Below are 576,716 nucleotides of genomic sequence, written 5' to 3'. Positions count from 1 at the left end.
ATACAGATCACTTTCCTGTAATTTAGCTGCTTCCTAAAACGAAAGTCAATATTCTTGTAAGGAAGATACCAACAGTATTCAGGATAAAATAGATATTTATTAGAAGTGAGAAGAAATAAGAAAGTGAGACCCATAGACAAAAAAGATCCAGCCAATGGAAACAAACCCACAGTTGGTCCTGATAGCAGTTTTACCAGACAAGGACCTTAAAATAATTGTAAGAATATATTAAATAACTTACAAAACATATGAATATAGTGAAGGAGGAGGAGAATTTTGGAAAAGGTATGAAAATGTGTAACAGAACCAAATGGAAGTTTTAATGGCAAAAGATACAGTATTGTAGCTAAAATAAAAATTTTATTGGGTAGGATTAATAACAGATTAGACAGACGGAATAGAAAAAACAATAAATGAAGTCAGAAAGAGAATGGGGGAGAGAAAGAATAATAGTAAAGGTCATAACAATTATTGAGAGGAATATTAAGGATTTCAGTATCTGTATCTATATACCTATACCTATACCTATACCTATACCTATATCAGGAGACCCAAGAAATAAAGAAACAAGAACGTGATACAGGGAAAATATTTGAACAAATATTGGCCAAAACTTTTCAAAATTTGTCAAAAACAGCAATTTGTAGATCTAAAAAGCAGTACAAATCCCAAAGAACATAAGCATAGAGAAAATGACATATGTCCAATGAATAGAAGCAATAGACAAACAGAAGAATATTAAAGATCTCTGGATTAGAAAGTGAAAAGAAGCATCTAGGGGAATGATGGCAGGGGTAATGGGTGACATCTCTTTAAAAAGTTTCAGAAGAGAACGGGTTGACATTTAAGGTATGAGAGGGAAAAATCTATTAATTTAAAACCTCATCAGGGTAAATTTTTTTCAATAATGAAAGGGAAATAAGTGAAAAAATGGAAGAAAAATAAAAATATCAGATAGATGAAGGCCAAGAGGCCTACATGATATGAAATGCAAAAAGAAATTCTTGAGGTTAAAGAGAAATGAGGCCAGATGGAAATCTGAACTTTAGGGACAATGAATAGTATTAAAGATGGTTAAAATACGGGAAAATATAAAATTACTTCCTTAAATTCTGTAGAAGACAATCCTAAAACCACTAAAATTATGCAGAGAGGTATGCTTAAATGCTAATGGCACAGGTCAAATGGGGTATTATTTTATTTTTAATCAATTCAAAACTCAACAGGAAAAGGAAGAACAGAGAAGCAAAAAACAAAGTGGACAGGCCCAGAGGTGTAGCAGAAGAGTACTTGCCTGGGCTGAGTCTTGGTTCCATCACCAGCATCGCAAATTGCCACCACCTCAACCCCAGCAAGGACAAATAACAAAAAACAGAAAGATGATAACATTAAAACCACCATATCATGGGCCAGGAGGAGAACCAGAGCTCCCGAGTTCCGGCCATGGTGGGAATCAGGCAGCTTATTCACCCGCCCTCTAGGTAAGCACCCTCAGCATGGGCCAGGAGGAGAACCAGAGCTCCTGAGATCAGGCCACGGTGGAACTCAGGCAGCTTATTTACCGGTCCTCTAGGTAAGCGCCTGAGGCATGGGCCAGGAAGAGAACATTACCTGTGAGCCTACTGCCACATGGGCTGAAAATCAAGCAGCGCCCCCCCCCCCCCATAGCTACGGGGAATAGATGGCTCAGCATCTCTTGGGAGGATGACCATATGCAGTATAGCAAATATGGGGGATTTCCTTCTATCTTCTGTTTGAAGGCAAAGGTTGTTTTCACTGTTTTGTTGTTTCTTTTGCTCTATTCAGCACTCTAAATTGGTTTTATAATGTTCTATTTTTGGTTTGATTTTGCTATACCTAATTGACTGGACAACTACTGTGAAGTTAAGGAGATATACCATAGTACCTATTACTACCACCCCAGTATCCTGCTGTGAAATCCTGTACCAATTTCTCTACATTGTCTCGATTGGCTTTGTTTTGTCTTGTGCTGTTGCATTTTTACCACTTTCAAAATAAAATTTTAAAAAAACCTACCATATCATGAATTTCTTAAATATAATAGACTAATACTAAGTATTCAAATGAAACAAATGAAAAGATAGAGATCTCCAGGAGGAATAAAATAATAACAGCCAACTACATGCCACCTAAAAGAAACCCATTTTAAATCTGAAGGCATAGACAATTTGAAGGCAAAATGATGGAAAACCATGTGTGTTGTGAACACTTCAGATCAGAAGACTGATATGGGTAAACCTGCATCAAACAGAGATAAAATCAGTCATTCCACAGTGGTGAAAGGGTTAATTCATCAAAAAGATATAACAATCTTAAATGTTCATAGAACAAAATTGATGGACACAAATGGAGAAAGAGAAAAAGCTACTATTGTTGAAGATTTTAATGTCATCTTATAGCAATTCATAGAACCAGTAAATAAAATATCAGTAAGTGTGCAGAAAATCTGAAACACTATGAACCAAGAATTATACAGCAGCAATCCAATATCTGTAAAATATATATTTACATTATTTTCCAATGCATATGAATGTTCACTTTGCTAGAAAACACAATGACCATAAAATTATTCTTGATGTATTTGAAAGAACCGAAATAATGCAGACTATGTTCTCTGAGCACAATGAAAGTACATTAGAATTCAATAGCAATTAGATATTTGGAAGATCTAAATATTTGGACATTAAACAGTATACTTCTAAGTAACCCATAGGTTATGGAAGACATCATAAGGGTAATAAGAAAGTGATTTGAACTAAATGATAGTGAAAACATAGCATGTAAAAATGTATTAAGTATTAAGGCAAAGTATTTTTCTTTTGTTTTTGTTTTTATACTTTTGAGACAGGCTCTTGCTATGCAGTACTGGCTGGCCTTGGACTTGCTTATGTCACCCAGACTGGGTTTGAATTCACAGCAGTCTTCCTGCCTTACTACCCAAGTGCTGGGAATACGGGTGCGCCACCGTGCCCAGCAAGGTAGAGTATTATAGCCTGAAAATGCTCACATTCAAAATATTTTTAAAAAGATTATCAGTGTGCATTAATTTTATGAAATATTGAGTTTCAACATGTCTCCATCTAATATATTTTTGATCATATTTATTTACCCTTTACTTTCCCTGACCTTTGTTCCTCCTGCCTTACTTCTTCTCTCTTGTTTAGCTATACTTTGACTTTGATGCCTTTTTTTTTTAGAATTCACACAATAGGAAAAGCATTCAATACGTGTGTACTTGTCCTTGCCTTTATGAGTGTGGCTGATTTTTCTCAACACAAAAATCTCTAGTCCTACTCATTCTCCTGCATGTGACCTAATTTTGTTTTTGATACTGGAATTATACTCCACTGTGTATTTGGCTTGCACGTTGAGAAGCAGGAAAAAGGATAAACCAAACCTAAATGTAGTAGGAGAAAAGGAAATAATAAATGATAAGTGTAGAAATCAATGCAATGGAAAACAGTCAACAAAAATGGATATGACAGAGAAAGTGTCAGTGAATTTGAAGACAGCTGAATAGAACTTGCATAGTCTGAAGAAGGGAGAAAAAGAATTGAATAAAAAAGAAGGTAGCGTCAATGATCTTTAGGACAACATTTGTGGAATTTCAGTCCCAAAAGGAGAGGAGGAGAGAGCAGAAAATTATGCTTAAAATTATATTGGCTGAAAATTCTTATTTTGTTAAGTCATAGATGTACAAATTCAAGAGGACTGGTAAAGTCCAAAAGTAAATACTAAAAAATCATATCCAGGCAAGTCATAGTTAAATATTTCAGAGTCAAAAGAGAATATCTTAATAGCAGCCAAAGAGAACAGTTACATTATATGCATGCTGACAATGATTCAAATTCTCCTCATCAGTAACCACAGAGGCCAGAGGACAGTGGGAAACATCCGTCATGTGCTGACTGAGAAAAAAGGTTCATCCAGAATTCTATCTCCAGTGAGCATATTCTTCAAAAATGAAGGTGAAATGGCACGTTCAGATAAAAGAAAACTCAGAGGATTCATTACCAGCAAACTTGCACTGCTTAGGAAGCACCAATTGCAGATATCTGTGTAAATATAAAAACTTTCCTACAAAGCAAACTGCATGCCAGATGGCCTCACTGTTGAACAGTAACAAGTAGTTAAGGAATAAATACAACGATTTACAAAAATTTTTAGACAATAGAGAAAGAAGAAGGTTTTGCCAACTTGTTCATACCCACAAGGATATAAAAAGAAAAGAAATTACCAATGGACCTAAAAAATATAGAGCAAAATACTAAACTGAACAAAGTACAGCGGTCTTTTTGTTCAAAAACAATTAATTTTATGATTTTTTGGAAAAATGACCATGTCTGTATTTGTGTGAGGAACATGGCTGTGTTTGTGTTTGTCACCTAATGTGCAAATTTGTGAACAGAAGCAGAATTTTGTTGAATGCTTTGTGTGAGGACCGAATTGTTTGTGGACACAAGTGTTTATGAACTGAGGCATTACTGTACTAGCACAAGTCCTGCTAGCATTAGGTACTAAGAATAATATATCATGGCCATGAAAAGGCTTATTTCAAGGATTCAAGATTGTCTTGAAGATCTAAAAATTAAATTCACCACCTCAACAAAATAAAGGAGAATAAAACATAAACAACCCAGATGATGTAGAAGAAAACCAGATGTCACATGGAAGATTGGAAAACCATGGTCTCTTACCTACTTGCGAGATTTCTGTCAGTTCATAGTTCCAGAGCTCTTTGCTTGAAGGGAACAAAATACATTTCTCACTTAACTGGAAATTGCAGCTGTCATTTGGTAATTTTGGAGTCTTTATACTAGTGAAACTAGCAAGAAAAGTGAGGAATTGCTGGGTGATCCTGATTGCCATTAGGAGCTGCATTATCTGCTACATAATGGAGACAATGAATATTATGTTAGGAACCAAAAGGATCCTCTGGGAGCATATTTGGATGCTAATGTGCCAGGTAACAACTCTAACAATGATGACTTAACAGGGTTGAGCAAGCCAGGGGTTCAGACCCTTAGGATGAAGGTATGCTGAGTTCCAGATTTACAAATGAGTTCCGTTCCTGGAGCACATTCCTAAGTCAGATTCATTAATAACTGACGAAATGAGCCCTAACACAGTACTCCTGGGAAAATTTGTAACTCAACTGTTGGTAAGTCAGGCTTACTGTATAGGATAGGTCATCCTACAAGAGAAAAACAAAAAACCCAGAGCAGTGAAAATGGATACTGGGTGAAGGTAAAGATAAGTATCAATTAAAACACCCAGGACCAGTTGCAATGGTACAGATGTAGCAAGTTTGGCTTGCTAATCCTCTTTAAGTCTCTGCAGGAGAAGGAAACTTGCTGTTGCCTTGAATAATTGGATTTGCATCTCTTTCCTTGGAGAGAAATTGCAAGTGTCTTGTTCTGATATGAGATCAGTCTTGTTTTGAAATGAGATGTGTTCTCATATGAGCATGTAAGGATGAGAAAGGCACCAGGTAGCCCAGACTGGACTCTTGAGTGTTACTCCTGTCCATGTGGCCACAACTTCCTCTTCTGGGCCTTGGCCACTTGCCTAGCACTAAGTTGAGCAGCCTTAGCAAAAACTTACAGTGTTGTTCCAGGGCAGTAAAACCGAATTGCTGTCACTGTTGTTGCAGCACTGCGGGTGGAGGATCCTAGCAGGTAGTTCTGCACCAGCCAGACAGACTGGCTGGTATGCCAGCCAGGGCCTGGACCCTCAGAAGCTCTGGTTTCTTGGAGAGGCCAGGTTACACATTTCAGAGGAGCCATGGAGTAGTCATTATACAGAGTTGGCTTTGACTAGTGGGAGATGGGGGCCAGGAAAGTCAGCAAGTAAATCCTTTTCCATTCCTTACCACAAATGAATTATTAAGAGACATATCAGATGAACTATTAAGATCTGAAAGGCAGAGCACTCAATTGCATTTGTTAGGAAACATCCCTTTTTGGTTAAACATCTCTTTCTATTTTCTTTCTTTTTTTCCTTGCCTTATTCTCCTTTCCCTTGATATTGATAAAATGTTAGTGAGTGAGCTTCTCTTCCAGGTGGGCTTTCTTCTCCAGGGACCTGGGTGAAGGTGGCTGGTAATAGGATGCTGTGTTGTTGCAGAGGATGTGGCTGGGCTGTGATGGAGAATGGTGCTGTCGTGGGTGAAGTATTATTATTGGGCGTGGTGTAAGTTAAGGACATACAACTGTGTGCTCCGTAAAGACACTTTGGTCTATGACACTTTGGTCCATGGCATATATGACTGTCATCCCATGAGATTAGTATTTTACTCACATTACTCACAAGCTCCTGGTGATGCTAGTGTAAACAGACCCAGTGTGCTGCCTGTCAGGTCAGAGTATAGCACAGACAATTATGCACAGCTCATAGTGCTTGATAACAAATGACAATGTGCCTGGCTTAGGATTTCTATACAACATTTGTTATCATTCTTTTACATTCTACTTATTAAAGAAACAGTATGCTGTGTTAGGCCAGGAGCAGCCTCTGACGTCATGTGTTTACTGTATCTCCTAATTGCATCAAGGGCTACACTGAATGACTGACCTGCACCATCTAGGTAAGTATACACTGTAAAATCACCTAAAGACACATTTCTCAGAACCATGATACTTGACTGGACTCTAAGGATGACAAAGCTTGGGAGGTCCAGGATTATGGTAGATTGTGTTCAATAACATTGATGTCTTTGTCTTTGGTTCTCTTCCATGGAGAATTATACCTCACCATCCATTTGGTCCTCAGTGTGTACATATGAGTTGCTTTAGCCAATAAAGAACATGTACAAGACAGTGTGTGCTTTGGCCCTATTCACTATTCTTCTGCGGGTCCACTGGCCTCTCTAGTGGAGCAGCCTGGTTCCTGGAGCAGAGAGCACCTCTCACCACTGATAGACATACAACATCCTGCTAAGTGATCCTGTTACTGAAAGTCTGAGTGTGTTGCCATGGCACAATTCAGTATATCCTGACTACACACAGGAAAGGAATCCTAGTGATGAACAGGAGGAGTTGCTGCCTTAAAAATCATGTCCTCCCATAAAAGAAACTTTTGGAAGGAAGTTTGAGGAGAATCATGGTTCATTTTAATCTGGCCAAAAGAGAAGTGGAAAAATACTGTCTTCATAGGCTGTGCCAGCCTCAAGGTGATCTCACACTTGCACATCTTGGTTGGGCAGTACTCAGTAGCTTAGGGGGCTTGGCAGGATTCTCGAAGTGAGTCTATGGGCTCAAGGATGCTGTAGGGGTAGGAGAAAGGAAGACGGGCTGTCAGGCTGCCGAGTGTGGTAGGGAGGCTTCCAACACCTTTGAATTCTGCTAATTTAAGGCTACCAGTTGTAGAAGGTGACACCTTTTCTCCCCTGCTTCTCTCACTAACCCATGGGGTTCCTGCTAGTGATTAGCTTAGACTGATCCTTACTACTGCTCTTTTTTTTTATGAGCAGATAAATCAATAATGGAAGGCCTGTTTTCTCTTCTTTAAACAATTTAGTGCTTCATTTTCTGTTGGTGTTCTGGGTAGAGAATACCCAACATTGTCTTCATGCTGGTTAGCCTGGTAGAAGAGAGTAAGGGTGTATATTGGTGGGGCATAGGCGAGAAGTTGGCCTCCTTAGGACAGTCAAGGGGTAGAGACTTGGAGAAGAATGATCTAATTGAGTTTGCACCCTCCTTCTTGTCCCTGTCTCATCCAGAATATGTAAATTATGATTAAAATCAGGTGCTGGAGGAGACTTCATTCTCTCCTCTGATGAGGGCTGCTGCAGTCCCTTGCTAGCAGGAACAAGCATAACTCAGGCTGCTTTCAGAATGTGGGGCTCCCTCAAGGCATGTATTCATGCTCCTTGACCTACATACGTGCATGTGTATGAGCTTAGGGAGTTCTGCGGGTTCTCAGGAAGTGTGTTCATGGGCTCAGGGATGCTCTCAGGGCAGGGAGAGCACAAATGAAAAGCTCCAGGTGTATGCATATCCCTGCCATCAGTACACTGTCAATGTATAGAGTACTTACAGAGTTCTACCATACTAGGAAGTGGGAGCCTATGGGAAAAGGCAGTCATGACACTATTCCATCACAGTGTGGCGAGCAATACCAAATGTGAACAATTAAGGACCCAATGGTACAGCAAGGTAAGAGAGCTCAACTGGGAATCTCATCTTAACTGACTGGTCAAGGAAGAAATGATGTTTAAGATGAGACCTGAGCATAGGCAGCAATTAGTAGCAGTGAGTGCATTTGTTTCTTTGTTTATTGTTTGCTTAATGTGAACCCAGGGCCTCAAGCATGCTAAGCACTCTTGCAGCCCCATCTCTTAGTAAATGCATGCATACAAAATGTGTACTTGTGTTTAGGTTCTGGGCCACCCATCTACACAGGTGCCCACGTAGATTAAAACCCTAGGTAGCTGAGGAATTGAATTAGTTCACGGAGAATACTTTTCCATATTGCTAATTTCATCACTCATTAAGTACCCAGATGATTTTTATGGTCAAAAAATTACATGTCGATTTTTAGGAAAGTTTTTGTGTCCACCTGCCCTCCTAAACAGTGTAAGTATTGCTTTGTTCTTATTCCAGGGTCTTCTGTGGGAATGACACGACTGTCCAAGGTTTGGAGACAGTGCTTCCTCAGGATTTATTTGCGGGTATAAAATAATTTTGCTCTACAGAGATGGCTTCAGCCTGCTTTGCTTTTTGAGTTCTTATGTCTGCTTTTTATAGTTTGCTGTCTCTTTCTGCGCTCTCAGGCTGTCAACTGTCACTTCCTACAGCTGTCAGCCTGGCTCTCGCAGGACTCACCACACTCAGCATCTGCCCCATCCCCAGCACACACACACACAACCCCACACTCATTCACACACACACTCAGTGATTCCGTTCTAATTAGGCGTTGCATGTGGTCAGTTGACTTGGCTTTTCTGAGGTGTAAAGCAGTGATTCTTTTTTTTTGTACCAGGGATTGAACTCATGAACTCACGCTTGCCAGGCAGGCACTTATGCCTCTGACTAAATCCCCGGCACCCAAAGCAGTGATTCTTAAAGTGCATCCCCTAGCCCACTGGCATTAGCTTCACCTGGGAACTTGTTAGAGATGCCAGTTTTTGGGCCCCATCCCAGACCTGCTGAATCAGAATCTCTGGGGATGGGATCAGTGGTCTGTATTTAACAAGCTGTCCTGGTGATTCAGATGTCTCCACGTTTGAGAAGCAGTTGTAAGGAGGGGTAAATAGGGCCCAAGGGAGGGGTGTGTTGTTCCTCTATGTGCAAGCTACATGTGTTTTAGAGCATCAGCCACAATCTATGTTTTGTCCAATCAGGGGGCTTATGTTCCTTTCTGGGCTCTGGGCTGTGTTCAGTGTGACTGGACTGTTTCAGGATAGCTGAATCGTAGGAAGCTGTGATGCTGCATGTGTGGGAGCCTGGTACGCACAGAGAAAGAGTAAAGGAGGGAGGCACGGAGGGAGGGAGGGAGAGAAGGAGGGAGGGAGAGAGAGAGTGAGCAAGCCAGGGCCTGGAGAGGGACATGTCTTGTGCTGGTCTCCCCCACACTTAGTTTCTAGCATCTCCCAGGTATCTTGGCTTTAGAGCCCCAGGCCGAGCCCTCCAGCTAAGAGTCCTGGTGGTCTGCAGGTGACAGATGGATCTCCTGATTCTCTCTTCCTGGGGTCCAGGCTGAGTGTCAGAAGCACTCCGAGAGGCACCAGCTGGTGAGGACACTGCCAGAGACTCCCCAAACGGAGTTCTTGGGAAGGACAGCTGGGCTATGTGTGGGAGCCTCAGAAATGCATGGATTTGGGTTTGTAAACATGGACCTGTTAAATTTAGGGTGGGCCACAAGCCTGGGAGAGCTCTGTCGCATCATTTGGCAACTGCTGCACATTTTGAGTGGTTTTAAAACACTCTTACTCCTTATATAGTAGGAGGCCTGTTTTAGCACAGCTTGTCGTCAGAGGGGAGGAGAGAGGAGGGCGTTGGCACTGAGTGAACACCCACTGTGTGCCAGGAACTTTGCATAAACCATCTCTTTCTGTGTATACACCCTCCCCCAGGCCCCCAGCGCTGGGCTTCTGAGCTGTGCTTTACATACAGACGCAGACACTGACTGAGAGCAAAGGTCTGGGCCCCAGAGGAGTCAGTCACAGTGAGTTGGCGCTCAGGCAGCTTTGGTGCAGAGCTGTTTTGTGAGTATATGGTGCTGAGTAATTGGGAGATGACACCATACTGGAGAGGAACCTCGTCCCACAGTGGGAACTGCAAGGGTACACATCTGATGCCAGCCCCAAGAGCTGGGCTGAAGAACCTTTATGACTGACTTGCTCAATTTGCTCACAACAGTAGTGGCCAGAGAATGGATCCCATGGAACACTCTTAAAATTCAGGGCTCCACTGGCCGAATCAGTTTAGGAATTGTTGTAAAGCTATCTTCTACTTTTGGAGTTTATGATTCAAATTGCATTGGGAGGATTCAGTCAGAAATGCAGAACTCAGAAGAAATTTATTGTAAAGAATTGTTTCACATGATTGTGGGGACCTGTGAAGCCACTCTGAACTCCAACGGGAATGCTGGAATTCTCAGGAGTGTGAAGTTGATGCTTGCAGGTAGAATTTCTTCTCCAGGAAAACCTCAACTCTGCTTTTAAACCCTAAATCAGGCCAACCCTGATTATCCAGCATAATTCCCCTTACTGAAATTCAACCAATTACGGGTTTTAATTGCATCTACAGAATACTTTCATGGTGACACCTACAGAGAAGCTTGAACTTGACATCTAGAATTGGCCATCACACCTGTTATGGGTTGCTTTTTTCTCCATGCTGAGAACAGAACCCAGAGCCTTACTCAGCAACACTAAATTACACTCCAGCCCTGGCTTGGGTCTTACATACTACTCAGAGGCCTGGTGCTGAAATTTGGTCACCAGTTTGTGATGCTATCGGGAGGTAGTAGGAGATGCTCAGAGGAAGAAAGTCAGGTCATTAGAGATAGGACTTGAAGGGGATATTAGATCTCTCTCCCTTTCTCTTTCTCTTTCCCTCCTTTCTGGCTACCATGGAGTCAACAGTTGCACCCCACACTTCTGCCATGGTATATTGTGCTGCCACAGGCCACAGGCAACATAGCCAGCAACCATTGGCTGAAATCTCTGAAACCATTATCTTTTATTATCAGTGCATGTTTGCAGCATATAATTTTTATATTCATCGTGTGCAGTTGGTACACATACGTAACAAATTTTAGTTCTTTTTGCACCTCCTTCTCTCCCCTCCCTCCCTCTTGATTCCCTTCCCTTTCTTCTTTTAAATTGATTTGTCTCAAATATTTTGTTGTGACAGAGATACATCACCAGTAAACATACTGAGCAATCCTGTGTGCAACATCTTGATTTTGTTGAATCCATTGTTTCCTAAAGTTGTTTCTGTCGAGTCTTCCCCTCATTTCACATCTCCCACAGCAGTCAGGAGTACCCAGTGCTCCATAGGACACTCTAGAAATTCTGCCCTGCTGCAGAGGTTCTGTACAGAGCCTGAATCTCTGGCAGCAAGCCAGGACGTGATTCTGTTCTATGTTTGGGGGCCCAAGTTTATCCATCTCAGCCCTATTGACATTTAGGACCAGATAATTTCCTTCTGTGGTTCCTGTCCTGTGTTAGTGCTGGATATATAGTAAGATTCCTGAATTCTATCCTGTAGCAACTTATCCTCCATATCTGTGACAGTCAAAAGTGTCAGTGTCCCCTGGGGGACAAAATTACCCTGCTGAAAACCACTAGTGCGGAGGTATAAGTTGGGGGATACCACAGGGGCTTTGCAAGCCCCTGAGGTTAAATCAAACCTCTGTGTTATTTTCATTTACTTTCCTCCTCCTATGTCCCAAAGGGATCTGAGCAGTTAACTCTGCCATTTAATAACTCTGTGAGGAAAGTAACTTTTGTAAACCTCAGTTTAACTTCTATAAAGTGGAACCATGATAGGACTTACCTTGTTGAGTTATTGAAGGGCTCACTGACTGACGTGTTCAGGGTGAGTGTGTTTTGGGTGTCATTCTATACCTGTTAGCTCCTTAGCCTTCCAAAAAGGAAACTCAGTTTCACAATTAGGATATTTTCTGGACCGGGGATTGAACTCAAACCTTGCCCTTGCCAGAAAGGCACTTATGCCACTGAGCTGTACCCCCAGCCCCTCACAATTAGGTTTTGGTGATCATTCTAGTAGAGCAAAGTTAGAAAGTCAGAAGGCTCTTAATCATCACTTGGTCCATATTCTGGAGAGAACCAGCCTGGCTCCTACCTAAGCTCCAGAGTTCTAGGCCAGCAAGCTATGAAGGTGCCAAGTGTCCTCCCACTGCTGCTGAGTCTTGACAGAAGCACTGAGACTTGGGAAGGCTGGAGGCCCCATGGGCTCAACACCTCCAGGATTCCCTGCAGGCTTCTTCTGTAGGCTGCTCAGATTCTTCCTTCCCCACTTCTGGATATTTATGAATGCTTCACCCTGTGCAGCTTGAGGCTGGGCCTTGCCAGCAGGTTTTATTAATGGACTTTCATCTAGCACTTTAGGCTTGTGAGCTCTCTCTGGTCCTCTGGTCCTGGCTGGATGCGGAGGCATACCACATCAGCAAAATCCTGCTCAGGATTTGGCAGGGTGATCATGATGCCACCCTTCTGGGCTGCATAGGATAGAGTCCTCAGCCCTCTTTCCTCCTGCTTCTCCTGTCTCTCAGGGTGGACTGAGAGTCTCAGCAGGCTGGACTGTCCCATGGTAAAGACTGCTCATCAGTAGTCATCCTCTGCAGTCAGGATGGTGACTCTTCCTCAGGCCATGAGGAAGATGACAAGGCTGATCTTGGGGCTCCCAGCATTATAGTCTACAAGTTCTGCAAGATCTGGGGGAGCGACTGGGCCTCTCAGAGCCATAGTTTCTTCACCTCTTGTTGTAATCAGGGTTTGCAAAGGAAATAATTTAATATAGGGTGCATAGTTTATTTTATAATAGTCACCCAATGAGTCAAATACAAAAGAGTGCAGAAAATCTGTGCACACATTAAAGATCCAGAGAATATAGCTGATGGCCTGGATTCCATGCAATGTCCTGTATGAGTCTTAACTGAAGACCTAGAGACCAAGACAGTGCTCCTCGTGAGTCCAGCTGGAGGCCTAGAGCCCATGACAGTGTCTCATACAAGTCTCATCAAGGATCTGTACTGGAAGGGCCCAAAAGTCAGTGGTGGAAGCTAGAGTCTACACCAGTGGCATACTGTGCCAGTAGGCGGAGGGAGCTAAACTGGAGCTAGGAAGTGATGCTAAAAGTGAGAACTAGAGCTCCCATGAAAAGTCCACAGCCATCCTCAGCAACAGTGAGATCCCGAACTCCTCCGATGATGAGAATAGCTGAATTCATATCAGAAAAGCCAGTGTGGCAGGCTTCTCCAGGAGAACCAACAGCAACACCTCTTCCTCTCCCGTTCTCCTTTAATGTTGGTAGCAATCCTCAGGTGGGCCCTCCACATGCAGCACCATACTGTTCAATGTAGCCGGATGTTACAAGTTGACCACCAGTTGTCAGTCTACCAGATCTGTAAAACAGGATAGTCATAGCCATGCTGCAGCATGGTTGTGAATCTTCACTGAGACTCAAGTTTTGAGAGGCTCGGCTGGTGCATCTACTTCCACTTTTCCCTTGCCCAGCACAAAGCCCCCTTGCAGTAGGGCAGGCATTAACTACAGTGGGGGAACAGGCCCAGGGTGGGCCACTCATTCCCCTCAAAGGGAGGAGACTCAGAGGGACTTCTGAACCATCCTTCTAAAGGACTTTGTCATCCCACCCAGGGAGCCTGGGCAGGGGTCTCTGCGCTAGCCCCTTACACCTCGGGAGCCAACTGTGCTGACCTGTGAATGGCCTGAGGGAGGCAGGTGCTTCATGTTGCATCTTTGGGAACTTTCAGACTATTTATCAGTAAAGGAATGGCTTCAGAGCTGTTCTTCCCAAAGAGTGGTCTGAAGTGGCTGCCTCAGTATGTCCTGAGAATCTTGTAAAAATTCAGATTCTGGGGATTACCCCAGATCCCTGGGTTCAGAACTCTTACGGGTAAGGACCAGAAATGTGCTTATAACAAGAGTCACAGTTGCTTCTGATGCAGAGACAGTCCTGGGAAAGACTGTGTGGACACTTGGACACAGAGACCTGATCTGTGAGGACGCTCGCTGCAGGGCTGCAGAGCCCATCCGGCTGGGAGTCTCGCTAGTTCTGTGGGGGAGGCAAGCCTTGCTCCCTTTTAAGGATGAAGGACAAGCTGTGGAGGATGGAGAGCATCTTCTCGCAGGATCACAGTGCCTACGAGGTCTTCTGATTCTACCTGGAGTAATCCTGCAGGGATGCCAGGAGGCTGCATGCCAGGGCCCCAGGTACCTGTTTCCTGCACACTTGATTTAGGAGGTTGGCTCAGCAGAGCCTTGCCATCCCTTCCAGCTCTGACCTGCTATACTCTCAGGAGAGGAGCTCCAGAGACCTAAGGATCTGCTGCTCATCTCTGCTTGGTGAGCTCTTGTCCGCTTCTAAGGACAGGGCAGAGCTGCAGAACCTGTGTTCCCGTGATCATATCCAGCTTTGTGGTTCTAGGATGTGCCTGGTGGGCTTGGGCTAATATGGGCGTCCAGCTATCTTCCTGGAAAATTCCTTATATCTCCTCTTGGAAACTATGGTGAACTGCAGAGCACTTAGCCTACATAAGGCATGCCAGGTCGTATGTGAGGCAGACTTGTTGAGAACCCATTTTTCCATGTGACCCCATCTATCTCTCCTGAGCCATTTCTTCATTTACTAAGCAAAAAGTCACTGTCTTTCAACCCCAAGAAGTTAGAGGCTGTGTGTGTGTGTGTGTGTGTGTGTGTGTGTGTGTATGTGTGTGTGTGTGTAGAAGACAGACATATAAGCAAGTAACTCTGCATTATAACAGGTGTATAATGGACATACATGTGTCCAGGGCCCCAGATGGCCCCAGATGGTCATGCAGCTAGAGAGAGAGAGAGAGAGAGAGAGAGAGAGAGAGAGAGAGAGAAACAGAGCAATTTCAGTTTCTCTGATAAGGAGATGGACCTAACTTTGAATTCAGTGCTCTCCAGCCCACATCCAGCAATCCCTGGGCTGGCAGAGACCTCAATCTCCACCAACCTATAATGAGTGTAGAAACCTGGACCCATTATCATGGGAGCCTAGGCTAACCCTTCTAGCTGGCCCTGGCAGCAGCTGCTGTGTTAGATGGAACCTCATTCCTCTGATGAAGATAAGCTCTAACCTGTTCCCTCCTTGGCGGACACAATCTGGCCTTTGAGGAGACCTGGGGGAAATGAACACAGGAATCTGGCAGTTTAAAAATCCTACGATCGCACTTCTGGTTTCTAGTACCACTCTGGGCTTCCCAAGTTAAAGAAAGTTTACAAGGCCCTGGAAATAGTTCAGGTGCCAACAAATTCTGGAGTTGCTGGCTGGGGCAGCTGAGGGAGGTGGAGGAGTGGTAAGGAGGAGGGGAAAGAAGAGGAGGAGCAAAGCTGTTTTTGCAGGATCCCTAGGAATTTTCAATCCCTATCAGCTCTTGGGGCCTCTGAGACACAGGGAAAGGAAGTTTTAGGCACAGGAAATTTAGAAAAAGTGAATTTGGGGGCTGGTGGTTTAGCACAGCAGCATAAGCGCCTGCCTTGCAAGCAGGCAGTCGTGAGTTCGATCCCTGGTACCGATAAAAAAGGAAAAGAAAAAAAAAAAAGTGAATTTGGCCAGTGTCTTCCTAGGATTCTATTTCCTTAGTACATTCGAGAATGTTTATTGAGCATCTGCTGGTCACATCTTGTTCTGAAGGACGAGGTTCCATCACTGAGCAAAACTTGCCCAGCTTAAGCTCTCGTGGGGGGCATTAAAAAAACACATATGAAATATGTGTGTGGACTATGTCAAGGAATGAGACTAGGAGCAGGAACAAAGGAAGGGGACAGAAAGACAGGTGAGGGCTATGTTCCACAGGATGAGCCTGGGAGAGGTCTTCGTAAATGACCTTTCCCCAAAGCTGCAGGGTAATGAGTCGGGGAGGCAGGTACCTGAGGAGGGAGGGAAGGGCCAAGGCCCTAAGATGGGCATGTGCTCTGTCTGCCCAAGAAACAGCATGAGGCTCAGTGAGGCTGGAGTGGGAAGATAAGTGTGGGAGAAGGTCACAAAAACGGGGTGGGGGAGCCACGTCTGGGTCCTGAGGACTTTGTGGAAGAGTCTGGGTAGGAGGTGGAAGGTTGTTCGTGGATTGGGGATGGCAGTTAAGGGAGGTCCTGAACAAGGTTCTGTCTTCATGAAACATGGGGGAGATCAGGGGTTGAGAGTGAGGGGGACTTGGGGAGCAGGGCAGGCAGGAGGTACATGGAAAGAAGAGGAGGCATTCAGCAGTCATCTAGGATAGACAGACATTCGTACAAAAATATGCCAGGACTCCTGGGCAGCATGGAGGCCCTTTGTGGCTTGAGGTGTTGAATTTAAAGGAAAGCTTTATTCTGTTGAGAGACTAAGAGGGGCTGGCCAGGGGGTAGGCAGGAGGACCAGAGCACATGGACACACTCCTTCCCACAGGAAAAGAGGCAGCTTACATCTTTGAAGGAGAGCTAAGTCAAGATTACAAATAACTACAAATTAGAACAGTAGGAAGCAGTTCAGGGAGGAGAGTTAGACTGGTGTGAGAAGTTTGCTAAGGTCTGGGATAAGCAGAGGGAATGTTACAATACACAGACCTGGAACCCGCCTCCCACAGATGGGCTGGATATTCCAGGAAGAGTCACTGAATGCTCTCAGAAACTCAAATGTTCTAATTACAAAATAAAGATGATCCTGATAACCTAATAAGCCTAGAGTGATGATTAAATTAAGAGGCAGAAGTAGGAGATACTGTGTGGAGAAGGAATGTGAACACCAGCCATTACTTTAATTATTTAGGGCCGAGTTTGACGAATTAGGACCCAGGGGGCCGACTCTCCTGCCCTCTCTGCTTTTGTACACCCTGTGAGTTAAGAATGCTTTTTACATTGTTAAGTGGTAAGAATAAACAAAAAGAGGAATATTTCATAATACAAGAAAATTGTGTGAAATTAAAGTTTCAGTGCCCTTAAATAAAGTTTTATTGGCACACGGTCATGTTCATTTGCTTATGTGTTTGTTGTCCCTGCTGCTTTTGCTCCACAACTGCAGAATTAAGTTTAGTTATGACAAAGACTATATGGCCCAGAAAGCCAAAATATTTATTCTGTGGACCTTTCCAGAAAATTTAGCCAGCCTCTGATTTAGAGAAGGAAGGAGCAACTGATTCAGGAATTGAGAACAATTTTCCTTGGGTCTGGCCTTGCTTGCCAGTTGGGATTTCTATGAATCATTTCCTATTGGAAGGGTTGGGGAGGTCATGAGGACACAGGTCTTAGATGTGCTGGATTGTTAGGACTGTTGTTGGTAAAGTGAATCCCATAAGCAGAATTTAAGGGAAAGAATGGTGTGATGGTTAATCTGGATTGTCAACTTGATTGGTTTGAGAGACCTCTAAGAGGTTGGCAAAATACATTTCTGGGTTTTTCTGGGGGGGTTGTGGGGACATGAACTTGCTGATTGCTTTCTCTCTGGTGCTCTTCCCCTGCCTCTCTGCTTCCTGAATGCTGTGAGTTGAGCATGTTTCTTCCACCATGCCTCTTTGTGATGATGTTTCTACCTTGGAGTTGGCTGACCATGGACTGAGTCCCCTGAAACCATGAATAAAAATAAGCCTTTCCTTTATTAATTTGCATGTGTTAGATATTTTGTCCCAGTGATAAGCAAGCCGACCAATAGAAGCATTAGAAGTTAGCTTTTATTGTGAGCTGGTTTCTCTTTCTCTAGGAGTTGGACATACGGGAGAATGTGCTCTACAGGGATCCTCCCCAGACAAGGACTGTGTGTTTCAGGGCTGGGGGCTTCTGACTTTGAGTCTCTGAGCTGGTTTCTTGAGAAACAAGATGCAATGCCTTCCTTTCAAATGCCAAAAGTTGATAGAATTAGGGGGAAACAACAGCAACAACAAAACCCCCCCAAAATTGTAGGGAAAAAAAGACATGAATCTGTGTGGATTAGATCTCAAGCAGCTGCGGGCAGCAGGCCCTTTGCTTTGTAGCTGCTACCCATGTCTCTGCTGTTAGCAGTTATGGTTCTGATCAAGCCTGATGGTTGTCCTTAAGCCCCTGAGGCTTCCAGTGTTCCCACTCTATAGAAGCTGCCACTCTAACCTCATGGAAAAGAAGCTACTGACATGAAGTCCTTCAGACTCCCTCCTGCTTTGGCTTTTATCTCCCAGGGCTTCTTTTCACTGCTTCCGAGGAAGAGCTGTCCCTTCTGCAGCTCAGACCAAGCCTTTTGCCCATGCTTTGATCTCTTCCCTTCTCCACTCCTCAGGGCTTTTACTCTGTTGGTGTTGCATCTTTCTCGTATTCTCAATCTTGTGTCCACTGGCATTTTTCCCTGCCTCGTCTTGTTGTGAAGGTGACTAATATTTAATGAGTTCCTATTACGTACCAGCTGTCTGCTAGGTGATTGTACATGCTGTTTCATTTGATTCTGACTCGAGCCTTGAGGTAATGCATTAGTCAGGACTTTTAGTTGCCACTGAAAGAAATCCAACTCAGACTGGCTTAAACTAAAGAGGAAATTTATTGGCTCATATCATTGGCTAGTTCAAGGAGGAACTTCAGACATGGCCAGATTCAGGTTCTTAAACAATGTCCCAAGAAATTTCTAACTCAAATTTTTAGGTCTCTTTTCTTTTAGGTGAGATTTGAGGTGGGGTTTCTTCTCAGATAGGCATACCTTATAATGTGGCAAAAGAGCACAATTGGGTAGCAATTCCCAAAGAAGAGAGAGGTTCATTAAAGATCTTAGGGCTGTCATTGGGTTGGCCTGGTTCATATGATCTTTTTTTTTTTTTAACCAGTTACTGTGACCAGAAAGTTACAGTCCTCCTCTTAGCCAATTCTGGGTACATTCCCACTTACAGAGATGAGAGGGATCAGCTCCACCAAGACTATGTGAACTAGGAGTGGGTATAATGTGATCCCTGAAAGGGAACTCATGGTGTTGACAACAGAGAATTGTTGATGAGTTGGCAAAACTTATGAGTGTTTGTTAGGGGCATATGTTACAATCCCCACATTACAGATGAAGAGATGGTACCTAAAAGAGACTTGATGTTTACCAGGTTACACAGCTACCACTCAGTAGACATGCAATTTCAACTCCTGCTGGGCACCTTCCGTATCCCACTTTGATCCCTAGGCTTGTCAATACACCGCAGAGACTGCAGCTTGGTCAGGAGTGTGGGAAGACAGAGGGGGAATTTTAAAAGAGAAAACATATTTTGTGGGATAAACAACCAGAGAAAAACCACTGATAGGAGGAATATAATGGTTGAACAGAGGTGTTGGGGATTGCTAAGATAGTTTCCTATAGTGAAGAAACCTGTCCCCTGTATTTGCATCCACTGTCTGTATTGTTGGCTTGTCCAAAGCTTGTTCTAGTCAGTCTCATGCTTAGAAATGCTATTTACTGCACCCAAGACAGTGGGGGTCAGAGTACTGTACTGAGAAAACAAATGCTTTGCTGTTTCCTAGAATGACTTCAGAGAGATGGGGAGTCCTCTGATCCAGGCACAAGCCTCCCACATTGAGATAAGCTGGCAAAGTATCATCTATTTCAGTTCTACTTGGAACTTGGTAAAGAGAGAGACTTTCTGAATAAGCCACGAGAGAGTAGTTTTCTTTGAGTCCAAAAGATCCTGGATTAAAGTCGTTTTCTGGAAAATTTAACAGTTCTGTTCATTTGTGTACTACTGTATACATGAGAAAAAGAAAGATACCCAGGCAGGTGCTTGTTGTGAGGCACTTCAAAGGGAGCTGAGGGAGACCCAGGCTACCAGGAGAGATGGCAGAGTGAGAGGAGAGTGTGGACACAGAAAAGCAAGAATTGGGGTGTGTCTGTGGGCACCTCATGGTTCTGCTACTGGTTCTCTCAAGAGGCAGATGGCAATAGATCTTAGCATGAGACCTCAAGAAGCCATGGTTGGATCTGCAGACATCTTCAGAAATGTGTCTGAACCTGCTTTTTTTCTGTAGAGACCTCTATCCCCACCAGCTCTTCTTCCCTTCTAGGCTCTTAAGGCTGAAATGGAAACAGACTGAACATTTACAAACACGGAATATCTTAGACTTGAAACCTATGGGAATCTCAGAAGTTACTTTGTCCTCACCTAGTGAAAAAATACTCTTGATAGGCCATCAGTGGATGCTTCCTCATTGGGGGGGGGGGAAGCCTTCTTACATAACACCAACATCTGCCCCCCTGTACCTCCCTAAGCGGTGGTCCCAGCTCTGGCCCATTGGAATGATCGGTACCTCTTTCCAAAGTCAGGCTGCTCTGGGCACTATCTGTGATGCCACATGGTCCACACAGCATCATTCTCCATTGCACGTGTGCACGGGCTTGGCATGTGTGGGGAGGCAACTGTATTGTTGTGCATTCAGGCAACCCAACTGGTGAGTAAATGAGTGGCTATATTTATCTCTGCCTCCCAGGCCCAGGAGCTCCCACGAGGTGCAAGCAAAGGGAAAGCAAGCACTCGGAGAGATGCCTCACATTATTGTGACAAGTAATTAGGGGATGTGAGATGTTCAGAAATTACTTTATTAGACAAATGCTGCTTATAAACCCCACGCAACCAACATTCCCAGGGAGTTGATTGTGGTCCCAGAACACTGCTACTGAAGGAATTCCAGCTCCCCAGAGTCAAGGGGCTCTTTTTTACCATGTATAGATAAGATGAGGGGATACTGTTAAGTTTGTGGGGAAGAAATCCTGGACTTGAATCTGTTCCATTCCTTTCTAATTGCATGATCTTGGGCAAGTTGGTTTATGCTGTAAGGCTGCAGCTTCTATCTGTGGGAATAATATTTGTTCTCTGCTTCAGGAAATGTCTGCAGCAGACCTTGCAGAATGGAGAGAAATGGGATACGGATCCAGGCATTGTCTGCCTGGGGAGGCCAGGAACATTGCAGAGAACACAGAACATTAACTGCATGTGCACTATTGCCAGGGATGGGCCAGTTGCAAGGAAAAGAGTTGAATGACACTTCTCTGGAGTTGCTCATCATCTAGAAAAGACAGATGGTCTAGTCCAAGAGCCATTTGAAACAAAAACTGTAGCACCCTACAGGAGGAATTGGCCAATTTTTCTGTATTGCCAAGGGCCAGGGTGTAAATATTTAGACCTTGGAAATCATTCAGTCTCGGTTGCAACTATTGATCTCTACCATCTTCGCTACTTTCTGCTGAGCCAAAATATCTGACACGCACAAACTGAAGGAGGAAAGGTTTATTTCAGCTCACAGTTTGTAGAGGTTTCATCCTATAGTTGGGTGACTCCAAGCAGGGCAGCATGGCCGAAGGACACTGAAGAGGAAAATCAGGCGGGGGCAGCAGCATCAGCAGCTGCCTTCCTCCTGTAAGCCCCTCAGGATACGAGCATTTTGGGTGGTGCCAACTACACCCAGGGAGGGGCATTCATTATCTACACCCAGATTCATGTTAAACCAATCTACTTACCCTAGTATCATGCACCCTAGATCCAGCAAACTCTGAAAAGCCCCACCTATGTGTGCATGAGGCTTTGGAGGCACATTTTAGATACATGCCACAACACTGCCATTGTCGTGCAAAGGCAGCCTAAGAAGGTACCTAGGGGAATGTGTAACTGTGTTCTGATAAAATCGTGGAAAGCGTATTTTGAATCTTGCATTATTTTCATGTGTCATGAAGTATTGTTCTTTTGAATTTTTTTCAAAGGATTAAAAATGTTCAAACTATTCTTAGGTCATGGGCCATGGAAAATCAGGTGGGCTGGATTTAGCCTGTGACTCTTTGGCATAGAGGAAGAAACCAGGGCCTCCCCTCAGGGCACCAGGGAAGGCTTTGTTGAGGTAACATAGATCTGGGTCTCTGAGTACATGTGTGAAGGTTGCAGTGGACCAGGTGCTGGGGAGGAGAGGGGTAAATTTCCTAAGCAAAGGGATAGTTGCTCCTGTGTGGAAGCATGAATGAGTATCTGGGGGAAATGGGAAGTTTGGAGTGATTGGATTATAGTGCAAAGGAGGAAAGTGACACAGTGAGCTGGAGAGAAGGTTGGGTGGATTAGGAAGCCTTAATAAACCAGGGAAAGGGGTTGGGTTTAGCCTGAGGGCTCTTGAGACAGTATGTTGACTTTTCTGAAAGCTTTTGCTGGTCATGCAGGGGGATTGTAGTGGGATTCTCACAGAGAGAAGTAGGGAATGGAGGTTTTTTTTTTTTTTTTTTTTCCGGAAGTAGCATTTATTTGTGCTGGGACAAGGTTCAATGAGGCTGAGTTCAAAACATAGTGGGGTTTTGTATTTTATATAATTTTTGTGTCTTCATATCCCATAAATGGTAACACACTAACATGCTACAGCTTAACTGGGTGTAATCTATGTTACAGAGCAGTGCTAACACTACACATATATATTTGGGAATTACTGAGCCTTGTTATTTTTCTTTTATTCCAAGAAGGCTCTTCCTTCCACTTCATACCTTTGGGAAGTGCCTGGCCACACTTTTTCTGGGGAAGTATCCTACCAAATTTCCTCCTTAGATACTTAAACCTCCTTACTTTTGGGTCAAAGAGCATCATCTTGATCTAAATATTTATACTCCTATAGCATTATCGTGTGTATGGCCATTTTCTTTTGATCAGTGCCTCACTGAGGGTAGAGACAGATGGTATAACCAGGAGAAATAGACAGGGTAAGGTTAGACAAGCTTCCAAAATTAGGAGCACAGCACTTTTGAAGGTTTTGAATCCCCCAAAGGTTGAAAACCATCCTCCACACAATATTCCAGGGTCCCGGGCTTTCCCGGGCTTTCCCAGGTCTGGACCAGGACTTGACCAATTTTTTTCATCTGATCTGTGATCTCCTGCATGACTTTTCCCACCTATCTGTAGGTAACAGTTTCTCAAGTTAAAGTTTCCACAAATTCCTCCCTCTGAGGCAAGCAAGTAGTCTAAGGCTAAGTGGTTTTGATAGGTAGCGTTGCGCGTTTTGGTTTGCTGTTTTGTCAACAAGGTAAGGGTTTTGGTAGTTTCATTAGTTATAATTGCTATGACTGCTTGAGTCTGATTATGCAGCTCAATATATAAATGGGTGTATGGTAGCCCCAAGACCTGTCTTCTGCCCAGGTGATACGGCCATAATATTGGTTTATGTGATTCAGAGGCTATTTACCATCTTTCTAATTAGAAGAGCACATTGTTTTCTTTGTGTTTCTGTCACCATACACCTTGGTCCCAGGTAGTCTGTGGTGAATAGGTGTAGAAAGAAAGATGGAAGGTTTGTTCCTAACACATGTGACCCTGACCAGTTGGGGGAGGACAGGATAGGCTGTTGTTTCATATGTCCAGCATAGTCCACTTGGGACCTACCATTTGATGGCTGTGTCAGAATTGTCCCCAGCTTCTTGAAGATGGGAGAAATTAGATGGGGTAGAGATCTGGTTCAAGATAATCTAGGGATCCCAAGTATTAGGTTTCCCAGTGGTGAAGTTATAAAATCTTTGGTCTGTACATATTAGCTTTCCAACAGGCACAGTGACCTTTTTCCCCACTGAGCAATAAAGTTCTCTCTAATGATTTAGGTCTCTAGAAGCCAAATCCCAGAAGTAGTGCTGGGTTACCTGTACACTATGTGATTGTGGGTATCTAATTCTCTAGTTTCCAATGCCCATTGACACCTCAAGTTGGTTTCCCCACATACATAGCAAGAGTAGATATTTAGAGTCTGACTATAGTCTCTGCTAAGGCTAAGAACAAGTTTCTGGTTGTGACTGAAATGGCTGTGGGGCTACTTTTTATTTCCTCATAAAGGGAATGATGGGATGTGATCAAGTAGGCAGTAGAGACTCTGTTGAAATATACCACAGTCACTAAGTCCTTTCCCCACACATGGAACCAGATAACACTTTGATGTCCCAATGCCACCTGCAATCTTCTGAGTTAATGTCGGTAAAATATGTAAGGATATAGACCTTTGATCGACAACCTGATGTAGCAGTTCCCTTCTGAAGGAGTGCTGTGGTGCCCCTCTTTCTCAAGCAGCCTATGCAATGTAGCTCCAGTTGGGGCATACAAATTCAGGAGTTTGGGCACCTAAACTGCTTTTCTCACACATGTGCTTGTCATAGAGTTGGTGTTCGCGCTTGCCATCTAGGTCTCCACACAGTATATCAGAATCCCTGGACCCCCTAAGGCAAGTGCCCATTTCTCTTGTATGACAGATGCCTTGGGGCCAATACCTATGACTACACACGTATCAAATCGGACTGACACTGGCTGTTTTGGGTTAGTACTTTGTGACTAGCTGACCAAGGTCAAAACAAACGTATTGACTCCCCAGTTGACAGATACTGTAGGCTGTCTTGTTATGTGTGCAAGGACTTTTAGATCTTCCCTTGGCATGAGAAGTGAGTGTGGTAGAGTAAAGTCTGAGTAACTCTCTGGGTTGACCTGGTTATGTGAATACATGGGTTGCATGATGGGGAGCTGAGGTCTACCAACAAGGCGCTTGCTAAAAACAGCCAATACCAGCAAAACACCTTACCCACCAGATAAAGCTGAGGGCTAGCAGGCACCTTTTTTTACATTTTCAGTCAGCCAGCATGGTTTCAGAAAAAACTATAGCAAAAATCAGTGCTACAAACCCAAGTACAGTTAGGAACAAAGGATGGCAGTGCCTAACAGTTAGGCCAGCGACACAAAGGGTTGCAGTCATTCACGTTGCCAGTTGGTGGCACCCTCAAGCTTCTGCCATGCATAGACTGGTCACCCTCTGAGGAGTGATGAGAGCAGGGCTGCCTCTTCTGATGGTGTCTCTGGGGTTGAGGCCAGCTTCTTCATCAGCTCACACGGTGCTGATGGGTTGGGGATGCACTCCCAGCTCTGAGATGCTGGCTTTACTCTGCTGTCGTGAATCCAGGTGACTGTCTTGGCCACCTTTACTTTAGTGGGTTGGATAGAGTAATAATGAATGGACCACTCTAAAAGGGTTTCAGAGGTTGGACATCCTATTTTTTTTAACCATACAGCATCCCCTGGTTTATAGGGGTAAGCATCTGCGGTCAAACTTACTGGCAATTGTTCCTTAACCTGTTAGTGTAGAGTGGCTAAGGTTGAGTCTAATGCCTGCACCTGTTGCCTCAGGGTGTAATTACCAAATTCTTTTAAGTCCCCCCCTTAGGCCCTTAGTAAGAGAAGGGGGCCTCCCATAGAGAATTTCATGCAGGAAAATCCCCATCTATTCAGTGGCACTAGACCTAATCCTCAGTAGGCTCTGGCAAGAGCTGGTCCCAGTGCAGGTGAGTTTCTGACATAGTTTGCTCAGCTATAGATTTAGAGTCCAGTTCATTTGCTTCACTTTCCCTGAGCTTTGGGTATTGTATGCCCTATGCAGTCTCCAAGTAATCTTTAGCCCTTTGGCCACCAGCTAAACCACATCTATGATGAATGAATGCAGGCCCGTTGTCTGATCCTATGGTGATGGGGACTCCAAGATAGGGAATGATCTCTCAACAGAAATTGGGCCACTTCAGATGCCTTCACCATATGAGTGGGGAAGGCCTTTACCCAGCCTGAGAGGTACACACAGACTAATAAACACTCACATCCAAAGACACAGGAAAGCTCAGTGAAGTCCACAGCCACATTTTCAAATGGGGCTCCCTTGACATTCTACACCCCAGGAGTGGCCTTGGTTCTTTGATGTGGGTTATGGCAGGCACATGTTGTATATTGTACACACACTACTCGGCCCATGCTGGAGAGCCATGGGATGTAGAAATGCTGACTTACAGTGATCTCAAGAGCCATCCAGCCCTTATGTCCTGATGAAACTTTTTAAGGAGAAGTGTAGCTAGTGCTCCAAATATTGAAACCTTGTCATCTCCACATTTTCACCAGCCACCTGGGAGGTAGCTTGCATTCTCTGCCTTAGACCAAGTACTCTCATGCTGTGATTAGGATGACATGCCATTAATGGACTAGGGAACAGCATGACAGCCACACTTGCTGGTTTTGTTGTTCCCTGGAGACTGAGAATTTTGCTTCCTGGTCTGCTTTATAGTTTCTCCAAGTGGCTGCAGTGTCTCCCTTCTGGTGTCCCCCCTTTCTTCTAGGGGCTTATACTGTGTCTAGGAGTTCAAGGATTCCTCTACCATATTTTATGTCTTTTTGTCTTGAGTTTATTAGGTCCTTTTCTTTATATAGAGCCTCATGTACACGGAGGATGGAGAAGGCCTACTTTGAGTCTGTGTATATATTTACATGTATGTCGGCCACCAATTGGAATGCACAGGTTAACGCAGTAAAGTGCCTTTTGTATCAAGATCCGTTTTGACAGAGACTTTGCCTCAACAGTGGAATTCAGGGTTACATGAAGTATCTTGCCAGATGTTCTCCCTCTTTTTCAAAACTGCTACCATCAGTGAAATACTCAGCTTTGGGGTCCTTGAAGGGCTGGGCCCTCAAGCCCAGTTGGTTGGAGAACACCTTACCCATGACCTCAATGCAGTCATGATCTGGCTGGCACAATCTGACAGGCAGTAGGTTTGCTGGGCTCAGGATCTGCACTATTTTTGGGTGAATGAATAAATTTTCACAAAGCATCCCCTGATATCTAGTGGTCCAGGCACTGATTAGCCAGTATTGTCCCTTATACTCCATTAATGTCAATACTGAGTGTGGGACTTGTGCAGTTGGTTTTTGTCCCATAGTCAGTTTGTCAGGCTCTGTCACCAAGAGGGCCATAGCTGCAAGTACTTGCAAATTGGGTGGGCAGGCCTGAGCAACAGAGTCAAGCTGTTTGGAGAGGTAATCCACCGGCTCATGCATGACCCCAACGTCTGGGTTAAAGCACTCACTGTAGTATGTTGTGGACGTACAAGAAGGTCTTGGTCGTGTCTGGAAGTTCCAGGTCTGGTGTTTTGGTGAGGGCCTGTCTGATTTCTTCAAAGGCCTTTGTTGCACTTGTTCTCATAGTAGAGGTTCTTGTTCTGTCTACTTTGTGGCTTCATAAGGGGGTTTTAAATTGAAAGCCCAAAGAAAATTTATCAATTAGCTAAGATTTTTACCTGATTTTTCCTCACCCAAGGGAGCTTCCCTCAAGGGAAGAAAAGAGTGTATCCTTTCCTTAGTCCTTGGGGAAACAGATGATTCTGGACAGCTTTTTGGCACCTTCTTAATTTTTGTTCGAACTGAGAATAAAGTCAGTCTTTTCTCCCTTGTGCAGCTCGTGCCAGGGACCAGGTCCACCTCAGCTGGCCTTGGGTCCTGCTGAGGTGGAGCCACCGGTCTGAGGTGTTGGTGATTACAGGCTGGGGCAGGGCCTCCAGAAGATCCCATGCAGAGAAGGGCACTGGAGGTGAATCCTTTTGTTTCTTATTAAGCCTCGGAATTTTTAGGGACAAGAGGAAATTGGTCCTTGTTACCAACACAGAGTGTAATTTATCCCCAGTCTTTATCATGAACAAGGTCAATCAACAATTGATATAGTGAGTCCTCTTCTGATCCAAACTTTGGCCAGAGGATGGATGGGGCAAGGGTGGGTTTTTGTGGCAAATGAAACAACAATGTTTTATCCTCTCTGCTTTCTTTGAGCTTTTCATCTGTGGATGGTTGTCCTAAATACTCAACATCAATCTGAGGGGACTATCAGGCTGTTCTGCGCTGCCTGCCTTGACTGGGAGGCACATTTATTTCCCATTCTGTTTGTCCCACGTTCTGAGGCTCAGTGTCTGGACACACTGAGGTATCTTGCCTTCACTTACTTTCAATTTCACCTGAAATTGTTTCAACTTCACCTGAGGTCGCTGGTCTCACATGAGTCATCCTGGGACAGGGACAGAACAACGTGATCATCAAAGCGATACTCAGTCTCCCACACAAGGGAAATCTTATTTTGATTTATGCATGAAATTGCCTGGTCATAGCAGTCCTCCTTACCTCTCTTTGGGCCTTTTGTCAAGTCTGAACCTTTCCATTTTCTGTCTCATTCACACATGGTCATATAGTGACTCCTACCTGGTGCCTAGAGTCCACCACTCAGTGCCCAACACCTTAGAGTTACAGTTTCTTTCCTTATGGAACTACTTGGGCAACTCTATTCAACCCTCTGGGAGGTGATCATGGCCTCTTAGGAGCTGGACACCAAATGAATCCAGGTTCTTACCAGTCTAGTGGATAGTGCTCCCCAAGCTAGCTCCTGAGCCTCTCTGAGTTTTGTTGTGCATCTGAGTTTTTGCCCTGGCACAACTGCCTGACCTGGGAGAGGCCAGTCTCCCTATGGATCAAACAAAAGGTCCACTGGCACCAGGCAAGTTCACCCACCTGGCACTCTGAAGTTTGCACCCTGCCTACAAAGGAGATGAAACGCAGTCTCCTACTCTCCAAATCCTGAGTGAGCCCCCAAGAATTGTAGCAGGATTCTTGCAGAGAGAAGTGGGACAACAAAGTTTCCTCTAGGAAGTAGCATTTATTTGTGCTGGGATGGGGCTTAACAGATTGATATTCAAAAGCCTGAGCCCTGAACGTGGCATGATTTTGCCCTTTATACAATTTTTGTGTCTTTGTTTCTCATAAATGGTAAAAGAAAAGCATACTACAGCCTGATTGGGTACAATCTATGTTATAGAGAAGTGCTAGAACTAATGTATTTAGGAACAAATATATATTTAGGAACTAACTGAGCCTTGTTATCTTTTTTGATTCTGAGAAGTCTCCCCACCTCCACCGCATTCCTTTGGGAGGTGTCTGGTCACACTCCTCTGGGGAAGGGTACTACCACAGGACCAAGGAGAAGATTGTCTGAACAGAATGATGGGTAGTGAGTGTGAATCTGAACAGAGGGAGTCACAGTCAGGAGCAAAAGGCACTGGGGGCAGAGCGGAGCGGGGATCATTCCTGAGCTCCCATCTGCAGTGCAGTGCTATGTCTGGGTGAGACAGCGCAGTGTGGATCCTTTCTCTGACAGCCAGTGGCAGTCTAATGATGTGCAGAGTAAGGATGGGAAGGGCCTCTCATTTTTGAGGACCCACTATGTTCCAGTCACTGAGCCAGTTTATAGACATTATCTCAGTTAGTCTTACCTTTCTCTCACAAAGGCAATTTATGACTGTCATGTCATTGAAGAAAAAAACCTAGGCTTGGAAAGGTTAATGATTTGCCCCAGGTTGCACTACTGGTAGATGACAAAGAGGAACTCTGATTGTGAGTTAATCTTTTATTTATTTATTTTTACCAGACTTTCTGTAGGGGGCAGCTTGTCAGTGAAAACAGCCCAACATCGGAGAGAGCATTTTTATGAGCACTTGGTCACATTGGAGGCTGTCCTGGACAACAGAGATGGAGAGACAGGAGGAAGGCAGGGTACAGATTTGACTCCAGAGCAAGGAACCAAGAGCATGGTCTACAACTTGAGCAAAGGCAGACTGCCTTTTGTGAAGTCTTCCTGTCTGAAACCTGGGGCCTGTCAGGTGGGAGAGGACATCACTTGCAGTCACAATTATAATCCCAGAAAAGGTACTTTCCCAACATCTGTCACAACCTTGCCCAAACCACTACTGCTCAAAAGTGACCAGCATGCACTGCCCTCCAGTGGACTCCAGTTTTCTTCTTCAAGTCCATTTCATTCCATCCCCATCCTAGTTCCCAGGGAAGCACAAGATGTCTTCTGCCAAGAAGTATAGGGAGATACATTCCTCAAGGCATTGGGGTCTCACTTCCTACTGGATCTACTGGCAGTTGACCCATTGGACCCACTGGAAGCTGTGTGACCTACTAGAAGCTCATGACCCACTGGAAGCCAAGTGCTTATTTTAAGCAAAAAGGGATAAGGTGGTGCTTTCAAGGGTAGTCAATGGCATAGAGTCAAAGCAGAAGACTAGTGGGGGGATGAAAAGCCAACAGAGAAGCCAGTGGTAATGGGAGTCATCAATTCAAATAGGATGCTGAGGGGGTAAAGTGAGCATATTGGGGTGATGCCAAATTATGGGCAAGGTACCCACAGAGATCCCTAGTAGAGAAGTGCCATGGCTCTGCTGTGAGAACACCTATTATGGAATGTAGTGAGGATCAAGGTCATGCATGGTACAGCAAAGACTATATCTCAGGGAAAGAGGCTCCTGTGCAATAAAGATAAGACAAAACTTAATTTTGTATCTTAATTTCTACATTGTTTCAGTGAGCCCCAGAAGCTCCCTAACCTAGAGGGGGTGGGTTCTTCTCCTAACCTTTGTCATAGTAATCACAGACCATGATTGAATAGCTACTGACCAGTCACAATATGCTTTCTTTTGCATTATATCCCTGATCTCCACAACAACACTGTTTGATGGGGACCTCATTTTGCAGATGAAGATGCTTAGGCTCAGAATAAATGAGACTTCCTAGCTCCTGCTAATGGCTGCCATGTTGGGCTCCATGATTACCAGGGAAGCCCCTTTTTAAGTTCCTTCTCCTGGAGGGAAGGCATTCTATTCACTAAAATGTTAACCAGAAGTGTAAAAATTTCAATTAGCTTCTTATAAAACGTCTCATGCAATAAACAAGCTTGGGGTTTGAGCCTAGTTTTATGGAGATCTAACAGGATGTCACATTGTTCCTTACCTGAATGTGTGGCTTTACTCTCTCCTGTGGAAATTATTCTCCCCTGTGGAATTTATTTTATCTGTGGAAATTACTCTCTCCTTGAGGACAGGGATCCTATTTCCTAGTCTGTGTAAGCTCCTTTCTTGACAAGGGTTGGCCCATTGTAAGACTCAGTGAACATTTACCTATTTATCTCTTCCCTTCTGCTCCAAATTCAAAATGTGCCGTGCCTACATCATTCCACATAGGAAGACAGAGAAAAGTACTGCCAAGGTTTCTCCGATCTCCTTCCCAGTGGATTTTTTTTTTTTTTTTGAGAGAGTTCCCACAACTGACCTTGGGAACAGAGATCCAATTCATTTAATTTAGACCGTTTATATCCTGATTACTTTCATTCCCATGGTGCGTCTTCTCATGGTCTTGGACGATTTACACTTTGCCTAGTGGGAGGGAAGCGGGAAAGATGTTAGACTCTCACAGTCCCTTGGGGCTGCAGATTCTTGGATGTCAATTTCTCATCTGTGACCTGGTCTTGCTGTCCCCTGTGGACATTTGCACTTAAGGATGATGCTCATTTCTGCTGTAGGGCCCAGGAGGAGCTGGTAACTGTAAGTGACATACAGCCCCTGCATCTTTCTTCCTCCCCACCCATCCGCCTCTGCTTATCTTTCTTCTAGCTAATGGTTGCCACCCTGGCACGAAGGGTGCTGTTGGGAGCGGGGGAGACCCTATCTTCCAAGTCCTTTCTTCTAGCAAGACGGCACTGTGTTTGCTAATAGGTGTTAAATGGAAGCATCAAATTTTAATCAGCATCTTAATGGAGTCTGGGGACCTGGAGGAGTTCTTGAGACTTGCATTATGTTGCTTGCTCGAGCCAAGCTGGATGCCATGAGTGGGAAGGAGCAATGAACAGTTGCTGTTCCAGCCACAGCTACTGGAAGATGAAGTGATGCAGGGCCAGATGATCACCTCTTTCATCCAGCACCAAAGGCAGCCCATCTCAAACGGCTAGTGTTGTCACTGTGACTGCTCATGGCAGCCTATCCACTATGGGCTTCCTCCAGATGGGAAACAGGGCTGGCAACAAATGTGAACATGGAAGAACATTGGGAATAGAAGACCCTGGTGCATGTCATGTGAGTTTCTAGCGGAGTAGATAATGATGGACCAGCTTCTTGGTGTGGTAGCTCACTCTCACAATGGCGTCCAGTGGGAATCAGGTCTCCCTGTGTCCTCACCCTGTTGCACCAAGATGTTGCCATTCTTTTCACTAAGAAGCACAGACCATTTGCCTGTCTTCTTTTACTGGACTGGTTGGTGGCTTATTTGACCAATAGAATATGGTAGAATTATCATTAAGTGAATCCTAGGGCTTAGAATTTAAGAGGCCTTGCAGTGTTTGCTTTCCATCTCTTGAAAGACTGCTCCTGGGTGCCTTTGTAGCTTCCTAGAAGGTACAAAGCCATGTGGAGGTGTCCTGTTCAGAGACAACACCAGATAGCAGACCTGTGAACAATGCCATCTCTGCTATCCAGCCTCAGATGAGTGACCTCAGTTAAGACCATCACAGGAATCACCCAGAGGATAAACCAACAGATTGGTTACAATAAAATATAATATTGTTTCAGAGTATAAACTTTGGAGGGGCTTTGTTACTGTACAGATAGCAGAAATGCTAAGCTTCTCTGAGCCTTAGATTCTCAGATGTTGCATAAGATGGTGATGAGTATCTTGCTGTTGAGAGATGTGCCAATGAAAAGTACCTGCGACAGTGCCCAGGACATAATTAGGCTGCACTGGAAAGCCTTATTCAAATGATGCTCACTTTCCCAACCTCCATCTATGAGGCTGGGAAAGGAGAGGGAAGTCCTTAGGAAGACGTGATATTATTCCAAGGTGATGACAGGGATGAGAGGAGAGGAGTGATGTGCAAGACAGTTCAGAGACGAAACAGTGGGACCTGATGAATGACTGGTATGTACAAGAAGGATGAGTCAGAGATGACTTGGAGGTTGCCAACTTGGGTGAGTAAACAATGCTGCCAAGGAATGGGAAGGAGGAGCCGTCGGAGGGTGAAGAGGAGCAAGTTCAGTTTTAAGGGGCTGGGCATGAGAAGGCTCTGGAACACAGCTGGGTTTGTCCGGCAGACTCAGGACAGTGGCCAAGCCCACAGCTGGAGCTTTAAGGCTCACTGTAACAGGGGACCACTGAGGCCTCAGCTCTAGGGACCCAGGACTATGGGCATGATGGATTGCTCTGGGGACTAGCCTGCAGACAGAAGTAATAGTGCAAGGAGCCATTCTGTGGGCTCACTCTGCAGAGACTTAGACCCTCAGGAAGTTCTTTGGGGAGGGCCACAGAGCTCTGAGCTGCAGCCCATTTCAGATGCAAGCCCAACATCTAATTAATTTAAGAAACCCATTTCCAGTGTTCAACATGGAGATGCTAACTGCAGCATCCTCCTGGCTGACGATAAATGAGTGGATTTTTCTTCTATTTTTCTACTTTCATATTCCAAGTTTTTTTTTTATAATGAATATTCAATACTCCCCCTTCTCCACTCTTTTGGCATACAATACTTTTTACAGGAGAAAAACAAACAAGTGATTAAAATAAATCCAAACAGAAAATTTGAAGCTAGAGATTAAGAGCTTAACTTCCAGGGAGAGGAGTGCCTCTAATAGGGTTGTACTCTCAGACATCAGGACCAGTCAAAAGAGCAAAGACCAGGGAAGACAAAGAGGGGCTATGTGGTTGCTCTCCTTGGGATATACAGAGAGTGATTTGCTGTCACAGGTCTTCTGGAAGCCTAATAGCAGCAGAAGAAAGATGGCAGTGGCAGCTGGGGAGACAGGGTGAAGTAACCTGGTTTCACCTCCACCTGTGGGAAGGCTGGTGTCAGAAGAGCCTCATCTTATGTTGATCATAGTTGGGCTGACCATGTGGGGAGCTCCTCAGAGCAACCAGAGCATGTCCAGGTGGGCCAAGAAGAATGATGCTGTCCATCTGAATCACTGGTCCTGGGGCCAGGCTTGTGGGCATGGAATCTGATCTGGGAGAGGGACTTCTGGGAGCCTGGACAGTGAGATGAAAGTTCAAAGCTTTGCAGAGGGAGTTCTGAGATGCAAAGGAACTGGCCTAGCTCATGAGCAAGATTGGAGGGGGAAAAAAGACTAGGAGAGAGGCTCAGCAATAAACCAGCAGCCCTGGAGTGGCCTGGGAACGATGCCCAGTGAGTGGAGAGCGAGAGCTCCCCTAGCCCTGCGGCTCCAGCCCCCTGATGCTCACCAGCTTGTGTAGGCTATTTTCTTCCTCGATTTGCTGTTGCAGAAAGCAAATCCTGATGTGGCCCAGCCCAGGCTCTTCATGAGGTGCTTGCCAGCATTAGGGGAGACTTGAGCACATAGGCTGAGAGAGGTGAATTCATCCAGAGGAGGGAGATTTTTCATAGAAACCCTCTTCGGTCCAAAGCGACTGTTATTCCCGCTTCCCGTTGTCAAGGAGGGAGGTCATCTTAAAAGAGGGAAATCCACTCACATCAGTGGGCATGAAGATCCCTAATTTTGAGAGGAGAAGCACAACCATAGAAGTTTTGTTAGTACATATTTACAGTATACTGATTACACACACTGTGAGGAACTGTTACTTGTGTATGACACACCTTTATTCTCCTTTTCTTCCTTCATTTTTTCCAGGTACTTTGTCACAATGTTTTTGGGTTTGTTTTGTTTGTGGGTACTGGGAGTTGAACTCAGGACCTAACACTTCCAGACAGGTACTGAGCCACTGAGCTATATCCCCGGCCCTCATAGAAGTTTTGGAAAAATAGAATAAAGGACATAGGCAGGAGATGAAAGAGCTGGCTATAAAGCAAATGGGTGTGTGAACATAGGCATTAGTGTGATTACCTGTGGGAGAGGAGGACTCCTTACTTTCTGAATACCTGTCTCCCTGGCTGGAATGTTGTATGTTGTGATCATGACTATGGGAAGGGTTTTTTTTCTGACTGTTTAACTGATATTAAGATCCTTCTAAGCCCTTGACAGACATTATCTTTTTTTTATTCTTATAATGACCCTGCTATCTCAATTTCACAGACTAGGAAAGAGGCATGCAAATTGAGCTTGGTGCGCAGTGCTCATGCCTCGTAAACTTCAGAGGTCAGTGCGGGAGGTCCGCTCCAGAGGCTACACCATGAAAAAGGGTCCTTTACATAAGTCCCAGCATGCTGCACACAGTAGGCACTCACAGAATATCTATTGGATTGAATTAGATCTCTTGACATTCCAAGAAATATCTTAGGAACTTAATCTCTTTAAAAATCACTTTGGAATCTCCGTTGCTAGGAGGAGAATGAAGGAGGAGGGTGGGTAGGTTTTCAGGAGCAATCCAGCGTTTTCAGTTTTGAAGCTGGTGCAGCTGAACCCACCCTTGCTCCTGTTTGCTGTCTTGGGGAAGGGATGCGGACGAGAGCCCGCTGTGGCAGACAGGGGCAGGGGCAAAGCATAGATCAGTGCCCTTGTTGCTGCTGGAGCTGGTGAGGTGGAGGCCAGACAAGCTAAAGCTGAATACAATTTTTGTCAGAGTTCCCTTCCCATCTATGAATGCAAATCCTGAATTACAAGCCATCCGGATGACAAGCTGACATTTTAGCTCCAAACATTCTCCTATAATTAGCAGAATCTAATGCAATACAGGGAATGGCTCCATTTTACACACACATTATCGTAATGCCTTTAAATAAGATAATTGATTATGCCTCTGCATAAGAAAGTGAAATATTCGGTGTAATTAAAACCAGCATTCTGATCTTGGCTCCCTGACAGGTGATCTATGTGTCAATTTATAAGCCCTTAAAGTAATGCTCACACCCACATTCCAGTTTTAAAGTTTAGGTAAAAAAATACTTTAGAGATTTTGGGTTTTAGCTTTGGCTTTGAAAATCTGAGTGGGTCTCCTGAATTTTGGGGTTTTCTGTATTCCTTGCCAGCTCCCTGATACTATTACAAACTCTGTCTCATGTTTTCCTACTAGATATTTCTTTCAGCAATTGGGGAAATAGAGGCACAGAGAAGTGATAGCAGTTCTATGACTGGGTTCACCTAAGAACTTAGTAGTAGTTTGTCACAGAGTCTTTGTGATTAGATTTTTGAGTTCTTTTGCTAATTGTGGGAAAAAGTTGTTTTGTGAGCAGAATGTAGGACTTGAATCAGGAAATCAGGATGAGAGCAAAACAGAGCACCCGAGGTAGAAACCACAGTCCTCGTGTAACTCAATATTGGCAGCGATATTCTAACCCTTTTACCACGCTCTGCTTGTTAGCAGAGAGTCACTAAATCCAATCTTTGTTCAAGGAGAGGGTGTTACACATGGAGGGAACACCAGGAAATTGGGGTGAAATAAGTGGCTACTGCTATGGTTTGAATAGGTCCTTTACACGTTTATGTGTTGGAAACTTAATTCCTTTGGTATTTGGAGGTGGGCCTTTGGGAGGTCAATAGAACTGGATAAAGTCGTGAGGGTGGAGGCCCCACGATGACATTAGTGACTTTATAAGAAGAGAGAGCGATCTGAGGTAGCGTACTTGTTCTGTCTCATATGATGCCTTCTATCATGTCAGGATGCAGCAAAGAGGCCCTCACTAGATTCGGGTATCACACTCTTTGACTTCCTGGCCTCTACAACCATAAGCTAAATAAGCTTCTATTCTTTATAAATTACTTGGGTATTTTGTAATGGCAACAAAAACCAGACTAAGATAGCAATCAGAGTCTTCTCAGTCTAGGAATCACACATACTACTTCTCCTAGGGAGGGCTGGTCCCTAGTGGTCAGAGATTAGTTTTCTAGGATTTAAGACAAAAGAAATCAGACCTTGGGACTCTGCATAGGAGAGTGAGATATTGAGGGTGTGGATGGGTGACTATACAGTTTTATTCCACCTAGGTTACTGCTTCTCAGACTAAGGTGTATTAGAATTTTCTAGAAAGCATGACAAAATGCCAAGCCTGTATATTCTTATTTAGTTGGAACTTATTTAGTTAGAACCCATGCATCTGCATTAAAATAAATTCCTGGAGTGATTCTAACTTGTATCAAAATTCAAGAAACTTTAAAGAGTTTGCTGATACAAGTCTATAGAAGGGTTTTAGACAGTATGGAATGATGATGGTGGTGGCAGTGATGATGAGGATGATGCCAATGATAAGAATTATTGTTTATGTAAGTACTTAATACTTGGCAGGCACCATGCTAAGTTACTTATCTCCAGAGTCACAGCTTCCTCATCTGCAAAATGAAGAAAACATTGACAAAGGGAGATTGGATAATGGGTACCAAAACATAGATAGGAGGAATAAATTCTGTTGTGTGCGAAGAGATGACTAAAGTTCACATTAACCTGTTATATATTTTATGAAGATCTAGAAGAGAAGAACTTGAAGCCTCCAAATATAAATGATATGGAGAAGGAGATGCTGATCACCCTATTTGATCAATGTGTGCTGTATGCATATGTTGAGACATCACACTGAACTCTGTTAATATGCACAATTGATGCATATTAATAAAAAGTAAAGTAGGACATGGAGAAGGAGAAAAAAGGAGCAGAAGAAAAAGAAGCTAAAACGAGAAGAGGAAGCAACAGCAGCAGAAGGCAACAGGACTACAGCATCACTCTAACAGGGTGACGTGAGGTCTCAATTATTTAAGTGTGTAAAATGTCCAGGGAAGTTGTGGCCCTTTCTTTTCCTGACTGCCTCTGAATTTCTTCAGGGAAATCCCATGAGGCAGGAGGCCACCCCTACCCGCACTGGCCCTGCATGCTGGAGTCGCTGGGCAAGGCTGAGTGAACATAGAGGTGCCTGTGAAGGATGCTGTGTAGTAACCACAGGCCTGCTGGGTGCACAGGCGCCGTTATGCAGGCCTGGACTGGGGTGAGTGTGGCCGTGTGGTACACCCCAGTCTCCTGGTAAAAGGCTGAGCGCAGCAGCTAAAGCCAATAGCAGTGACTCTGAGCTGTTTTTACCTCCCTGTGACAGAGCTGGATCTAGTTCTCTTCTTAGAGAGCAGTCTATGCTGGACATGCCTGTCCTTCTAGGGCCTCATCCACTTGTTGTCACCAGTGACTGCACTCTGTGGACCACTATTCCCAGAGTTCTCACATGACTCCCAGGCTCTCCAGCCTACCTGGAAGACTGGACTGGGCTAAGACGCATGTGACACTTTGGGCACAGTACTTTGGCCTCCCCTGCTCAGGACATTTCGTTGTTGTTGTTGTTGTTCTGGTCTATCTGCCCTTGTCCTCCTCTCATGGTAGATGGAACTGAGCCATCTTCTGTGTTCTGCTACCTATAGGGAAACTGCAGCAGAGAATAGGGATTTATCTGATTGGAGAATAGGGACTTATGTATTGGACTTTGCCTATAATTGAGAAGCTCCAAGCATTCTAAAAGTTTGAAGTCACTCATGAGTCGACGTGTGTGTGTGTGTGTGTGTGTGTGTGTGTGTGTCTGTGTATGTGGTGCTATTTTTTCCAGAAGCTGTGACTAGAAATTGATGACATAGGTAAAAAAACCTCTGTAGTTCTGGTTTCAAATAAGCTGAGTTCAAGATCCACTAGAATTTTGTAATAACCAACTTTGAGTCAGAAAGGACACCCTTTATATTTTGGTTTTTCACCATCTTGCTGTGTTAGTTAAGGCAAGTTAGTTAATTTAACTCATCTCACCCATCATCTTTTTTATTGGTGGCATGGATGTATCAGTCAGCATAGGCTTATGTTTCAGTAACAAATAATTCCCGAGTCTCGCTTGCTTATAACATCAAAGATTTATTTCTAATTCATTTATCAGTCTATTCTGAATCCTTTCAGGAATCTGCTTCATTTTATCTTCATTCAAGAATCAGAATGATAAAATAGTTATCATTAGAAAAGTTGGTCAATTTCTATCATAATATATAAAAGACTAGGAGAAAATAAAGACATGTTGGCTCTTACAACTTCTGTAAGTAACAGACATCATTCCATTATAATTTATTGGTTAGAGTAGGTCACACAGCCACCTCTAAACCCAGAGATGCATAGAAGAGCAATTCTACAGTATGTTCAGAAACAGGGAGAACTGGAAATACTTAGAAAATTATACTTTAGGCTACTATAGTGAGTAATCTTACATCAGCTCTTCTTGAGGTTATTGTAAGGGTTAAAGGAGATAGTGGATAAAAACTTACTTTATAACTAATAGGTATCAGATATTATTCAAATAACATTTTGAGGACAGTTACCAAGTCCCAAGCACTATGCTAGCAATAGATCCTTAGACAGAAATCTTCTGGGGTGTGCCTCTCCTATTCCATTCCCTCTTGAGCCCTGGAGCCTTGGCTGGCTGGTCAGCTAGGCTCCACCGCCCAGGAACGTACGTGTAATGTGAAGTTTTCTTCAATCTGAGACTTTGAATGCTGTCCAGAATATTTGGTGGGGGGGCGCTCACCCTGGTGACAGTTGACCAGGGATCCTATGAGCAGAAACAGTGTGGATGGTCCCACTGTGGGGTGACCTGTGCACCCTAAGCACCAGGGAGAGAGTGAAGCCTCTTAGTGTAGAGGAATAGAGGTGGCTGTGTCTGGTTTGGATTTTGTTATGTGTGCCGCTCTGCATCCTCCTTTTCTGTAATCCAGAGATGCTGCTTCTTGCTGTGAGGCCACCAGAGCAGGAAGTCTTTGGGATCTAAGCAGGGTCTTGTGATGTTGCAGGAAGTCTTTGGGATCTAAGCAGGGTCTTGTGATGTTGCAGTTCCTTGCTCTTGTCAGGGCATTTCCAGAAGGGAAAACAATCCTTTGGAATCAGCAATGGTTTGTTGGTGGCTGTGTTTCCATACTCTCTGACTTTTGGCATTTAAGGTTTTAAGCATTCCCCTGCCTTTGATAGGAAGAAATCTGAGTTTGAAATTCAAACTAAAAAGAGATCCTTATGTCTTTAACATTCTGTGTGGGCCATGATGTACGCCCCTGGCAACAGTAGCTCAGAACTTAGTCACTGTCTGCTCAATATTCACTTGCAAATGCATGACCTTATATCATTCTACTAATAATCTGGTGACAGGTGACATCACCATCTCCATTATACAGATAAGGAGACTGAGGCTTAAGCAGTGTTCTGCCCTGCCCAAGACCTCAGATTCTAAGTCACTGCTCCTCTCACCACTCAGCTCCCTGTCTTAGCATTGTGTCTCTCTTTCCTGTGATGGAAGATGATCCTGACCATCAGAGCTATAGAGTTAGGAGGGCTGTTAGAGGGGACCCAGCCCCTCTCTCTTCTTACAAAGGAGGGGGCCTGAATTTTCATTGAGGAGCATGATTGGCCCTGTGGCTCACAAATTCAAGTCTCACTTCTGTGTTTCTTCCTACTGAATTTGAACCTGGATTATTTTTTTCCTAATCACTTCCTGCTCCCTCTTTTTAACATATCATCATCATTTTGTAACATCACCCCTGTAAGTTTCCCTGATCATCTTTTCAAATCAAGGATAGTTTGGTTCCTACTCTATGTAGCATAATAGCCCCTATATCCTACTAGATTACAGGACATACCTGTTGTTACAGCCAGTTTACTCACTGATAAAGACAGACCCTCATCTTGAGGTCAGAAATTGTGATTGTTTTGTTTGCTACTCTGTGCTTGGCGCCAGCACTTACAGGCACTCAGAAAATGTTCATGGATGGAAGGAGGGGAAGGTGGAAAGGAGGAGGAGAGGAGAGCCAGGGGAAATGAAAGAAAGCAGAAAGAAGAGCTTCCTTGTGGCTTATTGTGTGAGTTTTCTCTTGGAACCCAGAGAAAGCTCTTTCTGGGAGATTCTCCCTGTTGAGGCCCCCCAAAGGCCAGGTAGCAGGAGCCTGGTTGCTTTGCGGGGCCTGCCCCCTGCCTCCTGTTTTTATTCTTGCCAGCAGACCCCGGAAGAGGAAAAGGAGCGAGGGGAAGGGAGCAAGAGAGATTGACGGGGAGAGAGGAGAGGAGGCTGCGCTGCTCTAAGGCAGGGGAAGAGCACTTAAAAAATGTCACTTAGATCCCTGAAAGAATAAGCTGTAAAAACAACCACACACTCTCTGCTGGGTGACGCAAGTCAGAGAGCAACGCGATGCAATTAGTCATGGGTTCCAAGGAGGAGGCGGTGGTGGGGAGGGAGGCAGAACCGCACAGTGGCGAGGGGCTGGGGGAGTCCGGAGGCCTCCCTCACAAATTCTGCTCTGTCTGCTCCAAGACAGCCCCCGTGCCCTGGGGGAAGCTATTTCTTTTCTTTCGCCTGTCTGTGCTGGCCAGAGCCCCTCCTCTCTTCTCCTCTCTCCCTCTCAGGAGGTGGCATCTTCCACCTTTGCCAGCATAAACAGGTTCTCAGATGAAGAGCGGTGTGTGGTGTGTGGAGGCTCTGACTAAAGGATGGAGGAGGCAGGAACACCAAGGGAACATGAAGTTTAAAGAAAAATCGTTGACCCTGGGGCCACCCTGGTTCCTCTATCTTTCCTGCCCACTTTGGACTCAAAGGAATATCTGCTGTGTTCAGGACTTGGAGCGGGTAATTCACTCACTCCTCTCCCTACCAGCTGCTTATTGGGCACCTGCTATATGCCAGACCCTGCTGCCACTGAGCTCCCTGCTTAGATGAACAAGTCCATAGGCAAATAGGGTGCTGCGGGGGTCCGTATTTCTTCCCTCCAAGAGAACCACCAGCTGTGCTGTATGGGTCCAAGGGATGCCCACTCCTGCCCCTCACCAGGCTCCTTGCTTTCCTGGGTACAATGAGAAAGTATGGGTATTTCATGAACTTCCATACTGCAAAGGCACTGGGCTTCCTGACAAGAGGGGTAGAGGTGGGCATCCTGTGCCTTAGAGCAGCAGCAGCAGCATCCTGGAAACTTGTTAGACAAACAGATTCATAGATTTCACCCAGACCCAGTGCATCAGACTCTCAGAAAGTGGGACCCGGGAATCGTTTTTTGCAAGAATCTCAGATGATCTCCTAGTGCAGGGAAGTTTAAGATTCATTGTCTTAAGAACTCGGTAAAATGGGCTCAAGCAAGTTCAGCTGTGGTCTTGTGGTGAGGTCTGAGGCCAGTGCAGTCCCTTCTCTTGATTTTTGTAAAATTTTTCAATGACTTTCTTATCACCAAGGGCTCTGATTGGAGGAAGGTAGTTTGATAATTCTTGTTATTCATTTAAAGCTCTTGGCCTTTATTTTTAACTGAGATAAAACCCAGATAGCAGGTAGGGAACCTTCTTGATCCCCAATTCTGCACTCTCACACCTCCCAAATATACCTCCCCTTGGGTGAAATAGATTTTCCCTTGTGATCCAAGGGCACAGTGAGGGAGCTGCTCACAGAACAGCAACCAGATCACTGAGAATGGAATATTCCTTTCTCTCCTCTCAGCCAGCTCTGAGAACTCAAGCACTCAGTGATATTTCTAGGCCTTCTCTCTCTTTCCTCCCCTTTCTCTTTTCTTTATGTTGTTTCCATGCATTTAATTTTCCAAGCTGCTTAACCCTCTCTTTGTGGTCTCCTTCTAATCCAGGGCTCTTGGATCCCACATTGCATCCCCACCATCCCCCCAAAACTGGTGATATTTTCCCAAGATTCCTCCTTTCCTATGAGGTTCTCTGGTATCATCTGGCAAAATAATAATTTTCCTTATCTCAATCTTTTTTTTTTAACCTGTATATGTCTTTTTAAAAAAATTTTATTTAAAAGGAAAAAGAGAAAAAACAAAACAAAACAAAGTGGTATAAGGGTACAAGTAATACAGAACTATCTGTATTGTTATGTTGTTATGTCCTCTTTTATCTCAATCTCTCCCTTATTCATTAAAAAATTATTTAGTTATTTTTTTTAATTAAGGGGAAAAATTTAAACAATTAGCAGGATATATTATAGTAACATTTTTTGATTTCCTATTAAGTTGTTTTGAAGTCCTGTAGTACTCCCACTATCTTGTTTTGACTGATTAGACTCTGTTCCGTTCTGTATGATAGTATCAAGTTTGAGGGTATAGGCAACTACTTTGAAGGCAACAAGATTCACTAAGATGCCCATTCTGGTTTGACTCTTACCTCCTTTGGAAGTCCTGTAATGTTTACAGTGTTTAAGTTTTATTGGTCTTGTTCTCTACTGTTTTGTTCAACGTATCCCAATCTTTAATAGCTGGGTTTTTACCTAATCCTCAAGGGGCTCGTGTAGCCGTGGCCTTGGTGTGTCTGTCCTCCTCAGGCTGATGTACTGGGTTTTGCTCTCCCAAAGCTGCATTCCCTTGTCCCGTCCACTTCTCTTCCCACTTAAGCAGTCTCACTTCTTCAGGCTAAGTCCCTAACAGTCTTCCTTTCTTTTGCTTTTCTTCTCTTATTGTTATTTTTCTCCCAAAGACCTTTTTTCATCCTACACATTCTTTTCTTCCTTCTTGTGGGTCCTTGGTCCTTAGATGTTGCCTTCTCTTTCTGCCAGCTCTGCCCATTCCCTCCTTGCCCCTTACCTCTGGAAGCTTGGCCCCAAGGCCCTGATGAGGGAAGAGTGTTCACTGACCCCAGCCAGCCCATGAGAACTTCCTCAGTGAGTGGCTGACCATTCGTGCCCATCTACCTGTTTTCCAAACTGTGGAAACAAAGGTGGAGCACGGCACCTCAAAATAAGCTTGAAGTTCAGCTCTTCTCTCCAAATGAGAGAGAGCAAGTATTTCAACTGAGAGAAGGGACATGCAGGGCTGAGTCCTGGCCACCACAGCACATTATCTGGAAAAGATGAGGGTTGATTTTTGTGTACACGGAGCGGTAGGACAGAGCAAGGTGAGCTGGCTTCTTTGCAAGAACAAAGGAGGCTGCTGTCTGTCACCTTTGCTGGGTCTGCAGACTCCAAGACCTTGAACAGAAATCAACAGGCCTTTTTGCAGCTTAGATTTTTCAGTTGTGAGGACCAAGGGGGCCTGATCATTTATAATCACCTCTTTCCAGTTGGTAAAAGATATTGGGGCCTTGAAGGTCCATAAACACATGGTAGAGAGGAGGAGCCTTTGCCTGGGAACCCTCTGCTAGGTGGACTTCTCCTCCAGGACACATGTCATTCAGTGGATATTATGGTTTAGATCTGGGGTGTCCCGCAAAAACCTCATGTGTTTGGAAGGAGATTGGGTTATGGGTTCTATACATACCAGTGGATTAGTCCATGATGAGTCCATAGCTGACTTTAGGAAGCCGGTCTTGGTTAGAGGTAAGTGACTGGGGGATGTGACTGTCTCCCTCTCCAGCTCCTCCCTTCTCTCTCTGCTTCCTGATGGTCATGATTTGAACAGATTTTCATCTTCCATGCCCCTCTGCCTGCTGTTTCTGCCTTGGAGCTGGCCAACTATGAACTATAACCTGTAAAAACCTGCCCTTTAGATTGTGTATAAACCTGCCCTTTAAATTGTGTATAAATCTGTCCTTTAAATTGTGGGTATCTGATATTTTGTCTCAGTGTTAAGAAAAGTTACAGAGACAGGGGCATGCATATAATCACTCTTCCCGGACACAAAACTCAGCAGATTGGACAGGACAACAACCAGGAATGCCAGAACCATTCAGTCTCCCCTTACATCTGTTGGAGTGATCGCAAGTCCTGCTCTCTGTCCCTACCCATCTCTCTGCCCACATCTCTCTTCCCTGGGCAGACTGAAGGTTAGACTTTCTACCCATGCAGGAGCATAGTAAACACAGACCTCCTGAGAGGCCTAACGGAGTTGCTTGTGAGGATGGGAAGAAGGATTCTAGAAACTCACAGATGAGTGAAACCAGATACTGCTGTCCAGAGACCAGGAGTCTAGTGGCAGCTGCTGAGCTGCTTTCTCTGTCACAGGAACCCTGGGCTAATGTGACTGGGGATAGAAGAGCAAGACCCTGTGTGGGTCTGACCTGTGTGGACCTGCTCCATGACCTCTGCGACTGAAGAAGTAGAGCAAAGATACAGAGGACGAGGCTGGGAGAAGCAGCAGATGTTCCTTTCCCACTCTAGGAAAGGCTAGACCCTGGGGTCATACTGCATCTTGCTCTATAGTCCCAGATCTCTCATGACACTGTTTAATACACACTGAATGGGTGAAGGGAGCTTGGCTTGAGGGAAATGGGAGGCAGTTTCAATATAGGTACCCATGACCCAATAGGCAGGAGCTTCCCTTTTCCTGTCTTCTGGCTGTGAAACATGATTGAATCCTGTCACCTTTTGGAGTCCTTTGCTTCCGCATTTGATATGGTTGATATCACTATCATGGCCTTGAGCTGAGGACTGATGAGTATGTGGGGTAAGGGATGCAGCAGTCCGCATCAGAGGGCAATGTGGTATAGTGTAAAAATCCTTGAATGCAGACCCAGACAATCCCAGGTCCAAAGTCTCATTCTGCTGCTGTGAAACTATAGGCAAGTCACTTAACTCTCTGAGCCTCAGTTTTCTCATCCAGAGGTGATAAAATTGTGCCCATTTATATCAGTTTCTGATTGCTTTGGTAACAAATTGCCACACACTTAGTGGCTTACATCAACACAAAGTTATTTTCTTACATTTCTTCAGAAGTCTGATATGGACTAAAGTCAAATGGTAACTGAGCTGCATTCCTTCCTGGATGCTCTCGGGAACTCCATTTCCTGCCTTCTTTCCAGTCTGTGCAGTCCTTGGCTCATGGCCCCTCAGTCTTCAGAACCAGCACTGGCTAATGTTGCTTTTCTCACTCTGCACTCTGATACTCTTCTTCCTCTCTCTTTCCTTTTTAAAGGGTCTTTGTGATTGCATGGGACTCACCCACATAACCCAGGACCATTTTGCTAATGTCAGCTAATGAGCAACCTTGATTCCATCTGCAGCCCAATCCCCCTTGCCATGTAATGTTATGTATTTGCAGGTTTCAGGGATGAGGCTGTGAACATCTTTGGGGTCATTATTCTGCCTGTCACATTGCCTCAGAGTGTGGTTGGAAGGATTAAATGAACCAATACATGTAGCTGCTGTTGACTCAGGAGTACAGATGCTCCTCATTTGCCACAGGGTTATGTCCCTCCAGGGGAGGACAAGCTTTGGCTCAAATGAGAGACTCAAGATTTTCTATCACATGCTTCCAGAGTTTTACTAATTGTGAAACTATTAATAATCTGCAAATAAACAGAGAATATACATACATTTTGCTCAATATGTCATGGGCAGAGAAAAAAATATCAGTATTGAGAATGAAATCAAAAGCGAAGGTGTTTGTGTTGATAAACAGGGTAAGTTTCCTTACCCAGTAACCATCAAACATGCCATAGCCTAGTTGATGGTGTGTCCTTGCATCATTGAACTCCCAATTGTTTTACTGTTTCACATTTGATATAAGTGAGGCTGAGGCTTATTATGCAAAGTGCCAAGGTCACCTGGCTGATGATGAGTGGTTATTTGATCTTTGGCGGGCTGGCACTGAATCCCAGCACGAACCACAGTGGAGGAAGCTGAGGAAGTCATGTGGCGACCGACTTCCCCTTTCTGACCTCAGTGGTGTCCTTTTTTTGCTGACATTTCCTAATGTTTGGGGGATGAAGAGGGCTTCGGGGAAACGGGCCAAGTTTGTTAGAAGAAAGAGACAGGAATAGGTCTTTTCTGACCTCTGCTGTGCTTGGGTCTGTCAGGAAGCTGTGTGAGCCACACATTTCGCAGGAGGTACCCTGAGACACAGGGGAGTGGTTCTGGGGACCCGTTGTGGCAAAGTCAGTCTACAGAAGGGAAGTCAAGTCACTTCTCTGGACACCTGGACCAGCCCCTCCTCACATCCATCCCACAGCTCACACACACAGTCACACACACACACACACACACACACACACACACACACACACACGCTTCCTCATGGGGACTCCTCCAAGGCTGCTCCTTGGACCTATGCACATGGAGGAGAGATGAATCACTGCCTCTTGAACAGCCAAGAAGGTCAGTATCTTGGAGCTATGGCAGGGTGATGGAAAGGCCCATCATCAGGGTCCCAATCAGCTTTTTCCTCTGTGTGAACCTGGGGGAGGCGTCCACTGACTTCTGCCAACTTCTCTAGGGTTCCCGTTAGTTCCTTTGATTACCTTCCAAAAAATCCTTTCCCGTAGAAGATGTACTGACCAGAGTTGGCTTCTATTGTTGCATCAAAGAGCCTGTCCAGTACAGCTCCCATCCACAGAACACTGGGAACATTTACTCTCTGACAATTTCACTGCTGATACTCACAAAGAGCTTCCAGAGTGCTCTTGGGTTGTAGTACAAAACATTGCCTCTCCTGTCTCTCCTTTTGCCTCCATGGAAAACTTTGCACACCTGGAAATCTCTGCAGTCTGTCTGGGCATAGAATATAATGCTTGACCTGGCCTCTTGACACCTTCCTTTGGGCATCACACAGTGGCAGAGGTCTTCAGCAGAGGATAACATTTGGTTCCAGCAGGTCTGATCTTGTTAGCATGGATGAGCCTTGTAAACTTTCTGTACCTCAATTTCCTCATCTGTATAATAAATGTAATAACAGCACCTGCCCTAGAAGGCTGTGGAGAGGATAAAGTGAAAGCCTCTCTCCAATGTCTCAAGAAGTAGATGGATGCTGTTATTTCTTACTTTTTCATCCTGCTCACAGTAGGATACTGACTTCCTTTCCCTGCTTTGCTGCAAATTTAGAATTCCCTATAAACCCAGTCTTTCCCCATCTCTGAGGCACAGAAGACCTGAACCTAAGTTCTGCCCTTCATCTATTTTGTGTTAATGTCACAGAGTATCTGAGGCTGGGTAATGTGCAAGGAAAAATGATTTATATGACTCATGACTCTGGTGGCTGGAAAGTGCAGACAGCATGGTGGCTGAATCACAACAGCAGAGATGTGGGAAGGGGGCAGCCATCTGTGCTCCTGTGCGAGCAGGAAAGTAAGGGGGCAGGAGGATCCAGGCTCACTCTGTAACAGCTGCTGTTAACTGACCAGGTTCTGTGTGAATTGCATCAATTTTTTCCCAACAGCGCTGCTGGACTCCACGATCTAAGTGTCCCTTCAAAGCCTCACTACCTTAGCACTGCTTTATTGGGCATCAAACTTCCAGCTGAAACTGGGTGGGTTGGGGGTCATACTCAAACCATAGCAAGTTTTGCTGAATACTTTGGTATTTCAGTAAGAATAGGGCCCTGGAGCAAGGAGTCGAGGCATTCAGGAGATTTGGTAGAAGGAACACAAGTTCTTGAGAGTCTCTGGCAGCCTTGGGCCTGCTGCAGTGGTCAGTCATGCTCACTGATCTGGTGCTCTGTGTTATGTGCACACTGGCTTCCTCAGCCCTCCCGTTTTCCTAGGTCAGACCCGCACAGCACCAAGGTCATAGGCTCGCACTATCCTCTAACGTGTCCTTGAGTCCTGCACTCATGGGTATGCAGCATATGCTCCCCCACCACACCTTTTCTTCCTCTCCTGCACTGTACTAGCACACTAGATGCAGAGATCCATAACCTCCTCCTCCCTCAGGAGCCGAGTGTTCTGTAGCTGCAATGCTCCTCTCTACCCCAAACCCCATGAGCCTCACCCCTGTTCTATCCCCCTGATATATCTCACTGCAAAACTCTTTGGGTGAGCAGAAGTACTAAAGGCAGATATATTTCCTGGAACATCTTCAACTGATTGCTAGCTTGGGGCATAATAACTTATTTATCACACGTCTCCTTCATAAATAGATTTTGTTCCTGAGTTTGCTATTCAGGGTCAGATGCTTCCAAGAGGTGGTGGACAGTCAAACCTGCAACAATAATAACAACAAAAGGAAGAGGCTAGTCTTATGGGAGAGAATGGAGAGGGAAAAATACCTTGTTGAGTGTTTCTTAAGTGCAAAAGGCAATGTGTACCCCCTATCACAAATGGAATTCTCGGAGCTCCTTTGCATGTAATTTGGCTGTTTCATAGAGGAAGAAACAGTTCAGAAAGGCTTGTGGAGCTCACAGAACTAGTAAATACCAAAGTGGGACTCCAAACCACATCTATCTGCTTTCAAAGTTCATGACAAACTTTTGGTTGCAGTGTAACCAAGTTTCTGGAGATTAATTTGAAAGATCCATAAGAAGAAGGGTAATTTCTCCTTTTGTTCACATCTCTTCCTCCTTGAGATTTATCCTTTTTAAGCTAATGTCCATTTTTCATCTCTTCTCTCCATTTCTCCTCCCCCAACTCTTTCTCTACCATGTTTTTCTTTATGACTGTTTAAAGTTAATTATCCTAAGCTGAGTCTCCCATTGAATCCAGGGGCCCAAGCAGTACCCTCTTTAGGTGGGTGGGGAGACTGGTGCCAGCAGTGGACTGTGGACAGGAGCTGGAGTGTACTTCAGCTATCCCTGGCTGCAGAACTGGCTGATGCCAGTCATTCACTGCCCTAGGAACTGCTGGCTATGTCGAGGCACCTGGTGGCTTTTAAATAGAGGAACATCCACCAGGCAGAATGCCAGACACCATGATGCCCTGCACTGCTCCCAAGCTGGTCACCATGATTCAGCTGGTGGGTAACCAGGATAGGAACATGCAACAGACATGAAGCCTTAAGATGAAGTAATTGCCTTCACTTTGTTTGCTGCTGTAATACTCTAGTTTATAAATGCATTAACAACAAATACTACCATACCCTAGAGGATTTTTATGGTCTAAATGAACCTTAACATGATTGAATGAACATGGCAGATAAGTCCAAGATTTCTGAAAACTTAACTTGTGATAGCAAAGAGAGACGATCAAGTCCCAGGTTCTGATAAGAAAGGGGAGGGAAGAAAGAGACCAGATCTAAGTCTTCACTCATCTTACTTCTCTCTTTAACCTGTTTCCTACCTGGTGTTAATTTTCAGCAATTACAGATTGCTGCCAGCATCAAAGTCGCCTGATATGGTTGATCAAAGATTCAGGCTTTAAACAAAACAAACTGCCTCAGTCTGTGTTTTAGAAGACGATGATACCACTGTTCCCTTTGGGCAAACACTCCTGCAGGTTTCTGTCTTCAGGAACATCCACAGGGGACTGGGATGATCTGTGGATGTTTTTTAAGGAGTAACATATAGGTCAAGGCATCTAATGATGGAGATTTTACTTTTTCTTTGTAAAAATGAAAACCAGCTGCCATTCACAGAACACCATCTATAGGATGCACAAGCAGTGTTAGGCTCCACCCCCTGGAGTGCTCCTATTCTAACATATGAGACCCTGGTGATAGTCCTGTTCATCACTGTTAGCATTTGTACCGGACAGAGCAGGGACTTTCACTCTAGAGCATCTTTTAAAGTCTAGCTCTGTTATTTCCTGTGTGCTCTTGGGTAAATTAATCTTTCTGAGCTCTAAGTGTTCTGTTTGAAACAGGGTAGTTAAGTAGAAAGAGCACTTTCCTTTTGAATCTTGGCTCCATCACTTACCTGTTTTGTCACCTTAGGCAAGAGGTTTACTCTGAGGACTTTGGTACCTATGTCTGAGCACACCCGCTTCACAGAGTTATAAATGAAATGTTCACAGAGTTGTAAAATGAAATGAAAAGAAAAATGTTTAAAGCATGACCACATTTAGATGGTAAAAAACATCATTTTAACCTTTTGTTTTGATGAAATAAAAACTTGTAGAATAATGCCTTCCCAAACCCATACATGGCACTATCAGACATCCAAAAGCCTGGGAGTCATTCAGGATTTTTTTTTAACATTGTGCCCTTTACCCAGCACCTAAATCAACAGCAAGTTCTACGGCTTGGATCTTGGATGCTCTTGAATCTGTTTCTCCCTCTGTCTTTACCACTGCTATCACTCTATTTGCAGCCACAATCGTTCTTCTTTTGCAGTTTAAAAACATGGTCCCCAAATTCTTGGACATTCTTTGCATCAGGAGTGGGGTTGATTTTCATTTTCTTTGTGCCCAGACGGGGCTGGGATGTTTTTGATCAGTTGCTTGTGGTAGAAGTGAAGCTGAGTAATCCTTTAGGTCCTAAAATGCTTCAGTTTGGTCCTCCTGGAGCATCCTCCTCAATGCTACCTATAATAACTGATCTGCTGGTTTATGAGGAAGCCCAAGAGGGGCACATGCAGGTATTTGGGTGACAGTTCTAGTGAGTTGAACTTCTGCCACCATTCTAATAATCTTCAACCATTTGAGATATCCCAGCTGAGGCTCCAGACAGCGTGAGCTCAGATGAGCCATCTCCACTGTGCTCTTCCTGAATCCCTAACATACAGATTTTGTGAGCATAAAAACAGTGGTTGCTTAAAGCTCCTAGATTGAGGTGATGTATTATGCAGGGCTCAATAATCAAAACACTTTTCTTGACTACTGAAGTATTCTCCTCACATCTGTAGGGTTCAAAGATATCTGTCCTCTGTGCAATAGCCGTAGAAATTTTGTAAACACATAGCTCAGGTAACATCACTGTGCCATCAAAAATCCTTCCAGTGATCTTAGCTTCTAGGTCTACATAATCTGATTCCTTCCTTAGGTGCATGCCAGAACTGGAGCACTTTGATTGTCTACTGGAAATCAGGGGATGTCCCGGGACTGTGACATAGGATGCAAAAAAGCACCTGTTTAAGATAAGTAGCAGCTTTCCCGCTTCAAGGTCAGACATTATCTCCTGTGCCTGTTTGGGTGTTACAATCTGGTCCAAAGATCTCAAATCTTTTGTAGGTGGCCATGACTTTCCTGTACCTTTCTAGCTCTAACTTCTCTCGATTTGTGGCATTATGACATTTTCCTTTCTTTCTTTCAACTACAGCCGTATTTTGAAAACAATGTCAAATATTTCTATGTGTTTGAGAGCTACATCAGCTTAATAGACCACATTGTAAGAAGTCTTAAAACTCTATTTACATAGAATGTTATCATCTTAACTCAAGAGAACTGGCTAAAAGTTAGTTGGAAATTAGAACATTTGTCAAGGTGGTCAGATAGCAGATCAGTATACACACCTGAATTTTAAAAAATAAAAATAGTAGATTAGCACACTTTTCGAAATGCACATTGTCCTAAAATTACACCGAAACTACTCTAACAGGTTCCTTTTGCTGCCATATGTCTGCAAGGATGAGGAAAATGAGAGCAGAGACAACAGTTTGAAAGCTAGAAACTTAATGGACAAATGGTAACTTATGTAGCTGACCTGAGACAGAAAACTCCTGGGCCAGCAGTGGGAAAAGCCAAGTACCAGTCAAATTTACACTGCAAAATCCTTAACTGCCTTGGAGTTGGTGGCACAGAACCTTTTGGAACTGAGAGTACAGAGGCGCGATAAAGGACTGGTGGAAAGCTGTTTAAGAAACAGGGATATGAGTTATTGCACAGTGGATATAGTTTCTGTTTGGGGCAGCACGAAATATTGGAAATAGACAGTTATGACTGTTGTACAACATAGTAAATGTGATTTATGTCACCAAATTTTGCATTTAAAATGGTTGAAAAGGAAGTTTTTATATTCATTTTTTGCTGCAAAAACATCACAACATAGATCTTTACATGTGATCCTTGATTCCTTGCTAATGAGCTAAGAAGATTTTATCCTTGATCAAGATATTAGTGGCTGATTTTCTGGAGACATAAAAGAAGAAGAAGGTCCATGGTCAGAGGACACCAGGCACAGCTGAAGTCAGGGGTACTGAACTAAAAAGAGAGGGACAGGAAAATTGGGTGCAAATGGAATGTGTTGAATTGTGGGCATTCTTGCTCTTGTTTGTCTGTGCTGGATGCCAGAACACACACCTTACACTTTGATATCTTTGAGAAATCTGAATAACTCAAGAAGAAAGACTTGAAAAGACCTAAATTAAAGCTCCCTAGCAAATGGTCCAGTCATATCATTGCACAGAGTTGTTCACAATAAACAAGTCCTACAAGTGGGTACAAGATTTCAATGAAGGTTTGAGAACAGAGCTCTTAAGTATAATCCCCAGGGGTCTCAGAAAAGACACTAATGAGAGAGACTGTGCAATCAAGTTTGTGCTCCCAAACGAGCTTGTAGGCAGATAGAAAGGGGAAATGGGGATCAACAAATTTTGAGGAGGGAAGAAAATGTTGATAAAAGAGGCAATCAAATATTCTTAAGAGACATAAAAGGTATACTATTGCACATATGAACCAATAAATACAAATGTAATAATACAATATAAAACAAATATCCAGAGAACAAAATATACTTTTAGAAGTTAAAATTGTGGTAGGAGAATGAAAAGCTCAATAGAAGGGTTAGAAAATAAAGTTAAGTATATTTCTCAGATAATATTCCAAAAAAACAAGAAAAATAAAAAGTACAGGGAAAAATTTATGAAGAATTTCAGCAACTGAATACCAAGATTTTTAGAAAGTAAAGAGAATGAACAAGGGGGAAAACATCAATGAAATAATTCAGGAAAATAAAATAACATTAATACTCTTTATTTTGAAAGTGTGATAAATTGACATAGATCTAAATATTCTAAATCAACATACATTTAATACAGTTCAATCTCTAGGAGTCAGGCGGCTGGATGCAATTCAGCTGGGTCCTCTGCTTAAGGTCTCAGAGCTACAATCCAGTCTGTTTGCAGATTCCTATGGCCTTTGATAAAACTCAGTGTTTTTTGTGGCTGTAGGACTGAGGTCCCTACTATTTTTCTGGGTGCCACTTTTAACTCCCCAGTTTTCATCATGCAGCTCTTTAGCAGACCCTCTTCCCACATGGTGATTTACCTCTTCAGAAGCTGCAGGAAAATCTCTCAGTCTAGTCTAAGACAGGACCTTAATAATGTAATCACAAAAATTACTGATCACATGCATTATTAATGTCTAGAAACAGTCCTTAGTTTTTGTATTCAGGTTACTCAATGGTGTTCATAATTAGAGATCATCTTAGAATGTTGCCTATACAAATATAAACAAAAAGCAGCTCTTAAAGTCTTTGAGTGTATAAGTAGGTTCCTACAAATAGTCGGGGGAAGAATGGTTCAAACTTCTCAAGAGCAGAATTCTGAAGGGAGAGGATTTTGTACACAATTTTGTATTTAGCCAAACAATGCAGTAAGTATGAATATAGACATCTTTGGAAATAAAAGATTTCAAATATTTACCTTCTACAGATTTTTCAGAGGGAAACTGGGGGCTATGCTATGTAAATCAAAGGAGTAACTAACTGAAAAAGAACATACAAGACCCAAGAAACAGGAAATAACAAGAGCCTCTGGTAGCCAAAGATAATTGTCGAAAGAACGTCCTGGACAACCTGGAGCAGGGCTGAAAGCTTGGGGAGCAGAAAATCCATCAAGATAAAATTGATGGACAAGTGACATGAGTGAATGTGATGAGAAAGATTTAGACAACTGGCAGGAAGCTTTCAAATAAACACAACAATTAGTTGAATGGTATAAAATACAATTACTAACTCCAAGGGTAGCAAACCATTATTCAGGAAAGGAAATGGAGCTGTTATTTATTACATGGCTCTGTTTTGAATGACTGTAGGTTCACTACGATATAAATACTAATCAAATTAACCAGAATGGTAGAAAAATTGTGTCATTTTGAGAGGATGGTGTTATAGTTTGACTTGTGTTCCCCAAAAGATGTTGGAGTCCTGTCCTTCAGTGTTTGTGAATGAGACTTTTCTGGAAGTGAGATCTTTGCAGATGATCAAGCTTTGGTCTGAGTTCTAATACAAAAGGACCAGTGTCTTTACAAAGAGGAGATATCTAGATATTTATAGAGAGACACTGTGACAACTCCATTGTAGAGATTGGAATTGTGTGGCCATAAATCAAGGGACACCAAAGATTGCTGGTGAATCATCATAATCTAGAAAAAAGGCCCTGAACCCATACTTCCTCAGAGCCCTCTGGAGGAATCAGTCCGGCTGACACCTTGATCTCAGACCTCCAGCCCCTCCAGCCTGAACTACGTATGAGACACACATTTCTGTTGTTTAAGCCACTCAGTTTGTTATAGTATCCCTAAAAATGAACCCAGATGGGCAGTATATGTGTGTTAATGGGGAGCAGAGAAAGTTCTTCATCTTTTTCAGCAGGAAGTTAAAAGACAATCCCTAAAAGTCCAGAATCAAGAAACAGCAGTGTAAACATAGTGTTTCGAGCTATCATGGTAAACGCCAAAGGTGTCATCTGAAAGAGTTAATAGTAGCTGCTTTCGAGTGGGGGATAAGGGATAGGGAGGAGAACTAGAGCCTGATGTTTACCCTAGGAAAAGTCTTTGAACAGAATGACTCTGTATCATGTGCATAGGTTGATAAAAATAAAAACTTAAAAAATTCCAACGTATCAGCAATAATTAACTGGAAAGTATAGTACAGAAAAAGCTCATCTACAAGGACAAGAAAACCTGAATAATCTGAACAGGATGCATGCCAGGTCTTTATGGTCAAGAAGATGCTAACATTTTATTGAAGGACAAAGATAAATAGAAACCAGCCTCTGTTTTAGGTAGTACGTGTGGGGAGGCAATGACGCGGGCACAATTATAGCACAAGGAGACAGGAGCTGCTTGACTGGGGGAAAGAGTGCCCCCGGGGGAGTCAGAGAACTTGTGCGGATGGCATGGGTTTGAGGGAATTTTGAAGGACTGGGCATGCTGGGGAGGAGAAGAGACAGTTCAGGTAGTGAGTACAGCCAGAACCAGCACATGTCTGTTTGATCAGTGACAAAATGTTGGCCAGGCAGAAGCATGGATATAAGAGACCATCGCAGTGGACGGTGGTGAAGCTGGACAGTGAGACTGAAATTAGGTCATTAAAAAGCCACACACACACACACACACACACACACACACACACGCACGCACTCATGCACATGCATGCACACATGCACACACACAATGAAACTGTTTGCTTTATTTAATTGGAATGGGAGATTTTGAAGGGTCTTGAGTGGCAAGATGGCATTTGAGAAGGTGATATTCCCATGGAATGACCATATGGATGACTTACTGATATCAGATGTTAGCATAAGAGAGAGTCTGTGCTGCTGGCCTAAGTTTTTCAGGTGGGCTCTCGAAAGACACCATCGTAGTTAGCATAACTGGATGGCTTCTATAACAGAAATTTGTTTCTCACAAGTCTGGGAGGCTTGGAAGTCCAACACCAAGGTGCTGGCAGGTCTCTTGCTTGGTGAAGGTTCTTTCCCTGGTTTCAGGTGATCATCTTCTCAAGTATCCTTATAAAGCAGATTCTTCTTACAAGAGCACTGGTCCTATTTTAGAGGTTCCACTCTCATGACCTGAATCCAAATCCCATCACACTGGTGTTAACATCTGTATTTATGGGGTGGGCACAAACTGTTAGTTCATAACAGATACCCTTTGGCAATCCACCCAAACCTTTGAGCCACCGATTCAGGGACAGTCACAAAGTTACTAACCCACCTGTGGAGGTGTGCTTCAGGGAGGACTGCCACCACTGATGTCTCTAAGGGAGGTTGCTCAATCCAGGTTGGAATCTATAGAGGCAAACGACCCTCACTTGGAGCTCCTGACTTTCTAAACTTTTTATTAGGATTGTGCGTAAAAACCCCACCGTGAGTCTCCTTTCTAGTTAGAAGTGGACATATGATTTGTCCTGGCCAAGGGGATATAAGTGGAATTGAGGACCAGTGTAGTGCAGCTTCCAAGAGAGTTCCTCAAAACAATTTTTTTCTTTTGTTTTTACCACTCTCTTTGACTGTGGATGGAGCTCAGGCAACCACATTGACTCATGAGATAAGCAGAGGTCATGTTTGGTGGAGCTACCAGGCAGAAAATACTAGCTTCTTGAAAATTTGTGGAGTGAAGTTGCCATATTTTCCTGGGTTACTCATTTCTCCAAAGTTATTTTAGAGAGAAATAAACTTTTGAATTTTTTACAGCCATTGTTAATTTTGGATTTTTCTATTACTCATATCCAAACCTAATCTTAGAAAGCACAGTATTGTAATGGATAAGTACAAAACTAAATTCTGACCTATTAAATAAAGACAGGGTTTTCTTCAAAGAAGAGTGTGACACGGAAGTGTAGACAGTGTGGGCCAAGATCAATGAAGGAAGAACAGAAGCAGTTCAGGTGACACTTTGGGGTACATGAAAAAAGAAATCAAGATTGAGCCTGGACAGACAGTCCTCTTACATAAATAGAGCTGAACATCTTCTCAGTTCTTTGGTGATGAGAAATTAAAAATTAACACCAGAACCTCTCTAGGTAGCTCAGAAGTTCTTCTGCTTAAGAACAGATTATGTTCTTGTCAGTGTATTTGTGAGTCCAGAGGGATCAAGGAGTATTCACACTTAATGTGGGAGTCCTTTGAAACTTTAAAACCAGCAGATGCCACTTATTTGTGCTAATAAATATTTTACAGGTTAGCTTTTTTTCCAGAAGAAATCACTTCAATGTATTACAAAAGGCAGTGGAAAAGATAACTGCCTCCTGCCCGCACCTTAACTGGTGGAGAGCCCCGGCATCCACCACAGCTGCTTGCCTCCTGCCCTTGTTCACCCCAACACGATACACATCTAAGGGCCTTGAGCCTGGTTTCTCCTCTAGTTGCCAACCAAGAACCCTCCCTACAACATCATCTGCCTTAACTCTGCTTCCCTGGTTTCTATCTTTGTCCCCATCTCTTTTCTATTTGGCACTTACCAACATTTACACCTGTGTATTTTGGTTTGTTTCCTGGCTGTTCTCTCATTCTCCTATAGACTTTAAGTTCCTCAAGGGCAGGGGATAATGTCTTATCTGCTAATGTGCTCCTAATAGCTGGTGTAATGATTACCTCACGCAGGTATTTAGTAAAATAAATGATGAATGAATGAACTTTTCAGCAGCAGCACTTTCACCACACTCTGCTGTTAAGTCCTTTGGCAAAGTTGTAGCTTTCTCTTAAATTAATATCTGGCTCCTGAGTAGCCCAGGGGGGTGTCAATCTTATAAATCCCTTAATCTAAGGCTTTGGTGTTTGCCCTTCCCCCTGCTGTCTTGCTGATTACCATGGATGATGCATGCAAAACAGGTTGTGTGCTAAGTATTTGGTCCTTTTGAAGCACATCTCCTTTATAGCACATAGTATAACAGTTATTTTTTCCATCACTTTAAAGCTTTTATTATCTTTACTATAAATTCCATCACAGCTGCACACCTTTATTTTACCACATTAAAAGATTCACTGCTTTTGTACTGATTGGGCACAATGGGATTAGGGGGTTAGAAACACTTTTGAAATGACTCCTAACAGGTAGTGCTCCAGCAAGATTGACACTTATTAACAAAGGACTCCGCAGTCCATGCTAACAGGACCTTGCACTCCATCTACTGCCATCTGTTGATGGGAGGCCATACTGATGTGATCTTGTTTTGTTTTGTAGCTTTGTTTTGTTTGTGTCTTTGAAAATCTGTGATTTGGGAATTCATGAGTAGAGTTTTGTTTTTTTAATCTATAGCATTTTGTATTTTCCAGAAAATTATCTTTTTCAGTCTCTTCCCAAGATGTGGATTCAAGCATTCATATTTATTCTTTTGTGTTGAATTCCCAAATTCTGGGGAAAAAATTCATCAGACTATTGCTGTAGTTCAGTGTATGCTGTCTTGCACTCTGGACTGTCAAGAGGTGTCCCAGCTAAAAATACTTGCAGGATGAAACAAATGCAGGAACCATGTCATACCTCCCTCTGGTATATTCAATATGCATTATAATTTGGAAGGTCCTGCTTAATCAAAGTACATTATCACTTAAATTTTTTTCTTTATATAGTGTTTTTAAAATCTGCTTGACCGGGGCTGGGGATTTAGCTCAGCGGCATAAACGCCTGCCTTGCAAGCAGGCAGTCATGAGTTCGATCCCTGGTACCGATAAAAACAAAAAAGACAAAAAAAAAAAATAATGAAATCTGCTTGACCATATAACTATTTTCTCATGTAATATCTAATATTGCAATATTTTCAAGGAAAGGCTGAGACACATATTTATCTGGTACACTTATGGAGGCTTCTTGGCGTCAAGATTTGGTGCAAAAGGGGCCCAAACCAGGACTTCTGACAGAGTGTTGCCTTTGCGAAGCCCATGTCAGTTCTTTTGTAGAACACTTTAAACCAGCACGGTCACAGAAGCCATTATCTGCTTGACATTCTGGAAAGAGCCTTCTTGATTTCTGGTTCAGGGATACCAAATGCCTTTTCCCAGCAGGTAATGCAGTATCTCAGTAATGGCTGCATTTTTTGTGGAAGAGAAGTATGAGAGAATTCTAACAGCTACTGAAGACTGGAAACTCTTGTTATATTTTTTGAGTAGGCTCAACTTGGCTGTGCACATCTTAATATGAGTAAGATGATTATTCACAGTGTGGGTGTGGCAGCTCAGGAGGACAATGATGGAAGTCCCAGCCTCGCATTTTTCTTTTTCTTTATTTGGTGTACAGCTTATGCATCAAAGTGATAAAAGATGTTCCATTGTCTTTTTTGAGAGTTCAAGTTGGAAAGACCTCTCTGGATGGGGGAATCCCTTGAATACTAGTCACCACAAGAGAATTCCATAATGTGTTTGGAGGAGGAGAATGAAGGGGTGGTTGGGTGAGATAAAGCACTAGAAAATTTCCCTCATGTTTAAAATTTAAAGATAAAGGATGCAAAGTCAGAAAATCTTTGTGTGAATAATACAGGTGCGCATTTATATGCTCACCTTGGATAACCAGCTGTCAATAACCAAATCATCAATATCTATTCATTAAGAATGGCAGAAAGTCAAGTGACTGTGGATTCTGAACATGGGTTGCTTTTATTTTTATTACTCTTAATGTTTTTAAGAGTGTCTTCCAAATTTACATAAGTGATAAGTGTTGCTAGTACTGACAGTATTGCCAGGTGGTCACAGATGGTCAACTAAATCATGTATTTGACTTGATAATCAGCATTTCCAACTTTCTAAACACTTTCTTTAAAAGTTAAATTTCAAGTGGCTTTCAAGTGAACTAACACAATGAACAAATCCAGAGGAGTGACCCTCAAATGCACCTAATTCTGTGGAGACTATTTTTGGAAATCTATTGATAACTTTCTGTCCTTGGATTGTTTCATTGGTGTAAATGTTTTAGATTGATATTGCTCTTTCTCAAGAGGTTTTTTTTTTTTGTGTGTGTGTGTGTCGTGATCATAATAGTTAACAGTTTCATTACCAATCCTTACATTTGTAGAAGTGTGTTCATCTCTAGCCCTGGTTGCAACTGATAGCAACCCTACTTACGAAGGCTTACCTCGTGAAATTTCCAAGTCCAGAGGCAGAACTGATTCAGCCACTCTATCTAAATACCACAATGACTTCATTGTGTTCTTACCTTTCATTAATTTTTCTTCGGAGAACATAACACTTCCTGGATTTATATTATGTGTCTATTTAGAGTTATTGTGTAGGCCCACCACTGGAATGCCTCTACGAGGACAGAGTCTTCTGATTATCATCGAAGGTCAAGAACTAAGAAATACATATGTACTATAAGAGGAAATTAAATGCTAGTTGTTGAGGAAAAAGATGAATATATTAATGCAGAAATTTTTCTTTATATATCTCTCACTTCACACATCTCTGTATAACTTTCTTTCTCTGGATTTCCTCTTCCCTTGTAGAGCCAAGATGGCTTCCAGCAGAAAGCGAATTTATTTTGCTCAGTAGAACCAGCCTTTTGGTAATATGACCAAGCTTCAGCTAAAGAGCCTGGCCAGTTTAAGTCACATGACCATCATTCAGCCAATGAGCATGGCCTGAGGGATTGGGTTTGTTTCAGTGAGCCAGAGTCTGAGCATACAAGTAAGCGGTTGAGACCAACAAAAAACTTTAGCTAAAATAATAGCTAAAGTTTCATTAGTTTCAATAATAGCTAAGTTTCATTAATTACTTTCAGTTGAACTATATTATCTGATCCTTCTAAAAGCTTATGAGGAAAGTGGAACAGATAATAAAGTTCTTACTTGATAAAAGAGAAAATTGACTAGGTAGGAGGTTTTTTAAGCAATTAGGCAGTGGTGGAACACCTCTTGACCTCCGCTCCTCTTGGGGATTTCCCCGTACTCTTTCTTGCATCAGATCAAATGATGGTATGTGCTTAACTTAGTGTAGAGGAAAATAGTAGTGGTTTGTCTTTGCAGAAGGAGCTGAAAAAGTGAGATAGGATAAGAGATGAAATTTAAAAAAAAATCCTCCAAGTGTTTTTAAGTCTCAGGTTGGTGACTTGACTTATTGTGCTGTTTGGACCTAATTGGAAATGACCTTCCTAGTACATGGAAAGTGAGGACCACTATGGTGTGAGGAGAACAGCTACAGAAACTTCTCTGAGCCCAATGACTTGAATCTGGAGAAAAATAAATGACATTATATTTAGGAATTTTACAGTTCCCTCTGGGTAGTTACAGGTAGGCACAGAAGTTTACCTGCATGCCTCGTATATATAGAAAAGCAGCTTTTTGAGATGGAGAAACTTCAGGGAGCATCTGGTCCTATACATTTCACTCATGTTTTATGGCCCAGGGAGCCAAATTCTTAGGGTCTCACCCCCCCCTTTTCATACTCCCCAGGCCTCCTTGAGGCCAAGAACTGTGTCTTTTCTCTTATGTTGGAGTTAATAATAGAACATTTACGGAGTTTACCAGTTTTTGTGATAATTTTCACTAGGAAACAATGATCTGGTAGTTTCACATTTGAAGAACTAGGCTGGGCAAACAATTATAGTAATTTGTTCAAGATTAAACAGAAGAATTGAGCCTTAAGGCAAGGTTTTTAATTTTTTTAAACTTATTGTTGTTTCTAGTAAAGCTAGTATTCCTCAGCCTGTCTGGGACCTATTTTAGAGCATCATGACAATCTGGGGAAAGAGATCCCAAAGGGTTATAAATTCCAGGGAAGCTTAATTGGTCAGAGTTGAAGCTGAACAAGCTGGACTTTTAAGTGGTTCAGGTACAGAGTCGAGAACTGGAAACCCTGTTTCCACGCCTTGGGTGAAGTGCAAGTCTTCTGGCTGCTTCAGAAGAGGGCAGAGGAACTTGGGGCTGAAGCAAGCTGGGTTATAGAAGAAGGTTACAGGATTGAAGGAGAAGGTTACAGATTTATAGGAGAATGGGGAAAGATCTGATATCTTTATAGAAACCACTGGGCCTGTGGAGGAAATTGATATTGGCTTATTAATGCAGCCTGTGAGAGGGACAGGACCATTGCCAGCTCATAGAACTTTAGTGCAAATAAAAAAAAAAAAATTCCCTGTAGGAAGACTTGGATTGGCAAAAGGGTGATCAGTACTCCTGTTGTGAATTTTAAAAGGAATATCTTTTGCCTTAAAGGACAGAGCCCTGAAACAGGTACACAGTTTGGTGAGCAGAACAAGGACTGAATTTTGACCTCTGTTTGGCATTTCAGCTAGTTCCTTGTGCAGTGAACAACCCACATGAGAATAGTGTTGGTCTGGGGTACGGCAATCCAAATGATGAGAAATTCCATGCAACTGGAAGCTGAATGTCTAACATTTTCTCGATTTACCTTCCTGCTAAATTCATATCCTGCTGGGGGAGGGGAATGAACAAATATTGTCCTGTTACTCCAGCCGTTGCACTGAGATGGAGGAAAGTAGAATGACTAGTCTTTGGGAAGCTCCTATGCCATCCATGCTGGGGTGGATAAGGACGGCCACACGCAGACATTTTCCATACACAGTAAGAAGCTGGACCTTAGTAGAACTGAAGAAAAGATGCCCAGTGTGTACCATGAAAGTTAGAAAACAAGGTGGCGCCATCGAGTTGGAAGATTGTCAGAAATGTAACTCAAAATACTTTTTCTTGTTACAAAAGCAACTTGAACTAATTAAAAAAAAAATGTAGAAAATAGAAATGAGCTAAAAGAAGAAAAAAGTCACTTGAAATTTTACTACTCAGAAATAACCACCAACAGTTTTATGTTTATCCTATCAGTCTTTTTTATGCCTATAGATACATGTAGGATATGTTTATATATCCTCCAAAAGAGACCATATGTGTAAGACTGCTTTGTGTTCTAATTTTTAACATAACAGTATTCCATTAGCATTTTCCAGGTAATTAGCTGTTAATCCACCTTATTTTAGCAGTTGTATGTAATCTACTCTATAATGCCATTATCATGTAACTAATTCATATTTTAGAGTTTGTATTGTTTTTATTTTAAAACATGATACATAGTATTTGGTAAACATTCTTTGAGTTTTATCTTGTATTATATATTAGGATTCTCCAGAGAAATGTCAACATTAGATATGCATAAATATATGAGAAAATATTTATTATGGGAATTGGCTCACATGATTATGAAGGCTGAGAAGTTCCACGATATGTCATTTGGAAGCTGGAGAACCAGGAACACTATTGATGTAGTTCAACCTGAGTCCCAAGGCCTGAGAACAAGAAATCAGGGCTTCTAGTATTCATTCCAGAGTCTGAAGGGCTGAGAACAGGAATCCAGTGCTCCGAAGTTCAAAAGTCAAAGAAGTTCCAGCTCACAAAGAGAAAGAGATTCATCGCTCCTCTTCCTGTTTGTTTTGTCAGGGCCTTCGATGGCCTGCATGATACCATGCACACTGGTGAGGGTAGATCTACCTTACTCAGTACTAATGTGAATTTCTCATGGAGACACAGACCCACTCAAAAGGCACATTTCATCAGCTATCTGGATGTTGGTCAAGTTGACACAAAATTTATCATCACACACCTTCCTTAATAAATTCTAAATCATGGACATCTAGGTCAAACACATCTTACAATGGAACAAGTGTACCATTTTGGCTCCCGCCAGCAATGGATGAGAATGTGGCTTTTCTCGAAGCCCCTTCAATGCAGGCCAGTACAGTATTGCTAATTTAGAAATTCTTCAACTCTTTGAGGCCTCAGATACAAGGGCAGAAGTTGCAGCTTTGAGGACGGGCACTCCCAGAATTCCATGATAATTTCTCCCCTGTGCTCAGGCAGTGTCTGAGTCAGTCCTGTGTTTCCTCCCCAGTTCCCAAGACCAGGCCCAGAATTTGACCTGAGGGTGATGTTCACGGACAGCCTGCTCCAGGCACCTGGCTGCCTCCTGTGAGCACAGTGGGAGGGATGGAATGGGGGGGGGGCTTCTTTTCCTAAAGGAATGAAACAAGCTGGGAGGGACGCGATGAGCTTCTCCCTGAGAGTGCTGGGAGGCTTTCAACACACTGCCAAGTGAGGAGGACGCAGGCTTCTTTTCTTAGAAACCTCTTTCTTCTTCTTTTCTTTTTTTTTGTAATAAAGTTTAGTTTTTCATCATAAAAGTAATGCATATTTTCTAACGAACATGTGGCAGATACAGGAATATAAAATGAAGAAGTCATCCACAGTCTTCCAACTCAAGGACAAATGTTGGTACATGTCTTTCCAGTCTTGTGTATGTGTTTGTGTGCAGTTGTCTCTTTACATAGTTGTAATCACACTGTTATTCTGCCCTGCTATTGTCATCTTATTGTCATGTCTTAACCTTATTATTGCATAGTTTTGATAAGTGCTTTTTGATTATGAAATTTTCTGTTTAATGATTTAAGCACCACTCATTGTTTAGTATTATTTGATATTTAGATTCTTTTTCTGTTTTGTGGATGAGGACACTGATACCCACAGGAGCTACAAGATTTACTCAATACCCAATATCACAAGACAGGTAAGAAATACAACCAACATTTCATGCATTCATTCATTATTCAGGTATCAATTTCTTCTGCAAACATTGATAGAGCACCTGCTGTTGTGTCATGTTACAAGGCCTTTGGGAGGAAGAGACATTATTCTTGCTCATGTGATATTTATACTTCTGTGGTAGCTCAGCCTTATCAGGGCTGTGACAGTGCCTTGGTACTTCAAGTACAGAGAAGGGGCATCTATCCAGTCCAGAGTCTGTGAATTTTTCTTGAAGAACATAATGCTGAATCTCAGTCTTTCAGGAAGAAAGAAAGTCAGACAAGGAAATGAAAGATTAAGAGGAAAAGCAAGGGAGCTTCTCATGGCGATGAGAAGAGAGGAGAGGGCATGATACATACACTTTGGAAACTGCTTACTGGAAGAGATGGAGTTAGATTTGTAGCCAAGAACTAGCTTATAACTAGCTTCTGTGTCCTGCTAAGAAATTTGAACTCTGCTCCAGAAGCAATAGGGGGCCTTCAGTGCGTTTTAGACAAAAGATGACATATCCTATTTGGATTTTAGAAGAAATGCCTGCCTGTCATAGTGGAGAGTAGACCAAGCAGACTGGAGCCAAAAACAGATGGGGCAGCATTCAGATAAGAAATGCCGAGGCCCACACTGACGTAGAGTAGTTGGGTTGGAAGGAAAGGCACGGATTTGAGAAATAATTGAGAGACAAGATAGTAGACATGGCTGTATAAAATTTGTGAGTGATAGCAGAGTTAGAGAGGAGAAGCCAGGTGTGGGAAAAGCACAGTGACTTACAAACCGGAAGTCTTTTTTTTTTTTTTTTTTTTTATTGTTCTTGATGCTCCACTAATGGGGCTCTACCCTTGACACAGTTGACCATATTCTCCTTCCTGGAATCATTTTGCCTTGTATTAGAACATTGTTGTTTTACTGTTTTCACCTTGCACACTCCCAAGAAGCTTCTCCATTTCCTTTGAAGATTTTTTCTACTATCTGCTCCTTCAGAATTTTGCTTTAAATTTTACTTTATACACTATACCACAGATGACCATCAAGACACCTATAAACTCCAAGACAATGATTTAAACTCTTGGAGATTTTTGAATTGCAGTCCATGAGTTTCATTACATCTATGGAAAAGGCAAATGATGACAACTACTCTGCATATTTTCTGGTTAATTCTTATCTTCTTTCATGTTTCGGGCATCACCTCTACCCTGCTAGCTCCTAATCTTTATCTCTACTGAAACCAACGACAACTTGGTCTGGCAGGCATGCAAAATGAGCACATGACAGTTCAACACAGCGCTTATTGTGTCCTGTGCTCATGGATTCTCAAATTCACTTGTCATCTGTTGCCCCACCCCTTACTCAGACATCATATAATCTTGTCTGCTTTGTATATTGTCTCTTGATTATTACTTAAGTCCATTCCTTCCCTTTCCACACAACTACGCTGCCTCCGGGGACCCCAGCACTTCTTGCCTGAATGATGTCTCAACTGTTTCCACGGCTCCACTCTCCTCAGTCTACTCTCTAGTATCACTGAGGGTTCTTTTAAAATCCAAGTGGGTTTATGTCAATCTTTCCATCTAGAATTTCAGGATACAGAACAGCCATCTACTTCAAAGAGGAACTCTGTTTCCAGCAGGGTCCATTGTAAGTAAATTTGGTATCTGAGGGTAGGAAATCACATGTAGTTGATGGGCAAGATGGCATGGTCACTGGTTGCCCGCAGTTCTCTACTCCTTCATATGTCTAGACTCTTCACTAGGTAGCTGTGTAGTTCTTTCTGCAAAAAGGAAAGTAGATTTCCCTGTTCTCTGTCTTTGGATCAAGCCCCAGGACCTGCTTTGGGTACTGGCAGATGTGATGCAAACAAAAGCTTGGAATCCCTGTGCTGTTGGTCTTGACCTTTCCAGATGATGCCAGTTTTCTAGAAAACCTTCCTGGCTGGCTCACTGCACCTGGGTGGATGAGGGACATGTGAATCAGGACTACTACTCATGAATGAAAAAGACGTGTGTATTATCATATGCCATAGAGACACTGGTTTTTTTTTTTTTTTTTTTTTTTGCTTCAGAGTCATTGTTAAGTTTTTATACTTTTTAAAAAAAATAATTTTAGCTTATATTTTTTTTTCAATTTTTTTGGTCTTTTTCGTTTTTATTGGTACCAGGTATCGAACTCACAACCACACACAGCAAGGCTGGCACTTATGCCACTGAGCTAAATCCCCAGCCTGGTTTTTATACTTTTGTTTCAATAAAGCTGTGGTAACTTCACAAAGGCTTTTATCTCTCCTATCTTTTCGGGTCCCAGCTTGGCATCTTCTTCCTGACTCCCAGGTCAGGCATTCTTCTCCTGCAGTAGACTCATTTCCCCTAGTTCCCACAACCTAATCGGAGCAAGAGGAATTAAAGCATTTCCAGCCCCACCGTTGCCTAATCTCCTGGCTCAGGAGCCCAGACTGGCGCAATGTGACCCTCAAGTTGAATCTAGTGTTTCATCCTTATATTTGTGCTTAGTGTCAGTCAGGCATCCTTCCATCCCAGGTACCCTTCATACAAATTAGATTACGTGTTTAACACACTTGTTGGAATGTGTCATGTTTGGATATGGTTTAAGTGTGTCCTCCCAAAGTTTCTATGGTGGAAGTGTGGCCCCCAGGGTGGTTATAGTAAGAAGTGATGGGGGCCTTTGAACTGTGAGGGCTTGTGAGAGATATCACTGGAAGCAACCTCAAAGGAATTAAAAGAGCCCTTGGGACTCTATTCTCTGAGTTCCTGTCTCACCATGTGAACTCTCCTTTACCACACACTCAGAGCCATACTACTATATTGCTGTCTGCTCTGAATCATGCTGATGCCAATCCCATGCCTTTGAATTTCCAGAATTACGAGCCAAGTAAACCTCTTCTCTTTACAAAGGATCCAACCTCATGTATTTCATTATAGTTATGGAAAACAGACTAATATTATATCCCAGTCTTGAAAAGCAAACTTTCTGTCTTTTTTTTTTTTTTTTATAAAACAGTTCTTTATTTCCATGGCAAACACCCAGCGCAGTACTTTAGCTGGGCTCGACATTAGCTGGGAGATCCACTAACAGCAAGTACATTTTTATTCTAAAAAATACCATAATGAAATCTTTAGGTATAAATGTTGGTTTTCATTTTTAAAAAAAAATCTTATATTTTTAATTACAAAAATGAATTCATGCTTCTTTAACAAATTAAAATATAAAATTACATTTAAATTTTAAATTAATTTATAAGTGTTTGGTTTTGTGTATCCAGGGAACTGTCTTCTGGGTAAAATGAGGTGCAGTTACTTAGCCTATACTAAGTACTGTGTGTAGCACAGAGCAAATTCCCAATGCAGTGAGTGAGGCGAGGCTATTTCTTTCTAGTTCAGGCTGGCTGAAACTCCTACAAGGGACACTGAGACAGTCTCCCAACTGGACTTTCCTCTCCAGCCTCCAAATACTGCTATCTGACTAATTAAAACCCAATTAATTAAAAAGTACATCTCTCATCTTCTTTCCTGGTTCTCTGACCCTTTATGTGGCTCCCCAATGCCTTTACCAAATCTAACCTAAAACTACACTTTTCAGACCTTTTACTCTTTTCCATTTGGATCTGTCAGCTTTTTGTTGTGGTAACAAAATACCAGAGAAAGTCAGTTTAAAGGGAGGAATATTTAGTTTGGCTCACGGTGTTAGAGGTGTTAGTCCATGGTCAACTGCATTGCTTTTAGGCTGAGGCAAGGCAGAAACATGGTGGAGGGCATGAAGAAGGAAAGCCGCTCACCGCGTGGGCCAAGGAGCAGTGAGAGAGCAGGAAAAGCCTGAGCGGAAGGGGCTGGGAACAAGATACAGGCCGTAAGGGCACACCCCCACAGCCTACCCCCTCGGCTAGGTCCCCCCTCTTAAGTTTCCATTATCTTTCCAAAGTGCCATCAGACTAAGAATCCAAGAGAGGGTTAATCCACTGATGAAATTAGAGCCCTCAAGAAGCAGTCATCTCTCAGAAGTGCCATTTCTGAACACATGAGCCTTTGGGGGAATATTTTGGATCCAAACTCTAATATCCTCCTCACAAGCCCTGTACCCAACCAACCTGCACAGTCTGCTGACAGTCAGCCTCTCACTCCTCCTTCTCTTTGCCTTGCTGGGAGTCTTCCATCCATCTGCACACAGCTGCACCCTGCCCACTGTGGTGAGTTCCTCCAAGCCCCTTCTCCACAGTCCCCTTCCTGAGTTCCTCAGCTGGGCACTGTCGCTCTACCCTGAATGCTATGGTACTGCCCCTGTCCTCTGGACATCTCTTCTCTGAACAAGGATTTCTTTCTCTCTCAACGCTGCCAATATTTGGGGATTGAGGAATTCCTTATCGTGGGACTGTCTGTTTGTCAGTATCCTTGGATCCTACCTGATAGATGTCAATAGCACTCCACCCACTTACGCTGACAGCCAAACTGTCTGTGACTACTGTCCAAGGCCAACTGTCCCATGTTAAAGCCACTGGTATAAAGTAATATTTATGCCACAAAACTTCTGCCACACGTAGGGTTTGGGTCTTTCCCGGGAAGATATTCCCTAGCACACCATGTTCTTCAAGTCTCCGAGCCTTTGTCTACGCTGTTCCCTCTCCCAGGAGGACGCCCTCCTTTCTCTTTATTCCTCCTTAGTCTTCCAGGCTCGGGGGCAATGCAGCCTCTCTTGCAGTGGGTTTCCACTGGCAGCCTCAGCAGAATGCATGGTTCTGTTCCCTCAGCACTTTGCATAGACCTCTGTCACAGCCCTCTTGAGTCATGTGCCATGCCCTCAGTGAGGGAGATGACAGGGACTTTGAGTTGCTGAAGTTCCCCAGGAGTGTCAGAGACCTGTATCAGGAGGAGATGGCTCAACATGGGATAGGGCGCCAGACTGGGCACACATATCTAGAAGCCTCCACTGAAGCATGTACTAGCTCTGTGATTTTGGGTGATAGATTAAGCTTTGCTGGAGCCTTAATTTCTCTGTCTGTAAAAGTGACATAGTAATAGCAATAATAGCATCTATCTTGCTGGATTGTGTCAAATATTTCTTATATTAATACATGCAAAATGCTTGCCAGCTGCAGTGTCTAGCACTGAGTGGGCTCCCAAGCCTTACTAGTGAACAAATCCCAAGCTGGTGTCCAAAGGTAACCAGGGTGCTGCCCTTGAGAATGGAGCCCTGGCCCCTCCCTGCCTTTTCCTTCTGCCCTCACCTGTCCCCCAAGCCTAGGCAGCATGGGCCACATGTAGGATGCTTGGGGATCAGGGCCATGGGCCTGCTGCACGATGAGCCTGCCAGGCTGGGAGGCATAAGGACAGACATTAAAAACTCATTTTCTTACTGGGCACAAGTAATTGGCAAATACCTCTAAATCCATAGCTGTCAGGTACAGTCATTTTGAAGAGAAAACGATGGAGGGAGAGTGCAGGAGCAGGCAGCCGGGCGGGAGTCAGAGGGAGGGAGCCCAGTGCGAAACAAGGAGCTGGAGAGGCCAGGCTGAAATCTCCTTCCCTATCCCAGGCCAGAGTGTTCTCTAATGCTCTCATGTGTGTGGTGTGTGTGGTGTGGTGTCGTGTGTGTGTGTGTGTGTGTGTGTGTGTGTGTGTGATTTCCTTTTCTGAGGTTTCTAAGGTGATGAAGGCAAAGAAAGCTGTCCATGGAATTATTTAATGAGCCAGAATGAATTGCATTTAAAATCATTTAAATGGGATCTGGGAGCATTTAACTGCAGCTCTGGATCTTAACTAGAGTGGGGAAGGATCTTTGTGCTAATTGCTGGCAATGATATTCCTACAGAGAGGGAGAGATAGCACAAGCAATTAGCAGCTGGAGGAGTAATTTTGAGGTCTGCACTGCTTGGCCAGGAAAGTAAGCAATTGGTGTAGCTGCCTAGGGTGCCCAAGTTCCCCAGTAGGGGGCAGACGAAGGCTGGGACCCAGAGGGAGGGGAGGAAGACCGTAGAGGTGGGGTGAGAAGAGATCAAGGTTGGTCTCCAGAAGTAAGGACGAGGTAGTAGGTAGGTCCAGGAGGGTTCTGAGGCATGGGGCAGGGGGGTGGGGGCAGATGCAGGTTTTCAATAAGGGAGAGTAAATGAAGCATCTAGCCCTGGTCTCAGAGTTGGAACTAGCTCCACTGTCCAGTGTGCAGAGTGACAGCTTTGGGAAGTCAGTGAATTCACCCAGATTCCGAACAAGGGGGCAGGGACAACTTCACATCAGTTCTTTCTATCCCATTTCATGCCTTCCATTACCACTTTTGTTGTGAGGAGTAGGACATTGTTCATGACATTTCTGGGAAGATATTATTAGCCCCATTTTATAGAAGAGAACACTGAAACTCTCACTCAGGACTCAACTAAGGGCACATAGTCAATAAATAACAGAGGGTGACCTAAGATTCAAGGGTGTCCTAAACACTCCCAATAGCTGTCTGTCTGTTACACTGTTCAGAAAAATGTGAGGGACAATGTCTATCTTTCAGGATGAGTCTACAAGACTTGTTCTTTACAATCATAAATAACTGTAAAAAACTTAAAATGCCAACTTCTCTATGAAAAGTATAACAGTAGCCAAGGGAGAGAGTGGTTGCTTCTGAAGATGGGTAGAGTTTGGGCATTCAGCTGTCTTAAGAAGAGAATGTAAGAGCAAAAACAGGAAGGTATAAAGCAAGAGTCGTGCATTGGGAGACATCAGTTGTTCTTTGTCTGGAGAGAAGGTGGAGCTGGGGAGAGTTGGGATCAGATAATGGAGGGGTTTGTAGGCTGGGTGGATGGATTTGAATCTCATTATGCAGGTGGTGGAAGCTATAGATGAATTAAGAGCTATGGAGCAGTGCTGCAGATCATTAATCTGGCAGTGGTGGGGAACGGGGAGAGGAAAGCAGGTGACTGAGGAGACAGAGGTGGTCACAGTAGCGCACAGAAGAGCCACAGAGTGGAGAGGAGAGCACCCCTCCCAACTCCAGCACTGTGCCCCAGCACCAGCCCAGCTCTCTGGGCTGTGCCCTGAGGCCACAGCAGGAGCTGTATCTCAGCCTGGCTTGGAAACCTCAGACCATGCACACCACTTGCCTAAACTGTGGGGCTCAGAGGTGGAGTAAGCAAGGTCATCTGGATCGTCCCTTCTCTTCGCAGAGAATAACCAAAGCCTCCCAAGACCATGACCACATTCCTTGCTGTTGTCCCGTAATCCTTTTCCCAGAGGTCTGCATGTCACAGCCCAGAAGTCCTGCCTTCATCCCACCTTACTTCTCCAGGATGCTGTTGGCAGGAGGTCTCCCCCTCTGTGTGGCTCTGCTCATCTCAGAGCCAAACAAACAGACAGGCCTGCATACAATGAGCGCGTTTTAAGTGTGGAGACAGGCAATTGGACCTCATGACCTTCAGGTCTCTTTCCACCCTAATTCCTAATTTCCCCCATTGGGCAGCTGGAGTCTTTCACTGTACCCCCCAGGGCCACCTCTTCCAGGAAGACCTCTCTTACTCATCTTCTCAGCTAAGGGGTGCACTCCAATGCTCCGCTTCTTAGGGTAGTTGTCTATAGACAGATTTGTGTCTATTTTGGGTACACTGTGTAGATCCGCAAAAGGTAGGAAAGACAAACCTTTGTTTTTAATAATTTGTTAGTAATTTGCTCATGCTAATAATGCTGATGTGATGATTAGTAAAGCCACCACTGTACTTACTCTGTGATGTGTACCTCACTACATTATTTCTAATTCTCCAACAAACTTGCAAGGGAGATATTTCTTCCCTTTTCAAATAAGGGTAGTGAGATTCAGAGAGGGAATTCTCTTGCCCCCATCCTATAGTTGGGATGAGGAGGCATTAGGATTTGTGGCTGGACAGCCTCCCTACCCCCATTTCTCTCTGGTGGAATAGAATTACCATGATTATGCTTTCAAATATCACCTCGTGGTTAGAAGAATGGTAATGGTGAACCACATAGAGGGCGTTAAGCTTGGGTTCCTGGCCATCTGAAGGTCCCTTAAGGATTTGGCTCTTGGAAAGAAATTTGTTCACTGCAGCTTTCCACAGATCTAGGCACTAGCTGAGTGTCTGGAGCCAGAAGTGCTGAACACTGTTTCTTTAGTAGCCCAAAAGGCAGTTGAGAAAATGCTACAGTTTTGGGGTCTTCCTGCCCATAGGTGGCACTGTTGGACCCCAGCAAGCCTCATGGCTGAGTTTCAGCTGATGAGGTAGACTTGCAGGCCAATCCTGGCTCAGTTCTTTAATGGGAATACATAGCACTGCTTGTAAGAATGGACCGTGGAAAAAACCTAAATGACCACCAAGATGGACCTGGTTAAATAAATTATGATATACCCATAAAATGGAATGCCATGTAGCCATTAAAAATTATGACATAGATTTATGTTGATTGATATAGAAAGATAGCTCATCATATATTTTCTTGAGGGAGAAGCATGCCTGAGGATATTTGATATGTATAGCATTATCCCAAAGATATAAAATTGTGAAAGAGAGACAGAGATGGATAGCAAGCAGGATGTTCACCAAAACTATTAACAGTGGCTCTTCAGAGGGTGTGAATTTTATTTAACCTTATCAGTAATGTGTGAGTTTTTAAAATAACAAGCATACATTATCCTTGCAATTGGGCGACATCTGGTGAGTTTCTATTTGAAAATGCATACAACAAAGCAAAGCAAAGGTCTCACTAACACTCCCTGGATGGGGTCCCTTTCACAGCATCCTTTAGGTCTCTCCCAGTCACTGACCACACCCTCTAAAAGTGAGACACTGTCACCTGTGTTAGATCAAGAGAAGGCTGAGGAACTTTTGCTGGGGTAGTTCCAGGTCACATGTCGCAGCCCTGGGCCCGGGTGGGTGCAAGGATGTCCATCCCTATGTGTGTCCCTGGTACACTGATGCTGAACTCCCCTCCCCATCCTCAGCCCTCCTTCCCTCCCACATCTTCAGCCTCCTCCTGATGCCTCCAGAAGCTTTCATCTCTACAAATTCTATTCAGCAGCAAGTCCCTGAACTTTCTAATTGAGATCAGAGATAAATATAGTGGGGAAGGCAGGAGAGGGAGGGAGAAGCCTAGTTTTAATTTGCAGCATTTCCCATTAACAACAACTTCTAATTAAAAAGTCTCCATCTTCCAGCCCAAGTCCAGGGGAAAAGTCTCCCCAGCTCTGTCTGGCTAGCGCCTCTGTGCCAGTCAGTTCAGAGTGCAGATTTCTGAACCAGCTGAGCCCTTGCTGTCAAAAGCCATAATTAAGCTGGAGGCATGGGGGAGGATGTCATCTACAACTATCGGGATCTTCCCTTCCCAGTCCAGGAAGGAGGCTGCACACCTCCCTAGGGTGAGGTGCTGCCGGGACTTCCTTTTAGAGAGGGTGTCTAGTCAGGAGGAGCCATGAGACAGGTGTTTAGAGGGTGTAGAGGGTTTCAGGACTGCAGAAGCTGGGTGTCCAGTGGGTGCAGGAGGGCAGAACTGTGAGCTTTAAGAGGGAGCACTCTCGGTGTGATTCCAGGGAATTGTCCTGCCTCTTTTTGCAGTCTCCTCTATGGAGAATCCTTGCTTTTGGAGCATGTGCTTGTTATGTATGTGAGTATGCACGTGTGTGTGTGTGTGTGTGTGTGTGTGTGTGTGTGTGTGTGTGTGTGTGTAAGCGGCATAGTAAGCTGGTAACGGAGTAAAGGTTGTTAATAGTCCATGACTATAAGATGTGCCACTTCATATTGATCTAAATACAAACACAAGTGTATTTTTTTTCTCTAGAAACATTTCATGCCTCTGTTACTTGCTGAGCTAATGTGAGCTGTCAATAAACAGCTGTGAATAAATGATTGAGTGACCAGAAAAACCTTCCTTGACCTTTTGTCTTGGTTAGTTCCTTGGCATTTTCTCTTGGATGTTTCACAGGCACCCCAAATTCAGTTCATGACTTGTGCCTCACATTGACTACTCACATTGTGTTTAAACCAACTCCACCCTGCTTGCTCAGGCTAGAAAGTGTGTGTGTGTGTGTGTGTGTGTGTGTGTGTGTGTGTGGTACTGGGGATGGAATCCAAGGCCTTTCTTGCGTGAGCTAAGCAAACACTGTATCACTAAGCCACATCACCAGCCCTTGTTTTGTTTCGATTTTGAGATGGGGTCTCTTTAAGTTGTCAGCTGGGCTCAGGCTTGTGATCCTCCTGCCTCAGCTTCTTGTGTAACCTGGACACAGGTGTGTGCCATGGTGTCCAGCTCAGGCCAGGACTCTTAAGGGTGTCATTAACTTTCCTCTTTCGTCACATGCTGCATCCTTTACCCACAAGACCTTCTTGTTGGTTCCACTCCCTGTGTGTATCTGAAACCTGATTGGATCCTTCCTCCCTCTACTTCAGGGACTCTGGTTGGGATCACCACCATTTCTCCGGTGTTGGAAAGCACACATTCTGAGATTTGTGTCACTAGTTGATTTTGCCCTTACACGTTCTTGCATCACTTAACACACTTACCTGAACTCCGAAGGTGTAGACCAGTCACTCATTATTGCCTCTTGGTGCAGTCAGGAGAAGTGGCCAATACGAGATATCCAAGACTGCTGTGGGTATCATATGCAGTATTCACAGCCAGCTTTATAAGTAGAAGAGCTCACTAAAATATAAGATGTTGTATAGCAAATGCATGACAGTCAGTCATTTATTGTCCAGCACCATGTATTACATGCAATTGTACGTGCAATCCATATGAAGGAGGAAGCAGAACTGGAGAATGAATCCTTGTTACTGAGCTACACCCCTAGGCTTTTAAAATATTTTTAATTTTATTTTGAGACAAGTTTTCTCTAAGTCACCAAGTTGCTCAGACTTGGCTGGAACTTTTGATCTTCCCACCTCAATCCCAGAGGGTTAAGATGCGCTATACTTTTAATATGAGTCCAGTGCAACAGGTGTGTCTATACCAGCATCATTTCTGACCTCGAGTGGTTTACCACACCACAGCACGATGATGGTGACAACATCGGGAGGTAGCAGCTCCACTAAAATCCTACAGGACTGCCACGGTATACAGGGTCCAGTGCTGACTGAAACGCACTGGATGGTGCCTGACTGTGTCTCAGCAGGGTACTAACAGCTCTGTGCGGTTCACACTTGTTCCTGCACAGTGTGGTAAATCCAGCAGAACTTTCAGGTGCTCTGCCTCTGCTCAGTCTTGTCAGTGGTCTGCTGAGGCCTGCAGCCCTGCCAACCTGGCTCTTGTTTTTGCCTCACTTCCTCCTGTCCTCCCCCAGGCCTTCTTCCACAGCCACCTGACATCTCTGCCACCCCGGGCCATTCCAGCCACACTCCTGCTTCAGGGTCTTGGCCTGGGCTCTTCCTGTGCATGGACACATTTTCCTTCAGGTGCCCATATGGCTCAGTCCTCCACCTGTCATGAGCTTCCTCAGATCACCCTGTTTGAAACTGCAGCTCTGCCCAACTCCAGCAAGCAATGCCTTCCCTGCTTTATTACGTTTTTATTTTCTTTGGCACTTACTACTTTGTGATTTTTAAAAATTTTATTACTATCTGTCCCCATGCTGCTGGAAAGTATGCACCACGAGAGCAGAGATTTTAAAGTCTATTTTGTTGTGCCCTGAGAACAAGGCCTGGCTCCCATAGTTGCTCAGTGAGCATTTGTTAAGTGAATGAATGCAGTGAATTAAGCTGTCTAATCAAAGTCAAGATTTCCTTCTTTGAGAAGCGTAACCACGTGTAACCAACAGGGTCCAGCACCTGCAAAGGGGATGGCTGTTGATAAAATCAGGGTTTGGGAATCAATGGGACTTGAGTTTAAAATTTCACCTTGTCATTTGTCAAACATAGGGCCCTCTATGTTTACTTGACTCTTCAAAGCCTCCAATTGTTTCATTTATAAGTTGAGGACATTGATAGTGTCTACTTTCTAGCATAGTGTGATGGAAACAATCACAGAGATGACATACAGTACTTGTCACCAGCCCAGTTTATAGCAGGTGCTTGGTGAGTGTGAGCCTGAAGTGCTGGTGTGACTTTGTCGTCAACACGGAATACCTTGTAAATCGGCAGTGACTGTCGGACATGAGGAAATGAATGTGGTCTTTCTCTGCAGAAACAAGGGCTCGGTTAATACCGAAAGCAAGAGGAAGAGTTTTGTCCAGGCCCTGTAGGAACCGTTCTAGGATTGCTCTTCAAAAAATGAACATGAAAGCATGGAGCTGTCAGGAGAGGAGCAATTGGGGTAGTTCGGGGTCTCACGGTGATCACTGGTAGAGCTGATAACATAGTCCTGAGGAAGTCATGGACCACTGCAGAGTTAGCAAATCTTTTGGCACGGGGTCGGGTAGTAAATATTTCAGGCTTTGAAGGCCATATGGCCTCTCTACAACTGTTCAGCTCTGCTGTTGAAGTGTGAAGGATTCCATAGGCAAATGGCTGTGTGTCAATAAAACGTGTAATATTGTTAGTAGGCCACATTTGGACCTAGGGCTGTGGGCTCCTGATCTCTGGCCCAACAACTTTTTCTTCTCCTTTTTTCTTTTTTTCCATAATGGGGATTGAACCCAGGGTCGCACACATGCTAGGCAAGTGCACTACCATGGAGCTATATCTCCAGCTCTTAAGGCTCCTTTCTTGAGATAGTTTAAGTACATGTTGAAGAGGACTAGACTACTCTAAAGGCCCTTAGGTGAAGAAATGGGGCTGAAGGATGGACAGCGGAGTTGTGTAGATTTTGTTCCCTTTAAAAAATTGTGTAGGTAACCTGAGCTTCTTGAGTTGAGCCCAGTCAAAATGGGCTGCCTGGGCAATGGCTGTGAGCTTTCACTGGTGGATTTGTTTACATAAAAGCTAGGGTAACTTGGAAGGAGCATCAGAGTATATTTAAACAGAGGGTGAGTGGTTGATTTAGTCCCCAGGGATTTTCAGAACACGTGTTTTTCAGGTCAGTCTAAGGTACAAGCATATTGACATTCCGGAAAATAAAGTCACAGTCTTAGCCCCTGTCCAATGAATGGATCATTGTTTGCAGACTGAAGATGGTTTTACTTTCTAGTCATACCACCAAGCAGTTTCTGTGCACATAGTCACAGGTGAAAACCAACAAGAATATGGTAACTTCCATTTTGTGCTTAATCCATCTGTGGACTCACCTAGGTCTCTCATGAAGATCTGGATGCTGACTATCTGTTAGAGTCCCCCTCCCACCACTCACATAGCATAGGAATGTATGAAAACTAATTTTTCATTTAGATCAAGAATGACAAACATCCAGTTCTGTGCTGTCCACTGTTCTCATCTTTATGTATTTGAAAATATTACTAACTGAACCTGTCATTCTTCTTGAACTTTGGCCTCCAAAAAGCCAAAGTTGTAGACTTTTTATTATGGTGGAGCCTAGGGTCAGCTGCCTAACTGGAGAGAGATGAGAATGTGAGATCACAGTGAACGGAGGGGAAATGACTGAGAACCCCATTGTCTCGCTCTTCTAGGACTCTTCTTGGCTTTGAAATATTCTACCATCCTAGCATCCTTTCCAATATATTGCTCTGGGTAGTCACCACCACTTTATTGGGGTTGACCATTTGTCATTTTTGGCTTAGCAAGTTCAAGGGCAACAACAAACGTTTTCCATAACTTCCTATAATTTGACCAGAGGACAGTAAACTGATGGTTGAAAAACCCAGGGTTCTCTACTGAATGCCCTGTTCAGAAAGACTCATCTTGGAGTCATCTTGGATATCATGATACCATAATGAGAGATACTGGAAGGGAGTCAAAGTTTTGGGTACAGGCATAAACTAAGCCAGGTGCTTGAAAACACGAAGTAACATGCTGCTAGTGACAATGAATTGAGGTGAATTTGGTGTGGTAGGACCACCTGTGGTCATCCTAAGCTAGAGGCAGGGCTGAAGAATGAGACAGAGGATGGAATTCAAGTGGGAGAGTGGTCCTAGTCTTGTGCCCACATCCACCAAACTGAACATGGGTTGGAGGCAGGAGAAGAGGGGTGGAATCAATAGCAAGTGTGGGTTTGCAGGAATGGGGTGAGTCAATTTGGAACGTCTTCCAAGGATGGCAGTACCAAGATTTGAGGGTTTGTGGCATAATGTGAAATGGCCAGGGTGCATTGTAGAAAATGATACCCAACATCAAATGCCAAAGGCCATTGTGGTTGTGTAATGGCAGATGAGGCAACAAGACTATCCTTTAACACATTGGTCACTTGACTGAAGGTAGTTATGATGGATAGATGGATGGAAGACAGGACATGGTAATGGTGCTTGTGTTTGAATCTCATTCAGAATAAATTATGAAGATCTCATTATAACCTGGGGTTCCTCAACCTGGGGTTGGCTTTGTTGATATTGTTGATATTGTTTTGTTGCAAGGCTCTCCTATGCAATGTAGGATGTTTAACAGCACCCTAGAGTTTGTCAGTAGTACTTCCCCCCACTCCTGAATTTTGATAACTAATAAAGTCTGCAGACATTACAGATATCTTTGGGGGACAAATCAGCCTAGCTGAGACTCAGTCATGGTGTGGTGCATGGGACATGTTATGGGGTACAGAGGAGACACTGTGATGGAGGGTCTGGAAGGAACAGAAGAGACCTGGCTTTGGAAATTCACTACAGAAGCTTGGAACAGATGGCTTCGATCCAGTGCCTGCTGCCTGCATTCTGTCTTCCTGAGTCAGGGGCTCACTTGCCACGTTCCCAGCGCACATCACACACACTCCTCACAGAGCTACTGTTTTCTTCTCTCTCTCTTTTTTTTAAACTTTGTTTTAAAAACAAAACAAAAGGATAAAAATAGTACAGAATTTCAAAACAAAATAATAGGAAATTAATACTAGTTAATATATTGCATGTCGTTATCTTCAAAGTAGTTGTTCAGATTATAAGATTTAGGCATGAAAAAAATGATCAATAGAGCTATTATTTTCTTGCAGTGTCCACGTTTGCCTGGCTAATTGCTGAGGGCAAGGTTACACTCTTTCTCCTCAAAGCTCCCAGGATCTAGCAGGAGGTGAAGCACTCTGAATGCATGTCTGAGTGCTGTTGTGACTTTGGGATGTTCCCTGGACCTCGTGTACCACAAATGGTTGAGAGGCGGGGACCCTGAATCAGCCATACAGGGGATGTCGGTACTGGAAAATGATGAGTCCTTCCTCCTTCTGGAAAAAGCAAAGTCAGCTGAGGAATGAGGTTCCTGAGTCACTGAGGCAAAATAAACCCAGGGTGGGGACAGGCTGTGCTCCAGGCTGCACAGGGATGAGCTGCAGCATGAGAACTCTGCCCTCACAGCCTCAGCTCCCCCATGACCTCTGTTCTCAGACCAGCAGCTGGAAGCACACCCCAGCTAATGGCCCTCCTCAAGAAGGGACCCGGCCAGGAGCTCTCAGCACGGCTCCCTCACAGACAGTCCCCCTGAACTGGTGATTTCAATTAGTGGACCATTACTGTGAAACCCTAGCCAGCCCCAGCTCCCATCTGCCGGCAGGACGCCTCCTTCTCCTGGCCGGCCTGCTCTGTGGTTACCAACCAGTGGCCCTCTTGCCGCCCGGCCCATTGCCTGCGCTAAAATGCGGCAGCTGCTGCTAATAAACAAACATATTGATCATCCAGATATGGTATGTCAGGGACTTAATTCATGAATGAAGTGAGCTTTAAGAGTGCCCGGTGGGAGTTGACTCCTTTTAAAGGGCCAGGGCCAGCAGCTGCAGGAGTTCTCTTGACATAGGATCCTAAAAAGGCCAGGTGAATGAAGCTTTCTCTGACCTATCCCTATGGATAGAAATAGAGTCTTCTATCCAAGGGTACCACCTTACCTGGCTTCCTGCCTTTCTCCTCTGTGATCTTCATTGCAATTTTGAATTTGTTAGATGAAGCTGGGGTGGACTTGGAGCCAAGAGAACAAGGCTGGGCTAGTGTGGTGGAGGGGAAGCCAAAGGGCTTGTCAAGGCTCCTTTGATGATGGTCCCATTCCTAGAACTGAGCCTCTGCCAGGATCTTCCAGCTCACTGGAGCCAATGTCAGAAGAGCCCAGGGAATCCTGACAAAGGGCCTCCTTTGGATGCCAAAAGGCCTAGACGTTCCTTCATACAATCCTTTTCATGCTGGACCAATAGGCAATTTTGGTACAGAATTAACAGTAAAGGCTCTGGAGCCAGAATTCCAGGCTTTGAATCAGAGCTTTGGCACTTGCCTGTGTGACCTCAGGCAAGCTTTTTAACCTCTCCGTACAAAGGGTAAACCTTCTAATATGGAGATTAAAATGAACCTATATGTTCTGTGCTTGCAACAGTGCCTGGCATATAAGTGCTCAGTAATGCCCTTATCCCCAGGCTCAGTCTGCTGTGGTGACTGCTGGCCTCTAGAGCATCCTTGTCCTCTCTGCCTCTCACCTGTTCTCCATGTGCTCCTCCAGGGAGTAGGGTGGCTTTGTGGATAAACATTATATTGTAACACACTTCTTAGGGCCCAAACGGGCAACTTCAGCCACAGCTGCTGGCTGGAAGTTGAGTAAATACTGCACCCGGCTTGATCTCCAGACAAGCCGAGTCTGCCTGGGCCTGAGCTTTTGATAAGCTCCACCTTGGAAAGAGGCTAGTCCTGCAGCTTTGCAGCTCCTTGCTGTAACTACTTTCTCCTCCCACTGTGGTAGCTAGTAATTGTCATGTGTGGCTATGGAAATTCCAGTGAATGAAAATGAAAGGGGATAACAACCCAGTTCCTCTATCATGCTAGCTACATGTGGCTATTATTTGGACAGTGTAGACTTGTAGGACAGGTTAGTTTCTGCACAAAGCTCTGCTGGTGCTTCCTTGAGGACTGGAAGGCAAGAAGGAAGGTGAAGGGGCCCCTTACATTGCACCAGCAGCATCACTCAGCAAAGCAGCCAAAGGATCTTGTTTACACAAGATCCTGGTGATCTGTGTGGGCACTAAATTCTGAGAAGCACCACTCCAAGCCTCAGCTTCCAGAGAATAATGCGTTGAGGGTAGATAGCTCTTACCAAATGCAAAGGGCCTGATAAAGACTGGATCTCAGCCAGCTTCCTGTGCTTCAATGAGACGTGAAAAGGACTGCTTTCTATTCTAGGCTTGATGTTTTCTGGAGACTTGATGTTGCCACCTCCTGTCGTCACCACTATGCAGGTGGCACCTACGGTCAAGAAAGGGACCCTATTTGCTCCTGGCTCTGAAAAAAACCAGAGCCTAAGCTAGAAAACCCTTCAGGCCACCAGCTCAGAAGTGCTAATCAGTCAAGATCAGATTCAGCACTGAGAGGGACTGGGGGCCCAGGTTACAAGAAATGTTGTGTTTGCTCCACATTAGAGGGATGATGAGACAGATAGACAAGAAGTCAGCTTATGTGAATGCAGAGTGGTGAGGCCAAAGGAAGAGCGATGTCCAGGTGACTGTGAAAGTTTAGGGGCGCTTCCCAAAGCATGGGAACAGTGCCAGGGAGGCAGCAGACGTCGGTGGCTCCTAAGTTGGATGAGGTGATCATGGAGACTGTACGGGCATGGCAGGAGGATGCAGGGTTAACACCATGCTTGGATCTGTAGGGTTAAGAGGGATGAGAGCAGGTAGAGCTGGGGAGTAAGTGTGGTTGAGGCTGGAGGTGGGCAGAGTCTAGACACAGCCTTGGATCTGCTGTGCTGTAAACGTCCTGTTCTGAGAAAGCTACTGAAGGGTTTCAGGGGAGGAACAGCGATGAGATCATATTGGTAATTAGAAGGTTGTAGAGGTTACTGGAAGAATGAGCTTGAGAAGTTGTTAGTGTCAGCTTCCAGGGAGAAGTGGTACAGGCCTGGACACTGGGTAGGTGAGGGAGAAGATAAACAGGTAGTCATGTATTAATACATCAACTGTGCATCATTAATTTTGAACTTGTGATCACGTTCTTAAAGCACCCAAATTTATGTTCATTTGTGTTTAGAAGTCTTTCTTTAGATAGTATATAAGTCTTCAGGTCTATGAGACACAGTGAACACTTTTTTAGGAAAATTTATAGCTTTAAGTGCTTTTATTATTAATCGTCGATAGATCTTCCTGTTCCCCAAAGGGCTGCCATTAGGAACTTAAGAAATTAGAATAAACTCAAGGAAAAGTGCAATATAACATTAAAATAAAGAAGTGATTAAAAATAAAAAGTAGAGTATATTAGAGAAGATAAATAAAACCAAAAGCTTGGTCTTTGAAAAGACTAGTGAAATAGATGGAACTGTTTTGAATGCCTGATTAAGGGAGGGAGAGATATTAATGAAAGAGAATACAGAGATGATATAAATTAATCACCTCAGCAAGATCACTGAGAGTAAATTATAAACATAGTACTTGAGATTCAAGAGCCTTCAGTGTTTTTCCCACGCCAGTAATGGATCCTGCAACTCCAATCCATGCTTAATCTTCCATTCCTTTAAGGCTAAGGACAGCAATAATATTTCGTCTCCTTCTATTTTAAAAGTTAATTTTTATTTATTTTTTGTTATTATTAGTGACTTATATTTATTGAGGTTTTTTTCTACATGCCAGAAACTGTACTAACTCTTTTGCATGGGTTTTATTTTAATTTTTCTCAAATCAAGCCAGGTGAATCCAGGCCTCCTATGACATTGTTATAAAGATAAGAATATCAAATTTAGAATGACAGATTAATTTGCTCCCACATCTTCCCAGAGGTGGAGGCAGCCTGCTTCTGGGCTGGTGTGTCCTATCCAGTCTGCCTGACAATTCTCCCTGTGTGATGCCTTCCCCTGCTTCAGTGTATCTGGAAATATCAGAGGTGTGGGTGGAACATGAAGGCTTCCACACAGCAGTGATCTGGGCCCCAGCATTGTCATGGTCAACTTTGGGGAGTTACAGAAGTTCCTCTTATCTGCCATTTCAGTTTCTCTGGTTTTGGTTACTTGCTGTTAACCGTAGTCCAAAAGTATTAAATAAATAACCCCAGAAATAAAGAATTCATGAGTTTTAAACTGCATACATTCTAAGTAGCATAATGAAATCTTGTGCTTTCTTCCTCCATTAGACCCAGGACATAAATCATCCCTTTGTGCAGTGTATCCATACTGTATTTGCTACACTCCTGTCAGTCACGTAGCTATCATGGTCATCAGCTTGACTGCTGTGGTATCTCAGTGCTTGTGTTCAGGTGACTCTATTGTAATCACCTATTTCACAATGCTTGTGTCATTCATTTCTCTCCTTTTCATCATGTAGGTACTGCATCATCTCATGTTACCACAAGAAGAGGGGTGAATGCAGTACAATATTTTGAGAGAGACATCATATTCATATAATTTTATTACAGTATATTTTTTATTTTATTATAGTCATTAACCCATTAATTTATATATTAAATTTTATCTTAGGCATGCATGTATAAGGAAAGATGTAGTCTATACATGGGTTCAATATAGTCTACAGTTTCAGATACCCACTGAGGGTCTTGGAATGTATCCTTTGCAGATGACGGAGGACCACCGTATGGAGGCCAAAGCCTTTGGGGAGCTCAGTTTACTTTTTTTAAAGAGAGTTTTAAAATTGAAGTGGTATTTTAAAAGTCTTTTATGTCTTTCTTTTCAAAAGCTCTACATTCCCAACCTCATCACTAGTCCAGAAGAGCCTTGGCATTCAGTATTGATTCAGCATGTGTGTTCCAGCACCATGCATCTTATTCACCTTCTGCAGTGGTTCTCTGGTTTGCCCATAAGTAAAATATATCCCATAAACTGTCACAGTTGGAGGTGCATGGTGGAGGTGCGGTTAAGTACTACTTTTTCACCTGGCACCCTAGAAACTGCCCCAGTCCACACCCTATACTGGCCCTCTCCTGCCCTTCCCCACTCGGCCAAGGAGTCACATCTACTAGACTTCTTGACCATGTTGTCTGCAAACCAGCCCACTTTTAGCATCTGTTTAATATTCTTCCCTTGCTTTATTTTCCCCAGATTAGACCCACCATTGTGTGCTTGCTCAGCCCCAAGGGGCCTCACAGCAGCAAGAGGTGATAAATAGAAGAATGCCAGACCAAATGATATATATATATATATATATATATATATATATATATATAACTATGAGATACTGTCAAACTGCTTTCTGAAGTGGCTGTGCCAGTGCGCATTTCTTCTAGCAGTGTTCAAGAATTGCAACTGCCCCACATTTCTGCCAGCACTGAATGTTGTCAATATTTTTAATGTTAACCTTTTAAATGTATGTGAAGCAGTATTTTATTATAATTTTGCATTGTATTTCCCTAGTGACTAGACGATGTTGAATGTTTTGTCACATGTTTATTTGTCATCTGTATGTCTTAGAAAAAGCATCTATTCAAATATTTTGCCCATTTGGTAAGTGTGTTATTATTGAATTTTCACAGTTTAAAATATGTATTCTAGATATACTCTAGCTCGTGACAGATATGTGCTTCACAGATACATTTGAATCCTCAGGTTCTACTTCTGTATATTCAACTAACTTCAGGTAGAAAATATTAGGGAACAAATTGTGTGTGTACTGAACAAGTGCAGATATTTTTCTTGTCATTATTTCCTAAACAATAAAGTATAATAACCATTTGCATAACATTTGCTTGTAATGTAGTGATGATTTGACAGCTCTTGGGAGGATGTGTGTATGTTGAATGCAAACTTTACACTATTTAAGAGAGTTTTTGGTGTCTTTAGGAGATCTTGGAACTAATACCATTAGATACTGAAGGATATAATATTTTCTCCTGAAGTATTTCTGTGATACTTAAATGGATAACCTAATGCTTGGAGGAAAGTTCTAGGCTAGTGATATAAAATATTGCTTAATTGGTGTGTAAGTTAAAATTGAACACATAGACATGGGTACATTTTTTGAAGGAGAAATAATAACACTGGAAGAGAAGATCACTGAAGAAAGAACAGTTGGGAATTACAAAATTAATAACCAGGCAGAATGGAATGTTCTAGAAAGATATATTGAAAAAGAACTGCAAAGATTGTAGAAGGAAATCCAGGAAAGTGTAAGGCCATGGAAGAGAAGAGAAACGGGTGTTTCAAGAAGGGAATTGTCAAGAGAGTCAGATGTAGTTGTGAGATCAAATAAGGTAAGGATTGAGAAACATTCTTATCAGACTTAGCAATGCAGAACTAATAGGTGGCCAGAATCATGGATGGCCAAGAGCTGCTTATTTATGTGGAGTCATGGAGTAATGCTGGTATTCAAACCACACCTAATGATACAGTCTTGTAAGTATTAAAATATTGAAATATTTACATTCAGGTTGATAAACAGCTAACGTGCTGGTATGGTTTATATCTAGATGTCCTCCAAAGGCCTCATGGATTATTTATTTATTTACTTAGGTATGGGGGGGGGGTTGAATTCATGACCTCACCTTTATCAAGCAAGTGCTTGGGCTGCTGAGCTAAATCCCCAGGCCAAGTCTCATGAATTTATAGGAAGGGCTTTTGGAAGATGATTGTGCCATGGAGGTGCTATAGCTGACTTTTTATTAGGAGGTGGAACATGGTCAGGAGAGACAGGTTGCTGGGGCATGACCTGGAATCCTGTATCTCCTTTCATAGCTCTCTCTGCTTCCTGCTCACCATGACATAGGCAGTTATCCTCCGCCAGATCCTTCTACCATGCTTTCCTAACTCGGAGCTGCCCAACTATGAGCTGAAAATAAGAGCCAAAATAAACCTTTCTTTTAAATTTTGAATGTCAGGCATTATGTCTTAGTTACAAGGAAAGGGACTGAGACATAACCCAAATCCCATAAATAATCTCCCACCATCCTACCCCCCAGTGTTCTGTCCTTGGCCATCTATGAACTTCTTAATGGTCTAGGAACAAAAAGGAGACTCCCAGACATCAGGAGGCTCTAGAGCCGTTCCAGCCTGTATTTCCAGACCATATTATCTCAAATAGTATAGTATTTCATATGTATCTCAAATGTCACTGCTAGACAGAAGCCATGTTGAAGTGGACTGAGGAGTGGTCAGCAGGAAAATTTGAGACAATAAACAATTCTTACTAGAACCTTCCAAAGGGGGGAGGAGATAGCTAATGCAGAAACTCCAGTGGGGTTGTTATGCATTCTTTTTTTTAGGTGAAAGAGATGCTTGAGTGTGTTAAATGCGGATGAAAGGGTCTCAATCAAGAGAGCTTTCTCTAGTCAGATACTCCAAGGCACTTTTGTCTATACCATACTTATATTTAGAATAGTTTTCAATATAAATTAATCAACAAAGTCCATTTAAATATCTCTAAAGTCAGTTGACATAAATTGTCCCAAGTAACAGACCAACTTTTAGTGTGTTGATACATCAAGTTTCTGAGCCTCTCAGATTGAGAACCAGGTTTTGGACTGATGAATTCACTGATATATACACCATTTTGAGATATCCATTGGCCCTCAGATAACCCTCTCTGGCAACATCCCAACTACCTTGTTAGAGATCTGTTGAATCTTCTAAATATCCCAATTTGGGTCAATCAAGACCACCATCCAATTTATAAGGCAACCCACAGGTGCAAAGTGTGAAATCATTCAGGACTGTATCTGGCCCTCGAGGAAGTCATGTTATAGAAAGAAGGACAAGGCAGGCCAAAGTAGCTTGTACTAATACAAGGCAGACTGCAGTGTGTTCCATCATCCAGAAGCAGGCATCCAGAGCAGAAGAGACTGGTTCTTCTCTCTGCATTGTAATTTGGTGTCCTGTGCAGACTTCTGTCACCTCCCTGTCACTCTGCATATCCTAAGTCACAGTCTATGTTTAACGGGACAGTGCCTCTTAACGTGTCTTTCTACCTGCTAAACTGTCCTGGGTTGGAGTTGGTTTAGGTGTATGCTGCTCTGGAACTTAAAACCTAATCATATCCCTTTTCCTTAGACTCTTTTTCACATCCTCAAAACAAAAACAGATCCACCAGCACCTGCCTTCTCAAAGGAGCTTTCTCTGGGCCCATGTTGCTGAACACAGGGTCACTCGTTGCTATAGTTGGGTTTGGAATATCCCTCCAGGCTCATGTGTCACAGGCTTGATCCTCAGCTTTGTGTTACTGGAAGGTCTCTAAGAAATGGGGTCCACTGGAAGATCCACAGCCATGGGGTGTGACCTCAGAGGAGATGGTGGGGCACTGGCCTCTTTCTTTCTTTCATGCCCCAGCCACAAAGTCATCTCTTTTCTCCATGAAATGCTCCCGCCACGTGTGTTGCCTAACCAAGGCTCCAAAGCAGTGGGGCCCATTGATCATACACTGAAGCCAAATGAACTTTTCCTCTTTTTAAATTGATTGGTTATGGTAGTGGCAAGTCAATTAACCCATTTACCCTTTCAGGGTTAAATTTCTAAATCTGTCCGGGAAGCCTTTCCACTACGTCATTCCCTAGGTAGAGGAAAATACAAGCTTAATTTCCAGAGGAGCATTTTTGACATAGTAAACAGTGTTTTGTCTCCAGGTGGGGCCGGCATGTTTCCTTTTTTGCCTGAATTTCCTCTGGATTTCCATGAGCTTTCTGCTCACCCTGACTCACAAATTGTCAAGGTCCCCTACTCTCTCTAGATGGAACTTCCCTCATGTTCCCCTGCTAACAGAGGAAGCAGTTGTACTTGATTGTTATCAAACACCCTTTTCAGCTCTGCAGACTCACAAGCCTTTGTCCTTTGTGGTCTGTATCCACTCAGAGCAAGGACACCCAGGAACTGCCACACACACTGCCACCTGAACCAGCTGTTCCCACGTGATGCCACACGTCAGGGCAACCGTGGTCTTGTGGTGCTTCAAGTAGGATAACAAAGTAAGGGTAGTGGGAAATAATGCTCATCGTAATTTTTTAACCGTTCTGAATAATTCCCTTGTACATAAGCCAGAGATTTTTATTTTACAATCAATTGTGCTAGCTCCTCAGAAAAATAAGAAGCTAGGGAGAAAGAGGGATTGAGGGCTTATCAGTGAAAGAATTTGCAGCCAGGGATGGCAATGCAGTCTTGCCTGGCCTAGACAGCCACAGTCCTGGAGGTTGGGGTTAGCAGCTGAAACCTCAACTAGTTGCCATGGGAGAAGAGAGCTTCTCATGCTGCAAAAATGTTCCAGTCATATTGGGCACAGAAGCTGTCTTCTGTTACCCTCTGGTGCTCTGAGATCTCCATCCCATCCCGGGGAAAATGGAGACCTTATACATGGAAGAATTTTAAGTTGGAAAGGTTAGACACCAAATCCATATTCAGTCACTGAGCAGCTGTATGACCTTAGGAAGGTTACCTGCTGGCTCTTTTGTAGAATAGAGGCAACAGCACCTGCTGCTTGGAGGTCAGAGACCTCGGGGAGCAGTGTTTTCACTGAGTCGATGTAGCTGACAGCTTGTGTAGGGGCCTGTGCATGTGGGCTTCCTGCCAGCATGTCCTGTGCCAGGGTGCATTGCTGGGGCTGAGAGGCTGGTGACCTGGGAGAACCAAGTCAAACTCAGCTCATAAACCAGTTGTTTCTGCAGTTGTCCTGGGCAACAGTGGCATTCTGGTGACAGCACTCAGAGCAATGAAAAACCTAATCACTGACTCAAGGTGTCCATGTTTGGTTCTGTTGACCACAACACACACACACACACACACACACACACACACACACACACACACACCATACCCTAAACCACTTGCCTTTAGCACCCAGAACCTCATACAGCTTTTTCAAAGCCCACGGGAAAACAGAGAAACTTAAATCACCCAGGGGAACCATATAGAGCATGGTCTGTATTGGGGTGTGTTCATTTCTGCTAGTCACAACACTGCCCACAGGACACCCAGTTCATGCACATGACAGAGCAGGCCCCCTACGATGTTTCCCCTGTGGAGCCCATGGCTTCTTTTTGGCTCCTACAGAGCTTGGTCAGAGTAAAGAAATTATTTGCCAATCTGGGCCTTCATGATGGCAAGAGATCTCACTGGAGTAGGCAAGTGACCCATATTTATCTGTCATCTACTTCTCTCTGACCTATGTCCTAATGGGTTTCTGTTAGTCAATTCTAAATACTCTGTAATGCTGTCATTCTCTTAAATGGTTTTACATTGTTTTGATATACTTAATGCTACAGTATACGAAGTTGTACTCAAGGATTTCAAGGAAAGAGACAATATGGTAACTACTTTTAGGTTAGGATTATCTGGTGGTAAAACACTATTCTGCTTAAATGGTTATGTTTTGATCTGTGCTGTTTCGTTGTTATGCCCTCTTTTATCTCAATCTCCACTCCATTATTTACTTTTTTAATACTTTTTAAAAATTTTTATCCTTTTAATTAAAGGAAAAAAATAGCAGGATATATTATAGTAACCCACTTTGACTTTCCATTACCTCGATTTAAAGCCCTGTATTACTCTCACCATCTGGTTTTTAACTGATGTTCCCTACTTTTAACTGATGTTCCCCTATTCTGTTTTGCTGGATAGTATCAGGTTCGAAAATTTAGGCATCAGCTGTGAAGATAATGAGATTCATTATAACGCCCATTCTCGTTGACTTTTATCTACTTTTGAAGACCTACAATGTCTCCAATGGTTTGGTTTTGTCGGTTTTGTTCTTTACTGTTTTGTTCAATTGTATTATAACTAATGGTATCGGCAATTCTATTAGAGATAGCGGGAGGCATTATGGTAACCATTGTTGATCACCTTGTATTATGTTTTCACATTATCTATTATGTCCACCCTTTTGACTTGACCGATTCTGTTCTGTTATGTCACATTTGGTTTTACTCTCTTCCAAAAAAGTAATAAGAACCGTGAGAGCAATGAAACCCAAAATATGTAATAGTCATTGTACAAAAGAGAGGAAAAGAAAGTGCTCTAAACTATATAACTGCATGTATATTTAAGTGTATAATATAGAATATGATATCACAGAGTTTTATTGGATCATTGAACAGAACTGTTTGCAGTATCATTGATGGAATGTCCACTTTACAAGCTTTAATTTTGTGACTTGAACAATTATTTCTAAGATGACAATATGTAATCCATTAACTAGTGATTTCCTACTGTTCATTTTTTTTCTGCAAATCTGTATAACTTGTACCCTTTCTCTGCTTTTTTTTTCTTTTCTCCTTAAATAAAATTAAAAAAAAAAAGTAGAAGGATGGAATGAGGGAAGAAGGATGCAAGAAATAGTTGTTTCTTCTGGCCCATCAGAAATTATTCATGAAGTTTGGGCCCCTGGGTTCAGAGGTTTTCATTGCATACCCGGCATAAGGGAAGAGACAGCAAGGGCATACATGGGGCAAGGATGTAACAGGAATGTTTGGGAATGCCCAGAGGTGTGGGCAGTGGCCAGACTCCTGCAGAGTCCTCTGCTTGCTCTAGGGAACATGTCCTTCTTTGTACACTTGTCACCCATAAACACTGAAGTAGATATTCTCAAGGAACCATCATGTTGTCCTGCACCAGCGCAGCACACACACACACACACACACACACACACACACACACACACACTGCACAGCAACATGTGGAGCATGGAGCACTGACACTTGTCACCACTCCAGCTCTGGCTGCAGTAGGCTTTTCTTTGTGGGTCTGCCATTCTTGCCTGCCATATGTCCAAACTCTGTGCCTGACATGGCCTTTCATCTCTCACATCAAAATTGTTCTGTAAAATTTATGCCATGCTAATTTATGTCAAACAATGATGGCACAGACTATTCTGTTTAATGAACTATCAAAAACTTAGTAATATGGTTATTTGTGTTGCACACTTAAGCATACATACAGTTATATGTGTATATCTACAAGCTAGTCTTTCCTTTTGAGCACTTCTTTTCCCTTTCATTATTACAGTATCTATTATATATTTTGGATCTTATTTCTCTTTCAGTTTTTTGTTATTATTTTTTATTTTTTACACTAGAGATTGTTGTAACTTGAACAACTACTTCTAAGATAACAATATGTAAATACCAACTAAAGATGATTTTGTAATGTTATTTTTTGAAATCCTGTATCATTTCTATCCTTTTATTCTGTTTTGCTTTTTTAAATAAAAAATTATACCATACTAAGCTCTAAATTCATTAAAGAAGGAATTTTACATGTCTAAGAGACATTTGTGCTCCCTCTTATCCAGATAAATGCCCATCTGACCAGATGGGACAAATGCCATTGATTGTCTACTTAAGATCTCTGTGTATATTAAGTCCTTTCTTGTTGTTAGAGTTGTCCTTCTACTCTGTTAAAAGTGTCACTTTCCCAGGCCTTTTGGTCCCAAGGTACAGGCAGTGGAATCTAATCTTCACCAGTGAGGAAATACGAAGGGAAGTTCTTAAGAAAGGTTTTTCCTTCTACTAAAAAGAGACATGTGAAGAGAAAAAGTCCCATTTTCCCCTTATTATGAATATGACATAAAGACATAATTTTTGGAAGCATAGCAGTCACCTTGGAGCCATGAGGAGACAAGCCTGAGGTAAACTGATAACAAGTGAGGACACTGGTTCCTTGTTAGAGCCTGTGTAAGAGCCTGGTTCCTTGATGACTTTGATGAGCTACCAGATGGACTTCAACTTTCCTGCTTCTGTTCTTGCTATGTTAAGTAAATGTCCTGTCCATTTTCTGTTTCTATAACTGAATACCATAAACTGGGCAGCTTTTTAAAAAAAGGAAATTTATTTTTGAAAGTTATGGAGGCTGGAAAGTCCAAAGAAGGGGGACCTCATCTACTACTATAAGACTCGGGAGACTCAGGGCACCACATGGTGAGAGGTGAGACATAATGTCCTTGACTGGCTTCTTCACTTCCTTGTCTTTCTATGAAGCCACAGTCCCACTGAATTAGGGCCTAGCCTGATGGCCTTCTTTAATCTTAATTACTTTCACCATGTGCCTATCCAAATACAATAGTCAGATTAAATCACTCTCCTAACACCTCACAATAGGGATTACATTGCATTGTGAGTTTTGATGGGGGCTTTCAAACCACAGGAGTAACTAAATACCCTTCGTGATTAATTTTATCATATATGTTCTGTTACCTGCATCCGAAAGTATTTTCACTTATCTGTTCATTGGTTCATCTACCACCTTAAGCATGTGACACTGGGTGGTGGCTGGAGAGAAATCCTAAGGAGTCTCTTCCACTTTCTTCCATGAGTCAGAGATTAGTGGAAGTTCAGGCTCCAGCTCAGCTCTTGGTGAGAACTGAAGTGGATTCAAGGATCCAGGATCCAGGACTCAACATCATTCCCAGGGTGCTGGGTATGGACAGATTCTTAAAAGTCTCCGGGGGGTCACATTGGCCCCATGTCCACCTAGAAGAGCATGTCCAAGTTCCAGGTCACCTCTTAAGTTCCAGGTCACTGAATTCTGTCTCATTCAGTGGAGGATGATTGGAATAAGTGGTCTTATTAGCTCTTCTTGGCTCAGGGATCAGCCAAGATGAAATTGCAGTTGGCAGAACTCACACAGGACATGCCGGAAGTCTTCAAAGGCTTAGGTGGAGTGTGGCCTGATACCACAGGCTAAATTATGATCTTTGCTTTTTTAATTTTTCATGCCGGCCCAGTCTTCTCTCCACCTGGCTATGAAAAGTTGCCTATGGCATATTTTGTCTGCTTTGGCTCAAATTACCTTTGAGGCGACATCCACGTCTAGGACAGGTACCTTCTCTGTAAAAGAATCCTGTCTGTCAAATAGAGAATGTCTTTTGCAATCACACATTAGAACTGAGGGTACATAGCGTGAGATCAGGGGAAGAGCCTGCTTGGAATCAATCCTGTGGATATCCAGTATAGTGCAACAGGAATAAGAATACACTGGTTCATATCACAGGTGTCCAAAACAGTTGAAATAAAGATGTGGGAAACTGTATTCATGAAAGTTGGGGCTGAGGAGAGACATATTTAGGTGAGTATCTTACCCTCTCAGATTTTTAGTACCTCCGAAGATTTTGGCTCAAGTCATTATAAGAAAAATGCTGTCCGAGTTGGAACTTCTCAGATATAGATTGATGAATTCTTCTTTTTTAGGACTCTCTCTCTCTCTCTCTCTCTCTCTCTCTCTCTCTCTCTGCAAGACTGGAGGCTGAACTCAGAACCATTACACTCAACTTCATCTTCAATGCTTTTTATTTACTTACTTTTATTTTGAGGCAGGATCTCATTAAGTCACTAAGTACCCCTGGCTGGACTCAAACTTGTGACACTCCTGCCTCAGTCTTCCAGAATGGTAGGATTACAGGCATGTACCACCACATTCATTTAGGACTAATTGTTGTAAGATGATGGTGGGTCCAGTTTGGTGTGGCATGAATAAACACGTTACCACTGACAGTTTCTGAAAATCAAACACCACTTGTTAATTCCAGGGATGACTTTTGTTTTCAAGAGCTGCGTAATAAGTAGCTTATGGAATCTTTTCCCTTGTTGCAGTGGTTTGCAGGCTAAAATAATTCAAGACCCAGTGCCCTTCTTTGTGCTTCACAAGTCATTCACAGGAAAATTGTAGGTCTAGTGAAGCAATCTGTATTTGTCAGGAAAAGAGCAGACTCCAATATGGACCCTGGTGTTAAAGTGCCCTGAGGGATAGGCAGGACTCTGAGTGACTGGAATAACTTACTCCAGTGTGCTCTGAATGCAGAGGCTGCATCATGCCAGTGCAGCATGGATATGCACCTCCATCTGGTTGTGTCTGATGGCAGTGCAGTGCCACTCACAAACACACATCCATACCTGCATAGAACTGCACACACCATACCTGCATAGAAGCCCAGAGCTGGGACATGACTTGGCATGGTAGAACTGGAGACTTAAAGACAATAAATCTGGACTCCCATTCCTTCCCACCAGATGACTGTCTGGGGTTAATCTTTTTGGGCCCAGTTTCCAAATCTGAGAACGGGAATAATTATATTGATCGTGGATGCTCCAGCAAAGATTAAATGAGATCACTTATGAAAGTTGCATAGCATAGCATAAGCCTGCAGTGAATGCCAATTCCCTTTCCTCTCTCCTTTTCCTTTATGATTCGCCCGATATGGAGAATTTGGTTCAAGCCCTTAGTGTCCTGGATGTCCTCAGCTCCACAATCAGGCTGAGGGGAAAACCCAGCCCAGCAACCCAGAGGAGATGGTGCTTTCCCCTGCTCTTCCCAGTCCTTAAGCAGATTTGTCTACATCCCATCAAACAGAGATTCCTCAGAGGGAAGCTGACGTCTGAGACCTTTTCAGGTATCAGTATAATAATAGTAGTAGCTTCTATTTATTGTGTTTTTACTGTGTACCAAGCTCCATGTTAAGTGTGCATTCTTATCACAAACCTATCTGTGATGCAGAAATGGGATTCCTTAGAACTGGAAACTTAACAGAGAAGCAGAGTCCCCAGCTAAGAACTGGAGTCAGGATAGAGCCCCCAAACCAAACTTTACTGTGTCCCTTCCCTTCCCTTCCCTTCCCTTCCCTTCCCTTCCCTTCCCTTCCCTTCCCTTCCCTTCCCTTCCCTTTTCTCTCCCTACTGCCTCTCTTTCTATATTGGGAACTGGTCACTAGGTTTTTGCACTGAGCTACATTCAAAACTCTTGTTTAAAGAAAAAATTTACTTGGAGACAAGGTCTTACTAAGTCATTAACTTGCCCAGGCTGGACTCAGACTTGCTGATTTCCTGCTTCTGCCTGGAAGAGCACTAGGATTAGAGGAATATACCATCACACCTGGCTCAAACCTCATTCTTAATCAAAGATCTCAGTAAAATGTGTAAACACCCACCTCTTCTTTGATGTAGCATGTGTGTACAATAGATTTGTTGTCAGGACTGCTGTGGCAATGACAATGTCTGTTTTAAAATTTCAGACTGTAGCACACCCCAAGTAGGTTATCAGATAATGTCTGTCCCCCTACTTGCTAAAGCATATGTTTGTAAATTGTAGGAAAATGTAATGAAAGCGTGATTCCAGCTTCATTCCGAAGCCTGCTAGGAATGCAGTCTCGGCTGCAGCACAGATTTGCTCTACCAGATTAGGGAGCAGGCCTAGGAAGCTGTGTTTTCATGGGGCTCCCAGTGTAGATATTTCTTGGAGGTGCCTGACATGTCACCTTGCAGGATGTTCCCTGCCACCTGCAGTGGAAGGTTGAGCCCTGTGCTGAAGATCCTGTACCGCTCCTGTTTTCTGAGAACCCAGGCTCACCGGGGGTTATTTTGTGGAGAGCTACCCCATGAATAAAAACCATCACCTTCCTCTTAGACTGAGACCCTCTCCTACCCCTTTTCTTCAGCGACAATGGCAGCAAGCAGAGCCACGTTCTGAAAGATTTAAATACTCAATTAATCAATGGAATATTCCATTAGCGGGGTAATCAGTTGCCATTGCACTGATCTATAGTTACATCTCAGCTGGGCCTCACAAATTGATTCCTGATGAAGTTCTAATTGACTAAGACCATCTGATAAAGGGCCGGTTGGAGTTTATTGAAATAGCTGGTGAGCAGTCCCAGGGGTCAGGGCCTTCCTTAAGGGAAGATAGGATGGGGAGGGCAGAGGAGCATGATTCATGCCCAGTTCTCACTACAGCTTCTCTCTAACACAGTGTTTATGGGTCCCAGGTGAGGGATGAGCGCTCACAGCTGGAGTGTGGGGATGAGATGGCTGCTCCAGCCTATCCCCCAGCTCTGGGCGCAGGCCACCAGAATGGGATTTGCCAGAAACCCTCGGAGCATAGGTTCTCCAACCAGGACATGCTTAAGAATGTCCCAGAGCACTTCTGAGAATTCTAGACTCCCACATCCAGGTCTGCAAGGATCAGACTTTCTGGTTCTGGGGTTAGCCTAGCAACCTGCACTTTAGTGGGTTTCCTAGCCGTCTATGCTAGGGGCTCAGTGCCTCCCTTCCAGAAACGCTGCCTTAGGAGCTGGCAGCTTAGAAGCAGACATCCCTGGGGCCAGGCTCCCTGGGGAGTTTCGGGTTTCTTAGATCTTGTGTGTGGGGACAAAAGTGTCTGTCTTGTCAAAGGCTCCAGCCTCTTTGTTGCCTAGCACCCTTTTCATTATTCTTTTACTTGTTTTGAGTGATTTTTTTTCTAAATAATCTCCACTTACTACTAATGAATTCGCCTTCACATTTTGATAACTCAAAAGACACATAAGGAAGTGTGTGATGAGAATAGTCACCGCAGTTGTGCTTCGTTTGCTTCATCTACTCACTTATGGGTCTGGGGCGAGCACTGAGGATATTAAAAATAAACAGAATCAGGCAAATGCTTGGTTTCTGAATGTAAGGACCTCATATTCCTTTGGGGGTAGATGAAATAAAAATAGACTTTAATGTTAGAAGTAAGCACAGGACCCTGATACAGAGCTTCAGAGAAGTTAGTAGGTTCTGTTGCATTGAAATATATGATATCTATTAGGTTTGTAAGAATTTTTAAAACAGCACCTACAGCCCTGCATTTACCTTGGAGAATTCGCCCAGCCCAGGAGGTCCCAGGTGACACGGAGGCTTTATCAGCTGGAGGGTCCCCCAAGTGGTTCCTGGTTATGCATGAGAGTGACTTTTCTTAGCTTTTCCTGTGGGCATGTGCAAGCGCTGGGTGTTTTTAGGGGTCTCTGTTAAGATATAAATGATCCAGAATTTTGAACATCTAAAAAGGAAGTTGAATCACAATAGGTTGCCCCTGTTGTGAGAGGGAAACTCACTGATGAGTTTCACTCAGCGGAGAGCCAGGGTCAAATTTTAGGCAGTCCATTTCCCTTTCCCATTTCTTCTTTGTTTTTCCTCATTTTCCATTTCTTTGCCTTTTCTACCTCCTCCTCCTCTTCCCCTCCCTTTTTCTTTTCTTCTAATACACTACATTTGTGTAAATATGTGGCTTTATTTCTGTGTAGATATGAATGCCCAGTGAGTGTTCTTTCTCTGAAAATACATTCTGGTGTTTGGATGACGTGAACCATAGTTTGAGCCTCAAAATGCCTTAATCTGGCCCTGGAGATATTGACTGTTTTAATTCCTTTAGACAGAGCACTGCCCCTAAGTGCCACAAGAGCTTTTCGGTAGACAGAACCATTAGTGTGGTTTAACATTTTAGTCCCGTTTCCTTTGTTAGGATGTTCTGCCTCTGACAGAAACCACCAAGTAGGTCAGTGAATGGTCTGGCCCACGCTTCACTCATTTGCCATTTATTGAGTGGCTCCTGTGTGAAAGAAAGGTACTAGGAGAGCACAAATGTCATTAAGCAGTGGCCTCAGCCTCCAGAGACCCATAGTCTAGAATCTGGCCCCTGAACGTGCTGGATCCTTCTCATGGACCCTGGAGATAACTAAGGTAGGACAGACAGGGATGCTTTGGACACATGAGTCACACAATGGGAGGTGTGCACACTTTGGGTACTTTTAAACTGAAAGTCCCCATATGGTATCAGTTTGCCTTTAGCACCTTCCTGATAATAACTGCCCATCTCTTTCCTAAAGAGAACAAATATCAAACCTCAGACTCTGCTTAACACAGACTGCAGATCTCAGCTGGATTTAATCATAGTGTTAGGCTTTCATCATATTTATCTTTAATTTGTTGCAAGTGTTATGGTTAATTTTGTGTGTCCGTTAAACTCGCCATGAGATACAGGGACATGTGGTCAAATATTAGCCTGGGTGTGTCTGTGGAGGGTTCTGAGTACGATTAACATTTAGATCAAAGGACTGCATCAAGCAGACTAGGTGAGTGGAATGCATCCATTTGGTTGAAGGCATGAACAGAACACAAAGAAGCTGAGCCTCCCAGACGAGAGGAAAGAGACCTTTCCTCCTGCCTGAGTCCTGAGCTAGGACTTGTTTTTTGTCTTTGTTTGTCAGTTGTCAGGGTGAGACCCAGGGCCTTGCTCATATCAGATAAGCACTGCACTGCAAAGCTTTAAATTTTTAAATTTTGTGAGTAGGTCTTTCTAAGTTGAGAATTTACCTAGGCTAGGTTTGAACTTGCAATCCTCCTGCCAGGGGACTGAGATTACAGGCATGTGCCACCATGCCCAGTTTAGGACAGTGGTTTTACTCGGCTTCCAGACTGAACCATTAACTCTTCCTGGGTCTCTAGCATACTAGCCTTTGCTCTGGAGTTATACTGTCAGCTCCCCTCGGCCTCAGGCCTCTGAAAGTATGCCACTGGCTCTTCTGGATCTCCAGCTTGGTCACTAAAGATTTTGGGACTTCTCAATTTTTCAGACAGATCTGAGCCAACTCTTTATAGTATGTTTCTTTATATAACCTATTGGTTTTGTGTCTCCGAAGGACCATGACTAATACAGGAAATAATACTGGTTTTGCATTTATTCAATATATTTATTCAAATTCAAAAGGAGTTCACTTCAGGAAAGACAGTAAATAAATATAGAATTAGTATCTTGATTTGGCAAGAAATGCAGAGGTTGGCAGAAGGATCTCAAAGAGCTGTAGACTCGTGTAGGAGGGAGGAAGGTCAAGATAGGAGCCTGGAATCCTGGCCTTCGTCCTACCTGCTGGGGCCCAGGGGAGGGGGCACAGATGACCAGTCCGGGAGGGTGAATCCTGGGTTTCTAGTTTGTGGCAGTCAAGTGGCTGGTGTTGGGACTAACTGCAGCCACAAACAGTCCACAGTCCCAGCAGATTAACCCAATCAAAGGTCATTTACTGGCCACTTGCAAAGGTCAGCAGAGGGGGAAACACCAGACTGCTCCATGGTGACATTATTCAGGGCCATCTTCCCTCCTCAGGGGCCCTGGGAGCAGTGCCATCTTGCAGTGCTTTCTATGGGTGTGATTGCAGTCTATATCTCCACTGTGGCCATCAGGTACTTGAAATGTGGTTAGTGCCACTGAAGAACTGAATTTTTAATTTTCTTTCATTTCAAGTAATTTAAATTTAAATAAGTGCTTGTGGCTAGTGGCTGCCACATTAGACAGTGCTGTGGAGAATCTCATTTGCAATCAGAGAGAGGAGGGAGCGCAGGGAGAGGACGTGCTAGGTAGGGGATGAGGGAGGGGGAGCTTGGACAAGCAGTGTCGTGCTAGGACTGGAGGTGAAGCATTGAGATTGTTCACCATCTCTGCAGCCCTCCATTCCTGCCTCAGGACTGTGTGGTTGAACTTTCATCCCCAGAGTGAAGTCTAGACGTGCGCCAAGAGGATGAGGGCAAGAACCGAGTGATACGTGAGCTCATCACTGTCATTAGAAATCTGGCAGGGGAGTGTCAGTAGCTGGTCAGGGAGCAGCCAAGGGAGACATTGGCCAGAGGCATTGGCAGGTAGCATTAGAGGGGCCACTGGTGACAGTGTCCTGGCCCTATGGCTGATGCATATGGAGGGGACCCTAGGGTCTAGGGAGAAGGAAACCAGACTAGGGAGGAAGTAGAGAACTGGGTGTGTAGTTACTTTTGCTTTGTTTTGTTTTTTATTACTGGGGAATGAACACAGTGTCTTCAAACTGAGCTTACATTGTTGGCCTTTAAAAAAATTTTTTTGAATATCGAGACAGAGCCTTCATAAGTTGTTAAGTTGCCCAGACTAGGCTCTATCTTGTGATTCTCTTGCCTCAGCCTCCCAGAGTGCTAAGGTTACAGGTATGCACCATGCACCTTAAACAAATATACAGATATTCCTCATTTAATGTCTTACCCGTTTAACAGCTATTTGGATTTATGACCTGCCACTTGGACTTTTGACCACATTAGGATTTATGACACAGGAATGTGAGCTGCAGTGTGGCCCTATGGTGGCTTTTGCTACAGCATAGCACAGTATAGGACAGTAATTTTTGCACTGTACATTTTATGTTCTGCTATATATGACAGTACTATATGTAAGAGTTATGCAAATAAAGGCAAATTCACCAAGTTGAGGTTTCCTTTGACTGTTTCTCTTGGTTCTGTATATCATAATGTGCATACTATATACAATTCCTCATTTAACGACTGATTCACTAAACAACAGTCTGTGCATTGTTAAAGTCCTTAAACGAGGGGTGTTTGTAGTTACTTCTGAAGCCAAGACAAGGATATGCCTTGGCCTCAGGATCAAGGCATAAGCCAACCAGATGAAGGCAGGGGGAGTAGGTCCTTCAGCCAGGTGACCCCTGACCCCCTCACTGTGCATAGATTCCTTAGACTTCCCTTCCTTTTGCCTTGGCTACAAGGTGAAGGGGCTGTGAGGGCATATCAGGGCTGGAGGCACACGCGTCACAGCGAGTCAAGCTCCTTATCTCAGAGAGAGCCCAGGAGCTAAGGAACTGTAAGGAGCTATGAGGGAGTCACTCATTCGTTCGTTCCTTTACTGATTCATCAGACTTGAGGAGGACCTGGCACGGGGCAGGTAGAGAATGGATTTTGGTGCAGTTCTTTTAACAGTGAGGAATTTAGTGCACTGAAAAAAACCAAACAACTGTTTTTTCTTTTGGTATTGGAGATCAAACTCACGACCTCATGCTTGCCAGGCAGGCACTATGCTGCAGAGCTGTTTCCCCGGCAAAACCCATATTGTACTCCCAGCTGTCTTTGATCTAAGAAACATCTCAACCTGATGTCTTCATCTCATCAGTGGAGATTGGATCAGGGATGGGATGGGAGCTGGGACGAGGCAGGACTTGGGGGCTTTTCAGGGTGACATGGTTGTTCCAGATCAGTTGCATTGAAATCCTGTCTCAAGATGGCCCATGTGAAGATGTCCCCACCTTAGAGGCACTGTGCTCAGTGTGGCTAGGTTTGTGAGGGAGATAACACCTAACTTGGGTTTTCAAGACAAGATGGGATTTGACAAGTAGAGATGGAGAGTAGACAATCAAGGCCTAGATATAGGATGGGCATATTGACAGGGAGCGGGAGGATGGATGCGCTCGGGGGATGAGTAGGCTGGAGGGTGGTGGGCACAGGTGCAGGGCAGTTGCAAAAGTTTGCAGAGTAGGCCATGAAGTGTGGAATGCCAGATGAGAGGGATTACCTGCATTCTTGGGCCATGTCTAGGCTCTGAGGGGTATGAGCAAGGCACTGGTATAGCCAAGGTCTGCCAAGCATGCAGGGCTTCGGGAGAGCGATGATCTGGAGAGAGACTGGATGGTAGGACCTGTGTGCTGCAGAGACCATTGCAGGGTACCACATGTGTGCTCTGTGTGTGTGTGTGTGCATGTATATATGCGTGTGTATTCATATATATCCAGGATTTGTCGAATAACTCAACAATATGTCTTTGTTTCTAGTCTGTGCCTGCTCAGACATGCCTGGCTTTTCTTGGTCATGTGGACTGGTTGAAGGATGGGCTTCTCACACATCACCATCTTTCCTCAAGAACACTTGAGTCATGTGCTGTTTGTTTCCTTAGGTGAGGAGGCAGAGGCTGATGATTTCTTCCAAAGCAGCAACCTCAACCCGAGAGAGGCTGTACCTGGGTCGAAAGTCCCACGATTCTGTGACTTGGGGATCAAAAAAAGGCAAGGATGAAAGAGATTCGGTTCTCCTGGGAATCACCCCTAGGCCTGAGGTGAGGAGAAGCAGGTGAACAGAGAGGCTGGAGGGAAATGGCACTGAGCCGGCTGAAAGCCGGGTGAGGAGGTAGCAGGTCGGAGCCTACTGGGCCACCACGCTGCCTGAAATGGAAGCATCAGCCATGTAGAGACGTATTTTACCAACACTGCCATCCTGCCTCAGTGGGGGCTACGCTTTTCAAATGGGAGTCGTGGTTAAATTTGAGTCTGTGGTAGCGACCTGATTCTTTTTATTAAGACCAGCTAAGGGGTTTGGGAGGGAGATTTTCTTTGCCGTCAAAGATTTACCTTGTAGAAACCCAGTATAACTTTAGCACAGAGTATCAGATGTTCCATATAGGACTAAGAAGGTGACATTTCCTCATTGTGTGTGTCTCTGTAATGGCTACAGGGATCTCTAGTTCCCACCCTAACTAAGTGCCCAATTAGAGATTGGGGGAGAAAGTCTTTAAGGACTTGGGTTTTCAGGGCTTTTTTGTCCCATCATAGTTTTAATACCAAATGGAACCAGGTAAAAACCTAGTGTGTTATCTCCGCGGAGTTTGTCTGTTGCATGTCACATGCAGGGGGAGGCTGGCAGAGCCTCCAGTGGCCCCTGCCTTCTCCCATGTGAGTTGGTTACCGATGTGGGGGTTGGACTGGGGACATCTGGGCACCTACCCCTAGGTTTGCAGAGAAATCCTGGCACAATGATTAGGAAACCAAGCTTCTTACCATCTCACTCTGCATCAGCAATACCCTTCCTGCCTCTGAGCTCAGGGCCAGTTCTCACCAAGGTCCCCTGAGTGCCTCTTGGCCCCTTCAGTTCTCTGCCTCTGTTCTCATAATGCTGACCAGTCAGAAACATGTAAATCATCATCATTCTCTAGCAGTTTACTTTAGCCCCAGCTCTGCTGTGTGGCTTTGAGAATGTGCTTAGCTCTCAGTTTCTTCATCTGTAAAATGGAAATTTAACAAATGTTCTTGGTTCTGGGGCTTCTTCAAGGCCAAGTGTCTCTGCTCGGGCACATGACCTTACAGGCTGACGTGTGGAGAGCCAAGAACTGTAAGGAAACTGGGCAGACACAGTGAGGACTTCACCCTTGACTTTAGCACCTAGCAGCAATGGGAGCAGGACTGAGCTATAGAAGCTTTATTTTCTTTCTGCAGATATTGTGGGTAACTGGTACCCAGGGCATCAGGTGGTTGGAGGGTGGAATGGGTCACTTAATGGGCAAGGGCGAGAGCTGATGCTCGCTGGACATGCAGCACATGTGAGGCAGGTTCAGCCTCTTTCCTCTGGGGCCAGGTAGCCAGGCAGACTGTTGCCATTTATTCTACACCTGTGACCCAGCACCAGTTGGACAGATGTGTTCTCTGCCTGTCCAACTTACTGTGTGCAGGACAAGGGTAGGCGACCATACCACTGTGAGGAGGGCTCATACTTCAGTAGGGGATGCATGGAGGGGGCTTGCTGTCTCTTGAAGAGCAGCTAAGGAGGGTAGCATTTTCTGGGGCTGGGAGCAGCCACCATTCCCCTGCGGGACCTAGGGCCCTATGCAGGGCAAGCTGCTCAAGCAGGGGTGACACTGGGCTGTTCTTTTGAGCAGAATCTGAGTGAAGGGGCAAAGTAGAAAAGTCTGTCTCCCACAGCACATGTGTGAGGCCTCAGTTCCCTTGGTCACAGCTCCTTGGCTGCCTATGTCCTGCAGGTCCTAGGGAAGAGGGGTATCAGGGAGCACTGCCCACTGACGTCTGCCAGACAGGTTTCTCATAGTGGGCATTCATACCCACTTTCCCTCCCAGTCTGCATTCCCCAGAAGCTCAGCATATGGGCAGACTCTGCAGGAGGTGGGAGTGTGGGGAGGGGCGTCCAGCCAAGAGCAAGTCACAGATGCCCACGGAGAGCTGGAGAGGATTAAAACGAATCATTAATTGTCATTAATATGCTGGGGCTTGACAGCCATGGGTTTATTTTTACACTGAAGCCCAGACGTGCCTTGCACATGTCCCTGGGTTCCGGCTCTGGGAGAAAAGGGAAAACTTACTTGCTGCACTTATCATTTGCCAGGTTCTCCAAGATTGGCTGGCAGGCCTTTGGCTTGGTTCCCTAGCCTGGCAGATAGCATGGCTTCTAAGGACCACTCAGCACCCTTAGAAGGCTTTCTCCCTCCCCAGAGCGCCTGCCAGTGCAGGGGACTTGGGAATAAATGGATGAGTCCAGAGAGAAGGGTGTTACCCCAGAAAGAGCATACTCTATAGGAAGACTTATATAGATGCTAATTTATAAAGGTGAGATGGATCTCTGAGTCACCTTTCATTTCAAGTGGTTTTTGAAGGCCCAAGCTCAACTCCAAAATTAATCTTATCATCCTGACCAAGAGCTCATTGCTTGGGTGGGGGAGTTGACTAGGTAGAGGCTGAGAATCCCTGGTATCCAGTGTTGTCCCATGAGGCTGGAGGCCCCACACAAGTCCCTGAGGCCATGAGGAAGAGCAGGAGCTGAGTTTGTGAATTAAACCATGCTCAGCACAGCAGCAGGAATGTATCAGAAATGCTCTAGCAACAGAGGACAGTGGAGACCCCCACATCTCTCACTTCTCCAAACCTCAGCCAGCTTTCCTCTGGGGACTTTGTAAAGGAGGAGTTTTGCAGTTTGGAAGTGTCACTGTCTAGGTAGTTGTATTAGTTTGCTGTGACTATTGTAACAAACTCCTTAAGACAAAATAAATTTATTATCTTTGCAGGCTAGAAGTCGGCCATGGATCTCCTTGGCCAGAAATCCATGTCAGTAGCCTGAATTCCTGCATGGAGGCTCCATTGAGGACAGTCTGTCTATTTCCTTTTTTTTTTTTTTTTTAGATTTTAGAAACTACTCAGAGTCTTTGGCTTGTGGCCCCATCTTCCGTCTTCATAGCCCACAGTGCTGCATCTCATCATGTCTGTCTTCCTGGCATACATCCATGTTCTGCCTTCTGCTGTGGGGATGGAGGTCCATTTGGTAACATTGTTATCCTCTCCTGTAGACACCTGGGTTGTGTGAATGTGGAACTCCTGTTACTGTTGGATGGAGCTGGAAGAACACCCATATGTCCTAGAGAGGGAGTCCTGCACCCACGTGTCCTAGGTGGGAGCTGGTGCCCTATGAGACCCTTTCAGACTAAAAAAAAATTTATTTTAAAGAGAATAAAACCAAATGAAACAAAATAGAATAATGCTAATCATTACAAAATAATGAAAGTGATACAGGACTTTAAAATAAGATAATAGGAAATCAACAATGGCTACTCTAATATCTCTAGTTTTCTTCAAAATGGCTGTCCATACCATCAGACATAATAAAATCAAACAAAACAAAACCAATCAAAACAAGAGAATGAAAGCATTGCAGTACTTAAAAACCAGATAATAGGAAATCAACAATGGCTGCCATAATATATCCTGCTGTCTTCAAAATAGCTGCTAATAGCATCAGACACAGTAAAATCAAACAGAACAAGACAGAATAAAACCAAACCTAACAAAACCATGAAAACAATACAGGGATTCAAAGCAAGATAATAGAAAATTAAAAATGGTTACCACCTTCTCTTTTTAGACATTGTGTCCCCTATCACTTTTATAATATCTATTATACATTTTGGATTCCACTAACTCATTCAATTTTTTTATGCTAGGAGATAACACAATGTTCATCCTTATGAGTGTGAACCATTTTATTCATGGGCATGATCTCAAATTGCATCCATTTACCTACAAGTGCCTTGAGATTATCCTTTATAGCTGAGTAGCTTTCCATTTCATGAAAATACCATATTTTGTTCATTCTGCTGTTGATGGGCAAGCTACACTGCTTTTTTATGGTTTCCTGTTGCATTGAACAATTGTTATCTCTCCTTTGGTTTTTGGTCTATGAGTTTCCTTTTAAGTTAAATGTGCTTCTTGTATATAGCATATTGGTGGATCTTGTTTCTTCTTCTCCTCCCTCTTCTCCTTCTCCTCCTCATCCTCCTTCTTCTTTTGTACCAGGGATTGAACTCACAACCTCATGCTTGCCAAACAGGCACTTGTGCCACTGAACTAAATCCCCAGCCCTGGATCTTGTTTCTTGATCCACTTCCCCTGTGTTTCTACATTAATGGTTACAACTGGCATGCCATATTGTCTTTCTTCAGTTGGTCTCCACTTTTCTGCTTTATTTTGCCTGCCTTGTTTGGTGATCCCCCTCTGCTGCTGTTTCTGGACCTGTGGTCATCTTTACTTCCCTCTAGAATATCCTTCAGTGCTCTTTGCAGGCTTGGTTTGGTGGTCATGAATTTCTTCAATAGTTTTTATCATGGAAGTATCTTATTTTTCCATCAGTTTTGAAAGATAGTTTTTCAGGGTACAGCAATCTGGGTTAGAAGTTGTTTTATTTCAGGATTTGAAACACTTCACTCCAAGCTCTTTTTTTTTTTTCTGGTACAGGGGATTGAATTCACGATCGCACGCTTGCAAGGCAGGTGCTTAGGCCGCTGAGCTAAATCCCCAGCCCCTCCAATCTTCTTGACTTGATGGTTTGTGTTGAGAAGTCTGCCATGGTTCTGATGAGTTTTCTTTTATAGAGGATCTGTTTATTTTCTCTAACAACCTTTAATATTCTGTTCTTGTGCTGAATTTGTGGAATCTTGATTATTATATGTCTGGGGTAGATTTATTTTGTTTATGGCTCATTGAAGTTGTATATGCCTTGCTTATCTGTATGCCAGGTCCTTTCTCCATGTTTGGGAAGTTTTCTGATATTATTTCTGTAAATAATCATTTGAGTTGGGCCCCCTACTCGCTTTTTCACTGACACTTATCATTATTAAATTATTTTTCTTTGCATCATCTTGCAGCTGTTGAATTGTTATTCCTGGTTCTTTGTTATTTTTAAGAGATCTTTCCTTTCACTATTGCTAGCTGTGATTCTGTCTGCAAGGTCTGGAAGTCTGTCTTCAGTCTCTTTCAAGCAGTTTTGCCAGCTTTTGATGGAATTTTTAATTTCCTGACTATTTCTTTGAATATATTTCATGCATTGTAATTCCTTTCTATATTATTGTTCATTCAAAGTTTCCATCATTTTCCTAAGCCCCTCTTTTTAAAATCTATGTCTCTATGTCTTCTTTAGATGTGCTCAGCAATTCTTTCATTATGTTTGTGATTTCTTCTTTTACCTGAGACATTTCTGATCTGATTACTTTTACAACCTTGTGAAGTTGCTTCTTTACTTCAGTTGCTATCCTTTCAGAGATTTCAGGTGTTGACTTCTATTTTATTCCATGTCTATATCTCCCAGACTTGTTCTATGTAGGCTGGAGGTCTAAGATTGCCTTCTGTTTCTTAACATTCTCCTGGGTTCCTCCCAACAAGACAGTTGTAGGGTCCCAGGCACTTCCCATGTTGGCGGTCCCTCTTCAGTGTAGAGGAATGGGTTTTTCTGGACCCAGGTGCCCAGGGAGACATTGGGATGTGGGGTGGGCTTTTCCAGACCTGTGTGGACACTGAGGCTTCCCTGATGGCCATGAGTGTGTATTGTTGGTAAGGCTACTTTGTCTCTCAGTCTGTGTGACTATACTTGGACTCTCCCAATTGTGGCAGGCACACTGGGGCATATTTGTCTGATTCTCTCAGCCCATGCTGGCTGCCCATTGGAAGGGTGGCCTGTGGACACATGGGGCATATCTGGTTGTTTCTCTCTGCCCATGCTGGTTACCTGAGGGAATCATGTATCTCAATGGTGCCAGGTGCATAGGGGTGGGTCTGGCTGTTTCTCCTTGCCCACATTGGCTGTCCACAGGAGGAAAGCCTTACAACAGCAGCAGGTGTGCAGGACTGAGTTTGGCTGTTTCTCCCTGCCCGCACTGGTTACGTAAGGGAAGCAAGCATCCTGATGATGGTCAGCCTTTCAGTTTTAAGAGCTGTCATATAATGACATTGTATTATGGACTAAATTGTGCCCTCCTATATGTTGAAGCCTTAATCTTCAATGTGACTGTGTTTAGAGACAGAGTCTTAAGAGGTAATTGAATGTTAATAGGGGTCCTTAGAGTCTGTCCTAATTCTATATGACTGGTGTCTTTATAAGAAGAGATTAGGACTTGGTACAGATAGACGAATGGCACATGGGGACACAGTGAGAAGATGGCCATTCCCAAGCCAAGGAGGAACCCTTAAGGGAGACACTCTGGTTTTGGACATCTGTTATTTAAGCCAGCCTATCTGGGGTACTTTGTTGTAGTAATTCTAGAGATATCCTGACTAGAACACGTTCTTCTTAGCTGATATTGTTGTCTTGCCTAGCTCAGGACCCATGGGAAGGTCTTTTGTTGATGTGCATCCTCATGTTTCCAGTGATCATCTGCCCCTCTTCAATCTACATTCTTGGGTCTTCCTTCATCCAAGGTGACACTTTGCATGCATTCCCATGGATTATTTTTCTGGGTTCTAGAAGATTGATTATGACTTATTTATGGATAATCCTTGGTGAAACCAAGAGCTGCAGATATCTGGATGTCCCCTGGACACAGTTTGTTACAGAGAGTCAGAAAACCATTGTGAGGGTCATTAAATCTGGATCTCACTTTTTAAAAAATCTGGATCTCACTTTTTTAAAATCTTGAAACAAAGAAATACGATTAGATCAGATTATGTCAAGGAGATTTGCCAATTCCAATTAATTCATAGTGGTTGCCTGGGATTCATAGGAAGGAATGTACCCACCAATTAGCCATGTCTACAAAGGGAGGGAAAAGGGGCACTGAGGTCAAGTATTTGCCATCACAGAATCAGACAAGGTTTAAGGTCTGTGTTATGCCTCTAAGTTTCCTAGACCTTTGCTCATCAGAGGTTCCAGCAGGCCTAGGGTCCAAATGTCCCCAATACTATATCAGGAATCAGGCTTCCCTCCTGCTGTTGTGGGCCACCCACACTGCTGTTTCTTTCATGTGCTCTCCTTCCTTGCTGGCATCATACCCAAGTCCTGGGGATGCCCATTCCAAGCTTCCTCTCACTGCTAATTAAGGTATTTCTTTAGCCCTATTGTTGAGCAACTCCCGTGGCCCTCCATCTCGCACTCCCAGACTGTCGTTGTGTTGCTCTGCTGCCAATGGCTGCTGGAGATCAGCTTTTGAACTGAAAAATCACTCCAAGTTCATCCTCAACACAATCCAGGCAGGGGAAATGTTGGAGAAGGGTGCTGACTTTGTTTTTTTCTTTTGTAAAAGAAAAGAATGGTTGTATGCATGTGTGCATCCTCTTCCACCCGAAAGCATTTCAGATACTTGTGAAGCAAAAATATCTATTTTACATGCACTGTAATTGTTCTACCTAAGATGAAATATGTTATTTTTCTTAAGTAAAGCTACAGGCAGTTTATTAGCAGAGCTAATTAACCCACAATCAGGAACTGGCTCACCTCTAATCACAACCTGCCTGCGTTCTTCACAGGCAATGTGGTGGTGCTACAGCACTTATATTTATAAATATGTGCAATGCAATATGAACTGTATTTATGGGAACAGCATCCATTTTTTTTAGCCACAAAGTCTGACCTACCTAAAACAGATGATAAGAGAACTGGACTACTGCTCTGGGGCTGGAGGTGGGGCTCTCATTTCTTTAGCAATGGTCCTTTCTCTTCCTTTTTCTTTTCTACTCTCTTTAAGCTTTTTAAGCCTGGTAGTCAGCATCTTCTCCTAAGCCCCTGTCTTGAGTGAAACGCTGTCTTGAGCACTATGTGTTGTGCATGAGTGATGTCTTCTTTTATATTTCTCTCAGTTCTCCCTGCAGGGACTGAGTGGAAATGTCATTGATGGAGCAAGGATTATCTTGGATAGGGGAGCTTCTTGGAGGAAAGTAGACAGGTCTGCCTGCGGCTTGGCAAGGGTCAAGCTGAAGGAATTTCTCCAAGTATCCGGGGACTCTACCAGTTTGGTCCAAGTTGTCCGTTGGTGGCAAAGGGCACAGATAAGGGTACAATTGATGGCCCACTTTCCAGGGACTCAGGAGTGCTCATGTTTTACCTGTCAACTGTGCTTCTTTAGGACTTCAAGATGTCGAATAGGACTAAGGAACCAAATGGAATAAAGACCACTCTATGAGTAGTTATGTGGTGGCTGGACTTTATGGTAAGAAAGTCTTAAAGGTCAAGTGCAATCTTAGTTTCTAATTCCTGTGGCCACCTGGACAGAGGAAAACACATAAAGGGACAGCCAGGTCCTGGCAAGGACCTCTCTGTTGAGACTAGAGGGATGAGAGCCAAGGGTAGGCATAGGTCTTTAAACACACAGTGGCAGCTGTTTGTGGCTCAATTAATGTTCCATGTTTGAACCTCTCAGAGGTGCATCTCTTCCTGGGATGAGATAGGCTGGGCATCTGTGAGGGAAGCAGGAGGGAAAATGCTGACGGAGTCTAATTCCCCAATAAATTACTGCTTATTTGAGGAAAAGGAAAAAAGGAAAGAGGAATATTCAGTCTCTTTACGAGTCAGTCTGACATCCTCTTTTACTTAATTCTTCAATCTTTTGATGCAGAGCGTATTCCCTTCATTTTATGGAAGTGGAATTAAGATAAAAGGATCTTTTAAAAAATCAGCCCTTGGACCCAGCCTCCAGGCCTTTCTCTCTGCCATTTTCATATGTCCCCTTGGGCAGCGGGTCACATATGCTTGTTGAATAACAATATTTCCAGGTTTTCAATGCAGTTATAACCCAGATTTTTATTCTTCACATCAGTGGGACAGAACAGAACTGTTCATTAAATCATCAAATCAGGAGGGTGTCACAGAATCTTGAGCTATTCAAGCCTCGCTCTTTACATGAGGCCTGGGTGATGTGACCTATGTTAGAAGGAAATGTCAAGTATTGGGCATATTACCCGGTAGGTAAGTACAAGCGCACTCTGTAAATGGCCCTAACTTTTTGACTAAGGCAAGGGGTGCTCCTGAGGGGCAGGAGATAGAGTGGAGAGTCCCTGGCCCATGCAAGGGGAGAGATCCCACTAGAACGAGGTGGGCAATCTTGTTCCATTTGAATCCAGATGTTTCTGCCAGGATTCTCTTCTGTCTCTCACCTGGGCTGAGCTTGGGCACTGCAGGAGAGCTCACTCTCTAAGCTTGTGTGCACTCTCTTTCCCTGGCCCATTTGTTTTCAAAGCTGAGGCCAGAAGTATCTGGTAGCAAAGCTGCATGCTGGCCGTGTCTGGGGCCAAAAGGCTGAGTCTCAGATTTGAGTTAGGGATGGAGAGACATCTGCAAAAAGAGCCGAGAGAAAGGATGGGCAGTGAGAACTCACATGAACCTGGGAGAGTGGAGAAAAAGGAATGATCAACACAGGTGATCTGGAAAAGTTTCCTAAACAGGATGCAGCATCCTCTGGTGGAGCTTATGTGTGACCACGCCCCTGGGTACACCTGCTTCATTTTTATTGGTGGGAGTCTCAGGAAGAGAAGCTCAATTCTTTTTAAGGCTCATGAATTCACTCATATAATGTTTTATTTTCTGAGCCTGAAGCAAAGCATCACAAACACTCTGATGATACTTCTAAAACCACCAACTTCCAGACCTATCAGGTTGATTGGAAATGTGAAGCCAGTGAAGCAAATCAATAGAAAGTCAAATTATTCTTCAGATCCTGGGACCATCTTCCTTTATCTTTTTCCCCCTGGGTGGAACTATCTTATGATTACTTGTGGCTTGTCAGAAAATGACTTCAAGACAGTTGACCAGCTGTGTGAAGAACAAATCGCTCAGCTCCAATTCAAGTCTGTTGAAAGGTTGCTGGGCCTATACTTATAAATACAGACTCCCTCCTCTGAACTCCGCCTTCTCTGGGTGTAGCAAGTTGGCCCTCTGGGGAAAGAACAGAAGTGCCACCGTCAGCAGACATCCCTACAAAATGTTGCAAAAGCTTTGTGGCACAGATGAACTTTGAGGACATTTATATAATTAAATAAACCAGAAAAGCATGATACTTATGATTCCACTCATAGCACAGACTAATTCATAGAGACAGAAATTAGAATGGTGGTCGCCAGGGTTCAGAGAAAGGAAGGAATGGATTCATTTCTTGTGGATGGAGTTTCAGTTTTGCAGGATGAAAGTATTCTGGACACAGATGGTGGAGATGGGTTGCTCCACACTGTGAATGTACTTATTGCCACTGACCTCTACACATAACTATGGTTAAAATGGTAACTTTTATGTTATGCATATTTTACCATAACTTTAAAAGAAACCTTTGTTGCCAACAGGGGGCTGTAACGTCAAGAAGCTGTATTTGTTGGATTGAGACATGCAGTAAACAGATGCACAGGTTGGCTCTTGTCCTAGATGAGGTTGACCATGACTTTAAAACGACTTTTAGGCCACTGGTTCTTAATTTGAAAGACATTGGTGGACTCTTCAGTGAGCTTTGTGTCTCTACCTCTGTGTGCAGTATGGGCTTCTATCAGGAGGCAAGGCCATGGCCCAGTGAAACCCCTTGGCCTAGCCTGCTGGCCTCTCTGATTCCCTGTAGGAGTTCTGTGGCATCTGGTGGGCAACATTCTGGGAAATTTTCTACCTGGCCTTTGCCTCCTCTGCTTTCCAAATAAGGAATCCAGTTGTCATCAGCCTGAGATAACATCCTGTTTGACCTCTTGATGGACCTGGTTCATCTGGATCAATTAAGATCTTTTTGGTTGTAAGCAACAGAAACTAAACTCAAAGGGCTTACCTGCAAATAAAACTTACCAACCTGTATAACTGAAATGTCAGACAGTGCCAACTCCAAGGGCTAAAATCATGCTTTCTCATTCCAGAGTTTCTTCTGCAGTCATCTTCTCTCTGATAGACCCTCCTTCCCCAATATGGTTCCGAGAGACCTACAACACAATTCTGTCTAGCAGTCCATCCCATTTCTGATGCTCTGCTCACCATAAGGAATTATCATGGTTGGGGTTGGAATACCCAGGCAGTGAGGCCAAGGTGTGGGGCATCACCACTCTCCTCCAGCTGTGAGCTGAGCTTGGGGAGGAGTTGAGCCTGAGGAGGGGGAGTGGGCACTCTCCTCAGAATACGAGGTATGGGTGAGTCAAGCAGTCAGGAGAGACAGACTTCTCAAGGCTTGTGAAGGTTACAAGAAGCTCTCTGAGCCCTGTCTAGCTTTGTCTCCTTCCTCGACCTTCCATAAGCAGTGCCTCTGTACCCTGGGTCTCTGCCCAGTTTTTACCCCTGGCTCCTGCTCTCTCTCTGACCCTGAAGTTAACGACCCCATTTCCTATCATTTAGTGTGGCCTGTAACTAGTGTTTCCTGCAGAGGAGACCTCCAGTGTCTACCCTTTAGCCTCTCCCGAGCCCTTCCCCACCCGCCCCTGACACAGGGAAGAGCAGCAATCACAAGACCACAGGGACACTGCCCTAATTTGGGGACTTGTCCTTCGGCGACTTCAGTCTCACCTCCCTCGCCTTGCCAAGATTCAGAGGCTTAAATCCTTTTCCCACCCCTCCAAGACATTTTCTTCATTTGTCAGGTCCCTACCTGATGTGCAGCATTTGTTGTTGGGTGGTGTTGGTTTGTTATTTTCACTCTGTTCTGTGTCCTGACACTTCCCAGAGGTGCGGGCACATTCTAAAATAATGATCTCTCCATGGCCAAGGGAGCTGGACCTCTCCATAGGTGTTTGAGCAGCTCTGGCCGGGGGGTGTATGGCAGAGAGGATTTTGTCTGGGGCTGAGCTGAGCCAGACTTGGGTGGCAGCACCAGGTCTCACTCAGATGAGCTCAAGGTTATTTTGAGGGGCATTGAAATATTCTCATGATGTCCAGTTCTCCAGGTAGCCCAGACGGCAGTGGCTGATTTACTGTGGAGAATCTGGGCAGGGGAGGAGTCCCCAATCATGAAAGCACACAAGGAGTCCCTGCCTTGCCAGGTGCCTCTGAATGGTGGTACTAACTCTGCCAGACCCAGCTCTTGTTGAAAGCAGAGTTCTGCCTCTGTGGGGTATGCATACTGAGTCTGTGTGAAGCATTTCCTCTGGTCCAGGGCTTTTCTTCATGGTGGACTACGTGCCTGTTGTCCCTAAGAGAAGGCCCTCTGAATCCCCTCTCCGTTCTTTCTTTCCTCAGTTCCCCACGAGGCTCTCTCCTTTGATTGGCTCTGGCCATAGTAATTCAGTGTTTGTAATTCAGCTATCTCTCATGTAACATGTCATGATTTCCAGGTTTAAGGTGATGCTCCTTGGATTACCGCGCAAAAGGCTGTTGTGTTGGGACAAGGATAGAGCCAGCTCAGGGTGAGATGGACCCCTAGCTCTGCCTTTCACAAGTGAAGTGACCCACTGGGAGATACTTAGCTTCCATATGCCTTAGCTTCTTCGTTGGCAAATTCTGGTGGCAAAGCTGCCTGCCTTCCTTTAGAGCTGGTGTGGGGGTTAAATAAAGCAAAGTGTATTCTTTTGACAAGTATGTGCTGCATGCTTAGTGCATGCCAGGCACTGTTCCGAGGACTCTGTGACACTGCACAAAAATGTTCTTAGTGGATGGACTGCACAGAAATGTCCTTCTCAGGGGAAAGATGGGGCTCCCCATTCACTCACATAGTGACCCACGGTTCTTGGAAGATTACTGCTGCTGTGGATGTGGTTGAGACCCTGACTGGTGCACAATGGAGGGTGAACTGACTAGGCAAATTTGGGTGTCTCTGATGGGGCAAGCCCACAGTCCTGCCCACATTGCTTTAGGTAGGGGGCTGGTTCTTTGGACTTCCTGAGCTCTTGTCCTGAGGCCTATTCCCACAGTGTTTGTGGTCTTGTTTTCTAGTTTCAGGCCAGGTGAAGGCAACTGTGTGTAACTCATCAGTATAGAGTCAGAGAGACTGGCTGGGTAGCAGAAAAAGGCCCAGTCCCGCTGCTTCATGCTCTGGGTGCCTGAATGCAGTCACATACCCACACACATGTGTGTACACAATCTTGTGCACATGTGCACACATATCACACACCCACAGGCATGCACACACACACACCCTTTTCTCCTTCACCTTGCATTCACTCCCCAGCATGCTCCAAACTCTGTGGGCATTGAATTGACCCTGGCCTCACAGTCCAAATAAGTGTGACTCACTCAGGTGCTTTCCAAATGAGGACTGCAGGGCAGAGCCCTCCACATCCAGCTGCTGAGGGTGGTGACGAACTCCTGGGGCCTTCACAGGTGAGCGTCCTTTCCAGACTCTCCTCTTCTCCTTGCGTGGTCTGTCCCACAGAGGCAGAGTCTCCGAGCATCTTCCTTCCTGCCAAGAGGGCACCATGCATGGGACACTGCATTCCTAGGACAAATTTTCCTGAGCTTTCCTAGAGGGGAGCTCTGTGATCTAGAAGCACAGGGCTCCTCCACGGAGGTCAGGCCTCTCCCACAGCAGCCCTGGCTTGTCTCCACCAGGGCCAGAAATTCAATTTGCAAAGATTTACCCTGGCCTGAGCTATGGCTCCTTTGCCTTCTCTCTCTGGCTACTGCAGAAGCAGGCCCCTTCTCTTCCTGTCTCTTTTCAGATTTCTTGGATGAAATTGATTGTCTTTGAGCCTCTCATCCTGGTGTGGCTCAGAGCAGTAGACCTAGCAAGCATTTTCTTGAGCAAACTGTCTCCCTTGTCTGATGAACATCCTATCTGGTGTGTGTATGTGTGTGTGTGTGTGTGTGTGTGTGTGTGTGTGTGTATATGAGCTGGTGGGGGTGGGAGAAGGATCTCTTTAGGAGAGGAAAATGTGATGCCCCTAAAGACAGTAGCTCTGTCTTCCCTCCGGCCTGGCTAGGGCAGCCCAGGTGGCAGGCTTTCCTTGGCTTCTGCATGGGCTGCCCTTTTCCCTGGAAACCCCGGGGGCAAGGGAGAGGCAGCTTCTGCTGCCAGCAGGCCAGAAACCGAGGGCAAACTGAGGTCCAAAACATGAACTTCCTCTCGGCCCCTCTTCCTCTCCATTCTTCAGAGGCTGCTGACAGAGTATTCTGGTGCTTGTGCTGTGGTTCCTTTTTGTTCTGTGCCTACAGGTATCTTACCTGGACCTGAGGGCCTAGTGCCATTTGCTGCCATGGCTCCCAGTGGGACCTCTTCCTCCCCATCCCTTAGTCCCCTGAGCACCCACGGTTCCCAGAACTGTCACATTCTTGCTCACCTATGCCTTTCCTAATTCCATCCTTCCTGAATCTCTGATTTATCTTCTTTGCTCAAGGCCAAATTATGCTCTTCCCGAGAACTCTGTGGACCATTATTACTATCAGAGTTTCTACTATTAATCTGTCTTGTGTCAACCACCTTGAATTGTTGGGCTGAGTAGAATGGATTTGGTGTATTACTGTTTACTTACTGGGTGATGTAGAGCTATTTTTTCTTTTAACCCACGTTTCAATAATACTTTATAAAAAACTAAATGGTCAAATGAATTTGGCCCAATAGACTTTAAAACCATTAAAAAATAAAATAAAAATTCTTCCCTGCCTCAGCTTTCTTAACTAGAAAATAGAACCTGTTCAATGGAATTGATACAAGGAATCCATACTATCACACATATAAAGATCCTGATAGAGTAATTGGCATGTGGAGTACTGCTCCTAAGGGGCTCATCTTCCCTCGTGGAGTTGTGCCACTTCTCCAGAGGGATTGCAATGCTCGTGAGGGCAGCAGCTGGGCCAGTTTTGTCTCTGGTCCCCTATGTCAGTCTAAATCTTATTGCAAGGAATTGTTCGGTAAAGGTGGTTTGCAGCCTGTGGCCAAGCTCCCACTACCTCTGTGGGGGTGTCTGCCTCAGTTTCTTCTCTTCTCCACTCCAGCCATTCTAGAGCATTGCTGTCCTTGTAGAACAGGCTTCTCGGCTCTTCAACCTTGGCACTGTTGGCAGTTGGGGATGGGTAAGTCTTTGGGAGTGGAGAGGCTTCCCTATACATTTTAAATGGTCAGTAGCATCTCTGGTCTCCACCCACAAGATACCAGTGGTATCTGTCTCCCCCATTTTCAGGTGTGACAATCAAAGCTGTCTCTAAGCATTGCCAAATATCTCCTGAAAGGCAGGAGAAATGTAGAGAAATGAATAAGACTATGGTTTGACAAGATAGATAAATAGATGAGTGACTATAGAAATGATGGAATGGATAAGTAAATAGGTGAATGGGTAGATGGATAGATGAGTGGGTGGGTAATGAGTGGATGGATGTGTAGGTAAACGAATGTATAGATGGGTGAATTGGTGGAATGATGGATGAAATTTATGACTGAGCTGGTGCATGGCTGAATGGATAATTGTGCTTTGATCAATGAGTGGGAGGATGGATAGTAAATGGGTGAATAGTAAATGAATAGGTAAATAGATAAGTGGGTAGATGTGTGGGTGAATGGGGATCTGGGTGAGTGAATGGGTAGATATTCAAATAAATTTTCCTCAAAGAATGGGGGGAGATTATGCTGGGTGGATTAATGGATGTTAGTAAGAAGACTGTATGAAGAAGTAAGGGAAGAGGGGACCTCCTCCTGTGCTTGTCTCCTGACTTGGACAATATGGAGGGCAAAATTAAGTAAGCGGGAAGGGGATCCCCTCCCACTGGAATTATGAGGGAACCCACAATTCCAACCTTGAAATTTTAGACAATCTTTTCATAGGGATCTTTTTTAAAAATTAAGTTTATTGGTGTGATTTAGATACACATCATGATCACATTCATAGTAGGGAATTTGTATCTCTACATGATGTATAGTGGTTACTTTTCCCCCATCCTCCCCCTCTCTTTAACTCCTCTTTCCCTCCTTACTTATAAGGCTTTGTTTCTATTTTATCCTTCTTTTCTCAATTTTTTTTCTACTCTTCCTTCCTCCCTTCCTAATTTCCCTTTCCTTTACAATTTTTTCCTATTTCACAATCACTTATTTTGATACCTTTCTTTGAAAATCTCTTGCACTGGACTATGACAAACTCTTAAAAGGTATTGTGTGGGTGTGTGTGGCTGGGTGGGGGCCCAAAGCACTGAAGCCAGGGACTCTTCACTGAGCTACATTCCCAAAGCCTTTTCACTTTTTACTCCAAGACAAGGTTTCACTAAGTTGCTAAGTTCCCAGGGTGGGCTCAGATGCATGATCCTAATGCATCAGCTTCCCTGAGTTCTGGAATTACAGGTGTCCCTCATTGCCCCTGGCTAAAATTTTTGTTTTATGTTGCTTTTGTGGTTCCATTTTAGAGGTGGTGCTTGAGTCATGCAGCAGATCAAATCCACTGGATACAGATTAAACTTTCTAACTCCCAGTCTGCTTCTCCTGAACAAAGCATGCCCTGCCCCTTGAAACGGGGTTCAGGACATCTGAGGCAGGGTCAGGCAGTCTTCTATGTGGCATCATAGACAAAAGTCCTTGCATAGTGGCCAAGATCACCATTTCTGGTGTCACACAGGTTGGTTGTGATTCTTAGATCCACCAATATCTGGCTGTGTGATTCTGGGAAAGAACAGACACCCTGAATCTCAGTTTCTTTATCTGCAAAATAGCATAAAACTGATTCTTATAGGATTGACACACAGTGAAATAAGATAATACATATAAAATGCATAACATAATGTGTACACAAGATCTCAGTAAATGCGAGGCTTTTTAAAAATCTTACTATTATTAATATCATTAGCATGTCGACCATCACCCTCTTCAGGTATAAAGAATCTGTGCAATATGAAATAATTGAATTTGGGGGTATATGAAGGGTCACCTAGTCCTTCCCTTCCCATAATGCAGTTAGAGGGAAAAATGACCGCCCAACACTATGTAGCTGATGAGTGACAAGCTGAGATCTTGAGAACTCTCACATTTCTGCCCACCGCTCTGTCCTGGCTCTTGGGATCCTGAGCTATGGTGCCCTGCCTGAGAAGAAGTTCTTGTTAGATGAGTGCTTCATCCCAGAGTTAAGGGCTGGAACTCCCTTCCTCCCCGTGGTTTCCTTGAGGATACCAGGAGAGGTCCCATCTTGCCTGTTTCCAGAATGTGCATCTGGCTTCCCAAATCATTTAAGTCTCACTTATTCTTTATTCCTGAGCTAAATGACACAGCAAAATGGGCAGGGACACAGATAGCTCACTAAACCCGTCAGAGCCTTGATTTCCCCTCTGCAGAATGGTGACAACAATGTTCTCTAGAGTCACTTTGAGGACTGGAGTCACTTGCACAATGCCTGGTATACAATGCTGGAAATGATTCAGCAAATGTCAATTCCCTTTGCATTTCTGAGTCTGAGGCCTGGGAGCCACAGGCACTGGGCCAAGGACAGTCTAGTTCTGTATTCAGAGGTCACAAAAGCTTCCTGGTTCAAGGTTGATCACTAAGAGGTAGAAGAGCGATAGTATGGATTTTAGAAAGGTCAGCAACAGAGAGCACTGCCCAGAGCTGTAACAAGGGAGCCAGAGCTGGGTCCTGGGTGCTGCTGGTGACAATCTGTAGCCCAGCAATGCAGGGCTCAGATCCTTACACCAAGCTCCATGCTCCCAGAGCTAGGCAAGAAGGAGGAGGAGAAGCATGCCTAAATTAGAATCAGAGTGTGAAGCCTGGGTCACACCCAGTGCCAGGGTCAGCTGGGAGCTACTTCCGTTGTGCACAGGGCTCTCTCAGCTGCTGGCGAGCTGCCACCTTTGCCTCTGTTTACAGAAAGCAGCCTGGAGACCTGTTACCTCTAGGGCTGTCTCATAACCAGGCATCTTATATCCTTGGATCTCTGAGGCTTGAATCAGAGGCCCACTGAGCTTCTAGCAGAGAGGAGGAGTGTGGGTGAAGCTAAACAGGGGAGCTGGTGAGGAAGGACTGGGCTAGAGGACAGGTAATTAGGCTACCTACAGCTGAGCCACAGCCATGGCACATCCTGTCCTTGCTGCTAGAGTCTCGTTCATCTCCAGCCCCTCAGAGCAGCCTGGAGAGGCAGGAGGTGGCAGTAGCCTGGGAGCTGGCTAATAAAAACCCAGGCTGAGGCTGTGCCTGCTCCCACTCATTGGCCTTTTCAGACAGCTGCATTCTGTCAGCGTCTTCTCCTCCATGCTCTGGCCTGCTCAGGGGAGAACAGGCTGTGGGTGGACTTTAGTCACCTGCCAAAGTCCTTCCCCTTCCCAGCCCTTTGACCAGTGCTTGAGGTCCTGGGGCACAGCTCACAAAGGGAGGAGAGCCTTCAAGTTTCCTATTTTAGTTCTGTGGTCGAGAATGTCTCATGGAGTTTGCTTTACAATTTGAAGATAATTTTGACACACAGTCTATATTTTGGGGTGACATTCAGATTCATCTCCCTTGTACACCCATGCATATATTATTTTTTGAGGCAATTGAATTGAAAGGATATTAATGGAGCCCCCTGCTTGGTGGGCTGCTGTCATGACTGGCTGACCCCAGGAGGCAGACAGAGCTACACAGGGCTCCCTCACCTTGAGCCTGAAACATGGGGACTATGGTTGACTTTGTGCCCAGCACTGCCCTTGAGAAGCAGGCAAGCCTGATACGATCCAAGTGAACATGAACCGTTCTTGAGCAGGGGTTGCTTTGGCTCTGGGAGGCACCGTGGCTCTCATCCAAACCTGCATGGGGAAACTCTATGGCTAGAACCTGAACGTGGCTATGTCCTTTCAGCCATGTGCAGTAGGGGGGTGAGGTGAGGGGTTAAGGGGCCCATACTCCCTTGGGAGCACCTGTCCATCACCCAAAGGTCCTGGCTCCTCCTGGCTGGGCTGAGGCCTGAAAACTGGGCCTTGGAGGCTCTACTGGAGATTCAGGGAGTCTCCGACGGGGAGAAGAGCTTGGGCACATCTGGCTTATCCTCTTCACTGTATAAGCTGGGGACATAAGTGTCTAGTATCAAAATAAGTGTGATAATCCAGCCAAGACAAGTGCTGTCAAGAGTCTTGTTTGAGTCAAGGCCATTAGAAGGACTGGGAGCCCACAAATGGGTACAAGCCAGGCATGGTGGAACAAACCCATAATCCTGGCACTCTGGGAGGCTGAAATAAGAAAATTGCAAATTCCAGCCCATCACAGGCAATTTAGTGACTTCAGAAGACCCTGTCAAATAAAAAAATAGACCCCCATCCCCACCTAACCAAAAAGGGCTGGGGATGTAGCTCAGTGCAAAGACCCTGGATTTAATCCCCAGTACTAGAAAAAGAAATTCACAAGGTAAGGAACAGTGAGAGCAAGACTGCCTGCTGTTAGCGGCACAGGCAGCTCAAAGACAGCCTGATGAGATCCCATACAATATAAGCCATCTACAGCCCCCCAGTCTTTGCTGCTCGCCACCCCCACCTGCTCCCCCGAAGACATGCCTGGCCCCAGATGAGAAGATGTGTTTGTGGCCAGACCAGAGCCCTTTTGTTAAGCAAATACAGCAGCCCTCCATTTAGCAGAAATAGCTCAGAGCAGAGAGAGGGAGTGTGTCCACAAACCCATTTGCCGTTTAGGTGTCAGAAATAAATTTTACCACTGGAGTCTGTAGCATCTGATTAGTGAATTATTCAGTTGGGATATTGCGTTCCCTCTGACCTCATTAGTAACCCTGAGGTGAGAGGCATGCATTAGAGTAACCACCAGCCTGTCACCGAGGAGCAGAGAGGGGGCATTAAAGTAGATTAAAGTGCTTTACCAAGAACAACAGCACAACTCATAAAAACAGCGCATTGTTAAACCAGGGCTCAGCAAATAAACAGGCAGAGGGGGAGGGGGAGGGAGATCAGCAAGGCAGAGTGGAAGAGAAGAACGGGGGTGGCCAGGGCTTTGTGGCATCATGAGTACGGTCAGAAGTTCCCTGTGCCAGGCTGATGGCATCAGGACTTGAATCTGGAGTGGGGGGACGGTGCTTTAGGTTAAGACCTTCTTTATGTTAAGGCACCTGAATTCTTGCCTTAGTGTCCTTTTTGCTCTCTTAAAATACTGAAGAGCTAAAAAGTTCTGATAAAGGTCTTATTGAACGTCTACTAGGGTTTGGTTTCCACCTAGGAGCTTTCCATTTCAGCTCTCTGCCGCGGATATGAGGAAGGGGCAGCTGGGAGAGGGGAAGGCTTCCCTGATGCATGGAACCCCAGAATCCCCCGAGTTGAGGCTCTCCTATCTATCCCACATAAGGAGACTCCCCTACCTTGCCCAGCCTCTGTGTCTGCAAGGCAAGCTAGAGGGTCAGGCAGGGCCTTGGATCAGAGGGATAGGGGTGAATGTGGGACTGATCTTTATTTCTTCTGAAGAATTCGTATCTCTTCCTGAAACTTATGGGGCTGTGCGTGCTCCAAACCCCACTCTTGATCAAACTGAGCCTGGTTGAGCACACCTATGGGTCCAGCACCTTGACATATGAATGGGGGCATGGGAGGATGTTGGAGGGACAGCTCCACTCCTGCTCATACACATCCACGACTCATCAAGCCTCCTGCCCTTTGTTTCATGGGAAAGAAACCTGTTGCATATTTCTTAATGCAGAAGAGTAGTCTCTCCCGCAACAGGGGTGGATGGATTAGAAAAACAAGCTCTGCTTCCGAAAACTGATATCCAGACCACTGTTGAGCACAGCAGAACCTGGCCACTCTTCTCCATTCATCACCCAACTGCCTGATCTGGACGATGGCTGGAGAGCTAAAACTACTGGGGTCTCCTCCTTGCTGAGGACCAGGATGAAAAGGAGAAAGGCAGGGGAGATGGAGGGCTGCCAGGTTTCAGGTCTGGATTTAACTGCAGAGGCTGAGGTGGAGTTGCTAGGGCACCTCCTTCCTCCTTTGTGTGGGGTTGGGGCTCTGGGCTAGAGTTCAAGGGTGTCCCAGGAGGCATATCCCCAGTTAGTGACTGGTGTGTTTGCAATTGTTTGTTCAGCAGCAGTCACAAATGGATGCTAAAAGGCTTTGTGGTTCATTGATGGTCATGCTCCTCTCCAGTCCATTCTTCATCTACTTCTTAGGCGAGCCACAAACTCTCAACTGGCAGCCCCCACTGCTGCTCTCACTTGGAGCTGGGTCCTAAACCCTGTCTGCTCACAGCCCTTCATCTCCAACAATCATGAGAATTGGAGTCCTTGTCCTAGACTTTAGCAAGGGCACCAGTCTTTCTGGCTTTCCCTTCTGCTCCTTGCATTCTGTGCAAATTTGTGGTAACAGATAGGGCAAGTAATCGGAGGGCCTTGTATAATTCAAAGGGATAAATAGTTTATCAAAGACACTTGCCAGGAGCTTAATCACGCAGAGAAGTGGGCTAGAAAGAAGGGTGTTTTGGGGGCTCTGTTATCATTTCACTTTGAACTTGTGGCTCCTACATTTTGGGTCTTGTTGTTGATCCCATTGCAAAGCTAAATGTGGAGTGCCTAGGTCAAGGACATAACTTCCCTTTGATGCACAAAGAACATTTCCCCCACAAGTTGGAATGGAGGTAGAGGAGGTAGAAAAGAATATCTTCATTTTGATTATTTTCATCTATGAATCTACTATAACATAATGAAACTTAAACATTATGCTCAGAGAAAGATGCTAGTAACAAGGGAACGTGCACTGTATGATTCTATTTATATGAGATGTCCAAAATAGGCAATCCATGGAGATTGAAGTGTGTTGAGCACAGAGGCAGGCAGATAGGGTCCTGAAAGATGAGGACCAAAGGATAGGAGCATTTTTAGAGGGGGATGGTGAAATGTTCTAAATTGACTAGCAGTAGTAGTCCAACTCTGTGATTACACTAAAATTCACTGAGTTATACACTTTAAAAGGGAGACTTGTGTGGTCCAAAAATTACATCTCAGCAAAGCTGTCAAAAATAATCAGCACATCTTGTTTTCTCCTCCTGGTGGATTTTTTTCTTTTACTTTTTCCCACTGAAATCAGTACCTGCCTCTGGCTCCTTGCCCTGGAAGGGAGAGAATGGGAGATGTGAAAAGCCTGTACAACTCACAGCTTTTGTGTTACAAAAACCTAACCTATCAGGAAAAATTAGATGAATTATAGCAGAGGTGAAAGAAGGAAGGCGAAGATGCTTGGTATAAACAGTGTCAAAGAAAAATAAAATAATTGGAAAGTCAAACTCTTCACACTGCTCTAAAGAGATCCCTAGGCAGGAGAGAGAGAGAGAAAGGTGCTCATCTCCAGTTCAGCATGGTTGCATGTCCTGTCCACTGGCAGCACCGTTAGCGAGAAGGAGGACTCCTGACAGGTGTGTCTAAACATCAGTAAACATGGGCTGACAAAATGCTGCACCTGCTATTGACATATCACAGAGAGCTCCACACTGTGTGAAAGCATCATGTCATTATGCTCACAGATTCAGAAGCACATTAGGAATGGCTTGTCTCTGTTCTATGAACTTGTGGATGACCCACTGGCCAGCTGGGGTCCAGAATCACCCAAAAGCTACTTATCCATTTATCTAGAAGTCATGAAGGGCTGCCAGATGGATTCTCAACTGTGGCTGCTGGGCTTCTTCATAACAGTAGTGACTTAGCCTTTAAGAACAAGCATCCCAACATAATCAAGAAGAGCTTTGTCTCCTTTTAGATCCACATAATATCACTTCTTCCATGGCCACAAGATTCACCTCTTTATTTTTTTTTTTTGTCTTTTTTTCCTTTTTATCGGTACCAGGGATCGAACTCACGACTGCCTGCTTGCAAGGTGGTCGTTTATGCTGCTGAGCTAAATCCCCAACCCCCAAGATTCACTTCTTGATGGGAGGGGTTTATTATAAGAAGAGTAAGTGGGACAGAAGATAATGTTGTTACCCTGTTTTGAAATACAAGGAGTGTGGTTACCCTTGCATGAGGATCCTTTGTCTTAAGCACCATGTAGAAATTGGGAGTCGTCAGATCCAAATGGTCCACACTGGGAGTACTAGTTTTTAGCATAATCTGAGTGGACAGGTGACCAGTAGCGTCCCTTATAGTGTTCTACTTTCATGTTTTGACCCAGATTAAGGCCTATGGACTCAGGGAATGTTAGGACCATGAAAGCCCAAGAAGGACTAAAATTAGATTTCTGCCATCCAGGCAGAAAGAAGCTCAATGTTTAAACATATGTAGAGTTTCGGAATTAATATTTGCCGTGTCCTGACTACTGAGAGTTACAGCATAAACTTTGTATTTGCTCTGCATATTCATGTCTACAAAGGGGTAACCAAGGGCATAAGTGATGACACCTCAATGTGGAGGTACCATGAGGGGTTCAGGCAGCCTTTCAGCTTCCCCATGCCAGTTTTTCCCTTTGCGTGGTGACGTTATACAAAGCATGGATGTACATGACAGTTCCTTGCCTGGAACATAGTGGAACCCAACGCTTGCGTGGCATGATGACTCTTCTTGAGGCCAACTGGCCAAAGCTTGGGTCCCAAGCAGGGAAGTAGCCCCACCTTTATCTACTGTGTTTTCCCCTCAGAGCCCACAGGTTTCTGTAGACTCACTGGACTCTTTGTGTCTTGGAAACAACTTGTACTCAAGTCAGTGGTTCTCAAAGAGAGATAATTTGCCCTCCAGGGGACATATGACAAAATCTGATGACGTTTTGCATTGTCACACTGTGTGTGTGTGTGTGTGTGTGTGTGTGTGATACTGGCGTTTAGAAGGTAGGGGCCTGGGAAAACCACTGAGCCACCTGCAGTGCACAGCACAGCCCTACCACAAAGGACCATCTGGCCTAAAATGTCAATGGTGGCAAGACAGAAATCCTGTTTAGTGGGGAAATAGATCTTCAAAAGCAACTTTGGAACTCCTTGGGTCCCCTTTACACTCTCTGTCAGAATACCATCTCTGCCCATACCCCAAGGTGGTGACAGTTTTTTCATTGTCTTCTGGAAGGAAATCCAGCCAAGCAAAGTTCCCTGGAAACACTGCATTTGAGTAGGTGGGTGAAATCTTTTGCCTTTTGCAATCCTGCATACACTAAATCTAATTTTTTTTTAAATTTTTAAGGCATTATAAAATCTGTGCTTTATAGATCAAAAAATTCCCAATATAAAGTGAGCTTTAAAAATGGAAAGATATGGTGTCCTGGCAGGCAGAAGGATGGTCAGCTGAGGGTCTGGGTTGCTTACCTTGGAATCAGGGATAGTGACTTTGGAGGAGACTGAAAAGAATCATCTGGAACTGTTGATTCTGGCTGCAGGGATGGGTCAAAAGGAAATGCCAGAAGAGTTTGAAGATGTAGAATCCAATAGACAGAGAATTCAGGTGAAGAGTGGGTCAGCTGGGAGCCAAGGGAAGGCTCTTCCTGGGCAGCGTCTGAAGGAGAGACTCCAAAACTCCTAGAAGCCAAGGAGCCAGACAAGGAAGAGGAGGGACTCTTTTAGATCTAGAACTTGGGAACGGGCTTGGTTTTTCAAGGGGCCAGAAGATCTTAGGAGAAGAAAGAAAAGTAGAGAATGACAAAGCAGGTAAGGGCTGGATGTAAGAGAACAAAGGGAGAAACAGGAACGAGTGTCTGGAAATGGGGCAGAAGAAGGGTGCAGAATGGCTGAGCAGCCGATGATCAGTGTCTCATGTCACCTTGTGTCTGGATTCCACATGTCTAGCCCGGCAGTTTTATAACCGAGACTCGCTGGCATGGGTGGGGGCTGGCAGGGACCTTAGGAGAACAGCCATGAAAGGGAGCAAGAGGAAAGAGCAGAGGTACAAGTTCAGATTGGAACATTCAGAGGGCAGCTCTGAGCCCTGAAAATCGAGGCATCCGGGTTGCAGGCTGGGCTTCCAGGTCTTCCACGCAAATCCCTTTGTATTCAAGGATAGAGTCATTTTCCTGTGTGACAGAAAGACACACACAGAGCCCACAGTCACTACCCTCACCTCCCTTGGAAAGCTATTGGCAGAGGTCCCTGTCTGTACTTGGGAGAGGACTGGCAGGAAGGGTTGTGTGGGGCTGGAGGGGGCAGGGAAAGCAGCTTTTGCTCCTGCCTGGCACTTGCTATTTCGGACCCACTGAAAGTCTGTTCCTCCTGGATTTCCACTCGCTTAATGCGAGTGACAAGACTCCTCACAGCAATCTCTTTACTTAACCCCTTTTGCTGGGCCATCTGTTTGCCACTATGATGTATGCTTTTCCTTGGAGGGAGGAGACATCACATTATTCAGGCTCCTTCCCTGGCACATACTCAATCCTTCCCCCTGCCCCTTCGCTGCCCCTGCCCCACACAACAAAACTCAGCTACTTGCCTACATCCTGAGTAACACAGATCCTTGCAGGCCTGTGGGCGAGTGGATCATGGCTGAGCAAAAAATACTGGAGATCTGGCTCTACACCCAACCGCCAGAGGGTTCCCGTTTATGCCTTGACTCCCGTGACTCCCCCAGGCTGGCTTTTAAAAATACTCTCCTCTGTGTTTCATGAGCTTCATGGTCCGCCCCTGCCACTGCCTCTTGGTATTTCACACCACTCCTTGGCCCTTCTGGGGTCTGCAGGGCCCAATCTTTCCCTCACTCAGTCTTCAAGCTCCTGTGCAGCCTCAGCCTCATGGGATGTTAGCTCTCTACCCCTTTTAAAGCCCTTGTCTCCCTCCAGATGCCTGACACCCTAAACAGACTTTCAGGGGCAGTGCTGTTGGAGACAGTTTCCCAGCGAAGGAAATGTTCACCATCCGCACAGCCCAGTATGGCAGCCACGGGGCTACTGAGTCCCTGTAAAGTGCAATCAAGGAACTGTATTTTAAATTGAAGTTGAACTTCATTTCAACGGACTTAAACAACTTGCAGAACCTCAGAGCAGCAACAGCTCCTGTGGTACCTGGAGACTCTGGGGCTACTCTCCAGACTGGGACAGTCAGGGCCCAGCAATCCAGGCCTGAACAAGCCCTCAGGACAGTAGTTTCCATGCACGGCAAAATCTGAGAAGCACTGAACTGGAGTCAGTGCCTCAGGAAGCCCTAGCTCCTCTTTGGATGCCGGCCACCTGCCCACCTGGCCCTATGGGAAACAAGCGTCTGGGAGATGTGCACAGGCTTTTCCATCCACATCTCAGGCCAGGACTAAAATCTGGGTGCTTTGCTAGGCTCTCCACGCCCCAGCACAAACACCGGGCTGTGGGAAGTGCTGAATAATGAATGCTGCAGAGCGGGGTGCTGGCTTTTTCCGCTCACTCGCTTAGTGCCTTCCCCAGTGGGTGAGGTGCGCAGTCATCACCCACGCGAGAGCAGTCTTCCCAGTGAGAACAGACCACACCCCCGCCTTTCCTCCCTTGTCCACAGGAGGCTGCTTGCTGGTGCAGTAGCTGCAGAGCCCTGTCTTCGAATTCCAAGCAAGGAGAGTCAAGAGCTTAGCAACAAAGTGGCTAAGGTCTCATGTATTTATTTATTTTTTTGTTTTCTGGACCAATATTTAGTGAAATTATCTTCCAGGTACCATGCTAAGTGGCTTGTGCACTTACTCTTATCACTCTTAGGAGTCGGGTTTGTTACGGTTATTCCATCTTTTAGTGGAGAAGTCTGGTGCTCAGGGATGTTAAGTGACTTACTTAAAATCACAAGCAGGTCTGAGGCCAAAACCTGAACTTTTATGTAGAGACTCACATGCTCCTCCATGAGAGTAGGTCAGACATGACGCCTCTTTGGTGGCCCAGGAAGAGGGAGACACATGCACTGTCACAGGTGTGAGCTGCTAGTTCCCAGAAGCTATCTCCTAGGCAGGAATTTTGACTCTGCAATGAAAGATGCTCACATGCAATTTAATGTTCCACAGGCATCTTTACGTGGGATTCACTTAGCACCAGCTCAGGTTGAAAACCTCATGCCTGTTGCATCTCTTTGTCTCTTTCTCATCTTTGTCAACAGCTCCCAGCTAGGAGGAGCCAGCATCCAGGTGAGCACCAAGAAGTGTGCTTCCTGACTTCAGCTGCAGGCTGGAAACAGCCGAGGGCCACTGCAGGTGCTGAGGCCTGAGGGCTGGGAGGAGCTGCTCAGAAACACCAGATGCAAGAGGAGAGGCATCATCTAGAATGAAGGGCATCATGTAGATCAGTGGCCAACTTCAGTGCCAAATATGACCCCTGCCAGGGACCCTGCGTCCTTCCCTAGCAAGATTCCATATAACACTCCTGCATCTCCTGTGCATGGGTCTGACCCTCACTTGCTTTGTCTGGTCTCCCTGTTTGTTCCCTCCTTGCTCTCTCCTCTGTCCCTCAAATTCCTGTCCACATACTTGGTCCCTGAGTCTGACAGCTGCCATGGGCTCTGTGGACTTTTGTTTCCTTCTGAGTGTCTATGTCACTTTCAAAGTTTGCCTTATGTCCTTGGGTGAGGACAAGGGTCTAGGGGTGTGATCTGGGTATGATGGCCAGGCTGCAGGATTAGAATGTCAGGAGCTGCCGGGAAGAGGTGGCTGCTCCACCTCTGCTTTTCCCTCCATGGTCAGTAGGTGGTGCTAGATGCCAGCCAAGGCACAGCTGGGGACTTGGTTGAGCGTACCACAGCCCTGACTTACAGGATGGGTCTATCTGCCAAGGGCTCTATTGGATGAGGGCTGACTCAGGACACTGGAGAGGCTAGAGCAGCTCAGTTATTTCTGGTCACTAAAACTTGTGGCCCTTGTAGACTGCTGCCTCTCTAGGAATTGGGAAGGTTGAAAGGAGATGCTGCCTCACCTTCTCTCCCATGAGATAGGTTATAGGCACTCGTCTCCGCATTTGCTAAAATGCCACCTTCTCCAGAGAGAGGTAGAGTCTCCCTTCCCTGGACATACCCACAAGCTTTATTCCTATTGGCACATATTACACATGGCAGAGGAATTGTTTCGGTGGTTCCCTCTTCAGTAGATGGAGTCCACTCCTGGATGTCAGTTTGTAACCACCGAACACTCTCTGTCTGTGCAAGGCTTGGCTTATGGCATATTCTTGACAAATGAGTGAGAGGGGGAGGGAAGGTGTCAAGGAGATGACAAGCTTGTCTTTCCTCCTCACTGCAAAGAGAATGTGCAGGCTTTTCCCCTCTGGAGATGTTTTAGGACTCCTGTAATCTCTCTGCTTGGGTATTTCAGGAGTGGCCACTGGGAAAGATGGCCCATAAGCCAACTCCTAGTGCTGACCTTTTCACCTCTCTGTTGAATGTGCTACTTTTCCTTGATTTTATGACCCCCTATTGTGTGCCCTTTGTAACCAGTACATCTTTCTACATCAAGTAATCTCAGGTCTATAAGCAAATCTCCCATATCCACAGAGAAGAGGAATGACATGAGCCTGGACCTGAAACTCTGGGACTTGGGGCTTAGCTCTCCAAATGTACAGGACTTGGGGAAATGGTTGGAGTTTGGGGGATGGTCAACCAGAATATAGAAAGGGAGCTGTGTTGGGCAAGTCCTGGGCTGGTGAATTCAGTGTTCCTAGATGGTGCTCAAAGGCGGATATTATCTAGACAGGGAAGTGAACAAGCCTTGAAGGGATTTGGGTGGGCATTTATCTCTGACTAGTCTCAAACTTTGTAGAGTGGCCAATTTTATTGAGGAATTGAATAGGGCAGGGCAGTCAGACTTGTAGCTGACATAAAGTGGAAAAGGGGTGTGGCTAAACTGTAAGATCCCCAAAGATCTGGACCAACAGAATGGAAGGATGAATCAGTGAGTCATGGTGTAACAGAAACAAAAGTTAAATTCTTCCCAAAGCCAACTGGATCAGGGAGGCGTGGCTTTAGTACTACCCATGTGAAGTGCTACCCTTGGTGATTCAAGTCAGCCATAGGATAAGAAAGTCACAAAAATAAGCTAATGAGAGAGAGAGAGAGAGAGAGAGAGAGAGAGAGAGAGAGAGAGAGAGAGTATTCAGAGTGAAGATCTGAGCTCTGGCCTGCTTTGGTCAATCACTCTCAGAATGTTCTGTTCTAGCAAACATTTGTGGGATCTTTTTAATAACAACTCATGGTGAAATCCTCACTCCTGCTCCTTCTCCCTTTGTCTCTTTCCCATTTTTATTGCCATCTCCCAAACCCAGAGCTGTCCTTTAAGTGACACAGTATGCTGAACTAAACACTGAGGGAGCATGCAGGACAGGAGGGGAGTCAACACCAGCTCACTTGAGAAGCTGCTGAAGGAACCTAGCTTGTTATCCTGGAGAAAATGAGGCCTGGAGCGATTCTCCTTGGGTTAAGATGACTGTTGAGCAGACAGTGTGTCTAGAGGAGTGAGTTCCCCCGGGGTCTGCAAGCCTAGGACAAAGGTTGAGTTTGAAGCCCCTGTTTCCTTCTGGGCCTTAGAGACTAGGAGCGAGTGTGTCTTCATCCCACTGGACCCCAGAGCTTCCTTGGGGCCACTTAGGCATAAATTCAAGCAGCTGCAAGGGTCAGTGGCCTCACAGCCCCGCCTTTCCTGCTGGCCTCTGATGCTGTGCTCAACCTCTTTGCTGAGCACAGGTCTGCTAATTGAACTGAATTCCTTTGGGTCTCTGGGTGAGGACAAGGGCCAGAAGCAATCTCCTGTGTTCATGGCTTCTGGGGTAGAGGATAAGTTAGACATACAGGCTTCTGTTGCTTCCTTTCTGTCCATCTCCAGCGAGGAATCAGCTTCAAAGTCTAGCTGTGTGATCTTGGGAAGGTCAGAACCTCAGCATTTGGTTGGTAGGTGTCTTTTGCATGGGCTATCTTGAGGTGCTATCCCCGTCACCTCTCATCCATGGAGCTCCTATAGCCAGAGGCTGTTGGGTTATCTGCTGATTGAAGTTAGGGTAACCACATTCTCTCTTTGCTGGGCATGGAGGAGATTCCTGGGATGTGAGATTTGCAGTGCTGAAATCTGCAAAGTCCCAAGCAGACTAGGACAAGTTAGTTATATTGCCTGGTGTTCCTAACTCTCTCTTTCTTTCTCTGTCACCTGACCTGACTTGTAGTCAGCCCTAAGCTCAAGGTTTGCTGAAGGCCAGTGTGGGGCTGAGAACATATGCTATACTCTTCATCTCAGCAAGCACTGTTTGCTGTCCCTCCCTCTCCCAGGTATCAGTAGCTTTGGTGTTTCTTATCTCCCTTGGCCTGGGCTTGCTCTTTCCTCTCTTATTTGATGATTCTTCATTTTCCCCTGGAATGTCTAATGAATCTTGAAATTAACCTGGTATTTTTCCTCTGTTCATCCACTTTGGGAATGGGGTGCAGGGCTATCTTTTGCTCCATGGAGGGGAGCCACATGCTCAGGCTGAGGCCACAGGGAGACAGAAACCTTTGCCTCCTGCAGCTTCTATAAACACAGGTTCTTGTGTAATCTCTAGGCACTTGGGCCTTGTTTTGGTAAATATCCTGTTCTTCCAGGATGGACAAAGTTGACACTGGTTTAAGCACATTTCTATCCTCAAAGTCAAGTGGATTTCCTTGGGGGGAAGAAGTCACTGTGGTTACTGGTTCAGTTCTTAGAAAGTCTGACTCCCTTTCAAGTCACCCAAAAGCCGCACAGAAACTTGAAACCAGATTTCCAGGGACCACAGATGAGGCCCCACAGCACGGTGGCCACTTCTGGCCCACTTGAAGGATGACTTCTTGCAGATTCCACCTTCTAACTGAGATAGCTGGTGGCCTCAGCCACACCCACTGTGGCCAAAGACTCTGGCTACAGACGCCCCTGCTTAGTTTGCGTGCTGTGCTCCCTGAAACCCAAATAAGGATTCTGCTGGGCTGGAAAAGCCAGAAACTCAGCCATCTTTTGACAAAAGGTCGGTCCCTTATGACTTCCATCTCTGGATGCCTTTTCCTTTGTTTCATTTAACAAGGAGGGGACCAGCCTTTCCCCTACCCGAGTGGCCTTGGTAGAGAAGGGAGGGGAGCCTGGCCTACCTCTCCAGAGTCTCTGGCCCTTGCCCTCCCACCCCTTTTCCCCACTCTCAGGCCCAGAGCAACTGAGCACAAGGTGAAGGCCAGGACTGGAGTTGCCCTGTTCTTTCCTGCAGTCAAAATCCACTTCTCCAGAGCCACCAAACAGAAACCTGCCTGGCATTTTGCAGCCCAGCAGGGGCGTCTCCTATGTCTTACATCATGGTCCTTGTTTCTCTCTTGCTTCTCACAATTTGTTTCCTGCCTTCTTTCCTGCCCCCCACCTCCACCTGCCTTTTACCCTGACAGCAGAGCCTGTGCTCATTCCTGCCTTTCACTGGATCCCACTGCTTCCTGGCTGAATCAGAGGTAGGCTGCGGGATCACACAGACCTGGGTTTGCTACTGGTTTCCCACTGTGTAACCCCACCCAAGTACTATGACCGTCTTTTGCCTACAAAAAAGGTGATAGTGTCTCTTGGACTTTGAATCAACAGGTGGCTTTGACTGGGGAGACTGTGGGCAGCTCCAGGGGGTGTGGGGTTCTTTGCTGGATTTTCCTAGGATGCTGCTGGCCTTCAAAGCTGCCTCCTTGTCTCCCTTTCAGGATAACAAGGGCACAAATCAGGAGCTGTCAGGATTCATTTCCATCTTCTGCAGATAACTGTTCTGCCCCCGCCAAGTTCCAGATCTCTCTATAGAAGACCAGCTACCCAAAGCCAGGGAAAATGCTGGCTGGGGTTGAGGGGCTCACTTCAAGCCCCAGAGGGCCACAGGACAGTGTGAGAAAGAGCTAACCAGTGCTGTGGCTCATACATGTGTCTTTGTCCTTCCAGGCTCACACAGCCCTGCTCAGAATCCACAGGGCCACAGGGATCAGAATCTTCCACTTGGAATGCCAGGTGCCAGGACTGCTTCCATTAGCAATGGAAATGGGGAGGTCTTCCATCATGAGCCTAGGGAGAAGAGACCCCAGGGAAGGTGGTGGCCCCTTGTCCTCCTTTCAGGGAATGGGAACATTCTAGCAGAGCCAGCTTCAGAGAGCCAACAGTGACAATAAGTGGTACCACCAAGCTTCAGGACTTTGTCTGGAGAAACCTTGACTGAAGTCAGCATTCAGCTGGCTTGGGTGCCCCAGCAGGGAGGAAGTTTTGAAATCCTTCAGTTTAAACTTGGCCATTTTTCAAATGAAGAAATGAGGCCCAGTTGGGATCAGACTTAGTTAACAGGGGCCAAATCCTGAGGCAGCTGGCACAGGATCTCATTCACAAAACAGGTACCCAGTAACTGAATGAATAACTCTAACTGGCTGATTGATTGAATGGATGAATGAACAGGGGACAGCCCCCTCAGCTTCCTCCAAGCTCCTGCACTTGTCACAGGTCTGCTGCTGAGTTGACCTCAGACATGAGCTACTTGACACCAGAGGCCAAGAACACCCGACATTTTGACATCTCTGGCCAAGCCCATGGCTTGCCCTGAGTTGACACTCTGTGGGCTTCAGTTGGCTTCCTTTTCATCCTCCTTGGTCCATCTGAGGTGAGGGATGCTGAGGTAAAGAGGATATTTCTATTCTGCCTCAGCGCAGCCCAAGAGTCAGCTGGAGAGAAGCAGGGGACTTTCCTGCCCATTGGTCCCCAGCATGATGTCAGCAAATCGGCCATCCTCAGGAAAGGTCAGCTGAATCAGCCCCCCTGCAAGAAATGTGCTTAGTATTTTTAGCTTGTGCTCCTGAGCTCAGCAGGAGGCACTCAGTCTTTCCTTTGGAGCCCTAGCCCCAACTTAATCCCGCTCCAGCACAGCCTAGACCCTGCTCTGTTTGGCCCAGACACTCACAGAGGCAGTGCTGGCTATATAGGAGCAGAAGCTGGGGAATCATTCAGTGAGACCAGAGGAGGGCCTGCCTTCCTGTAGACAGTATGCCGTGACCTGGGGTTATATCCATTTCACTGCCCAAAGTTCATGATGTGACCTTGAGAAAGTCCCTCTTCCCACATTATTCCCATCTGTGTGAGGAGAGATCAGCATAAACACACTTGTAAATCCACTGCTAAAAAGAGGCGGGATATATAGGAGTTCAGTGAACCCTGAAACTTGCTGTGCATTGCTGAATTTGGGGGATTCTTGTGAGGCCTGAGTGAGATTGTGTTGGAGAATTTTGCATTCCTTGGAAAGAGATGATATCATATAAAAATTTGTCTTGCTGTGCTGCCAGGCTAAAGAAGAAGCTTTGCATGCAGGAGGAGAGGTGTGCGGCTCAGGACAGACCAGCAGTATTTGGGACACTGGTTTCTGTGAGTTCTAGGCAGTGTGTTCCTTGGTTTTTTCCTTTTTTCTTTAGTTTTCAATGGGCAGAATGGACACCTTGGAGGAGTCTTTGATTCTGATCCTAACTAGCCACGTGACTTTAAGGACATAACTTAATCTTCTTGAGTATAGTTTTTCTACCTATACTATGGCAGGGATGTAAAGAAAGGATTTAGATGAGATGTGTGTTAAATTGGTGAATTTCCACAGAAAGTTTTGACAATTCCTTGAGGTTCTTCAAGAACAGAGATCATCAATGTGGCATGCATCTCCAAGAGCCACTACTTACTACACAGGGGAGATTTTAAAACATGAATTTATGTGAAAACATAGTTGAACATTTATGCAGTAGAACAAAACACTTGCAAAAGTTTAGAAAATAAATTCTGAGGCTTCAAAGAAGTGGGTGTCTCCTTCATGCATTCTATTCTGCCCTGGGGGAGTTCTGCTCTGAAAAGCGTGAAAAACACTGGGTCAGTTCCTCTCTGAGGTCTTTTCAAATGTTGTTATTGGATAATTATGGAATCTGTAATAGTATTATTGCTATTCTTTTTGGCATTTGCTCGGGGAGGTGGAATTCATAATAAATTGACCTCTTAGGACAGTTTAATGCTCTCTTTCTTCTTTCTTGAGTCCTGGAACTGGAAACTTGTGGTGGACTTGGGATTTGGAAGGAAAGGAATCGACTTCCTTGGCCAGCCCATGATGGGAAGGAGGACGGGAGGCAGGGAAAGGTGGAAATCAGGAAGTGAGCTGGTATTTAAAGTGTTCTATTCTGCATGCTTGTATCAGAGAGTTAATGATTAAAAATATAACTTTTGATTGAATCTGGCACCAAGAAATGAAGATCCTTACCCTGAGGACAGCCTTTGCTAAGGAGCTCCTTTTGTCCCCAGCCCAGGTTGTCACCTTCACTGAGCATCCCTCAGCTTTTACCTCCTTTCTGGACCTGCACCCACAATGCACACCAAGCCTGGTGGGTGGCCCTGATCTGGGCTCAGCCACTGCTCCCTGCTCCCCCTGCTCCCCTGGCGGCCTGGCACCTGCAGACTCCCCCTGCTGGAGGTTCCTGACATCCCAGCGTGTGGCGCTAGGCTCTGCCCTTTCCTCTCCACCTCCAGTCCCTGCCCGTAGCCTCCCTCAGGCTTCAAGCACACACACTTGTTCACCTCGAGTAAGATCAAAAATAAATTTTCTGGAACCTGTTCAAAGGCTAATGTGCATCCTCTCTTCATTATTGATTTGTTTATTACAAATGCTCGGGTAGGACATTTGATGTGGCCACTGTGCCAGGGCGGCCTCTGCAATCCCTGTCCTTTGCTGGGAGAAAGCTGAGAGGAGACCTAGTGGGCCATAAGGTGAAACACACTCCCCGGCAGGCTTGGAAGCCCATGCTCCTTGCCACCCTGTGGGCTAGGCTTGACCAGGCCCAGAGGGCACAGCTGAGTCTCCTCTTCTCCTTCTCCTCCCAGTTACAGCTAGAAACACCCTTGGTGTGGGACACAAAGAGGCAAGTCCCCTGCAGAAATGAGGAGGCCTCCCTTTTCCTCGTTACCTCACTAGGGGGCACCTTAATGTAAGAATTGGCTTCCTGCTGTATTTAAGAAGACAGGGGTTTAAAACCGGCTCACCTGGTGCACCAGCTGGGCGACCCTGCACAAATGATTTAACCTCTCTGGTTCAGTTTTTTTCACTTGTAAAACTGTATTGGGGAGAATGCAGTGACATGCTTGCATATAAAGAGTATAGAAAAGTGTCACACACAGGAAACACCCCTTTGTTGTTGCCTTTGTCCTCATGGCCATTGTTACCACCGTCCTACCCTTCTTCATCCCTGGGACCTGAAGGTCATAAGGACACAGCCCTGATCCAGCTGCCCCTACAACAGTGGACCCTGAGCCTGAGGGCAAGCATGACCTCATGGGAGAGGCGCTGTCCCTCAGACCTGTGCTCCTAGTCAGGGGCGCCTATTCTCACAGGCCGGGGCTAGGCAAGGGGAGTATGGCACAGGTCACTGTGAGACACGGGGGAAGTGTCTGTTACCAGGTACTGGCACACTGGGAACATACACAGCTGTCCATCCCTGAATTAGGCTCCTGGGCTCTCTTTTTCGGAGTTCTGGAGGTATCTTTGAACTTGATGTGGGAAGAGGGCATCCAAAGGTTGCCCTAATTGTCTCCGACTTTTGATGGTCCTCGACTTCTGTCAGTTGTATGAGTCCACAGTACCTTCCAAGTCTGCTCACAGCCAGGTCTCCGAGCCCACTCTGCACATGACATTTACCCTACAACTCTCTGGTCAGGGCTGGTTGGCACCTTCCCCCACTGCCACCTCCATTCCCTGTGCCACCCCCTCTCCCGGAACTCCCTGGGCTGGGCTTTTTGTTCCCTCAGTTCCCAGGCAGTGCAGCTGGTGCTGTGGGCTGGGGAGGGGGTGGGGGACTCAGCAGAAAGTCTGTGGGAGGGAGCTGTCTCTTAGTTCCAAAGGCGAGCATGGCTTTCCGTGCCCCCTCCCCCAACACGATGCTTCCCCCAATTCCCACACTGGTGTCTCAGCAAATAAGACATTTTCTTAGTTTTCCACTCGCTCATGATACCTACTTAAATGTGTATGCACCCTTCCTAGTAATTGTCAGAGCTGGAGGAAATCAGACCAGATTTGATAATTTCTTGCTTTGAGTCACAAGTGTGTTGGCAAGTATCTGGTCTCTTCCTGTCTGAACCTGAGGACCTGGGAGGAGGATCTCTTCAAGCCCTTCAACCTGCTAGAGTTCTGCTCTGTTCAAGAAAATACAAGCCAGGGTGATTTCTACCAAGGAGGGAGGGAGGAATTTGTGAGCTCCTGAACATTAAGGGGGAAGACTGGGCCCCCTAAGGAAGAAAAGTAGAAAGGAAAAGAAGGGAAAGGAGGCCTAGTGGGTGTCAAATCCCGGGTTAGAGGCGTGGTGTGTGTTTTTTGTGAAGGTAATATCCATGCGCAATAAGGTGGGCAGGAGGATCAGCAAGGTAACCTGTGCCCCGGTCACTGGTAGGAGCCGCTGGAGCTGGGCTTCCAGCCAGATTTGCCTGCATCCAAAGCTCATGTTTTAGCTGCCCCTTGCTGGAGACTGGGCACTACATGGTCTGGACGAAAGCCATTCCCTTTGCTTTCCCTGAGTGAGAACATCTGGTGGTTGATATGCAGGTGGGTCAGGGGTGAGATGCTAATGGAGTGTGCAAAGGTCCTGGTGTCTACTGCCTGCTTAGCAGGAACAGGTGGCTGTCATTTGCGCAGTGTTTTCTGACTACAGAGTGTTTTCGTGTATATTAGCTGATTGGAACCTTGTAATTACTGTTCCCCGTGTTACAGAGGAGGAAGGGGTGGGTCAGAGAAGTGAAGTGGCATGTGCAAGGACATAGCCCATGATGCTTTTGATGCTGAATGACTGAATTGGTGCAGAGCTGGGTTCGAAAGGCAACGACATTCTGTAGTGTGAGCCAGCAGCTCAGGGCCAGGGCAGGTAGAAGGCATGATGCAGGCTGCTGGGGTGAGGGGCACAGGGAGAGAAGGGCAGCAGTGAGAGGTGGGAAGGCAGAGGCGGGAGCCTGGGAGCTGGCAGGAGTGGCAGGATTGGCTGAGAAAGACCATAGAGCATATCAGGGCCCTGGAGATTGGGAGGCCTGGGGCCACGTGTGGCTGAGAAGCAGGCCATGGCTTTCTGCAAGGCAGCAGCCACGTAGTGAGGCTGCTGGGCTGGATTCTGTCCCAGGCTCATAGAGGAAGCCTGTGAAGGCCAGGTGATCAGGTGGTCTGCTGGACGCTGCTACCCCTACACTTTCCCTGACCCTCGCTGAAAACAGAGGCAGCAGTCTTTCTGCTTTTAGAAGCCCCCGACATCTAGGTGAGGACAAGTCTATAGCATCAAATATAATTCTGGGGGTACACAAGAAGCAGTGAGCTCAAAGCACTCAGCCCCTTTCAGTCCCAGAGTTCTCATGTGGCTGCATGTGAGGTTTCAGAAAGCAACACTGTTTATCATGTCACTCTCCTCCCCGAATGTGTGGGCTCCACTCTTGCACAGGCACGATGAATGTAATGACACACAACAGCGGGTCCTGGCCTTTTTGAAACCTTCAGTCCAGGTAACACAGGCACTGCATGTAGAGTGCAAGAGAAGCTCAGCTGTGCTGGGGGCTGTCAGTCACTTACTTATGTCCTGAGTCTGTCCCCCGGATGTTTCAGCACTGTTTATGGGCCTGGCAAGATCCTCATCCTCAGAAAACGTGCACTTTAGAGCCCAGTGCAGAAGGACCTGCCCTTTGGATTGAGGAAGGCACCCAGACCCCTCGGCTCCACCATGTCAGTCTCGGTTTCCTCATCTGCCAAGTGAGGGCCATGCTCTCTGGCTGCCTTCTCAGATGTTCACTGGATGCTTTCTCCTCTCTAAGTAGGTAGATGGCTGGGTGCTGCAGAAAGGGAGTTACCTAATTCCTTCACCTAGGAAGCAGGTGGGGATTGTGTCCACAGTGGAGGGTGGTGCAGTGCGTCCCGAGGGTGCAGGTACCTTCTTTCCTCTATGCCCAGCTCCTAACACTGGCCTTGTCCTGGCCTCTTCTTACAGCTGAGGTGCTGCTCATCCCTCTGGGCTGATGGAGTGGGAGTGGCCTGCTTCTGGCTCTCCCTGCCCACAAGGGGTGATGTGCCTTGAACTCTGTTCCCTGCAGAGGGGATCTGGGAATCTAGGCTCCAGTAAGGCTCCAGCAGGATCCTCTGGTGACAAGCAGCCTCCTGTCCTGCCTCCACTTACCAGGGTACCAGGACCTTGCTGCCCTGAATTCTCAGCCCAGCTGAAGTACTCACAGCCTATTGTGACTTAGTGGGGGCACCTGCTTTGGTGGGGGTCTTTGGATAAAAACTACTAACCCCTTCTCCAGTAGGCAAGTAAGAGAACCAGCAAGAGGCTGAGGGACCCCAGAGAACTTGCTTCTCAGGGGAGATACAGTGCCCTGCACCTTTGTCCCCAGGCACTGGGGACTTGGCAGATGCTCCCTCGGGTGGGTAGGATCCAGGAGTCTGAGAGCATTGGTAATTGTCTGACACATCTCACAGCACAGCAGCAGGAGACTAGCACTTGCCAGGGGACATTGCACTACCCATATGCAAGATGAGCTTTATAGTGGCTCTTAATGGCTTCCCAGATGGGGCAGTGAAGCCTTCTAGAAATCCCAGAAATGGTGTACAGAATTAGCAGAGTGGTGACTGTCCTGCAGGCCCTGTTCAAAGCACTTCTCTATATTATCTTGTCACTGCCTTGTGAGTTACCGTTGAACCTTTATTTTGCAGAAGGAGAAACTGAGGCAGAGAGTTGCCTTGTCTGAATTTAGGCATGCATAGCAAATGCAGCTCAGTGGGTCAGCTGCATGGGCCTGTATTAGTCCTATTATAACTGTCTACTCCCTGGACCACTGAGGTCAGAACATGCAAAGCCTGCAGGATACTGTCAACTGGCCCTTGACAAACCAGAATGCAGAGTGGGAAGGGCCACAAAGTTGTGCATTTGTGTGCAGGGAAGGAACTTTGCTCAGAGAAGAGGTGGGATGGCAGTCAGCCTCCTGGTTGTCTTGCAGAGAAGGGACCCAGCCTTTTCTGCGGGGTCTAGATCGCATCACTACTGGCACAGGTGAAAGCTGTGGAGAGGCCGGTTTTGTTACTTCACAAGGAAGTTCTCCAAATGTTAAGCCCATCTGAGAAAAGAATGAGAAAATGAGTTTCCTGCCCCTGAAGGTGTTCAAGCAGGGACAGAGAGGGCGCCTGGGGTGCTGCTGAGGAAATCTCTGCATTAAGAGGGGTTTGCATCGGATGACTTGGGGGAAACTGTTTCAGCCCAGAGAGTTTATCCAGAGAGTGCTTGACCCTGCCCACCCCTGCCCACAATACCCCAGGTATTCACAGGTGAATTTTCACCTTCTACATGTGGCCAAAATTCTCTCCTTAGCCCACAGCTTTCTGAATAGCATTGCACTTGGCCTCCAACAAGGTCTCCTTCCTGTCTTGAGCACTGGCCACCAGGAAACAGTCCTCTTTCTCTAGCTCAAGCCTAGGCTGCTAGTTCTCCGGTACAGCAAGTTTTCCTGAGCCCAGCCTACCCTAGTACTCCCCCACTGTCACCCAGTATCAAGTCCTTTCCCCACAAGCAGTGGCTCCTATTTCTGCTCAGCTAGACAGTGCTGCAGCTACTGTGAATGAAGAGGCAGACACCTCTAAGAGGCACAATGGGCCAATCTACAATGCTGGGGGTCCAGCGTTGTGGCCACTGGCCTGAAGCTATCCTTTGGAAAAGGGGATGTGGCCAAATTAGACTGAAAATAGGGGTGACTAGCAGAGCATCAGGCATCTGCAGTGGCCCGGGGAAGTGATAATCCATGGCCAGCTAGTTGTATCTCCTTTCCTCCTTTCCTGGGCATCGGGGAATTGTGACTGCTGGGAATCCCTCACTCCAGTGCTTACACAGACATGGGTCCTGTTTCTCTTGGTGTCAGGAAAGTTGTACTCAGCCAGGCAGCCCTCAGTCTGGCCTCTCTGGTGGAGACCACATTGGAGTCTTGGTTAACATTCTCATCTTTGAACCCTTGGTACCAGAAGGCATCTGCTTAGCTGGAAAAGATCCTAAGCTTTACTTTCCTTAAACACTAAAAAACAATTCTTGCCTTTTCTTGATCATCAGGAGTACCCTTGGGAGTTTCCTCTCTTATGGGCTGTAAATGGGGGGGCTGTCCTCTCATTGACTGGACACTGAACTGGGTTGCTACCTCTCTACCCAGTGATGGCTGTGCAGCAGGAATGGGGATGAGACAGACATTCTTCCCTGTCAACCAAGATGACATTCTTAGGAAGAAGATAAGACACCCAATGCTCTGGGCTCCTGTTACTGAAAGAGGGCATGTATGCTACAGACCATCTCCTCTTCTTCTTCCACATCTGGCCCACCACCAAGGCCCACAGCCCTGTAAAGCATGACTGCTTCCCCCAAGGCCATTCTCCCCACCTGCCTGGGGCTTTTGGTGAAATATTAAAGATCTGTATTCCACAAGGTCAAATCTGAAGTGCCTAGTTTGTGTCACCTTGACTGATACCCTGAGAACTCAATGTTCAACCCCTCTGCTTTCTCCACGGTCTCTTCTGCCCAGGTCCACATAGAGTCAGAGAGCCTGCAAGCTGCAGGGGACTTGGGGGAGCAGCGACTGCGTATCATGAGTCAGCTAGGAAGCTTGTTCAAGTGCACATGCTGTTTTTGTAGATCTTTGGTGGACCAAAGGGTCCCTCTATTAAGCAAGCTTACAGGACCGTGGATGTTGTGGTCATTTTACAGATGCAAAAGCTCAGGCCTGAAGGCTTCACGATCCACCTACAGTATACAGAATCTATAGAAGCAGAACTCTGTTTTGCCTATCTGCAGCCCATCATCTGCTTTAAAAAGGACCTGCTGGGTCAGAGATTTAGTTCAGTGGCATATGCACCTGCCTGGCAAGTGCGAGGTTAAGAGCTTGATCCCTGTACCAAAAAAAGGACCTGCTTCCTTTAAAGCAGCCTCTTCCTGCACAGGCCCTGAGCATGAGCACAACCCCAGCATCCCACCTTAATCCCATTTCACTGTCCAGGATGAAAGACTTCTTCTTTTAGGGACCCCCCCCCCTTTATAGCTTGCATTTTTATCACCTCCAAAGAGGGTTTCTTTTTCTAAGATATTTATCCTGGCTTATGGACCCTACCCTTCTCTGCCAGAGATGTTAAAAATCATCTCCTTTTTTTTTTTTTTTTTTTTTTTTTGAGATGAGTATCTTTTAAACAACCATTTTTGCTCCAGGTTGGAGCACTGGTGTTGTGTTAAACCTCCATTACCACTCTCTGTTATTGGAACCCCCACCCCTAGAGTGATCTGGGAAAGGTTCTGTGCTCCTCCGCTGTCGCCTGCCTCCCAAAAGAGGCCCCGCTGGAGAGCTGGACTGCACCTCAGTTTCCCTGCCTCTGGAACTGATGTTCCAAAGCCAATCAAAGAACAGCACTTGAAGTGGCAGGGAGATTCCCAGGGGACAAGGACACCAGGGACTGGCCTGAGGCCAGGAGGAACTGGTTGGAGAGTCCAAGACTGTCTCCACTCTGTCCCCTCCTGCTGGCAGGAGGGCAAAATGCCATTCTGGGGACACAGCCATAATGGCGACAGGGGGTAAAAGTCTCACTGAGGCCAAGAGAAGGCGGAATGTGACAGGAAGTCGGGAAAACTCCCTTTTATAGGCATGTTCTTTTCATTTTTTTTTCAAGTTTACTCCCAGCGACAGTGCCCCCTTGAAAACATCAGCCCTGTTTGTAGTCGCGCCTAGGATAGGATGGGTCACTGGTGGACCCCTTCCCCATTTTGCCTGCAAGTTGCATGACCTGCATCGGAATCCACAGGGGGCGGGGGAGAATCCTTTCAGATCCTGGATGCGGCTGAATTCAGTGTATTTTGCTTCCTCGCCTGCACTCATCCAAACCCGGGGAGGAGAACCCTGCTTTCTTCTGCGCGTGAATGCTGTAGTGTGTCTGCCTGCTCCGGCTCCCCTAACCCTTTCTCTTCCTCTCCCACAGCGAACGCCCAGTTCTTCTCCGCAAACAGCTCACACTTGGCATCTTTTATGTCTTATTCATGTTTTATTATTTTAGAAAATAATCTCTATTAAAGCAAAAAGCTGGGACGCCTCCTCTCCCCAGACTGGATCTGAGCTCGCGTGGAAGCCTGCACCTGCTTTGCGCTCCTACCAGGAAGGGGTGCTTGTGTGGGAGGGAAGAAGGGAGGTCTGCGCCCCCGAATCCCGAGCGAGCAACCCGCCTGCCCCCTCACCCGGCAGCTAGCTCAGTGCACCCTAGAGCTGAGCCCGAGAAGCCGGCCTCTGACGGTGCCCGCGTGGCGCTTGCCAGAAAATACCCCTTGCATTTTAATTTCCCGGCCGCTTTTCTGGCATGCACCGCTCGCCCAGAGCCACCTCGGCTCCCCAGCGCAGCCCTGTCGGAGCTCTCCACGCCTTCTCCGCTCCCTGCGTGCCCAAGGCCGAGCCCAGAACCCACTGTCCAGACGGCGCAGTGGGCGTGAGAGCACCGGCGCCCCATGCTCCTCAGTCCCTCCTGGTCGAACCCAGCTCCCCGACTCTTCTCCATCGCCAGAACGCGTGTCGTTCGGATCTAGGTCCGCACGTCTGCGGCCCCAGTCCGGGGCTCCGCAAACCTCTCTAGGGTTCCCGTGCGCCCCGCGGCCCCACCCCCACCCCGGCGCTGTCCGCGAGCCTGCGTCCCCCAACCCTGCACCGGGAGCGCTCCTTGGTCACCTCGGCCGCGTTCATTTCACTTCCTCCCGCGGTCGAGATTGCAGCAAAACCGGGCAGCGCGAGGGCCAAAAAAAGTGGAAAGGAGAGCGCCTTTCGGGTCGCACAGCCAGCTCGGCCAACTCTCCCTCCCCAGCGCCGACCCTCGCAATCCCAACTGCAACTTTTTCCCTTCTGCCTCGTTTTCCCCTGGGCTGCGGCGTGCGGGGAGCGGGGCCGCGAGGCGTGGAGCAGGCGGGCGGCTGCGGGTGGCGCGCCGGCGAGAAGCTGCGAGCCGGCGAGTGGGTGGGTGGGTGGGGAAGGAGGAGGGAGAGGCTAGAGGGGAGGAGAGGGGTGTGGGGAGGGAAGGGGGGGGGAGATTCCGTTCTCCTGCCGCTCCCAGCCTGAGCAGGGGGCAGGGGGAAGAGGCCGCGCCGAGGGAGGGGAGGAGGGACGAGGAGGAGGGAGGGAGGGAGGGAGCCGAGGAAGACGCTCCGATAAGCCGTGCGTTTTGTAAGGCTCGGAGCACTTGTACATTTCTGCAGGCTCTCGGCGAGCCATTCGCGGCGGCGGCTGCTGCTGCAGCTCGGACTGCATCTTCCTCCTCCTCCTCGTCCTCCTCCTCTTGGTCCTCCTCCTCCTCCTCCTCCTCCTCCTCCTCCTCCTCCTCCTCCTCCTCCTCCTCCTCCTCCTCCTCCTCCTTCTCCTCCTCCTCCTTTTCCTCTCCTTGTGTGTGCCTGTGTGAATGTGTGTGTGTTTTGCAAGGTGTGTCCGTTTTAATTCTGCCCAGTAGGTGGGACTTGGTGACTTTAGCACCATTTCTCCTTCCCTTCTCCCCCTACCTTTTTATTATTATTATTTTGCTTCCCCACCGTCTGTTGCAACGCTGCTGCAAAGTCTCGGAGTCGGAGAGCGTACCTCGCTTCCGGAGCCCCTGGACCCGGCCAGCCGGCAAGCGCCGAGCGGGCCACCATGCCCGGCAGACCGCGCCACTAGGCGCTCCCCGCGGCTACCACCCGGCGGCGGCCGCGATGGTTTCAGAGGCTGAAGGATTTTGCATCTGATCGCTCGGCGTTTCAAAGGCAGAGGCCCCCCTCCCCCTCCCCCTCCCTCGCCGTCTTTGTTTCCTCCCCCCTGCTCTCCCCACTCCCCCCCACCCCACCCCCCTCTCCTCTCCTCCTCCTCTTTTTTAGAAGCAGCGATCGGAGATGGATGTCTCTCTTTGCCCAGCCAAGTGTAGTTTTTGGCGGATTTTCTTGCTGGGAAGCGTCTGGCTGGACTATGTGGGCTCCGTACTGGCTTGCCCGGCAAATTGTGTCTGCAGCAAGACTGAGATCAATTGCCGGCGGCCGGACGATGGGAACCTCTTCCCGCTCTTGGAAGGACAGGATTCAGGGAACAGCAATGGGAACTCCAGCGTCAACATCACGGACATCTCAAGGAATATCACTTCCATGTAAGTCGGGCGGCCGCTCCCCAGCCCGCCCACCCCGCGCAGCTCCGCGTCCCTCTCTCGCCAGTTCGCGGCCCGGAGCCGGCCCTAGTTCGCCGTAGCTCGCCCCGGCTCGCCGCCGCTCACCGATGCCAGCCTGGCGCGCGCCAGGCTCGCTCGGGCTCGGGAGACGCTCTGGGCTGCGGAGCCCAGGTGACGCCGGCCCTGCGAGGCGCGATCTAGGATGCTGGCGGGTGCCTTTCCAGGGAGAGGACCCCGGCCCGCCCAGGGCACGCAGGGCCCAGCTCCCACCCCGCCCCCACCAGCTGCCGGCTCCGTTGGGGAGTGCGAATGGGATTCTTCGCCCCTCACGAAATAGCAACAGTTTGGCCACGCTCAAGTGGAATAAAGTAGACCAGGCTGGATTCCCTGGCAGAGCGGCAGAGAAGGCAGCGCTTAGCTGGAAAGGAAGGTGACAGATAGGGACTACGTGACCCAGCCGAGATGTTTTAACTGTTTCCTTTTGGAGACAGCAAAACACGCTGTCAAGTAAACAAGTTGGGAGCTGGCTTCTCGGGGAGACTTTGGACGTGTCCAGGCCGTCATGGACGCCTGCCTCTTCCCTTCCCTTCTCGCCTGCCCGCCCTCTCTAGCCCCATTTTGGGCATTTCCGAGACCCCCCCCCCCCCATCCTCGCGGCATCTGGGTGCCTACAGATCCCATTCCTGCTAAGGCTCTGATAACTGCTCCGGATAAATCCGAGCCCGAGCCGGATGGTGAAGGGAGAGGACAGGGTGTGCATTTGGGGAAGGGGCTTCTATGCTCCTGCAGATCCAGCCATGTATTTGGAAAATCAAACTCTGGCTGCCGTTTGCCTGGTTCTGCCCCATCTAAGTGCCACCTGCTCTTTTCTTCACGTTATTTTTCTTCTATAGGATTGGGAGTCCGGGAAGCCAGCAAGAGCTCAGGGGCACCTGCCCATCCCTTCTTTTACCTCTCATCAACCAGGGGGCCCCCTCCCATCCTGCCCCTATGGAGAAGGGGTGCATGGCACCAGCATGTTCAGAGGGTTCCACTCCCTGCTTCTCCACAAGGCCCCTGTCCCTTGGGAGCTCCCAGGAGTAGGTAGGATGCTGAGAAAGGTTTGCCTTGGCATGCTGGCCGGGTTCCCAGGAAGGCACCTCAGAGGCAGGAGGCCGAAGATGCCATTGCATTGCTCTCCCAGCCTCAGCCCTCCCTTTGCTTGAGTGGGTGCAAAGGGACTGTGAAGCCTGGAGGAATTGTCCTGCTCTCTGGAAAGCCCGCCAGCCCTCCTGGCCTAATGGAGACTGCTTGTGTTCTTGCAGCTAACTATCTGAAGGAAGTGGTCAGCCAGGAGATGTCCCTGACTCCTGGCCCAGGAGGCAAGCTTGACCCATATCTCAGCTCTACTGTCCACCCCTCACCACCTTCACCAGACAACCAGCTAGTGTGGAAGGAGAGGCAGGAGACAGGAAAAGCTGGATAAACCCTTCAGTGGCAGCCTTCCCTGCAGGCTACAGCATCCAGCGCCGTTAGGGATGGAGGGAGGGTATTGTCAAAGAAACTCCGGTCTTGGAAATGCATCTCTGGGGGGCTATGTGTGGAGGGCTGAGTAGAGGGAGCTTAGTGGCGGGTCTTGGTTCTCCTGAGGAGCTTGACCTAGGGATGTCCAGGCAACTGGGTAGGCTGGGGGCTGGAGTGAAGTGCCCCACGTGCCTAAGAATCCCTGGAAACCTGTGAACTGCCTCCAGTTCTCTGTCTGCTCCAGAATCTTGTGTGTCTGTTGGGAGCCAGCAGGAGGCAGGGAGGGTCACTTAGGCTCTTTATAGTCACCAGGAGGTGTTGCTCCTCTAAAAACCAGGCTTGGAGAAGCAGTTTGATGGGGCCAGTTGGGTCTGTTTTTCCAGGTTGCTGGAGGAAGAGGGGACTTGGGTGGCCTCTTGTCTTCTATGGCATTAGAGGATCCCAGAAAGGAATCTCAGGGGACAGAAAGGAGGGAGTGAGTTCTGTGTATTCTCATTCTTGTTTCAGGACTTGGGCCCTGGCAGGCCATCAAGACTCTGCCCTAAAGCCACCCCAACATGAAAGAGCAGGGGAACTGGATTCTCACAAGAGCTGTGGGAGTAGCAGGTGGGGAAAGGCCAGAGATCAGGGGTCGGATGACCCTTTCTGACCCATCTTCTCCCCAGTGCCCTGTTATATCTGTGGCTGATATTGGCTGAACTCAGGGAAGGTCCCAGCCTCCTACTGCAGATGTAGAGTCCAGAGAGGAAGGGAGTCATGTTCACTTTGTGGAGAGCATGTTCTGATCCCTGTGTTATCCCAAGGAAATAAAGTTACCAGGGTTGAGGCAATTCTCCCCAGACACATAGATAGCCCCAGGAGGGAGCCTAGTTTGTCCAGCACCCAGTCCAAGGTCCCCACCCTGAGGCTCCTTGCAGGAAGAGGGTCCTTGCCTTGGCTGGGCCTAAGAGGAGAGGCTCCCAGGTTCTTCAGGCTCATGGTTTCCAGAGATAGAGGGTATAGGACCTCCCCTCCAGCACCCATCAGTTTGAAGCTTTGTGTGCTGGTGTCTGTGCTGGGTATTGGGGGAGGAAGATACTGGGGCCTCCGCAGTTCAGCTCCTATTCCAGAGGAGGAACTAGGGTCCCTGCCTCAGGGGCTAAGCTGATTGTGCCTGAGTTTTCAGAAGGACAAGGCTGTGTTCTGTGGTTCAGCTTCTCTGGGTAGGATATGCACTGGGTCCTGTGCCCATTTGGAGCTTGGCTGAGGGCTACCCATTGAGATCAGAAGGACATCAGCCACAGACCATCATCATCCACAGCAGAATGTGGGACTCCAAAGTCTCCCAACCCCCTTGGCCTCTTTCTGCCTGGTAGGCCAATCCTGTGGCTTTGGAGCTCTTAATACAAGGTAGCCTTCCCTAGAAAAGTCCATGCGTGGTCACACCCATCTAGGCTCTGACGTCACAAAGGCAAGAGGGTGGTGGCCAGGATGGTGGACTGTCTGGGTGACCTCTCTAGTCTAATGTGGGAGTGGGTTGGAATGGTGCATCTTTTGGCTGTTAGAAAGAAGACAAAAAGGGAGAAGATGACATTTTGGGCCAGGTGTTCTTGGGCCTGGCTGTCTGGGCTTGCAGGGATTGTGGGTTCTTGGCTGGGATACCAAGCTGAAAGCTGGATGTCACTCTGAACTGCCACAGAGTCCCTGGTGTTGGTAGCTGTCTAGTATCTTGATTTCTCCTGCTCTTCCAGAAGACAATCTCTGACTGGTGGAAGGGTCATTTGGGGCTTTAGTGCTATTTATCCTCTGGATTCTGTGCTTTTACAAGGATCAAGGAGAGACCCAGCCTTGATGGTTACCAATGAGAACTGGGGTCCAGAAAAATGTGAACCAGTCCCAAGGGTCTTGGGTGCTCTATTAGGGGGCTCAGCAAGCTGCTCAGAGCCCCAGGATTGGGGATCTGCTATCTATGTGAAGTAGGCACAGACATGAGGGGGTCTTTGGGCTGAGATTTGGAAGAGAAAGTGTTTATAGCCCCAGGAAAAGGGATACTTCCCTGATGAAAGCTGAGGACCCTTTACTCCACTGGTCTTGGAATTTTACCCTCAGGCAGAGCTGTTGATCCATAATTTTCAGCCCCAGCAAATCCAAAATCTTTGCAGTACTCCTTGGGACCAAAGGCACCAGCCCTGCAACTCCTGGGACCTGAGTAGCTTGGGACAAGACCAGCCCATCCTGGCCATGGCTTTGAGAGTAGATAGATTTTGGCTCCAAGAGGTCTGTGTTGAAGCCTGGGATGCATCTTCATGTCCTGTAGGGCTCTGGCTGCCCTCTGGCTAGCTGAGGTGGAGTGTGATATGATAGGAAAGGGTGGCAGGGATGTGTGTTGGTCAGGAGCCTTCCTTTGGATGGCTCTTCCCAGAATAGTGCTATTGTCACTGTGGCTTGAGTTCCCAGATCCAGTGATGCACTGAACAGCTCTTATAGTGTTCATAGGCTCCATTTCTAGCCTCTCCTTGTGGCCTTCAGGTGGCCAGTGGCAGACTAGAAGTTAGGAAAGGGGTGGGACACCTTATATACATCCTAGTTGTGCCCCCATATCTCTTGAGCTGTATGAAAGGGCTGTAACCTTTCTGAGCTTGTAGACTCAACTGTAAACTGAGACCTCAAGGCAGAGTGTCCCTTTCAACTTGAATATTTGCCATTCCAGGGCCCAAGGAATATCCCCTGAGGCTTAGCCAGGCCTCAGGAGGCTCATCCAGGTCCCTTTAAGGGACCCTTCTTTAGAATTGTGGTGACCCTTATTACACTGCCAGAAGGAGGTCAGAGGTGCTCCCTCACTGGCCAGGGCCACTGGTCATTTCATTCTGCTTTTCCTTTCCTCCTCTAGAGAACTAAGATCACCCAGAATTTGTGACATATGACAAAATTTGAAGTCAACTACTCAGACCAGATGTCACACTTGGGAAAGTTACGGGACCTGCAGCTTCTCCTCATAGGCTGGACACTGACCTATATGACCCATGGCATTCTGTATTCTAGGATTGGGAGCAGGAGATGTCCCCTACATAGGTTTTAACCCTCGTTAGAACAAGGATTGTGCTGAAGTGTAAGAAGAAAATATGATAATTTCTGTTTCAAAAAATTCTTGCATATAAAAGGGAATATTTAATATTTAATGTACAGATTGAAGATATCTAAGCATATAATTTAATAAATATGAGTGTTTTGGGGTTGCAAGATAAATTTTTTTATTGCTGAATTGTGCATAGTCAAAGCAGCATGGTGCCCTCCATTTTTGTGACTGGAAAGCCCTGTGCTTGAGGGGGAGAGGGGAGGGGACAGGGAGGTGAACCTGAAGGCCCTGATTCTCCTTCTTCCTGCTTCCCCAAGGAGGATTTGGTGAACTGGGTGGCGGGTAGAAGAGATCAGGCTAGGCTGGATCAGATAGGAGAACTCAGATCCCCATCAGGATTCCCAAGGTCTGCAAGCCTCCTCCCTGCAAACCTTCCCTATCAGCTCTCAAAAGATGGCCTTCTATGACCTTCCAGGACCTGCCTTTTGTCCTTGTGTTGCAAATTCTTCATCTCCATGGATATTGCCATCATTCAATTCTATCAAATTCTAATTTTTCTGTTGTTGAATTTGTTTTTGCAAGAGCTACTTGAAGTATATAAGCAGAGCTTATTAGGCCCATTTTACAGATTCACTAAACAACATAAAGAACCAGATTGGAGTCCCAAGGGCTGAGTTGCCATGGTTCCCCAGAGGGAAGGTACAAAAGCTCTGAAGGAGTCTGCAGCTCCTCCCACATTGGTGCCATTCTCTCTTGGGCTCTGGCTGTTCAGCCAGATACCCAGTGGCTTATTGGGAAGGGAGGTGTAAGGATTTTTATCCAGAAAGTTCTTATTCTTCCAAAGGGCAGCCTTACAGGAATAACCTATCCCTGATGGGCTTGATGAAGAGTAGCCCAGAAGGAAGCTGGACTTAGTCACCTAGATCTGCTGCTGACCAGCAAGCTGAGCCATCAGCCCAAGTCATTTGCCATTCCTGAGCCCTACTTGAGAAATGGAAATGCGCCAGTATCCAGGCTCACTGCTGGCCCTTTCTGATGGGTTGGACCATTAGCAGTAAGGAATTCAGTGAAGTCTAAAGCTGAGCTCAGTGTCCAGAGGAGTCCATAGCACCCCGCCCCCAAGTACAACCTCCAAGTTTCTGCTGCCCCCGGGTGCAGGACTCACAGAGATTCAGAGCTGGAGGCCACCGCAGCAAGCATGGCCACATTGGTGCCATTCTCCCTTGGGCTCTGGCTGTTCAGCCAGATACCCAGTGTCTGATCCCCTTGAGGTCCCCAGACTGCTGGAGACTACTCATCCTAGGCCCACTCCAGTGCTGGGGCAACCTCCTGCTCTGCCCTGGCTCTGGTCTGGGGAACCTCATAGAAACCAGAGGCTCCCCCACAACTGTGCTCCCTCTACGGTGATGTTTCCAAATTCAGGGTCCTCAGAGGTAAGCAACTCTGTGAGGCTGGCAGCCCCAGGGTGCCTCACAGCCTACAGCCCACACCAATTAGAAAGGAACACAATGAGGGTTTCTGCTGAGATATTTAAGTACAGGCTGTCAAATCAGGGGGCTCAGCAGGCCTGGAAGCCGGGGGAGCCTGTCCTTCCTCCTCTGTGCCCGCTCCCCGCTCCCCGTACCTAACTTGTTCCATCTAAAAGCTTCTGGTTGGTGGAAAATTCTCAGTTTCTTCCTCAGACAGACTTGTCAGGCCTGGAGACGCTGGCAGCTTCTCGCTTTTTACACCCAGGGTTCCAGGTGCTCCTCAGGGCCTCAGTTGTCTTATCTTTAAGATAAGGGTAATGTAACAATGACTTTACACATCAATCTGTGGAAGTTCAGCATCCAGTGTCACTCCTGGCATAGAGAAGGCTGTCAATGCATGATAACTCATAACAGCTAGCATTTACTGAGTGCATGATACCTAATAACCGCCAGTATGTAATAAACATGTGATAACTAATATGGTTAGGACTTACTGAATACATGATAACTGATAAAAGCTAGCATTTGTTGAACACTTATGATATCCCAGACACCGTTCCAAGCACTTTAAGGATGATGCCTCATTGTGGCCTCACATTGGCCTGTAAGGTATGCACTATCATTAGCATCATTTCAACAATGGGGAAACTGAGTCCAGAGAAGAAACTTGGTTTGCTTACTTTCACACAGACAATATGTGCTAAAGCAGTTTGTCATTTAAATACTAAGCTGTATTGGCTTTCTCTCTTGCTATACTCTTATGCACACTAACAGACATAGATATATATATATTCACACAAATACACATACACATACATGAATATATTGCTATTATGATAAATTAAGACTAAAACAAAAGGATTGACATGGAGGTCTAGGAGGCTCTCATATTTTGTGTCTGGCTGAGAACTGCCCTGCCTAGGTTAGGGGGCACTGAAAATGGGATAATTATGGACCTGATGTTAATCAATTAGTGCTGGCCAGCATAGTCCAAGACTGACCACTGATAGTGAGGGAGATTTTGGTCTCTCCTCCTGACCTGCTTCCAATGCATGACCCTCCCTACCCCTGCATCTCAGGAAACGCTCTCTCAGACCTCCTTGTCCAGCCCATGCTGTCCTGGCCACTGAGGTCAGGTCAGCTCCATAATAACCCAGGTGCCAGCTGAGACTGGCAGGGATTCAGGAGGCTGCTGGCTGGGTCCCAGTCAGCTGCACTCTGGAATGAGGCACAGTCAGCAGGACAATGCCCCTTACTGCCCATGGCTTCTCCCAGCTAGGGCTTTGGATATCAGGGCTGTCTTTGGGTGCAAGCAGAAGGGGCCATCTATTGTGCTCTTCAAGAAGAACTGGAAGTTGACGTTCAGAGCATCTTCCCTGAAAGGTGATTTCCAGGTCTTCCGTGCCATTGCAGAATAAGCAGCCTCTGCTCCAGCCTTCTCTCTTGCTCCGGCTCGCTGCCCTTCTTGCTCATGGCGCCTCCATCTGTATCTCTGTAGGGAAGAGCTCTGAGCCTCAGGGGGCTACAGCTGTCCCCAGGGACAGCTGCAGTGTTCTGCAGAGCAGCTAAGACTGCAGGCCCTCTCTGTGCAGGCCCCATGGTTGCTGCTTCCGGGCCATGTGAGTTGACCGTGTCATACATCCTCTCTAAGGCTCAGTTCCCACTCCTGAGAGTAGCTATTATTAACTGTCCAGCGTGGCTCCCTCACAGGGTCACTGGTCATTGCTGAATCAGTGTGATGATACAGTTGATGGGCCGTGCGAACAAGTGGGCGCCATGTTGGTTATTTCTGTTTCTAGGTGACCAGGAGGATTTTTGAGTTAGGAAGACTTGGAACCATAAACCATTAGATTTGGGAAGGGGCTTGGACATCGTTTGAACCAGACCCAATTTTAGAGGAAGGAGTTGAGGCTTAAGAGAGGTGAACTGTTGTGGCCCAGTCACCCAAGGAGCTCCTAGGCTGAGACACAGCAGGACACAGTGCCCTCCCTCTGTGACTGGCAGGGTCCCAGATCTATTCCCTTCCTTCTGGTGTCTGCTCTGAGGCCAAGGGATGGGAGGCAGGAAAAGAGCTTTGAGCTTCAGCTGAGAGGGAGAGAAGAACAGTGCCAGGTTAGATCTGGAGATCTAGTCCTGGCTACCTGTCACCGTGCGCTAGGCTGTGCGTGCGCGTCTAGGGGCGTCTCTGTGCATGCACCGGGCCGCTGCTGTATTTCCTTGCACATCAAGTATGCGGTCTTAGGAAAGCAATCTGAAAGCTTCTGGTTTCCGGCTTGCTGAGATCCTCTAGCTCATGATGGCCACCAGAGGGCATTGCGGCGCGTGAGACTGTCTGCTGCTGGTGGCTGTGCTGGGAGGGAGCAGGGACGTGGTCCCCGGCTGGTGGGAAGTGCGCGGCCCGCCCTGCTTTTGGAGCGTTCCCTGAGCCGGGACTGAGCAGCGAGGCCAGCTGTCCCTGAGGCACGGCTCTGCCTCCATTGCACCCGCGAGACTCCGGACCTGGGCATCCTGGCTCCGGAACTCCTGGATCCCCAGGAGTGGGCTGGCATGGTGCCCCATGGAGGGGGTGCCCTTTCCCCTCTCATCTCAAGCTCAGACAGCGGGAGGGAGCAGCGCATTTACACAAGGGTGACAGAGATGAGCTAACGGACCCAGCTCCTGCCCAGGACAATCACAGGCTTCATAAGGACGCGGGAAAGCTGGCAGCCGGTTACACTGTGGGGTTAGTGTCATGGAAGAACTGCGCTTTATGTGTCCTCAGATCAGGGTATTTGATATGCTTATTCCTGTGACAGGCTCTCACCTCTCTCTGCCTCCCAACCCCAACTCGGGAATCGCTGACAGCCAAGCAGGTGCTTGGCTGTTCTGGGCTCCCGTGTGTTTCGAAGATGAGCGCTCAGATGCCCTGTCTCAGCCTCTGCAGACCTCAGTGAGCTTTCAGGGATGGCCTTTGCTGTGGCAGCCGGTGCCTGACTAAGCAAGATCTTAGGGCCCCCCTGGTAGGGCTGTTGTCAGCCCCTGCTCTCCATGACACATGTTGGCCGGCTCTGTTTCAGATACCGCTTCTATCAGAGCACGAGTGGTTTTGTTTTATGCCCCAGCTGATCCACGAAGGCCCCTTGCCACCTGCTTCCTAGACTGGGTCCCTTGTTTCTGTGGTGAGTCAGACTGGCAGGGTTAGGGCCTGTACTGTTCCCCAGGGCTGCAGGCAGGGTCCTTTTTCTCATGGTCAGCCATTGCCCACCAGCCTATTTCTGGTAATTTTATGAGGTTGGACCACTAAAGAGCGTTAAAGAAGTGGACATTTCTGGCACTCGATGCTGGAGCCTTCTGCATACCCAGCCAAGATTATTTATGGAAACTACTAAATGAAGCTCGGATCATGAGCTAGCCTCGTGTGCCCTGGGCTCCCTGCTTAAATTTTTGATTCTCGGTTTCCTCACCTGAAAAATGATGATAATAAAAATAGCACAGGGTTGCTGTAAAATTTCAGTGGGAATGTGTGGAGTGTGTAAAACTCTGACTGCTGGGTCTGCTCACCTTCCAATGTACATTCCAGAGCCTCGGCCCCATGAGCACAGATGCTTTTCATGGCCTTTCTGGGTTCTTCCTGTTCTCAAATTATCCTTCCAGCCCATTTCCCCACACTAACAGATTCATCTTCTGAACTTAGTGTTCAGTTAAGTCACTTCCATGTTTCAGTGTTCTTTGCCCGGGAGGCAGCTCAGCACCCCAGGAAGAGTAGAGACTTCTTTAGCAGATAGGTAACTTTCCTGGCCTTGGCCCCATGTGGCAATTGACTTAATGCCTCTGAGCTTTTTTTCCTCATCTGGAAAAATCAGGCTTCTGCATCCATCTTCACAAAGTGGTGGTGAGTGTTAAATGAGAGGAAAGTAAGTGCCTGGCCTGTGGTGGGTACACCGAGGCCGTGTGGCTCGTGGCACAGTGGGAGACCTTAAGAGTGGGGGTAGCGGCATGTTGGGGTCCTTGCAGAGTGGAGCTAGAGAAAGCTACAAGAAGATCTAGCACTTGGATAGCGCTGAGTGAGGAAATAGGAGGACTCCAGTGGTGCATGTCTGGAAAAACGGACGGTGGCTAAGGCACAAGGACAGAGACACTCTTAGGCTTCTGCCATGGAGGCCTCCTTCGGATACCAGGCACTGGAATATTTCAGTGACAGCCTTTCTGCTGACTTCCTTCCCTACTCCCAAGCTGTGGGGGTCTCTCTGTTCTGGATCACATGAAGCACCCTGTCTCCAGGTGATATTGTCCCATGCAGTGTCACCATGTTCTCTCATATCACCTTCCATTCCCTTGTCGATACCCCCCAACCTCCCTCTCCCTTTTTTTTGGAGCTGGGAATTTAACTTAGAGTCTTGCGATTGCCAGGTGGGCACTTACATTGCTGAGCTCTATCCCCAGCCCGAATCCCCTTTTGACTACTGCAGTTGAGTAAAACTGTCAGCCACAGATGAGGCTCTAGGAGCAGGCCTGACAGAGAGAATTTGGGAATCCGGTGAAATCCAAGGGACTGAGAATCCCTCCAGTTTACCTGTAAGAGCCTTAACTACACAGTCATTCCAGTTCCATGTTGAGCCACTAGAGGGCACTAGACCATGATGTCTGCTGAGAGGGTCGTGCCAGTTGCTTCTGTGTATACGTCTTGGATGAAAGTCTGCTGTGCGTGGTGCTTTCCTTCCAGATGCTGGCAACTCTGAAGTCAGGGCCAACCAGCTGGATTTAACTGCAGCTGATATCACTAAGACTGAGATCTCAAGGGTAGTGAAAATGTCATGAAATTTGGTGTGAAGCTTGAGTTCCAATCTTGCCCTCTTTCCTTGCTTGTTTTTTTCAAATAATGAATAAGCTACTTAGTTTCTCTGGATCTCATTTTCTTTATCTGCAAATAAGAAGTTATTGGTAGTTGCTGGGAGATGCTACAGGGGTTGAATTCTGTGCTGTGTAGAAAGTGTCTGGAGCATGGTGAGTTCTCAGTGATTGGCCATCAGCCTCTTGCTAGGAAGAAAAAAAGATGAACTTAGGTTGTCACTCAGGAGATGTGTATGGGATCCTGTTGGTTACAGGGGTCATTTAACACCCCCCTCCCTGCCCCCAGGAATGCTTTAGGGTTACAATGAACTGGGGGCAGCAGTGACACCCAGTGGCTGGAATGGAGAATAGCAAGTGTCTTCTGCCCTTAAAAGTTCTTGTTGAACTGTTGGGTATTGATGGGCGGAAGTGGGGTGAGACTGAATCTGAGGATCCATTAACAGTGTTCTTCCCCTTTAATTGCTAGGTGCTATCTGTCAGTGGTTCTCTGAGGTCATTACATTAGTGCGGTGACAGCTGCTGGGTTGTCTCTTGCTTGGACTCATAGGATGAGGTCACAAATGAAGAAAATACACACACAAATGACTGACATTATTGCTACCAACCAACCCTGGCATCTAAAATTCAGACCCTTCTGGTGTTTATTGGAGCACTTCTCTTTTTGAGATGCTTTAATAAAATAGATCTTGTTGGCCTTGGCCAGGAGACTTGAGATCTCTGGGTCTCAGCGTATTTATCTGGAAAACATGGGGGTTGGCCTGGTTGAACTTGAGTGTCTTCCAGCTTGAACTTGAGTGTCAGACATCACTGTATGCCCTTTGCTCGGTCTCTCTGTGTATGTGTGAAGTGAGAAGGGGGCTGTGATAAATGCTAAGTTTCAGTCTTTGAAGGTGAGGAATGTCCAACCTGGAGAAGGGAGGGGCCTTCTCCCAGGACAGCGGTAGCCCCAAGGCTGAAACCAGGGTGATTCTGTGTCCTCATCCTGTGGAACTTCCTCATTTATGTACCTGAGACCCACGAGGGAGCACTGGCAGGCGTGCCAGGCTCAGGAAGTCATTTAATGTCAGCTTTGCTCCCTCCGGATTGTGTTTCTGACTCTCTGCCACCTCCTAAGCGGCAGTCATTTTAACAAATGTGCAGATAAGACGCTGAACAGAAGGAACAGGAGGCAGGGGTGGGGCTAGGTGTGGAGGAGGGGTCGGGTGGTTCCCTTGGCAGAAACTTTTTTTGGAGGCACCTTGGAGGGACAGTCCTGGAAGAGGAGCTGGGAAGGAGTGCCTGATTTCAGGAGCCTGTGGCTCAGGGCTGCAGCCTCTCTCTGTGTCCTCTGGCGGGCTTTTGGCCTCTGTCCCAGGGGCAGATGATGGAGAAGAGGCCTTATGTGGCCTTGTTTCATGGCCTGTTTTCCAAGTGCATGATGGGATCTGGAGTTGGCGGCATGTTTGGCCTGCTGTGAGCGCTGCCCTGCAGCTGAACTGAGGCTGTGGGTACCCAGGCCACAGCCCTTATTGCCAGCCAAGGCCATCCTTACTTACAGGATGCTGGGAAAGATGAGCAGATGTGCTAGGATGCCAGTCTGGCTTCACCTTCTGCAGGACCCGCAGGGGAAGGCGTCCACCCTTTTCCATCTTAGTAGCTAGTACTGGCCATATACCCAGCCTGGTGCTAAGCCCTGGGATACAGTAAGTAAACGAGGAAATAAAAGACCAAGATCCTGCACACTTGGAGTTTAGAAATGAATGGATGTGGTTAGGTACTAGATAAATGATCTACAGCTCACAGGCAATCTCCAGAGAAGCAAGGGCAGAATTTTAGAAAGTGGATCTAACGTACAGTTGGAAGAAAAATGTGTAGGTATGAAATGTGGCTTCCTTAAGGTGGAAGGGTAAAGTTTTCCTACATGGAGGTTTAAGCATCCCAGATATACCTGCTATCAGCAACTTTTCATGGTGGTGGTTGTGGGATGAGAGGTCCAGACTGTGCCCCATGGGCACAGAGTTGGTGCACTGGTCTTGCCCTTTTTCATAGAGGCCTTTTATGGGAATCAACCTACCGGAAGACAAGAGAGACAAGTTCCATTTCTTTGCCTGTGTGAGACAAAGGTTTGGGGCCATGGGTTGCTAACGAGGGGACCCCAGGTGGCTGGAAGAAGGGGAAATAAAATGTGGAGGGAAGAGTGTGGCAGGAGCCCTGCTAGGCAGCTGTTGCTCATTGATCATTTATTCACTGTGGGCTCATTGGAGAGCCTCGGTGGTCAGGCACGCTTGAGGGGACAAGGAAAGCAGCCTTGCACAGGACAGGTGAGGTGCGCAGTGTCCTTGCTGTCCTAGGACATGTGAGGTTGAGCAGTGATCCTCCGGGTCCCTCACTCTCACACCCTGGGTACTTGTGGGGAGGGAGCTAGCTTTGTTCCCCATGTGCTGGCTGGAAGTTGAACAGAATGACTGTCCATGGTATTGAAGATTAGGCCTTCAGCTTCCTCTCCAGCAGTCTACGAGTTCCAGTCTACTCGTGACCCTCTACTGAGCCTGTCCTCTGCCCACTGCCCACTGCCCACTGCCCAGTCCCCACCCTCCCCTTTCAGCTCACAGCAGGGCCCCAGGCATTGAAGTGGAAGGTGTGATCCCTGGATTCCTTTTCCTGGCACAGCCGATTTCTGCAGAACGACTGGTCCCCCTTCCCTGTTCTCCTGCTCCAGCCCTGGTGACCAGTGGGGGACTCCTACCAGGCGGCTGCTGACCCTGCTGCTCTCCCCTGTGCTTTGTTTAGTCAAAGGATTCTTGCCTGCAGTCTGGTCAGGCCTCTACCCTGTCACTTTCTACCCATGCCTGTCCTTACCTGCCCAGGAGGGATCCCTGGAGAGAAGAGGGTGGCTTGGCCAATGTCTGAGTCCATCTGAGGCTCCCTGAGGCCTGGGTGGCCCTGGGCTTGCAGATGCTTCTGTTTATTTTCTGAGCTGCTATGAGCTCCTGAAGACAGGCACTGGGGCTGCTTCTACTCTGTCCCAGCCTTTACCAGGTGTGAGTATGGACCTGTAGACCAAAGAGACTCCTTGCCTCGTCCCACAGCTCCCTTCCACCTGGCGAGGGTACACACAGCCCTACCCAGGTGCTGGCGACACTGTTCCCATTGCTCTCCCTGTTTCCCTGGGCTTTGGGCTCTGCTTGCAGTGGAGAGATTTGCTAGGGAATCTCTGGGAGAGATTTGCTAGGGAAACCTGAACTCATCTCAGGGAGAGAGAAGGTGGCATGATGGCCACATTCCAGGGATTACAGGGCACTTCTGTTTTAACCCCAGTGCAGCCTGATGAGACAGGTGCTACCACAGGTTGTGACTCCCTTATCTGAAATTGTTTGGGACCAGAAGTGTTTTGGATTTTGCATTGATTTTGGATCTTGGAATATCTGCATGTACATAATGAGGTATCCTGGGGATGGGACCCGTGTATTTGTTTCATATACACCTGATATGCATAGCCTGAGGGTAAGTTTATACAATATTGTTAATAATTTTGGGCATGAGACAAAAGTTTCATGATGTGGAATTTTCCACCCATGGCTCAAAAATTTCCAGATTGTGTTTTGAGTTTTTAGATTAGGGCTGCTCAGTGTGTATCATCCTGATTGTGTAAAATGAAAAATTGAGGCCCAAAGTGGCTGTATCTCCCCGACAGGCCATTCAGCTAGCAAATGGCAGATCTGAGGTGTGAACTCAGTAGGTCATGCCCTGAATTGCAGGTGACCTCTCATTCTTGCCAGCCCCCATTTCCCTTCTGTTCTGAGCCCAGCCTTCCTGCCATGGCACACTGGCACCCTTAGCTGGCAGGACAGATGCCTGCTGCCCCGCTTTTCAGCTTGAGTACTAGCAAAGTGTGGGGGGAGAAGGAGCTCGTGGGTCTCAACAGAGTTTAGGATTCCTGGATTTCCTACGAGCTGGTACTTTCAACCCCATCCTCGTGGGATGTCCTCTGAGTGAGTGTGGAATGGGGCTAACTTCTTTGGTCCTGCCTCTGCCACCAACGCACTGGGTCAGCCTAGGCAATGCCTTTTTGGTCTCTCTAGGCCTCAGTTTCATTATATCTGAAATCAAGAGGCTGGACTTAGTGATCTTTGGGGTCACAGTTCCAAAGTGGTGGTTGGCAGTGGGCTGAGGGGGGTTCTCTGCAGACACATGTTCTGCAGGCGAGAGGTATTCCTCTGTGCTACGTACCCATCAGAGGGATCCTGTATGAGTGTTTTAGTCACTCATCTGGGACATGATACTAACACCTACAATTTAAAGGAGGAGAGGTTTAAATTGGCTTATGGTTCAGGGAATTCAGTCCCTGGTGGCCTGGCTCCAAGACATCATGGCAGAGTGCCTGGTAGGGGAAATCTTCTCACATCATGGCAGCCAGGAAGCACAGAGAGAAGGGAGGAATTAGGGATAAGGACAAACCCCTCCAGGTCATACCCCTAGTGACCTCCTCTAACTATCCCTGCTGCTTTTGAGAACATTCAGCCATGCGCTCATCAATGAGTTAATCCACGGAGGAGGAGAGCACTGCTACGAAGACCCCGTCTCTGAACACATGACCGAGGGACTTATTAAAGCGCAGAACATTGGGCTCCTTTACCCAAGGGTCTCTGACTCCCGCCATCAACTGTGGTCCTGGGAATCTGCATTTTGGTACTGCAGAAGCTGATTAACATACCAAGGAGAGTGACTGCTCAGGTGTGGACAGCTTCCAAACTGTAGGAACTGAAATAGGATCAGAGGCAGTGTGGTATTCTACTTAAGATCTTTATGAACAAAGTTCAGAAAATCAGAATGACCCCATTCTCGAAGAACACAGATGCACAGCCCAGAGTGGATTTGTCTTGTGGCTGGACTCTCTTTCTGGTCCCCTGCCCATCTCTGCTTCAGATGTCGTGCCTGGCTCCATCTTGACTTTGGCTACATACTCCACGCAGGGCTGGATTTGACCTGAACTTGGTTAGACCTACACAGTTTAATATGTAGCTGCGTGATGAAAATACAATTATGCTTTACAGAACGTCCTTCTACACTCAAGTTGAGATTTACAAATGGTACAGAAGGCAATGAAAATAATTCTGTGATTGCAGCTCAGGAGCCTTACTTGGCTCCTAAGTGCCCCACGGTAAAATCAGTCTTCTCAGTGCACTCAGAGCCTTTCACGATCAGGCTACATCTCTCTGGAGTCTGGTCTTCTGTCATCCTTCCATGGGAATCCTGTGTGCCAAACAACTTGTATCTCCTGTTCATTCCCTAAACATTCCCAGGCAAGTGCACATGGTGGTAGACAGCTGTTTATCCCAGCACTCTGGTAAGCTGAGGCAGGAAGATCTCAAGGTTGAGCCCAGCTTGAGTAACTTATCAACTTTGTGAGACCCTGCCTCAAAATAAAAAATTAAAATAAAGGGCTGGAGACATAGCTCATTGCAAAGGCCCTGGTTAAACCCCTAGTACCACAAAAATGAAACCCATTATGCCAGATCATTTATTTTGGCCACACCGCTTCTCCTGTCATTGCTCCAACGACAATGTCCTTTAATCTTTTCACCTGGACTCCACTTGTCTCTCCAGTCCCACCTTTGAGACTTGTTACTCAGACCCTGTTTGCAGATTATTTTCTCTCTCTCCAGCCCCTGGAGGACATAGTAAGAGCAACTTTTACTATGTAAAAGTGCTTCCTTGGGACCTAGCAGTTTATATAGGAGCTCACTTAATCCACCCAACAGCGCTCTGACTGGAGACCTGTCGTCACTTTACAGCTGAGGAAACAGAGACTGGATGGTGTGGGAGCCTATCTGAGGCCACAGCCGTATGCAGCAGTTAGGATTCAGACCTGGGCTGAGTGCCGGACTTGTGGTCCTGTGTTTATTGTGCAAAAGCAAAGCGGTTGGAAACAATCTTAAATGTCACCAGGAGACATTTGAAGCAAGAGAGAAGTCATGGCATATTAAAATGACAGAATCCGACACAGCAGTTATAATAAAAAAACTGTTGTATAGAAACATGCCTGTGTTTTGCAAATATAATGCTGACCAGAACTAAAACCATTTTCAGAATGACACACCATATAAAAGTTAGCAATCACAGTGACCAATGTAGTACAGCGTTCATGAACACAGTTATAAAGTAAGAAGATAAAATCCTGAACTGACTACAAACCAACTTCAGGATAGCCCTGGTCTCTAGGGAGAGAGAAGGAGGAGAAAAAGGGGCCAGGGAAGCTGGAGGGGTTTCTGGAGGAGCCACCAGGTCTGGAGGACTTGTTACTCTGCAGTCTTCTTCTTCTTCTTCTTCTTCTTCTTCTTCTTCTTCTTCTTCTTCTTCTTCTTCTTCTTCTTCTTCCTTCCTTCCTCTTCCTCTTCCTCTTCCTCTTCCTCTTCCTCTTCTTCCTTTCTCTTCCTCTTCCTCTTCTTCCTCTTCTTCCTCTTCTTCTTCTTCTTCTTCTTCTTCTTCTTCTTCTTCTTCTTCTTCTTCTTCTTCTTCTTCTTCTTCTTCTTCTTCTTCTTCTTCTTCTTCTTCATCTCAGCATAGAACAAAATAGTAACATGTTTAATCCCAGGTGATGGGCAGGTGTGGAACTCAACCTACTGTCCTTTGTTCTTTTTCTATTAAAACTTTAGTAGCCCAGGTAATAAAGCTATTATACCCACCAGATTTGTAGTTTAAAATAAAAGCAATATTAAAATCATTGTGTTGACTGGCTGCAGCTGCCATAACAAAGCTGCACAATGTGGAACGCTTAAACAAGAGAAATGCGTCTTTTTGCAGTGCAGACTGCAAGTCCAACCAAGGTGTGAGCAGGGTTGGCTTCTTCTGAGACCTCTTTCCAGCGATGTGACAGTGGTCACTTCCCCTCACGTCTTTCCACTGTCTTCTGTGTGTGTGTCTGTGTCTTAATTTCCTCTTGTTATGAAAATATCAGTCATGTTGGAGCAGGACCCACCTGGATGATCTCATTTTAACTTAATTACCTGTTCAAAGACCCTCATAGAGATATTCTTGGAGGTCAGGATTTCACTTCTGAATTTGGAAGGGGGTACTATTCATGTATTTTAAAAAATTTACATGTTTACTGAAATTATCAGGGTATTTCTTAGATTTCTGAGGGCAGAATGCTGCAGATATTCTTCAAAGCTGAGTTTTCTTCACATTGGGGGTGCTTCTTGTTGCTGGTGCCCCAAGTATCTGTTTGTGTGGCCCTGTAAGCAGGAGAGCCTGAGGAAGAGGCTCTGCATTTTAGGAGAAATGCTTGAGTGATAGAGGGAAGGACACACAGAAGGAAGGGCAGCAATCTGAGTAATGGGATAATGCTATTTATCTTTGCCTTTCTAGTGCTTAGCATATGCTTGGCTAAGTACCTACTGGGCTAACACAGAATGAATGAATGAATGAATGAATGAATGGATTCTCTGCTGGGACCAGTAGGCTGTGAGGACTTTTTGGAGGTCAAAGGACCTCAGGTGATCTGATTCCCAAACAGGGCAGGTGTGGCTAGGCTCAGGTGGTGCAAGCCGAGCCATGATTCTCCACCTGGTTTGTTGACACATCTGCGGCCAGCAAAGGAGGCATGGCCCCTCAGGAGGGCTCCTAGAGTCCTGTTGACAGAGCTCCAGCTCAGGAATGCAACTTGCTAAAATATATTTGTTTATTCAGAGTTTTAATTAGCATGTTTAAATATTAAAGAGTAAACAACGTGTGTCTAGTGGGACTCAACATTTATCATCAGGAGTTTGGGCTTATTTAATTATTTGTGCTTTCCCTGCCCTAGAGTCAGGTTTCTGGCTTTGTTCTGGGGAAGCTGGGGAGTATGGCTCTCCCAGGAGTAAGCGGGAGGAGGAGCAAGGGGTACAGGCAGGAAACCACTTCTGACAGGTGGAGCTGTCCAGGCAAGAGAAACCAAGCCTCTGCGTTTACTAAGTGCAGAGAGGGGAGATTTTTGCAGTTTCAAACAGTGGGACCATGGGTGAATTCATAGGGCTGGTGACAACTGAGAGGATGTTGGGTGCATCTCTACAGCTTGGGGACCAGAGAGCCCTGGAGTGTGCTCCCAGGAGCATATTCATTTTAGCGCCTGTGTGCTAACTTCTGTGGGAGCAGCTTCTGCCCCATATCTAGAGACATGTGGGCTGAATAGTGTTTGGATCGCAGCAGCCCAATGAAATGTGTCCAGTAGCAGCAGCGGCCAGGAAAGGGAAGGGTCTCCGGCAGAATGAAGGAGACCCCTAGGTGCCACTGCAGGTGGAACTGTGTGAATCGGGTGGTGGGGTGGGATGCGTGTCGAGGATGGTTTTGCAACTGGTCTGCATTACCATATCCCTGCAAATGAAGTCCTGGAGGCTGAGCGATTACACTGGGGGTTATTTATTGGCAATAGGCTCTCCAGTTTTAATTTTTTCTTTTTGCTTATTCAGGGTTTAGCTCCAGAGGAAAATAGCCTGGGGTGGCTCTGAAATAGATTCTCTCTGGCCCATTAACTTATTCAGTGAGTTTAATGGTCCTTTTTCCCCTCAGCCTTGAAGCCATCATTAAAAGACAGAGATTTATAAAAGGAAAGATACTGAGCTTTAGTCAAACTTTCATTCTGGGCTGGGGGCGTGCAGGGGCCAGGGCAGCGAGCACTCTCTTCTGCCCAGTTGCTCTGGGTATAGGCCCTGAGGAGGCCTGAGTTTAAGACAGAAGCTGCAGGTGGGTCTGACCGTTTCCTGATTTCTTGGAGGTTAGTGATACCTCCCTTAAAACAATTCTTTCTGGGTGAGGAACTCTGGCTCACCTCAGCTGTCACAGGGCAGGACAGCCGTGGTGTCCCTGAAGGGTTTAGGGCTGAGCTTCCTCTGGCCCTCAGTGGGTATCTGCATTGTCACTGCGCACCATCTGCTCTGGATTGATTTATAGAAAATCAACTCTTTTGAAGTCACTTCACAAAGGGACCAAATTGTCAGAAACCAGTTTTCTTCAAGCCAAATGGCTAGAGGGCCAGTTGCCTAAATGACCCCAAGCAACTGGCCAGAAAGCTAATAAACGACTGAACAAAACAACACAAAGAGACCACTAGCCTGTGTGCTGAATGCTGTGACTGCCAAATGCAACAAAAGTTTGATTTAAGAAATATGATTATTTCTTAATCAACAATAAACAAGCCAAACCAATTCAAGGCTGTCTAATTTGGTTCAATCTGGTGGAACTTGCTTCACTTTCTCCATTATTTGTGCATCTCCTGGTGCAAAGCCAGATATTTTGGAGGATGCAATGCAAGAATAAATGGGGTTGGAAGCAGACCAGGCAACCGTATCTGTTCTCCCAGAGAAGGTGAGTGTGCCAAGTGACAAGTGAGGTTGACACATGTTGGTACGCAGCAGGGTGGACGGTGCTGGGGAAAGGGGAGATGCTGCTGTGCATGGTGATGCACAGGTGAAGTCTAGACAGGGAGGGAGGCGGAGGGGGACTGTTCCAGGTGGGGAGGGGACAGCACACAGAGGACATGCTCTGGGCTTGAGGAAGGGCGAGGTGCCTGTTCTGAGCTGTTGAGAGAGGGACGAGGGCACTGAATGCTGTACTTTGCTGGGTGAGTGGTTGGAGTCTAGGAGGGCAATTTTTTAGAAAGAAAGTTCAAATGGCTTTCAGAAAATATGAGTATGTTTGTGAATAGAAAAATAGAATAACAAAAAAGTAGAGAATTGGAAAAGAAATCACTCATTGTTACAATACCCGCGGTAGAGGGAACCTATACTTTGATGAATTTCCTTTAAGTTGTACAGTAAAGTTGATTTTAGAGTCAGTGCATAAAGCAAAAGTGACCTCTGGAAATTCTTCAAATATCCCATGAGCTCCACAAAAGGTGCCGCGCTGAGAGAATGGGGGTCACAGCCCAGCAAAGGGAGGGCAGCGGTACCAGCATCTCAACAAAGTTATTGTTTTCCTTCTGCGCATGCTGGGTGCCTGGAGCTGGACTGAATGAACTCAATGTGCAGGTGAAATGGGACCATGCTGTGGATGTGTGTGTTTGTATGTGTGTGTGTTTACATGTGCCTGAAAAGGTGTTTTTAGTTTGCGTTTTAAGAAGATGTAGTGTAACATGGATTGAGGAAGAGGAGGTAGAGAAGACGAAGGCAAGAGACCATTTTGGTAACTCAGGGATGAGAATTATGGTTGGGAGAGGTTATTGTTTAGATCTAAGTTGGCCCCAAAGTGTTCGGAAGGCGACTGGATCATGGGATGCTGTGCTTATCTGTGGGTTCATCCACTGATGAGTTTAGGAACTGACGGTACTGTGGGAGGTGGTCATGGGGGCGGGCCACGGCTTGGGTGGATGCATTCTGGTCCTCAGCGCCTCTCTTTCTCTGCTTCCTGCCCACCATGGGTTGAGCACCTTCCTCTGCCAGACCCTTCCACAAAGCTGTTTCTGCCTTGGAACCAACAGACAATGGACTGAAACCAGGAGCCTAATAAACCTCCTTCCTTTAAGCGATATGTGCTGGATATTCTGACCCCGGGATGAGAAAGTGACTGAGACAGGAGGCAAGAGGGTGGAGAGGAAACATATGACACTTTCAAGTGACAGTGACATACGCTGAGTGCAAGAGACCAAGGCTGTAAGGGGACTGACATTTCCAGGAGGCACTCGAGGGGTGAGTGGTGTCACCTTGAGCAGACATAGGTTAGGAGGAGAGTTGGGTGACTTCTGCTGGGGACATGGTGGATTAGTGTTGCTCATGAGACCATCAGGCTAGACATGGTCTGGAGCAAGACATTTTGTGTCTGGTCAGGGTTCTTACTGGGCAGAGTCTGCCAAAAGGAGGAGCCAGTAAGCGTGGCTTGTTAAAGGGGGCTGGGAGTGGACTGCGTTCTGGGGGCTCATTCTGCCCTGCCCACCAGCCCATCCTTCTCCAGGGTGTCTAGATGGTGGGTTCTCAGGTGATGCACCCTGCTCGGTGACAGCCTTGTTAACCCTGGTCTTTGCCTGAGGTCCCCAGCTTCCCTGCTGCCTCTCCTGTGCCCTCCCTTGCCATCCCTGTAGGCAGGATGTGCTTCTCTCTGCTGGCTGGCGTGTGGGATCTAATATGATCAGCAAAATTAAGATGATAATTATTAGCCTATACTCAAATAGCTTTTCAGAATGCCTTTTTACTGCTCTGTGTGGAAGCCTGGTGGTATTTTGTTGTTCCATTTCACAGAGAAGGCAAGATCTGCCTCCCTGACTGTGAGGAAGTGATCCACACCTTTTCCACAAGCCTCAGTTTACTGTGGTCACCTTCTCTGAACTCCAAATGAGAACGTGTGCTCTGAAGAAGGTGTACTTATGGAGTGACCGGTTCCCATACACAAAATTGGAGTCATCTTGGAAAATCCAGGCATCCTGTCATCCTGCCCCAGCAGAGAAGTGTTCAGGGTGTGGTGGTGGTGGTGATGATGATGATGATGATGATGATGATGAGGAAAGGAGAAATAATCATTTCACGCTGGATGCTGTATGCCAGGCTCTGTGCTGTGTGCTCTCCATATGGCTTTGTTCATTGAATTTATTCACATTGAAATTGAAAGGGGTGTTATTATTCCCACTTTTTAGACTTACACGTCCAAGGCGTCCAGCCAACATTTCTAGGTGGACTGTTCAGCCCAGGCTCCCCCGCGTCACAGATGCCAGCCTCACTCTGTCTGTGTGCCTGCCCACTGCACTGGTGCGGGGTGGGGGGAGGTGGCAATCCTCACCACCCATCTCCGTGCGTCAGCTGCATGGAGGTCTGTTAGATTTTCCAAGCTAGAGCAGATGTTCCTGATGTCAGTTCAATGAGAAAATTCTGCTCCATGCTCTCTGGGCTACATTGATCCATTCACCTCAAAGAAAATAAGTGTGCAGCAAACGAGATAAAATATTTGTGACATTGATTACCTTAATTTGTGTGGATGGGAGATGTGAGTGAAACAGCGCTTTGAGCAGGTGTAGGAAGGAAGGGCTATTATGGGTCCTCAGGGCTGCTTCTGCCCCCAGAGGATCTGCCTGCTGCACCCGGGTCTGTCCCTGCTGAGCCACTGGTGGGATCTTGGGGAGGTGCCTTAGCTTCCAGTCAGGGCATTTTCCTTTGGATGCAGAGTGATCAGGTGACCACACCTGAAAAGCATACACCTCTAAAAGTATCATGCAGAAGAAGACTTAGTCATGCAACAAACATTGGAATGTAGAACGGGGAAGCTGATTGAGAAGAGGCTGGACTTGACAGGCAGATTCACTCTTGGTTCCCCCACTCATGGGATGTTGGAGAAGTCACTTAATTTCCTTGCATTTTAGTTCCTGGTGTACAAAATAGCCCACAAGTGGCTGTTTGTGATCACAGGTGTAATCAGACAGGCTTGCTCTTGGTTGCCTGTAAAGTGACTGTGGGACTTAACAGGGAGGAATTTTTCTGATGAAAATGAGACGGTGTGGGGTTCCCAGCTTTGGCTGAGCTGTGTCAGGGTGGTATCTTTGTGGTGTCACAGATTTTCTCTCCTGGGCAGAGGGTGACTGTAACCGTCATGACCCACAATCAGCAGATAAGAAGTGGGGGAAGGTTGGAACTGAGTCTGTCAGGAAAGCAGGGAGCTCCCAGGGTCACCTGATACCCCTACACTTCTGCATGTGTCTCAGGTGCAGAGTTGGCCACCCGAGCTGCAGGGTGTGGCTTCCTGTCTATCATGAGGCAAAGGAAGGCGAGTGAGGGAAGCTGGAGGGGTTTCTGGAGGAGCCACTAGGTCTGGAGGGCACGTTGTTCTGCAGTTGTTCCTTGTTTGGTGTGTGAGGCTTGGCAAGAATCACTTTTAGGAGCACAGCTATGCCCCCAGCAGACAGCCATAACCAAGGGAGGAGAAGGAAGGAGCTGTGGGTCTCCAGGTAGGGCCTGGTCATGCCACGGGGAACCAGCAAGGCTCCAGTAAGACACAAGTGTGGGTCACAGCTGGAAGAGGCAGAGAAGGGAACAACTGCGGAGGCTCCCAGAGGAAGTGAGGAAATGGCTCATGTGATGAGACTCATGGTTCAGGACGGTGGGGTGGACAGCAACTGAGGATGGATTAGTGGTGCAGATGCTAGGAGGGGAGACCTTTGGGGTAATGCAGAATCATCTCCAGATGGGGGGATGGACACTGGAAATAAGAGGAAGGTGGAGAGAGAAATGGTGTGGGAGAGGTCAGATTTGGCCTGACACTGTGCAAACAAGCTAGGCGCTGGGTGTTTAGTGGGATATATGGGAGAGAAAGGGGTGACGTACACCCAGAGGGGGAGCTCAGGCCCTGAGTGGATGTGGGAAGCAAATCAGGAGTCCAGTTTCACACACTGGATTTAGAGTTAGTTCAGAAGTCCATACGTAGACATTTGGCCAGCAGTTGGAATTCCTGAGCTGACCTTGGGCATAACAACCCAAGCTTGAGTTGGGCATGGTGGCTCTTGTCTGTAATTCTACAACTCCGGAGGCTGAAGCAAAAGGATTGCAAGTTCAAGTCCAGCCTTAAACTTCAGCAACTTAGCAAGGCACTGTCTCAAAACAAGTAAATTAAAAGAGGGCTGGGGTTTTAGCCCAATGTGAAGGACTTAGATTCAGTCCTCAGTACAACCTCCCTCTCCCAGAAGACAGAGTCAGGATGGAAGGCTTGCAGATCTTGTGCCTGGAGATGAAGACTGAAGTCAAGACCTTGAGAGAAACTGAGGAAGGGAGGAAGGAAGGAAGGAAGAAAGGAAGGAAGGAAGGAAGGAAGGAAGGAACAGAACTGCCAGCTGAGCCCCACTTAGTTTGGAGGTGGAAGTGGGGAGAGAGGGCCAGGCATGGGGACCACCCTGGGGTGTGGCCAGAGGGACACATTTCTAGAAAAAAATGGTCCATCACTGAACAGTGAGGCTGGGCTGAACTGGAGGGAAAGGCAGGAGCGTGGTGTTCCTGAGCGTGGAGCCCTGAGTAATGGGCTGGTTACCATGTGCATCGGTACACTTGCCCTGCTGCGTAACAGAACACACCAAGGGGCTTCAAAGCAGCGATGCATTTCTCATCACTGGGAGGCTGAAGCCAGAGCTGTGGTGGTGGGCTGGTCTCCTCTGGGACAGCTGTGGACAACTGCCTTCATGCTGCCTCCTTGGGGGTCCTCTCTGTGTGCTCTGGGCTCCTTGCCATCAGCATTTCTTATTTTTATAAGGCCACCAATCCTGTGGGCTGAAGGCTCACTGTAATGAACTCATCTTACATCAATGACTTTTTAAATGACTTTTCAACAAGGGCATGTGACAAAGTACTGATTTAGGGTTCCCACACAGAAATGATTTTGGGGGGTCATGATTCAGCCTTTGATAGATTGGCAGGAAATGCAACTTTTTCCTTCCTTCCTTCTTTCTTTCTTTTTCTTTTCATCTGTACCGAGGACTGAATCCAGGGCCTTCACACTGAGCTACATCCTCAGTCCTTTTTTACTTTTGATTTTGAGACAGAGTCTCACTAAGTTGCGAAGTTGCCCAGTCTGGATTCAAACTTGCCATAACACTGCCTCAGCCTCCCAGAGTGCTGGATTTACAAACCTGTGCTACCCAGTTTAACGCTGGATCTTGCAGGAATTAGAGTGAAGCGTCTGCTGTCTCTCCAAGGTGTGGAAGGCGGCAAAGCTGAGCGCTCAGATGAGTTAGTGAAAGGGAAAGAAGTCAAGACGGTTTGAATCGCAGGTCTTAGGTCCTCTCAGTGAGAGACCTAATCGCTCCATGCCTGAATTTCTTCATCTTTAAAATGGGACACTGCACTTCCTTCATGAGGTGACTGGGGGAATTAGGTGAGGTAATTCACACGAAACACTCGGCCTGGTGAATTCTGCAGCCTGGGTGGGGACCTGGGGAGACCCTCTGCTGGCATGTGCCTGGTTGGAGGGTAGGACGTGCTGTGCTGTAGCCTGTACCAGCCATGGTGACTGTCCAGCCCAGCAGTGAATCAGGACTCAGGTGGCCTGAGATCCAGAGAGGGACTTAGACTGGACCTCCCTGAAGTGGTGTGTCTAAAACTGTAGGAACCACACAGCTCCCCAGGAAGCAGATGTCATAAATAGAGATAGACCCTATTTGTGGCCCCCCTTACACCCCAGTTCCCAGGCTTTTCTGGGTTTCTGAGTTCTGCCTGTGGCCTGCTATTTCTTCTCCATTCACACCACAAGCTGCACCTCTTGGGACCTGTGCTGGGACATCCTCTGGTGGCTGCAGCCTTCACAGTGGGAAGAGCTACATTCTTAGGGTGCAGATGAAGTTGGGGGACAGGTTGGGGCGAGACCATGGGCAGGGCTGGTGCTGCAGGAGGCCCCTGCAGGTGCTGCCTGGGTCTTAGGATCTCAGCTCAGAACTAGGATCTTAGAGATGAGCTGGTTCACTTCCATCATCTGTAGTGGAGGAAACTGAAACCTAGAGGCGAGAAGGACTTGTCCACACAGCATGGCTGTGACAGAGGAGAGACCCATAACAGCCCTTCAGCTCCACATCAAGTGATCTCTCAGATTTCAGGCTGCTTCTCTGGGTCACCTTGGGCTGGTGGTGTTGGACCTTTGGATGGACCATCTGTCTAGGATCTGCTATGTGAGGGCCCCAGGGCCAGAGGCAGCTGCAGGCCATCTCATGTCAGGCCAGTGAGTGATGTGGACTGTGGCTAATCAGACCCCAGGAAAGAATGTGGACCTTGCTGCCTGGGTGCTTCTTCTGTCCCTTTTCTCCCTCACCCTCTATAGACTGGTGGGTATGGAGTGACTGGATCTTTGTGTTTCTGGAGGGAGCTTTGGTTCTGATCTCTGAAGATATGCGTGGGTGGCCTCAGCACCATCACAGGAAAGTGGCTGCACCCAGCTGATCTTGGTGATTGTGAAGTGCCAGGAGAGCTCTGATCATCTCCTGCCCATCTTGTCCCCACTTCAGTCCTGGACTCTTCATCTTCCTCCCTCATTCCTCTGCAGCTTGCACTGTGGCCTCCTTGGCACTGAGGATCCAGCCTACAGCAGCCTTCCTGGGAGGTGCAGAGAGGGGGGGAGGTGGGGCTTCTACAGTTAGGCTGGCTGGTCTCCTAGGATCACGGTGGGGCAGAGGGTGCAATCCCTCTTCTCTCCAGTGTAGCAGAGAATCCAGATCTGCTGAAACCCAATGATTAATGTAAGTTTGTGCGCGCACATGTGTGTGTGTGTGTGTGTGTGTGTGTGTGTGTGTGTGTGCGTGCGTGCGCGCATACAGAAGTAGCTTCTCTCACGTAAAACTCTGACTCACGCTAGGAAGTGAAGCCTTGGGGTACAAAGACAGAGATCCCCTGGGCTGTCTGGCCAGCCCCCTTTGTTTCATCCCTGAGGGAACTTTCTCTTTGATTATTGCTGGTGTCACCCCCATGGATAGGCTCCCCTACCCGGACCTCTGAAACAAATACCAGCTTTCTTAAGTTTCTACGTATCTGGCTGGCATTTAAAAGAAAAGAATCTCACTAGCTACTAAGAGAGAATAAAGCAGAGATAATTATAGGCAAATAAGAAAGAAAATACGATCCATACAGTCTGCTTTGCAAAACAGTGTTGCACCACCACACCTTGCTTCCTGGGGGCTCATTTTTTCTGCAGCTCACCCCACAGAGCCCAGCCGCCTCCCTGGCTCCTGGTGCGGGGGGCGGGGACTGCTGCACACCTCTGCCGTCCTGCCCGCATCCGCGGTGCCGGGATAATTTATGAAGCTGCCTCCCTAACGAGACAGGGATACCTCAAGGTCAGCAGCAGGCCGGGCTTATCAGACTTGGCTCCTCAGCGTCACGGCCACCCAGTGGGCACCCTGGCAGTGCATTTGTGGGAAAGAAGCTGTGTCATTGGCCAAATGACAGGAGGAGGAGCATAAGGATGATGGCTGTGATAGCTCCTGATGATTGACGTCTTCTACATTCCCGGCCGTGCTGTGGACTTACAGGGCTAATGTCAGGAGTGGTTGCAGTGTTTAGAATGAATACTGGGCAGAGGAGGAGCTGAGGCTCGAGGCTGTGGATAATGTGTTGAAGTCGCTCAGCTGGGATGTGGAGGAGTTTGGACTCAGCTTATTGATGCCCCCGAGAGGATTTGGGCGACCTCATCTGTGTGTGTTGGGCTTACTATCCAGCGCCAGACTCTGATTACTTGCTGTTGGGGGCTCAGACTCAGCAGGCTGACTTCCCACCATGCCCTCGGGCCCCTTTGTCACTCCAGGATCCTGAGCTCTGATGCCTGGTGCAGAGAGAATCCTGATCTGAACTTGGACCTGGGCTGGTCCTCACCTGGGCCTTTCAGCTCAGGGTCCATTTGGAATGAGTGGCCTGGGCTGTGGTCTTCCAGTGTCCATTCCAGCTCTTCAAGGAGACCACATTGGGGACCTCCCGGTCTTATGGGCATTTCCTGAGGCCACCTGTGTGTTCTGTGAACTCTGCAGCTTCAAACAGTGCACGGAGGGAATGCGTCTGGCTGTTCTCACCTCTGCCTTAATTCCAGCTCGCTTGCCTCTTGTCTTCTGCCTTTGGGGCACTAACTTTGTCTCCACTCCCAAAGCTGTACCGTCGCACCCTGTTCATAGCCGTAATAGCCACCCCTTATCCAGGGTTCACTCAGTGCTAATATCTCATTTTAACATGTAACATCTCATCTAACCCTCCCATGGCTTAAGGAGGGAGATAATATTTTATGCCCATTTTACATACCAAGAAGCAAATGGAGAACTGAAGAGTATGTCCATCCCATCCAAGGCCACGGAGCATTGACATGGTGGCAGAGTTGCTTTTATCTTCCTTCACTGCTGCCTCCATATACCAGGCCAGTGTAGTTCTGCTTTTGGTCACCCCAGGAATGCCTAAGCCCTGCTCTGGGATATCTTCTCCCTGGGGAAAACAGCCTCCACCCACCCTGGTGACCCTGGTCTTTGCCATTTTATCCCTGGTATGGTCTTCTGCCTGCCAGCTGCTCCTGTCTTCCTAACATGTGGGCAGAGAGGCACTCAGGGTGATGGGGGCAATGAGGCAGCAGAGGCCACAGCTGTGACCTGAACTCACGCTTAGCAACTCAGGCCACTGAGTCCTCCCCAGTGGCCTCGGTGGGACGCTTTGCCCTGACAAGCTGTCCAAGGACGTTCTGCTCAGCTGATTCTGGAATAGGTCACTGTCTGCCCTGGGGCTTTATGCTGGGGGTCACCCAGCTGGAGCTGACATCTGCCTTCTGCTGAACCCCCACCCTCTTCCACCTGCAGCTGTAGCTGGAGGGCAAGGGAGATGAGCGGCTCCTCCCTACAGCCGCCATCCTCCAGCCAGCCCCCTTCTCCTCTCCTGCTGCTGTCCTGTCAACCTTCTACCATCCCTGGTCACCTTGCTGCTGGGTTTGGCTTGGTGAGTGTTCAGTGAGACAGTCCAGCATCCCCCAAGGATAATATCTGCCCTCCTGGGACCTTGAATCTCATGAGGCCACTGTCTGACTGTGGGGTGTTTACTGAATCATTAAGCCTCTCTGGCCATGGTTTCCTTATGTGCCATTACTTAGTGAGATTTGATTGTGTGCCCCAGAGTTCCTAGAAACTTAATTCTCAATGAATAAAGGTTCTTCTCTGCCTTCATGAGTTGTCACTGGGGCAGTGGGTTCATTTTTCCTGAGTAGGTTTGTTATCCCTGGGAGGATGCCTTATGAAAGCCTGCGTTTGTCTCCCTTTGTGCCCTCTTTTTCCATCTCTGTCTCTATCTTGCATGTGATTATCCACTCTTGCCTTTTTGTGTTCTATCATGGGAAGGCACAACGAGGTCTTATCTGATGCTAGCATCTTAATATTGGACTTCCTGACCTCCAGGACCATGAGAAATAAATTACAAACCACCCTGTCCATGCTATTCTGTTATAGCAACACGAAACAGACCAGGACAGCTATTAATAGTGGCACTTTCCTAGGGTGGTTGTGAGAACTCCAAGTCCTAAGCACAGTGGCTGGAACTCCACAGTGCAGGAGTGGGTGCACTGATGACAGGTTACAGCTGTCAATCATGCCAAAGAGACAGCATCCTGCTGCTTTTGGTCTGTGGTAATGGCAGATCGTGCAGTTCATTCTGAATCTGTTGGGCAGGCCTTGGAGCTCCCTGTGCCCTGGTTTCCCACCTACTGCAAGGAAAGTGTGGCATATTTCACCCAATGGCTTCTGGGAGTCCTGTGCCAAACAGCGTGGTCATGTGCTCTAGGAAGTGCAAATGCTGAGCAGATGGGGAGTTTACTTTTAAAACTTATTGTGGTCACAGTATTGAAAGGCAATTTTAACATTAAGAGCATAAAACTCCTAGGCTGCTTGTCAGCTGCACTTCTCTGTGCCTCAGTTTCCCAGTCTATAAAATGGAGACAAAGACCTCTTTGTAGGTTTGCTGGGAGCTTTGTGTGTGGGTTGTGAGCCAGGTTCAGCACAGTGCAAACACTGGAGGGCTGTGCAGGTGTTCCAGTTGGGTACTAGTGGGGGTTTGTGCAGGTGTTCCAGTTGGGTACTAGTGTCCTTACCTGTTCTTGCATCACAGACAACTTGAGTTTGGATCTGAGTTTCGGTTGCTTAGCAGACAGCCCCTCTGTAACTCTCCAGCCTGCATCACCTGGAAAGTTTGCTTTCTGGCTCCTGCTTGGGAGGTGGGACAGGCCTCTGTGGGCAGGAGATCCCAGATGCAAGAAAGGTGTGCAAGAAACCTTTATTCAGTTGGGTTGTTATCTCTCCAGTGCCACATAAGCTGTATTGATAAATTAATCTCATAGTGTCGGATCAAACAGCTCTGTAATTTTTCTATTGTGCAGCTTAATCGGTCTGCACAGCCATGTCATTAGTTCGTTGTAACCTAGCCAGGCCCTTGCGAGCCGTTGAGTGACTCTGTCATTGCTCGGCTGGGAGGAGGGCTCAAGGATGTGCTTCCCACCCTGGTTCTGACTCCCTACTAAGGTGCGAGTGTTTGGGGATGGTGGGCTCTGCTGGAGAAGGCAGCCCTGTGTGTACCCAGAACAGACTACCTTAGCATTCACTCAGTGTTTACCTTGGTAACCTGTTTAAACTCCCTCAGATTTCATCTTTATTGATTTTTCTTATGCATTTGGAATGACATCAGAAAAGCGTTAAGACAAAAAATTCAGCAAAGACAAGTTGAGATTCAAGTTGTCCACTGATCCCTACCTCACCCACCAGGATGAGCGTCCCCAGCATCGAGGCAGGTTTTAGCTCAGAAACAGGATTGCTGGTGACTTAATTTTCTATATGTATTTAACCCCCCCAGTTTTCCAATATGAGTTGGCTTGGTCGTCTTTGAGGTCTGTGACTGGGAGAAGCCAGGATTTTATGTGTGATTTTTATTTTTTCTTTGAAGTCTTGGGGGTTGAACCCAAGGCCTGGGTCATGCTGGGCAAGCACACCATCACTGAGCTACACCTCCAGCTCTTTTTATATTCAGGAAAAGAGTAATCAGAATGAGTCCACATGAAGTCCACCAGCAGTGGAGTCTCTTCATCTGTAAAATGAAAGCTGTGGACCAGATTCCAACTCTCCCTGTGTTCCAGAACCCCCAGGAGAGTTTCTAAAAGGTGTCCCATGCCAGAGTTGGGTCCTTCTCACTCTGACCACTGTTCATCCCCAGCAGCTCAGGCTCTGGATTTTGCTCTACCAATTATTCCAATCCAAAGCCCAGCCAAGCTAAGTGGCTTGCCCAGGGTCCCAAAGCTACTAAGTGGCAGAGCCTGGATTAGAACCTATAGCTCTACCTGCCCTCTAGTGGCATCTTTTTGCAGCAGACACCACTGAGTTGCTAGCTTGGTTGTCTTTGAGGTCTCTGCCTGGGAGAAGCCAGGATTTTATGTGTGATTTTTATTTTTCCTTTGAAGTCCTGGGGGTTAAACCCAAGGCCTGGGACGTGCTAGGCAAGCACACCATCACTGAGATGCACCTCCAGCTCTTTTGTATTTTATTTTGAGATAAGGTCTCATTAAGCTGCCCAGGATGGCCAGGAACTTTGGATCCTCCTATTCAGCCTTCTGAGGAGCAAGGATCACAGTCATGCATCACTGCTGTGATTTTTCTTGTGGACTGCCTTCCCTCTGCCTCCAGTAGGACCCCTGGCACAGGGATACCCCTGACATCCCCTGCTTAGTGCTTACACTGTTCATTTGTGTAGGGAGCTTTTGCAGTGTCTTGGATGTGGCCTGGGACCATGGCGCTGGTATCATTCCTGCAGCTGGTGCTCCTTTCCCTTTCTTTCCTTTCCTTTCATTTATTTTAACTTATTATATTTTGGTCCTTTGATTATATCTTCTTTTAAACCCAAGCTTATTAAACTGCAGTCTGATGTACTTGTGGATTCTCTGCAGGAACTTGGAACTCCTCTCTCCTGGTAGCCAGCAGCCAACATTTTCAGCTGGGCTGCACAGGGCGATGTTGGGGAGGTGAGGGAATGCTTCCAAGTGGCAGCCTTGTGACCTTGGGCAGCTCACCCAGGGGCTGTGGGTGCTAGGGGTACCCTGCCCCTTAACAGGATGTGGAGAACAGATCTGAAGTAACGCAAATTGCTCATTACAGGCCCTTTGCTCAGACAGGCTCTGTGTGTGGGAGGCACCATCTCTGGTGTTCTCCTCATCGTGATTTTGACCTTAACCATCCTGAACGCCTGGGGAAGTTACCCACTCTAGGAGCTGCAGTTTGCCACCAGGAAGCACTGCTTTGGAAGCTGGGCTGCTGGAGACCTTGGGGCTGGGCTGGTGGAGGCCTGGTTTTGTCGGAGAGAATGACATAGCTTCTGGTGTTCGGTAGAGTGGGAGCGAAGCTCGGATGGCCCTGTCTCTAGGCTCTTGCTTGGTTCCGCTGCTGATGGTCCACACAGTCAGGAGGCCACAGCCAGTCTTCTACTGTGAGGCCCCGCCCCAGTGGGTGGCAAGGGCTCTGGGACCTCTGCAGGAGCAGCAGTTCGGCTCCTGGCTGTGGCTTCTCCTCTTGGCTCTGTGGCTGGGGTTCGGGGCTCTCTGTACCTGGACTACCACACAGATGGCTGCAGGGCATTATATTTAATTGGCTGCAGGTCAAAGAGATTTCAAAGTGCTCCTGTCCTTTTCCATTGGTTGTTTTGCTTTGATGTTGAAGTGGAACATGGAACTTGGCTAATGAGCTCCCCCTGTGCACGGGCAGGTGTCACCCTATGCATGTGGGTGTCCTGTCCCCTCTTGCTCTTCCTACAAATGGGGTTGGTTGTTTTTGAAAAAGCTCCCATGGCTCTGTAGCCAAGAGGTTGTCTGCTTGTCATTGTTGCTAGGGTTGTTGCTATGGCATCTGTCCTCCCGGCTGCATTGTGAGGGAGACCAGGTGGGTGATCTCATGTCCTCTTGGTGCAGATGGTCTTTACGGCTGGGATGAAGGGAGGCCTCAGTGGGCACAGGCTGGCCTTGCAGACAGGTGTCTTGGATGTGGGTGAAGAGCTGTCCATTCAGGGAAGCCCTGGATACTCCACAGCCTTGGCTTCCACAGGGTTGACATGACACCAGGGATATAGCCTGGGTGCTGAGGCTGGTGGCATCACTAAACGTTGGGGGAGCTCTGGAGCAAGAGTAGGGGGCAAAGACAGCATAGTCACCTGTGCGCCTGGGCACAATGGTCTCAGGGCCCAGGCCCTGCAGCTGCTAGACTGTGAGCCCCAGTGGATGCGAGGTGCTAAAGCTCAGACTCCTCCTGCCTTCCCCTCATCCCACTTGCTGTGCCCATGTCTGTGCCTGCTCCTGGCCAGTGTGCCCTCCCTTTCCAGAATGACTCTGTTGGTGACATTGCCATCCCAGTGACAGTGGAGGGACCCTGAGCTTGGAGAGCTCTAGTAAGTTCACAGGGTCACAAAGCTAAGTGGCCAAGGCAGGGCTGCCATCTAGGTCTACCAGCTCGTGGCCTGGGTCTTCTCTGCCAGCGTCCTGGCCATTGAGCTGAGCTTTCTGCAGAGGCTACACAGAGATGTTCACAGTGCTCAGATTTCCTGTTTAACACGCACAGATGCCATGTGGCCTGCTTGGCTCCTTGCAGCACAGCTGGGCTCAGCTTAGGGGTCAGAGGTGTCCTGGGGCTCCTGGAGACCTTCAGGAAGGGCTGACGTCCCCATCTTCCAGGATGGTGGCCCTGGGGTACCCTGGAGCATGACCATGAATCTTTAAAAATGATGGTAAAATAGTACACAGAATTTATCATCTTACTTGATTTTAACTGTGTATTTCGAAAATGTTTATTTTTAGTTTGTCTCCAAAACTCTCTTCATCTTGCAAAAGTGAATTTTTGAGTTATAAAAAATGTACCCATTAATGAAAAAGTACACATTAAATAACAACCTCCTTCCATCCTGGCCACCGCCTTCCTCCTCTCTGTTTCAGTGAATGTTACTACTCCAGGTGCCTCATCTCTGTGGAGCCACACAGTGTTTGTCTTTTCGTGACTGACTTGTTTCATTAGCACAGTGTCCTCCAGGCATCCACGTTGTAGTCTGTGTCAGAAATGAGTTCCTTTGCATGACTGAATAATATTCCACCACAGGTATGGATTGGCTGTATTGTGCTCTGATGGACGTGTGGGTTGCTCCTGTCTTTTGACTATTGTGAATAGTGCTGCTGTGAATGTGGCTTTGCAAGTATCTTTTGAGATCCTGCATTCAAATCTTTTGGATATGTTCCCAGAAGAGGCGTTGCTGGATCATATACTAGATCTATTTTTGATTTTTGAAGAACTGCCATTCTGTTTTCCATAGCATTTGCACTATTCTGTCTTCCCAGAAACAATGCGCAAAGTTTCCGGTGGCTCCACATCCTCACCAACGCCTGTCACCTTCTCCTTCTTGAGAGTAGCTGTGCTGCATATGTATGGGGTGATAACTTACTGAGGCTCCGATTCGCGTTCCCCTGATGGTTAGTGTGACTGAGCAGGTTTTTATGAGCTTATAGGTCATAAGCGTTAGTTTTTGAAGGTTTGTTAACCTCAAACCCTACACTGCTGAGTCACTTCACTCTTGGTAACTTGGGGTTACCACTACATATAGTTCTTACCCTGAAGGGATTTGTAGACTGAGACAAACGGGGCCTGAGGCTATGCTAGTCAGCCCAGCAAGGAGCAAGTCCTCGGGACAGGAGGAGATGTTGGTTTTTCAGTGCCTGCAGGGGAAGAAGGGCTCCTGTAAGTGGGGTGACAGCGGGGTGACAGCAGTCTTCCAAGCATAATGCCACCCGTGTCCTGGCCCACAACATGGCATGTGCCTTAGGGAGAGGTCTTTTTCTGCAGGTGGGGGAGGATGGACAGATGGCAGAGGCAGGTCCAGGGCACCTGTGTCATTGACTGGATTTTCAGGGCTGCTTCTGCTGTGTACAGGGTGAGGTTAAAGTTGGTTCCAGCTGGTGCAAGAGCCCTGAGCGTCCCTTGTGGATGTTGCTCTCACCTTGTTTGTGAGTTCCTCCTTGGCCCACCCAGCTGTGGAAGTGGGCTGGCTCTGGGGTCCTGGGGATCTGCGGTGCAGCAAGCCCCACAGCTCCCATGGCACCAGGAGCCAGGAGAGCAAAGGACCAGAGGCAGCAGGGGAGGCCCTGGTGATGGTGTTGTCAGATATAAACAAGGGTCTCCAACATGGAGGTGACTTTTGACACCTCAGTGTAACAACACTTTCCTTTCATTTTTCTTTTTGGTACTAAAGGTTGAGCTCAAGGCCCCCGTTCTCAGCTCCTACCCTAGCCCTTCTTGTTTGTTATCTGGAGACAGGGTCTTCTTAAGTCACTAAGCTGCCCAGGCTGGGCTTGAACTTGCTACCCTCCTACCTCGGCTCCCAGGTGCTGGGAGCCAACCTTAGGTCTGGCACATTTCCTGTCTAAATGAGAGGCTCTCGCTTTCGTTGACACATGAAACGTCCACCCACGTCCAACAGCCTTGTGCTGGGGAATCCAGAGGCCGGCCAAAAATGGGAACTGCTGGAGACATTTAACGGTTACTCAAAGGCTGTTTCTTTGGGATTCTTCACATTTGACTCGTGTATTTAACTGAGTGGTTAGCAAGCATTTTATCTGTACTGTATTTTCTTAGTTTTATGCTACGAAATTGACTGTATTGAATTATAGTTTAAATGTGTTCATAATCCATATAGAGTTGATTAAAAAGGAAAAAAGACCCCACTCAGTTGAAGAACATTTCTGTCTATTGCAGAAATATAAAGAGTGTATTTCTCTACATAATACTTTATGCAAGGATTCATGTCAGAGATGCCTTTCTGGATTTACTGGCAGATAAAAAATTGTTAATCTCTACCCATAACTTGTAATAACTAAATCTGTTTCCCTTTTCACTTTAGTTGCCAGGAAACCCATGCGTGTGTTCAGTGTCTGATGTTGGGAATTAGTTCATCTTTACGTATACTCCTTTTAATGCTCTGTTTTACTTCTATGTCCAATTTTCTATTTTGCCTATATTTTATGTTTCCCCGGATCCTTAAAAATGAACAGAACTCCTGGATATATACCGTCAAATTAAAAATATGTATTCAAGCAAACATAAACATGAATGTTTTTAGCAGCACTATTTTAAATAAGAGTCTGAAGGTGGAACCAATTTCTACCTTCATTTTATGATGAGTGAATCAACATACACCATACAGTGTTTTCCCGGTGGAATTTTCTGATACATGGTACCTAAAAGGAATGAAATTCTGGTACATGGTGCAAGGTGAACCTCAAAAATACTTCCAGAGATGTAAGCTAGAAACAAGGTTATATATCACACGACTTCATTTCTATGAAATATCTACCCTAAGGCAGATACAGGGTCGGGGTAAGGGAGGACCGAGAGTGAGGCTTAGGGGGTACAAAGCTCTTCATTGGGGTGATGAACTAGATAGAATCTGTGTTCACATGACCTTGTGAATGTATCAAATATCGATAAAGTGGTTAATTATGTTACATGATCTCTCCTCAATAATTCCGTTTTGTGGTTCTGGGGATTGAACTCAGGGCCTTCACACTGAGCTACACCCCTGCCATTGTTCTGAGTGACTTGTTAAGTCACTAAGTTGTCATGCCTGGCTCAAACTTGCATGTTGGGATTATAGGTATGTGCCACCAAACCTGACTTAAAAAAAAAAAGACTTCTACTAAAATACTTTTAACAAAATGCACATAGCATAAAAAAAGCAATTTTTATCAAAAATAGAGTTGGAGGGGCTCTAGACAGAACTACACACTGCTCTGGAACGCAGGAATGGCGTCCTTCCTCCCCCTGCTGGTGTGCTGTCCTGCAGCTGTGGAGGCTGAGGATGGCAGGTGTCTCAGGTCTCCATTTTTGGTCACAGGTGTGGTAGGCACTGTATTTGGCTGTAACACAGGACAAGCCTTCTTGATCCGTTTACAGAGGACTGAATGAGAGAACTCTGGGGTGCTCGCTGGTTGGGGTGAGGTCGAGCTTCCTCCCCAGACTTACAGTTGGTAGAGATGAACTCTGAGGAATTTCTAACTAAAGCCAGGGCTGAATCCAGCTAGGACCTGGGTGGCTCTGCCTGGATGAGATTTCTCTTTGGCTGGTTTGCTCAGTTCCATTACCATTCTGGTGTCCAGGCAGGAGGGACATGTGGAGCTGCAGAGGGAACCCTGTTTAGAAACAGGACATCCAAGGTGGGCCTTTGTTTCCTTCAAAACCTGAGGCCAGCATGACTTTGGGTTTCATTTAAAGAATGTCTTCTGTGTTCAGGATATCATGAGGAAGACGTGACGTCACAGTTCGCTCTCAGATCCTCTGCTTCGTCTTCAAGTGGCTCCCCTCCTGTGCTCCTAGGAGGTCTGGAATTTCTGTTCTGGGGCTGCTGTGCCCTGAGAGCTCTTCTCTGGTCCAGGAGGCAAAACTTCTCTTCCACAGACAGGGCTCCCTTCAGTCCCTATTTCTTAGCTTTTTCTTACAGCAGTGCAGCCCACCCATTTGTGCCTCACTGCACACAGAGAAATTGACATTTGTGTAGCATCACGGGGAGGAAGGGAAGTTCTTGCAACTGAAAGGGACCTACGTGTGGCCTCCCAGATTCCTCGTGGACAGTATCTGCCATGCCTTGGATGGTAAGCTTGGCTCTAGGCCAAGATAGAATCCTACATGCAAGGAAAGGGATGAGGATAATGCTTAGATGGCTTTTGGAAAAGGCTTGAAATGAATCTGTGAATGGCCTGTGAGTGTTCCCTGCTTTCAAGGCCTGGTCCCTGGAACTACATATCCCAGGCTCCTTTGCCAAATAGCCTTTGGCTGGGTTTGGCCAATGGGAGGCACTGATTGTGGTTGATGGGCAGGAGGAAGAGAGAGGCCAGCTCCCTGTACAGCTCTGGGCATCATCTTTACATCTTTAGCAATAGCTGAATCTCTTAGTAGTTGCAGCGTCTGCTACGTGGCCCCTGCTGTTTGCAGCTCCTGCCAGACAGCTCTGATCCTGAACTTCATGACACTGCTTCTTCCTTTTGTCCCTCAGCCTGTGGGCTTCCTGCTGTTGCTAAACTCTTTGTTGTGCTGTGGTTCCCTTCAGCTTTTCAGCAACTCCAATATGTCACCAGTTTCTCGATCACTTTTCCTCCACCAACTATAGGGTGTGGGCTCAATTTCCCAACTAGGCTCTGACTGATAACAGCTGCTGGCTGCTTCCAGGCAGTGTTCCCACTGGCACCAGCCAGTCACAGAGCACAGGCACTGGAGATTGGAGTCAGCTTGTTCAGCAAGCACACACCTTGGTCACCAACCTGTGCTAGTGGGAGGTGACTGCTTGGAATGCAGGATCAATGGCCAACTATCTTATCCCCAGTGTCAGTCCGGGGGGACCCCCTCATCCATAGTGAATGCATCCCAACACCCTACCCTGTGAAGGCCTGAAGCCATCCATAGCACCAAACCCCGTATCTATTGCTTTTTCTTATATGTGCACACCCATGGTAAATCACATAGATTAATTTATAAAGTAGGTACAATAAGAGGTTAACATAACTCATAATAGAATAGAGCAAGCATAGCAATATAGTGTAAGTTATATAAGTTTTTCTCTTACATTTTACTGTACTATTATCCCCCTTTTGAGATGGGACAGTGCCTATGTGATGGGATGAAGTGAGTGGGTGTCATAGGAATTGTGACGTAGCATTAGGCTGCTGCATAGGGTGACTTCTACTGTGCTACTACAGTGAATCTGAGAAGCTAGATGGACAGGAAGTTACCCAAGGGTGTGTCACATCTACACTGTGATGCACTGGACAGAGGATGATTCCCATCTTGAGCGGATGGAACAGAATAGCACAGGATATTGTGATTTAAAACTTAAAAAAACTGTTTATTTATGGAATTTTCCACTTAATATTTTGGGACTGTATTTCACTATATATAACAGAAACTGCAAAAATCAACACTGTGGGTAGGAAGGGATCACAGTAATGGGGAAGAAGAGATGTTTGGGATAACTAATTTCCTTGTCTTCCTAGAAAACTCCTACTCATCTCTTAAGATCTACAGATGACAGTGTCTCAGAAGCTGACATTTTTTTCCTTCCATTTATCTGGGTTGCATCAGTTGTTCATCTTTCCTCCTGAAAAAGTGTGTTAGAGGTAAATGCCTTAGAGTGTTTTCACGTTATGGTCACGGGTGGGTTTATTTCTCATGTTGGCCTTCAAGTTCACCGAGAACAGGACCTTTTCTTGTTCTGAGCTCAATACCTGGGACACAGTAGCAGTGACACTAGGTTTTGCAAGCCAGGAGTCGCCAACCTGGCTGTGTTAGAGTCCCCTGAGAAGCTTTTACAAAATCGCAAATGTCTGGGCTCTGCCTCAGCCCTGGGAAACGGAATTGCAGTCTCTGAAGATGGACCTCCGGTACTGGCATTTTAAACAGTCTCCCTAGATGACTTTAATGTGCAGCCAGAATTGGGAGCCATTGGTTTAATTGACTGCTTCTTCTTGTCACTCTCTGATTATTAATGAGCTTTGTTGTCAAGCCCAGCTCCTCCTGCAATTTCCTTCAACTTAGCAAATGTTTGATGGTGCCTACTCTGAGGCAGCCATCATGTACATGGTTTTGCTACTCAGGATATGTTCTGTAGACCAGTAGCCTCAGCATTGCCTGGGCTTTTCAGAAATGCAGAATCTCAGGCCCTACCCTGAATCTACTGGGTCAGAAGCCCGGTGGTCTGCACACGTGTTGCAGCCTGAGACATAACAGTGCGGATGTCACCCAAATGTCAGTTTGTGTGCTCACTGTGAACTCCATTTCTATTCCCATCCACTATATTTTATTTTCCTTTAATGGGGTGTCATTTTATCTTACTTTTCTGGCTAAAATGGAACATACAAAGGTGGCAGAGACCAAGTAGTGTCAGATGTGGGAAGAGATGGTATTCTCTGGGAGTTGGAAGCCTTTCTGGGCTCACATGGAGTACCAGTGTTTGGCACGTCTGGAGCTGGGCTTTTGGAAGAGATGGGTTCCACTTCTGACACGGCTGTTTCCTTGGAATTAATATAGGCCTGCTGGAAGGCTGCTGTGGCCATGGCAGATGGAAGGCTGCAGCAGATCCTGCTGCCAGACACAGGTTGGCATTGATGCAAACAGAGAAGCCTTGCCCACTGTGGTGGATGAGTTTGATTGTGTCAAATAGATTGGTGTGGAAGCCATGCAGAGCATTGGTGTCACATACTTCTGAGTGTGTTTGAGGCATGACCTTGGGTCTGTATCTGTCTCTCATCATTTCCTCTCTGGTGCTGTTCCTTTTTTTCTCCTTCCTGGCTGCCATGAATTAAGCAGCTCTGATCTGCCATGATCTTCCACCATGATGTTTCTGCCTTGGAGCTGGTGACCATGGACTGAATGCTCTGAAACTGTGAGCCAAATTAATCATCTCCTCCTTTGAATTGTGGGCATTGAGTGTTGTGTACCAGCAACAGAAAAGCTAACATACTCACCTTATGCTTTTGGGATCCAAGTACAAGAGGAAATTTCTGGATGCTGGCTTATCATGAGTTAGCTGCTGTGCAGTTTAAATGAAATATATTGACCTATGTCTAAAGGAGTTGTTATTTCAAAAGCAATTCTATCTCTTCCACTTCTCAGGGCTGGGTACACTGGCCCTGTATGTTCAGTCTGTGTTTGAGGCCAATGCTGCTGACTGTGTCAGGAATCCAGGGGTCTGTGTCTTCCCTGGGAAAGGTCTTGCTGGTGGGAGTGGTCTTCTTTTGCCTCTGACAGTGGCCCTGTCATGTGCTTTTGCATAGACCCAGTGCTGGATCTCTGAGAGACAAATGATAGGCAGTATCCTTCTCTGGAGCAGAGAGCCCTCTCCCCATAACATGATACTTTACCCTTGAATTTTTGTAGCTAGAGTATGTCACAGTACTAACACAAGACAGCATCACAAGGACAGCTGTGTGCATTTCATCTTGAGCTCTTTGGAGATGCTGAAGCAGACATTTGAGGGGTCTTATATCTGAGAAATGATGTAGTAAGGGGTGTGGTTGGCTGTGGTCAGGAAGCTGAGGCAAGAGGCCTTGTCTGTGGTTGGCTTCATCATTCTGCTTGGATTGACTGTGAAGGTCAGCTGCATCAACCTGCTCTTGGGTCGGGCTGCCTGCTATGCAGTGAAGGTGTGTCGGGGTCCTTGGGGAAAGCTGACACTGTAGTCCCACAGTTACCTCCTATAAATGCATTCTGTGTGATCAAACAACTTGGCAGGCTACTGAGCTTCTGTCCTGAGTGCTGAGGAAGCAGCACTGGTTGACCCTGTGGAGACGGGCCATGACTTCAAATTCATTTACAGTGGATATGAAGGAGGAACTCAGAGTCCAGCAATAACATGGATTTGGGGATATAGCCCAGTCCTGGGTATCTGACAAAATGTGTCCGTGAAGCACATTTTCTGAGGCTTGATGGAGCTGGTCAGGGGGACAGGAGTGTAGGGAGAGTGTCTTGCACAGAGGCACCCACTGAGGTGAGCAGAGGACTTGGCCAGAGTCAGAAGGGTGGCTGATGTGGTGACAGGTTGTTGCTGCTGCTCTTATGTAGTGGGTGATGGTGAAGATGGGAGAGAAGACTGCAGGCCCAGCCCCAGTGGTCACCATTGAAGGGTTTCTGGAGAGTTTTCACAAGTGTCTTTCAAGGAGGATCTCTATCAGCTATGCAAAAAGTGTTACAAAAGGGACCGAGTAGACTCTGGTGGATGAGACAGGCAGTTGTGCACCTTGTCTTGCAGCTGTGTGCTCACAGAGCACTCTCCAGGTCTGCAGGTGGGTGCCTTGTGCACACCTGAGTGTGAGGATCTGGCAGGCTCAGCTATGGAGGTCAAGGCTTGGGAATCCTCTGTTCAGATGGTGTCCCTTCTTGTCTCCAACTCTGGACACATCACAGTTGGTCAGGCCTTCCACCTTATTTATTTAGGGTCTGGAGACATCAGTAGGGGTCAAAGTGTAGCAAGAGGGATGACCCTGTGGCTGCTGGCTCAGGGACTTATGCTAGCCGTTGCTCAGATGGCTGCAGGTGGCTCAATGAGCTTCCAATGCTCAGAAAGTAGAGGGCTTTGACTGGCCAGCTTTGGGTCTAGAATGGCCTAGAATGACTAAGATGAAGCTCATGTCTGCAACAAGCATCCTGGGAAGGAATTGGTGGCAGATCCAACAACTGGTGATTCCCTAGAAGCATCACTGCCATGCTTGGACTACGCATCTCTGCCCACCCTCATAGGAGTTGGACAGATGCTTACAGGAGGATTCTAGAGGCCCAGTGGCAAGAAGGAGGGTCTGAAAGTGGGCCTGTTTTGTCATTTGTCTTTGTAGCTCCTCTGTGCTAGTGAGGTCTGTCTCTATATCTCACCCCACCAGGAGTCGGAGGCACCAAGATGGGAGCTGAAATGCATCTTGGAATCTGATACCTGCGGTCTTCTCAGCTGCGCAGAACCACACACTAAGCTCAGCATGGCTTTCTTCAGACACTAAGCGTGGACACTGGGTGGTTTTCTTCTTTGCACTGCTAAGAACCCTTGTTTCCACAGTTAGGAGGATGGGATGACCAGGGATGTGATCCAGACTTCAAGCATAGTGTTGCAGAGTCTTCTCCATTATGTTCCCTTCCTTCATCCTCATGTCCTATCAAAGTGGTATGCAGCCTGCCCTGCCTGTTGAGAAGTGACCTGTGGTGAATGTGCTGTGGCAGGGTCTGTGCCCAGCAGGTAGCAGCTGGCTGTTTGCTCAGGGACTGCTGCCTGGCTTCTCTTCCCTGCAGCTTTAGATGTGTGGGGTGACAGTACCAGGCTGCACAGACCCTGTCTTCACACCTAACTTTGATTGATCAGTTCATTCAGAAAGAACTTTGGCACCTTCTATGCTACAAGCAGGGTGCAGAGCAAAGGACCTTCCTGAGGAGAGGTAAGATATACCTGTAGAGAACTCTGACTCCCATGCTCTGCCAAGGCCTAGACCATCAGGAGGTGGTTGTGGAGCTGAGACATATGGATATGATCAAACGCCAGGTCTCCTTTGCACTCTGTGTTGTGGTTTATGGTAGCGTCCAGTGGCTGATTTGATATCAAGAACTCTAAAACAGAAAAGGCATTTTTTAGTCAGAAGAAATTAGGGGAGAGGGGAGCCTTTTAGAGGGAAGGGACAGTGCAAGGAATGGTGAGAGGGCCAAGTTGCTTAATGGCAGTAGATTGTTGGGGTTTTCAGAGCCACCACAGCCTCAGAATCCAAGGTAGGGGAGTTTGCATTTGAGCTCCAGACTTCTTAGCTGTATGTGACATAAGAAGATTAACCTCTCTGCTTCATTTATAAAGAGTGATGAGACCTAGTTGTTAGGGTGATTATGAGATTGAAATGAGATTGTAGAGGTAAGCAGAGTATGATTGGAGCAGTGCACTTCTTCACTCTTTTAAATGGATTATTTGGGTCCCAGGTATGTGTCAAGAGACAGGTGGAAAGGCTTATATGGGCTCCTGTGTCAAGCAAGTGGTAGGCTAAAAGGTATCTTAATTTGGGACCCCCAGAAGAGACCTGAGAGTGATCTTCAAGGGCAAGTCCTTTATCTGTGGGGCAATCCCAGGGAACCTAAGTAGGGGAGAGGTCACCGAGATAGGAAGCTAAGGAAGGTGTGTGCCAGGCAGTCCTAGGAGGGAACTCTGGGAAGTGGCATAGACCAAGGGCCGGGAGTTGTCTGACCTCCTTAAAGACCAAAAAGCTTTTGGGCAAAGGAACTCAGGAACCTACTACTGGGAGCCAGCTGGTGGGAGAAGTAAGAGAGAACCAGGGATCATAGAGAGGCGCATGGCATTTCTGCACCAAAAGTTCTGTGTCTTGTTCAGCTCCTGCCTGACCACACATTCCTTGTTAGCTCTTTGCATGCTATTTCCTAGGCATCACTAGTGACCTGGACTTCATTTTTATGCCAAAGTCAGACTCCTGGAGACACAGACATGGATGCTATTCTCAGCAGCATCCTTGCTGAAGAAAAAGCACTGTCCACAGCAGCAAAGGTCACGGTGAGGAGGGGACTGGACTGGAGAGTGTGAAGTGGCTTCCAGGGGATTCTGAGCAACAACAGGTTTGGGGCTCACCTGGCCATTACTTAAAGCTGAGTCTCTTTGTCAAAATGGCATCCTCAGCCTCACAACACCCCAGACAAGCGTCAGAGGAGGTGACCAAGCAGGGGCTGCTTCTCGGCTGGCTCAGTCTTTGGGTTCTTTGGGGTTTCTGCTTTGATATCTCAAGACCTCTGAAACAGAAAAGGCAGTAGATTGGGGCAATCTTTCAGTGGCTTCCAACTGTGACTTCAGACCATGCAGTTCTCCTGGCTGAGGCAGGAGCTGCTTCTCCCCATACCTTGATGATGACTGCAGGGGGAGGCAGGAGAGAAAGTCTATGGAGTGGAGAGGTGTGGAATGGAAGTGGGGCTGGATTGAGGTGCAGGCTGGCAGAGGGAAAGGTGCTCTGATTACACCCAGAGTGATTCATCAGGTGGGGAACTGGCGCAGCAGGCAGACATGGTCTGAGCAGCAGGAATTAGCTGGGAAATCCTATGAAGGCATGTTTGGGGGTGCTGATCTCTGCAACCCTGGCTCTCTTCCAGTGCAGACAGACATGCATACTTAAGCCTTGGTTTTACCCCTTTTTGGGAGTCTACATCTCTTGGAAGGATGTGACCTTTCACAAAGAAAAGAGGAAAGGACTAAAGTGTCATGGAGATTCAGCAGCTAGGCAGTGCAGCTGACAATACACTTGAGTCCGGAAGGTACGGATCAGGAGCATGGGTTCCTCAAGCGTCACTGGCACTGTGACTTCTATGCTATAGCATCAGCATGCTAGGAAGTTCAGGTTTGGTGCCACACAGCTTGCCCATGATCTTAGGCTAATTATTCTCATGCAGTTTTTCACCTTCTGGGAATTCACAGGTGAGTCCTGTGTGGTGCTGGCTTGGGCTTTGTTTTCTTGAATTGCACATAGCAGGGGTGGTATGGTTTGAGCAAATTTAACGTGCCCTCACACACCCGTGGCCATGGTTCCATGGGTAACAGGGTCTTCACACTCTTAAGGGCAGGCATCAGACATTTTGAATTCCCAGTGCCTGTTGATGTGGGAAAGGAGAAAAGCTATGGACAGGAAGGCTCAGCTGTTGGGCTTGTTCCCAGAGTTCAGCCAGGTTTCCCTTCCAATGTATCCTGCTGGGGGCTAGGAATGGAGGCTTGAGTCTGATCAGGGTGGGCTTGGCTGGCCACAGGATCCAGATATAGGGGGCCTTGGTCAGTGATGCTATTGTTAACCATAAATTAATAATGCTGTGATTCCAAAGGGGAGTCAGACAAGGTCTATGTGGTTTGAAACTGGTCCACTAGACATTAGCAAGCTGGAAATGAGTAAGGCTGGTGTTCATTTGCCAGGAAGAGGAGGCTAATATTGTGTTGACTGTGTTGTGAAGGTGCCAGCTGAGCGGCTAGGATGAGGGCAGGACTCCTATTCCAGCAGCTTAGCCTCTCATGGAAGTAACAGTGAGGACCTGGGATAACACCCCATCATATTGATAAGGTGCTGCCTATGGACACAGGAGGGCTTATGACTTGGAGATGCAAGAGGAAAAAACTCTCCAGGAAGAGTAGACTCTGAGCTGAAACAGTTGAGTGCTCTATAAATGAATGACTAGAGGTCAAGGTTCCCCTTGTTCCTGTGCTGCTTCCTTCTCCCACTAATGGGAGATGAGAGCTGATTGGAGTGTGACCTGAGGTTCCCGAGTGGGTCTGCCTCGGACTTCCCTCTCCAGCCCATAGAATTTCCTTTCTCTTTATTTACAGTCACATCACACTTCCTGTCTGAGAAGTGGTGGCTGGGCTCTCCTGCCTGCTGTGCAGACTGGGTCCACACCACCATGTCCTGTGCTTCCCTATGTGAACCCCACTGTTGCTGTCCTGGAGGCGGGGAGTACTGCAGAGTGGGAGGCCAACACTGAGTTTCCCTGGGTGGAGCTGGAGGCAGAAGCACTGGTTTTCTCTTGTAGTTTCTGTTCTCCCCACGTGGTGGGCTAGTGTTCAGGGGTCAAGGGGGCTGGTTAGACTCTTTGCTGCATTCTCCTTTCCTGTCCCATGTAGACTTGCCTCCCTTTGCAGGTGTGGGCAGGTCCTCTTATGGTAGTAATTGTTCTTGACCAGGTAAAGCTGATGCTTCTGTGTTGCATTTATGGAGGGCTTTTTAGAAGTCCACCGCCCCTCTTGGCTCAGGATGCTCAGGTGAAAGATATAGTCCCTGCTTCAAGAACCTCAGTCTTACAGAGCAGACAGGTCTGCGAACAGGTACAGCATCACAACAGTTTTCCAGGAAGCACAGGCTCTGTTTGGAGCTGATGCTGGGAGCTTGGGTAGTTGTTTAGGTGTGAATTACCTTCTACAGCTGTGGCTTAAGCTCCTGAGTGACTGTACCCATTACCCCAGCTACCTGCTTAGTGCCTGGCCTAGGGGAACCTCCAGAATCTGATCTGGCTCTATGACCAGAGTCTTTTTTGTGTTGAGCTTGTGCTTTACTGGATATTGCCTGCTTTGAATATTGGCCTTGGTTCTGTGACCAGCTGCCCAGCAGAGGGTCCTGTGACCTACAAAGAGAGATCCAAAGAAGCTTTTGAAAGCAAGGACATCTGGGCTGATTTGTGAAGGGTGAGAACTTGAGGAGCATGTATCAGCCAGCATTTTGCCTCTCTATTTTGTGCTTTTTTGTCCTTTGACCTTGAACCTCAGCCTTGTCTTAGGCTTTAGACAGCTATTCTCCACTACAGAATGGAGCCCACCTAGTGTGTTGTAGAGACGCCTCAGGAATCCCTGTGGGTCTGAACACTCACTGCATGCAGAAGCCAGTGCGGGCAAGAGGAGGGCAAACAAAATAAATAGAACGCATCAGTCTTTGTTGTCAAGGAATTTATGCTCTCATGAGGGAAGCCAGGCAAATAATGCTGAGACTCACAGGTGACAGGATCACATACATACATCAGCAGCCACACAGAAATAATTCCCCAGTAATTGGAAGGTGAGGCTGGGATCACTGAGTGACTGCAGTTGGGTGGCAATGGGTGGTTTGATAAAAGCTTACTGCAGAGAGGAAGATGCAGCAGATCAGAGCTTCAGAAGGAAGCATTTGGCTCCACAAAAATTTGCTGGGTACTCACAGACTAGCAAGGACAGGAACATGGCTCCGAGGAATAAAGAGGAACCAGGGCTGGGCTGTATGGGCTTTGTTTGTTTGGCTGACTGGTAAAGTGCAGTCTGGCTTATGACAGGGCAGGAAACAGGGTGGTGGCAGGCAAAGGGTGACTGGGAGGGTCTCGTGGCATGAGAGTCTCAGTCTCAGCTACTGCAACTATAAACAGGATCACTCTCCCCTCTATGGTGGCCCCTGTTCCTGACTTCAATTCCTGCACAATCCAGTGACTGCTTTTCTTTTTGGAGGGGAAGATAGCATTCTTTGAGCACTGGTATATCCCAGGCAATGACGATAAATATTTTACCAACACTGCTTCTGTTTGTCTTTATGATACATCCATGAGGCTGGCATCACTGTCTTTATTGTATAGATGAGGAAACTGAGGCCACAGTGGATTTACCCAGCTCATCAGTGATAGGCTGACCCTGGAGCCTATGATCTTTTTCAGTACACCAGTTACTTATAAAAGTCCAGGGAAGAGTCCTGGCTAGTTGATGTCTGTTGATATAAGCACACCTCCCTAAGCAGTTTAATTTTTTAATTTTCCCTAATGGAAAGATCAGAGGATATAGGGATAAGTAAAGAGAGAGACAGAGAGAGTCACAAAAGCTATTTTCCCAGGCTTCATTAAGAATTTTTGTGCTTTCCTCTCAGGTCCAGTCTGAATTTCAGCCTCAGAAAAGAAGCTCAAGAGTTCAATGGATGTTCCACAGGGAACAGAAAGTATTGCTTTTCCCCTTAAAGGTTCTGGGGCTCGTTGTGCATCCCCTCTCCCCAGGTATAGATTTCCCTGCAAGCATGAGGCTTCCTGATGGAGGTTTTGGTTTGGTGTAAGATGCCTTTGTTAGGCACTGGGTGGTCTTAAGCCTGGGAGGGACATGTTCAGAGTCATCTTTGAGGAAGCAGAGGCTTGAGCAGGGTAGGACACAAAGGCTAGAGTCCTGGTGGTCTGCAAAGGAATCATTGTATCCTTCTGGGCATGGGGCTTTCTCAGGAGCTACAGACATAAAGAGACAAGAGAAGTTACCAGAAATGTCAGAAGGACCAATTGATAGGACTTGAAAATAGGGGACAAAAAGATGTCAGAAACTTCTTGGATGGATGTGGTTGGTAGATGATACTTTAGTTGTTCCTCCACATGCTGTGCTCATGGTAGGCATCACTAATTGATCCCAAGTTCTTTTCTTGCTCAAACACAGCAGGCTGTGTTAGCTCTTGCTAACCCACTGGTGTTGCACAACGTTGAGTCTACTTGCCATCTCTACTGTTTTAAGACAGTAAGACACAATGGAAGTAGTTTGGGAGCAGTCAGGAAATTAAGAGTCAGTTTTTCTGTCCACCTTTGCTCTTAGGAGTTGAAGGGAATTCATACGGTTAGAAGAAGAATGACAGCACAGGGGAGAGGCTGGACACCAAGGGCAGAGCTTTAGGACTGGAATTAATCTCTAGTGAGGCAGCAATGGAAGTCATGTGAAAAGAGAGATGCTTTCCAAGAGAGTAAATACATGGGGGAAAGAACAGATGGCTTATCGCTAGAGGAAATAAAAGTGGTCGTGGTGCTGAACCAAGGGAGAGGAAAGTTAACGAGAAAGAAACTTGCTTTGCCTTCGTTTGGGCAAAGGAAGACCATCTCGCTGGCCCCCTAAATAGAACCTGGAGCCATCAGGAATTCCAGGACTTATTTCCATATAGATTATGAGGGCTAAGGTTGTTATTTCCCGTCTTTTGAGTCCCAGATGGGCGTCAGTGTTTCGTTAAAAGTGTTGGCCCAGGGCCTTTCTCCTACCTGCAGCCTCCACATCACATACCTGTTGGATCCCGGGCCAGCCCACATTCTCATCTCCATTCTTCCCTTTTCTTCTCTGTGGCTGATTGCTCCTTGGCTTTCTGTGTAAAGAGGAGAGAGGCAGATCTCACAAATATGATTTTTGTCTTTCTGATAGTTACCTTGACTAATCACTCTGACACTCTGAGGTTATGGGATAATTATTCTTGCAAACTCAAGGGCTCCCTTTTCTCCTAGTGACCTGGAATTACCCTCTAACAGTGAAAATGCCCCAAGCTTTGGAGCGACTTTTCCACATTAACTCTGAGGCATGGTTGCAGTGAGAAAATCTACCCTTTTAATAGGGGAAAATATTGCCCTCGTAAGTCTTTATGCAGTGTACTTGAGCTTAATGCTCATTTACCAATTCGCCTTTATCACTTCCATATTGAGTGAATTAAGTCCTCCATGTGGGTAGTTATTAAAGAAGTGATAAGTGCTTTATAATTCAGTAAAGAGTAGTCTGGCCATTCCATATTTTCCTGAGGAAATTGGCCACCTGAAATGCAGCTCTCTCAGAACTCTTGGGGCCAGCTGATCTTAGGCACAGAGCTTATATTATTGGATTACTTTCAAGCCAGTTGCTCTGGCTGGAACCAAACTCTGCTTCTTGTTCAAACTGTCTCTTCCAAGGCCCACTGGGGAGAATCAAGATCAATGTCTTCCTTTGTGCCTCTGGTTCTCTCTTCTTGATCAAGCATCCCTTTGCAGTAGCTTCGAGAAAGAGAAATTCTACTATAGATATTCTTTGTATCACTCATCAGAAGCTCTATCCCACTTGAGTGCTGCATTTCTCTCCTGATGGAATCAAGTAGGTAACCTGCCTGTTTGCTATTGGGCCTGAATACTCATACAGTTGTGTACATAGACAAAATGTAAATGAATACAATTAATGAATGGGTACCCCTCCTTGGAGCTACTGACATTTCAGAGTGGTAATGAGCATGTCTGTGTTTGGAGTAGTTTGAGCATGTCTGTGTTCATATGATGACAAGTAACATCTACGGCTTCTAGTCACAGCATGCTAGTGGCGCCTCCCCAGTAATGACAACCAAAATGTTTCCAGGATAAGGTGAGAGGATTGCAAATTCAAGCCCCCTCTGAGCTACTTAGCAAGACCCTGTCTCAAAATAACAAGTAAAAACAGGGATGTAGCTCAGGAAGAATTGGGTATAATTCCCAGTTAAACATATACGCACAAAGTCTCAAGGCCTTACCAAGTGTCCTCTGAGGGCACAATCCACCTTCGTCTTGAGAGGAAGTTGTGTTTCTAGCTAGGTTGCTTAGTAAAGGCATCTTTCTATGGCAGAGATGCCAACCTTGGTGTCTCAGTTGAGGGAAATACTTAATGCAAAGGCCTGAGAGTAAGGAGGGAGCTTGGTATGTTAGAGAAAAGACACCACAGAAGTGGAAGCCAGTGAGAGGAGGGCTATGAGCTAAGGAGGGAAATGAATCACATATTGTAGGGCCTTGCTGGTCATGGCAGAGTCTGGATTTTATCCTGCGTGCAAGTGAAGAAGCTACTAATGGTTGGTTTGTTTGTTGGCTGATTTATTTATTTTGGTGGGGAGGCATTTAAAATTCACCACAAGTTGCAAAAATCTTGTGAGGTAGGGGTGTCCACTGTGGAGGTGCACTTCAGCATCTATGGATATTGAGAAGTGGAGGAAGAGAGAAACAGTAATGGGATTTGCCTTAGGCAGCTGGGTGGTGTTGTTGCCATTTACTAAGGTGGAGAACACTGAATGGGAGGAAAGCAAAGGCTGGTGTTGGATCTGCAGAGATATTAGTAAGAGGCTTGCCACTAGGAAAGAGCTCTGACCAGACACACACAGGGGTGCCGGCAGCATATTATGGTGTTCAGAGCCAAGCATCTGGGTGACATCACTTTGTCCAGGGCATAGAGGGGTGAAGAGAAGAGCCCTTGAGATGAGACTCCCACATTTCGAGATCAAAAATAGCTGGAGAAGAAGGAACACAGGAGAAAGGAGCCTAGTCAAGGATGCCAGAAAGAAGGGAATGACTCAAGACAGAGAGGGCGATTAACCAGAGAAAATGCTGCCAGGAGATTGGGTAGCTGGAAGACAGAGGAGTCTACTGGATTTGTCAACCTGAAATCACTGTGGCCTTGATGTTGTTGTTCCAACAGAATGGGCAGAAAATGAATTGGGGAAGAATCAAAGGGAGAGTAGGGCTGCAAGTGTAGACAATTCTCATGGAAACATCTGGCATGAAGAGCAGTAGGGATGCATGTTGATAGCTGAAGGAGGACGTGGAGCCAAGGAGATTTCGTTTTTAGATAGACTGTTGAGATAAGTCTGTATGTGTTTGGAACATCTAGTGAGAGTGCAAAGAAGGATGCAAAATGAATGAGTGTGCGAGAAGGCAAGAGGAGTCGAGGGAATAGGAGATAGCTAATTTCTGCCATTGTCCCCTTTGTGGTTTGTTTATTCATTCAATTACTCAGACAACTCGGAACACTGAAAGCACCAACTCAGGATTGTGCCCTTGGAAAACTGATGCTCTGGTGGAGGCTATACTCACAGAGGTGCGGGAAAGATGAGACTCATGCTGAGGTACCACAGGCATTCCTGTCTCCATGTTTGTTGCAAAGGGATCCTGTCTACTTCCCTGTTCCCAATACTGAGCCTGGAAAGGAGCTTTGCAGTTACACAGGGCTACCGAGGCCTGTGAGGTCACTGCCACCCTGTTGCTGGATCCCAGGTCAGTGGTGTGCTCCAGGGCTCATCCCTCTTCAGGGGTCACTGAGAGCATCAGGCTGGTTGGGGGCAGGGTGAGGGCCATGCAGACGCTAAGCATGAAGATCCTCTGGTGGGGAGGGCAGCTGGTGGCTGACCTGCTTTGTGCTTACCTGGACCTCTATTTGAGATTCTGGGAGTGAGGGATTGGTGAGTAAGACAGATTACACACATTACAGTTCTCACACATTACAGTTCTACTTAGAGACCTTGACAATAAGTGCATAATCAAGTAATCGAATAAGACTACTACTGATGCTTATTAGGGCTGTGAAGGGCATATACAGGGGCTTGTGCCAGAGGGCAACTGGAGAGGAAGGGGGTTGTTACTAAAACAGGGAGATTCAGCGTTCTCTGAGAAGGTCACTTTTGAGTGGAGACCCGAGGCATGAGAAAGAGCCGTGTTTCATGTAGAAGGGCCAGTTGGGAATGGGCCTGGTGTGTGAGAGGAACCAAATCCAGGCCCAGTGTGTTTGGAGCCCATTTACAAGGGAAGAAGTATGTCCAGGGAAAGGACCTGATAGCCAGCACATACAGGACCTTGTGAGCCATGGTTTGATGTTAGGAATTTATTGTAATCACAAAGAGAAGGCCTGGGAGGCTGTGATGGCTTCAACATAAACATTGTTGGCAGAGAGACTGACGGAAGGGTGGCCACTTAGAAGGGGCTGGGGGCTCTCCAGGCTGGAGTAGGGGCTACCTTGTGTGCTGATGTGCAGGGGAGTGGAGTGGAGTCACCATGTCTCACCATGCCAGGCAGCAGCAGGGAAAACAGAGAGAAGCAGAGAGAATGGGGGGGGGGGTAGGCTGGTGGCAGGCTAGGGTTCAGGCAGAACAGCCTGGAGTCCCCCTGCAGTACCAGTTGCTTGCAGGTGAAAATTGCTCCTGAGCCTCAGGTCTTTTCCTAGTGGGATAGCAGAGGGATATGCCCTTGATCTTTCTTGTTAGGACACAACATCACGGCGCCTGAAGAGTACAGGTGTGTGCAAACGTTCCTCATTCCTGGCACAAGCTTTGAAATTGATCAGGAAGTCGGCACAGATGCTGTCGCCTCCCATCTGTTCACCACATGATCTGAATGTTCCTTTCTACAGTCCCCTGGGTGGGGGCCCAGATGCGGGGCTGGTTCACTGGCTCCTTGGCGCACAGCTGCTTGTAGGCCGGTGTGCTAATATGCTGGCATGCTGGGGTTGCCAACCCAAGCCGCCCCCCAGCCCTCAGGTCCTGAGGTCTGATTTCCCAGGCAGAGTTCCTCCTTGTAACAGCTGTCAAGGAAGAGTGAGTCGGTGACTTGGCTGGTGTGATCCCGTGTGGCTTCTCCCTGGCTCCATGGTGCTCAAGCACCATGGTTGCTCCAGACGGCTTGTTTATAATGCTAAACATATCAGATAATTGAAAAGTAATGCTGCTGTCTGGATCACTAGACATAATATGGCTGGATAACAAATCAATTTCTCCATCGCCCTACAAGGCTTCGAAGGAAAATGCATGGCACAATGTGTGTGTGTGTGTGTGTGTGTGTGTGTGTGTGTGTAACACTCATGCTCATGTGTGTGTTCTGACGCCTGCACTTTAGGAAATGGAATTCCAGCTAGTTTCTTCAGCATCCTCTATATACTTCCCTCTGAGCAAGAGTCAAGGTGAGCAGGTGACAGGGCCACAGGACCTGGAGGGAACAGCCTGGAGAGAAGGGACACCTGTATGCAATGCTCTTCTTGAGTGCTGTGTTGGCTAAGATACACATATATAAAAACACTGTACAAACATCAATTTCAGTTGTCCCCTGCCAAGATATAGCTGCAGGAATGGATACCCTGAGCACGATGTTAGTGGTGTATGCTTAGGTATCATTAGCTAAGTGTGAATTCTGACTTCACCTCAGGGAAACTTCACGTATATGGCAAGGTCAATTATCCAGAAAGGAGGTGCCAAAAATGGTCAGAAAACAAGGGCAAATGCCTACCTATTTGTGTGTGTGCCCATGCATGTCTGTGTGAGTATGTGCAGATCTGTGAATTCTTTCAAAATCTTTTAGGTCCTTATTTCGTTTACTGTGGCTTAACACACAATTCCAACAATTGCAATGGAGTCAGCTCCTGATTGCATGAGTGCAGCCATGCAGAAGTGAGGACCAAGGCTTTGCCTCCTCTAAATCTCAAAACCACGGATTTCCTTTGAGGGAGCTGAGGAATGGTGACGCTGGGAGAACTGGTCCAAGGATATTCAGCTCCCAGTGCTAGAGCTGTCTCACTTCCGGGGCCTCTGGCCTCCAGGTGCCAGCTCTTAGCCATCGCGTTCCAAGAGGCTATGAAGGAGACTGGTGGCAGTAGCTCAAAGGGTGCCAGCCCACAGTGTGGTATAAAAGAAGGAGCCAGAAAATTTCTAAAAATGGATGCAATAACAATCAGAGTCAGAGTCTTAGGTGGGTAGGGCCCTCCTACCCCTTAGGAGGGATATAAGTACTATGCCTTCTAGGGTTATCAAAAAAATGTAAATCATGTTCTGTCTCTGTGCCTGAGAAGGCTTGGAAGTGGAGACTGCATTTTTGGAAGGTTGAGGGAAGAATCATCAACAAGGAAGTTGAAAATGCAAAGGTTAGTTGTCTGGAAAATTCGGTTGTGAAGAGCAGCTCATTGAAAGCTTTGAGAAGTCACGGTGAGAACAACAAGCAAGGGAGGAGAGGTAGCCAATGCTGGGCCTGTGTATCTAGAGAAGAAGGAAGGGAGGTGTGTTTCTAAGGCCCACCAACCGAACTGCCATATTGCCAGTTGCCCACATGACCGGGCAAGTTCTTCCTGGTGAAGAGTGTCTTGTTCCTTATTCCTAACATCTTAGTTTCCTGGGGTTTGGTGGCAGTAGACATTTCAGTGTTCTAGAATTTTCTGTATAGAGAAAATGTGAACATCAAATATTAAATATTGGAGGTATAAACAATTCTTAAACCTAGCCACATGACATGTTTTTAATTAAAATATAGACCACCCAGACTGTGCCATCTAATTTTTAGATGCTTAGAGATTGCCAGTTCATTTCCATATTGGCCCAAGCAAAGCAGAAAAGCTGTGGTACAAAAGTACAATCTGATTTATTCTAAGACAAAGGGTTTTTGTGTTCTGTGTGGATGTATCAATTAATACTAATGTATGCCAAGTCTCATTCCAGGAATGGGTGTGAAGCAGGAACCTGGGGTCCTGGGCCTCCTAGGCTCAGTGTTACTATTCTAAATCTTCAGTTGTTGGCTGCGTTTCTGACATCTCCGAAGGCACTCTGCATAGCCATTTGCTGGCGCTGTCCTTCCCAAGCCCATGTGGAAGCCTTGTGTTCCGTGATTATGTGAGCTGCAGCCCTAAGCCTGCTCTGGCTCTGGGGGTTGATGTTGCTTGGGGTGTTTCCCTCACTGCTTTCTCTCTCTAGGATAGGGGTGCATGTGTGCTCTTGGCAGAGCAGTGATTCTGTGGTGTCGTGTGGAAGGACAGAGTGAGAGGGTGGGGATGTGGCACTGAGCTGGCTTGCTGGATGCAGCATTCCACATCTCTGTGGAGCAAAGAGGCCTGAGAAATCCAGGAGAGGAACTTTCAGTGGAGGGAAAAGCTCTGGCCTAGTGGATCGCATCCAGAGCTCAGTGGGAGAGATCATTATTGCTTCTGGAATGTGTAGCCTGGCTGGGGGGCATGGACTAGAGGGCCAAAGAGTCCCCTGTCTTCCCCCAAATAATGCCTTTGACTTGAGAAGTTCCTGGGAAGCACGGTTTTCAAATTTTTCCTCCCACCTGGCCTCTCTGGCCTAGAGGAAAGCTCTTTTGTTTTGGCCTGAGGCCTTGTAAGTGTAGCTGCAAAGCAGTCACTTTCAGAATTGATGCTGTTTGAAGCCGTGGGACTCTTCAGTGGTGATCCTGGGCAAAAGCATTAGGCAGGGCTTCTCCACAGCAGTGCTGGGGACATCCGTGTCTGACACTTTGTCCTGAGCTGTCTGGTGGCTGATAGGGTATTTCCCAGCATCCTTGTGCTCTACGCACTAGATGTGAGTGTTACTCTCTTTTCCCAGTTGTAACGATCCACAATGTCTCCAGACAGCCAAATGTCTCCTGGGGACAGAATTGCTCCTTCTTGAGAAGCCTAAAGTGGATGCAGTTGATTTAGAGTGGGCTAGGGAGCTCGGGGTGCCATCTCTCTGCTCTCCGTTTTTTCTCTTCTCCTGTGATACTGAGCCAAGCTGGGGCATCCAGTTGGAGATCAGCGCTGCAGGTCCCCATGCCCCCAACCACACCATGCCCCCAACCACACCATGCCCCCAGCCACATTGCAGGCATCTTTCTGGGCTCCTCCTCACCCCACTGCAGGAGTGATTTGTGAGCTGCTTTTGCAACCATGAGGCTGTTCAGCCTGGGGTCCTGGCACAGAACTATGAGTTGCTGCCCTGGACAGGGTGCAGGTGGCTGACCTTCTTTTAAAAATATATGGCTATTGATTGTTTTTCAAATGACAAAAAGAATGCTCTATTGAAACAACTCTGACGACTTAGCAAAGCACAGAAAAGGAGGAGCCATGTGTGACCGTGTTAGGGAGAGTATCCACTGTTTACTCTAACAGAAGCAAACCAAGCCTACGCTCATCCTTCATCTTGTAGAGCTGGCCTTTTCTGCTTTAATGCATGGCCTCCCTAATAGCTCAAACCAGCCAGCAGAGTTACCATAACTGACCTCTCTGGTCTGGTACCAAGCGATGAGTCACTGGAAAACTTGGCAGGCACACACCGATGTCATCATCAAATGTCAAGTTCGTGCCTTTGGCGACCTGTTCCTCCTCAGAACCTGCACTGACATGACCCCAGTGACCCCCTTGGATTTGTTTATACATTTCTACTTGAACTGTATTCCAGGAGGTCATGAATGACAGGTTTCCTATCCCTGTACTTAGGGGGTTTTTGTTAGTGACTGCTGAGAAATGACAACTTCCAGGAGAAACCTACTGCCGTTGTTCAGCCTGAAAAGTGAGAAAGGATTGCTTAGACTCCTAAAAGAAGGGGCAAAAAAACAAACCCCAAGACTTATGCTTCCTGAGGACCTCTGTCCCAGGAATGTGTAGGCACCTACACATCCTCTTTCCTCTCTGTGTCACTTACTTTCAATGGCAGGTATTTCTTATCCCCACTTGACAGGTAGGAAGAGTGAGGCACAGGCAGGTGAAGTAACCTGAACAGGACAGGGGGAGAGGTAGTCATGGGATTGAGATGCACATGCTGGCAGCTGGCCCTAGGCAGGAGCCAGCTACTATTTTCTGTAAAGGGCTGTAGGAAATAGGGTTGGCCTTGCAGCAACTGTCCAGTTCTGTCATTGTAACTTGACAGTAGCATAGATGATAATAAGTGAGTGGTTAGGAATATGGAAATTTGAATTTCATATGCTTTTCAAAGGTCTTTTGATTTAAAAAAAAGATGTAAAAATTAGTCTTAGCTCTGGGATTGTGTAAAAGCTGGCAGTAGCTTGGATTTGGCCCCTAAGCTGTAGTTCTTCAACCACTGTCCAGAGACCCTAACCCTTTCTCCCTTCCTTTTCTTTCCTTCTCTCTCTCTCTCTCTCTCTCTCTCTCTCTCTCTCTCTCTCTTTCTTTCTTTCTTTTTTTATTTTGCAGTACTGAGGGTTTGACCTAGGGTCTTTACACTGAGCTACATCCTCAACCCTATTATTATTTTTTGTTCTGAGACATGGTCTCATTAAGTTGTCCAGGCTGGGCTTGAACTTGCAATTTTCCTTCCCCAGAGTGCAGAGAGGACTGGCATTCTCATAGCTGGCTGAGCCCTGACTTCTAGCCAAACTATTGCACTGTGGTTGTTAAAATGTTGACCCCTTATTTCGGAAATTTCAGAGGAACAGAGGAAGTAGGAGCCATTTTTTTGTCTGCCATCCGGTTGGTTTATCCACTCGTATCTCTTCCCTTGCTCAGTGTGCGTGCAGGTTGGGAAGGGCTAGTCTGTAGACCTGAAGGCATGAGGGCTGAAACGAGCAAAGTTTTAGAGTGCAGTGATGATTGACAGCCAGGCCATCATAAAGACGCCCCGATGGAATACTAATATGGGCTGAGAAGAATGATTTCATTTATTTAAACAATTTGATTGACAGCCCCTTGTTGGAAGCAGCTCCTCATAGGCAGCCAGGCTCTAGGAGGAAGCAGCACGCTGTACAAACACTGCAATCTGCTTGGTAATTGGCACAGCCCATGGCCTGAGAAGATGCTGGGGGCGCTTAGTGGCACAGGTGGTCCAGCCTCTCCTGAGTGTCCTTTTCATCTGAAATGTTGCCAGGCTTCCTGCCTCGGTGGGATCAGACCAGGCAGACCGCCTTGGAGCCATGAGAATTTCAGGCAGAAGACTTCGGAGTTGGAATGCAGCACCAACCTGACCACCTGGTCCACGTCCTCAGCACATACCAATGTCTCTGCCTGCTCAGCAGGGATGCCGGGCGAGTGTGGAACAAAATGGGCTCTCAGCATACCTCGTCACTGCGCGGCGCGAAGTGCTTCCCAAGGCCCTGGCAGCCATAGTCCTGCTGCCTTCTTGGCTCTGGCTGGACTTGGTGGCAGATGGCAGAGCCATGGGTGTGATGGAGTTGGGAGGAGATGTCTGGGGAAGGTACTTGTCACTATTCTGGCCACAGTGTGCTTGGGTAGCTGTGTCCCGGGGTGAGCTTTCACCTTTCTGCATCTTTGCTGAGGTGGGACTTAGAACGCATGGTCACCGATCAGAGTCTGATCCTGGGAGCACAGTGGTGGGGTGTGGAAGCCTTTTACTGAGGTCCTTTGGTGCTTGTGAGACAGCAGGGATGTGTGAGCAGTCAGCTTTTGCACGGCTTTTCCGCAGGAAAGGGCCATGGTAATCAATAAAGCTATAATGAGGGATGTAATGAGGGATGTTTGCTCCTGGCATTTTTTCAATATTAAGGAACTAACAGAAGGCAGACCCACACCCAGACAAGCCTCTTTGTGCTGACAGAGGTCTCTGGTTTCTTTGCTTTTGCCTGGAATTTATGTATGGGGCAATGTAGAACTGGTTTGTGTCTGTTGATGAAAAGCTCTGGTTAACAGTGATTTATGTCATTGGTTAATAAATCTGAGAAGATGAATTAATTATTACTTAATAAATATAGTATGCTTGCTAGACACAAACCTCTTTAAACATGAAATCTCTTAGGAAAAGGTCTGAAAAGAGATCTTCATGATGAAAAGGGAGAGAAAGTGCTGATCTGGGGCAATCGTGTCCTTTACAAATGTGGAAATGAGAGCCCCAAGAAACACAGAGCACTTGCGCAAAGCCACGTGTAACAGCCTTGCAGACAAAGCTACCACTGCTCCTGCACTACCCAGCTGGCTGTACTCTTGCCCCCACTCGGCGATGCCTCCCTGTCCTTGGGGAGCCTCCTCCTCTCTCAAGTCGCTCTCTAAATCAAGCCCTGGGTTTTCTGAATGAGCTGCAGGTGCACTGGCTGTGGTCACCCATCAGTGGCTGCCCAAGTCTGGTGTGTGTCCTTCTGGGCTTTGCTACCCAGGAGCCAGGCCTCTGGGCAAGCCCCAACTACCTTTCAAAGACCTTATCCTTTGTATTGTCTTTGTGGACAGGAACTAAGGAACAAAAAACGATTGCTCAAAAGAAAGGGAATGGGGGAAACTGAGTCAGAAAGACATGCAGGAAGGCTGAGTTTCCAATGTTTGTTTCTTGATCTGAGGGTGTGGTGCTGGGATTTGTGAATCGACTTCACCACCAGCGAGTTTCACCACCCAGAAATACTTGGTGACTTGGCAGGATGCTTGACTGGCATTGGACCAATACCAGAGTCACACTTGAATTGGTCCTTAAAGCTAGTGTCCTTTGGCTGCACCCTCAGTGTGGTCCCTCCTGACTTGACCTTGCCCTGACTCTGCCTCTGACCCTGTGTCCTCTCTTCCCACAGACACATAGAGAACTGGCGCAGCCTGCACACGCTGAACGCCGTTGATATGGAGCTGTACACTGGACTCCAGAAACTGTGAGTGTGGTCCTCTTTCAGGAGGGTTCTGCTGACCATTTTAGGGGATGTCAGGACGGGCCTCACGTCCCATCCCATCCGGGATGGGCTTGGTGTTGCATGGCTGCACCCTAAAGCTAAGGATTTCAGGGCTGACACCCCACATTCTTTCTCTGGCCCAGAACTTGATGGAAAGTCCCCAGCCAGCACTAGATTTCTGGTCACTTCCTTTGGTGGACTTCAGTATTCGTGATGATGGGAACCTGGTGTGGGTGGGGGAGAAGACACCATCGGAGCTGTGGCCTATGTTTGCTGGTCCACAGGACCTATGTCCTTACCTGCTGACCCAATAGGCAGAGGGCAACTATCTGTACCTCTGGTTGCAACCCAGCCCCTCATCTGGCCCTGAGTGTGAGCCTAGGTGCCGCCTGCTGATTCCCTGCTGGGCCACCCAGAGGTGACTGGGAATAGTAAGGTACAGGCCAGGCTGGGGCCTCAGCACCCAGAGTGCCACTGACTATTTTCCTCTCTGCCCAGGACCATCAAGAACTCGGGACTTCGGAGCATCCAGCCCAGAGCCTTTGCCAAGAACCCCCATCTGCGCTACATGTGAGTACAGCAGGCTTCAGGATGGTGGGAAACACAGGGAGACATCCTTGGCCATAGGACACTGGAGACCTGAGGCTGAGAGTTGGCTCCACCACTGCTGCCCATGGGTGGGTGCAGTGGGTTTCCTGGGCCTCCCACCTTGCCTCTTAAAATGAGGATTTTGGATTTGGTCACCACTGAGGTTCCCATCAGAAGGAAAAGTGTACCACCAGGGCTAAAAGGGGAATCGCAGTTCTATGGAACCGGAAATGACAGGGAATTCTATTCAGCTATAATGTAAATTGTGCACTTCTGAGACCACGTGTAGGGGTGTGTGTGTGTGTGTGTGTCTGACAAGCTGTAAATCACATGGTCATGGGTGGGCTTTCTGTCTGCCTGTACCTCCCTCATCCTAACTCCCCCCACTGCCATGTCTGATGGGTGAAATGGCTTCCTTAGGGACTGGTGTTGACTGGACCCAGTGGGAGAGAATCATCAAACTTGATGCTTTTCCTCAAATCTGGCTCTGAGCTAATGGATGCTAGCATTCAATGGGAAGATGCCATTCTCTAGGGAGAAAGTCTTCTGGGTGTGCAATGAGACCTGGTTTGAGTGATCATTGGAAATGTCAACCTCCCACACTCCTGGGTGGTGCTTATTGTCTGGGTTGGCTCTCTAGGAGCTCACGGATAGTGGCCATATTGGATGCCCAATGGGCATGGCCCCAAAAAGCAGAGATTCTCTATGAATTGTGTGGGGTTTATTGCATTTGGTGAGAAAATGGAAAAATGGTATGTATACTGGTCTATCCTTTGCTGGAAAGCTTGCATTAGATGGTGGGAGGGCTGTTGGCTGTCTAGAAATCCCTTAAGAAGGGATGGAGGTCAAGAATAGGGGTATGGTTCTGTAATCCTAGTACTTCGGGAGTCTACAGCAGGAGAATCAGAAGCTGAAGCCCAGCCTACATGATTTAGGGACTTAGTGAGACCTTGTGTCCAAATAAAAAAGGAAAAAGGGCTGGGGATGTGGCTTAGTGCAAAGGTTCTGGGTTCGATCTCCAGTGCTGAAAAAAAGTAGTAATGTTTCCGGGGGAATTCTCTCAGGAAATAGAGGACACTGCAAGTGGAGAAGGGGAAGATAGGAACTTGCAGCTGAGTACTTGGAGAATAGTTTCCACACTCGGGATCCTGGCCTTATCCTTCGCCCTCTGTGTTTTCCCAAGCGCGTAATGAGTGCTTGATAAATAAATACGTCCACCTCTGCTTTCTGCTGAACTATCTCTCCTTTCTCTGGAAACAGCGAGCTCCATGACCACTGTTCAGGGCCAGATGTATTAGCTACGGGGGACTCAGACCTTCCTCCTGATTTAGCTTTTGCCCCTTGCCCTGGTGTAGTCTCTGTGGTGAGATTTTCCTGATGTGTGTTCTATGCAGCTACAGGCAGATCTGGGCCCATAAGAGGGGCCTTGGACCAGATGTTCCAGGTGTTTATTTTATTTGAGATTTGAGTTTCATTGTAAAATGTCTCAAGGGAGAGAGCTTTGGACATCTGAGAAGGCTTCCTTTTCATAGTAACCCATACAGAGGTCACAAACCACATGCCCAGTGCAGACCAGGTGGGAACAGTGGAAGATGGGGACCACATGTCCCCTCTGAAGGTGCAGCTAGTAAACCGCTCCAGCTGCCTGCTGCCATGTGGCAGTAGGACAGTATTTCTAGACTTGCTGCTTTTTCTATAGTGAGCTGCAGAGTCTGTGAAATCATTCAAATTTTAAACACTGGTAGCTAAAAACAACAAAAACAAAAACAAAAGAAAAACCCTTTCAACTCCATGGACCAAACAGAACTGCTCCATGGTTAGGGTGCTCGTTAGTGGCGTAGGGTCAGTTTTGGGGAGAGGGAAACCATGAATATGGGACAAGTTCTGTCCCTTTTGTGGACAGGGCCAGATACCCATGCCTCAGGGTCTTCTAGAGCATCATGCCACCTGCAGCTCTCAGGCAGATGGAGAAAGCTTCAGGGCCTGCCATGCTCCTAGGGGTGAGCCAAGTGGGAGCAGGGGCATCTTGGCTACAGGGCTTCAGAAGTGACTTGCCAGGGCATATCTTTGACGTGCCCTTGATGTCCCTGGAAGAGGCTGTGACAAAGGCTGGCGGGACTTGCAGGATCTGCAAGGCACTGGGGCAGGGGGTCTGGTTGAAGTAGGGCTTGACGATATCGTGAACTTTGGGCCCTGTTTTTCCTGCTCTTGCTTGAGTACTTGCTCTTGGTTCCGGGGTCAGTGAGTGGTGCAGGTTGTCAGATTCCATCCCTAATTTGGGTCTGGCTGTGCCTGGAAGTGGACACCCTGTTGAAGGGCTCTGATAGACACCGGGGGATTCCAGAGCAGCTAGGATTGCAGAGAGGTGAGTTGCCAGGATGAGGCACATGCTCTGGCCTCCTCCATGGGTTTTATTTATTAACCTTCCCCGTTTATGAAGACACACCCCAAATCCCGACTGAGTGAATTTCCCGGCAGCTTTGGGACATTTTCTCCTGGCAAATGGGCCAGGTTTCACTGCTCTCTCACAACGTCTTCTATTTTTGTCTTCTAAATGCATTTACAAGTCTTCAGGCCCCAGCTGAGCAATCACAAGATGATCACTTACTCCAGCACTAATTGCCAAGCCCTGGCTTGGCGGCTTTTTCTTTTTTTTCCTTTTTTATTTTTTTAGGGTGATGGCTGAGAAGTCTTTTTGTCTCCCCTCTGTACAGAATAAGAAGCAGGAAGTGATGTCATTGCTTCTATCCCAATGTCAAGTTATCTTAAGTCATTCCAACTGGTCCAGCTGTCCCTCACTCACCCTTACTTCCCCTCTAACATTAGTCTGTGCACTTCTTCTCCAGGCTGGAAAGTGAGCCAAGTGAAGGCCAAGTTGTTTGCTCCTATGAAGATTGGAAATCAGAACTCTTGAGCCATAACCACTTGGAGGTTTATGAGTGACTTTCTCCTCTTGTTTGCTGCAGCTTTTTCTATCTTTTGTTGAATGTGAAAATTGAAATTTTCATTAATGTACATCTAGGAAGATCCTTTGTGAGAGATAGGAAAGATATATATATATATATATATATATATATATATATATATATATGTAGATAGAGAGGACCCACAGCAATAACAGCTTCCTCAGCTGATAATTGCTAATCTGTAAAGTAGGCATAATAACAGTGTTTGTTGTAGGCATGGGGTATGGTAATGACTTAGTGATAGATGCCCCATACAGTACTTAGCCCAATGCCTGGTGAGCAGAGCTCAGAAATGACAGTGGCTAATAATGGTAGGCATTATTGTACTTATTGGTGGTGGTGATAATAGAACAGAATAGGAAGGCTAAGGTGAACACAGTGGCTATTCTGATTTTTTTTTTTGAGTTTAAATTCTGGAGATTCTAGGTTTCCTTCTGCAGTGCAATCCCCCTCTCTAGGGATTGGTATGCGCACATCTTTAATGCTTGTGTCTTTCTGCCTTGAATATGGATTTGGTCCCTTTGCTGACATCTAGACTCCATGCAGACCCCTCTGGAGGAATTAATTTCAAACAGGATCTAAGCAATTGCTAGTCATATGCTTACAACGTTCTTTGTCTTTGTTTGATTAGAGACACATCCACCAACATGGTTGAACTTGGACTGTTTGCTGAATCCCCCGAGCCTCTCTGCTGCAGCTGGTTCCACTCTTCCTTTAGGGGGTTTGTTTTTACTGGCATGGCTCACACACACCTGGATCTCCACCATCTGGGGTCCCCATAATAGGGTAATGTAGGTACCAATCTATGAGCTGCACTCCAGTGATGGCCCTTCCCTTCATCTGAGAGCACTTCATGCTCTTCAAAGTGCTTTCCCCTTCATTATCGCATTGAATTCTTGTAAGCATCCTGGGCCAGGGGTGTGACAGGCAGCCTATGGTACAGCCCAGGAGACAGTGAGGATCCTCCCTGGTGTATATCAATGGGACTGCACCTAGGTCCTATGCTTCTCTTTCCAGGAATCTTTGCACTCTACCTATGGACCAGAGGGGAAATGTTTTTCATAGAAGTGCTTAACAGTATCTATGATATTTAGAAAATTGCATTAAGAATACTAGTCTCCAAAGAGAATAGGCATAGGCTGAGAACTTAGTAATGCCAAGGATTATGCTTAGTATTTTTGCAAATATGAGCTCACTTACTCCTCACGGTGATGTGAAGGGTGGACTCCTCTGCTTGTATTTTGTAGTTGAGAAGACTGAGATTCAGAAGACATAGCTGAGTTTTCTAAGGTCATGTACAGTAAGGTTGGAAAATAGCCTAGGTGTAGATTCCCATCTCTTTGACTCCGAAGTCCATGTATTTTTTATATCCCAGGAGTGTTTTGTCTCTCTGGTTTTCACAGCAAGAACTTATAGGAGGAGTGGGGGTCTTTAAAATTTTATTAGAGAGTTGCTATTTCCTCCTGGGGATTTAGCACCATCTATCCTCAAAGAGCTCTGTTGAGAAAGCTCTGTTTAGTTTCTTTTTCTATTCAGGTCAAATCCTATAACAACAGTTACATTGCAGACTGAATATCTTTATTATGAAAGATTTCTTAGCATTGGCCTGTGGCCTACTTATTTCCAAGAATATTTAATATAAGATTCCAGCAAGCCAAAAGAATTTATTTAATACCTTAGAGTTGGTTGTGGTGGGATCTCTCTCGTGTTCAGTCTCTTGCTCTTTTCCAAAAAGCTCTGGATGTCAGACTAAAGTATTTCTCACTCTGTTGTCAGCAAACATGCACTTGATCTTCAGCTGGGAAAGGGTGGGAAGGTGGGGGATGTCCTAATTTGGGCTTAATTGTGTCAACTGTGTTATGCTAGCAAGAAAGGAAAGACAGCAATGCTAGGTGGATAGGAAAAAAGAAAGTGGCCAGAGTCCCACCTTTTCAGGACACCAACTGTAGAACCAACGTTTCTTGAGATTACTGGGATAAAAACACAATGATATATTATGGCTTGCAAATCACTAGATATAACCCCTGCTTCTGAATTCCAAGATGATATACAGCTATTACATCAGCAAACTTTTTCCTCTATCTGCACCTTACATCTGTGATGAGTAATTTCTCCAAGTTCCAGAGAGATTGGTGGCTGGTGTACTTTTCCCACGACTGTTGCTACACAGATATTATTCCTGCTCAGTTCTACATGAAGAATGTGGCCATTGACTATCCTTAACAGATGATTGTGAGCATGGGCTTTGCAGATACAAAGACTGAGATACAATCCTGACTCCTTATCCTGTTATTGACACTGGGAAATCTACTGAATTTTCATGAGCTTTAAGATGAATGTATAAATTCCTTATATTCCCTAGGATTATACTTTTGATCCTTAAGTAAAACAGTGCTTGGAAAGAACTTGGCAGCTACAACAAAAGACTCAAGACTTCCTCCTTGCTCATTGGTCTTCAATTTCATAGTCTTAGATAGTTAAAGATGGAAGGGGTCCCAGACCCAGACTCCCAAGTTTACACACCTGCCCCTGTTCTCATCCCTGCCCTTTGGATGCCCAGTTGACATCTCCACTTGGATGGCTAAATCACAAGTCAAGCTTAACTTGACCACAATAGAACTTAGGATTGTAGATCACCTCTTCAGTTCAAATTTGTTCATCCTCAGTGTTTCTGCTCCTATAACTGTTACATACCCCACCAGATTGCTTAGATCACACCTTGGGAGTTGTTCTTGACTGTCTTCCCTTTCCTTTACCTCCCCTCCCCATCCTTCCACTATTCAACTCCATAAAATATTTTATGTCCATCTACTTCTCTTGTCCTCTATATCTGCCATCTTGGCCCAAGTCACCATCCCATCTTCTGGCACTATGACAGCAGCATCCGGACTGCTTTTCTTGGCTCTGCTTTTGTCTGCAACATTTCATTCTCAGCACAGTTGCCAGAGTGGTATTTTAAACACGTAAATCTGATTGTGCCACTCTGCTGCTTAAAGCTCTCCAATTACTTCCTGCTTTACTTACAATAAAAGCTAAGCCCCTGACCATGGCTGCAGGATCCAGGATGATAGGGTTCCAGCTCCCTCTTAATTTCCTAGTACTTTCTCCCTTGCTGTCTCTGCTACAGCCTTGAGCTTTCTTTCACTCCTGTGAATGTGCTAAGCTCCTTCTTCCTTTGGAATTTTTCTATCTGTTGATCCTATTACCTGGGACAAGTCCCCTGGCCTGGATCTTTACATGACTGGCCTTTGGTTACCACTCACTCTCACGTTGCTTTCTTCTTGAGGTGATCTCTGAGAATCCCAACTTAGTGGACTTTCTCTCGTCCCCACTCTCTATTCAATCATGTGGCTTGATTGTTTGATCATCCCTCCAACTGTTTCATCCAGTTATTTGTTTAGTAGTTTTATATATACTCTGTCTCCACTGTTAGAATGTGACTTCCTTTGGAGTCAGGATGTGTGCCATTGACTTCTGTGCACCCAGCACCTAGAACAATGGCTGCCAATGGTGGGTATCAGTATCTGTCAATGTACTAGTGACTTGATCATTCTGTGGATGAGAAGGAGCCTTAAGTGCAGGATTTTCATCAGTGTGGTCCTCATGAGTAAGAGCAGACAGACACAGGGCTGGGACATAGTTCTTGGTACTGGGATTCTGCAATTATAGCATCTAGTTTACTCTCCTTGGTTCTTATCTAGTCAGAGATCCTTGGACTTATATGTATTAGAGAAACCATTGCAGTCTTGTTTGAAAGAAAAGATACACAGGCAAAGCAAATAGTATAAGAATGTGAAAATATAATTATAAATCATAGCACAAAAAGTATAATGTAAAAGTGTACAACAAAGGTGAGTTATCTCTGGGCTGTCTTCTCAGACAGCTGTACGTGCTCACAGCTTCCTTTGGACCCAGTCCTTGGACCAAGCATGGTGGCACACACCTGTAATTCCAGCTCCCCAGGAGACTGAAGCAGGAGGATCAAGAGTAGGAGGCCAGCCTGCCCAATTTAGCAAGACCTTGTATCAAAACAAAATAAAACAAAACAGAAAGGGCAACCAAAGCTGGTTGCTTCAGCTATTGGCTCTAAGTGAACCTCACCACCGATTTTGATGAGTGATTTGTGTTATGTGCTCTTGAGTCCTTCTGCCTGAATTCTTGAGTCATTCTGGCTTTATCATATAAATCTGTGTATTGTGTGCAAGTTACTTAACCTCCCTGCCTATTGGTACCCTAATCCTCTCATTTGGAAAATGGGGATAATAGAAGATTACATGAATTAAGGCACATGAAGGACTGAAGAATGTCTGGTCCAGGATAAGAGCCCCATACAACACAATGGCTGGGGCTGTTATTACTCTTTTGGTGACAGAATGGTATTCATCTTCCTGGTATGCAGGTAAATAAGTACGTAGGAGCTCCCCATCCTCCCTCAAAGTGCTGCATGCTGCCGAGGCTTTAACAATGGGTGAGATAGAGTTTTCTTTTTTTGGTACTAGGGATCAAACTCACCACCTCACACTTGCCAGGCAAGCACCCTGCCACTGAGCCATATCCCTGGCCCCCTAAGGATCGAGTTTTTATCCTCAAAGTTTACTGTTCTTTGGTCCTTGACAAAATCAGGACAATGGCTCCTTATTTAAAAAAAAACTATTTTGAGAATGTTATTCGAGGTATAGATTTTGTCCATGTGAGAAACATTCCCCTCATATATGCATAATATCTTTCACAAATTGACAGGGGTTCACAGATTACCTTTAGACTCTAGATTAAAAACTCTTTCCTAGGGTGTCCTAGACAGAGGTGTGGTGGCTGGGACACATGGTTTAGCTCTTTATAAAATACTATTCCAGATGTGACAACATTTATATTGCACCTTATTCTCTTATGGTTTTTTGGGGGGACGATGAAAGGATTCCTAAATTGATCATGGCGCTGGTTGCACAACTCTACAAATATACCAAAAGCCTTTGAGCTGTACACTGAATGTTTGCTTTTCAATACTGAGGATTAAACCCTGGGCCTTTCCATGGAGCTATATCCCCAGTCCTTTATATTTTTTATTTTGAGACAGGGTCTCACAAAGTTGCCCAGGCTGATTTTGAACTTTCAGTCCTCTTGCCTTAGCCTCTCAGAGTGTTCAGGTTATAAGCCACACCACCATTTGCAGTTTGAACTATGTGCTTTAAATTTTGGATTGTGTACAGGAACCTTGTGTTCCTGTCTCGCTGAAGCTCCAGAGTCTGTACATGGCCTACTGCATCTCTTCCCTCTGCCATGAGCAGAGGATATTAATGCTCCAGGTGGAGGCTGCTCCATTAGCCTGAGTCTTGCTGGGAAGATGATGGGGTGAAGCCACAGCTGACCTCCTGTGGACATGGAGTATGAGAGAGGAATAAACTTTTGTTGCAGTTAGGAAAAAAAAAAATAGAAGATAAGCCTGAAATAACAGTGTCTGTCACCAGTGGCTGAGGTAGAGGGGCCGCAGGACTTGCCTTCCTGTCACTACCCAGAAAAGATCTCTGAATCTTGTGAGAGAAACAGAGGAACACTGTGCCTGCTGTAAGGGAAATGCTAAACTAATGCATAGTAAGAAATGGTAGCTTTTTACTAGTGGTCTTGGGGTATTTGGGACATAGCTCCCTCCTCTGTGTGCTTTACAGAGGGTGACAATCTCCAGGGTCTTCCAGCATGAGGCATGGAGGAGCCTCTGGCCTTTAGCTGGAGACCCTGAGAGCCGTGATTGGAGTTGGGCTGGCATGGCTGGTGGCTGTGAGCAGGAGGTGAGCATTGGCCTGGGCCCTGGAGGAGGTGAGGGCGTGGGTTTGTGTGCAGCCTGCCCAGGGCACAGTGGTTCATGCCACCATGGTCTGTACAGCTATTTTCCACTTGGATTCCTCCAGGAGCTGTTGAGACTCATGTTGATGGTTCCAGGCCATCGAACCTGGTGACTGGGTAAACTCTGCAAGAATTGCCTTGGGGACAGCATTTGGAAATGGAGCCATTTTTCAGTGGAATAGGGTTTTCACAGATCTAATGATTTGGGAAGCTTAAGTCCGAATGATCTGCTGTGGTGAGGCCAGGGAGAAGGGAATGCTAGCCTTCGGGCCACACAAATAGGGAGTGCTTATGTGGATAGCAGTCAGTTGTGAGCAGCATTACTTGACAGTGCTGGCGAATCACACCTTCCACATCCCTTTGGCTCTCTCAGTGTGTGGTGACCTTGGATAAGCTGCCTACCTCATTCAGGCTGTGTCCTTGTCTCTAAATGAGTTAGTGTTATACATGGCCCAGCCTTGACTTCTTAGCATTCTGGAGAATTTTTCCTGGAAGAAAGCTTGAAGCTGATACCTGGCTGGGACCATGGAGGAGCAGGGCCAGAGGAAAGCTGTTGTCAATTTATTTTGGCCCTTCTGCTTACCTCCAGCATTGTTGAAGGGGCAAGCATTCCCATACAATGAGCTCCAAGCACATCTTTATGCACGTGCACTTAATATGCCCCTCTGTGTTGTCCTTTTTACACATGAGGAATTAGAGGTAGAGAGAATTTAAGTGACTGGCCTAAGATTACACAGCCTCATGGCAGAACCAGATGCCAAATCCAGGTTAGGCTGCTTCTAGACCTCCAGAATGTGTCCTCTTAATAATTCTGTTCTCTGGTGGCCATGGCCAACTCAGGGCAGCCAGGCTGTTGTCAGATTGAAGAACCAGCTTCAGAGGAGAGGCTGAAATAAACCTCAGAGCAGTCCTCCTCAGGTTTGGGAGCTTTGAGGGAAAGGGCCATGAGAGGCTGCTCAAGGAATACCTGGAACCAAGTCTGACTTTAGCCTTGGTTTCTAGCAGAGAATGGGTGAATGAGTCATGGTCCTTGCCTCCTGGGTGACACTGAGGAAATCCATTAACACAGAGTGTGTGCTCTGCTTGGTGATCAAGTCTGGTGATCAAGGAGGTGAAGACAAGTCATGCTATGATATGAGAATGAATGCAGGAGCAGCAGCTGCCCATCCACTGTCTCCAGGGAGCACGCAGCTGCTTTCTCTGTAGCAGTCCTGCCTGTCTCTGGCCTCAGTCTTGGGCAGGACCAGGACCCGTTGCAAAATCTGGGGCTGGGAAGTGGAAAGAAGGGGATATGGGGCAGATTTGATGAACTGGAAAGCCGTGTTCTGCCATCCTGTGATGCGCCTCGGTATGCATCTTCCACAGCGGGCCCCTCCCTGCCAATACAGGCAAGCCAGACTGTGTTTGCAGATGTGCCTGGGTCCCCACATCCCCCTAAAGCCTAATCTTGTGACATCTGATGACATGGAATGAGCCTTTCTTGTTTGTCTTCTAAGCAGGCCCTTCTTGCTCCTGGTTGAACTCAAAATGAGTTTTGTACTGAAGAATGCCCCAAGTGCACATTTTCAGCTGGGATTTCTAAGCTTTTACAAATTTATCTGCTGTCTCCAAAGAAAGTCAGTTCCCAGCCCACTGACACCATTGGTCTCCTGGGCAGTTGCCTCTCCCGGGAACCCAAACAGGAATTGTTCCTTGTTCCCTAGTGAGACAGAAGGCGTCTTCCTAAGTTGATTTTCTCTTTTCTTGTCCATTTATGCCTCTCCTCCAGACCCCTGCTGTCCTGAGTTGCTCAAGTGCTTCCTAATAATTTCTTCTCTTCACGTGTTTCCTGTGCAACATTCTGATCCAATCAGAGCAGAACCAGTGTGACCTGGGTAATGTGGCCACACGCTTCCCTCGCTGGGCCACTGAACATCTGTGATATTTATTTCACGGTTCTCTTAGAGAAAATCTCTGGATTCATATCGAGGCTATGTCCTTTCTGGTTTCAGGTATCTCAGTGCTCCAAGCGCCCTTGGACTGAACTTAAAGAGTTTCCTCATGACCTTGACTGCTTTTTAACTTTTTAAACCTAGTCTAATACTGAGTAAACATTACAGCCTCCGGTCTGTGTGTCTCCTAGCCTTGAAGATTAGATGATGTTTTCATATTTTCCGGCCCTGATTATTCTCTGCAGATTTTATTTTCTTTCTTTTCCCTCTCCCCCAAGGCTTCATTACTTCTCATTTGTCCACATCTCTTTTGTCCATTTTTCTTGTTAAGGACAGATTTAGAAAATGAGCTTGGTCTCTTGGCTATTTTGGAGACATCATTAATTTCTGTTCCTCTTCATTCCGTGGCAAGCCAGCAGTTGTGTGTCTCCTTCCCCCTCATTTCTTCTTGATGGATTGGCTAAAGGGTTTTCTTTCTTTCTGGGTTAGCCCCTTTGTATTTGGGCCTTAGGAGCTCCCATTCTGTCTGAGTGGCCTTCTAGGTGATCTGGCCATTGTGACGTCCTGGGTTTGAAGTTTTCCAGAGGCTTAACCAGCCCTGCCCTGGCTGAGCTCACCTTGCCTCGCAGTGGCAGCCTAGAATCTCCCCAGGGCACCTGGAGACCCATCTGAGGAGCCCTGCTTATCTCTGACCTGAAACACATCTGCATAAAGTCCCATCTCTCCCCATAGTGTAAAGGATACCTGGGGACAAAGACTAGATTTTCTTAAGCCATGTTTCTTCAATGGTAAAAGTGTGTCTGAAGGATGAATGAGAGAGAAGGGAGGGAGTAAAAAAGTGAAAATGACATGCATTTTGGAAGCTGGCCATAAACCTTAATTTAGCTATGCTGTCCCTTTCATTTTGTATTCTTGGCTAAAGAATCGGGTGCCTGGATCCTTCCTTGAACACTGGGAGTGAGTTTCCATCTCATGAGGCTTTTTGTGAAGATTGACAGTGAGGTTGTAGGCTGGGAGTGATGCTGATGCCTACAATCCCAGTAGTATGGAAAACCGAAACAGGAAGATGACAGATTTGAGCCCAGTTTGAATAATTTAGCTACTTAGTGCAACCTTATCTCAAAAAATAAAATAAAATGGAATAAAAGGCTATGGATGTGGCTTGATGCACAGGTACTGGGTTCAATTCTCAGTACTAATTGCTCCCTCCAAAGGAGCAGGGTCAAAGGGACCTACTTTAGTGGCTACACACAGTAGGTGCTCAGTAAACAGCTTGTCCTGAACCCTGGAAGTTGTCTCAGAAGTTCAGTTTTTGTAAAAGGCACTCAGAAACCCACGCATTAAGCACCAGATCTGCAGCTTCTCTGTGCACAGGGAGAGTAGAAGCTTCAGGGTCCAGGGAGGCAGAGGGTCCTGTGCTGGGAGGATTCGCACAGCTCTCCCACAGGTCTCTCAGGGTGGTTTCAAGGCATGCACACCCTGCCAACTGCAGGCTGGGAGGAGTTTTGTCAGCATATCACTGTCATCTCCATGAGGGAATTGAGACAGAGAAAAAGAGGGAAGGCAGTGAGCTGGTGCACCAGGAGATGTCAGACTGGTTGTAGGGTGTGTCACTCTCAGGCCCCTTAAATATCTGCTGCTGCCCATCTCAGCCCTGAGACCTGCTCCTCCTCTCTCATACTATGTCTCCTTAGAACCCATGTTTGTCTATCTCTCCTAATGGCGCTAAGTCCTTGGCCTTTTCCATAATCTTGAAACTTCCTGTTTGCTGGTTTGAACAGTGAGACAGACTGAGTTCTCCAGAGGGTCCCATGAGAGAGCACCCCATAGGGCCGCCTGCCTCTCTCTGCAGTTAAAGGGGCTGTGTCTTTGTCGTCCTGGGCTCTTGGCTGATACCCACTGCTGTCTGGGTAGGGATGGAGGTTTTGACTCAGTTCACCTAACTTTTTCCGGGACTCTGTGATGAATCTTTTGAGAAGCTGACCTTAGAGCCATGCCCCAAGAGTGTGGCCCTCTGGTCCTTCTGCTGTCTTTCATGTCCTGAGTGTGGTCCACTTGTTATGGGGACACAGGTGCAGGGCAGACCTGTTTCTTTAGAAGGTGACAGGTGACCTTGTCCTTATACTGTACTTCTCCCATAAAGTGGGTTCAGTCTCATTGCTAGCACTTTGCTCCATAGGGTTATTGTGAGAGTTGCGTGAATGATGCTGGGAAAGGATTTTAACAAGCACTGGGCAGTACATTCCAGGCATGTTTTGTCCCATGGTCCAGGCAATATTGGGTCATGGATTCCCGATGCCCAGAGCTTGGTGCTGAAAGGCAGAGGCTACTGTGGGTTACTGGAGAGGATTTCATGCAAGCAATGCACTCTGGAAAACCTGAATGCCCAGAGCACCTTATTCTCTTGAGTTTGGCTAAGGATGGAGATGATGGAAAAAAAAAGACACTGTGTCTCAGTTTGAAGATCAAGTTATAAAGATTTTGTAAAGAATATTGCTGATGTAAATGATGTCAGCTCCCCCTTTGGGGCACCTTTCCCTATCTCCTAAGCCTGACATTTAAATATTGATGTTTTTATGCTTAAAAGTTCTACAAAGTCACTTACAGTGGCCCTTGGGATCATGGATGGTTTTCTGAGACATGAACACATTAATTCCCTCCAGGGACTTCTACTGAGGTCCTGCTTTGCCCCAGGCAAAGATGCTCAGTGACTTAAGTTTGGTGTTTGGTTTTGAACAGGAGAGTTGTGTGTGGGAGAACAGGATGAGGCAGACAGTTAGTTCACTGGGTGATGAAGACTTGGCTGCCTGGAACATTTAACAAAGGCAGGTGACGCATCTTTGGAAAGAGGAGGGTTACAGAAGTGATAGCTTTCTGGGGAAGACAGACACCCTAAAATCTGGCAGTATCAGAAGGTGCCAACAGCTGACGGAAGCTGTGGAGGGAATGCTGAGGACCATGTGAGGTAGAGGGACTGTGTGCATTGTGTCCAGAGGTCCCTTGTGGTTATGAGGCCACAGGCTGGTGGGACGCGCTAATCCTGGTATCAGACTGACAATATGACTTCCTACATTCTGGCTCCTGCCTTCAGTGTCTGTAGTGCAAAAGGATTACAGCCTTCTCTTCCAAGTCCCCTGCCTCCCAGGCAGGTCCTTGACCTGAGACCCCTCACTGCTGAGTTGAGACAGCAGGGCTCTTCAGATTGGAATAGAAGGGGTTTGGGACTGTAGGACACACCCATCCATTCCTCACTTCCTGCCAGATGCACCTGCCTGGTGCCTCTGTGCCTCCTCAAGGAGCCATGCTGGTGTTTCTGCACTTGGGACCAAGCCTGTCTCACCTATAAGTGTGCCAAGGGTCACATCTTCTTCAGTGGTCTCACTTGGGCTGCCTGGCTTCATTCCATTCTACATCAGCTTCCTATGGAACCTGCAAGGAGGCCGTTTAAACCTTTTGGACTCATCCTCTTGAATGTGGCTCTGATGGTTTTAAAGTATGAACCAACTCCACTGCCTCAGGCTGCCAGGGGAGTGTGTGGCCCACGCAGAGTCCTGACTGAGATGGCATGATATGGGTGCGAGACCACCTTGGGAGCAGCCCCACAGTCTCTCCTGCACCTTCTGGGCTACTCTCTGCTTTGACCACACTGTGTCCCCAAATCCCCATGTGTCCATCTCTCCCTCAGGGCCTTTGCCTGTGCTGCTCCCTCTGCTTAGAAAAGTTTCATCCATCCCTGGGATGCCTTAGGGAATGTCCACTCTTTCTTCAGGATCTGGTCCAAGGACAGTTGGATATATCCAAGGGCCAAAGGCATCCAGGGAGTTAACAAAGCTCTAGGGCCATGGGAAGTAGGCTTATGGTTTTCAGAGATGCAACAGCCTCCCCATCCTCACCTATTCCAGGGGGCACTAAAGGGGATGGCCTTACCCCCACCCACCCCAGGGTCTTCCTTCCAGAGTGAATGTGCCACGCCCTCCTCTGATTTCCTCCTGCATCTAGTGAGCCTAGTGGCACCAGGGCAGTGGCAGTGGACTGCCCCTCCACGTATCCAACATCCTTTCTCAGCCTCAGGAGCCTCTGTTGATACCAGGAAGGGTGGCGTTTGCTAAGAGCAACCATGTGCTTCTTGTTTATTGTGTGGAAAAGAAAACAAATTAAGCCCTTGTAATTATACAGTCAGGCATGTTCTTAAATAAAGCGTAAGCAGTCAGAACTCCATTTAGAATATTAATAATTGCATTCCGGTGGCCTGAGTTCCAGCAGCTTTCTGTTTTTCTACTCTTCCCTTCTTCTCTCATTATCTTTACTGCTCTTCGCTTCATCTCCCTCGTTGGTCCTGACCTTTGCTTGTACCTTAGCAATCTGGGGGAAACCTAGCTTTCTGTGACCAGGTAGCCTGAAAAGTCTTCACTGGACTTTTTGGAGAGCATGAACAGCAGTTATTAACTGATTATTTCCTCAGCAAATGACCCATGGGCAGGGGGCCATGCCAGGATATTCTTCCACTGCCCCCATCGCCTTTATTTTGGTAAAGCAGTGATAAATGGTATAATATGGTGCTTTAGAACACTTGTATTACAGTTGATCAGAACTAGACTCTATTCTCAGCCAGGCTGCTACTCAGAAGCTGTTAAACCTTGGTGAAGTCATTTCAGTCTCTGAGCTAATAAAGTCATCTTCCTCATAAGCTTGGTTAGTAATTTAGAAGTGATAATGCATTTGAAGTCCTGGCACATACAAGTGTTGTTCTTTTCTATAGATCTGGATCATACCCTGTACCACAATTTTGTGGAGTTTCTTATTTTCATTTCCTGGACTTATACTTTAATTGATGTGCCTCAGACATGTCTGGCATCTCTTAGGTCTCCCTAAGCAACTATGCAGTGAACACATACATCTGCTTCGGGCCCTGCGTGGGAGCAGAGAATGGGACTGGTGCTCAGCACTGCTGAGTTCCGATCTGAAGGTCTCCAGCACACTTCCTTGTGTGATTCATGGCCTGTTCTCTGAGCACTGTGCTGTCATAATCAGCAAGGCTGCAGTGCTTCACAAACCACATCTCCAAAGTGCCAATTCATACACAGTACAAAGAAGAAACAGTAGTGACTATCTTCCTTATTTTATTGGTGAGGAGCTGGAGAGAGTAAATTTCCCAAGGCCACATAGGTGGGAGGAGTCAGCGTGCCTACTGGGACTCAGGTCTCAGACTCCAAGTTGTAGGTGTTTTTTGCTACACTGGGCTGTCTCTTAAGTGATTGCCACCACCTTCCGGAACACTCACTTGGTTTCTGGGCTTCAGTTTTCAACTGCTTCAAGACTTAATCATGGGTTATTTGTCATCTTACTGTGTGTCCTTTCCTGTGACACAGAAAGCACATAACAATCTTGGTTTTACTAGCAATATTATGGTAATTGAATCATTACCATCACTAAGTGAAAAGCACTTTGAAAACATGAAATGATTGTTTGGTTCAAAACCTACATGAGGTGATCATGTAGATGCCACAGTGCTAACTTGGGGCAGCACTATAACCTGTGATGGGGAAAGAATGGAGGTACCAAGGTAGGTATTGGCCAGGTGTAGGTGGGATATTCAGTCTAGTAGGTACATAAAATTAGCTGTTTTAGGCTTGTGTTGCCAGTATGTTGTCATCTGCTGGATGGTGCTGATTGTACCAGGCAGAGAGATTCTTGTACACTAGGGATGCTGGGAAAGTGTTCAGGAAAAACACGGGTCTCAAATTTGTCTTTGAAGGAATATTTGCAGTGGTTTTCAGTGGTATATAGCAAGGGGGAGAAAAGTAATGAATTGTGTGTGTGTGTGTGTGTGTGTGTGTGTGTGTGTGTGTATGTATGTAAGCAGGGAGCAAAGCCAAGAAAAAAAAGAGAGAAATATTTATCACGTTAAGCTCTGTACCAGGCACTCCCCCAGCAGTAATCCTGTTTGAATAACTGGGATTCTTGTTTTACAAATGAGGACTCTGGTACTCAGAAAGTTACTAGCCCAAGGTCACACGGCTAGTAAAGATATAGATTTATACCCAACAATATCTGCTCCAGGGCTCATCTTATTTTTGATGTATTTATGCAAAGCCATTCATCTCACTGAGCATGATCAAAGGCTCAACATTCTCAAAGGAATATTGAAAAAAACTGTTTCCAATTGCCAGGGAAACTGATTTCTTACCACCACTAGCTTTGCTCACTCACTTCTCAAGCCTTCACGACCCCACCCCTACTCAACCAGGATTCAGCACCATGGTCAGAGCCCTGGGCCGCCCTTCCCTGCCGGGTTCAGTGAGTGTGAACAGCTTGCCTGAGAGAGGGCTCCAGGCGCTTGCTTGGCCTCCTCCTATGCTGTCCCTTCTCACCTCATCACAGCTGCTGGTAGCTAACCTGTGTCCTTAAGTAAATGCCACCACCATGGTTCATGCAAAGAGCTGAACATATGTGGTAAACCAGGTGGCCTGCTCTCTGCTTGCTGTGCACCTGATGGTGTGCAGACTTAAATGGAAGTAGTGGAGGGCATATTCTCCCCATCCCCAGGTATAATCCAGTGCACAGGCAGGTTGCAATTTATGATTCTGTCTGCTTGGAACTGGGAAATTGTCCAGGGCCATGGCATTCTGAAGAACTGAGAGCTGGAATGGGTTCTTTCTTCTGGAATAGCCCTTCTGTGGTTATGATTATTATATTTCTGTTGCATGGGACCTAGAACAAGTGGACTTATTCTGTGATTTCTCAAATGAGTACACAGAGGGGGCCAGACTGGGAGGAGCACAGTAGAGCTGGCTAAATTATGGCACTGGTGGACTTGTCCTTCATGACAATGTTCTTTTCTTATTCAGGGAAGGTTTTTACCTGCATGGTACAAAACAGAGCCCCCAAGTGGAGATCAAGACAAATTCCTACTAGTGTACATGAGCAAGCACACACACGTATACACACAGAAGCAGATGTACCTAATGCACACTCAAATGCACACTACAATGGAATGCTGAGGCTGTGGATTGTGCAATTAGACAAGATAGACTCATGCTCTACTTTAACATTACTAGCTTGACCTTGAGCTATCTACCTAACCTCTAAGGCACAGGTTCTCCATTTGTTAAATGAGAACAAATCATCATAATAACAAGGACGATAAAATGTTGAGAAGATTCAATGGAGTAATATCTTTAAAGCATATAGTAATTAGCTTCTAACAAGCACTCAATAAACGTGGCTCATTATTTTAATTTCTCAGAAAATTATTTCTGTATCACAGTTTTCTTCAGTTTACTCACATGATTATTGTTAATAACTATGGAAAAGTCTCCATAGCAAGGAAAATGATTAGCAAGTTAATTAATTGCTTGCACTTATGTTCAAAACTCAAGGTTTTCAATTAAGTTGAGGTCAGCCATAGTAGTGCTGGTGTAAGGAGGAATTAGTTGAGTTTAATGCCCTCATTGTAAGACTTGTGAAAATCAAATTTTCATTCTGGGAAGTCTATCCATGTACTTTAATTTAGTAGTAATTGTGGTTAAGGTGCAGACTTTCTCTATTTTGTGCAAAGAACTATAAATAAACAGAAGTATATAGTTCATAAATTCTGATGTTGCTGGTCATCCTCAGAAGGGCCAGCCTTTCTACTCATGTGCTTTTTAATTCTGGTTTTCTTTCTCTGATCTCTCTAAGTCGCAATTGAGAGGGCTTTGTCTCTTAGAAAAGTACTCTTCCAAACTCACTTTACATTCCTTTAACAGCCTGGGGGGAAGGTGACGAATAGCTCCTTGAGAACGGAACTAGGTGGAGCAGGGCTTGGCTGTGTGTTCCAAAATATTCCATGTGAGATGACATTTCTTATCTTGCACCTCCTTACCAAAGTGGCCATGTGCACTGTCCGGTCTGTGCGGACAGAGGCCATGGGAATAGGAATGAACTCTGCATTTCCCAAACATTTTTCAGAATTGGGCGACAGAGGCCAACTGCCTGTGCATGGTATAAATTATAGAAAACAGTGGTGTAATGACATTGTTTGGTGAATAAATTAAAGCCTGAGTCATGAGGGCACTAACAGAGAAATGTAATTAAAAGGAGAAAAGAGATATTTTCAGCTGACACTGAAAGTGAGGCAGAGATGGGGCAGGGCGGGTGGAGAGGGCAGCAGGCTCCTTCCAAGGCTGCAACTCTGAAGAGGGGCACGACTGGTCCTGACACTCAGGGAAGGTGAGAAAGGAGGCCAGCACTGCTGAAACCGAGGAGCGAAGGGACTGCTTACAGGGAGAGTGTTAGTGGACACGAAGTCACATGGGATTTGGAAGGATGATAGCTGTTAGATTTTATTTATTTGTTTGTTTGTTTATTTATTCATTTAGGTACTAGGGATAAAACTCAGGGCCTTGTGCATGCCAGGCAACCACCCTGCCCCTGAGCTGCACCCCTAGTCATGCTATCAGATCTCAAATTGTGCAGAAGTTGGGAATAAGCTGGGGTGAGAGGTTGTAGTGTAGACAGACGGGACCCTGGAAAGTAATGGGTTTCCTTGGAATTACTGAGTTCTAAGGATTATCTTTTGAGATCTCTTCTATATATGGCTGCCCTTTATTGCAAATATCCTGTGGCCTGTTCACTCTAGGGGTCAGAGTTAACCGCAGACATTTTAAGGCAAGGCCACCCGTCCTGAGCCAGCTGCCATGCTTGGATATGAGGATTACAAGTAGGCTCTGGTACCATGTGGGGCCGGCAAAGGACAAGACCATGGGAAAATTCAAGTTTTGAGCCAAGTAATTCCTTTTTTGACAACACAGTTTCCCTTCTTCCAATTCTTGTGGAAGAACAGATTTCCATGGAGAATCATGTTGTATTTGCTCCATGAACCGAGGGTCTGGCATTTCCCAGAACGGAGTAGAAACCACACTAGAGTATGCTGAGTACGCGAGTGAGTAGAGACTGTCTTTCTCTGTAGAGAAGACAATATGGTCTTAAACTTTATCGTGTTTTGAGAATTTACTCTTCACGTTTGTCCCCTGCTGTAATCCAGTATTTACCTAGAAAGACAAATGGGCACACAGTAACACTCAATAAACGGAGTGATCATATAATACACCTTTGAAAGGGAAAGGAAAACTAACTCTGTGGGATGCAGAGCAATAGATGTGAACTGGACAAAGCGGAGTATTTGGTTGCCTGTCACTAGAACTTAATTGAATGAATTAATCTTGTACCCTGGGAATTATCTGGAGAAGAATAAAGGCTTTGACTCTTTTTATGCAACATTACTTGCATTTATGCTGGGGCTCACTCAACCAACACTTACTGAGCACCTGGGTTTGCCATGTATGTTAGCAGTCAGGATCTGAAGAGGATTTTTACTCTCTGGGTGCCCTTTGGTAGGAAGCTGCCCCTTGAGAGATGAGTTATTTGGCAGTGTGATAAGTACTAACAAAGGGTCGATAGCATATGACGGGAAACCAGCTGTGTGGGGGAATTGATCAGTGAGGGAGAGATCAGGGAGCCACGGAAGAAGACTGAGGATTTCTGAGAGAAGTCAGCATGCCAGGCGAGGCTGCCCGAGGTACAGAGCTCATTTCAGGCCAGTTCAACACCATCATGATTCCAGAATTCTAGGGATGGAGTGATGATGAAGAAGGATGGGTCCCTGACATTCCAGATTCCATGGACTATGTGCTATCAGATACATTGTAATGCAGTCCATCAGGGCTGTGAGATGAGTGCCTGAGGTGAGGCACCTGTCCCAGCCGTGGGCAGTGTTTTCTTCAGGTATTGACCCTGGCAGGGGCACTAGGTAGGGAGAGGGGCTGCCGGATACTCAGCTGGATAGGGGCTTGGCATGGCCCTTACAGGCTGCCCATTGAGTGGGGTACCTCTGAGTCATGTTGGTATTTCTCTTCTTTTCATTTTTTCTTTTTGCAAGAAAACAAGGCCATTGATCACTGTTATGGGCCAGCTGGCATGTCTGGATATGGGGCTACAGAGTGACCATGTGCTGGCCAAAGTGGCAGCTGCTGTGTGCAGAGTGGGAGGTCCTCAGGTCTCCTTGGTCTCTCGGAAAGTCTCAGGAAGAGCAGAGAGCAGCTGGGAGTGAGGTGGTAGGTGCTGGGGAAAAGGGGACAGGAAGCCAGAGATGGAGGAGGAAGCTGGGGCTTTGCTTCGATAAGGCCCATCTGCCTCCCCATCCAGAGCTTTTGAATGTAATATTAAAATGTTCCTCATTATTTTCCTTGGATGAGTTTGCTATCCTGATGATATTAATTATTCTTAAAGGTCAACAGCGCTCTTTCGAATCCCCTTCTGTTCTATCATGTAATCAGTTAATTAATTGGAAACCATTTAGCAGCGTCTGCCGAGCGCGTTGTCTGGTGTGAGTTTTCTTGTTTTGTTGTTCCTGTGGTGATGATTCCCTCCACACGCCTTTCTTCCAAGGATTTGGGAACTTGAGCATGGACTCCCCCTGCAACTCTCCCCCTCTGCTGGCTGATCTCCCTTCCTTCACAGTTGGCTTTGGAGGTGTTATCTCATCAGCTTTTCTCTTTGTGAATCCTTACCAGTAATAATCCATTCCCATTGAGCGCTACCCTATGACTGGCACTGTGTGGGGCATCCTGTGTAATTTTTTACTTGGCTCTCACTACCTGCTGTGGTAGAGGTTTTGAACCGATTTTGGAGGAGGTAAATGAGTGGCAAAGTGAGCTGTCCATGAGCTATGTAGCTAGAGAGTGACTGAGGCATGCCAGAGCCCCCTGGCAGCCTTGTGTCCTTGTATGTTACAGTGCTGGTGCATTGGAGTATCTGGGAGAGGGGACTTGGGTTGTTGTAATCAGGTCTTTAGAATTCTCAGTCCCCAGCAGCACTGCAGCATCTGATATGGAGCTGCAGCCCTGTGTACCATCCCCCCCGCCATCTTTATTATGCTATTTTACTCCCTGTCTCTGAAACCTGGGGCAGACAGAGGGAATCCCTTCACATCCCAAGAGCAGAGCAGAAGCAGGAAGCATGTTTGGGGTAAGACTTCTCCAGCCCCTGCGTGAGACCCCTCACCTCTTGACAGGATGCATCAACTAAAGGATGAGCCCTGCTGGATGGCTGAGCAGCTTCTGTGTTTGTTCAGGCTGAGACCACCTGTCCAAGAGCTTCCAAGAGGACACTTCATCCCTGGAGAGTCATCATGTGGTGGCACTAGCAGACTTCTCCCCAGGTGGGGTCTGGGCTGCAGCTGGGGCTGCCTCTGGGTCTCTGTCTGATGACTTCATGTCTTTCCCCTGGATCTCACCCTGGATCCACGTGGATCCCATGTGGAGGGCAGGTCTCTGTCCTTTATACCCTCTCATTAAGTCCTGGCAGGGATGTGGTGAAAAATTCAACTTCCCCTTACAGACTCCAGGGCCACAATTGTTCCTACACCTAAGGATGGAGAAGGGTTTCCCAATCTTTTTTTAAGGAATGCTAAATCATGTCTGGGTAGTGGAGGCAGGTGGAGGTCAAGGGGAGCCATCTTCCAGCTGCTAGCAAGAGGCAGAGCCCAGACTCTGCAGTCGGGCTGCTGGGGTGCGTCTCCCCATCCCTCCATGGCAGCAGTTGTGGGCTCAGGGGTAGCTGTCTAACTTCCTTAACTTGTGATCTCCCCTCTGTCAAGTGGATATGATGATATTTGGTCATAATTGTAGTGTTTTCCCAGCAGTGTTGTTATCGTGTTGATGTAAGCCTTAAATGCAAAGCCATTAAAGACAACTGCCTGGCATAATAGCCATGTGTGTTACCTGCTGTTATTATGACCACGTCCAGTGGTCCTGCAACCATACAGCCTCGCACTAAGTACTTGCTCTGTGGCACTGACATGAGTTAATTTAACTGTATCTCCCCCACCCCATGTGTGTGTGTGTGTGTGTGTGTGTGTGTGTGTGTGTGTGTGGCTTTGGAGATTGAATCACGGTTGCTCTATCATTGAGCTTCACCTGCAGCCCTTTAAAAGTTTTACTTTGAGACTGGCTCTTGCTAAGTTGCCTCTGCTGGGCTCAAACTCATTTTTGTCATGCTCAGCCTCCTGAGTAGCTGGATTATAGGTGTGCACTGCCTCCCCAAAGCAAATGCCATTGTGACTTTGCTGATCAGGAGAAAGCAGGTCATGCCAGACAGGTTAGAAAACCGTCTCAGGCTGGGTCCCTCTATGGAAGTCAGAGCTTTAAAGTCCATTCCACGCCACTGCACAAGGATCTTACCTTTAGTGTGACCAGCCACACCTGCGAGCTTGAGACTGGACAGTATGTCCACACCTTGGACATACTGGCGGCCCTGGGGTGGGGCCCTGAGAATCCGTAGTAGCTCTGAGACTGAAGGTCTGGGGACCACAGTTGAAAACCCCTGCCTGCCTGGAAGCAGTAATATGCTGAGGGCATACTGAGCCTTCCTCACACTGTTTAATGGACCTTCTCCCTGTCATGAGAGTTGTCCATTTACCAGTGATAGGGACATGGCCTCTTGGCTTTCAGTGGAAGCAGATGGGCTCCAGCCATGGTCTTCAAATGCCGGGGCTTGTTCTGGGAATGAGAGGACAGGAGGCCAGCACTGCTGTGGGTCAAAGACACCAGATGCCCTCAGGCAACCGTCAGCAAAGCCAGCTCTGTCTGCCCAGTGTCAGTGAACCTTTTGCCCTCCTTCTGCTCCAGGCTCCTAGGCTGACACTGCAGCTGCTGAGCTAGGTTACTGCTTCTTGATTTTTCCTCTGGTCTCCAAAGGAACCTACCTGAGGCAGCCAGGAGGGAGGCCTCTCGGGCCCAGGCCCTGCCAGCCTGCTGCTGTGGCCTGCCACCTCTCCCTGTCTTGCCCACCCAGCAGCACCCTGTCTACCCTCTCGCCTGAGCAGAGCTTCCTTTGCCTAGTTCCTGTCTCCAATCTTCAGTTCCATTCATGGATTCAGGTGCTTGATCTTTGGTTCTTCCCTCTCCTTCTCTGGGACCTTCCTCACTCTCTGGGGTTTATGGCTCCCTAGTCTCACCAGGCTTGGTTATCCCAAAAGCCTGTCTGCTGGAGGATCCCCACTTGGCATGGGGGTGGGTGGCAGGGGAGCACACAGATTCATTCTGAAAATTGCAAAGTTACTTTGGGTTGCAAGATCTTTATCAGTTCCTTGGTGCTCACTTACCATTGTGGTGATAGTGACAGCTCTTTCCCAGGCTGCCTAGGGACCCCTCCCAATTGGAAGTCCTCTACCAAGTTTCAGAAGGAAGTTTCCAAGTCTCCTTTCTAGTTATGGATAGTAACATCTGTCCCCAGAAACCTGTGTAGGGACACTGCTCAGCTCCTTTTCTGTACAGACACATGACTATTTTCCTCTAGGCTGTATTATTCAAGTTTTTAGAACTGAGAGATTTGATGGAAGCCAAAGTCAACTCATCTGGAAAACAAAATTTCACTAGATCAGTGGCTATCTTAAGTGTGGTTTTAAACCAACAACATCCATGTCACTCTGGGAGACACTTAGAAATGCAAATTCTCCTCCAGACCTACTGACTCACAAACTCCAGGAGATGGATAGAGCCTGGTGATCCCAGAAGATGGTGGGGGAGGGAGTGTGGGGGAGGGTATGTGGCAGTGGTTGGAGGACCTCTCATCACATGCCTCGCCAAGCCTATGCTGACCCAGGCTTTCTGTAGCCTCTGTCCTGAAGAAGGGATTGGATGCATAGGGGCCCCCTCGAGTTTCCTTAGGAAGAGGCTCCAAACTGCTTTCCACTCCTGGTTTCACAGTTTTAAAGGCAGCCATAGCTTTTACTTAAGTGGAGAGAGTAGATGATAGAGAGTAGGCAGATGCATGACTGCAAAGAAAGGTAATTAACAGGAACAAGCTGTTTGCACGTGCTCAGTGTGATCCTAGGGTCCCTGGCGCTGACAGTCCCCGCCTGGGCGGCCTCACCAGCCAGGTGCCTCCTCCCCTCCACAGCCCAGGCTTTGCTTTCTATCAGTAACTGCAGGGGTTCGTGATCTCCCCCACAGATGCTCTGCTTGCTGCATATTTGTTTTTCTCTTGTCAAGACAGCTATTGAGTAAAAAATGAGCACTTTGCCTCGGTCACATCCATGCGTCATCACTTACACGTGGGCCTCTCTGGTGCGGTCGGCTGCCCGCCCACCTGGTTTACATGCCTTGTGGGTGGCAAAGCTGGGAGCACCTGCCCAGAAGCGCCTCTCTGGGCTCCAGAGGGCCCACGTGCTTTCAAGGCAGTTAACTGTTGGTTAATTTGTCTAAAAAGCAGCTCTAAAGAAACAGAATTCCTGAGAATAGACTCAATAATATTCAAGGTTTGGCATTAAGCAGACAGCACAAAGAAACCAGGGAGACTTGAAGATTTCTTTTGTACCCTGGAGTTGGGGTGGATGCTGGGCGAAGGTGAAGGGTTCAGTGTCTATGGGCTCCTGCTCAAGGCTTGAGGGGTGAGATGCGGCAGGTGGGGACCCCAACCCACGCCCCCGGGGAATGGGCCCTCTCTGTCTCGAGTCATGGATTTCCATAGGTTTTTTTTTTTTTAAGATAAAAAAGTACAGAAAAGAAATACAAAAAGCAAAAGATACAAACAAACAACAACAGTAACAAATCCAAAACAGTAACAGTATACATTCTTAAAACAAAATAATTGGAATTTAACAGGGGTTGTAACATTGCATATTGTTACCTTCGGTTGCTTAGATCACCAGATACAGACATGCAACACTGATCTAATCATATGCGTATTAACTGTTATTTTTCAAGAACTACTAGAATTAGTAGTATAGTCGTCTTAGCTACCTTATGTACATAGATATAAATTTGTTTTTTTCCTTTTTCCTTCCTTCTTTCCTCCTTTCCTCTACCCCAGTTACTTTTCCTCTTTGAGCAGTTTCTTACCCTCACACAATATTTATTGCAGATTTTGGATCATATTTGTTCTTTCAGTTTCTTATACTAGGGAGACAATATGGTATTTACACTTGAGTTTGATTTATTTCATTTATGAGCATGGTCTCAAGTTGCATCCATTTACTTATAAAAGCCTCAATGCAATCTTTCTTTATAGCTGAGTAGTACTCCATTGTACAAAAATACCACAGCTTTTTAATTCATTCCTTGACTGATGGGACTTGGGTTGTTTCCTAGATTTGGCTATTAAAAAGTGTGCTTCTACAAACATAGGTGCACATAAATCACTGTGGTTATGATGTTTTCAATTCTTCTGGGAAAATACTCACAAGTGGGCTAGCTGGGTCAAATGGTACCTCTAGTCCTAGGTTTTTGAGGAATGTCTGCACTGATTTCCTCAGTGGTTGCACCAGCCTACCAGCACCAATAGTTCCTGTTTCTCCACAGCCCCTCCAGCATTTGTTATTGATTGATTTATTGATCTTTGCCATTCTTTCTGGAGTGAGATGGAATCTCAGTGTTGTTTCAATTTGCATGTCTTGAATAAACAATCATGCTGAACATTTTTTCATATATTTATTTGTTATTTGTATTTCTTCATCTGAGAACTATGTATTCATCTCAGATGCCCATTTTTGGATTGGGTCTTTGAATTTTGGGGGCCTGATTTTTAAAAATTCTTTATATGTTCTAGCTAGAAATCTTTTGTCTGAGGGACAGTTGCCTAAGATATTTTCCCAATTCTTGAGTTTTCTTTTCACTTTGTTGGCGATTTCTTTTGACATGCAAAGTCTTTTTAATAAGATGAGATTCCAGTTGTTGATTATGGGAAGTATTTCCCATGCAGTTTGATTTTTGTTCATAAACTCTCTGCCTGCCTCTATGTCATCAAGGTTTCTACCTACTTTGTCTTCCAGAAGATTTAGTGTTTCTGCTTTAATATTTATCTCTTTGATCCATTTTGCCTTTAGTTTAGTGCACAGTGATAGACATGGGTCTAGTTTTAGTTTTTCCTGCATCACTTTTTTAAAAAATTTTATTTAAGAGGAAAAAGAGAAAAACACAAAACAAAACAAAGCAGTGTAAGGTTACACATAATACAGAACTACAAAAAAAACGTAACAGTAAGAAATCACCTGTTAATAGATTGCATCACTTTTTTTTAATCAGTAACCGGGGATCAAACTCACGACCACCTGCTTGCAAGGCAGGTGCTTATGCTGCTGAGCTAAACCCCCAGCCCCCAGCATCACTTATTAAAGAAGCTATCTTTCTTCCAGTGAACATGCTTGGATCCTTTGTCAAAGATGTAGTGGCTGAATGTATTTGTAGTTGTGACTATGTCTTTTAATCTACTCCACTGATCTTCAGGTCTGTTTTTATTCCAGTACCATGCTGATTTTATCACAGTAGCTTTGTAGTATAATTTCAAGTTGGAGATTGTGATGTCTCCTGCCTTGCCTTTATTGCCCAAATTGCCTTTGCTATTCTAGGACTCTTCTGGTTCCAGATGAATTTTAGATCTGTGAAGTATGCAATGGTATTTTGATTGGAATTGCATTAAATATAAAAATTTTGGGAGAATGTCACATGATCATCTCAATAGATGCAGAGAAAGCTTTTCACAAAATCCAACACTCATTCATGACAAAAACTACAGAAAATCAGAATAGGTTGTCTTTACCTCATCTGATAAAAGCCATGTATGATAAACCAACAGCCAACATCTTACTAAATGGACAAAAACTGAAAACTTTCAACCTAAAATTAGGAGTGAGACAAGGATGTCCACTATCACCGCTCCTATTCACTATAATTCTGGAAACATTAACCAAAGCAATTAGACAAGAGTGAGAAATAAAAGGAATAAAGATAGGAAAGGAAGAAGATAAATTATCTTGTTTGCAGATGACATGATATTCTACACAGAAGACCCCCAAAACTCCACTGAAAGACTTCTAGACGTAGTAACCAAGTTCAGTAATGCAGCTGGATACAAAGTCAGCACTCAAAAATCAATAGCCTTCTGTATACAAACAACAAAATCACTGAGAGAGAAATATGAGAAACCACACCCTTCACTGCAGCATTCAAAAATATGAAATATTTAGGAAATAATGCAACAAAGGAAGTAAAATATCTATTCAGTGAAAATCACATTGCTCTGAAAAAAGAAATTGAAGAGGACCTCAGAAAATGGAAAGACATTCCTTGTGCATGGGTAGGAAGATCACACATTGTGAAGATTTCCACAGGTTTTGTGAGCGGATGCTTGTTGCATTGAGGGAGGTGTGGACTCGGAGGGTCACTGCCTGGCATAGCATTTGTTCTCTGGGCTTGGACCTGTGTTAATTTAGTGGTCATTACAGGTGGGCTGATAAAAGCAGAGGACATGCAATGACAATGGTATGACATGTTCATACGTGCTCCTTCACATCGGGTGCTGGGCCCGCTGCTACTAACACCACAGTTACCATGTCCAGTTGAACCCTCGTGACTCAGAGGGACATGCCTTTTCTTATCTCCCACTTGTGAACACTGAAGTCTAGCATGGTGAAGCCAGTCATGCAAGTCACAGGGCATGGAAGGACTCCCGCTCAAGTTTTGTGATGCCAGAGACTGTGGCCTTATCTTCCTGCTCCGCACGAGACTAGAGTTACCTTTGTAGCCGGGCATGGCCTGGAGGGGAGATCCTCTCAACTTTCCTGATGTGGAGATTGGGACACTGCTTTCAGTTGGATTATCTTGGAAGTTTAGGTAACCTCTGGGATCCTCAGTTTCCTGTCTGTGCTTAGAATCCCAAACTCTTGTGTCCTGGCTCCATGGACAAGGAAATGCCCTCTCCTCAGGCTGAGCCTGTGGGGTCTAAGGAACTGCTCTTCCCAGAGCGTGGGGTGCTGCTGATGCTCCATCCTTTTGTGCTGCCCAAAGACACACGGGCCCTATGGAGGCAGCACCAGGCTGCAGGCTGTAGTGGGAGCGAACCTGGTGCACTAGGGACTGTCCTCCCCGCTGCTGACTGGAGGGACCAAGTGGGTGCTAGAGGAAGGGAAGGGCAAGGAAGTGGAGCGAGAGTTCTCCAGCCATTCTGGTGGAGCCAACTGTAAGAACTGGTGGGGGTGCGTGGGTCTGTGTGAAAGTACAAATCTGTGTGAGAAGGTGTGTTTGTGCGTAGCACAGTGTGTAGCATGTGTGCATATGGAGTTTGGATGTGTGTGGTGTGTATAGTGTGTGTGTGTGTGTATGTGTCTGTGATGGGGTGGGTGTGCACTCACCCGGAGAGCTATCTTCATTCTTATGCTGTGGTTGCTGACTAGGAAGAAGCCCTGCCTCCCATTGTCATCAGCAAAGCAGGCCAGTTCTTACAGAGTTTTCTGGGACCTCACTTGACCTTGTCAAAGATTTATTGAACGCCTTCTGAGTTCCAGGAGCTTGAACTGTTACACCTTGAAGAGAGGAGGTTCTTTGTCTTCAGGAAAATCAGTTTGCTTTGCGGGGGGTGGGGGTGGGTTGTTGGCTAGCACACATTGAGATGGTTTTCAGAGCCAGCAGTCTGCAAAGTGGGCTATGGCTGAGGCTCAGGAGAAAGGCAGAAAGAGAAGGAGGCAGGAGAGATTTCAGTGGGGGAGGCACAGTCATCCTGGGCGAGGGGCAGTGACATGTGCCTGCAGGTGGGGCAAGGGCGTGGACCATGGAGAGAGCCCCAGGTGCGCTGTGTGCAGACAGCCAAGGTGTGGCCAGCAGAGCGGGGGCCATCCTGGTCATAGCAGGTCCTTAGGGTTAAGTTTGGGGTGGGGTGAAGAAGAAGGGGAGCCTTCATCACTGCAGAGAAATAGGAGATGAGGTCATCTCATGCAAGAGCTCTGCCAAAGTCTGATCTCCCACTGTCCCGCTGTGATCTTTCCCACCCTGCTCAGTCCATGGCAAGCCCTGGCCCGTCTCTTCCTTCCTGTCCTGAGCTCACTAGTAATGGAGGCTGTTGGCAGCCACTCATGGATGGGATGCTGTATGCAGAGAGAGCTGATTTCCTTCCCATAAAGTAAGCTCCATGCCTGCTGGGTTCTGGGACAGACTGGCATCTGAAGAAAGGAAACCTGCCTTGACTCTGGAGTACCCGTGTTAATATTTCCCCTCTGTGCTGGAGACTACAGTCATTGTCTGCATTTTATAGAGGGCCTGGGATGTACCTTCCAATATGGTAGCCTTTAGCCACCCTGGGATACTGAGCACTGGAAATGTGGCCAGTCCACATTGAGATGTGTCATGAGTATAAAATATACATTGATTTCAAAGACTTCCTACAAAAACAAAAGATGTGAAATATCTTGATGGTATTTTTTATATTGATTATATGTTGAACTAGTAATTAGATGTGTTAAGTAAAAATACATTATTGTAATTAATTTCACACTTTTGCACTTTAAAAAATGAAAATAATAGAAAATTTCAAGTAGTATATATGGCTTATATTCAACTTCTCTTGAGAAGTGCTGGTCTACACCAGGCAATGCTATGTTGTTTTTTCTGAAAAGGGTCACACAGTAGAGGAGTACTGTGGGCTTTGTGGTCTTTTGACTTCTGTCATGATAATTCAGGTTTGTGTTATAATGTGTAAGGGATCTGTGTTAGTTTCCCATAGGTGTGTACAGATTACCACACAGTTTATTATGTTAAAACAATGAAAATTCATTTCACCTCTGAGGTTTAGAAGCCCAACATGGTCTCAAGGGCTAAAATCATGGTGCCAGCACGGCTGTGTTTTATTCTGGATGCTCTTGTGGGAGCTTCTTTCCCTGCTTCTGCTTCTTTTTTTCTTCTGGAGTCTGCATGTGTCCCTTGGTTTGTGGCCCGCCCCCATTTTCAAGGCCAGTAACTTGACGTGTCTCTGTTCTGGCTGCCCTAGTCACATCTTTGTCCAACTTCCTCTGCCATCTTCTTCCACTGGTAAGGGCTTGTGGCTATTTGGACCATCAGATAATTTAGGATAATTTTCCTTTATCCTCAGTGGCCCTTGTGCAATCCCTTTTGTTTGTAAATTAACATATCCACAGATTCTGGAGATTAGTATGTGGGTATCTTTAGGAGGTCGATTATTCAGCCTAGAACATGACCATAGACGTCACATACATGAGTGCGCCTGGCTGTATTCTAGTAAAACTGTGAAGATAAACTGCTGGTATTGACCTCTGGGGTGGGCCACCCTTTCCTAAGTATGTTAGGCAGGGTGATGTTTTTGCTATGTGCTTCATGGAGAAGGTTCTGTGGTCCATTAAGTTTGAGAAATTCAATAAGCCAGATCATTCTCTTGGTTAATGCTCTGAGAAGTTCTGCAATTGATAAGCCTGGTTAATTTTTCTTAGCACAACATTTTTCAAGCCCTGTAAGTTTTTCACCCATGAGCAAGCTACAGGCTCAGACTCCCAGGAGCACATCCTGGGAAAAGCCTGGCATGGCCCAGCACAGACCATGACAGCCGTTAACCTCCTTGAATAGGAAGGGAGGGTCAGGGGGAGGAACGGAGAGAGGGGCAGAAGGAGAGAGGGAGAAAGAAAGGACAGACGGATAGAAGGATAGAAAGATGGAACGATGGAAGGAAGGAAGGAAGGAAGCATTTTCAGAGAAGGCTGCCTCCCGTTTCCTGATCTAAGATCATGACACCAGTCACGTCACTTGAGATTTGATTAGAGAAAGCATTTTGGATTCATTAAAGTTCATTAAATGAGCCATCCAGTATAATTTAGCTGAATAAAAATGGTTCAAATGGCTTTAACCCCCAACCCCTTTTACAGCAATTTAATTGAGGGAAAAGCAAATATATAAATGATGTAGAAAAATATTTCTTGGCTTTCAAGAGGGAGAAGTTGGGAGACTGCACCTGCACCCTTGTCTTGGCAGTGGATCTTGGGGGTTAGGAGCAGGCTCTAGTGATGAGATGACACCATCTGGTCTGACTGACCTCCCGCCTGCCTTCTTCCCCTCTCTGTCTCTGTCTCCTTCCTTCCTTCCTTCCTTCCTTCCTTCCTTCCTTCCTTCCTTCCTTCCTTCCTTCCTATTCAAGGAGGTTAATGGTTGGTTGGCATGGTCTGGCAGGTAGGCTTCACCATCTCTGGTGTAGGGCTCTCTTTGGGAGGGGGTGTGAGCCCTGGCCCTTGCGGAGGTGGACAGCAAACTGCCAGCCTGCCTTTCCCCTGTGCTTAACTCCTTTGCAACAAACTGCAGGGTTAATGCTGCAAGAGGGATTATGCCTCCTACTTCAGGAATTTCATAGGCATCTCAGTGTAGCAAGGCAGGAGAGGGGGCTGGTTGCTTCCAAAAAGATTACTATGGTCTGAATAATTGTGTCCCCCAAAATTCAAATCTTGAAATCCTCATCCTCAAAATGATGATGAGGAGATGGAACTTTCAGGGAATGATTAGGTCATGAGGGTGGGGCCATTACAAATATGGAATTAGTGCCCTTACAAAATAAGCTCGAGAGACACCCATAATCCTTGTTACTACGTGAGGTTAGGCAAGAAGACGGCTGTCTCCAAGGAAACAGCCTTCAACAGGCACGATGGATCGACAGCCCCTAAATTTGGGACTCTTCAAGAACCCACAGAAGTGTGAGAAGTCAATTTCTTTTGATCACACGTCAGTTAGTTTATAATATTTTGTTATAGCAACCAGCCTGGATTACGACAGTAAGAACAAGGTCTTTTCTATCAAGAATACAAACAAATTGCGTCTCCATCTTGCACTCAAGTCTACCCCAGTTGGCCCCTCATGAACACACTAAGTTATGAGAAATTCTGGGAACACAGCTACAAACCAAAGATAGCTTATTGACAATGAAGGATTTTCTGACCACACCACCCCACATCCTCTTTTTTCCCCTCAGCAACCCTTCAAATTCTCCAGCTTTGCACCATTTAAGCTAGCCAATTGGAATGGATTGTGAACCTCCAACTTGACAAAGGGGGGAAAGGTCAGCTGCTGCTCCTGCAGTCATAACAAAAGGGGCACCCTCCATGTCCTATGCAGCTACTACCTCACTGCCGGAGAGTGCGTGTGCCCTCCTGGACACGCACTTGGCAAAACTTCTTGTCCTGCATCTGAGTCCATTTTTTCTGGCACTTACAATTTGAGTTTGGGGGCTTATTTCCAACAAGACAAAGACCAAGAAGGTATCTTTTCTATAGAGGGGAAAAAAGCGTGTAGACTGATAGCTGAGGTGTTAAATCACAAGGAAGGGAGGCGTACTTTACAAAATGCTGCCTCTGTGGAGTTTTGATTGCAATGGCTCTAGCCATCCTGCGAGCCCAGGGGGAGGGGTATAAGGTTTCCAGCTAGCAGTGCTGGATGTTCAGGGCACACAGTTGATGCTCACAGGAAGAGGAGGAGCAGGGACCTTTGGCAGCTGCAGAGACAATCCTTCAGGAGGAGCTGGCATGGGGGCTTCATCTTTGGGTGAGGCTGAGAACATTCCTGGTTGTCTGCTTTCTCCTTCAATAATAATTTGCAGGAGGGAACTGGAGAATGCCCAGGAGCAGACAGGTTCATGTTGAATCTTGGCAAGTGGAACTTGAGTGGAAGCCTTGTTTTCAGAGCCGCCATGCATGGACAGAGTGAGAGGGGCTACAGGAAGCGTGGCATACGGTCTTTCAGGGGTCATGGTGGAGAAGCCTACTTGGCTACTGGGGCTTGGAGGAAAGGAGGGGCCAGTAATGGTATATCCCTTGATGGGAGTACCATAATCGCCACAGATCCAGTGGCTCCAACAGTTTATATTCATTTCTTCACAGTTCGGGAGGTTAGAGGTTCAAGATTAAGGTTTCAGCAGGTTTGGTTCTTTTCAGGTTTCTTTCCTTGGCCTGTGCATGGCTTTCTTCCTGCATCTCCCTTGTCTTTCCTCTGTGCCTAAACCTCCACTTCTAAAAAGGACACTAGTCAGATTGGATTACAGGATTACGGCCTCACTCTAATGACATCATTTAATCTTAATCACCTCTTTAAAGGCCCTCTCTCCAAGCACAGTAAATTTCTAAGCTATCAGAGGTTAGGATTTCAATGTATCAGTTTTGGAGGAGGACACAAAAATGTAGCCTATGACCACACAAGACAAAACCCAGGCAAAGGGTCCCAGAAGAGGCGGAGGTGGTGGAGCATCCAGGAGCAGGGTGGAGACAGCTAGAAGGGTGAGTCGTGCTGATATAAACAGGGAGGCGCTGGCTGAATAGCAGATGGATGGGTAGATCAGCCTGGTCTACTAGACAGGCATGCTGGGCACCTGCCCACAACAGCCTCTTACACACTAGGACCCTCAGACCTTCCTGCCCACAGGGCCTGCTCCTGCCAGTAGAAGAGGTGCTTCCACATTTGGATCCACTCCTCACCAAGTAACTGCACAAAGCCTTCATACTTAAGGGTCACTGTGCAGATGGGGTTTAACATCCCCTTCTCAACTCTCACCCTCCCCAACAGTATAATATGTTTAGACAAGAGAAGAGCTCATCTGATTGGTTTCTCTTGGCAACAGCATGCATCTCACTGGCCTACTGCAGGGCAGTAGGGCTCCTGGGGTGAAAGGCGACCTCTTCCCAATCTTAGTGCTCTGTGCTCCTGCTGCAGTCCAGTGTCTCCTTCAGGAAGGCCATGGGGCTCTCTCTCTGCAGAGCTTTCTTTCTCCCAGTCCGAAGGAAGTTGCCGAAGGTCTTTTTCACAGCAAGGTAATACAGGCTGGGCTGTCTCAGCCTCATCACTCCTTGAGGCCTTGAGTTTGGCCATATGCGTGTCTGACTCCTTCTTCCCAGAAGACCCTGTAGCCACATCGTCATCGTTTATTACCTCTGGACCCCTGAGTCTGGCTATGAGAGAGCCATTTGTGCAGGACAAAATTAATGGCTTTGTTTGGGAGTCTCAGATGAGAGATAGAGGGGGCGACATCATGGAACTTGATTTGGGGAGAGAGTTTGATGTATCATCTCATAAAATCTTGCTCACCAAATTAATTCAATAGTCAGGTGGCCTGGACACTGGCCAGTGACCCCAGCAAAAGCAAGAGATGGGAGATAGTGGTCTGGAGACTGCCATGGGGCACAGAGGCAAGATGGCTCTTAATTAAATGCTTGTCTGATGAGCAGAACAACCAGCTCATCAATAACTGCTGACAGCTGAAGGCAGGTGAGGCACCAACTGGAAGGAAAATTGGGCCAGTGAATTCCAAATGGGTCTGCAAAGCCCTGTGACTCAGCTTCTGCATTTATCCTGCATCCTGAAAACACATAAATGTCCAAGAAGGCCGGATGGCCAGGGATGAGCCTGCTGATTCTGTGGGGTGCATATTTGCCTTAGTTCTTGTTTTTCCTGGGTGTGTTCCTAAGGCTGTGTGCTTCTGTTGTGTGTCTCTGACAGGGTATTGTATACAGCTGCACAGGTTGCACCCAGTGGGCTCCTCTCTGAACATGTGCAGCAATGTCCCTGTATGTGTGTGTGTGTGTGTGTGTGTGTGTACAGAGGGCCAAGTGTGTGTGTACTGACCACTCCACTTGGACTCCAAGAGCTCCTTCATGTGGGGTTTGGTGAGAGGAGGAAGGGGGAGACAGGCAGCAGATGAAGCCACCCCCTGGAAATACCTCCCTTTTACTGGGTATCCTGTCCCCACTCTCCTTTAACTTGTAATAAGGAGGAGATGATGCTATTTCTTATTCTTTATTTGCCCAGAATGCTTGTTATTTTTTTTTTCTTTCAGAATCAAATTTTCTCTTGACATTTCTGCCTAATGTAGCAAAGTATGACCTTTGGGAGAGGACACGGCTGGCAGCCTTGTCTCTGCTTGGGGCTTCCTGCTGCTCCTCCCTGCTCTGGGTTTTCTGGACAGCTCCTGTCAGAGCCCTCCCATTGCTTACCAGGGGCTGTGCCCCAGCACCCTTTACACCTGGGGCTTTGGGTGGTGGAAACTCTGCAGGTTGCTGCTATTCAGATTCAGACTAGGGATTTTGCTCAAGGAAGCCCAAGGCAGAGGTCACTTTCTTTCCCAAGTTCTGAGGATTCCTTTGTGGCTATGGAAATATGGGGCTTGTCTGAGGATGTGGGTATACATAAACAGCAAATCAGAAATAACAGAGAAAACACTTGCTATCTGGATGCTTTAAATCTCAGATTGATTAACATGTCATAAAGGCTGATGACAACAAAGATTTAGAGAGTGGTACTGAAATCTGTTGTCCTCAATCCAAATTCTAGGCTGGTAGTCCAGTAGCTAGGGAGGAGAGGTGACAGGCAGACATGTGCTGGCCCTCTGTGCCACCCCTCAAAGTAGGAGAAAGGTCACTGTAGAGTTTGGCTAGTGATATCTTTTATTTGTCATCAGTACAGTGCTGCTGCGACCCTTCCATCCGATCACTGGGGACAGTGAAGCTTGCAGGGATAGAACATGTGGTCACTACAGGTTCTGGGAGGCAGAGCATTATGGGTTACTTAGGTTTATAGTTTTAGTGAGCGCATGCTGTCACACCGGGGTGCTCGGCTCTGCAAAGAAGAGGTGAATGAGTGTATGGAACCATCACAGGCTAGCCAGAATTTAGCTAATCCACTCTGATTCACAGGTTGCTCTTTATCTATTCTTGTTATGCGCTAAGTATATACTCTTCCTAGGTGAACTTCAATTCTGTCTATTCAGCGGGCTTCCTTTATAGCCTCAGTGTGATCTTTCAGGAATCTTTCTTATCTCATTAGGTGGCTTGACCACTTACCTGGTCTCTTGGTTTTCTCAGCTTCTCCAAGATCTTGTCCAGTTCTGTGGGCCTCATTTCCAACACTTACCTTGAATCGATCCACTTAGTTGTTTACCCCCCCCCCCACCCTTCCTTTGGAACACTGTAGCAGTCACTTTATTGGGCTGCCAACTTCTGACACCATTCTCCCAGTTAAAAGCAGTCATTAGATTGTGTCACCCTCCCATCAAAAATCACCCAGTGCCTTCCCATCACTCTTCAAAATAAAATCCACTCTTCTTGCAGCAGTACAAATCCATGGATGCGACACAAATCCCTCTCCCACTTATCCCAAAGCACTGCCCTGACTCCCTTCCTACTTGATCTCCTTTTTGGTTCAGATTCCTCCCGGGCCTTTGCACTTGCTACTTTCACTGCCCATACTTCTTCCTGGCACTCAACTTCTCCAGTCTGTCCTGGGTCTCACGTTGCCTTTTAGAAGGCACTTTTCTCAGAACCTCTCTGAAGTCACCTCCTCTCGCTCCCCCATCAGTTACTATGTCTGTGTATGCTCTTCTTTCTGCTTATTCACTTGTAACCTGAATATAAGGCTCCATAGGGACCTTGTCCTCCCCCTCCATGGTCCACCCTCTCACTCCTTAGTGCAGCCTACATTTCAGTCTCAATTCATATCTTCTATAGAAGCCATCTAAATATAGGTGCATGTGTAAGCATATGCATGAGCATAAACAAGAGTCTGTGTTTGCATTTATTACCTCCCTGTTAAATAGACACAAGCACATGCATGCTCATGTGTGTGGACAGACGTTTACCTAAATGGTATCAGCCTGCTTGCCACCCATTCCATCAGCAGATGAGAACATTGCTCCTGGGGTGCCACTTCTGCCAGTGTCTGCTGCTTTTAAGGGCTGTTATTCCATCAAAAGTTGTTAGTTGAGGCTGGCAAAGTAATAACTATAGTGTGTTTCTTCTTTTATTTGGAAACTAATGGCTGTTCCTTTCCCCTGTACATCCCAATGAGAACAATTAAGTAGCTGTTAGGAGGAGAACAGATGTGTGAATTAAAGGTTGACGTCTCCATCTCACGGATGGGCATGTTTGCTGGGCAGGGATGGCTAGAAGAAGCTGGGTGGCCTCCAGTTCTTCCCAGTGCAATATTAAGCATGTGTGGATTTTAAGGTACGCTCAGAAGTCTCTGTCCTTCTAGAGAAGGATGGCTTCAGAAGGCTCCCTGGACTTTAGTCCTGAGGAGAGATCATGGGAGAATCACCAGGAGGACTTTATTGCTTCCTTGACTTTTAAGACTGCCCTGCAAAGCCTTTAGACTCCTCTCCAAGCCTGATCTGTAGCCTCAACTATCTGAAGTTGCACAGTTGGCAGAATAAAGTGAAGAAAAAGAAAAAGAAGAAAGACAAAGCCAGGCTCCAAGTAAAATGACCAAGCTCTTGAGGGAGAGCACTGCGGTTGGCTGACCTGTCTTTAACTCCTCTTTCTTTGTCAATCTTGCAGAAACTTATCGAGTAACCGACTCACCACGCTCTCATGGCAGCTCTTCCAGACGCTGAGTCTTCGGGAATTGTAAGTGTGGATTTGATGACTGTGCAGGTGGTGAAGTGGTGGTAAGGGCTGGGTGGGGAGAAATTTTGAACCCTGGTGCTACCTGAAGGCTGAGTGTGCACTGAGGGGCTGCTTGTTTTGGATGAGCTCAAGTGTACCATGTCCAGTGAGAGTCATCCACTGATGCTCTTTCTGTGAACACTGTATGTCAAAGACAGAATTTCATCTCTTATCGGGGCTTCATTTTGTGATTTGCAGGTAATTAGAAGCAATAGTATTAATATTTATAATAAAGAGTATGTATCAGTTTAAAATAAATGCTATTATGTTATATAACTGTAGATTAAGAGGTATGCTTTCATTAGATTTATCACCGTCAGAGTAATGGGAGATACTTTGCATTTCATGGATGAGAACGCTGAGGCCCAGAAAGGCATTCAAAACTCAACCACGATTGCATTGTTAAGGACTTGAGGAATCAGGACTTGAGTCCACGCCTTATGGCTTCAGATTGTGTCTTTTTCACCACTCACAACCTCCTGTGAGCCATTTCTGCTTGAGTGTGGGCATCCTGGGAGCTGGTGGGAGGGGAGATACATTGATTTAATCTGCATGGGAACTGCTTAGCCTTGCTGTATTCCAAGGCTGATGAATGCACCCTTACCCTGGCCAGCCGTTTTGTGCAAACAAACGTCTAGATGAATGAGAATTCGTGACCACTGCTGGAAAAAAATAACTCATGTTGATGTATGAGTCATCTGGTCATTTCTGTGCATGAAGGACAGCGTATTATGTTGAGGAAATAAATCAAGGAATAAATTGAAAAGGAATTGAGGCATGGATGAAGTGAGGGACTCAGGGTTTCAGAGATGCCGCACATGTGTTCTTTTTTACTTGGTGACTCAGATCCAGATTCACTGAATGCAGATTGCTTTATTGTTGTCTTTACCAAGAAGCAATGACCTTGGACCTCTTCCTAGGCTATCGGCCTTTCAAAGAGTTCTTCCTTCACCTAGAAAGACTGTAGCCATGATCTTTTTGTTTGGACCAGCTGGTAGGAAGGAGAGTATTTATATCCAGTGTCCCTATAGGTTTTTATCCCATGACAACTTTGTATACTGTCTTTATCCTCAAGGGTCTAAGTGCCCATAGTATGCATCAGAAGACCACCTTAGGGATAAGATGGACAGAGCATGTCTCTTTTAAAGTGTTGGGATTTTAGGACAATACTGCTGTGGGTTGATTTCCGTTCTTTGGCTTGATTATACCCCTCCTACCAGGCTACTATTCTGGTATGGGTACCACAGGCATTGCCATTAAAGTTTTTAGTCACTTATGGCTGAGATCCAGGTGGACACCAATAATAACTTCTACCTAAGCTGGAAAAAAGGTCAACATACATGTTTGTTTACAAAACTCCCCAAATAGATTACGTTATAGACATTAAGTGTCAGACTGTTATACTTTCTGTGTTGCATCCATCCACATCTTTGTAGATGGAAATGATCTTAGAGGTAAATTAGTGTGAGCACCGTGATTATTACTCACACTGATTTCTGAGCTCTTCCTCTGTGCCAGGCAGTGTTCCAGGTAATCTATTAAATTATGCATGTGATTTAATTTAAGTCTTATGACAATTCTGTAAGGTAGGAATTATTACTGTCAATTCACCTTCAAGGACACCAAAATGTTTAGCAAGGTTAAGTATCTTTAAGGACAGTCATAAAATGGCAGTTCATAGATTGAAAACTTTGAACACTATGTTCAACTGTCTCCCAAGTGTTTTTAATATTTCTCTAATGCAAGGATCTATTCTACAATAATGTTCCAAAAATGCATAGCTGGTTTTGTCCTAAATTATTGTGGAACCAGTTGGCAGCCCTGGAGACCTCTCTTTCTTGGCAATATTATATCTCTTTCTCCTGGGATTCTGCCCCTTCATCTAGGGAGTCCAGGGATGGTGTCCTTTCAGGGGCTATCTGGGGTCTGCTGTTAGCTGAATTATTGAGAAAATGTTCAGTGTTATTTCTAAGAAATCGTTGGATGTGAAATCAATGGTGTGCTGCCCTTGTGACCTGTTTTGTAGAGATTTAGAAACAGTTGTTCCATGGATGTATATTTAAAGAAAATGTCAGATTTCTCCCAGAGGATCATGGGGATTCTGTATTCAACTTTTCCTTGGATCAATACTCTGGTGAGCTAGAGGTAACTTATGGAAGAATGAGGACATTCCTGCCAGTGTGAGTCAGTGCCCGAGTGCCATCGAGTCTGCCGAGTATTTTATTTCTGTCATACTGTTAAATAAGAAATTATATTGGAGAGTAAGGAAGCCACTCCCCCCCACAAGGAGCAGTTGCCCTGTAGGAGTCTTTTTTATGAAGGAAGGATTGAGTGCTGAGAGTGGAAAATTTATCTTCTGGCTGGAGGGGCTGTGCATTGGCTTTTAGCTGTGGCTATGATTAAAACCCAAACAATCCCAGTTCCTGGCAAATGGAAGAGGGGATAGTATTTTCTCCTCTGACTCTTGATTAGTCCACATGGCACCATCTGCCCTGAACCATCTACATTGACAGGGTCTACCCGATGGAGCCTGTTGGCTGGGGTATGTGGGGATGGGTTGGGTATTTTCAAGGAAGAAAGAATTTGGACCTTGGAGGGGAAAGGGTTCAGCGTGCAGTGGCAGCCAGAAAATTCACAAGCCAGAGTATGAGATTTCTAGTGAACATCTCCAAGGACAGAAAGACAAAGAGAGCATTTATTACTTTCTTAGTATATTTCCTTCTGTCATTGAGGATCTCTGCCATACCTTCTAACCACCTCTGCCTACTAGGCAATACATCCTCGATATTAGAATTAATGCTGATGAGACTCCCCATTAGAAGGGCTCAGTGTCCACTACACTTCCAGTAGGATGGGAAAAGAAGAGGTACATTTTGAGTACCTAATGTGTACAAGGACCTATCTCATCCTTGGAACAGTATCACAGGGAAACATTCTAACCAGTTTTACAAATGAAGTATTTTAGTCATGGCTAAGTTAAACAATTAACCATAATCACATGACTGGTAAATGGTAAATCTGGGGATTAGCATTGTGATGTTTGGCATTATCATCACTCAAGTCTACTGTTTCCAATGACCATGCTCTTTCAACCTAGTAATGCATCCTACAATACTCTGCCTTTCCTTCAAGAAGCCACTTTCAAGGTGTCAGCTCTCCTTAATGAGATCACAGGATTAAAAATAATAAGTTAGCTATCTTAGTGCCTTGCCATATGTCAGGAGCCATTCTTTCCTTTCTGTCAACTACTTTTGTGAGAGAAGGGGTATCTTGGCAGATACTTGTTCACAGCCTCCCATCAGTCCAGGTAGTATTCCTCTCACTGAGTGGAATGTTGTTCAAGACTTGCTCTGGAGTAGCTAGCAATATTTCCATGGCACACATTTGAAGGAATTTGGCTTGAAATTGTGTAATAAGCTCATAAATTTCTGCTCATGGGAAGATTTTCAATTTACCTTGACAAGAAGACTGCAACTCTCTGTCTAAAAATCAGAGCTAGAGTTGGAGAGATAAAGAACAAATCAGGAAGAAAGGAAGCTTGGATTTCGCATCCGACGATGCCATTTTTCAATGTCAGAGGCACCAGAGGATCGTATCCCATAGTTTAGAAACCCTCTGGAAATACCCTAAGGACCATCAATGTGTCTCAAACAGTGTTCTGTTAATATCATGCATGCACAGAATAGACATGATTAAAATAGATTGGAATATTTCATTTTCTTAAAGCAAAGTGATAATTACCTCTGATATAATTCACAGATTTAATCAACTTGGGAAAATATTAACTCCATCTCAGATGGGTTCAGACTGACCCTGGCACTTTGCTTGTCTGAGTCTTGGCCGTGACCACTTTGAAAGCTCTTAGAGAAATCACTAAACAATCATATTAATAGCAATATTAGTATAATAATAATAATAATAATAATAACAATAATAATTTCTGGCCTTTTTAAGGCCTTCTTTTAACTCATAAAGCATGTTAACGTATATTATAGCTAATTCTCTCAGTCGCTTTGTGGAGATGGAATGTTAAACACAATCATCCCCATTTTATGGAACTTTGGAGAATTAAGTTACTTGTAGTTTCCTGGGGCTCCCTTAACAAAGTATCACAAAATTTGGTGTCTAAACACAACAGAAAATCTTTCCCTGTTCTGGAACCAAAAATCTAAAATAGGGTGTCAGCATGGATGTCTTCCTTTGAAGAATTGTTCCTCACCTTTCCCAGCTTCTGGTGTATGATATTCTTTGGTTTGGGAAAGTTTCCCTGTTGTCTCTGTCTCAGTCTTACATCCCTGTCTTTCATCCTTTTCTCTGTTCTCTTATGAGGACCCAAGTCATTGAGCTTAGGGGTCACTCAGAATCCAGAATGACCACATCCTTTGATCTTTACCTTGATTCTTTCCAAAGAAGGTCACATTCACATGAACTGGGGTGAGGACTCAGATATGTATCTTTTTGGAAGACACAATTTCACCTATTATATTTGCTCTTGATGACACAGTTGACTCAACTCAGATCTTTAGTATATCTACTTTTTCTACACCTGATTACTGTCCCCAGGAGGCCTGGGTTGTGTCCTTTACTCTGTGACAGCAGTACTGGCTTTGTTGATTTGGGTCCTCTTTCCACTTTCTACCCCTGGGCCTCAGGGTTGCCACTGGCAGTGCCGATGCTGTGAATGGGAGGAGAAAACCGTCCAAGCGCTGACTGCAGGGAAATCAATGTTTTCTAAACACCCAACCATGGCTTGGCTGTACTGCAAAGTGTTTGCATGCCCAGGCCCTGCAGGCTGGGGCTGAGTTAATCTGCGGGAAGCCCCAGGGTCCTGCGATTAGGCCCTGGGCCAGTTTGGGGCAAGGGCTTGGTGTTGGTTAGCTTTGTCCTGAATCAGTTGCTGCTGTATTATTTATGGGGCTTCCTGCATTATTAAAGGAGCACAGAGAGCCAGGATTTAGGTCTTGCAAGACAGTCCTGCAGCCCTTGACTGAAGGCTCCTCTGCCTGGGCCCTGATTTAATGGAGAAGGGCTCCAGAATAGATAGCATCATTTAGACCTGGGAGTTGTCTGTGTCTCCTTCTTGCCCACCTCATTGTGCAGACCCTCTCTTGTCTGGATATAAAGATGACTGTGGACTGACTGAGTGGAATGACCAGGATGCTACTGTTTTAAGGCTCACAAATGCATTCTGCAAGGCATGTGATTTATTCTGCAAGGAGACAGTGCAGAAGAGTTGAAAAGTCTTCAAGATACTTCTGCAATTTCCAGGACATTCTGGGTTGCAGCAAATGACCAGATCTCAAGGTGCATGCCTTTGCTGGACTGAGCTCTGGAGGAAAAGGACAGAAGGAAACGTGCCTGGCAGCATCTTTGGCACATGTTAAGCATCTCACCTAATTCTCCTGCTAGCCTCAGGACAAAGGTGATGTCTGCCTTTGAAGACCTGCTGACACGCTGGGATACACTCAGTGCTCAGCCCTGAGGCTCCAGCACGAGGCAGGATTGCCATGAATTGTGCAGCCCTGCTGCCAAACCCCTCACTTGTCTAGTCTTTTCAACCCAGGTGGATAATTTGTATTTTTACACCTGCTTAATAATGAATGGCCACATCTTGTCAAGTGAGCAGTTGGGAAAAAACAGGCTGACCTGGTTCAGTTTGCACATATTCAAGCATCTGGACCCTCAGTGCCGTCCAGCAAGGCTTCCAGCCCTGTTCTCACAGTTGCTACAGCAAGATCCAAGCACTCCACCCCCACAGGCCTTCCATTCCCACATGCTGAGCGGTGAACTTGACTTTCTGCTTTCTTAAGGAAGCCTTCAGAGGTCCCCTTCCCTCTTGTGTTTCCTCCTTGTGAGGCCTCAATGAAGCAACACATGTAAGACATTTGGCACAATGGCAAGGTAGTCCAGGTATAGTTATCCTGTTATTTCCCTGTGACTTTCTTCTTCCTGTCCCAGTTCTCAGCCATACAGATTTCTTGCTTAACCTGGAATCAAACACCTCCATGGCTTTGTGGCTCATCTTTCCCTGTCCTCCTCTCCCTCCCACACTGCTCCATTCACCTTCCCTGTAGGTTTCACCTCCTGCTCTTCTCTGACTCTTTCCTGCTCTTTCGCTCAAAGGCGATTCTCTCGGCCATTGCTTTCCTGTCCTGTGAGTTTAGGAACTCATCTTCCACGTTTCTTTGTCTTCTTTTCCATTGTCTAGTGTTTCTTTTTGTTTTGGCCCCAATAAAATGCCGAACATACCTCGTGCTCCCCTGTGATATTTCTCGGCTCTTCCTCTTCCCTTTCTCTAATTCTCACCGCCCTTCTCTAGGGCCTTGTTTAGTGGGCAGCAGTTCTCAGTGGTCCAGGGTCACTTGGGGGTGCTCAAAAACCCTTCCAGGGACAACGTACAGGACAATCTGTTTTTGTGACAACACTCAGACATTATTTGCCTCTTTTACACTCAGAGGGTACTGTGGAGTTTTCTAGAGACACATGGCTTGTGATGACCTTATGGTCCTGGTGACTTGCAGAATTTCTGCTAGTGTATGTTAGTATTTCACATTTTTCTCAGTTCTAATTTCTAATATGGTAAATACTGAAAAATATAAATCATAAAAAGAGCTTTTTGAGTTCTTCAGAAATTATAAAGACGAAGGATTTATATCTCAAAATTTTGAGAATAGTGGCCTAGACTCTACCAGTCTATATAAAACCTATGTGTGAGTTAGAGAAGATGCCCCTCTGGGTGGTGGATATCTAGTGCCAGGACACTGGATCTGGATTTCATTTGCTATTTATTGCTTTGGCTGAATTCTTTGGAAAAAACAATGTATGAACTGCACAATTATACACGGTGGCCTTGCGCTGATGAGGCAGCCTACCTGGTTTCCTTATCTCTAGTTCTCCTTCTAGGCGGTTTGTCCTGTACACTACTGTTGGTTTGCTTTTCTTTGCACAGCTACTATATTCATATCAGTCTCCAGCTTATTCAAAGGACGTCGACAGCTTCCCACTGCCTCCTCGATGAATTGCAGACGTCCTGAAGTGGCAGTGAAAGTCCTGGGCCTTGTGGCTAGCATCCACCCTCCAGCTTTGTTTCCTGGCTCCCCATGGCACAGACTCTCTGTTGAAGCTAAACCTTGCTTCTCTGTCTCACACTCAGCTTTTGCCACTTCTCTCCATCTCTTCCCTCCAGTCTCTGCCTATGTGAACCTCCAAAATCCAGGGTCCAGTCTCAGTCCTATTTGCATTTCTGTTGTACTTGCGACACTTTTGGTAGGACAGACAGATGGACAGTGTGTGGGTGCTGGAGTCCAAGAGACCGGGGTTTGAAACGATTTTGATACACAGCAGCCAAGGGGCCTTGAATGTGATTCTCTCATCCGCATGGGGAATACATGGCTCCTGGGACTGTCTTGGGAAGCAGATGCTCAGTAAAGACCAGTTCCCATCTCTCCTTTTTTCTTAAAGGGCTAACACATAGAGAAGTTTTGGGAACTTTTAGGCTAAGAGGATGATATTATATAATATCATTCTACCTAAGATGTCCTTGGGCCTAAAACACACTGATTCCTCTTCTCAGGCCCCTCACATTTTCCTGAAAGCTGATTAGTGCTAATGCATGCTTAACTATTTTTGGAATTTGCCAGTTGTCAAAAATATCCAGGGTCTTAGTGCAGTGACCCAAGTGTTCTCCCTTTTGGTACCAACCAATCGATACCCTTAACAGTCCAGGGAGAGAATCATGTTTCCCTTAATGATCCAGGCATTCAGATTTACTAGATACTTTTTACCTTAAGAGTTTTTGGATTGATTAATGCTGTTCACTGTTTTCCTAATAACCTCATCAAGAAGGGACGTGACTTTAAGTCATAAGGAAAATCCATGGAGAAGAAGGGCTTTGAACTTAATTCTCCCCTCTTCAGACATTGATCTTCACCAGGCTGAAGGCTCCTGGAGGACATGGGGTGTCTTATTTGTCTTTAGATTAACAGCCCTCAGAGCATTGGCAGATAGAGAACAGGTGCTTACTGAGGACCCACTGAAATCCCAAAGGAACAAGGGTGGTCCCCAAATGGATTTGAATATGTCTTGGAAATAGTCTGCCACCTGCTTCCCGATGGAGAGACTCCCTCTCTCACTTTCACTTGTTTTCTTTCTTTCATTCAATAAGAATTTAGGAGCCAGGCTCAGTTTCAGGACTGGGAATACAGCAATGAAGAAAGTAGGGTATGACTATGACTTTAGCACAGCTGACTTTTTATTTCGGGAGTCAAATGAACAAACTGAATATTTAAAGGAACGCTGAGGGATGACAAGTCTAGAAAGAAGAATATAGCAGAATGAGGGCTGGGCCTTGCCAGGACAAGAGTAGATAGTGGCTTTTGTATAGAGGGTGCTCAGAGGAGGCCCTGTGATTCCACAGTGAAAGGAGAGGAGTGGGCCTTGCAGGTACATTGGGTGAGAGCTTGGAAATCCAAAGGGACCCTTAGTACAAAGATCTTCAGGCAAGCATGAATTTACAATCGTGTTTGTAAGTTCAGAGGCAGGAAGACGGCTAAAGAGGGCCAACAGAGTGAAGGAGGTAAGGTCAGAGGGCTGTGAAGATGGTGCAGGTTATGTAGGACTTTAGCTTTGACTTGTGACAAAATGGGAAGCTGCCCAAAGGTTTGGTGAGCAGGAGCTTTCCAATCTGTCCTCTGTGCCATTAAGTGAGATGGGTTTATGTTTTAAAAATGAGTTTACTCATCATATTAAAAGTAACCAAGTTCACTGTTATCTAATTTTTGCCTTCTTCATGACCTTTCTCAACCTCTCTTTCCTTCATCCCTGTGGAGAAGTGGGGGTCCATGGATCTCACAGTGCTGGGAGGGAGCTGGGCCATCTTCGGTTCAGGGGTTCCTCCCCCTCTCTTCTTGCCCACAGGAGACTGGAGCAGAACTTCTTCAACTGCAGCTGTGATATCCGCTGGATGCAGCTGTGGCAGGAGCAGGGGGAGGCCAGGCTAAACAGCCAGAGCCTCTACTGCATCAATGCGGATGGCTCCCAGCTCCCCCTCTTTCGCATGAACATCAGTCAGTGTGGTGAGTGGCCTGCCCACCCTCTGGCTCAGGGAGGTAACCCTCACAGAGACGGAACTGCATCCCCCTCAACTGCCCAGCCTTGACCTCTGCGGTTGTGGGGTGCAGATCTGACACACCTTATGCTCCTTGAGCACTGCTGTCTCCGAGCCTGCCTCAGCAAGGCCAGTTTCAGGAGCACAGGGAGGAGTCCCATACCTCCTTCTTAGTGGGTCAGCTTCTCTTGCTGCTGTGAATCACCTGTTGCCCACACCTGGGGGAGTGTCTCAGGAAGTGGATTCTGTTCTACTGAATCACAGACTTCTAAGGCATTTTTAGAAAAGTAAAATTTTGGCTTCAGCCACAGACCTTTGCAATCAAAGATGTAGAATGGATTCTGGAAATCCAAATTCTTACCAAGAGACTTGTGGAAACCTCAAGCATGCTGACTTGCGAGAACCAAAATGGGATGGAGCCTCTAGGCTTTGATGCTAGGTGTGCATTCCTGGATAAGTGCCCTACTCACCTTTTGCCCTGAAGGAGCATCCAAGTGTGGGATCCCATTCTGAGGTCTCACATCTACTTGGAAGGATGTGTCTGGCACTTGCAGGACTTTGAAGAGCTCAAGCAACTTGTGTTGACATTGCTAGTGTGCAAGGCAAGAATTGCTATCATTAAGCTAGGTGTGGTGGGCCACATCCATAACACCAGCTACTTGGAAGGCTGAAGCAGGAGGATTGCAATTTTGAGCCCATCCTGGACAATTTAGTGGCACCCTAGGTTTTAAAATAAAAAGTGAAAAGGCTGGGATGTGCCTTAGTGTGAAGTTCAGTCCCCAGTATTACAATGAATGAATGAAAGAATAAATAAATAAATAAACAAAACAAATGGAGAGCCACCATCAGCCCACAACACAGCTTTTTTTGGGGAGCTACTGTCTGTCTTTTCATTCCTCTTGTCTCCCCCGCTTCTCCCAGACCTTCCGGAGATCAGTGTGAGCCATGTCAACCTGACCGTACGAGAAGGCGACAATGCGGTCATCACTTGCAATGGGTCTGGGTCACCCCTGCCTGATGTGGATTGGATAGTCACTGGGCTGCAGTCCATCAACACCCACCAGGTAGGCATCTTGGGATCAGGTCCCCTTCAGGAGGCTGAGGAGTGATCACCTCTGAGTCATAAAAGCAGGAGGGAACATTTGTGATCTTTTTCTAATGGGAAGAAGCACATAGAGTTGGATTCTACACAGCTCCAATATTTTCAAGTCATTGTAACTTTGTGTATGCTACTCAGCCTCACTACCCTTGTTTCCCCATCTGTAAAATGGGTATAATGTTGCTATTCCCCTCATAGTGTTGCTGTGAGGATTACCCAAACTGTTAACTCTCAAGAGCTCAACATTTGGTCTCTGTGCTTTATTTAGAGAGGTTTCCTCCTTTTTCTCTGTTTTCCTCTTGATTCCTAAAGGTGCTTGGTGGTCAGGTAGGGGAGCTACTCTTGCAGAAATGGCTTCATTATTGTTTTTCTTGGGGGGTTTTCAGACAAATCTGAACTGGACCAATGTTCATGCCATCAACTTGACTCTGGTGAATGTGACAAGTGAGGACAATGGCTTTACCCTGACATGCATCGCAGAGAATGTGGTGGGCATGAGCAATGCCAGTGTTGCTCTCACTGTCTACTGTAAGTGTGTGCCATCATGAGGGCTTCTGGGTAGCAGGCTGCTACATGGGCTGGGAGGGCTGGAGCTGGAGCACTGACCCTGTTCTACCAGCATGGGCACAGATGACCCCATAGGGCCAGACTGAGAAATCAGTTTTTGGAAAGCAGCCCCAAGAAAGGGTGTCCTTTCCCATACAGGGTGCTATATTGGTCTTGCAACTGCATCTTCTAAGATGATCTCTCCAGAGGGAGCCATAGAGTAAAGCTGGATGCAGGAAGTTTGGCTGAAGACGGGCACCTCTGGTGTTCTATTGGGATGTTGGGGGGACCTCTGCTTCCCTGGGGCTTTTCAGAGCGTGACAGGGAAGACTTAGACTTCCTACCACAGTGTCCCAGACTCCAGCTGGCCTGTCCCCACAGACCCTCCGCGTGTGGTTAGCCTGGAAGAGCCTGAGCTGCGTCTGGAGCACTGCATCGAGTTCGTGGTGCGGGGAAATCCGCCGCCCACGCTGCACTGGCTGCATAATGGGCAGCCGCTGCGGGAGTCCAAGATCATCCGCGTGGAGTACTACCAGGAGGGTGAGCTAGCTGAGGGCTGCCTGCTCTTCAACAAGCCCACACACTACAACAACGGCAACTACACGCTCATTGCCAAGAACCCTCTGGGCACAGCCAACCAGACCATCAGGGGCCACTTCCTGAAGGAACCTTTCCCAGGTGAGGGCATTTTTGGACTTGGGATGAGGTCTGGTGGCTGGAGAGGAGAAGTGGGGTTCACATTCAGCGTGATTGCAGTAGCTACACCTGTGTGGACATGTACAACTACTATCTGCATTTTATGTAAACTAGAATAAAGTCTCCATTTCCAATAGATGTCACTGAAAATTCCATGACTCCTGGAAATACAGTCATGCATATGAGTGCAGACCATATTCCAGCAGAGAGGGGGCAGAGACTTCAGAGATCAATGACATAGTGGAGTCTTGGCCCAGCCTTTTACTTGGTGGGAGATCACCAGCTTGATAGTTGTTTTTTCTTCACTTTTATGTCCTCATCTGTGAAATGGGATTCATTACATTGCTTCCCTAAAAGTATTGTGACTTTTAAATGAGTTAAGGCATATAAAGTCTGGAGCACAAGGTTGATACATGGTGATGGTTCCATGATTTTCCATGGTAAGGGACTTCAGAGTCCATCCAGTCCAACCCAACATGTAACAAATAAGTGACCTGGACTTCATTCTTCTGGCTGGTCATTGGGAAGCCTTGGCCTTCAAAGTGGTGGCTCTTGCTTCTCTTGTTCTGTGGTGGGCTAATGGTGTGGTCCCCGATACTGTCAGCCTCTGGTGACAGGGCAAATCACTGAAGTAATAGAAGAACTTAGAAAGTTGGGGAGGTGACTCCATCTTCCTCTGAGTTTGTGCTAGGACATTTCAAGTACCTTCCTGAAGCTGGAGGAGAAGTAAATAACACCCGAGCTTAGTGAAAGTGGTCACCTGTAGTCTCTTAAGGAGTTCTACAGCTTGTAAGGTTCTTTCTATGAAGCCATGTGTCTTTGTTGACCTTTGCAACTTGCACTAGGAAGAGACTGGGTGACTTTTTGGCCTCCAATTCCCAGAAATCAGGGCTTCTAATGGGATGAAGGGAAGTATGAAGGGTTATATCACACACATGCATGTGCACACACACTGTGCGGAGGTATCCAAGTGAGCACTGTGCAGCATCTGTCTATGTGGAGGTGGCTACACAGCCTGCATATAATCTGGCTGCTTGCAGAGGCATATTTTTGCCACTGAGGTCCAGGGAATGATGGAGCTGTATCTCAGGACTGTTGAGAACATACTCATGTTTGAGACCCTATGCTTTGTCATTTCTAACACTGTTCTCAGTGTGCCCAGTAAGAGGCCTCAAAACACTTGCACACTTGGATCTCTGTTGGCCAGGGGAAGAGTCCTAAGGCTTCCCGATGTGTAGAAAATTTGCTGTAACGGGCCACAAAGTTGGGTAAGGACTTGTTGGCAGAAAAGCCTGATGTGGCCACTTGCTCTCCTTGCCTACCTATTGATTAGAGAATGAATTCATTTTTTAAAAAATGTTTATGTTTTTTGCAGTGCTAGGGATTCAACCTAGGCCCTCACATATGTACCCCTGAATTTTGTTTGTAAAGAGGAGAGTCTAATCTCACCAGTGAGTGAAGAGTGAAGTCTTTTGCAACAGTACTTCTGTTTCCAAAAGAAAGCCCCTGGGGCTGGGAGAGAGCAGGGAGCCCTGGGATGCTCAAGAGAAATGGTGCTCTACTCTGGGCTCCTTCCGCAGAGGATATTCTGAGAACTCGGGCCAGTAAGAGCAGTTGGATGGGACGATGGACTCCACTTTTCTTTTCTCTCCCTCCTTTCTGGGAGAAAGCAGTTATAGCCTCCAGTCGTGCGGATGCATCCTAATGAAGTGCATCAGTCCTTTGCATAGTTCTGGATGCCTCATTGCCATGGTGACTCTCAGGCTGCTGAGGCCAGCGGTCCTCAGGAAGTGATCCTCATGCCACCAGTATGGCAATGGTTAAAACTCTCATTCTGAAGCTCTTGTGATTCTCAGGAGTCAGAGTCTAGGATGAGTTTTGCAGCTGTGCTTTATTAGACCCCCAGGTGACTCTGGTAGTCCCTTTTTGCAACCTTGTACCATGGCATTTGGCAGGAGTCTGGCCCCAGGAGGAGAGAGGGAGGCTAGAGTCACAGAGAAGCGTGAAAAGAAAGCAGTTTTCCTTTTCTCAGGCCTGTGCACACGCTGTGAGGGCCACCCTCGATGAAACTGTGCTGGTTTTATGCACTTTGGTGTTAAAGGAATCGATGGATGATGGAAAGGCAGTGACAGAAAGAGATGGGCTTATCATGTCAAGTGCCAAGGTGTTTAAGTGTTCAGAGGAGTAGATTATTTGGGGGAGCAGGCAGGGATGCAGGATAACCTTTCGTGCTAGAGCTCACATTGGCTGCAAAGCCAGGCTTAGGATAAGGACCCTGAAATCAGGCAGAGGTGCAAATCCCACATGTGGTCCTCCTGACAGACAGGTGACCTGGTCTCCTAGCATGAAGCTTAGTACACAGTCAGAGTTCAGGGAAGGGCTGTCATGTCACTATATCTTCATTTCCTCATCTGAGAAATGAAAATGATCCTAGCAGCTCCTGCCTAAATTGCAATGGGGATTAAATGAAATAATATATGCCAAGTGCTTAGCTGACAGAGGAAAGGCTTAATGGTTGTTTGTTGTGAGGACTTTGAGGATGCAGAGATGTACGAATTGGCAGTTCTAGAACTGGTAGCCATTTTCAGGTCAAGTTAGTGAGTTCTGACCAACAGTCTCATGGCAGGCTAGGGTAGGAGCTATGGAGCCTCTCTGCCAGAGTTCAAATTCTTATTGCATCCATTGTCAGTTGTGTGGCCTCATGCAGATTATTTAATCTCTCTGCTTCTACCTGGAAGACTGGGGTGAGGATGAACGATGAAGGGCTGTTCCTGCAGAGCTGTGGTCTGGGCCTGTAGAACACACATGCCTTCCGTTCAGGACACATCCCAATCTATACTTAGGAGGTGCTTGGTACGCTGCTTCTCCCTGCCTGCCACAGGTCCACGGGGAGGAGCTCATCTACTAGTGATACTGTCCTCTTCTGGTATGGACACCCAGGGACCTTCCCCAAGGTAGAGAGCAGCCAAAATGACCCTGCTTCCAAAGTTCACGTGCTTCCTGGATGTAAGCGTTTCCAATCTCTGGCAAAGGGTTTCAGCATCTACAGACTGATTTGGAGATTACAGGGCTTGCAGTCTCAGAATTGGCCAAAACATTTGGCTGATATGAGACTGTTCTTTAATAAATGGGAGCCTTATGGCAAATATGTAAATTAGTGGATTTTGCAAATGGAACTGGCTCCTGTCTGGGCTCTGACTCTGAGGCCAAGCCTGGAGCATCCCCTGCTCCTCCTTCCCCCCTATGTCAGGCATTGGGTACCTGCAACGAAAGAGGGAGTGATGCAATGAGGGTTTGGGGGAAAGCCCTTTTGCTTTTCCCACAACAACACAGAATAGGCAACATGCAAGCACCTAAATCGTAGTGCATTCACAGTGAACAGGACCTTCTCTGAAGGAATCCTTCCCAGAAAGCATCCTGGCCCCCACAGGTGGTTAGAGGTTTGCTGGTTCACACTTAATAGAGGTTCGGTCATAGTGGCTGTGAGCTCTGAACCAAGAACCTGGAAACGGAGATGGCAGAGAACTAGAGATGGATGAACACATGAGTGAGTGAATGAGGTGCTCTTATTTTTTAGGGGTGTGGTAAGCTTGTGTCAGGAGCAAGTGTGATGGCTCCAAAGAGACCAGTGGTAGCATTAGCATCATCAGAGGACCTATGAGCAATGTGAATTCTCAGGGCTTGTGTACAGCTCTGCGGTAGGGTGCTTGTGTGAGGGAGTGGATTTGATCTCTAGCACCACACTAAATAAATAAATAGAAAGAAAGAGAGACAGGAAGAAAGAGTGAAAGACAGAAAAAGGAAAGAAAGATTCCTGTGATCCACCTGGAATCAGGAACTCTAATGTGAAGCCAACTCATTTTTTCTTCCTTCAGGTGCGTTTGAGGCAAATGCTCTACTACTGAATACATCCCCAGCCCCTCTTTTTAATTTTGAAGAATTTTTAATCTTTCATTTTGAAATAGCTTGGGTTTACATAAACAAGGTTACAAAATAGTGCACAGAACTTCCTTCTATCCTTTCTTGGTTTCCCCAGATGTCAACATCCCACTGAGCCACAGCACAGTGGTGCAGAGGAGGACGTGAACGTTGGCTCACCACCACCGTCGCATGACAGTCTCGTTCACATATCCTCATCTGTCCCACTGACATCTTTTTGTTGTCTTGGATTGGAACCAGTACTGCACATTGTATTTAGCTGCCATGTCACCTTGGTCTCCTTAAATCTGGGACAGTTCCTCAGTCTTTGTCTTTCGCCATCTTGGCACTTTTGAGGAATTTTCACTGTCATAGATTTCCTCAGTGTAGATTTATCTGACTTACTTTTCATGGTTAAGTTCCAGTTATGGATTTTGGCACCATCACAGGAAGGACACTCTGCCCTTTGAGTCTGTTCTGTCGGGGAGTGCCTGATGTCTATGTGTCTTACCAGTAGTGATGGTGACTTTGTCACTTGGTCAAGACTGTGTCTGGCAGGTTTCTCCTTTACAAAGTGACTCTCCCCCCTAAGCAGTTAATAAGAATAATGATTTGAAACTATGTAAATAGCTTGTTTCTCATGATTCTTTCATACGCTAATTTTAACATTCATTGAGAATTTCTGTCTGAAACAGTTATAACGGCTGTACTTGCCAAATGGTGATTCTTCTATTACCATTGTTCCTTCTAAATTTATTAGTTTGAAATTTACCATAAGGAAGAACTTTCCTTTCTTCCCCCATTTATGTACTCATTTATATGTTTGCATCAGCAAGAATTCTTGGATTTCATTCAATAATTCATGTGATTCATTTGCTAGGACTGCCATATAAAGCACCATAGACCAGGTGGCTGAAATGACAGAAATCTATTTTGTAGCAATTGAGGAGATTGGAAATTTGGGACCAAGTGTTGGCAGGGCTAGTTTCAGTGGAGAAGGTGTCTTCTCCTTGTATCCTCCGTGGTCTTCCTATGTATTTGTCTGTACCCCAGTTTTCTTTTCAAGATACTACTCACAAGACACTAAGTACCTAACAGAAGACCCAGTCTCCAAATACAGTACATTCATAGGTACTGGAGGTTACAACTTCATTTTATGGATTTTGGAGGACATGATTCATCCTATAAGAATCCATTACTCTTATTTTTTTGATGCTCAAATTATGCTACATTTGATCAGAAGCTTTATAACAGCTCCTATTTCCTTTCTTTAGATCCCTAGTAACCTTTAATCATTTTCTTACTTTCTAGTACCATAAGATATTCTGAGAACATCTTGTATTTTCCCCAAGCCAGCACTGCAATTGTCCATTTCTTCAAGAAATCCTTTTCCTATTGTTGGAGAATGGTAGTGATTACCTTCAAGACAAGGCCATTGAATGCTCATATTGAGCAGCTTTTATAGAGTAGTTAAGAGCCTGGTTTTGGCTTTGAGTCTAGCTCTAATATCTCCTTAGATCAATGACATTCAGTTAGTTACTGAATTCTGTAAGCTGTTTCCTCATTGATGTTAAATGGGGATGATGCTACCAAGCTCTTAGAATGACTGTAAGGATCCAGTGATGTTACAAAGTGCCAAGTTCAGGTCATAAATCATTTTCAGCTAAGGGTTAGCTTTTATAAGTTGGTGATCCATTTCTCTGGCCACATTTCCATCTGGAGAATGGGAAGACTCTAGAGAATTTCCAAGAACTTCTCAGTGACTTTCTGGAGTCAACTGTATGCACCGATTTGTGGACTCTCATAGTTGAGATCATAACTTGTCCCAACCCACACTACCATCCCCAGCACTCTAGGTCCTGAAGGAGGGAGAGTTGTGGGTCAGACTGTGGATCAGGATTTAATTCCCCATCTCACCATGAAACTAGTTGGTTTCCAGTTCTTGGGTGGCCACTTCCTTTGAAACCACAGGCCTTGTCTCTCCTTCCTTCTCCCTTTGGAGGACCACTCTCGAAAGAGGCAGTGCGGCAGGATGATGTGCTAAGGACTTGAGTGTGTCTCTAGCTGTGGGGACAGGGGGTCCTGCTGAATGGGAGTGGCCGTGACTGTCAGCGTAATGTATTGTGTCTGTTTTGCTTTTTATTACATGCTAATTACATTTTTGTCCTTTTTGTTTTGTTTTTGCAGAGAGCACAGATATCTTTGTCTTTGGTAAGTCCGCTTTACCTTTTGGTTTGAAACTGTTTTATTCTGATACTTTTGGTCACTATTGACTTTGATCATCCCTCCATCCTATGCCATCTTATCCCAGCCCCGTGGCAGCTGGGGTCAGCTGAGTGAACTGTGACAAGGAGCTGGAGAATATAAATGTAGTTCTAGTTGGGCTTTTATGGGGTAATCATGGTGTACCTCAGTTTCCCCTAGGGGGATTCCTCAGGTGTGACTGTGTTTTGGGTCTCCCTACCTGAGTGAGAAGGGGCAGTGTCAGGATAGGAAAAGGGGTTCATGTGCTCTCATTGACTCCTTTGAATCATCTCAGTTGTTCTTGCAGAGAAAATCTGGGGCCTAAATACTAGCTGGTCTTTCTTACTTGCTTCAGAAATTCAAGAGTTTGGCCGGAACCAGTGGTGTGTAGAGTTGTCATTTGCAAGATCTCCTGATGGGCGTATGTGTCTTCAAATGGAATCTTGAGGCTAAAATTATAAGTGACTTGGGGCTTAAGGCTAGACAGTCCTAAAAGGATTTTGGGTTTTGCTAGTGGGTTGTGGGAAACCTGAATTTATTCCTTTCTCATTCCCATGGGAAGTGGTAATAACAGCAGCAGTTGATGCCATTCTGCTTAATGTCTGGCTCAGAAGAGCAACCCAGTCCTGTTTAGGGACACTCCCAGATGTTTGGCACTGATGTAAATATTTTTTGTGGTTCCTTTAGTTGTCCTTGGCCTTAGGGGACTTGTAATCTCACAGATGTACCTTCAGAGAATTCTGAAGGGCCATTTCTTGCCAAGGAGGTGATTCTGGATGCAGTACAAACTGAGACTTGGCTTCTAATCTAGGACTTACTGGGCATGGGTAGTGTTCCTGGTAAGGTGGTTCAGTCATTTCATTTGAGCTATTTCTGTGTTCTGAAATCAGTACTAGAGGAACGGATGCTGGGTTGTTCATGAATCCACACAACTGTGTTTCACTGCAGGGTAAAGAGGGAATAAGGAATAGTGTGGGAGTGGCAAAGAGAGGAAAAGGAATCCCCCAGCCAGCAGTAACAGAATGTCAGCAACAGCTGCCGTCACTGGTAAAATGTGCATGACCTGGACCCTGGCTAGCATTCCAAGCCATTTTTCTCTTTCCTGTCTCATAGCTCATGTGCACGTTGCCAAGGTTATGGAACAGGAGTAGGAAGAGGACAGTGAGGGCCTTTAATGCCTTATGGTGCCTGTCCTTGAGCTGCACCACCAGCCAAGTGGTCAGATGGGGACCTGGCCTCTGGAGCTCCTGCAGTCCTGGGAGGGCAGGCTGTGGGAGCCCGCCTCCCAGAGCACCTTCTCCTACAGGAAGTGTCTGGGGCCTAGAGATGGGGCAGGGACTGTGACTGAGCATCCCATGGCTAGAAAGCTAATTTCCCTCTCCCTTCTTGTTTGCTTTTTAGAATCCGATGTGAGCCCTACACCTCCTATCACTGTGACTCACAAACCAGAGGAAGATACTTTTGGGGTAAGTCACTTTTGGTCAAAGAGCATGTTTACTGGTATAGTTATTTTCAGGCTTCATTTGAGTTGCTGATTTTTCCAAATATTGTCTTATTTGGAACCTCAGTACCTTAGGAAGAAAAAATAAATAAAGAAATGATGAATGATCTGCTTTCAGGCAGTTTAAACCTTCCTTGTTTGATGGGAATAGCTCATTGTTTGAGGAAGTCTTTGAGGATCATTTCCAAGCCCTGGGGTTTGGAAGAGAAGAGTCTGAAATCCTCAGTCTGTTAGGCTGGGCCTGATTTGCAGGATCTGCTCACATATAAGCTACCTGTGAAAGTTCAAGTTGCTCAGGGCATCTCCTACGATGGCTTTTTCAAACCCTCCTCTGACATAGCCTGAGATATCCCCGGGGAAGAGAAGAAAGGAGTCTTCAGAGTTCAGATCTTTCAGACTTTCCAGGATAGGAGTATTATGTAAAAACTTAAAGACAAAGATCCAACTTTTCTTGTTAACTAAAACAATAGAAGGTTTGCTTTTGCATCTGTTCACATTTCAATGGCCTCCAGGCAAGAGAGACTCAGAACATTAAATGATGGAACTTCTTCTAATGAAGCTAGGCAATTTATGTTTGTAAGTGTAAAGCAATTTAAAATTTTTCTTAGAGCTTCATAAATTGTTTCTTCTAAGGACCTTACTAACTCCCTAGCAGAATTCTGAGAGACTGTACTTGCTACTGGGGCAGGACTATTTTTCTGTGGGCCCACAAGTTATTGCAAGGTACTGGGGTTTCCACGCCTGTTCCTGACTGTCTGTATTTGGCTCCTGACAGGTATCCATAGCAGTCGGACTTGCTGCTTTTGCCTGTGTTCTTTTGGTGGTTCTCTTTATTATGATCAACAAGTATGGTCGACGGTCCAAATTTGGAATGAAGGGTAAGGTGGGATGTTTAGTCCCAAGGGTGCCAATGATTTTATTTCCACCTCCTGTGCTCCTTGGGAGAGCCTTTGGTTGTGGGGCCTGGTGGTCCTCTTGGAGACTCCTTGGTCATTATGGGTGGAAGGCCGTGCTGGGATCAGTGGGAACCAAACTGTAGACCTCATGGTTTTACTGTGGTTCCTGATAACCACTGCTCACATGGGTTGTGAGAATTGGATGATATGGAAAGAAAATTGGATTTGAGGCCAATTGAGGAAGATTTTGGTTTCTTTACTGGTTGGCAAAATGACTCTTGGTTTGGGTGACTTTGTTTTTCTCTCATTAGTGCATATCGTTGGAGTCAGGGAGGGAGTTGCATAGCTATATATGGGGTTGTAAATTCTGGTATTGAAAAACTGCCCTTGCCATGTTATCTCAGCACGTAGCTCTACACAAAGTCCCAGAATGGATGCCAAGAGCAACATGATTTCTAAATCTGCTGGCTAGCTTCCACAACACAAAATATTCAGTCGCATTTTGGCAGGAGGTGTGGCGGTGAGGTGTGGCACTAGGCCAAGCTGGGTTAAGAGGCTGGCATGAAAGGAGTTAACATGGTGAATTAGCATCCATCTGCCTAGTCCCAGAGATAGATGTGACCAAGAGGCTCAAAGGAGTCTAGATAGCAGGTCCAGAAGAGAAACTCGAATCTCAAGATAGGCCCCCTGCTGGGGTTTCCTTGTATGGCTCGAGTTGGGTAGGGTTGGAGATGAAGGGACAGTAAAAGATTGTTTAGACAAGGTTGAGGCTGGTGTTTGCTAGTGAGACTATGAGATGCAGAAAAATCAGCTTCTATGGCTTTTCCTCTTGAGCTGGTGTCCACACAGGAGGTGGTAGCAGTCCTGACCTTGAGTTCTTGGACTGATGGACAAGGCACAAATAGCATTCACAGGGATAGTATCCCCTGAGCTACTATGCAAATGCTTGAGTGTTTGTACATAGCAGGGGCTGAATATTTCTATATAACATAGAACCAGCACATGGCTTTATTATATTCTCAGAAGATTCTGTGCCTTCCTACAAAGCCGAGAACACTAGTATCTAAGAAGACCCCTGGAGATGAAAATAAAGACAGAAACTACGGGGTCAGACTGCACATTTTCCCAGGAGTCTTCTACCTCTACACTTTCTGCTTTTGTGAACCTGGATAAGTCATAGTGAGGCCAGCCAGGCTTTCTTGGATCACTGGGAATATTCTCATCAAGGAAAATACTTGTGCAGGCAAATTATAGAGAAAGAACTTAAGTTTGATGACTTAAGGAGGATAGACCACCCTTGGGCATCTCGATTCGAGATGTTTTATCTTCCATGTGTCAAAAAGTGTAGGTTTAGATGAACTGACCACTTAACGAGCCCCAAACCTTCAACCCCAGGATGCTCCTGGGGCACATCACTTTGAGGGCAGGCACCTACTTTTGCAATGTTTTCTTATCATGCAAGGGACTTTCCTAGCTCTTCCTCCCCATACAAGAAAAAAGTTAGGAAGTTGACCAGAGGGAAGAATGTGGCATTACTGTTCTTCCTGAGGAGGTGCTCCACCAGCTGAGACCCTGTAACATGCTTGGCAGTGCTGTGAGAGCAGATTTTTCCTATTAAGTGTCATCCTGTTCTGGAACAGTGTGTCCCCATGTTGGATGGATTAGGCAGCATCCTGGGCCGTGCCTCTCTTCAGCTGTCCTCTGAGCCTGCCTTAGCCTCTGCTCCCCTTTCCCAGGCTGAACTGCTTTTCTTGGCTCTGGTTGGGCCAGGAGAATATATTCATGTAGGTGAAAGTGAAGTGTCCCCTGTTCCAAAGTAAGGTAACGTACAGAAATTAGCCTGGAGTTGGAGGCAAGAGGAGATGGTACAATTGTAAGACTATTTTATGCCTGCAGCTCACTGATCTGTATTAAGCCAGATTGTATTTAAATCTCATTAGGATAAATAAGCAAATGCCTCAGGCTGAATACAGCTTGGTATTTCATTGCAGTCTAGGAATAAGATTGATGACATGGGTACCAGAAGTCTCCCTACTCTGCTTTAGGCAACCCCTATCTCTTTGCAACCACCCCATTCCCAGGTTTGATTTTTCAAATTTGGGTAAGAATCTGTAATGGCTCTTCGGTTTCTGTTGGGTTACCTTCCTTCTTGGAGTCAGTTTCTTCAACTTTTCAGTGGGGATCAATAGTCTGACTTCTCTTCAGACTGTATAAATCCTTTGCCTTTTAAAGTGGGACTCATACTGCTTATCTAACCTGGTGGTTGTGAGCATTGTCTTGTAGGTTAATTGCCTGTGTGTGTTAGCTGTTTGTTGCTGTGAGAAAATACCTGAGAAAGTCAACCTGTAAGAAGTTTATTTTGCCTCATGGCTTCTGAGGTTTCAGTCCATGGTTTGGGCTTGTGGCGGTGCAGTAAATGATGGAAGCATGTGGCCGAGGATGTCTCTTAGGAAGCTAAGAGAGAAACAGTGGTCAGGATCCCTGTATCTCCTTCAGGTGCATGCACCCAGTAACCTCATGGTCTTCTACTGAGCTCCACCTCTTAAAGAGTCCACTGCCTCCCAAAGCGGGCAGCCAAGTCTTCAGCACATGAACCTTTGGAGAACACTTCAAATCAAAGCCATAGCATTGAGGTCTCCTTGGGTACCTTTGCCTTATTCTTTTCTTTACCTATAAACCTTTATAGGTTCCTTTTATTGTCCTTCCATGAAGAATTTCCTTCCTAAGACTTCACCAAGTCTTCTTCCAAGACAGTACACAGTAAAAATGCCTTCATTACATAGAAATCCCTGTGAATTGTCTGTTTGTTGCTCAATATCATCTCTCTGTCCTCCTAGACCAGGAGCATTGTATGGCAGAAGTGAGGGATCCCTCCACCCAGGATGCCTGAAACTGTGTACTCTGTTTGACAAATGCTTGTTGAACTTAGAAATGAAGAAGCTTTAGCTTTAACCATGAAAAGCACAGATTATACACTGGGCTTGTTAGGGCTTATTTAGAAATCCAGGATGAGCTGAGTAGGCGAAATTGAGGAGGGAGGATGAGTGGAAGAGCATGAACAATTGCTACCTCCATTTCTGAGGGCCAGAGACACTGTAGCTATGGAGAACCTGCTACCATTAACTTCAGTTCCTTTCGAGGAATAAAAATTATAGAAACATACAGAGAAACATGCACACTCAGATTGTTACCATTTAGAATAAGTGGTGTTATATATATTTTTTAAATTGACAATAAAATTAAAGCCAACAAAATTAAAACCAATTTAGATGTCACCTGTGGTCCTGTTCTCATTTTGGTCTCCACAAGAAGCCTTTAGACTGAATCCAGCATGCATCCACCTCTTCATTTGTTTTAGTATGTATGTATGTATGTATGTATGTATGTATGTATGTATATATGTATGTATGTATCCATCTATCTGTGTCCCGAGGTTTGAATCTATGTTCATATACTTGCAAAGGTAAGCTATCTACCACTGAGCCACAGCTCTAGCCCTTTTTAAGTTGTGACAGGGTCTTGTAGAATTTCCCAGAGTGGCCTTAAACTTATGACCCTCCTATCTTAGCTGCCTGAGTAGCTGGAATTACAATAGCGCACCACTACGCTTGGTTTGTTTGTTTTCTCCTTGTACATCTGCCTCTCATCTGTCTCTGTCTGCAGCACTGCCCTTCCCTCCTGGATCTCTTCCCAATAGACTTAAACCCTGCAGACTGCCAAATTAGCAACCATCTCCCCTATAGGCCAATGTAGTACCAGTGCCAGCGCCAGTGCTATATGTGTACATACATATAGACTATATGTCTACATTTATAATGTGCATTGCTTTGTGTATATTTTAACTTATATGCACATCTGCATTTTGCTTGATTTGCTTGTCACATGTTAGAGATCTCCTCACATTAGTATAAGAATTTCACTAGACACCTATTTTATGGGAGATTAATATGTTTACCAGTTCTTATAGAAGTGAACTAAAAGTGCATTATCTCAAACCCTTATTGTACTTTTCAGCTGCCATCTTATTGGTAAAAATTTTGGTGCTGGGAAGTCATGTTAAGAATGTGAGCTCATCTTCTCTTGGAATCACAGAGGTTTTCAAGTGGTGCTGGGCATACAGTAGAGTTTCTGTTTGCTGCTGCTGCAGCTCAGTACATAAGAATGGTCCTTAGCATGATCTGTGAAGTATCTGTTGTGGCCCAGGCAAGAACAATCCACCAGGTCTCCTACTGGAATCGGGCCCTGCAGGAGCCCAATACCACTATTCCAGGCCTTTACTCTGATTGCCAAAATCCAGGGATGGCCAGGGAGTTAGGAGCTGAGTACTGGTGAGACTCAGAGCAAAGGTTCTTTATAGGAGACACATAAATGTATAAAAATAATGTCCATGGTCTAAAAACAATTTTATTGGGCCTGTGAGTCCTAGGTGTGGAAGTGAGATGGTTCAGAATTGCTGCTAACTTAATCATCATTAAATATTTTTAGATTAGGCATCAAAAGATCATGACAATGATTTAGCTGGGCTGTCCTGCATCAAAAGAAACAGGCTGGGACATGAAAGGAACTTGCTCCTCTTGCCTGGTTAATCCACACTGGGTTGAAAACTTCCTACTTTATGGCCTCACCCATTTACCACAGCAACACGAGTATCTAACTCCCCTGTCACGCCCCCCCCCATACCAGGAAACATTGACAGTGTACCTATTTCATGTGGTTGTCAGAATAGCCTGGTAATCAATGCTAGCGTGTATGGACCATAGGAAAGTTGCCCTAGCTTACAAGGCTGATGATGCTGAGGTATCACAGATAAAGAAACCAAGACCCATATCATATGCAGTGATAGGCCAAAGCAGAACTCACTAGCGCACGCTGGCTCTGCTTCTCCATCTACTCGGTGAGCACAGAGAGCTTGGCAAAGTTTGGGAAAGCCAGCTGGTCTGTGAACAAATCAGCTGAGTTCTTTCAAGGGCTAGGGCAATTATCTCTGAATGCTGTCCTTTGAATGAAGGTTTCAGAATGGCCTCTTATTAATTCACTTTTGTTGACCTGAAACATACCCTGCCTTGGGGAAAGGTAGGAGTTGATGGAGAAGTTTTGCTTTTTGTTTCCCAGATTGAGAGGACATTACTTGTGTCCTTCTGGACACAGTATAGGAAGCCTGGAAGGAGGATGACAGGTGAGGTCTGCAGCCTGCGGGGAAGGGGCTCAGGAGTAGTGGGCTCAGGCTTCCAGTAAGGCTAAGTGTCTCTTGCTTCTTGTCTGGGCTGTTGGATGCTTGCTTGTGCCTCTGATAGAGCTGTGTGTGAACATTCGTGGACTATTCTGTTGTAAATTAGCCTTAGTTAATAGATATTTAAAGTAAAGTGGTTGCCTATTTGATTATGATTGGAAATTATTAACATTTTCCCCATAAACAGATGGTGGCTGTTCTCTGAGTGGATTGTAGACTCATGCCAGAGTCTTGATTTGGAGGGACTGGCTCTTGCCAGAAGATCTCAGGGGCTGCTATTGCATGCACTGAGTAGTCTTAACTATCCCTTTGATTTGACCGCTTAGTTGAGGGAATGGTTAGTTTTGGGAAGAAGTCCTTCGACCATTCTCTCCTAACCTTGGGCCACTGGATGGAGAAGGGTTTTTTCCAGATGGGTTGTGGAGGAGTGGGAGGAATCTTGGACTCCTAAGATTTGATGCTGCATATTGGCATTATTTCCCAGCTGGGGCAGTGTGTCTGTGTGTTCTTAGTTGTATATCCAGGGCAGAGGAATTGGTGAAAGACGTATGGGGCGGGGATAGGAAAGTCTGAGCTATTGAGAAGGGGCCCAGGACAGGGGCACTATTTGCATCATTTATTCTGATAGCTTCTTTTACCCTGAGAAATATACTTTATTAATCTGCATCTGAAAAAGGATTGGAAAGCAGAAGCATTGCAGGGCAGAAAAAGAGCTGGGTTGGGAACTGGATTTGTTGACTTATGAAATACATCCTTTTTCCCATTTTTCTTTCTTGACTTCTTTTTCTACTTCTACTTCCAAATTGCAGGGAAGAAGATACCTTTGGCCCTTGCAATAATCTTGTGCTTGGGATTCTTGGCTTGAGACTCCCGATGTAAGATGACTCTTTAAACATAATTTTGAGAGTGATTTCTGGCTCCATTTCCTATGTTGTTATCTTAGCATCCTATGCTCCTAACAAGAGTTTTCATGCTCTTTTCCTCTTTTTTTTTTAATTTTCTTGACACTTTTGATAGATCTTTCAACCTTCATGGCCCCTAAACACTCCCAGCATTTGGCTACATTTAAATTAAATTGGGTAGATTTGTGACAGATCCACAGGCAGTACATAAATAAAGTCAAGAGCCTTCTGCTTCACTTCCTGTGCTTTGGCCTTCGTGGAGAGAAAGGCTCTGGTTACAGACAGAGCCCCAGCCTGCTTACTGCCTGACTCTAGAACATAGCACTCCAGAGTGCTGAGAAGAAAGCTGAAAGGCATTGGGTGTTTTCTGGCAAGCGTTTGCTGCCCTGTTCTTTGTGGGGCTTTGCAAGTGTGCAGTGGGTCACTGCAGAAGTCCTTGCACAATCACTATCGGTTGTATTGAAGCAGACTCCTCCATTCCTTCCTTCTTTATTCCTTACTCTTCAGGATCCAGGGAGCCAACTGTCCTCCAACACTGACTCTTTTTTCTTTGAAGGGAAATCCCTGGATGTGGAGAGTGATACAGGATGTTTTTCCTGTGTGGCTACCTGCTGGCTGGCTGCTCTTGGCAGCCCTCTGTATCCCGTTCAGCAGGGCCAAGGATGGCCAGCACTCTTGGCTCTGCAGCTAAAGCAGTTGCCTCTCTGATGCATTTAACGCTGGCAGCAGAACACAGTGCTTACTAATCCGTGTCACTGCAACCGGCTCCCGCAGGGTTAACGGCCCTTTGATACTTCGGTTTAGAAGTTCTCAACCTTTTTGGATGATAACCACATGTCTTACACTTAACTGTGGATGTAACCTGGCCTTCCCGCAAGTGCTGGCCCTTGAAGTAATTTTATACCCAGGAAAAAATACATTAAAAGATGAGTTAGCAAATGAGACTTTAAAAACTAGGAATAAAAATAGATCCATACTAATTTTGAGTCCTAAAAATTCACAAACTTTTATATATTATTCACTGGAGATCTTGGTGACTCACTTCCTAACAGATCCAAACATCGTAATGTATGGCAACGCCAGCATAGAAAACCAAGAGGGCTGTCAGCCTTGACTTTCTCATGCTGTTTTGCCCAAGATGGTCTTCTTCTCTGCAGTCAGGTTGCAGAAATGCTCCAACAGAACCCCACCTGTCTTCTTGTGGCGTGTTCTTTCTCTCTGTGCATCTTCTGCTATGGGCCTTGGGAGCTTCCACTGGCACAGAGGAGCTGTGGCCGTGTGCTTTGGCTAATGAGGGCCTGACATGTCCTTTAGTGTCCCAGCCCTGTTTATGCAGCCCAGTCTCCTATGAACTCTGCAGAGGGTTTCAGCATGTCCAAAGAGGAGCCCCAGAAACCACTGGCAACAGAGCAGAGAGGTCACACAGATGTTAATTGGGAAGCATGGTTTTGGACTGGGGGAGAAAACGCATGCTAAAAATAGCCATCATCAAGCCAAGAGCTGCAAGTTCCTGTGGCCTCTGTGCTGCACACTGATAGCGGGGGACAAGCTGGGCATGGCGCTGGTGAAGGGTGCTCTGCAGGTGACGGAGCTGCATCCTTCATCCAGCTGTGCTGCAGCAGCCAGTTGTGTCTGCCACAGGCTCTAGAACTGGAGCTTCTAGGTGAAAGGAGGAGGAGCCTCAGACTGATCTGTCCCTTGTTGTTGACTCAGAAAGGTTAGTGACACACTCTCTTTGTCCCTTCCTCTCTACCCAGTACATTTAGAAAGGGAACAGCCAAGTTATTCTAGTTTCTGCCTGTTTCTCCTTTCCTTTTATATTAATTCTCCTTCCACAAGCCAGGTAGTGATTTGCTGATTTGTGGAGCACAGTGGAAAATGTTGAAAAAGTATTAGAATTTCAAGACAGGTACAACAGAGCATCAAACCCTAAGTGCTCTTGATCTTGGAAACAGATCACCAATGGTGACACCAACTCTGCTCCCTGAGTACAAAATCCAGCATGATTTCAGGTCCTAGTTGCTTTATCTCTTCCTGAAGATGATAAAGGAAATAAACATTTCATACCTCTTTTTAAAAGCTGAAATTTGGGATAAATATTTCAGTTTATTTTACTTTAGTTATAGTAGGGGGTAAGAACAGGAGACACTGGATATTTATTGAGTACCTATGGTGTCAGATACCTTATTCTTTAAACTGAGTCTTCATAGTTGATTATCACCCACATTTTAGAGATAAGAAAGCTGTACAGAATGGTTAATTAACTAAATGTCATGTACCTGGTAAATATCAAAACTAGCATTTGAATGAGTTCACCCTATATCAGTGGTTCTTACTTTTAGTGAATGTCAAATCTTTGGTAAAATCCCCAAACTTGGGCCACGCCTCAGATTATTTAAATCAGGCTTGGTCATTCTTTATTTTCTTTTAATTTTTTTAGCTTTTCAGGTGATTTCAATGTGCAGTCAAAATTGAGGACCAATAGTCTAAACCCAGTATGAATGTGCATATTTTACTAGGTCTCCAGGTCAGTTATACAATTCACAAACCAGTTGATTTGAGTACCTTGAAATTATTTAAATATGCAGATGCCTGGGATCTACTCCATACCCACTGAGTCAGACCTGGGGTGAAAGGGTGGAATAGCCTTCTCTCTAGGGAATGCTGATGGTCCCCATGGTTTAGGAGGGAGCCACTGTCTTCTATCTATATGGAAACAGTGGATAATAACTTGGCCAGTACTTCTCAAATTTTAATGTTTATGTCAATCATAAGGGATTCTGGTCATCTTGGTAAAGTTTTGGATTCTGATTTAATGGGGGATATGTGTAAAAGTTAGTCTTTTTTATATCCTTCTAGAATACCTCATGCTTGCTTTGAGGGGGAGCCCTACCTGCTTGGGTTGCGTGGAAGTTGCTACCTAGGAGAAGCATTGTCAGGAGTTAGGGCCCATCCAGGAGCTGGGGCAGAGGGATACTCATGTTTACCATTAGCAAGAGTGTGGACGGGGAAGGAGGACCTTTCTGGAAGGATACTTGGAAATTCTTATTGAAATCCTAAAAATCGTGAAGCCCATGTCCCAGTGCTTCCCTTCTGAAAACTGAACTTAAGGTAATAGTCACAAATGGCCATCCCTGTTTATGTATATGGGCTTTGGCCATTGTGAGCAGTTGGATTAGCCTTCTAGGTTAAGAATTTCTCAGATATCTAACAGTAGATGGTTGGTTTACTGTATTATAGTTCCATAAATGTAATGTAAAGCAGTGCAGGCCTTTAAAAAGGGCAGTTTTAAAGTTAAATTTTTCATATTTCCTAAAAGATCTACAGACAAATAAGGAAGCATAGTACTGTAAGAGGTAATAGAATATAAAAAGTAAGTCTCAGTTTCTATGTGGCTTTCTGCCTCTGAGGTAACACCTGTTTTGAGGTCCTTGAATATTCTTCAAATTCAATCAGTGCTTATACAAGGCCATAGTTTTGCCGGTGCTTCTATACAAATGCGAGCTCGTATTTACATTGTTCTGGTGCCACAATTTCTTTGCTACCAATCTATCTCTGAGATGATTCCATATCAGTTTATAGAGATCTTCTGCATTCTATTTTTACAGCTGCATACCAAGAGCGATGTGTTAAAGCAATATTTATTGACAAGTGAAAATGTTTACAGCATATTGTCAAGTGAGAAAAGACTGCAAGCAGTTTCTCCAACCCCATTTTGTTGATGTTGTAAAATAAAGAGAATACACACACACACACACACACACACACACACACACACACACCTGGGAAAAATACTGGGGCTGTGCTTAATTACAGATGAGAATGTAAAGAGTTGTTCTATTTAGGTGGTTGGATTGTGAATGCTTTTGTTATTTCGTTATCTGTGATCATTATCGTTACTGCCTTCCAACTATACTGTATTGGGTGTTAAAAACAAAGCAGAACTGAGCTCCACCAGGGCAGTAGAGCTCCAGGGGATGATGTGCTCTTCTTTCTTTATGAGCCCAGAGTGCTGTCAGAACACCAGAGTCCATCCGGTTCCTCCTGTGCAGAGCTAGAGTCTGATGTCACTCAGGATAGCTCACTGCACAGATCAGGCCCCCTCCTAGAGTGCTGTTGTGGTTTAGCTGAGAATGTCCCTCAGAGGCCTCATGCACTCACAGCTGGGGCTCTCCGAAGGTGATCTGAATCATCGGATGCTGTAGCTGACCTCCTGTTAGTAAGCAGGCCTGGCTGGAAGATGTGGCCATGGGGGTGAGGCAGGGGGTATGTATGACCTGAAGGGTGTGATTCCCTTTCCTTCTCTTTCTGCTTCCTGGCCACCATGAAGTGAGCAGCTAGCTCCCTGTGCTGAGCCTTTCACTGTGCTGTTTCTTTTTCTGAGCCTGCCAAACATGGACTGAAACTTCTATAACCATGAGGTAGAATAAACCTCTCCTCCTTTAGTTGTGAGATTTGGTTAGTTTTTCCAGTGACAAGAAAGTAACTAAGCCATGTGTTTAGGCCACCTGCTTCAGAGTCACTGGAGGTTGTGGAACCTGATTAACTTTGAGGTTCCTGGGCCATATCTCCTGAATATGATTCTCCTATAGTATACTCTGGGAATCTGTATTCTTATAAAACATCCTGCATGATAATGGTGCTTGTTAATGTTTGAGAAACTTTGATGTAGGTCAGCAACCAGGAAATTTTTTCATAAAGGGCCAGGTAGTGAGTATTTTAGACTTTCCTGTTCATGTAACTCCCGCTACAATCATTTGATGCGGGAGTTACATCAAGGTTTTGTTGAGGTAGAGAAAGAGAGACAGTATGTAAATGCTTGACCAAGGTTTTGTCCCAACAAAACTATTTACAGAGCAACTGCCAAGCTAAAGTTAGCTCACAGGTGATAGTTTGAGACTTTTGGTATAGATTGATCTTGCGCTATTAATCAGAAGGTGAGGAAATGGCCACAACATCTTTATATTTGAAGAAGCAGGCCACAGTATAAATAGCTACCATTAATTTTGTGTATATTAGATGCCTGTACTTTCTAGACACAATATAAAACTGAAAACAGCATGCATAATAACTATGATCCGTGTTGCATCAACAAGGCATTTGAAGGAAACAAGTGATTAGCCCGAGCTTGCGTGGTCATGGATGACGGCTGGCTTGTGTGCTCACTCAGGGAAGGAAACTCTAATGCTTCAGTTCTTGTTTCCTCTGGCCTCTGGCCTCTGGGGAAGAATAATTTCAAAATCTGTTCTCAGGGCATTGAGTACCTACAAATTCGATGCCCCCAAGCTATGGAAGCATGAATAAAGCCATGAACTTGGTGGTGCAACCAGTACTGGTGACTTAGTACCTTAGAGATGCCCCAACTGATTGAGGTTCCCAGCAGTCCCTGGGTCTGCCTGGCGCTGTGGGCAGTGCTCACTCAAGCTGAGGTGGCTGGATACACTGTTTTGAGGGACAGGGCTGAGTGCTGTTGCCGTAGAAACAGCTCTGGCCACCTGCTGGACAGTTGTGAGTCCTGCTGCTGGTGAATCGTGAGTTATCCACTACTGTGCTCAAAGAGCTTTTAGACCTGGCTGGTGACAGGAAACTTTCTCCTGGCCTCCTGTAATGACCACGAAGTTTCCAGATGGCTGATGTTAACTGTCCCCCCTGCTTAGAGCCCATAGAGAATAAGAGTGATGGTGGTGGTGGCAGACAGAAGGTGGCCTTCTGCTGATGGGACAATGGCTTTCCTTTTCCTTTCTCCCCATCCTAGTCTTCCTGAGCCTGAGCTACTTCTTGAGTCAAGGGAGAGGCAACATCTTGGCCAGATTCATCCTCTCTTTCTGGTGGTGCAGCTCAGTGGTTTTTCCAGGTAGCAGTGTGGGCGATGTTGATTCTCTCTGAGGTTATCATAAAAATTCCAGTGGTTAACATTAACAGACAGCCTGGTTTGCCTTGAACTGCGGTGCATTACATAAAATCTCGAATGTTTTGGCTGCTCATTATATTAACTGAGATAATGGACATGAAATAGAATCTGAAATCCAGTACCAGAACACTGTGACTACTCAACCAAATTGTAGCTAATTGTGCAATGATAATCATTATTATGACAAATCAGCCATCCCCACAGCAATCCTCTGAGGTCAGTGTTATCATTATGTCTTTTACAGTTGAGAGTACTGAGCTCCCAGAACCTTGGATTCTGTGTATGTAGAGTCAGCAGATCTCTCCGACTCCCAACCCATGTGCACAGAGCCATCTTCATGTATTGCACATTTCAAAGCCAGGATGTAAGGAGACCATGGATTCTAGAAGCCTTAGAGGGTCCCCATCTCATGGACTTACACAAAGCCCTGGGCAGATGGTTCTGCATTTCTCTCTATCATCCGAGAGACTCTTGTGCACTCACAAACCAGTGGCAAATTCCTAGTGCTAACAGCTGCACACTTCCCTCTTACCACTTAATGAGCCGCTTATCCAGCCTTAGGCAGACATTTGACTACAGGTTGATGGAGCCTTTAGTGGCCTTGGTCCTGACCCTTCAATCTCAGCCCTTCCTGTCTCCATAGTACACACGTTCTTCCAAAAACAACACAGTGAAGCCTGGCAGAAGCCCTATTTTTGCATTCCACTTGAGGTGTTCCTCTAGCCACCCGCCGTGGGAGGCCTTGACCTAGGTTCAAACAGGCAGCTGAGGCAGGTGTAAAGTAGCAGCATGGAGAGATGCCTTGATTAAAGTACCCAAGGCACATGTGTATCATCTGTGTCTCAGTGAATATCCTGTAAGCCAGAGACTTAGAAGTCCTTGTCAACACCATCTTACTGTTGGCCATTCTCAACCTCTCCACCCCTCCTTGTCCTTGTACAGGAGACTGAGATGACCTAAATATGATGAGGTGTGATTTAAAATTCAGGTAAATGTTTAACTTAATGTATTACAATAAGACACATTGCTACCTATTCCCCTAAAAGTACCCTTCCTCGCTTCACACGTGCTTATTCCATTGTTCTTGGAACTTTCTGAAGCAGTTCTGGAAATCCTCTTTGATGAATGTCTTTACTTGCAGTGTTGTGGCCACCTCAGTGTCCTGGATCATTTAAAAATATTATCTTGGGGGCTGGGGATTTAGCTCAGCGGCATAAGCGCCTGCCTTGGAAGCAGGCAGTCGTGAGTTCGATGCCCGGTACCGATAAAAAGGAAAAAAGACAAAAAAAAAAAAAAAAATTATCTTTCATGGTCATTTTTACTTTGGGGAAAAGCCAGAAGTTGCTTGGTGCTTGGTCTGGTGAATAAGATGGATGAGCTCGTGCTATAATGTCTTTATTTGACAGAAATTTCCGTCAGTGTTTTGAATCAATGGAGGATGCTGAGACAGGCATGCAAAGTCCCTCATGGAAGAGGTCTTCCAGGACCACTTCAGAGTGGCAAAAATGATGGAGTAAGTGTGCACAAAGCCAAGAAGCGTATTCTGGGCAGGATTAGTGACAATGTATCTTTTGCTGTAATGAATATTCTTTACTTTTAATTCACATATTCACTATAGGTTTTGATCATGCTTTGTGTTATGAGTTATATCTAGGTGTCCCCCTAGAGTTTCAGGCAATCATAGGTAGGGTATCTAAAAGGTGATTGGGTTATAGCACATTGTAGCTGACTTGTCATTGGGAGATGGGGCCTGGTCAGGAGATGTGAGTCATTGTGAGCCTGGTCTGGTAGTTTGTGTCTCCTTCCTGGAACCTCCCTTGAGTGTCTCTGCTTCCCCACTGCCATGCCATGAGCAATTTCTCCTCTGCCATCCTGCCCTGCCTTGGGCCAGATGACCATAGACTGAAACCTCTACATACTAAGAGCAAGAATAAATTCCTGCTCTTTAAGTTGTCCCAGAAACAAGGGGAAAGACTTTGTCACTCTTGAAAGTGCTCCCTCTGCCCTGTGCACCATGTCCCTCAATTCTTCCCCAAGCTCCTGTATCCCTCAGGTCCTGGAACCTTGTCTGTGTTCTCTACTCTGTAGTCAGCGTGGCCATAGCTTTCAAACGGGATAGGTTGTGTCCCTGTCCTGCCCTACCCCTTCAGTCTTTCATCTACTCTTAGGGGAAGTGCTAAACTCCTTACATGATTCCCTGACAGGCCCTGGTTACCTGTCCCCTTTTGTGTTCCCAACCTCACTATGCTGTGGAGTCTCCACTGCTACCATCCATGGTCTACACTTCTGAGACTGAGACAACCTCCTGCATCTTTCTTCCAAGCATCCTGGGCAGTTATTGCTGGGTCATTTGGTTAGAACTAGCCTCTCCCAGTAGACTGACAATAGAATGCCTAAGGCAAAGGTGTTTACAAAGCCCTCGGGTACCTTGGATATTTATTTATTTATTTATTTACTTATTACCTGTTGATTGGCCATAAGATGGAGACAGGGATGCTTTCCTGAAGCTGTTAGCTCTACACATACATTGCTTCCCTCCTCCCATCTCCATGGTAACCCATGGCAGGAAGATATTGTGTTGACCTGCCCTACTCTGAGATCCTGCCATGTTGCCCTTGTCCTCTTTCTCCATCAGTGACTATTTACTCATAACACCATGCAGAATCTGCGTAATTCTACGGCTTCTTTTTCCCTACCACTTTGTTGAGGTTTCTTCCCTAGTGTGCTACTCATTTAAATCAGAGCCAGACAGCTCTGGAGTTGAATCCAGTCTTACTGCTTGGGGCCTATGGGGTTTCAGGTGGCCAGTCCACCCTCTGGGTTCTCATTTTTTCACCTTAAAAATAAGGGAGACAATCCTTAGCATACGGGTTTTTATGAAATCTAACAAAAAATGTGTATATAAAGCAAATTACTTACTTCCTGGTAGTGATCCCTCATTTAATGCAGTGGGGAAGAAATAATATGATTTTTGCTACATTCAAGAAAGCCATGCACAATCACAGATACCATCATGGCCATAATTCACAGCCTTAGCACTATGCTAAAAACACCTGAGGGTCTTTTTACAAAGCCTGTTAGGTTAGAACCTCAGTTGGTGGGGTCCAGTTGCTCTGGTGATTTCAGTGAGCAATTGAAGTTGCCGGCATATATTATAACCAGCCTCACCTTTCTTCAGCAGAACACATATCCTTTGGAATTTAAAAATGATAAGAAGGTTGGAGGGATGAAAACATGGTGAAAACAAAACTCTCACTTATTGGGCCCCCGCTATGTCTCTCACTGTGCCTGGCATTTCAGCTCCATATAAGCATTTGATTTTCACCATGAACTTGGTGCAAGAATTATTGTCCAGGTTTGTTATATAAATCACTTTCTTCACATCAGATAACAGGATGAAGAACCAAGCGATGAAGCTGGGAACCAAGGCACTGTCTTCTTTTGCCTGGGCCTCCTCTCTCTCTTCCACAGTACACCTCTTCAGTGAAGTGACTGAATGTCCCAATTATCTCTGCCTTCTGGGGGACGGCTGGCTGCCACACCTGTCCACCTGCAGTGGTTAATGACCCAGCCCTCTTGTTGCTCATGGGGCCCTTGCCAGCAGTCTGCCACCTGTTCTTCCACTGGCGGTTGTGATGTTTACTTAACAGAGAGATTTAAGTGCCTATCAAAGGCTCCCTACGGAGGGTGGAGATGCATCCAGTGACTAGAAATGGGAACATTGTGGTTGTTGCTATTGTTTTATTGCCATCAGTTTATAAGCATTCTATTGGGGCAGTGGGAAAGGAAGGGTGGAATGGGCACAGAGGGGGAGATTCTTGTCTGAGTATTTGAGGAGGTTAGAGGGCCCATTCTGTAGTTGAGAGCATTTCCAACTTTCCTGTGTATATGTAGCAGTGGTCGGGGATCTTGTTAAGTTGCAAATGCTGACTTGATGGTCGGGTTGGGACCTGAGGGCCTGTGTTTCTCACAAGCCTTATGAGGCCCTTCCTACTGGTCTGCCAGCCAACCTTGGCTCAACAAGGCTGTAGCTTCTAGGCAGGAGGACTCAAATCTATTTTCTGGCCCTTGCAGTTTCAGAAAGTGTCATAAAATGATATAGAAGTCTGGGTTCAAGCTCTGGCTACACTCTAATTTATCCTTGGGTATCTTAGGAGCTTCACTTTTTTTCTGTGATTGGTAGGATTTGAATGAAGTGGCTTCTAAGATTCCTTCTAGTTGTGTCTTGCAATGATTTCAGGAGAGGACACGTTAGAGCAGGCAGTGAGGAGGACAGAATGCGTGTCAGAGGCACCTGTTGTATGAATTGGGCTCTTTCTTCCAGGGCCACCAGGTCTGAATCCTGGGAGGTGGAGGTTGCAGGAGATGAGCAGTGAATGTCCTTCTGTGCGAAGTATCCAAGAGCTCAGAGGGGCCCATGGACTCCTGTGGGCGAAGGGTGGTGACTCTTATTTTCTGACTTGTACCTTTGGCTGCTTTGAATGGCAGAATGCATTTGGGAGTTTCCATTTTTCTGCATCTTCTGTACAGAATCCCCTTTGTGCCAACACAGAGCTGGACACTAGGGAACACAAGATGAACAAGTCACACTTTTTGGCTTTAACAAGCATAGAGTATTTCGGATAATGGTATTTGTTCCTGGAAGCCTTGTCCTTTCTTCCAGAAAGGAATCTTCCACCTGATGCTGTGTGTCTAGTGCCTGGGCTCTCTGCCTGTGGCTTGCAGCTAGGTTTTCCTAATGCTGGGGTGGGTAGTGCTTGGGCCGGCCCCTACTTGCCCCGTGCCACATCTCTGGCACTTGTTCTCTTCCTTGGGGTCTTGCACTTCTCTGCCTTTGGAATGTTCCTAGGTTACTTGTCTCTCTGCACTTCCTTGGTCTCTTGGATTCTCAAATTCTGACCACTTCTAGTTTGTCCTTTCCCCCTGCTAAGTGAGATTTAGTGATGATACCAAAGTTTATTTGTTGAGTTTGGGTCCAAGATTGTGTATATTTTATATTGCTTTGACGGAATCTTCAAAGATATTGTGCATAGAGAAGTTTTACCCATTCTTCTTAGAGGTATCTATCTGCAGGTGGGTAGGTCTTGGCCTCCTGACTCTGAGATTGCTCTTGGCAGGCCAGAAATGGCCAATAGGTAGATAAGCAACGCCAGGAATGGCTTTCAGAGCTGGTGTTGCCACTGCCTGTCTTTCCCTAGCGGGGCTGTGAAATTTGGAGGTAAAAATTCTGGTGTGGATGGGTGGGGTGGTGTTGCCTTTACCTCTGTGGTCTTTCCAGACCAAGACCAAAAGAAGCTCCCAAAACCATGCATTCAACTCTTGGTGTCCTCAGGCAAGCTCATGCCTTTATTTTGTGCTTTATAGATATATTTCCTAAACTGCACAATAGAAATATGTAGAAAATACTGAAAAATGTAGTGCTAATCCTATTACTCAGAGATTACCACTGATATCATAATGTATGCTGACGTGTGTAGGCGAAGGTATCTATTTATATGCACACACTTCTATGTAACTCTGGGTTTGCAGCTAAGATTCCATATTTGCATACATATTTTGCACAAATATTTAAATGAAATGGTCTTGAGCAATCTGCACAGCTTTTTGACCTAGTTTTTTTTTTTTTTTTCATATTTTTTGAGCAGCTTTCTATGTTACTCAATAGGCCCATCTCTGGGTTTTTCATTACTCTGCAGTATCTGGTTCTCTTTCTTGCTTTCTTTCTTCTTTTCTGTCGGCTGCATGTTATACCGCTTCATTCGGCTGATTCAGTATTTATTCTATTTGCCCTGAAGCTCCATGGCGGAGGGGCAGAGGGTACCTTTGTGAAATGTGAACAGGTGTCAGGAAAGTGCAGGCCACGTCTACCCAGCATCCTCCGTGTCAGTTTCCAGTATCTGTGCTGCTGCACTCAGAGCACCTCTGTGCGTATTTTCAGCCTGGCTTTGTTAGGGAAGCATCAGGTATAAAAGTGTTGGCAGCAACCAAGTTAACCTTGTCCTGTCGGCAGCAGTAGCAGCCGCTGTGGCAGTCACAATTATAAGGCACCCACTGTGGGATATTCAGAAGCCTGGAGAGGACGTAGCTTTGTCTGGGAACAGAAATCCTTGGGAAAGCTGGGACAGACTCAAATGAAATAAGCAATCTTGATAGCAGAATCCTTAAACATAACACAATGTGATTGAAAAATACAGTGTGTATTTAAATTAAAAAAATATATTACAGTAAAAGATACATGCTCATGAAAATATTCCCCCTTCACTTCAAACACACTTATCCAGTCATTCTTGCCACTGTTTGAAAGTGTTCCTTCATGAGTATCTTTAACTGTGCAGTTGTAGCTGCCTTGAGGTCCTGAATTGACTTAAAATGTCACTTTCATGATCATTTTAACATGGGAAGAGCCAGAAATCAAACAGTGCCAGATCTAGTGAATAACAGGAGAGGACACCTTGTAAAGGGTTTTAGGCACTCAGCAGCTATATTTACTGCATTTTTCATCATGCCTTATATAGACACAAAACAGGACTTCCAGAACCACTTCATAAAGTGGTAAGAATGTAAAGAAAAATTTTCAAGGTGAAGGGACATATTTTGAGGGATGCTGTAATATTGATGATGCTGTAATAAATTTTACTGTAATAAATTTTAAAAAATTTAAACCTTTGGCCATAGTTTTCAATCATCCCTTGTATGTGTGTACATACCAATAAACTCTAGTTGGGCAGAACAGAGGCTACAGAAAGTGGTGGCTGGGGGAACAAACTCTGGATTCAGAATGTAATTTGAATCCTAGATTTGACTTGTAACATGCATGTGTTATTCAGCTTTCTGTGACTGTTAGCCTTCACCTGATGAAATCATCTTATAAGTGAAAAGGTCAATTTTGTTTTGTAAGTTCTAGAGGTTCTAGTCTGTCATAGATTGGCTCTGCTGCTTTAGGCCTGTGGTGATGCATTCTTGTAGGAGAGTACGGCAAAGCCAAACTGCTCACCTGAAGGCTGTAAAGTGAAAAAGAGCAAGAGCTAGAGACAAGGATCCCAGAATCCTGTTCAGGGACACACTCCCCAGTAATCTGAAGACCTCCCACTAGGCTCCGCCTCTTAAAGGTCCTGCCACCTCCCAAAACCACCAAGCTGGAAACCAAGCCTTTACCACTTGAGTTTTACCTTGTAGTAATGAGTCATTTAGACTCTCTGAGCCTCAGTTGCTCTGGTCTGGAAGTGTGCATAGAACTGCTTTGGCAGGGTATCCAGAAGAATTGCTGGATTTACATATGAACACTCAGCTCAGTGACTCGATTGCCTTCACATACAAAACATGCCCCCCCTCCATGTTTGCAGTGACATTGTAGGGAGAAAAGCAGCATCTGTGTGTGTGTGTGTGTGTGTGTGTGTGTGTGTGTGTGTGTGTTTCTACTCAGGGGAATCCTTATTTATGAACTGAAAATACTTTATGGAGTTAGATTGTTCAGTGTTGATGTGGAGCACCAGAAAAGATAGATCCCTGCCCATAGACTCAACCCTAAGAAGAAGCAGTGTGTTGGCCTAGTTAGGAAGACTGTCAGATCCGCCATAAGGAAGTGATGTTTTCCTGCCTCTGGGAATAACTGGCTTGGGGACCTGGACAATCATGTGTCTTCTCTGATTCCCACGACTGAAAATGAGCCAGCGTTGGGCTACCTGATCACCAAGGTCTTTTCCAACTCCAGAACTTTATGATTGACTCCAGGACAGCAGTGACTGGGCCAGGGTTCCTCATCCTGAGTGGTCTTTCATGGAAGTATCAAATGTTGACAGCCAGGTCCAGCCCTCACAGCGCCCAGGAGAGGCAGGGAAGTCTCCTGGATTTGGCCACATCTAGAATAATCTAGAGGAACTGTGATAACAATCACATCCACATGTTTTCTCTCTCTCAGTACAGTTGAGTTTGAATTACTTATCACTTCGATACTTTGGGAAGATAAATGGAGACTTAGTAATTGCAGTCCTTACTCAACCTCCTCTTGGCTTGAGTCTATTGAGACATCTATCCATTGAGAGTGCCAGGACTTGTGAATTTCAGGGCTTACAATCAAGTCCAGGGAGCCAGCAGAGTCCAGCAAGCTGGATGGGAGTGGCTTGGAGAAGCAGAGGAAGGGTGGTCTGTCTTCTGAACACAGAGAACAAGTAAGTAGGAATCAGACTTGGTCCTGGCCCAGGGGCAGCCCTTCCAGGTAGATTATCTGTTCCTGAGCTCTCCTTTGTGCCGCCCTGAACATGCCTTCTTGTTGCTCTACAGTTATAATTCTCTTGGGCTCAGCTGCAAAGGGTTGGCTGTGGGAAGGGACGAGATGACATGGAAGTGTTGATGCTCAGGCTGCAGCAAGTACTTGGAGAAGGCAGACAGCCAGGAAACAGGTACACGTGTGTGTGCGCGCGCACACACACACACACACAAACACACACACGAGCACAGTTTGAAGCTACTGAACTCAGTGTTGATAGCTAAGAAGTGGTACCAGTATGAGGCCATCAAAGATAACTCGCCGAGAGTCAAAACATTGTGCTGAGGACAAAGTGAGAAGCCAGCAGCTGTAATCTTCGTCCTTGAAAAATATGACAAAGGAAGCCGCACAACAAGGACCAAGTGGCCAAACATTATGAAGACCCAGTTTCAGCCTGCAATGGGGATGACAAAATTATGCTAGAAATGCACATCTTCATTAGAGACAGTACAATGCATTTCAAAAGCAGGGTGGGAATTACCTTTTTCTTTAAGACAGTAACCTGCCTGTGTCTGAGGTGGAAGGAATCTCACACAGGAGTTCTTCTGGACATTCCTACATGCAACAAAACATTACTGTCTTCCAAGTTAAGTGTGGATACGTGTCTTCCACATCTCATAAAATCTTGTCTCACTGAAGCATGCTATTGCCAGTTGGAGTTGTGTGAGCTAAGGTATTCTGTGCCATGGTGCTGTGTGCCTGCACCAAGACCCCTGTGCTACTGGAAGCAGAGCGGGTGTGCTCCTCCAGATGTCTGGATAGTTGAGGAATGTGGGATGTATTATAGGAAGAATCTCAGACTCAAGAGGAAATTCAGAAGCATAGCAAATCTAAGTCGGTGGCCAAGGACCCACAGAGGAATGTCTGTAGTGTAAAATTTTCCACCGATGTCCCAGAGGATGGATTCCAGGTGCTGTGCTCCAGCCAGCACGGCTCTGGCCTCTTAGATACAGACAGCTCCAGGCTCAGTTTGTATTTTGGTTCTCAGAGGGAATGGAAGACGTTCTTACTTAAAGAGAGAGCTCTGTAGGGAAAAGGGGGTCATGGAAGGATTTTTATGCCTTGCCCCTTACTTGTTTTGCAAGGAAAACTTGTGACCTGGCTGCTGAAGGCTTCAGCCTTTGTGTATCACTGTCCCCTAAGGTTTCTCTGTTGGGGCTTTATTGAGCATGTAAGGCTGGCATGGGTAGATGGGGTTTTGATGCTTTTGTCTTTGTGTAATGTGAGCTTTTTATGCCTCTTCAACTGAGGAACAGTACTGAAGCTAAGTCACCTCATCTTTTCAGCACTCTGTATCATTGGGCTCTACTCTGTTCCCTCACGCTAGAAGACAAGAGATTCATCCACCCGCCTATCACCCCCTTCCAGCTTACCTGCATGCGTGCATGCCTGGGTGTGCGTGTGCATGTGCGTGTGTGTGTGATGTAAGGAAATGGCCCATGGAATAATAAAGGCTAGAAAGGCTGAAATCTATAGGAACACAGGTCAGCAACTTGGAAATTCAGCTGACAATGTAGTCCTGAGACAGAATTTCTTCTTTGGGAAATCTCAGGCTTTCCTCTGAGGACTTCAATCAATGGGATGAGGCTTATTGTCATTATCAAAGTGTAAAGTGCTTTACTTAAACTCAACTGATTGTACATAGATTAATCACATCTAGAAAACACAGTAACTGCTAGATTGGGGCTTGATCAAATGAGTGAATATTATAGTTAGGTGAATACATAAAACTAACCATCATATTTGCTGGTCTTGGGCCTTGGTGTTTTCCACCTGTAAAATGAAGTTTTAACATGTATGACGGAAGGGTGCCATGAGGATTAAGCATATTGATTCCACATAGTTTTGAGTCCGTGTTGCAGTATATGCTTATTAGGTTACTGTTAGTTTTAGCATAACCAGCAAAGGCTGTGAGATGTAAATCAAGACCACAGAAACACTGTGCATTAGCCATGAATGGAGGATGTTGCGCCTTTGTGCAGAGGAACTAGTAAGTCAGTATAGACAGGCTAGGAGAGGCTGTGGGATTTCAGAAGGTAACGCTCTGGGTAGAGTTAGGGCATCTCTCAGGTGGCAGGATGCCGATTGAAATTAGCTATTGGTTGAATCTTTTAGGGGAGCTATTGGTGAGGATGGTTGACTTAAAATTTTAAGCCACATTTTTGTTCTCCACATTTCTTTTTCTTTTATTTTTTCTAGGTGGGCAACTCATAGAAAACTTTGTGTGTATAAGTGTGTGTGTGTGTGTGTGTGTGTGTGTGTGTGTGTGTGGTGTGTGTGTGTGTGTGTGTGTGTGTGTGTGTGTGTGTGTAGGGGGGTAGTTTAGGCTGGTGGCACATGCTTATAATCCCAGCACTTGGGAAACTGAGGTATGAGGATTGTCAAGGGTGAGGCCAGCCTGGGCTACATTGTGAGCTAGATTTAAGGCTAGATGGAACTACATAATGAGACTCTGTCACAGCAAAACAAAACAAAACAAAACAAAACTCCACCAAGATGGATGGGGGAAGGAGGTCTTAGTAATGATGCTTTATTCAGGGTTAGCAGGTCATGAGGAATCAGAAGCACCTTCCGGAATGCCTGTGCTAGGGTACCACTCAGGGCATCTCTTTTCTGCCCCTTTGGTCAGCATCTTCTTCCTGCACCATCAGTAATTCTGCTGCCTAAGACCAGGGCAGATGCTGACCTACAGCAGGACTGAGGTCAAGTGTGGTTCTGAGAGGGGCCTGTGGTTCTGATGGATGGGGACACCCTGTCTCCTTCTTCCCCTTCCAGCTCGTCTCTAAGGCTGAGGAGTCTCTCATTGAATTGAACCAACACCATGTCTTCCTTCACAGGCTTATGTTTTGCTATGCAGCTTTCCTGTCCCTGAAAGGTCATCTCCACGCCATGTGCTTTTGCTTAGGCCTTTCTTTGACATTTGCTGAGTGTCTCTTTCTGTCCTACACACTTGTGCCTGCTGTCAAGTGGGTAAATTAGCTGAGGCTTGCGCAAATTCACAGAAGATGGTAGAAAGCTATGTGGGCCACCTGGGGTTTATGGGCGTTCTCCATGGGAAGTCGTGGGCTGCTGGCTCAGCGGTTAACTGTGGGAAGCATGGTTCCCCTCTGGCCACTAGTTCCTGCGTGTGATTCTCTGTATGGGAACCCTGCAGTGAGCTGGGGTAATGGCTGGAGCAGTTCTTTCTGGATCACTGGTTATAATACACAGACACCAGCGCCCAAGCCCTTTGAATCATTTTTGGAGCAGAGCTTGATTCCTCTTTTCACTTCTTTGCCATGTGACTCCACCTTTCCCGACAGGTTCTGGGGAAAATGTGCATCTGAATGCTGGGTAGCATCATCCTGGCAGCAAGGGTTCGGAGAAACAGAGAGAGGGGAGCGAACCTAAGGCATTTAGTATTGAGTCCTTCATTCTCATAGCCTGAAGAACCCATTCCTTCCAAAGCCAGGGCTTGTCTCCCCATGGCTGCCCTTAGGATCAAAGTCCCAGACAAGTTCCAAGTCATTTTGTCAGCTCCACTGTCCTGCCTCACAACATGAAGGCTTTTAGTATATGCATGAGGAACTGGACTCTGTGCTACGAATTGTCCCCAAGTGTGTGATTCACCCCACCAAGTTCTACTTTCAGTGTTCATATGAACATTTAGTAATGACTGGGTCACGAAGGCTAGAATAAGAGATGAGGCATTTTTGCATCCTCTCCATTTTTTGTGGAGAATTTGAGGTGCAAGACATCAAGACATTGTTTTTAGGGGAAGAGTAAGGTTAGAACTTGACTCTTGATGTTATGCTCCTTCGATGGTTGCATTTTTTTTTAATTTTAAAGGGCAAAATACAGAAAAATCAAAACACTATAAAGCAAGCAAGCAAACAAACAAAGCAATAATGAAACCCAAACAACAACATTAACCACATCAACAATAGCAACAATGACAACAATAGTCATACAGGATTTCAAAACAAGATTATAGGAATTTAACCATGATTGTTACATTGTATAGTGTTATCTTCAAAATAGTTGCTCATGTTACCAGATACAAGCATGCTGAATTGATCAAGCAGTGTAATTTCCCTTTGAGCAGTTTCTTTCCCTTTCACTGTATGTATTGTAAACTTTTGGATCTTACTTTCAGTTTCTTACACCAGTGAGACAATATGGTATTCATACCTGTGACTCTGATTTATTTCTCTTATGAGTATGGTCTCTAGGTGCATCCATTTACCTATAAAAACCTCTAGCTTATCCTTCTTTACAGCTATGTATTACTCCATTATGTGCAAATACCACATCTTTTATGAGGATTGATGGAGGAGAATAGAAGATACAGACAGAACTAAAAACACACTTAGCCCTTATCTTTGACAAAAGGGCCAAACATGTTTACTGGAAGAAAGATAGCCTCTTTAATAAGTGATGCTGGAAAAATTGGTTTTCCACATGCCAAAGACTTAAATTGGACCCATGTCTGTCACCATGCACTAAACTAAAATGGATTAAAGATCTAAATATTAAGACAAATTCTAAATCTACTGCAAAACAAAGTAGGTAGAAATCTCAAGAACACAAGGGTGGGCAGAGTTCATGAGCAACCGAACTATAGAAGGTACTTCAAAGGATCAACAAATGCGATCTCATCTTATGAAAAAGTTTTTGCATATCTAAAGAAATCACCAAAAGAGTAAAAAACATTTTGCCCTTTTATTGGTTTGAATTCTGGACTTTCTATTTCATAAATTCTTAAGAATTTCAGGGAATACATGGGCGGCTAAGGAACAAGTTTAGTGAACACAATTAATCCAGATTTTGCATTCCTGTCCCTATTGGGGCTGTCCACTTTTGTAGCCCCTTTGCCCCAGCTAGCTTCCTGCAGAAAGTCTTTGTAGTTTTTAGAAGGCACTTTGGCCACGGTACTTTCTTTCTACGTCCCCTCTCCACATGGTCCTGTTTTGTTTTCATCAACTGGGCCATATTTTCCCTTACTCTTCCCAAGGCACTCTTGCTTCACGTTTTGACTGATTTCTCTGCCTTTATGAATTCCTTCCAAGTTGCTGCTAACAGGCCACCCGATGAGTGTCCCCTGGCTCCTGACCCAGACTGAGCGGGGCCCACAGCACGTGGTACAAGGGTCTCCCAACTCTGCTCTTTCCAGGTGGCCTCTGCTCTTCACTTTGTTATTCAGCTTTTCCCCTTTAAGAGTAAGAGACTGTTCCTTGGGCACAAAATTAAAAGGGTGCCAAAAATGAAGCTTTCAGTAATCAATATTTAAAGAGCATAAACCAGTGGATGTCTTGCCCTAGTAGTGATTTTTTTCTTTTTGTTATAAAAGTATTTCATGACAATATTATTCTCCTGATTGCTAAGATGTTTTGCCGTTCTGTAGAGTTTGTGCCTTAGATGAAATCCTGTCTTTCCTACTCTAACTCTCCCATAATTCTTTGCTCCTGGCTTTGTTCATTTCTGGCTTTTTCTGTTATTCCTCTAAATTTCTGGCTCTAGCAGATTTATTCTTCTGAGTTAATGTTCTGTTTACATCTTCTTCCAGATTGTTAATAAAGACGTTAACACATTTCTCCAGGCCTTACTCCAAACTCTCCATAGCCTGCCCGATCACGGGGTTTTCTACTCAAGAAAGAAAGTGTATTTTATCTTAAGTTATGTTGCTTCCTGCCTCCTGGTGAGTATTTCCATCTCATCTGAGTTTCTGTTACCCTCATCCAGGCGCCTGTAAGCCTTGTATGCGAGCCTCGCAGAAGCTCCACGAATGTCTTGAAAGATAAGCCCTTGGAAATAAAGCTTATGATCTTGTTAGCTTTGGGAGCTGACAGCATACATAGTCCAGCCAATTTGGATTAATTTTTCAAGGTAGCTTTTGGTAGATGCCCTGTCAGCCGCTGCCCTGAAGTCTCACTCTCTCATCTTGCCTCTGGGCTCCTTGCCACTGGCTCGTATTCGTCAATCAGGACAAGACATCACTTCTGTGGCTGGGTGTGATTTGCTCCTTACAAACCCCAGGTGCTCTGTCCTGTTCACAGTCCACTTGCCACAGATAAACGCCATTTCTCACAGTGGCCTCCTTGTTTCACAAGCTGCTGGAACTAGATTTACCTATGTTCCTTTTTGTCAGAGGAAAAGATCGTTTTTACAGCATAAATGTAACAGAATGGAAGGACGCTCTACACAGACACACTTTTTGCAAACAAATACCAAGTCTTGCAGGACACATTTGAAAGACAGTGGCCATTTCCTGTGTTCTCTGCTATTAAAGTAGCAAATGCCCATAAAGCTAACTTGGGAATTTGAGAAAAACAGTAAATCCCCCTCATCCTGACACCACAAATAACCACTGTTTCCATCTTGGCACGATTCCTCATTTTCCTTTTTACAAATCTATCTCGCCATAAATGCAGCTTTATGTCTCTGCTTTCCCGTAGTGCTGTGTCATAAATAGTCTCTGTACTATTACATAATCATTATAGTAACCATCATTTTTAAAGGATTGCATGCTATTCGGGCCAAGAAAATTGATCTTTTAAATTTAAATTTTAAATTTTATTGGACATTTAATCTGTAGATACTGTTATAAATAACAGTGAAACGAACATCTTTCTATATATCCTTTTCTTTGGTTAGGGTGACTTACCAAGGAGAATAGTTTAGATTCCTGGTGGTGGATTACTTCGTTAAGGGTGAGGATAAATGTATTGTTAAAATGCTTTAAGCTGGAGGTGTAGGAACAGAGTGCTTGCCTAGCGTGAGAGGCCCTAGTGTCCCCTCAAAACAAAGAAGCAATTCTTACAGCGGAATTTGACCAATTGAAAAGGTTCACCATCAGCATGTGAGAGTACCTCTTCGCACTCTCCTTGCACTGGGTTAAAACAGTTCTTATCAGTGAGTTACTATAACTGTGGAAATAACTAGACATGTAAGTAATTGTGGCACTTTCCATAGCCCTGTGGCATATTCACTTTATCATGTTAACAGCATTCACGAGAGCAGAAGTAACATCCTGTTATCTGACACCTTCCTTCAGTGAGCACTGTTTTATAGAAATCTATTCCAGTCATGTACAGAATATTAAATTTTCTCATAGAGGCACTACTACATGTAAAAAAGAACAAAGAAGCATTAATTCCAATACTATATTTTACTTAACCCAGAGTATCTAAGTATTATTATTTCAGCTGGGTAACATTAGTCACCCAAACCTGGTTAGTGGCTCCGGTACCTGATGGTTAGTGGTCTTCTCTACCAGACTCTTTGTTCTTTCTTTGGGGCAAGCTGTTAAATCCTTTCCCACTTTCCTGTCTTTGTATTGGTTCACCCGTGACTCAGTGCTGGGATTAGTACTTGAAGTGTGGGTAACCGATTTGGGAAGTGATTCCCAGAAGCATAGGGAACCTGTAGTGGGGAGAGGGGAAGGAAAGAAATCAAAGACAGTGTGACAGGTGATTAATGTGGGCAGCTGGAACTCAACCCTGCTAGTGACCATCGGAGACACTTGGTGGAACATGCCCCACTTTGCTCCCTACCAAAGATAGAGGAGATAGGACATTTGTTGGCTGAACCCGTGTCATTCAGTAGTGTGGGTTGTCACAGTGGTGTGAATTCAACACACTTGTGGGTTGTACCTGACTGGGACCAAGCGCTCTCCCACGGAGCTGGAGGAAGCCCTTAGACAGAGAAGGTGTGAGGTCCCTAGCTGGAGAGGAGGAGCTCGGGTGCTGAGGACTGTCTGCCACAGTGCCTAGTAAACAGAGGAGAGCTGGGAGGGTGGTGGAGTCTCAGCAGCATCTAGAGGTGACTGCCTCCAGGGACTGTGTGACACAGAGTGGGCTCTTCTTGAATGGACATTATCCCAGCCCAGCTCACTCACATTTTATAGTAATCAAGGGTGATTCACACTAGATTCATTTTATATACATCAGGAACTGATTCTAACTATCCAGGCACTTGGAAGTTGATGGAGAGATGCTGGGGACCTTCAGGATGTAGTGAGGCCAGGAAGAGAGTGCTGGCCAGTTTTGCACATGGGAAGAAATAAGATTTTGTTCCACTATGCGATGAGCTGGCAGATCATTTAACATTTTGTAAAACAGTATGGTTGAGGTGACCTAGGGTTGCCCTGCTGTTTTTCAGATGGGGAATGGGAGGCAAGGTCATTGTGGCTTCCTTTTAGAAGTTATTTCCTAAAATTATCCTCCCATTTACACGGCACACAGTGGAGGAAAGATAATACCTGGTAGGAAATCAGGTTTCTATTCGGAAATGAATACTGAGAAGCTATAAAAGGACAGTGCCCACGGCAGCAGGAGACAAGGCTGTCTAGTGACATATGATCAGGATCGTGACAATGTACTGGTTCAATAATGCATTCATTATAAATTTTTATCACCATTGGGGGAAACAGTGACTGGGACATGGGACTTCTCTGTGCTGCTTTTGAAACTTCTTGTGGGTCATTCATCACTTAAAAATAAAAAGTCAAAAAATCAAAGGAGATTTCGCTTAGATATGTGATTTTCTTTGAAGTGGCATTTGGGGAAAATAGAATAAATGACACCTTTATTCCCATCATGAGGATGGACACCAAAATGGACACCAAAATGACCAGGGATAAATCTTTAGACCCAAACTTATTCCGTAAGTTTCCAAGCTCAAATGGAGGACAAAGCAATTTCGATGGGTTTGTTGCCCATTTTATCACTTAAAGTTTCTGTTTGAAGATTTGCGGCTGATCTGTCATCAGTTGAGTAGGAGAGGAACGAGGTATGAAAGGCAAACCCACTGATTCCAGGCAGATTTCTCCCAAATGGCAAGAGTGTTGATGCCTGAGGGTAGGGAGTGGCCTGATGGGAAAGCTCCCAGCTGGAGGGAACGTACTCCAGGGGCTCCAGGAAGGCTGGCAGCCTCTGGGCAGCAAGCTCGGGCCCAACCCTTTGACTCCTTCACTGACCAGGTCAAAGGTGGCTGGTGGTAAGAAGAGGCAGGGTGAAGCTACTTGTACTAAGACTTCCTCTCCAGGAGAGACTTTCTCTTCCTATTTCTTTATGTGGCTTCCCAACCAGGTCATATTCTGAGGGCCTCATTAAGTTCTAGAATGTGACCTTTGATAAGAAGATGATGAACCCCTTACAGAATGTGAGACACTTTCATTACTACATCTTGTGGTAATTGAGTACCAACCACCAAGGGTGTTAGGGAGCCACTGTCTGTCTAAACAAGATCTGCAAACGTCTACCCTCATTTAGCCATTACATTCCTACTAATCATTCTGTTATAAGCATTTGACCAATCAAACTCAGTCTATTAGATGCATTTAGATAGATATATTCTGAGCAACACTAATTCACAATGGTAGAAAACACTGAACATAGTCTTCCAATTGTCTAAGCTATTCCCTGATAACAGTTAGTGTCTAGGGAGGTGGATTCTCATCTGTGGGACACTGGATCTTGCTTAGTAAACTGGAGCTGTGGACATCAGATGGCCCGTAGGTGCTACTTGTGAATCTGTGTCAGGCTATGTCTGGGGACCCAGGCTTGCAGACTACGTATCCTCTTTCTTTTCAGGAAGGCAGAGTATTTTATGGATATGGCCTCAGTCCTCCTCCCAGCACTCTCCAAGGTGGGCAGGGACCTCCTTTGGGGAAGCTGCTGGAGGAAAAGTCATTTCTTTCCTCAAGACCTTGCAACAGCCTACTTGCTTTCAAAGCCTGCTGCAACAGGAGCATCCTCCAATGTTTTGCTTTTTAATTTTTATTTATTTTATTTTTATTTTTTAAAAAGAGAAACATTGGAAAAGAAAAAAAGCAAAAGACATATACAACAAAAGCAAAAATCAAAACAATAATAATATAGGTTTTCAAACCTCCAATGTTTTTTTCCAAAGACTTTGTATCCCAAAACTCTGTGTCCTTGAGCAGGACTAAGGAGGAGGCATACTCCCTTTGTATGGGGGGATTTGGGGTCAGGGAGGGCTCCCATCAGATCTGGCTCCCTAGTGTGAGTGGCCTGAGCCTCAGTTTCCCAGTGGGCTGGGGAAGCTAACACCGCCATGCGCTGTGGAAACGTTCGGTGAATCATGGCTACCTAAAGAAGGTGAGTATAGGGCTACTACTGTGAGATGGACTCTGCAGCAAAGCCAAGGAGGCCTCAGAGATAATTACAGGTATCTCTTGTGGTTTGTATCTAGATGTCCCCCTGAAGCCTCATGGGGCTTTTTATAGAGGGGCTGCATGTAGAGTGTATGATGCCAGGATTAAGGGTGTGTAATTAGTAAATCAGTGCCCTGACTGGTTTGGCACAGTTCTGACTTGGATTAAGGGTGTGAGTACTACTCCGCCCTAGATCAGACAGTGTGCATACTATATAAGAGACAGAGTCTTGTTTTTCTCTCTTGTTGCTTTTGTTATCTTGTGGGTGCCATGAACTGTTCTCTGTGATGCCCCTCTGCCAAGCCACCCTCCCTTGGAACCAGCTGGCTATTGACTAAAACCTCTACAAACTGTGAGCCAAATAAACTTTTCCTCTTTTAACTTTGTGTGTTGAGTATTACGTCTCAGCAACGAGAACAGTAACTAACACAGGGTCCTTACTGAGTCATAAGTGAGAATCTGCTGTTGATTCCAGGGCTGCCTGGGAGTCACTTATTCCAACCCTGTTGTGTTTGTGATGCTGGCTCCAGGCTCAGACTTCACTTTGGCCATTATGGTGACCAGGTGCATCCACCAGGGAAGGTACTCTGTGGGGGACATAGCATGGCTTTATGTCAGACAGGAGCTGTGTACATCTTGATTCTTCTGATGTTTATGGGCGGTGTGACCTAGGAAATTCCCTTGCCCTTGCAGAAGACTGGGTTCCCTTGTTTGTGGAGCAGAGAAACTGGCAGCCACCCATCAAGATGAGACATGCTGGGCAAGTAAGCAGGACTTGGCTGGCTGCCCGGCTCACTCCTCACCTTTCCTGATTCCAGTCTCGAGGTCCTGAGACTCAGCCACCAGTGGTTGGCATCTGTGGTGATGGGAAAAGATTCTCTCATTTTTCTCTTCATGTTTGTTTGTCTCCATTCTCTGCACTAACAAAGTGTGATGAAAAATATAGTGAATGTTTAAATTAAAAAAAAGTATATTGTAAGACCCTGCCCCCTTGCCCACTGCAGCAGCCATCAGAAGACACTGCCTGGTAGGGAGGCACAGCTGGCCCTTGCACACTTCAGGAGCCCTTGGGCGGTTTCTGCCCCAAGTAGCCAGCACAGGCTGGGAAAAATAGCAGCCAGCCCTACACCAGCACACCCAGTGGCCACCATGGGATATTCATACCCAGCACTGGGCAGCAGAACCCAGGAGCACCAAACAGTCACACTCTGGAGAAATTGTAGCCAACGTGGGAAGTGTCTAGGACCCCGCTACCCACTTGTTTGGAAGAAAATGTCAGGATAAAGAAACAAAAGGCAGTCCCTGGATTGCAACCCAAACAGAGAAAGTCCAAGAGATGAAGTGATTGGGAGTTGCACATGGCAACTGAAGTAAAGAGACAACTTCATGAGGCTATGAAAGCAATTAAAACAGAAATACTATCTCAGGTAAAAGAAAAAATGAAAAATATAATACAAGAGTTGCTAAGCATCTCTAAAGAATACACAGATAAAAATAGAGACACATAGGAAAATGAAAGAAACCATAAATGAACAATATAGGAGAGATTTAGAATGCGTGAAATAGAGTCAAAGAGATATCCAGGAATTTAAAAACTCCACTGAAAGTTGGTGAAATTGCTTGAAAGAAACTGAAGATAGACTTTCAGACCTTGAAAACAAGTGTGCAGCTTGAGATTGTGAAAGATCTTTTAAAAATAACAAGGAATCAAGAAATAGCAATTGAACTGCTGTAAGACAATGCAATGCAAAATAACTTAAGAATAAATCATAGGTGTCAATGAAAAAGCAGAGGTCAATGCAAATGACATTAAAATTCTATTTATAGAATAGCATAAAACTTTTCAAACACAGGAAAAGGATGTGAGATAAAGATAAGCGAGGCATATAGAATGCCAATAGCCATAATCAAAATAAATCTACACCCAGACATATAATAATCAAGATCCCAGAAATTCAACACAAGAACAGAATATTAAAATCTATTAGTGAAAAAAAGCAGATCACCTATAAAGGAAAACCTATCAGAATCACGACAGACTTTTCAACACAAACCATCAAGTCAAGAAGAGCTTGGGGTGAAGTATTTCAAGTCCTGAAAGAAGACAACTTCCAACCCAAATTGATGTACTCTGCAGAACTATCATCCAAAATTAATGGAGAAACAAGATACTTCCATGACAAAGAACAACCGAAGGAATTCATGACCACCAAACCAACTCTACAAAGAATACTGAAAGGCATTTAGAGAGATATAAAAAAAGACCATGGTTCCAGGAACAGTGCTGGAGGAGGATCATCCAGTGGGGCAGACAATAGACTGGAGGAGAAAAGTAGGCAGTCAACGACAGGAAAATAGCATGGCAGAGACGAGCCAGGGCATGCTGGCCATAACCATTAATGTAGATGGCCTCAGTTCACCAATAAAAAGAAACTCAGGCAGAATGGAACAGGAGACAAGATCCATCAATATGCTTTATACAAGAAACACATTTACCTTGAAAGGAAATTCATAGACTGAAAGTCAAAGGAGAGAAAACAATGTTCTATGTGACAAGGAATCAGAAAAAAAGCAGGGGTAGCTTGTCCATCCATTGCAGAATGGACAAGAAAGATATGGCATTTCTATACAATGGAAAGCTACTCAGCTATAAAGAATGATAACCTTGAGGTTATCATTGGATACAACTTGAGATCATCTTCGTGGGTGAAACGGTTCAGAGTCACATGGGTGAACATTGTGTTGTCTCCCTAGTGTAAAAAACTAAAAGAGTTAGCGGAATCCAAAGTGCACAGTAGATTTTGTGAAGGTGAAAGGGGAGGAGATGTCTAGAGCGGGAAGGCAGTGGCCATTGCTAACCTATATCCTGTTTTAAAACCCTGTATTGTTTTCATTGTTCTGTTTAGCTTAATTTTATTCTGTTTTGTTTTCTTTGATTTTATCATAGTTAATGGCATGGACAGTTATTTCAAAAATAACAGAATGTATTACAGTAGCCATAATTGATTTCCAGTTATCTTGTTTCAAAGCCCTTTATTGCTTTACTTGTCTTCTTTTGATTGATTTTATTCTGTTTTGTTTGATTTTATTATGTCTGATGATATACACAGCTACTTTGAAGATACCAAGATGCATTATGATAGCCATTGTTGTATTCCTGCTGTCTTTTTTGAAATCCTGTATTGTGCTCACTGTTTTGGTTTTGAGTGGTTTTATTCTGCTCTGTTTTGTTTGATTTTATTGTGCCTGATGGTGTAGGATGTTATTTTGAAGATAACAGGAGGCACCATGGTAGCCATTATTGGTTTCCTTTTATCTTGTTTTGAAGTCTTGTATCATATTCATTGTTTTGTTTTGATTGTCTCTATTCTATTTCTTTCAGTTTTATTCTCTTCAAAATAAAAAAAATTACAGTAAAACACATATTGTCACTAATGCCCCTCAAAATACTCCCCCTCACTTCAAACACATGTATCCATCTTCTGCTTTCAAAAGCAGGTGTGGAAGTCCTATTTTGTGAGTGTCTTTATGTGATGTGATCAAAGATGTGGTGAATATCAATGTCCTGTGCCATCCAGCAGAAAGACAGGCTCCTAAAAACACCACAGTGTGCCCTCATTGACCTTATTCAGTAGATCTGGCATTGTGTGAGGTCTCTGGCTCTTCTCTAGTGTCAAAAATGACTATGAAAATAAACATTCGAAATCAATTCAGGACACTGAGGCAGCCACAGGAGTGCACTAAAGACACCAGTGAGGAAGGACTTCTAGAATTACTTCGGAAAGTGACAAGAATGATGGGTTAAGTTCATGGGAATCGAGAGGAGAATTTTGAGGGAGATCAATGGCAATGTGCCTTTTCGGCAATGAATTTTAAAAAATTTAAATATCATCATAGTTATTGATCATATCTTGTAGAATTGGCTTTTTGCAGGAAGAAAATAGATATTTAACTTTGCAATCCAAATTGGGATTCTTCTTTGGCATCAATGCTTCTCCATCTGTTTGAGATTCCTTGTTAAGAGAACAAAAACCATTCATGTTCACATAAAGTTAAAATATGTCTTGAGAGTAGGCAGAATAATGCTCCTCCCCAAAAAGACCCAGTCATGCCCTCATCCCTGGGACCTGTAATTACTACCTGTTAATGACAAAAGAATTCTTGTAGAAGTGATTAAATTAAGGGCCTTGCAGTGGGACATTATCCTGGGTTATCTCAATGGACCCTAAATGTAATCACACATTTCCTTATAAGAGAGGTGGAGGGCAATTTGGCACAGGAGGCCAGAGGAGAGATTTGAAGGTATTGGCTTTGAAGATTGGGATGCTACAGTCATCAGCTCAAGGGAAAGAAACTGAACAAGCAAAGCGCAGATTTTCCCCTAGAGCCTGCATTCACCTGGTGTCAGTCCCACAAAGCTGATTTCTGACTTCCATCCTCGGCAATGAATTTTAAAAATTTAAATATCACCATAGTGATATTTGAGAGATGAGAGAAGAAACTTCTGTTGTTGTAAGTCACTGAGTTGGTGGCAGTTTGTTACGGCACTTGTACGGAAGTATAGACACCTTCTTGTTTGGGCAGACCTGTGGTCTGCCTCCCCAGGGTGGCTTCATTTCCTCCAGGGAGACAATACCCTGACTGCACATGGACTGCAAGTGGGAAAGCCCAGCTCTCCCTTCTGGGTGCTCAGAGGAGCTCTGTCCCTCCAGAACCCCGGGTACAGCAGTATGTCCAAAGGCGACTGGTTTGGTACAGGACCCTGAACTCCTGGCTTTTGTGGTCAGGCAGTGGGTGTCTTGCAGGTGACACTGGCTGTGGAGCTGCCATGACTGGAGTCCAACCAGGCCCTTCAAGGAGGACACCATGGGACAGAGTTATTAATGGCGTTCCCTCTGTCCAGCCACTCAATTTCTCAGGAGTGCATGACATTGTTCAGAGAAGCCTGCAGCTGGGTCCGAGTCGTGGACAGTGTAGAAATGTGCTGCCTGGAAGGCTGCTCTTGGGTGTTGCCACATCTCTGTGAGGCAGGAAGGAGACTGAGAGACACGCTTCTTGTTTGCCTTGTTGTGCAGGATGGTCTACTGTGAGACAGGATGGCTGTAACTTGTTAATAAATATTAACAAGTTTAATATTAATAAATATGCTGACTTTTGCAGAAGATTTACTTCATAATAAATTGGGGCAGATTCATGGTGCTTTCACTTATTTGCATTCTAATTTCTTGGAGTATGATGGAAAGGGGTGGAGTTTTGACACCCTGGGAATTGTTTACAATCTTGGGGACACTCATCTGACAGGTGAGTTATGAAAACGTAAAGAATTCAAGAGCTGTGAGTAAAGAACATTCACCCCTCCCTCCATCCACAGATGAGGGTCAGATGTGTGATCTTCTTATTCTTGTGCCCATGGCAGACATCACTAATTAATCATAGCATGATTAGGCTTGAATTCAGACACAGAATACTCCTCTTCACAGTACTTTATTTATCTCCCATCAATTGGTCATGGCTGACATACATTTGCCACTTTTGCTAATTCCTTTTTCCAGCTCTAAAATAGTGTGAATCTGTCCTAATTCTTTGCTTGTATTCTGGTCCTTCCAAAGTCTCCTTTTAAGTGCTGATTTAACAAGAGGCCTGACCATTCCTGCCCTTCCTTTCTCAGAAAAGTTAAGATGCAGATAGTCTCATTCCTAACTTGGCATGGCTTCCCTTTCAAAGCTGTGACCAACATCTGAGAAGAGGTCATAGTATCCACTCATCTAAAACTTGGTGTTTCTCTGGGTCACATGTATTCAGGGACTAAGTTTAGGACTAAAGAAATCGGCAGCTCTCCTGAGACGGGTGTGGCTGATATTTTTAAAAGTGAGAATCTTGGAGGTCAGATGTCTTCCGCAAGCATCACCACACACCAGACTCACAGATGTGGAGGCCAGCGGACTGAGTCCACGTTGTCCTAGAAACCATGCTGTCTGCACCAATCAGGGCTAGAAGCCAGCGGTCTGTGGCCTGGGTGGAGGAGATAGGAACAAGCAGACAGCCTTAGGTGCTTGGGGAAAAGGCTCAAAGGAGAAGAAGGTGGACAGCAAATGGAAAATTATCCCGGGAGTTACCAGTGGGCTGGTATTGTTTTTTGAGATTGTACACTTTGGAGTGGCTGGAGACTTTGGCAGTCATGACCATTTATGGAGGATTTGCATTAAGGATTTTCTATGCTGGGGTGGGGTTACCAGGTATAACAGATTTCACTCTTTCCATAGATATTTACAGAAGAATCCTTATCTGGGTGGCCTAGGGATGGCCTCCTTTCCTGTCTCCTTCCTTTCCTTCCTTCCCTCTTTCCTTCTCTTTGTCAATTCATTCATGTAATGTTTTTGAGGATTCATTAGTACTGAGTAGTTTTCACACTGGGATTTAGCAATAAATAAGCAGTCCTTGCTATCACGAAGCTTACAATCCTGTTGTGGCTGGAGGTCAGCACAGGTCACATGGTGCTGAGATGGAGGAGACCGAAGCCCCCAGGATGCAGGCCATCGGAGGGGCTGGGGAGCTTCTCTGGATGGGAGAGGCCCCCACCCCCTCCCTGCTGAGGAAGGCGGGCTGAGCAGAAGGGGTACAGCTCACAGACCTCCAGGGAGCAGCATTCCTGGCAGCAGGAACCCTAAGAACAGCGGCCTGGAGGGAGGGATCATCCAACTGGTCTGAGTGAGAGGTGGTGGTCAGTCAGGGGAGGGAGGTCTGGGCCCCCAGGAGGGCTGGCTGGACAAGCAGGCCTTGGTCTGGAGGTCAGAACCTACCGCCTGGATGAAGGAGAGAAGGATTTGGGCAGCGATTTTACCTAAGTTTTTATTGATAAAAGTGTACATTGCTTTATTCTCTTTTGTGACCTCCAGAATGACCTGCACAGTGACATTACCTTCCTTAAAGTGCCATGGGTGATACAAGAAGGAGAGACTCTTTGTTCCCTAGTGAACACTAGTGTTCACAGCATGTTTTGTTTCTAAGATACTAAATAGTGTATGATCTTGTAGAAGTTTCAGGAAATACAGAAAAGCAGAGGAGGAAAGTAGTAATTATCTGCTTTCCTGATACCCAGACGTAACACCTATCTGTGCAGCACTTGATGTAAAAGTAACACAGTGTACTGTGTCTATCTTATGCATGCAACAGAAACTTATTAAGTACTTCTTTTGTACTGGAAACATTAACAAAAGAAAATAGCCCTGTTCCCCAAACAAACCAGGCCTTAGAGAGCTTATGTTAGAGTAGGGAGGGATGAATAACTAGCAAATGAGTGAAATGCATGAAATGTCAAGACGGTGATAAATGTTAAAGAAAAAATAGAATTGAGATGGAGGACCTTGTGTTATTGGGAAATTGTAATTTTTGATAGGAGGCCTCTTGAAAAATGCTCTAGTGGAAAAGGTGTTATCTGAGTATATCTGAGACATGAGTCATGTAGGTATTTGAGTAAAAACATTCTAGAGGAGAAAGTTGCCAGTGTAAAGGCCCTGGGGTGAGATTGTGCTTGACATGATTAAGAAATATTCAGGAGGATAATGGAACAACAGGGATGCTGGAGGGAAGCAACAACCTTTTACAGGCCCGGGCCACGTAAAGGCTTTTAGGCCATGGTGAAGACTCTGGCAGCCATTCAGTGGGACCGGGAGCCTGTGACGTGTGTGACACGGGAAGGGACATGAACTGATTTGTTTTAGAAAGGGCCACACTGCCTGGTGCAGGGGAGCCCTGCAGGGTCCAGGGTGAAACAGGAAGGTCTGCTGGGTACAGTTGTGCAGGTTGTGCCCTGTTGAAGAGCGGGGAATATAGGGTGGAGGACAAGTCCAGAGGCAGTGTCCCTCAGAGGGGCCATTGTCCCCAACTCATTGTGGATGCCTTAAGGCAAATGATGACCCAGCCAGTTTTGTAAACCATTTTTCATCTTAGGAACGTGTTGCACACATTTTCCCCAAGCCTTTACACACTCTTCACTAACACACTTTTTAACGGGGGAGAAGTGTCACAGCGTCCAGATGAGCCCTCACATACCGAGTCTCTGGGATTAGACCTTGCAGTTTTCCCGGGGGATTGAGTATTTTAAAAATGTGTCAGTGGATGTCGTTGTGCATACATCTCTCTGCACGCCTCAGATTGTTTCCCTGGACTGGATTTCTAGAAACAGGAAGTGTAGGTTAAACAGTGTACATTTGTAATGCTCTAGGTTATTACAGTATTTTACATAACAGGCTGAGGCTTAGGAGTAGCCAGGACATGGTCAATGCGATTTGAATGCAGGCACATTGGAATCCAGAGTCATCTGCTTTCCATTGCACCAGGCTAAGGGCAGCCTGGATGTCCCTGGGCCCCCGGCTCAGTGGCTAGCCCAGTGGCTCTCTGGTTACTTGGAGATACTAACAGAGGGATGAAAATAGCTAGCATACTTTCGTCAGTTGTGTGCCAGGAACTGTGCTTAGCACAGAGCACTGACTTCCCCATGGGCACTCCCTGTGACCCTCACAGGCAGTGATCTGGTTAGTATATTGTGTATACCTGGACACTGAAAGTCAGAGAAGTTAACCAACCTGCCCAGAGTCCCACAGCTGGGAAACAGAGGCTAGGGTTGAGCCCTGTGTGGGACCTGCCTGCGTAACCCTTCTCTGCCATAGGCTCTTCTAAGATAGAAGTCACAGCCATAAATTCTCAGCTCTGGCTGCCAGCTCATTCCTCAGCCCACATTATCCTGACCACTTCCACAGCCCAGATTTAACAATGATAATTATTATTGTCGTATGACCCTTATTTCATCCCATACCATATATTATTTTGATAATATGTGCTGATATATCTATATTCCACATACTAGCATTATACATTTACTATCCCAGCATGCCGTTGCTATTAGTACTCGCAGCATCATTACTATTAACCCATTACTAAGATTCCCATGCTCCTCGATTCTTCTTCCCAGGCTGAAGGGAAAGGAGCATGTCTCCCTCGCGGGAGACAGCAGAGGTGTGTAGATGTGTAGAAACATGCTACTGCGCATATTATTACTGTGATAATAGCTATTATTACTGTGTGACACATGGGAGCAGATATTCCCAAGTGGCCTCTGGGCTCAGCATTCTGCGCACGCTCCTGATGTACACTTTTATTTTACCCACTTTACACTGGGGAAACCAAGGCCCAGAAAGCCCCATTCCTCAGCCCAGGGCTCCCGGTTTGGCAAGGATTGTTTCTAGCAGACCTGGGGTAGCCCAATGTACACACCATCATCTGGAAATGTTTAAAGCATTTGATTTGAAGTTTTGACATTGCATGTGCCTGTGAAGCCACTGTCACAGTGACAACAGGGAGCATCTCCTGTGGCGTCAGCTGGTGTTTCACCTGCTGCTCTCCTGATCCCACATCTTCCTCCTGCCCTGCATTCAGGGGTGCATTCTGTGGCTCAGAACCAGAACTTATGGGGCCAGGTGACAGCAGGGACTGTGCCTTTAGCTAAAGAAGAGGCTGACGCAGCAGCCCCTCAGGGCCCTACCAGCCTTTCCCCAGGGCCAACTGCAGAAGCCCTGAAAGGGGAGGACCGGGCTGCACTGTCCTCCGCGGGCCCTGGGTGCCTCCCTGTTTTCAGCTGTGGAGCTTTATTTACTCTGCAGCACCAGCTCTCACTTCACACATTTGTGACTCCCGGGGGTGCCCACTTTGCCTCTGGGGAGCTGGCTGAGCGCTGCTAATTGTTGTATTATCCTCACATCACACTCTGTTAATATTCAGATAAATTGCATGTGTGTGTATGTGTATATGTGTGTGTGTGTGTGTGTGTGTATGTATGTATGTGAGTGTGTGTATTCTGTTGCTAGAAACTTCTCTGTGACCTAATACAGGAGTGCAGCCATTCTCCAGCTAAGTGTGCTCAGGAAGTTAAGTAACTGAAGACCAATTTCAGTGCTGGGAAGGGCTGAGCCTGGAAGGCAGCCATGGCTCTCTGGAAAACTGACCTCCTGGTGGCCACAGCAGGCAGAAAGCTGTGCTGTGCAGGGACCCACAGCTGAGGACAGAGCCTGTAACTGCCCCAGGCAAGAAGAGGGGTGTTCTTCCGACTTCTCTCAGCAGCCCCCTGGGGGAGTGGAGCTGTGAGGAGCTGGCTCTCTGCCCTTTGGACCTAGTGCTTGTGTAGTCCCCAAAGTCAACCGCGCAGAGGACTGAGCAATGTCCAGCCTTGTTTCTCTGCCAGACTAGAAAAAGAGCTGCACCTTTGCACAGGGGACCCACTTGGGGAGTGCCCCAAATTACTTATGTGTGTGTCCTACTGCAGGAGATTCTCCTGTTATTGATCTTGGGTACATGAAGCTGGGGCTTTAGAGCTTTTACAAGATCCCCCGGGAGTCCTATAACCAAATTTGGGTTGAAAGTTCAGTGCTGTGCTGTTTCAAAGGAATGTAATGAAAGCCACTTTCAAGTTTTCTAGTAGCCTTATTTAAAAAAAAAAAAGAAATAAATGCCATTATTTCCAATTATGCATTTTATTTAGCTCAGTGTAATCAAAATGTTATCACTTCAACATGTTATGCAATTTAAAATGAGATATTTGAAGTCCGTTCTCACCTATATGTTTTGAAAGTTACAATTGCAGCACATCTCACTTTAGACCAGCTGTCTGTCCAGTGCTCAATAGTTTTAGGTAACTGGTGGCTACCAAAGTGGGCCTGTCATACAGTAGGTGTGGAAGCAGTCATGTGTGCTACCTGGAGTAGAGAGACTGGGCAGTGGCTGCAGAGCGCTCCTGTTTACTGCTTATGACTCAGGCATCAGGGACCAGTCCTACCCAGGAAGCCCTTCCAGCCAGCCCTGGCCACGCTCACTCCCTTCTCTGTGCTTCTGTTAGCTCTGTCTTTCAGACTTGATGCCCTAGGCTTGTTCTGTCATTGTTCCTATCTGCACTCTGTTGCCTAATCATTTTTTCTCCAATTACTTATCATTTCTTAAGAACAGAGTCATGTCCCTGTTAACCGCTAAATCCCTACAGGCCAGCAGTTTTTCTTTAGTAGATGGTTGTGAAATGCAGGCATAAACTAGCAATAGCAGACCGAGAAGATTCAGCTGCTATGGACCTTTTTATGGGACGGGACTGGCCAGTGTGGGTCTTGGATGGACGGTAGAGCCAACACCAGTGCTCTTCTGTAATCTGCTTGTGAGATCGTAACCACATGTCTCAGTCAGCTCTTGCTGCAGGATGCTTGGTAACAACCCCACCCACACGTATGTGTTTCCAACAAGCCTTTCTCATTTCAGCTTGTCAGTGGGCTGGGTTTAGCAAATTTCAGCTGGGCTTGCCTAGGTTTGGCTCTGGGTTTTGTATTAGTTGTTTTTGGGTTTCAGGTTTATCAATCTGGGTTCCTGGCTACAGTGACATGTTCTCTTTAACTTTTTGCTCTTTTAAAGACAAGATCTTACTATGTAGTCTAGGCTGTTTTCGAACTCGTGGTCTTCCTGCCTCTGCCTCCCAAGTGAATGCTGGGGTAAAGGAACGTACCACCACGCCTGACTGGGCATGTTCTCTTGTGTTTTGTGGGATGTTGTAGAAGGCTGTGCAGAAACATGGTGTGCCTCTTACTGCTTGGCTTGGAGTTCTTACAGTCCTTGCATTTCATTGCCCAAAACAAGTCACCCAGCGAACCCCAAAGTGGGGCAGAGAGGGAGCAGGAATTGAACATGGTTGAATGTCTGTCCAGTCTCTTACTCTATGTGCCTTCCTGGCTATAGGTGATGGTGCCCTTCCCTCTAAAATCCCATCCCTTATCCTCTGGCATTCACAGCCATGCTGCTGAGTATCAAGCCTGCTTTCTGTAGGCCGAGAAGCAGCCCTGTTTTTGTTTTTGCCATGGCGGCTTTGCTGCACTGAGGTTACTTTTATCACATTTGACATTGCTGTGTCCTTGTTTTCTGTCCTGGTCCCTGTGGATTGATTAACACGAAAAATCCTGCTGAACTTTTTGCTTTCTCTCTAGGGCAGTTGTCAGAGATTTGTGTGGGCAAAGTGTGTGCACATTCGCATCAGAATCCCCTTGCTTAGGAGGGGGCTTTGCTGTCCATAGCCCAGAGCTGATGGTGGCTCCGAGATGTCTTTTCTGCTCAGCTTGCAGACAGGGACCTGCTCATTTACTGCCTCCTTGGTAGCCTTCACTTCACTGGGCCAGAGGGTAGAGGGATGTTTTTGTGCATGTACAATCACAGAGGAGACTCCACAGGTGAGGTGGGGAGAGGTAAGGTGAGGCTGGGTCCTCCCGCCTGTCTGGCTTGAGTCGGCTATGTTCCCCAGCATGCTGAAGAGCAAAAGAATAGAGCTGAGATCAGCGGCCCTGGGTCATTTCTAGAGGAATTTGCTTGCAGTGATTCTGTTCCGGTCGTGATGCAGCTTCTACTGGAGCAGAATGGGGCTCCTGGCCTGGTTCCCCTCCCGCCTGCAGCCTGCAGGCTCTGTGGTCTCCGAGGAGCCTGGCCCTGGCTGTGAACAGAACAGTTTTACTATGCAATGGCTCAGGCTTGCTCCTTCCTCAGGCTTCCCTCATCAGCTTTGGCTGCTGTGAGGACCTCTGTCCCTGGGCACAGTGTAGGAGAGCAGGGGGTTGGGGTCTCTTGGGAAGCAGGAGCTTTGAACCCAGTTTGAACCTCTGATGGTTCAAGTTCCTTTTCTCTTGGCACAGTATGATTTCCTGTTTCGAAGAAAAGACTCAGCGTTTTAAGAGCTTTAAAAAAGGGTGCTTGGACACGAAACAGCTCTTACAAAATATGTTGATGAATTGAGTATAAATGAATCAGAGACATATGGATTGAATTTCCCTCACCATCCACAGGGGCTTCGAAATAAGGGAAGGCTGTGTGTCAGAATATGTGTATCTGTTTCTACCAGGTCTGGGACAGTGTCAGAAGGTCTGGATGGCAGGAAAGCCTGGCTGTCCTGCCCCCACTCTGCTTCCCTCCTCCAGTGATAGAGCTGAGAGCTAAGGACCACAGTACAAATCCTAGGTTGAGTTCTTTACTCAGGGAACCTGATATTCTTTTGTTCTTCAATGAATTGTTCCACACAGATCTCCCTTGTGCCTTCAGGAAGGGCATGGACAGGATCTAAATCCCTCAAAGACCTGAAACCTGACAGAAAAACAGAAATTGATACAAGCAACATGGACATACAGGATATTGGTGCCTACTTTTTTACTATGAACCATTTTATCTTGGTTTTTCCTATTTTTGCCTTCCAAACACCACCAATATCTAGTTGTTCAGGCAGGGCTGTTAGAAACACCACCCCCTAGTGACCAAGATGGGAAGGGCGGTGGTGGGTCGGGCAGAGGGCTGGTGTCTAGGGTACTAAATTTCTAAGTACCATTCTTGCTGTGAGGAGCCTTCTGGTCTCAGGATAGGAATAAAGGAATTGGAAAGAGGTTCTGCTTTCCTCACCTGAAATTCTGCAGACATCACTGGTGTTTTGATTCTTCTTTTTCACCTTTTGGCCAAGGAACAGAAAAATACATCATGTTTAAAAGTTCTCTGAAAGCCTTATGCAACAGCAATGTTGTGGTTTTGGTTTACAAGACTTGGAACAAGAGAAATTTTAATAGAAACCTCCCGTGTGAAACAGACAAACAATTTCATCAGTTTTAGACACCCGCCACTACAATCACACCCCTCGCCCTTTGTCCTCTGCACGGTGGCACCTGTAGGGTTCCTTGGCACACGGTCAGAAAGTACGAGCAGAGTTCCACAGTTGAACTTCTAAATGCCTTGGCTTTTAGTGCTAGCCGCAAAGTTAATAAGTGTTTCATGGTCATTATGTTGACTGAATGAAGCCAGACACAAGAGAGTACATGTTATGTGATTTCATCTGTAATGAAGTTCAAAAATAAGCAAAACTAATCAACGTTGATGGATGTCAAATAGTTGTTACTATGGTAACTATTGGGAGAAGGCAGGAGAGAACTTTCCTGCACATCTGGCAGTAGGTACCCCAGGCTTATAAACATGTCTTGCACTACGCACTTATGAACAGAGTTCTTGATGCTTTTAATTGTATGCGTATCATTTGTTCATTAAAATGTAGCAAAATCATCATCTTTTCCTTCTCTCCCAATGTGAGCGGGCACCCTGTCAGGCAGACCCCTTAGTATGGTGATTGTAAGTCTGAGGGTGGAGATGGTTGGTGCAGGGATAACACACAGCCAGGTGGAGCACGGTGTGGAAAAAGCCAACTTCAAAAAGGAAAAGCAGTGTGTCTTCATAGCAAGGCTTTGGTGGCACAGAGAGTCAAATGAATGATACTCCAGTGAGTTCTGATTGAGTCGTCCGAGAGACAGAATGCAGAGTGAGGTGGTGGATGGAGTTGGGGGTTCTCTCACATGGAGGAACAAGTGGGCTTGCGAGTCTGGTCTGCCTCAGGTACGTCTTGCCACCTTATGTAGAGCGACCACTTAAACCTGTCTTCACCACTGCGGTAACACAGTGGGATCGGAGGGCTGTAAGGAAAGAGAGGCATGGTACGCACGTTCCCATCCTTTCTGGCCCGGAGGGCTTGGCACTTTGGAAACACGCATAGGAATGGCATGTCTGGGACCAGCCTCCAGGCTTCCAGAAGGGGCTGGGCATGTCTTAGGCAGCTGAAAGCTGCTGGAGGAAATAGTCAACGTTGTCAGACTAGCTTGCCAGGGCTCTGGGCTCTGGGCACTGGATGGGTTCTCTCATCAACCAGTGAGATGCAGGAATGTGGTCTACGTATGATAACAGTGCAGTTCCAAGGCTCAGTGGGCTCAGAGGTACATGCTGAGCTGCTCTCTGGTTATCTAACAGGTGCACGCACCTCTCCACACCCCACCTTATTCCTACCTTTGTGTCCCTTGCTGGGCCTGAGCACAAGCCATTGGATCCAGACCACGAGACTTCCCGCTTCATTTGTAGATTCCGCACGTGGAGGCCTGAAGTCACCGTGCCAGGCATACGTGTGTGGGAGGGAGACTTCAGCGATCTTTTGGGAAGTAGTTTTCCTTCCGTTTCACACAGCTGCCCTTTGCCAATCAGTGCTAGAGGTGAACTACGCACAGCTGTACTTTAGAATTGTCTTCCTGGCTGATTCATCCCATTCTCTGTCTTAGTGTTAGGGGGTGGGGGGAACCATGCACAAAGTCTCAAGCTACTGCATACTGACATTTCCATTCTGGAGGGTTAAGTCTTTGTTTTGGATTTACCTGGCTGGAATGGTATTCCATTGCACCTGTGTGTGTCTGCTTTCCTTCCTTTTCCAGTGGGGATGCCAAATTTCTGCCACATTGAATCTGTGGGTGCCATGCTTGTTTTCTTGATTTTCTGCTGTTCACTGCTGATAAAACCTAGACAGGTACTGGCTCCTGTTACTTTGGTTGCGGGTCTCAGCTCTTCCCTCCACCGCTCTGGGGTCCTTTTGCCCTGGGACTAGAAGAACCAATGGGCATTGACCAACCTGCTGGGACTTTCATAAGGGATGTTTGTTCCTCAGGCCCATGGCAGCTGTTGGAGTAACTCCTTTTGTTTTGTAAAATGCCTTCAGGATCTAATAAAGTCCTAAAAACTCAGATGGAAAATGGTAAACAAAAAGCAAGAACAGGCAATTCCCAGAATTAAAAATGGCTAATAAAATGGAAATTTGCTCAGCTTAAATAGGGATCAAAGAAACACTCATTAAATCAGTTATGAGATTCTGTTTTCCTCTATTAAATTGGCAAAAATAACAGTACATGGTGGTTTAGATAAAAGCAGGTTCTTTTTCCTCTACTGTAGGGAAATAAATTGGTGGCACAGGCTCTGCCTCCAAGTTCTCTCTGTTCTGAAGGGCTGTTTGATAGTATTTTTCAAAAACTTTGAAAACACATTTTCTTTTTGATTTAGCCAATTCCACATTTTGGCATTTCTCTTACCTTAAGGAAATAATCAGAGATGTTCAGAAAAGTTCATATACAAGGTCGTGGATTAAAGCAGTTATTTGTAAAGACAGAAAACTGGAAGTGACAAATGCCTAACAGTAAAGAATCTGTTATATAAATCATGGTTTATTCAAATAATGAAACACTGTGAAACCATTAAAATATGCTGTAGAACATATTGAGGATATTGGCTAAATAGAAAAAGTCAGATTGTAAGTTAGTACGATCTCCATTTTATACTGACACCAAAAAATTCATAGAACTACATAGAAGAAAGGAAAGACCTACGTCAACCATTTAATTAGGACTATGCCTAGGTATCTAGGTTAGGGCATGGTTTTTATTTTGTTGCTTGTGCTTTTCCTTCATCATTTTTAAGTTAGAAAATAATGCAGTTTTAATTGTTTGAAATTTAGATGTTTTCAGGTTTTTATTATTGATAATTTATTGATAAACATCCTTAAATTTTTGGCATAGACTTGTTGATTCATGTACGTGGGACTTTAGGGTCAAATGGCGTATCCTCTAAGTGCATCTCACTTCTATAATTAAAAACCAAATTAAGTCCCTTAATGAGTTTGCACTACAACTTTCTTGCTCTTAATCAAGCCAGTCATGCCAGCTCTTCTAATTTGTAAGCTGAGACAAAGTGAAGCCAGTGGCTTGGTGGCAAGGCTGGTTGGTGACACAGGCTCTGCCTCCAAGTTGTCTCTATTCTGTTTGTCTCCCGAGCTTCCCGAAGTGGTGAGCATCTTGGTCCCCAGCTCCTTCCTCAGCGCTTGTGGCTGCTACTTGGTGGGAGTGAGGGAGGCAGAAAGTGCATACTGGGGACCTGCTCACACTCAGTAAGGTAGCAGGGGCCTTCTCTAAACTTGGTTTGCCCAACCTTGTTTTATGTGTCCTCACAGTGCTTATTGGGACCTGCTGGATGATTTGTTTCTTTTTTCTCAACTAGAGTGGAGCTCCCTGATTGCAGGGTTTTTTATGTTGCCACACCTCCACCTCCAGAGTGTAAATTCTCACAATAGTCCCAGAGCCTCAAGCTAAGAGGACAAAGGTGAAGGAGACCCACCACCTTTGTGCCAACAAGATAATGTTCCTTGGCTCACTGTGACAGCCACAGCAAAGGCTGTGGCTTCAGGATATCTAGAGGCACAGGCAGCAGGTGGCCCATTTCCCAGCCCCGTGGCTGCCCTAGTGCATGAGGAAGGTTTTCTCAGGCTTTCCAGTTGCTGTTTCATGTTGTGTTATTTATGATTTGTTGAGAGTCCCTTCTGTACCCAGCACAGCAGAAGACATCTAGTCTCCTTTCTCTACCCAAGGTCTTGTCATTTTACGTAGCCAGAAAAATGACTCAGGCATAAACCTCCTTCCTGAGAGGAGGTGCTCACCTCTTCACCGCAGCAGGTTTCCCAAAGTTTTGACTTACATGTGGTTTTTTGTTTTTAAGCTCTCTTGTTTGGAGTGGAGACAATGTAGAAATGAGGGCTTGGATTGGGGAGGCAGAGATGGAAAGGAAGAGAGCAAGATGTTGGCTACAAAAGGCTTTTTGAGAAGAAATGGTACCCTGGGAGGCCTCTCCAAAGCATGCAGTTCATGACTCCAGATATAACATTGGTGTGGGGCCAAGAGGCTGCTGAGAATCAGAGCAAAACCTAGTGAACAAAACAGGAACGGAGGAGGGGCCGGAAGCCAGGGCAGGTTTGGTAACTGAGGGTACAACAGAAATATTTACCCCTGGCCAACCATTTGTGCCTTCATGAATCCAGCTGACCTTCAGTATCCAGTGTTGGTTGGGAACTATTAGCTCTTTGGAACTGGTTCTGTGCCTGCCCTCCAGGGACTGTTTGTCCACGTGGATAAATTCAAATTCACCCTTGAAACTGCTTTCAAACCTGTGATCCCCTGACTGACCAGTCCTGTCAGGTCCCCTCTATGATTCCTCTCACTGTGCTTTGTCACCTACTTTATCGCACCATTACAATTTCAAATTCTTGTTTCAGTGTGTGCATGCTTATCTGATAAATATTCAGCTGTCCTTCTGTAGGCTTTATGAGGACAAGGACCCTGTTTGTTTCCTTCATGCATCGCAGCCTCAAGGCAGGTTTTAGAATGCAGTAGACATTCCGCAAATGAATGTTGATTGAATCAACAAACTGGATGAAGGAAGTAAAAGAAGCTAAGCATGGTGCTTAGAGGAGTAACAGAGGGGGAGCCAAGAAGGACCCGCAGAGCAGAAATCCCATCAATTCTGCTCAATGATATTTTAAAATAATACCAATAGCATGAGTACCAGCAAAACTAAAGCCTAGCAATGCACTGAAAGCTGAGTATGTGCTAGTTTTTGATGTTTAAAGTAGGTCATCTTGAATAAAGATGTGACCATCCTTAGCTGGGCGTGGAGGTGCACACGTGTAATCTCAGCATTTTGGAAGGCTGAGGTGGGAGACTGCATGTTCAAGCTCAGCCTGGGAAAGTTAGTTATTAGGGAGAGCTTGTTTCAAAATTTAAAACAAGACTGGAGATGTCTTTCATTTGTGTGTTCTCTAGATTCAGTCCTAGTACTCCCCCCCCCCACATACACACGGCCATCATTACACTATAAATAACTACAAGAGAGCTGAATGATTTGGTGAGCAAGTAACAGAATTGAGATGCTTATTGACTCCTCAAGACGATGTTTAGAGTCACTCTACTTCATGGTCTGTGCACCGGTGTCTCCTGTTCTTGCAAATCTGCAAGAGAAATTCCAGCTGGACAGGAATCTCAGGGTGCACAGAATGCTCAAGAGTGAAGGAGAGCCCCTCTTCGGGGAACCAGGCAGAGGAAATGTGGAACAGTGCGTGTGAGGTGGTTGGGGGGAGTCTTCTTTGGGTACAGGGCAGAGCTCAGAATTTTCCTGGGGTTTTTGCAGGACACTTTCCATTAGGACCATTACAGTGCTAATGGAAGTGACAGGGCTTGACATTTGGATAATTAAAACATCCAGTGGCTGAATAATAACTTTTTATTGACAATCATACTGGTGAAGGCAAAATTAATTTGATTTTAGACATCTTAGCTGTAGGGTCTGCTGGACAGGAGCCAAGGTAATGTGAATAGAGTTGTTGATCCTCTGAGTGGCAGTGAGGGCTCTCTGGTGGCCTCCATTCAGGCCATGCATGAAGAAGCCAGCGTGGCCAAGCCTGTACTGGGGACCCACGTGGCTTAGGCTACTGAGGACTGCATGCTGGTAAAAGGGTGCCAACTGTAGATGCCACAGAAGCACTCTGGGAAGCTACAGTTCAAAGCAGAGATGTGAGGTGCTTTCTGAACCACGAATACTTAGGAGGACCCCCTAGGAAGTGGGAGGCTTTCACATCAGAGTGGAATTTGGGGTGAGGAGGAAAAGGCTTTGGGAGATAGGAAGTGGCCTACATCATACATCAAATCGTTTAATTCTAATAACTGTCAGAGTGACTATTTCATTCCCGTTTTATAGACAGAAAAAATAAAGGCTCTCAGAACTGCAGTGTCTTGTCCAAGGTATGCTACTGTTCAAGATTTGTTTTGTGACTGTGTCTGCCAGCCTTTATGTCAAGATGAATTTCTCTAGTATGATGGCTGAATGGGTTTGCCCCAGTGAAAGAGGGATTTCCTTTGGCCAAACTTTAGGAAGGCCAGGTCATGTACAGCCACTTATGTTATTTAGCATCAAGTGGATAATGTCTAAAGAGGTGCCCAGGGAAACGGCATTTGCTGCTCTGTGCTGTGACTTGGGCCTGATCTTGAATTCCGTCTCGCTTATTTTAGAGTCTGAGTCATTTAGAGGATGTGGTCAACCTGAAATCAGAGAAGGGGTTCACCAGTGCTCTCACTCTGTACTCCCCAACACAATACAGTACTCCCCAACACAATGGCTACTGGTGATGTGAAGCTGCTTAAATTAATTAGCATCAGGTAAAATTTAAAAGCCAGCTTCTGAGTACCACTCTTCCCATTTCAAGAGCTCAAAGCCACACATGTCAAGTGGCTACTACACTGAACACCACCAAACCCCTGGAACAGATGTCCTAATGGGTGAAGATAGGCCAGGACTCAGTTTCTCTTTCTGGTAGCAGGAGCAGAGTGCATGCTGCTTCTGAACCCAGCTCTGTGCCTAGTGAAGTGACCCTGCATACCCATGGGTTTCAATGAACAGTGGATGGAGAACATTTTTTTAAAATTGCATCTGAGTCAGGCATGGCAGTACACATTTGTAATCCCAGCCCTCTGTGAGGCTGAAGCTGGAGAATCACAAGTTTGGATGACTTAGCAAGACTCTGTCTCAAAAATAAAATACATTTTTAAAAAAGGACTGGAAATGTAGGTCAGTGCAAATGCCCTGGGGTTAATTACCAGTAGCATGCAAAAAAGCATAAGTAAATAAAACAAGAAAATAGAATGGTGGGATCCAGTTAATTTTTAAATTTTCATGTATCTACCCTACTGCTCTCAATCTATATTTGAAACAAAGTAAAAGCAATAGAAATGGAAGGCAGAGGGAATTATTATTGATTGTGCACATACTACATGCTAGGCACAGAAGAGGTAATTCACATATGACAGTGCTCCTCAGAGGCAGGCCCATCTTCTCACCTCTGAGAGGCAAAGACCGGCCCCTGGCTCTGGTATGCTGCTTCTTCCAATGAATTTCCATTTCGTTACTACCTGAGCCCACTTGTCTGGCTACTTAATCCATGTTGCTTTTGAAATGAGTAAGACCTAACAGAAACCCCCTGCAGCCCACTTCCCCCACCTTCTCACATGAATGCCCCTGCAGAGCCCATCCGCTTCCTCTTGCAGTGCTCTGGACCCTTCCCTGGGTGTCTGCATCATCACACTGTTTCTGTCCTCTCATCTGAACCAGGAAATAAAGCAATGGCAAATTGTCCAAATCCCACGTGCGTCTGGGTGCCCTGAGGTTTTGCTCCAACACTGCTGCTCTCTGAACTTCTTATTCAGTAGGTCTGCGTGGGCCCAAGACTTAATTTCTAACCAGTTGCCAGATGAGGGTGGTGTGAGTGCTGTGGGGCTCACACAGTGGGAATCACAGTTTTAGGCCAGGCTTGCTTTCCTGTCAGCTGGATGTCCTGGAAAATTATCCACATGTGGGTAAGAAGGGTTGTTAAATCCAGAGTGATGAGTGCTAACCCCAGAATGACTGAGAAGAGGCGGGAAGCTGAGAATTTGCATTTTGTAACCCACTTGCAGGTGATGCCCATGTGGCTTCTCTGGGAGCCACACTTTTGAAAGCACTGGTGCATGATATCAAAACCTGATTCATCTTTTGTGTGCTTTAAGCCCCCTGAGCCTGTTTTTCTATCTGTCAAATGGAAAGAAGGTTTCTGAGGTTATAAGAATTGAATAAGCCAATAGATGATGCTTTAATGAATGTTTGGAATTTTTTTTTTTTTTTTGTCCACCAACCATGAGCCACTCTGGCACCAGAACATGCGAAGCTCTGGATTTGGCCCTCTCTGAATTCTGTGCTCCCGACCAGCTGTCACTCCTCACTCCCACTGCCCCCTTCCAGCCCAGCAGTCCTGCTTAGTCCTCCCCTCGAGCTGCCAGCCTTCACTCTACCCTCCTGCTGACTCTTTCCTATGTTTTCCAAGCAAGCAAATTATGCATTTAATCATATTGTGTGTTAATTGTTTTAGAAATACTGAGTTGGGGGAGAGAGGGGAGCAGGAGCGGGGGAGGGAGGGGGAGAGATTCAGTCCGGTGTAAGACAGTAGGTTCAGGACGTTGCTTTTGCCATTTTGTGGTCTATCCTGTAATTAATCCAGAGGAAACCAAATCCAGCCCCGAGCGGAGCTGCTTTCCTTTGGAGCTCCCAAGGGCACGATGAGGGTGCTTGGTTGGCCTGAGTCTGTGAGAAGCAATGAGGGTTTTCCAGGATTCTTCTCAGCTGAAGCTACTCAGCCAGGGCTGGGGCTGTGGAGAGCGGAGACACAGAGGCTGGGCTTGTAGAAGAACAAACACAAAGGCAGGAATTCTGTACCTGCCAGTTCCTGCTCCCAGCACCACAAAAATGCTCTGGTTTAGCTGGTCTGTCTGCTTTCTCAGGAGCATCAGCCCTTTCCACTGTGTGACTTGCAGTAGGTTTCTCCAAGCTCCCTAGCTTATCCCCTTAGCTTCAGTTTTCCCATCTGTAAAGTGGGAATAGGATACCTTATCCCCTAGAGATGCCCTTCAGGTTGAGATCACTCTCATGAGACTGGGCAGCCTGATATCTACCGAGATAGGTGCAGGAGGCACATGTGAAAGCTTTCACCATCTCTGCTGCTTCCAGAACACTGATGGAGATGGTCAGAGGTAATGGTGGTGCTCATGGATGCATTGGCTCATGGTAACCTGTATACCCATTTTTTGGCATTCTGGCCTTGGCCATCCTGCACAGATGCGTGAAACAGAGACCTAAGCGATGGAACCAGGTTGGAATTTTGTAAGCACTGGTACTCTGGCTCCTGGACTCCATCAGTGTCTTGGCAGGAAGCAAACCAGGTGGAGGGGCCTCCCCTGGCAGACTGCTCCCTGCAGAACCATCAGGAGGAAGGCATCCTCACCCACCCTGGTCCTCATCACCAGGGTGTCCAAAGACCCAGGGACTTGGGTATACAGACGAACGTGCCATCCCCAGTTCATTGTGCCTGTGACTTAATTGGAGACTCCTTACAAGATTGCCATCCATCCTCTGGAGGCAGGTGACACTGAGTGAGGATGAGTTAGGATGTAAAGGACACAGTACGACTGAACCGCAGCCAGATCACTACTGGGACCAGGCTGGTATCTCTTTCTGTATCTTTAATTTATTCTCCAGTGGTCTTTATTTATGTCTTTTTCCACAAGAGGAAAAGGAATCTTCCTTCTCCTCCACTTTGTTGTCTTGTCTTCCTTTTCTTTTTTTTTGGACTTTCAGTTATAATTTTCCTTTTTGAATGTAGACCGAAACTGAACCGCAGGCCCCTTTCAATGAAACTGACATTCAGTTCAGAACAGGAATGCACATTTTGCTGTGGCTGTATGTGAGCTCTCTGTCCCAGTCTGCCCTGCAGACCTCAAACTACATGTTGAGTGGACAAGTGGCTGGCACTATGTTTCACTGGGTGAGGATGAGGGAAGGTTACTTGTACCAAGAAGGGGAGGAATGGCCAACTCATTGGTTAATGAATATAGGCATTAGAGTTAGGACAGAAGGAGCAGAGAATGATGGGAAAAAAGGATTAGGGGTGATTTTTGGCCACCTGAATTTAAAGAGTTCTCTAGACATTAGCCTGTATACTTGGAGGAAACAAAGCTGATGTTCTGTGTCTACGTTCCTATCATTCTCTGCCGCTGTCACCACATCTGGCCTTGTCCCAGTGATCCTATATAGGTCACTGATGGTCGGAGCAAAGGCTCACAGCTACCACAGTGTCCTCCTTCTAGCTCAAGCCAAGAGGTGATCAGGGCGGGGTGCAGAAGGGAAAGGGCAGAACTCTTGCTGGCAGAACTTATGCATGGCAGAAGAGACCCAGAAGATTCCAGAGAAGCTGCCCAAGGCTGTTAGACCCCAAGGCCTTTGAAAGCTTCCAGATCTCATCCTAGTATGATCTTTTCTTTCCCTAATCCTTCTGACTGTTTGAAAGAGGGCTGCCCAGTGGAGCCAGTTTTTTGTTGAATTCACCAATAGGAGCTCAGTTTTCCTACTGCTGACTCTGCATCACAGGGCAGCAACAAAGAAGGAAGGAGGAAGCAGACAGCAAAAGCTGCAAACTGGGTTGGTGGCTGCTGAGGTAGGAGCTTGATCTGCAGGAGTAACTATGGCCTTGCTATGGCTTCCTGGATTTTTGGTTTTTTTTTTTAGATCATCCTAGACTCTAAAGAATGACCTGCAATTCTTGGCTTCTCAGGTATGCATGGTGCCAAGGAAATGCACCTTGTGTTTCCAATCTGCCTGCATGCTGAGGTCCTTGGCCTTTTCACCATGCCAGCCTCCCTCCATGAGGTCAGCAAATGTATTTGGATGTGAACCATGTAAACAGTGAAATGCTAAAGGCAAGGATGAAGAGAGGCAGATGGAAAGCTGTAGCTGGCATCTGGCAGTTTGGAAGCAAAATCCTGCCTATTGTGTGCCAACTTCCTCCATGTCATGGCCCCATCTGTCTCTGGCATTGTGAGCATGAGCCTGGGCATCTTTGGATCCTGAGTGGTGGAGTCTTCCTTCTCGCCACTTCTCATCTGCTACTGACATTTTCCTCCAAGCAGCATGCTTCTTGTTGGAGTGCCAGGATGGCTTTGCCTCCTCCCAGGCTGCGTACTTACCTTGTTCCCTCTGACACCACAGAAATGCCTCTGAAATGGCAGAGGTTTGTAGGCCACTCTGGTCTCTGCCAACAGGAGGTAAGCTTGCTTAGTGCCTTTTAATTTTTCTTCCTCTGGGGAAAATTGTGACAGGTCGAATGTGACTCAGAAAGGTCAAAGCAACATGAGAACATGGAAAAGAATCCAAGGTCTTCAGCATGCTCTTTGGTAGCTCAAACAGCCTCCTTCCTGACAATGCTTCTATCTTGATGCCATCTTGGAGTGAGCAGGCAGGTGGAACTTGCCCACAGGTCCTTGTGATGGATCTCATTCTGTAAGCTTGTCCTAAAGCTTTCATCTGCTGCTGCAGAACTGACAGTGGGACTGAAGTTCCGTGATCTGAGGCTGCGCTGATGACCCTAACAGTCCTGCCATGTCTCAGTCATTGCCCCCTTCTCACTAGTGACCTTCACTTCCGCATGGCTCATCCAGACAGTTGTACTCCCTGGCTCGTTCCAGAGCTTGGAAATTCTCTATAAAACAGACTCTTTGCTTCTCTCCCTTCCTTCGTCCTGCTGTACCTGCTCCTCATTCCCTATGTGATCTTGTCCACATTTGGCCTCTGGTCCTCCTGGCTTCATCTGTTCCCGCATGTAGAGCAGCCCCACAGTTTGCCGTATCTGTGAGCCTGGAATTTCCCTCCTCTTCTCTCTGCCTGCTTGATCCCGCCCCCACTGTTCTGAGCCTGAGCTGTCTGCCAGGCTGAATGAGACCACTGCAGATAGAGCATTTAGACCCTTGAGATCCTTACTGTGCTTGGGGCCACACTTTTTCAGCTCCTGTTTGACCTCACAGCACCTGCTCCATGCCTCACCTATCCCTCTTAAACCTCCTAGCTCAGCTTTTTAGCACTATAGCATTAAAACTCTCTGATTTTTATCTCTCAGGTTTAAAAGCTGTCTCTTCCCTGTCCATATAATTGGACATTAATCTGTCTGCTTTTGGTACATGTGTATTCCTCATTCTAAAGCTCAGCAGTGTTCTGCATCCTCACCTTTCCTCTCTCACATCCCTTAGAGGGAGAGCTTAGCTAGCTGTGCTCACTAGTTATACATTTATCCGCATCTACCATATTAATGAGCAAGGAATTTGTGTCTTAGTGAATTGATCCTTGTCACAGCCTACAAGATGTTGAGTCTGTAAAAACTAGTAAACACAGTGTAAGATAGCAAGGGTAACAACGGTAATGACAGGAGCACTACTTTTTATTGGTGAGTACTTCCTCTATACTTAGCCCTGTGTTGAGAACTTTTCACTCAACCTTGACCCCAGTTCTACAAGGATTCTCTTACAGTAGAGAAAACCAAGACTCAGTACTGGGATTAGAATCCAGAATGCTTCTCCAAGTAATCCCAACCTTGTCCTCTTCTTTCCCAGTGTCCTTCTCGTGAATGGACTTCTCAAGAAAGGGTTCCTAGAGGGCCTGTCCTCCCTGTGTCCTCTTTGTCCTCTCAGAGCTCCCAAGTTTAGGCTTTCTGCTGAGCAAGCACGACTGCTCTGACCCTCCGCGAATTGAGCTGCGGAGCACGTGTAGAATCACATCGTGCATTTAACTGCAGGCAAAATCCAGCCCCCTGGGAAGTGTCCCAGTTTGAGGGTTTAAAAAAAAGGCAGTCATGTTAAAATAGAGATAAATACTATAGACAGAGAGACATGAAAATAGACTGGGAGGTATGGTAGATATTCTATCTAAGTAGATGCCGGAGATAAGTACATGGGAACTATAGATAATTATCAGTGAGAGTTGTGCTTAGCGGGAGGCTCTGTGGATGAGTATGTAGGGCTTGTGGAGAGCAGAATAATGTGGAGGAAGTGGGGAGAGTGTAGGCGACTGTGTAGCTTTGAAGGGTTGTGCTGAATGGGACCAGCCCTTCAGCACCCCACCTTCAATGGAGTGCAGGGCTGAAATCTGTAGGCTGCAGACTTCCTCTGAGCGTAATGAGAGGAAAGAATGAGCAGGATGGATTCAGGACTGCCCTAGCATGGCTGGGCTGGGCTGGGGGTGATAAGGGCAGATCTCAGAGGAAGTCACAGTGGATAGAGAGTGGTCAAGCTGACACAGGGGTGTGGAAGGAGATGTAGGGCCAGGGAGAAAGGGGGCTCATTGGAAAGGCCGGTGATAATCAGGCCCTTGCAGCCAACCCTTGGGCTGAGGTTCAGGGCTTCAGTTCCTGGGGCCACTTGAAGAGGAGGGTGGTGTCCTTCCCACCCGGGAGATAAGCTGGTGAGGCAGGCTGCCTTCGCAATAGTGCGGCACGTATCACAAGCACAGACAAAAATCTACCCCAAGGTAACACAGTTCTGTCTTTAATGATCAATTGTGATTTCCTTGCTATTAGATGTGGGTTGGCTGAGGCTCTGAATACAGCTGGGGAGAGTCTGGGACAGGTAATGAGTCCCACATGCTGTATCTCCACTCCTTGGTCTCTGATTCTCTTTTCTCTGTCCACTCAAGAAGATACTAGGAAGACTCCATTTTCTGTTGGAAAGAGGTTCCTGATTGTGCTTTTTGGCTGTAGATTTTTCCATTCAGAGGCTACAGAATGGGCAGAGAGGACCTGGAAGCCAGGCACAGTAGGCTGTGTGTCCATCTTGGACATGCCTTGGGTGGATTTTTGAAGTAACTAATTTGGAAAGAACTTTGCAATAATAGGTATGGTCTTTTTCTGGATACTGATTCTATCTCTGTCCTGCTATCTTTTCCCAGACAAAGGGGGAAGCCTACCACAATGGGGGGCGGATTAGATATTGATGACCAACTGCTTGTCATTTCCCTGTACATGCGTGGAGTACCAGCTGAATACCTTGTCTGCTGCCAGGTGCTTCTGGGTTGGGTTAAGGGCTGTGGAGCAGAGAGACAGTGTGATATTTCCCTTCAAGGACTCTGACATTAGGACAATTTCTGCCAAAAGCCAAGCTGCTGTTTCTTCTCCATAGGGGAGAAAGAGCCCAGGTAGTTGCTGTTTTTATGTCAGGAGCTTTGCCTTCTACATATGATTTAGTTGCCTTGGTGTTATCTAAAATGTCACAGGGCCCAGATGTGCTTTCCAGGGCTTAGCCCTGTCAGGAGGATATTTTGGCAAAGTTGACTTCCCTCTCTAAATCAGGGTCCCGCTCCCTCTGTTTGACAAATCTTATGATGATGTGATTCATGAGGCATGAAGAGGATCAGGCAGGGATGTGCTGGAAAAATTCGCCATGTCTTAAAGCTACCCCAAAGAGAGGTTTGGGTGGAGTGCTACAGAAAACTGGGGACACTGTTCCTCTATAAAGTTACAATTCCTGACTTGTCCATGAATAAGAGAGGTTTCCTTTAAAAGACAAGGAACAGTTCCAAACAGAACTTTTCCAATAGGAATTTGGCTAATCAAACTTCTTGCTGGACTCGTCCCTGGAGGATTCATGGGAATAAAAATCAAGGGGACAGGCCTCCAGATGGTATCTCATAGGGGTGTAGGTTCTGTCGCAGTGATATTCTGGGGTGTCTGCCCAGTCCTGGCCATCTGAACACCCCTCCCTCCATGCCAGGCAGGAGGATGAGTGTCCCAGAGAGTGTGTCAGAGAATGGGCAGCCTGAAGCAGCCATCTGGTCACCAGGCAGAGCCGCAAACCACCTGATTTGGGGACAGAGACCATATGGGCTTCCCAAGGTTCCACCTTGCTTACTTTTGACTTCAATTTAAAGTCCTCTGAACTGGAAACAGGACTAAAAAGGAAGTTTTTGGCTACAGAGCTGAAAGTTATGATTACCCTGGGTTTATTTTTTTCCCCTGGTGATGGATGGTCACACTGGTGGGCAGGACACTGATCCAGTGGACAAAAGATAGAACTCAAACTGGAAAAAGCCAGGCTTCGGTGCAAAGTTGGCTCTTTATTGATAGCAAAAAGCTAGGATGATTTCTCTCTTCCCTCTGTAATGGGCAGTGAAAGTATAATCATGAAGCTTGAATCTGTCTGTAAAGTTCAAGGATACAGTTGACCCACATTAGGAGTATAGTCAATTAGTTTTCATAACTTTTTGGTTCAATACAGAAATTTGTTATCAAGCTTATGGTTTGTGCCTGAGATTGTGTGAGGTTTTGAAGATGAAAGCAGAGTTTTTACACTTATAAAGCTCTTGGTCTAAAAGTACTATCTTCATTTATGTTTCCTCTTTCTCCATCTCAGGAGATTACATGGTGATGGTGTGACCCATTGCATGTGGGTGGGGTGAGGGATCATTGAGTCTCAAAATGAGGAAGCCACACAGAATCAAGAATGAGATGAGTATCTCTGCAGCAGAGCACCCCAAAATCTGTTTTGAACCGAATGTAAGTTGATCTCGAAGTCACCTAGATTTTATCCTCTCCAGCTTCTCTTAACTTGGATCTTGTGCCCCAGTGGAAAGGAGGGGACATCGGGAGGTTCAGCAGCACAGGATCCCTGAGCACAGCACCAGACCAATCAAGATGGGAGTGACAAGTGTGCATCCATCTCTAAGTGACTCAGTTTCTGTATCTGTAAAATGGGGACGATGATAGACCCTTTCTCATGAATTTGCAGGCGTGAAATGGAATGAAGAACATAACCTTTCCTGTCATGTGGATAAAAAACAGGAAAGGATCAAAAACAGAGGAAGTAGAGGTTGTAGGCTTCAGGTTAAGAGCTGGCATCAAGAACTGTGTAGCTTTGATGGGTTGTCTGTGGTGTGAGTGGATCCATCTCAAGGTGATTCCATTCATTTTGAGGAGTTGCTCAACAAATGACCACAACTTGTGTGGTTCGAAACTAAGGAAACTTGTTCTCTCACAATTCTAGAGGCTAGAATTACAAAATAGTGTGCCAGCAGGGCCACAGGCCTCCAAAGGCTCTTGGGTAGCCTCCCTTGTCTCTTCCAGCTGCTGTGACTTCAGGTGCTCTGTGCCTTGGCTCTAGACCTTCAGGCTCTGCCTCTGTCTTCCCAGGACCTTCTGCGTAGTGTCCTGTTCTGCTTCTTCTAAAGACATCTTTCACTGGAGTTGGGGCTGGGTCTAACCTAGTATGATCTCATCCTGATCCTTATCATAATTAAATCTACAAAGATGCTATTTCTAAATAAGGTCATATTCCTAAGTTACAGATGGGTGGAAGACACTGTTCAGTCTCCCGGGTGACTAGTGCAGAGGCAAAGGAAGTCCTTCCTTCTTCTCATCTAACTCCTCTGTTTCTCCTGGGCTCCAAGTTACTCAGAGTTCATCCTCCATCAGCTCAGTGATCACTAAACATTCCCACATGCGAGAAAAGCACTGTACCAGGCAGTGGAGTCACCAGTGGCCAGTCCCAAGGCTTAGTCCCAGGTACAGACATAAAGGACATCATTTCCAGGAAATGGTGGGTGGGCTCGGAGTGAGACCACTATGAGCACCTATAACTTCCAACCAGACGGGAGGACAGCAGACAGACTCCCTGAGGGACCGGATTGTCCCAAAGGCTTCCTGAGAGAGTTAGCTTCCGGGATAAGTCTTCAGAGATACACAGCGTCGTAGATGGGGGCATTCTTTCCATCATTTGGAACTCTGTGACAGCAGGGGATCTGAGAGAACAGGGTAGCTCAGAGTGCCACCAGCAACGCTGCCCAGCTGAGAGTGGCAGAGGAACAAGGAGTGAGGCTGAGCCGGCTGCCTGGTCTTCATCCTCGTCATCATCATCATCATCATCAGATAATGATGAAACACCGCCTGCCTGCACCTGTGGAGAAGCAGGCACTCTTTAGACACTCCATGGTGATTAACCTCACAGAATGTGGGTGTGGACGGAACTGGCCAGGTTTACAGAGGAGCTGAGTTTGGTCATTTGCCCAAGAGATGGCACTCCCTGTTGAACCCTAGTCTAAGATTTCCCTTCCAAAGCCCTGAAAGTGTGTGTGTAGAGGGGATGGGAAGGTACTCTGCTCCCTACACACTGTTAGGTGACAAAACAAAAAGTTTTAAATGCCTAGGATTCTGAATTTGGAGAATAGGGGCCCTTTGGCTGATGGCACAGAAGAGGATGATGGGGAGGTCACAAAGAGAGTTCCTTCCTGCTGTGACAATAGAATAGAGAGAACAAAGATAGTGAGGATAATAATGGATGCAGTTAGTTTGACTCTAAGTAGCAGAAACCACTCAAATAATAATGACTTAACAATTAACATTTACTTTTTCTCTGTGAAAAGAAGTTTGGTTCTTTAAATATCAGGGTCTGTTTTGAAGCTCCATTATTTTAATCCTGTTATCCATGGGCTAAGTTGGTGGCCAGGGCTCCAGCCATCACAACAGTGCTTCACAGCCAGAAGAGTGGGAGAGAGAAGTGAGAGGGGGTGGGGAGAGAAAGGGAAGGACAGAGACCTATTTTATTATTTGTTAGAAAACTTCCTAGAAGATGTAACCCAGCACTTCTCTTTATGTTCCACTGATCAAAATGCATCCGGGCCATACCTAACTGCAAAGGCAGCTGGGAAATATAGTTTTTATGTCAGGAAGACATATGCCCTTATGTAAAAATGGAAAAAGAGAAAATAACTATAACTCAGGGCCAGAAACTATTATCATTTATGTAGAACTTGGTGCGGAGATGACTTTCATCCTTATAGCATACCTGGATGGGAGACAGGTGTACAGTACAGTTGACCCTCTGGGTCCATAAGTTTTACATCTGTGGATTCAACAAACAGAAATGTGGATTCAACAAATTGCAGATCAGGAAAAAAATTATGTCTGTCCTGAACATAAACATACTTTTTTCTTGTCATTGTTCCCTAACATGACAGTATAATCACTATTTACACAGCATGTGCATTTGTATTCGATGTTGTAAGTCACCTAAAGATGACTTAAAGTATGTACACACTATGCTATTTTATACCAGGAGCTTGAGCATATGCAGGTTTTGCTATCTGCAGGAGTCTTGGAACCAGCTCCTTGCTGACAACAAGGGATAACTGCATTATTGTCATCCACATTTGGCTGATGAGGGACTTAAAGCCCAGAAAAGAAACAGAGATCACCCCACAAGGAAGAGGCAGAGTAGAGCCCCCAGCGCAGCTCTGAGTGTCTCCAAAACACTACAGTCATCTCTAGTGAGCCCTATGCTCACACATGGTCCTTGCCAAGAAAGAAAGGTTTCCAGATAGGGGTCATGGCATCCTGGAACCAGCCCAGCCTCTCTGACGTCTACCCTGGCTGGGGTTCACCTACCTGCCAAGGAGCCGATGGGAAGTCAGGAAGTGCAAAGGACTGGTTTAGGAGGCCCTGCCCCTGGGGGAGCAAGAGTCAGTGACCCCACCCTCTGGCATGGTGGATTTAAATGGTTACACCAACTCTGGCATGCTGTTGTCCTGTGTGCAGTATGCTTTCAGGATCCCCAGGCTGACTCTCCCTAGGCCTCAGGGACAACAACCAGAGCATTTTTTGTCCCCTTTGACCTTGGGGGTGTCGAGTTGAAAGTTTTCCTGGTAGTGCAAATAAGGAGATTGATTCAATTGCTAAGCATTCGAACTTGATTGTGCTCTTTTTCCTCTTTCAAATACAAATTTCATGGTCAGATAAAAGTTAAATTTATCCATTTATTTAATCTTTATTAAAGGCATCTCTAATGATGTATTGATTTTTTTATTATTGGAGGAAAGAAAAAAGCTCACTTTCTTGGCAAGCGACTTATTACCTGATGCCCAGTTTGAAATTCACTCAACCAGAGTATCTGTCCCTGAAATATTAAAAGAAATATTTCAACACAAAAATCAATAAAGATGCGTGAAAAAGTGAATGTGGGTGAACAAATGAAAAGCAACTTTTTTCTCTTAATGATGATGATTATTTTTTAAATTAAAAATACATAATAGAAAAGAAACAAGAGAGAAATATGGCAGGCTTTGCCTCATACCAAAGTGTGAAAGACAATTTGAAAATTTAGGTCATATTGATAATAAATTTGAAGAGGATGTCACTGGATAATGGCAAAAACTTGAGCAAAAGTAACTTCCTACACTTGTAGTTTTTACACTTATGTAGCTTCTTACACTCATGCCTATAACTTTCTCGACAATGAAAATAGCCTTTGACTGGGGCTCCCTCTTTTCTGGCTCCCATAACTAGCCTGTTTGCACCTTGTATCCTGTTGTGCTGGAGCTCAGGGAGGGACAGTGATCTGGGCTGCTGGCCTTAGAGTTATGTTCCCAGGAGTGGAAAATGTCTGGCACTGTAAGTTAGGCAGACCTCTGTTAAGTGATCTCCTACCTTTGCGTTCATTGTATTGTTGCAGAACTCACAGTAACCCTGAGAGTTGATCAGGGCAGATGTTCTTATCCCCACTTTTCTGATGAAGGGACTGAGGCTGAGGGCACTTATGGTCACCCACTGAGCAGACATGGGACTAGACTCAAGGTCTCCGACTCTCAGGACAGATCCTGTCCTCACTTCCTTTTTGGGAAGTTTGATGAGAGACCTGGACTTTCTTTGGTATTTGCAACAGCAGGTCAGGTGAGAGCTTGGCCAGGGTGAGGCCATAGCCTCAGCCTAAAGGTGACATAGTAGGTGCCTGGGACCACCCCACTTTTCCTTCCTCTCCCAGCATGGGGCAGCGAAAGCAAACAAGAGGAGCTTGAGTTGATGTAAATAAATAGAGACTCAACTCTTCTAGGGAATGAGTGAGGGGCTTGTTGCCCAGATCATCCCTTATGCAACTCTCCTAAATCTCACAGCCTTTCATTTTCTAGACTCCAAAGTAAAGACACTAGATGTACTCACCGTATGATACAGGATTGTTGGAAGTGTGAAGTGGGTTAATAGTTGACAGTGCTTAGCATGACCTTATTTAACATTTCAGAAATGGTGGTCATTCTATTGATGTGCTTATTATTATTCTTTCATGGTCTTCATACACTCTGGCAATACTCTCCCTAGTGCTGAGCTGGCTCAAGTGCAATGTTGGAAACCCTTGATAATTAGCAGGTGAGTTGGCAAATCTGAGCATCCAATAGACTTGAACACCATCTAACTTGGAGGGTCGTGCAGATGAATGTCTTTGTGCAGAAGCTGACCACATTTACTGATGCAGGCTGAGTTCTCTTAAAGGGAGCCATATAATATGCCAAATGTCAGTTGCCTGCTGTATATTTGTTTGCTAGGGCTTCCAGGTTAAGGACCCTGGACTGGTTAGACCAATGGAGATGTACTTCCTCCTGGTCCTGAAGGCTGGAAGTCTGCTCTCAAGGTTGGCAGTGTTAGAGTTAGTGTTTCTTCTGAGGCCTCACTCCTTGGCTTGGAGGTTGTGTCTTTTCCCTGCACCTTTACGTGGTCTTCTCTCTGCATATGGCTGTCTCTAATGTCTTTGTTTTATGAGGACATCCTTGATACTGGCTTAGGACCTAGCCAATCCAGCTAGGACCTATCAGGAACTTATTTCAATATCATCACCCTTTTAAGACCTCTAACTCCAAATTCAGTCACATTCTGAGATACCAAAGATACAGCTTTAACTAAAGAACTTTGGAAACACAGTTCAGTCCATAACACTTACTTCCGCTCTGCCCCGCTAGAGTTCAGGGTGAGGCATCTGGCATCACAGCCACGGCAGGTGCTCTGGAAAGCGGGTGCATACGTGCTGGTGTGTTCCTTTTCCTGTGTCGGGTTGGCTGCCTTGAGGCGCTTGCTAGAGAGGATGTGTATGAGGCATAATCACAAAATACAGTGAATGTTTCAATTAAAAACAATTGTCACAGTAAAATCCCCTTTGGATTACTCCCCTCCACTTCGAGCATTCATCCCTCTGTTCTTGCCACTTTCTGAACCAGTTCCAGACTCCCTCTTTTGTCAGTGTCTTTAGCTGCACTATTCTGGCTACCTTGATGTTCCTGAATCAATTCAAACATATACCTTTTGCGGTTATTTGATCTGGGGAAGAGCTAGAAGTCCCATGGTGCTAGATGCAATGAATGAAGTAGATGAGGACACATTGTAAGGGTTTTATTTGACAGATATTTCTGTAAACCTTTTAAACTGAATGGAGCAATTTTATGATCATGTTTCATACACCACTGAGTAGAATGTGTGGGGGGCATGTGCAAATGTGGGGCATGTGTTACAGGCTGAGTCTGGTTGTCCCCGCAAAGCCTCATTGGTCATGGGGCAGGCTTCTAGAGCTTGTGTATGACTCACAGTCCAGGGCTGGGATTCTGGGTGTGAGTGCTGCACCCAAGTGAGTGTGGCCTGTGTACATATAAGGGGCAGAAAGAGTCTTCTCTCCGTGCTCCTCCCCTTTTGATCTTGTTGCTTGTGCTGTTTTCTGATGCCATGAACTGTTGCTCCTCTGCCATGTGCCACCCTGCCTTGGAGCCAGCTGACTATGGACTGAAACTACCATAAACTGTGAGCTAAATAAACCCTTTCTTCCTTAACTTCGGGTGTCAGGTATTTTATCTCATCAGTGAGAGAAAAGTAATCAAGACAGCACGCTAGGAGAATACTCACAGCATTCTGGGTGGTGTGCACATTTATTCTGGCCTTGCGCTTGTAACTGGAGTTTTGTAGGTGACTGAGAAAGAAACACAAAAATGAAATGAACACATAGGATATGTGTGCTGCCTCCCAAATGAGATTCCCTCCTTGAGCAACACAATCGTTGTACATTCTTAACTCTTGTCTCCCAGAAGAGCCATCTGAATTGCAGAGTGACAGACACCAAGGGAAGGACACAATCTATTTAAATGAACAACTCTCTGATTTATTAAAGGTCTTATTTTTGCTGTTGGTTTGGTGTGCTTATGAGATTCCTGGAGTGGCATGAGCTCCTATGCTGCCCCTGACCTGTTGCTGCTGGAATGTTTCCTCTTTACTAGGAGAGCCATGAAAGGCCCCTCTTGGAGTGTGTGCAATCAGGGGGCTGCACCCCTTTCGTGGTTGCCCTTGTGGCTTAGTAATTAGCTCACAGCTCATGATGAATATCTCAGTCATTGAGAAGGAACCAGGATCCCAGATTTCTCTGTGCTGCATCAGAAGAGATTGAAGGGAATGTTTCTCTGGCAACTGGACCCTCCCACACTGCCAGCCTCCCACTCATCCTACATGCAGTGGCATGGAGTGTTTGGAATCCGACAGAAGGCTCTTTGATCTATTGAACCTCAACTTGCCTGGACCTTTCAATGCAAGGGACTTTGAGCAAGGTCAGGAGGAGGATTCCAGAGGCAGGAGGGGCAGGGTGGTAGAGTGTGTCTATGCCAGACACCTGCTGGGTGAGCCGGAGAGCTCTGTTCTCAGGAACAGGCACTGGGGTCTGCGGAGGGTCATGGTGCTAGTGCGACTTTGGGCCTGTATTTTAGGGAAAGAAGGAAGATGACAAATGCTGGGAGTCTTCCCAAAGGCAGACCTGAGACTTTCATTGTTTGACCCGAGACTTGTACTAACCTTCGATCCTGAGAGAAAGATTGAAACTCTAGCCCAACTGATGAGCATAGCCTAATATATACAACTACTTTTCACATATTAATTTAACCTGCGCAAAAATTCTACAAATTTGCTGCTGTATTATTGCCATTTAATAGGCGAAGAAACAGAGAGAAGCTAAGTAACTTCCCCAAATCTCAGATAGTATGGGGAGAAACAGAGACTTGAACCCAAGGACTGTCTGCTGTCAGAATCCTTGTGCTTGCACTGTCCTCTCTGGCCAGAGTAACTTGAGTGTCTGCAAGCTAGCTTCTGACCCTGCCAAAGTCCAAGGTACTGGCTGCCTCTCCTGCCATCTGCTCTCCTTTCTACCTGCCAGGCAGGATGGGCTTGGAGGCCCTGTGACATCACACCTAGGGAGAGTGACTTTGCCTCTCCCCTCCCCACTGTGGATTCTGGGGTCTGAGCATCTGTTTGGCTGTGAACTCTGGCCCTTTCTTTCCCTGTGTCCCTGGCATTCCAGCCTGTAGACTTCTAGTACAACACCATCAACAGAGGATGATCAAGACAGGAGAAGCCCATGCTCCTGCTCCGCAGAAGAAGAGGGAGTCCTTTGCATGGGCTTGGAGAAGGTAGAGAGAGGGTGGGCTGAACCTACTTGTAGAAAGGTCACTGGTTAAGTGAGGGTGGTCATCACCAGGGATTGGCACTCCATGAAGTCAGCCAGCAGGGGAAGGCTCTGTCTTCTGGGAGGTGATTACAATGGGAACATTTCAGGAGAGGGCAGAAGGATTTTCGTACAGACTCGCGCAGTTCAGAGATTTTCCCACCACGTAGAAACACAGGCTCTGGGGAAGGAGGGGTGGAGTGAGCAGCCCGTTTCCGTGAACACCCCATTCCTTTGTCATCTTTGAAACTCGTAGATTATTTCAGTTCTTGAAACAAGTTTCTTTCTAGTTCCCAAGTCTGATCTCAGTGTCAAGTTGAAGTAGTATATTATATTGGTTCCCAAGTGGAATGAAGGGCTCGAGGCAGATAATAAATTATATAAGTACTACCAAGTATAGGTAGAATTATTTACTGTATTTAATTTTCTAAATTTGGAGCATAAACAGAAAAATAGAAAAGTTTTATTATCTCCCTTCATCTCAAACCTTATGCCCTAAAAATTTACTTATTATTAATATTTAAAATCCATCACTCTGATGAATCATTGGCTATAAATGACAGAAATTTTGTTCTATTTCCATTTTATATGCATACTTCTTTAGCTCTACTATGTGATCAAAGTGCCACATTGACAATACATATAATGTGTTGTCTCCATAAATTCATTTTGTTGCAAGCTGTAGGGAGCAGTTTGCCTGTGGAGCCCCGGGAACACCACACTTTTTGTTTTCTCTACTGCTTGCATTTTTGCTTTTCCAACTTGACAATCAGTCTTGCCTTAACCTACATTCAGTATCGCCCTTGTCTTTTGCCAGTGGAGCACTTTTCTTTGTCAGTTTCAGGCTTCTCACATTTTGGTTGGCTCATTTTGGTGACAATGAGAGAGATAAGACTTGAGCCCCGTCCAGCCTGGTGCACCTTTTCCTATCAAGGCAACCTGAATTCGAAAGTATGTTCCGGCTGCAAGGAGGGTAAATGTTGACACAGGATTTAATGAACCCTGGGACTATCTGTATAAGCAGTTCACTGCTCTCTTGGGTAATTTTCAGCCAGGAGTCAGAAGAGGGTGGCACCTCAGCACTGGACTGTTAAATCAGGAATCCCGAGTTCTCTGGTTGGTTGAGTGATTCAAGTAGCTCACTGGGACTTAGCTTGTCAGAAGGGCTGCATGTTACCTGCCTTGGCTGCGTCCAAGGGTACCTGGGAGAGGGAAGCAAATGAACAAGACAGTGTGAAAGTTCTTGGAATCTTAAAGCACTGTGCAAATGGGACGAGATGCCGTGATGAAGAAGATGATGATGTTTTCAAGGTTCACGGGATTCATATACTTCATATTTCCAGGAAGCTAGTTGTTTGTGCTTATATAATTGAATTATAAGAATTTGAGCATAAGCCCAGTTCACAAATTATGAATGCTGTTTCTTCTAGAGCTGCCTGTGATTCACCAGTGGCCTTGGTTGGATATGGTCACTAAGATGCCACTTGTCTCCATCTATCTGCTCTTCCCCTTTTAATTTTTTAAATGGCACAGCTCTCCTTTAATCTCTTTCCTATAGAGAGGTAGGGAGGACTGAAAAGGGATTGCTGGCAAAGAGCTCTGATTCCTCTGCAGAAGGCTAAGCCTGTGGATCTCCTCCCTGGAGCCTGGGATTTGCATTTGTAGCCAAAATCTCAGCTCTAGTGTTCTCAGACAAACCTTTCCCCCAACCCTCTCCCCACTTGTGGTTTTGTAAAGCATAGGGGAGTATTTGGGGGCTGAGGTGAGACACAGAGGGATTGAAGTCCTAGCTGTGTTAACTTTTATCTGCTTGGGCAAGAGACTGCATTTCTCTGAGCTTCAGTTCCCTCACATGCAAAATCATGATGCTAATAGAACCTACTTTGTAGAATTGTGAGAATCAGGTGGAAAAAATACACGCAAGGAGTACAATGCCTGAAATGCAGTAAGTGCCTACTAAATGTTTTTTGCTATATTTTTTGTTTTGTTTTTGAGACAGGGTTCTTTCTATGTAGTTCAGACTACTTTTGAACTCATTATGTAGCCCAGGTTGGCCTTGAACTTGCGGTGATCCTCGAGTCTCAGCCTCCTAACGTTTTTGCTATTATTGTTACTGATATTTTCAGAAGGTAGGAGAAGTTTTATATATCCTATCGACATTGAGCAAATTGAGCTACTGGAGCATTCTGGCCAGTATCCTTGGGGCTGCCACCAAGTCAGCTATGGAGTGATTTGCAGAAACTCCAGAACTGAAATAGGTGCCATGCAATTTTATTGTTTCTTTCCATTCATTCTAACATTACTAGGTACCTTCAATGTATCTCTCATTTTGCATGACATGACTTTAACATGTCCCTGCTCTCAAGTAACTAACATTAGGAAGGCATATAAGACACCCCCCTCCCGACCCAACTGCAGGACACAGTGATCTGTGAGCATGCTGGGACATATACTTGGATGCCAAGGGAGCAGGAGTGTTTCTCAGATGTCACAGTGGGTAGGGCAAAGCAGCAGGAACTCAGAGCAGAATTCATAGAGGAAATGGCTGGAACCTGGATCAGGAGATTAGTTGGATGCCATGTCTAGTTTATATTAAGTTATCAACAAATGGTAGCTATTAATGTTGTTATTTAATACTTTGCTCTCAATGGGCATTCAGTATACTTTTTGGATGGACTGACTGCCTAACTGGCAGTACAAACAAACGAGGAAGGTTTTATTTCCCCATTTCTTTTTTCCCAGAGGGGCCAGAGGCTTATGCTGAACTGGGTTTGGAGCTCCATCATTCATGGAGGTGCATCCAGCCATAGGACCTCACTCTTGAATCATCAGCCCTGTTTTCTCCTGACTTGTAGCATGATGACATGTTTCACCTGCTGTGGCAAAGAAGGGAGCACATCTTTCTCCTATTAGCTTCCTGTAATGTCAAATTAAACCATCAGCACCTTCTGTAGCACCCCATCTCTGGGAAGAGAACTTGAGGCAAACTGCCAAAGGATGTGAAACTTCAATTCTTCCCAGTTCCAGTAATTGCAGTGTCTCATCTTAGTAAGGTTTCTGTACGTGTATCCAGAATTAATAACTCTATTAATAGCTCACACTTATTTAGCCCCTACTACATGCCAGGCACAGTGCTAAGTGCTTCCTAGCTATGACTTTTCCCACTATTCAGACAGGGAAATGAAGCATAGAGAGAGCAAAAAACTTGCCCATCTGAAGTCACAAAAGTCTTGGGTTTGAATGTACAGAACCTCTCACCATAGCGCTTACCCCCTAACCAATGTACCTGATGACCTAATTACATATTAGAGTTCAGATCCATGATGAACTTGTTCTCATTAAATTCAAGGTGAATTGAAGACACGTGGGCTTTCAGATTTTAAGAACCGTACCTGTGACGTACTGTAGTGGCCAGCTCTTCTGTTGCTGGGACCAAATACCCAAGGCCCACAGTTTAAAGGAGGAAATGGTTTATTCTGGCCCACAGTTTCAGTCCACGGTCAGGTAGTTCCAAGGCAGGAGCATAATGGCAGAAGGGGGTGTGGGAGCAAAATGCTCACTTCATGGAGGCTGAGATGCAAATCAGGGAACAGTCCAGAGAGAACAAGGTAAAGGACTAGATATAGACCCCCAGGTCACACCCATGTCCATCACTCACCCACATATATTGAGAAATGAGATTTTTGAATCTTCTGGGTGCCTCCAAAGCTAACCAAGGTGACCTTGCAGCTTACCTGTAGCAAGTACCCTTCCCATGGTATGGCTCTCTATCCTAGGGACCTGTTTAACCCCCCAGGTTCTCATCATTTTTATTTAGTGACATAAAAGGAGACTCTTGCCTGATCTGTTAATTAGAGTATTCATATGAGAACCATGGGCCAGGCCCTATGGACTTATTTGCTTTTGTGATCCTGTAAGCATCCCATGTAAAGTTAATATCCCATCACTTCTGTCCCCCTTGCGCTGTTATACCTTCCTGTATGGTGTTTTTAACTGCCATGGGCTGCTTACTTACTTATCCATAATCTGTTATGTCACCCCAGGAGATTCACTCCACAAGCTGAGGCTCTGTTTTGTTCCTCAGTGTCCACACATGGTAGGTGCTTAACAACTGTTAGTAGCACTGACTGGACGATTATAGGAGGTAGGTTTCTTAGCTCAGCTTTACAAATAAAGCATTGAAAGCTCAGAAAAGTTAAGCAACATATTTAAAGTTACACAGCTAGTAGAGTTTCCATACTTTGCAGTTGAGACATATCCCTTGTCCAAAGCCTCTTTTATTTCAGCTCTTTGTTCCTAAAATATTACAGTCTGATAGCCTATTTGATGGGTGTTTTTGTCGCTGTGACTTCTTGACCTGTCATGTCTCCTGGAAAATTTCTGCACATATTACCCAAAGATGTTTCACTTTCTCATCTTATCCTTCATTGATTTATTAGCATAAACCATTTTTAGCTCACTATTATAATAAACTTACTAATTCCTAGTTATTATAATCAGCATTAATCACATTTAACCTTCGTGGATCACACTGTGCATGGTTTGTAGGAAAGACTTGTTCAGGGTGGGGAAGCTCCCAGCAGCGCTGATGGCAGAAGTCTGGGTGCCTCTTCAAAGATGCCCCTGAGCTTTTATCTAGTGAAGTACGGCTGCAGTGTGCCTGCCTGAAGAACAGAGAATTGACCTTTATGACATGAGCTCAAACTGATCTTTCTGCTTTCTACCTGGGATGTTCAGGCAAGTTAGCTTACCCTCCGAGCCGAGCATCCTGTTTTGACCATGTTACTGAAAGATTAAAAGGTACAGCTTCCCCAGTACCTTCCCAGTCTGTTTAGAATCTACCAGGGGTGCAGAGGTCTGGTGCCAAGTGCAGTATATTTTCCTATCCTGTTCTTGGAGCCATGTCAGATGAAATATTTATGTCAAAACTTATTCTGCATTTCCCTTTTATGAATGGAAAAGAGAACTGTATTCATGCAGCATATCAGCTGCTGTCCTTTTTAACATTTACCGAGTTCCTACTAAATGCCTGGATAGGTGAAGAATCTGGCTAAAGTCCATGGGAGCCAAGAAGAGTTCATTCCTATCAGAGTCACTATGTTCTGTTTCCTTTATTGGAGATGGGAAGGGCTACTAATTCTGATGCCCTAGCGTGGAGTAGAAGACTTTAGAAAATACAAATGCCGTTCTCAGTGGCCTTATAGAAATAGGAATCTGGGTCTCAAACCAGTAATTTGTGTAGAGGTTAAAGCATCAACAGCAAAACTCTTCAGTTAGCTAACTGCCAGCTTGTTTATTCTAGTGGAATTATTATTAGTTAACATATTTATGCTGTCCCAAACGCTTTCCATAAGTATTTTATTTAAGCCTAACAAAAGTCAGATAAAGCAGTTGCTGTTACTAACCTTATTGCTAGATGAAGACAGGAGTACCCAAAGATACTAAACACATTGGCCAAGGGCCAAGGTGGTCGTCACTAGCAGAACAGTGGAAATATCCTGTGACTTAGACATTCCCCCCATCCTGATAAGCACTGCTGCTTTTTCTCAGTCAAGAAGAATAAAAAGACAGTCAGAACAAACTCCTTCTCTTCCAAGCCTTGTTCTTGGGAAGCAGAGAATGAGAATCAATAGAAAGAGACAGGAGAGGTGACAAGGGAACTTTGGTCTCTAGAAATGCTGGGAAGGTTAGAGAAGGGAATAACTGAGCAGGCAGGTTGAGTAGGAGGAAGAAGAAGGAGACGCCAGTTGAAGAAATGGTCTGAGGGAGTGGTGGGAACTGAGCTGGTCTCTGGGAATTGTATAGGAGGACAAGTGGCTGTTGGCATTAGGGTTAATGGTTTGGCTGGGGGCCCAGCTGGAGAGGAGATGGATGGGTGGACCATGTATTTCGGGAATAGCAAGCACACACTTCCCTCAATTAGTAGCAGGAGAGGTGATTGGTGAGATAATTTTATGAACATGGGCATTAAACCAAAATTGTACACGTTTATGAAGCAGGAGTTATCTTAATAAAATCAAGGTGAATTTGATGGAAATCCAGCAACTGACCGAAGGAAAATATCAAATATACTCTTTCTCCATTTTACTTAAAATTATTTTTCTTAATATTATGGTTTGTAGCAGGCAACGTATTACAGGATGCGTATAGGTCTTGGGATGAAGTAGTCTCAATTTAAATGCCAGCTTCACTGTTTATTAGCTAAGGGATGGGGGCGAGATTAATAAAATCATTCTAAGCCTCCATTTCTCTATGTGAAAAATGTAAATGACTACTGCAAGGTTGTGAGGGTTAAAAGGGGAATGTTGGGACTGGGGGTTTAGTTCAGCGGCATAAGCGCCTGCCTTGAAAGCATGCAGTCGTGAGTTCAATCCCCGGTACCGATAAAAAAGGAAAAAGACCAAAAAAAAAAAAAAAAAAAAAAAAAAAAAGGGGGAATGTTAACAAGTTGCTTGGGGCTATTCTTGGCCATCATACGTACTCAACAAACAGTAGTCATATAAAATGAGAAAATACAATAAGACATAGTCAAATGCATGGAGTATGGAGAATTTCCATTAATAACTTAAGGTGTGTGTGTGTGTGTGTGTGTGTGTGTGTGTGTGTGTACTGGATCTATTGACCACTCAGTCTACCCAGCTAAATTTTTCAACGATACATGCCTAATATCTGAAGGGTCAAACTTTCCACATATGAAGCCTGTAAACTTGGCCAAGACAAAGATGATACTTAGGCCCATTAAAAGTCAACCACTTTTAAAATAAATGGCATTAGAAAATGCTCTAAAGAATATAACTGCATGTATATTTAAGTGTGTAAGATAGATAGCCATATTACTGAGTTTTGTTGGATCACTGAACAAAACTGTTTCTAGTCTCACTGTTTGAAAGTCCACTTTATATGCATTAATTTTGTAACTTGAACAACTATTTCTAAGATAATAATATAATATGTAATCTAAAAAAATAAAATAAAATAAAATAAAATAAATGCCATTTGTTAGCTTGAGGGTTGCAGAGTGGTGGCTTGTGATACAGCTTGTTGGGGACCCACAAGTTCCTCCTGCCTCTGAAAGTTGTTTTCCCAGTACAACCTGGAACAAGCATGTATTTGCATTCTTGCCAAAAACAGGGAAGTCAAGCATCAGTCTCTGATTTTACTTTCATTATTTACTTTTTTTTTTTTTTAGAAGTTCTCCTGGATATATTCTTAGTGATTAGCTGGAGTTTTTAAATTCTGGGGAGAAAACGCTGACCAAATGAAAGTCTCCTGACCTCAAAAAAGATACTATTATGTGAACATAACTGATAATCTATTCAAGATTTCTCATTGTTTCCAAATTGTCAAGTGTGAAATATATTACATTTGCGTCTATGAGCACCAGAATAGTAACTTCTGTGCGCCTAAAAAGACTTGTTTACTGATTAATGCTTTCCAATAACTTTCACCTGAGATGGTTAATCATCGATTCTGAACCTTTTTTTTATTTAAAGAAAAAAAGCAAAACAGAGAAGAGGGTAGAAATAATACAGAATTTCAAAAAAGAAAAAAAAAAAGACACAAAAAAACGCCCAGTAAGAAATCACTAGTTGGGGCTCGGGATTTAGCTCAGCGGCATAAGCACCTGCCTTGCAGGCAGGCAGTCGTGAGTTCGATCCCCGGTACCGATAAAAAAAAGAAAAGAAAGTGTGTTGATAAATTACATATTTTTATCTTAGAAGTGGTTGTTCATGTTACAAAATCAAAGCATAAAAAGTGGACAGTCAAACAATGACAGCACAAATATTCTGTTTGATGAACTAACAAAAACTTAGTAGTATGGTTATCTATCTTGCTTGCTTAAACATGCACACAGTTATATCCTTTAGAGCACTTTCTTTCCCTTTCACTATTACAGTATCTATTATACATTTTGGATTTTATTACTCTTTCAGTTTATTACTTCTTTATATTAGAGAGACAATACAATATTTACAAATGTGAGTCTGATTTATTTCATTTTTGAGGACAGTCTCAAGTTGCCTCCAATTACCTATAAAAGCCTCAAGATCATCCTTTTTTATAGCTGAGTAATATCATTGTATAAAAATACCAGAGAAACACTAAATCTACTGGAAGATAAGGTAGGTAGAAATCTTGGAGACATAGAGTAGGCAAAGAATTCATGAGCAAAATGCAAACTGCATGAGAAACACTTCAAAGAATCAACAACTGGGATTTCATCTTATTAAAAAGTTTTTGCACTTCAAAAGAAATCACCAACAAAGTGTAAAAAAACCCCACAAAATGGAAAAGAATTTTAGCCAGCAGTCCCCCAGACAAAGGACTTATATCCAGAATACACAACGAATTGAAAAAATCAAGCCCCTCAAATTCAAAGATCCTCTCCAAAAATGGGCATCTGAGATGAACTCACATTTCTCAGAGAAAGCTATACAAATGGCAAATAAATACACGAAGAAATGTTCACCATAACTGGCCATTCAAGAAATGCAAATTGAGCTATTTTTGATTAGTGACAATTTCTAATATTTTTCCCTGTCTTTGGCTTCTCTTTCAGTTGGTTAATGATCTTAAAATACTCTTAGCCTCTCTCCCTCTATGCTACAGTGCTTACTGTGTAAAGTCACCTTGGGCAGAGTTCCCTGATTCATACATTTTCATATTAGGCCAGTGTTCTCTGTGTATTTGGGAAGTCAGTAGTTCCAGACAACATTGACACAGCCTCTTGGTCAGGGCTGACATTTCCCAGCTAAGGCTCATGCTACATACTGATCTTTTCCATGTACCATTTTGCTTGACTTACCTGTGTAGGTCAGTGTCAAGATCAGCTAATTAGTATTGGAGGTAGCCAGCCCCATAAACACACTCATGTATTCTGAAGTGGACATTTTAACATAGCATGAGTTTTAACTTCCATTAGGAAACACAATGGGGTTTTTAATAGAATACCAACAAACAATATTGTTAAGCAATTAAAAAGTAATAAAGCAAACCTGCTTAAATGGTTGTAACCTCACAGGTTCAGAATTATGTCTGCTGCCCTGGGAACATAAACTCATGAGAACTACAGGAAATAAACTCAAATCATAAGATTGAAAATAAACTGGGTGGCAAGGCTGATGCCTAAAATCCCAGCACTTTGGAAGGCAGAGGCAGAAGGATCACAAACTTAAGCCCATTTTGGTCAAATCTGAGCAAGATCCTGTCTCAAAAAGCAAACAAACAAACAAGACAAAATGTTTGGGGACATAGCTCACTAGTGTGAAGGCCCTGGGTTCAACCCCATGTTTTGCCAAAGAAAAGAAAAGCAACTCCCTCCTAAATCTACAACTCAAGAGTGTTAAGTGGTTTAAACATTGCTACCATGGCTCTCACATGCAGCATGTTTGAGCATGCTTTTCTCTCCCTCTAGCTGTAGCATATACTGTTTCCTTGGCTAAGGGGCTGCTTCTGTGCACCTTCTAGCAGGCAAAGAAACAGAGTGATTTCTGTATACCTTGCCAGGCCTTAGAAAACATCTGCCTCTGGCTCTTTTTCCCTTGATGCTGGTGGCATTTCTGTTCCTCAAGGTGTTTTAGAGTAGTGGGAGGTTACAGTTGACCTGACACGAGGCGCTTGAAATCCAGCCAGATAATGTGACTGGTTCCTGTTTCCACACGCTTGTATGCAAAATAGTGCTGAGGATAAGAACTTGGATTAGAACCCAGGACCCTTGTGGCATCCATCTGTTGCTCTTGCTTGCCACGGTAAATCTCTTTTCCTGCTAGAATGGTTTGACTTTTACAAGATCCTGATTTCCATTTTAATAATCCCAAGCCTTCCCTTGACTCTGCAAAGGAATTAAATTTAAATACGGAGTCTACATTTTATCTTGACATTTTCTTTAGAAGGCCAGAAGAAGGAAAAGGAAAAGGGAGGGCCAAATATTCAGTCTTTTTAATCACAAGAGCAGAAAGCCTTCAGTTTTATGGAACTCTTTGTTGAGATCCTCTCAGGACAGGTGTAGACCAGGGGCTGCTCTTTGAGCCTCCAGGCTCTCCAGTTACCCCAGGAGGTACAAGGAAATCCCTATATCCAGTATCCCAGATCTCTGTGAGAAACACACTGGTGTCAGCATTAAGTGATGTAGCTTGCAGATAGTCTTGTCAGTCTAATTGATCTCAGTCATTGCCTCTCCTGTCAGAGCTGTCTGTCTCCTTACCCATAATCCTCATCACTTTGATAGCCTGTCAGGAATATGGGACTTGGCCCAGCCTTGTCTTCATCCAATAACATTATGAAATTGATACTGACACTTCCATTGGCACTAATTTCTCTAAGAGATTGGAGCCAGAGGACAAGTGGTTTAGCTTCATGGCAGTTAAGCTTTCCAAGTAGATCAAGATGGCCCAAGATTGATTGACCTGTACCCTCAGGAAGGGAGAGGCAGAAGGGAACAGAAGGAGAAGAAGGAATGAAAAATCAATGAGCGTATCATCGTCAAGTGATATTTATTGATTGCCTAAAGAGGACAACGTCCTCTGTGGGTTTTCTGAAGAGACTTGCCCAAGCCTTCCATAGACTTCTTGAAAGGAGATTAAGTATGGATGGGTACATGTTGGTAGAGTGGCTTACTGATTTTACTTGTGACAACACTCCTTGGTGTTTGGCGTCCAGAGTAGCAGCTGAGTCTCTCTGCTCACGACTTACCTTTCTCTATCCTCTCAGCTCCCATGCACATGAGGCTTAAAATGCTTTTTGTTGGAGTGATTATATCATCTATCATTCAGAACAAAGCACTATTAATAATTAGGCTGGAACACCAAGTATATATAAGGACTGTGGTAGGCAAATTTGGATGTAGGGTCAAATGTATTCTAGGTTGAAATCAGCAAGAGAGATTTTTCTGGATTGGTTGGTTTAACGAGGTTACTTATGAGGAAATCAGTGCAAAATACCACCATAAAAGTGATTGCTGGAAGTCACAAAGTCAAAGAATGTGGATTTTTTGACTAGATGATTAGATGTTTGGATGTTTTCTTTTGGATAACTCATTATAACAGAATTTTCCTCCATCCTCATATGCCTCACTACCCTTTTATGAGGCACAGGAAACCCCTTTCTTAGGTGTAGTTTCATTTTCTGTGGTTTCAACTGAGGTGTTAAAATACTCAGTGGAAAATTCCTGAAATAAACAATTCATAGGTTTTAAATTTTCTGTTGTTCCTAGAAGAATAATAACAGTTTTGTGTCTTGGTCTCTGTGTCTCTGTCTTTCTCTAACACACACACACACACACACACACACACACACACACACACACACTCCATCTTCCTCAGGACATGAGTTATTCCTTTGTCTAGCGTGTCCATGTAGTACACTGAACCTATCCATTAGTCGCTTAATAGCCACCTGTTATCAGATTGACTGTTGAGGCGCTTCAGTTCCTATATAGGGTTCATTCCTGTGAAATACAAGCACTTTGCCGGTTGGTGTTAGCTCACGTGTGAGTTAATATACATTCATGTTCAGAAGCAGATATGCATGAGCACATGTAGGGTTCCTGGTACGTTAAGGGAAGTCTGATGATGGACACAGAGATGCCATCATGGCTTTGCTTTATGTGTCTAAAGAGGGCTTCCTACTTAATATGGCACTGGGTGTGTTGGTCTGGCCACTGGAGCATGGCAGGGACCAGGGCAGCTGTGTAAACAGAACCAGGTACTTCAGCATATAACGTGGGGCATATGAGAGAAGAGATCACAGAGCTGATATGGTGCTAGTTTGATTGATTTTGGTGTTATATTTATACCTTCGTGTGCTAGAAATCAATCGACCCTCTGTCCCCTCTCCATTCCTGCTGTAGTGCTGCTCCAATAAAATGCTTATATCATTTTTACAGCGTGTCTGGGAAAGGGATGAGTGAGCCGAGAGATTAATGGGGACTGCTGAGGCCTTGCCCCAGCTGCTGGCTAGGTGTGTTGGAGAGAATGTGCAGCGGCAAGGGTTCAAGGTGGCTAGAAGGTGACGGCTGCTAAGGAAGTTGAGATAGGAGCTGGGGGTATCAGGTGAGCAAAGCTTTTGCAGTGATCCCTGTTTTGTAGAGATGAGGGTGTGGGAAAATAATGCTCCAGGAATGGGATCCTGCTCCTCTGTCTCTTTCCCTGGCTGTCACTCAGGAACTGCCTTATCCTGGGTAATGTGGCCCTCAGCATGGAGGCTGCTGCTCTATTCGTGTGCTCTCCTCATAACTCTAGGGCCCCCTCAGGGCTGGGCTTGGGTCTCGTTCCTTCTCTCTAGTCCCCAGTTGAGGACTCAGCATACGCTACAGTATTTAGTGAGCACAGGGGTGGAAGGTCAGTATGGAAGGTATGGACCACACACCAAGGCAGTGGAAATGGGAAAATTGCTACAGTTCCCAAGAACTTGTCCCTGAGAGTTAAATGACTGTAATTTCCAAATTACCCCAGAGTCCAAGTTTTTCCAACCATACAAAGTCGCTTCATGTCTTGCACCTGCCACTGCTTCTCAGACCTGGGGGCTGAGACTTAGCCAGGCAGGAGATGTCCTGGTGCAGGTTGAAAGAGTCCTGCAGAAACATCAGGTGACATATTAACCCCTGGTAACTGTGCATGTGACCTTCTTTGGACATGGTCTTTGCAGGTGGAATTAAGATATAAGTGAAGATAAGGTGTGCTTGTTGCAGGTTAGGCCCTTTATTTGATTTGACAGGCACCTTACAGAAAGAGACTCAGGGCCAGACACACACAGAGGAAAATGCCACGTGACTCCAGAGGTTGGAGGGAAGCATCTGCAAGCCCAGGAGTGCCAAGGTTTTCCAGCCCCCCACAGAAGTCAGGAGGAGTCAAAGGAAGATTCTCCCCAGAAACCCAGCGGGAGTGTGGCACTGCTGAGACTGAAGTTTAGACTTCCGGCCTTCAGAGCTGTAAGCAAACACACTGCTGTTGTTTTAAGCCACTCTGTTTGTGGTGTTTTGTTAACAACAGCCCTAGGAAACATTCCAAGCAGCAACATTTGCTGATGTCTGGGGTAATGCGTGTTTTTTTTTTTTTTTTTTTCTGTTTTGTTTTGTTTTGTTTCTTTCTCTGGTAAAGGCATTTAAATAGAAGCTCAAAGGAATCCAAAGACATGCAGGATAGAGCCCTTACCCTTTATGTATTTATGATCTAGAGATTTCTATGACCAGCTGTGGAGTCCATATTGGGATGAGCAAGGAGAAGGAACTGTGTTGATCCCAAGATAATCCAACAGCAGGGCACATTTATATATAGATATGATTTCTTTAGTTACCTTAAAATGCAGCTTCTAACAAAAATTATTATATTGACTAATGGTGTAACTCTCAAAAGTACAGCTTCATAGGACTGCTCTCTGATTGTCTACAGAGACAGTCTTGCCATGGTGGTAGGGTAGACAGAGTCTATCATAGGCCCTGAGACCTGCGTAGACTATCTTGATTGGAGGATCGACAGGCAGCTGGATCTGGGAGATGTGATGACCATTGTGGACAAGTCTAGTGCCTGGTGACGTGAGCTGTAGCCAAGAGGCCATGGAGCAGGCAGAAAATACCTGCAATACTATGTTGCCTCTGCAAAGTTGAGCTACGTCCTGCGGTTGGAGGATTCTTAGCTCTGGGCTTGTGCAACTCTCAGCAGAAGTACGTCTAGGGCCTTGAACTCTGTGGCATCAACAGAGGGTTCTAGTACCTAATCCAAAGAGCTGTAGAGAATCTCTGTTTTGTGGAATAGTTTGTTACACATTCAGGGGGCCAACTTCCTTGTGCAGCCTTTTATGAGGCATGTTTCTTCTTATGTCTAGGTTTATTATGTTGTCTTGTCATGTTTATAAGTCACCTCCAAAATTTTGATCCTAGGAAAGGAATTCATAGTCATGATGTCTTCAAATAGCTTCCACAAAGACCCATTTGGTAGGCGTTCCAGTAGCTCCCAGAAATGCTACTTTGGGTGTTATTACCTTAGTGAGATATTGAGATGCATGATAGTCCTTTATTTTTCTAGGGGAAATTTTACATTAAGTTAAAAAGAACATTGAATTGGGAGTCAGAAGAGCTATTTTTCGCTGGCTGTCTGGTAATTCATTTTAGCAACTGAGCCTTACTTTCTTCATCTGTGAAATGGGGTAGTTCCTATCTTAAGTATCCCTTAGGGATGGAGTCCCTGATAGGAGACAGATGTGAGTCTACATCTCTGAGAGTTCCCCATAGCTATTACAACATGGGTTTTAATGCACAAAATCATAGGAGTTTCCATTTTAAATGGCTGCTTGATTTTACCACTCATTGCCACCCCTGCCCCAACTACCATTTGAATTTCCCATGAGGCTTTACATTTGCATAGTAAGAACTGAATTTCTATAAAGGGAATGGTACCTTTACATTTAACCCAGGTGATGTGGTTTGCACCCAGGGTGAGGGGAACATGAATTCTCCAAGACTGGGCAACTCATAATCTCAGAATTGTCTGGAAGAAGCCACTGGAAGAAGACTTTTATGATGTCTGTGATTTTCAGCACCTTAGATTGAGGGCACTATAGTTCAAAAGTGTTTCCTTTCTGGGCCCCGGCATTTTCACTGCAGACATGTGATCATGTATCTTGAGCAGGTGGGGGAGAAATTTAAGCATATGTATGCTGGAATCCTACAACTCTACTTAGCGAGATGACATTGTCACTTACTAGCTGTGTAACTCTAGGAAGATTACCTAACATCTGTGATTCCATTTACAGGATTCACCTTGCTAAGCCACCATGAGCACTGGATGAGATCATTTGTGCATAAAACCTGCTACAGGGCCAGTGGTCATTGAGCTCAGGAAACATTAGTTTTATTATGTAATTTGTTATTAGAGCTGATAAGGCCTTCACTCTGGAGAAATTTGGTGGTTACATGTCATGGAATCACTCTACCTGTGCTTAGAAATGTTGTGAAAAGTTATCCCCCAGACATAGTGTAGATACACCATGATCGTGTGTCAGGCTCAGGCCATGATGGTGGCTTTCTGGGCAGGATGTCTTGTACACTGGCCATCCTTCTTCAGCTCCCACTTGCTCTTGGTAAGAGTTTTCTTTTCCTCAGCCTCAGTTGTCTCTCTTTCTTCTAATTCATCATACCACACTTTTAAAGAACTTCAAACTATGTAGAGTCAATCAGTGGGGGTTTTAGAGATTGGATTTCCCACTTGTGAATGAAGTAGAACCAGAAGCTTTTGGGCTTGGTGCAGGGGAATTTGGCTCTCATTCTCTTCCTCTTGATATGAAATGTAGTTTACTTAGTGTAAAATGTGGCAGGTGTTGGTGGACAAAGCACTTGAGGACATCAGTGATTCAGCATGGCAGCACAGACTCCAGTGAGAAGTTAATGCATGTCCAATTCTTTCCTGTCCAAAGAAGTTGGGAGGTTAGAAATGATGGATAATTATTTAGTGGAAATAAATTCCTCTCCTTTGGCACAGCATTGGCTAGTATAACACAATGGTTAGAACTGAATTCATAAATGTTGAGAGTTGAGCTATGATATCTTTTTGGGGACTACAGACAAACAGCATCAGCACTTTGTTCTCCAAACATCTTATGCATGTAATTGGAAGGTAATTACTTAGTTCCTGTTGATGGCTGGATGTCCTGAAATACCACCTATACACCAAGTGCTTGGAGAACGCTGGGGCTGTTTGTCTTTCCTCCAAATTGGGGGCATTTCTCCACCCCTCTGCGCCCCCTCGTTCTGGCCATCCTTCTACCTGTGGCCCATGAGAGTTACAGTTGGGGACACATAGTTTGTGACTCTAAAGTTCCCTGGAAATGTCGTGAGCTTGTTTTGTAAGACAGGCCCATCCCCTTACAAGTGAGTCTCAAGGGAATAAGGATTAGGGACAGGAAGGAGCTGAGCAGTGATTTGCCCTTCTATCAGAAATGTGGTGCTGGAGTATGGAGTGATGCAGTGTAGGAAGTCAGGACTTTGAAGTCGGATGAATGTGGCTCTTTCTACTATTTATTAATTGTGTGACCCTGGGTGAATTATAAATCTTGAGCTCTAATTTCCTTAACTGCATCACAGAAGATGATAGGATCTACCCTCAGGGTTGCAATATGATTAAGTGCAATAAGGGAGGTCCCCTCCCCTCCCCTCTCCTCCCTTCCCCCTCCCCTCCCCTCCCCTCCCCTCCCCTCCCCTTCCCTTCCCTTCCCTTCCCTTCCCTTCCCTTCCCTTCCCTTCCCTTCCCTTCCCTTCCTTGAGTGTTCTCGGGCTAGTCGATCAGCATCATCATTTTTAATCACAAGATGATACTTCCAAGCAGTGAATGCTATGAGGCATGAATGACGTCTTTGGTTCCTGTAAGAGGCTGAGAGCAAATCTGAGCTGGAGAATGAAGCTTACCTTTTGAAAAATGATTCAGCGAGAGGCGCTGAGAAGTGAGGAGAGAGGGCATGCCTGGTTGGGTAGCCTGCAGGACTCTGTGTATCCCAAAGGTCACAATGGTAATGACTGTCTGGTCTCTGGAGAAGCAGCGGGTAGGGCCCAGAGGAACCCATCCACGAACTGAAGGTGATGACTTGTCCCTGGGCATGCTCCTGGGAACAGCCCATGTTCTTTTGGCCTCTGTTCCACATCTGCCAATAAAAATTAAGAAATTGATTTTCTTTTGTTTGCCTCTGAGGACCAGGCTCTTTTTATGAGACAGTAAATGGAATCCCTCTCTGAGCATGGTTGGATTTTTAATTGTGTTTGTTGTGCGTTCACTTACTCCATTTTATGAGTTCCTGCTCCCAGATTTGTTGATGTGAAGCTCTTTCCCACCAGGGACATGTCAATGTTTGATTTTTATCAGTAGGAAAAGGTTGAGGTTTTTAAAAGCTCATTTTCTTAATCCAAAGGTTGGCTTATTTGCCTCATTCTGACACATTAAAAAAGCATGACACATATCCAGGCTTGTTTTCATTAACCCCCCAAGTCCTAGGTGGTTGAAATCTGAATCTGCTTAGAACTGAGCTCAACTTTGGGACAGAGAGTGGGGTGGAGGCATTTTAGGGTGAATGGCATCATTGCAAACAACCTGCCTGTCTTTTGCATGAAGCACTTTTGTGGAGATTTGTTGAAGAGATACAAAACACTGTCTTAGTTATTCTTTTTGTTGCTGAAACAAAACACCTGACAACCAAAGTTAAAGGAGGAAAGATTTATTTAACCCACAGTCTGGAGGGGTTTCAGTCCATTGTGGGTTGATTTTAAGGCAGGGTGGCTTGGCAGAGAGACACTACAGAGGATAATCAGTTCATGGCAAGCAGAAGACAGAAAAAGATAAATAAGCAAGGGATGACCACAGCTCTATCTCCTCTATCTTTTCCACCTGTAATCCTAGTGCCCTTGATTCCAGTGGGGCACCATAAACCAAGTCCAGTGTTACACACTCTAGATCTAGCCACCTCTTACAAAGTCCCACTTATGATCTTATGAGGCTTTGGGGAGCACCTAAATACAAGCCACAAAACACTCTAAATGAAAAAAAGTAAGATGAACATTGTTGGATGTGGAGACATGTAGACAGCATCCTACCAAGTTCGATGAGCTAAATAGCAAAGCTGTAAATTTTACCTCTGCCGCTTATGCACCCTGTGTTGGTCGGGGTCCCCTACTTCATATTAGCTTCCCTTGAGATCTTAGAGAGATTAACTTTGACTCTGCCTGGTGCCTTCACAAATGTCAACACAAGGAAAAGAGACTGTGACACCCTAAGTTACAAAGTTTCATGTGGAAGAGATGGGTCCTCATCTCTGAAAGAGATGAGGCGCTGCCTACCTTGCGGGGGGGTGCAGGTGCTAGAACTTCTTGGTGAACAGCTGTCATGATGATCACAACTCCTGAAAGGTCTTTCTGGATTATGAGGTGAGATTGCTCTCCAAGGCCTTTGGAAAGAGATACAAGGATAAAGGAAAAGGATAGAGATAGATGGATTCTGGCTGAGTGATTTTACAATTCATCTATGATTGTTGGTCATGACTTCCCACATATATTACATGAGCTGTTCCAACCTTGAAAGCATTTGTCCTCAGAGCATTGGTCTGATGTCTTGCCTTCATGTAGGGGCTTCTACTCACACACAGCCCTGTTTGTGGTGTTAGCCACACTGTTGAGAAAAAGGCCAGCATAATGGGAAGAAATTCAGAAACAAACACTCATGTCTTAAAGTACAGGTTCTATCATTTCTTGGCTCAGTGATTTCTGGAAAACTAAACTAATTTGAGGATGAGTTTTCTAGTTGATCAAATGAGAGTAACAGTAATTTGTGAGGCTCAAATGAGATGAGAACAAAATGTCCAGCAACATATCTGGAATATAGTAGGTTTTAATGAATGTCAGGGTTTTCTCTCCCTCTCTCTTTTGGCAAAGCTATAAGGATCCCAGAATCTTTGGAACCACAAATCATTCCAGTGGCTGAAGAACCAATTTAGTATGTTAGCTGAGCAAATTTCAGTGTGGAGAGCCAGTGACTGAATTTCCTCAAATTTATCAGATTTCTGAGAATTATTTGTGCTTTGTGAGTCAGAGAGTTGGTTTGTTTTTTACTTTTAGTTTCTTGTGTTACTGGGAATTGAACTCAGGGTCTTTATACTGAGCTATATCCGTAACTCTCCTTTTTCTTATTTCTTTTATTTTGAGATAGGGTATCACTAAGTTGTCAGCTTGTCTAGGCTGAGCTTGTACTTGTGTTCCTCCCACGTCAGCCCCCAGAGCGCAGCACCAAGCTGGGTTCAGAAGGGAATTTAGAGACAAGGGCAGGGCATTGAAGTGAGGATCCCAAGCAAGTGCTTTCCCTGTTCCGAAAGACGGGGAGGGAAATGGTGAGGCAGTGCTTTGCCTTACCTTCCAGGCTGTGGCTTTTCCGCTCTCATGTTCTGTGGTCAGCCCTGTCCACCTCTTGTTTTGTACTAGGGGCCTTGAGAAAAAAGCTTGCCACAGTCACCAGAGACTCCTGCAGAGTAGTCCTTGTACCTGCAGGTCCTGGTGACTCCAGCTCACTCCCCCTGCACATCCCCCTGCAGTGAGGTCCTCTCACTGATGTCACCTGAGGTCTGTGCTTTCTCTGGTGACACAAGTCCCACCTTGGAATCAACCACTTTTGACAATCTGAGTCATTCCCACTGTGGTGTCATGGTTTTTCCCTGAGGACGGGAGGAGGCAAAGAAGCCTCTGTCAAGACCAGCCGAAGTCCCTTTGGGGACTGCCAGGTCCTCGTAGGGCTCCAACCATTCTGTTGCACTGCAGTGGAAGAGCAAAACCCACCATGGATCTGAAGGACAAAGGCAGCAATTTGGGGAGAAAAAATGTGATACATCTGAGTGGATCTATCATCCCTTGAGGATCTCCCTCAAAAGCTCGAACTTGCCAGAAAGGCTCTTTCTTTTTGTATGTTGTGCTGCATAGCAAAGCAGTTGTGTAATTGGCAATGGATTAGTGACAACAATGTGGCCATTAGCTGGCCCTAGGTGGGCTGCATGTGTGTGAGGATTGAGTGCTCAGAACAGCAATTCTGGCTCCTGTTCCTGACCTGCATTGGACTTGGCAGCTTCAGGGAAGTAAGTGGAGCAGAGCTGGCCAGGCAGCCGAGATTTTTTTCCCCTTTCTCGGTATCTTTATAGATTCTTTGCTGTGATTATTAAAGTAAGAAGAAATGCGTCTTCCTCAAGTCCAGACAGGCCAGCCTGTGGGTCCTCCCCCAAGGTGACTGGTATGAGAACGGCCAGAACTGAGAAGGGAGTCTGTTCCTAGAGTGAAATGCTGCCACCTCTATGTATTGTTCTCATCCAGATACCTCTGTACTGGATACCTAAGTGTATTTGGAAATGTATGTGGTATACAGGGAGACTTTTTGGTGTGTTTTGTTTTGCTGCAATGCTAGGGATTGAGCTCAGGGAGCTGTGCATGCTAGGCAAGTGCTCTATTGCGAGATATAACCCCAGCCCAGCGGGACTTTTAAAACTTATTTTTGTTTTATAGATTTCATTATTAGAGCAACTTTAGGTTTCCAAAAATTGAATGGAAGGTCAGAAATTTCCCACATATGGTACCCACACACATACCCAGCCTCTCTCTTTACTTAAAACACCTTTCACAGAGGAGCCCTTTTTATGATTGATGGAGGCTAGAGCTGGCTTTGTTATGGTAGTGGTGGTAGGGATGGAACTCAGGGCCTCATGCATGCTAGGCAAATGCTGATGACTGAGCCACATCCCCAGCCCTTTTACTTAGATACAAGGTTTTGCCAAGTTGCCCAGACCTTAAACTTGGAACCTCAGCCTCCTAAGGAGCTGGGATGACAGGTGTCACCACCATGCTCAGCCTGAGACTGACTTTTTACGCCCAGGTTCATGGATGATGAGTATCCAGAAATCCAGTCCAAGCAGGTCTTGCCTTTATCAATGACAGTTACAGTTCCATTGAGGAGCCGAGCTGGTCTCAGATCCAGGCAGACTGGTGCAAGTCCCCAGGTCCTCTGTCCACATCCTTTGAAGTTATGGGTCTCAGTGCCCTTTATTGGCCTTTATCTTAGGGAGTGTAGTTTATGAAAAGGTGGAGGGGACAGAGCCTTGTAGACTGCACAAGGGTCTAATGGCACAGTGCCCTTGTGTGTGTGTGGATGTAAGTTAATCAGAGCATTTAGCAGAGCTGGGAAAAAGGGGAGATGATAGATTATCTGTAATCTGTCTGGGTGGATCTAACGAGGTGATTCACTCCTATCTTCATTCTCAAGGGTCAGAAGGAACATCTTTAAAAGAATCCCAGGGACTCACCATTGAGGGGGACAAAGTACCAGGATTGATCTGATATCCTTTCAGACAGTCACTGTCCCCACAGTCTACATTTGCTGGGAGGTTGTGCTGGGTGATGGTTCTGAGTCAGGCTGTGAGTTCCATTTCTGAGTCACCATGTTTTTGTCGGATTGTGTCCTGGAGTAGATCACTGCTCTGTGCCTCAACACTCCCATCTTTAAAGTTGGACAATAATGACACCAACATCATAGAGGCATTATAATCTTAAAGAAATGATACTTTCAGAGATGTGCTGAGGAAGCAGTGGATGATAAAAATTGGGCTAATGATTGCTATTTGTCCAGCTAACACAACTCACCATAATTTAACTTTACGTCTGCCATTCTGTAGAAATTGCTGTTGCTAAGGTCACTTCTTCATTCTGCAACACAGTGACCCATTTTCATTCTTCATCCTACTTGCCCTCAATTTTGCATTCTCTTAACTCAGAAATTCTCTCCCTTTGACTTCTAAAACAATGCCCTCTTTTCGTTTTCTTCTACTTTTTTGACCTTTTCCTCTCCTCCTTTTCCTTACCCCCTTTCCAATGCCCACACTTGAAGCTTTGGGTTCCCCAGGGCTCTGATGTCTGGCTTTACAGTTTTATTTCTGTGAAGTCTCTCTGCATGACCCCTTTCCTACCCATGGCTAGGCAGGATCCTTTTCCCCATTGCTATGACTCCAGTCATTTCAAATCCTAAATTATGCAAAGATCATTTTTGTTCACAAACTCTTAGAAAATGCGGTTGCCCTCTTATTATCCGTGTACTTTGTGAGAGCAGATTAAAAGAAACACCTTTCACATATAGTGAAGTCCCAAAGTTATATCTTCCCAAGTATCTCTAGTCTGTGTCCTTCCTCCATGTCACGTGATGACCCACAGGTCACAGAGGGGTGGGGAGAAGCTTTCTCATGCCTGGTCTTTCTTCTTGTAGCCTGTGACTTATGGTTGCAGGGAAGGCTATGAATCTGTCATCCTTGGATACTTCCTTACCACCTAAAACCCTGCAACCACACCCAATATATTGACATGGGATCTCCAGTAAAATTTCATGTTGGCTCCATAGTCATGTCAACAGATGCGCCCCACCCAGTGAGACAAAGCATGTATCACTAGCTTTCTAGAGCTCAAGTCCTAAAGACAAAGAAGCAGTGCAGGATCACCAGGAATTTCAGAAAGTTTCAGCATGAGAAAGAAAGAGTAAGGCAAGAAATAGTCAGTGAACCTCAGGAAACAGAAACAAACCAGGAAGCAGAAAATTACTTTAAAAAAAAAAAAAACATTATCCATGGAGAGGTAAATGAAGAAGCCCCATGTATAAAACAAAGTGATGCTTAAACATGAACTATTAGAGGGATCGTAGTTAGAAATTACTATCTTTTAAATTTCAAAGTCAAAGAAAATTGGAAGACAAAGTCCAGGAAATCTTCCAGAAAACCAAACACATGAACAACAAAAAAAAAAGTATACATAAACACGTAAAGAAAAGAACATTAAACAGAGATAAAACATCTGATTAAAAGGAGTTGAGAATGAGGAGGAAACAATGAATTGAAGAGACAGGAAAGAGAATAAAAACATATGGAAATTTCCCCAAATTACCTACTTAGTTCTTAGCACAGTTAACACGTTGGCATGCATTCACATTCATACTCATACATTCGCATGCATGAACAAACATACACACACAGAGAGAGAGACAAACACAGACACACACATTGCACATGACACCAAATTGTGCTGGGATATGGAATAAAGAGAAGATACTCAGAGCTTCCAGGAGGGAGGATCAGGTCCCACTGATGGTCAGATTGCTATCAGGTTGTTTATATGGCAGCTCAGAAAGGCAATGCCGTTCTCCATAATGATGAACACTGCTGCTGTTTCTGCACTGAGCAACTCCTTCAAAATGTGACAAGTAACTTTTTACCTTAGAGTTCTGAACTTAAATTTATATGTATATCCACTGTAAGAACAAAAGAAAAGTAATTAAAACTATGTCTCACTGGTCCCCTTTCTTAGGAAGCATCAGGAGAGTCTAGCAAAACAAGGGAGCAAACAAGAAAAAGAAATGGTGCGGCCATCTCTGGTTTGCTCCTGTTTCCTGAAGTTCACTGACTATTTCTTGCCTTTCTCTTTCTTCCTCATGCTGAAACTTTGCTGAAATTCCTGGTGATCCTGCACTGCTTCTTTGTCTTTAGGACTTGAGCCCTAGAAAGCTAGTGATATACGCTTTGTCTCACTGGGTGGGGCGCATCTGTTGAGACGACTGTGGAGCCAACATGAAATTTTATTGGGAGATTCAAATTCAATACATGGGGTCTTCTTGGAGAGTTTCTCCAGAGAGACTCTCCCTGCTCTCCAGGTCCTGAGCTGAGATTGAGGGTGATGAGTAGGTTACACATCCTTTCTGTTATTCTGGGATTGGGAGAAGGAGCTCTGCTTCCTGCTTCATCCCAGCCTTCCTCTGAGCCTTTGCACTCAACTTCTCTAGGAATAAATTGCTGTTCTTGTGCAGTGAGGAGAGAATCACGGCCTGGGTGCCTTATCCCAGCCCACTGCCTCGTTCCTTCTATTTTCCTGGATATTTTGTCCTTGATGTTTTGGGTGCCCCACAGAAGTGACATCCTATCAGTAGGTCCCTGAGTCCTTCTGTCAGTCCCTTCCTGCACTCTCCAAGTCACCAACCTCCTTTGACTTTTCATTTTCCAAAACATAGTTGACATATCTTATTTCCCCTTGTCTCTTCTCTTCTTCCTTTTGATGATAATGACATTTCTTTAATTTCTTTGCCTTTTAATGGCAAGGGTGAGAAAATAAAGGGCTAAGTTTATTAAATGAACAGTTGAAGGAACAGTTTAGAGCTTAGTTTAGAAACAGTTTTTGCTGTTTAACTGGAAATCACCATGAAGTTTGCCGAAAAGGTTTCCAGAATGTTTTCAGGCATTGGCCTCCTTCTGCAAGGCAGGTGATTATTGTATTTGGGCAACCACTGACTGCTACTTTTTCACGTGGTGTCCAGATACAGTCAGTCATTTGTCATGGGTTGAATAAGCCTGTCTGTGCTGACAGAGTGGAATTGAGGGTCCTCCGTCTGCATTCACCAGTCCCGCACTTAGTTCTGCCTCATTGCCACTTCACCTCGCTGTTTGATGGGAAATATTCTCTCCATAAACTCCAGTAAGAAGTAATGGATTTCTGCAGTGGAAATATTGTTCAAGCCACAAAACCAAATCACAGCAGGTACTTTGTCTGGGGACCCTGTGTCTAGCAAAGCAAGCCATTTAAAATGCCTGTCGTACAAAGCCACAAACAATCACAGCTAATTCCCTTTACAGGAGTTTTATTTGTATGTATGAGAGAATCACGCCACCAAACAGAGTCACTGTTCTGCCAAGACTGCAGTGTTTATTATCTGCATCACCTTGGAGCTGCTTTGGAGCAGCCTTCTTCACTAGGCTGCTTCTTTAGGTTAGAAAATGGTGAATCTGAGGTTGGGGAAGATGACAATGGCATTCTCTGAAGCCATTGGGGGCCATATGAGTCTTCCAAGACAGGAAGTCTTGGGCCACCTGCCTGAAGTCTAGTAGTGACATGGCCTACCTACTTGCACTTGTGAAATGTGGCTTGACTTGTGCCTTTGTCTATATGGGGCTGTTCGCCTTATGAAAGAGGAAGGCCTGATGTGGGATTCTTGTGAGAACTAATTCAGACTCCCCTGAGATCTGATGGCCATGCTGAGAGGCTCTGGGACCCCAGGCTCCCAATCAGTGGTCTCGGTTCCAGCTGTAGTAAGACTTACCTGGAGCAGTTTGACAACCTTGACACCCAGGAAGCACCACAGACTTCCTGGATCAGAATCACTAGGAGTCGAACCCAGCACCAGTGGTTATCAACACTCCCACACAGAGGAGGGCCAGAAGGCCAGCCACTACTACACCATGTTTCACAAATCCTGTTACTGCTACATAAGCAATCAAACTCATTGAAAACATCTTTTTTTTTGAGATAAGGTCATACTCTATGTTGACTTCAAATGTAGGATCCTCCTGCCCCAGTCTCCCAAATGCTGGGCTTGCCAGTGTGTTCCACCACTCCCTCCCCTAAAATTTGATTATTTTCAACCATTTTGGATAACCGAGAAAGTGAAAATAATTTATAACATGGTCATCTTGAGTCACTTTTGATTTGGAGATATTTCCATGGTTAAGGGTTGGGTAATTGTCAAGAAAGAGAATTGGATGGGAGGGTTTGCTGAGTTTAAAATGCAGACCATCAGCGGAATATGCTTGTAACAGTCTTTGCTCTTATGGCAAATGTGATGGAGAGGACAGGTTCTGTGGGCAAGGCTGGCAGTTGGCTGCCTGGGGGATGGGGAAGACCTCCCCAGAGTGACATATCTTCTGGTGGTTTCTTCAGGTCCAGTGGCTGTCATCAGTGGTGAAGAGGACTCAGCCAGCCCCCTGCACCACATCAACCATGGCATCACCACGCCCTCATCCCTTGATGCCGGACCTGACACAGTGGTCATCGGTATGACTCGCATCCCAGTCATCGAGAATCCCCAGTACTTCCGTCAGGGACACAACTGTCACAAGCCAGACACATGTAAGTAGCAGAATAGAATCCTGTCCCTTTTGGGGAGGGAAGGGTGGTGTGGCCACAGACCATGTAGCTGGGGTTCTGGAATCTTCTGGGGTACCCTGCCACTGCCAATCTCCCACTCTCTAGGAGACCTTCCCTGCTTATCTAAGAATTTTCAGGACAGCCTGGGCAAGGAGAGGCCCCTAAGCAGATTCCCTGTGACAGGGAGGATCAAGGGTCTGGTCTGGTCCCCTCTGTCTTCACCTGGAATCAGCAGGACCCTGGGAAGAGAGAGGTGATCCCGGTGAAGCAGGAGACATGTAGGAGGCTGGTCTACTCTGCAGACAGAGCCTGGGTAATTATGACACATGACTCTGTCCTGACAGGATCCCTGGGGACCACCAGAACCTCCACCCAGGCCTCCATGAGTAGGGAAGGGAATGAAAGGTGAGGTCCCTTTGAATGGAAACATCTCCCCAGATGCCCCTCCAGTGTCCCACTCTGTGATAGCTGAGTCTCAGGCCAAGTGCCAGGAATCCTTACTTCCCCATGGCAGACCAGAGGCCCAGGGTACCTGTCTCCTCCTTATTGCTCATCTCCTCCTGGTTCCAGCTCCTCTCTTTGCATTTCTGCTGAGCCATGCTAGGTTCCCTCTTAGCTCCCATAGCCTCAGCGGCTCATCCCTCCTTCTGGCAGGGCTCTCCCTTGCCCTGTGCTCAGGTTCAGTCTGGACCCAACAACACCAATGCACAGCCCTTCTCTTCCCATTGTCCTGCCCAAGGGAACAACCCACTGCTTTGGCTTTGGAGAGCAGAGGTGCCAGCGACTACCTGAGAGCTGGAAAAGGGCCTAATGATCAGCTAGGTGTAAAGGCCTTGCCTTCCAGACAGGAATACTAGGTCCTAGGAAGCTGTGAATCCCTGTTCCTACCCTAGGCTACCTGCTAACAGGTTCCCTTCCTATTTCAGTCATCCCAGCATAGAACTAGGCAGAGGTGCTCTTGCTAATCCTAGGGCTCAGCTGTCTGCGTGTGGGTCACACTGTAGCTCACAGAACTCTGGCCAATCCTATTGGTTCATCCCATGGCAGAGTGGCATCCTGTTCATCAGCCTTTGCTCTCCTTACTTTGGCTCTAATTTTTAAGTGAGAAGGTTATCACAGTGGGAGGGACTGGGCTTCAGTGAGCATCAGGTCATCATTTACCTTCCACATGTCCTCCCAAATCTGCCTCAGTGAACATAAGGTGCTCCTGTTTGTATAAAGGAAAGGCACCTGGGCTCTGGACCCAGGCTGGGTAAGGAAGGAAGATAGGCAGTGGGAAACAGGGAAGGGTGCTGTGCCATCTCTCCAGCTCCTGTCTCAGATCAGGCTCCTGCTTGGTCTGGGCTTCATGTGGCTGAGAGGAAGTTCATTCTCTGGTGGTAGCATCAAATTTAGGGTCAATGAGGAGTTTTCTAGGGTGCCGTGAGACCCCACCATTGCTGCATTAAATATAGAATGGAGTCTCATTGTTCAGCATAGTCTTATTCTCCTATTCAAGTACTAACCAGGCCTGACCCTGTTTATTTTCCGAGATCAGGAGATCAGGTGCATTCAGCATGGTACAGCTGTAGACTGATGCAGTTCTTTTCTAAGAAGTCATTGTAAACAATGAGCTCAAGAATGCTGAACCATTGTTCCTAGGGGAAATGCAGCCTAGGTTCCTGTGAGCCTCTGATGACATTTTATCAGCCAATCAATATGTAATCTGGTTGCATATTGTACGTGAATTTCTCTCTCAAGACATCTTATTGAGTATAAGCCCTGAACTCAGTGGCCAGGGCACTATAACTCATGAGTGGCCCCACGCTTATCTAACATACCTTTTCCTCTGTGAGACACATCACAGCCATCCTGTGCTAGCAACAACAGGTGGAATTTCAGGCAGTGTTGGGAGCCGCCTTAAAGAGCAAAATCACTAACAAAAAGCATGAAAACTGGTTCTGGATAGACAGTGAGAAGGGCACTTGTTTAGAACATGTAAACTGAAGACAATTTCAAAATAGTCTAAATATATGCAACTTTACTTGCCAATGAACATCAGTATTTCAAAAGAAAAAAGAATGTTGCCCTGTCCATCTTAGCGGCAAATGTCCACACAGGGTCATTCATGCCTTTAGTCACTCTGTGCACATCCCCATGTCAAAAACTCTTTTGGAATTTCAAACACACTGAATGAGCAGGCAAATGTCTGGGGAGAGATTCTGTGCATAATGAGCATCTTCTGTATTCCCCTTAGCAGCTCCAGGTGCAGAACATGATCTGAGCCCCATGCTTGTGTCATATGGAGCTCCTAATCCCAGGTTTCAACACAGCTTCCAAATGGGGTGAAACGACATATTTTAGTTTTCTTTGGGGCCTCAGACTCAGTGTTCCCATGGTAACTTGGGAGGTGGGCAGAGGGCCATGGGACTGAGAAAATGTCCTTGAATGTCAGGGTACAGTGCAGAGCTGAGGAGCCACCATGCCAGGATACCAGGTGTAGGCATAGCCTCTCTTCTCGTGTCCTCTGGTTAGAAGTGTGTAGGAATTCAGACATACTTCCGTGAAATCGGGAGGAGGCCATGGCCATAGAGGGAAAGCAGATGACTGACAGAGTCTTGAAGCAGGAGGGAAGCAAACTGTCTATCAAAGGGGAACCATGAGTTAATTCTGGCTGTCACAACCCTCTAATATAAGGCAAACTATCCTTCTTAGGACAGTGGAACATTTACCCTATCAGCAGAGAGAGGCTGCGCTGGTCATTTGCAGAAAGTGTGTGAGGCATGGCCACAATGGATCTGGTTGGTCCTCCCTCTGCTAGGGGACTCACACAGACAGGGCCTCCACGGAGTGTCCAGGTGCCATTGGTGGGTTTACCAGCTGCGATGAGGCAGCAGGAGCCTCGTCTCTGTTCTTCAGGGCTTCATCGGTCCAGGGAACTAACCCACTCGGGGATGTGTGATGAGACATAGTCATACGTAGAAAAGCCACATATGCCTTGGCACCTAGATGAGCAGACGCTGCACACAAGGCTGGGGTCACTCCTTTGGGAGAATGGCAAGAATCCAGGGAGTCAGAAAGGAAAAATACTCAACTTGTAGGCTCCGTGGTCCTCTCATCTCATCCCCTTCCTTGTGTCACATGGGAAGGAATTTCAGCAATTTGGAGCTATTGAGTTTCTGATTTGAGACATCATTTCTCCAGCAGAGGAGCCTGGGATTAAGCACAAAGCATTTTTCTTTATTCACTCATATGTTTGTTTGTCATGAGTGGTGACCAGCATGATTAGGATGCTGGTGCTCTCTTTGCTTTTCACTTTCTATCTGTCTTCAGTCTGGTTTGCAGCATTTTCCTTTGGCTGCCAGGCTGCAAGGGTATTTAGAGATCACCTGGTACAATCCTTATCAGATGCCTGCATCCCCACGCCTGTGTTTCCACACAACAAACTCTGCATTTGACATTGTCTTTGTTCTGCCTTTTTTCAGCCTTGCCAGGATTTCTGAAAGAACTAAATAAAGATGCAGCTACGTGGTCATGTGTATGCAAACTTAAGACTGATAAGGCATCTCCCTCATTATTTATGTGATGCTTTCTGACTCCAGAATGGCATCCGGAGATGGATACACCTTGTTACATGTCTCAGGGTCCTAGGCATTGTGTTAGACCCCAGAGAATGAGCCACCAAGGGATCACAGTAGGTTATTTGAGAAAAGGGAAAAGATGTGCATAACAACATTGGGTGCCTGGTTACCTTTGTCACCCTTGTGACAGCTCTGGGCTGCAATAACATAGTTCCTGGGCTGGGGCTGAATGGTTTGCTGCTCTTTTTGCATGGGTTGGCTCTTTTCCTCAGGCTATTTGCAAGGCTCCTTAAATCTTTTTAAGACCCTGCATTCTCTGTTCATCCCCTTTCTCAAAACCCACTCCCTCAATTGAGAAAGCAGAAGGCATCTGGGGAGCTACATGTGCTTTCCCCTCCATCTCATCTTCCTTTTGTCCTCAGGACTGGCATCTGCTTTTGTCCCCAGGTAGTGTCACCACCTTCCCAGGGTCAGCTTCTTCTTGTCTGCTCCTCTCCATCCTGATCAGCCTGCCCAACACACTCTTTCAGTTCCTTGATGCCTAGTTCTATTTCTGTCTGGTTCCATCTTCCTAGAACACCCCACTCCCAGCTCCCCATTCTTGGTCTCTCTTTGGAGCTGGATTATGTGCATTTGAGTCTTTTCTTCTTTAGCATCCAAGTTCCTTTGCTGAGCTGACTTTCCTTTATCATCTATTCTACATGATCACTGTGAGGGTTTGTATCAAGCTCCCTGGGCTCTAGAAACAATGAAGAACTGGGACACATATGTCCACTACTCTCACAGGTTTACAACTGTCCTGAGCTGATCCTAGAGCCCAGGGTGGTGCTCCCTGGTTCCTTGTGCCCCCTCTCAGGGCCTTGCATGTTCAGCTCTCACCTAATGACTTACTGACCTTTATCTCTTCTCTCCATATTGCCAATCCCCGACCCCTAGATGCTACCTTAATATAATTTCTATTTCCATCTGATAATCTTTTCTCTTTCTCTTGGCCCCACTCAACACTACTTGTTCCTTCTAGATCTTTCTGTCCTTTGACCCCTGGCTCATTTCCAGCCTCTTGTGAATTGCTCCTAGGCCCACAATATTCCAAGGTGACATCCCTCCTTCTTTATAATTCGTGGCTCACAGTCAATGTCTTGAATGACTTAAGGGCAAGTCTTGGGTCATCTTGCCACTTCTCACATATATGCACATATATGTCCTGTTCCCCAAACTTGATTTTCCACTTATCCTTAGATTAGCCCTTAGGTAGTTTTTTATTTTATACAGAAAGCACAATATGGGACTCAGGTCAAAGATACATGTTAGAGTCATGGGAAGCTGACTACCATTGGCGGCGGCTCTAGGCCCAGGATCTCTAGAGATTTACAGAGAAGGAAAGGTGCATGACTAGCATCTACAGCCCTTCTGGGCCAAACACAGGGCTGCTGTTTATTATTTTCCTTTCATGTGGTCTTTAACTGACTCTCAAGGGAGCATCTTCTCCCATTTGACTGATGAAGAAACTGAGACTCAGCAAGCTTCAGTGAGCTGTTCTAGATCATAGCTATTAAGATAGAGCCTGAGCTACACACACAGACCTGCTGATCTTGGCACTTATCCTTCCTAACAGATCACACTGTCTGGGACACCAGTGACTCAGACTGGGTCAGCCTTGGTCTGGCTTACACGCAGTTATCCCATACTAAGGCCCTAAGGTTGATAGTTGTTCAGATTAGAAAATACCTGGTTACAGTGTTCCCATCTCCCTCCTTCTTACAACAGTTTTAGGTTTGTAGAAAAACAGCAGAAATTAACATTACCATCTATTCCCTTCCACTTCCTGCCTCCAGGTGGCATCTTGCATTAGTGTGTGTCTTGGTTACTTTCTTTCTTGTTTCTGACTCCCAAAACTAAGGAAGAAAAGGTTTATTTAGTTCACAGTTTGTGGAGGTTTTAGGCTGTAGTTAGCTGGCTTCAAGGCAAGATAGCATGGCAGAGGGGCAACAGTTCAAGGTGGCAGAAGGCAGAAAAAGCAACAGGAACAAAAGTGGGTGGAGCAAGTTGCTTTTCCTCCTTTATATGCAAGCTACCTGACCTTGGGTGTAGCACTCACACTTCCTCTGGTGCCCAGAGTGAGGATGTTTACAAAGTAAGGACTCTGGCACCCTGATGAATCACATTTCTTAACTTCTCAAGTTGAAACAGTATATCAACCATTACAGTGTGATACTGGTGCTATCATTGCCAAACTACTATTGAAAAATTATTAATGCAAGTGAAGAGCTTACAGTAGGGTTTGCTCTTGGTACGGGGCAGTTGGAAATCGTACAGTATTATAAAATAACTTCAGGAGAAGCTAGAGAAACAATACTCTGTGCTCACTAATTTATCACCCTATCATCCCTCGGGAAACACTGATATTTTCACTGTCTTCATAATTCATGTTATGTTTTCCACACATCAATTAGTTGGCATTATGTTGTAGATAGTCTTCTCAAATTGGTTTTTCACTGGCAATGCATACTTAGGGTCCTTCCATGTCTTTTTGTGACTTGGTGGCTTATCCGTCTGCACTGTATGGACGTGCCACAGTTTCCTATTCATTTATCTGGTGAAGAACGTTGCACTTATCTCCTTAGGCTCCTGTAATAAAATGTCACAGAGTTGCTTCAAACAACTGGGAAGGTTTGGGGGGCTGCAGGGCTGCAACCAAGCTGTTGGCAGGGTCCTCTGAAACCTGTAAGGGAACTGTTCTTGCCTCTTCCTGGACTCCAGGGATGTGGCAGCAATCTTCAGCACACCTTGGTTTACTGCTGCTGCATCCCCATTGTCCGTCTTGGTCTTGGAGCTGTAGGCACATTGGTTCAGGGCCCTGCCTGCTCCACTGTGGCCTTCTCTTGACTTTATTAGTGGCTTCCACAGTGCCTTTATTTCCTACTAAATTCACATATTACAGCACTGGGAGTAAGCCTTCAATATCCCTCTCTTTTGAAGGAGAGACAACCCATAACAGACAGCTTGGTTGCTCTCTACATTTGGCAGTTATGAATAAAGCAGCGTAAACCTTCTTGCACAGGTTATTTGCGTGGACTTGTTTTCAGCTCATTTGTGTAATTACTTAGGTGTGTGATTGCTTGATCGTATGTTCAGGATATAGTTAGATTTGTTAAAAGAAATGCCAACACCCTCTTCCAGTGTGCCAAGAGAGGTCCATTACATGTCATGTTAAAATGGCATGTCCCAATCAGCTCCTGCCCTTTTGAGAGTGTGCACCCCTTTCTCGTGCACTTTCTGAATTGTACAGACTGTGTGTGTGTGTTCACATGTGCGTAACCATATAAATATTTCTCTTTTCTGCTCTGACCTATACCAGAAATCAATAACTGTGTAGTTCCTATTGAGTTTTTGCATGAACCAGTAGTGAGCACATGCCATTGCTGCCATGCCATTGGTCACATGGTCCCTTGATTTACTGACCTATGTATTTGTGCCTTCACTGAAGTTCAAACACAAGTCATCAGTGTGATTCTCTGTGGTGTCAGCCCCAATCAGTCATTGTCCCTCTCCTTGCCAGGTATCCAAATTCTTTTCCTCTTTACTATGATTGAGGTCTTACTGCCTTCTCTTAGCCTGTCCCCATGCTGACTGTGTTTTTCCATGTGAATGTCTACATTTTCAAAGACAGGGGCATGTTTGACCTTCCCCCCCTCACGGCTGGCCACCCCTTTGTGTGCCTTCTCTGGCTCCATCATAGATCTCAACGTGCTGACCTTTAGCTCTGTCCTGGGGCCTTTTACCTTCTCACGCTGCTAACATTACTAAAACACTATCTTTCTTGGTTCCCTCCAACTATCTTCTCTCTCTTTTTCCCTTTAGTTGGTTAACAAGCACTAATTACTTATTAAGTGCCAGCCCCTGGGGCTAGACGTAGAATGCCTTCCTTAGTTCAGTGCAATTGTTTGTATCGCTCTGACCTAGCTTTGCTCTCTTCCATCAGGGCCAGCATTTGACATACCCTCCCACCCCAGTGTACCATCCTGCAAGTCAAGAATTTCTGTATAGGGAGCTGGAGCTGGCAGTGTTAGATTTGGGGATTGTCTCTTTGAGTTAGTACCAGTGGTCCTTCATCAGGGATGAGTAAGGGGCTTGTTTCCTTCTCTTCTGGACCAATTAGTCATGGAGCTTGCCTTTGCTGGAAAAGAAGCTGCTGAGGCCAGTTTCCCAGCTGTGATGGGGAGCACAGAGCCTGTGTGCGTAATGCAGTATTAATAGTGCATCGGCATGATATAGATTTCTGTCACCTTCTATACTAACAAACATCACTTAGTGCAGGGTAATGATGGGTGTTTATTCCCAGCCACTTAGCTCAGCATAATGGACTTGCAGATGAAATATGGAAAATGGGCTCTTTTGTCTGGGAGGCACAGGCCCCTCCTGGAACCAGCAGCAACAGCAACAGCAGCATCTGCTGCTACTGCAGAGTAAGCTCTTCTAGGTTTTCATCCAGCACCACTCCCCAGATGGAGGAACTGGCCTGATGGCAAGAAGAGGATCTGGTTGCACTGCTGGTCTGGGAGCTCAGTAGGGTGCAGAGCTGAGAAAGGATGACTGGCACACTGAAGCTCCTTTTTACTTCCTGTGACTGTTAGAGGACCTGACCTTGGCTGATGTGATTTGGGAGAGAAATGGGGCCAGTATGAGAGATTCTGATGGGGCTCCTCCTTTCTTCTGGTAGTTGGATTTTGACAATCTCCTTTAGGAGAAGCATAAGCTGAATCTTGGCATAGGTAATGGCATTATTTAGCTGCAGACTTGGTTTTTTTTTTTTTTTTTTTTTTTTTTTTTTTTTTTAAACCGGTATCTCCAGCTTTCCAGGCAGGATTTCAGAGAACATTGTTGATACTGGCCCCATTTTAGATCCAATCCCATTTTCAGATCCAATTAGAGTAAGTAGCAAATCTCTGAGGATTCTGTGGTTTTAGGTTTGGGAAGCCCAAGGTCTCTGGAGGAAAGGATCGCTCTTAATGTTTTTCCAGTTTCTTTTCTTTCTAGAAAGAGGTGGTTGACTCTAGATTGGAATGTCTTAGGAGCTAAGGGAGCAAGTCCTAGGCCCACAAGTTTGACTTCAGATATACTCACAAGCCTGTCCTGAGCGTCTCAGTCCCTAGAGATTAACTACTCTGGACACTGACTCCTAAATCCCTCAGATGTTGACACTCCACGTTTGACACTTTGCCATTTTTTCCTGTCTCAGGAAGAAAGAGAAGTCAAAGAATGTCCTTTCCCCGAAGTTATCCAAACTCTAGACATTCCTGAGCATGAACTGCAACTCTACATCCAACTAGTCCAAAGGGACAGACTCACACCCACCTCGCTGGGCCAGGGCAAGCTGCTTTCCTGTTGATTATCAGGACCTCATTTGTTCTGTGCTTCACTGCCATAATCACATACTCAAAGTTAGTAGTTGCATGCAGTCATGCTAATTAAGTAATTAGGTATAATTATACTCACTGTAAATACACAGTGATTAGCTAAAAAGTGAACTGGAGGGGATAAGGATGTGCTTTATGGTCAAAGGTGAAGGATGCTAAGACCTCCCAGCCAGCCTGGAGTAATGTCATTTCATGGTGGAGAGTGAACTGAGGGGCAATCAGCAGGAAGGTAAGGGAGTAGCTTATGAAGTGGTTCTTTGTTTCCTGTCCAAGCCCTAGAGCAAAAGGAATTCCTTGTCTTCCTGGCATGTTTTGGCTTCAGTCTTGTGTTCAATGAGTGGGCAGATTAACTTCCTCCGGAAACCCTCTTCAGCTCAAAGGTTCCCAGAGATAAGTTCAGTGTTTGCTCCCTGGGTTCAGGCAATCAGTCTGTGTACTGGAGCCTTCAAGGGTGACAATTCTGAGATATATGTAGGGCTAAATAGGAACCCAAAATGTGAACTTCATTGCTGGGCTGAAGGAGGTTCGTCACATTTTAAGCTTGTCTTAGCTTTCCTGTTGCAGGGGAAAAATTCCTGACACCCACGATTTAAAGAAGGAGAGGTTTATTTTGGCTCACAGTTTTAGTCCATGGTCAGCTGCCTCCAAGGCATAAATATCATGGTAAAGGGGCCTGGCAGAGGAAAAGGCATTCAACTCATGGCAGCCAGGAAACAGAGAGAGACAGGCGGAGCAGGGGACACACCCTCTGCCACTGGCCTCATATTCTATCAGCACATTCAGATACTGAATTAGGCAGTGGATGTGTTTAGCACCCCATAATAAAAATTGCCTTCCAAACTCCCACCTCTGAATACATGAGACTTTTGGAGAACGTTTTAGATTTAAGCTATGACAAACTAAAGTGTGATGGCAGATGATGGACTTTTCCCATTTCGCCACTCAGATAAATCACTCCCTTCTTCAAGGAGGAATATAGGCTGAGGGAAGGTAACTGAAGGTTACTTTCTGTGTTTCACATGCGATGAGACAAAGCAAGTCCCAACATAAGGCAAGAGGTTAAAAAGCTGGAAAGGGGAGAATCCCAATTTAAGGACAGCGAGAGGCACTTGTCATTAGTAGCACTATTAGGGCTCACTATTGTTATCTTCTTTTCAGAATCCTTTCCCAAGAGAAATGGTCAGTGTCTCCCTTTCATATGAATAAACGCAAGCCAGTCTCCTAGTAGGAGGATGAGAGCTGTGGGAGGCAAGTAGGGAATTCTCTTTCCTCTACATTCCTGATGCTTGATAACTACAACCTAAGTTCCACCCGCCCCTTGGCCAAGAAGCCAAGAGTCCAGCTGTCCTTCCATCTTCTCCCTAGCTGCCCTTAATTGAGTATTTCCCAGATTATGTGCTGAGAGATGCTACTACACATTTTTCCCTCAAGAAAATATTCCATGGTCAAATAGTTTTGGAAAGACCAGGATTAAATAAATTTTTTTATTGTGTGATTTTACCAGCCTGGAGTCCTAAATTCATTGTAACTTCCCAAGAAGGACCTCGTTCCTATATCATTTCCCAAACACATAGTGCCACTGATTCTGATTTTGAGATTCACCTGTGAGCATCTCTGTGGGCATAGGTGTTCAGTGGCCCCCAATCTGCTATGTCCTGGTATTTGGGGTTCTGTTGTTGCCTGCCTCCCCAGCAGATGCGGTAGCTCACTCTGATGGTGCCCAGATGGGCCTGGCCCTGCGACGTACAGGAAGTAGCTGCATTTCAGAGGAAAGCCCAGGTTTGGATGTGGTCTTTGCCTGCTGTTCTCTGCCTAGACACTCTTGTAGGTGCTTCCAGAATTTCCTAAAGCCTCAGAAGTAGAGATGCTGGTCACAGCTACATTTGCACTGCATTCCTTATTTCTAGGCCCATCTGTGTTGGAATTTCAGGGAGCTGCCTGCTAAGGAAAATGTGTAATCCAAGATCCACCCAGCTTCTCAATGCCTCTATTTTCCAAACTATTGTGTGGAAGGTCAGAAGATGGCTTTCTTTCCAGAACAGAATATAAAGCTCTTGGCTTGGACTGAACTAGGGCAGGTCCAGCAGTTAAGAGATGAACCAAATCCTTAGTTATAGTGGGTATGTGCTCATCAGAACAGAAAGTGATGTACTGGTCCCAACTTTCAATTGCCACATGGCAGTGGGCAAGACAAGGTGTCTGTCTTCCTTACACTGGAGATGAAACAGTGTGATCACCTGGCCAGTATGTTTTGAGATGAACTGGTGTGGTGACTTGAAACTATGCTGTCAAACTTGAGTTAAATAATACACACGTATCATCCTCACCTTGATAATGATATTTTTACATCCTTTATTACAGTTTCTGAAATAAATATGCCATTGAAACTAATGGTGATGCCAAAAAGATATGTTTTCAATGTTATTTCTGAGAAAATAAAAATTCTTCCTTCTAGTGACTTCTTCCCCACCTCTCTAAGAAATACCATTTTATCACTCAGATCCATAGCCACAGAGATGTTTCTAGGGGTTGAGGACTGTAACATGTTGGTTGTCAGGAAACAACAGATACAGAGGAATGGAGACTCTTGGCCAGTTTCCTTGGGGACTAATGCAGCTGAAACACGGGCTCAACTAGATTCATAGAGGGAAATTTGTGTTTGTTTGAGTCTTTGTTTTACTGCATTCTTGTCAGATAATTTATTGAAATAAATTTCTTCTGATCCCCTAACCACACGCACGCACACACACACACACACACACACACACACACACCCTGTGCAGAATATTGAACACTTGTATCCGTGGTACCCTCTATGGTGGAGCTCAGTATCCATCTACTGTCTGCAGAAACAAATGTGTCTGACTTTTGTTTGTGTCTGTGCATGTGTCTCTTGTTTTGGACCCTGGTTTTTGCGAGTTGAAGCACTTTTGTCTGAAAATAATAGACAGTTCTGACCCACTGGAGTTAGCAAGAAGAAAACTGATAACCACAAAACTCAATCAAGTAAGGAAGGCTCCTGGTGAGGGTTGTTAGGACTCTCACTCAGTTTTCTTGTGATTGTCTTGTCTGTACTTGGTTTTCCTTTAGCACCAGGATAACTCACCACATGGGCACAGAAACTCCAGGTTTTATAACCAAACTCGTGGGCCAGGGGCATGGAAGTGAACACCTCCACAGAATGAGCGTTCTCTTAGCAAAGCAAATGACTATTGGAGATGTAGTGAGTGCCTCCCAATTCTTCTCCATGAGTGAACATATGCTCACCATCTTCCAACCTTGCTTCTACCAGTCAGAAGGAGCTGCTCTGAGGTGCAGCAGGTAGAAGAAAGATGAGAACATTGATCCGATGTAAATTTTACTTCTCATAGCTGTCCTTAAAGGTAACAAATTGGTAATTTGTGGATGCTCTCACCAGTCTTTTGGACTTTCAAATTGCGCTAATTCTCCAGTGCTGTGCTTGTATGCCCAGGCAGAGAGAAATCTCTGCACTTGGTTTCTTTGGACCCAGTTATCTTGGTTGAAAAAGTTGTGTGAATTCTTGGGAGCAGCTGTGTTGTCCACTGCGTGTAGTTTCTGGAGACTAAGTGGGAACAAAGGGATGGCAAAGAGAGGGTCAAAGTGGGAATGGTGAAGAGAAACAAGTTCACACTTACTGAGTACCTGACTGTCTAGAGCCAGGTTCTAGACTTTAACTGCAGATATTAATGTAGCAATGAAGCTTTATGCTGCCCCAAGTTTGCTACATGTTGAGTACTGAAGAGAGATTAAATGTGACTAGGTAGTAATTTTATTTAACCCTCATTAAAACTCTATGAGACAGGTCCTCCTGCTGTCCCCATCTTGGAGATGAGAAAACTGAGGCAAGCCATGCTATAGTCTCACAGCTAGAAATGACAAAACTGTGACCTACCAGATCTCACCACCCTCTGCTTCTCAAGTAATCTTTCTCCTTATGTTGAATCCTCCTGTTAGGTGAATCTTCTGATCCCACTTTGTAGAGCAGAGATTCTCTATCTGGGGACTTGGGAGGAGCTAAGGGACTTGCACAGAGATACTTCCTGATCAGAGGCAGAGCCAGGTGTCAGACTCAGGGGTTCAAAAGCTTGCCTGTGCCTCTGGCCCAAGCTGTCTCCTCTTGCTGTTACCTGACCTCCACTCCTTCTGTACCCCTTCTAAGAGACTGAAGATAATCTTGCAGAGCTTTAGGTAGATGCTAGCTTGGGTGACCCACAGTGTCCAACAGAGGCAGCAGAAGCATGCCTCTCTATCACTTCTGTCCTGTCCCGTCCAATTTAGGAGCCCAATCCCCTCCTAGTTTCCAGCCCAGGTCATCTGGCGCTTCGGAGGCCCAGGATGCAGGGTCTAGCTGGCAATGGCCACATGAAGAGGTGGTTCAGGGGCTACTCTAGAAAACGAAGACCAAAACTTTTTGCAGTGAAGATGTCCTCTTTCCTGGCCAGGCATCCTTTTATCTTGTCCCCAGTGTATGTAGGGTAATTTGTTGCCCAGATGGTGGCTGTATCTGTCTTCAGGCATGATGTTAGCTTCAGTCCCCAGGCCTAGAATCGCTGGTGATGCGACAACTCTTTGCACAGGATTCTGCTGAGTCGGGCAGCCCTCATGCCACTGGTAATGAAGAAGGGTGGGGACTAAACTCCTAATGGCTAATTGATTGGTTGAATTATGCTCAGAGTAATTCTGAAAATAGATTTTAAATATGTGCTTGGGGATTTGTGGGGATTTGTTACTTAGGAGCTTTAACTCAATCGTGGCTGATTTGATGGTGACATCAACATGAATCGCTTGTGCCCGAACCTTGGTTCTTCCTAGTGAAATTCTTCCAAAGTCAGGAGAGTGTGTCAGAGTGTGGAATGTGAGGCCAGGTGTGGGGCGCTCTCCTACCCTTAACACACAGCCCTTGGCAGGAGTCTTGACAGGGTCAACCTGTCTGAGCCAACTACTGAAAACTCCTCTGTATTTTTAAGGTGGGATGCAGACATTGCAGACTCTGAGTTTTCTCCTTTGTTTCCTCTGAGACTGAGGAAGGCAGAGGTTGCTTGTTTCCTAAGGCCACATTTTCATTTTTCCTGGAGCTGACACTCAGGAGAAGAAACAATGGAAGCCTTCACTGAGCTGCTTGGCCTGGTCTGACAGCTTCTTGTCCACTGTATCTTTGGATCCCCAGTGTGAGGGAGGCTATATGAAGGGCACCTGGTCTGGGCTGGGCTTTGGCACCCATGTTTCTTTTTGTTGAAGGCCAGGGTAGTGTGGAGACAAGAGAAAGCTAGTTAGAGCCGCTCTGTGAGGGCGTAGCCGTCTGCACATTATACAGAGACATTGCTCAGTATTCCTAGAGTACTTGCTATGTCTTTCCCTCGGTATAGGAGGGACTTAAAATGTCTTCTGCTTTTCATTTTTCATGCAGAGTGGATCTCCATGAGGCAAAAGGGAGGATGCAATGATACTGTATTTCTAAGGGGAAATCATCTAGCTATCATTTTCTTCCCCAAGCTTCCCCCTCCCATTTTAACCTCTGTCTTAAAGGCCATATCCCCCTTCCCTGGGGCAATTTATACCCAGCTGATCATTAGAAAAAACCGCATTCTCTAGGAAGACAGGAAGTAAAAACCAAACCTGAAAGAAAAGATAAAAAAAATTACACTCTGCTCTAATAAAGAAATTCCTGACGTCCTACATTATGAACTGTATTAATTTTTAATGGCCAAGAAAGGAGTTGATTTATAATGCATCCTTCCCAGCTGCCTAGCCTGTCCCTAACTAATAAATAAATGACAGTCCTCTTGTATTAAAAGTATCTGTCATTTTACACTGTTGGAATGTGAGTGGAGAGCATCCTTGAATGAAAGTCCCTTGGGAGGGGGTGTGCCCTGCTGGGCCCAGCAGGAGAAGGGGCTGCTCGGCAGCCTAACATCCTTCTGGATCTGCAGTTAAGCTTATTCCTCCCTTCTGGGCTCAGCAAAGTGACCCAAATAGCTCAACTCATGTAGTCCAGGAGAATGTTTATAGGAAGGGGTGATGACCACTCAAGAACAGCATACAGTGCAAGTTTCAATTCCTGTTCTTAGGCAAAACTATGCATGGCTTGTCGCCGCATAACTGGACCAGCACCTTAGGGACCTCTCCTAAGATTCCTAATGCTGCTAGGATTACCCAGTTAGTAGTTGATCCTTTGTGTATAGTGATCTGTGACTCACAGCTCTGCTTTGCTTCTGTGGCACTCAAGAAAATAAATGACATCTAAATTTATCACTGCTTCCAAGGCAATATATATGTTCATTATGAATATTTAAGGAATTTCAGAAAAGTAAAGAGAAGTAAGGATTACCTCTCACACTACATGCTGTGATGAATGCTGTGAGATCTTGGCATATGGCCTTCCAGTCATCTATCTTTGTGTAAGCAAAGTGTGGATGCAAATAACACACATGGCCATGCATGCACGTACTCATGCAAAATAAGATCATATTCTGTGTATATTTTCACAATCTGCATTCATCATTTAACAACACATTATAGATTCTTTATTGAAGACATTAAAAATAATGCAGCTGTTCGTAATGACTATGTGTGCGTGGCCAGGCCCTATTCGTGTTGGCGCCACTGCAGAGATGGTGAAAAGTCAATCAAGATACACTCTTTGGTTGCCTATCATGATGCTAACTCCAAAGTAAACAAAGGATTTTTTTGCACAGGGCTCCTAATTATGGAGCAGCTTCTGTGCTTCAGCATCAGGGCAGTGAGGCTGAGAGATAAACAGAGTGGGGTCATCCTGCATGACAGAGCCCACCCTCCAGCTGGGAAGACAAGCCCATAAATGGTTCCTGGTAAGACCAGCATAATGTGATGTGTGTCACAGAGACCCAAAGCCAAAAATGCTGAGTGTGCTTAGAGAGCAGAGGCTTGTTTAAATTAGAACAGAGGCTTCAGAGAAGGCTCCACAGAGGTAGAAAGCAGTGGCAGATTTGAATGGGCAGAGCTGGGAAGGATGGACCTTCCAGGCCACCGTAGCAGTAGAAGGTAGAGATGGGGCGGGACTTGGAGGGCAATGAACCCTTGGGACAGAGAAAAAAGCCTTGTTAGTATATGGAATAGCATAGCTTATTGAACAAGAATTATGGATTTATTCATAAGAGTTTCACTTAAATGCTTTGTTTACTACACGTGTGACTCTTACTGGTTTCTCAGAAGGAAGCAATGACTGGAGAAGTAAAAAGCCATCAGCATACTAATAAAAAAGGTCAAAGGAAGTAGGTTATTCTTTCTGAATTTAGAGACAGTTTCGAACAAGGAGAAAGATGAAATACTTGCTAAATATACCTTTCAACACAAGAAACAGTATTTAAAACATGAGAGAGAATCAGCAATGGCAGCCAGCAGGTTCCACTGCTTCTGATTTATTTATATTGTCTTCATAGGCTTATAAAAATGGAACTTTGCCTGGAATTTGAGACTAGCATTTCTGTCTCTCCACATGGGAATTTATTTCTTGATTTGTTGTGCATATTTCTAAACATAGCTAGACCAATGCCTTTTGCCTTTGGGGGAAAAAAGTGAAAGCCTGAGCTGATAAGATTGATCTGAGACCACATTACAGCAAAGGGCCTGCTGGGTGTTGCAGGAGAGATGTGCAAAGCAGGATCCCAGGAACCTTTCTCTCGCGAGCGCTTGAAGAGCCTGTATTTTTGCCATGTTGAAAAGTGGCAACCCAAGATCAAGTCCTGGCTGGGGTGGTTTTATCACCAGTCAATTGCAGTTGCAATATGATCCTCACTTATATTTTTACCTTCAAATCTTGGACCCAGAATTATCCCTGCAATAGGACTTGGCTGAAAGCAACGATTTTTTTCTTCTGCTCTTTAATTCTCTTTTACTTAACTTCTTTATGGAGCACAGACATTTTTAAATCTGAAAAAGACCCAAGGAAGCCAGTGAGACTTATCTCTTTGTTCTACAGATGAAGAAACTGAGGGCCAGTCACATAGTGTGATGACACAGAGCTCATAAACATTTGGAGGGAGGAATGGGCCTGGGACTGATGGCTGTTGTCTCATATTTCTCACTTCTGAATCTGTAAGTGGAAATGCAATCTTTTCATTTCCCCCAAAGAAGTTGGTTTTGTCTGGGCCGTTTAATAAGGAATGTCGTGAACTGTCAGACTCAGGTACAGTAATTGCTACAAAAATTGGTTTTAGTGTCTTTGGGGAATTCTGCAGTTGAACCCAGAAGGCATCCTTATCAAGTGCAGTTTGTTCTAGCACTTCTATACGTTTTAAGAACCTCAGATATCACTGTTTCTTTTTGGAATGACTCTTTGTAATTTTAGTAAACTTTTAAGGAGCCTGTAGCTCTTCCCACTACTGACCCCCTCCGGCTTCCTGGGGAGATATAACGCTCCTTTGAATCTTAATATTCCCTCTGGTTTCTTCAGGTGAGGTGCTGCCACAGAGAGTCTTTGCACAGATCTAAAATATATGCACTTGATCTTTTAGTAGTAAATCTGAGTTTTTAATGACACTATAAAGGAAGCAAACTTGTTATTAAGCATCTATTTGATTCCCATGCAGCTTGGGGTTATGTACTGCAGTCAGGTAATAGATCACAATTCCTTTTTACTCTTTAAGTTCTAAATGATTTCCATGATTTATAGTTGACAAACAGCAAGTTAGGACTCTTCTAGTACCTCATTGTTTCTTGGAAAATGGGTTGATGCAGCATCACTAAGCTTATGTCTTGCTATCCTCAGGCAAATCATCAATAGCTCTGGCTCATAGCCCACATGCTAGGGAACTCACACATTTTCCTTTCATACTTGTATTACCTGCTTACGCTCCATCCCAGAGAAAATGCTCTCAGTGATTTCTAACCCTTTCACCAGTGGAATTTCAGGGGAGCATTATTCTTCTAAGACTGGTTTTGAAAGTACCAACAGCATCATCATCACCTGAAGTACTTGTTAGAGACACAGATCAAATCCTGGGAGTTCACACCACACCCCTTAATCTGAAAGTAGGTGTGGAACTCAACAATATTTGTTTTAACAAAACTTCCTGGTGATTGTGATCAAAGCCAGAGTATGAAAATCACTGTGTAGAATATCAGTTCTGCTTTTTATCCCCTTGGTCTAAAATACTTGATGAATCAAGAAGTTTTTCAGGACAATTATTGATATTATTTTTAAAAATTAGTAATTCAGTAAACATTTCTGGAGTGTCTATTAAGTTCTAGATACTATAGTGTGTGCTGGGAATCCAAGCAAACTAGTCATCTTGTTGTGGTTTTTATATGAATGTGTAAAAATAATTTTTTAGTGACAATAATGTAAATAACCCTTATTCTCACCTCTCATCCTTCTCCTACATGTGATTCCTGTGTCATTTCTGGACCCCTCCGAATGGGAGAATTTAGGCAAAATTATTAACGTTAGAGCTGTGAGACAGAAACTGGGTTGCAAGCAATGAATAGGGAGGAGTCAGGAACAGGATGAGGATCCGGCACTTTGTGTTATTTTGGAACAACGAAGATGGAAGTGTAAAGGTTTAGATGTTAGGTTGCATTAATATGCACAATATGTGGTTCTGTATCAGAACCACAGTCCCCCAGCAGCCCCATGAAAACCACAATTCCTAGCAGTGCTGGAATAGCCCACCTCAGTATTGAGGCGGGTGTGATTTGTGAGTGGTGTAGAGGTGGCAGGAAGGAGCTGGGCTCTGTGGGTTTGAACACTGGAGCCAGCATTTGCTACTGTGTCATTTTCCCAAGTCTCCTTTGGACACAGAGGAGAGCCAGCCTCATTGTGTCTCTCTGAGCATTAGAGAGGAAATGTGTGGATGATGCTTAGAACTCATCCATATTTAGGAAGCACTCACCAACTCCTGGCTGTAAGTACTATTCCTGCAGTCTGCCTTAGTTCCATTAAAGAAGGGTTTGCAAGTGTTAGGGTGTACATCTGCCTGCCAGATCATCCCGGGCTACTGGCCATGCAGATTTGCTTTGGGCTCATCTGTAAATCACACTTCCCTGCAGAGTACCACATGCTAGGAAGTGTCTCCCCATTGTGGAGGTCAATGTTGTGTGATGCTGATATGGCTCTGTGACCAGCTGTGGTGTATGCTGCTGGGTTTTTGTGTGGCTTCTCCTTGGGGTTGACTATGACCCAGTTCCCAAACTCGACCTCATTACCAGCGTTAAAGGGTTTATTTTGTCAGAAAATATCAGATTGGTGAGAATTCTGTTATGATTTCTAAACATTCTGAAAATAAGTCCACGAATGTCCCTGAATATATTGAATTTAGATACACTTACCAGCTTCCTGTTCAGTATGAACTATGTATATTTTGTAAGTCTTTCATAGATTTATTACGAACATTTCAGTATGTTCCCAGCTAAACAGTTTCAAATTCTATTTTTTTTTTTTTTTGTTTTTGCTTACTTTTGTTTTCTGATGCTTGGCTTTGAACTCAGGGTCTTGTGCAGATAAGTGCTCTGTCACTGAGCTAATCCCCAGCCCTCTAGTTTGATTTTTATAATAAGCAAACTAGAGATTCTGTGTTCTTCAGGAAAATACTTACCGATGAGCAGAAATGACAGGCAACACAGTGTAAGATGCAGACAAGTCAGAGGCGACAACATGGGACACACAGGCGACACAGAGGGAAGGTGTGGCGGTCCATTTTGGGGAGGGGTAGGAGTTGGGGTACTTACAAGGGCCCTGGACAGGAACCAATTATAACGGCCTGTGTGTCAGTCTTGTGTATCCTAAACCATTTGAAGCCAGTATGGAGACTAGGAATATCCTTCAGCAAGCCACAGATTAGAAAAGAATGAAATGAAGAACATTTACCAAAAAAGGGTAGATCTTACTTCTATTCTGAGAAGTGGAAGGGTGACTGTGTCATGCGCTGGTGATAAATCTGAGCTGAAAGTCTGCCAGCTAGATCCAGGTACCTGCCATAAGCTCAGTGTGGGGCTGGATGAATGGTTCAGATGCACGCAGATTTGCCTGCGGAGGGTACAATCAGACCCACTGGTTGCCCAGGTTATTTCTAGTGTGACAATTCTTCAGTTGTTCAGGTGTGTGAGGGTGTGTGTCTATGTGTGGAGGAAGGGTGGGTATAAATTCCATAGCAATAGAGTTAAAAGTACATTTTATTTTTACATTTGTGATCTCTGTTATTGGACCTCAGATGGACAAAAATATGCATACCTTTAAAAAGGAAATTCTCCTCATTCAAAAGGTTGATTACATTACTGGTATGAATAATATCTGCTAGCACTACATGAATATCTTCAACATATTATTCATCATTTACAAAAATACGTATAATTTTATTCTTCTCAACCTTGTCCTTTTCTCTAAGACAAAAATACTAAAAAGCTTTAGAGAAAGAACTCCCAATTTCTTTTCTCCTTTTGCAGTATATTCATATCTTAAATCATTACTGAGGCTGGAACCTTGAGAAAGAATCAACACAGAAGGAAAAAGCAGAGAGACCAACAAAAGGTTTGCGCAGGAGCCCTGTGCGGAGCCCTGCATCAGGAGGAAAGAGGGAGGGTAGCTGGAGGGAAGCAAGAGAGCCAGAGGCAAGGCGGGCCCTCTGCAAAAGAGAAGAGGTGAGGACCAGGGCAGAGGAGATGTGCTGAGGAGCCGAGCGCCTGAATCAGAGAGGTGGGAGTAATTTCCAGGTTGTCAGAGACAGGAGGGGACAGGGGACGGGGAATGGGCTTGAGATCAAAAGAAAAGGACAAGAAAGCCATATAGCTTTGCCTTTGAGCTTTGAAGGAAACTTTGGGCTAAGACCTTTGCCTTACTATTTGGAAGATGTCTTCTGCTTTTTGCTATTGTTATTCTTTTCTTTGTATTGATTTTCTTTCAGTACCAGAGATGGAGCCTAGCCCCTTACACATGCTAGGCAGTCCTTTTATTGTTTGAGATGGGGTCTTGCTAAATGACTCAGACCGGTCTGGAAGCTGTGATCCTCCTGCCTCAGCCTCTCATGTAGCTGAAATTGCTGGTGTACTCCACCTCACCTGGCAACATTTCTTCTACATTATGCATCATGTGTTTTTGCTTGGATAGGTTTGATCAACTCAGAACAAAGGGGTCCCCAGTATTGTTTAGGAAGAGAGTCATCCATGGTGTGTCCTTTCCTGGCTGGGCTGGAGGAGGCTCTGTGAAGAGGAGCAGAGGTGTCTCGTAGTAACATTGGGTGGGAGCATGGGGGAGGATGTCCTGTGGCCTTCGGAAAATCTGGATATGAGTTTCAGCCCTAACTCCAGCACTCAGCGTCTGTGAATCCCTAAGCGAGTCAGTTAACAAAACCGTGTGCAGAGCAGCATCTTGAGGGCTTGCTATAAGCTGGGTCTGCCAATGAGCAGCCCAGGGCCACGTGCCGCTCACACCAGAATGGTACTATGGACCTATGGAAAACTTGCCATTGATTTAGTTTTAAATTTTTTTCTTTTTTAAATTGGTTACACAGATCAGTGGGTATCATTCTGGCAGATTTGTACACACACATAAAATGCTTACATCATTTTCATCCCCTGGTATTCTCCTTAGCCAGCTCTCACCTTTACCTGTAGTGGTTTTGGGGGAAGTTTAGTGCCTACATTTTGTTCAGATCCCCATCAACCCCTCCTCGCCCTCACTTTTATTATCCTCCTTTTTTTCTAATGATAATCTTCCTTCTACCCTCTTGCTATCATTTTGAGAGTCCACATATTAGGAAGAACATTCAATATTTATCTGAGTCTGGCTCATTTTGCTGTACATGACGGTTTCCAGATCCATCCATTGTCCTGACAATGAAACAATTTTGTTCACCCTGTGACTGTTTCCCCTCTTGTTTGGTTCTATACCTTGGCTAATATGAATTGGCCCACAGTAAACATGAGTATGCAGGTATCTCCACAGCATGCCAGGTTTAATTCCTTTGAGTATATACTAAGGCATAACTGGATCAGAAGGTAGCTCCATACAGATTTCCACAGTGGCTAGATTAATTTATTTTCCCCAGCAATGTGGAAGGGTTCCCTTTTAAAACCGGTTGATAATAAGTAAAACATGGGAATGTCTATGTAAAAACTCTCCATTTTCAATTTCTCTTCAAACAGAGGGAATTGGTTTGCATTCTGAGTGGCAACTGTCAGCTACAACCTAGAGGCGCAACTTAGATGTCCTTAGAGCACGCTCTCTCCTTTTTGTTAGTGTCCCCTTATTTCTTATAATTTCACCTCTGATTTGTACCACTCATTTATGCTGCTTACTGAAAGGATTTTGGCCGATTTGGGACACTGTAGCTGGTAAAAAGCTTAGAGGCGGAACCAGGGGGCTCTGTCTTGAGCTCTATCTTCCCCACCTCTAGGAATTTACCTGTGGTGTGAAATGAAAACCAATGGGCTACCTGTGCATCACTAATGCCTCTCAGGCACCACACCAAACCTAAGCTACATGTATGCCCCTACTGACGGAGAGGTTGCCAGACCCCGGAGAGATTGCCAGACCCCGGAGAGAATGCTGGACCCTGGTGGGTCGGGGGTCTCTCCCCGCATTCTTAAAATAAAGGTCATTTATATTTCTTACTTCTTATCTTTTCAGCCACGCCACAATTCTGTCATATGGTTCCCTGACTGGGAATCCAATTCTATCAGATGGTGCCATAACTCGGCTTCAGCCGCGCCACAATTCTATCACTTACCTTACCAAGTCTTGTGGTCATTTTGGTTTGTGATTCCCTCCCTCTTTCCTCTCTCTCTCTCCCTCTCATTTTAATTAAGGAATAAAAGAAATACATGAAAAGTGCCTCACATGTAGTAATAGCTCCATAGCTTGGAAATTATCTAGTATCATCATCATCATCATCATCATCATCATCATCATCATCATCATCAAAGTTATTGTGGTATTTTTAGCCAAGTGGAGAATTAAAGTCCTTGGATATGGGGTCTCTCCCAGCCTTCTTCAGTGAAAAATCTCAATAGTAAATGAACAATGGCTACTCTTCCCACTCAACTAACCTCTCTCAATTAAAGGAGCTTGAGAGGCAGACAGAAAACAAAATGGGGAGCCCATTCATTTTCAGAAGAAGTCGACATCCCCTCCTTCACTCTTCCTCCTTTCTTCACTGGGCCCAGGAGAGGGTCTATCTGTGTGCCCAGGACCTCTGAGCTGCTGCTAATGGAAAGGGATCCTTCCAGCAGGGACAGTGCTGGGAGGTGATGCCCACGAGGTGGAGCTTGTTGTTCCTTTTCCTGGTGATGGTCAAGATAATATTTCAGTAATTGATAGGGCTTTGGGACTAATGGAGCATGGATCAAAGGGGTTACAGCATCTGTTATTAAACAGTCTTCCTGTTAATGTGTCTCACTGAACTTCGCACTGTCGCTCCACTGCTACCAAAATCCTGGGGTGCCGAAAGTCTGGATTGAGCCTGGGAAACAGACTCTTGCTGGGATCACAGAATTTAAAACGTGAAGCACTTGATGGTCACCTGGTTCTGTGGGTGCCAATTATGTGTCCTCAGACGTGCATACTGGAATCACCTGAGATCTTTGAGAAATCAGTGTCCCTTAGTTCCCACCCCAGAGGTCCTGGTTTCAGGTCCGAGTGTGAGGCCTGGCAGTGTACGTGGGTCCTTTAGTGTAAAAGTGAGTTCAGCAGCTGTTCATGGTGCCCAGTCTTGTTGCTTTACAGAACAGGAATTAGAAACCCTCATCTGAGTGGTTAAGACATTTGCTCAGGAGATCGGTGAGTTGCTGGCATTGACAGCGTTAGAAGCGAGTGTCCTACCTTCCTTTCTACCCGTGTAGCTTCTAACTCCTCACACATGGAATGTGTCTCTAAACCACCTCTCTTCCTTTGACAGGTCTGGAAGTTATCCCCTCTCTGTTACTCTCAGGGCAACACTTCTGTTTTCCTGAACAGGCCCAGCCCAAGTTAATTCCAGTTTTGTCCTTTTAGGAGACATTTTCCTTTTGAATAGGAGCCTTTTTCTAGTGCATGAAAATGTTCTTGTTCCCTTTCAAGCTCTATATTTCAAGAACAATCCTCCTAGGTCATATCTTGGTCCATCTATCTTCCTGCAAATTGCAAAGCTGTGTTCTTCTTTATGGCTGAATATACTCCATTTGTAGGTACACCACAGTTTCTTTGTCTCTTCATCATGCGGGGCAGTTAGGCTGGTTCCATGTCGTGGCTGTTGAGAAGGACATCCTGTCTTGGCCCGGAAATCAGTCCCACTGGCGAGTCACTCCTTGCTCTAACTCTTCTGCCTGGTGCCCCTCAGCCAACTGTGCAGTGTTATGAGCAGTTTATAGTCTTTGGCATCAGGTTTCACTACCCTCTGCCAACTGTCAATTGGGTAACTTAGATTACTTACTTCAGGGTTTCGAGTCTTGCTTTCTTGTCTTTATGGTGGAATGAGATTTCCATGTTGGGGACTTGTGATGAATATCACCCAAGTTCACATGTGCATCGGGCCTCAAGTGTGTGCCAGCAGGAAGCAAGCCACTGGGTTATGCTTGCCCACCTTTTGGAGACCTGTGGTGATCACGTTTTCCCTGTGTCCAATCTTCCTTTTCCATACTAAGACTTCCGTGTCTGTCCTTGCTCCCATGTGGCACTGACTGGCATATATGAACACATGTTTTCTCTCCCTGTTGAGCAGATGCTTGAGATGGGCCTTAGCTAGTGCCCCTGTATGAAGCAAATAATGTGGAAATTACTTGTGGTGCTACCTTATGTCTCTGAGGTGGCGCTGCATGCTGAATCCAATTCTGAGGCTGCTGAAGACTCTGTGTGTTTGAGTCTGTGTGTGTGAGCAGAAGTCCAGCTGTTTGCCCCTCCCCATGTATTTGCATGGGTTTGTGTTTATATGTGCTTTCCCCTAAATCTCATCTTTTAAACTGCAGATACACAGGCTCATTTTTCACACCCAGGACATCACTGCTCCTTCATGTCCCAGAACGAAGTCATCCTGTGGGGCAGGGCTTCTTGGTTCATTCCTTATTGCCACCTGAGGCCCCATGTGCTTTGCGCCTGTTCAGGGGACAGCTGCCCCTGATAGAGCTGCGTCTGCTGGGACCGCCACAAGCAATCCTTTTTCATGCTCCCCATGGCTGTGCGCAACAATCTCTATCAATCGTCTTTCCACGGGCTCCTTGCACCAGGTCCTTCAGGAGCAAAGCTGCCGCCGTAGCTAATCTGAAAAGCACTTGGGCTGGGAAGACACCTGAGATGCATAAGATATTAATAGCTGCAGAGGTTCCTCCTTGTGTAATTTAAATCCCTTTCCTGACTTGTTCTTTTTGGAGGGGTCAGGGAGAAGGAGAGAAAATCCTAGGACTGTTGTGAAAGGTCATGGAAAAAAATTTTGGGTATCTGAAATACGCTTGTTTTATTACCTATCCTGTTGCCTGGTAGATTGTTAATGAACAGTTTTCTTTTCTTTCTTTGTGAACATCAGAGGCTATTTTGACATCTCCAGGGAGTGCAAATTAGGTATATTCTGTAGATCACTGACCCTGTGAGAAGCTCTTGAAAAAAGGGGGAAGTGCTGTGCATCCTGTTTGTATTGGAGGGAGCCTCAGTGCACATCAGCCTATTAAAAGGTGAAGGTCCCTACTACGGAAGCATACTGTGCTCTGATTAACCTTGGATTTAACAGTATTTATTTGAAGGCATAACCTTTCAGATTTATCACCATATTTATGGTAGTTGATAAAAATACTTAGGATTAAAAATCCAAGTCAAAAGAAATGGAGTTCTGGGGAGAGCAGGATACAAGCTATATATGAGATGTGATTGAAAAATATGGTAAATGTTTAAATTAAAAATGTTATTACATTTCCATTAATCCCCCTTGCTTCTGACACATGTATCCCATTATTCTTGTCACTTTCTGAAGCATTTCTGTAAGTCTTTTTTTTTTTTATTGGTACTGGGGATTGAACTAATGACTGCCTGCTTGCAAGGCAGGTGCTTATGCCACTGAGCTAAATCCCTAGCCCCTGTAAGTCTTTTTTTGTAATATCTTTAGTTATATTGTCCAGGCTTCCTTGATATTTTGAATCAATTCAAATGTTTGGCTTTTGTGGTTATTTTGACACTGAGGAAGAGATAAAAGTCTCAAAATGCCAGAATGGATGAATAAAGTGGATGAAGACACACTGTAATATTTTTCACTAACCTACCTTTCCTTTAACACTCACCATATTTTTGATCACACTTTGAAAAGACATTCAGGAAAGAAAACATCTTGAACTTCTTCAGAAATTGACAAGAATAATGGAATAAGTGTTTCTCAGGCGAGGGGGAGTAATTTGAGGGGGATTAACTATAATGAGTCTTTTACTTTAATCAATTTTTAAAAATGTAAACATTCACTATATATTTTGGTCTCACTTTGTAGTTATGTTGAGAAATGTAAGGATCCCAGTCACCTGTCAATAAGAGGAGAAAATCTCTTCATATCAACTTCTGATGGTGCTGTCAGGTCACTAGGTTGTGGGGTGTATAGGTATCAGGTACCGTAGGAGATGAAGAATGCTAGATAGAGGCTTAGAGTTGAAACATCAGTGGCAATCCATTGTTTGAGGTGACCTGTTGATTCATGGAGTTTTCTAGACAAAGCTGGTTATCACATTGGTAAAACCAGATGACTTTGTGAAGGAATGCATGAAAAAGAAGCAGATGAGAGTGAGCGTTTAGGGGCATTCCCATTGCCAGATATATGGGAGGAGTCACTGATGACTATTTATGGCAATTGCCAAGAAAATCTTATTCCTGTAAAACTTTTACTTTGCCACAGACATCCTAAGTGGTGAGATTGTTACTCTATGGGTCTCTTTCTGCGGCCATCAGAAGTCTTGAATGACTTGGGGGTCATGCTTGTGTTTGGTTCTTCTCAGTAAAGTATGGAAGCTTGTACTCAGCCTTCTCTGGCAGCACCAGTGTGTTGGCAGAAATCACCAGTCAGAGAAGACCATTGTGAGGGCTTCTGAGGATGAGTGGTAAGTAAGCACTCAGATGGAAACCTTTGAAATTGCACAAGTGTAGGCTTAAATTTCAATTCTACCACCGTATTTTTGAACGAATTACTTAAGTTCTCTGGTTTCTTTTTTTCTTTCACCTGTCAGATAGGAATAATAAATGCCACTTTGCTAGGCGCTGGGAGGATTAGAGGATTTTACCTACAGAATACTCCAGTCCTGTAATAACTCCATCCATTCCTTCTGCTGGCATGGTGGTGAAACCACTGTACCCTTGGGCTAACCCTACCCTTAGCCCTACAGTCCAGTCCTGTTCACATCCACTCCAGGATTTCAAGGCTGAGTCTAAAAGCACTTTAAAATCTGGCCTTTGGTGCTCTCCACAAGTCTGCTAAATTCTCAATGTTTTCTCTTTTAGCCTTTTCCCATGACCTTACACATGTCTTGCCCTGTAGAGGGCACTATCGTGTACAAGCATCTCGGTCCAGTTGTGCCTTGAATTTGCACTAGGATAGAACCATGTGTTTTTTTGTTCCACTGGCATGGCAGTGATTTTTGAAAATGATGGCAATGTGTTGGCGTTTTCCATTAAAGCTGTGCGTGTTGAGATCATATCCTTAATGAATATTTTTCAATATGTCTTAGATCACTCTTTTAGCTTCTTAGTTAGATTTTCCATTGATGAGAAAATCCTCCTTGTGATGACTTGTATCTAGATGTCCTCCTCAAAGTCTTACGCACTTATATTTGGGGCTTTCCAGAGATGGCTGAATCCAGATTGTGTGATACTGACTTTAAGAGTGTGTGGTACTGGATTAGTGCACTAATTTGCTTAGCATAGCCCTGGATGTGACTGAATGAATTTACCAAAGACAGAAACCCTAATCTGGGTGTGAGTAATACGAACCAATAGGCTTGTAACCTGGATGGATAAAAGGGCAAAGGAGGCTTGCTTTGCAGCTCGCTGCTTTCTGTCTGCCCTGTTATGGGCTATTTTTTCCCTGCAGTGCCCCTCTGTGTGCCATTCTGCTTGGAGACAGCAGACTATAGACAGAAACCTCTACCAATTTTGAGCTGAAATAAACCTTTCCTCCTTTATCTTGTGGGTATTATGTGTTTTGTCTTAGCAGTGATTAAAGTAACTAAAACATTCCTTTTGTTATCAACATAAGCGGTTTTTATCTCATTTCCCTGACTGTCCTTCTCTTGTTATCCAAAATCACATGTTTACTTAGACCTTTCTGTACACTTATCCTTTGTATTTTCAATTTTTAGTACCCAGATAAGCTTAGGGTCATCTGAAGTCAGATGCGTCCTGGTGTAGTCCTTCTAAGAGACCAAGGATGCTAGGAGGTACCCGGAGATGGATCTATCAGTGTGTAGGGAAAGAGCTGGTGATGGTGAAGAATGAGGCTTCAGACAGTCAAGGTGGAGTGTGACACAGGTCCTGGGAGGCAGGATGTGTGAGGGAGAGCTTGGAGTCAGGTCAGGAGCACAGTGAACAGAAGCACTCCAAGAAAGCCACGTGGGCTAAGAAAGATACTCTCTGCTCTATCCATTTGTCTTCTCATATGGGCATGTGCCTCTGAAGCAAGATATTTTTTTCTCTTGGGAAAGGGTTTGTAGGAGACTGTGATGTGTTTCCCATCCATGGCCATTCATCTTAATTGCCACAGAAACTTCTGTCTTAGAAATAGTCATTGGCTGGAATCCTAGTGAATATATATATATATTCACAGCGGTTGATTCCTCACATCTCTGTGCCTATTTACATCCTCAGGGATATTCACCAGGTTTGACACTTCCTTATGGAGAAAATGTTCATTCATCCATGTACTACACTGGCTTAGCAAGGAGTGATTCCCTGATTGAAAATTTGTACCACAGTTCTTTTGCTTCTTCTCGAGGGGCAGAGTACCATAGTAGTTACTGTGTGACCGTGGAGGTATCTTTCCTGGGTTTAAATCTCAGCTGTACCTCTTAGTAGCTTTGCAACAGTGAGCAACTTTATTAACCTCTCTCTGTATTATAGTCCTTCACCAGTTAAAGATTAGGCTAAGATTTCCCTGACTTCACAGGATTATATAGCATAAAAGAAACGAACGTGTCAAAAGCTCAGAACATTGACCAATGCATAATAAGCCCTCAACTCATACTAGCTGAGGTTTTCCTGTATGGTACCCCAAAGCACAGTTACATAGTTTATCTTTGGGGCCTTGGTCCTGCATAAAGGCACATGGACATTTCCGTCACCAAATCTACAAGTCTGCCGCATTGCTTCACATCTAAGTGGTGACTACTTCTACACCTTCAAGTGTGTCTACGTCTAGTTGCCAATTAGACCCAGCGCATTCCGTGTGTGCTGCACGTATCTTTGCTTCAAACGAGAGCTGAGTGCATTTGATTGCTTTAGTGAAGAGTAAGTCAAATAATTCAATGATTTTTACCTCTTTCTCCTCCTTCTTACCCTAAGCACAACTTTTGCTCTGTGATTATTGGGTGGAACCGAGGATTTATATGCGGGCATGCTGCCTTTGATAGATTTAAAATCTGTCTCTCCTGGCCTTGGTAGGTTTTGCAAAATGCCACTTGAATGTTTAGAGCTCACAGAGTGTCTGATCTGAGCCTGCTTGCCAAACTCTCAGACTTTCTTCCTCTTTTCCTGGCTTGAGGGCTCTGCCTTTTGTTTTCATTTTTAATGTATCGTAATTGCTATAGTGGGCCAAGAGTCACCTGGTTAGTCATGCTTGTTTTTGTTTTTAATTGGTTTTTAAGGACTGAAACATTTTGAATCGTAAGAGTCATGTCTTCCAAGGGTTTTCTTTGGCTGCTGTTTCACAGCTTCTCAGGTTTTCTGTTGAGTCCGTTTTTAAAAATGGTTTCATTACATTTCAAGGTGAGGTTAACAGTGAAATTGTACACCTATTTGTTTATTGCTTTGCTCTCCTACTCCAAGATCAAAAATCTATACTGAGGATGAAAGCAGAGATTCCAAATACTCCCTGAATAGCCGTCTTTAGTTTGATGTTAGATGGGGATATTGATTGGAATAAGGCTTTCCTATTTTCTTTGTAATTCCCAGCAACCTCAATCATGAGGAATGAGAGTTGGGGCACACAGATGGTGTCTCAGGCTCACTGTTTCCTTGAGGGCACGGGGAGCTTGCTGGAAGTATTTTGAACAAGGTCTTCCATTATCCATCTTTGACTGAACTCATGTCTTCCCTTTGAGGTTTTGTGATGGCGTAGTTCTCCTATGCGATCCGGAGTATTTTATAGCCTGAGAAATGGAGAAAACTTAAAACAGACTCTCTCCTAGATTTTCATTTTGAAAGGAACACTATCCTTCATAAAGAAGAAATCTCTTTACTCTATACTTGGCCAAAATTATCAACCTTGTCCATGAATACTTTCAGTTATAAGGGGTGCAAAACTTCTATGGGCTATTTTTATATAGATGCATACATTTTTCTTTCTTTCTTTCTTTCTTTCTTTCTTTCTTTCTTTCTTTCTTTCCTTCTTTCTAGTTTGTTTGTTTTACTGAGACAAGGTCTTGCTATGTAGTTCAGGCTGGCTTGAACTCACAATGAAGCCCAGGTTGTCCTTGAACTCATGGTGATCATCTTGTGTCATCCTCCTACATGCTGGATTTATAGGCATGCACTCCCATGCCTGGCTTATCCTTTATTTCTAAATATTATTTTCATTAAATAACTAGTACAAATCTATATGAGATGGGAGAGTTTGTAGTGAACATGGCAATATTCCCAAAGCTGATCTACAGATTCAGCACAATCTCTGTGAGAATCCAGGGTGCTTTTTTTTTTTTTTTTTTTTTTTTTACAAAAATTGGCATGCCAATCTTAAAATTTATATGGAAATGTATGGAGCTCAAAATAGATGTATAGTCTTGAAAAAAGGAGAAAAAAGTTGGAGAATTTAAGTCTTCAATTTCAAAACATTACAAAGCTATGATAGTAAAGACAATGTAGTACTGCCATAGGACAGACATATAGATTAATGGGAAAAAATTGAAATCCCAGAAGTAAAATACATACATTTATAGGCAATTGATTTTCAACAAGGTTGAAAGATAATTCAATAGTAATAGAATAGTCTTTTCAACAAATTGTGCTCAGATAACCAGATACCCACATACAAAAGAAGGGAGTTGCGTCCATATTACATACTGTGTATGAAAATTAACTCAAAACTTGACCCACAAATTTAAATATAGAAACTAAAATTATAAAATACATAGAAGAAAGTTTAGGTGCAAAATTTTGTAGGATTAGATAGTGTTTTCTTAGGTATAATAAAATGAGCACTGAGAGGAATATATATATATATATATATATATATATATATATAACTGGATTTCACCAAAATGGAGAGCTTTTTTGCTTCAAAGGACATATCAAGAGCTGGGCATGTTGGCACATGCCTGTAATCCCAGCACTCAAGAGGCTGAGGCAAAAAGATTGCTGTGAATTTGAAGCCACCTGGGCTACATAGTTCAAGGTTAGCCTGAACTTCATTTCGTGACTCTTCCTCAGGATAAAAAAGGACACTTTCAAGAAAGTGAAAAAATAACCTGTACAAGGGGAGAAAATATTTACAAGTCCTGTGTCTAATAGGTAATAGCATCCAAGGCATATAAAGAGCACTTCCAACTGAACAAAAGACAATGGAACAACCCAACAACCCAATGGAAAAAATATGATTTGAATAGCTTTTCTCTAAGCAAAATATACAAATGTCCAATAAGCACATGAAGAGAAGCTTAATATAAGTAGTCATTAGGAGAATGGAAGTGCACCTTTGAGCTGTCATTTTACCCACTAGCATTGCTATCATATAATGCTGGACTGTACAATTGTGTTGGTGGTTGTAAAGAAGGTGAAATCTTCATATATTGCTGATGAGAATGTTAGCTGCTTTGGAAAACAGGTTGGCATTTCTTCAAAAAATTAAACATAGAGTTTTCATAGAGTCTGCCAATTCTATTTCTAGATAATAGTCAAGAAAATTTAAAGCATGTTTATGCAAAATTTCATACATGATCTTCATAGCAGGGTTATTCATAATAGCTTAAAAACGGAAACTGTAAGTGTCTATCAACTGAAAAACTAATTAAAAATTGTGGTATATCCATAGATGAAATATTACTGAACCATAAGAGGGATGATTTATGCATAGATGTTGCAACATGAACAAGCCTTAAAAACTTTCTAAGAGGAAGAAGCCAGATGAAAAATGTCATGTATTTCAGGATCCTTTTAAGATGGTTTGTCCAGAGTAAGCCATACATTAAGCTAGAACACAGAAGAGTGGTTATTACCAGAGGTTAAAATGTAGAGAGGATAAAGGCTATATTAAACAGAGAGAGAGAGAGAGAGAGAGAGAGAGAGAGAGAGAGAGAAGGAGAGAGAGAGAGACAGAGAGAGAGAGAATATAGATGACATTTGAAAATGTTCAGGATTTACATAGAGGTTATATCATACTTGTGCAACTTTGTGAATATATGAGTATATTATAATTATACAACTAAAACGGTTTGTAGTTTATAAGGATGAATTTTATAGTATATGTATTATATTTCAAAACTTTTAAAAATGTAAGAGCAAAAACCTTGCTTGGGCACTGCCTGACTTGAAGAGATGCCTAGACCTGGCCTTGACTAAGTCTCTTGCTGTTAGGTGTGGGAATCCTCAGAGGAGGAGCCAGGAGTTGGCTTGATAGTGATGAGGTGCTGGATATGCACACAGGTCAGTATTCTGACAACCTGTATGACATATTAGTCCACTTCCACTGATTGCTAACCCTTACTTGTGTCTGAATCCTGAGACTTACACCCAGTACTCCTGAACTACCCCACTGGAAAGCATACAAACCCCACACATCACCTCTGTAACACCGAGAAGTCTGAGCTCTGCATTTTCTGAATATTTAGAGAGTGCTTATAACTCAATTAAACAAAAAATAACTCAGTAGAAAAAATGACCCAAGTCTGTGGGGTCAGGAGCTGATTAAATCAACATTTCAATCAATATTTTTGGATAAGGTCTCACAGAAGATAATATAAACGCATCTAGTTCTATGAAATCATATTATAATGCAATATAAACTTTTTTCTCTCCCTCCTTTTGTGATAAGGGTCATTTATATTTTCTGGCAGGCCTCAGTTATCTGACCTAATGCCATCTTCCTCTGTAATTTCAGAATTTCAGGAGCCTAGTGCAGCTCTCCGAGATGTAGTCTTAGGAATGAACTCTCCCACCCCAGCAGCTTCCTGAGCTCCTCATGGCATCCCTCTCCACAGCAGGGCCCCATGAATACCTGTGTGGCTCAATGCATATGAAATGGGATTTACATGAGGGAAGGAATGGTGTCTACAGTTTATTTATTCCACAATACACTGTCTCTTTGCACAAAGTATTTGAGGTGCTTTGCAAAAACTTACACAGACAACACAACAAGATGGATGAAGGGGCTGAGTGTATTTAGAAACACGAGGAATAGATACATGAAAATAAAATAAAGTTTGTGTTAAGATTAGGCTTTTAAGTGCCTGGTGCTGGCAGGAGCCTACACATTGGACAGTGGGCATGCCCGGCAACCAAGGCTCAGAAGTAAGCATCATAGGCTAGGTCGCCGGTGAGAGAAAGAAAATTCTTTCCAAATGGTGCATCCTAAAAGAAAATTCTCCACTGCATTTCACAGAGGCAGAGTGTAAGGACGCACTGTTATACTCAGCAGCATCCAAGGAGTTGATCCCACAGTGCACCTTTAGGGTGTTCATTGAAGTACCTTTGATACAAGGCAGTGACTTCGTGGCCAAACTCACTTTGCAAAATGGGTGGAGGAGAGAAGCTTGAGAAATACCCATGAGATCCATGTCACACTTTGCAGAGACCTCTACACTGCCTGGAAATGGCAAGCATTGCACAAGTCCATAGCTGAGGACGGATGGAATTGCCTTCTTCCATTGCAGTATGTCATGTCTGGGACACGATGGCTGACTTTTGCAGGCGACAGTGCTCTCCCTCCTTTCCCAGCAAAGTTTCCCTTCTCAGACTTATTGGAACCTGATTATGTGAGGCAGTAAATCACTGACATCCAGAACAAATCTCATTTGACATTTTTATCTTAACTCTTCTGGGGGCCTTTAATTAGCATGATTGCAGTGCAGGCAATTGCTCTGATGGAATCTGTATTGCTCTTGGTGGCATAGTGGCTATTGAAGTTTCACTAGTTACTGTTTCTGGTCATTTAGGAAAAACTCTGATTAAAAGTAATTAAATCTCTTAATATATTATAATAAGGGATCATTGATAGCGAGTTTACAGGGATTTAAAAAAGTGCCTCATGTAGTTCTAACACACTTTCAGAGAGCCCAGTATGATTTGTTTGTCACTGTAAATTCCCACAACTGTGGCACATAGAGCCACGGCATAGGTGGCCACTGTGCAGGCATCTGCACAGGCACTGCCCCATAGCATACACAGCCAAAGTGAGCTTAGTCACACTGCCCACAGCAATGGTTCGCCCTGCAAAGCAGGCAGCTATGACTTTTTCAACTGTTGTTCATGGTCCATGAGCTTTGAGCAATATCAGGGTATGTTATGGTTGAAGACAGAACCGTAGGTAGCATCAGTGAGTCTCCATCTCCCAACTCCAGGAGTGTAAGTCCTCTTGCTGTAGATGTACCAAAACAATAGTTTTCAACCAGGGAAATCCTGCCTCCAGGAGATAATGTCTGGAAAGGCTTTTCATTGTCACGAGGAGGTGGAAGATGCTATCGGGATCCAGTGAGTGAAACTAGGGATATTGCTAAATGTCCTACAATGAGTAGAGCACCTCCTTACCCTGTGGCTAAGAATTGTTTAGTCCAAAATGTCAAAAGTGCTCAAGTAGAGAAATCCTGCACTGATTTCTGAAGGTGATATGTGTGTTGTCTTATATAAAACTCATAACGTCAGGCTGAGGGTATAGCTCAGTGGCATAAGTGCCTGCCTTGCAAGCACCAAGTCCTGAGTTCAATTCTCAGTTTAAATAAAACAAAACCTAAATTAAAACTCGTAATGTCTTCATGAGGGAGAAAATACAAAAGTTTTATTTTCACTTTGCAGATTAAAAAACTGAAGTTGCGAGAGGAAATGATTTCTCTTTTCTACAGAGCCAGGACTAATCATCTGATTTTGATCCTACCATAACCAGCAAACATTGGTCACTGGTATGGTGTGAGCATTGGGATCTCTACAAGTGTCCATAAAATGTATAAGCTTTATCTACCTATCTCTGGTAATTTCTGGAGAAATCATGTCCCTGGGCTTCTTATGTAGGAGTGATACTATAATTTCCTGTCTTTTCTCTGTCAGTCAAAGAACACACACCATCAAAAGTGTTATATAATGGCAAAACTATCACACTTGATAGTTGAGGTGGAGTAAAGCATGAATATTTGCACCATCTGCTGCTAGTTTGCACATTCAGATTCCTTGAAGTCTTGGATTATGCAACATGTGACATGGTCTGTTGTGACAATAAGTAGGAGTGGGCTTTAAAAATGAGAGCGCATGGCTGCTAAAAAGCATATAAAAACACAAACTTCAAATATCTATATGTCCTGCTTATGCATATATTTGTAGATGGATACTTCCCACTGCCTTATTATGATTATGATTATCAAGTCATAAAAGGGTTGCAGGGAGTCCTAAGAAAACAGCTATAGTCACAGCATCACTTCCTGGGAATTTGGAAGACCATGGACCTGGGATATTTTATAACACATAGCTCATTTCTAGTTTCTCATGGTCATTTCAATGGTTTATCTTCCTGCACTCTGCCTACATCTGCAGTGAGAGTGTAATGTATACAAATTGTGGCCAGGCATAGAGCTGTGCACTGCACATACATGTCTATGTCTATGTGGGCCCAAGGGAAATATAATTATTCCCATTAGATATCCAGAAGACCTAGCAGGAAGATGTTCCTTGAGTGTGACCCACAACTGGGTGATTGTAGAGCTGGAAGTAAAATTTAGAATTTGGCCGTTTTCCTTAACCATGTGACCATGCTCCACTCTGCTTCTTAATGAAGAAGGTATGGTTATCCTGATTTACAGAGAACAGCACCACTAATGCATTGAATGTATTGTCATATCTTCTGCCTCTGAAGGCAGTGTGTTTGGTGGTGGTGGGAGAAGGTAATAGACATGAGGAAATCCCTAAAGAATTCACCAACACATGAAAATAAATTGACATGTCATTAATCTCAATTCTTCCATGTATCTTATCAGATTTATAGTCGCTTTGCTTTGAGCAGAGTAGACCACGGTGCAGTACTCAGTCGGGAGTCACTCTGTGTTGCTATACCTTGCTTAGAGAGCATCATTTAACAATGAGTATCTTGGGTTTGATGAAATAAGGGCATGTGGTTCCCAATTCCTGCTCCAAGTTGTAGCACACCACTTTAAGCACTGCAGGTATGCTCTCCCTGGTTTGAGCTGAAGGTACTATCTGCTTCTCTTCAGAGTTCTCCCGTGTACTGGAAAGGCCCAGACTTCACTTCCTCTGCCCTCTTCTACCTCCCACATTTAATCAGATATCAAGTTTCCAGTTTGCATACGCACCACCTTTGTATTTATCTGGCTTTCCTCTTCTGGTCTCATCTATGATCCCACCCTACCTTATCACTTACTCAGCCTGGTATAGTCACTGTTTAACCTAAGGGTCCCCAGCTATGGCCTGCAACTCCAATCCAGCCTGCTGCCTGTTTTTGGACAACTCTTGAGCTAAGAATGGTATTTACATTTTTAAATGGTTGGAAGGATTCAAAAGAAGAACCATTTTTCACAACATGTGAAAATTATATGAAATTCAAATTTCAGTGTCCATAAATAAAGTTTACTGGAACACAGCCACGCTCATTCATTACACGTTGTCTATGGCAGCTCTCACACTGCAAAGGCAGAGTAGAGTAGTTGCAGCACAGACCATATGGCCCACAGAGCCTAAAATAGTCATGATCTGGCTGCTGACAGCAAGAGCTTGCTGGCCCCACCCTAACCAGTCCAGCCCAGTTACTGCTCTCCGTCACATTGTTTTCTTCTATTGGCTTTTATCTACTCTCAGGTTGTACTGCTTTTCAGACCCTTCAAGACTCACTTACTGGTCACACTCCTGAAGTTCTTAATCATTTTCCCCCAAATTCATCATCTCCATTTATAAATGGAAACTCTTCACACTTAGCCGGATATATCTTGTGATCATCACATGATTATTTCCAGTGAAAATAACTTTCCTTCTGTATTAGTCATCTTTCCCATCCCTGTGGCTACATATTCAACATCCACAATTTAAAAGAGGGAAGGTTTGAATTGTGCATGGTTTTAAGAGACTCAGTCCACGGTCAGTTGTCTCTGAGGCAAAAATCTCATGATGGAAAGGGGTAGCAGAACAAAACTGCTTAGTGCATGGCAACCAGGAAGAACAGCAGGGCACAGTGCCACAGAGGAAGGGTTGAGGAGCCAAACAAAGATCCCCAAGGCCACTCTCTATGATACATCCAGGAGTGTTCTTTACCAATTCCTGTGGCAGATCCCAAAGCCAGTCAAACGGACTGCCACATGCTTCTTTTCTTTTTGTACAACCATCTTGTCTCTTCTTATAACTCATTGCAATGGAATCCTTTCCCAGGGACATTGCTTATTCTATTGTATGCCCTACTACTCTCCCTGGACTGCTTTGATGACATCAATTTCTTTCTGCTACACTCTGGCTTTTGTTTCAAGTCCTCACTAAGACTGAAGTCCCTGTGTTGGATTCCTTGTTTCTTGTTGCTGAAACAAAATACCTGATGCTCAAAATAAAGGAAGGAAAGGTTTATTTATAGTTTGTGAAGGTTTTAGTCCATACTCCACTGGCTCCAAGGTGACACATGGGAGAAGACAATAGATTATGGCAATGGAAAACAGAAAAAGCAACCAGAGCATACGAGGAGGAGAATAAGAAAAGACTCTTTCTGTCCCTTATATTTTGTGTAGGCCACACCTGCTTGGGTATGCCACTCATACTCATAATCTCAGCATTGGACCATGAATCAATCACAAATTCTAGAAGCCTGCTCCCTGTACTGTATGAAGTTTGGGGAGGACATCCAGGCAAAAACCATAGCATTCTGCCCCAGCCCCTCAAAGACTTGTGCACATCCTTTATGCAAAAGATATTTAGTCTATCTCCAAGAGTTGCTGAATTCCTAACAGTTTCAGCACTGCTGAAAAAGTTCAAGTCCAAAGTCTCCTCTGATATTTAAGGCAAACTCTTACCTGTGAGCTCCCATACAACACATCATGGTGCAATATAAACATTATTATTCCAAAAGGTACAAATAGGGAGATACAAAGGATTGGGACCAAAACAAGTCCATAATCCAACAGGGCAAATTTAGGTCCTGTAGTTCCATGTGGAACACCAAAGCAATCTGTATCAAGCTGTGAGCTCCAAAAAGCTTGCTTGACTTTTCCCCATGGCACTTCCTGTAATAGTAGCTTGCAGGGCTTCTCTCTTAGCCATACTTTTCTCCCTCCTTGCAGCTTTCCTTAGATGATTCATCTTCCTGGAGTTTCCAAACTTCTGGGGTCTCCACTGTACCTTTGGCTTCATACTTACAACTTCACATACTGCCCTCTTAGGGGCACACTGCCTGGCTTTCCAGGCCTTATGAAATCAAAACAGAAGGATTTTTAGCCCCATAAGTCTTGCATTCTGCATGCACCTAAAACCAATGCCATGTGGATGATGCCAAGGTTTGTTGCTAGCTGGAGTGGTAGCCAGGCTTTTCTCCCTTTTGGCTACAGGGGTGTAGTGCCTGGATCACTGGGCACTCTGAATCCAATTCTGATGAACAAATTCTCTAAGCCATCACCATTCTGGAATCTGATGTGGCTGCTGCCACCACTCTGGAACATAGTGCTCTGCAGCTTTCTTCTCAAAGCAAAGCCTTTTGCTTTTGAAATTTCGAGGCTGCAAAGGGTGCAGACTTGCTGCTTCTCGGGTTGCCCTCAGGCAACCTTTTATATTCTCCTGTTCCTTCTCAGCAGTTTAGATCTCCTCAGCTCTGTCTTTGTAGTCTACAGCCTTACTGGAGCTTCCTTTGTGGCCAAACTCGCATCTTAAGTCATTCTGCATTCCTCTTTGCTTTTGATTCTCAACATAGACTGGCTAAAAGCTCCCAACAACAGTTGTGCCATAGCTTCAACATCTGACTGTCTTGAAATTTCTTCTGCCATTTAATTAGTCTACTGCCATTAATCTTAGTCTCAGGCAAAGTCTCTGGACATGAGCAAAATACAGACAAACTTTTTGCCAAGCCAGTACACACATCATCTGAACTCCAACAACCAGTGCAGTCCTTCTTCCCAGCAGAAACCTTACTAGCAGGATTTCTATCAGTCTTCTGGTCTTTTGAACTCTCACCAGAATCTCTCATATGAAACAGCCAAAGGCATTTCAATGTTACTCTTTCAGGGTACATCCCAGAACCTTTCCAAGTATTTCTCATAAGCCATTCCCAGAGGCTCTTGAAGTATAAGCCCTGCACTTCTCTGGCACCAAATTCTGTACTGGTTATTGTTCTTTTGTTGCTGAGACAAGATACCTGACACCCAAAGTTAAGGGAAAAAAGGTTTATTTAGCTCACAGTTTGTGGAGGTTTCAGTCCATACTCAGCTGACTACAAGGCAAAGTGGCACATGGCAGAGCAACAGTTCATGGCAGTGGAAAACAGCAAAAGCAACCAGAGCAAAAGGATAGGAGCATGATAGAAGACTCTTTTTGTACCTTATATTGTATGTAGGCAACACTCACTTGAGTGTAGCACTCACACCCATAATTCCAGCATTGGATCATGATCAATTACAAATTCTACTGTATGAGGCTTTGGGGGGGGCATCCTGACACAAACTATAAAGGTCCCCATCGGCTGAGGCATAGAGTGGGTAAGAGATGACTGGTGTGTCTGCTGAGTAGGTCCTCTACAGGTTTCCAGGCAACATTGGATAAATTATAGGACTTTTGTTCTTCCACACCTAATGCCACTTTGTTTTGAAAATGGATAATACACCTCATTCAACATTTAGAAATTTATTTTTAACGTGAGGTAGAAAAGCCATTGGCATCGGTTGCAGATACATTATTTAATCTAAATCTGTTATTTAGATATAGACCCAGGCCTATGCCTATGCATCACCTATCCATCTTCATTTATCCACCCATTACTTGTGTGTCAGTGTTCATCTAGCTGCTGTCCCTGCTTATACATTTTCTTCACTGTGCACTTCTAATGCTGCCACTCCACTGGTGATGCCCCAGTTTTTTCTAGATTTATTTATTATTTTTTACTGACACCGGGGATCGAACTCAGGACTGCGTGCTTGCAAGGAAGGCACTTTATGCCGCTGAGCTAAATCCCCAGCCCTGATCCCCAGTTTTTAGAGACTGTGCATAGATAGTCCCCAGCACTGTATTCATGATCTTTGCTGCTGGGCTGATTTCTACTTGTCCATTGCCGTTTATTTTGCAACCAAATTATAAGGTGAGAATAGAAAAAAAAGATGAATACTTACATTTTAAAAAACATTTCAGTAAAAACATAGTGCCTTGATTTTTCCCTCAAAATCGTCCCTTTGCTTCAAAATCACTAATCCCATTGCCTTTGCTGTTTTCTGAAACAGTTCTGAAAGTGCTCTTTCCTGAGTGGCTTAGTTGGGTTATCATGGCTGCCTTAAAGCCTTGAATCAATACAAAATGTTAACCTTGTATGGTCATTCTGACTTTGGGGCAGTGCCAGAAGTCACATAATGTCAGGTCCAATGAATAGAGTGATGAGGATGTACCATAATGTTTTTTTACCTTTCCATTGGATGGCACTCAATGGCAGCAATAACTATTTTCTTTATCACAACTCATAAAGACATTCATGAAGACAGATTTCCAGAACTGCTTCAGAAAGTGACAAGAACCGCTGATAAGTGTTTTCAAAGCAAGGGGTAGTACTTTAAGGAGATTAACAGCAATGTGTTTTTTACTGTATTATTTTTTGAAAAATCCATTGTGTTTTGTTTTCAGTTTATATTTTGATCACAGCTTGCACATTGTTTTTCAGGGGAAAAAAGAAATCCCTGTTTTAGTTTTCTAAGGTAGCATATCTAAGTATCACAAACTGGATGGCTTGGAAGTAAAGAAAATATTGTTTAGTTTTCAGAGATTAGTAACCAAAGTTCAAGGTGTGAGAAGGGCCATGATGTTTCCCTCTGAGGCTCCAGAGAAGGAGCCATTCCAGGCTTCTTACTATTTGCTGGAAATCTTGGACTCTCCTTGACTTTCACTGACTGGTAGATGTAGTATTCAGATTTCTGCCTTTGGGTTTGAATGGTAGTGCACATGTGTGCGTGTGTGTTTGTGGAGGTGTGTGTACCTAAATTTTCCCTTTTTATAAGGACACAGCCATTTTAGATTTGGGTCTGCTTCAATGACTGCATTTTAACTGTATCAACTACATAGATCCTGTTTCTAAATAAGGTCATATTCTGAGGTACTGGGTTTTGTTCATGATGCTCCTGCCAGTAGAATCTTCCCATCATGCATTTCTGCCTGAGGGCTATCTTTCCACCTCCTCTTTCCCTCCCATCTTTGGTCATGTGATATAACTCTTAAGTCAGATTCTGCCAGCTCTGGATAGGAACCTCTCTCCTGATATTCACTTCTGTATTTTCCATTGTAATGGTTTGTTTACAGACCATAGTTGACAACAAATGTCTCATTCTTTTTCTGGAGGGTTGACTTTCAGGTATTTGCACATTTTCCGCTAGACAAGTCTTAGAAAGGTGAAACCCTCACATTCTGGGCACTTTGAGCTTCCTTTTGGCACTAATTATTTCTTACTCATCTTATTATTCTTCTCCTTCTCTCCAGACCCATGCGCAGTGGTAATGAGCAGAGGAGGCCTCCAACATCTGTCAATCATTTGGAGGTTTAGACACAGTGAAAGCAAGGCTTTGAGGCTGTACCTGGGGGCTGCACCTGTGCCTCTCACTGCAAATTACTTGTACTTTGCTACCTGCACCGCACAGGTTACTAGATCTTTGCAGGTAGAGAGTATAAATTGCCACTCTTAAATGTAGATCTTTGGAGACACCATGACACCTGCAGAATGCAACAGAGTATTGTGTCTCTATGTATAAGGATGTTTTCACTAAAGTGAAAAGGGCCTGAAGAGGAGCTCTGTATAGATATTCCTCTTGATCGATGTGCATATTGTGGACTATCTTTTCCTCCATCTTTCCTTTCTTCATTATCTTCAATAACTTTGCCATTATGGCCAATCATGGGAATGCAGAGCCAGAAAAGCAACTTAGAGTTTTATATTATCTAATTTTAGGACAATAAATTTAGAATAAAACAGTGATTTGACTCTGTTAGCCCATACTTCACCCTACGAAAATTTGCTTATAAAATTGATATCAGCTGGGGATTTGGACTTTATTGATTACATTTCCTCCTAGACTCAGGCCTTAACCTTTCGCTTGTCTTAGCCTGAACAGTATAACTGTGACTTCAAGGAAAGTCAGGCATCCTGGGGGCCCAGAGGAGCAGGAGGACTTTGGCTCTGGAGGTCACACGGTCAAGTTTGTGATAGGAGATACTGAGATCAAGATGATGTCTTTTTCCTTTTTGTACCTCACAGAGTTACTCTGAGGTTAACATAAATAATTATTCATAATTCTTTTTAAGTAGAAATGTTTTGTAAATGCCAAGACACTATAGTAAAATGTGAAAGTAACATGGCTTATTGTTACACGGATTTTTACACACACAAATCAAATGAGTTGTTTCTGAAAAAAACAAGTCTATTCTTTAAACTCCTGGTCTATCACAGGAGAAACTGCGTTCTTGAATTTGCTTTTTCTCATAAGTATCAATACATAGAGAGGTTGAGAGCACAAGAGCTGGAATGAGAAAGACTGGATTCAAATCCTAGAACTACATCTTATTAACAAAGAGACTTAGTGTGGATTCCTAACCATCTCTGTTAAGAGATGGTAAGGCAAGCTTGTAAAAACCTTAGCACCCTCATTACAAACTAGAGATTGTAGCACTTCTCACCTTGTGGGGATGTTGACTAAGTTAAATGAGGAAGTTCATTATCTGGACAGGTATAAATGCTGACAGATACTGGTTGTTAGAGTTCATTTACTTTTTAGAAATAGTTTTATTGAAAACAAAAAATATATGTATGGCAGATTTCATTGTAGTGTATGTATTTAAAATAGTTCCAATAATCAGAGAAGAAATATCACACATAAGTGACTTACAAGGAAAGTGAACTAAAACAGGTGATTTAAAGATTGAGAACTGGATGAGAATGAAGAGTTAGAAGATAAGCAACCAGGGCAATAGACTTCCACGGGAGTGGGAGTGGGGACAGCCACCAACCAGCGTAAGGTGTGGGAATATTCGAGTGTAGCTGATGCAGCAAGTGTGAGGAGGGAGGAGTGGCTGCCAATCCCGAGCGACAGGCTGGGAATGGGGTGTGTGAAGTCCAGAATGACAGCCTAAGCATTTTGGGCATGATGCAAGGGTACTTCCCAGTCACTGCTGCTTTCTGATCAGTTCAAGAACTGGTGAACTAGGGGCTGGGGATTTAGCTCAGTGGCATAAGCGCCTGCCTTGCAAGCAGGCAGTCATGAGTTCGATCCCTGGTACCAATAAAAATGAAAAAGACAAAAAAAAAAAAAAAAAAAAAAAAAAAGAACTGGTGAACTGATGGGGGTGATGTTTTCATGAGATGATTCAGTAGTGATTTGCCAGATGGCTGATCTTACGGAGCAGAATCAGGAAGATGGGCTCCAAAGTGGGAGTGAGTAGTGAGAACACACATGCAATGCTTGTTATAATGCGCTGATCTGAGTGTGCTTTTTGTTTGTTAATCATAGAAGTGTTGGTGAGGGAATAATATTCTCATTTTATAGGAGAGAAAATTGAGGCACAAAGAAGTCATTTACTTACTAATGTTTTCAGATCACACACGCAAATTGTAACCCATACCTTAAGGAGTTGAAAATCAAGTCAGTCTGACACCAGAACTTTCTGCCATATTTGGCTAAAGTGTGTGTGTGTGGGTCTAAATGAAAGGATGTGTATACTAGATATTACACTAGATATTACAAAACAAACATATGAAATCTGAGGTTTGATAAGCTCTACAGAATTAGGAAGACATTTATAAGAAACAAGATGACTCCAAGAGTTCATGCCTCAGTAATTATAAGCATGATAGTGACTTTAAATTTTTAATTTTTAAAAAAAATTTTATCGGTACCAGGGATCGAACTTATGACTGCCTGCTTCCAAGGCAGGCGCTTATGCTTCTGAGCTAAATCCCCCAGCACATGGTAGTGACTTTAAAGGACTGGACTTTCAGTAAAGGAGATGATTTGGGGAGGGGATTCTAGAAATGTTGTTTCTGTGATTATAATGCTAAATAGTAGAAATGGAAAGAAGCCAGCAGGAATTTGGAGGATAAAATTTGGAAGAACTGTTTTGGATGGAGATAAAGGGATTAGAAGTCACCCTACAGGGGCTGGACATTAATAACTGCATGCTCAGGGGGATGGAGTGAGAGGACCAGATGGCCACGGCAGCATTTGCCACACTTCAGCGAATGCAGGATTCACCTAAGGCTTCAGTGATGTTCCCGATTCAGTAGGTGCCGAGAGTCTGCATTCTTGTGAGCCCACATTGTTACTGCTACTGCAGGGCAGGAAGCTGACCAGAGTGGCACGATTTTAAGTGTCCTGGGGGACATGGGGTGGTCAAGGTGCCACATTCTGTGGAATGATCAAGTTGAAGGGGAATGGAGAAAATCTGGTGATGGTGACCTTGAATAGATTTGTTTCTGTGGAAGAATAGTTTGAATCATGGGAAGGTAAGGTAAACACTAGTGGTCTGTGACAGTGGTTATAAGTGCATCATAAAAAACTTGGTACCTAAAGTAAGTTGGATGAAACTGAGGGGCATGATAGGTGGAGAGGGGTTTTTTTGATACCAGGAATTGAACTCAGTTCAATTCCTTGCCAGGCAGGTGCTGCACCACTGAGCTATATCCATGGTTACTGAGAGGTTATAAAAAGAAGGAAAGTAGGGGAAGAAGAAAGAAAGAAAAAGTAATAAAGGAAGGAAGGAAGAAAGAAAAGGAAGGTACTGGGGAGGACTTCAGTGACAGGGTATCCCTGGGTTTGAGCCCCAATGCCACACACAAAGTTTGATAATTTCCTTTGCAAGCAAGGAAAATGCACATTTTTTCTATGATATAGAAAAAAAGTTTTAGTTAAGGTACACTAAATTCTCTTCCGTGTACCTTCTCTTATCCAAAGATATGGCAATAACAAAATATAAGAATATAGTATCTGACCCTTAAAGTGAGATAAGGAACTTTTTGATGTTGTTTTTTTTTTTTTTTTTTTTTTTTTTTTTTGAGGTAAGATCTTGCTATGTACTTAGGCTGGCCTTGAACTCACTGTGCAGCCCAGGCTGCTCTCAAATTCATAGCTATCCTCCTGCCTCAGCTTCCTGAATGCTGGGATTGTAAGTGTGCACCATAATGCTAGGCAAGATAAATAACCTTATGGATGAGAAATAAAGAGAGTGGATCAGAGTTATATCCCTCCTCATGCTGGGTGCCAAGTCAGGAGACCAAAAGTAAGGGCAAGGAATTAGCTCTGGAGGGATTTGCAAAACTAAGCATTTCATGTTGTCAAAAGATCAGAATTAGAATCATAGCTTGAAGCCATGGGCCAGGGAGCGGTATCTACACTGAAGGAAAAATTTTGAACAATAATGTTGCTACCCTTCGCTGGAACTATAGCTATTCGGAATCTAGGACCCTAATGGAATGAAGCTGGAAAGGAGGTTAAATTCAGCCTCGAAACTGTGCACCTAGGTAAGCCATACTACAGCTGAAAGCTATTGTCCTATATTCCCTGTATACTCTGCAGGGGCTCCAAACCAACTGTGTAGGGTTTGGTGCAGAATTGAAGTTTGAAGAAGCTGGATTGAGGTGACAGTAATAATATCATCATCATCATCATCATCATCATCATCATCATCATCATCATCACAAGTTAGACTATGTGAATGACCAGAAAAGGGCAGATTTGCAGAGTGTACTTTTAAAAGCAAAGACTATATAATTTGATTTTGAGGAGGCAACTGTTTCTTGAAATACAGATTATAAAGAGAAAAATTAATGCATTTATTATTAGTTTAAACATATGCATATGATACACAAAATTAAAATACAAACAATGGACTGACAGAACAAATTATAATGTATGTATCCAGTGGAAAATTTGCATACAAGCTCCCAAAGTAATAAAAAGCCATCTCACACACACACCCAGAATGAGGAAAGGCAGCTCACAGAACAGGAAGTCCCAGTTGAGTTGCTGTACAACCTCAGTGGTAATCAGGGAAATGTATGTTAAAATTACAAGGAAATAACATCTAACACTCATCAGTTTGGAAATAAAAATGTTTAATAATACCAGATATGGGAATACAGGATAAGAAGTTCATCCATTTAGTAATTTCAGAAATATGAGTTGATATCATCACTTTGGGGAAACATTTAGCAGTAGAATGAAGTTAAGGACGTGTATAGTCTAAATTAGAGAAATATACTCTAAAGATGAAGTTCTCAAATGTTCTGTGTGTACGAATTACCTGAAGAGTCTGTGAAAATGCAGATGTTGATTCAGTGACATTTGAGAGTCCTCCTTCCTATCAGACTCCCAGCAGTTGCTGATCTTGCTGTCCCTCATGCCTGCTGTCTGAGTGACCAGACTCTAGAATAGAGGTCAGCAAACTATGGCCTCCCAGCCAAGGGCCACTCCAACTCTGGCTTAGTTTTATAAGTGAAGCTTTACTGGAGTATGCTCATTTACTTGCTTGTTGCCTATGGCTTCTTTCTGACTATTTTGGCAGAATTTAGCAGCTACAACAGAGACCGTTCAGTTTTCAAAGCTTAAAATATTTTCTATCTGGCCCTTTACAGGAAAGGTTTGCCAAATATTCTTCTAGAGAAACTGTCCCACACGTGCATAAAGAGACTTGTGTAGCTTTTTTGGATTAGTGATAAATAGAGACGAGTCAATTGGTAGGACAGGAATATAATTTTATTAAAATCATCAATTAAAATACTTAATGAGAACTACATGTATTAAAAGAGGATATATAGAATGCATCCCTTTTTAAAAATTTAAGTTTAAACTAAAATTATACTTTAGTTATGGATATATATGAATATAGGTAGCAAAACTTTTTAAACATGCCTGGAAATGATAATTGTCTCCTTCAGAGCAGTAACGGTGCCTCTCATAATGTGGAACGAAGGGGATAAGTGAGGGACTGATTCTCATGGATTCCTGGCTGTCTTATAGACTGTATCTTTCAAGTGTTGAAATGAAGGTATCTATATATTATAAATTATTATTGCTGCATGGTGGGGAAAGAATTTGAGTCTCTGTACTTTCCTGATATTTAAACATTTGAGAACAGTCAAAGAATCAGGAAAGGAGAGAAAACATGGTGACACAGGAGTTGCCTTAAAGTGTGAGGAAAGGAATGAAATGGATTCATAATACCTGAGGTTCTCTCTCCTTTTGATTGAGTGAAACAAAAATGCTCAGCTACTGCAGAATTTCCCTTATGCCATAAATTCTGAGAATGGTGAAGAGGTTCACCATGTGACTTGTATTAGTCTATGACTGGCGGATCGTTCTGACACCGAGCTGACTTCATCCGTGTCAGGGAGCGGAAGGACTTTCACTTTCTCTGGAACTAGTGCTCACTCATCTAAGCAGAGATCAGTTTACTGTTGGGATAGTCTTAGTGAAGCCAAGGGTAAAATTACCTGTTGTATCTGTCCCCTTCTGAGTGCAGTCCATGGAATACTCATCAGGAGCAAACTGGGAGAGCCTTTGGGATTCCTCCAGGGCTCAGCAGTTGGCTTTGGTCTGAGATCTCAGTGTTTGATGCCCTTTTATCTCAACCAACCGTGGACGTCCTCCCACTCTTCCTGTGGGCTTGATTCCACGAGCTCACTCTTATTCAGGGCCCATTTGGCCTCAACTCTCTCCATCTGAACATCTCTACACAGCTGGATCCAGACTCAGTGCAGACAATCTCGGTACTCATTTTCCCGCAGTACTGAGGTGACTCTGTGGGAGCAGATGCCCTGTGCTGAAGTTGGGAATCTCACTCGACACTCTTAGTCCTGAAGTCTACAACAGGGACATTTCAGTTCTAAATACAGTCTAACATACAAAAGAACCTTTTGCCATATGTTCATTATTATAAAGACACTGGTGTCCAATTATGCCCCATGAAATATAACTGTTGATTTAAAAAGCCTTGCTGATTGGCGTTCAGTGTCCCTTTGTCAAAAGAGATGTGAGGGAAATAAAACAAGATATAGCTGTATATGCAGGGGCCTTCCTTCCCTGCCTTAATCTTACATATGTCAGGCGATGTGAAAGGCACAGTCAGCTGATCATATAAGTAATATAAAGTGCCACTTTTTCCTCCTAGTGACAGCAATATTGATGGTCCCCAGTATGTTTTCTTGTTGGGAACCCGATTTCTGAAAACAATACTCTCCTTAATGACACAGTTCAGTTCTTGAACTACTTCTCTCTGACATAGACTTCTATCCCCTTTACAATTGTTAATTATGATGCAAAAGAGCTTTATTCTTTAATATTATAGGAGAAGTAGACAGGGCTTGGTGAATGCCGTCCCTCGGTCTTTAATGTATAGCCAGAGCCTAAGGCTTATTTTAAGTTTCAGACTGAAAGGCAAAGATAAACTATGGAAGTATTGTAAGCTAGGGTGGAAGATAACAGGGAGTGTTGAAGTATATGGCAAGCAGGAGGGCACACACCTTGTGTAAACTGAGTGTCACCATTCTGCTCCAATGAATTGTCACTGTGCAGAAACGTTGGTTCACTTTGCCAGAAAGCTTAGATTTTCAGGCAAAGATAAAAATGGGAATATTTTAAATGTGGAATCTTTCAAGTTCTAAATGTTAGCAACTAAGTAAAAAATTCAAAAAGGAAAAATATTCAGAGAGAGAGAGAGAGAGAGAGAGGCTGAGATCCAAGGGCTATAGATGGCCTATGGATTAGGTTTGTAGCTGGAGAATTTGGGGCTCACCTACTACTTTAGGCAGCGCCAGCAGGCTTTGATTGAATCTGATGACAAGAGAAGAACCTAGATGCAGAGGAGCAATGGCTCAGGAGGCGTGAGTACAAAACAGAGCAGTCATAGCTGTGTCTCAGATACTTGCAGGAATGCTTGGTGGCCACCTTTGCATATCTTAGGGGCTGCCACATGTGTAGGAAATAAAACAAAATATATCTGTACATGCAGGAGCTGTTCTTCATCATCAGCGGCCTAGAAAGGGATACTGGGGAGAGAGCACCATGGTTGGCTTCCCGAGTGTTCTCAGCTATCATATGCCCTTGGTACGGGAATGGCTGTTATGAAAGGGGCTCTTTCCTATAGCCTCATTGCTGTCTCTTGTTCATGAGGTTGTGTTTTGCTTTTCCTAGGCTGAGCTTGCGAAAATACTATCAATAAGGGGTCAGTGTGTAAATACTTTGGGATCCCTTCTCCAGAAAGTCCCAGACCATGTGAAGCGTTACTGTGAGGACAATGGGTGTAGCAAGCCAGAGAGCACGGAAAGTGAGACATTCAAAAAAGACCGGACCAGGCTCTGCTGATGAGGAGAGTGGCAGTGCGTGGCACTGCTGGACTCCTAAGCTAGGGAAGCTATTCATGAGGAAAGAGAACTCTAGCCCTCTGTGAGGGGCTTGGTGAAAGAACCAGACTCCCAGCTCCTTTTACCCTGGAGAATGCCCCCTCACCACTGCCCAGACCTCCCTGCCATCACTGTTTCCTGGATATTGATTTTCATAAAATAAATTATACTGCAGAGTAGATCTACTGCAGTATAATTTCTAATTACAAAGAGCTGGATTCAGATTCCAGTTCTGCCACAACATAACTTGGAGATTTCTTTGTATGAGAGAGGCTCAGTTTTCCCACTGGTTAAAATGGTTATGCTCATTATTTTGAGGATAGCAGTGGACACTAAATTAACTGAGGGAGTGCTTAGTAATGTCATTAACTTTTGAAGATCTTTGGTGGTCAGGGAGACTGGTGATGTGTCTCAATAGGACTTTTAAAGGGGAGATTGCTTGAGGCTCCCATCTTGATCCTGTTCCTGTAGCATGGTTCCATAACATTTTACCTCTTTTGAGCCCTTGTAGAAATGAGGAGAGGATGTGGTAGAATGATACCCCGAGTAGGGAGAGGTGCTATTCTTCCCGAATTGTTCTGTGTCTCTGGTTTCCTATTAGTAAGTCACCCATGACCTCGGTGCCAGGTCATCTTGTGTTTTTCAGCCCACTCTGGAGTATAAAGTACTCTACTTACATTCGGTGCTATCTAAGTGCTAATCATTACTGTGACATAACAACTTTAAGATGACAAATACATGGGAACAAGTGATGTTTGAGAGTAGTGTGGGACAGTTCCATGTGCTATTGGGTCTTTTACAAAAACCGTAACATAAACCATTCCATGATAAAATCATCATGTCAGAGAACAAAAACAGGGACAGAAACAAAGGCCTTTGAGAATCCAGCCAGGGAGAGGTGGTCATCAGAAGGCGAAAACTCTCCACATGGAGGAGGAAGGGTGGAGTTGGTGATGCTAAAGCTGACAGTTCTAGAAAACCAAAGTCAGAGTGCAAGATGGGAGCCTCAGTGAGAGAGAGAAGGTGAGGGTCTGTGCAATTGTCAGCAACAGAGAGGTTGTAGACTCCAGGATTCCTTCTGCATTGCACAGCCTTAGGGTCTGGTCTTCCTGACTGCAATGAATACAGAAAATTTAGCCTTAACTGTTTTGCCTGCTGTTGGCTCAGTGGGGTTGGCTGAAAAACCTGTCATCCAATTCCTTAAATTCTCACTGCCCTGTCTCCCTTAGTCTCTTTCCTTACAACTTCCCACTCTTTCTCTAGATGATTCTGTAATCTATAGCTTCTGCAATCAGGAAACATATATTTGGACAATTCCCATAGACTAGACTCTGTTTTGAATTACAGACATCTCACAAGTTCCTCTGCGCTGGATGACTTTGGGGAAAGATTTTGCCAGATAGAGGGAAAGGTCAGATGTGAGGGTTCATGAGTTACCTAGTGCGCAGTGCCTTCTTTGGAGGTATATTTGCCTCTCTTTGGCTCCACTTCACTGACCTGTCCTCTCCTTAGTGTTTACTGAGGTCCTGGTCTCTCCTGCACTGCTCCCTCCTGAAGATACTTTTCCCTTCCTGCTCTGGGGCTGTTCTGAGAAGGGAGAGGGAAGGAATGGAGCATTTTGGAGCAATTCCTCTCATGCTATCAAGCTTCAGCTTTTATAATCTTGGAAAGGCTCCACCTGGGAAAGAGTTCCAGAGAAAACAAACTTCAGATCCTGGCTCATATGGGAAAAGACTCATGTTCACGAAGGCAGCTTCAGGGACTTTGGCAGAGACTCAGAGCTGCTTGGCCCTGGCCTTGAACAGATCTGACATGGAGCCTCCCCAGGCCCATGGATGCTGCAGGGCCTCTAAAGAAGACTTCCCTCTCAGAAGCTAGAATCATCATATCTCTGCTATAGGAGTTTTGGGCCACATGTCTGCAGTGAAACAACAGCTTTGGTTGTCTGAGGCTTTATGCCCTAACTAAGGCAAGAACTGCTTCAAGATGTTACACTCTCATGACATCATCATCCTTTGTGGTATTTCTTCTCTTTTAGAAATTAGCTGAGTTCTATGGAAGATAAAAAGCCAGAATGAAGGTCTCGAGTCTAGCAGAATCATCTTCCAAATCATAAAAATCTTCCTTCCATGCCCAAGGGTGGCATTTGGAGTGACAATGATGGGCACAATTTGGGGGCATTCTAGTCCAAGAAAGGGATGAGTTCAAGCTTGTTAGGAAAAGGATTGTGTAGAGTTCATGGTGATGGCAAATCTTTCTTCCCTGACTCCAAGTTGTACCAGTTCTGTAATGCTATGGTAGAATACTCAGAGGAAAATGAATCTAAATTTTGTGCATAAGATAAACCATGTGCCCTTGTAGGCAAAGCATTGTGGGGACAAGAGTGGGGAAGACCTGGATTTCTGTTTCTGACATTGTGCATTTAAGAAGACTACTTCCCATAATTTTGTGCTTGGGGCTCAATACTGACCATTAATTCCCCCATGTCTGCCTCTTCTGCCAGGGGTCTTTTCAAATATAGACAATCATGGGATATTAAACTTGAAGGACAATAGAGATCATCTAGTCCCATCAACTCACTATATATATGAGGAGCCTGAGGTCCAGAGTGGGGATGTGTCTTACCCAAGGTCACATGGTGAGTTGCCTCCTTTGACTTTTTTGTGCAGTAAAGACCCCTTCCTCTACCAAATTTTGATTCTTAAGACTCAAATATTCACAGAATCTCCACATATCTCAAAGGGTCAGGATATGACCAGGTGTCCAGTGTGAGAATAACACTTAAGTCCCTTAGATTGTGGGAGTCTCTTCCAAAGGAAGAAACTTTACAGGACCTGGACAAAGGACTTAAGAGAAGTCAGACAAGGACCATAGTCTAGAGAGAGACAGTGCTGTCACAGACCCAAGACCTTTCCTCCCTCCCCACTCAGGTCCCAGGGAGTCCCTATGTGGGGTCAGCACAAAGAAGCCATCTCATCTTTAAACTCAGCTTTTCTCTAAATGTGATGCCATAGAAGAAAACAGTTCCCTTTATTTTTACAGATCTAACTGCAGGTCTTGAAGAGGAAGGGATCCCAACACCCAAAATTAGAAAATTGCTTTGACCACAATATGCCCTGAGCAAGAGGGGAGGAAAGTCTGAATACAAATAAATTGTCTCCTTCTCCCCATCATATGTCCCAAGTTTCTGTGGCCCACAAGCCTGCACATAGCTTCATGAGCATACAGGCTTACTGTGGTCATATATCCACCTCTGTGGCATGTGCACATATGTGTGCAGACTAGGACACACATATGCAGATGTGCACATTTTTTAGAGACATTTTTAAAGTCAGCTGAGAAACTTCTTTCTGGAAATTTGATGAAGAATAACTACACCTGACTGGCCAGAAAGAAACTGAGCTATCATGGAAACTTTCCTGTCTTGCAGCAACTGATGGCCCAGTGGCCGCCAACAAAATGTCTCCAGGGTATTTCCATCCCCTGTAAGATTTGGCTGGGAAGGCTCAGCTCTCAGCCACCAATTTTTAAACCTCCCACAGAACTGGCAACAGGTGAAAGGGTCAGTGAGGAAGAGCTTGGAGGCTTGGGAGTGTAGCACCTCACCTACTGGTGAGATCTAAACTAGTCTATGAAATGTCAGCTCTTAATTAGAAACACCCACTCCTAGGATTCCCAAGACAGTGAGTTCTGGGAAAGCAGTCTCTCCTCCCTATCTTTAGTGACCCAAGTATGCACACTCCTTTCCCATTCCCCATCAGGGCTTCTGCTTCCAGAAAGACTGTGATAGACCAACACCCCCTTAGCTGAATTTGCTCCTCCTCTTCCATGACAGTCCAAGGCCAAGTCCCCAAATGCTATGCCTATTTCCCTTCCTCAGTTCAGTGGAGGCTGTGGCAAAATGGATGTTTCCAGTTTCTCTGACCACACTTGATTTTAAGTTACCCCAAACCTGCACCCCTGATCCTTCCCTTGTGCTGGAAATTCATTTGGCTACTCCCACTATTTATCTATATCCATATCTCTAGTTTTTCCCCTTTTGAACTCCCTCTCTGTTTCCCCTCCTAGTTTTGATCTTCTTTGGGGGTTTTGGTTTTTACTTTATTTTGCTTTTTTCTGTTTTTCTGTTTTTTTTCTTTTTGTTTTTATAGGTTTCAGAGAAATTATGTTGAATCCAATAAGCCTTCCTGGACATTCCAAGCCTCTTAACCATGGCATCTATGTTGAGGATGTCAATGTTTATTTCAGCAAAGGACGTCATGGCTTTTAAAAACTCCTTTTAAGCCTCCTTGTTTTGATGTCACCTTGGTAGGCTGGGCCCTCTGAGAGGTTGGAAGCTCTAGGCGTTGTTCTCTTTGGATCCGGGGATGCTAAGTAGAAACCGCATGAGCCACCGGTGCCCCTGCACCATCTAACACCGCCATGAGGGGCATTCCCCCATCCACCACTGGCAGGGTTACCCCTTTCCTTCAGTCATCACTGTGCTCCTTTTTGTCCAGCCTACGAGGCAGCTCCTGCCACCATCCTTAGATGAGCCAATAAAGAGAATTACAAATCTGTGCACCAGGAGCCATCTTTTAAACACACTAGCCATTCTCTTGCTTTGTAAAAACAACCCAACTACCACAAGAAAGCCTGATGAAGTCCAGCCGTGCTCAGAAGTGTGAGGTCTCCCTGGCTCTCTCTAGGATACCGTGCTGTCCTCTTAGTGACCTCGTCGCCCTGCAAGCTACAGTGGGAAAGAGTCAGAGAGCAAGCAGCTAAGCAGAGGTGGAGACGGCGTGGTAAAAGGAGGGGGAGCCAGGCCCAAGCGTTGGCACCAGCCTAGGTCTCAGAGGGAAGAATGGAAACCAATCACTTTGTTTTTGTTTTGCTTTTGGTTTTTTGGTGGAGAAAATTTACCTTTTTTTGGACACACTTGCCCCGTCTTCCTCTTCTCTCTGGAATGGCTCACAGTGGTACGATGTTAGAGATTCCAAGTCTGTTCCCTGGAAAGAGCATTTCTCCAGGCTCCTCCTTGGCCCCTAGAGCTACAGTTCTGACAAGCTCTGGCTGCAGGAGGTCTTGCCCGTGAATTGGCCATCCTACTAGGACCTCAAGGGACCAAGGGAATCAGGGAACAAGGCTCTTCCTGCTAGTCCATGATCCTGGGATTGGCTCTCTTCTCCCACTTCCACTTATTCTTGACTCTGAGAACTTGTGGAACTCAATGGAATCACCATTTCAAGGTCAAGATGAACTGAAGGGGAAGAGAAGTAAAAATTGGCCTCCTCCAGCCCTTCTCATGGCACCAATGGAAGTGTCATCCTGTTCTCTGGTCAATCTGTGTGTTTACTTTGCTTGCTTTGACTCATGCCTTACTCCATAGCCACCCTCTCCCAAAGAGGGGCTCTGTTTCCCCCACTTTCAGCTTGACCTATGGGGAAGGGGGAAGGGAATGACTGTCCCTTGCTTGATAGGAAAGGCACATTTGTGGGCCAGCTTGGCTGAGCGGGCTTCTGGCTTACCCAGCTCTCCGCACATCCATAGAAGTTCCTGTTGTGAAAAGGCAGCCTCAGTTAGCCCTTGACAGTGAAGAACAAGGACCAGGGAGCACCCCATGGGTGGTTCTTGGGACAAAATTGCAGTTGTTTATAGCCAGTGTGTTTTGGGGTTTGTCACACAGCAATTGAAACTAGATCCTATGCTTTTAGTTAATTTCCCAGGGAATTAAGAATCCTACTTAAGGGTTTTCTCCCTGGCTCCTGTGGATGGTTTCCAACTTGGTTCTGCAGATGCCTCTCTGGGATTTGAAACCAGGAAGCTTTCCAAGTTTTTTCTCAGTATCTGGGTGGCCTTCCAGGCCTCTGGGTTTTTGAGAGTATTGCCTGGGGGTCCAGGTTTTCTCCAGGGCCTCCAATTATACATTAGCTCTGCCCAGCTCCTGACCCTGTTCCCCACTGCTCCTCACCAGGCTCTTCCCCAGCACACCCTGCTGCCCTGTGGTCCAAGGCCTCCTCCTGAGTGTGGCTTTAAGGAGTAAGCTTGAGGATGATGTTTTTTTTAATTATTGTAAATCATTACCTCATTTCCAGCCTCCCAGGCTCCATTCATCCCAGCATCTTTTATTCTGCCATTTCTTCACCTTGTGCTCTGACAATGGAGCATTGTGTTTCCACAGAGACTTATAGGAGTGTTCAGTGTATAGTTTCTTAATAAACACTTTATTTTCTAATGAAACAACTGGATCAGACCTCTTATTTGGAAATTTTCAAAGAATATTAAATATAAAGTAATTCCAGGCTCCCCACATTTGTTTCTTGCTTTATTATTATTCCTTTAAAGAAATTTCTTAATTCAGTTCTGGCTGAAAAGGTGTTTTATAATCATTTCTAATGGTTACTTTCACTGAGACTCCTCCAGTTAGGTCAGGGTCATACAGTGAAGTGCTTCCTCATCTTATTGAGAAGTAAATAAAGACTCAGAGAATTTGAATGATTTGCCCAAGGTCACACAGCATGAGAGCCACAAGAAAAATTTGAACCTGACTCCTGGAGATATTACGAGGGCCACTGGGATTCATACTCTTTTGGTGCCTGGAGGACTTTTCTGTGATCTAAGAAGCCAAGACTTACAGAGATCTTCTCTTTAGTGCTGAGGTGTATAGAGGGATCTGGGATGGAGGATCATTAATCTCTGCTGGGTCAACAAATCAGTGGGGTTCTCCTAGGGATGGAGATTTTGCATCTTTTCTGTGTGTTTTAGAATGTGACCCTGACTAAAGAAAGATGGGGCTCTGAGATTACTGGTCTATCTCATGATCATTTAGGAAGACCACATACACACATACACACATACACACACACACACACACACACACACACACACAAACACAGACACACGACATACTCAGGTGTATTGACAAGTGCTGTATGGGCTGAAAGAGTTGTGGCAAATAGTCTGGGGATCCTATAGAGTCAAGTTAGAAAAGCTGGCCATATTGGGCCCTGGGCCCTGACAGAGCCAAAAGGTTGAAATACCTCTGTGCCTTACACTCTTGCTTTTAGGAGAAAAGACTACTTTGTGAAGGAGATACGGAGCAGGAGGGTTTGGGAGAGATACTGGGTGAATTTGATCACTCAGGAAGTAAAGAAGAAATGAGACAAGAGTGAGGTCACTGGGGAGTCCAACTGGGAACCAGTCAGGCTAGGTTTGTGCATTCATCTTACCTTCAGGCTATCTGTAGTTTGGCCAAGGCTGCTCCTGCCCTCCAACATGGCTGGTTGTGGTGTGTCCCAGCTCTGCAATTCTTTGTTCTCAGTGGCTCCAGAGAGTCTGATTTGGAACATGGATTCCTGAGGGTTGAAACTGTCCTTGAGACTATGGTGGAAGGAATGCATGGTTTAAAGGGGGGAACTCTCATTTTCAGTATGAGAGAGCTTTTAGCTTCATTTTGTTCCATCTCAGAGGGCCTGCTGATGCAAGGGAAAATAACTAATGGGTAGAATAGAAGTAGCCCCTGAAAAAGCAAATTCATCCTCAGCTCAGAAGTATGGCTCAGCATTAGCCTAGGTGAAGGGAGACGTGCTCTTGTGATTCAGCAGGGGCCAAGAGGAAAAGATGGATGCATGGATCCTCTAGAGGTTTGCCCATAAGGAGAGGAGTTCTTGTCTGGTGGCTTCCATTTATCTATAGAGTATAAGGCAGGGCCTTGAGCCAAGAGAGAGGATCTGCAGAGAGATGAAAAGGTCTGAAATCAAAGCAGAAGGCCCAGCAGCAGATGGCAGGGAAACAACAGAAGACTGGAGGGCAGAGGGAGTTCGTATTTGGAAATGGATGTTTGTCTTTTGGCTTTTGCTTTCCACGGGCTCCTCTAGGTGTTGAGATGCCATAGCATCTATCCCCCTATCAGATGTCTGAGGCAGGAGAGCAGGCACAAGGCATACCACAGAGCTGTGCCCAGCCCAGGAACAATGCCAACTTGACTGTATCACCTGCTATACCAGCAGTAAAAATGTATTATATGTATCATAGGAAATACTACCCAGAACCAGGTGCATCCTACCCACAGAAAAGCTGAGGCTCAGAAGGATTCAGTAATGAAGCTGGGCTTTCTGAGCTGTGATTGGCAGCGCCAGTTTGGACCCGGGGCTCTGCCTGCCTCTATCCCTCTGTGGCTTCACACAGCAGCTCCTCTCTCCTGTAGGGCTGCACAGTCCTAGCCCCACGCTCTACGTCCACATAGAAAGGGAAGTCTTTCAGGGGCTTTTGGGATAAGGAAAGCCTCATTCCAAAGTTCCTTTTGAAACCCTCTGAGGAGGATGATGCTAAAGACTTTCTCGAAAAGAACATCCATCATGTTCTCTTCTCATTCACTGTAGCATTTGCTGACTGGGTTCCTGGAGGTGTGGCTGGTCTTAGATCTAAAACTCATCACCTGGCTGGTAGTGGGAAAGATTTTCTAACAGTCACGGCATCTTTGGCCTTGAGGGGGAACTTACTGGAGGAGAAGATCTAATCATGAGGTTAGTCAATTAGGCTGCCTCAGTCTGGACAAGTATGAGTGAGATCAGACAAGGTGGTGGAAAAAATCCTCATCTGACTACTCACCTCTATTTAACCTTTCTTTATGACACCTTGGAGCCCTCCTGGTGTGCCAGAGCTGGGTTATGTGATTCTCACCCATGCAAAGATGGATTGGTAAGCAAATTCGACCTGAGAGCCAACCTGGCCTCTGGCCTCCCCATTCCTGCCCTCTCATGTGGGAATTCTTTTCGGCAGCCAAGTTCTCAGTGGCTGCCTGCTCACCTCCGCCTCCTCAGCCACAGGTGTAACCAACAGTAGCACAGTGTGGGCTGTGACACCTCCACACTCATCTTAGCTCCCTCAGGTCAGGCTGGCTTAAGCAAAGGATCTAGCATCTCAGACACAATAGTAAAGCAGCTGGGGAGGATTTGATGCTGCTGAGAGGACACAGAGGTGGGCTGATCCACGTAGAACAAACTCGTTGTTGTGTAGATTTCTGAGCTGAGCCTGACAGGGATTAGGCAAAGAGCTGGAGCCTTGTGCGTCAGTGTTTGCTGATTCCAGTGGTTAGGGCTTCACTTGCACATTGCTACCAGCATGACTCTGAAAGCAACAATGAAATGAGGAAAGTTGGGAGGGTACAGGAGGGAGAGGTGGGGTACAGTGATACTGGCTACTCTGCAAAAGAGCAGGGGAGGACTCCAGCAGGAAAGCGGAGGACTGAGGAGGTTGTGCACAGTGGGGAGCCTGACTAGATTCTGGGTTGCCTAGCAAAGTCCCAGAATTTCACTCCTTCCTGTCCTTGCTGTGTCTTCTTGCTCCTTCCCCCCACTCATTTAATGGGGGTCAAGGTGGGCGTGGCTGCTTGCAGTCCAGAGTTTCTTTGAACAGCTCTGGTCATGCATTTTGCCTCTAGAAATCCTACTGTCACCACTCCCTGCACCTCCCACTTCCCAGAGGAACTTCAGCTTAGATTTGACAATACATTTTCCAAGGTAAATAGGAGAGCTTCTTCAACCTATTTGAACTCACAAGTAAGTTGCAGAAGTGTTAGCAGCAGATAAGGTTAATTATCTGCTCTTTGGGTGGTTCTTATTACATCAAGTTTCTGAAGTCCATTTGGGTGGGATGTTAGTCTAAGTTCTTCCAACTCAAGTGGATGAAATGTTGGTAGAGTGACCTGGCTTCCCTTTTGCTTAAACCTTGGCTTACCCAGAGAGGAGATTTCTGCATGAGTGATAAATCCAAAGACCTCTCTGCATTTTGACCCTCTCCACGTGACATGTGACACTTTTCTTACCACGAAATACCTGTGTGCTTGGGATGCTTCCGTCTTCCTTTCCCACTGCTCTTAGCCTCCCAGTAAAATGCTCTTTGGTGAGGAATTGTAACGATGAAGAGGATGAGGGAGATATTCGGGCTGAAGCCTTTGCTTAGCTCCTGTGAGAGAAGGAAGAAAGGCAGGAGAATCTCTGTGGAGTGCAGATTCTGTGGGGCTGTTCAGGAGGCTGGTGGCTCACATTGTGTTAGAGGACTCTGGATAAGTCTATTTTATTTGTGAAGGAACTTGGAACATTTTGAGCTATAAAAACAGGCACCAGTTCCTAAAAGAACAGCCTGAGTTGTTGGGAGATGTAGCTGAGAGCTCTTGTGGTATTTTCATGCCTGCAGAACAGGGAGTGTTTGCGCTTCCTGCTGGGTAACTCAGGATCCATGTTCCCCATGACTCTGCCAAAAGGAGCCTCTTAAGGCTGCACCTGTGATGTAGGCTAACTTGGCCTTGTTTTGGCTAAGGGTACAGAGAGATTTATGTAGTATACATAAGAATGGAGCTTGGCTTTTCTGAGGGTACTGGGCTGTTCTCATTTCATCCCCAAGAGAAAAGCCAAGCAATGTCATGAGTTCAGAGGAGAAGAAGCAGAGCTCCTTGCTTAGCCATGAAGGGGGGTTTGAAGGGCAAGAAGTGAGACTGCACAAAGCCAGGACTGCTGTACCTGACTTGTGGTTTCATCAGAGTTGGAGGGACAGAGATCATGTCTGTTTGGAAAATACTACCAAGTCTGACAGTGGGAAGTAATGCTGGATGTCTCAGGAGCCAACAGTGACAACCAGTCCGTCTTTATGACTCTCCTCCCTCCCTTTCTGCCGCCTGCCTGCTGTTACCATGGGAGTGAAGTGAAGCCCGCTTCTGTCTTAGGGGACCTTGAAGGAGCAAGTGGCGTATTTGCCTCAAAAGACACATTCTCTCCAGCTCTTGTCCTCCAGTTTATTCTATAATGAGAAAGACAAAGACTTAGCTGGTAAATGGTGAGGTGACTTCACAGCTGTCACATATGCCCCAGTGGTACTTCTTCTGCAGAGCTGTGAGGTACCACTTGTTTTCTTAGTTCTGAAGCTCACATTGGCCTTTCTGCTGGGACCCTTGTGGTGTCTTGTAATGTTCTTTACTTTAAAGAGCTTGTGGTGGCTTTTGGCCAAAATCACAGAATCCTGACCCCTGGGGGAAGAGAGGGAGTGGGTGTAGGGAAAGGGGCCACAGGTGCTCTTAGAGGGATGTGGCACGGTCCTTACATGCTGCATAGACCTAGGGAAACAATTACTTACCAGTCAGGTTTATGAAGGTGTCAGCGGCACATGACATGGAATAACCACAGAGTCTGAAGTTGAAAGGGCTTAGCCTCAGCAACAGGAGACTGCTGACCGTATGGAAGAAGCTTGCACACTTCCAGACTTTCTAGGCACTAGGTCATCTCCAAGATCTGCTCTCTTGTTGCCCGTGTCCAGGCAAGACCAAACTCTGTGCCCTCATATCTGTGTCCCATGACTTACCAAGATAAATGCCTCATCTTGGGTCATCCTACAATCTTAGGAAGGAAGAAAATTCCAGAATGTTTACTAAGTCCAGCCTATGAATTACATGTACAACAAAGTATCAGTATTCTCCTGCAGTTAAGAGAGAATAAGAGAACGTGAGAGTAAGTTTCCAAGAAACTTTTGTCATGGATGTTTTTCTGAAATCTCACCCTGGTCAAGCAGGTGGGTCTAGGAACCAGGATGCTTTCACATGAGGGCCATAGCTCTGAACCCAGACCTTTTGCTTCCAAGGAGGCCAGATACAGAACTGGCCAGTGAGAACTTGAATCTGTTTTTTTCCACAGTCAGTGGGAAGCAGGGGAGGCCACACCAATACAGAACATATTCTGAGAATGTCTTTCATGGGAGAATTTAAATTTTGAGTCCATATTTAAATGTCTCAGAATTGTTCCATTTTTATGGCTGTTAATTTGGCATCTCATCCTACAATAAGAAACAGTTGCTGCTCAGGGCCCCTAAAGCCAAATGGGCAACCTGGAAGACCAGAATCATCCCACTTAGCCTTTGCAGAATGGTGACTCTGCTATCTTAATAATTTCATTAAGTCAATCATTTCACCAACTGTTATTCCACACAAATGGGTCAGTTTTCTGGCCAAAGCTTCAGTTACTGCAATATGGTTCTCTCTTAATTTGAAATCCCCAAGTTGCAGGAAGATCTTTATTTCTTACTGCAGTTACTAGATAGATGATGTGAAGGTCAAGTGTTCCCTTCTTCATGGACTGCAGCACTGTTCCCCTTCAGTCTATGAGATGCTAAGGATCAATCATGAAACTCTGGAGAACGTTGCCTTGGGTCGCCAGCTCTTACAGATTCTCAACTTGTATTAGATATGAAAGGCTCTGAGAAGCCCTGCTGTAAACAAACCTTTCATTCTGCTACTCCCCCAATCTAAATGGAACATTCTTCACTTAATATCTATTAATAGACTCAGCACACACGCTTTAGGAAATACTGGTTATTGTGGTTATTATGCGATTCAGAAGCTTTCAAAGAAGAACTAAGCAGGATGTTCCCTAAGCCACTCACTTTCCTATAACAAGCAACAACCACACCCACAACCTCTACCTAGTTGTAGGCTTAATCCCTTACTTCTGCTGTCCTCAAAGAGTCAGAAAAGATTCTGGGTGCTGGTGGGTAGTGGACCCAGTGAAGAGCAGCGGTTTTCACTGTGCGATCTTAGAAGAGAACGGTAAGTCTTCACATACCGCTTTCACCTGCTGCACTAAACCCAACCACCCTCCAAACTGGTGGAGATGATATCGCCCAGTGATAGCACAAAGGAATGAAGACCTGGAGCCGGGTGTCACCATTACCACTAACAAAATGACCTGCGGTAAGTTACCTTTCCTTGTTCCATATATGTTGAGTATCTGGTAAGGGGCTTGCTGATCCCTATAGAAAATACTCTACTGGGGGAAATGCTGCCCCCAATGCAATGTCCCCATGGGTCACTACTGTCTCCTGGTATATGGCATCTCCTGATTGTCAGGTTCCTCTCTGCTGAATATGTTGACAAATCAGGGGGAAAAAGTGAAAGGGATGGCTACCTTTGGGGTAGAGTTCAGTGAATTTCTTCAGATGACAAAGGCAGCAGATGCTTGGGGGTTAACAGACCCTCTTGGTCACAGTTGAACAGGACCAAGCGGGAGTTCTCTATGAGATTTTCCAGCTTTGATCTCAAGAAGGCAGCTCTGCCTAACAAATAGTCTGAAATGTCAAAGAATAAATGTTAGAACTTGAGGGTCGTTCTCCAGGGAGTTGCATGGGCTGGCAAGGGAGGGAGGGGAGGAGGGAGAGAGGGACACAAGAAGAATTCTTCACATAAAGATTCTGACTTGGTTTTGTGATATTTAAGAACAAAGAAAGCTCTGAATTATTTATAACATAGAAGATGGAAGCAGACTGTGGAGAAGGGGCTAGGCTTAGGATGGAGGCTCATGTTCTATTATTTAGCTGCCCCGGGCTTGAACTGGTAAAACTTCTCTTGTTGACATGATACAGACATTTCCAAGGGTTATCTGTTACAGTTATTACCTGTTATTGATACTATTTTAATTAAGGAAGCCCACACCCTGTGATATATAGGCTGGGGAAGACAATTTGTAGGAAACGATCATTGCAAAGAACAAGATCTCTCTTCCTTTCAAGAGTCCCCAGCACATCCTCAGTATAGAGGTCCACCTCTCTCACACACAGCCCCTAGCTTCTAGCCTGTGCATTTTCAAGCAAGAAGAGAGTATCTGCCCTGGTATGAGTGGGAAGCAGCTTGGTTTTGATTTGGACCCCAATGGGCCATGTAGGTTTGGGAAGATAAACTTCATCTCCCTGTTGTTCTATCTGAAAGATAGAAATAATTGTCCTGTGATGCTTCTGATATGCTGAGAATATGAAGGATAACATGTGCTCAGAACGTCTTAGTATTGATGTGGGGACAACAACTGTATTACATGGGGGTGAAAAAATTTGAAAGGGTAAATCAAAAGTAATTGAAAAATTGGTGGTAGAGTTGGAGCGAATGGGGTCTTTCGCCTTTTTTTTTTGGTCAGTGATGTTTACATGTAAAAGAAAATGCTTGCTGTTGAAAATCATATCCTGATTTAGTAACATGAGTAACTGGAATCCACTGATAACCCCTCCATTACTGCTGATAGTAGAATTACAAGCTCTGCATGTTTTCTCTGTCCTCTTTACAAGTGATATGAATGTGCTGTTGGTCACTCTGCTAGTTATTTTTCCACGCTCTTGACATGCTCAGAAATACAAACAAGTGGAGCCAACTTTTGGGCAGTTTGAGACTACTCAAAGCATAAATCAAATACGGGTGAACCCCAAACAACACATTATCTATGATATGTTGCTCTCTTCTGCAAGTATCAATGCCTTCCAATTTTTCTTAGACCTGTTTTTTCCTACCTTGAAGAACATAAGAGAACATTTTACAGTTAAAATGTCACAGTGACACTCCTGCTATAAGACTCTGAAAATGTACTTATTTTTATACTCAATAACTTACTCTACCTCACAGAAAGGTCTTTCAAATGTTTTTCCTCCCTTCCTTTCTCTGATGTAGAAGTTGGACCACATAGTTGATCTTGGACTGGGATTCTCAAACTTTTCAGTGTTACACCGCTTTACGTTCTTAAAACAATATTGAAGTGCTAAAGAACGAAAGTTTATATACATTTATGTTTACTGGCTTTGAAATTAAAACTGAGAAAAATGTAAAAACTCAAGTGCACATGGAGAGATAATTCTATCCCCTGCTAGAAAGTCCTCCAACAACTCTGCCTATGATAGCTACAAGGGAACAAGAATGATGCAATACATGTGTCATCTTTTACAAATGCATCTTTTGAAACTTTGGGGCCACCAGGTATCCCAGTATCACACTTGCACACCTGATGCTCTAGAGGAAATCAAGGCATAAGCAGGATCTAAAATCCAACCTGGATTGTGTGACACCTAAGAATCTTCCACTTGAGCACTTTGATCCAATTGCTGGAGCCTGTCAGAAGCCCGTTTCTTCATGCAAGTGTCACTGACTGCCCTAAGACTGCTGGCTTAAACCAAGCCATATGCAACCGTGTGCACTTAGCTGTTAGAAATGTGGAAATCATACAAGATGGGCTTTATCTACTATTAAGAAATTTAGCCAGGGTTGTTGCTTGCCATAGGGAATAAACGTGGGCTTTATGTGTTCAACGTTACTACCTGATTGCAGACTCAGCATGAATGGCTTTTGCAAAATCCCATTGGTAAAAGCAGAAGAGAAAATGGCAGGGGTATTGTGAGAGGTCTCCTGCCACTCATTTTGCATCCTTCATTATGTCTCACATTTGTATTTGTTTAAGGAACATGTGAGACTCCACAGTGTTCCAGCCACGGCTTAGAGAAGTGTCTAATCTGGGAAGATTTGGCAAACAGCTATTGGCTTATGCTATGTGCAATATCTTAAGGAACCTCTTCAGGTTAATGCAGCATTGTACTCAGTATACTACCAGGTAGGGTGACCTGTCTCATCATGGGGTTGTGGATGGGTGACCTTATTCATACCCCCTATTGTGCATCACTTATACCTCCATGGCAAGAGCTACTCTGAGTTTGTTTTGATGCTCTTTGTTGTAAATATTTCATAATATTCAGCAGGAGAGCAGGGTGGTTCAAGAATGCCTTTAAAATCATGAGTGCATATTGCTTCAAGATTTCATCCTTTGAACACCTTCTGGGTATCTGCTCTGTCCAAGCTCTTTACTATTCAGCAAGGCAGTTACATATTCTTTTTTCTAGAGCCTCATGGTCTAGTGCAGTGGTTTACAACATAGTCATCTCCCAGAAGACATTTGTGGAGGCATGTTAGTTTATTACAATGGAGGAAACAGTCCATTCTAAAACTGAACCATACTGAGGTTGAGAAATTCCAGTCCAGTGAGAATATAGACCAGCATTTTTTAGTCCTGGGCAAGAGGACCTGCTCACATTTCAGCATTCTTTTTCAGCTGAGAGTTATGGAAAGAAACCATCAGGACCCTGTGCCCCACTCCTCTGGTGGACAGAATTTCTCAACCTCAGTACTGTTCAACCTTAGTACTGTTCAGTTTTAGAATGGACTATTCCCCCCTCCCCCACACCCAGTTTAGTTGTCTAAACTACAGTATGCTATGGAGACAGCTTTTGGGGTCCTTCCACGGCGTGCAGAGGCCCCTTTGTTGCCCATTCTACTAAAGGAGGACAGAAGTACAGGAAGGTACATTGCTTAGCCCTAGAGATGACCCAGAGACTAGTGTTTAGTGTTGTAGAGTGTGAGAGTGGGGTGGTTAGGGGAGATGGGACTGCAGGCAGAGTGTGCACAAATACGCATGTGAGGCCCCTTTTGCTGTGGGATGGAGATGGCAGAGAGAAGGGCAGCAGGCTAGGGATCAAATCTCTAGTCCACACAATCAGATTCACAATCCCAAGGAGCCTGAGCTCTTCAACTGTAGATTATTCCGAAGATATATTTAACCAGGTAGGAGGATAGAACATATTTTATTTAGAAGCATGTTAACTTGATTTATAACATGAAAAATCTTTGGAAATGTGAGAGATGGGTTTCTAATTATTCACTTGTTCTAGGTCCTTTAAATATAAGGAATAAGTCTGGAATAGAGAGGTGAATAATTAGGAGGCAATATGATGAAATTAAAGCATAGAAGAAAACTATGTAGCTCTTAAATGATGTTGTTAAAATACCAGATTCTATTTGCAGATGTGTAAATAGAAAAGGAAGATAAGGAACACCACAATCAACATTATCAGTAAGATTTTAATGTTCCATTATTAAGAGAGCTGTCAGTCTCTGAGCCCTGGGTAACCTGACCCCATTGCCATGTAGCAAAATACCATGGTCCTCCAGCAACCTTGGGCAGTCTGAGCCCTATGATCTGCCTGCTGGGCCATCTCCATGCTGGGGCAATGCACACCCAGTGTCATACCCTTGTCAGGTTGCTATGGATACTAATCTCAAAGTCTCCACAATTGACTGATATTTACTGGGAATCTTCAGTTTTCTGGATGCCATGACCAGCATCATACAGAAGTGAGGAGGGCTGCATCTTTCCTTCCATTTGTGGACTGTTGTGAAGATATCCTTCTGTAATAGAGAGGTAAAGACCCTGGAGAAATTGAATGGGAAGGATGTTTCTTTCTCCTAATAATGGTGTGCTTTTTTTATGACAAAAGCAATTTATATTCACAGTTGAAAATTCAGTGAAATACAGAAAAGCATACAAACAGATAAATTATCCATCATCCCATCACTCAGAGACAACACAGTTAACATTTTAGATTTTTGTCCTCTAATCTTTTTTATGTAGTTATTTAATTATGTAACAGAAAAACATCCTGTGTGCACATGCACACACAGAGTATATTTCTACTTATTTTCTTTATAAGGTTGTTTATGTGTGCTATATAACAGGTGTCCTGCAATATTAAAATATTTTGGCTAGATCACATATTCACCATGTGATTTATAAAGTACAACACACGAGGGCTTACACATGAATGTTCTAGCAGCATTTTATAATAGGCAGAAATGGAAAAAACGAATAACTATTAGCTAGTGAATCAAGAACTATGACATATACATACGATAGAACACTTCTTAACCGTGCAAGAGAATGAATACTGATAAAATGCTGCAACATGAATGAATCTTTAAAAATATGACAAAAGGCCAGACACAAAAGGTCTCTTTATGTATGATGTTATTTATATATATGTCAGCAAGAGACAAATCTGTAGATATAGAAATTAGATTAGAGGTTGCCTGAGACTGGGCATTGGAGCAGAGATTAAATGGACTTAGAACTCTAACGGGGGTGGTGAGTACATTCTAAAACTAGGTTACATTAATGGTTATATCACTGAGTAGATTTGTTAAAAGCTTGAATTAAACAGTAGAGTGGGCGAATTTTATGTAATGTAAATAATGCCTCAATAAAGTTTATATAATATATATGCAAAATGAAGCTCATGCATACAAAATCAGTAAAGTTTATGTATATACACAATATATGCAAGATATGTAAAACTTCATTGAAATACCATTTACCTTGATATTATTTATCTCGCTATTATTATCATTATTATTATTATTATATAAAGCATAAGCGTGTTCCTGCATATAACTGACTGTCATCTGCAAACACTTCCTTCTCACCATCCTTACCAGTCAGGTAACCAGTATAGCTATGTGCATTTATGAATCAAATCTAAGCAAACTAAATATAAAGAAATGTGAATATGCTTATCTTTCCCCTGTTCTGTAAAAACTAAGCTATATCATGCATATCATTTTGGGTTTTTCTGGGCCCCTTCTTGTGGCTTCTTGAAGCTCCAAGGGAATGTCCCCTGCTTCCACAGGAATATACTATTTCATCATACCGAGGTATTCAAGTTTAATTTCTCACTTTTATAAATAGCCAGAATAGGTTGATGCTGAATATTTCGATTCTAAACAAATGTAATATTATCACAGAGGCAAAAAAGAAAACGCATAAATTATATGGTAGATCCTTTTTGTATATACAGTCCATACAAGGATGTATTAATGCCCGCCCTAAAAGTAGTATATGAAAATGAGGTTTCACACAGTCTCAATAAACAGAGGGTCACAACATGATTGATTTTTCCCCAGCATTGGGAACTAAGCTACATCTCCAGATCTTTTGTTTTTCTTTTTGAGATGGAGTCTTTCTAGGTTGGTAAGTTGCCCAGTCAGGGCTTGATTATTTTTATACTTTTATTTCATTGGTACATTTTAGATACACATAATGATAACATTCATCATATGGAATTTGTACTTGTACAAGATGTCTTGCATTTTTAAAAATGTTTTTCTCATTCCTCTCCCCTTCCTCAATCCTACTTCCCCTGCTTATTTACAAAAGCTTTGTTTTCAATTTTTCTTTCTAGTCTTTCTTTCTTGACTCTTTTTTTCTTTCCTCCTTCCTTGCTCCCTTTCTCATTTGATTATGTTGTTCTCATTCCCAGTACTTGTTATGCATTTTGGTCCTTAATTACATTTTTAGTTTCTCAAGCCAGAGAAACAATGCAGAGTTTAAATGTGTGTGTCTGTTTTTTTTCACTTAAGAGTATGGTCTCAAGGCAAATCCATTTAGCTAGAAATGTCTCAAACTTACCCTTCTTTGTGGGGGAGAAGTACTCCATTATAGAAAAACTCATTTTCTTTATCCATTTATTGATTGATGGGCATTTGGGCTGTTTCCAATATTTAGCTATTACAAACTGTGTTACCATAGACATGGCTGTGCATATATCAATGTGGTATGATGCTTTTAATTCTTTTAGGAAGATACCCAAAAGGGAATATCTGGGCTGAATGAAACCTCTAGTTTTAGTTTTTCACAGAATCATTGTACTGATTTCCTCAGTAGTTGTACCAGCTCACACTCCAACCAGTGAAGAAGGTTCCTTCCCCTCACAACACCACCAGCATTTATTATTGATTCTTTTCTTGAAAACAGCCATTCTTTCTGGAATGAGATGAAATTTCAGTGTTGTTTAAATTTGCATCTCTTGAATGATCAGTGATGAGCATTTTTTCATGTATTTATTTGCCAGTTCTACTTCATCTGAGAAGTATCTGTTCACTTCAGATGTCCTTTTTTGGGTTGGGTCTTTAAATCTGTGGAGTTTTTTTTTTTTTTTTTTTAGTTCTTAATATAGTCTAGATATTAGTCCTTTGTTGGGGAAACAGCTGGTAAATATTTTTCCCACTTTGTGGGTTGTCTCTCCACTCTGTTTATTTTTTCCTATGCAAAAGCTTTTTAATAAAACGAGATCCTCTTTGTTGATTCTTTGTGGTATGTCCTACATGATCAGGATTTTGTTCATAATGTCTACCAAGCCAGCATCTACCAGAGTTCTACCTATTCTATCTTCCAGCATATTAGATGTTTGTTTTGATATTTATATATATATAATCCATTTTGATTTTAGTTTAGTGCATAGTGAAAGGTATGGGTTAGATTTTAATCTTCAGCATTGGGCAGCACCATTTATAAAAGAGATTATCTTTTTTCCAGTGAAGGTGTTTGGTTCCTTTGTCAATGATAGAGTGGCTGAGTGTCTTTAGAATAATTTCTGCATCTTCTAATCTGTTCCATTGATCCTCAATCTGTTTTTTTTTTTTTTCCAGTACCATTCTGTTTTTGCCATTCTACCACAGTATCTTTGTAGTATAATTTCAAGTCAGGGATTTTGATGCCCCCAGCCTAACCTTTGTTGTTCAGAACTGCTTTTGAAAATCTAGATCTTTTCAGGTTCCAAGTGAATTTTTGGATTGCTTTCTATAATACTGCAAGATATGCTATTAATATTTTGATTGAGGTTGCTTTGCATCTATATAATGGGAAGTATGGCCATTTTCACTATACTGATCCTTCTTATCCAAGAACAAGGGATATCTTTGCATTTTCTGATATCGTCTTTAATCTCATTTTTCACAGTACTTTAGTTTTCAATGTAAAGTTCTTTTGCCTCATTAGATTGATTCCTAGATATTTAATTTCTGGTGCTATTGTGAAAAGTGTAGTTCCCTTAATTTCTCTCTCTCTGTGTTTGTTATTTATGTATAGTAATACTATTGATATTTGATATTGCTGACTTTGTGTCTAGCTACACTACTGAATCTGGTTGTTAAATCTGGAATTTTCTGGTGGAGTTTTGGAGGTCTTCTGTGTAGGGTATCATGTCATCTTCAAATAATGATAATTTAACTTGTTACTTTCCTATATTTATTCCTTTTATTTTTTTCTCTTGTCTAATGGCTTTGGCTAATGTTTCCAGAATTACATTGAATAAGATGGTGACAGCAGACTTCCTTAGCTTGCTCCTGATTTTAGAGTGAAAGTTTTTGGTTTGGTCCCTTTGGTATGATCTTGGGTGTTGGTTTGTCATAGATGAGTTGTATCAGATTGAGATAAAGACCAACTATTCCAATTTTCTGTAGTTTTTTTTTTTTTTTTATCATGAATGGATGCTGGACTTTGTCAAACACGTTTTCTGCATCAATTGGGATGATCATATGATTTTTGTCCTTGGCTCTATTACTATGGTTTTCAAATGCTGAGCCACATTGCATCCCTAGAATGAATCCTATTTGGGCATGGTGTATAGTATTTTTTTTTAAATTGGTACTGGGGATGGAACTCATGACCATGTGCTTGCAAAGCAGGTGTGTATGCTGCTGAACTAAATCCGTAGCCCCTGTATAGTTTTTAATGATTTGCTCAATTCTTTTTGTATCTTATTGAGGACTTTTGCATAGATGTTCATTAGGGAGACTGGCCTTTAGTTCTCTATATTGGTTGTTGTATTAGAGTAACACTTACTTCCATGAGTGAATCTGGGAATATTGCTTCCCTTTCAATTTCCTTAAAGAGTTTGAGAAGTAATGGCATAATATCTTCTCTACATTTCTTATAGAATTCAGCAATGAATCTATCAGGGCCTGGGCTTTTTTGTTGGTAGATTTTTAGTTACATGTTAAATATCATTGATATTGGTTTATTTAGAATTTTTATATATCTTTGATTCAGCTTTGGTAATTCATATGTATCTAGGAATCTGTCCATTTTTCCTGCATTTTTTCATCTATGAGATTCTTAAAGTAGGTATTGATGATTTTCTGGATTTCTTCATGCTCTGTTGTCATTTTAGCCTTTTCATTCCTAATTACATTGATATGAGTGTTTTTATTATTTTTGTTGATAGAATTGGCTAAGAGTTTGTCAATTTTATTTAATCTTTCAAAGAACCAACTCTTTGATTCATTTATTCTTTATATTGTTTCTTAGTCTTAATTGCATTAATTTATGCTCTGATCCTTTTTTTTTTTTTTTTTTTTTTGTCTTTTTCCTTTTTATCGGTACCATGGATTGAACTCACTTATGCTGCTGAGCTAAATCCCCAGCCCCTATGGTCTGATCTTTAAAATTTCTTCTCTCATGTGGGCTTTGGGCTTGACTTGCTCTTATTTTTATAGAAGCTTGAGTTTTAAACTCAGGATTGTTTATTTGAGCCCTTTCTGTTTTTCTGATATGGGAATTCACTGATATAAATTTCTCTCATAGGACTTTTTTATTGCATCCCATAAGTTCTGATATGCTGTACCGACATTATTTTTAATTGTAGAAGCTATTTTTCAGTTTCATCTGTGACTCATTAGTCTTTTATGAGGGTGTTATTTAATTTCCATGTGTTTATGAAGTTGTTATGTGTTTTTTGCCATTGATTTCCAATTTCATCGCACTAAGGTTTGATAGTAGACATGAGATAATTTCAATTCCTTTGCATTCACTTAAGCATGTTCTATGAGAAAACATGTGGTCAGAGAACATTCTGATGTTGTGGAGTCTGTAGTTAATTTGTATATTCTCTTAGGTCCATTCGTTCAAAACTTTCATTCAGCTCTGATACATCATTGCTGATTTTTAAAATCTAGTTGATCTGTCTATTTGTGACAGTGGGGTACCTGTCCTTCATTACATTTATATTATTGCTTACTTGATTTTTAATGTCTATTAAAATTTATTTTATATAGTTGAGTAGACATGTATTTGGTGCATGTATACATTTATCATCTCATTATCTTGGATTGTTCCCTTTACACAGATGTAGTGAACTTTCTTTTTTAATGAGTCTTGGATTGAAATTCAATTTATCTGCAAATAGAATAGCTACCCCTGCTTTCTTCTGGGTTCTTGTCATGTGGAGCATTGTTTTTCATCCATTTACTTTCAGTCTATGAATTCATTTTTGAATTCTATGCTTTTCTTGTATGCAACATACTTTTGGGGGCTTGCTTCTTGACACAGTCTACCAGTCTATTTCTTTTGATTGGTGAACTGAGACCATTAACATTGATGGTTATAACTGACATGTACTAACTTACCTTTGTTATGTTATTTTCCCATTGTTGGTTCCTTTTTCCCCTTCTGTTTAACTGCTTGCCTTGCCTCATAAACTCATTGTGTTGGGGATCATGGAGTTTCAGTCCTTGTTATCTCTTTCTAAAATGTCTTTCAGAACATTTTTGAAATGGTAATTTGATAGTCATGAATTTCCTCCATGAAGTATCTTATTTCTCCATCAGTTTTGGAAGATAGTTTTGTGGGATACATCAATCTGAGTTGGAGGCTGTTTTTGTTTAGAGCTTGAAATTCTTCACTCTAAACTCTCCTTGATTTGAGGCTTTGTGGTGAGACGTGTGCTATGATTCTGATGAGCTTTCTTTTATAGGTGATGTGTTTATTTTCTGTAAGAGATTTTAAGATTCTGTTCTTGTGTTCCATTTCTGACATTTTAACTATGTGCCTTGGTGTAGAATATTTTTCTGATCATGGGTAATTGGAGTTCTATATGCCTCATTTATCTGTATGTCAAATTCTTTTTCTCTGCTTGGGAAGTTTTTTGCCATTTCTTCCGTGAACAGTTTTTTTTATGTTGTTTGCTCTATAGCATGCATTTTCGTTGACTCTGATCAATCTTCCAGTATTCTTCTTTGCATCATCTAGCAGCTGGTGGATTGACTTTTTATGCTGTTTTTAAGAAATCTTTCTTTTCATGATTGTTAACCACAATCCCATCTTCCATAGTTGATATTTTGTTCTCACACTGATTCATTGTGCTGTGTATACTTACAATTGAATTTTTAATGTCCTAGATATCTATTTGAATCAGTCTCATAGATTTCATTTTTTTCCTGTGTTGGACATACAGGGTTGCTATCATTTTTCTTTATCATTTTACCTCTATTGTTAGAAATCTTTATTTTCTCTAGTGTCACTAAGTGTGTCTTTCATGATGGTCATCATTGTTGTAGTTATCTGAGAAATTATTTCTGATTTGATTTTTTCTAACACCTCATTCATTTGATTTGTTACTTCTTCTGTTACTACTTCAGAAAGTCTAGATGGATGACTTTCAATTCATTTCACATTATTTTCCCCCGAGTTAGCCTTTGGTGAGCTGGAAGTCTTGGGTTGCACCTTGTTTAAGTGTATTTTTATCTTCTATTGTTTTTATAGCTCAGTTCTCTTGTTGATGCTTATAAATTATGATGAATAGCTTTATTGCTAGTATTTACAGCCCTTATGAAATGACTGCTTCTTAGAGATATCTTCCTGGTGTAGCTGGCTTTTGGGTTTTGAGTGTTTTGAATGACCCTACCTCTTTAATTTATTGGGGATGAAAAGTTGCAGGCTAATACTAGGTTGTCTTAGTTACTTTTTACTCATTGCTGAGACAAAATACCTGAAGCCCAAAGTTGGGAAAGCAAAATTTTATTTCTTACAGATTTTGGAGGTTTCAGTCCACACTCAGTTGGCTCCAAGGCAGGTGGGCATGGCTGGGCTGCAGTTCATGGCGGCCGCCAACAGCAAGCTGGAACCAACAAAGAGCAAGACACACCTTCTTCCTGCCATTACATCACATCCTGGCTTCACCCCTATATGGGTAGAGCACTGACACCATCAATCCAAGCACTAAACAATGAACCAATCACAAATACACAATGCAACTCATGAGGCCTGGGGGACACAGGCATAAACCATGACATAGGTCTAGTCCCAGGTTCTTTGGCACTGCTCTATGTTATTTTTTATGACTCCTAGGTAGTCTCAGTCTTCACATACCAGGAAGAATAACAGATAAGAACAATTGTGCCACCTTAGCTAAAGTAGTACAGTCAGAAATGACAATAGCATTAAACACATCCTAGAAAATGGCAAACTGTGGTAACTTAATTTACCACCTTTCACCATATGAACTAGATTTGTGGCTATATAACAAAATCTAAGACAATATTGAAAATTTGATAATTTTACTCTCAGGGCAGATGATCTAAAAGGGTTTGTGGTTAAAACAGAGAAACTGAAGATAAGAAAGAGAGTAGAATCAAGGCTGTAGGACAAAGAAAAAAATGTGTTTACTTCAAGGAGTGTCTCTGCTGTCACTGGTAGACAAAATGGGCAGAGAGAGTCTAGATACATGTTGATTAATCCTAGTAAGCCAGCAGTAATGAAACCTCAGCAAACCTGCACCATGCTCCACTGCAGTTCAGGCTGGTTTCTGGCTATGAGGCTGGGGCCCAATTTGTTCAACCTGTAAAACTCTATGTGTCTCCTGTTGGCTTGAACTTGGTTCCTTGATCTCCTGTAGACTTGAACTTGGCAGACTCACTCTGACACTGGGTGTCAATAAGCAGAGAATCGTATCATGAGTGATCTTTTTATAACACTGAGTACTGAGTTATGTCTCCAGATCTTTTTTCTATTTCTTGTTCGTTTTGAAACAGAATCTCTGTATGTTGCTAAGTTTCCCAGGCTGGACTTGATCTTACAGAATTTCCTTAACCTCTTAGAATAGTGGTGTGACAGGTGTTTGCCACTATACCCAGCTTACAGCATAACTTTTAACGGCTGTGTAATGTTTCACTGTGTGTATATACCATGTTTATTTCTTTAGTTTCCTATGTCTGAAAAGCTGGCTAATTTTCTTTCTCAATTCTCATGAACTACAGTGCATGTATGTGGGTGCTTTGGGCAGCTAAGCTGCATGAGGGAGTTGTTTCAGTAGCAGCCCCATCAGAGGTTGTGCCTGTTACTTTACTGTTGCCTTGCAGCCCATTGCAGCCACCTCTGCATTTTTAGGGGTTCTCCAACCAGGTATTCAGTGGATTGTCCCTGTGGACACCTACCTGCCTTATAACAGAGTGCTAACTTAGGGAGAGTCATCTCCCTCTGACACATGTTGCTTCAGATCCCAGGACGCAATGTTAGTGAGTACAGTGCAGTGGTCACTTCTTTTCTCAGGTGACTTCGAAGTGCTGTTCCTCAAAAGCCTCTTCAGGGTAGAGCCTGACAGTATTTTATGGTCGAGAGTTTTGAGCTGCATTTGTGAACTCCAGAAATGTTAATGAGATTCTAAGTGAAGTCTCCAACTTCATATGTTGTAAAGATGGCTATGTAAGTGTGGTGCTATGACTTTCTCAAGGTCAGTCTTATGTCCTGGGCCTCCTGGCCTTTAAGTAGTGAATCTCTTGGTATTGTGCAGAGCATGGCAGGAGAGACCAAAGCCCCTGTGAAAGGCCATGAATGATTCTGAGTTGTGTTTTTCCAACCAGCTCATTGATTTGGACTGGAGGTCGAGGAGGAACCAAGCTCCAGAGACGTCAACCAGCTGGAATAAACTCAAGGAAATAACAGTAGGAAAGAAAGGGGTGGAGAGATCAATTATGGGATTATGTAAACCTGCAGATTTTGAGGCCAAGTGATAGCCAAGTTTTCTCTCTTGCTGCTCTCAGTGATGACAGAAAATTCTGGGCTGTGATTCTAGCACAACTCCTTCTCTTTTTCCCAACAAAATCTTTATGTCTACCTAGGCAGTAGGAGCATGGATGGGACAGAAGCTGACCATGAAGAAGTGCACCCTTCACTCTTCTAATTCCCTGTACTTGTGTTTGTTAGATATGAGCTCTTTGGAACAGAAAAGATCCCTGGAACAGCAGAGCAGATGATGAAGAAAGTCAAGGAGGCTGGAGATTAAACAAGATATGGAGGGGGCATTAAGGGCAGAGACCTGGTAGCAATAGGGCAGAGAGAGAAAGGCTGCGCTTGGGAGGAGCATCAAAGTTAAAACCAACGGTGCAATTAGTTGTGTGTCACTTTCTACAACCCCAGCAAGCTGTTTGTCATCTGTTAGAGGTGGTTGCCAAGATATCATATGCATTCCAAGATCCCTGGGTGCTGGCCTTTTCTATCTGCCAGGCCAAAGTACAATGGATGCCAACTCTGAAAGCCCATTTGGGCATGTAAGACCCACCATGTAAGCTCTCTGGCATCTTCCTGGATGTCAGCATAGCTGGGAGTCAAGGAAATGCAGCACAGAAAAGAAGGCTGAGAGCAAGCCCTTCTCCCTCATTGCCACAGGGTTGCAAAGAAGCAATTGTAGGCAGATTGGAGCAGGAATTAGCCACTGAATGACCAGGCTGAGGGGAAGCTCAGTGACCTTATCAACCAACACACAGTGTCCATTCATTGCTTAGCCCATCTGGTCTTTCTCTTGACTTGGGAAGCAGGGACTGTCTAAGGGTTGAGTGCACACTAAGGAATCAGCTTGGCCACCGCAGCCACTTCAGACCTGGCTCGTTTCCTGCCTGCCTGACTTTTCTTTTTCCTCCCTAGCTCCTGCTGCAGCTGGTGTGCCAACCTGCAAATCTGCTAATGCTGCATTGCCTGGCACAGTAGGGGGTACTCAATATAATAGTTGTTCATTTTAAAAGTTATTAACTACAGCATTAATTAAATATTTCTTACCTGTTAAAGATCTCTCAGAAATGCATCTCTCCACATTCTGTATAAGTTCACCTACATGTTTAAAAGGTTGTTTATGATTGGGAGTATCAGAAATTTTCTTAAATAACAATTTAATGAATATCTACCATTAATTCCAAGTGCAAGCTATGCATCAGAGGGCACAAGGATAGTTCCTGTTTCATAGACAGTCACACATAACGAAGTTACCTACCATGTTGTGACAGACACCTGTATGTTCTGGGCTGCCTGGAATTTCAGAATCCTGATCACACCTGCAGATAAGTGAACACTGGCAGTCATGCATAAGGTAGCTAATGATGGGAGGGATCAGGTAATCTTTGATCAGACTGTGAAGGACTTGAGACTCACTTTGCTGAAGGAGGACTAAAAAGAAATGTTTTAATATGGGCATCAAGAGATCTCTGTGATCTGGTGGCAGATGTTTTTGTGGACTAGAGTTGTAAAAATGAGTGTGAATTCTTGAAGGATGATGAGTGGGGAGCTGAATAGTGGCAGGTAACAGGAGTGCACAGGCTGCTCACTGAGTCTGGTGATATAATGGGTCAGATAGTGGTTTTCAGGGGAAATTGGACCAAGGAAGATTTTTATTAAGTTAGGGAAAACTTTATCTTTTAGGCGAGACAGTGGAAAGGATGGCTTTATAGTATTGAAGGTGGATGAGTACTAGGTGGGGAAAATACAGAAATAGAAAAAAGTTCTGGGGATAGAAGCTTGAGTGTTCACTTTTCATCCATGGGGAGGAGGGAGAATATTAATTGATCTGAGACAGTAGTGGAAAATAAAGTGACGTGGGTAGAGGAGTGGGGCTCTGCAGAACTGCTTTCTATTTACTTAGCTCATTTGAAATGAGTCGGTTTACACGGAGACTTGTGCTGTGATTCTCTTGGAAGGAAGTCCTGGATTAGTTGTTTGAGCAGGGAGCCCAACCAACATATTGTTGGACAGAAAGCCTTTCATAAGGGAGGCAAAATACCTATCCTCACTACTGTGAGTTTTGGCTGAATTTGCCTACTCTGCATACTTAATTTTTGCTGATTTTGTAGCCTAATTTTGAGTCTGCTTCTGACTTTATTTTGTAGGCACTTGGGGAGATGCAGGAGGCTTTCTCTTAAGTCCTCATTTTTCTCCCTACTCAGGATTCAGCTTCATGACCTTGGCAGACTACGCTGGCATCTTATAAAGATGCCCACCATGTATTCAAGAGACTGAGCTCCTCTGCCTAGCCCCTCTTGGTCAATACCCAAGAACAGGCCTATGGAACTTATATGCTGGAGAAATCTCTGATAGAGGAAATGGTCCATTTTTGTTGGTGCCAGTATTTTAATAAGTTAATGATATGGTTAGGCTTCAGTTTGAATGTCAGATCCCAGGATGAGATGCCATTGTGATATTCAGGGGAAATGGAGAACCTAAGTTTCTGATTTGCAGTACCATTAACATTTATGTGTTTGCTTATAGAATCTGTGCTCTGATGTCTGTGGCTTTCAGCTCAATATTAACTCAGAGCTGTGATTGCCCTCCTGCAGGGCACTGCCCTGGTTTAATAACTAGCATGCCTAACTTGGCTTCAAAATTTAGATCTGCTGAAGCTGAAGCCTTCTGGGCTGGAGCTGGATCTTTTGCCCTCACTCAATGTTTCCTGCCTGTGGAGTAATGGTAAAATCCACGAATTACTCAAATGTGTTGTATACCATTTGAGCTAGGTAGTATTGGAGGTGCTGGGGTACAGCACTGTCAGAGATCACAAAGACTGGGCCTTTGTGGGGTTCTACACTGGGAGAACTGGTGACAAACAAACACAAAGATAAATAAATCACTAATGTGTCCAATAATGGTATCACTAAGCTTAAGAATCAACCTAATGTCCTGTGTTAAAAGTGGTCTTTTTGGGTTGAATGCTTGGAGATCAAGAGTTCAGGGACAAACATTGGCTGCTATTACAGATCAAAGATAGTACTGACCTTGGAATATTTGAGAGAGGAAAGAAGAGCAGTGACGATGGAAATAGCATGGTAAGATGATGGAGGAGGGACTGGAGATGAGGTTGAGGACCAAGGAGGATCACTTCCTGCATGAAAAGATAAAAGAAATTTGGCTTTTATTCCAAACTCAGGTTTGACGTAGCGAAAGTTACATTAAGATTTCTATTTTAATATTTTTAAAACAGGATCCTGATTAGCTGACCATGTTCCATCAGAGAGGAAATGATAAGATAGGGGTGGGGAGAGAAGAATGGAAACTATTAGGGGACCACTGTCATAGGTGACATTCTGGTGGCTTGGGCTAGGATGGTGGTGTCAGCATGGGAGCAGCTGATCTTTTGCAGATGTGGACAGATTTGAGAAATGTTTGGCAGTGGAAGTGACAGGGTTTACTGATGAGCGTGGGGAAACTGCAGGAAGGGGTCCTCAAGGAAATCGCCTGCATTAGGGGTTGAGACACTAAGTGAACGGAGACACTACTCACTACTCAGCGAAGCCAAGGTCAGGTGCATGGATTAAAAAGCACGAATTCTCTTTTGCCTGTGTTTCATACGAAGGATCACTTGACATCCAGGCAGAGATAGAAATCAAGTAGGGATATGGATCAGGATGAAAGCTTCACAAGCTAGATGACAGCTGAGCATCTTTCAGATGAAAGTACTGGTGATCCACTCTGCACACACGTCTTCAATCTCTCACACATTCATCCCTGGGCTGGGATAGGCTGACGCTGTCTTGCTTTTCTTGTGAAACTCTGCTTTCATGGAGGGGCTCCTTGTGCGTATTAACTCCACATCCTTCATATACCACTGCTTTCCTGAGTCTCCATCCTAATATGTGCCACATGCTTTTTGAACTGTGTTTTACGTGCAGAACAACCTTCCTCTGCACAGCATGGCTGCAGAATCGCTTTTACCTTAGTGTTAATATTACATAGGGATGTTACAGCCACACAAATGACCAAATGTTGACTCTTAGATGTTTCCATTCTTAGAAGTCCTCCAGGTACCTCACTAAAAGACCACCCCATGGAGGCTCTTTTTTCTCTCTTCCAAGTCTACTGAGTTCTTTTGACTCATGTCTCCTCAGGGAAAATCAGTCACCACACTTCAGAGCCCAGAGCAATTTCATTCTTTCCTTACTTGGTGCTGAGACAATTCTTACATTTGCAGATTCATTGATGTTCTCTGGTATCTTGGGCCACCTGCTTCTGGTCCAACTTCCAGAAGCAACAAGACCTAGTAAAAGATTACTAGGAAGGTTCTGTCCTCTTTCATGGTCTCTGAAAGACAAAAGGAACAGTAAGAAGACTCATTTCCTAGTTGTTTGAAGGGTGTCACTGTTCCTTAAATGACAGAAGTGAAATCTGTTAGATTAGGTATAAACATCATTCTTCCTTCTGTGTTTAGTTATTAATATAGCTACCTCCATTACAGATATCACTTAATCTTACAATACCAGGCATGGGAACGCTTCATAGTGGAGAATTGAAGTTAAGAGGAAACACAGCCTCTTATGTCACGCAACCCATCCCAGAGAGAATGCCCTCAGTGCTGATGCTCTCCGTGAGATGGAGCCCACTGTGATGATGAGCTTCTTGCTGGCAGTGATTGGAAGACACAGCAATGATGAGCAAGACTTGATGCTTGCTACTTATTCTTCTAAGTGTTTCATATGCACTAACACATTTATTCTTAGAACAGTTCTATGAGATAATAACTAGCATTATTATACCACTTTGCAGATAAGAAAATTGAGAACTAGTAAAGCAAAATAATTTTCCCAAGAAATCAAAGCAAGATGATTGGTTCAGGGTGAATTTGGTCCTGGGCAGTCTGGTTTCATAGGTTGTGTTGGGTGGGCTTGGCTGGAGGTAAACTGCTTGAGGAAACAGGCAGTAAAACTCATTGCTAGACCCCAGATATGAGAGATTTCTAGTCCCATGCTGGAGAATTGGGAGAGGATAGCAGAGCAAGGTGGGCATTCCTGATCAGCCCTCCACTAAACCACCTCCCACCCCCACCTAGAACACGGTGACACAGCTTACCTGGAATGATGTGCTGTACACTGACAAAACATTTTACTTCTGCTATTGGAGGATGCTGCAAGTAGAATTCTTTTCCATGTGACTGTTTGTGGAAATCATTTTTACATACAGTTTCACATTTATACACAAAGCCTTTGAGGCTCAGGAAGAGTAGACACGATGCCTTCTACATGCCCGGAGTCTTCCCCTGACCCATGATGAGCTTATCCCAATGTATTGGAATTACTCCATGACAATTTGTCCTCCTCTCTGGACCAGTGGGAGGACCAGGGGAGTTACAGTTCCCCTGCTGACCCTTGCATGTAGCCCATCCCTGACACACACTACAACCCTCACACACCCTTGTTGAACACATTGTGGGTCAATTGAGTATTGGATCCTTCAGCAAGGCTAACTTGGTGCCCTAGTTTCCATCACTGTCAACACTTATACATTTCATTGAACTTGCCTCTTTTGTGTTCAGTGCCTCCACTCCTGTGGTAGGACTGGGCCAACAACTGTGCCTGTGAGGCAGGTTTGAAGCAAAGTGACTAGAGGCCTTGTGTGGATGGACATTCTTCAGGTTACCTACCTACCCTACTTAACTGGGTCCCAGATACAGGCAACTCACTTGCCAAAATACCATTCATGCACTCCTAAGGCTTTATATGCTGATGTAAAAGACACTCATCAAGGCCACTCAGCACAGCTTGCCCTGCTGGGAGCTTATCCTCTGTTGCCTATTGCCCTCCAGCTTCCCTGAGCCGGGCTGTCTTTGGATCTCCTGACCCTCTGTAATGTGTACCTGTAACAAACAAACAAACCTCTCTCAGCCAAGCAGAGGAACCTACTGGATTTTTATGGCTTGGAGCAATAGAGTTCTCCTTGGATGGAAGTGATAGGCAGACAAAACCCTGTTCGGGTTGGTAGGTGGCGCAGATGTGGTCCTAGAAGAGAGAGGACCCTTGACTCTACCTTGTCTCTGTATCCATGGATGTGAAGGGAAACATCTCCAAGGTAGCCCAAATTGAAAAATCCACACGAGAGAGTCAAAGTAAATCTTAGTCTTAAAACTCAGTGCCTGTTGTGTGCCTCAGTGTTCTGTGTGTGCTGAGTCAGATTAATATTAACTTACAAACCTCAGCAGTAGATTGTACTTACCAAATAAGATGTTATCTTAGAGACGGTAAGTAAAATGCCCAATGTCATACAGTTAGCCAGGCAGAGCTAGGTATGTGTAAGGCTAGTGTGGGGGCTTTGGCCTCCATGATGTAAATATTACCTCTCCATCCCAAGCTCATTCCACCCCAGCAGGACTGCTAAAGCACCCTGTGTTCACATTTCTCTTTTATTCTCTGAGAAGTTTATGGCCAAAGAATGCCCGTGATAAATCAAAGGACATTTAAAACCCAGGTCCTTTGAAATCACTGTAGCTGTGAGAGAACTGATGAATTCACCTATAGGTGGTTTTATTTATTAATCTGTTTATTTTTAATGTTTACTAAACTAAGACAGTGCAGATGGCACACAGGTAAAGTGATGACATAACTTTTCACATGTCTTGAATTTAGTACCTATGAGTACTGTTCACAAAGTTCCATTTTCCAAACTGGCCTGCTAGAAACGGTGCTTTTTTGAGTGTGGCGAGAGGAGAGCTCTTTAGTTCAATGATACATCCTTCAAGTGGTTTTTCTCTGTTGCAGTAACATTTGTCTTTCTATGACTGACTTTCCGTCCAAATATTTAATTCTTTCCTGATTTTATAACATATTTCCTAAATCATTCTGCCCAAGTCATGACTCAGAGTAACTGGAGATTCACAAGAATTGATTCAAAATCTACAGAAAGTATATACAAGTGATGCAGGTATAAATGATACAAGACATATTTATTTGCAGGAGGAGGTCATAGCTGGCTGGTCCTTCAGCTTCTGTCCTTTCTGTGTTGCAAATGAATGGGGGATTGTGTAAGATCCTAGACAAGAGGCACAGTGGGAAAGGGTGAGTTCATAAGGTAAAGAGCTGGTGAGGGAAACATCAGACACAGTCTCTAGTTTCAACTGTAAAACTAAGCGGGCCGTGCAAAGGGAGCTGCGGCCAAGTTCTGGCCTCTTAGGGGGCTGATAGAGAGAACTGACGCTTCATGCTGTGGCTGCTACCTGTACCCTGCATAGTGGAGACTCAAGGGCCTTCAGTTTCTGCCTGGAGAACCTGCAATAAAGATCTACAGCACATCAGAAAAGGGAAGTGCACACACACACTCACACACACACACACACACACACACACACACACACACCCCACAGAGGCAGAAGCAGATAACTGGAGAAAGCAGAATATTGAATCCAGTATGGAGTCCAGTAACCCACAGAGAAAGAAGAAGGATTTCTCAGGAAGAGCCGAGCAAGTGCGATGGCTAATAGTGAAGACAACCATGGTTCACAGAAGCTGGGTAGATGTCACTGATTCCAGCAACAGTCTCACTGGAGCAATGAGAGAGGAGATGTCTTCAAGGCTGGTGAAGAAGCATGGGGTCACTCACAGAGCAGTAGGACCTATGAGTATATCTGAGATGGACTCTTTAGTCTGATACCTCAATGAGCCCACTGTCATGTCCTGGGGCACTTAAGAGTGTCCATGCCTAATGATAAGAGGTAGAAATTCGAAGACTTCCCCCTACTTCTAATTTTCCACTCACCATTAGTTTCAGTGGCCTCTTGACCTTCAATTTCTAGGTCTTCTGAAAGACTGGTTAAAAAAACGAGACGTTGGCATCGTTTAGAGCCTAATCTTCTCTATGTGACTCTATTTCTTCCAGCACCAAAAAAACCATAAGGAATTAGCTTCTGGTCCAAAGCACCATTCATGTAAGTCCTTGTTGGTGGCTTTAGCCAGTGCCAGAGATGCAACAAATTTGGAATTTGATGAACTTCATTAGATCTGATCTGAGAGGCCAAGCCAGCAGAGGGATTTCTAAGGGCAGGTGGAACATCCAGAATTCTACCAGTTCTGACTTTTTCTTTGTCTTTTTGGTTGAATTGTAGGGTAGGGGGAGGTTCAGGAGCCAGGCCAGAAAAGCATCGGCTAGTGTGCTTAACATCTGGTGTGGGGGAACTCTTGGAAATCTGCTCAGAGGATGTGGTGGGAAAACACCTGGCAGAGTGCATGGGCTTTGATGGGGAAGCACAGATCCAGGATCGTGGAGGCCGTGCGGAACGAATCTGCTGGCTGCTCCAACCTCAGGCTACCCACGCCTGAGGCCTGCGAGGCCAGGACCCAGAGGCTCTGCTCCCTGCCCTGGGTCCTCATCACACAGGGGCTGAGGAGAGTGGAGAGCAGAGCAGGAAGCTTGGCCTAGAGGGAAGAGGGCCTGGGGAGGTAAAGAGACTGGCAGAAGCTTTGGTTCTGGGGTGGCAGCTGGGAGTGGGAACACATCCCTTGGAAGATACCCAGCCATGGGGAAGGAATCCGGGGAGCCCCATGGCTGCGGAGATGTCTTCAGAACCTTCCCATAGCTTCTGATAGAAGGGATATTGAAACACCATGGGCAAGCGCAGGGAGACTGGGCTGGAAATGAAAGGGTTTGCACAGGGTGAGGGCGGCAGCCAGAGCACTTTGTGCTGATGAGGAAGCCCTGGAAGCTGGGCCAGACTGGGAAGAGCGAGGGAGCTGCAGTCCCGGGGGTAGGGACAGGATGTGGGGATTAGTAGGTGAGGCTATTGCCACCAGCCATCCGCACAGCTGTGAGAAGATGGAGCTTTCCTCGCCTCCCCTCCCCTCGCCTCCTCTTTCCTCTCCTCTCCTCCCCTCCTTCTCTTCTCTCCTCCCTGCCCTTCCCGTCCTCTTCCCTCCCATTCTCTTCCTTCCCCTTCAGTCTTCTCTTCCTCCCCTCTCCCTTTCCCTTTCTCTTCTCTTTCCTTTCCTCCTTTCCACCCTGACTCTCCCTTCCCTTCCCCTCCCCTCCCTTTCCCTCCCCTCCCTTTCCCTGCCCTCTCCCCTACCCTCTCCCCTCCCTTTCCCATCCCTCCCCTCCCCTCCCCTCCCCTCCCCTTCCCTTCCCTCCCCTCCCCTTCCCTTCCCTTGTTTGCCCTTCCCTTCCCTTCCCTTCCCTTCTGAACAACATTGAAAACTTTATGTTGCTTGGGCCTCTCCTGTTTTAAGCAGGAGTAAAGTCAAATCTTCCTAAAGCAAGCCTTTCAGAGTCTCTAAGATGGTCTCATTGGGTTACTTATTCACTTGCTAAGGTTCTTTTTGCCTAAACTAAACTTCCCAACCATTCGTTTTATTGCTGAGGGAAAGTACAAGAGTGATCAGAACTCTTTGGGTCAACTATTTTTCTGAAAACAGGTGAATGTAGGTTACTTAAGGACCAGTCCTGTGATCACAAATGAATTAGAAACCTAGGCCTCCAATATAACCAAATTATGTAATATACAAATTGAATACTTGTCTTTGCTGATGTTATTAACTTTCTCCAATTATGCAGTAAAGACGTTGTGAGCTTGTTTGTCTGAGCAGCCCATGAGTTGAGTTTATGTAAAAGACAGCAAAGTGAACAGAGATGGTCCTTGGACATGTAACATAAAGGGATAAACATAAAGACAGAAAAATGTTTTTTAAAGAACAAGAAATATCAGAAGGTATTAGGGAGAAAATGGGATTAGAGCTGGCCTAGCACTGGTGGTGAACCCGCAGCATGCATGCTGCAGTGGGATGTCACTGAAAGCTCTGAACGGTTTGCCATCACTAGCTCAGGGACATGAGTTGATTTCCATTGTGGAAGGGGACAGGTTCGCAAGATGGGGAAGCATAGTATGTGTAGAGGCACTGACATGAGCTTACCAAGGGGACAGTGAGGCCCCAGCCTATTCTTCTGTCACATCTACCCTAAACCTTCATGTAGGGATCTATAAAGAAGAAGTCTGGAGATTTGGCTGGTATTATCAGAGGTCTCAAATATCCAACAAATGTCTTTTCTGGAGCTTTGGCACCATAGGCCGAGGTCTGCTGATATCACCCATGTGTCTGCAGTTACGCTAAACTCTTACACTGGTAAAGCTACCTCAACTGCACACCCTAGGCATATTTACTGTCATTGTCATTTCTATTTGCCTGGAGAAGAAACAGAGGCTCAGTGAGGCTAAGTCACCAGGGGGATTACTGGAAGCTTGAGTACCAGGCAGTGGGAAGAAGGATCCAGCATCCTTCTTCATGAAGCTTTGTGGCTGTTCATTCCACATGTTTCACGTGCATCATCTCACTGGTTCCTCTTAACAATTCGATGAGATGAGTGTTTTCTTGACTTCACCCATGAAGACATCGGGATTTGAGGTTGCTTTAAAATTCCCAAAGGCTACCTCCTAGGATGTGTCACTTAGGACAAATTTTAACCTGATTATGCCTCAGGCCCAAGTCACCGTCTTTCCACTGCCCTTATGGAACATTGGTACTTATTTACAGGGTCTCCTTCTGTCTTTTCTTTTGAAATCTTTACTTGATGTTTTTGTATTTGGATATATTGTTGCCTCTGACTATTCAAGTCTCACCTCACCCTTTTCTGTCCTTCCTGTCTGAGTGGGCTCAGGTGCATGGAATTGAAGGTAGGTGGGAGAAGTCAAGGCCAGTGCCGTGTCCCCTACACGAATGGGTGATGTAGTTCTCTGGTCTTTCCTTATATACTTCGCCTTCAGGTTCTCACAGGTGTTTCTGCTTCCTGATACCAAACTTCCTGTGTGGAATGGCATCTCACAGCTTCAGGTGCCAGCTGTTTATGTACTGGCCCAGAGAGCCACAGCAGGCTGGAACCCACAATGTCCTGTGTTTGTTGGTGACAACACGACACCACCACAAGGGCATAGGGGACAGTATGAGACGCTGGGGTGCGAAGCTGAGGCAGGATCCCTGGGAAGTCACTGGAACAAAAGGGCCTCTGGGGAGACTACAGTGTGACATGAAGCCTTTGTAAGGACTTTCACATGCTGAGGGAGGGTTTGTCACCATCAAGTTGGAAAGAAAACATCAGGCCAGAAGAGAGGGAGGAAGTAGGAGCCAGGCAAGTTGGAGGGACAGATTCCCAGCCGGAGCCTGAGATCCATCTTTCAGCACCTAACTTCTCAGTTCCAGATGGCTTTCCTTAGGGAGTTCCATTGCTCTTTGCTCTTGGCTCCGGCCGTCAGTGCTTAATGAAAGCCAGAGGTCCCTTCCCTTTGGGAAGGGCCAGTGCAACAGAGAGATGGGGGAATGCAGGGTGGGTATGCAAAGGCAGGTGCAGTGGGTGAGGGAGGTGATGGCAGGATCCTATGGTGTCAGCCAGTGTCTGAGCTCAGGGCCGTGCAACCCAGGGGGTAGCACCTGGGAGGAGGGACACATCTGAGGTTCAGCCTCGTGTGCAGAGCTTCTTCTGTCAGGAAACGTGAGCTGGAAATTGCCCCAGAACAGACAGTCCCCTTCTGATCCTCTTTCTTCACCGCTTCCAGAAACAGCAGGGTGTCTTATTTATTTATTCATCACGGTGGGAACACGATGTCTCTGCGTCATCCTCCTCCAGCCTTGGGGTGCACACGTGCCCCAGAGTGGGACCCAGCGTTGCTGAGTCTCATCTGACACAGACCACAGAGGCACTTTGTTTAGAAGTCAGAAGTGCTGGAGACTGAGGATTAGGATGTGGGTCTTCCAAGTGTCCTGATTCAATAGGATCTTGATTCTGTAGGCCAGTCTTGAGCCAGAACATAAATAAGAGTGCTCTTTGGGATTTGCTGGATCCTTTCCCATTCTCACTCATCTTTGCTTCCCTTTTACTACTCCCCAGCTTCCCTTCTTCTTCCTTCTCTGTAGCGTTCTCCTTGCTAAAGTCTCTAGCAGTGCTTCAGAGGGAGTTTTAATTTATTCATTCATTCATCAAATATTTAGTGATCATCTACCACATATTAGGCCCCATGCTAGCCCTAGTCAATGACCTTGAGTAACACTTGACATTGGCTCTTTGACTTGAGCAGCTGCCAGCACCTTGGAGAGCTTCTTTGCAAAGACATCCAAGTCTGGAAAGAACATGAGGGGGAAGCCCCCATCCAGACGAGAGGGGCTTTGGAAGGGGAGATGGGCTGGCCAACAGGAGGAGCAGGTTCTTAGATACAACATCATAAGCCAACTTCAGCCCAAGACAGCCACAGCAACCAACGGCACTATTCTTCGATATGAAATCCATTTCCATGTCATTGTTACACACTCATCTTGGTTAGTCATTTAAATTTTTAGATTTTTCAAAGACAAATGTGTGGTTTTCTCTGTTGTTGGCTCTTCAGCCTGTGAAATGTGTTTCTCCTAGAAAGACCCTTGCTGGGATCCCAAGGGACTTTCTTTTGTTCCAAGTGTCAGTCATAGAGGGATGGCTTTGGACAGCATGCCGTTCTGTCCTTGGGGAAAACTGGCTGACTTGGCTGCAGGCCACAGCAGAGAAAATGCAGCTACCCAGGAGATATGCCCACCTGGCCATGGTCCTCTGCCATACTACAGGGGAAACCACCTCACTACTCACAGGGAGGGAGCTACAGCAGCAGGAGCAGAAACTCCTGCTACTAGTGAAGACAGGAGCCTACCCTCTCAGGGGTACCTTTTCTCCTCCAGGACTCAGAGTGGCCCCCTTTCTCTCTCCTGCCTCTTGAGAACCCCACAGTTGGAGCTCTGAGAATGTATTCTTTTCCACTTAAAGACATTTCATTTCATGTGTAATTAAATTTGTAGCATTGAGTTAAAGTTTTCTTCTGAGCCTTTTTGGCAGCCTGAGACCCCAGGGTCTGGTTAGTGCAAAGAAAACACATGCTTCTCAGAGTTCCTCCCTTCCTCTTCCTCTTCGCTCTGCCCCGCTCCTGCCAAGAGTCTCACTCCTCTGTCATGCGTAGATCTCCTCTGTGAGGCACCGAGATCTTATATATTTTTGCCTTTTGCTGTTGTCATCATCATCTCTGAATGCCAGGGAGCTCAGGTGGAGCCACCAAGGTGGCAAAGGCAGGTTCCATGGTGAAGTGACTGTGTGTTAATAGACACCATTGGTGTCTGCTACATACTGATGCCAGTTCAGAGAGCAGAGGCTCCATCTGTGGTAAGAGCCACAAAGGACTGAAGCTGGGTCAGGTGACATGGTCTGCTCACCTGCTAGTCCCCTCTTATTCACAGCTTTCTTTTCATGGTTTCAATTCCCTATAGTCAACCACTGGCCAAAAATAGTAATATTCATTATAACTCAAGAGGACTACATCCATGTAACTTATTTTCATACATAGTTGTAATTGTTCTCTTTTATTATTGTTGCTGTTAATCTTTTACCACACCTAATTTATAAGCTGAACTCTACCAGAGTTATGTATGCATAAGAAAAATCACAGGATATACAGGTTTTGGTAGTACCTATAAGCATCCACTTAGTCTTGGAATGTGTCCCCTATGGATTGGACAGGGCTGCCCTAGACTTTAGGGTCCCATGAACATCTTTGATGGGGTTCTTGGGCAAATGACATAATCACCTTGAGCCTCAGTTTAACCATGCCTTACACTGGGGTGGTGACACATTCAGTACTCAAGCTGGCAGCTGGCTCAGAGTGAGTGTTTAATTGATGGCCATTATTTTTCTTATTAATAAGGGCACAGGGAACAGTGACAAGCTAAAGGAGACAGGCACATAGTCGGGTGGCATCTCCAAGGAAAAGATCTGAAAGGTCTCTGTGATGAGGCAGGGAATCAGTTGGAACTGGGTTTAAAATGGACCAGGGGGCCCCACGTGTGGGTCAGACTGAGAGCTGCCCTGGGAGAAGGGTCTCTTTCTGAGCCCCTCAGGCCCCAGCCTTTGGGAACAGAACAGCTCAGTGCTACACATGCGCATACACATACACGTCCCAGCACAAAACCTCCCTATTGTGGTGGCGAATGGACTTCTGCTAAGGCCCTGTGGCTCTGGGGAAAGTTAGTTTGCAGCCTGCCACACAGCACTCAGGCCACCATTATTTATAACCAACTCCCCTGCAAAAGCTGGCTTTTCTTTGCTGATCAATACCGATCTTGAGTATCTTGGCTATCTCTGCCTTGCAATATCTTCATTCTATTGTCTGACCAACCTCCTCCCACAACTATTTTGAACTCTGAAGAAGGTGGAGGTTAGACTTCATGGTGGCAGCCTCAGATAGACTGCTGGTAACGCCAGAGTCAGTGCCCGCTCACCCCTGAGTAACCTCAGACGGTTTTATTTCTGCAGAAAATCATCATCCTTCTCCAAGTTCCTTTCCAAGCCATTATCTTTTTGCAAATAGGTTGAGCTCGTAGAATGAAAATCTTAACAGAAAAGGAAGGAACCGCATCTCTTAAATGTTGGCTGTGTTACAGATATTTCATGTCATCTTGATTACCCAGACATTTAAAATCAGTTCACTTGGCAGTTCAACCAACTCAGCATCCCTGTTTCCATGCTATAGGTGAGGATCTAGGGATTTGGAGATGACAGGACTCAATTAGTAAGTGGTGGGTCAAGAATCTGATACGGAGTAATTTTTCAAAACCCACAGTCATTCAGCTGTACCACAAGTCTGGTGCATTTTTTGTTCTCTTTTCATCCCTCTTCAGCAGGCCTGACCTCTTCAAGCTGGCCCTTCCTGCCTCTCTTTCTCCTATAACAGACAGGTAAAGTTGACAGTGGTCACTTCTGTATCCAGCTACGTCAAGTGTCCAGTTCCTATGCTGGTCACACAAAGTGCTGAAGAAAACTCTCCTTCAACACCCCACACCCACTCTGGAATGTGGCAGCCCAGGTGAACAGAGGCAGGAGAAGGCACCCCCCAGCCTGCCTGCTGGCCTGCAGGGTGCTGAGGTCTTCTGTACAATACCCAGGGACTGTGCTGGATGAGTGGCCCTGTTGTAGGTCAAGCTTGCTGCAGGCCTGGAAGACCTCCCAGAAGTGAATCTCTCACATATGGAACAGTTATCTCAGTCCTCACTACAGCAGAGCAATTCTTGGAGCAGTAACTGAAGTGTAGAAATCTTCATTCTGTATTTAAGTCAGATGAACCAGTTATCCTGTGGGAATCAGAAGATACACAGGTGGTTGAACCCATTTAGTACAAAAAGGAGTTTTGTGAGAGCTAGTGCACAAAATCTCAGGAACTCTTTCATTTCCCAAAGATCCTTCCCTTTTCTGTACCAGCTCTCTGATCTCTCCCCTTCATTGCTAGAGACTGGGAGGTCTTCCCATGGTCTGGACTACGGATTCTCCTCTCTCCTCTCCTCGTTCTAATATCCCGACGTCTGAGCTTTGTGACCCAGACTCTGCAGGGCCAGCCAGCTACGCAGTAAAAGGAGATTGATGCCCCCTCCTACTAGGAAAATCCATCACTTTTTGGCATGTAGGTCAGGAGGCTTCTCCAGAGGCATTTCTGAACAGCAGTGTGTAAGCTAAAAATAAGCACAGCCAGGACCCAAAGAGACATGTGGACATCAGAAATAAAATGGTTTACTCCAGCCAGTGCTCAAGGCCCGCAGAGCTTTTTCCTCCAACACTCTGCTGGTCCACTGCCTCCTTCCCAGAGCCTGGCTCCAATGGGGAGTCCCTGCCTTTCCCTTGGGAAGATGCAGTAATAAGATTCTGGGCTGAGTAGGACAACAGAAAATTGTTAGGAGTGGAAGGAGGTAGAATGTGTAGGGTTGAGCATCTGGGGGCAGGACCATTTGGTGGTCCTAAAGCAAGGAAGGGTGCAGTGAAGGAAAGAACACAGGCTTGGGAGTCATGCAACGAGAGTCCTTCCCTGGCCGCTTTTAACCTTTGTGGATTTGGAAGGCTATGCTTTGTGTTCATTTTCTCAAGTGTCAAATGGATACAAAAATGCTGACTCTCAGGGTCATTATGAGAATCAGTCTCGGACAAATTGTAAGTGTGGGTGCACATTAAAGCCCTATGCTCAATCTGTTTCCTTACAGGTTCAAAGAAAGAAAGTGTTCAGATGTTATCTTGGGGTCTAGCATCTCCCCGGAATAGGGGCTGTCTGAATGGAAGTTATTTACATTATGAGTTTGATCCCAAGGCAGTCTTTCCATGATGGTGTCCCTGGTTACCTTGTGCAACTTCTTGGTCTGGGCACAAGTTCTCCTCTTGAGGAGGACTCAGGGTGGAATGGAGTCCTTGTTTTCTTCTGATCTTTCTTAGAACTCATTACTCTACTCATGACCAAGAACAGGGATTGATCTTGACATCCCTTCAACCTGCAGACAATTTGTATGAGCCCAAGTGACTTTCTCTGAGCCACTGGAGGGTTTCCTTGTCTCTGACAAAGATTCATTTGCATAGCTGGGGAGGCAGTTTGGTGTGAGAGACTTCTGCCCAGCCTTTATCCTGTGCATTTGAAGAGTAGGCAAGCTCCTCACTGTTATCTGTAATGTGGTTGGTCTATTGCTCCCTCTGTGTTCAAGCTCTTACCACTAGCCATGGGGCCTCCATGGCTGCTGCTGGGTTGTGAACTCTCAGGGAGCAGAAGGAGGGTTGGGAAATCTCTTTCTCCTGGTTTCCTGGCCATAAGGTATGACTTAATCTGTGCCCCAAGATTTGATAAGTCCAAGCTGTGAAGGTGAACAGCTTCCCACAACTGACTGATCTTCATCCAACAGAAAAGTCCTGTTCAGTCATCTCGAAAGTGTGCTTCCTCAACCAACAATGTCAACATCATCCGGGAACTTAGTAATGCCTATTCTCAGGCCCCACCTGGATTTCCCGGGTTGGACTCTTTGGGGTGGTGGTAGTGGTCAGAAATCTATTTTAAAAATGGCCCAGGTGACTCTTGAGTGTGAAGACCATTCTTCTATGCAATGCAGAGGCAGTGTGGGCTGAGGGTGGGTTCTGGGCCTCAGAGGAAGGAAGCCTTTCCCCAGGTCACTGGGACACTCTGCCTTGTTCTTATATTCCAGATTCCATGCCCATCCTAATCACTAGGTGGAGGGCCTGACTTGGCTTTCTTTTCACCTTGCTACAAAGTAATATCAATAAGATATACGTGAAATTTTACTGCATCTACATGATGGGGAGTTTAGACTTCTGTGAACTTCTGTATACAATGCACAGGGAACAAGTGGGCACCATTTGCACTATCCCTCACAGCTATCATATAGGTGAGGAATCTGAGACCCAAGACATCCTGTACAGTGAGCAAGCCCACGGAGGGGCCAGGGCCCCTGGTCCTCATCATACCTGTGTATCCAAGTCTGGGGCTCGGCACCAAACAGTTGTAATTACCAGCCTCAATTCCACTCCTTGGCCTGCCAAGATACTCACTTTGCAGGAACCTGTGTGTCATCACCAATCACCTGGGAGTGATCAAGCAGATGGCCTCCCAGGAGAGGTGCTGACCTCCTATTTGGTCACAGTGGGAGTCTCTTTAACTTTCTGCTTTAAGGCCAACAAATCCCATGCTTTACAGGCTGGGAAAGTGAGACAGAAGGTGTGAAGAAGGGAGCCTATTTTTAATCCTCTCTTTGGAAGGACTGGGCCATAGCTCTGCAGTGTGTGGCAGCCTCGTTGGAGCCCTATGACTAAAGAGGAGCTATCCCAGCAGCTGTTGGTCTACAGAAAGAGGACAGAATAGTCTGCTAGTGTGTCCGCCCACAAATTGTTGCAAGGCAGATCATCCGGATACCTCAGGGTATCAAAAATTTTGATATGAAAAAGCAATGTTCTGTGTAGTCTATTTGGAAAGGAATCCCTGGACTTGCTGAGATGCTAACCGAGAGCCTTCCAGCCATGCTCCTCCTATCACATGGCTGCTTGACCATGTGGTCAGTCTGTCAAGGTCCTCTATCTTTAGATTTTGTTTCCCAACAAGGTCATTTGAGACAATCCCCTCTCCTGGCTCTGCAAAGCTCTTCATAATGCTAATACAGGTATTTAATGGGCTTCTGTCTGTTGAACAATTAACGCAAAGGTCAGTGAGTAATCTACAGCTGCCTGGTTTTTTGCCAGCCCCCACTGCTTGTATGGTTCCTTGGTAGCATTCTTTCCAAAGAGGTAAGAGGACTGAGGTCACAGCTCTGCTTTCTCCTGGCAGACAGACTTTAATTAGGTTGCTAAATTAGTGGAGGCCATGGCAACCTTTCTCTTTGTACAGGGCTTCTCTTTCATGCCAGGCTGTCTCTGAACTTGCCATTTGTATTTTCAGTAAGAGAGGAGGTATTGGCAGAGGAGAGCGTCTCCCTGAAATAATTTTTAGCTGCCAATTCGTAGTTTCTATCACAGACCAAGTTCTGTTGGGGTTGTTATAGCCATTATGTTAGGAAAAGATGAGGAAGACACACACACACACACACACACACACACACACACACACACACACACACACAGAGAGAGAGAGAGAGAGAGAGAGAGAGAGAGAGAGAGAGAGAGAGAGAGAGATATGTTGCTACTCCCATTTTACAGATGAGTAAAGGCTCTGAGGCTATATAAGTTCTGAAATTTAAAAAGAAAATAGCAAGGGAATGGTGTCATGATTTGAACTGATTTCTCCATCATATCTTGACAACCTTGCTGTTCAAAGTGCTACCAGAGCACACTAACATCACCTGGAAATTTGTTGGAAAGGTAAACTTTTAGACAAACTGGATTAGAATCTGCATCTTAATATTTCCAGGATTCATCTGAACAGCCATGAGTGTGTTCATTTCCAGCTAATTTGTACAGGAGTTGTGTGCATTAACTACCACCAACTCCGTTTTCTCACCTAGAAGGCTGTGGGTTCAAGAGAGCAGGGGCAGAGCTGAGCTTGGTTTTGGGTCAGACCCTGCAGCCACAAAGTGAAGCCAGTTTCCATGCTGCACAGGGTGCTAGGGTGCTTTCCCTGTCATGGACTCCCAAGCACCCAACATCCTTTCTGTCCTTGCAGGAACCTAGGACTAACTCTTCTGCCTCCTCTCTGTCGCCACTGCAGATGTGCAGCACATCAAGAGAAGGGACATCGTGCTGAAGCGAGAACTGGGCGAGGGAGCTTTTGGAAAGGTCTTCTTGGCTGAGTGCTACAACCTCAGCCCGACCAAGGACAAGATGCTCGTGGCCGTGAAGGTAAATCCTGGAATGTGTGGGCATGTCAAGGGCCTAGGCTGCAGAGGATGAGCCTCACACATTCTCCATTCAAGAAGACAGTGCAAAATCAGCTTTCTCAAATGCAAGTAGCACCTTGCTTGCTCCAAGGTCAACAAAATTTCAAATGGATCCAAATCAACTTCCTTTGCAGTTGGAGGTCAAAGGTTCTGGGAAGTTGTGTCTGGGGAACAAGGCATCCTGGTGAAGGCCCTGGTTTTTCTCTGGAGGTCCCAGCTCACCCTTCACAGTGCTCTGTGTACTGTGAAAGACACTTGACCATTTTGCAGGAGCAGGGCTGGGTGATGGAAAGTTGTCCCAGGAGCCTGGGGGCCACTGCCTGAGGACCGATCTAGAGTTGATCTAGAGCTGAGTTGCCTGCTTTTGCCAATTGCCTCCTCCACTTTTGCTCCAGCAGTGATGAGCTTCTCTTTTAGACTGGTTCTAAGCAGGTCATTGGCCATGGTTGACACAAACAGGAAGTCTGTAAGCTCCTAGGGTCCCTATTAGTCTCTGGAGGTCTGTTCTGGATTCAGGAGCCTGAATGACCTTCCTGACTGGAACTGAGAGTCTGTGTACTATTCTGGGATGTGGGCTGGCACTGGGCTGGGGACAAGAGACACAATCACCTGTGAAGAATCTCTCTTGGGGCTCAGAAGGGTCTCATCCTTAGCACTGCAGCATTTGAAGGCATGAAAAAGGCATTTTCATAAAGCAAAGATAATCATTCACCTTTATGAGGCAATACTTTATTTTCTGGAACAGAGGTCAGCAATCTATATCTGCTTTTGTAAAATATTTGTTGGAAAGCATCCATCCTTGCTGGTTAATGTATTGTTTATGCTGCTTTTCCATCACATGGGCAGAGTTGAGTAGTCATAAAGAGTTTTGTGCTTTTGAGTCACGCAATGGATGCAGGCAGAGACTTACAGGGCACAGGCCTGGCAAGAGGATCAGAGAGCCTGGGTAGAAATCCCAGCTTCATTGCTGGTGTGTGTGTGACCAGTTGCAGGGCATTTACCTTCTTTGGGCTTCAGTTTCCTAATCTGCATAATAGGAATTATAATCTAATAATCCTTAGTGTTTGGGACATAGAAAATTCTCAATGTAGAGCAGTTGCTATTTGTCTTTATCATAATCTTTATAACTGACGCTGGTGTTACAGACTGTGGTGAGACAGTGACACACACGCGTGTGAAGCTTGAGTAGACTGTGGTAAGGGCTCATCAAACTTCTCCAGAGAGCCGGGGAGTAAATATCTAGGCTTTAAGGACTATACACTTCCCATTGCAGCTATTCAACTCTGTTTATATTGTGAGAAAGAAGCATAAACCATGTTAGCCAGTAAAATCAGTTGCTTTCTAACAGCACTTTTTATGAAAGCAGTGTAAGTTGCTGACCTGTCTTTTGGAAAATAAAGAAAAGCTAGAGCTTTGGCCCACACAAGGCCAGTGTTTGCCCTTGCTGCACTCCTATGAACGGGTTTGTTCATTGTGTCTCCAGTGACATGGGCTGGTCAAAGAAGCAAGGATATCTTTAAATAACTTGGATCGGGGATGTGGAAATGTTTCTAATTTTTGCTCATGAAGTGGGAATCAGTCTATCCTTGCGCTCTTATTGTGTAGGATGACGCTAATCTACTGGGTGTTCCAGCCTCCGTCTGGGGACTGGCAAGTGAATCAGTTTTGCAATTTGAGCAGGAAATTAGATGATGGCCAAAACCCCAGGAAACATTTCCCCTAGTGGTCTGGCACTGGTGGTGGTACCCAGACTGGATAATGCAAAAAATCTGTTACTGTTTGCATCCTTTGAAAAGGATTTCCTTCTCTTCCTGGGCCTGGGAACCTCGAGGAGAGGAGCACTCTGGGAATTCACACCATTTTCTACCCACTGAATTCTCCCAGTGAGCAGCCCTGAGGGTTCTGACCACCTCTCAGGACAAGGAGAGAAGTGGCCTTCCCTGTTCCCTGTCCTTTCCACAGTTTTCTCATTTTTTTGCAATCCTTTCTTTTTGATCAGTATTTATGTAGGGACATTTGGTTCTTAGAGAGAACACTTGCAAGTGTAACTCCAGATTACACTCAAAGTTTTTCTCCAAATTGTGATTTTAAATCAATTGCCCAGAATATTTTTGTCCAGCAGATGCTGTGGTGGAAGCCAAGGAGTGGAAACTTAGGTTCTCTTTTTAAAGCGCTGTGGCCCACTGGGAAGCCAAGGTGAATATCTTGTGAAAGAAATGGGGAATCGGACAAGACAGAGCATAACTTGTGTGTATGTGTGGTAAGAGCTTGACATTAAAATATAGGTGCCTCTTAAGTGAGGCTGTGTGCTCATAAATCCACGGTAAATTGGAAAGATCCTTAGATTAAAAATAATCGATTCACCTGAGTACCAGTTTAGTCACATGATGACTGAGAGTATCACTGATTTTCCTGTGATTATGTGGCTGCCTGCAAATGGTGGGTCCCTGCCGCCACTCCCCGCTATCACCAGTGAGTGCCTGATCACATTTGCTAATCCAGGACAAGATCAAGATTCAGTGGAAGGTGTCTTCTCCAGGCAGGTCCTTTTAGCCTTTGAGATGTTGAAAAATTGTAAGTAGAACCATTATAAGTCCTGGGGTAGGTGTAGCAGAATTCATGAAAATTTTTAAATTGCTGATGCCATTTTCAAATAATCATTTAACAAACAGTACCTTACATTGTTCTCAAAGCCAGGTAAACTTCCTCTGCAGGTAGGGGAATGAGGCCTTCCTCACTTTTTTTTCTGTCTTCCTTCTCTGTGTGCCCTTGGTCTGTCTGGGGTGAAGCTCATCACACTTCCTACCATGGATTCTTCTTGTGATTTTATCTGTTCTAGAGTGTTTTATGTCTGTGGAGGTTTTCGCTTTGATAATCATATAGTTTATTTCCAGGATATCTAATTGGTCTGTGATTTTTATGTTATCTTAGTTTTATTTCTTCCTATTCTTACTGCATGCTTTCCCATTTTTTAAAAAGTAATTATTTCTTAATTCCCTGGCTGCATTTACTTATTTAAAAATCTTTTATGAGTCCATTTGTCTCACATGTATTGATCTGTAGGAAATTCCCATTCTGGTTATCGACTATTGTAATCACTTGGATTTAACATTACATTCTTCCAATAAGTCAGAACTTCAGTTTCTGAGTTTGGAGGGCTGTTTTGTCTTTGTTTATAGTGTTTATGATTTCTAGTTATAGATTTTTGTTTGCTTGTTTGTTTCCTAGGGATTGAACCCAGTGTCTTTGCACTGAGCTCTATCCTCAGCTCTTTTTATTTTGAGATAGGATCTCATTAAGTCCCTAAATTGATTAGGTGAAGTTCAAACTTGTGGTCCTCCCATCTCAGCCCCCCAGAGTGCTGGGGTTAAAGGCCTGCTTCTCCCTGCCTGGCTAGTTACAGTTGCTTTCAATTGGAGCAGAAACTTAAAATATTTGCAAAACAATCTGAGGATAAAATCTCAACTTTTTATTGTTTTCTCAAATTTTAATGTTTTTTCTCCATGTTTAGTAGTGTTTTTGACTATTGCTCTTTAACAGATCTTCCCAAAACATGCATCTTATGGTCCATAAAAACCGCCCACTCTTCACTTACATTTCACTGGTTTCTGTAACATTTCATGTGACTGCATTAACAGCTTTAACTGTCATGAATGAATTTGGGGATAATGTGAACCAACATTTGGTAAGCCTTGTCTGGGACAAAAGTATCTTTCTGATTTCTAACTAGTAGGAAGCGGCAAGCGTCTCATCCACTGGTCTGTATTTTCTGCAGGGGTAATAAATGGTAGGTATAGTTGAAGGCTCTCTGACCAAAAGAACAGCAAGTGCAAAGGCCCTGAGAAAAATAAAAACTTAATGTGTACAAAAGACTTTTACACCAGGGAGATTGAAATATAATGGATGAGGGAGAAAGAGGTGAGAGAGATGTGGAGGCCATATTTTTAGCCTGTGTTTAAGACTTTAAATTTTATCTGAAAACAATAGGAAGTCAAAGACAAATTTTAACCCAGATGGACAAATGAGAAAGGACCCCTGTATGTGTGACAACTGCCTATCTTCCTGCAGGCTCATTTTCAAATCTCGCAGAGGAAAGAGAGAGGGGCTTTTGAGAGATTAAAAGAAAAGTGTTTTTCATAGTAACAGGACTTGATTGGTGCGTGTGTGCGTGCGTGTGTGCGTGTGTTTGAACCTCTACGAGTTTGAATACTTGGAAACGTGCCTCACTCTCAGTATATAATGAAGTTGGTTTCAGACAGTAATGAAATCTGAAGCCAAATGTCCCTTGAGATACCTTCTCCTAACAAGAAAAAAAAGCAGAAGCCGGCAGCCTTGGGTTGGACCAGAGAAAGCTGGAGCTCACCTGGGCAGTGCTGGGCTGTGAGCGGTGGTGTTCTTGCAGTCCAGCCTGCAGGTGCAGGTGCATATAGAGGGAAAGACCAAAAGGGAAGTGTCTTCCAGCTTTGGAGCAAAAAGAGGAAGACAAGGAAGCCATTTTCAGCTCTCCTGTTTGCCCACGTGCAAGGCTCAGGAGCTTTGCTTGTTTCAGAGACTCCTTGGCAAGACCCTGGACCTCCACCAGCAGCTGGTGATTCTGAGAAATACCAGTTCTGTCTGAGCCCACTGACTGGTGACCCATCTTGCCGTTTTCCAGTAATGAAGAAAGTCCTGGTTGTGGACTCCCCTGTGAAGGCCAAGAGATCTGTTGGCCCAGTTCTCCTCCTCATTATTCTCCTGCCATCCTGGCCCCAATTGCATCAATCCCTGGAGATTATGGCCACTTGCAGTTTGGAACCCCAACTGCTACACCCCACATTTTGACAGTGACGTAAGAACTTCAGGCCTGACCCACTAGATGGAAAACTGAGTGTTCAGGCAGAGAAGAGGGGTGGAAGACCCAGAGAAACAGAGTTGCTTTGTGTTTCAGCTCTCAGACGAGGAGCTCAAGTCAGCCTTGCAGGACAGAGTGCCAGCCTGGGGACCTTGGCCGGGGCTGCTCCGGAGCTGAGAACAGAAATAACCCACAGCTGCCTCCAGTGTCCAGACTGCGGGAGAGTGATTTAAAGAGATGGAGAGAGGCCATTTGGCTGGCCCCAAATTTGATCTACTTTTCCTTCTCATAAATCCAGTGTTCGCATAAATCTTTATATTCTCCCGTCCTACCCAAGCTGGGTGCTCCCACCCTTTTGTGCCTTCTTCTACGTGAAAATAAATACGTCACTCCCCGTCATCCTACACCCATGCCCAGCCCATGTAGCTCGGAGCTGGGGCCAGGAGCTGGGTCACTGAGAGAGGCTGCCTATCCGTGGGTCTGTGGCTTGCATGCTGGCAGTCAGTGGACACAACAGCTCTTCCTTTTTCTCAAGGGTGGCCTCCTAAGCTGAAGCGGACAATTGTGTACAATTTATTCTAATAGGAATCAACTATGAACTGGTATAATTATCCTACTTACTTTCTCCCCTTTGTCTTCCCTCCGTGGACCCAGTTGCTCTGCTGGTGGCCCATATCTGTACTTTTCCCCACACTCTTCCCTGTTCATCTTTTCATTGTACTCCGAGGGATCTGTCTAGTGACTAGTTCCTTTGGTAAATTAATTCAGACAGGTATGCTGGGCAAACAATTATCCTCAACTCCAGACCCACGCCATTGCATGTTGCACGATCTTTGTCAAGCCACTTCCCCTTTCCAGGTCTCAGTTTTCTGATCGGTAAAATGGAAAATTATGCTAGAATAACAGTCACAGTTTTTGTAATTAGTGTCATTTAATCAAACACTGGTGAAACTTTCCAAATTTTAACAAAAAGGAGATGTTGTTGGTTAAAGTTTGGGTGGGAGTTGACCTGCAGGGCAGGACTCTAGAACCCCGAAGCTCACTAGCGGAGCACTGATATAGTCACTGTAGCTTTCTGTAAGTTAAGATGTGTGAATATGGGCTGACTACCAAAGAGGCCTGCTCCAGCTCCACAAAGGAGCAGGGAGGAAGGAGTAGGTAGCATTTAGAGCCCTTCCTGTGTTGAGTCTCCTTCCTTAGGGTGTGCCAATAATGAAGTATGATGCATCTTGATTCACAGTATTGCAGGACTGGAATCCAGAGGGCCCTATAGATTTTACTTAATGGAGCTGCAGTGACATGAGAAGGCTCTCAGCCTAGGAGGCTGGGGGAGGTCCTCCAGGGAGGTCAGTCAGCCCGACTAATCATAAAAGACCAGATGCCAGCAGAGAGGGCAAACCATTCTCCATACTTTCTAGATCTTTGCTAACCTGACAATGGTAAGGGAATTTCACATTCACTTCCTTATTGTCAGCTTTGTGTCTGCTGAGGTTACTAAACTGTGGGAGAGGCTCCTTCCTTGGCAGAGAGCCCCCTCCTCTGCACACATCACGGTCAATCCTGCCAGCACCGCCCACTCCCAGGGCAGTGCCTACAGATGCACTCAAAGTACAGTTTGGGTTTCATGTCCCTCTCTGGTGCTGAAAACACATTGGCAGCTTACCCTTTTCCAGGGTGTGTTATTCTTCCCGAATCAGGAAGCAGCCTGATGTGTGCTTGTCTCTCACACCAGCCTCTCGTCCACAAGAACATCTTGGTGGCCATAGGACGCCCACCCTTCTGATCCTGCACTGGGACTTTGTGGTCCTCTCCCTGTTTCTGGGTGTATCTAGAGTTTCTGTCTTTTAACCGCCATTCCCACAGCTACCATTCCACTTACCTCCAGTGCTACCTCCAAATCTCTGATAGAAGTACACCATGTCTTCCAGAACCCAAATTAATCACTCTTTTCTACAAATACTAACTCATTTGCCACTGAAAATCAAAGGTTGAGAAGACAAGAAGTCTGAGGCACATTGCCTGCCTGATCTGGTGGGCTATGGGTGTGTGCTAGTTTACAAGGTGAAGCCATTGGAACATTGGTGTTTGCACTATTTATTTTAACAGTGGGACCATTTCTTTAAAGGAAACTTAGAGCAGGATCTTCACTTCCTATCAGGCTTTCCACTTCCTGCCCTGGTCTCCCGTCACTCACACTTCAGAGGAGACTCGGGGCTCTGAGATGGACATAGTTTGAGGTGGAAGCCTGGAGCTCAGGAGTGGGCACAGTTTGACATCTCTGGGCAATGTATGTAATGTGGGAGTCAGAAAGTGGCTTTCTTTCTACTAGGATCAAAGTACTGAAGGAGGAAGTGGGCAGGCCTTGCAATACGGGTTAGCTTCACTGTCTTTAAGTTTGTTTCAAATCTTATTTACTGGGTACGCAGCAGAATGTGGAAGCCAGTTCCAACAGTACAGAAGACCGCTGCCTGCCCTCTGGTTGCTAAGAGCTGATGTCATGCTGTTCTCAGGCTCTGAAGGATCCCACCCTGGCCGCTCGGAAGGATTTCCAGAGGGAAGCTGAGCTGCTCACAAACCTGCAGCATGAGCACATCGTCAAGTTCTATGGTGTGTGTGGCGATGGGGACCCCCTCATCATGGTCTTTGAGTACATGAAACATGGAGACCTGAACAAGTTCCTCAGGTGAGCCAAGAATGCTGTCTTCTCCTCCATCCCTGACCCCAGATGCACCAAGCCCCTGGGTTTTCTCTGAAGTCATCCGTTCCCCTCTGTGCTCTTAATCTCAGGATGAGACACACATTCTCAGATGTGTATCCTCTGTCACCTTAGCTGGATGCAGGCATTTGTTCTTACCTTAAGAGGCCTACACCCTTTTTCTTGGTTCTCAGGTGGGCTTAGAAGAGTCTGGTCTAGAATGGGTGCCTGGGAGAATCTCGAGCGCCCTCCAGCCTGTGTCTGACGACTCCAAGTTTCCAGAGTCATCCTTCCCCAGTGTTGCAGAGAGCTGCCCTTTATTGTGTCTTAAATGCCTCACTTCTAAAGTAAAGTGAATGTCTCACAGCCATCCTGATAACCTTCTTGCCAAAGACATTTTGATGATGGATGGTAAGGTACATGTTACAAACTCATCAGAAGGCAGAAATGGTTGAAAAAAAAGGAGCAAGTTTTCTGGGAGTAAATTCTGTAACTATGTCATCCAGTAGAGTAGCCACACGTGGCTATTTAAACACAGATTTACATTAATCAGTGTTAAATAAAATTGGCAGTTTGTTTTCTTGGTCTCACTGGCCATATTTCAAGAGTTGGGTAACCACAAGTAGGTAGTAACTAACACACTGAGCAGGGAAAAGTCTGGATAAATCCATCATTTGAATGTTCTATTTGGATAACCTTATTCTAGAAAGAATCAATGTATGGTCTCTAAGCCTGGAGAAAGATTATTTGGACTTTGAGAGGATCACGATAGAACTGGTAAAAGACTGGAGCCCCAGCCAAAGCTCTGGATGCAGTTGCAAGGTGGATCTATTTTCTCCGGAGAAGACAGGATCTCACCCCTAGGGCAGAGTTAGGACCTCCTCGGGCAGCTGCCACAGCTGCCACCTCCCCGGGAGTGTTCACATGTGGGCTGGTCTTGTGTGAGGGGCTCAAGAAGCAGGCTGAACACTCAGGCCTTGACGCCTGGAGTGTGATCTCTGCTACAGGACTATTTGGATCCTACCGAGTTCCATGGCTAAGAATGGGATTTCCAGTGGAAGGCTCTAGCCTACTTGCTAAAAATCCAATGACTATCTCTTCAAAGTGAAACATTTAATAGAGTGCTGAGGGAGAATGGAAAGAACCGATATCAAGTGAGAGACTAGAGGAGTCTTTGGACCTCTGCTTATGAAATGGATTTCTAAAGAAAAAAGTCCTGGAAGAATTTAAAGTATCTGCTATAGCGTGTTCTGTACCTCCCAACCCTGCATTCACAAGAAAATTGATTTCTTTCCTGGAGAACTCAGATCTTAACATAAAACAGTCCTGGGTTTATATCCCAGTAGATTTGTTACATCTTAGTTATAACTAGGGCACATTATAAAACCTCTATTTTCTTTTTTAAAAGACACAACTATCAGTAACTGTTGCACAGAGTTGTTGCCCTGTTTACTGTCCACACAGGTACAATGCTGAGTTCTGCATGTAGCTAGGTGTTTAGATAATGGTAGCTACTATGAAAGTTATTAATAATAAAATTATTGCTATTCTTTGAAAACTATGAGCCATAGTAGCTTCTAACTCTGGAAGTATTTTCTCGATACTCAAGGTCTCCTTCTCCTGGTGATTCTGTTCCTCTGAGGTCAGAGCAACATGTCCCAGAGTCCCCCCACTCTCTCTCCATAGATCCAGCATTCTCAGGTGCTACCAGCGGGGTAGAAGAGAGCTCCTGGGTATCTCCCTATTCCACGAGCATACTCAGTATAAAGAGGAAGGAAAAAGAATACAAAGGAGAGACACAAGGGGGAATGAGAGTAAAGGCAAGAGGTGGGAGAAACAGAAAAGAAGAAAAAGAAAAACAGAGGAAAACCCCCAAAACAAAACAGAAACAAACACAGAAGGCAACACAGAAGCTGAAGAGCCACATCTGTGGCACATGTGACAGACAAGTACAAGGAAGGCTTGCATGTGAGCACAGTTCTGCAGGGACTTCCTGACATTCAAGAGACCTCTGTGTCACTTTTTGGGTTCCTTCCTAAAAACATCATGGCCAAGTCTGTCCAAATCAAGGCCCAACAGTTTTCCTGGGACGTTTTTCCTGGGATATTTTTGCAGTATCATTGGCTGACCAGACTCCCAGGAGATGCTGTCTCCCTTGGTTCCGCCAATCAAGGCTGAGTTCCCCCAGAATACCCTAACACAGGAAGTTCTTAGCCACAGGTCACCCAACCCTTCTGGGCACCTGGCTTCTTGGCTGCTCGTCCCAGGCCAGCCCTGCCTGCTCCCTCCTTCTCAGGTGGCCATGTGTGGAGGCAGGTGGATGAGCTCTCCTAGTGCACAGGAGGGGTCTTGTCTGCTGATTGCCTCCCTCGTTGATGGACACAGCAGCTCTCTGTCCAAGTAGTGTGGTAGGCAGAGCCCACTGGAGATATAAAATGAGTGCGCTCATATTTAATGGCGCCTTTCACTGGACACTGGAGAAGCAGTAAAACAGGCTTTGTACACCAGGGCCCCTTAGCCCACTACTTCATAAATAAGAGCCCTGGCCATGGTTATGGCTCATTGGGCTTTCTGGAGGAAAGAGTGAACACTAAAAATGACTGATATGACAGGGCAAGGTGTTAGGATAACAATTCCAGCCCTCGATTTGGGATGGAAAGGGTGTGGGGCTCTCCAGGCCTCTGCTTCAGAAGCGCAGGGTCCCTCCATCCTCTCCTGCTGCTATTGCCAATGATCTGGTCTTTAGAAGTGTGGTGGGGTGGCTGGAAGTATGGATTCGAGGGTGTCCTATTGTTTACTGTGCAGATGTGGGAGCCCCTGAGAGCACCAGCACTAGGATGGTGTGGGAACAGCCCTGCCTACCCAATGGGAACCCAGGGGCAGCTCCTGGGCAGAAGTTCTAAACCCTCCTAGAGGCCCCCTTTGTATCACAGGTGGTTACTCACACATCCATTTTGGGTCCTTGGGGACTTTGAGTGAGTGACTTCATCATTTTGTGCCTCAGTTTCTTTATTTCAAAATTGGGGTAGAAAGAACTGACTATATTTAAAACAACCAGGACAGTGCTTGGTACAGAGTAAGGGCTATTTGGAGTTAGTTTTCATTTTATTAATTATTCTATAATGAATATCTAACACTTGGGAAAATCATAGTAAGCAGTAAAATATATATATATATATATATATATATATATATATATATATATATGATGTTTATTTTCGGTTCCTTTCAAGTGTGTCTGGGCTGTCAGCTTAGTTGGGGATCTGGCTGTAGAGTTTCACCCTCCCCCACACTCAGTGTAATTTTGGGTAAAAAGAAATAGGCCATAGGCAACATGGGAAGAGGAATTTCATTCATTTCTATGGGGCGTTCCAGAGTACTGGGAACCAACAAGGCCTTTTCCCTTGATCTCCTGAATTCTCTCTGCTCCCTCTCTCTCCTTCCCACCTCCTTGAAGGGCCCATGGGCCGGATGCGATGATCCTTGTGGATGGGCAGCCACGCCAGGCCAAGGGTGAGCTAGGGCTCTCTCAAATGCTCCACATCGCCAGTCAAATCGCCTCGGGCATGGTGTACCTGGCCTCCCAGCACTTTGTGCACAGGGACCTGGCCACAAGGAATTGCCTGGTTGGAGCCAACCTGCTGGTGAAGATTGGAGACTTTGGCATGTCCAGAGATGTCTACAGCACCGATTACTACAGGGTAAGGTGACTTTCCCAGCTGCAGGGCTCAGTGGCAGAGCTAGTACCTTGCTTACAGGTCTTTGTCATTGTCCATTAACCCTGTCACTGCGGTGCATATATATACTCATGCTTGCACAGACATGCACTCAATAATCATCCTTTGGCTGCTCCTGCTTCTTAACACACCTGTTTATTATTGTCTCGGCAAGCTACCTTTTCGGACATCTGACCAGACTGCTGTATCTGTACATTCCAATAACATGTGCATTGTGCATTGTGTTCTTACTTACACTCATGTCCATTCTTTATGCAATCAGAATTGTATATATATATATGCCCAAACTCCCACCCACACAAGTCCAGCATGGTGCTATATGTTAGCATCTTTCCACCTAGACTCTGATCCAATCTTACTCTGGCCACATTTGATTCCCTGGAATTATCTTGTGAGTATGTGAGGATAATCATGTTTCTAAAGGTAGATCTTCATGAAAAGTAGAACCCAAAGTAAACTATCAGAAATGGTGAATATATTACTGAGCAGAAAATCTTAGTGTTTGCAAAGATGAGGAAATAAAGCATTTTATAAGTTTCTAGCTTTGGAGAAAGGGCAGTTTAGATTTTAGGGAAAAAATTATAATTATGAGGGGAGCTAACATACTCAGTTTTCCTCCCAGACACTTGTCTACTTCATGTTAATAGGATTTTATTTTGCTCCCTGAACCCTTTTCCTTTAGACTTTGGGAAGTTCCCATGGATCACTGAGTGGTTCTGGCTTATTCTTGCCAGGGAAAGGGTGAATAGTTACGAATGCCACTTTTCCCTGACAGGAAAATGTAGGTTTCACTTGAGACTCAGAGATGAGATAATATCTGCAAATTGATGGAGAAGAAGATGCTTCTAAAACAGGGTTTCCCAAGCCCCAGGCCACGGACCAGTACTAGATTGTAGTCTGTTAGGACTGGAGCCCTACAGCAGGAAGCGAGCAACTGTTAGTTGATCAAGCAAAGCTTCTTTGTATTTGCATCTGCTCTCTTTTGTCACATCACTGCCTGAGCTTCGCCTGCTCTCACATCACCAGGGCATTGGATTCCTACAGGAGCACAAACCCTACTGCAAGCAGTAGTGTAACAGGTGTGTTAAGGGAAATAGGCTGCACGCTCCTTCGCATCATTCTGAAATGATGCCTTCCCAACCCCACCTACACCCCACCCCATATCTACAGAAAAATTGTCTCCCATGAAACCTGCCCCTAGTGCCCAAAAGGTTGGGGACTGCTGCTGTATAAGGTGGAAGAGATTTACTCTGGGGATGTCATCTGGGGAAAGAATCTGGACAGGTAGTATAAAGAAGGAGATAGGTAATGGTTTAAAGGTATCAGGGTGTTGTAGTCTATTTGGGCTACCATAATAAAATGCCCTGAGCTGGGATGCTTACAATAAACATTTTATTTCTCATGGTTGTGGAGCCTGGAAGTCCAAGATCAAGGCTCTGACAGCTTCTGGGTCTAATGGAGGCCTGGCTCTTGGTTCTGACATGACGTTCTTTTCACTGCAACCTCACACAGCAGAAGGTGCAAAGGATCTCACTGAGGCTTCTTTTAAAAGGGCACAAATCCTATTCATGACAGGTCCACTTTCGTGATCAAGTCAACCTTCCAAGTCCCTCAGCCTTTACTTGGCAGTCAGGTTTAACACAGTTTATTCAGTCTGTATTAAGGGAAAAGGCAAATTGTCTGATTTTATTCATAGGGAATAAATGGTCATATGTGATCCAAAGAGCCCCGGTGTAACTGTCTTATTGCCTGAGCTTGGCAGATCAGGAGGCTAGGAATTGGGGGTTGGCTTTAGTGTGCAGAGCAGGCTATCTGCATGCTCCTGATGGCTCTGCCTAAACAAGATCATTCATGCGTTAAAACCGATCACTCAAGGAATTTCATTTTAGCAAAGAAAAAGGGAATGTATGAGAAATGTGTTTTACAACTGCAGAGTGATTTGTTCATGGTACAGTGAAAAAATGGCAAATGATACACCATGATAAGCATACCTAAGGCAAAGCAGACCTAAGGTGGAGAAAGTGGAATGCCCATCGCAGAGTGGGCAGCTTCTGTAGGAAACGAGAGAGAGCACAGTGGGCAAGAGCCATAGACTGATGTCCAGCGCAGACCTGCCAGGAAATAATCAACGAGGAGTCTTTGTTTAGCATCTATAGCAGTTGTTTCCAAAAGAGGCATTGGTGTGGTTACTAAGGGGGCCCGTGGGTCATGGATTTCTTAGTGCTGAGCTGGGGCTGGCACCATTTAATGCCTTTGCACTCTGTCTAGTAAGGTTTGCTGGTTTGCCGGACTGAAATCTGATTTATGGTGGTGTTGATGAAAGGACTGGCTCGCTGTTTTTCAGTCTTGTTTTCTTTTTCTCTGTGAAAGGCAGATATTTAGTTATGCCAAAGTGGTCTCTACTGGCTTCACCAGGGTCTTGGGAAACCGTGTCTGAATGTGCCAACTGAGCCTTCAGAGAGGCTTGTAGCTTTGCACTTAATAGTTCTTGGTCCTGGTTTAAAGAAAAAACTGAGTAAGGAGAAAGATACGTTTTTGTCCTTGCTTTAATAGCTATAAGCTGTTGCTCTTTACTCCTGGGGGGAAAAAATCAAGGATTAAACCCATCTCACTTAGCATAGCTGTTAGGGCAGACTGAAGGAAGGGGAAGGGAATGGGGGGTACCTGCACCCCGGGTAGCTTCCATTCTTTCATCGTGAGTGCTATGCCAGGTTGTTAGGTGAGCACAGCTGGCTTGCAAACATATGCCTCTGGCTCCGAGGTGAAATGAGAAAAGACAGGCTAGCAATGGGAGTAAAATCTTAGCATTTTGAGTATTCTGCAGCTGGTGTGGAAATAGTATATTCTCTTTATGTATAATATAAACATAAAAGAGCAGATTATATCATATCTTCACGGACCTCATAACATCCTAATGTGAACACAGCTCCTCCTTTTGCACTCTTCGGTAAATGTCCTTGAGCTCACAGTTATGTACCCTGAAGTCTCCTTATCTTGGAGACTTTGGGAAGACAAGGAAATTCTTGGATTTGGGCATAATCTCACCTGTGCTCACTTTCTGATGCTTGAGTGTCATTAGTTGTCATGTAATCTCAACGCCGTGTCCCTAAGCTCCATTCAAACTCTTACTTTAAAAACGAGGACAAAAATATTTACTCAACAGAGTTTTGTTTTGTTGATGTTAAGCAAGTTAATTTGTTTAAAAGAGTCAGTAATACACTACTCAGAGGGTAAACTATGCTTTTTTTTTCTTAATCTTCCTATGTGCTTTTTACCTACCCAAGATAAGAGTACTCTGGAGGTATTCTGATTTCCAGACACAATTTCTGGGTCAGAAAGAGAGACCTTTTGACCACTGAGAAAATACACTGGAACACACAACTGGTCCAAAGGGGTAGGTCTTTAAATTGGTCAACTCAGGATAATTTTCTTCTTAAGATTTCAACTTACATAGAAATACTAGGTCACCACACTTATTTCTTTCTTTCTTTTCTTTATTCTTTTTTTAAGTATCAGGGATCAAATTTACAACTTTGTGCTTGCCAGGCAGGCACTTATGCCACTGAGCTAAATCCCTGGCCCCACATCTTGTTTCTTTTTCTGGTTAGTGTTTACATGGTCTCACTCATGAGTCTTAGAGCTTAGCCCCTGTTTGGGTGATTTATGCAAGACTTTGTCGTTCAGTGTGCACTGACTTAGGCCCCGAGGAGCACAGTGATTTTTTTCAGATGGAGAAAATACTGTGAAAGATTTTCTCTGCAAGCTGATTCCCAGGGAATGTTTGGACCTCTCTGCTACTGTTGATTACAGGGCCCAAGGGTTTGCTTTCTTCTCATTCCTAATGCAGATAACACAGAAAATCTAGGGGTATGTGTGTGTGTGTGTGTGTGTGTGTGTGTGTGTGTGTGTACATGCACACCTGCTCAGTGAGGATTTTAGGGTATACATTAGAGGGCAGGAAGAACGATAGAGATAAACCACTTCGCATAGTGTTTTTCATTTTTCATTTCTTGAAACAAAGAGGCACCATCTGGCTCATACGTAAGTGGCATGCAAACGATCTACAAAGGTGAGCTGCCAAATTTCCTGCCACACATTTAGATAGTGAAAACAAACATCACCACAGCAAAGCCCCAGAGCAGAGTGCTCTGTCTTCTTAAGAAGGGGCTTGGTGACAGACAGCTCTTCTTCCTGTGGATCTTTGACTCAGTGATCCCAAGATTTTCTTTTAAACTGGCTTCTATGAGGATGAGTTCTGGGCACCGTTAAACCTTCAGCACATCAAAGAACACGGAGAGACTGGGTGATCAAATTTAGAATAAAGAAAAGTTTAGAGTACCCTTCAGGGAAGGATGTTCTAATTGAGGGGAGGTGATATGCTGCTGTCCTGTCTGGGAAGGATGGGCAAGGGCACTGTGATCCCACACAACCACAGTGCCAGGAGTGGATCTTTCTGTTCTCCCTGCTGCGCTGTGTCCTTAGCACAGAGCCTGGCGCGTGATAACAACCAATAAAAAGGTCAATGACTGAAGTCAAGATATGCATTTGAGGTCATATAGGAAGTCAGCCAGCCAGACCAGGAGGAGACAGGGGAGGTAATCAGATACCAAAGAGACCTGAGGCTTTGAAGATGAGGTGATTCAGTAGCAGGCTGCAGGTGCGAGTCTTCCTGTCTAAGGAAGTAGAAGCAGTATCTGGGGTGTGTCCAGAGGAGACAGGCAAGTGTCCAATTCTAGGTAAACATAAGTATGAGACCATAGAGCCGACCTAGAATCTGGTAGTACAGTCCTGGGTTCTAAATCAGAGAATACAGCAGCCCCTGGAAAGGATGATAACAGTAATCCCTAGGGTGTGGGAATACTAGACCAAGCCTATCTGGCAGGTCGAATATTTGATTTTATTGGTGACCTCATGCATCCTCAACAATGGTAAATATGGGAGGCACTTGGATCCACACTGCCTGGGCTTCGATTTCTGCTCCTGTAGTCCCTACTATCTGACTTTTGGGCAAGTTATTTACCCTTTCTGTGCCTCCAACTGTAAAATGGGGTTAACAGCCCTAATACCTTCCTTTGCTATAAAGATTACAAGTTAATACATATAAAGCTCTTCAGATGATAAATGCTCTATAAATATTAATCACTGTTACTACTATTGGAGCTGAAATATAACTGCCTTTTGCAGTGCCAAGATGGGCATGCTGAACAAAGCTTATCTGAAGGCAGTTAATGTAGGCCAATTGCTGTAACAAAAAGATGCAAAACTACATAATGGATCCAACACAAATGCTACTCCTTTCTGGGTCACATAGCAGTATGAGCAAGTGAACTCTGATGGCATCTACTCTCTTTTTAATGTGGTGTCCTCTGTCATCCTGGGCGTCAGCTCCATTCTAGCCAGCTGGCAGGGGAATGTGTGTGGCATACCGTTAATAGGTCTGATCTGGATGTGGCATTTGTCACTTCCTTTCATAGCAAGACCCCAGTCAGGTGGCTCCGCAATTCATAAAGGAGGCTGAAAAATGGAGTGTCTATGTGTCTCACACAGAAAAACGTAGCTTACACTAGGCAGCTGACGGTCTCTATCACTGTAACAGAGAAATCACTTTCCCTTCCAGTATTCCAGTTGAAGATCAGAGCATCTCATATTTGAGAATTTTCTAAGAAAGAGAAGACAAGGCACCTGCACTTTCTATTACTACTCCTGAGGGTGCAGGAAGCCATCCTGAGAAGTTCCTTTCCTCTTCTGCTTGGAAACTCTTGGCGTCATGCAGCATTTATAAACTCTGGGGGAGCTTGGCCCCACCTGCCATCAAGGTGCTTTGATTTATTCTCTTTGAAAGCAGAACAGACACAGTGACAAGGAGACACAACCTAGGGCCTGGATGGGTGAGGAGGCATGTTCTAAATCAAAAGGCATCTAAGTTAGTAGGTGAGGAAATGTACTTAGGAGAAAAAGAGAAGAAACACAAACCAGAGCAGCTTGTACTTTAAATTCATGGTAGCTAAGGAGGAATCCAGAACATGCTGCATATTCTAATTAAAACCTCCTGGTATTGTGCAGAACAGGGTTAGATAACTGACAAAATTCTGGGATTCTTCCCTGGTAGATCAAAATACAGAACTGAGAAATTCTACCCCTTCTTGAAATTAGATGGGTAATATGGGTTGGGTGATTTGTTCAATTTTCACTTGCTGAAGATTCTGAGAATTCCAGAGATGTTTATGGCTCATCAACTTACCAGAAACGAGTTTCCTGAGAGATTAAGACAGATGCCCAAGAACTGTATCAACTGGTCTGGGACGGGGGGACTTTTTTTTTTGGATTCATCAGGACAGGAGTTTGAGCAGAACTGAGAGTTAATCAGAGAGTTCCTCAAGTGACTTCTAGTTTTATGATGAGCAAGAATATTCGCTGATTGTTTAGCTGAAAAGCGAGGGTTCTTCCCAGTCTTGACTACTTATTCTTTGTCCTCAGTTGGAGGTCAAGCAGTTAGTAGCACATTGAAGAGAGCCCTGGCTTATGAAATAACTTATTTGTTTTTACATGTAAAAGCTAGTGCTGCAAATTTAAGCCATGACTTTCAGGATCACATGGTGCCACTGTGCTGTCTGCTATTTGTTGGAGTTTGGGAGGCTCAGCCAGTAAATGACAACCCTCCTGTCACCCAACCTGTAACTTCTGAACCCACTGAAGCAGAAAGAGCATGCAGATGATAATTATAGTTGAATCACAATAACTGAATCACAATAGGAACTTTGCTGATGGTGGCCTTACCCTGCAACCTCCTGAGCTCCCTTGCACCCAATTGCCCATTAGACTTTGCAACCCAGCACGGCAGCCTGGGAATATTACTGTCTTTGCCCTGTAGAGAAAGGCAGTGCTTCCACTGCACATTTCTGCTCTCTGAAGTAAACAGGTCTACCTCAGAAAGGGGAAGGAGTTATGATCTCAGATGCAGCCTGGGTAGAGCAGACATGGCATCCCTCCCAGGAGCTGGGTGAAGGCTGGAGAGCTGCCAGAGTTAGATGCCATTCTAGTCCATGTCCCTCTGACTGGAGACCTGAGTTAATGCAAAGAGGAAGGACCCTCATGACATTGTTCAGGTTCATCTCCCTCCGAGAGAGTGATTACCAGTCAGCTAGCTTCTCCATCACAATCCCTTACTCAGAGGCCAGCGGCAGGAAGACTTGCATGCTGCTTTAAGCAGTGGAGAAAGGCCAGGCAGCAGGACCTAGCAGTCCCTGAGGGATGCTGACCCTCTTTGGCGGGAGCTTAGCCAGGTTTAGCCCTGGAGCTTCAATCATTAGTGTCTCCGGATTAAACCCAGGTCCTAAGCAAGGAAAAGGTGCTGACTGTCTAGGATGAGGAGTCCCACAGCTGTCCTGTAGCCGGGCCCCACAAACTGGGCACAATTGTTCCTCTGGTGTTTTTGAAATATTCTAGGAATTTGTTAACAATGTTTTTATTTATATGGTGGAGAACAATGGGCAGACATTTGTATTTCATTCCTAAAAACATGATCGTTCCATTATCTAAGATAAATTTTATTTGGATTAATTTTAGATTTTTACAAAAGTTGCAAAGATAAGTGAGCATAAACTGTCTTCTTATACATCCTTCACCCAATGTTCCCTGCTGTGGATACTGCATGCAATCATGGTGTGTTTGTAAATAAATTTTAAAAATTAACAGTGGAATAAATTATTAATAAAACTCAGGCTGCTCTGGTTTTTAGCAGTTTTTCACTAATGTCCTTTTTATGGTCCGGGAATCTACATATCACACTTAGCCAATCCTTATTTAAGGGTGATGGTACTGCTGTGGGTAGACAGGGGTAAGAGGGTGCTGCTTCTCCTTTGACGACAGCCCTCCACTCCAGGGCACCTTACAGGCACCCTCAGGTGGCCCCGGGCTCCCAGTTCAGGTTTTCAGAATGGGGATAGGTGAGCTATAAGAAGCTATCCTACAACACCAAGGCCAGAGCTGCTGAGAAACCCTGATTTGTGAGAAACTTGTGATTCCAGACTCTTCCAAGAATCCTTGAGAGTCATGCAGTCTTGGGCAACCGTGTTTAAGCAACAAGTGGACAGAGATCCAGTTAATCTTTCCCAATGCAGCTATTAGGAGGCCAGAGGGAGGAATGGGCCTGCTGGGATCTTCTGTCCCTGTAGCACCCGTTTGCTGTTTCTGTCAGGTTTGATGGAAGGTGATGTGCTGGTTAGGAGGCGTGGTCACAGCAGAGATCTGCAGGAGACACAGAGCTTTGCTATGCACTTCTCAAGTATATTTAGAGAAGCAACGTAAATGTTAATATTTATTTCTCTGCACAAAGCTACAAAAGGGGAGGAATAGAGGGGGAACTGTGTATGGTAGATTTATGCTAATTATAAGTATTACAACTTTGTTTCCTTGATTAAACCCAGTGGATTTGCACACTGATTATTTACAAAATATCATACATTTTGGGATGTAGTCAAGAATGAAATCTATCCAGAGATAAGTCTAAGTAAGACTTAGGACACAGTGCTCTTGATTCCTGTCCTGTTTGTACAGTACTTGAACTAGAAATATAATTTTTTTCTGTATAATCTTGAATTTGGATCCCAGTTCTGTGATCTTTTTCGGTTTTTCCTGTATGGGATTAAGTGATCCTGTATGGGATGTGTAATGATCTGTGAGAGGGAGGAGCTCAGTTTCCTGAGCAAAGGAGAGAAATGTGGTCAAAATACAGGATAAAACCAAAATCATCTAGAAAATTCTCAAATATTGCATTGATCCCATACCACAGCTATTCAATATCTCAGGTCATCTTCTTTCTGGTAAAATAAGAGAACAAATCACAAGTGGTGGTGGGCACTTGTAATGCCAGCCTTCTGGGAAGCTAAGACAGGAGGTTTGCAAGTTTGGGCTTAGCCTGGAAAATTTGGCAATTTGGTGAGATTCTGTCTCACAAAATAATAAGAAAAGTGCTGGAGGAATAATGGTACAAAGGCCCTGAGTTCAGTTGTCAGTAATGAAATTATATAATTAAATACATATATAAAATAAGAACAATACTTAGCTTTGAAACAAACTCTTTCACTATTGTCTGGATCTAGTTTAGTGACTGAAGTTCGTTTTTCTGCTCTGCCTTTGGTAACCAGATGAAAATCAGCCTAATAAATTACATGGACAGTATTGTTTTTGTACTTTGTGTTTATACTTTTCACGGATGGGGATTATTTGAGTTCTTCTTCCATCTCTGTTCTCTTCTATTTCTATCCTTCCCAGACCATTATATGCTTTACTCCTGGTAAATGCTCTGGTGATGTAAGACATCTACCTGCAACCCAAGCATTCTGTCCATGCAGAGCAGAATGTGGAGAAGGGTCCCCAGAAGTCTGGTGTGAGGATGATGTAGACAGTCTGAAGACCATGAGGATGAAGGGTGAACTACTTGACTATAGCCATGAGGTGAACGTACTTGGACCATTCACCTCCCTGCACAGAGTAGCCTCCCATTGTGCATAGTCTATGGCCAGTCATGGAAATACAGGGCAACAGGAACAAGGTGATGAAATCACAGTAGAGGATGGAAGAGAAACCTTTGCAATCAGTGCAGCTCAGAAAGGGAAACTACAGGCCACAGCCTGGAACTCAAGAGTCTCTTGCAGTTAGATTGCAACCTTGTGAGTGAGTAACAGTGAAACTGTGGTCAGGATGGATTTTTAAAAAATGCATCTTTAGGCCACCCAATCTATTTTGTGTCTCTAGGGTGTTAGAACTAGATAAGCAAATGCCACATCATTCAACTTTAAGAAACACATAGACGGAAGGAGTCTTAAATGTCATCTATTTCACCTGGATGGCCCCAGGCAGAATGACATCAAAATAGTCCTAGACAGATGCTCTGCTCGCCCTTTTCTGGAGCTTCTCCTGGGATCCCACAAGTTTCCTTCCAGCAGTGGCAAAGGGAAATGATCATCAGAGATTTATCTTTTGCTTTCTAATTTTTAACATTCCTTTACAAGTGAGAAGTTCTCAGGATTATCTAATCCTACCTGTTATAAGTCTATTTTATTCAATGTCTTTAGCAGAGATAAGTACACTTTGTCTATTAAAAAATAGACATCATAGCACTCAGGACAACTAACAGCTGGTGAATATTTTATTCATGGATTGTCTTGACTCGTGGAGAACAAATGGAATGCAAACATGTCCCTCCTTTTCCCTGTTAAAAAAATAAATTCCTCTTCCTGAGAGCAGTCTAGGAGAGAGTGGTCTTCTAGACTGGGTCTCCTCTTCTGCAACTCTGAAACTGGATTGCTTTCTCCTGTCAATAAATATGGTGCATGGGTGGGATGGCATTGTCATTATGAATGCTAGCAACTTTGTGGGGATCAACACCAGGGAGACAAGACAGAGCAGATGCTCCATCAGAAAGTTCCAGACTGGAGGCAGCATTATTGGAAGCCATCCCGAGGAGAGGAGAAAAGGCTGCAGGAGGTGACGAGCCTGTGTTGTGTCCCTGATTCTCTCTCCACTCCTGCGGAGGGCAGTGATGGATGGATCCCAACAGGCTCCACTTCTCTTCCTAGGAGCAAAAGACCTTTTGTTTTGTGAGACACACTGAATATATAACATATAAAAATACATAAATTTCCATACAAATATCTTCTTTACCAGCTGTAATTAAGATATTTGCATGTAAAGAGACATTGTGTTCCCTTGACTTCCTCCTGGTAGGGAATTGTATTTCTCTCATAATCCTCAAAGCCCAAGAATTTGTGTTCTGCTTGTGACTAAGCAGGAGGAGGAGGAGAATGCAGAGGACTGGATCAATACAACATCAGAAATTCAGAATTTTAAGCATAGCTTTTGTTCCTGGTTGCTTTTTCCAGACTTAGCTCATCTCACAGGACAAAGCTGGAAGTGGCAAGGCAGGTAGCTTTAGAGACTTGGGGCCGAGCACCCACCAACTCTGAAGTCTGGCAGATCTGCACTTGAATCTCTGAGTTTGAGTTTAGAGCTATGTGACCTTAAATAATTTACTTACATTCTCTAAGATTTAGATTCCTTATCTGAAAAAGGGGTGGGAAGAATGATTTCTTCTTTTGTGTAGATTAAATAAGATAATGTATGTAAATTACCTGGCACCTATTAGGTACTCCATACATGGTTATTATTATTCTCTGTCAATGAATAGGCAGAAATTATATATAAGCGATCGTAAATGAGTTACATGCCAAAGCATTTTCTACAATGAGTCTTTGGTGCTGGATATTAAAATTAAAGGGCAGAAGAGCCTGTTTAAGAGAACTCAAGGAGATACAAAACAAAGCTATCTGCTCCTTTGTCTAGAACTGGCTTAGATATTCCTGTTGGTCTACGGGAAGCCCAGGAAGAAAGAGAAAGTATATGTGGGCAAAGGAGTTTTCCACTGTGGATTAGTGGATTTAGGCAGGAGCTAACTTTTTGATGAGTGTGAACCATGAATTCTTCAGTGGATAAAGTTCTCCAGAATTCTGTGTAAGTGAATTGGTAGAAATTATATATAAGAAAATTTAAATGAGTTACATGCACAATATTTTCTGCAATGAGTCTTTGATGCTGGATATTAAAATGAAAAGGGAGAAGAGCCTATTTAAGAGAACTAGTTAAGGGAATTACAAAGCTCATTCTTCACAATTCCTAAGGGTGTGCCACTTTCCTTCACACAGGAAGATTTGAGGATCAGGTGCCCTAGAACCTTGGGAATAGAGAGCCGTTTGAGTATGTGTCTGTCTCATACATTTTGTGCTAGTCAGTTTTTCAGTGCTGTGACAAAATACTTTAGAATAACTTAAAAGAAGAGAAATATATTTTTGCTCATGTTTGCAGAGGGTACAGTCCATTGTTACTTGGCTCCATTGCTTCTTGTCTGTGGTAAGGGTGAACATTCATGGTGAGAATCATGTGGTAGTGAAAGCTGCCCTCCACATGCCAGTCAGGAGGCAGAGAGAAGGGAAGTCTAAGGCAAAATGCACCCTTGAGTGACACATCACTAGGAACGTATGTCCTCTAACTAGGTCCCATCTCCTAAAGGTTCCACCACCTTCCAGCAGTGCCGTCAACTGGGGACCAAGCCTTTTATGTATAAGTCTTTGATTGCATTCCAGATCCAAACTCTAATACCTCCCTAACACTTAAGTTACCTTGAAGGCAGAGGAAGCCAATCTATTTTAACACAATGATTTTTATGTGCTGAATTCTTAATAAAAATGCTTAATTTTAATATATATATATATATATATATATATATATATATATATAGTATTATGTGAAGTGTTTGTAATGGATAGGAAATAATGTCTCCATTGGCTTAACCATGTTTAAATGTATCTCCTGGGTCACTACTTGGCAAGCACCAATGGTCACTATGTAGGCACTCTGGGTAAGCACATCTGGAGAGTACCTTGTTGCCCTCTAAGAGAAAGGCAACTGAATCTAACTCCCCACAAATGGCTCAAACACCAGCTTATCAGTGAAAAGGACTGAGTGAATGTCTCACAAAAATTTAAGTACCAATTGGACTGAAGTTTGTACCAAAAGAGTAACATAATCCACATAGGGGACCAATTGTCTAAAGGCTCTATGACCAAAGCATTCACTTTAGTGCTGGTCTATGTGAAAAGCATGAACCTAGGGAGAAGAGGAAGAAGTCAGAGGTAGGGAGTTAGGAGATCCAGGTAATTAATGCTAGCTTCCCAGCAGATTCAGAAGTACTCCATGTCTTCTGCATAAATCTTCCTCTCCCCATTGCCCAAGGGCAGGAGACAATATGCATTGCCAGCAGCCAGTTCCAGACATCATTTTTCAGTTCACCAGTCAATGCCCCTTCTGAAATGTATATAGTTGTCGGTGTCGCTCCCGGCCGGCAGGAACAGCACGCAACAGGGTTTCGTGGTGGACAAGCTTTTCTTTATTTGTCTTCCTCACAGTCTGCCCCGGGATCCTACCCGGCCGAAGCCTCAACCGGTCCGCTCCCCGCGGCTCCTTCCATGCTTCTCCCTCTGGCGGGAGAGGCACTCACTTTTATATGGTTACAGTGGCCAATCAGTTCAAAGCGCGCGATGTGGGCTGATTGGCTAACATCAGTTGTTGCTAGGCAGACTATCTTACAGAGCGGGTTGTTTACCAAGCAGGAAGCAGGAGACAAGCGCCATCTTAGCACACTCGATGGGAGGGGTAATCTAGCTCAGGCTTTGCTCTTTCCTACAGGCCTCACGTCCGCCAAGTAAGGCGACCGGGCTCGGCCGCGGCTCCCAACATATAGTATTCTTTTTCTCTGTATCAGTTGGGCTTGGTTCTCACGGCCTGAGAGTCTCCGAGCTTTTTCAGTCATCCTTGGCTACACATCCATGTTTTCATTCATGTTATGCCAGCAATATATTTTATTTATTTTCCAATACTTTGGAGTCGCTTTATTACTGTAGTCTCCTATGCTTTCCATGTCACAGAATTGCCCTCATATCTATAAAATAAGTCATTTTATTGCTTGTGAATCTAATCGCCTGGCTACCAAGTATTACTTTGCTCTGAGATGATAAGTCTATCTCAGGAAGAAGTCCTGACGCGCCGGTGGTAGTTGCTCTGAGTCGAGTGATGGATTGTATCTGGCACCAGTGAAAAAGTGTATGATCAACTGGTGATATCTGTTATGAATTTTGCAAAAGAGATAGGTGGCATCTATGTCCCATTAATTGCACTGTTGGCATAGATCTTCCTGGTTAGTGGTATCTGTCCAGGGATTCTACTGGACTTTTGTAGGTATATTCTCAAATGAAAGGATTTTAGGACAGCACAGGCCGGAGTGTATTGAATGCTTCTGTGTTGGTGGAACTCTTGTGGGGAGGGGCAGAGGCCTGCCAGGTTTCCCTTCATTACTGCAGCTCATTTAGGTTTATTTGCTCATGCTCACAGATGGCATGGGCGCCCTAGTGTCATAAATTACCTTTAGTTTTAAGAAGCAGTTTTAAGAAGTTGCTTAATTTTTAGAGCTTGTGCACAGTAAAAGTACCTTGTTTCTGGGTAGATTTTTATTTCCTGTTCTACTCTACTATAGTTTTTGGTGGTCTTTATACAGATTTCTCTGCCAGTTCAGTGCCAGCAACTAACTCTGTGTAAACTTTTATCAATGTATCCATACTATCCCTAAACACATTTTAATTTTTTTGAAAATTAAGCATTTCAAAAGCTTAAGTTTTTGGCTAGAGTTCTGTTCTCAGGCAGAGGTTTATCCAGTTCTTTAGAAATAGTCATTTCATTGTTATGACCCTAATCATTTGGATTGTTTTCTTATATATATTAATTTCTTTTTTCCCATAAGTGTTTTATGAGAGCCATTGATAGATGCCTGGTAAAATTTGGATTAACTAAAATGGAAAACTTGTGAAATCATAGGTAGAAAAGAACTTTGGATTCATCTTGTCAAATCCACTTAAAGAGAGAAGTGGGGGTTGGAGGGAGAGGAGGAAAACAAGCAGATGATTGTCAAGTTCACACGCTTAGTGCTGGAAGCAACACAAGATTATTACAGGTACAGTGCTCAACCTGATTGCCATCAGATTCTGTGAGGTTGACTGGTTGGTGTGATTATTCCTATTTACAGACATGTAAACTGAGGCTTGGAGAGATTTGCTGGTACTCCTTAAATTGCACAATAAATGAGAGGCAGAGTTGGGTTAGATATTTTTAGTAACAAGTATTTTTTCCAAGAACAAATTTTTTTTGGATAAGACATTTAAAGAGCATACCAGTGTCATATGGCCCCCATGAGCTTAGAGTTTGGAGTGTACCTGTAATGATCTAATCTCATGCTTGTTTTCCAACGAGACTTCATAGAAAGGCTATTCGAGGAAACTGAGGTAACCAGTGGGGGTGAGTCGGGGTTGGCCACCAGAGCAACCTTAATTCAGAGAGCTTGGCGTCTGTGCTGTAGCAGTTGAGCAACCAGCAACAAGTGCTATGAGCCAAGGGTAGTCCCAAGAATGTTACACAAACTCATTGAGTACAAGGGAGACGGAAGGATGCTAGAAGCAAGGAAAGAGGTGGTCAGAGACAAAGAATGTCACCCCAGACTCTGTAACTGTGTTGCAGCAGCTGTGTGTGTGTGTGAGTGTGTGTGTGTGTGTGTGTGTGTGTGTGTGTGCATTGTCAAATGTATTAACACATTCTAAAGGACATCTATTGATGCATATTTGTTCTCAGTAGCTTGAGGTTTCTCTACGGTGTTAACTTAGCAATTACACACTTTTTGTGCCTAACATTATGCTTGGCACATACTGGGCATTCCATAAATGTCCACTAAATGCAATAAACAGGAAGGCAGATATGATTTAGGTTGATACCCAGGGTACTCTAGTTTAAGACACTCAGAAATCACAAAGCAGGCCTCAATTCGGAGATGCTGAGGGCAGGTCCTCCATTACTTTGGTTTGACAGTGGATTCTACAATACATTCCATTGGGTGGGATGACTAAAAGAGTGTGGTGAAGCCCAGTGATACAGGCATTTATCATTATTATATGTAAATGAAATATCGATCTGCATGACAGTGGAAACCCCCTCCCCACTGTCCATCCTCACGTTTTCAGAAAATTCAGAGACTCACACATTAGAGATGCTGTAGAGACACATGCATTGGCTGTCAGGGTACAGTAGATGACCTCAAACTTTTGCTTTCTTCCAACTCAGATCATAAAAGGTGACTGTATAGTAGAGATTGCCTAGATACGGTAGAGTGATTTAGTTACTCATTACGTATGCAGGAGGAACTGTCAAGTATATCTTTCCATGACGCTATGAAATATTAGGCCAGACACGCCCTCCCATCTCCTCACATTGGCTCCTCTGTACTTTTCCCACTTTGCTATCTGCTACCTGCCTGGCCTCTTTCTAGCCCACCTTTCTACATGACTATGTTTATCTTGTTGTGAAGTCTTTTTGTGAATGCTTTCTTCTTCTTTTCTACTAAGGAAATCTCTCTTCTACACAATCTCTTTTACATTAAAAACGAATCTTCCTTTGACCCATCTGCCCTTTCCAATTTCCATTTGTCTCCTCAAATATTACAATAGATAGTTTCATCTTGTCTTAATTTTTGACCTTCTGTTCTTACTACTTCATTGAATCTGCAGTTTGAGGGTCAGTAATTATTTCACTGTGGCCAAATTTAAATGACTTTTCTCAAGGCTCATCCCTTCTGAACTCTCCGCTGTATGACATTTGTAAAAGCACCTCCCATTCTCCCCTCATCCTGCCTCCCCCCCTGACACAGCATAATATTCTTGTTCAATGATTTAGTCACATCTGGATTTGCAATGCCTTCCCTTTCCTGGTCACTCTTTACCTCTTTCATTAGTTTCTCTCCTTTCTCTCATTTAATGTTCAGGTACAGCTATCCTTGACATCTACTTTGCAAACCTCACACATCCATGGTTACAACCCCTTCTTGCTTTGATGAAGAAGCAGCTTAAATTTACATTTCCAGCTTCTGCTCTTCTCTCTTTGATTGCTTCCGCCATAAGCCTCCCCTGGAGAGTTCATTGGCAACTGAATGGAATGTTCCAAATAAACTCACCATAGTTATCTCCTGCTTTCCCCTCTTGAACAGCCAGTTAGCATCCATGAACACTCTCTTGGGAGGTTCCCCACAAAGGAGTCCTTTTTGATTCTGGCACCTACCTGCTATGACACAGCACCCCAGAAGCATTTGATCTTTGCACATTGGCAGGAACTACCTTCGTCCACATCCTGGCTGCTCCAATACCGGGATCAGAACATGCACCTTCAGGCGCAGGGCCGCACTGCATAACTTCCCCTTCTACAAGCCACCCATGCCTTGTTTAAGGGCCTGGGTGAGTGATTTCTCGCTGAGCACCAGGCTCTCTGCACTCTGCCAGTCTCCTTTCTGACCTGTCCCACAAGAAGCTGCTGAGGGCCAGCCCAGCCAGTCTGCCTCCTGCTCCACACCACCTGTGCTCACTTCCCCTGCTGCCGAGGCGTTGCATCCATTGCTGAAGTTGCCAATAGCAAAATGAGTGCTTCAACATTAGGGACTTATTCTCTCACAGCTTGGAGATTGCAAATCCAAAATCAAGGTTTGGCATATTTGGTTCCTTCTAAGATCTGTCTCCTCGACTTGCAGATGCCCACCTTCTGCTGTGGCCTCATGTGGTCCTGCCTCTGTAAATGTGTGTCCACATTTTCTTTCTCATAAGGTCATTAGGGATATTAGAGTGGGGCTTATTGCAATGACATCATTTTACCTTGGTTATCTCGCTTAGGGCCACTTACAGTCACGTACCAAGGTCCCAGGGGTGCTGGACTTCAACACAATAGATTTTTTTTTAGATTTTTCACCCATAACACACCTTCCCAACTTCCCATACATCTTTTTCTTCTTCTCCCTCTCCATTCATTTCTTCTTTCTGCTTTTCCCTTGCCACCATCAAACACTGTAGATCCGCACTTCACTGTCTGCATGGAAGACCTCCTTGGCTTCAGTTTGGGTTTGCATCCCCAGATGTGAGACCTTACCATCCAGCTTCCTCCTTAGGTCCTTCTCAGTGGTGTCCCTGCCTCTGGCTCCACTGAGAGCAGAGGCTCTGTCTCTTTTCCTTTATACATAACTCTTGATCGGAGAGTCATCATTAATTTAACTTCAGTTACCCCTCCGAAGAAGTCTAGTTCAGCCCCTCCACTACCTTCTTGGAAAGCCTTCCTGGCTGTGAAGGAGAAGACTAGCACTTTTCTCTGTTGACAGCAAGGTGCAGGAGGGCTCAGTGTCCACACCAGTGATGCTCAGCTGGCTCACTTCCTCCTCCCAAACGGAAAGGCAATGAACAGGGTCCAGGAAGCTCTAAAACTAGCTATGAATTTGTAGATTTTCTTCTAACACCATCAGGAGTTTGGGAGAAAGTGCCAGTCTTTGACCTAAGGTGTTGAAAATTCTAGATAAACCCATTTCTTCCCAGGGTGAGATGCTCACTGTGTCAGGAGAAGAGCTGATCCTTTGGAGAGTCTTAGCGGCTCCCACAGGAAAAGAACTGGGTGTCATGACCCTAGAAATGTCTGTTGGCTGGGCTGTGAGTGGTTTTCTGGGAGGACTCCTGTGTGAGGTGCTTGCAGATGGAAGACTGTTGTCAGCTTTCCTGCCTAGAGCATGGGAGAGATATGTGCCCGCCGTGGTCAGGAGGGATACCCCTTCAGTTAAAGATGCACCGCCCCTTTCTCCTCCTTCCTCCATCCTCAAGCACACCCTTTCTTTCCCTTCACCCCTTTTCTTCTCTCTCCCCTCTTGCTCTCTGCCCCATTTACTGTCAGGAAGGGCCATGCCAGAAGGGCCCAGTCAGCGTGTCATGGCAGCGGCAGAGGCTAGCAGCAGCGACAACTTTCACAGTGAGTCTGGATTTCATTTCTGGGGCCAAGGCTGGGCAGAGCTGTTCCTGTACAGACTGACAGCTTGCAGGCTTTGGAGAGGAACTTCCATGGGCTGAGGGCTGCTCCAACGGCCTTCTGCCTCCCAGTATGGGGGTATCATTTCCTTTCAATGGAAGTTTCCTGCCAAAGCCACAGATGTGCTTGGGATGTCTCACAGGGAAGCAGCATGGTGGGGTGGCGGGGCCATGACCTGCTAAAGTCTGGTGCACAGTGGGGATGGCTGCCAGGATTGAGGGGGCTGCAGGGCTTGTGTGCAGGTCTACATGTTGGTGGAGGCTGGAGGCATTGCATGGGTGGTGGTTTGGCTGCTTTCATGCCTTGCAGGAGATGTGGCCTTGAGTTGTGTGAATACTTTGGTTCCTCCCTTTGAAGATCTAAGGTCATCCTTAACACATAGCTCAGGGCATCTGAAGGTAGGCCTTCCTCTTAACTTCTGACAAAATGAGAACAGTTGTTACTAGCTTCAGTGACTGGGTCATATCCACCAGCATTTAGGGGCAGATTTTTTTTCCCCTCCATACTTTGATTTCTGTGGTGATTTCTGGCATGGTGGTGGTTACGGTTCCATCTGTCCTTCCTTGATCTGAAGGTTGAATTGGATGGCTTCCATTCATCTTTTCCCTAGGGTTCTTTTCCTTCTGCTTTGGGACTGATTCACTTGCAAAAACACATCCAGAAAGTACCTGGCCTTACAACTCCAGTCCATGTCCTGCTTGTGATCTTGAGGTGCTTTCCCACTGACCAGATGTGTTTCCAAATACTGACGCAATGCGCTTTTGAGTCAGTTTACAAGAGAAAAGCCTCAGCTTCTTAGTATGAGGCATTACCCTGATCCTAGGGGTGCTCAGGGATGCTCTTACAATTGCATTTATTTCTCTCCTGATTTGGTTAGGGAAGTAAATTAAGCATAGCTTCCCAGATTCTCTTAGGGCCACAGTTACACAGGCTTCTCATCTTGACACTGCTACTAATAAGGGCTTCTGCTTAGGAGTTTTCAGGGCTTTGTTTGGCTAGAGCTATCAAAACAAGCATGTTTGCCAGCCTTGGGAGAGTTTTACAAGCAGGATCGTATTAAGTTCTTCTCATGCTTATAAAATAAATATGTGTACTCCAATCCCATTAGAGCCAAACCTCTCAGTTTCTGGACTTGACAAGTTTTATTTAAAGTATCAGATTGGTCAAATTTATTAATTCAATTAAGCAAGTAATTTATTACAAATTATGCATGTGCATTGGATTGTCTAAACTTAGATACTTCTGAGAATGAAAAAGGAAGGTATTAATAATTAAATAGGAGCTAAGGACATACATTTAGACCTTCCCTGGTAAATTGGGGCACACAGACACTTCTCTATGTATCTTGAGCTATTCTAGGTGCCAGCAATACAACTGTGAATAAAACAGATAAAAATCTTTGCCTCTAATAAGGGAAACAGAAGATAAAGATAAACTAGGAAACACAGGAAGTTAGGAAGTGATAGATCTTTAGAAGAAACATAAAGCAAAGAGGATAAAAATAGGTGCTTGATGAAGGCAGTCGTGGTGACAGTGGTGCGGCTGGTGGTGGCAGTGAGTGTGTGCACAGGCAGGTGGGTGGCTGCCCTGTTAGATAAGGGTTCAAAGCGATTAAGTTGCTTTAAAAAGATGATATAATTTAGTTCCCACTTAATTTATCCAACGAGCTTCGTGGATCAGATAAGACTTTCCAAAGCAAATCAGAACTAAAACATCTGAGTCCAGATGAAGCTTCAGCTTGAGAAAAAGCAAAGAGGCAGAGCTAGGTGGCTTTGGCTTTGGGACCATCCTTTGGGTTTAGCACAATTTCCTGTCCTGCTGTTATTCTTTGAGAGGCATCAGAAAGCGAATAAGGCTGGATTCAGTGATTTAAACAAAATGTCCCCATCTGTGACCTGCACTGGCTGTTCAGGATATCTCTAGGTCCTTCCGTTCTTGGGGATAGTATGTCCTTGGTGGTGGCAGGGGCATCTTACATTTGCTGAGCATCTACTCCCATTACTTTGCTAGAGGCTTAATTAATTAACTTAATTAATTTAATCTGCACTGTTCCTATGAAAAAGTTATCATGTTCCCACTTTAAGGGTGAGAGGACTGCTGTTTAAACACAAAACTAGACAATAGAGAAGGCAAGATTTAAGCTGGAAATTCTGCCTTTATCAGTTAATCTCAGCATCCATCCCTAAGCAGCAATGGCAGGAATGAGGAAGGAAAAGAGAGGCAGGACTCCCTGCACTGTCCCGAGAGGTCCTGTGTATGGGCTCATATGCATGGCTGGCTCCCGAGCAGAAGGTGCGCTGGGGTGGTCGTCCGTCTTTGCTGACTGTGCATGAAGACAGTGAGTTCTGCTGCTTCTCTGTGTCATTGCCACTGGGAATGTGGATGGGCATGGCAGTTCTCTGGGGCATGAGAGCAAGTCTTCTATGCTCATGTCTATCGTAAGCAAGAGCTGTAAGGAGCGCCACTGCATGGTGTGTGGGTCCCAGTAGTGGTGACGGGGTAAAAGCATGCAAAGTTCTGACACTGGTGACAGGATTTATGACAGCGCTTTGAATGAAGAGTTGAATTTGAAAATAATTCCTAGTTTTTGTCTGCCTTGATCAATGGAATCCATAGACTGACTCCATCCAGTCTGGAAGGCTATTAGCAAGAAGCAGGCAGGATGTCTCTGGACCACGTCTCAGATATCATGGTTATGTTTAACATCAGCATGACTGTTTAGCTTTGTGTTTATTTGTAGTGTCCTTCTCTATACTTCGCAGAAAAAAATAGGTAACATCTTGTTTCATGCACAAAGTGGGCTCCTAAGAAGGTTAATAGCAAGCAAATCACCATTTAGATGCATAAGATGTCTGCTACAACAAAATAAAGGATTATTTTGGGACATCGACAATGTTTCCCTAGTTCCTAAAGGAGGATCTTCCAACACACAATGCTATTATTTCCTTGGGATTCTAGCACGCATTTATCTTAGGTCTCACTGCACATCAGAGTAATGTCTTGTGCAGCTTCACAAAAAAAGAGAAAAGTTACTACCCTTCTCGTTTGTCAAGGATTTTATTTGCCATCACAATGTCAGCATCACAGGATAATCCTGCTGGTACTTGAATATTCCTTGAATACTTGATCTTCTCACCACTGGGTTATGCTTACCTCACCAAGCACTGTTCTTCAGTTTGTGGACTCTTTCCTGGTTTCTGCCCTCACTTTAATACTCAGCACTGAAGGAGCAAAGTTGCATTGTCTTCCTCTATAGGTTATGCCTCTCTGACATTTTTTTCTGAATCTCTTACCTGATAAAAGTAAACAAGTGAGCTAATTACCTTTACTCCTCAAATCCTAACCCATCTCGATATCAGCTGGCTTCTCTGTTCTACAGCTGTGTGCTCTGTGGAGTCTCACTTGGAAAGTGGGGTAAAGACTAGAAATGTCTAGGTACATTTCTAGCTGACAAAGCTGTTCCTCCTTTTTCCAGTTGCCAATGGCTAACTTTGCCACTCACAAATACAGAGGATGTTTAATTCTAGGAAAGGTTTAGTTCCAGCTAGAAAGAGCATCTCAAGCTTTAGATATGAGTCTAAGAGGAAAGGGTCACAGGTATGCTTCAGTCCAGCAGCTCACCTGGAGATGGCTCTTCTTATAGATCAGCAAGCTGGGAGCCTGGTGGGGCATAATGTTTCCCCACCCAGGAAAATCTCATGTTTTTGAAAGGAAACTGAAAACACATACCTGTCTCTGCACCCCCAACGGACATGGGGATGGCTGGGATAAGCTTTGTTCAGCCTTTTGCATGTAAGTATTGTTTTTGACTATTATTGAAGTTTTAAGGCAGGACTGGGTGCCATTTTGTTTTTAAGCTAGGGAGCATTCTAAAGCATGCTAAAACTTTAATGGAATAAAACACCAATATCATTAACAGCCCTGAAATTATAATATGCAGTTATCTAGCTTAGCAATCTCAAATCTTGTGAGTTTCTTGTGGAAATTCAAATTTTGTGATTTGAGATAGTTAAGACTGGTCTTTTGGAGAAAACAAACACATTCTTCTGTAGGAGATGCCTGTTAATTTATATAGTATCTCAAGTCTTTGTAAGCCCAAGATTAGCTGTGTATGCCCAGGACCAGTCTTTTGGGTTTAACCTGGAGATTCATCCAAAATAAGAACTGAAGTATATAATATTTGAGCTCCTAGGTACCTTAGTACTTTTCTGTCTTATGATGTCAACAGTGTTTCAGAGCAGAGCAAGCCCTTTGGTCACAATGATAAGGGTCACCTGGAATAGGGTGGCACTTGGCTCTTTAGAGGAAGGAACTGAGGGGACCATAGGGAAGATGACAGAGGAAAGGAGGGAAATTTTCTGCCTATTCCCTGCAAGATTGTGCCAGGAGAAGTTGCCTTGGCCTTGGGACTAGATTCCACATTCCTTGATCTGGATCTTATCTTCAAAGTTGGTGAAGTCCATTTGCTTTTGCAATTGTTTTTGGGACCAAGACTCACAAAAAGTCCATTTGTTTGGAAGAATTGTGTGCCAGCCTCCTGTCTGAAAATGCTAGTAGGAATGATGTGAGTTCCATTGTCTCTGGCCTGGTGTTTCCCTCTCTTGAGCATTAGTTCATCCCCCAGGTTTTTGCAGCCCCTTCCTTCCCCACACTGTGAGTAGCCCCGAAGAGAGGTAAATGTCTCCTGTGGCTCCAGCCCAGTGCCTCTGGCTGAAGAAGCCCACCACCAGGGCACATGCATCCACACAGGGAGTGCTGTCAATACAGTTGCTGACCTCAGTCACACACTGTGAACCGTGTGCCGAGACGCTCTGTGGCAGCTGAAGTCTTAGTATATGGGTGCTGCCTTACTCCAGGGACAGGAAAATGTCATTGTGTTTGTGTCCTCACTAGGCAGGTTGGTTTTTCTCTGGGTCCGAAGCTCTCTGAATCTTCTTACGTTCGTGTCTAGCAGACATTTTGTTCCCTAAAATAAAGACAAACTTAAAAGATTAATTTTCCAGTGTTTTATCAGGATTCTTTTTGCCCTAAGTGACAGAAAACATAACCCAAATGAGTGTAAGCAAAAAAGCAATATGGTGTCCTAATAAGGAAAGCGTGCAGGTTTAGACTTATTTGCAGGTTTGATTCACTTAAAGACTCCAATACTAGGGCTGTACATACCGCTGCCTCCTTCCTTCCTTCCTTCTCATCTCCAGTTTTTTCCTATAATCTTCCATCTCCTCTGATTCCTTTGTCTTCTTTCCGAAACAGTGATATTAGAGAAAGAGACATTAACGGCAAATGAATATCCAAACAATCAAGCTAATAAATTTTGAAGCTTATAATGATAAATGTTCCCCCAGTTGGACACATCATGCAGGACTTAGATGTTTAGTAATGAGGAGCTGTTTTCAGCAGGGGGGATGTGCCATTGCGAGCCCAGCTGACCCAGCGAGCGATCATCAGAGCTGCTCCGCAGCCCAGCTGCATCCTCTGCAGAGAAAAGCTGCAGCGGGATCACCGGGGAAGCAAAGCCCATGGCCGGCTGCTTTTCCAGTCTGTCTGTGAGGAACACAGGACATATTCTGCTGTCATCTTTATGACCACTTTCTAGGCTGATGTGGGCTCCCGTCTTACTTAACTGGATGTGTTGATTTAGATATTTCAGCAAGAAAACCCCCCCTTCAGCTTTTATAGCTGGTTTTTTTTTTTTTTAACAGAAGTCAGGTTGTAGGCTTTCTATACCATTTTCTAAAATTTGCCATCCTAACCCATCAGTTTACATTTCTTAAAACACCTTTTACTGGTAAGTTTTTATTTAGCTTGGAAACGCACAACAATTGCAACTTGCAAATATTGATTTTTAAATCAGAATAATTTAGGTGTAAGATCTGGATCTCACTCTTCAGCCTCCTGCAGTAAGCTACTTAATCTTTTGCCCTTTCCTTTCTTGCTCCTCCCTCTCTTCCTTGCATGGTGTTATACCATTGACAATAATAACTTCCAGAGTCCATGCATTGGGGAAGACTGAAGTAGTGTATTTTAATGCTTTAGCACACACCCTGGCACAATGTAAACACTCAGTAAATTTGTTGTTCTGTACCCCTGTTCACTGACAGGACTTCCAAACTGGAAATGCTAAAAATATGTCTTTCTACCTCTGTTACGATGGAGGCCAGAGGCATAGATAAATTAAGATGAGTGCTCTCAGCTAGGTGATTACCTGCCTCAGTATGTAGCCAGCTTCCCCTTTTGGGGGCCCACTCAAGACCCTGAGAAAGATATTTCATCCCAAATTCAGTTGCCTGGAAATAAGAAGCCCCCTTACATGCTTTTGGAGACACAAATGTGTATAAAAGAGCAGGAATGTCTTTGAAAAAAAAAAAAAACCCTAAAATCTATCCAACTGTGTTTGCTGGCTTAGCAGTTAAGGATTTTTTTCCCTGTGTTTATCCTCAGAACATCTTGAGAGCAGAGACTTTTGATCTGAAGGAGAAGCCAAGAGGTAGGGCTTGTTTATGAAGGGAGAAGGTGCAACCCACAGCTGCAGGCCTCAGATAGCGGCCTGGGACGCCGCATGCTGAGTGGAGGCCTGGCTGCCTCAGGCCTTTCATCTGCTGCTGCCCTCATCCCACGCGGAGGCTGTGCAGAGAGGCACTCGGGGCCAGGTGCAGTGTCGGGGACTGTGTGGAAATCAGTGGGCCTCAGATCTTCTCCCAGGGCTGGGAGGGGCGTCCAGAGGTTATCCAGGATCCGCTTCGTTGACTCTTCATGTTTTGGAACCCTATGATACCTAAAGGTCAAGCAGTTGAGCGTCTTCCCTCAGCTTCCACAGATGAGGACACTGGCGCCTAGGGATGAGGCAGGTGGTCTGACGTAAGCTTCGGGCCTGCAGCACCGGGTGTTCTGGCCCCTTGCTGTCTTGAGCTTGCCCACAGCATAGACACACACACGTGGGCCTCTGCAAATTCACACTGCTGGTGCTGCAGGCATTAAACAGACCCTTGAGATGAGCTTTTGTTCAAGACTCTTGGCACATAGATTTAGCTAAGAAACTTTTGCTTTGGATAATCTTATGTCATTTTTTTTTCTTAGTAGAGTGCAATCTTAACAATCCTTTGCTCAATGATGTGATTAGCGAAAATGTGAACATTGAGAGCCAGAGGAAGTAAGGACTACCAGGACCACAGCATGGCACGCTGATAAAACTGAGTGACAACTCAGGCGATCTGACTCTTACTTTAGTGCTCTTTAGACTCAATTCCATGGCTTTCCTGCGTGGTCAGTCTTTCTTTGCCTGTCTCCCTTACAGGGTGCTGGAGATGTCGCAAATCTCTCTTCATACCACTTCCTTAGAAATTCTCAGGGGAGAGCGTAGGTAAGAATTTGGGATGCTTGTTTTTCTTAGTCACTTTGTGGTTCACAGAGTTCTTCAACTGTTATTACCCATCCGAGCCTTCCCTGAGCATTTAACCCTGTTATCTTTTCTAAGTTGAATCTTTACTTTCCAATAGAGCTCAAGGATTATTATCCATCGCTTCAGGGATGGAGGGCTGCAAATGATCTATAATGCTCCCCCTTCACTCCAAGCATCCTTCCTTTGGAATGAAAGGGGCTTCTTTCGGACTCAGTGAACATCACATTTTCCACTGAGTTTAGTAAGCCATGGGTCTGTGGAAGTCCCATTTTGTCCACCTGTTCTTGTCCTCAGTTGAGCTGCTCTGCCAGCCAAATTGGACTGAAAATTCAGCTCCAGCTCAGAGAAGTTATATCAGGCAGCTGGTAGTCTACAGAGGCCTTGCAGACATTTTATGTCATCTTCCTCTATGAGCCTTCAAATTCCTTTTGCCTGAGGATGCAGTCATGGATGGTAGTGTCTGCTGTGGTATACACTGTTTACTGAAGTAATTAAAATATGCAGAGTTTCCCCTGTTTCCCTCCCAGTTTATGATTCTTCGCTAGCTACTGCTAGCATTTTCAGTTGTCAGTTAATAAAACAAAAGGGGACTAAGGGCTGGAAATTTCCTCCAGCTCAAAAGATTAATTTGGGATGATTTGGAAAAAGTGGATGTCACTTTCAGCGACAACCTATCTTGGTGGCTGATCTGTGCAACCTGCAGGATGTGCCCCTAACTGCAGGTGACAAATCAATGATGGGGAGAAGGGAAGGAGCTGGGGGTCTGGTTTATTTATTGAAGCAGCACAAAACCAGGAAAGATGACTGATCTTTCCACAGGGTAGCCCAACAATGAAAGTGATAGTCACAGACACTGGGAATATACTTTCTAATCCAGTTTAAATCTCTATCATCCCTGACCATGAAATATCCTCATGCACAGTTCTTTCCCTTGTATTATCTAAATCTTGGGTCCAGAGAGTACTTATTGCAAATACCTATAATAGAACAATATACCAGCACTGCCCCAACTATGTTACAATTATTACTATGATAGTTACTTTCTAATGAATAGTGAGCTTGCCATGTGCCAAGCACTGGACATAATGCTTCCTATAGATTGTTTGTTTAGCTTTCATGGCCATTTTAGGGGACAAATTCTAATTGGTGCTTAATAGATGAGAAGATGAAGGTGCAGAGAGATGCAGTGATTTCCTGAGGTCACACAGCAATGAGTTTGAATCACAGTACTATGCAGCCTCTACCATAAGGTCTGTTAATGAGTGGGCCACCTTTTGCTATCCTGGTGTTTACCTCCACTAATTCTTCTAATGGGAGATCTTATCCCTGTCCAGCAGTGCTAAGTGGAGTGGGCAAAGTGCTGATTTTGTCTTGCCTCAGTTTATCTTCCACTGCCTTCCAAAATGCAGCAGCTTGCCTCCTTCCAATCCAGATGACCTCCAGAAACTTCTGGTCATGAAGAATGAGAGACATGGGACTCACATTACATAGACATCACAACAAGATCACAGGGGGAAGAACCCAGAAACAGCTAATGCTAGGGGGTATCAAGTCAGGTAGGAATCCCTGTCTTTGTAGGAAATAATGCTATACCTTAGCACATGCTGCTAATTATTCTTTTTACAAGTTTCTCAATTAGCCTTCACAAGCTCTGTTTGAGATAAATGAGCCCAGGAACACCAAACAGAGATTTCTGTGCTATTTGTGCTTAGGGCAGTGATTAGATGGCCCTGCAGTGACTCTGCAAGCTTCTCCCAGGATCTAGGCATGGGGGGAGGTGTGGGCACAGTATGCTAGACTTCTGGAGCGTTGGAATTAGAAAACCATCTTCTATGAATCAGGCCAGCTCACTTAGTGTCTCAACCAAAGCTTGGCATTCAGCCTGGGCTTACCTGGAGATGTGGTCTCATTGGCTTGTGAGAGAGAACATTCACCAAATGTCAGTACAGCTCTTCTTCATAGCACTCAGGGTGTACATCTCCTGTCTGTTTAGGATTCTGACATTCTATGATAAAAGTAGAATCCAGTGCCATATTATTTGGGCTGGTAGCATGCTCAGGCCACAGGATGTATTATTATTATTACTACTATTAGTATTACTACTATTCTCATTGAGAAGAATCAGTGGAGTCAATTCCTAAGTTTACCCTTTGAAGGAAAAAGAACCCATCTCATTGCTTGTTTTGTTGAAGTCAAATCATCTTGTTCTTTCATTTTCTCCAGCCATAAAGCTTCATACACAGGATATGCAGTCACTGAACCTAATCCAGAGGAAGCATTGCATGTTCTAACCAGCCCTGCCAAGCTTTTCTCAAAGACTCGAGGACCCAGACTATCAGTTATGTAGATCCTGACAGTTCCTTACAATCACTCCCAGTAGCTTTAGGTGCAATTATCTTCAATTACACAATTCATAAAGAGAAGCACTTGGAGTGTGGCAATGGATTACTTTTAGTGTGGTCTCTACCTAGATTGACTGCTTGAATTTTCATTTCTGAACTGGGGGTTTTCATCCATGACTCAGAGGTGGGTTCCTCATTGTTGGAAGGGTTGTCTTGATACAATGCCCAAATCCATAGAAAATTGGAAAATGCTATATAATAACATAAACCTTACTGGTGAGAAAGTAGTAGCATCATGCAAGGACCATTAAGATCCAAAATAATGTCTGTGTGCCTATGAATTGCCTCTGTTTCATTTACTCTCTCATTTTATTCCCATACGTGTTCAGAGTAGGTGTGTTATTATCCCCATTTATACCCAAGGAAGCTGAGTCTTACAGATGTTATATAAGATTGCTTAGCAGGTAAACAGCTTTTGCTGAGTTATGCATTACTTCCTCTGTGCCTCTGGATTCCATGTTTCTTCATCCTATACACACATTTTCAACATTGGTTCACAAAACTTTTAGATTTTGTGGGGGCAACTGAGTGTTTAGCAAAGATGATCTTGTTTGAAAAACATGACTTATTTTAGCTAAATAAATTTAAAGCTAACCTGTAACCTAATTGTAGTGCCTGGACTGTAGAGAGTAATCCTTTGTTTGTTTTTGATACCTAAGATCCTTAGGAGGATTGATCTTGTCTCCCTTTATGCATGCATGTAAAGGATCAGTACTTGAGGTCTGGGTAGGATTTAGTGTGATCTATGGATCTGAGCTGACTCGAGGCCTCCAGCATTGTTCAGTGAATTGGATTCTTTTAATATATATGAAATTTGTTTCCTTGAGAAGATTTTAGTGCACCCAGAAGCCTCCAATTGAGGTGCTCAGAAAAGAAAATAAGGTCAAAGTTATTCATCAATGTACATTTTTGGACTTGCAAGGCCTCTCTAAAAATTATACTACTTGGCGGCCATAAAGGACAGTGAGGTCTTTGAATGAATGCCAAAATATAGTCAGGATTTAGAAAGGAGAAAACAAAAGGAGAAGTTATAAAAGGTGTGTGTTTCTGGAGCTCTCGTATGGAAACTTTGCTCCTGGCTGATGCAGTTCTAGGTAAGAGAATCGGGAAGAATCACCATGGGCTTATTTATCCCTAAGCTCATGCTGTTAAATAGCTTGGCTCTTAACTCCTTGTAGTTTTGGAAGACTCTAAAGGTTTTCCTAATCCTAATCTGAGTCCAAGGCTCAGACTGAGATAGCTATCCCCTGAGATTCTGCTAACCAGTTGCCATTTGGGGAAGCTGTCACAGAGCGGGCTCTGAGGGAGCAATGCTCAAAAAGTGTCTTTGCGAGTTCTCTCTGAACCTTCTCTACAAGGAACCCAAGCACCTACTAGACCTGGGTTGAGTCTTGAGTTTGCATCCATAAGAAGCTAGGTAACAGTTTACTCTGCTCTTGTGGGAAGAGGAGGATAGGCACAAGGAAGGCAAATAGTTTTGACTTGAAAAATCAGAGGTCCAATGTCACTGTAAGAAGAACCTGAATCTCTTCTGACCACAGAGTTCCCACCGCTAGGTGAAGCAGCAGATGGATATGTATTTGAACCCTTAAGGAATTTATCCATACAGCTGGAGGAAACATGTTTTTGCCAGGTGACCCAAAGTCAAAGTACTTATGGGTGGAAAAAGGAAACTATAGAACTGAACTTTAATTTTTGTAAGACTCAAATCTGTGTATTTTTACTTGCATACTTTTGTTTACACACTCGACCCTACAACAATAAGTTTACATGAAAAAAGAGCAAAACTCTAGGACTTTAGTTTCATTTTATTTACTATCCTGATGATCTTAGACAAGATACTGCCTCTCTCTTGCCCAAGGCCTCTATATCTGGAGATAGATAAAGTTATTTCCAAGGCCCTTTCCATCTGTGTGCTTATGAGCTGTGTTTATAGTGGTACATCTCTCCTTTCAAACCCTGTATGCAGAAGAACTTGAATTTGTGGAGTTGGACAGGGTATGATTATAGGCAAACTGGTATCCCAAAGACACACAGGAATCTAGAATGTAGGCTGAGCCACCAAATAGATATGCCTACTTAATGAACTAATGGGGCCTAGGAAGTGAGCTGAAAAGCTGTTTCACAGGAAAACACACAAAACAACACTCAGAACAGCGAAGCAGAGATGGGATATAGGAACAGAGGGAGGGGAGAGAAAAGGTTGGAAAAGGTAAAAGTTCATGAGTGGCTGTATCTAAGGCTCTGCAGGGCTCCCAAAAATGTGTGGAGGGAACTATTAAAAGTGTCCAGCAGTTGGAGTGGGTGGGTTGTGAAAAGAATTATTCTGGTAAGGAGGCTTCTGTCATATTGAAAGGAAAGTTTGTGGGCTATCAGCAAAGCTAATCAATGGAGTTGGAGTGAAGTTATATATTTTTGTTGCATTCTATGAGACAGCACACATTGGAAGAGGACTTAGTATGCTTTTTTCTACATTTATGCTACTCATTTCTAGATATGTCCAAAGGAGGTTTGACCAGCCCCACTTGATGAAGATGTGGCTGACAGGCCTATGTCCTGTATCTGACTATGCAGTGTTTGCTCAAAACATATGCACTGACGTATACCTATTTCACACAAACGTCCTCTCTCCTGACATACAGGTGTCTGTCTATAAGGTGGTGTATAAGCATCAAATACTGAAGTGCATCCTCTGGGTGTGAAATTTCCAAACTCTCTGAAGCAAGGGTGGCATCCATTTTAACCATCAACCGGAATTGAACCTCATCTTGTATTTAAACACAGGATGACCGCAAATTGCATATCTTTTCATTAATTTTTAGAAGATAATATAACAGGAAATATAAAAACAATTTTATTCTGTACAAGAGTTGACTGGTTGACATGACATCTGTCTGAGCAGTATGTAAACAAAGGGAATGCCCACATGACCCTTGGGGTAAACTGTGAAGTGCTTAAAGACTATATGGTGCTGCTGGGGCTGCAGCTGGTGTAGTATTAAAGTTGGGTGATTACCACCCTTGACTGACACTCCCCTCAGACAGGACTGAGGAGGGTGACAAGAAACAAAGCTTTCTGGGGCTTGTGGGAAGTAGATTTCTCAAGGGATTAAGAGGACATATGCTGCATTTTTTATTTTCTCCTTAATGCACGTGAAGTTTCTTCTTTGTGCTAAGCATATAATCAATTTTAATGCAACATCAAAATAGAATAAATAAAAAATAGTAGTACTTATGATAAATGACAATCTTTCCATTAGATCATCTTGCCATTAACAAATATCGCAAAGTTTTTATAGCTCTTTAGGGTTGCTTCCTTAAAGAACACACATTGTCCTCTCATCTACTTCCTAGATTTTGACTCAACCTATCAAGATTGGTGAATACAGAGGAAGCTTGAATCCTTCCACTGGTTCTGGAATTAGTATATATTCTGAAGCCATGTTTGCTTGCTGAGTGTTGGTTTCTTTATGTATAATATAGATTACTGTGATTCCTTTATATCACATCAGAGTTGTATGAGGATGAATGCTTTGAATCTCTGGCATAGAAAGTCTTTTGTGTATTCTTTGGACTCCACTAGCTGCCTCAATGTCTCTGTCATTAGACAGGAAGGCTGAGAATTTTCTAGAGTTCAGCTGCATCTCTCTTTTACCCTGGGTTTCTGCTAATTGCAGCAAAGTCAGAGTCGCTGCAGTAGAAATATGCAAGATTTCCCTGCTCTGGAAAGCTTAGCTTAGAAGAGAAAGGACAGCATGGGTGGGGAATTGTAAAGACCCAAGGGTGGTGATGGGGTGAGTGCCATGTAGACCATTGTCTCCCAGCAGGAGGTGGAGCCTGAAAGCCTGTGGCCATGTCATGTCACTTCGGCTGTGTCTGTTACTTTTGCCCTCAAGAGCAAAGCTGAGACCATAGACTAAGGACTGGAATGACAGAAATGGGGTTTGGGGTTTTAGGCAGGCACCTCTTCCCATAGTTACCCATTCTTTCTCCTTATCAACTAATAGCCTGATGATGGTGGAAGGCTTGGGTAAAGACAAGAGACAGGACTCCAAGCTTTTCATTTTTATACATTGTCTTGGCTATTTTATTCTGATTTCTGGGACAAAACACCCATCACCCAAAATGAAAGAAAGAAAGGCTTATTTAGCTCACAGTTTGTGGAAGTTTCAGTCTACAATCAGCTGGCTCTAAGACTGGGCAGTATGGTTCTAGAGCAACTCTTCCAAGCAGCAGCCAGAGCAAAAGGGAGGAACAAGCCTCTTCTCCTCCCTTATATTGTACACAGGCCACCGCTAGCCCCAGAGTGGGCGTGACACTCACAAAATCTCTGTGCTCTCCTCTTGTGCAGGATGAGGATATTTACAAAATAAGAACACTGGCTCCCTGCTGTGTCTCTCAGTTAAACTTCTAAACTTCTCAAGTTGATGCGATGTATCAACCATAACAATCCACCTCTTGTCAACTTGGCAATGAGACATATTTCTTTAAACCAGCCTCCAGATACAAAGGCATGCTTATTTTTAGCATTCACAACTTAAACATTGTAATACAGGTTTAACAATCCTTAAGAACCAATATTAAGTATTTCCACATAACATTACATTAGAATCATAATATTTTGTCTTTGACTCCCCTCCAAAGACTCGTGTAATCTCTGTATGTAAAAGGCACATTTAGTTCATCTGCATGTGTTGCTGAAGTCCTAACATTTTCAGCATTGCTGGAAAGTCCAAATCCCAAGTCTTCTCTAAGATAGAAGACAAACCTTAGCTGCAAGCCTGTGTACAAATGAAAATGTTAATTCCAACATGCAATAGCACAAGATAAGAATTTTCATTCCTAAACTTCCAAACAGGAGGGTAGAAAGGATTGGGACAAAAGCAAGTCCAAAATCCATTGGGGCAAATAGTAAATCCTATAGTTCCACGTACACCATTTGAGACAAGCTCTGGCAAATTGTGAGTTCCAAAGGGCTTGTGTGATAGCACTTCTGGTGGTTACCGATCCCATGGTGTCTGTCTTGGGCTGGCTTTACTCTCTCCTTTTAGGTTTCCTTAGATGATCCATGTTCCTGACTTTTCCAAACTTTTGGAATCTCCTGTGCACCTTTGGATTCACATTCACAGCTCCACACACAGTGGCCTCTCAGGGGAACACTGTCTGGCCTTCTAGGGCTTCTGAAATCAGAGTGGAAGCCTTTTCAACCTCAGAACTTGTGCATTCTGTATGCACCTAAAACCAGCGCCACGTGGATGCTGCTAAGGTCTGCCAGCTGTAGCAGTAGCCAGGCTTGTCAAGTTGACACAGTGTAGCAACCATAGCACACACTAAGTCTCCAGACCACTGGCCTTCAAACTTTTATGCCCCTAAATCATTTTGAAAGCCATACCCTGGCGCAGCCTAAGTTGCCATCTGTAATCTTTAGCATTATTTTAAATAGTTGCAAGTGATGCTATTTCCAGAATATTGTAAACATTGGCATTAAGAAAATACATCATTCCTTTAATGCATCTAATGAACTTTAAATACCAGAGCAATTTGTTACAGCATCTATTAAACACATGAACAAGTTCTTAAACCGTCAGTTTTACACGGCTCCTTTTTCTTCATGAATTTATATTTTCATTCCAGTTACCCCATCGAATTTTATTATTATGTAATTTAGTTTTATGCTTGAAAGCCTTTTACTGACCATTCTATCATAATCTACTGTGACCAAAATATGTATGGAGATTTAAATTTAATTTTTAATGTCCAATGACTCTAAGTTTGAAGATGTTAGGAGTTTTAGAATTGAGTATTATTACCATTATTAGTGCACAGAAACAGGCAATTGATCAAAAATAATATCTCTATATATCCAAACTTTTGATGAAAATAAAAGATAAAAATTTTAATGGAAAAAATCTCATACTTTTCAATGACTAAAAGTATTCATTAATGAATGCAGTATTATTTATCTTTTAAATTAGGAGGATTCAGGATTAATTCTATCCTTGTTTTCATTTTTATACTGCAAAAAACAAGAAATGTTGTTTACAATAAAGAAATGCATGGGAAAAGAAGGGACTCTTGTTATTAAAATGTGATTCAATTCTTAAATTAAGTAGTTATTTGCCTAAATTCACATATTGGTCCCTTATCAATAAGTATTTTTAATCTTTTAGGTTTGCCCATCCTTCATTTATTTGAAAAACATTGGAAGCTTATCAGTTTGCAAATGGAATTGTTTCTTAGTTACTAGGGATTTTGATTTTTACCACCTATAATAATATTTCATGGAGTTTTTTCCTTTGTATTCTGTAAGTTTGAATTCCTGAGGTTTAGTATATGTAAGACATTTATTTTTCCTTCTAAGAGTGGTATATTTGGGGTGAGGAGGATTATTTAGAGGTATAGATTCAATATAAAATAAATGTATGAATCTATAAGGGATGTCTGAGTAGGCTTTTAGGGACAGAGTAAAAGTTGCAATGGACTTCTGCCAGATCAGAGATGGAAGAGTCCAAAATGGCTGCCTGTGTGCAGGTGAAAATCCAGCAGCAGTTGAAGGTTGAAGGTTGAAGGTCAAAGGCCTGGAATTGCACTGCAGAGTTACCATGGGGGTTTGTGCCAGAAAGCTGAAGGGTCTGAGTTGTGAGACTGAAGGAATTAGAGACCAAGATCAAAGAGCTCCCCTGAAGAAAAGGGAAGTCTTCCTTTTCCTCTTTTTATTCTGACCAGACTACATATTTATTGGTTTCACTCACCCACAGCCTGTGTAGGTCTTCCCTCTTTGTTTTATGCCCTATGGGTCAAACATCCACAGACACACCCAGGATTTATTAATCTACTAGGCAATTCTTACTCAAGTCAAGTAGACACACCATAATTAATGATCACATTGGGCAAGAATATTTGTAGGCTGCAGGACTTTTTAAATTCACTTTTAGAAAAAAAAAACTATACTGGAATTAAGGTTCTACAATATGTGTCATAACTACCCTTGCCCAAGTATATGCTGGCAAGACCTTAAGTATCCCCAAAGTTCTGAAGACCTGGTTTTGAAATCACTTCAGTGGACACTGTATTCTATCCCTGTCTGTTACAAGGGCTAGGACTCTAGGCCTCTTCCAGGGAAGAGTCTTCCTAGTGCGGGAGCGTCGGAATATCATGAGGTGCGCTTCCCATCAACAACAGCAAAGGATCGGAAACAACACAAGGGTCCACTAACACGGGGCTGACTGTGTAAGCTATGGCACAGTTATATGCACAGCCATGTCCTTTACAAGGAATAAGCTGACTCCAATGAAGGAAACAAAATACAGAACAGATAAGTGAATCTGGATCTCTACTTGGGCCTCATGGCACACACCTATAATTTCAGCACTCTGGGTGGCTGAGGCAGGAAGATTGCAAGTTCCAGCCCAACCTGGGAAAGACTTGGAGACTTAGTTAGATCTTGTTTCAAAATAAAAAACAAAATACTCAAAATGTAGCTCGCTGCAAATGTCTTTAGTTAAATTCTCATTACCACGAAAAATAAAACAAATGAAACAAAATAAAACTTATTAGGCAGTAGAAAAATAATAGAAACCCAAAATTTTTTCTTGTAGGTAGAGGATCAGAATAGTATGAAGAGAATAGAGATGGGAACATATTTTGCTTGAAAGGACCTTGTTTTGTTTTTTAACCTTGAAATAATGTATCAATTCTTATGTGATTTGCAAGCATCATCAAATCACACAGAAACTAAAAACAAAACAATGCTTAAAAATAAGAAGGAAAGTGAGGAAAAAAGACTAATTATGTAGTAAGTTGGTGTTTCTGCATAAAGGAACTTCAAACAACTGAAATAATCCTGAGAGCTGGGGTGTGGTTCAGAGGCAGAGCACTTGCCTAGTGTGAATGGGACCCTCAGTTGGATTCCATCACTGCAGAGAGAAAAAGCTATGTAACATCATAGGAATCGATGTTCTCAGCATGAGAGAGAAGTGCAAGTGTAACAGTCAAAGGAGTTACGTAAAGCTCTGTAATCCTAACTTTGAATTTAGAAAATCCTGCATGAACCCGTGTTGTATTTTATCTTAAGAAAAATTTTTTCCTATCTCTTAAGTTTTCTACTATAGAGATCTAGAAATAACAGTAAGCACTTCTAGGTTCCCTATGCTAATCTCTGAGCTCTGTTGTTCATCAAAAGGATCAGAAATCTTTGAATACAAGAATGGAGCAGGAAATATACAAGATGATCCTAGAATATTCTTTCACATCAGATAGCAAGGATGCTCCTGAAGACTACTGAGCTTAGGTGAGAAGATACAGGTGCCATTTTGTAAGAGTATGGGAATCATATTCAGGACTTTGTGTTTGTAGGAGCATGTACTTATTCTGCTGAGCTATATCTCTAGCCCCTTTTAAAAGTTTAGCATTAACCAAAGATGGGATATCAGGCAACAAAATTAGGAACTACAACAGAAAAAACCACACTGATCCCCCACCACGTGTGTGTGTGTGTGTGTGTGTGTGTGTGTGTGTGTGTGTGTTAAAAAGGAGTAAGTGTTAATAATGCTTTTTAGAAATTAAAAAAAAACATATTTGTCACTGGTAGAGACTGTAAGGGAATGAATAAAGGGAAAGCATGAAGTATCCATTTCACCTGTCTGTATAAGCTGTTGTAAGATTCTGATGAGGGAAAGTTTTTATATATAAAAGATTTCCAGCCAAAATATGTAGACAGACTGAGGGATTGCTGAGATTAGAATGTCACCCTTTTACAATCACTAATGAAATAAAGGGCCTGAGTAATGAGCACCAGTGACTGCTAAAATTTTTGGGTGAAAGGAAACCTCCTAATGAGTGAGACAGATCTACTGATCGGTCCCCAAAATGAAAGACAGACATACTTCGCACCTGTTGTGTTGTGGAACTTGGAGTTGATCAGGAACTGATCCATATAAAATCAAGTGTTTTTGATTATAGAAAATGCAGTAGGTTGAGGACTGCATGAAATGATCCATGGAGATAAAATGAATTAAACTAGAACATGAAAATTCCTGTAAAACAAATCATTCAAGAAGAATGTGGGAGCAAACGTTGCTAAATTCAATATGTAGATTTATTTTGGATCAAACTTTCTTAAAGCACTTGAGAACATAGGAGAAATTACAACATTAATATTAAGGAATTAGTGGCATTTTGGTAATGCTAAACAAGATAGTCATTATCTCTGTCAATTCAAAAATGTGTCTTCCAATATTTGTATTCTTTTATTCAGAGTTTATAAATGTTTTTCCACAAGAGAACAGGTAGTAAACATTTTAGGCTTTCAGGTAGTCTCTAACACAGCTTTAAGGTGACAGTATTATATCCACATACCCATTTTTAAATGAATGAGAATGATAAAATAAGTTTTCCATGACTTACACTTCAGTATACCCTAGACATATCTGTGTGTCTGTACACATAGCTTTACCTCATTCATTAATATCTACTGGGTATACCTTTAATGATGAACAAACACATTTTCATCCTTAGGAACAATGAAAATACTGACTTCACCCAGACATTTTCGATACAAGAGTAAATATTTGTCTAAGACTCCTGGAAATGCAATTGCTGAGTTTGATTTCACTTGCATCTTTAGTGTAGATAGATTTTACAAAGAATCTGCCCTAAAAAAGTCCTCTCAGTCTCTCCAGTTGTCTAGTCAAGTAAGTCCTCATCCCCCTCTCCAGCACAGATAACATCCACCCTCCCAGTTTTTTTTCATATGACATTCAAATATGCTTCTCTGTTGTTTTATTTGACATCTCTTCATATGTTTGTGGCCATTAGTAAGCTATTTTGTGGGTCATCTGCTCTTAACTTTCACTTGTCTTTCTGCTGGGTTGCTTTGTCTAACTAGTTTGAAGAACTATTTTATATTACATAGATTTCAATTCTTTGTTTGTTACATATGTTACATATATTTTCTGTCATTTTTCTGAACTATGATTATGTTTTCTTTTGCCATGCAAAAGTATCTAATAAGTTGTATCTCTAAATCTTTTCCTTTATGGCTTCTTGGACATATGTTTCATGTAGGAAGGCTTTCCATTCCTGAGTTTATACAAATAGTTTTGTAAGTTTTCTTCTAATATGATTATTGTTTTGTTTTTTTATGTTTAGCTCTTTAATCCATCTGGAAATGATTTTTGTATATGGTGTGAGGTAGGTATCTAAGTGTATTTTTTAATGATTAGTTCATTGTCCCAACACCTCTATTACTAACCCATCATTTCATATTATTAAATTCCAGTATTTATATATGGGTCTACTTCTCGACTCTCTAGTTTGTTTCATTAATAAATTTGTCTATCCCTATACCAAAACACAGTGCATTCATTGTGTAGTTTGATAGAATGTTTGGCTAATAGAGTAAATATCCATTATTGTTCTATTTCAACAAGATTTTATTGGATATATCCAACCTGAGATGAATTTTGAATTCATCTAGTCAATTTCCATTTATCATTCCATTGGGGGTTGCATTTAGATTGTATTGAATTTTTAGATTAATTTGAAGGAGGAATGAGAGGTTAATGATATTCTTCTTATCCAAGAAAATGATAAAACTTTCTACTTATTTTGATTTTATTTTATGACTTTCACCACTGTTATTTAAACAATTTTTATTAACATTTATGTCAAGGAGTTTTAAATGATTTTGTTACTATTGTACAAACAGTGTTATTTCCCATTTTATTCTGAGATCATTGTCACTGGTATAAAAGTATTTTGGCTATTATGTGTCCCTCCTGTATCTAGGTAACTTGCTAATGTAACAGTTTTAATTGCTTTTTAGTTTATGGTTTCCTTTTCAATATTTACATCCTACTTTAAATTTCTTTGACTAGGACTTTTTAAAAAGTGTTTCATAAAATCAGTTGTTCTGATATGTAGCACCCTGAGCGAAACATATTACCTTCTATTACTAATGGATTAGGGCTTTTAGTAAGAAGTGAGTATTGGAAATTTTAGGCATTTTGGAATGGATTTTTTTCTTCTTTTAATTTAGTAAATGTAAACACATATTTCCTAAGGTTTAGACCTTTTAAGTTTATGTTATATTCTTGAATTATACATGTAATTCCTGTGATACAGTGTTGATTTGGAGACTTCATTCATAACATAATTTTATACATATGTAAATTGTCTTTTTCTGTATTTATATATTAAGGCTATCACTTAAAGTGACAGTTATGTTATCAGAGATATTGAAGGCAAAGAGAGTGGTTTGAGAACATTTCTAACTTGTTTTTGTTTTGCAAAAATATAAGCAGGATGAGGAAGTTTAGTGGAGCTCACCCTTAGAACCATCTAGATCTTGTGTTTCTAATGCATTGATTATTTGTACTACAACTTTAATCATTTTTGTATTCAGGTTTGTTGCTTTTCAACGCTATTTTCTAGTAAATCAATTATTGCCTCTGTATTTTAAAACTGTTGTTTTATCATTCTTAGCTTTTTATATTTATCTCCCCCACATTCCTTGTTACCTTATCATGGGTGTATACAACTTTGGAAGAATTAGCAATTGATTGCACAGAGAAAGTTTGCTTTTTGTCTCTTTCAGTTGTTTGTTTTGCTTTGTTTTGTTTCATTCCAAGCTGCCTATTTATTTTACTTGGTCTTTATAATTTATCTCTTCTTCATTTTTTTTTGCACTTGTTTTTAGATTGCTACTATTTGTTTGAGTCTTTATTTACCTTGGTTATATTTTAACTATTTTAAAAATTACTTAGGGGTTCATATATTTGTTTTCTAAGAATTACTTTAGGTATATTTCTATTAAACAGTAAATAGGATTTTGGTTAGCATTATAATAAGTTTAAAATTTATTTTCATGTTTTCTTTACCAAATGGTTTTTGAATTGCTGAAAGGGAACATTTTGAAATGTTGTCTTTTTCTTCTTAATTTCTATTTTACTTTTTGGATAAGAAAGTATTTCTTATTTTTATTTTATATGGATCTTTTCCTCTTAGAATTTCAGATTTCCTTTGAGGTTTAATATGTGATTGTTTTTTTCTAAACTTTTATATGCAATTTAAAATTATTACCTGAAAACGTTTTAAGGAGTCCAGAACACATATATAGTCACAATATATTTCTATTCATTGAAACTCAATATTTTTGTTTTTAAAATGTATCTTCATGTACATTGTCATCTTGACCTTTCAATTTGTGAAAAGTGGTTTACATTTTCATTATAATGATAGCTTTGCAAGTTTTCTTTTATTCATACCATATATATAAATATATTTGGGGGGTTTCTAAGGATGAACCCAGGCCCTTCACAGTGAGCTACAACCACAGTCCTCCATATATTTTTATTCTGAGGTTGGGTCTCTCTAAGCCAGTAAGTTGCCCAGGTTGGGTATGAACTTACATTCCTCTTGTCTCGCTTAGCCAGTCAGAGCACTAAAATTAGAGGCATGTGGTACTGTGACAAATTTATATATTCTTTCTATTTATTTATATAGCATTGCTATACAAATTTAGCATAAAATTTCATGATTATTGTAACAGTGAATTTTCCATCTTTAAATATATTAAATGTGATATGAAAATTACACCAAACCACTTTATTTTAGTGTTTGTTTCTGAGTTCCTTTATCAAATAAAATAGAGAAGCAATAAAAATGTATAAAAATAAAAGTGGCCATAAATACCTATATATTCATAAGTGCATATGTATGCATATATTTATGTCTATGCAGCAGTACAATGTACATGTATATACATGGGCAATTATATTTTTATTTCATTATTTTCATTTTTATATCCTTTTATTCTTTTCAATTTTTTTGCAATTTTGCTTAGGTTTGGCTTTTCAAAATAACATGAATCTTGTTCTTTATCTAAAGTTTTCTTAAGAGGCAATATAACTTATTTGTATTTACTATCTAAAATGACATTTATAAAATTTCTTTTTCGTTTTTCATTTTATTATAACTATTCCTATTTCTTCTTTTGGTAGTCTTCTTGGTATTGGTTAAATTATTTAGCTATATATTTTGAAAGCTGGTTAGGAATGTACAATTTTTATCTTTCTACAAGCTGCTTTAAAATTTTAGCAAGCATATTTAAACCTTAACTGTTACAATAAACAATTGATGAGTATAAGTAAGCTCCTTTTCTTCCTCTCTAAATGGTAAAACCTTTATTGAGCTTGTAAATTATTTCTGCATCTACTCTTTGATACATTTATTGTTGAAATTATCTGGAAGTTTCATTCCAAATAAATGTTGGTAGTGGAAGTTGCAGTGGTACTGTTAGCATTATCGACATTATTATTTACTGTATACTTTGTTTTACAGGAAGTCTTTATAAGTACTGCATTGCCTTTCACTGCCAAATTAGCAATTATTGTTTACATTTAAATAGAATTTTGTGACTTTTTGCTTTATAGTGTGTGTAATCTTCTAAGTCTTTGTATATCTTAGATTGCTTTTTTCTGTTTTTCCAGAAAGCCTCCTCAGTTAATTTCTGCTTCTTTACTTTATGAAAGGCTGTGTGTAGTGAAATGTCTGAATCTTTTGCTTCGTCCAAAAGAAACACCTTTTGTTGTCTTTGTACTTGATGTAGAATTACCCTGATTATAAAATCTCAGGCTCAAAATAACTTTCTACATACCCATTATGATCAGTTATTTCCAGCAATACTTCAAGTAGAAGAGAAAAACACGGCTTCCTTTTTTAGAAATAAGGCCTCCCAAGTCATTCTTCCTTAAATGCTCATTAATATTTTTCTTCCAACTTGTCCATCGTGCAAATGAAAAATTTGTATTAATAGTTCACAAGAAAATCTATAGAGAACTCTTTCTTAACCAAAGCTAACAACAAACTCCTGTGTGTTGGTCAAAATATCCCCATTTTCTCAAGCTTTATTTAGCAATGATGCAGTTAGTTCCTGAGTTTTAAAACACGCTGTGAATTTTCTTCCACTTATGCTAATACCTCTAGCCTGCTGAGCGGTGAAGTTCTGCCTAACGTTTTCCTCAGGACAGAGCATCACGTGCTTTGCACTGTCAGTCACTGTCTCTTCCCTTGGATAAACCCACAAGTGGCTGATGTCCTTCTTTTTGAAGACTGTCTTCTTACTGAGCTTTGTGGTCTTACTGAAAACTATCACAAGTTTGTATCCCGTCCACCTGGTATTAGCACCTGAACACCATGCTCCTGGAGCTTCTCTATAGTTGACATTCTAAATTCTGAAACATCAGGGTTGCCAGGAATACTGTACTTTCCCCACCTTAGCCAATGAGTCTGGCTTGATCTGTTTTTCTTGAAGGGTCACGCAGTGATTCTCCTGACTTCCTTTTGGACTTCCCCTTAAGGAAAATTTTAAGATTCTACCATAATACCACATTTTGCAAGCTTCTCTCTCACTTAAGATCACTTGGTGATCTTTCTTAACATCCAGAGTCAAGGAATCTACCACTCCTCAGTTGCTACCTGTAGTTGCTATTCTAGTTGTTTCTAGTACCGTGAATGTGGGTGTCTGTGTCTCTGCTCAGCCTCAGATACAAGTTGATAAAATTGTGGCTATGAGAATCAGGTGCATGGAGAGTGCAGCTATGTGTAAAGGGTGCAGAATGACACGACTGATTCTGGCTATCTTGTCACTCTGTGTGCCTCTGTCTTGACCCTCTTCAGGTAGGAGGACACACCATGCTCCCCATCCGCTGGATGCCACCTGAAAGCATCATGTACCGGAAGTTCACAACAGAGAGCGATGTGTGGAGCTTCGGGGTGATCCTTTGGGAAATCTTCACCTATGGGAAGCAGCCTTGGTTCCAACTCTCAAACACGGAGGTAAACATGGGAGGCAGCACAGGAATCCTGATTTGGAGGCAGGCTGAAAAGAGACGTCTCAGGCCTGGACTTGGCCACAGTGTACTAAGCATGCAGTGGGATTTGGAGCCAGTAGAGTGAATGTAGGCATACATGGGAAGACAAAATTTCTCTGTAGGGGGCGGGGGCTGTGATTGTAGAAATGTGGAATAATTTTCAAAAGAGCATGAAACCAGACATCTAAATTGAGACACAAGTCACAGTTCTGTTTGTTCTGCTACACTTAAAAATCACAAATGTTTCACTAAGACAGCAAATGAAAACAAAGAACTCCTGTGAGTTTTTCAATTGTGCCATCTTGTGGAAACACCTACCCTTTAGTATGTCCAAGTAAATTGGGTTCCCGATGGTTTTAGGCATGCCAGGCCCTGAGATGTAGAGGGATGGTGAAATGAGAGGCCCCATTTCAAATAACTGATTGGTCTATGTGTGGGTTTCCAGTAATAAAATAAATCATAGTGGTAAGGTTAATGATAACAAATATGCAGTATTTTATAATTTTCATTTAAAATAACAAAATACTAGTAAATGAATTTTAGTAGCAGCTAACATTTAACACCAGGTACTTTGCTAAGCACTTTACATATAGGAAGTCAGTAATTTTTACAAAAAACACCTGTAGAGATTCTTGCCAAAGGAAAGGGGATTGCTTGGGATCCTGGATTAGAGGAATCAGAGCTTCAGACGTGAAATCCCTGGGGCAGGGAGAGAGCCTGGGCTATGGTTCTGGGCTCACCTGACTCCAGATCCATCCAGATGCTTTTCCAATATGGGTGGACAGATCTGTGGTGCCCAGAGAGTTAATATAGTTCACAGATAAGAAGGGGGATCAATCTCCTACCCCAGCTGACCTACCAGAACTTCCAATTCTTTTTATGGTCTTCTATTTTCTGGCAAAACATGAACACAAAAGCTTTTTAGTATTTAAATCTCATTGTAATATTCAGTAAAGTGTCCTGTAGCTTAGAAGTTATATCTATTTCTGCTCTCTTATATCCTGACCACTTAATTAAGTGAAGTTCAAAGATCAAAAGAAGGCTGTCCTTTAAATCTGTAGTATCTTACCATTCACAAGCTCAATGGGGCCAAACTACAGTTCCTAACGTAGGAAAAAAACATTTTGACAACCTTTTAATATAGGGAAAGAATTTGTTCCAGAATCTGTTATAGTCTTTTAAAAAATATTATTTTCCCGGAGAGTGAGAAGCACATATGCACACACATGCACCCACATGCCTATACATGCATGCAGACATGGCTGTGGTGAGCCCTAGCGCACCCCTGCCTGTGCACTTCGGTACTCTAAAGAAAGCAAGGCTCGGAGTCAGAGTATTATTGGTCTTACGGGAAAAGTTTCTCTGGACACCTGAGCAGGCTTGTAGTAGCTAACAGCGTTGTGGTTTCTTCTAAGACTGCCTGGTGAGGCACTGCCCTTGAAGGCAGGCTTTCTGCCCCCAGCCACTTCTCCCACTCCACCCACCACAGCAGACAGGGCCTGGCAGTCATTAATAATGGGTTTCTCTACAGAAGTTGACAACATGGATAGTTTCCCATGAGAAGAGACACTCCTGAGTGCTTTTGATCTTAGCATCAGAAGCTCTTACTGTGGTTTGAATTGGATCCTTTTTCACAAAGGTAAAAGTAATAGGAGTACAAATTGGGCTGTCATACCAGTGGGGACTGAGAAGAGCTGGAGACCTGGTGGCCCTGCAGAGAAATAAGCCAAGTGAGCCACACAGCCTCCAGGCGGGTGCTGATACTCAATGGCTTGATAGACCATTCCAGGCCCAAGGGACAAGAGACAACACCCAGCACAAGGTAGCATTGGACAGCAAATGATGCTACAAGGCAGGAAAGCAAAGCAATTCTGTTGCCCTGTTGCCCAAGTAAATATAGACTAACATGGACAGGGAAGACGGACATTTGTTTGACTACTGAACTAGAGCTTTTCTGTTCATTTTTATCTTCACAAACAATTTTCCAGTGTGGAAACTGAAATTCTGGGTAAGTAGCTTGCTTGAGGTTACACAGTGTTAGAGACAGAGATTAAAACAAATTGAAAACTAAGAGATGAAACCTTGAAAATTCTCATATTCAGTTTCAGCCTTAGGCTGGGGGTAGCTCAGTGACAGAGAACTGGCTTAATACCCATAGAGGTCTGGGTCTGATGCACAGTGCTATTTCCCACCTTTCAAGATACGAATGCATGGCAAACACAGAACTGATCCTAACGTGGTCTGCTCTCCATTAACTTGTTTTGTTTCTGCTCCTCCTATGGCTATGTTTTCGCTATATTGAGCCATACAGTTTCTCTTCTTGGTTACACGTGGTACTTATGCTACTCCTAGGAGGTGGGCAAGTCAGATATTTGATTCCTGTGAGGTTAACTGATTTGCACTGGCAACTTAGTAGGTAGTAGTAAATGGTTAGTCTTAGCATTTAAGACTATTGGCCAGAATATACTGATAGTAGACATCAGTATAAATTAGTTTAATATATACACAGATGGTTTCACATAAAACCTTATCATTAGGTGTATATGTGTAAGTTAGAATGCACACATATTTCTTTGCCTTGTCTCGTATGAGTCATGATCCAGTGAGCACCTTTAGGGGCCAGATATAAATTTCTAATATCATCGTCTAATAAAACCAAGAGCTTCCTGAAGAAATGGCCAATGCTAAGTCTAGCAAAGTAAGTATTAGAAGTAAGATAAAACGGAAGTATCTGAAAGAAATGTAGAACAAAAATATGAAATTATATCAAACCTCAGGGGCCTCCCATTGAAAAGAATTCTCAATACCTAAAACAAGAATGAACTGAGCAACAGACTCTGTAGAATCCAATAATAAATAAAGGCAAAAAACAAACACACAAAGTCTTTAAAAGATGCAAGACACATGCTTCCATGCAAAGATGAGGGAAGACCTTTCTGCACTCAGAAACAAGCCTAGTTGTGTACACAGAGACTGTGACTGAGAGGGCATCAAGAGGAGAAGTGGGTGCTAACAGGAAAAATGGGAGCAAGGACCAAAGTGTGCAGAGTTACTTTAAGGGGGTTTTAAAGTCACAGAGACTCCTGAGAGGGGGAAGGAGGGGTTAAAAGTCAGTCACCACACGCAAGTGGAAAATGAATGGAACTGAGTCAACCTGGCTGAAATTCAGGACTATAAAAGAAGGAAGTAAAAGGGAAACGGGTGAGTCAATGTCAATTTTAGCCTGGCCCAAGAGGTAGCATTCAAAGAGCAGCAGCGGGCTCCACCAGCCCACCTGCTCCTTCCCCTAGAACCACTGTACAGACCAACATCAAAGTAGGTGCTCCTGCAACCTGTGCTTGGGGACTCTCTGCTTGGCACTAACACCATTAATAAACTTGCTGAGTTTTGCTGGGCAGGAGGCACGAGACCAAGGCTGGCCTTTGAATGTAACTCTCTTGCCCTTCTCTCCTGCAGGTCATTGAGTGCATTACACAAGGTCGTGTCTTGGAGAGGCCCCGTGTCTGTCCCAAAGAGGTATACGATGTCATGCTGGGCTGCTGGCAGAGGGACCCACAGCAGCGGTTGAACATCAAGGAGATCTACAAAATCCTCCATGCTTTGGGGAAGGCCACCCCAATCTACCTGGACATTCTTGGCTAGTGGCAGCTGGTGGTCAAAGATTCGTACTCTGTTGCCTCCTGTATCCCTGCCTCACATCTCCCTTTACCACCTCACAACTCCTTTCTTCCTTCCCTGATTGAAGGGAACATCTTCATATAAACTCAAGTGCCTGCTACACATACAACACTGAAAAAAAGAAAAAAGAACAAAAAAAGAAAGAAAGAAAGAAAGAACGAAAAAAAAAAAAAACCTTGTAAGGCAGTTTGGCTATATACATATATATATATTTATATATCTATCTATCTATATCTATAGAGAATACCTTCTCTAATACAGAGAGAAGCTGCTGATTTAGAAAACTATAAGACTTTAATGACTCAGAAAATCTTAAATATTATTAACCTAAATGAACATTCCCTTGACTTAAGCTGTGGACTGTGCTACTTCAGTTCTACGGATATCTGAGCAGATCTTGACCTTGCAGAGAGACAATCTTTGCTTTGGGATGGGAGGAGCTAGGGAGGCGCATAATCACTGTTGCGCATGAGTGCCATTACTAGGCACATGCGCAGACTGTGTTGACCTTGCTCAGCCGGAAGTGACTCAGAAGACCAGAATGCCTCCAGTCTACCCTCACCTTTGCCTCTTCGCCCTTCTCCATTGTTTCCACTTCTGGACAATTTTCTGATTGGTCCCTTCTACAGAGTACTGTCTTGATACCTTTGGGAAGCGCTGATGGCGCCTACCAGTAGACCCTGAACAATACCACAAAACCCAGACAAGAGCAGATTACATCTATTTTGAGTGGAAACCACGCCACGTTCCTTGCTAGATTCCAAGGGGATTTGTTCTTCTATCCTCTGAACTTCAAGAACTGCTTTCTGGACTAAAGAACCACAGAAGAATAAATAGCTGAAACCCGAATCTCGACAAGGCACTGCCACATGTCTTTCCTTCATTGGAATGACTCCTTGGCCCTACGTCTCATTTTCAGGCCCCAGGGGAGTTTTGGAGGGTGGGAAATAGATTCCTTCTCATTGGCTGCTAAAGTGGACAGAGCAGGTTTCAGGGGCTCAATAGCAAGAGACTTAGTTGGTTATTGGTCATTGTTAGACATGCTCCCTGGTCCTGTTTCTCATCTTGCAACCCTATGTTCTAGCCCCACCTCCTAGGATTCTATCAAGTACTAAGTGAGTCCCACTGCCAGGGAAAGAATCCAGGTTTGGTGAGAGCCTAGGGCAGTATGTGCTTCAGGGAGGCAGGCAGTGGTATGGGTCAGAGCCAGCAGGGAAGAATCTACTTACATGCTATCTGCTCCAGGGCCCTTAGCATTCTCCTCACGTTTCCAGCCCCTAGAAGGATTGATGCATCCACCTTTGAGCTTGCGAAAAGGCAGGGACTGAGAAATCACTTTTGTGTGCTGGGAATGAGGGAGGGGCTGAGGCTTCTCTGGGAAGTGTCCAATGAGTGGTCAGTCCTGCAGGCTGGGCATCTTAATGAGGACTGAGTGCTGACCAGGGAGCCAGAATGAAACATCTGGGCTAGGGCCAGGGCCCCGTGCCCCAGAAATCAGGGGAATCTCTGCTTTTGTGCTGCTGCCAAGGACCTCAGCAGATCAGATCTCTGGGCTCTCTGGCACAAGATGAGGAAATGCCCAGAGCCCCTTTGCTGGGGAGGAGAAGATGCACCCCTCCTGGGGCACCAGGCCCATCCACATCTCTTCAAGCACAGAGCTACCTAGTGGACTGACCTTTCCGAAACAGAATCCTCCTGGGAGCCTCTGATTTGCCCCCACTCCTGCCAGCTGAAGAACTGTCAGCTGGATGCCCTGGTCAGCTGAAATATGTGAATTCCTGTGTGGGGTTTAGGACTGAATTATGTGTTTGAGATTTTGCTATTTTAGATCTCAAAATGTTTTTATTCAAATAGAAAAGAGCTGTGTTCCAATCGTAGTCACAGCTGGGATTCAGGGATCAGCAAAGCTATGTGGAGGGACTGGGAAGAGAACTGGGTGAATGGAAGCTGGGGCTGGGTCTCCTCACTGTGCTGTACACCTAGTCTCTGAGGACTTTGGAGGAAAGCTTTTGAGGTTGACCACCTCAAGAGAACCCTCTGTTACCATCCAGCAGCAATTACTTCTCTTATTTCTATTCTTTGCTTCACCTGAAGCCCTTGGTCTGTGTGTGGGTTGTTAATGCTGGGTGGAAGGGCACAGTGCAGTTTTGATCTGTAAAGATGTTCAGGGATGGAATGACCTGAGGGACTTGAGGGCGAACTGTTTTCTGCACAGAAGAGATCCTTCAGTGCTTCTCTCACTGCCCTTCTCACATATCCTCTTCCAAAATATACTCTGTGGTTTTGATCCTCTTGGATATGGTCTGTAGAACCTCACAGTTGATAATGGGAGACGAAATGGTTTGGAAACTTGCAGACAACCAGGTATAAAGAATATGTGAAGGTTCAAATCATGGCACTGAGTCATCATCGCCAAATAAAACAAATTAATTCCTTGGGGAACAAGGACCATTGAAGGACCCTGAGCTTGTCAGCTTGGCTTTGTCTTAATGTCATAGCCCTGTGCATTGCCACTGGGGTCATGTCTTGGTTATGTGCACCAGGAGCAGCCACCTACGGAAGAGTGCATGAGAGAGAGAGAGAGAGAGAAAGAGAGAGAGAGAGAGAGAGAGAGATTGGTAGAATTAATAGAGGTAGACTGGGATGACATTTTGCACTTTTTTTCTGCTCTGTGGAGTTCCTACATGTTAACCAAGACATGTATAAAAATTTAGAGTGTAAAGGAGGCAGAGAATAGGGCTATGGCCTAGGGGTGTGCAGAGCATAGTATTCCTCCTATTCTGAAAGCGAACCAGAAAGACCTGCTTCACTATCTTAGGTTCCCATCTGTCATACAAGGTGTGTCCTTGCTAATTTTTGGCCCTCTTCTGGCTCTGAATTCTTATATTCAAACAGCATCAAGATCCTGTGTAAATCTTTTCTGAGCATCACTCTGAAATGTCTGGCTAGTCTTTCTCAGGCCTTGGGTAAGTGGAGGCAGTTGCCTCTGAGAGCACACTAGACTTGTGCTGGGATCACTTCTGGTAAGAATGTCCTCTTCTCTTTTGTATCCATGTCTTCAAAAATCAGAGTCTGAAAAAAGAGTATGCTAGATGCACAGAAAGCATTTGTTCTTGTTTTCCATCTTTACCTTTTATTGTACCAGAAAAACACTATCTAAGGTTTATTTATTTATTTATATATTTATTTTTAGAAGACCCCGTGTGTTTAAATGGGTCACTGAATCATATCTCATCAGCCAATGTGGCTGCTCCCGTGTACTCCACTCTCCTCCTCTCATGCTCAAAATGCTTACACCTTAAAAGAGCACAGCAGCTGGACTCTGAGTGTTTCACGTGCAGCAAGCTCCGTGTAGTGATTTGTGAATATTCTTGGAAACCAAGGGTGATGTCCTGGCCATGCTGTTCTCACCTGGTCCCATTATAGAATGAACATAAGTGACTTTCTGTCACATGCTCACCTCAGGTCAAGATACTATGGATGAGGGTCCTCCATGTTCCTTTTGGCTTTAGACATGAACCAAATGCTGGCCTGTAATTGTATCTCTGATCTTTGAGTGGACTTTGGAGATCACTAAACCTCCCTTAGTCAGCAGACGAAGGACTTCCACTCGGTAGGCTATGCACAAATTGTCTTGGGGAGAGGCTTCCTACTAGAGGTAAATGGTCTTTTGATCTTCTGGGTTCAGACTGAGCACTGACATTCTTTTCTGGTGATGATTACTTATCGGAACACACTAGTGCAAGTATTTCTGGTGCTAAATACTACAGAAACCAACATCAACAGAAGATCTTTCAGCTTCTTTCTGGGCCTGCATGAACTCATCTCAGGAATGAAAGAGTCAGTTATGCTAGGAAGGCACAGGGAACATCAGAAAGATCACAACTGCTGGATTTTCTCTTGGTTACCCAGGTAACTTTGGCTAAACAATTAATCTCTCAAATTATCCAATTTTCTTTCTGATACATTTAAGTGGTTGAAGTAGATATACTTAGGGGCCATTTCAGTTTTTTAAAAAAAGCAGTTATGTTCCTTTCCCATCAACTCCAAAGCTTACTTGTTAGAAATGAGATAAAATTAAAGGTAAGGAGGGATAGAGGAAAAAAGTTACCAATGGCGAAGGGATTGATCACTGATGGGGCAAAAAGAAAGTTCAACATCTGGTGTGTCTGTGGGATACTGGTGGAGGTGGTGGCCAGGCAAACAAGCCTCATCCAGAACATCTGTATGTTCAAGAGAAACTGCTTGCTCTAGTTTACACATTAGAACTAGTTCACACATTAGAACTAGTTGTCATTTCCCTCTCAGCACCGACATGCCCAAAGTCAGCAGATACTTTTCTGACACATGGAACAGGTTTGCCCACTTCTCACTGGCAACTCAAACTCAGGGTCAAAAACCAAAAGATCTTTATCTTTAAATACTAATTGTAAGGAACTAACATACTGGAAAGAAGACATGTTGAAAGTTGCAAAGTCTTTATCCAAGTCCTCACCATTCAGAAATGGACCATGGGTTTTTCCTTTCTTTTCTGAACCAAAAATCAGTATAATTTTGACTATGAGGTACAGTTATCACAATGAACAGTCATAATTTGGGGTCTTCTCAAGGCATTGCTCAGAATATAGAGTGTAGACATAACAACAGATGCTTATCGAGTGAGCCTATGTGGCAGCAATTCAGAGGGCCGCCCTCCGTTGCTTCTGAGATGTCTCCTGTCCACTTCAGTTGAGAGCCAGACTCTAGAATGGCTAGTGGAATTTGCCTTAGAGCAAAATACAGCCCCTGAAGCCTAGGCCTTAAGTACGCAGCCACTCACTATGGCTTTGTTGCCTTTGAGCTCCATCTTCTTTCACACCAAATAAATCATTTCGGTCACTACTCAATAGGTTCTAAGGAAAAATTCTAAGTTTTTGTGCAACTAATGAATGAACTATTAATGCAGATTCCAGAAAATGTTTTGGGATTGCTTGAACACCACTGCAAATAATTCTCTAAGGAAAATGCAGATATATGTAAATTGTATATCTTATCTACATGTGCATATTTGGTTGGAATGGTTTCAGAGAAGGACTGCCTAGAGTTAGCACATTGATTGGGATATGGAGTTCCCTTTGCATCTTATATTTCTTGTGGATGAGACTGGCTTCAAAGATATTCAGCATGGTTCTGATGGGAAATCTGTCATCTTGTAATGTTTGGTCATTGGTGCTCTCCAGATTAAATTATCTTGACAATAACATTCTGAGCATGAGAGTATCACTGTTCCTGGTTGCTTAATATATCACCACATAGAACTGTTCCTATTACACTTTATGTGGGAGCTGGTTTAGAAGTCACTCACTGCAGAGGACTCCTTCCCCAAGAGGGACGGGAGAGAGGGCATGTGAGATGCTGATATGTGATTACTCTTTCTGAAACGCATTACTGACTTTTGTCATTGTGGTGAATATTCGTCATTGCATTGGGTTTAGGACTTTTGCTCTGAGTATGGTCTGCTCTTCCTAAAGGGATCTGAATCTTGGCTTCTGAAGGGATTTCTGTTTGCTTGGTACATTCTTCCCAAGCAGTTTCTTTGGCTGCCTATAAAATACTTATACTTTGGAACAAGAAATGCCTGTGACTCAAGTTTCAGTGTGCCAACATAGGTATTCTTAGAGCGAGCTGGGGAGCACGAGACTCCTTGAGCATGGCTGGAAGCCTAGATCAAAGTAACGAAGGTCATATTCTTCTTCCTTTTTAGTAAACTACTAAGTTCCAAGTTTAAAGCAAGGCCTGGCTTGATATTTGCAGTGGGGAACAGTGTCTCAAATCAATGAAATGGGCTCCGTCCCTCATAGTGGCAAAACAGTAAGTCCTGTTATTGTTTCTAATCACTCAGGAATATGTTGCTTGATGTGTGGGCCATGGCCCAAGATTTCAAGAGGTAATTCTAGCAGACAAACAGATAAGTTTCTTCTAGATGTAGCAAGGCAACACAGATGAGAAAAAAAAAAAAAAAAAACAACAACTACTAAATACTTATTTCTAAGAACATCCAGGCTCTCAAGTTGTACTTTTTGATTTTGGTGTGTTAGGAGATTTGCTTTCCTTGCATCTTAGCTGATGAGAAGCTTACGCATCCCTTCTGCAAAGCCACAGCAAGACACAGAGCTCAGATCTCTAGTGTGCACCCTGAGATTCTTTTCACTGTGACATTCCCCAACTCTGAGAAATGCAAACTTCAAAGTCTATCCTTTTTACTTAAAAAGAGTTTGTGAGATTTACATTTTAAAAACTCTTAACTTTGTAATGCTTTAAATGATAGGACACATTCAATACTCAGTATCCACCTCCTACCCTGAAGTCTGTCCTGATTCTGTTTCCATTTAACAGCTACCTGACAACTCTGAACCTGACTCTGGAGTACATAAAACAAATCTGGTGCAGGTCACTTGATTCTGCTGTCCACAATAGGGAAGTAAATAGATATTCTCTCTCTCTCCTTTTGCTTTTTTGTTTTCCTTTTTTCCTCCAGATTCCGTGGTACAGACAATCCACCTTCTCAAACTCTGTGAAAGTCTTAATAAGAGGTGAATCTCAGGCCCACAAACAGTTTGGACTTCAAATAGTAAGAAAATTGGCACTGAATGATTCGACACACAAAGCAGAAAACTTTCATTTCCTGCAAGCAGGATGGAATTGACTGTTATATTAGACTTCTGAAGGAGCCCTGCCCTGGAGTAATTTCAGTACTGTCAGACAATGTTGACATCTAGATTAACCTCTGTGCAGTGAATTTTACTGCATAGCTCATTGAGATGCGTGCGGTATGTTTCTGTAAATCCCATCTGGAACTCTTGCTGGCCTACCCTCTTCGACCTGCCTCTGTCTTTCCCACCTACTTTTCTCACAGCCCGTGAACTTTCAGCCTCCAGGAGCAGAGGAGCTCTGGCTGGGGTCTCACCCTAAGAGAGGAAGCTTTTCCCTTTTCTGCCCACAGTGCTGAGCCAGGCAGAGTGACAGTAGTTGTCACTGTACTGGGTTTCCTTGAGAGGACTGCAAATCAAGGTATGAAACCCACGAGGCTGATGACAAGGAGTCTTGTAGCATATCGTGATACAGCACAAAGGAATGAAATGATTTGTGGAAAATGGGAGTGCCCCATATCAGTTAGCTGTGCTCGGGGACCTCTAGTCTTTTGGAGTTTCAAAGGCCAGACACAAGGTCATGATTGCATCCAGATGGGGCAGGTGAATTCTGACGGACAAAAGTGTGTCCTCTACACAGCTGCTTCTCTAGACAGAGGAATCAGCTGTTCCCTTGGCACTAGTTTGTCAACCCTCTTTAAGGCCCAGTGAACTTTAGAATGGACTGAACCCTGTATAACTTACTGTGTGATGGCACAGTGAGACACAGAGCCAGAAGCAGCTCAGAGCTGTGATCACAAGTTCTCTACAAACTTGGGCCATTACTGATATTGAAATTTTTGATAAAAGGCTTTCAGCTTAGCTTCAGCTCCCTTCATGCTCTGGATTTGTGGAAATATTCCACATTACCACAGGCATTTTTGAAAACTTCCCCCAAGGTGTTAGAATAGTGTACAACAAATTTTTCTGCAATTTTTATGATACTGACTCCACTTCTTTTTTTTACTCTGTGAATGTGTGTGTGTGTGTGTGTGTGTGTGTGTGTGTGTGTGTACATATGTGTTTTCCTAGAGATTGATCCCAGGGCCTTTGCACTGAGCTATACCCCCAGTTCTTTGGTATATTTTGAGACAGGGTTTCACTAATTCACCAAGTTGCCCAGTCTGGGCTTAAATTTGCCATCCTTTGGCCTCAGCCTCCCAGAATGCTGTGATTCTGATCTCTTTAAAACTAACTTTTATACTTTACTTATCTTTAATATGAGTAGTAAGAACCTCCTTGTATGTTTTTAGATATTTCTTTAGGAGAACTGAAAGTTTCCAGATGAGCACATTGTGTTTAGTTTATTGACAGGGAAAATTGATTTCTGAGCAGAGTAACATTGCAGTCATAGAGAAGTACTCTTGATGATTTTGTTTACAAGCAATTATCAGTGTGCTTTGTTCTAGATGCTAAAGCTCACATAGTTCCATCTTCATTTATCATTTTATTATTTATGTCATGATACTTGGTTACATGCACAAATATGCATACTTTGTGCACGCAAATGCCTCAATAATGTCTGTGTAAAAACCATGAAGTCACATCTGTGTTGCTTCTATTAACCACTGTGTGCATATGTGTGCAAATAAGTGTGCATCACCTTTTGTTTCTTAATCCTTTATATTGCTGTACTGCTATCAATACATAGCCTTTGGTTTTTTGCACTTCAGAATTTTTACAAAGTTTTTTTTTTTTTTTTGAGGGAGAAAATTCTGATTTTCTCAAAGACTATATATTTAAATGCAAGACTACTTTTCTTTTTATAAACAAAACCCAAACTAAGCCTTGATTCAATTTTTATTTAATTAATTTTGTGGGAAGAAAGACATAAAACTGATGCCTGCATAATAAACATTAAGTGCAAATATAAATATGAACTAAAGTAAGCAAGTTATTGAATCTGTCCTTGGGCTGAAGCAATTAGTCAGATATAAAACTCAAACAATCCAAAGGGTTTGCAGTGTGAAGTGGAAAGGTTAGCACGGGGCAAAGCTGAGAGCTGAGCTGATAGCTAGCAGGCTCAACGGGCTGTTCCTCGGCTGGGTGACCGTGTAAGTCCCCTCAGCTATGTGAGCCAATGTAGTACTCATGTCTTTTTTTAAGTGGGCAGCTGGCAGCTAGTCGCAGGCTTTTGCCTCTTCTGCTATTGTAGTGACAGGGAAAGTCAAATTTATTCCTTTTCATTGCTCAGATTTGTTACCCATGGAGAATCAAGATTCCCCCTTGCACGAGTGTGTAAACATCTTCATTCTGGTCACTGGCACCTTCAGTATAACTCTTGCAGCTCTCTTTTGAAGGCTTTCCAAACTGGATTCTTTCCTCCCATCTCATCCCTGAAAGGATTAAGTCCTATCTGTGAGAAGCTAGAGAAAGATCTAGTGGTTCATCCCCCTCTGCTCTAACCTGAGCGTCAACAGGCTTGTGATTTAGCCTTGGGTTTCCCCAGCCATCCATCTCTTTCCAGCTCTGAGGACAAAGTGATTAGCTCCTTATTAGCACTTCATTACAGGCCTTTTTTTTTGCACAACAGACCCTAGGACAGTGAGACTATTATAATGCCTCATTCTGTCTTTGAAGTCATCTCATCTATCTGATCAGGAAAGGGGAGGCTTTCCCACACATATATCTTCATCCTAATTTTTCATTCTTGTTTTCTGGCTGTTAAATATACTGTTAAGTGTAAGACCATGATTTTACGTTTACCTAGGCCCCTATGATCAAGGGTATACTATATCATTATAGAATAAGAGCTTCAGTCAAGTTTTTATTTAGTGGAGTGGCTATCAGATTGACATGTGTATTTGAAGAAGCTTGCAAAATTTGGGTGTAAGATGTGGCCAGAGACTTTTTCAATTAAATAAAATCTTTATTGTGCTAGTGCCAGAAAGGTTATACTATAAGAACAGAATTGAGCCCAGGGTGCTAAGAAAGCTTGAGATAGGAAAAAATCACTCAAAGAGCTGGGAAACTCAACCTCATGTTCACCAAATCATCACATATTAATAGATGCTTCAGCCTCTTCCCTTCAGTGCCTCTAAAAAACACTAAATATCCACCTTTGCTGTTCAAAACAAATTATTCATGTCTGACTCAGTCGTGATTTTAAAAAGTCATAAAAAACAACCATCTAGAAATAGTTTAATAGTAGTTCTTTTCCTAATCCCTACTAACATTTTCAATGATATTTTTGATTTTTTCATTTTTATTGCTTTAGGAAAAACTAAGGGGTCCATTTTAAAATGTTGCCTAAGTAAAATGGCAAGACAGATTGAAAATGGTGAGTAGAGATAGTATCAGTAGGAGACGGAGGTCTGGAAGAATGACCTTTAGAGAAGCATTGGCATTTTTGTGTCTTTGCCTCGATCTACAAATCCAACCAACCAACCAACCAACCAACAAACAAACAAACAAACAAGCAAACACAAAGTCACACTGTTAATACTAGAAGTGCTCACAGTTGTCAACAAAGAGTGCTTTGTGGGCTGTTCAGAGTCCCTTGAGTAGGTAGAACTGACTCTTTGGATAGAAGTGTTGTACACAGTCTTTCAGGGTATGAAGCTCAGAGCTGCTTTTAAATTGCACTGTGTTTGGAGGAGCAATTTCTTTTAATTCATCCTGAAATCTGGTTCTTAAATGTTATATCATTAGTGTTTTCTCCTTTGACTTACCATTGAGCATCTAGTGATGAAAAATGGTTTAAAAACACAAGCACACAGGGCCGAGTTTACTGATTTGGCTCTGTCATTGAAAAGAAACTTTTGGTTGATTTTATTTTCAGGCTTAGAACCATGATTTTTTTAGGGAATTGGCATCTCCTGCTGCATGTCACTTCTTCCCATTCATTGCTTTCATGAGGTTCTATAGATTTTCCCATAATTCTTTGTGAAATAAGACTGTAAAGTTTCCTCAATAAATTCATAGTGAAGCTAACTTGCAGGGAGCACTGAAGTGACAGTGATCTAGAAGCATTTTAGGGCCAGTGGTCTCAGCACGGGAAAATAACTGTAAGATGGAAAGAACTGCTCTAGCAAAGACCAAACACAAAGCCACCACTACCCCAAGCACAGCTAAAAGGTGAGTGGGAGTCCCACCGAGGACCTGGTTTGGCTGAGAATGAAGCCCTTGACAGTAAGTGCTGAGATGAGATCACCAAGGCTTCAGCAGTGATGCCGTTTAGAGCCCCTGAAATAATCCTAGGTGTTTGTGATGCCAACCCCTATTTTAAGTAGCTTACAGCGGTGACTACTTGACAAGATAAATCTTTCCAATATTATTTCCTTTCAATTCCAAAGCAATCATCAGGTGTGATGTACCTGACAAGATGCAGTGCATTTATTACAAGAATTTTGACCAATCTAAAGAAAAATCAGAATAAAGCTGAATATACAAAATGCTGAGAAATTCATAAATGCTTTTATTTGAGTTCAGAATACCTCAGTTCTCTTTTCTCTTCTTACCTTCTACTCAACCTTCATTTTTCCTATATGGGATAGTAAAACCTTTGTTTTAGATCTCTGTCTAGATGATTTTTCTCTTACAGTTGTCTAGCAGGCAGAAAGCATCCTAGCTCTCTTTGAAATGAAAATCCAAATTGGGTTGTGTTTTTTAAAGTTGGGGTGTGAAGTTGGAGAAGGCAAGCTGGCTCAGGGTGATGTTTTGTAATTCATTCTGATAATCTTGAGGAGGTGGGTACCTTCATTGCACTGCAAAAGTCCAAGTTGTCTCACTGTATAACTTCCTAGCATCACCACTGAGTAGTCAAGGGTCTCAGAGCTATCATTTGAGAGGTAACTCACTAAATATGGGAAATTTGAGCTTCTTTGTTACAAAAACAGCTAGAATCTACTTCGGTGCTTGATTTCTTTCCCCATTCTGGAAGTTCCACTTTTTATGGGATATTTTCATTCCAAGGCTAGCAAAAATTGATCAAAGCTGGTATCTAAAGCAAGGGCACCCCTACACCTATCAGAACTGAAGACAATCCAGTTGACTCACGTTATTTTTCTGGTACCCCATGATATCAAGGGATTTTTTGATTATGTATGCGTAGAGCACAGAGGGTTAGCATGAGGGAACTGTCAACTTAAAAGGGAAGGAAATCAATTTGAGACAAGAAAATTCTCACATTGTATGTGAGAGAAAACAGTAGTGCTGTTGTGTTTAGCAAAGACAGGTGCACTGTTCAAGGAGGGTTCATGTCCTTCTTCGAGTTGGCTTTAGTTGTTGACATTGTGTGTGTGTGTGTATGTGTGTGTGTGCGCACATGTGTATGCACATGTGTATGTCTGAGGGTGTAGAAGCAGATAGGAATGAGTTGTGTATAAGTTTAGATTGTCCCTTGATAACAACACAAGGTCTTCTCACTTTCCAGAAATGTGACAGTAAAATTAGAGCTCAAGAAGAATTCAGAGCTCCATGTTTCAGTACAAGGTAAAGTTTTACCCAAATATTTCCTTTGAAAACATTCAGTCAATAACAAACCAAATTAACTTGACATCAACAATTAGTATTACACAACAAAGTTAGGAGGCAGCATCTGCAGACCCTGCTGCCACATGTGTTACGGGATTTTATTCTAAGGGCACAGGGCCATGGCTGCACATGAGGGAATATGCCTGTAAGCCTGAATGGGGATTTGGGTGACATGGACTGTCCTGTCATATTTTGACAATGCATTCATTCTGCTCTGCAGAAAAACTAGCGTAGCTTTAGGGATATTTTTAATTTGAAATGGTATGAAAAAAGAGACTTTTGGAACAATTTTTGAGGACTGTTGCCTAAGGCCAGCCTTTGGTAAAAGGTTTTTCCATTTGATCAGCAAAGCTTCTGGCTTTGCCCAACCCAGAGCACAAGTTCTGTAATGAATTCTTGAGTATCTTTTTCAGCACCAAGGACAGCAAACACCCCCCTCTCAATTGACCTAGGGCCTACCTACTAACCTGCTCCCAATCCTAAATTCAGGGGCTTGCATCTTCTATTCATCCCCAAACCTACAATAGCTTTTATTTTTTCCCCAACGCTGAGTTAGCTATTTCTGTTGTTTTCTTGACCTGATAAATACTAGGGTTTGAACTAACCTACTCAATTCTTGCGGCTTAGAAGATGGGGAAGATGCTAAGATGTTGGTGGAGGGCATACTTTGGAACAGGCTCCCCTTAAAAAAGCCTTTACAGATTCCCTTGACTTGTAAACTCTCCAATATTGAACTCCTTATAGGAGTATTATTTTGAAATTTCTGATATTCAATATTTTGAAATTTTTGCATATCCCCCACAATATACAAATCTCTGTTTCACTTGGTGTGCATATGGAGGCAATATTTCACAGTGGTTGATCAGGATCAGAGAACTCAGCAGATAGAGATGGCCCCAGGTAAGCTGCTATGAGGCATTTTGGAGACTCAAGGGAGGCCACTATTTGCTTGTCAGCATCCTTCATCTTTTCCATTGGTCAGCAGCTATTTTTGTCTTGAAAAATCATGGTAAGAATGGAAATAGGTCCTCAGAAAGTAGGTCTTCAGGCAGAGTGAGGTAGTACACTGAGCCCATAGGGTAGCAGAAGCACATGCTGCTAACTTTCCTTTGTGATTGGCCAGTTTTCATATAGCAGAATAATACACAAATATCACCCTAAAGCAGCACTCTCTTTTCTTGACTAGTTGGCATCTTCCTCACCACTCATGTCAGGATGGGTCCTGTGCTTGTAAGGCAAGACAACCTCTGCAAATTTCATCTTAAGCACTGTCTCATGCTGCACAGATGTTAGAGAAACTCTACTTTGTCTGTCTCTGGGCTATCCAAGGCTCAAGGCTACTACTCTCTCACTTCCTTTTTCTTTTCATTGCTAATTATCATAATTTTTAACAGATAGTGGTGAAAGAACATTAAGATTTCTTTTAAAGATGGGTAAGAAAATAAGCCTATTCCAGTATTAACATTTGTCATGCACAAAGAGCCATGACATCAGTCTATCTAGATTATTCTTATGAACACTGGGGTGGGTAGGCTTCAAGTTCTTCTATTGAGGCCCCACAGAATATGGAAGCTTTTTAAATATTTAAATTGAGGAATAATCCTAGTTTAGAAAGAGCATGATCAACAAAGACTAGCATCAATAGAAGGTATTTTTTTCTGTAGAGCAAAGAAAGTGTTGAAAATTCACTGTTACTGGACAAGTGACATACTGGCCAGTGGAAAGGTAGCCTGAGACCAGAAACACAGAGCCGGATGTACAGGTGATGTCAATAGAAGCTTCAAGAGGGAATATGCCAGAGGATTAAACCTTATAAAGGGTCTCAATACTTTTTCCGGAAAAGTCCTAAAATCTTCAAGGGTACTTGTAACCCTCTGCCTTTTCAGAGGCGAGCTCAGCTCTACTTCTGGGTTCTTAAGGCAAATGCCCTACAAACACCAAAGTCTTGTATTTTCCACTCTCAGTCAGTGCTGGCTGTCTTGAGTGGTTATTTTTCCCTTTCCTAAGTGTAAGGGACTTGTTTTCAGGAGAAGTGTCCTTTAAACATCCAGCTAAAACTGGAGGTAATTTTTTGCATGAATGGCTTTTTACAGCTAGGTCTAAAGCAGAACAAAACTTGTATTAAACTAAGTGCTACTTTACATATCTTATTTCAAGGGAAATGAAGGATTTATTGCCGTGTAAATGATATACACTTATTTGTTTCCTACTGGACATTACATGTCCCTTTATCTTTCAGCTGATATTGTGCAGCAAACTTTCAATATCTGGAAAATCAGCTGGTACCTACTTCAGTGCATTAGTAGGATATTATGTTCTCAGAGGGGAATTTTGCAAATGAAGTTTGGGTGCTGTTGTAACTGATTTCCATCCCCTACCCCTAAGCTTTCTCTACTAAATATCTGTAAAGTGATTCTATCTTGTCTGATCCTATGTGTTTGTGTGTATTTCCCAGTGTCTGTATAGATATATTGGCTACCTGCAGGATTATCTGGGTTATGGCAACTGCTGAGCAGTGGTGCATTGGGCATACGGGCCACATGCTGTATGTTTGCACACTTGTTCAGGGCCAATCTAATTCACTCACAAAGTTTAAAAAAAAGGAATGCAATTTGGCTTCAACAATGGATATTGTATTTCCAAGTCATCATTAATTAATGGAGACTGTGACAGAAGCTGAGTTGAAGTGTGTTTAAGTAGATGTTATGTCATTTATTTAAATTTCATTGGTTATTCTTGTGTTCTATTTTATCGTATAAATATTCCTTCAGGATACTTGTTTGATTTTTCCCCAGGCCACTAGGAAGTACTTATTGTGATTTGTTTCCCATGATTTGAATCCTAAATTTGTTCCTATTGATGACTGTGGTTTTAGTAAAATTGGTTTAACTAATAGTTCCTTTCTTTGAGGTATATTTTCATCCATTCCTTTATTTTATGGAAAATTAATACTTTGACTATGCTAACTTTATTTGCATCATGGCAAGTTTTGGGAAGTTAATCCAGTTCAGTGACAAGCTCATTTGCCTAGAGAAGAAGATCATTGTATAAATAAAACTCTTAATAAAAGGTGTTTTATGCAAAACAATTCAAGAGAAAAAAAGAAAGATCTTAAAACAAAAAATAATGTGATTTGATAAGATGGCCCCAGAGTAGAGGGGGTGTGTTCTTGGCTGGTATTAGGGTAACTGGAAAAGGCAAGTGCCCACCTTTCTCTACTGCCCGTCCCACCCTTCCTCCCTCCTCAACCTCAAAAGAAAACAGAAGATTATTTTTTTAAACTGTATTAATAATTTATGTTTAATACAAAAGGATGATTTCATCGTGTCACCAAAGGTCGTTTCTCTCATTGTGCATGCCCTCTGCTCTCGGCCCCACACCAGCAGCCCGTTCTTCACCCTCATGCTTCCATCGCAGGGCAAACCTACGTCTTCATCAGAAGCCATGGGTGTTGGAGTTCCTTGTGGGGGCAGAGATTTAACACCATGACACTAATAAGAACCATTCTTCCCTTTCAAATGGTTAATTATTGCAAGAAGGCAAACTCTTTTCTTGGCTTTTGTTTCAAAACATTTTATACATATATATGTATATATGTGTGTGTATGTATGGATATATGTATGTATATGCACATGTACATGTATATATGTATATATCCATCTCTGATATAAATATAATCATGTGTGAGAATTATAAATATTCCTGGGTCATATGTCTGTCTCTCATAGTATCATGTCGTCACTGTTATGTTAACGACTCCATTTATTGACTGATGAAATTATGTGTAGATCTGTATTCTCCTGACATAGTTTATGTAGGGTCTATTCTCAAATAAAGTATAAAACAACAATGTGCTTGGTTAATTTGGATTTATTGCATGATACGGAAGTGTGCCAAATTTAAATGTGGATTGAAATAGATTTGTATGTGTTCCAAATGTGGCGAAAGAGCACGGGATCTCGTGTCATCTTGAGAACTGGAACTCTGCTTTGCTGAGGGTAAAAGGAGTTTGTGTGATTTTTAAGACTGTCCAGAAATTGAATGTTGGCTTGTAATGAGTGTTTCAAAAAGTGCACACATATATTATTTGGGACAGTGTCCAGACAATGAATCTAATGCCTCTAGCTCTAGGTCATGATGATGCCCTGTTATCACATACAATTTTGTAGTCATCCTCATAGCTAACAATCATTTAAGAAAGCTCCCAGGGTTGGAAGACATGTTCTCCTGGATATCTTTTTACTCCAAAAGTTTTATAGTTCCTTAACATACTTACTTCAAGCTCCTTTCCTCTCTTCTCTTGAATTTCCCTCTCTTTCTCATTCTTTCTTCTTTACTTCATACAATGTACTTTCTTCAATAATATTTGAAGACTTTCCCCCTTAATTTGTTTTAAAACTATTGATAAAATTGGAGAAAAGGGAGTAGGGGAGAGAAAGAGAAGGAATAGAAAGTAATTCCACTCTGAAAAGTTCAGCAGAGCGGCAGAGAGGTGGAAGACAGGGTTTCTCTACAATGATACTGTGCACATTTTGGATGAGATAACTGATTTTTACAGGAAATTGTCCTCTACATCCTACAGGATTTTGAAAAATGTATTTTTTAGTTGTATTAGCGGCTTTTCCTCTTCCCAGAGTGTGATAATCCAACCTATCTCTGAACAGTGCCAAATACTGGGTTTTAGGGGAGCAGATGCCCTAGTTTACAACAGTTTAATTTTCATGGCTGACTACACAATGTGACACAAAGAGGGATCAAAGAACTATAAGGATCCTTTCATTCCTCGGTTCTTTCTAGGCCACCTTTCTGGCTGTACTTCATGGTAAACTTGCTACTTTTAAGTATATTTCCCTTCAAAGATCATTCCTGAAAATCAGATTACAACCCCATGTTTCAATTTCTGATAGCAACAGAAATGCCTTCCTCATCTCCATAGATCAAAATGACTTTGTTCTTAGTATATCTGTCTGCATCATTTTTGAAAGATGTATGATTACTATATATATAATAATATACTAATCAAATATATATCATACATAACAGTACACATATATACTAATACTATACGTTGTGTATTAATATATGCCAATTCCTTCTGATCTGAGTGGGAAGAAAACCAAATATCATTTTCAAATAATACATACCTGTGACATACCCAATAAGTAAAAAATTTTGGTTTTGAGTTTTCCCATAATGCTTTTCACCTAGTTCTTATCACTTTACCACATACATCACAAGGCACAAATAGAGGTCTTACCTATGACAGGTCACCAGGACACAACTACTTTCCATGAGTAAGTAGAACTTGGGCAAGTTTGTCCAGGCAAAAGCTCTGTTCTCTGAACAGTGTTAAGTGCACAGTGCACATTGAATAGACAGCTGTGAAAATGCCCATTGGATTATTCATTCTCAAATGGGTGGGTCATTCATAGAGCCGAGCGCTACCATTTAGTTTTACCTTGAACCCCATGCCTGGAAACACTGAAATCCTAAAAAAAGAGTAGCTCTTTTCCTCAGCATTGGGCTGCTTTTGCAAGAGTGGATGCTTGTGATAGCACCTAAAACAGAACTGGGCTCCTTGCAAGCAAAAACAGGTGCTTTTCAAGTCAGAACTGGAGGGCCCTCTGCAGGCTTGCTCTTTCCATACTTGTATAGTGATGGTATGAGATAGAAGAACCATGAGAAGCTGCATACTTGCTATCTCAACTCAGTCTTCCCCAGAGATCCTTTCTGCTCCACACAAAGACCAAGGACACTACGAGGGACTGCATGTCCACTTTAAGGTGCCATCTTGCCTCCAGGACTTGATATTTGTCATTTATTTTGAAATCATAATCCAAAGACTAAGAACTAACTCTGGGAAGTCCTTGATTGATAATTTTATTTAATGCTTGCTTTTAGTCATGTTTCTCAAATAACAGAAACATACATAGCCTTTCAGATGAAAGTGTCTTTCAGTGCTGGAAGCTATGGTTGATAAAATTATCTTATTATGATAACGTGACCTCAAAATATCAAATTACTCTGGTGACACAAAGAAGCAGTGATCTAATGTAGATAATTTAGAGATAACAAGACTAAATCTGGGGGATATGAGAGTGCTAGGAAAATACTCATGAGATCATGCGATGCAGGATGGAGACACAAACTGACTTGAAAGTTGATGTCTGGCATGGGGTTTGTTCTTGGCATGAATCTTGAACAGGTACAGATGTGAATTTCTGGAAACCTCGTCCTCTCTGGACATATTCCCTTAGTATCAAGCACGGTGGAGCCCTTCCCCCTGGGCCATGTCTTGGTCTTTGTTCTTATTGGTATGCTCAAGGTTACTGGGCTATTTCCCAGGGAGAAGTTCTATTTTAGCCTCCTCCACCCCTAGTGTTCTGAATTATTCAAATCACCAATGTAGTACACAGCAGAGAGTCTAATTACTGCCCTGCTGCCATTGCTATTGAGCTGTAAGAGCCAGGGAATGACTTTAACGCAGTTAAGTGGGAAGTGGCAGTATCTTTGCAAAGCTGTATAGGAAGTTCAATCATACTAGGGAAAGCTGGGTAGCCAAGGAGAGTTGGCAGCCCTGGAGCATCTTCTGACTGTGTATTCTTGCCATGCCACAGAACTCAAGAGAAAGCACAGCCTTTGGACTAGCCCAACTGGTCTCTGTGATGGTATTATTCATAGCCCTTTGCTCCACAGAATTTTAAGAATATTCACGCATTCCTGTTATTCAAGCTCAAGTAGTCTTGCCTGACAAACACAAAAATCTAAAGTCCACAGAAGGGGGAAGGTGTCAGGACATGAGTAGCCATAGTTAAGTCAACCCTTATTTGCCAAACTTTCTGCTATGTACTCTACATGCATGAGTTAATTCTTCTAATGAGGTCAGGTACTAATAATACTCCCATTGTCTTAATATGCTAATTAATTATGCCTCAAAGTTTTGGTTTCTTGCTAAGTTCTACTCAGTAAATTGAGATAGAGCAGTGATTTAAACCCAGAAGTTGGGCTTTACACATATGGTCTAATCATCACTCTACCTCCCACTCAAGATCACAATGTAAGGTTTACCCTAAAAAACTGTTTTCATTCATCTCAAACTGCATTCCCTAATACAAATCAGAAGCTCTTTCTCTTTCAGAGTAATCAAGCATTCATTCATGGAATTAATTAAGGAACACTATTAGGATGGATGTAGAACATTGTGCTAGAATATGGAGATGTCAAGTGTTTTCAGAGCTCTCCTCTCCACTCCATTCCCTCCCTGTTCCATGGTCTGTATCAAATGGTGACAAAAGATTATGTTAAGAGAGGGAAAACAGGAGACAATTTGGGTTCATAATAGAGCAGATGACTGCTCCCAACAGAGCCTACTTCTCACTCATTGGGCCTTGAACTACTTATGATAACTGCTAAGGTTTTGACACACACCTTTTCAGAATTCACTAGGAGTCTTGGCTCTTCCTGAATTTCACTCCTGGTAGGAAGCCAGCATGCTCCTCTAAGCCCTCTGCATACCTTGACCTTGAGATAGCAATATGATGTCTCAGCTCTGGCCTGATACCTTCGAGCTATTATTCTAGAGGCACACTGGGTCTGCTCATTCCAAGTCTCTGTGAGATTCCTGAAGCCCCTGCCTTCTGCTACATAATGGAAAGCTCCACTTGCAGAGTTATCCACAATGGGGCTGATCATAAATTTGATTTATGGAGTTAGTTCATTTATTGCCTCTGAGCTGCCAGGAGTTTGACTGACAATCTCCGTTTATTTCTCACTACGTAATATCTGACTTTATGTTATAAATTCTTTTGACTGGAATTTTGTGGCATGTGTCCTGGTATTTATTGATGGCATGCTCATCAGGAATTCTGTCCTATTTGGGATAAATTGAGGTCTGAGCTCTTGGTTTTTATCTGTGAGGGTAAAGATAGGGCTCTGACAGCTCCATACTAAAAAGGCTTTACTGTTATCTTTTGGGCTTCATGATTATATGTTAGAAACATAAAAACCTGCAATAGGTTATTGATTATGATTCAAAACAAGTGGAAATAAGTGGCAAAGTCTAACTCAGAGTCACAATGGTATTTCTCCATATAAAAGAATCTAGAAGAACAGTGAATGTCATGTCTGCTCCTACCTAGGTGATGACTGTTGTGTTATTCTCCTTTTTCCTTTTCTAGTCCACATGTCGAATCAAATGACCACTTGTGTTCAATCACTGAGTAAGGCTTAGGTTTACACAAAGAGAGGAGAGGTGGAATCACCAAACTTAAGGTGTTTAAGTTTCCATCATGGGAGGATAATCAGAGGAATGAGGGTGCAAATATTATTCTGAAGCATGCAAAAGTGTTTTAGGGTGCATCAGGGAGATCAAAGGTTGGTCAAAAGACATCAGGAGAGTTATGATAGTGTTCATTCTCACACTACAATTATGCAATCTTGCATCCATCAATGACTGATCAGAAAATCTTTCTACAAGAAATGGTAATTGAGTTTGGGTTCATGGCTGAGTGTCTCCCACAGGAATTTTATGTTTTTCCTAAGACAAGTTAAGTTTCCATCATGGAATTTGTGTTGTTTCCCAGTACCATTAGCCACTGGTCAGACTGTTCTCAGTTTTAACCTCTCACAGTCCAGTGGTAACAGAGATGATGAAGCCAGGCCCTGAGTTTCCGTGATCTGAACCCCCATCTGGATTCCTGAAGAAAAAACTACAATTTACAAAGCACATTTTGTGCACCAACAGGCACCGCAATAAACACTCACCGAGTCGTGGTCACCACCCACTGTGAGTTATGGATCTTTGCCTTTTTAGATGAGAAAGCTTATCCTTGGACAGGAGGTCTCATTATTTTCTAAAGGACACAAACAAGTATGAGACAGGGACAAAATTCAAGCCCATGTCAGTCTTACTCCAAAGCAAAATTTGTTTCTGGTTGGTACCCCTTGTGAGGAGTGATCAAAGAAAAGCTTGCTTCTCTGGCACCACTTTGTTCCCCAAAAATGGAGAAGAAAATAGCTCTTAGTCTCTTAATGCCTTCCTTGAGACCCTGGGCAATTGATTTCATTTCTCTGAATCTTGTTTTTCTTACATGCAAAATCCACACCTATTGAAAAATCCATAATATTACATGCAAAATCCATAATCTATTGACGTAGTATGGGGTCATGAGAAGATATGTCCAAAATATTTTGTGCAGGGTCTTGAAATTAATAAACCTGGATAAATGGTAAGAATAATTTATTATCACCACCACCACCATCATCACTAACACTATTATTATCCCCCTTCCTCCTCCTTTTCTTCCTCCTCCTCCTCATCTTATCATTATCACCTTTGTCATCTCCTTGAGGGTAGTTTCCATGGTCCACTGGTCTTCCTAAGAATGAAACACCTCCTGCTTAGGCTTGGATACTCTGTGGAAGGCTTTCTCTGAGAGGAGGTGGGCTAGCAGCCCAAAGACAGCATGGACATTGCACTGTTGATTTGTGCCTCACAAGTCCAAGATCTTTTAAGATTCATTAAATCAAACAATAAAAGAAAACAGAGCTTCCATACATTTCCAACCATTGACCAAATTTAATCCCTCTTTCCAGTTTTTTCCAGTGTGCTCACAACCATTTGTCTCTGACTGTCACACAAGGAGGTCACTGGCAGTCACTAATAGATTCAGGAATAATAACAGCACCAAGAGCTTCAAAACCAGAATATATTCTATAAAATTCAAAAGTCATCTGAGTGATGGCTAGAGACAGAGAAGGATGGAAGCTACTATTTTAGGTCCATCTGTTGGTTGCTTATATTAACCATATTGCTCTCCTTTACAAATGAGGAAATTGCATCTTATTGAGATTAATTAATGTGCCTAATGCCTCCCAGCTAGTAAGTGGCAGAGGTGAAATATACAGGTAGGTCCATGATGTTTTTATAATGTTTTGCAGCTTCTAGAAACTTAAAAGGACTTATAGACGCATATATACTTGCACATCATGTATGAGATAGTTGCTTGTAAGGCTGTCTGGGGAGGTGAGTCTGGGGTGGTTGGATGAAGTTGAAATGCAAGGCACTCCAAGTCAGGGCTACTATTTCCCTCATGTGATATGTTTAAGGGTCAGAGATAGAAGCTCTACAGAAGCCCTGAGTTGTCAATATTACTGTGTGTAGTATCATCGAGTTTGCTGTTCGTAAGACAGAAACATAATAATTTAGTCCTCTGTCCTTTGGTCTAAATAGAGAGCAGGCACAAAACAGAAAATATTTGAACTACAGCCACTGATTATCAATAAGACAGAGCAAAGCATGTTAACATGCATTTAGAACATCAAGGTCAGAATTATTATTAGGTGTTCCTCTGATCCAAAGCAGAAGTCAAATCCTCTAGCCATGGTGCTGGAACTTGAGACCCTGAGTTTGAAACATGAGACATTAGGTAAAAAGAAGCAGCAAAATACATGCTTGCAATTTAAAAAAAAAAAAGCAAAAGATTGTAGCTGTTACTATAAAGTATCAAAGATTCATTTAGAAAGGAAAAAAAGAAGGGAGAGGAGGAGAAAAAGGCAAAAAGAAAGAGGAAGAGAAAGAGGAGGAGGAGGAAGAAAAGGAGGAGGAGGAAGAAGAGGAAGAAGAAAACAATGTAATGAAGCAACAAACAACAAACAAAAACTTGAAAAAGTAGGAGTCAGCAGAAGATGATGCTGCTTTGAAAGTGAAATTAACATTGTCTGCAATTTAAGATTAGAATGGGTGCATTCATTGCTTACACGTACACATCTGTTCAAGAAGTTGCAGTTGTACAACTCAAAAGAATACTGATCATAAAAGGAAGAGTATATTTTTGCTTATCATTAACATTAAAGCTGTACCATCTAATATGTAATGTGGACAAGTGTTATCATGCTGATTTTAAAGACAAAATCACTACTTCTCAGAAAGAGTAAAAAAAAAAAAGCCTAAATTCATTTCTCAATACTGGTAGTATTGACATCTTAGAATAGATGATTATTTGCTATGGAGAGTTGTCCTGTGAGTATGTGACCTGGTGCCACGTTGACATTTTCTGTATAAAGATGTCACAGCAACCTTGGCTTCAACCCACGAGCTATTGGTAGATGCCCCATAACGATAACAAAAGTGTTTTTGGGTATGTCAGCACTCGCCCCTTTCAAGAACTGCTGTCACAAAGGATGGAGCTGGTTTCAACTAGGTCTACAAGGCCTTCCAAACCTGAGACCATTACGCTCCTCATAAAGCAAATCATAATCAAAAATTAGTTTAAACCAAGAGTCATAAAGTGAGAGATGATTTCTGTATAAAATGGTAGGCTCAAACACAGACATGAAAGAATCTAAAACCTCATGCTAACATCTTCAAAAGGTGGTAGCTGTAACAATAAACACCCTGGTGGGGTAGGCATGGCTTCCTTCCTTCCCTCTGTTCCTCGAAGTGATGCTGGAGAATGAATGTCCATTGAACACACTAGGAGACAGAAGAGTGCCCTGAGGAGCCTCAAGAAAACCACGGCCAAATCCTGGAGTTAAAAGGGTCTGCTTGCTGTGTGAGGCCCTCATTAAAGACAGAAAAATCCCTTAGGTTTCTCTTGGTCCCATGGCTCCAGTCTGTCTGGGGACAGATCCAAGAACATTTTGAACAAGTCCAGCTCATGGCTGGGATGTCAGCCATAAAGTCCATCAAGGAACATTTGCACCCAGCAAAATTCACAACTCCCGTCCCCTCTGGGCAGAGCCTTTCCTTCTCAGATTTTTGACTTCAGAAAAAGTGATGGCATATATACCCAACCCATGAACTCTCGCAGAGAGTAAAAGCTTCAGTTAAACTGGACAAAAAATGTCAAAAAGATTTTACCTTCTCTGGATGAGAATCAATAGGTGACCTGGAGCTAGCTGTCCATGTTAAGAAAGAGCTGGCAAAATGATGCCACTAGGAATATATTTGTCTTACCTTGCTTTATGTTACTATAACCAAAGGTCACAGACTAATTTATAGCACTGAAGTGTTTATTCCAATCATAATTCTGATGGTTGGGAAATTCAAGATAAGGTAGCTGCATCTGGTGAGGTCCTTCCAGGTGGTGGCTGCTCTACAGAGTCCCAGAGAGGTGAAGACATCTTGTATTGAGACAACAGTAAGCTTGCTAAAGTGAATCTCTCCTCCCCTTCTTATAAAGCCACTAATGCAGCCATAGGGTCCTATTTTATATTATAATAAGTATAATATAAATCATACCGATATTATAAAGTAAATTAATAATGGGACGAATAATGAATACATTTATAGGCACAATGAACAGACTTCAAAAGAGAACCAAGTCTAAAAGAGAAAAAATGCAGAAGAATATTTTCCAAGAGCCTTGGACTTATAGAACATATAGGAGAGTGGTGGCAAACCTGGGACATGTGTGACATTTGTTTTTAAGACAAAAGATGTTAATATATGGGTTTTTAAAACCTAAAACCTCAGTATTCAGCTTTAATTGCAGTTTGGCACTTTGTGATAAGTAGGTAGGTTTGGGGTTTGGGGCACTGGTCTCTAAAAGCTTCACCATCACTGGTTTAGGGCTTATCATTATCAATAATAATAGGAATTTATTCAAGAGAGCTTTCTAATCAGATAGTAAACATTAGATTAAAAGAGATAAAAAGTGATCCCCAGGAGTTAGGGAGGTATTTTGTGAGCAGGAAGGGTGTCCTTTTAGGGCAAATAAATAACAGTGAAATATTTAAGTGATAAAGTTGAAAATAAAATTACTGACATATAAGAGGAATTGAGGAAATTACCTTGTACAAGAAAAGGAGTGTTACTTAATAGAAGTAGGAGAACAAATACAGAAATCAAAGTTAACTCAAAGTTTTAAGGACAGAATGCAAGAAATGGAATAGAAGTACCATTAGAAGATGTAGTAAAAGAACATTATTTTCATTTAGGAAGAAATGAATTTATGTGTTGAAAGATTAAACTCTTTCAGGGCAACACAGAGATGTTTTTCCCCTATGTTACTAAATTGCATACATAAAGAAAGAATTTTGGGGCAGCCAGGAATGAGATTTTATCAGTTCATCTCTCTATCCAGCCACTCACTCACCCACTTATGATCCAACATCTATTTATTCTGACTCAGGAAGAATAGAATATGTATGGGTTTATGGTTTTAACAGTTAACATCCATTATAAAAGTTTTCTAAATGTGTCTGAAGTTTCATTATCTAGGAAAAGGGAACAATCTCACCTGCTTATCAGGGTTGCTTTGAGTATATGAGGTTATGCCTGCAACAGTGATAGAATTTGATAATCTCTTAACAAAAATCAGATTCTCCTTCATTGCTTCTAGGCATCCTTTCTCATCCACCCATCCATCCATCCATCCATCCATCCATCGATCCATCCATCCACCCATCCATCCATCCATCCATCCATCCACCCATCCATCTATCCATCTGTCCATCCATCCATCCATCCATCCATCCATCCATCCATCCATCCATCCATCCATCTGTCCATCCATCCATCCATCCATCCATCCATCCATCCATCCATCTGTCCATCCATCCATCCATCCAAGAAACTTTTACTGGACAGATGTTTTCTAGCTGTTACTGACCCTTTAGTATGAAAAAATAAAGCTTCTGCCTCCTTGGCAGAAAGAATAGCCCAGGCAGGTTGGCAGAGGGAGGTAGCAGAGCTGTGGGTTACAAGATTGAGGTGTTTCTTCAAGGAAAAACAGCTAGTCATGCATTAACTCTTCACTTGAGAGAAAGTTTATGACTTCTCCCATGTTGTTGGTTGGCCTGTCAGAATGATGGGATGGCTCAGAGGTCTTAGGAGCCAGCTGAAGGCTGCCACGTTAATTTTGCCTCCTTCTGCCTCTTCTGCCTCCTAACTCCCATCAGTTAAGTGCTCTGGCTCTTTATCATGGCTTTGAAATCAAAAGAGACACAATGGAATTCAATTAGTTACACAGTTGCCACAGCAACAGAAACATACCAACTTAAATGATTTATACTCACAGACAACAATTTAGAAAAGAATAAATTTAATCCCACAGCTGGGAATGAAATGGATGGTACACTAAAAAATTGCATTCTTCTCTCCCAGATGAGAGACCTCAAGGGCTTACCGTGATGCGGGTGAAGGTGGAGGTGGAGTGGGTGTCATCCAGCAAGTCACTAGGGCCCACGCCGGAGGTCAGGGTTCATACCATGTCCCCACGGAACTCTCAGCCTTGCTTTGCATTTCCAGAACATTCTTAGCCGGCAGCTCCAGGAATGAAGGTGCATGTTATCCCACGAACCTTGGGCCTGTCTTCCTATGAGGGAGAGTTCTGTGTAACTAGAGATCTACACAGGCTTGTGTACATCCACAGCCACAAACCCTGAGATGACTTACATACTAAAACAACATCTTTTACAGAGACACAGACTGTGTGTGGAGTGGCGAGACTATGCTTAAACAATAAAAACAAAGCAAAACCTTCAAATCAAGTATTTTGTAAAAATTTCTGCCTTACCCTAGCACTCTCCTGTTACGGATCATGCGTTAGTTCCATTGGACTAAGTGTATTTTTTAGGTAGCTACATAATTGTTTAGATTGCATCAGGAGTTATGGTGCTTTATTTCTGCTGTGGAGGGGTGTCTTTGTATGCATTATGTGTAAAAATAAGCGATAGCAGCTAATGCCTTGAAATAGGTAACTTTTATTTTCCGTATTTTACCTATTTTAACCCTTTGCAATCATCGAAAACAGAAATTTCTCTTAGTATACAAACAGCCAGGCAGGGTGGCACATGCCTGTAGTTCTAGCACTGTGGACGGCTGTAAGGCAGGAAGATCTCAAGTTTTAACCCACCAAATGAACCACTTTGCATACCTCTTTGACAGCCACTGAATTGGAGGCATCTTTCTTTGAAAAGAATTGATTTCTTAAGTTGTAGCCACAAAGAAAATTTACTTTACTTCAATTTTCAATGTAAGATCCTGAGGATCAAAGTGGGAGACTATCAGGTGATTTGGATGATGTAACAGCAGACTGGAGCAGAAGCAGATTGGAGTACAGGCTTCTACCTGTGATGCGCTCTGACCTCCCAGGCAGCTGGGAGGAGGAGGAGAAGGAGGAGGTGACATGGGAAGAACGTGTGTGGGCCTGGCCTTTGGGAGCCAGTTGGTCACAAAGTCAGTGTCCCCTCAAGTCTCCAGTCCATGGAGCTATCACTCTCACCTGAGAGCTGCTCATCTACAGTGAGTCCTGGTCAGTCTGCGTGGTCCAGAGGTTGGAGGCCAGCTCTGTTCCCAAAATAGCTTTGTCCATTCAAACTGCCTTACCTTGACAAACCCACATGTAGGTGCCCAGGCTATATGAGATCATCCACCAACACACAGCCCAGTGTAGCAGTTAGTGCAATAAAAGTGTCTCTGTTGCTCACAACATGAGAAGAGTGCATGCAAAGATAAGTCCGGTGTCATTTCTTGATGCTGCTGCACAGAGATGAAACTACATGTTACATGTTATCATAACTCACTAATCCCCAAAAAAGATGAGGTATTTTTATATTATGGAATACTAGTCATAAAGAAGGATAATCTTGAGAGTTTTATAGGTAAATGGAGGCAATTTGAGACCATATCCATAAATGAAATAAATCAAACTCACATTTGTAAAGATCGTATTGTCTCCCTAGTGTTAAAGAAAGCTGTAAAAGTAATAAGATCCAAAATGTATAACAGATACTGTGACAATGAAAGGGAAAGAACGTGCCCAAAAGGAAAGAGCAAATGTAATGGGGGAAAGAAGAGAAGGAAGAAAATATTATATATATGTAGGTATATGTATATATGTATATACATACACATATGTATATATATATATATGACAGATAGCTATACTACTAATCTCTGTTAGTTCACCCCCCAAAAAACCAGTTTGATTGCTTTCACTGTTTGATACTTTTTGTGTCTAAATTTTATAACCTGAAAAACTACTTGTAAGTTAACAATACATAATATACTAATTAGTATTAATTTCCTATTTTTCAAATCCTGTATCATTTCTACCTTTTTCCTGTTTTCCTTTTTTAAAATTAAAAAAAAAAAACCCTCACTAATCCAGTCTACTAATGTTGCATTGTTGATTTTCTATACTGTGATGATACTAAAGGTATCAGCTTTCTGTGTAAATAATTTCTTTTGCAGCTATGAACATTTATGCTACAAATCAACTCAAATTCCAAACAAAACCCTTACCGTACTACTTATGAGGTGTGAAAACAATATGTAGTGAATGTTTGAAGCAAAAATAAAATGTTGCAGCAAAAGAAACGTTTCCCTTAATCCCCCTTAAAATACTCCTCCCCCCAGATCTCAAACCCACTGATCCTGTCACGCTTGCCGTTTTCTGCAGTAGTTCTGGACGTCCTCTTTCGTGTGTGCAAAGCGTGACTATAAAGGCTCTGATAAGTGCTGTAAAACGCCATTTCTGTGGAAAGCTGGGCTCTTGTAAACACCTTCATCCATCTTCACCAGACTGGGGGTCACATGACTTCCGGCTCTTCTCCAAAGTCAAATGGACTATGGGAGGTCAACATTTGATTCAAAGCAGCGAAGAAGTCACAACAGCTGAGCTAAAGACACTCACACAGAGGACTCCCAGAGCTGCTTTGAAAATGGCTGGAATTATGGGATCAGTGTATCCAGTGGGGACGACAGTATTTTGAGGGATGTTAATGTCAATGCATCTTTACTGTAATGAAATTTTAAAATTTAAACATTGATCACAGTTTTCAGCCACACCTCACATGTACAGTGTAGTACTTACTATGTATGATTCTTTGTCCCCTTTTAAATAATGTATTTGGAAAAAACAAGATAATGATTTATTGGTATTCTATTTTCTAGAACTTTATTTATTTCAAAGTTCCCCTAGTTATTCATGGACTTGGAAGTTGGGAAAACAGTGAATCCCTGCTCTTTGACTTACTAATTCTAGAGTTTCAGACCAACCATTGGAACCTTGAGAGTTTTATTTTTCCCATCTGCAAATTGAGAACAATAATATCACTCTTGATGAACACTGGAAAGGATTTATAATAAAAAGGATCTCTCGCCAATCTAGCACACAGTGGCCACTCAGAAGTGGAGCTGTTCTTATTACAGTAATTAATGCGAATGAACGAAAGTTCTCCTTGTGTGCACCTATCCTTCCACTCATGAATTTGCTTTAAGAGTTCAAATAGAATGCAGGCACACTCTGTATATCTGAATGAATATGTGATGAGCAGCTGGGTTGAAGAAGAACACATAGTTTTTACCGCAATTCACTCCCTGGCAACAGGCTTTTCTAGGTCTGGAGGAGAAACCCGAGACGAGGGGTCTCAGAGTCCAGATCAGCCATTGGCTGCCTGAAATTCTCCCCTCTGCCATGGGGACATGTCTCACCAGCTGACAAGCAAGACAAACAGGGGTTCTAATTCGATTTTGGGTACTTTTTTGTGTGGTAAAATACACATAACATTTGTCACTTAGACATGTCAAAATATACAATGCCAGAACATGAAATACGTTTGCAGTGATGAGTAAACTCACTATGATCCAAGACAGAGACTCCGTGCCCACTGGAAATCATTCTCCATTCCCATGGCTTGCCCTGCACCCCAGCTAACCCAACCTACCCCTTTCCATAGATTTCCATCTCCTTGTACAGACAGAATCACCTGAAATGTGTTGCCGTGTGAATGACTTCATTCACTTACTGTTTGCAAGGTTCATCTGTTTGTGCAGCAGCTGTGAGTGCCACTCCTTTTTATGGCTCGTCATATTTCCCTGTATGGATGCGTCTCTCTTTTTCCTGTGTCTAGTTTTCAATCCCATCAGCACATGTTATTGTGCATGGACCCTGAGCCGGGGAGTCCCCATTCAGTGAGAGTGACACAGGCCTTCTGAACATCTGGGCAGTCTCAGAGCCTCTTTTGGCTACAGGTGTTTTACTTGTGAAGTGAGGATAATGATTACTGTCAGGGTTAATGGGAAAATTAAATGAGATGCACAGAGTATCAATGTACTAAGCACACAGGAGGGGTCATAATCTGCTTTTGTTCTCTTCAAATTCCTGAACTTTATAAGCGTTCTGCATAAAATAAATGGCATGGAAATCAAAGCACCTGAGGAAGGGTGGGAGGGTGATAGGTTTGCAGCCAAGGCTCTGCCCATTGCGCTGCTTTGGGGGCAGTGCTGGCACCTGGCCCAGTCTCTCTGCAAGCTCCTCTCTTCTCTGTGGGCCAAGTCACTGTGTTTATTCAGTGTCTATGCCGCTTGATGAAGCTTCCTGAAACTCTCATGCGGTAAGAAGAACCTGAGCCCCAGGGTCAGGGACAGAGACCTGCCTCCTCCGGACTGAGGCTGGCTTCCTTCACTGGGACAGAGGGCTGCCTGCTGCTGCTCACACTAAGCTGGCATTAGGTGCTGTGAGCCAGCAAGGAGGCCATCGTCCTTAGCCATGTGCAATGCAGCACTCTATCGACAGTGTCACAGCATATTGTGGGTGTCCCCTCATCCCCCGCAGTATCCCTCCACTGGGGAGGACCAAGCTGAAGAGCCCAAGAAAGGGAACCTTGCTGCAGGGACCAGGCTGCTGGGACATTGGCTGACGCATGCACTGGCTGTGCTGTGCAGCTCTGAGTTTCTTCCACCCCCTCCAGCTGCCTACTTCTACGCTGCTTGTGGACTTCTCTTCCAGTCTGCTGAGCTGCCACTGGCTGACCGGGCTGCAGGCCACGGCGCTGCCTCCAGTGCCCTCCCACTGTCCTTCCTCTAACCACTGTTCCTAATGGGACTATGCCAACACAGAGGGCTTTCTTTCCTTTCACTTCTCATACTTGTCATTTCTTTCTTGATAATACGCATGTTAACAGGCATGAGGTGATATCATGATTTTACTTTGTATTTCCATGATAGTGATGTTGATTGCTTTTCATCTATTTATGGCCTACTTCAGGGTCTTTGAGAAAATGTTTATTCAGGTCCTATGCTCCTTTTGTTTTTTTTTATTACTGAGATTAAATCCAGCACCTCACACTTTCTAGACAAATGCTATGCTGCTGAGCTACAACCTCAGTCTTAATTTTTAATAAAAGCTTTTGTTACATTGAGTTGAGTGAAGTTCTCATATGTTTGGAATATTAACCCCTTCTTAGATACAGGGTTTGCAAATGTTTTCTCCCAGTTCACAGGCTGCCTTCTCATTTTTTTTAACTGTTTCCTTTGCTGTGTAGAAGATTTTCTGTTTAATATTGTCCATTTATTTTTATTTTTGTACTCTGTGCTTTCGGTGTTTGATCCAAAAATATGAGAGCTGAGACAATTGTCAAGGAGCTCTGCTGTGTTTTCTTGCAGGAGTCTTATGGCTTGGGGTTTTGGTTGGGGGGACATTTGAAGTGGGAGAAGCGCTGAGGTATTTCTGGCTTTTGGTTGTGATGTGTTTCACATCCTCAGGTCTGATCTCCTCAAGGGAGAGCCTTTCTACTGGCCAGGTCCCTGTGCACCCCCTATCAATATCCAGGTGCTCATTTAGCTGCTCTGGGTGTCCTGAGTGTCATGTGCTAATGGATGTTTATCATCTAGCCAGAGGCAAACCTTAAAATGCTATATTGCTCTCCTCTCCCTTGGTCAGGACAGCAACTGTCTCATTTTCTGGCCTTGATGAACTGTCCAAGTCAGAGCTGCACAGTAAGAAGTGCTCAGTAAAGTTTTGTTAGCTGAGGTCCATCTATAGCCCTCAGTAGCTCGAACATCACTCCACTTAACAGACCAGAAAGATCTCTGTCTTTTTTCCTGAAGTTCAGGACAGGGCTAGCTATGGAAGGACAATACGCCCAGTGACGCCCTAACCTCTTAGGAAAGGTACCCCAGTGAGTAAACCTGAAGCAATTGCTTTGGAAGTCAGGGAGAGTGAGACCGTGGCAGGAGGATCTGGCAGCTGGAGGAGAACCCAAGTTCCCCCAGGGGGCAGAGCTAATGAGGTCCTTTGGCACTGGCCTGGTGACTTGGCCAGCTTTTCAGACGCTGGTCTGCAGAGTCATGTGTGAGGCATCTCGTGCTCTGTATGCTGGGTAAAGTGGAGGAGTGCACATGGGTGGGCAGCCCCCATTGCAGCCCAATACTCTATGGGTCAGGGGTGATAGCCACTCCCAAGGCTGTTTCCTGTGTGGGCATTGTAACCATGTATCAATGAGGCTGCCTTGTTTTTGCTTTAAATAAAGCCACAGACAGAAATTTTGATAATTTCCTGGCAAATAGAGCAAGCCCACAGTTCCTTATCTGCAATTTCAAAATTCAAAGGACTCAGAAAATGGAAACCTTTCATAACTTAATTGACAGCAAAACCTGATCTGATCTGAACTCATTTGGCTGAAGCACCTGACCATGTCTGCCATGAGGTTGTACCTTAACAGTGAATACTCACGATTCACTGGAGGATTATTTACTTGTTTGATTATGGGTGTTGCCCCACATGCTGCTGACAGTGTTGTGAACTCGCAGTCTGTGCAGGTCTATTCCTTTCCTAGAGTCTGGAAAGTTCTGCATCTCGAAGCACAGTGGACCCTAAGGAGCTCAGGAGACACTCCCGGAGGACTGATGCCTTCCTGAGTTCCCCAGTTCCATGTCATAATGGAGGAATGATGCGTTCTTTAGCAGTTTGCTTTAGCTGATACCTTCTGGTTGCAAGGATTAGAGGCTGTTCAAGTGACTTCAGAGAGAGGGACTTGTCAGAGTGCCTGGTCACGGGAACTGAATGAAGAGCTGGGGAATCAGCATACATGGCAGACCCCAATTCTCTTTCTCTTGGTGGGTGTGTGTGTCTCCCCCTCTCGCCTATATTTTCCATTGCCTTTTCCACTGGCATGCTGCCCAGCACCTCCTCTCTTCCCTTCCCTTGCCACACTCTCTTTTTCTTTCCTCCTCTCCCTTTCTTGCTGCACCTCTCTTCCTCTCTGGGCATCTATTCTGTTTTTCTCCCAGTCTCTTCTGGTTACTCGTCGCTGTGGTTCCTCATGAATTTGGCTCCTCTGTACCCGAGTGTTCCCCCTTACTGCACTTCAATGTGCTGACTTTCTCTGTTCACTTCAGCTCGCTGTGTGGCCTAATTGGACAAATGAAGTTCTAATTGTTTTAGTTTGTTTTATTCCTGCCACCCGCATGGAAGACCCACCCCTGTTACTTGCTCTTGCAAGTATTCTCAGCTATGTGAGGATAAGTATCATGCCGTATTATGCCTGAAGCTTGAATAGACACTGGCATTTCACTTAGAAATACCTATGGTTTGGTAAATTCCAAAAGCTCACCACAGCTCAGCATTACCGAAGGAGGCCAAATAGGATCAGAAACAAGGAATGTTATAATAAGCACTTGCATCTCTATTGTATTCTTTCCTTTTGGTGAAAATCCAGCAGATGTCCAAGGAAGCCTGAACTTCTTACCTTTCCCAAGATTACAGAGCTTCATTAATTTGGTTAGAGTCAAAGCTCGCAAGATCCATCATCACAGATGTTCCCTATCTGGGCAAACCCTTGTCATTGCCATCCAACTCTACTGTCCTACCACTTTCTGTGGAAAACAGATCAGAGCACACCCAGAATTGTTTCTTCTATATGATGTTTAATACATTTTTGTTGAAGACATTTGGAAGGACACATCAAAGAAAGTCAAAAGCCAGTAGATGATGATGTCCCCATAATTATATTTATCGTATTCCTGCAACTCTCAAAAATCCCAGTTAAAGTGATAGTAGTGATTTTGCTGATGGCATGGACATCATGGGACCCCTTCAGCAGCACACATAGGAAGAGGGGTCCCTCTGCATCTATGCATAAGGCCAAGACTCAGAAAGAAATTACAATCGCTAGGCCCACAGACCGCCTGATTCTGGGAGAAATGCCTGCCTGCTGCCCAGGAGGTGGCAGATGTGGGAGACAGTGGGCCAGCCAGGCTTTGGGTAGAGCAAGGTCAGAGGGCAGACATCATGAAGTGAGTTGGACCTTCAGAAAGGGACTGAAAGAGAATCCTAGGTGGAGGGGAAGAAGGCTCTATGTGCTGTGTAAGTGGATTTCCTTGCTGGCAGGGCGCTAATGAGGTGCTAACACAGGGGAGGGAGGCCAGCAGGCTTGGTCTGGAAAGGGCTTCAAAGGCACAAATTGGAGACAGAGAAGCAGCCATCCTACTTGCCCAAGGTCTTTCAAGAAAGGTGCTTTTACAAAAGCCAAAGAAGACAGCTTGGGTGCTCTGAGAAGACCATGTCTCTCACACAATTTTAAATAATCCTCCTCATTCCTTAAAGGACAAAGTACTAACTACTGTGTTCTGGACTGCATCTCATCTGAAATCTGCTGCTCCAAGAATCTGCAGAGCGGGGTGGATCATTATCCGTCTTCCTGAAGCCTCAGTTACAGAGGTGGACCTGGGCCTACTTCTTCCTGAAAGGACATTTCTTGGGCTCCCTGTTGTTCCTTCTTAGGGAAGCTGCAAGACATAACTTTCATGGCTTATGTAAATGATTTTAAAATCCCTTCTAAAATGCCTGACAAGTTTATCTTTTCATCTTAAGGAAGAAAGAATTGGCCTTTATGAGGTCATACTATATGATAGTCTTATTTTTGCAGTTCAGAAAATTTAATACTGGTAGGTGACATAGTTTAAACTGCTATCTGTCTGGATCTGGGTGTTAGGTGAAAGCTAAAAATGCTGAGTGTTCTTGGGATGGAGAATATGATGCCCTAGTGAGAAGAACAATGGGGACAAGGATTGGGGGAGTAGGAGAGGATTAGTATGGATGACGGAATAGGACTAGTGGCATAGTGGTACAGCTGCCAGTGAGCGAATCCTGTGTTCCATAAGAAGACCTTTGTGTGCAACAATTCATCTTTTTTGTGACATCCCCACGAGGTAGTTATTACTCAAATGGGAAACTTGAGACACAAGGAAACTAAGGAACATGCCCAAGATTACCTGTGGGGAATCCAGGATTTGACCCAGGGAGATACTTCCTGAAGCCTGTGTTGTCTCCTAATCTTTGACAGAGACAGAGGAATTTGGAATAGTAGATTTGTTAGTGAACTTTCTTCCATCACATTAGCTCTTTCTCATCTGTATGGGAGCAAAGTCTAGGCAGATCTGGCTTTGGGTATCAGTTATGCTTTCTAGTATCTGTGTGACATGAGCAAGTGAACTGACCCATATGAGTTTTAGGTTTCTGAATTTTAAAGTGGGGCAACTTGAAACACCTCAAAGAATACCTTGAGAATTTCATGAGATGGTGTTTTCTCTAATGATGATACTCCTTAGGGAAGGTCAACTTCTTTATGTCTCTATTGGTCATCATTCCCTTTGCTGGAACACGTGATCTGATACCTCTATACTGGCTCACAGTTTCTGGGTGGTTGCTCCATGGTTGTTTGGCTTGCAGGCAGAATCATCATGGAAGAAGGGTGTGGCAGAGGAAAGATGCTCACATCCTTATATCCAGAAAACTGACAGCAGGGGCCAGAGGGTCCAGAGGAAGAGTCCAGGTGCCAAGATATACCTCTCAGCTTCGTGCTTCCATGGTCAGCACAGACAAATCCATAAGCATGATTTATTAATACCTTAGATATCAATCAAGTTGACAGTCACGATTAACTGTCACAATATCCACTGGGCCTTTTGAAGAAACCAACGTATATCTGTGCTCCATAAATATTTGTTGAGAAACCAAGGATTGAGGAGAGACTAGGAAGGATGAATGATGTGCAGCCTGTGGGAAGGTGTGAGTTATTAAGAAAGAGGGAAAATTGAAAAAGCAATGTGAGAGAGCCAGAGAGAAAAGATGCTAAAGGGATGTGAAGAGGAAACTCTTCCATCAAGAGAAACTGTTAGAGAGTACTTTGTGCTCAACAGTACAACAATATATCCTTACCTTGTGTTTGGTTTCCTAGGGATCACGCAACAAATTATAAGAAGTTGAGTGGCTTAAAACAACAGACTTTTCACCCCCTTGCCATCTTTTGAAGATAAAGTCTGAAGTCAAGTGTTAGGAGGGCTGTTGCTCTGAAGAATCCACGGGGGAATCTTTCCTTTCGTGGTGGTTGTCTGCAATCTCTGCCATTCCTGAGCTTGTGATGGTGCGATTCTGACCCCTACCTCTGACCCCTACCATGTGTTCCCATGGCCATCTTGCTTCTGCATGTATGTACATTCAGATTTCCCTCTTCTGTAAGGGAAGGATATTGCTACTTAATTATAGGCCACCCTAATCCACGTGATCTCATTTTAACTTAATTGATTCTGTAACAACTTTAGTTCTATAAGAGATAACATTCAAAGGTCTCGGGTAGACATGATTTTGCGGAGGAGGCTAGTCATCCTAGTGCACCTGAATAGTTATCCACCTCTGCATAAATCCATTTGTCATTCATTTATCCATTCATTCATTCATTTATTTACTCAGCTAAATTTTACAGAGCACTTACCCTCTGGAGGGTGACAGTATATAATGAATAGGTCAAGGCCCTTCTCACCTACTGACTAAAGAGGCAGAAGTGTCCATAAATAAACACAGTAAAGGACTCTAGAGCCAAATGGTCAGATCTTGTCCATAGGTCTAAGGGAAAGGAGCCAAATCTGCCATGACAGAGCATTGGTTGGAGCAAATTTCACATGGCAGAAGTGGTGCGAGTGTTGAGCTTGTCTTAAAATCCCCAAAGGGCTTGGAGAATGGCAATAGGGGAAGATGCTCTAGGTGATGACAATGAGCTGTGCAGAAGCTGGGACCTTGAAACTGTCTCTCTTGCCTGAGGGTTAGCAGATGCTTTGGTCTTGATATGAGAGGAGGAGTATGGGGCTCACTCAGGGAGAAAAAGACATGCTAGGAGACACAGTGACTGACCCTGAAGGCCAGCAATGAGTCACATGGTGGTGTCAATAAGCTTTGACTGGGGATGGGCAGAAGTTGAGCTAGAAGCATTTTATCTTTATTCTGGCTGCCTTTGGGTCCGCTAGCCTGACCAGATGTTCTTGAGAAAGAAAAGGCAAGAAGAAAGAGGGAGGATGGCTAGATGATCACGTGACTATCTGGGCAATTCCAATGATAGATGCAGATACTGAGGGAGAGAGAAGCTGAGTGATCACTTTAAATGATGAAGCAAGTGAATGTTAGAGTGGCAACTGCATTACTGCATTAACTCTATAGATTGTTCTTTTTAGTCTACAGGCCCCTCAAGGAAGCCTGATACAGAAGGAAAGAATTAAGTTACCATACCGGCCAATTAAAAGGCAATTATTTTTATAACATAATGAGTGTTTAGTTTACCTAGGGATTTTCTGAGTGTTGTGTTTAAATAGCAGTCCCCTAATAACAGCCTCTCCCACCAGCCTCCCTTCTCAGGTATTTAAATGTGTCCTGATAGATCACAAACAGCTTATTTTTAAGGAAAGAGAATAGAAAATCATAAAGCTGAAGTGTTAAAAGCCAGTATCAGTTAAGACCGATAAGAGATGAAGCTGCATTGATGATTCCTGGGAATTATAACAGAAGTAAATGAGAAAACTGACTACATTGAAGAAGAAGAAGAAGAAGAAGAAGAAGAAGAAGAAGAAGAAGAAGAAGAAGAAGAAGAAGAAGAAGAAGAAGAAGAAGAAGAAGAAGAAGAAGAAGAAGAAGAAGAAGAAAAAGAAGAAGAAGAAGAAGCCAAACTCTTGTCTGAACTAGCTGTGGATTTCTGCTGTACTGGTATGCTTCAGTGGAAATTACTAGAAGGACATTTGGATGCAAATCACATACAATACATAATAATGAAACATGAACCATATACAGAAACACACCTTTGATGTAAGGTGAGGTAGCACCCTGGTACTTAGCACACAGTTATTCTGACATCTTGGTGAAGTGCCTTAGTTCTAGGAGTTGAGCAAAGCAGCTTTGGCTAGAATTGATGACAGCCTGGTCAAGGTTCTCAAGATCCCAAACACTATCTGGCGTCCTTGGAATACTCAGTCAAATTATCTCTCAAGACAGTTCTGAAACAAAGAGCCTGAAGCTAAAGTCCTCTCTCTCACTGTCTGCATGGCATTGGGCACATTTTTACTCCTCTTGTGATCCTCATTCATCACCTGCTAAAGACTAAGTAGAATTAGATACTCTGCCCCCTCCATGCTCTGGCATTTTATGATCTGTGACCAACCAGGTGTAATGTCAAAGGTCTTCATGACAAAGAACCAGGTCTGGGGCTCAACCTCGATCCATCTGGACTATGCTTAGACATTACTGATACTGAGGTTGCTGTCAAGATTGAGGGTCACAGATACTGTGACTTTTTCAATTTAAGAACAGAGAGGAAGCAATCAGTGGAAGTCAGATGAAAAAAGACAAGCTCAGGGGAAATGTTGGCAAAAGAAGACACTTAAACCAGCAAAACTGGAATCTATAACACAAGGAAAATGAGGTCTTAAAAGAAAACTACAGCATCAACCTTCTGTACTTGGTTTGCTTCACTTGGACAAAAGAGGGGAAAAAGCCATCTTTTAAGGTCCAGTGGGGCTTAACCCCTTTTCCTTCTGTAATTGCCAGCGTTTGCCTCCCTGATATAACCTCTCTGTAGTCCAGTTCTCCAATCCTTGTCTCTCTGTTTCCAGTTCTTTTTTTTACACACAAACTCTCTCTCTCTCTCTCTCTCTCTCTCTCTCTCTCTCTCTCTCCCTCCCTCCCTCTCTCTCTCTCTCTCTCTCTCTCTCTGTCTTTCTCTCTCTCTCTCCCTCTGTCTCCTCACCTTCTCATTCTCTCGCTGCCCCCATCTTTAACAGTCAGTATTTGAGTGTGTGTGAGTGTGTGGTTTTTAAGCAGAAGGTATTTTCATTACTGAAAGCTATTATTCCTTGTGATTCTTCATGATATGAAAGGGAAGGAGAAGGTCTGTTTTTAATGAACTGTTGCAGACCAGTTTCAGAGCCAAGAAGAACGGTTTCTCTTCTAAGTGCACCCAGTAGGAAACAGCAAATGGGAGTGGACATGTATCCTTGCTATTAGGTACGGTCACAATTGTCACAGTGATAACAGCCACTGTCTATTATAGAGTGTCTCCTCTGTGCTGACCATGGTCCCTGGTTGCTCATGTTGGTGGTGGTGATGGGTACTATTTTTAAACTGGCTCTAAGTGCTGCTTCCAGTTGTACAAAGATTCTTTTAAGGAGAAAGAAAGACTTGTATTTTTAGGAAAGCCCTTTGTTGGTGTGGATTGTTAGGAAATATGGGCTTGATGAGATAAGAGTAGGCTAGGTTAGAAAGAGTTAAACTATTGGGTGAAATAATGCAAAAAGGTCATGTGATGGGTCATGGGGCTTACAAAAGAATAAGGGAAATGAGATGACTAGGACCTTTGAGGGGCTCTGGGGAGAGGAGGCCTGTGCTGTTCATTTTATTTTTCTTTTATGCCATAAACTTAGAGCTGTGGTTCTCAAGGGGAAATGGTGATGCAGTCTCACCCTCCACGGGGCATGTGGTACAGTCTAGAGACTTCTGTGGTTGTCATGATAAGGGGTTCAAGTACTCCTGGATTTATGGATAGAGGTGTAGGTACTGCTAAATTTGCTACATTTCCCGCGAGAGCTTTGTGACAGCAATTCTGCAGTCCCGAATGGCAGCAGTGCAAAGATGATAAGCCCTGCTTCCACCTTTGGTGGATCCTGCTGATTGTTCAGAGCTGCGGGTCAGCTGAGCTTTAGGAATGAAGGAGAAAGAATCGTTGCAGAGTGTGGCAGACTGGGGCAGAGCGAGGGGTGTAGCCACAGGCTTTTTCTATGGGAAGTCACCCAGCAGGAGGCCACCGAAGGTGGAGAGATAACAGTACGGTATAAGAGGTGGCAGTAAAATGTTAGTGGCTCCCTTGGTGCCAGAAACCCAGGAAACGGTGACAACGACCCTGGACTTTCCCTACCTGCGTGGTGAGTGAACTATAGAAGATTTTCTACGTACTAATTCTGAGTGCTAAGAGACTTGGGGCACTGATGTAAAAACAATCTGTTTCTTTATATGGTCACAAAAACCTGCATCTTGGTCCATTTTTCCAATTTTAGAATGAAGAGAAATTGAGACTTAGAGCAGTTACGGAAGTTGACTATCACCCAGCATGTCTGACTCAGAGGATTTGATCCAGATTCAGATGACTGCAGACAGGAGCAGTGTACTATTCCACAAGGTCCCCAAGGGAATAGGGGATGCATGTGTGTGTCCACATACAGGCACCAAGCAGACACTCATTCTGTGCAGTGTTCTCAGTGTCAGAGCACACAAGGTAGGTGGGGAGTTTCCAAGCCACTTACATGTTGGCAATAATTATCACAGTTGACAAAAGCACTTTAAATGGGGCTGTTGAGTTACATGTGTTTATAAAACAACCAGATTAGGTTTGCTCTGAAGGGTATTATTTTCAAGTCCACTTGTTTTCTCTTGTTTTACCTGTAGGTTACATTCTCTGCTTCATATGGCTGAGAGGCAGGGGCATTTATTTTAAGAAATAAAGACTTCTGCCAGTAAATAAGCATGAGAGTTACTTCTCTATGGGGAAAAATGTAAGACATGTGGATTGAGGTCAGAGACTGAGCCCAGTGGATGGGGCCTGGATTCCTCTTGGAATCTGGAAGGCCAGCCATTGAGAATGTGCAGACCTGATTATCATGCCAAAGTCTAATTTAGTACCAGAATTCATCAGGAAAACTGCTCCACCAACTAAAATGAACTCTGCACATTCTCCCACAGAACTGACACCACTAATGATTTGTCAAGGCTCCTGGTGGTTTTCTACCAGTTCAGAGAAATCCTAGATGCCTGCCTTGATTATGCGGGTCTATGAAGGGCTTTTAGGTCAGTAGCCACTGATCTCCCTTTCCAGTCCCCAGAACAGCAATTTATTTGTTTAATTTGTAATTTAAAAAGACAAATAATGTCAATACATCCAGCAGTATTTTCAAGTGAATTTATGTTTTATTGATCACCACACCAATCACAAACAGTTGGAAGGCCACTTTATGTGTCTTCCTGTAATTCATGATGATGGTCATCCCTTTCTCAGGCCACAAAGTGTGCAGGGGGAGAAAACCCTGGTGGACTTCAGCTCTGACATCTGCCTCTCTTCCCTTCCCCAGACAGAGCCTGGTATGTGGAACCTGAAATTCAAAATGACTGGTTTAGGTTATTTAATCTTCATAGCATCAATGATATATGATTGTTACAAACTTGGTGTTTTGGAGTCTTGATAAGAAACAGCATTGAAAGGAAAGAGAGCATTTCTCATGCTATAGTAAATGTTTGTATTAATTCATATGTTTTTCTACCCCTCGCCTTCCTTATCTCTTATCATTCTATGCTAAATTCTAGGGCTTCTTGACCTTGGAAGTTTTAACATTCGATGTCTTATACTTCTAGATCTTTTGGGACAGATATTGTCACTGTAGAAGTTTTAGGAGAATTCCTAATTCCTGGTCTCTACTCACTAGATTCCAGTAGCACCTTTGCAATAGTGACATCCAAAAGTATTTCCAGATGTTGTCCTCAGTTAATGAACCCTGCAATAGCAGTTTTTTCTTCTATAGTTAACTGTTTCATAAGTCACGAAACTCTTCAAATAGGCTTTCAGTTTCCAGTAGTTTTAGATCTAAAAAAGTACAGTTCTCTATAACACATTGAAAAGAGCAAAATGAAAGAAGTTTGGAGCCTGGATTCTCCCACAGTCTGATGAGGCAATTCTTTGAGTTTTAATTACTCATCTTGTGAAATGTGAATAATAATATTGGCCTTTCTGAACTACTATGTAGTTGAAATAAAGTTAGACAGGTGGGCCATCTATCCCAGTGCCTCGCATGGAACGGCAGCCAGTGAGCACTGAATTTGGGTCTAGATTTGTCCCACTGGATGCACTGCCTGCCATCATCCTTCTTTTTAAATTCTGTGCCAGATAAACTTATTTGAAAAGTGTATGATTTTTATTTTATTTTAGCAATTAGTTAAAATGATCAATAGAAATGCATTTCTAAAGATTCTTTTATATAGAGTTTTAATAGTGAAAGAAAACTCAGAAAAGTTAGTTCCATCAAGTTAGACTGATGACGTGAGAAATCTTCAAGTTAATAACTGATTGACACAGGGGTAACAACCAATCCCGATAGAAGACCATGTGATTTATCTCTTCTCTCTGTATATTTAAGCCATGGAAGTGCAGGCTGTGTGAGGCAGGCTGCCTTCTGGAGTGATTCACTGCACTGGTGTGAACCTCCTGGAGTGTGCCAGACATACTCAATGTCCAGTCTTGATCCCAGGTGTGCTGGAAAAGTGAACTATACTTCCAAGAGGAGGAAGAGGATACTAGATGCCTTTTGTGAGAGATTAGGGTTAAGCTCACTAACAGGCACTATCAGGGAAGCACAGAGTTAAATGAAGCTTACTAGTAAAGTGAGGTCCTACAAGGAACATGGATAGTACAAAAACATTTCCTGGCAAAAATTCCACAGGAGCAAAAAAGGTCAACAGCTTCACTGGGCTAAATTCCATGAGTTGTGTATAGGTCAACAGCACTACTGGGCCAAATTCAAGACTCTAGCCAACAGTGTCACCCAGCAGGTTTAGTGGCAGCTGGGCAGATGGATTTCTCAGCTGAACTCTAGCTTTCTGTGGAAGGGGATGCTATAGATTATATGATATAGCAGTGGTATCATTTGTTCCTTTTGCTCCATTCTATGACATGATTCCAAGAATGGCTGACTTAGTGAACTGGCAGGCAGAGAGCTCTTACAGATAACATTTGTTTACCCAGAGTTCTTGAGATAACAACCATACAGTGTGGTCTCTGTCTGCTAAGAATGTTCATTTCACTTGGCAAGTCTTGGGAATAAAAAAAATGATTTTTTTCAAGGACATAGTACTATACCCAGGAAAGTCTTTCACTGGCAATTTTCCCAGTCCTCAAGGACAAAGATTTTCTAGGTTAAGAGGGGTGAGTTTGGCCTGCATTCCTGGGAGGCACTGTCATTCACTGTTGTAACTGTGAGACAGTAGGCTGGAAGTACTGTTTCCACAGTGAGACCAGATAAATGGAAAAAAATCTGGAAGAGTACAGAATCTTTGGAGAGAATGAAATGGAAAGAACTTGGATTTTTGGATAAAGGAGGATGTGATTCAAATACTGATCCTACAATTTTTTTACCAGTTGGATGAAGTGAGATACTAATCCATACTAAATCCAAGTTTATTAGTACATGACACTGGCTTTTATGCTATGTTTCAAAATTTATAGGTAGTGTAGGCACAGAATGTGACACACCATGTCCCATACAATAGGGAATCTAGTACATGTGATTGCAACTTCCAGGATTGTATTTGAAATAAGACAATTGGCACAAAGCTTATTCAAGAATGGTTTTGCTGATTTGATAAGTCCTTAACATGAAAAACTTTAACAAACACACTTAGAGAAGCACTGTTTAACTATACATTTACTGGGCTTCCTTTAACCAAGTGAGCCATATGTCCAACCCTGGACTTGAACAGGAGAATCTGGGGGTACGTGGACTCTAAAGCAATGCCAACAAAACACTGACTTAGAGAAGCTTTGAAATCAACTTTTTGCTAACCTAAATCAGACGGTGTCTCAAGTCCTCTTGGCTCTGTTTTTCTCTTCTCACTCTAATTTCCACCTGCAGTTCTCCTGTTGGCATCTCTAGACCCCACACCACAGAAAGTCATTTTACAAAGACTTTTATCTCCCTGAAGTGGATGGCTCAGTCAGAGAGCATCAATAGATGGATCAGAGGTAAATTTCAACTCCCCATGTACATTTGATTTTTTAAAAACTGATTGCAAGTTATTACTTTTGAAAACTGATTGGTTCTGTCAAAGTGAGTAATATTTCAAAGTCTAACTTCTTTATTTTTGACAGAAAGACATTTGTCAAATTCCAAATACGTTTGTTTCTCAGCTTTCATCTGTTATCCTTCTTATGTATTTGAAGGGCTAAAAGAATGCTTAAACATTATGAAGAAACCATTGTGTTTTGATGTATTTTGCGATGGAAAGGGTTGTATTTGACTTTATAAAAGCTTTGGAGGAGAGAAAGTCTCTTAAGTCTTCATTCGTTGGGAGAGGTTGGTATAGAGCTAGAGTTTCTCCAAGGTTCAAGCTTAGGAAGTTTAATGAATTGGGTGCTTCCTCTTCTTTCTAGTACTTTATGAAAAATTGCAAGCATATGGCAAGTTGAAAGACCAACTTTGGAGGAACACCTATACTATACACTCTTCATCCCTTTACCAGTAACATTTTTTACTTATTTTATCAGATTTTTTGTCTTCTCCATCCTTTGGTCCATCTATTGATCAATCTTATTTCTGGCTCATTTCACTGTAGGTGCATTATCAGCACATCCTCTCATAAATATTTCAGCATTCATGTCATGCGCTCCCCTTCAATATTTGTTTATGGTAGTTTTTTTCTTCAAAATCAAATTTACCCGCACCAAAGTGCTCAAGCCTTGAGGGTATATAAGCTTTGGCAAATTCATTTTTGTGTAACTCAAATTCCATAGCCAGTACCTATGTCAGTAGGTCACTGAATTTACCCTCCACAGGAGGCAAATGTTTTATGGTCCCTACTATGGTAGCGATTTTAGTAACTTTTTACACCACTTTGCCTGTCCTTCAACTTCATTTTATATAAATGAAATCTCATCATGGGGGCCTTTAGTGTGAGGTTTCTGTCATTCAGAATAATGGTTTTGAGACTCTTAGTCAATATCACCCCAGCATATGAATGTGTCTACATGTACTTTGTTATTCTCCTGTTAAGGGACACTTCAGCTAGCTCCAGTTCGGGTTTAGTATACAGGTCTGAGACTATTATTGTACAAGCCTGGCTGTATTCACATATTAACATAGCTCTTGTGTAAATACCTAGTACCATTATTCCTGGCTATATGTCTATAGGAAACCAGCAGACCTTTCCCAAACTTATGCCACTTTATATTCCCTATAATATAAGGTGAGAGAATTCCATTTATTCTGCCATCCTACTGGTATTTGGTGTGGTTGACCATTTTTAATTGTAAACTTTCTAGTAAATATGTAGAGATATCTAATTTTGTTTTTATTTATAACTTTTTGAGATCTAGTAATGTTTTTATCTGTCTTTTTAGTCATACATGTATCTTATTTTTAAAGGATCAATTCAAATTCTTTGTCCAGTTTTATGAGTCATTTGTATTTTTATTATTGTTTGATGAAGAGATTTTCTATATGCAAGACAAGACTCCTTAGTCAAATAAACAATTTTGAATATTTTCTCCTAATATATAGTTTTTTTTTTTGTCTTTTTCATTTTTATTGGTACCAGGGATCGAACTCACGACCGCACACTTGCAAGGAAGGCGCTTATGCCGCTGAGCTAAATCCCCAGCCCCTCTAATATATAGTTTGCCAAGCATTTCCCAAATGGTGTCTCATGATAACAAAGTTTTAATTTTTGTATGAAGTCCAATTTGTCATTTTCATGCCAGTTTATTTTATGTAACTAGGAAACTTCTGCTTATCCTCAAGTCTTTTACAGTTTTCTCCAAAAGTTTAATGATTTTATGTTATATATTTTACCTATTATCAATCTTGAATGAAATTTTGTATATAGTGTGAGGCAGTGGTTAATGTCTGTTTTGTTTTCTATATGAGTTCTACCTAGTTCTATAACATTTATTAAAAAATGTTTCTTTTCCTGATGAAGTGTTTTAAAACTATCACTAAAAATCAAGTCACTGAAAATGTGGTCTATTTCTTCTCTCTCCAGTCTGTTCCATTGGCGATGTATGCTCTTTGTGTGTGCATATGAGTGTTAAAAAATCCTTTAATGAATTATTTTAGTATACATGTCAAAAATCAATCAAGCATTTATTACATATAGTTTAATTTCTGTGCTGTTCTGATCATTGATCTATATGTTCATCTTTCACTTATACCACCACACTATCATGATTATTGAAGCTTTGTAGTAAATCTTGAAGTCAGGTAGTATAAATATATCAAGATTTCTTCGTTGCAGGGTTATTTTAGATATTGTTAGACTTTTATATTTACCTTTAAACTTAAAAGTAAGTTTGTTAGTTTCTGCAATAACAGCCTCCTAGAATTTTGTTTGGGAATGAAATTTAGAGAGAAATTTAGCTTAAGGAGCATTGACATTTTAATAAAATGATCTCATAATTCATGAGTATGATGTATCTGTTGGTTTTATTTAATTATTATAATTTTAATTGTTTAATATACAGATATTGTACATCTTTTTACTATTATATAGACTTTGCTATATTTTTAATTGAAATTTTAATAGTCACATTTCAAATTTTGCCGCTAAAATGAAAAATTGGAATTGATTTTATTATTGGTTTTATTTTTGTATTACATCATGTTCAGTGATCCTACTAAATTTACTTATTTTTACTAGGTGTTGTGTATATTCCTTGATATTTTGAATGCAGTTATGTCATCTGCAAATATAGTCACTTTAACTTACTTTTTGTTTTTATGCTTTTTATTTTCCTTAATGTATAAAGCATCCCATATAATATTTACTAAACCTAATGTGTCCTTTTCCCTTGTTCTAAATCTTAGCATAGAAGCAGTCACTATTTCATCATTAACTATGGTGCTAGCTATTGGTTATTTTGCAGATACCTCTTATCAGATCAAAGAGATTCCCTCTGGTCTTACTTTATTGAAATTTTTTTATGTGTATGACTGTCGAGTCTTCCCTGTAAAGATTTTGAGGCTTAAACTCTTTATTAGGTTTTCTGTTTTGCTAGCCTATCTGTGAAAGGATTCATCTCATGGATTTTATGTTCACGCAACTCACTATTTGTGACATTCAATGTAATTCTATATTTACAGCACATGTTTTATGAAATACTTTTCACATTCACAGCTTACTATTTTATTGGATGAGTTTCATTGATTTGTAGGAAGTATTCATGAATTAATTAATATACTATTATTAATAGTATTACTAATTAATAGACTAGTCCATTGCTCTTGTATGGGAATAAATTATTTTCTCAGGTCTATTTTTCCGTTTTGAACATAAACATTAGACTAGTTGAATATTGAGGTAGTGAAATTTACCAGTCCCTCTTACTGCTTGTATGGTTTATGTATTGCTTTAAAATTTTTACTTTGTTTATTAAGTGTGGAAATGAACTAAAAATTATATTATGTAGAAAACGAGTAAGTAGTAGCCAGATAAATGCCAGAGAAGAAAGTGTATCTTCAGGTGCATTTGTTAGTCAATAAGAAAAGTCAAATGTTAGTAAAAAAGTTTTTTGTTTATGAATCTAGAATAAAAAGTATCAAATTCTTGAAGACTCCTCTTCCTCTATGGAGTAGCAAATGAATAGACAAAAAGATAAGCAACAGAAAATGTAAATCTGATTAATAAGACCAAAAACTTTTTCTTAAAATGATCAATAAAATAAATCCTCAGCAAATTTACTTAACACAAGATGAGATATGATACAAACAAGTATTTGAGTTAAAAAAGGAACAAGGTCATGAAAGAACTGAGAATTACAAGTCAGTATTAACTATGTTGTAAATACAGATGCAATATTTGATTTTTCAAGAAAATATGTTACCATAATCAACTTATGAAATAGGAAATCCGAGAAGATCTATAGATATGGAAGGAAAATTAAAGATAGAGATTTATTTATAAACATGATGTGTGGCATAGGGAGCTTTGCAGATTTGTTCTTGAAAACATTTGAATGAAAAACAATTCATGTATTACATAAATTGTCTTAGGGTTGAGAAAAATGAAAAAATTCAGATAGTATATTAAAGATGCTGTTTCATTCTCATGTCAAAATTTAATAAGTATAACACAAGAAAACAAAACAAAACTGGCTCAGTCTCATTTGTAAAAATAAACACAAGCATATTCAACAATATATCATCAGATTTATTCCAACCATGTATTAAAAGAATAATCTATCTTGGGTGAGAAAGGAATAAAAACATAGGAAATATTAGAAAAAATTATTGTCCTCTCTTTCTTTCTTTCTTTCTTTCTTTCTTTCTTTCTTTCTTTCTTTCTTTCTTTCTTTCTTTCTTTCTTCCTGTACCAGGGATCAAACTCATGACCTCATACTTACCAGGCAAGCTCTTGAACTGCTGAGCTAAATTCCCAGCAGAAAAATTATTTATGTAAACCACAACAGTAGTAGACAAAGAGAAAATATTTGCTTAACTCAATTGTGTGAAATCAATAAATTAGAATCAGTTTATTCTAATCCAATATCCATCCTAAACAATACAAAACTCAGTAATCTAAAGAGATCATTTAGTAAACCAGAGATACAGAATAATTTTCTTTATGACATCAAGGTATCTGCTAGAAATATCAGCACTGTACTCAGGACCCTATTTCAATGAAGTAAGACAAGAAAAATATGAAAGGGTTTTAACATGGGAAAAGCAGAAGCAAAATCCTTTTTACTTCTGATTATATAATCTTCTACCTAGACCAGCAAAGAGCAGTTAATTAATACAATCCAACATCTTTAGACAAATAGGTAGCTTAGAGAGTTAAGGGTCAAATGTGTGTCATGAGAAATGCAAACCTTTGCTAACGGTGGTAAAAGAGATCTTGAAAGATTGGTGGATGGATGAGATCTTATGAGCTTGATGAGACAATATAATATTGGGGGGGGATAAAAAAAAGAACCCCAAAATTCTCTGTAATTTTAATGCAATCTCAATAAAACTCAAACAAGGTGTTCCATTCAATTCAACAAAGTTTTTCATGGAAATAAATAGAAAAGGGAAAACTTTAGACCAAACACAACTTTAAAAATGGAAATATGTCCTGGTCAAGCTGAGTTTCTTGGGAAGATGCTGGAGCTTGAACCTCAGGACTCCTCTGTCTTGCTCCCTACCCCAGACTCTGGGAGGCGCTTGCTACCGACATATATGAGTTGTGCAAAAATGTCCAGGATGAGAATCCCAATCACCTTTCTCTTTCTGCCCTGCTTACACTCACTGTTTAGTTTTTGAACGATAGTGGTGAAGCAATGACACAAGCTCAGAATGCGAGGAGGGGTACAGTGGCCATCGCTGGAGGTGTTTTCTGTTTTGTTTTGTTTTTTACTAGGGTTTAGCGAGGTTTAGTGATTACCACGTTCATAGCACAGCGATTGTGAACATTGCACACCTGTACCAACTTTCTCTTAGCTAGAACTCAGACACACTCTACTAGAACTTGTCAACATAGTTATAATATTTTCAGGATTTTAGAACTCATTTTGAAGAAAGAGGCTAAACACCAAGTAAGGTGGAAACTTTACCTTTTTAAAACTGCAATTTGCAAGAAGTTTTGGAACAATTCAGCAAAAGTTAAAATCTACAGACTCTTGATTTGGAGAGATATAAAAGATAACTTGTTTCATTATCTTTAAATTTACTTCTTAAATAGGAACAGAAATTGACAAAAATCATAATAGGGAATTAAAGCAATAAAATGAACTATAAAAAACCGAAATTATGGAAACACTAAGAAGAAAATGATACAAAATGTTAATTATAAAACTTATTAAAATTCTTTTATCAAAACTAACAGTTATCAAGAGAAAAAGATATGTTTTAAATAGAAGTAATAAACACGCTCATAGGTGCTTTGCCAGTCGAAGTAATGAGGAAGGGTAAGCAGGAACACACTGCAAAATATTCTCATTATTGATTTAAAACAATACACAGTGATCAACAAAATTAACTTAAATCTATGATTTGCCACTAAACAAGAATCTTGACAAGAAACTGATTAACAAATGTCAGCCCAAAGAATTCCAGATTCATCACAGCAGGAGAAAAGTTGAAATTTTCTCAAATCTTAGAGATTCATGGATGAGTGAAATTAGCTAGAGGCTTTTCCAAATTTGGCCAAAATCTTGATGCTTTGCCAGGCATCCCTAATAACTAGGTGTGGTGCTGAAAGAAAAAATTTAAAGCTATAGATAATAAAAAATGTAATTTTGAACTAACTGTGCTACAGAAAATTTTGAATAATTTTTTTATTCTCTCTGAACAAAATGTTACAAAATTGTTGCCCTGTGAAAAGGGAAATTAACTTTTTATAAGACCAAAACTAAGAAGAAAGTATTACTGCACTGAGTTAATTAATATAGAAATTATAATATTTTTATTGATTTGGGGGTGTGTACAGTATTTGAAAACTGTTTAAAAGTGTAATTCACATTGATCATTTCCTTATTCTCAACAAAGATTCACTTCTTAACCTATTTTTCTAAGAGTAATTACCGTAATTTGGTACTCCTTTTTTAAAATGAGAGACTTCCAAATTATATCAGGTTTAGATCTCAAAGTATTTATAAAACTAGCGGTATTTAATCAATACTATGTTGGTTTTGGATGAAACCAGGCAGTAGCAAAATTTGTCTACAAAGATAAAAAATATTTTCATCCTAGTGGGTGCTAGAGTTTCTGTAGCAATTCCCTGATTCTGTAGAGAAATTCCCATTGGTGATATGTAAGCAGTCAAAGTGGCTGATTTCCAATAAAAGTTTACCTATACACATTAACATTTTAATTTCTGATTTTTTATGTGTTATGAAATATTTTTCTATTAATTCAAACAATTGTTCATTCACAGGCCAAGTGTTTGGCCAGATTTGAGCTGAGGGCTGTAATTTGCCTTTGCTAGAGTACATAACTGTATCAGCAGAATATGGGAGGGAGGCTTGTGTGTAGATGGTATGGATTTCTTGATAGATTTAACATCTTTAAATCAATAGGAAAAGGATGAATGAATGCCTCAATAGGCTGGTGACAATTGACTAAACATTTTGAAATAAAAACCCTCCATAAAGATAAATTTCAGATTGATGAAAAATTTAATAACACAAATTTCAAAATATTAGAAGGAAATGTGGCAACAGATTCGTCCCTTTGCTGGGTGGTTTCTTCTTTTCTCTTTCCTTTGCTGATCCTCAGAGACATAAGCAGAAACATCTTAACAGTCTACAAAGGGACATTCTAAATGAAATTAGAAATAATGACAGCAACAACAATAACAAAACAAAGCAGTGTTTAAAGGCAAGATCAAGAGTTAAAATGTGAGTAAGCATTTTAGAGCTTTTAGTGCAGTAAAAGATTTTGAGCCAGAGAGAGGATCAGATTTGGGCTTTGGAAAACAGGCTTGTCTGGGGATGCAGAGGAGGGATTAGAAGGAGCCCATGTGGGAGTAGCCAGTCCCTGCTAGTGTTCGGATGGCTCAGAAGGGGGGCTGGGGACAGGGACGGGAGAACTGTTTGAGGCACCTTTCTCAAGGGATGAGATGCTGTCCTGTTGGATTCACCCAGGACTTGATGGTTTCACATCAGCAATCCCTTCGCCCTCATAGTCACTGACCTTATGTAGTTATGTATTTTAAAGAGAATAAAACCAAGCAAAATAAAACCAAATAAAGCCAATCAAAACAAACCAGTATAAGTGACACAGGACTTCAAAACAATACAAAATCAATAATGGTTACCATAATGTCTCTTGTCTTCAAAATAGCTATAGATACCTTCAGACACTGTAAAAAAAATAAAAAAGTAGAACAGAGTAGAACCAATAAAAGCAAACCAATGAATGCCATAAAGGACTTCAAAACAAGCCAACAGTAACTACAAAATGGCTACCATAGTGTATCTTTCTGTCTTTGAAATAGCTGTCCATGCCATCAGATATAATAAAATCAAACAAGACAAGAGAATAAAACCCAACCCAACAAAACAATGAAAATAGTACAGGACTTCAAAACAAGATAATAGGGAATCAGCTGCCACCTTCAGCAGGAGATCCCCCATAGATGGCACACTGTGTACTGTTATCCTCTGACTAGATGATCAGACCGTGGGCCCTCGACCTGCAAAGTCAGTGAAACACCAAGAACCATAAGCATCAAATTGCATTTCACCTCAATAGCTACCATCAAGCCTGTGTTTCTCCAGATCAGCCAGCTGTTTACTGGGGTGGGGGTGGCACTTCTTTTTTCCCAGCCCTTGTTCCAGAAGGAGGTGGGGTTTGGCTGTCCCCTATGTGGCAACAGCAGCCCACAAGTGGTGCTGGTTCACAGGGAGGGCTTGTTTCTTGGTGACTTCTTGTTCTCTCCCTCTTCGCAGTCTGTGAATGATGATGACTCACAGGAATAGGTTAGGATCTGTCTGTTCCCCTGACAGTGGCAGCTAGTCACTGAATTTGGATATTCTGGCTTGTGTAGCCTGGCATCCTAGGCTCTATGACTTTGCATTGAGAAGCTACCAGTTGGATGAAGAAGTAAGGGCAAAAGAAACCCCTTAAATGTTGTGTGATGGACCTGACTAGGGGAGGAAAGGGGAGCAAATTAAAACAACAACCAACAGAAGCCTTCAAACCTCTTTGGGATGATACTGGGAGCCCTGTTATTGGGTTGAGAATGGGAGCCCAGGATTCCACAGCTCCTGGGACATGCAATTCATGCTCTTGAGAAAGTTTCTTAACTCTGTGTCAGGCAGACAGGGAAGGGTGAGCACAGATAGTAGATTAGGGCCATATCCCACAGAAGAGGCCAAAAGCCATTAGATATCATCATAGAAAAGAAAACACAGTGCTTTCTTCTTCACACATTCACACTCACAGAACCACAGGCTCTCAAGATGCCAGCCTACAAGTGTCCTGCAAAGTAGCAGGGACCAGTGCAGGAGAGACTCAGCCGTACTTTATGAAGGCTAAAAAAAGATGAATGCTACCATCTCCTGACTTTATTTCCCCGGTAATAGAAAGTGCACCCAAACCCTGTGTGTCTGTTCTCCCAGAGGATTAATTTTCTCTTCCTGTCAGGGCCAAATGAGGACTCTTGCTCCCTGACAGTATTGCCAAGTTGGCAGGAGCAGGAAACCAGTTTTGCAGCCGGATAGTGCAACAAAACTGGCAGCCTGCTGCCAAACTGTGATGCACCTGACTCTCTCGTGCAGGCTCTTTGGTTTCAGGTGAACGTGACTTAGCTCTGTGTTTGTCTAGAATCTATGGGTTCTGAAACTGAGCTATAATATTTGAGAGACTCTAGGATCCAGTTCATTCCACGCTTATCCATGAGCGTGTACACTGATACATATGCTCACATGCCCACTTGACCACCTGCCAGATCCACACCCAAATCTCTACCCATCAACACATATGCCACTCTCTCTCTCTTTCTCTTAAGCGTTTGTCTAAGCAGATGTCTGCATTTCCTCTACAACAGATCCCTATATGCCAAGGAAAGGGATTATTGTACTTGACAGTTTCCTTTGGGCCTCTCCCTAAGCAAAGGCACTTTGTGGGTTAAGTCCATGGATTCCAAGTTCTTCACCATCTAGAGCCTCTTAAATTATTTTCCCCACATGGACCTATGCCTTAAAACATTTTGTCTAATGAGCAGCCAGCATGTATAACTAATAGTGTTTCTCTTTTTTATTCATCAAAGTCACACATGCCCTCCAATTCCGATTTTAGGCTAACATCTGATAACCAAAGCTACACAATGAACTCATAGGCTACAGCCCAGAAGCTGAGCGACTTGACATTTTAGTTAGCCTATGCAGCCTTATCTCAGATAATATACAGTTTCTGTCAAGCTTTTGGAAATATTGAAAATAGCTCAAAGAACTCCCTTAATCCCTTCGTGGATCCCGACGAGTCTAGAGACCCCAGGTTGCAAACCTCTGCACTAAACCTTTGACCATTTTTTCCAGGGTTAGTAGCAATGTAAAATAGAACCAAAGGGGGAAGAAAAGGATGTGATTAATTTTAGAGCCTATGTACTTTCTGGGAGGTAGTTCAGCTGGCTGAAAAATCTGTGCTGGATTTTTCTTGTCTAATCTATAAAAGCTCCCATACTGCATGGGGACGTATTCCCCAGGCTTTTCTATGATGCTAACTTCATGAAACTGGCCCCATTCTAAGTAGAGGGAGAATGGATTGTCTGATATCTGTCCAATGAGCAAAGGAAGATGGTCAGGGCCCTGGCTGGTTCTGTTGTTGGTAAGCAATAGGGGACAAGTACCTGAGCTCAAGTCAAGCAACACATATGAGAAGGGACAAAGAGAAGGTTAAATGGAATGTCACCACTCAAACTGAGAAACAGCAAAGGAAAAAAAAATCCTTTCTCTTCCATTTTCCCTTTGTTCCATTCAGATCCTCCAAAGATTGGATGCTGTCCATCTGTGTTGGAGAGGACAAGCTTCTTTAGTATGTCCATCAACTCAGATATTAGAACTGATTAAAATATCTTCACAGGTACTCTCAGCAACCATGTTTAATTGAGACACTCACCCACGCCACAAAACTAACACAGGAACTATCCCAGTCCCCAACAGTGGTGAGGACTCCCAGTGATAGAGCCACCACACGACGTGATAGGCTAACTCTCTCAGGTCTGGAAGTTGGTCAGTGCATCTATGGCTTAAAAGACCTTCATGAAGTGAGTCTGTCAGCTCCCTCTTTTCTACAAAGGGATCTCCTATGCTCTTGGAATCTTGGAGTCCATGGGGGTCTCAAGACCGCACATTTTTGAAAGAAGGATGTACAATGCATTTTAATATTGTTGGCATGAGCGGAAGGCAGGGAAAGGCTGTTAACTTTTGTCCATGCATCTCGGAATCACTTGATTTGTTATAAACATGTGCCTTTGGAATAGAATGTTTTAAATTAAAAGAACATTTTTTCCCATAAGAAATTTCTTTTCTGGTTCTAATCATATAGTAAGCACAAAGCTTCAACTAGTTCTTTAAATCTAGTTGAATTTCAGTTTTCTCTTTTATAAGATAGGAGCATGAAGGCTCACTTTCCTGTGCTCAAATGGGGACACATAAAGATTATAGATACATTGCTATTTTGGGGGACCAAAAATGGTGGCGTTGTAAGGAACATGACCACCTTTCTTCTGCTTCCTTTTGCACATTGCTTCAATCATCTTTTCTACTTTTCTGTAACCACAGTTCTGTTTTCACAAGAATTTATGCTTTATCTGGAAGGCTCCAGTGAAGATTAGATGGTGAGAGGTCACCCTACCACTCTTAAGTTGCAGTCATTCTGATTGCAGGGACCCAGAAGAAAGACAAGTTAAAAAAAAAATAGAAATTGTTACACGGAAGCTTTTATACGCATGACTGTTAAGGAAGGACTCCCAATTCCTTCGCAGTTTTTGATCAGCATCTGGCTGCTGATGGGAAGTGGTCATGCCTGTTGGGAGAGATGAAATTTTAAAAAAGAAAAAGGAAAATGTAATGATTCAGAATGCAGAGACAGGGAGTTAGCCCAAGTAACTTTGGAAGAATGTCATTTGACTATATACCATCAGGTTAAAGAGAAAAAACTGTAAACAAACACTGAACTGTAGTTAGTGGATCTGTTTACATAGGGGACTGGCTAGCAATCCCCAAAGCTACCTTAAATGTATTTGTGATTGTGCAAATATGAAAAATATATACTGGATAGTGAGAGTTAAGAATTCTCAGTGTCTCAGTGTCTGAGAAAGGAGGTAAAAATACAGAGATGGAGAAGGCTAGAATAAATCCCATGGTAGGTTAGAATTGGAAGAATCAACATGAAAGCATGGCTTTTAATGTACATAGATACATTCTGAGAGATAATGGATAGACATACAGACAGATAGATATAGATGATCAAGATATATATGGTAGATCAGTAGAGGGATCTATCTGTCTGTCCAACTATCTATCTATCTATCTATCTATCTATCTATCTATCTATCTATCTATCTATCTGTTGATTTTTGATTTTGTCTGAGATAGAACCTGATAGCAGTGATCACATAAACGGCCCCAGTCTTAATTTCTAAATATTATTCACCAACAGACTCTAAGAGTAGGAAAAGGGAAGGAATGGACCCTCCCTTACACTCTTCAAAAAAAATGCAGGTCTTCTGACACCTGGATTTCAGCCCTTCAGATCCATTTGTATTTTTGGCCTCCAGGACTGTAACATCACACATTTATGTTAGGTCATTAATTTTGTGATAATTTGTAAAGAAAGCACTAGGAAACACGCAAGGATATATGTAAATACACTTACATATACATAATCGGTGGAGAAGAAAAAGCCTTTCCTTTTAGTAGAACTGTACCTAATAAATGAAAAGAGAATGATGAAATTAGAAAATTACCATTTGGCAACCACTACAGTAATAATTTTCTCAGGCAAGATTCATAAATGGATGCTGAATTTAATGAAGCAAATGTTGATGAGAAGCAGGGTCTCTGCATAGCCTCAGAGCACCTCTTCATAAAGCAATTATAAATTAGGAAAAGGAAAAATTGCAGCTTTGCAATGGAGAACATAAGCATCCGCCACTTTATCCAAGCTATCACAATGGGTGTCACAAAGGCTGAGACAAACAGTTCCCACATCTCCCCTGATCCGATCCACTGAGGACACAATGTTGTTCCTGGCTTATGCTACCAAACATGTACGACTTAAACCAAGTCATGATGAATAATTAGATGCACATAATTTGAAGCAGCCACTCTTGTAAGAATCAGCCTGTGCTTTTCAGGAATATGAGGGTCATTCAGGGTCCCTCAAGAGCCGAGGGACTACAGATAAAATCAGACTAAAAAGGCATAAACAATAAACCAACATGGAGTTTTAGGTTGGATTCTGAATCAGGTCTTTTTCTCTTTTGCCACAAAGGACCCTAGTGAAATCATGAGTAAAATGTGACCACAATCTGTGTATTAGATAATAATATTCCATTAAATTTCATGCTGGTTTTGAGAAATGTACTGTGGTTATGTAAGAGAATGCTTTTGTTTTATGAAATACATACAGAAGAATTTAGACAGTGAGGGGCCTCAAGTCTACAAATTACTCACAAATGTTTATATATACATACATATATATATATATATATATATATATATATATATATATCAGAATATATAGATATTGAGAGGCTGATAAAGTCAGTGTGGTAATAAGAATTTGGGGAATCATGCAAAAATTATGTGTACTGCTTCTTAGTCTGATGTTTTTTCTGAAGAAAAAAATTTTTTGAAAGGTAAGGGAATGAATTGAAATTTCTCTGTTCAGGCAGAGAATCTATCACTTGATTAGTGAATCTCCAGAATACTCCCAGCCAGAGGAAGTGAGAGAAATCTGCCCTGGTGATGTGGAAGCAGTCAGAACAGAGATCTGCATGAGCACTGAGACTCTGACTTGTCACTGTGATATCCCAACGGCCAGCCCATGACAAACAAATATTCTCTGAATGCAGACAAGAAGGCTGATGGGCAGGAAGTGTGGGCAGGAGGCACATGGGCACCCTGTGGCTGCTCCCCCTCTGGGTTACATCCCAAGCATTATGTGCAGGGACTAAGTCCAGCCCCAGAAATGGTCTGTTACTTTCAGCATTGGCTCCCCTGAAGCTTTCCAGTGGCTAGTCCATCCTCTGAAATTTGTTCCTCCTACTCTGTGACATCAGAGTCCTCGTGAAGCCAGGAGGGGCTGGTGACTTCTCATCACCTGACAATGAATAATGTTATCATCCCTTATTGAGCTTCTAAATCAAAGTGTCGAACAGAAAACCTTTTAGGGAGGTGTGAAGAGAGTGCAATGGGAATCTTCAGCCTGGAGCTTTCATGTAGTATGTTCAAAAGATCAACAAAGAACTGAGGCGGTGTGAGACCAATCGGAGCCTAGGCTTGCTTACTCAGAAAACTGCCTGAAATAGAACCACTTAATTCCAAGTCAAATATGCATCAGTTCAATTATTGACTGACCGGGGCAGCACTGCTCAGCAACTCAGCAACTTTCCACCAAGTTCTCCAGCAAGTAGAGGGTAGCACCGTTTGCTGAGGACTTACCATGCACCAGAGCTGAGCAAGGTGATGCATTTAACCCTTTCAGCAGCACTGCCTCTTCTCCTATCCTCTAGCATTTGGTTTCATGAATTCATTGAAAACATACTATGGTCTGGGCTTTTTGCTAAAATCTTTGCTCGCATTCTTTCTCTTTCGGACCAGGACACTAGTGAGGGTTAAAAATATTATCAAACTTTTACAGATTGAAAAACTAATAAGAGGTCAAGGTTTTCTCTAGGACCTACAACAATTTCAGTTTTGTGACTTTTAAAATAATGGCTGAGAGTGTTCTGGAAATTCACTAATCAGTTGATGTGCTAGAAACTTACAGCCACTAAAGGTCATCTCATTTTCTTTTCAAACTGAGAACATAGCACGTAGAGTGCCTACATCACACAGCTAGAATTTACAGAATTTACACACCAAGGATTTGCAGAATTAGGATGTTTTTTTGATCTCTGTTTGGTCTTTTCCTGGCATCTTCTGGAAGGGGTGACTGATCAGATCCTCAAAAGCAAATGAGATCATTAAAGGGATCACTGTAATGTTAAGACATCTTTTTCTACTCAAGCAAAACCAAAACAAAATAATATCACATTTACTATCTGGCAAAATCTGGAGTAGTCACTGGGACACAAAGGTGAATAAAACTGTGTCTTTTGATTTTTCCCACTTAGCTGAGGAGGTAGGTCTGTGTATAAATAAAAGCATGACAAGAGCTAATTAACAGTAAAATGTGCTATGGAAAGAGATTATTCTAAATAAGGGCTTCATAGCACAGCAAAAAGATTAAGAAATACCTATGCTGTGGAATAGATTAGGAACATGCATTAACAGCTCATATATTCAAGCACACACATATAGAGCAAGCAATGTACAGTGTAAAATACATTTAAAATCTAACTTTGGTGTTAATGACAGATGGCATGCTTAACACATCAAGAGAGAAAACTTTACCCAGGATGTTGTTTTCTGATTCTTAATGAAATCAACCTTTTCTTCCACCTTTTCCTCTTCCTCCTCCTCTTCATCATTTAATTCCTTGTTTCTTTGTCTCTCACTGATTGGTCTCTTATGCCATTCTGTGTCATATTGGTCTTTTTAATCTGTCTCTTACAGAATCAGATTAGTAATAGCTAAATGCTTTCCTTCTGTACTTTATTGCTCAGTGTTTGAAGTATTATTCTTTCTATTCTGGTGATTCCTGTAGGTTTTGAGTTTCAAATCTACTGATTTTTCTTTAAAGAATCCATGACCATAGAAAAAGACCAACAAAAGACACATATGTCTGCTACTCTTTAAGTTGCTGTTTGATAAGATGTATCAGTAAGTGCTATGGAGACTATCTGGGCCATTATGATCCCAGAAAAAAGCTATTTAGATCCCATTTAGTATATAAGTATATGGAAACTTGGTGCTGCCTCATATGAAGGAAAAATTTGCCATGAACTAGATGGATATAAGCAATACATATTAATTCCTTAGAATATTCCAAATCTTGTGTTAATCATTTTACCCATAATATAATATTCATCCTTATAACAATACAATGGACTTTTGTTTTAAATCTCCTTTCAGACAAGAAGACTGACACTTAGAAAATTAATAGTCACACAGATGATCAGTGTTGGTTTGGGTTAGTATCCAGGTAGATCAGGCCCATTTCACTGCAATCATATTAATGATCAGACTTTATGCTTGGGAAGTCTGGGGTAAGGTCTGGATTTGTGTTTTGATAAGTGCTCAAAATGAGTCTATGATCCAATCCCAACTGTCTCCAATGTGCTTCTTGAGAGTCACAGATAATGATGCCAAACCTAAACAAAACAACCAAATTCAGTGTGATCGAGCAATTATTATGTGTGACATTTCTTCTGGCTTTGGGTAGATACCAATATGATAGTACCTTCCCATCAAGAAATGTTTTCCCCCAGGGCAAGATGTGAAAGGACAGAAGATAAAAATAATAAGATCTAAATGTTAGCTTATTTTGTCAGAAGCTATTTCACAAAGCTGTGCATGATTCATTGACAAGTAAAATGCAAGCACGCTGCTTCCCAGAAGAATCCAGAAGGAAAGCAATACATTTAGACCAGGGCATTCTGGGAGGATCCAAGTGTCAGGTGAGAGGTTATTGGGCAAGATTTGAAGTGGGTGAGCATATAAAGGATAATGACTTGTGAATTGTGACCCCAGTAGAGTTCTGGGCCACACATGGCTGAATATTTGCAAGATGTCACATCCAAATAAACATACTTTATCCACCCAAGATAACTAAGTAATCTTTATAACATTTGAAGGACATTCAAGGGGAACAAGACTCAAAAAAATTCTTGGTATTCAGGTGATGTCCCACTTTTTCCCAAACTAACATCTGGAGCTTTTAGACTTAAAACTACCAAAATACTGGGCAAACTGGAACCGCATGATCATCCTCCTTGAAAGACTTTAGTCCTTGTGACTGAAGGGACATGAAGAGGATTCTGTGAGTGGCAGAATCCAGCTCATCTACAGCACCAGAAATGGGCTGGGCTTCTGAAATATTTGTGCAGACTCCATGCCAATTGTAGCCTTGAAGCCTACAGAGAGCTTCCACTGTAGTCAGTAGAAGAGTCGCTAAGGGCGTCTTAGAAGCCTGCTCAAAACAAGAGTGTTTCTCTTCCTGGTATATGAGAAAGAAGTGGTGTTGAAATGATTTTGTAAAGTAATGGGAACAAATACAATGGCAGTGGCCATGAAACAGGGAGAATTTCAATTTCAGCAAGGCCTCCTCTCATTTCTGAGGCATACCTAAGTTCAGGAATTCTTTTATAACCCAAAGAAAGAGGGACAAGAACTCAAGAGTTTAATAGTTGCTTAGCTGTTCTCCTTGGCTTTGTCAAATGGGAATTCAGAATTAACTTTAATATTATAATCAGTACAACATCATTTAATTTCCAGGGCTGAATTCCACCTCGTTCACTCTACTAGTTATGTAACTGTGGGTGTTACTTAATCTCTCTGAACCTTGGTATCTTCCGAGTGGGACTACTTCATAGGGTCACAATGTAGAATAAGCTAGCACTTGAAAAGCACTTCAGACATTACCAGCACATTGTAAGCTTTATGTAAGGGTTTGCTAAACTAATTTTAAAAATGAATTGTGCCATTTATTGTAAGGATTAGGAAAGAAATTTATAACCATGAACTCATAGGAAAGCCATTGAATTTGTGATTAAAGGGTCACTGTAGTAGTGACCTTAATGCATATAGGAGGCAAATTGCAGTACGTTAAGGAGTGAATCACGAGCCAGAGGCTCCTTTTTTATATATTATATATATACTGAAAGGCTGGCAGAGAAAGGAAATGGAGGGCAGGAGATCCCAGTGGCCCCAAGGACATAGAGGATCCCGTAGTGCTTCTCCTGCTGGGACCAAGCCTTTCTCCTCCCTGCTAGTTTTCTTTTCTATTTTCCCAGTCTTCCAAATAAATGAAACTCCAACTGAGCTACCTCTGGTCCAAGGCCAGGTCAGCATGGAATCCAGTCATGATGTCCAGGGTCCTATTTGTCTACAGTAGTTTAAATGCTTACAAAATAGAATAAGAAATTGTAGGTACCTCGCAGACAATTCGCAAAGATTCTGATTTCAAGGTCAGACTCATCAATGTTCTATTGATTCCAGATTTTCACTGACAGCAGACAGAGTAAGGGAGGTGGGGCCCTACTACCCAATGGCCACACAAATAGGGCAGGATAGGGCAGGGCCCTGTTCAAGAAGAGAAATCCTGGGGCAGTGGACTTCAGTGGGCATTAATCTAACGACTTGGAGTGCTCTGGATACACCTTGCTGCCAACTGTTGAACATGTATCATATGACGGCATTACACAGGGATGTTGATTGGATGTGTATTATATAACAATTACATGCACATATGTATTAGGTCTTATCCTTAACAAAAGACCAATTTTCATACAGGGTAACTGAGTTGCAAGGAGGTTAAATAATTTTTTCATGGAGAAAATGATATGCATGTGCTAGAGTTGGTATTTTTTTCCAATCTACTATCTTATGCACCTCCAAGATCTACAATTTCTAGAGTTTGGTCTATTAATTGGTGCTAGGCTGGACACACAAGAGGGCTATTGGTAACATGCTAAATGTATAAATCCAGTTCTCACTATTCTGATTATAGTAGGTCCAGGGAGATGCACAAATCTAAATGTTTGAAAGTCTTTCAAGGGTTTCAGTGCACACAGGGTAAAGAAGACCTATAGTGGGAATCTGGAGTTTTCCCAAATTCTTTTTGGTTTCTCTAAATTTATAGTGAAGAAAGGAGCCACATTAGCTCTTGTCTATCACCCTTCCCTTCTCCACTTCAGAGAATGTAAAAAGGAAGAAGAGAGGAGCAGAGACAACCCCAGGGAGGAGGAAGTGGAACTTTGAGACCTGTGCTTCCCTACACACCTGTTATTTTCACGTTTCAAAAGCAGGTAAGATTCTGGGGGCCAAGATGGCTGAACTCAAGCCAAAAATGAGACCATGGAGAAGCAGAAGATTCTTGTGGGTGGCAAAAGGGAGCTTTGAATCTTCCCAGGAGACTGGAAATCTGGATTGTGGTTACGGCTCCAGCTATGGGCCTTTGGGCAACTGTTTACACTCGGAACCTCATCCACTGATTGCACAGGGAAGGGGCAAGATTAGATGACCACAAAAGCCCTTGTACTACTGCCCTTCTAGGATGGTGTTAGCTGTTAATTCCAAACTTCTCAGTCAGCAAGAAGGGCTGGCACTCTCTCCTGCTCATCCTAAGGAGACAGAGAAAGAGAAGGGGGAGTCAGTGGAGGGAGGGAAACAATCAGCCTCTGTTCTCATAGGGAGACCCTGTCTGTTGTGGGAGGATCAGAGGCTGCAGGGGTGGTGGGGGTGGGGCTGGGTTGATGAAGGATCAACCAGCTGATATTTCTCTGGTGACAGAACTCTTCAGAGCTAAAGCAGAGTAATTGAACTTAATGTCCAAACACAAAACTAGTCCATAAATCCAGGTGTTGTCTATTGGAGATTTCAAAAGGGCTCTGCTTGCCTTAATCTTATCTCTGCCAGACAGTTACTGTGTTCTTGATGTAATTAGAGTGATAAAACAATGTGGCGCAACTGCTGGTTTCTATCATGGCATCACTGCTGTTGACTTAAATGACAAGGTAATAATTTTATAAGAGGCCCTTTATTTTTATTTCTTTTTCCAATATAGATAGGTGTTTTCCAAATGGGGGGGAGTGTTTTTCCAGATAAGTTCACCAGACACCATATACAAGAGCTGCTTCATTCATTGTTATTTAGCTGAGTTCTTACATCTCCCATGGGATGACTGAGATTGTTTTTAGTAGTAAAAATAATAGGACCATCTAGGGGTTCCCAGAACTTTAGCACATTTCCCACAGAGCTAGGTGATTTATGCATCCTTCAGAATTAACCCTGGAGGGAACAAGGCTGCTTTTTCCACCTGAAGTTATGTGGGCATGTTTCCCATCCCTTCTCTGAGAAAGACTTAATTTGCCTAGACCCTGTGCCCATGAGGGAACTGTCCAAGTGGATTTGTCAAAAAACAGACACTTATGACCTTTAGGGTTAAAGCAAAATAATCTAGAAAACAGTATTTCTAGACAGTGAGGAAGGAAGATTGATGATCAAAAGTAAGTTTAGTCTGAAACCAAAAAGGCATTCTGAGTCCAAGGACAAACTCAAACCATGTTTGGAAATGCAAAGAGCCCAAAGTCCAAGACTGGGTCCAATTTGCACTTCTCTAGGATGAAGTTTTGGTGGGAGCCTACATTCCACCTAGAACAGTCATAGGCACATGGTGACAGAGCTTCAGAGCTGAGTCTTCATCACCCACAAGGTCATGCATTTTCCTGTCAAGAATAAACTTGAGTGTAGGAATCCAAATTTTAATTATTTGCAGATACGACTGTGCAAGGCTCTGTGGATGGTGCATAGCTGCCGTGTGTTTCCAGGACAGACTTTTCTTCCATTCCTGTGCAGGCTGCTGTCTGGAGTACTGGGGTGCCCTAGGGACAGGAGTAGTCAAGTTTTCTTTTGTTCACCCTCCCTTTATGTTAACCTTGGGAGAGTTTCCAGTCTTACTCCACAGGGCTAGCTTGCTGCTTTTCCATGTCTCGAGAAAGCTGGCAAGAAGGACCCTTTCATATGCCAAGGAAGTATAAAAAAATGAACAAAATATTCAGAAGGCCAGGGATGGCTGGTGAGCCAGCTTGGAGGGTTCGAGAGGACATGACTGTCCTGAACAGTTAGGATAACTTACTGATCTGCCCCACTGCCCAGACTTTTGATCTAGGAAAAAGTTTTTCATGAAAAAAGGAACAAAAGTCTCATGAAACCCATTAATAGGAGTAAAAGTAGTCATTAGGAAGTGAGCAGGCTCCCCGTAATCGTCTTTCACAGACAGGTAAGATCTACAGTGAAGAGCAAGGTTTTTACAAACTTGGGAAGATTTTAGGATCTTATCTTCTCTTGTTGAGTTTCTAAATTGAGACATCTATAAAACCTTTATAACAGAAAAGATTCATGGCCTTGTCTTTTAGAGCAAGGAAAAAGTAGAGAGTGGAGGGTGTTACATAGTGCTCTGTGACCTGCTCCAGGATCAGAGGAAAAAGTCCCAGAAAAGGGACATCATTGTGACCTTGGAGAAGACAGAGAAGAATGAAAGGCCCTGAGAATACTAGAAAGGAAAGAAATGGGGCGCTGGGAAGCGGCTCATTTCACGGAAAGAGGCATGGAGCTAAATCTCCACCATGTAGGAACATTGTTCTCCTTCCTTTCCGTGGCATCCCTTTACCCACTGAAGAGACCAGGCATGTCCCTTGATGTTTTCTTGAGGACAAAACCTTCCCAGGATCTACACGATTGGGAAAACTACAAGAGTAATGAATTACTCATGCTTCCACTTAAGCTTTACCAGGACATCTGTTTTACCTTCAGAACAAGACTCAGAGGAATAATGCAGGTGAGTGGAGCCCTGACCTACATTAATAGTTGCTACCACTTATTTCATGCTTATCTTGTGTCAGATAGCAGCTGGACACTTTGCATATTGTTAACACACCTAGTTCTTCCAGCAGCCCGATGAAATGGTTAGTGTGATCATCATCCCTGCTTCCTGAACGAAGAAAATAAGTTCAAAAAGTTTCACTCATTAGTCCGTAAAATTTTAAAGGCATTAAAAAAAATCTATCTATAAAACCTTTAAAACTGAAAAGATTTTACCTGCTGACAAAGAAAAATCTGAACCGAACACAACCATAAAGATAACCAAGTAATAGATAGTCTTGTTTTCTATACATTTCTTTTGGGGAAAAAGTAAAAGAAACTTTCTCAAATAATTTTTAGATGGTGAAAATTCAGTAGCGATAGTATGAGAAAATTCTTTTCTAATCTCCTTAAGGAACCTAGCCATAAAAACTCGTAAAGGCAGAGCCAAGTTTTCTGGTGTGCTCCTCTAAGCCTCACTCTGGGAAATGGAAGCAGTAGGATTTGAAGTTTGAGTTCAGAGTAGACAACAGTCTTAGTAAGACCTTTTTACAAATTAAAAAACTATAAATAAGAAATGGTCTGGGGGTGGTTGTAGCTCAATGGGAAGACCTGGGATCAATCCCAGGACTGAAACAAAATTCTTGACCATCAAAAATAATTTTGAAAAAAAAAAAACCCAAAAAATAAATTTAGGCTTTCCAAGAGTCCAAAATTGATGTGGCTTTAGAAACTATTAATCTAATTCATCATAGTGTCATATTTAATATAACTATCACTGATCATTTAAAAGATTCAAAAAGATCTTTTAAGAAATTTAAGTCTTCTGTTGATGAACATATAGCAAATTAAGAAAGAAAACAATCTTCTTCAGCATGGAAGAAAGTATGTCCCTCAAATATGTTTCCTTGTGATATTTAGAAGTAAGACAACTAACCTCAGAAAGGATTCCAGAATATTATTTTCTTATTATTACTATCTCGCATGTCTTGAAAAGTCTGGACAAACAGAAATGAGATACAAAGGTTCGAAAGAAAGGACATTTTTATTAATTGCAAATGAATGTGTGATTACATAAAATATTTTAGAGAATTTACTGAAAATTAGAATAAGAATAAACATGATGGCTATAAGATCAACAGACAATAATAGGATTCAATATCTATTAGATAAGGTACTTCAAACAGCCACTAGACCTGTAAGTTAGTGAGGAAGAGACATGTAGGGGAAATACAAAGAAAATGATAAAACATTTTAAAGGACATAAAATCCTGTGTTCATCCAGAAATACACTCTAGTTATGAATGAAAAAGCAAAGTATAATGAAGAAATGAATTTAAGTAGTAATATATGAATTCAGTAAAATGCTAAACAAAATTCACATTGGATGGATCATGGAATTGCACAAATTCCAAGTTTTTTCCTTTTTTGTCACTTTTTTATTAGTGCATAGTGGTCATACAGATTAGTGAGTTTCATTTTGGTAGATTTGTGTATGCACATAACATATTTTAATCACTC

At 44.1% G+C, this 576,716-nt stretch overlaps 1 protein-coding gene across 6 annotated transcripts; it reads left to right on the top strand.

Moving 5' to 3' along the window:
- Window positions 1-143,765: 143,765 nt before the first annotated feature.
- Ntrk3 (neurotrophic receptor tyrosine kinase 3) lies at window positions 143,766-526,074 on the top strand. Of its 6 annotated transcripts, none has more exons than XM_063250018.1 (19): window positions 143,766-144,119; window positions 145,428-145,690; window positions 205,788-205,862; window positions 206,379-206,450; window positions 244,322-244,390; window positions 253,346-253,503; window positions 254,457-254,599; window positions 255,021-255,162; window positions 255,562-255,858; window positions 261,982-262,005; window positions 263,440-263,504; window positions 264,315-264,417; window positions 356,506-356,694; window positions 451,819-451,949; window positions 459,329-459,501; window positions 462,971-463,214; window positions 481,599-481,673; window positions 506,210-506,368; window positions 509,860-526,074. In XM_063250018.1, the coding sequence occupies exons 2-19, from the start codon at window positions 145,443-145,445 to the stop codon at window positions 510,043-510,045; spliced, it is 2,553 nt and encodes an 850-aa protein (XP_063106088.1). In that variant the 5' UTR covers window positions 143,766-144,119; window positions 145,428-145,442; the 3' UTR covers window positions 510,046-526,074. The 6 variants fall into 6 exon arrangements, with proteins under 6 accessions (XP_063106088.1, XP_063106087.1, XP_063106086.1 ...); XM_063250017.1 differs by having other exon boundaries at window positions 143,766-144,540; XM_063250016.1 differs by lacking the exons at window positions 143,766-144,119; window positions 481,599-481,673 and adding exons at window positions 144,522-144,540; window positions 501,680-501,725 and having other exon boundaries at window positions 506,214-506,368.
- The last annotated feature ends 50,642 nt before the right edge of the window (window positions 526,075-576,716 follow it).

Source organism: Cavia porcellus, unplaced genomic scaffold (genome assembly GCF_034190915.1).
Source record: "Cavia porcellus strain 051 isolate PalLab524CR breed Dunkin Hartley unplaced genomic scaffold, mCavPor4.1 scaffold_6, whole genome shotgun sequence".
Classification (NCBI taxonomy): Eukaryota; Metazoa; Chordata; class Mammalia; order Rodentia; family Caviidae; genus Cavia; species Cavia porcellus.
The sequence above is the reverse complement of the archived record's forward strand: the minus strand, read 5'-3'. Positions and strand labels throughout refer to the sequence as shown.

Excerpts from the sequence above, each read along its gene's own strand:
- Ntrk3 (XM_063250018.1), top strand. The coding sequence starts at position 145,443 with ATGGATGTCTCTCTTTGCCCAGCCAAGTGTAGTTTTTGGCGGATTTTC. Across the intron at positions 205,863-206,378 it reads TACACTGGACTCCAGAAACT|GACCATCAAGAACTCGGGAC; the intron begins GTGAGTGTGGTC and ends CTCTCTGCCCAG. Across the intron at positions 463,215-481,598 it reads ACAGCACCGATTACTACAGG|GAAGGGCCATGCCAGAAGGG; the intron begins GTAAGGTGACTT and ends ATTTACTGTCAG.